Genomic DNA, 576716 nt, shown 5'->3' on the forward strand with positions numbered 1-576716 from the left:
CTAACAAATCTTGTCAACTGTCTTGGATCGTTAAATTATTTGAAATCATAAAAATTATCTGTAATTATATGAATCTAGAAATGAATCCATTTAAACCAATTTGAATCCATTCTCTTTTGATTTTCTGATTGAGAAAACATTTAATACATTTAAAATAAACAAGATTAAATTTTAGGAAAATGACTTAATACTTGAAACCATTTCTAGCGTAACATTTCAAAAGGGCGAAACTAGCAGTTTGCTCGAAACGAGAAAAACGCGTTTGAAAATTCGGAACACCTATTCAAATCCTATTTAAAAAATCGACCACTTTTTGTTCAACAACATTAAAAAATGTGCATTATATTCCCTTAGTGTTCGATGGTTATCAAGAACTTTAACTTTTTTCGCTTAATTTCAGAGATTTTCGAGTTTCGCCCTTTTATTGTTTTCGACTCCAGTTACGCTTGCAAGTTTCGCCCTATTTATCGGCCGTTTTTGTTTTGGTTTTGAAGTTTCGCCCATTCGTCCTACACGCAAAAACTAATTAGGCCGTTTTGTCACACACGGTCAACTCAGTTACGCCTATTGGCCCTACACGAATAGAAAAATTCACTCCATTTTGAATAGGCGTAACTTCACGTTCCAACGAAAATGCATCAACAGGAAGTTTCGATCAATTGAATTTTATCAATTTTTTGAAAGTTTTAAGTAATTTTAAAATGACACCGCGTTTGATAGGTGAAGTGCAACCGCGTGCATCCGGAATGACCGTTAACTCGATTTGTTTACATTTGGAAGTTTCGCCCTTTTTAAATGTTACGCTAGATTTTAACTTTTTTGTGATAACCAATGTTCCGAAAATCAATCAAAATAAACACTCAGGATGCGTTTCCTGTTGGATACATTCTGATTGTATAATGGGATAGCGCCTCTCGCAACTGCTTCGCCCGACTGGTATGCAATCTCGATCAGCGCTCTACTCAGCAATGCCAACCGAGTCCCATCATTTAGAATCATCGGGTTTGCAAACATCGCATATCGGGGATGAATGAGATACCAACTGATCCATTCCGAATGTCAAACACTCAGTATCCGCCTGGCTAATTAGAAATTGAAAAGACGGCGGAAGTGACCATCTTTCCATCACAAACACAACTACAGTTTGATTTTATTCTTACTGTAGTAAAAAAAGCTGTAAAATCAAATAAATTTACTAATTGGCTATGTTTAAAATCAAACAACATTTGCTAATGATCGGTTACATGTATCACTCGCTCACTGCCTGAACCATTCACTCCTGATCTTGGCCCAACATGATTCGCCGTATGCATCGCTCAATGGTGAGATTCCAATTTGATGATAGTGCTGCACCGTTTTGACAGCAAGCATCGTGCGAGGTGATCTGTATTTTAGCGATGAATAGAACGATGGATGATCGGATAAGTCCAGTAGCAATCAATAACAAAACCCGATCGCTTTACGTTCAGTTGCGAAGTGCAATCAGGAACATTCATTGAAAATGAGTGATTTTCGGAACATTGGTGATAACGCTTATCTTGACGTGATCTGGAGTTGAAACGTTTGTCATTATCTAAGAAAATCAAATAGTAATTGTGTCCACATCACGCAACAAAATTAAGCTTTAAAACTGCTACTTCGAATCATTTTTCAATAAAAAAATTTAAACTTGAAAAACAAATACAAACTTAACATTTTTAACATATTCGGAAGACATTTTTTAAATAAAAACTTCATATAAAATTTGAAAACTATTAATAGAATTCGTTTTATGCTTCAAATAAACAAACTTCTCAAAATCTGGAAAACGATTTAAATTTTTTCTTTAAAATTTTTCTCAAATGCAATTTAGCTGATACATCTTAAAAAATTAACTTCTATTAAATTATAAAATTGGGAACAGTGAACAGATAGAAAAATAGATTTTTTTTAAATATTTATTTGGAAGTTTTATCAAAAATCCATCTATCAATACCCTTTGAATGTCGAGTCGAGTATTTAGAAGAACAATAAACACAAATTAAAGTTGATATTGAAATTGCTTGGTTTCTTTGAGAATTTTCCATATCATCATAAATTTGTTATGATATAACAGTTTTTTTTCATTTTTATCAAAGTGATTAGTAATAACGTAATGGATGAACTTTTTTAGATACATTTCTTAACCTTTCACAGCTGTTCGCAAAATATCCGTTTCGGGGAAATTTGACTTGTAATTTGTTCTTATTCCCGTGGCCGCAAATGTTGACCGATTTCGATGATATAAGATTCATTTTGAAGGCAATTTATTAAAGTTTCTAAATATTTCAAAATAAAGTGAGTTTGTTTTACTAGTTTGTCTGTAATAGGTTCCGAATGAAAAAAGTCTTAAACAACAATTTTATTTTAAAATTGCTTATAATTTCTGACAGCTTTGCAGTATTTGAGTGCTTCTTTGATAATTGAAATTGTCAAGAATACATCTATCTGACAATGTATAAACATTAGGGGGTTCGATGTACATTTTGACCTATATCCCGGATTTCCCGGTAGAAAAAAAAATCTTACTTAGAAGAATGACATCCAGTTTTGTCTTTGCTTCGCTGTATCTCATTTCTCAATGAACCGATTTTCTAAACATAAATTTTAGTTTTTTTTGTTATTTTGATTATTATTTTCAGAGAATATACTTGGTCTCTAAAAAATCTCAGTTCTTCAGTGTCAAGTTAAGTGTCAAGAAAAGAACATTCTGAATGTTTGTCTACCACCCTATTATCATTGCATACTTAAAGGCACAATTTTTCTAATTTCTGACAAAAGGAGAAATTGATATGTGTTCCGGCCTTATGGGATAAATATTGGATAAGTCATTGTCAAAATGTTAATAATTTCGTGCTTAGTCAAGATGAACATCCATTCAAAAGAAAAATATATCTTTTTGTACTCGAGGGTTCACTTGATACCCATAACATACATTTTGGAAGACTTTTTCCTTAAAAATTTGAGTATATAGTATTGCTTTGAAAATATGGCATTAGGAAGTTCATTTTATATTTTAAAGATTGATATAATGGAATAATTATTTTTACTATACATGTTCGTGTGGGAAACCTTTTAAAATGATAAACATTTTGTTAGATTTTTCAAACAAAGTGCAATGAATTTGAAAGTTAAATTTTTAAATTTGGAGATTTGAGATAAAAGGTTTGTTGTTTTGTTCTATTCGGCACATTTTTCTTGAACATTTGGTCTATGTAAGACATTCCAGTATCGAGATATAGCTGAGGAATCAATCCTCATCCTTCCTTAGAGATAAACATGATTTATCGGCTGCCGTAGGCTCACCACAGGCTGACCACAACACATATTAGGATGGATAGTAAATTTAATAAACATTATTATCTGTAAGAAATAACAAAGAATAACAAAAAAATGAACATTTGTGATGAACAGTTCCCTTTTAAGTAATTTTTTGACATGATTTTTTTTTTTCGAGAAAACACCAGCAAATGATGTGACCAAAATATGATACACTTATTTTTATGTGTTCCTTATTTTCATTTATTTCCATATCATTGCATGTTTCGATTGGAATTTTCAAGTTTCAAGCAGATGACTTATCAAGCAAAACATGTTACTACAGTCAAAATTAAGAACAGAGCCGTAGGCAAAATCTGGAACAAATAATGGAAAATTAGGAAAACCAACGCTTTTTTATAATTATGTTGTTTTTTTGTTAAGAGAGGGTAGGCTCTAACGGGTAAAAAAACACCATTTTCACTATTTTTTTCTAGAGCTATCGTTCAAACAAATGAATTCAATTTTTTTGCATTATACAAAGCATTGTTAAAAGAACATTTAGTATTTTTTTCGTAGAAAAATATTGAAAAATAAGCCGGTGACGGAGCACTTTCGAGGATGCCTTTTAGAAAACATGATTTGCTGTGGACACTGTATCTCAGCACAGAATCATCTGAAGTCTAAAAATCAGAGCAAAATATTTTTAATAGATGTTTTTCTGGACCCCAACGATTTTATTTAACCTTCCAAAGCCGTTCGCTAAATATCCGTTTTGGGGAAATATGAGTTGTAATTTGATTTCGTTCTCCTGGCTGTAAATGTTAACCGATTTTGATGATATTATATTCATTGTGTAGGTAATTTATTCTAATTACTCAACATTTCAAAATAAAGTCGATATGTATTACCAGGTTTTCAGAAACTGGTGCAGAAAGTTAAAAGTCCGAAAAATCAATTTTATTTTTAAAATAATCATAACTTCTGACAGCTTTTCTGTATTTAATTATTTCATAGATGTTTGAAATTGTCAAGAATCCATCTATCCGACAATGTATAGATATGTTGGGGTCCAATGAAAGTTTTTACCGCTATGACAGATCTTCCGGTAGAAAAAAGTCTTACTTTAAAAAAACGACATCCAGTTTTGGCTTTGCTTAGCTGTATTTCATTTCTCAATGAACCGATTTTAAAAACTCAAATTTTAGTTTTTTGGCGTTAATTTGATCATTATTTTCATAGAACATACTTGGTCTGTCAAAACTACCAGTTCATCAGTATATTGGAATGATGATAAAGATGTTTGAAATGTGCGCTTCGGGTCATATTGACCCGAACGGCTTTGGAGGGTTAACTTAAAATTTTTTATGAAATTTTTGTTTGAAGTAAAAACTATGATTTTTCACGTAAAAATCCGCCATTTTTTATCTGTAAAATCTCCCCACAGTAAAAAAATATGTTCCAAATTTGAAAAGAATCGGATAAGTAGTTTTCAAATGACGATGTCCACGGACTTTAAAAATGTGCTTTCGAGAAAAACGCGTTTGAAGTTTCTGCTCTTGCTTTCTTGCAGTATTAGATAGGAGGAGATAAAGGCCTATAACTTCTACAGTGTTGCTTCAATTGACTTGAAAATTTGACACAACATTCTTGAAATGTTTTACAATAAAAAATTAAAAAAATAAAAAAAACGGTTTTTTTATAGTGTTGGACCCAACCATTTGTTTTGTTCAAAGTTTTGTTCACCGGACACGGTCCCCGCACAGATTTTTTGTCCACGAAGTTGCTTTCCTCTCCATATTTTCGAATCGCATTTCGGACCGCTCCAATGCACTCGGGGTTTCAAATTTTACTAGTTTATAACTTAATATTTGACTTAGATTGATCCAGTTTTTCAACTCGTTATTTTGGATACTAAACGAACCACAGACATCAGAAAACATATTTTTCTAAACACCTTAAAAAAATTTAAAAGCTTTCATTTGAACAGTTTAAAATTTTTAAACACTAAATTGATCCATGATAAAAATGAGTATTTTTTTTTCAAAAATCGAAAATTTTAATGCCTTGTTTAAAAAATTCCCACATTGTCTTTTTATTTTCGCATGATTAGTCAATCACTACACACATTTGAAATGTTTTGATATTAATTATCATTTAATTATCTATTTGTCCATTAACCAGATTTCAATAGGAATAAAAAGTTGGGCTCAATATAACACCAATTATTTAATTTTTTAAGTTGTTTTAAAACCATTTTTGCTTGAATGTATCTAAAATTAGTAAAAACCGTATTGTTCATACTATGTGTTCAACGTTTAAAAAAATTATTCAAAACAGCAAATAATACTTTTTGCCGCCTAATTGTATGGCACGGTGTGTTTCGTAGAAGGACTTAAAGAAAAAAATACAGTAACGCTAATTTTTGCATGGGTAGAAAGTAGAGCTTCTTCCGATTCATTTTCACCGAAAATTAAAATATTTTATCGGTGACCCCTCATACAAAATATTTTTTTCAAAATTTTCTATTTGAAATCTTCAAAAATAAATATATTTTTAGTGTTTTATAATTTTAGGGGAGCTAATTCTCTTTGTTTCAACTTTTAATACCTTTAAATTGAACTTAACAATGTCATTAAAAACTTTGAAAAATTTTCAAATTTTATTCAAACTACATGGTTACAGAGCTGTTTAACATAAAAAATGCCTAAAAAGTATCTTCTAATCCTAAAAAAAAAAAATAAAAATTGACTGGCAAATCCTGTCAGTAGTCTTAGAGGGTCAAACTATCTGAAATTATTAGAAATATTTAAAATAATATAAATCCATTAGAATCTATAATTTTTAGATTTTTTGATTGTGGCAACACTGGAGAGAATGTTATTGAAAAAAAGCTCAATGATTGATAAAATTAGTAAACACTAGAAACCGCTATAACTTTTTTATGATAACACTTATCGTGATGCCGATCAGGAGTAGAAACGTTTGCCTTAACTTAAGCTTTGAAAAAAATATTACTATAATGAATATTGGAAAGTTAACGATACGTTAAAAACATCTTTGATGAGAAATCGGTTTTTATACTTCTCCTGAGTTAAATGTCTCAAAATTCCAATCGCACTTCAGACTTAATGCAAATTGCTACAGCAGTTCAATCTAGCTTAAATTTTGCTTGTTTCTGTCTTTTGATACAATTATCATTATAAGCCTGGAGTTTGCTTTAACCTTTTTATTTTTATTATTTTCTAGCCCAAGTTTTGTAACCCTACTGCACTCTGTGATTCTTCCATTTCAAAGAGCTAGCATTACATTTAAGATTAAATAATCTTAGCTTCCACGATTTCCAACCCACTATATTATTTAAATCATCTCTTAAATTCTTTGTTTTAAATGAAATTTTACAGTTTTTTGGAAATAAATTTATTTAATGGATGAATCTAGTCTAAAAAAATTTGAATTTTTCTTAAAAATGCATTTCAATCTTTTTGTCGATTTTACATGTACACAAATTATCAGTATTGTTGGCAAAAATGAATTGCAAATGATCGATAGCAAACTAGCCTGCAGCGCGTCGATTCATCATATTTTGTTCATCCCTTACTTATTTTAATTATTCTACTGTACACTGAAGGTTTCTTTATTATTAAATAGAACCATAATGAAGCATTTATGTTACAGCAAAACAATCATAACTTCTACAATTGTATACCAATTATGGCAAAAAGTATAGAAATCATTGATTTGAATAAACCATAGAAATCCATAAAAACAAAAAAAAAATAAAACGCATAAATCTGGTCCAAAACCGTCGATAAAATTGAAATTTCTCTAGAAAAAAATTGATATTAATCGTTTTGTTGATCATAAATATGAAAATATCAGCAGTTCTTCAATTCTTAAGCAAAAATGAAGTTCAAATGATTAATAGAACATTTATTCCCCATCAATATGAGAAAAAGAAATTTAAAATAGATGTTATGTAGCGGAAGGTAAGCGGATTTCAGTGCAAGTACTTTAACTTTTAACTAAATTTTATTTAAAACTGGTCTTCTTAGATATGTTTAAATCTAATCTTTTATTTTATTTTTATTTTTATTTTAGAAATGCCGTAAACGAATGACATCATCAAAAATTAAATTTTTGTTTTCTAAAGTGCGTACCCATATGCATCAGAGCCTGCAAATATTGTGGAAATATTGCAAAGAACAATTTTGAAAAAAAGAAAAGATTTTAAATATTTTGTTGGAAACCAATCAAATGGTGCTGGACTGTTCTTATTCATGTATCATAACATTTTTTTTAACCATAATTAGTTCTCCAAGATACACACATTTAAATATAAATTCATGTTACATTTGGATAACACCAATAATAACAAGGATATTCCAAATAATAAAATTTAAATTTAAATGTTCATATAAAAATAAGTTTTTCAGGAAGTCCAAATCACTTATCTTTCCAGGCGTTGACATTTTTTATTGTTTCAGAATGACAAAATATTTCAGTAAAAATAAAAATAAATAGTTTTCCATGAAAAAAGTTACTATTCCATTGCACTGGAATAAATTTACTGGTAATAATTTCAAAATATGGACTACAAATCTTCAAAAAAAACAAAACGTATGAGGACTCACCGACCAAATATTTTAATTTTGCCTGAAAATGATTCAGAAAAGGCAAAACTTTTCATTTCTGAAAAAATTAGAGTGACTGTATTTTTTCTTTTAAACATCTTCCATAAAAGCACCGTGATGGAACTGCCCCAAATGCTTTAAAAATTCCGTACAATTTATTTCTTTACACAATTGACGAAAAATGTACATTATTTCAAAGAACTTTTTTTTTTACCTCCTCAAAGCATCATAAGAGAGCTGTTAATTGATACCAGATTCAGAACTCATCCAAACAGTACGAGCGTCCCTCTGATCAAAGTATTTTCTCACCGTGAATCAAAACAGAACTTTGCAAATTTTTCTAAGAACTTCAAAATCACTCCAATAGGAAGCTCAAACGGGAACAACTTCATTGCTAAACTGTTTCCCCGCTACCTGATGGAGATTAAACACACTGAGTATCAACACTGGTTGATCGATTTTCTCACATCAAATCCCCGAGCTCCCGGATCCCAAGCCGGCCACTTTGTTGTTTGCCGACCGCCGCTGCCGTTCTGGTTCCGACTTGCAAGAATCCGGGTCCAAAATGTTTGTTTAACCTTCAAACCCGCGCAATCCAATAAGCCCCCCGGGTTCACATGTTTCTGTCCGTCAATCGCTGGGATCGCCGATCGGGGGTCCTTTGCGACTTGTTTGCGATCAAAAGAAAACCAGAAGTGGCAACATCGGAACTCGTTTGAAGACGATGGATGCGATGTTTGAGCATGGCTGGGCACGGTCTCATCGTATGGATCGTAATCGTGAACGAAGGAGGAGGAACCCCGCGATCAGAGCCGAGGAAAACCTAAGTAGCCAGAAAAAGAGATCGCGGTGATCGGTTCCGTGCCCTCGAAAACCGAGCGCGATTGAGAAAAAGTGCCGCGGCTCTCCTTTACCTAAATGTAATCCATCTTGGGTCGTTTGTTTGATTGCTCATTTAAATAAATCATTTGTAACTCTTTCAATTTTTCAAAACAAATAAAAATATCAAAGTTTAGAGCTCCGAGAATAAAGAGAAGCGATTTCGGAACGGAAAGTAGACGGGAGCGAGCGAGCACCCCCGTTTGAGATGAGTTGGAGTCGCTATCAAGTGGGAATGATTTTCCCGCAACTACAACTTCACTTGCTCATGCCTGAGGTTTGGGTAAACATCGTTTGTCTTCGGCTTCTGCGGAGGAGATCTGCATCTCCCTTTGTAAGGGAGCCAGTCAGTAGTGATTAGCTTACGGTTGATTTGCTTTTTGATCTTGAACCGACATCGTGCTTGCTAGTAGGGGGCACTCATAGGTTGGGATACGGTCAATCATCAATATAATCAATCGTTAATTGATCGAACTTCTGCTTTTTCAATCAAATTTATTATTTGAACTTTAAAAATATGCTCCTACATATTAATGTGATAAGTTGCATCAGACACTTGTGCTTAGGATTCTATTTCATCTCTCCCGTTTTATTTTTTTAAATAAAATAGATTTTTGCTAAAGATTGGCCCCTTTCGGTTTTGGCAATATGCTCGAGCTTTGTGTTGCCAAAACCGAACCTTACCAAAATCGAACGGTCTTAAATTTTTACTACAAATAAACCATTGACGTCATTTTTCGTCAATTTTTGACCATTTTTAGTCATTTTATATCTTGTTTTAGACTAAATTTTATTTAATTTTTGCTGTTGTAATTTTTTTTCAAATATCAGTAATTAAAGTCATTTCATTTCATATTTTTAGTTATTTTTATAATTTTTGATATTTTGTCTACATTTATTCTTAAATTTAATATTTATTATTTTTGTAATTTCTGTGTACTTCCATTCAAGTCATTATTATTTTTGTTATAAGGAATGTATTCGACAAAAATGGAACTCTTTGTTTTGAAAATATCGTTTGAATGCATGGATGGAAGTTGATTAAATTTTTGTGAAGTTCTATCAAGTGATTTTTGTCATTTTTGTCATTTCTGTCATTTCTGTCATTTTTGTCATCTTTGTCATTTTTGTCATTTTTGTCATTTTTGTCATTTTTGTCATTTTTGTCATTTTTGTCATTTTTGTCATTTTTGTCATTTTTGTCATTTTTGTCATTTTTGTCATTTTTGTCATTTTTGTCATTTTTGTCATTTTTGTCATTTTTGTCATTTTTGTCATTTTTGTCATTTTTGTCATTTTTGTCATTTTTGTCATTTTTGTCATTTTTGTCATTTTTGTCATTTTTGTCATTTTTGTCATTTTTGTCATTTTTGTCATTTTTGTCATTTTTGTCATTTTTGTCATTTTTGTAATTTTTGTAATTTTTGTAATTTTTGTAATTTTTGTAATTTTTGTAATTTTTGTAATTTTTGTAATTTTTGTCATTTTTGTCATTTTTGTCATTTTTGTCATTTTTGTCATTTTTGTCAGTCTTGTCATTTTTGTCATTTTTGTCATTTTTGTGATTTTTGTCATTTTTGTCATTTTTGTCATTTTTGTCATTTTTGTCATTTTTGTCATTTTTGTCATTTTTGTCATTTTTGTAATTTTTGTAATTTTTGTAATTTTTGTAATTTTTGTAATTTTTGTAATTTTTGTAATTTTTGTAATTTTTGTCATTTTTGTCATTTTTGTCATTTTTGTCAGTCTTGTCATTTTTGTCATTTTTGTCATTTTTGTCATTTTTGTCATTTTTGTCATTTTTGTCATTTTTGTCATTTTTGTCATTTTTGTCATTTTTGTCATTTTTGTCATTTTTGTCATTTTTGTCATTTTTGTCATTTTTGTCATTTTTGTCATTTTTGTCATTTTTGTCATTTTTGTCATTTTTGTCATTTTTGTCATTTTTGTCATTTTTGTCATTTTTGTCATTTTTGTCATTTTTGTCATTTTTGTCATTTTTGTCATTTTTGTCATTTTTGTCATTTTTGTCATTTTTGTCATTTTTGTCATTTTTGTAATTTTTGTCATTTTTGTCATTTTTGTCATTTTTGTAATAATTTTTGGGCAACACATGCGCCATCTATAATGCATAGGGTAAATGTACCCGACCTTGGCACCTAAGGCATGGTTTCCCCTTTTTTTCGACATTCTACCTTCCTGTTAAGTGCACCATATAACATCCTTTGAAGAATTTACTTGCTAACTTGCTTGGAGTTCAACAAAAATATGTTTTTTCTATGGAACTTTCATTAATGTGAGTAAAATGCATGCAAAGTACTAACTGCGGTGCTCCAATTACTTGGCCGCCGTACCAATTGTTTGCCGTTTTTATAATGCGATTCTTGGCCACCAGCAAAGTGCAATAGATCTTTACCAACAATGCTCAATTGACAGTTAACAGAATTGTTGGCTATTCTGAATATAAGGCCACTGACAGAATGACGTCAGCTGAGCGTAAAGTTCTATGCGACGTTGGAACACCGGGCGCCACTCATACAACAAAAAGGCTTTTGAAAACATTGATGAAATTTGGTTGCAAGGGAAGCACAAAATAAGCTTTCATTTCAAAAAGTCGGAAGTCCAGAAATACCGCACTGCGATTACGACACATAGGATTATTTTCACTACCATACAACTGTTTTCATATTGTGGAGTTTGGCTTCATAAAGTAAGAAATTGGAAAATTCCTTGAATGGCATTTTAAAATTTTGCCCTTTTGAATTTGTTAGCTGAGATTATGAGCTTCTAGCAAGAGCCACCTCGAATGCCCGGAGCGTTGCGCAGTGGTTTGACACGCCGAATAGATGTTAGAATGTAAACCTGGCTAAAACTTTTTTTAATTCGACACACATCTAATATTTTAAGGAATGAAAGGAAAGAAAACGATATTTTCCTGAACTTCCAACTTCTGATTCCAAGAAAAAAATTAGAACAAAAATCCAAAACATTAAATCTGAGTAGGTATATGGTTCCCAAGCAATAGAAAACGATTCCAAAACTCAATTAATTATGTATTTTATATACTTAAGTCATAAATTGCCATCGATCTAACAATTTGTAGATAAGAAAAACATTGAAAGTCCTGTTAGATGTTTAATTTAATTTAGTTTTTTTTTATATTTCGAACCACTGTGTTCTGTAGGAGACCACGTGACTTTTGGTCGGCAGACTGCAATGCAAATGCTGTTCGCACGCATACCAATGTACCTTCGATTCATGGTTCCCAAATAGCGATTTTTGCATTTTCAATGCTTGGATATAACTTTTAGTTAGTCGAATAACTTATATTCTCCAACTTATTTCGAAGTTGATAGCAACGGTCTTATCATACAACTCAATTAGTATGAAAACATTTGTGCGTAGCTTTAAATGAAGTTTTAGGGAAAACATCAGCCCAAAAATACCTCTTTAATGAACATGTATTTTTTCCAGCTTCCAACACTGGTGGTGTATTTCGACTGAAGTTGCATGCCAAAAAAAGGAACAAAATTAGCTTGAAATTTTTATTCAAAACCTAAATAAATATTCACTCTTTAGTTTTTCTAGTATTTTTTGATTTTTTGCCAAGTTTAACTGTAAGCATGAGTATTTATTGCAAATTTTTCAAATGAATGTCCGCGTTTGAAATCGCATGTGAATTTAACAGTTGCACTAGAAAGGTGAGTTCATCTGATTTTCATACGGTGATTTCCAACATAATTTCCTCGGATGCAGATCGAAAAAAAATAACATTTTTTATTAAAGTACAAACAATCAAAAATTCGGTATGCACAGATTTGAAACAAATTATTCTCTTCGCAATGAAAATATATTCATAATTTTTTAAGCTCAATTTGGACATAAAAAACATGAAAAGACATGTTGGCATGCCAAGAAAAGGACCATGCCAAAATAGGGCTTACTTACCCTACTATGAATCACCTTTTTTATAATCAAGGCTATTTTTGCTTACGAATGCTGTTTCCTGAAGCTTGATCTTCAAAATAACTTAGAATTTTAAATTTGGTCGAAGTTATAACAAATGTTGCCGATAGTCCTCCTTCGGCACAAAAACAACATAATTGACTTTTTATGACTCCACCACCATTTTTGCGTTATGCAAGATTCCAGATCAAATCAAACAGAGTGTTCACTGTGTGGGCACTATTGAAAGGTTTTGCAGAGCAAAGGTCGCATTTGGTGGCAGTCTTCTTTGCATTTAATTAGCTGGTAATTCTTTTTTCATTTTTTTTTCTTTTTCTTGTATCTTTCATTTTCTCTTTATTATTTCGTTCATATTTTGCTCCGCTCATATTTTTCCACGGTAGACATTCGTGTCTCCGCGAAAAAATATGAGCGAAGGCGGGAGGTTGGATCCATCAGCTGTAGATGATTAGAGGATCATCTACGAAGATGAGGAGCATCTGAAGGATTCAGCAGTAGCTAGTTAGTTCTCCCCCACCACCTTCAGTTGTGGATAAAACATCCCGACTCCGGACCTATCCGGAAAACTCAACCTTTTCTGGGCCTTGGGTGGTTTTTATCCGGCCCAAAGCTAACGGTAAAAGTTTGGATGTGGTGCAGATCACCAAAGATCTGGCGAGGTGGCCCTCCGTTACCAGTGTTTCGAAGGTAAGGCCAAATAAATTGCGCGTCTTTGTGGCAGACCGGAAGGCCACAAACGCGATTCTTGTTAGCAATTTTTTTAATTTGGAGTATCAGCTCTATATTCCGTCTCGAGACGTAGAAATCGAGGGTGTGATCACCGAATCGAGTCTGGAGGCTGAATACGTTAAGGCTCACGGCGCACAGTGGTCCAACTCTCAAAAAAAGCTGGCAAAAAGTCTGTTTTCAACAATTTTTGCTCTGAAACCTTTCAAAATTGTTCAATTATCATAATTTCACAAAAAATAACATATTATTTTCATATTTTCTTTTAGATTTCTTTTTTTTTTATTGTAAGAATTCAAAAAAATTAATTTATTTTAATATCTCAGTAAGTAAATTCATGTATTAAAATTTACCAACAGATTGCTGCAAAATCTTTCACATCCTAGAAAGGTTAATTGCATCTAAAATTATCTCAAAATTACAATACATATAAAATTAAATCAATACAGATTGACCTGACAACGCTCTAGTACCGAACACTTTTTTTTAATTTTTCATTAATTAACGAGTCAATATAGAAATTTTATGATAGATGAGAATTGTTCAACAATTTCGCCACTACTGATCAAAATTTTGGAATTAAGGCTTGTTGACTTTTTTTTTCTTAAATGATCATTTATTATATCAATGGTTGTTTTAACACAAAACACTTGATTTACATTTAAAAAGAGAAATACAAGCTTTTTGCTTCATATTTTCTAAACTTTTGATTTAACTTTTAATATTTATTTTTAAATTTATTTCATATTTCATATTTTTAAAATAATACCAAAAAAGTTTCTAACAATTTTTAAAGTTTCAATTGGTTCTCATGAATATTGATAGGCAAAAAACGTTCTATGATTTGACAATAATCAGAAGAATATTTGAGAAACCGTAATTTAATTATGTTTTGGGAGTTTTCCTAATAGTAAAAATAACACAGAAATTCACACTGATAGTGCTTCAAAATATGAAAAGGGTGTTCTATGAATGGATTTTTGAGAAAAATCAACCTAGAGATCCAATTAAATATCAATTTAGTTCGTGATCCGGGAGGTTATTGGCTTAGAAGACAAATTTGATGAAAAAAGTGGTTCAACTCTTTGACGTCGTTCTCCAAAAATGGCAAAAAAAAGGCAGCCCAATTTGCCATATTCTGTAGCCCAGAAATGTGGGAATCTATCCAACGTAAAGTAAGAGTGGAGTTATGTGGAGTTTTTTTTTAATCTCTAGTTGAAGTTATAAAATTTAAAATATTGATCGTTTTTTGCAACTAAATTTCATATTTAAAATTTCAACTCTATTTCAAATCACAAATTTGTATGAGATAAAGTGTAAAATATGAATACAAAAATATAAAAATAATTGCAAAGCAATATATATTCGCGATTTGAATATCTATTCGTTTTTCAATGTAAGCAAATCTTTGCGAATTTTTTAAAAAATATTCAATCTTTTCTCAGCATTTCTTTGAGAACTCCGAAACGGGTAAACTTAAGACTATCATTTTCATGGTTTCATTTAACTTGAAAATGCCGGAACACGATCAAATATTTGGATAGATAATAATGAGCGCTTCAAAAATCGACTTTCTGCCAGCTTTTCTGGGTTTTGGACCACTGTGCGGCGTTGGCAAGTTTAAGAGCCTCGATTCTACTTCGGTCGGAATCGTGGATTGTCGCCAACTCAAGACTGCCGTCGTCGTTGATGGCGTTAAAAAGTATACGCCTTCAGGCTCGATTCGAGTGACCTTCGCGGGAACAGCCCTCCCTCACTACGTCTTGATTGACGGTTGAGACACACTGCATCTCATTGCTGCAATAAGCAGCGATGCTCTCGTTGCGGGGAGAATCATGGGGAAGGAGCATGCTCGGCAATAGAACAAAAATGTGTCTATTGCGGGAGCTCACCCCATGAAATCTCGTGCGAGGCATTGAAGGTAGCTGGGATAAGCAGAGGCGCTCTTTAAAAGAGCGGTCTAAACGTTCTTATGTCGCTATATTAAAGAGCGCCTCTCCACCGACCCAATCTCAACCTAGCAATATTTTTTCATTGCTGCCAGTTGATCATGAGGACACCGGCGGGGACACAGACACGGCTGATGAGGTTGATCCAGTCCTCTCTGTAGGAGGCTCTCGGAAGCGTGCAAAAGTGCCTTCCCCCAAAATACCTCCAAAAATTCATACGATTATCTCCTCAATCAGAGTAGAGAAAAATTCATCGGTTTCGGAAAATGAAAAACAAGTTCCTCCATGCTTTCGCGGGAAAATTCCACGAAGTTCCTCAACTGCTAACCTAATGCCAGAATCTACTACTCAATCTGGGATTTTTAAGTTGTCCGACATCTTGAACGGAATTTTCTCGTGTTTTAACGTACCAGAACCCATCAAAGGCATTGTTTTCGCAATGCTTCCTATAATAAAGACATTTTTAACGCAGTTGATGCAAACTTGGCCCCTCCTTTCAGTGTTTGTCTCTCTTGATGGCTAATTTAAGCCGAGAGGTCGGAGATATCACTGTTCTACAGTGGAATTGTCGTAGTCTTATTCCAAAATTGGATTCACTGAATTATTTACTTCATAAAACTAGTTGCGATATTTTTTGCGTTGTCCGAAACTTGCGTTGTGGAAACTTGGTTATCTAAAGTATATTTTGTTTTAAAGAAATAAGAAAAACATAATAATATTTTTGCTGAGAGCAAATGGAGCTGTCAAACTTCGAGAAACGGGCTTTGGCGCATTGATCGATACCGAATTGAAAGATATGGTTTGACAAAAATTAGTTTGCAAGATTGAACTTATTAAAAACATAAGCATAACGGATTTTTTTTAAATCCCTGTTATGAAAAAACACCTCATTGCACGAGTAAAAAATATGAAGGATACTCATCATCGTGCAGCTTGTCTCTATTAAGCGTTGGCTGTTCGAAGTACGTAAGGTCTTTTAAACGAAATGTTTGTCTCGAACACATGCGTTACACTTATCGAGATACTCCGGCTGGCTTGATTAATGGAACTGCTTAAAAAAGTTAATTTTACCATTCCCTTTAATAAGCGCTAAACTCCATATAACCTTAAAATATAATTCTATACGTGAAATCATCATAGCAATCCAGAAAACAGATGTCGTTGGCAAGCGAATACAATTGGAAGAAATTACTTTGGGTGGGGAGAAAACGAAAAAAAACACACTTCCAATTCACCATAAAATCAATTCTCGACTACACTTTCTGTTCTTAGTACTATGTCCTTCCTGTTTGAACTCCTGCACTTTCCCATACTTTTTTCAACCCATTTTCTTTTTGGCCAACTATTGGCGGAATTTTAGAAAGAAACAGCGACGGATATAGGAGAAATTCACTAGCCACGATGGCTTACATTGACCAAAACCAACAGCTTTCCCATGCTTGGGGAATAATTCGTAGCACTGAATCAAAATATTGCACAGATCACAATCATTCTTCTCCGGGTTAATATTGATATCACTGTTGAACTCAAATTAACAATTTCACGAATAAACCATTAATTTTTATTTATTTTTCCGGGACGCGGAAAAAAAAATCACGTGCGATGTCATCCGGTCATTGCCTACTCGGTCAAACTATTATTTTTTGTTTATTAAAAAATTTAAAATCTTTCATTTTGAAGTTCATTTGCATAAAGACGGAAAAAATACTTTTCAGTTCATATTCCAGTCGACCAAGTACAATTTGGCGACCCTGCTATCAGATTTTGTAAAGTCACCTTATTCTTTGATCTGCATCTCGCTGCAAACAGTTTTTAAGTCTCTAAGAGCACCTGCAACGGTTCAGGTGTAAATATTGGATTTAAGTATACCAGTTTTAGCACAACTTGGAATTTTAGAATCGGCTAAAACACCCACTCCCCATCGGTGTATGAGCAAATTTAAAACGGAAACACTTTCATTGCAGACACTCAATCATTGAGAAGAAAAAACCCATTTTATTAGAAAAATTGCATAAGTTTTGGGTTTTACGGTTAATTGTCTTAAAATTAATTCTACGAATATTCTTTTTGACAGAACATCATTAACTATTCTAAAAAGATTTCATTAATTTAAAAGCAAAAATGACTACACAACGAGGAAAAAAGGTCAATTGAAACAATTCTTCAATTAATTCAATCAAATTGCTTTGAATCAATGGAATAAGGTTTTGTTAAAATGAAATGAAAAGCAATATTTTTTTCAAGTTATTGCTGACATTGATAAAGAAAATGAATGAGAAATGTTCATCCCAAAGTCAAAGGAAATTTTCCTTTGATTTGTCGACATTTTTGTTTGACGAAAACTTGTTTCACTACTTGTAAATTTATATATGGATACAGAAAAATATGCTGATAATGACGAAAACTCCGAGCAATCTATACGAAACTCAAAACCTCTCAATATCTCAAATAAAACAAAAATTATAGAACAAACATTTATTTTACCTCATCGAAAAAGTATTAAAATTTTCTTTTCGTTTATTTTTTTTTTTCAAATTTTAGAACGCTGACTGGATTCACTAATTCGTCGAGCCCCAATGAAAAGCTTTTTATTTAATGATATTAAATCGAGAATAATGTGACATCTATTATTTATACTTGATATGGTTTTTTTAACATCTATTCTCAATTTATGTTACGAAAATTTATGAAGCGAAAAAAAAAACATTCAAATAATATCTCAAAAAGAAACTATTATCACACCCAATGTTACCCAAACATGTGTGAAAGAAATCATTGTTGGCTTAAATTTTCTCACCGTGAACTAAATCGGTCTGTCGTATATTTTGAAATCCTGTTCCAAATTTGCATGAATTTGGAACAAAGGCGTATAACTGTTGGGAATTTCGAAATCGATAACTGTGCTAAAACAGCAATTTACGCCACCGGTGCCAGCCGAAATGTTTTAGCGTGGTCGAAAACCGTGTTTTGCATCTACCGTTGGGACAGCCCTTATGGTTCTGCTTAACTATCGTCCAATATTTTTCGTTAGGGTGAAATTTTGGTGTGTTGGGAGGCTTCTAATCCTTGGGCACAACCTAAAAATTGTTCCTGGTTGGGAATTTTTTAGGTACACTGACCAGAAAAAATCGAAAAAAAATGATTAAATTAAGTATAAAATTTTACAACATTCAAAAAATTCAAGGTTTTTTACACGACCCCCGACCAGGTCATTTGGTTATATTATAGTTTGTTTGACTGTTTTAATTTATCATTGTTGAAAAAATTTGATTTATTTGCTTAAAAATAAGTTTAAAATACCTTACGAAGTGTAAATTTTGAACAAATTATGGGATTTTATGCAGGAGAGGTTCGATAAGCTATATTTCAATCAAAGTACATATATTTTATATGTTTTTGAATATTTCCTGGGATCCCGGAAATTCCCGGGAAACAAGCAGCTAGATTTTCCGATTCCCGGGAACGGGAAAATGGCCGAGAAATGGACACTTTACACCCCATGGCCTTCTTTTCGTAACAGCAGTACGCCAAATCCGGCCAAAATAGCACAGACAAGTCATGTTTCTCTAGGAAAGGCAGCAAATGCTTTTGATGTCACTGTTTCACGTAAATTTCCGTGTTGACAAAAATGTAACTTTTTAAGCTATATTGCTTGCCAAATAAGATATTTATTCATTTTCTTTGATAGTTTAATATGTTTGAAAATGTTTGCCACCTTTCTCCATCCGGATGTTTTATAATACTCTTGTCCAGGAAGCTGTCTAAAGTTTGCCTTGGTGTAGCTTCCGAGATCTCGTTTTTGCCGTAAGGTTTTTTATCGTTACGATTTGAAAGTCACTAGCTTCTTATAAGTCGGTAGTCCGGATCGGGGTTGCGCTTGAAAGTGATAGCCAGTTTTCATGTCGTCATTTCGGCTCATTTTAATTTTCTTCACGATATACACGTCATTTCCAACTGTTCGAAATGATTTAAGAAAAGATCATAAAATAAAGGGTTAGGCTATTGAAACTCTGTAATACTCGAATTAACGGTTTTTAAAACAAAAAACATTCAAATAAAGGCTTACGAAATATTTATTATGAAGCATGATAAAGAATATTTTGGAAATCTAAGGTAACATTTTGAACTAAAGGATTACTCACATCGACGTATGTTTCCTCACAACCTAGCCATTTATTGTATGTTTTGAAGATTTCTAACCAATATTGTCTCCACCATATTGGGTGACTTTTGCAGCTCAATAAACTCATGAGTGTTCTAGCAACAGCTTCTAAGCCGGGCATTTTCCGGCCCTAATCTGCTCAATCCGTTCCAGTGTCTCTTGGTTCTGGCCCTGGATGAAGAAACGTGCAGAACAATTCCAACGAATGGACTGCACTGAGCCATATAATTTACGACCCCCGCCGTGGCCCAGGAACAGTAGTGGGTCTCAACGATTTGTCAAGAAACGATCCAAACTTCGGGTGCAATCAATTCATTAGGAACTGTGACGAAAAACGGAATCCCCGGTTTTGATTTTCCTTCTTCCTAGGATCCTAAGACGAAATTGAGACTGCTGGCTAGTTGATGGTAAAGTTTGCCCCTAGAGAGGAATCTGCAACGCCACGTGAGGCCAGCTGAAAGGATTCTCCACATCAGGACATCTCCTAGTTTGGGACCAGATCCAAGAGGATAGCTTCCCCGGGGGTATTTTACCTTTTGCTTATACACACTCTCGCATTGTGTGTACCGTCTTTTGTACCAAATTGTGACTATGGTGACCAACCATGTTTGGAATAGGAAGAAAAGCTGCTAAATCGATACAATAAGGGCAGGTATCACATTGTTGCAGCTTTAGTGGGTGTATTATTCACGTTTCTTTGGAAAACACGTCGTGCGTTCTTTGAAAGAGAGAACGCAAAAGTGCTAAGGTGTCATCCTTTGAGGACAAGCCAGTAGTAGCTTCTTGAAAGCAGGACAAACACAGCTGCTGCTGCTGCCAGAAGCCGGAACCATCCGGTGGTTCCAATCAAAATCGTCCAATTATCGCTCAATTAGAACTATTCCCACCGCCTGCGGCTTGTCATCAACTTGTCATGCGACTAATTATGACAGGGATCAGTCAGAGCGAAAGTCTCACATGTCATGTGCCCGGTCTCAGATGCGTTTAGTTTGGATGGTTTGAATACTTCCTTCTTTCAAGATATGTGTATGGGACCAAGATTTCCTTACACCGTGTTTCGTCGTTCCGGCATTGCGCGATGATTTGATTTATGTTCGCCAGAGTGAAAACATAAACCGAAACACGCATAAACATAAATATCAAATCTCGCGCAGCTTTCTTTTCTAGAAGACACTCGCCAACATTTCTTCCGACTAGCAATGCAATGGCAATGGGGAACACATTTCATTCGGAGAGGATTACCGATGCAGCTTAGGGAAATATTTGGGAAATTTGTTGGTTCAATAGTTTAACGAGCCATTTTCAAACATCGTAAATTTGTAGATGGAATCTCCTGTTGGAAAAAGTTCCATGCTACAGTGGAATCTTTCGGGAGGCAAATGGCAGATTAGTTGCTGTCATCAATTGGTTAGAAAATAACACTCGAAGAAAGGAAGAACAACATTAAAGAGGGATTAGCGACACCGGTCGGTTTTTAGGCGGTTGACAAGTTACACATGTATATTTGATTTAGATTTGAGCGCTTAGTGGATAGCAGCTTGATAGTTGAGCTGTCTAGAAGTTAAGATTCACGCCGATGTGGAGCTTGTTGTTGGAATATTCATACAACTAACAATTAGTATACACATTAAACTACGAGTTCGGTACCTATTTCCTTGTACCGTCGAGTTATGTACCGAACTATGCGAGCTCGTGGTTCATCCTTCACCGTCACACTCCGTTTCTCTGCACATCGCTAAGAATGGTTCTTATCATCCGTCGCTCTTATATAATGAATGTACCCAAGTCCTCGTCAAACAATATCTACGTATCATGTCCGTACATAACAATTTCTCGACAGCAATCACTTTTGAGTAAGTTTTATTCGATTTCGATTTTTTTAATTGCTTATGGTCTGAGTTCTGGGTCATGATTTTTGCAGACTTTCACAGAGATTTACATTCAAATTTTGGCAACATTATAACTCGCGCCAACTAAAGGTTAACGGGTAAGGATTCAACCTCTAGTTTGAACATTTTTTCACGCACACTTGTGCACCAGTGCAATTTTCATTACCGTAAAAATAAAAATATATAATCAATGTATTACAGGCCCGTGCGAAGGACCTGTCCATGGAGGGAGTTTTAGAAATACAAATTTAGCTAAAGAAATACTAACGATACCAAAAATGTTCAATAACTAAGGAAATTGATTTCTAAAATCATTTTATTTTCTTGACCACCACACAAACTCGAAACCATATCTAATTATACTGATACGATTCAAAATAAATCAAAAGAAAATATTTAAGCAAATTCATCAATAAGAAAATAATAAGTTCGTTTTGAAGTTAATAAATATTAATTATTTTAAGACCCTTTTGCATTTCCGTGACATTTTTTAAGCTTATAATAATACCACAGACAAACAGACGGGACACTTCATTTTCATTCTTCGCAAAACGATAAAACAGCTAGGCAATGTCGCCACCAGATAGCACCACCCACATACCGACTTTGAAAATTATAATTGTTAATCATGGTAGCCTATAACTTTTATCGTTTTTATTTACCTTTCCGTGACAACCAGAGAAAGCTTTGCCAATAATTTTTTTTAAAGGGAAGGATTTGAGAGCTTCAACAAAGTTTGAAAGTTACATTGTACATTGTGAGTTGGTACATTGATTAAAAATATGATCCGATCAAATTTTTTTTTTCATTACAATATTATTCTAGGAATATCAAGATAGAGGAAATTCCATGGGAATCAAGAAAAAGGCTCATCAGCTAAACGCGGACGATATCTTAATATTTACTTTTGTTTGGACCCAGTCGAGGCACTGTTCAGGTTAAATAATAGTAGTGTTAAAAAAAATCTGAGAAAAAAATTAGTGCTTTTGATCGCTGGCCTTATGCTCGAAACGTGAATCGCTTCAGAAATGCTTTGGCTGATTACCAGGTTCTGCGGTGTAATGTTGAACAAGTTGTTTTTACTTAATTAGTGCTTAAGTAAAACCCCGCAGGAATAAGACGGTATAATCAAAGATTACTTTAGGCTTAAAATTATCTAAGCCTTGGATGAATAAAAAAAAAATATCATCTCTTATTTGGTTGAAATAAATGGCACAATTGAAAAACCATTGATTACCATTTGTTATTAATATTCTGATTAAAAAAATTACCAATTTGATTTGTCTTACAAATGAACAATTGAAGTTTTTATTCCTTCTTATTAGAAAGCAAAAAATCAATATTTCACTTATTTACTTGAAAAGAGTTTTCAATCATATTGTGTTAAAACTAATGAATGAAAAATTTGGAAAACGAGATTGCCAAAATCTGCCGGAACCGAAAATAACTCACGGGAAGTGATCTGATTTTGTTAAGCAAGTTGCGCGTAAGTACCTGCATCCCAGCTGGGTCGACGAGCATCAGATCGCCGAAGACTTGTCTTGAAGCTAACGATTTTTTTGAACTTTCTGCAAAATAGATAGATGAATTAATTCATTAAAAGTTGAATCACAAAACTCAAATTTCTGAGCCAGCATTTTGAATTTAAGCGGTTTCGTGAACAAGTCGCTTTACAGAAAGCCTTCAATTTGATCCTGGAGAATGCCGCAGAGAAATTTATTCGCCATCGATCGATTTCTTCCAAACACACTTAAAAGGTCCCGAAAATTGCTTACACAAATGAAAAAAAAACTGTTTGTTTACACTTTTTGTAACATCTCAATATCATAGGCAACCTAGATCATTATTAAATATGCAAAAGTGATTGGTAAGCAATGTCGGCACTAGGTGGCAGAGTCATCTCTTGCGAAAAACCTCATGATTTTTTAATAAGTGTCCTGTCTGTTTGTCTGTGGTAATACGTTTATATATGTATTTACAATATAATATGTTCAATTTATCATTGAAAGCTTATAAAGGGTGTCCACGATGAAATTGCCACACATTAAATTTATTCGCAAAGTTTGAAATTTCATCCGAGTGCCATCAAATTTTCAGGGATTGAAAAATAACTATTAAACTTCATTTTATCGTTTTACTCGTACTTTAATTACAGTCCATACGCAAATGCCCGCACCTTGGCCTTAACCCCGGCCATTAGATTCTGCACAACCTGTGAATCAACCGTTTTTTGCATGTAAACCCATGCTTTCTTCAGTTTCTCGGCTGTTTTCACTACCTTAGTTCGTTTAAAAAGGTTCTGCTTCATAATTGCCCAGTACTTCTCGATGGGCGGAGCTCCGGAGTGTTGGGAAGGTTGAACATTTTCGGCACGAAATTGACCATATTGTCTGAATACCATTTCAGCACGTCCTTGGAGTAGTGACATGAGGCCAAATCCGACCAGAAGGTTGTTGGGACGTTTTGGGTCTTCAGGAGAGGAAGCAGCCGCTTCTGAAGGCACTCTTTCATGTATTTATACCTGTCCGTTCATCGTGTCCTGGGTCACGATAGGTGCACTTCGCTTCCCGCACGTGCAGATGGCTTGCCAAACCAGGAATTTGGAAACAAATTTAGACATCTTCTGAGTGCAGACATGCTCCGGAGCGCTGAATTTATCCTTGACCGTGAAAAACCTGTGCCGGGAATCTGTTTGAAGTCGGCCTTCACATATGTTTTGTCGTCCATGATGCAGCATTCAACTTTTTTCTGCATGTTAAGGTACAACTTCCTGGCACGGGTTTTGGCGGACTTGTTCTGCATCTCGTCGCGATTAGAGGCCTTTTGTACTTTGAACGTTCGAAGCCCAGCCTTATTTTTGGCCATCTGGACAAAACTTCGGCTTAGATGCAGCTTCTTAGCCACATCCCTAACGAAGGCGTTCGGATTTCGGTTGAAGGCCCCAACTACGCGGTTGTGATTTTAGGGAATACTTTTTCCTTCACTTCGGGGCTTCCCATCGGTGGTCAATCGTTCCTAGAACCGCTTAATCACTCGCGACACCGTGGATTTCGCGATTCCCAACATTTTGGCGATAGAATGATGCGATAGATCCTTGTTCTCGTGATGAATGCGCAAGATTTTATCACGCACGAGCTGTTCTTTCGACTCCATTTCCGTGAGTTTTGATCACAAGACTTTAAAACTAGCAGGATGTAAACGATGCACTACGAACTAAATCCACCCAAATTTTCATCAAAATCTACCCAACAGTTGAAAAGTTAGAGCAATTTCATATTGTGGCAATTTCATCGTGGACCCTTCATCAACCGAAGTCGAATTAAGGCTCCTGAGCTTACCAAATTCCGTTGATCTTAACGTACTCCGCCTCTAAACTCATTTCAATGATCACGCCCTTGATTTCCTTGTCTCTCGACGGAATGTAGAAGTTCTCTACAGTAACGCGCAACTTGTTTGGCCGCACCTTGGTTACGCGCTGGGTAAAAAGGACCACCTCGCCAGATCATTCGTTTTCTGAACAACATTCAGTGGATGGTGAGGAATAAACATTCATCTGGAAGTGATTCGCATTTTAAAGACCAGACTCATCTGAATCCTCCAAATGCTCTTATCCTCGTTAAACAATCCCTTTATCACTCCCGCCTTCGATCATATTTTATAACGAAGACACTGCTTTCTGTTTTGAAAATATAAACGAAGCAATTATATATCGAAATTATACTAAAGAGAAATATACAGGGTAGGTAAACTTAAAAAAGAAAAAAATACAAACTCGTTAATCGTATGCAACGAATTGCTTCGGTGTAAGTGATGGTTCAGATTCCAAATGTAAACAATGACCGGCCGCCATTGTCCGTATTTACAAAACTCCGTCCGAACCGTTTGGCCATCAAGAAGTAAGCCATGAAGTAAGTCCTCCTTGGATCCTCGGTAACGGCAATCTAGCCCCGGATCAATTGAGTTTCTAAGAAATTCCCAGTCGCCCGACGGTAGAGAACACCCAGATTCCCAGGCTGCCAGAAAGGTAAGGCTTCGAACCTTGTATAAACACGCGGATTTAACGTTTTCACATCGGACTAAAAACTTTTTTCGACAGTGAAATGAAAAACTTCGACTGCACGCTTTGGTGTATGCAAACATAATGTGAAAGACTTTTTTCAATCTGGCTTGTGATATAGCTCAGTTGGCAAGTGCAACGTTGATAAAGTCGTGAGTGCCATAAAGATGGTAAAACGACTATAATCGAAACAAAAAAAATCAATCACTTCAATTTTCTTTGAAACCTGATAAATTTCTATTAAAAATATTTATTCCAATATGATTTATGTTGAAGTATAATATTCAGAATGCCATGCTTTCAAAGACAAACTTTTAAATTGTCTATTTCTGACACTATAAATTGTGAAATGAGAAAAAAAATTGCCAAAAATAGTCCATGAATCCATAAATCTTTCAAATTTGTTAAATTTTTTCTAATAGTTAGGGTCCCCTGAATAAAGAAACTAGTAACTTGATTTTAAAAACATCTCTTTTTTTTTTTGCTCGGTGAAAATGTCTTAAATAAATGTACAAGACAAGATTTAACTCTATTTTAAGAAGCATTTGTTTGCTTGTTATTATTAAACCAAAAATCTGTCACTAAGCACTTTTCAACTGTCGGAAAATATCACGCCAGCTCTTGTTTCAACACAGTTTCGAGTTGTGAGACCGCCTTACTGCTGGGAGTCTGCAAACATTTCTACTATTTTTTTTCTATGAAATTTATGATAACGTAGGGCTTCAGAAACATTTTTTTTCTTCCCATTCCTAGTTCCCCAAGTACCGGCAACAATGTCGTGCCGATTCGGTAAATATTTCTCCAAGCAAAAAGACCAACTGCAAAACAATCATTTGTAGTACCAAACCAAACGCCCCCTCCTTCCATCTTTCGTCCTTCATCGGAAAGGATAATCCGACCCGGAAACGACGATTGTTTCTGTAACATTTTCCGGTGAGGCAATGGCAAAAAGTATACTCCCAAACAGTTCGAACAGTTTCCCAAAACGTTTCTCCGGGGTTCTGCAATGTACCATCTGCATTCGGTGGGGATCTTGTTTGCTAGAGTTGGAACGAAATCGCCACAACAGCACAAAAGTATTCCTTCCGCTTTTTCCGTTTCTGTAGTGTGTCCTGTTGTTTTGCGTTGAATAAAAGTCGGGAAGGGTGCGCGCGGAATCGTGTTTTTGGACCAATTGAAGCAATTACCATCCGGATGGTTCGGAATCGTTTTCTCAGATTTGGACCCGTGGTCGATACTGGGACCGTTCTATTTATTGGTGCTAGGGCCAAAACAGTTCTTTCGGGAATGATAATATCGCACCGAGTACATATTTGGAGTGCCTCCATAAAATGGGCAGCAATCAACTCTTGTGGTAGAAATTTAGAAAGGGTTGTGAAATCTATAGAATTTCTATTGAATTTGTTTTATCGAGCAAAAAGATTATTGTTGTTATAGATTTGAAAAAGCAACAAATCACCTCAGGAACTAACCAATTACTTTTCAATTAAGGAGATTTAAATATCGGATTGACCGATAATGCGATATTTCAATCGTAAAACAAGTTTTCTCTACGAAAAACGGAGTACAAACCAACTTGTTGGTTCTAAATGCAATTTCATTTAAACGATCACACACATATAGGATCTCAGTGAAACTTTATGTTTCTTTGAAGAGATCTTAACTCTATCTATGACTAAAGCGTCCATCTTTCAAGGATATAAATGGCTAGTATCTTACTAATGCTAACACCACCAGCCCACAGAAAGAGTACTATGTGTGCCGTTACCGAGACTCAATCTCATGACCTCTGGCCTTGAAGACTTAAACGCTGTTCTCTAGGCCACGATGATGATCCTATGATCGACAACGAAATTCAAATAAAGTTCAAATTTTTCCCAGTTGAGTCGAATTAAGCCCATATCAGGAAGACGTGCTGTTATTGGAGTCAACTTTCAAGAGATTTTCTGTGTAGCTGTGATGAACAACTATAAATATGTTGACAGCTATGATGAAATCATTTAAAACTAGTTTTGAATCTAGAAAGAACTAAAACGTGTTTGAATAGTAATTTGACCCATGTCGAAAATAAGGCCTGCTTAATTTCAAAGGGACTTATTTTCGACCACTTACCCAAATCAAGGTATAAAAATTGATAGTAAATGATCATTTTTGGTCAGCCCTCTTAAGCCAAACCCCGCGTGTTAACATGGTTTACTAAAATCGGCATAAAACCAAGCCAATTACTGTTTTAACTCAGATTAACAAAAACGTTAATCTAACAATTCATATTAATGGCAACTGTTTGATAAGCAGTTCTCAAAAGCTACAGCTTGAATAAGCTTGAAAACATGAAAAAACTTTCTATGCTTCATGACAAATTATTGACATTTCGGTGTAAAAGTTCAACCATTCAGGGTTAATTATAGAGAAAAAAAAATCCTTGATTAGGCAGAAGAGACGAAATATAAACCCCGTCTTAAGGAGGGGTTGGGAAAAAAAGGAGTTTAATTTTTGTAACAGTTGGAATATTTCTGTTAATAAAGGGGGTCCCACATCAAATTGCATCACAGTACAAACGCTATAAAAAAACTAGTTGACTGTTTCTTTCCAAACTTTCAGACAATAAACTTTAACCTATTTGGGTTCTTGATTTTATTTCAATACCTTATTCGTACACAGTATTAAATAATCATGTACACTTACATGTTTTAAGCTGCAAATAATTGGAACAAGTTATTCATACTAAATTTACATGACTTATGACGTAATGTAAATTCCTGAAAAGAATAAAATACCATTGTGAATTTACATGACAATAACAATGAAACCGTTCCAGCTTATTATTTTTTTCTAGTTTTTGAATCATAATTTATCAACTGCTAGCCATCAGCCTTATAACAAAGCATGACATTGATTAAATTTTTAAATTTATTTTTGGAGAACTTACGACTAAAAAAACTCCATCACCTTATGGAAAATAGCATTTATCAGCATTACAGCTTGAATAATTTCACTAAGTGGAGTTTGTTTCTTCGTAATTTCACCAGAAATCCCGCAAGATTTCATTTCAACCTTATCGGTTAGAGTTATTCTTATATTAAAAAATATTCTAAATTAGGGGCAAGAGGTGAACTGTACATAAGAACAAAATATCTTTTCTATCCAATAATGTATAAACTTTTATCGAGTAATAAACTATACTTAAGTTTTTTTTTTACAAAAGCAACAAATAAAATGTTTTTAATGAACAATTTTAAAAGGATTTTACTTTTTTTTACATTTATGAATATTTGCAAACAATAAGACTCACCCTGTGGGCGACTGCAACGTGTTCGATTCCAAACATTGTTTCATGCAAAATTCATGTAAAATTACAACAAATTGACACGAATGAGGAAACGCATGGTTTTTTTCAGGGCTGCGTTATAGTATACAACACATCTGACCGAATTTTACATGAAATAAAATTTTACATGAAATGTAAAGCTCAGTATTTTTTTCTGTGTACAATAGCCCAACTCAAGTACACGAGGCCCAACTGTACCCAAAAAAAAAATTTCTTCCTCAAAATAATCCTCATCGAGCCACTAATTGAGATCCTTTTTCAAAGTGGCACAGTCTTAGTCTTAGTTATGCTGCTTTTGAAGTATTTATGTTCTTAAATACAAAAGTGACTTTTTTTTTAAATCACTTCAGGGAATCCTTTAAATAGTAGAACGAATAAAAATAAGTCGAAACGGTGCAGAAAACCACCTTACAGCACTTTCAACTGACCAAAAAAGGCAAATCCAGCTGCAAATATCTTTAGAAGTTATTTTCACAGTAAATTGAGTTCTTGTTAAAAAACCAACATCATTTTCATTTCAAATGCCTTGTGCTCACGTAAGAACTTTTACTAGACACATGACTAAGCTTGCCAGATTGCCCGGTTTTATCCGGGTTTGCCCGGATATTCGATGCAAAATTTCGATAAAGTCCAGTCCGGCCCGGTTGCCCGGATATCGTGATTAAAGCCCGGATATTGCCCGGATTTTTTCACAATTTTCACAAAGAAACAAAAAAAAATCAAAGTTTTTGAATATGTTTCGGCAAAATCGATTAACGGTATGGAAATTTTCTACGGTTGTTTCAAATAATTTTGCTGTTTTACTTTTATAATCCTTTAAATATTTAAGTGTTCCAACAAGTTTTTGGAAGTCTGCAATTACATTAATAAAATATTAATTTCATTTTTTTTTTTGCATTTTTTCTTTGCTTTTATGTATAATTACATCTAAATTTTGCTCGGTTTTTGCCCGGTTTTAGGATTTGAAAAATTTAAATCCATGCCTGGATTTTGCCAGGTTTTTTTTGGCCCGGATGGGAGTGGGAAAAATTCTGGCAACCTTACACATGACGTATTACAGGACACGAAACTAAACGTTCTTACTAAATGGAAAACGGATTTAAAATAACCTTTTTTGTCGACCGGTTTCGGGCTTGATATTGCCCATCTTCAGGACGATGTCCGATTGAAACTCGCCGTAAATTTGATGTTCGGCTCAAAGAACATAAGAAGGATCAACGAGCGTGGCACAACAGAATTTGACCATTCACTTGATCTTAGTTTGATCATAGTCATCACTTGAATCATGTTTTTCGAGATCATATGCATTTTCAACATTTTGAAAAAGTTTTCCGAATATAAAAAAAAGAAAATTTTGGTTTTGTATTCAAATGCGAAGATCTTCAACAAAATTCTCACACAAAATTCAAACATTCAAAGCTTCGAAATGTCATTCCAAAATTTTAAAACTCAGTCCAGGTTCATCATTTGAAATTCATATTTTAAATCAAGTTCACAATTCAGAAAAATAAAAAAATTAAACCTGAAATTTTGATCTGAAAGTGAGATTCGGAAATCGTAATCTTTGTACAATTCAGAAATCATATATGAATTGGGATACAGATGCAAAGCTCAATTTTTGAATTCAGGTTCAAAATGCAGATTCAAAATTCAGAACAATATATGCTTGTAAAGCACTTTGATTTTAACATCACTAAAGATACATTCAAAATTAGAATAAGTACCTAGGTCATAAGGGAAAGTCTGTGCGAATATGTATAATTTGAAGACTAGTAAATAAATACATAAATAAATAAATTTTACAATCAACATAAATTGTTGAGGAATTTAAGAGATCATGAAACTAAGATTTCTTGTCGATTCAATTTCCAGAACTCAAATTTTAAATCAAAATTAGTTTGAATACACTATTAAGCTGAAAATCACAAATAAATGAAAAATTTAGAGAATTTTCTAAGTTTTGTTTGATGTAAAAAACCTAAATTTAATTTAACAAAATCATCCACAGGAGTTTCATTATGGAATTGATTCTTTATGAAAAATATTTGATATTAAAGAATCATGTACCTACCTCATCTTCACCTAAAACATCTGCACAAAACTATTTTTTTTTTCGGTGAATTGTTTAATATTATTAACTAGCTTATTTTACCCGGCCTCGCTCGGGTTCACATTAAATATAATTCGAAATGAGTCGTTTGACTTTCTGAAATTTTGAAAGCTTTTTGTTCATCATCATAACAAATCGGACCATGTTTGTCCATGTGAGCTTTGTAAGTTTTGTTAGTCTTCTTAAAGTTTTAATTGGGATTATTAGCAAAGTTTATCGTTTTCATATTATTAAATAACTAATAGTTTTTAGGTTTGCTAATAGAAATTTGATATAATTTGCCTTGAATGCTTTTCCCTCCTATCACGAAAAACATTTCAATCTAAGGTTGCCAGGTTGCCCGGATCTATCCGGATTTGCTAGAACATTTGAATCAAAATTTGAGGTAAGTCCGGTCTGGCCCGGTTTCCCGGATTTTGTTGCAAAAAACCAGGTTTTGCCCGGATTTATTCACATCTTTAAAACGTAACTTGAGATGTTTTCATTTTTACGTTCAAAAAAAGTTTTGAATGGCAAGTTTTAGAAATAATCATTACTCGTGTTTGGAAGCTTGATATAGAATTTAAAATCTGCTGATATGGTTTGTTGAAAAAAAATATTTCAAGTATATTTTTCGTTATTTTTACAGAATAATTCCGTGGTTTTGATCCAGTTTGCCCGGATATAGCCAGGATATCGGTTTGAACATTTTGAAATCAAATGCTGGATTTGGCCAGGTTTTTCGATAAAATTGGCTGGATTTGTCCGGTCCTGATACGGCAATTCTGGCAACTTTATTTTACACCCACCATTTTTAAGGATGCTTGAATTGAATTACCCTTTTTTCATGAAATGATAACATTTTTTTATCTTTTCCATGGGTTATCTAGTGAAAATCCAATGTTTTAAGCTTGTAAACAAATGTTAAGGACCTCTTTTCAAGATCTACCCGTAGAATGGAATACCTATTTAAGTTTTGTTTTGTACTTAGAAATTTCTAAATAGATTTCCGCTGAAACCTTATAAAAGACTTCCTCTGTATGTTTTCAATGTGCTTTTTAAGTTTTCTTATAATTGGATGGTAGAATTGAACACATCGATGATAAATAATAACTTAAAATTTAAAAATTTACAAATGAAATTGAATTGTACAAAACTAAAAACTTCAGATTAAATTACTAAAAGTCTCGTGCATGGGATTTGGTTGCATAAAATGGACGTTTAATTGTCCTATTCCCATTGTAAACTTAATTTCTACATGGCAATAAAAGTGTCGAGATCGCAGCCTTGAACTTACAACACAACCTTCAGTTTTATTAATTGATTCCCTATGAGAAGTTCGAAAATATGAAAATGGATGGATCCTAAAAGCTGGAACATTAGTTTTCAGTCCAAATAGTTATTCAACTGAAGAAGTCAATTCATAATGAACATGAATTAATGTATCCAAACTTTACACACTGCATATTATAGTAGATTCTCAGTCACTGTTCTTCTCGATATATTCCTATTTATCCTAAATGAAGGCTCATTATTGCAATCAAATGCCTCACACCGGTACCACGTGCTTTGAACAGTAGAAGGAAAAAACATCCGCCAAAATTTTCCTTTTCAAATCTATAACGCTCAGCAAGCTTTGATTTGCTTTCCAGTACACGTGAACTCTGGATAGTCGTTTCTTACGCCCGGCCCATGGTGATGGTGAAAACAACCCGCACAAGGAAACGAAAATCGGCTGCCAAATGGGTGCCATGACTTTTGATTTGTGGAAATAAAAACGAAAGTTGTATGGGAGGGTCCGTTTTCTTAGGTGGGAGGGGCTCAGAACTTTCACTAAAACCTTACCGTGGTCCAAATAAATCTCTGTACCAAATTTCAGGCTGATCGGTTGAGCGGTGTCGATTTGTATAAGGTGCATACAAACATATACAGTCCAACTCATCTTTATATATTAGACTAGCTGATTTTACCCGGCCTTGCTCGGGATCACATAAAACATAAATCAAAATGAGTCATTTGACTTTTTGAAATTTTGTAAGCTTTTTGTTCATCATCATAACCAATTGGACCATGTTTGGCCATGTAAGCTATGTGAGTTTTGTTAGTCTTCTTAAAGTTTTAATTGGGATTATTAGAAAAAATTATCGTTTTCATATTATTGAACTAATAGTTTTTAGGTTTGCTAATGAAAATTTGAACTGATTTCCCTTGAATGCTTATCCTTTCTATCACAAAAAAAACATTTCAATCTAAGGTTTCCAGGTTGCCCGGATTTATCCGGTCCGGCCGGTTTCCCGGATTTTGTTGCAAAAAGCCCGAATTTTGCCAGGATTTATTCACAATATTTTTAAAACGTAACTTAAACTGAGATTTAATTAATTAAATTTTTCATTTTTACGTTCAAATAGAAGTTTTAAATGGCAAGTTTTAGAAATAATCATAACTTGTGTTTGGAAGCTTGATATACAATTTAAAATCTGCTGATGTGGTTTGTTGAAAAAAAAGTATTGCAAGTATATTTCTCGTTATTTTAACTGAATAATTCCGCGGTTTGACCAAGTTTGCCTGGATATTTGAACATTTTGAAATCAAATGCTGGATTTTGCCAGGCTTTTCGATAAAATTGGCTGGATATGTCCGGTTTCGATACGTTCGGGAAAAAATTCTGGCATCCTTATTTTCCACCCACCATTTTAGGAAGCTTGAATTGCATTACTCTTTTTATTATCATCAAATGATAAATTTTTTTTAATCTTTTCTATGTGTTATCTAGTGAAAATCCAAAGTATTAAGCTTGTAAACAAATGTAAACGACCTCTTTTCAAGATCTCCCCGTAGAATGGAAAACCTATTTAAGTTTTATTTCTAAATAGATTTCCGCTGAAACCTTATGAAAGACTTCCTCTGCATGTTTTCAATGTGTTTTTATAGTTTTCTTATAATTGGATGGTAGAATCGAACACATCAATAACATGATCAATAATAACTTAAAATTTCAAAATTGACAAATGAAATTGAATTCTTGAAAAATAAAAACTTCAGATTAAATTGCCAACATTCTCGTGCGTTTAATTTGGTTTGAACTTTTTGCATCAAATGAACGTTTAATTGATTAATTCCTATTGTAAATTAAATTCCTACACAGCAATCAAAGTTTTTAGATGGCAGCCTTGAACTTATAATCCTCAGTTTTATTAATTTTTTTTCCCTATGAGGAGTTTAAAAAATTTGAAAATGGTTGGTTCCAAAAAGCTAGAACTTTAGTTTTCAGTCCAAATAGTTATTCAACTGAATAATTCAATTCATAATGAACATGAATTAATGTATCCATACTTTACACACTGCATATTCTAGTCGATCTTTAACCACTTATTTCTATAAGGCGAATAGTTTTTTTTTATCCTAAATGAAGGCTCATTATTGCAATCAAATTCCTCGCACCGGTATCACGTGCTTTGAATAGTAGAAGCAAAAAACACCCGCCAATTTTTCTCCGCTCTAATTTTTAATGCTGAGCAAGCTTTGATTTGCTATCCAGTACACGTGAACTCTGGATGGTTGCTTCTAATGCCCGGCCCATGGTGATGGTGAAAATAACCCCGCCAAAGGAAACGAAAATCGGTTGACAAAATGGTGCCATGACTTTTGATTCGTGGGAATAAAAACGAAAGTTGTATGGGAGGGTCCCTTTTCTTAGGTGGGAGGGGCTCAAAACTATTACGTCGACCATTCTCATGTCCGTTTACATCATTATACCAAATTTCAAGCTGATCGGTTAAGCGGTGTGGATTTGTATAAGGTGCATATATATATATATACAAACATATACAGCCCAACTCATCTTTATATATTAGTGTTAGATATTGTGTTTTTTAAAACCAAATTTCAAGTTTAAATCATGAATTTGATATAAGTTTGCATCAAGCATGTTTGATCCCTAATTTTTTTTTAGCTCTTTGTGTTTTTTAGCGAGAACTTGAATTATTTTCATCAAAGGTTAAATTTTTTTAATTTTCAAAAGAGTATGGAAGATTTGGCTTGTTTGGTTTGAGCATAGAATAGTTTTTTTTTGTAAGAAATGGAAAGCTCTCCTAAAAAAAGCTTATTTTATGTTCAAATCAATTAAGTTGGATCTACCAGACTCTTAATCAAATTCAAAGATTTTAACCATCGATGAAAGCGAATTTAGTTCATATTTTTTGGGTTAAGGATAAATTTTCGAAAGTTACAATTTAATACGAAAACTTTTAATGTAAATTTTATGTTGTTTTAATGTAACTAAGAAATGAATAATATATATTTAATTAAGTTATAACAAAATTTGTTTAGCTTTTTTTGCATTCGTGTATTGGGAAAAAAATGAAATATAGGTAAAAATCAACCACCAAACCAACTCCGCACCAAACCCAATTGCACATCAATCGCTGTCGTAAATAAAGTAAAATTTAAATAAAAACTTTTTCAGTTTATGGATTTCTCACAAAATTTCACAGGTCTTTTAGAAATAAGTCTCCTAAACATTTCGTAACAAGTTATTGTTTTAAAAAAATCTCGTTTTTAAATTGATATTTTTCTCTTCTGACTACAAAAGACATAATTTTTTTTTGCTATTTGTGCATTCCGAAAATTTTTAGAAATGATTAATGAAAATCTTTTCGTAGCTTTTTTTCAATTTTTTAAACAAAACCAATTAGGTACATAATTTAATTAACCTTATTTTTTTTTAATAAGATTGAAATTCAAGTTCAAATAACTAGGTACGGTTTTTTTTGAGCAATTTCGGAATAAAAAATTATAGTCGGGAGATTGGGTGGATAAAAATAAAACGTGGCCAATAAAGGGCGGACACGAAATTATTGCGACACATTCAACAGGGCATAACTTTTTTACCATTGGGAAAAAATCAACCAAATTTTGCACACTTTTTCATTGTTGTGTATTGTTTACATGCTGTCAAACTCGAAGTCGTGTTGTGTTATTCGATTCAATGAAAATGGAAGTGAACCAACACAAGTTGAGAAAACAAATTTTTTACAAACACCTGGAATTTTCTGACCTGTCGCACCGCAGTTGGGAAAAATATTGAACATTCACCATTCAACCGTCTCCAAAGTGTTGAAGCGGTTCCAGGAGCAGTTGACGTTGAACCACTTCAAAGGAGCTGGAAGAAAACCGGGACCGGAGAACAAAAAGACGGAGGGAAAGGTAAAGAGGATGATTAAAGCAAATTCCAACGTCTCTAGCCGTGATTTGGCTAAAAAGATCGACATGTCGCAGAGCTACGCCCAGAATGCAAAGTAGAGAGCTGGACTACTTACAAATAAGTTACAGAACTTCCCATACCGCGATGATCTTAAACTCGGGCACGCAAACTCTATGAGAAGATGCTGACAAAATATGGCTGCTGTGGGATGGACGACGAAACGTATACAAAAGCCTATTTTAAGTAAAATCTGGGGTTGGAGTTCTTCACCGGCAAGAGCAAGTTCGATGTGGACGACAAATTTAAGATGAAGAAAATGTCGAAGTTCGCCTCCAAATATCTCGTTTGGCAAGCCATCTGCTCTTGCGGACTGAGGAGTGAGCCTTTCGTGACAAAGGGCACAGTAAATGGCAAGATCTACAAATCTGAGTGCCTCTAGAGACGCATTTTTCCGTTCTTGCAGCAGCACGACGAAGCTCCGCTATTTTGGCCAGATTTGGCATCATGCTTCAAAAATTGTCATGGAGTGGTATGATTGTCCATTTTGTTCCAAAGGACATGATCCTGTCAAACCGTCCGGAACATGTTAAGAAAATGGAAAAAAGGCTCCATCGACTAATTTTTCTATGAATTTTTGAAGTAAATGTATGTGTAAAACTACCCTGAAATTTTGGTTTGATTCTAAACATTATAAGAAAATTGGCATGACATTTTCAGTGTCGCAATAATTTCGTGTTCGCCCTTTAGTAAAATTAACCTAATTCTTTCGATTTTTTATTTTGTAGCAAAGACCTACAAACCTTCCGTTACATTCTTTTTAGATATTGATAGATTATATGAATTCGAATAACCTCCCAGCCATCCCCTAACATCATAGGACCCAGACGATGGCTTTCGCATGATGTGTTTGGCAGCCCAAGGATCTAACTAAAAATCAACAGCTGAATATGGTATCCTGTGGCTTGGTAAGATCTTTCCTTTTTATTCTTAATATTTTGAATGCGCCCATCATCCGTAGTATGATACTTGGGGAGTAGGTGTACAGGCCAGTCTTCAATCTTCTCTTGTCCTTTCTCGAACTGGTGTTATAAGGGGTTAGTTTATTATTTTGAACTGCATTCAGTCCATATTCAGCCGAAGTGGGTATAATGCAGTGCATGATGGTCTAACTAACGTCTTATGATCGCTTTCTATTCTACGCTGCCTATTCTAAACTTTAAATTTTCTTCAAATTTCAAGCGTCAGCTCCCCGAACTATTCAAACGCCACAAAAAAAATCTGAATAAAAAATTAGGTATCTCTGAAAATTTGCCTCAGTTGTTCTAGGTTCGATTTTTCGTGAATAGTGCGTTCAATAGAGGAGAGTCTCCTATACAATGTGGTAAATTTTCAAAGATGCCGATTTTTTAACGGTCACACTGACATGACAATTAGAAAAAATCCGTTCAATTTTTAGCTAGAAGCCTACTACCGTCGCATTACGCGGCAGCAAATCGAGCATGAAAATTTAACTTAATAGCTTGTTCTCCAACCTATTCAGTCCGTTCGAGTAGTCTGAACTGATCGATATTTATCAAATGTCTGGTTTAATTTTCCAGCCGGGCTACAACATCGATCGAAGCGCCTGTGATATCGATATTGCTCGTTAATTTTCGAGCAGCCAATAATCGAAATCGATTGTCCAGTCAGTGTGGTCAGTGCTGTTACTGTTCCTTTATTTATAAACGCGCTTCCAATCCAATCATCCAAACGTATTGTTCAACGTAGCTCCCTGATAGTGTAGAGCCGTAAAAGTCGAAAGCAATTAACTACTGATTGGCTATGAGTCACATTGTATGCTGATGATGTTTGCTAAGGATTCCAAGAAGACTCGGTTTTCCCCATCGGTTATAGTTTTTTTGCACCTACCAATATATTTTTCAAAAAATCTCTGCACTCTCTCGGCATCACTCTGCGGATTATGTTGAAGAGCTGTTGATAACCTGTTAGTATGCCGATGCATCTTGATCAAATACGCGCCAAATAAATACTGAAACATGGTGAGTCCCCATTTCATCATCGATGTGTCGTCCCTAAGGGACGCCCAAAATTAAATCAGTTCACTTATTGTTGTCCATATATATGAAATGAGCAATTTATTCAATCATCAAGTACAGAGGATCAATGTTTTTCGATAATAACTGAAAATATTACGTCGAGTGTGATCATACCACATCAGGCTGCTGCCTCGCGAACTCACCAAAACTTCTCAACTGATCTCTCAAAACAACACATCAATATGTTGATAATAGGACTGAGACCAGTTGGGTGAATCATAGGGTTGATTATCTGGTCCTGAACTTACGTTTGTTTTGTATATTAAGCCAGCTGCCGGCGATCGACCGAAGTCAGTTAAGAGTAGAATTTGTTCGCGTACACTGTGTCGTTAGTTTTGTGTTCTTCTAAAATGATTTTAAACAAATCACTGCCGAAGTTGTGTTTGCTGGCCCTGCTGCTGGTGCTTTGTGCTAGTTCCCTGGCGGAAGGGCGTCGTCGTAACCGATATCGAGGTCACCGGAGCCGACCTCGGGACACTCGGGTCCGAATCGAAATCTACCAACCGAAGGGCATAATGGTGTGGTACCCGAAGCGACCCGGAATGACCCTATTCGGCATCGAGATCTATCTTAATCATGAACCATCTATGATGTGGCACCATGACAGTGCGGAAGAAGTGACCTGCGATATCTGCATGAATACCACGGAAGTTTCGTACGGGAAGTTCATCTTGCGGAACGATGACGCCATCATTCGGGGAGGAGACCGGCTCTCGTACAATGTTATCAAGCAAAAGGTCAACGGGTCGGCTTACATCTCCGCGAGCAACGAGTTCTTTGTGGCAGGTGAGTTGTTTGCGGATTGCAATTCCCAGAAGAGAGTGTAAGGCCGAAGGCCGGAGAGAGGCTTATCGCTAAAACATAATGGCGGTCTAAGAACAAAAGATTTTCGAACTGTTTGCTAAGAAAGCCTGATGATTTGTTTAGTTGATCTGTTGCTAAACTAAGCTTGCCAAATTGCTCAGTTTTTCCGGACCTACCCAGATATTTAGTAAAAAGTTTAAGAACGGTCGGCCAATACGGCCGGCCCGGATTTTGTTGAAAAATTGTCCGAATTTGGCCCGGTATTTTTTTCACTCTATGAAAAAAAAACGCACAACAAACTTATATCGAGTAACTGTTGAAAATTTTGAAACCAACTGCCCTGATTTTGCCAGGTTTTAAGTTCAAATAGTCCGGATACGTGCGGGAAAATTCCAGAAATCTTAGTCTAAGCTAATAAAACTTTTTTTTATGTAAACTTTTGAGTTTGAATAATGACATGCTGCTTTCCAAGTTAGAACTCAGACTTCCTGATCTTCTTTTCGATTGCACTCAGAGTACTGAATTAAAACAAATCAATTCCGAGTTATCACTCAAGCACGGAACCTTGCGGTATATTTTGGACTTGTTCTTCTGAGATTTGAACTACTAATTCTAATTTTTATTTAATACTGCTGAATTGAAAAATAGTAGCAGCAAAATGGGAGGAACAAGAACGTGAAAACATTGTTCATTTTTAACATAAAATATTATCGCTTTGCAATTTGTTGCTATAGTATTTAGATACCAAGTCAATTTCATGCCTAAACAAATGTGATTTTGAAACACTACAATAGTGTTGAGTTAGTTTTTAAGTTTAGTTTTGTACCGTAATCCGGGGTAAGATTGATCATTTTTTTTCCAATATTTTTTGATTATTTAAGGGGAATTTGGGAAATTTCATATTTTTAAAACCAGTACAGGAATCTTATGAACGTAAAACATGGTTGAAGAAATTTATAAGACTACTTTAAATTGGATTTAGAAATCGATTTCGTCTCTGTTCAGAATTTGATGCTTTGGAGTAACATTGAACAGTCTCTATTTTGACGGTTTTAACGAGTTTCATGATCATAAAGTATACAAAACACCTTCCTAATATTTACAAATGCTAGTTTATCAATTTCACATTGCTTTTTAACGTTTTCTTTTAAAAACTTTTATAACCGAAAAAGAACAATGATGCTGCATACATTAAGGGGCAAAAATTATAACAGTTGTCAAATAGTTTTAGCTTCAAAATAGAAATGAAATTTTACCTTCACACATTATCCTAGGCCCTCCCACTATTTCCATTTTCAATTTTCCTTCAAAGTTAACGATTTGATAGGGTTCCTATCCATTTTTCCAATTCGGGCTTACTCTTGGAAAATGTCCTTATTTTTTAAATATAAAAAAATTATCATTGAATTTAATAGTCATTCAATGATAATTTTTTATATTTAAAAAATAAGATTATTTTCAAGAGTAAGCCCGTATTGGAAAAATGGATAGGAACCCTATCGAAGGGTTAACTTTGAATAAAAAATGGAAATAGTTGGAGAGCCTTGGAAAATGTGTGAAGGTAAAATCTCATATGCATTTTGAAGCTAAAACTATTAAGCACTATAATTATACATTTAAAAAGAAAAAAAGTTGTTCTTTCACATTCATGGTATCATCAGGAAAGCTGTTTGTTTGCGAGCCTTAGATAAAATAGATATTTTAGGATGTTGAAATTACAGTTTTCCTAACAGAAAAAATATTTTTATTACAAACCAAATTTTGCCTATTTGATACTCAATTATTAGGCTTTCAAACGTAGAAAACAGTTTTCAAAAATTCAATCTATAGACTGAGTTATGATAATGTGGAAAAAATTATTGTTGGTCAAAGATACCCCAGTGATCAAAGTTACCCCGTTTTACGGTATCAAGAATACTATCTCATCTAACGCTAACGCTATTTTACTGTTGAAAACCAACTGATGATATGATGATATATTTTACCAAAATTTATCTTAAAAGGCTCAGAACGATGTGCGTTAATGGTATTTGTTAGTTCCTTAATCTATCTTCAGTGAGGATGGATGGAAAAAATAGTGAATCCAGGAAATTTGGATTTAGAAATTGATTGGTTTTTTTTTTCAACCCTGAATTTATGCAACATCCATGTTTGAAGAGATTAAGTTCTATATTTTGAATATTCTTGTTCTGGAATCCGACTTCCGCATTTAGTACCTCTTCAAGATTTATAATTTCATCCTCTAAGTTTTAGTTTACAATTTCAGAATTAAAATAACTCAGATATGAATATTTGAAAAAGTTGTCAGAATTATTTGAATATGGAAAATAGATTTTTCTACGTTTCGAAGATTTATTTCCGAAATCTGACTTCTACATTGAGTTGTATATTGGATTTCGCATTTATATGTTAAAATCTTTGCATTATATTACAAATTACGAATTTTCAATACCTTAGATCAGGAATGAGCAAACGGAGGCCAGCTAAGCTTATCTCAAATTAAATTTATTTCACGATTTTATTCTTCGATAGATTGTTAATTATCATAAAATAGTCCTAAATCCCTACTAAAAATTATATATCAAAAACTTGATATGTAAGTCACTTGTTTGCAGTTGCATTTGTCCCATAATCATACAGATTGTTGGCTTTTTTTTTAGGATTTATGCTTTTCATTGAGTTTTTTTAAAGGCATAGATATAATCATATGAATTGGAAAAACGTTATGTAGGAGTTATTTGAGTCTAGAGTGTCCATTTCCCGGCCATTTTCCCGTTCCCGGGAATCGGGGAATCTGGTGGCCTGTTTCCCGGGAATTCCCGGGATCCCGGGAAATATTCAAAAACATGTGAAATATATGCATTCCGATTCAAATATACATAGCTTATCGAACTTTTCGTGCATACAAGCTCATAATTTGTTCAAAATGTACTATTCATAATTTTTTTAACTTTTTTTAATCAAATAAATTAAACTGTTTTCAGCAATGATATATTAAAAACAGTCTAGTGAACTATAAAATAACCTGAATAAGTCAAATGAAAAATTCATCCATGCTATAAGGGGTTTGTTAAAAAATATGTTTTATTTGTTTGATTATTATATTCCAACTATTTTTTGTTTTTCTGAACACTTTACATATTTGCTCTTATATTTGCTTCATATTTGAAACTATTTGAGGATTTGAAATTCATCTGGCTTCCAAAGCCAAAGGAAAACAAGTGCATGATTGTTACTTTCGAGAATCTGTCACAATTTTTCATATACTTTTCGAACTATTGTAGGTTTTCATTCAATGATTGAAATTGAGGCATTTTACTTCAAAACTAGCTAAAGTTAGGGCCGTAGGAAGAACCGACTCATGGGGGGGAGGGGTTTGGTAACTGACTTTAACCTATGATGTTTTGCCCAACAGCGTACGAAAAAAAAACAAATTATATTTGTTACTATTTATATTACTATAGCCTAAAGGATGAGCTAATTTTCGGATCAAATTTACGGCTATAAAATTTTCGGATCAAATTTACAAAATTTCGGATCAAATTTACTTGATGCAGACTTAAAATAGGTAAATGTATGATTTCAGTTTGAAATTTAGCTTTAAAATCCTTCAATATCAATCATGTTAATCATTACACTGAGAAAATATAGAATTTTGTACAGATTTTTAGGTGAAGATCAGATACTTATTTTTGTTTAACAGGAAATATTTTTCATAAAGAATTAATTCCATAATGAAAATCCTGTGGCTAATTTTTTTTAAATATAATTTGGATTGTTTTGCATAAAACAAAACAAAGAAAACTAACTTAAATTCTACTTTATATCTGTGATTTTTAGCTGAACTGTGTGTACAAACTTCGTCTGATTAAAAAAATTTATCTGGAAATGGACAAGCAAATTTTTATGTTCATATTCTCTTGAATTCCTTTACAATTTTATGTTGATTGAAAAACTCGTTCACTCATTCCTGAATTTTAAATCTGAATACTGATCCTGAAATCAAAAATGGAACTGTTTCAAAATTTCTATACCATTTCTGAAATGTACAAAAAATACGATTTCCGAATCTCAAATCTAGATCAGAATTTTTTGAGCCAAGTTTAAGAGCCATCATTCATGAATCTTTTATTTAAATTCTGTATCGCTGGTTTAATCTTAATTTTTTAATTACTTATTTTTAATCTGTATTGTGAATTAGAATTTAAATGTGAATATCAAATGATGATTCTGAATCTGAGTTTTCAATTTTGGATTGCCACTTAGAATCTTTTAATGATAATATTTTGTGTTAGAATGAAGTTTGAGATTTAACATATAAAAAAAAATTAATCTTTTTTTCATATTCGGAAAATTATTATCAAAATGTTGAAAATGCAAATGATTTTCGAAAAACATTATTCAAATTTGATATGAAATGCAAAACCTTATCAGGATTTCAAAGCAGATTTTTATTCCTAATTTCTTATGATTATTCGAACTGAAAATCAAGAATCCTAAACTTGATAAGGAATCAGAAATACGAAAATATGTAGAAATACAATATTGGTTATGGGAATATAGAATCAGAACCTCCAAAATGAGTTTAATTTAAAATGTAATGTTCAGACCTGAATTTCTATGATAAGGTTGCCAGATTGTTCAACAAATAATATAAATATGCCCAGATATTCATTATCAAATTTGGGAAAAATCCGGTCTGACCCGATTGCCCGAATTTCATTGGAAAAGCCGGGTTTGTTCTTACTCTCATGTTAAATCAAACTTAAAAAAATTGAGTTGTAAAATATTCTTTATTCATGCGTCCAAAATTGTTGGAGCAAGTATAAAAAGAATAATCAAGAAAGGTTTTTTCAATTTTTTTTTCATGATTTTTGATGAGCCATTCCTAAGTTTTGATCAAAATTGCCCGATATTGCCTGGATTTTGGTAGAAAATTTTGAAATCAAATACCCGGATTTTGCCTGGTTTTTACATAAAACAGCCCGTATTTGTTCGGCCCGGATACGTGCTGAAAAAATTCTGATAACTTTAGTCTATGAACAAGATAGAAAATTTGGAAAAACTGTAGCAAAATTTTGAACTTGGGATGGGTTTTTGAGGTTTTGGCATAAATTTTTAGTCTAGATTGTTTATCTTGAATATATTTACTCTAATATCATAATTTGATTATGGATTTAAAATTTTGAGTGTGGTGTAGAATACCTCACTTGCTTTTTGGGACTCTAATGGGGAGGGGGTTAGGGGGGTTAACAAGGTTACTTTACCTCGTATGACGGATTGGCTTGATGATTTCACCTACAAACTATATATTGCTTTCATTACCCCAAACCAACACTGTTGGTGTATAAACATTATTCGGACAATCACCAATTTTTTAAAATAAATATTTTTATAATTCACTTATCTGTTTGGGACAAAATGCAACAAAATTAAAATCAGAACTAAACCTCATAAATCTCGTTTCCATATGCTGGAATATGATTGTTTTGCATTATGCGTTGGTTAACATTAAAATTTCATCCATCCTAAGATTGATTTACATGATTTAAGATAATAGAATATTTTGTTGTATTTTTTACCCCTAAATGTATGCAGCAGATTAACACTTTTTTCTTAAAAACATTTTTGACTGAAAAAATGTAAAATTTAATGCGAATAAAACCAAAAATTACTGGAATTGGTGCTTTATGCGTTATGAAATCACAAATGTATCAAAAACTTTAAATTTACAAACGTTTTCATTGGATTTTTCATTAATTACAGAGTTTGTTGCAACTTACCCCTTTTTCTTAGTACGGTGAAAATCGCATGTTTTTGTTAATTTGAAAATAACTGGTAAAACCAATAATTTTTCTGACTACGTCAGTTTGGTGTCCCATCAACCTTAAAACTTTTGATGTATAAGAGGTATGATTATCTGTAAGCATCAAGATTTTAGAAGCCATTGAAGTTGAGAAGTGTTGCATGTTGCCCCAGTTGACGGTATTCTACAACTTTGTAGTGTAAAAAAAGCTCTATCTATTGAAATAAATAAGTTAGAATTTTCATTTTTATTTTATAGTGGACTTTCACTAATTTTCAATGCTTCCGAGTTACGAAGCATGTTTGAAAAAGGAAATGTTCTGAAGACTCTTAAGAGATAAAATGAAAAACAGAGGCGCTACGAAAAAAGTTCCACTTTTAGCCCTTTCGGAACACTGCGCATCGTATTATTCTATTCGCTTTTTTAATCTAATTAAATGTTCAACTTTATTATTGTAAATATATTATTTCATTAATTGTCTCTCATCTGATTCCTTTATTTTTTTTTTTTTTTCAAACAGAGAACCGCATAAGATCGACATGCAACCGACAAGTAACGACCCCTCCGACTACGGATCCCAGCACCGTTAACATGCTGGAAGATGATATCTCGGTCCTGGAAAACGTAGTCTACGATGTGTTCCAGCAGTGCCGCAACGTTAGCGATATCACCAACAATCTGTTCATCAACGTTCGTCCGGCTTCGGATACTCGGATGGACTCCAAGCAGCTGTACGCAAGCACCAAGGCAACGCTGGAAAAATTGTTGCCCCAGTTCGATTGGAACCTTACTCTGACCAATGCCTATTACTACGACGATGGGGTAGCCTTTGAGGTTAGGACCCTGATTGACAAGCTGAAGATTCTGCGCAGAGCCAAGGACTTCGTCCAGTACACCATCCAGGATCTGGACGAAATCGGCATGGTCGACGAGGATAATGAAATTACGGTTTACGATATCGACAGTTATGAATAGTTTTGAATCATATGGCTTGAATTTTTAATGATTATAAACAAAGGTACATGAGATGATTAAAATCTGCTTTTGAAAGTATGAATATATGACAATAGATTTTAAAGTAAGGAAAAAATAAACGATTTTAATACCAAAAACATTTCTGAATCTCTCAAAAGAAATCAAGTCTTAAATCAAACATTTGAAACCGTTGATTGCAGTGTTTGCCTAAAGCTAAAATAAAAAAAAAATTGTCTGCACAGTATTAAATAATTACATGTTATAACCTGCAAATAAATGGAACAAGTTATTTCTACTAAATTTACATGACTTACGACGTAATGTAAATTCCCGAAACGAAAAAAATGCTATTGTGAATTTACATGACAATAACAATGAAACCGTACCGGCTTTTAGTTTTTGAATCATTATTTTATCAAATTCTTGCCATCAGCTTAATAACAAAGCATGCCAATGGTTTAAAAGATGTTCATAATGTTTATGATTACTTGAAATCCACGAGCTCCAGATTTGATACAGCATTTTCTTCGCGCATCAAATCGAACTTGCTGCTTACCGGGCGGCCGTTCGATGTTTGTTTGTGAAACGATCCTGCTACAGGGTGTGTCTGATTTTTTTTTTTAGTTTCGTTTATACTTTTTGGATGGATGATATTGAAAACAGTTTTTCATTACTTTTCAAAATAGGTAGCACTAAGTTAATCCAGAATGTTTTTTGATTGATAGTTAATACTTGTTATTTGTTCGTTGTACTTTGAAATGTCCTTTGCAAAATGATGGAATGTGGAGAAGGGGTAATGAAGCTTATATTTTAATTGTATAAATATTAAACAATTCAAAACGATTCAAATCCAAGAACTTGATTTTTTGAATTCTCAAGTTTATACTTAAATCGAAGAATAAAGAGAAAAAAAACTTTATTGTGCTGAATCTTTTGTAACAACAAATTGAGAATACTGTTGACCTTTTTATGCAATATTTATTTGCACCAAAAGTTTACTACTTTTTTTGCTATTCAATTATAATTGTTAGATTTCAAATCAATGTTATCGATTAGAGTTATTCCTATATTTTTTTTTTAATCCAAAGAATCAAAGACAAGAGGTGAACTGTTGCTAAGAACAAAATATCACTTCTCCAATAGAGGCTACAAAATTCTATCGAGTAATAGATATACTATTTTTAAAGTGTGTTTTCTACAATAAGCTATAAAACATAATTTATTTTGGGTGAAAATTGATAAAAGGATTTCACTTTTTTATATTTATTAAAATTGGCAAATAATAAGACACACCCTGTGCGCGACAGCAACGTGTCTGATTCCAAACATCGTTTCAAGCAAAAGTCATGTAAAATTACAACAAATAGACCCGAATGAGGAAACGCATGGTTTTTTTCAGGGCTGCGTTATAATATACAAAACATCTGACCGAATTTTACATGAAATCAAATTTTACATCAAATGTAAAACTCAGATTTTTTTTGTGTGTGGGATTCGATGAGTACCACAAAATATTCATAAATTATTCAATCTAATGTACCCGGAATGTTTTGGAATCAAACATCAAATCGGAAAAATTACCCTGCTTATGTCAGGTTTCAATAACATTCGCTACTAGCGGACAAAAAATACAAGCATTTCTCTCGAGGGACATGAAGGCCGCAAACGTTATAAAATGCCGCCGACCGTGGCCTAGAGGATAGCGTTTAAGTGAGATCGAGTCTCGGTCACGGCATACATAGTACTCTTTCTGTGGGTTGGTGATGTTAGCATTATTAAGATGCTAGCCATTAAATCCTTGACTGTAAAAAAAGATTTATATGTTCTTTCAACACAAACCCAATATCAGGGCAATTCCGAATGTCTTGCTGTGATGGAAAAAAATCAAGAAGAATGTGAAGGTATGGCTTGAAAAGGGTGAATAAACCTTACATGCATTAAAACCCTGGAAAAAGGAATGTAAAGGAGAACACGTGATTTTTTTTTTAAAGAAAACATCAACAACCTCCCAATCAAATTTAAAACTTTTCAAAGAAAAAGATTGTTGGAGCTAGATTAAAACATTTCGTAGTCGAACACTCTAGTCGGGACTTACTTCTATAGTATCCAGGCCATGTGCGGTTCTATAGCTGGCTCTTGGGTGGGGGGGACTATCTGGTTAAAAAAAAAACGATCGTTTTGAGACAGGAAAGGTGGCGAGGAGAGGGTCCAGAAACCAAAAAAGCGCTCATAGTGATCTATCCAAATATATCATTTTGTTCTGGCCTTTTCAGGCTACATACAACCATGAAATTGATATGAACAAATTTGTTCTTTTAGGAGTGCTGAATTTTTTTTACATTGAATGACGAATGGATAACATAATCGCAAATGTATTTTGTTCCACTTTTTTTTATATTTTTGTTAGGCATATTTTAGACCTAATTCAATAAAAATTACAATGATGAGTACATATACATAGATCACTCATGGGAATTGGGCAGAATGAGTAAATATTAATAACATTAGCAACTTTCAAGTTTATTAATGAGTACATAAAGTTCACTCAAGGGAAGTGGACAGTTGATTCTCTTTGTCAGGCAATATGAAACTTTCAAAGCCTTCATTCAACTAAAAATGTGACTTTTGGTTGCATGGGAGTCTATGATCTCATTATTAATTTTATTACATATCAAAGAAATTCATGCACAGTATAACGTTTGAAGGTTAATCATCAATTCTGGCGAGACTTTTTCCCAGAACTTTATTCGTATTGGATGGCGTAAAATCCTCCTGTGTTTTGGTATGAAATTGGAATTTTTTTATTGGAATCTAGCTGCAGAGCACAATATTTTTTTAACCTTTCATACTTCAACTAGAGATTAAGAAAAACTTCACATAACTCCACTCTTATTTTATGTATGATAGATTCCCATATTTCTGAACTTCAAAATATTTCGAATTGGGCTGCCTTTTTTGCCAGTTTTGGAGAACGATTTCAAGAAGAAGAATCCCTCTTTTCTTCAAATTTTGCTTCTTAGCAAAAAACCTTCCGATCGCGAGCATTATTGATATTTTATTGGATCTTCCTTCATGTTCAGTTTTGTCAAAAATCCATTTATAAAACATCTTTCGAAGCAATATGAACATGAATGTCTGTGTATTTTTTTTATCAGGAATAACATTGAATTGAATTACGGAATTACAGAACAAGATTTAATTACGGTTTCTCAAATATAATTCTGGTAAGTGACCGAATCATTAAAACTATTTTCTAATCAAAATTCATAAAAACCAATAGAAACTTTAAAAATACTTAGAAAGTTTAATGGTATTTTTTCAAAGAGGAAAAAAAAAATCAAAAATAAAACTCAAAAGTAAAAGTGAAAAATAAAATAATATGAACATATAGTGTCTTTTTCTCGTGATAAATTCAAATGAAGTATTTTGTGTTAAAATAATTATTTATAGATTTTAAGAAAAACAAAACATAAAGCTGTTCCTTAACTTCAAAATATTGATCAGTATTTGGAAAATTGTTGAAAATTTTTTTTTTCTATATTGACTAGCTAATATTGGAAAATTGGAAAAATGTTCATCAGCAGAGCGTTGTCATGTCAATCTAATTGGATTTAATTTTATTGAATTGTTATCTTAAGTTAATTTTAGATTCAATGAACATTTCTAGAATGTGAGACATTTTTCAGACATATTTTAGACGATTTTGATACAGGGTACTACTTACTGTGCTTTCAATATTTTACAAGGTCAATTAAAAAAATTCAAGTTAAATATGAAAATGATAAGAAATTTTCAGTGAAATTATGATTATTGAACAATTTGAGTAAGTTTCAAAGCCCACAAAGTTGAAATTTTTTTGACAGATTTTTTGAAATATGAACCAAATTGGGGAAAATAAGTCTACAATATAAGCTGCACAATGCTCCTCCACCTCCCCTTAAATTTCACTGAACAAAATCAGATGAATTTCGGAAAAATATGAACTAAGAGAAGAATAATGGATACTTTTTAACAAATATTCGCAATATTTACAATCTGCGAAGCTATTATATTCGCTGCAAAAAAAATGTTGGTAAATAGAAAATTGTCATAATTTGTATATCTGGTAATTTAGAATTGTCAGCTCTTTAAAGAATTTTTCGTTAAATGTTATTAATGATGACAGGGCCGTAGGAAGAACCGACTCATGGGGGGGGGGGGGTTTTGATGACTGACTTTTTGCCCAATTCCTGAATACAAAAACAAATAAAAACAAATTTTGGTTGTGACTATATGATTATTTATTTTTAAGTACTTTGACATTAAAAGTTTTCGTATTAAACTGTAACTTTAGAAGATTGGTCCTAAACCTCAAATGTGGGCTAAATTCGCTTTTATCAATGGTAAAATCTTTAAATTTGTTAAAGAGTCTGGTAGATAAAACTTAGTTCATTTGGGCATAAAATGAACTTTTTAAGGACAGTCTTCCTTTTCTTAAAAAATACTTATTCTACACTGAAATCAAACCAGCCGAATCTTCCAAACTATTTTGCAAATTCAATTTTTTTAACCTTTGATGAAAATAAATAAAAGTAATAGATAAAAATTTTCAGATCTTCGGATCAAATTTGATTAATGGAAACTTGAGCCAAATTAATGAAAAACTCAAATATTTCTATTAGACTAGCAATTTGAATTTTGCTTATTGATTTGAAACTTAAAATGGCCAATGTTTATTGTCCTTATTGTGTTAATAATGTTTAACAATACACTGTGAAAATATAAAATTTCCTGCAGATTTTGTAAGTGAAGATGGTTCTTTAACAATATTTTTGCAAGTATTTTTCAAAAATAATCAATTCTATAATGAAATTCATGTGTATGATTTAAAATAAAATTTGAGGTTTTCGGATTAAACAAAGAACTCTTATTCTACCTTTGATTTGAGATTTTCAATTCAATTGTGTCTACAAACTTATTTTGTTTAATAATTGAAAATCTGTAAATTGAAATGACTTAACACATTAAGGACCGGAAATAAATCTTTAATTAGAAACATCGAAATTCGGCATTCTATATCTCAGAGCCCACTGGAATAAATTTCACAAATTTAGGATTTTTTAGTTAAGGCAAATGTTGTGTTATACTTTGTCGAATAAAGTTTAACACACAAATTCAGACCATTTGAATTATTTCTTCAAAGTGTAGCACTCTGTTGGCAAGCAAAAAAACGAGATATCTCGTTTTTGGTCCGCAATGTGTTAAGTTCATGATCTCTTAAATTCCTCAATAATTTTTGTTGATTGTAAAATTAATACACAAGTTAAACCTTTTGCTGAATTTTGAATCTGCATTCTGAATTAGTATTCTGAAACTGAATTCAAAAATTGCGCTTTGAATCTGTATCCGAGTTTCCATTTACAAAGCTCTGCATTTGACTTTTCAATTTTGAATTGTCATTTCGAAGCTTTGAATTTTTAAATTTTGTGTAAGACTTAGGTCAAGAACTTCGAATTTGAATATAAACAAAATTTCTCTTCTTTCATATTCGGAAACTATTTTCAAAATATCAGCTTTTCGTTTCTAATTTCTTATGATTATCCGAACTGAAAATCAAGAATCCTAAACTGTATAGAGAATCTGCCCTACGAAAATAGGAATACAATTTTAGTTATAGGAATGATGGCATCAGAACCTCCGGAATGAATTTAATTTAATTCAGAATTTAATATTCAGGCCTGAATTTCGATGAACATGTGAGAAAATTTTGAAAAAGTATAGCATAATTTTGGACTTGGGATGGATTTTTGCATGAATTTTTAGTCTAGATTGTTGCTCTTGATTAACCTTACTCTATTATCATAGTTTGATTCTGAATTTGAAATTGTGAGTGTAGAGTAGAATACCTTGCTTGCTGTTTTGGATCCTCATGGGGGGGGGGTCAACCCCCAAACCCCCCCCCCCCCCCCCCCCCGTTCCTACGGCCATGAATGATGAATAAATTCTTTATTGGAGTATTCGTGATCGTGATCGTGAATCGTGATTTGGAAATTTCGTAGTATTATTTTCAATTTTGAAACACAATTCTAGTTCATAATTTTGGTTTTGATTTTTAAAATTCTCAATATACAAAATCAAGAATATAAATTTAGTTGAAAAATAGATTATCATAATCAGTCATGAAGTTTCTGAAATTTAATTTTGATTGATTTTTTGTTAAACTTCAAGTAATCATACAAAATTTGTTAATTTTAACTATAGGGGAGAATGAGGATAATTGATTTCTTAGCTATATCTCGAAACTGGAATGTCTTACAAAGATCAAATGTTCTAGAAAAATATGCCAAAATGAGCAAAATAACAATGCTTGTAGTTTAAAAAAATTTAACAAAATAATTGTTTGAGTAATTGAACTTTGTTTGAAAAATTTCACAAAATGTAACTTGAAGATCTTTTTTCATCACTTTAAAATGTTCCTTACATGGGAAAATTATGAAAAAAATATTTGTTCCAATGTATCAATCGTTCGAGCGTAAAATGAACATCATAATGCCATATTTTCAAAGTAATGGAAAACTCTCAACTATTTTCAGAAAAAGTTTTCTAAAATGTTGATTATGGGTACAATTGATCCCCTAGATTTGGGTACAATTGATCCCCCTTCCAAACGGCATATTCTTCTTCTGAATTGATCGTTATGATTGCTGATTACGAAATTACTGATATTTATTCAAAACAAATATTTATCAAACAATTGTCTGAAGAAAAGAGCAAAAATAATTAATTTTCGCTTAATTATAAAAAATAGCGCCTTTAAGTATGCAATGTTATTAGCGTTGAGACAAAGTTATAGAATTTTCTTCTTATGTCTGCTATAAATAATGAAATGAGAACAAACATGACCAAAATAGTCAATTAACATTCTATCTTGGGGTTTAGTTTGTTTTTTATACAAGGATTAGGGCTTCCTGAATAAGAGATCAGGTCTCCTTCAATAGGGGATCAAGTCTCCCCTCACTTCAGAAAAATCGCAATTTTTACTCCCACGAAAATGCTTCTAGTTCATCAACGGGTTCAAGTATCGTTCTAATTTTTGGAGCATAGAAACTTGAAGTTACAAGCTGTCAGAAAATGTCAAAGATGGCGAGTTGCTAAATTTTTCCGAAAAGATATGGTGAAAATAAGAAAAGGGGATCAAGAACCCCCACTCTCCCCTACTGAAACGAATGAAGTAGTCACAAATTTGCAACAAATAAACAATAACGAAAGTGTTAAATACCTACACATAATTCCAAATTTTTTAAATGATTTTCTTATAAAAACATGAAATGATGGGTTAATTCTGATAGTTAGTAACTGTTTTTAGAGTCTTTTTCAATTACAATTGAAATAGCCAATCTTTCAGATGCGGAGTATCAAACCCTTAAGTGGATTTTAAATGAATATTTAACTATTATTATGTGGAGGAGCTGAATGCAGTTTCGGCGATAAAAATGGTGTATGTAGATCTTGAAATCCAGCAGTGTTATGTCGAATTCATATCATGTCACGAAAGAATCAACAATCCGCGACAATCCTCTCAATTCGTTTGTCAACTGAATTTTTCCGTTACTCGATTTTTCAAAGCGTTTTTAGTATCTCTCACTCTTTGTTTTGCGCTCGTACGATAAATACACGTTAGTGAAATCACATCAAATTCTTTTCAAATCTTAAGTAACTTGGAATATGAATCATTTTAATTATTTTTTTTTATAAATCTCAACATTATTCATCTTTATCCTACAATCTTCTCCACTGCTACTCTCAACACACAAAACTATAACTTGAATAATTCTTTTTTTTTTTTTGGTTTCGAGTTCTCATCAAACTGATCGTTATCCATTAAGATAATTTTAGCAAACAAAGGAGCTCAGAAGTAGTTACGTTTAGTATTCTTCCGTTGACTTTTGGGTTGAGCAAAACTATTTTTGTTTTTATTTCTATTTCATAAGGATTAGAATTTAATAGGATAATAATTCTCTCTGAATTTTCCTAATTTTGACAAAAGTATGGTTTTGACTGTCCAAAAAAAAAGATTTCAATTTCTCAAAATTTTAACAGCTAGAATATTACCTTTTATTGTTACTTCATAAACATTTTTTTTTATTCATTTTGGTACCTTTTAAAAAAAAAAATTCTCAACTTTTTTTAAATTAAAAATTCAACAAATACTTTTTTTTTTTAATTAATATTCATGAAAATGGTAGCAAAATCATGTTTCAAATATCTAGAAATAAAATTCTTTTTTTTTTGTATCTTTTCATTATTGGAAAATTACTTTTCTTTTCAGGCACAAAATACAGTTTTTTGCAGCACAAATAACAAAATTAAGTTCTGGAGTCATCATATTCATTTTTAGACAATTATAGATTAATAAGTTTTGTTTTCGCAATAATCTTGTTTTTAACTTTAGGATCCAAACAGAGAATTTGTTTCAAATTAATAAGCGTCCTCGCCTCAAATTTCACTTTTTTTTGGAAAAAGTTATGTTTAATTTTTCTCGGGCTAGCCTGAAAAAAATCAAGGTTTTTAATAACAAATTAACAAATGAAAACTAACAAAATAAGTACTTAAGTCATCACATTCATTTTAGCTAGACTATTATCATGTTTTTCAATAATAAAAATATTAAACTTTGATTCCCAATCGCATCACTATTTCTCATTTTGACATTATTGTAAGACTTGGTTTTGTAAAAGTAAAATAAAACTCAAACTTTTTTCAGTTTATATTCTAGAATCTCTGATTCAAATTTATTTATTAAAGATATTCAACTTACTATTGCATGTTTCACTTCTTTTTCTAAAGATTCTTCGCCATCTCAACGAATTTTTTTCTTTTTTTTCATAATTTCCTATTGTTTGTAGTCCTGATTGTTTTATTTTTAACTCTTTTTTTTTTTCATAAAACGTTTTTTAGAAACCTCGCCTTCCCTTCGAAGTTCAAACCTTTTTCTTACTGTTTTGTTTTATAATAACTTTTTCCTATAAGGATCTTCGTCTTCCCATCGAAGTCCTTAAAGTTTTTACAATAATTTTATTTTTTTTTAATTACTTTTTATCATAAAAACTTTTTCAGGATCTTCGCCTTCCCGTCGAAGTCCGTCTTGTATTTTAATATGTTTTTATAATTACTTTTATTCATAAACACTTTTTCAGGATCTTCGCCTTCTCATCGAAGTCCTTTATTTTTCCTATTTTTTTTTACTCAAGAGCTTCACCTTCCCATCGAAGTCCATTTATTTATTTTATTATCATTTTTAAGGATCGTAAGGATCTTTATCATACAAGTAAGTTAAAAATCACTAAAAGATCTTCCAAATGTTGAGCTGGACAAATTGTCTTGTTGTCGAAAAAAAAATCAACTGATAGTTTTCATTCGTGAGAGAAAAATTAAAACATAAATAGGCAAACTGATTTTGGAGGATTTTTGCGTCCTAAAATCTGTTTTTTTTTTGTCGAATTTTGTTTAGCAATTCTAGTTTTGTGGCGTGTAGTAATTTTAAAACTAATCAGTTTTGAGTTAAATCGATCAATGATAACTGATGAAGTATCTAAGCCTACATGAATAACAAAAAATTATTTTGGATCTATTCATTATCCTTTTTTCATTCAACGATATTCATTTTAGGCAAGAATGCCACAAAGTGGCAAATTCCCGAGAAAAAACAAGAATTCTTACACTGAGTCGATTTGGGGTCATTTTTGAATTTCTTAAAACTTGGGGTCTAAAAAGCTTCGTCATCCATCATTTTTTGCAGAATTTTTAAGTAACGTTTACATGAGTAAATTTGAGCTTTTAGGTTTGTATGGGAAAAATTGAATATTTTGTACTAAAATATCAACATCATTTTTGTTTCTTCTGTGGAGCCGAGCCAGTTAATGTCTTTTGTACAAATTTATAAAATTCCTAAAGTAAGTTATCTGTTGAACAACTTTATAGAAGACCGGTGTAATCTGTGCAATTTCATCTAAAAACCTGGCAACATTCTGAACTCAAACTCAAGTCAGTATCCGGTCAAATTTTACCCAAACCCAGGTATAACTCAACAAAAATTTTAAAAAAATACTTAAAGCACTTTTTTTTAGTTTAAAAAAATAAGCAGATTTAAAATCATTATTTTTATTCCAGAAATTTGTTGTGATTGTTTTAATAAAACTACAGTAGTTTCTCGATTTTATCGCTATTCGATTTAATCAATACTCGCCAAATTCACGCTCGATTTTATCACGGTTATTGTTTCAATTTTATCACGCTTTTTAAGAAATCATTCAGAAACCATTTCCAGATCCTTAATTTTCATTCAAAAGCATAGAGCGTCTTTGTCTATGATATTTTTTATGGTTTATGTTATAGTATATAGGTATCCAATAATATGAAAATGCCATTGAACTGCTTATTTTATCTGTATAGTGTTTAAAATCGTCATTTGGTTTTTAAAAACGCTTGTAATAAACGACACAAGTATTTTAACATCACGCCGATGTTAGTGTTGTTACTTGTGTTGGTTGGTTGGTAATTTTGGAAGACTTAAATGAAATTCTGCTATCTTTGTCAAAAAATATGACTTAGATTTCTGTTTCCTACTTATAAACACAAAAGATTATCTGCCCATAAAGCAAATTTCGAGAAACACACTGTAAAAGTCTAAGTTGAGCAAATTTTAAAACATTTTTCGAATAAATATACTTTTTAGTTCATCAAAGGTGTTAAGATTAATACATTGAAATTTGAATTTAGCAGAAAAAAAATTTTTGATGCTAATTTCTTTGAACTTTTTTTCAAAATCGAAATAAGAGATAACTGTAGGGAATATAGCGAGTTAAGATGGAATAAAAGAAAAGGATCAAATGAAAAATTGGCAACACTCTGTACATGAGAGAATACAAGACAGCTGTTTACTCGGGAACTCGATGGAGCGTTCGTTAAACAGTGAGAGAGGACTGTGTAGAGTATTGTAAGAAGAGAATAGTGTGTATTGGACAGAGTGGAAAAGAAAAAGATAAGGTCAGTTTACAGAGAAATTTTGAGAGAGACGGATCGCGTCAATGTCTCGTGCGGTAAAGGTAGGAGCAGTGATGCCACATTTCAATCGGTATTTTTGAACCCAAAAAAATCTTTTTTCGGTATGGAAATCCGAAAAATCGGTATGAAAATCGGTATTTTAAGGTGATTAAAAAAATTTTCTTCTGAATTCTGAAGTCTGCTATTTAATACTATAATAATAAATGCCTTATAGTATTTTGTGTGCTCGTTTTTTTTTGTTTTTATACATTTTTATTCGTTTTTAGAAGTTCTTAGAAGGTTTTTACTGTTCTTTCTTCTCTGTTATTATTTCTGGAAAATTTTTATAAACTTTGGATTTTCATAATTACTGCATTGATGCTAAAAAGGTTAAGTGCATAAAATCAAATGTCGAGAAAAAAACGTTTTTGGCAATTTTCAATACGTTTTAAAATAATTTATATTTTTCTTCCGAATATAAAGGTATGAAAATAAATTTCTAAAAATCTGAAGAAATCACGAAATATAGTTTGAAACATGAAAATCGTTCCGTATTATTAACTCATGGATCATTTGCTCTTATACTCTTTTGGCTCTGTGGGTAATTTGATAATTTCAAAAAATTGCATACTGAAAGTTTTTGTGGAATTCACTACAAAAAAAAAAAAAAACTTGAAGCTTCCTTGTAATATTCTCAATGACAATATTTCTTCATGTTATCGATTAACACATGATTCCTTATAGGTGTAATCCTTATAGATTGTTCTTTACAATTTTTTTATGTTTCCAAAATTCTGAACTTCTGAACTCATACATATTCAACCTCATTAGATTAATTCCCGCTGGCTATCTTGGCGCAATTATGAATATCATAGAGTATGTTATACAAAACGTGAGTTTTCCAACATTCTTAATGGAAAAATTACCTCAAAATTCCAACGGATAGTGGAAAATTTAATCGTAGACTTATCTTTTAAAATTCAATTATCATAAACAACATGCTTCTTTCCTTTAAAATTTGAGAGTTTCGATTGAAATATTGAAAAACGTGCACTTATCATAAAAGCTTCAACTGTTTCTTACTTAGCTAACGCCAAATAATATAATTTGGTCGTCTTCAATTTAACAGAAACCCAATATTTTCTATAGTCTTGCTTACACTGATATTTATTTTACATTTTGTATCAAAATTCTCAAAAATCGGTATGAAATCGGTATGTTTTGCCAAAAATCGGTATTCGGTATATACCGATTCTTGGATAAAAATTTGCTCAAAAATCGGTATGAATACCGAAAAATCGGTAGGTGTGGCATCTATGGGTAGGAGTTTGAATGGCTAAAATGGCGGAAATTACGATCGGTCTCGGGTGTATGCGGGTTGTTGTAGTGATTTGTGTGGCGCGATTGGAAACGAATGGTGAACAAGTCCGAAGAATGGCCGATAAGTCACGACAATAACGACTGTTAAATTTCCATCAAATCAAAATAATTCACTTTAATTAGATATCTAATTAAAGACCATCAAATGGATATACAACATGGTTTTATTTCAAGAAAAATAGTAATCTCTGATAATTACGCCTTATGATCAACATTTATTGATACAAAACGTTTCCACTACTGAAAACATTATAAATTATTGATTAAAGACAGTAAAAATACTTTTTTTCTACTTCAATTTTTAGTTTCGCCAAATTCACGGTCTCGCCATATTCACGGTGAAATTTTTTTTGACCGTGATAAAATCGAAAAACTACTGTATTAAATTTCTTGTTTTGGATGCAAAAATACAAATTTAAGGAACTCAATTAGAGTTTTTTGTCTTATTTTGCAAATAAAGGGAATAAATTCGGGAAAAACACGAGCTTTTTTCAACGAAATTCCAAAATTATTTCAAATTTGGAGTCAAATATCACGGCAAGTCCGAGAAAAACCGAGCAATCTGGTAAGCAACTGCCTAGCTGGTGCTCGGAAGGCGAACCTTTATTAGTTGCAATTTTCGCCACAAGACTGCGCTAATGGTGCTTCATCGAGTGATGTTTGGGATAATCATGGTTTGAAGACGAGATGCGATGTTTTCCAGTTAATGTCTATCGTTGGAATTATTCGATATCGATTTCATTGTTGTCTAGGCTGAGAAATAAATGCGCGCTCTTGTGATGATATTTAGAACCACAATTTTTACTTCGAAATAAACTTGATTTAAAACAGTCACATTTTTTTTCAAAATTTAGTAAAATGAATGAACATATTATCAAAGTAAAACGAATTTCATATAAATTTTAAAACTATAAAACTCATCGTTTATCGAGTGTCTATAAAAAAGTGTCCAATATAATTTTAAAAAGACATAGTCATTTTCCTTTAAAAACAACCGTAAGGTTATAAAAATACAACATTAAACTTAATAAAAAAAACTCATAAACGCAGTCCACATATTAAAAAATCCAATAAAAGACTACCAGTTTTGGAGATTCCCGTTTACTGTGTGAATTCTATTCAAAGATCATATTGTCAGCTGGAAGAAAATCAAAGTGTTCGAAAAAGATCCAAATCTTTCAGACATGATTTTTTACTGTGATAATAACAACTAAACCTCCTAGTGTTCATCCTCCGAACTACTGCTGCTTCCTCTTTCCGACGCTTGAGCGCGCTGTTGATGCCATATCGGCGATGTTTTGAAGGTCGACATTAAAGGGTTCTTGTCCATGGAAACTCGTTATCCCAATGTCGACTTGTCAGTTGTCTATGCTAAAATAACTGTAAGCGCTCTCTCGTGACAGTTTTTGCAACCTTCAATAACAAATGCAATGGATATTTCAGGGACAAATTGAACAGATTGTTCAAATTCATCGGGAAAAAGGTGATTCTTTCAATCGAAACAGCTCGATCATTATTGTTTTGAAATGTTATTTATTCTCCATTGAATGGTTTCAATTTCGATTCACATTTCAGCAAATTTTATTTCATGTATGTTTGTCTTTTATCTTTTTTTTCTCAAATCAAGTCGGTTGATAGAACAGTTTAACAAAATCGAAATCAAAATTTTAGATCACTCATCCGAGTGCTAGAGAATTGAAGTTCCGTCCATCTGAATCCGTTTTATTTATTTTTCTGTTGAGATGTGTATAATTATCATATCATATTGGTTTCCACATATCTCCATCACTTCCCCAGCGATAATAATCCATCGATTACAATCCAATTATTTTCGATCAATTAATTTTTTCGTATGAATTCCCGTGTTACGCTCTCTAAGTGGAATGCAATCCGATTTTTACGACACCGATAACTTCATTTCTTTGCCAAATTTCCGACCCTCATTTAGCTTCTTATCTTCGTTTGGGAAGCCGATCAATTTCAAATAAAAACGGTTAAAATTCGACTTTACAATGTGTTTTTGTTTTTAAAGTGAATTCTTTATTTTCTTTTGTTTCAATTTATTCCTAAATTTCAAATTGAGTTCACTACTAATGCTCATATAATTAATAATTTGTGTCTTGTCTTTTTTTTCTCTTCATAGCAGCTGTTTGCATTCTTTTGTTAAATTTTACACCTCTCTCTATCAGTTCGAACTGTTTTTTAATCATTTGTTTTTTTTTTTGTTTTCCAACTACTTATTGAAAGTATCTCTCTCGACTTCCGCCGAAGCGCTATGGATATCAAAATTGTTTTGTATAGATTAGTTTCGATCATGATTTTCTATGGTGTGACTGTGAGTATGTGCAATATGTAGTAAATGGTTGATTTCATTATTAGTTTTCATTTGTTTATAATGTTTTTCTATCGATTTGTGTTTTGATCCGTGCCACGATTTTGCCAATCAAAGATTTTTGTTTTAATGTTTTGTTTTTTTTCTTATATATCATTATAAAATTGTCAAGTCTTTTTTTTCGCCTTTATGTTCAAACTGAGTTCGCCCACGACTTTGTCATGAATCATTTTTTTCGCGATATTCTTGGTATAAAAGATATTGGATTTCATTAAATTCTAAACTCAAAAAGTTAACAAAGAAAATCGGATGAGGTAAAACAAATATTGTTAGTTCAACTTCATAGTTTCAAATCAAAACAAACGATATTGAAAAAGTGAAGTCTCAATTTAGAAAACGATTAACTGATAAAGGATTCAACGTTCAATTTTTATTTAAATATACATCTGAACTCAATGTTGATCGGGCACTCGAAATCATAACCTTTTAAAGATGGCCGCATGCGATCATGGCAATCAAAATTGGACTTCCACCTTCTTCCACCGCCTATTCAGATTTATGCTTGATTGTGTGTTTTTTTTTCCTTCTTTCTACTGCTATTGGTTTTACAATTTGTATGAGCATGTGTATGTTGTAATAATCATTATTTGTTTTACTTTTACTATGATTCGGTAAAATAGAATAAGTGTAATCGTGTGTTCTGCACATAACCTAACATTGTTCGTTTAACGTAGCTTTTGATAACGGTGAAAATTTAGAAACTTTGCTTGTTTTTGTTTTAACGTCTGTGTTGAATGCTTGTTTCCGGTTGTCGAGATTTGCGCATTTGAGTTTAACCTACTAATCGTGTTGTTAAATTAGTTGTACTGATGGTTGTTTTTCATTATTTCGCTAGTATCGATTTGTAATGTATTTTTTTCTTATTTCTTTGTCGTAAGTTTATGCGTATCGTTTTACTTGTTTTTTTAATATTCGAAGTTGACTGCTTCTGGCATTGATCGTTGAGTTGGATTTCATCAACACGGTGAACTTTTGTAGCTCATTTTCTTTAACCTTTCGGGATTCGGGAAGCTTATGAGAGAATTTCTGTTCAACATCAGGTATCAGATACGATCAACGACAGATAAGATGGTCTATGGCAGTTTTTTCTCGTGATAACAATAACATCGTAACTAATGAAAGTATGGCAGATTAAGCAGTTATATACTTTTTTTTTTCGAGACTTCCGAACTCAAGTTCTTCGATATTGAACTGGCTCAAATGATCCAGTGGCTTGCTGGAGATTAATAGATTAGAATTTCTGAACTCAAAATATGATTTAAAAATTTTGTTAATAAAGACTTAACCTCAAAATATGGATTAGTAACAAAAAATTAAAACTTTACAGAATCTTAAAATTTCCAATCGACTGATCCGGCTATGTTGAAAATGTTTTTCGGCGATTTCAGTCTCACTGAAATGATACTAAGGTTTTTGTCATGAGTATGTATTAAATTGACACTCCTAGAATTTAAAAAAGTGAAAAAATCTGGACCAGTTTTGATAAAAAAAAAACAATTCAATTAAGTGCTGAAGATTTTTTTTAACCTTTCCAAGCCACCTAATCCTTAGAGACTATTGCCATTTGAAGGTTTTAATTTTCACAGCCAGGGGAGATTTCAACCAACTTACCAAGTCTTTTAACATTCCCTGAGCAAAACACGAAGTTAGTGTCCTTACACTTTAACACGTTTCGAATATCGACAGACACCAATTTTTTGGGAAACGACCTTCGAAAGGTCCCTCAATCGCTTAAATCATTTATTTCTACCAATCAAGTTCGATCACTTCGATCACGATGATGAATCAACAACTCTGGATCGGTTTAAAATTTGTACGCATTCTCTGTTTTGTCAGTTTGATCTTTTGGTATTTTTCATACTTAAGCCTTCAGCTTACTCAACGATTAGAACTTCACTCTTACGTTGTTACAATCTATGTTGTTAAGGAAACATTCTCCTTTTTTTCAAAACTTAATAAAATGCTACTAAATGGTAAAATCACAAAAACGCTTATTTCAAATTAGTTCATAGTTTGCACAGTGTGGTTTTTTTAAATGAAATAATAACTATTCACATGGGTTGCTTACAAGCTAGTAACAAATTATATTCGGAAAATGGATTATTTTCCCCAATATCAACGTGGGGATTTGATCCGCGATCATCATTGGGAACATTTTCACACGCTAAGCATTACACTTGATTTCTACTACTTGGTTCACAATCTTCTACTAGATTTTTTCCGATTTTGACACGTTGACTACTATTTCACCTTTTTAAGATTTCAAAACAGAAAAAATCACTGATAAATATAAAATCCAGTCACTTCCTCTTGTTTTCCTTCCTTTCATTTCGCTTGACGATACTTGGATCAGCGCTTATCCTCAGAAATCCTTCTTCCTCGATCGGGGTTGCTACTGCTCACTACCATCAGTAGGACAAACGTTGAAGCGGTCGTCAGGAGGAGGGATCACCATCATCTCCATTCCACTACCGCACCCGTTCGTCGTTGGCTCATCATCACCAGCAGAAGACGGACAGTTCCCCGCTGGTCGAGTGGTGATGGTCGCTGCCGTGCGGACGCCACGTGGTCACCGAGCGGGCCTTGAGCTGGAAGAAACGTTTAAAAATGTAGTATTGAATTAAAAAAAGGAATTACACACAGTTGACACGAATTACATAAAAATGACGATGTGTCCTTAATAAAATAAATTAAAACAGCGATAACTTATAAAAATTCAATAACAAAAAAAATCTAAATAACGTGGTTTAATTAAAAGGAATCTTTCGATTGCTTTGATTCAGTTGAATCATTCAACCAAGTAGGCTCACAACACAATAGAGTTAAAATAGTTAATTATATGGTTCTTGAGTCGTTCCTATTATTAAAACAAATTCAATTCGAACAATTGAAACCATTTGTTGATAAAAATGTATGAGTTGATTATTCCCGCTACAATCAGAACAAACGCAAGTAGGTATACTTTTTTGCTCAAATTTTGTATGCTTTTTCTCAAGGTAGCCTTAGTCGCAGTCACTCATTGTTGGCGATTTCTGCATATACCGTACTGTTAACGAGAGTCAAACCACGCTCCGGACTGGTTCAAACAGTATATTATCCGATATATAATGATTAATAATGAACTTCAAATCTAAAAACATAGAATTGAAAGAATATTGACGGATAGAAGATTAGAATAAGGTGAAAGATGTTGAAAATGAGCTGAAGGGTAATTCCAGCGCTGCGCTCATTGGTGAAGACCGTCGCAAAAATTGTCAGTGGTACAAAATTTACAAGACGAGGCCAATTGTACCGAGGATGGCGCCGATACCAGCAGCTAGTGAGTCGCCGCAATTTCGCCCGTTTACCTTTGTCGGGTTAGACTACTTTGGTCCAGTTGTGGTCAAGATCGGAAGGAGCAGTTTCAATAGATGGGTGGCCTTATTCACCTGCCTCACAATACAGGCTGTCCATTTGGAGATTGTCTTCTATCTATCAACTGAATCCGCCGTTCGTCGCTTTATTAGCCGCCGAGGATCGCCTTCTGAAATTAACAGTGACAACGGAACGAATTTCCAGGGGGCTGAAAAAGTAATGCGTGAGCAGGTCAACGCCGGTCTAGAGGCCACCTTTACCAACCAGAACACTTCTTGGCATTTCATCCCACCTGCCGCTCCACATATGGGAGGTGCCTGGGAGCGGATGGTGAGATCGGTGAAGGCTGTGCTTGCTGTAGCATACTACGAGCGACTCGATGACGAGAATCTGCACACATTGTTGGTCGAAGCTGAGTCGATCGTCAATAGTAGCCCTTTAACCTATTTGCCGTCGGACAGAGCTGGTGGTGAAGCCCTGACGCCCAACAACTTCCTGCTAGTGAGTTCCGATGGGGTCCCCCAGCAGCCGGTCGAATACGTGTGCGGCAACAAGTTGCTGGGTGGTGCGTAGAATCTCCTGCAGAGACAGCTGGATACCTTTTGGAAGCGTTGGACGAACGAGTATTTGCCGACACTGACGAGGCGAACGAAATGGTTTGACGAGGTGAAGCCCGTTGAACCGGGCGAGTTGGTTGTGTTGGTGGAGGATCGTAAGCGGAACGGATGGAAAAGAGGGCGTGTCCTGAAGGTGATTACGAATCCAGACGGCAGGTGTCGTCAGACGAGTGATGAAACGTTTCGTCGAATATGAATCTACAGAGAGGTAACTCAAATCGACAGAGGGATCGTATCGCTCTCTAACGATTTTGCATCATCTAATCGGCAGAGAGAAACACACCATACGCGTGCCTTGGGTGAGTGCCACGAAATAATCTAAGACACGCCCTCCAGAGAAACACACGAAAACAATCCGAATCGTGTTTGTATGTTTCCCTTCGAGACGCGTGTTTGCCTGCCTGAAAAGTCGACTGCTACGATTGAAGCACACATATAAAAAAACACGGGGATAAAATGCGAGCACACCGTACGAGTGTACGATTCAAACTGTTTTCGCATGTACGCATTCGTATTTGTTGCCTCTAGGTATCTCGGCAGGACAAACCGAATGGGAATATTTGCGTTTTCGCAGTGTCACCAAAATTATTATTATTCTAAGTTCGGTGACTCAACTCTCAATTTTTTGCATGCTCTGTCGATTTCTGAGAGGACGCGCTTACTGGGTGGCTGTGTTGGAGTCCAAGATCGTGGAACACGGACTCCAGCCGGATTTTACCAGGGGGAGACGTGAAGACGTGAAAAAGGAAGCATAGTTTCGGAAGAAGAAAAAGTTAGTCGTAGGTAAGGCGAAAAAGATTGGTGGAAGAGCTTTAATAGTGAATAGTTATCGAAAAGTGAAGTTCAAGTGGTTGCGCAAGGAGAATCCGCAGGAAAACTATTTGTCGAGGTAGTCTTGATATTGCCAAATTAGAAACCGTAAGTCGAAACTTTTGTAAATCTTTCTTCCATCTCAACACCTTACCTGTAGTTGGTAGTACAGATTCGCTTACGTCCAATCGGACCACATTATGCTGTGCGGGTTTTGAATACCCAACAAACATTTTTGCTGATTTAGAACGCCAATTCTTTGAACATAAGCTTTGTTAAGGTGATGATTGCTGTTTCAGCTTGTTGGCTGAAAAAAGAAATACATCAGCGCTGTTTCAGCGCGTAAGGAAGTTTTATTTCAGCCACTAGAAAGTAGGGGAAAATTGGCTGAAGAATAACTTGTTCAACATTTGTTCAACCATTTTTGACACCATTCAAATTTGACAGACGTTAGCTGTACAAGGGTAGCTTTGAAAGCGCCTTTTCAGCCATAACAAACTATATGTTGATCATTTGTTTATCAATCAATGCATGAAAGCAAATAGATCAAAAATTTTCGATAGCGAATAGATTGAAGATTTTTTCCATAATGATGGTAATGACCCGAAACTTCTCATTTTGCTAATTAAAATGATCCGGAAAAAGAACTATAATGTTCTAGAAGCATTTCATTTTCAATTTCTTCATATGAAATTGACCTTGATTGGAAGATATTTCGGTTGTTTAAGTATGACTCTTTTCTTATGCTCAGCAGAGTTCATGGTTGGCTCGGTGTTCTGCGGCATGGGACGAAGAAGTCGTAGGTTCGAAGTTCGAGACAAGGTTAAATGAAGAAAAAACAAAACGAGAGGGGAAAAGTAGCTGGCAAACATCGGAAAGATATCGCTCATCATTCTTTTTTTTCAATGATCCGTCAATTGACGTTTCATGTCATCTTCGCTTATTAATTTCCCCAAATCTCGATGTTTAAGGGCTGAACAGCAGCTTCTTCCTGAATTTTGGTTGTCGTTTTTCAGCAAGATAGCTGATTTAAAATTAGAACTAAATAAATAATGATTCAGCGGTTGTTCAGCCAAAAATGTTTTTTGGGTATTTATTTCGCTACAAAGCGATTTCGCACAAATAAAGGTATAAGCACTAAACTAAAATCTAGCACCAATTCTCATCTAACGTCATCTTAAGTGCAGAAACTAATAGGTATAGTATAACCCTATAAAAGCACTGTATTTGCATTGGTTGATGATAAAGGGTTGGCGGGCAAAATGCTGGGAAAATGGAAATGGCGTTCAAATGACGTTAGTTCATGTGGATTTTTTTTTTGCTTCACATTTCTGCTTTGATACTAAATTTGTTATTTGTTTATATGCGCTAATGCATATTAAAGGAATCTCTCGAGTTATATTTCCTACATGATTTTTTTTTTATTTTTCGTCTGAAGATGACCTGCAATCGAATTCATAATATCTACGGCTCTGACATTTGACATTGACTCTGCTCATGAACCTATCAATTCCACGTTAAATCTTTGAAAAAAAAAGTCCTATTTGAGTAAAATTTCTAGCAACCGGTGCATTATTACAGCATCAACCAATGCTAATGTGCTTTGGCCTACTGCCACTGTAGTGCTTACGTAGTGCAAAAAAGCATTAAAGCAAGCTTGTGTGATGCCAATTTAATGCTAGAAAAAAAATTTAGCATTTGTTATTATGATTTAGAACTATGTTACATTTCAAAAGCATTGAGCTTAGCTGATAAAATGCTAGTTGCATTTTAAAACAGTGGTATAATTCTAGTTTGATGCAGCATAGCACTTGAAGGGCTGTTGTAATGGTGTACCGGTTAGCGAGGAAGTCAAGCCAAGACTTTGCTCGGTTGACTGATTGTAAGTGAGGTTATGATTAGTTGAAACGTTATCTAAAACCTTTCTATGTTTTTTGAAATGAAGAGTAAATCACCGTAAATTTATTTTATGAAATTATTTTATCGGCTATATCGGTGAAATTTTATATTCTTTGAGAAAGAATATTTAAGAATTGAATGAATATAGACGGATAGAATATTAGAATAAGGTGAAAGATGTTGAAAATGAGCGGAAGGGTAATTTTGAATTTGAAAAACTTTTCATCACATTTCATCGTTTTGTTCCTCACGGGCCTACTACCTTGCAGTGGTTGATACTGATAGAGTTGTAGCAACCACCACACAATAGTAGGCCTAGCGTGGTTCGTCCCACAAGCGGAAACTTGCAGTACGAACGAACAAAAAGATAAAATATGATCGCTCAGAAACACATTTATCGATAGATGCGGTTCTCGGTATTGTATCTCGTTTTGGCAAAGTAAGGCCCGTACCGTACTTAGTAGCCGCTGGATTGTTCATCGATGGAACCCATTCCCACTCCTTCCGAGTGGTTAGCTCCAAGATTTCGAAGATTTGGAACGATACAAATCGGTTAAACTCTCGGGGATCTCCATTGATCCAGCTCAGCGCTGTTCCGGAATCGAACCACAATACTTGTTTCTTGATCTGCAACAAATGTTCCTCGATAACACTTCGCATATGACGAGCATCTAACACACACATTTGCAACTCTAAGAACGTTATCGACCACGCCTTCAGGGGTGCAATTTTGGACTTCGCGCCTACCAGCGCAACCTTCACTTCTCTGGCAGCGTTCGTTGAGCGGAAATACGTCACACATGAATATGCAGTCTCACTGGTGTCCACAAATGTTTGGACCTCTACCTCATTGATCGCCTCCCGGAAATAGCATCACTAAGCATCAAATTCCTCATCATCAAATTTCTAACACAAACGTATTTTGACTTAATTCAATGATTTAGTATGGTGGTGAACAAGTTTTGATGTATTTAGACCAATAATGGTATTAACAAATATTTTTGTAAGAAAGGGAGGGGGGTAGTTCTTACATGTTCATTATATACTATATCAGAGCTCAAACAATTTCCAAACGATTTTGACCACATTTGGCACATAATAAAATTCTTGATGTCATGAGATTATTTAAAAATTTCTATACTTCTACCGTGTTTGTAAAGGGGGCTCCTATGGAAAATTTTCAAAAATATTTAATAATATAATTCAAACAATTTGGAACAAATTTCGTCAAAAATTGATAAATATTAAGAGATGATTTATTTATTCGGTAAACAGGTTTTGATTTAGGAAAAACTATTTCCATTTAAATTTTTCTGTCTGTCTGTTTCATATTGACTCGGAAACCAGTGGTCGGAAAATCGCTCAAGAAAAGCAATCAGGAATGGTTTCTAGCTAGAATGATGCTACCTCCGAGTGCTGTGATACGCACGTGGTAAAAGTACCCATTGAATATATGTCGAAAATCAACACTAACTTGATACAAGAAGATATACCATGCCCCACCGGAGGCTACCGTTGCTATTCGTCACGTGGCTAATCGACGGTGATCGACATACTTGGTGATACATTTTGAACGTCGCTCCCTCAATCATTCCCGAACGTCTATCCTCGCATCATTGTTGATAATGCTCGTTAGGCCGGAACAAATTTCAAATCCTTCTTTTGTCACTCAGAGTTGGAACATCGCGAGGGGGGGGACAATAAAAAATAATGCGAAAAACAAATAAATTCGAATAAATTGCACAAAATCTTGCATGCAAAAAATTGCATGCTATATCATTGCACAAAACCTATAAAATAATGAAATTTTTTATTGAAAAATTCAATAAAATCAAGAATACACATGGTAAAATTACTTCCATCTTCCAAAATTTTTTTTTTGGTCTTGTAATCTTTCGGATACTTGAATTTTTTATCAAAATTTCCATGAAATACTAAAAACTTTATTTATTTCCCCCTTCGGGTTTTTGGAAATTTCGAAGGCGGGGGGGGGGGGGGGGAGACAAAAGAAGAAATTGATATTTGTTCCAGCCTTATTGATAGACGATCATTAATGTTTCAAAAGGAAAAATCTGAATAAATACCAGGACCACATGTTCAAAAAAGCTGTAGCACATGCTGGACAGTTCATTGCGGTAACCTAGTCATGATTTTGTCCTTCTAGGCAAAACGAAAACTAAAAAATCATCTGATAGCCTACATAGAACGCTCAGAACTGATACATATCAGTTATGATCCTAAAGGTTGAAAGTCGTTAGGGGAAGGAAATCAGCATCGAGACGTTCGTTGCTGATAGTCTGCGTCCTTTTTTACCTCATCATGTATCGCAAAAGTGTTTCAAATACAGAAGCGTCGTTGTCATGCATGATTGTTTGTATGATTTGGTTGAAGAAGGAAAATTTGACTGCTTTGATTTTTTGGCTCTGAATGTAGTCAAGCATGGCTCAGTGAAAATTATTGATTTTCGGAAGCATGTCGGAAACTACTAAACCGATCAGTGTGAAATTCGGTTTATAGGAGTTTTTGGAATCGGAGATGTTTCTAAAATATGTTCAAGCCGCTCTGACTTTAAGGAGGGGGAGGGCTCCCATACAATTTTTTTAAAAATATGACACAATTCTATAAATTTTCGGAAACTACTAAGTCATTCAACGTTGAATTTGGTTTGTAGCAGTTTTCAAGACCGGGAATGGTTTCCCTAATAATTTCAAACTCCTCCGAATCCTATACTAAAAATTTACACATTTCGAATAATTTTCGAAATCTATTGAACCGATTAACGTAAAATTTGGTGTTAAGCCGTTTTCAAAACCGGGAATGGTTTCTATAACACTTTCAAAGCCCTTCTCTTCAAACCGAAAAAGGGGGGCTCCCATACAAAATAAACAAAAAATGACAAAATTTCAATAATCCTCGAAGGATTTTTGTTAAAAATTCATGAATGAAAGCGTTTTGAAATAATGAGATGATTTATTGAATTCACACATACAGTACCGTTCATAATTGTATAGAAATTGGAAACACGCACACTCTCACTTCGACTTTAAACTTCCATAACTTTTTACTCTGATGATATTGATCAAGTTTTTTGCGTTAGATAGACACTATTATATCACAAAATTCGAGCTTTCTGGAATTTGTGTGGCCTGAGAAACAGTAATTCTACGAAATTCGGACTTTTTGGACTTTTCTCATTCAAACTGTAATATCTCTGAAACTACGCTATATTTTTTATTGAAATTTTGCAGAGTGATTGTTGAAATATAAAGCTAGCATGTCTGAAGTTTTTGAAAAGTTCTATCGATGAGATCAAAAGTTACGCGAAGTGCAATATTTCAGGCATGGATCAAGAAATGCAATTTCTATAGAATTTTGGACGAATGTTTCCATAGGAAAATCATATTCTCTGTTTAACAACCAGTAAATCTATTTCAACCAGAAAATTAAAAGAATATCGCGAGATTCTGATTTCAAAACACAAATGGATCATTTATTACATTTTTTCCTTTCTTCATTGCTTTTGCCAGACATTTTTGTCTGATTGGTGGAGGAAACGATCATGTTCTCATGAATCGCCCAAAATTCTATAGAAATCGCATTTCTAGGTTCAAGCCTGAAATATTGCACCTCGCGTAACTTTTGATCTCATCGATAAAACTTTTCGAAAACTTCAGACATGCTAGTTTTATATTTCAACAATCACAAAATTTCAATAAAAAATGTAGCGTAGTTTTAGAGATATTGCAGTTTGAATGAAAAAAGTCCAAAAAGTCAGTTTTTAATGAATAACTAATTCTCAGGCCACACAAACTCCAGAAAGCTCAAATTTTGTGATATAATAGTGGGATAGTTGATCTATCTAACGCAAAAAATTTGACCAAAAAATATCATCAGAGTAAAAAGTTATGAAGAATGAATGATACATATTATTAGTTCTAAGGCACGAATGCCATACAGATGGTAAAGTGTCTCATATAAAATTAAATTAATAATACATATTATTAGTGAAATCAATTTTTTAGTGTTTTAATTAAGTCTGGCACATTTTAAATTATATTAAAATTTGCCTGTTCATCTAAATTCTCCTCCCGCTTCAAAAATGAGCGTTTTTTTTTATTTGAATGGGTTTATTTAATGTATTGAATATCCCTCATATTTTTTTAAGGAGTGGCTCCTTCAACTTTAAAACCTTCAAGTTACGTTGAGACTTAAGACAATCTAGAAGCTCAGATGCCATGAAAAATAGTTCACTCTTGAATAATGTTGAAATTTTATTGAAAATAAGTTTATTTTATTTGAAATCATTTTAACGAACTTAATTTTTTCCTTGGAAGGGGTAGCAAAGAACACCGGTTCAGCTAGTAACAATCAACACAACACAATATGGGCGGACATGTTAAAAGGAGCTTGATTTGTATGTCAGTGTATTAAACTGTCACTTTTTTCATTCATTTTTAAATAGTTTTGAATGGGTTGCTTTTTCGTAACACTTAAAAGTTTTAAAACACTTACTGAGGTGAGGAGTATAAAAAATGATCATTGACTGTAGTAAATTCAAACGACATTGGTGGTTATAATTAAATGTTTGTTACAAAACCAGATTTCATGTTTCGGGGTAACATTGATCACTATGGTTTTTAAGTACCTCAACATCTTCAAAATTATTATTATGGTATACCTGACCATACCTGATTATGGTGCCATTAGCACAGAAGGCATAAGCATTAATAACAGTAATTTTTGTTTGGCTAAACTGATTTTTTTAGGGGTTTTTTTCAAAAACATTTATAATCAAAAGATGGACATTATTGCTGCATACATCTAGAGACAAAAATTATAAACATTTCTCAATTTTGTTTGGCCTCAAAAACAAATGAAATTTTGCCTTTTTGCAACTCCCCTCCCCTTCTCTTCAATTTGAACTATTTGATAGGGTTTAAGCCATTTTTACTATACGGAATGTCTTATGGAAAATCACCGTATTTTTTCAGTATTCAAAAATTTTCACGAAACTAAACATAAAAAAAGAAAAAGAGTTGAACTTTCATATAAAACAACTCATTTGCTCATAAAGGTATAAATTTGATCAGAAGAAATGTTTGTTTAAGAGCCTTCGAAAAACCAGATATTTTATGATTTTAAAATTACATTTCAAGTAATATAAAAAATCTTCCAATAAAAACCAAATTTAGCTTATTTGTAATTCAATTTATAGGCTATCAAACGTAGTAAACAGTTTTCAGATATTCTAACTTTGGTTATCATGATGGTTATCTGAAAAAATTTCATGTGGATCAAACTTACCCCGTTGATCAAATTTCCCCTAGTTTACGGTACATAAATTTATGGATAGGTATTTGAAAGAGTTGAAATAGTGGTGTTTTCTCCTTCAAAAGTATTCAATCATACAAATTTAAACCTTACAAAACATTATATGTAGATAATGGATGTCTTGGATTCCAAAAAGACACAGCATTTTCCCATTATGTAAACAGTAAGTTCTTTGAGTTAAGTTCACGATCCCCGTTCTCAAAATAGAAATGATACTACTGAAACTATCAATTAAAACTGAACTAATCTGCCAGTAAGCTTTTTTTCTAATCCTGTGATTATGGTATTTAGTAGCTGGAACTAATGATATTTATGATACCGAAGATAAGAACCACTTGATAAAAAAGCAAACACTACTTGATAAACACATTTTGAAATCGAGTTCAGCAACCTTTTTGATAAGAGATAGATCCTCATAGAAAGCAGTCGTCAAACACATCCCAACTTCAACAGAAAACTTCAATATTCTTTCAATTTCTAAAAATGAAATGTGATGAAATAGAACCAACAAAATTATAAAGCAATCATATAAAAAATTTATTATAACAAAATTGAAAAAAGAAATAGCTAGACTAACATATGCATGTAACAGAATCATAGAAACAAATTGAATATCCTAGGTAATGTGTTCCTAAATCAGACGGCAGCGCACTTCCAGCCGGCGAACGCTGACCCGGTAAAGCCACCGCCACGGCTTCGCGGTATCGTATCGAACCGGTAAATACTCACTTGCTGCATTTTGTCAAAATCGAGACATGGCCTGTGGGGTCTCTGGAGCCGACTCTGCTGATGGCGTCCGGTTTGCCTTCGCCGGGGTGAAACCGCACAGTGGAAAACCTTCGCCGGGGGACTGACCGAGCGGCTGATCTCCATTCCACCTCCACCCCCACCGGAAGCACCGATGGCAGCCGCCGACGTGTTCTGGACCAGTGTCCCCAGGGGCATCGGCATCGGTGACGTCGACGTTGATGGGTTTGACGTTGTGCAACTGCCACCATTTCCGGTGGGAGTCATATTGGTTGTATTTGAAGTTGTACTTAACAGTGCTAGATTGTTGTTGTTGTTGTTACTATTCTGCGATGACTGATGAAGATGTTGATGATGTTGTTGATGTTGATGATGGCTGTTGACCAACACGGCCAAAGGACTATCACAGCTGCTTGGCAGTCCGGCTCCGAAGAGGCCACTACTACCGGCACCGTTTCCGGTTCCCCCGAGGGACGACAGGGACGATGCGGTTGACGAGATCGACGAGGACGATGATATTCTGATGTGTTCCAGGCCCCGCCCACTTTCGGTCAGGATCAGCGGAGTCGTCGAGCGTTGCAGGATACAACTGAGGACGCCGGCTCCTCCCCGGTTGTGCGGTTTCAGTGCCTCCAGGGGCGGAGAGGTGCGGAAGTTCACCGGCGGTGCCGACATCAGCGGTTGCTGGTGGTGCAGGTGATGATGATGATGATGATAGTGGTTATGCTGCTGCTCAAGAAGCTGCCGGACCTGGAGGGAGATCAGAAAAAAAACTTTATTGTAGTTTCTTATTCATAAAAAAAAAAATTTGAAAATATGTTAACTGATTTCAAATCTTAAAGTTGAGCGTATTTTTACTAAAATTTATGCTTAGAAAACTCATAAGCTCAGGTATGAGCCGTTTCAAATAAAGAATTTACAAAAAAAAAAAACTCATAAGCTTGGACTGTCTCAGATTTCAGTTTGCATATGTTTGCACTAACAAATGGTTATTAGACAGACAGATGATCAAATTGTTCCAAAAGGGTAGAAATTCACTTTGGACGGAAAAAAATTAAAGAAGGAGTCTGAAGATCATTGTTTTTTGCCAAAACTAAATTTGAAAATTGATTTCATTTTATTCTGAACGAATTTCAATTACTATTTTGATAATGTGTAATTGAATTGCATTTTGAAAGCGTTTCAAAGCTACATTAAAATTGATGACAAATCAACAAAAATCAAAGACCAAAAATGAAAAAAGTATAAACTGGGTAAAAATGAACAAAATGACAAAAAAGATAAAAATGACAAAAATGACAAACACGACAAAAATGACAAAAATGACAAAAATGACAAAAATGACAAAAATGACAAAAATGACAAAAACTGCAAAAATGACAAAAATTACCAAAATGACAAAAATGACAAAAATGACCAAAATGACAAAAAATGACAAAAATGACAAAAATGACAAAAATGACAAAAATGACAAAAATGACAAAAATGACAAAAATGACAAAAATGACAAAAATGACAAAAATGACAAAAATGACAAAAATGACAAAAATGACAAAAATGACAAAAATGACAAAAATGACAAAAATGACAAAAATGACAAAAATGACAAAAATGACAAAAATGACAAAAATGACAAAAATGACAAAAATGACAAAAATGACAAAAATGACAAAAATGACAAAAATGACAAAAATGACAAAAATGACAAAAATGACAAAAATGACAAAAATGACAAAAATGACAAAAATGACAAAAATGACAAAAATGACAAAAATGACAAAAATGACAAAAATGACAAAAATGACAAAAATGACAAAAATGACAAAAATGACAAAAATGACAAAAATGACAAAAATGACAAAAATGACAAAAATGACAAAAATGACAAAAATGACAAAAATGACAAAAATGACAAAAATGACAAAAATGACAAAAATGACAAGAATGAAAAAAATGACAAAAATGACCAAAATGACAAAAATGACCAAAATGACAAAAATGACAAAAATGACAAAAATGACAAAAATGACAAAAATGACAAAAATGACAAAAATGACAAAAATGACAAAAATGACAAAAATGACAAAAATGACAAAAATGACAAAAATGACAAAAATGACAAAAATGACAAAAATGACAAAAATGACAAAAATGACAAAAATGACAAAAATGACAAAAATGACAAAAATGACAAAAATGACAAAAATGACAAAAATGACAAAAATGACAAAAATGACAAAAATGACAAAAATGACAAAAATGACAAAAATGACAAAAATGACAAAAATGACAAAAATGACAAAAATGACAAAAATGACAAAAATGACAAAAATGACAAAAATGACAAAAATGACAAAAATGACAAAAATGACAAAAATGACAAAAATGACAAAAATGACAAAAATGACAAAAATGACAAAAATGACAAAAATGACAAAAATGACAAAAATGACAAAAATGACAAAAATGACAAAAATGACAAAAATGACAAAAATGACAAAAATGACAAAAATGACAAAAATGACAAAAATGACAAAAATGACAAAAATGACAATAAAGACAAAAATGACAAAAATGACAAAAATGACAAAAATGACAAAAATGACAAAAATGACAAAAATGACAAAAATGACAAAAATGACAAAAATGACAAAAATGACAAAAATGACAAAAATGACAAAAATGACAAAAATGACAAAAATGACAAAAATGACAAAAATGACAAAAATGACAAAAATGACAACAAATGACAACAAATGACAACAAATGACAACAAATGACAAAAATGACAAAAATGACAAAAATGACAAAAATGACAAAAATGACAAAAATGACAAAAATGACAAAAATGACAAAAATGACAAAAATGGCAAAAATGACAAAAATGACAAAAATGACAAAAATGACAAAAATGACAAAAATGACAAAAATGACAAAAATGACAAAAATGACAAAAATGACAAAAATGACAAAAATGACAAAAATGACAAAAATGACAAAAATGACAAAAATGACAAAAATGACAAAAATGACAAAAATGACAAAAATGACAAAAATGACAAAAATGACAAAAATAACAAAAATGACAAAAATGACAAAAATGACAAAAATGACAAAAATGACAAAAATGACAAAAATGACAAAAATGACAAAAATGACAAAAATGACAAAAATGACAAAAATGACAAAAATGACAAAAATGACAAAAATGACAAAAATGACAAAAATGACAAAAATGACAAAAATGACAAAAATGACAAAAATGACAAAAATGACAAAAATGACAAAAATGACAAAAATGACAAAAATGACAAAAATGACAAAAATGACAAAAATGACAAAAATGACAAAAATGACAAAAATGACAAAAATGACAAAAATGACAAAAATGACAAAAATGACAAAAATGACAAAAATGACAAAAATGACAAAAATGACAAAAATAACAAAAATGACAAAAATGACAAAAATGACAAAAATGACCAAAATAACAAAAATGACAAAAATTACAAAAATTACAAAAATTACAAAAATTACAAAAATTACAAAAATTACAAAAATTACAAAAATTACAAAAATTACAAAAATTACAAAAATAACAAAAATTGCAAAAATGACAAAAATGGCAAAAATGACAAAAATTACAACAATTACAAAAATTACAAAAATGATTAAAAGGACAAAAATTATAAAAATTACAAAATAGGGAAAAATTTCAAAAATTACAAAAATTACAAAATTTACAAAAATTACAAAAATTACAAAAATGACAAAAATGACAAAAAATACAAAAATTACAAAAATGACAAAAATGACAAAAAATACAAAAATTACAAAAATGACAAAAATGACAAAAAATACAAAAATTACAAAAATGACAAAAATTTAAAAATGAAAGAAAAATATCATAAATTGCAAAAATTGCATAAATAACTAAAACAAAATAGTTCAAATGAAATAAAATGACAAAAAACAAAAATTACTAAATTAAGAAATAAAAAAAATAAAAAAAATACAAAATAATAAACATTTCAAAAATTATAAATATTATAGGAAATATAAAAATCACATTTACAATGATTAAAAAATAACAAAAATTACAAGTTACTAAAATAACAAGAATAACAAAAAGCACCCGAATTGCAAAATTTGTTCGGATAATGTCTATGTTTAGGTTTAGTCTTGATTATTTTGTTGCCTTTTTTCGTTCAATTTTTACAAAACCTTTAATTTCTGGTAAACTTAACTTGTTTTTTTTTTGTTAAGATAGAAAATCTTTTGAAAGTCATTTCAGCAGAACATTTTAAGACTCTTAAATCAATAACTTTCTTTTTAAAATAATATTTCTGAAAATTGGTCTGAAAATCTGTCAGTGTTGCAAGTTGCAAGTGAAAAAAAGAATGCTCTGTTTGGGTCGTTATAAATATTTTTTTGCTACTCCTACTGCTTTGCCGTCTTCGGTAAGGTTGTAGCTAGATTTTTTTCAGTAAGCTCTTTTCATTTGAATCTCATTTGCGTTGGACCAAAATATTTAAGAAAATTTAAAAAAAAAAACAAATTACATTCTCGGAACAAATTTTCCCGTTTTCCATACAAAATTTAAATACTCTAACTCGGATGCCTAAATCTCATTTTAAAAATCTTCAAAAATTCCGTCATTCATCTTGACCAAAAAAAAAACTTTTAGACAACAGGTTGGGTTTTTGAAATTTGAGAAAAGTTGCAATCCGACACAACTTAGTGCACAATTAATATGCATTCGAAACTCGCGATGTATTCATGTTTTTTTTTTAAATAGCTAAATTTGTATTCCACCGAAACAAGATTTAAAATTTAAATACAAAAATCATTTGCATTGCTATTCCATTATGAAATATATCCTAGGGAAAACTAAACCTGCTCGATGAAATAAACTTTTGGAAAAATTGGTTCGTACAGAATATTTTTTTTAACAGCAAAAATTCTGCTCTCTTCATTTTTGACTTTTGATGTAGGCAGGCACAACTTTATTATTTTTTTTTTTTTTAAACTTGATCACCGATCCATAATTGATTTTCTTATCGTTAATATTTCGTCTGGTTTCGAAATAAAGGCTAACGAGCATATCATACATAAATGGGAAATTCATCATGGGGATTTGGGTGGCAATGGATATATGGGAAAAATTGCATGACCGAATTTCGCAAACCGACTTTATACATTTAGTAGATTGATCCAAAAAAATTGACCTTTGCCAAAATCCAGCTCATTTAGACTTGACTTGAATAAGGGATGCCTCAAAGCGCTCGAAGTTTCGGTTTTTTATCCTCAAAGTCACCAAAGGAAATCGTAAAAATAGAAATTTTTATTTTGATGCCAAATGACTTAAAAATTCTTAAAACATCGAAATCTGGTATTATACCGAAAAAATTTTTTGTCAAAAATCGACTTTAAAATATAAAAAATCACCAAAGAGGGGGCCCAAAAAAATTGGATAATCGATATACTAATTTTGATGGCAAATAACTTGAAATACATGAAATGTCGAGATCTGGTGTTATCTCGAAAGTAATATTGTTGGCCACAATCGACTTTCTGGGACGACTGGTCTCAAAAAAATGGCCAAATTCCAGAAACATGATGAATTTTACATTTTTTGTCTAAAATGTATTTGAAGAAAAAAAAGGGTGCTGCATACATCCAGGGGTAAAAACTGCTACATAAAATCATAAAATTCTACTAGCTATAATCATTAAATTTAATGTTTGGATGGATAAAATTTTGAAATAAACAAACGCTTGATGCCAAACACGCCTACGCAGCATATGGAAACGAGATTTAAAAGATGAATTTTTGATTTGCATATTGTTGCATTTTAGCCCAGACTCATAACTGAATAGTAAAAATATTGATTTAAAAAATTTGCAATATGAAGTTTGTAGGTGATATCATTAAGCTAATCCATCATACTGGTGAAAGTTCTAAGGCATTGAAAAATGTTAAAGTTTTTACATCTATTATTCGATTTCTTTTTTTTTTATTTTTCATGAGAATCAAAAACTTTAAAAAACTGTTCCACGATGTGATATGTCATCATCATTTTGTTATCATTAGATGATAACTTTATTTTATTGTATTAAAATAAAAATTAAATAAGTGTGGTTGTATACAAATGCTGCATCTAACCCTGCTGTTGCATGCCTCGTAAGATGGAACTCATAATCCCTAAGAAAATTAAGAACTATGCATTAAACCTAAAAAATATCTTTTATTCTAACAAGAAACACTCCAATCATTCTTTTTCCATTGTGTTAACAGATTATCACCGCTGGTTTATGATTTAATTGAATGATGAATGGCATTTCGGTGAACTATACATTCTAATACGAAGAATATCAAATGAAAGTAATGAAAATTATAGACGGATAGATTAGATTCGGAAGCATGAAAGGTGTTGAAAATGAGCCAAGAGCGTGATTTGAGAAAACTTCTTGCCGCACAAGACCTTTTGTCCCGCACCGTATCATTGAATGCTTCTTCCAATTAGAATGTATAGTTCACTGAAATGCCATTAATCATTCAATTAAATCTTTTTCCATTAGACACAAACCGAAAGATTTGGTCGGGGTATATTTTTGAGAAAAGTTTTACGAAAAAAAATGTTAATTTAGAATGACTACAGATTTTAAGTTCTAACTAGTAATAGGCTTACCATACGTACTCTTTTAAGAGTACATGTACTCTTTTTCGATCGAGAAATCGGCGTACTCTTCTTTTGGTGAAATTTTACGAAGTGTACTCTTTTTTCATGAGAGCCATTTAATCAGAAAAAATGAACTTCTTTGTTCAGTATATGAAGTGAATTTACCACATATTATACAAGAAATACGAAAGAAATACAAATTTCAAAAACTTTCAGCACCTTTCCAAAATATTCCATATTCATGACGGCATCTTTGAATCGTATTCAACAGTGAGCGCAATAAGCGCCTTTGAGTATGCAATAAACCCCCGAACAGTTATCAAAAAGCACAAAAGCAATAATACTCAAACGCTTCGTAGCGCATAAATCTAATGCCTAAACTCTCTTTTTGAAATCAAGTATTTTATCGCGTTTGATGTGGTTTGTCAGCATAACATCAAAAAACACTTTTCCTTCGAATAATGCCATTAGGAATATTGAGTCCCTGACTTTTCTCTTTGATGAAAAAAGCTTAAAAAAATCAAACATAATGTATAAAATGTAGTTATGGTTTGGATTTTTGATAAATCCGGGCGTTTTTCTCGATATCTGGGAAATCGGCCGGACCGAGCTTTGTTTTTGTTTGAAAAAGCAGGCAATCCGGAATGCTTGCTCCCAACAAATTGGCAGCATTTGAATGACTTTAAATAACTCAGTTTTTTTTTATAAAGTTTTCCTTACTCATTTGGGATTTTTTTATTGTACTCTTTTTAGCACTGAAGGATATGGTAACCCTATACTAGTACCTACCTAGTTTTTTTTAAAGTTCGAAATAACTCAAACATAAAATAAACAGCTGTTTTACTCAGAATTTTACACTTTGAATTTGAATTGAACTTAGAGTGATGTGTTATATAAAAAAAAATCCACAAAAGAATCATCAACAATCTCACTCATCAATAATTTTGAAAAAAAAAACCACACAAATAATCTACCACATAGTCAATTTAAAACAAAAACGCCGTTCTCTGAGTGCAAAAATTAAGTGTGCCAAATTTCTGTCAAAATTAGGTGACTAACTCATCACTCAGTGCTCAAAAACAAGATTTACAATAACAAAGAGTAGGTAGAAATGTATAAAGAAGAAATGTGCTCACCTCATCATCAGAACTGTGCGCTAATGATCTTTTCCGTTTCTCTAGCAGATTGTTGGAACTACACCGCTGCTGCTGTTTACTGGTAGCACCACTGCTAGTAGAAACACCGCCGACAGATGCATTCATCATTGATGGACCGTGTCCCCCTAGAAGGTTTCCAACTGGCCCCCCTCTACTGGGTGTAATGGCAACTGGCCTCAGAGGACCCCCTCCAATGGGCACCGGAGATTCCGACACTAAACACAGTTCCTCTTCCAGCTCGTCCTCCAATCCTTCCTCGCTATCACTTGTTACACTGGGAGCTCGAATCCCCACTAAACTACTACACCGATTACCACCACCCCCACTACTGGTGGCAGCAATGGCGGATAGGACACTTTCACTACTCTCGGCCGATCGAAGGCCCCCTTCACTGGCTGTGGATCGAGCACTTGCACCCCCGCCATCATTTCCGGAACTGGCTCCTCCACCGGCATCATTTCCGGCTGCCGAAGAACTGCCACCCTCCAGAATCCCACCCCCACCATTGATGACTTCCAGCTCCTCCTCGGAACTGTTCTGATCGTACATCAGCAGATGTGAGGCCGGCCCTGCCAGGAAAGCCGGAGATTCTGACGAACAAGCCGTATCAGTAGGGGACACCGTGTCCTGTCGGGAGCTCAAACCTGCAAGTGAAAGAAAGAAGAGAAAAAAAATCCATTAGTAAAGTTCGGTAAAATTCCATTCAGCTGATAACGAGACGTACGACTAAAAGCACCACTACATTGATCCATCGAACCTCTCGAAATGGACAGGCCAAGAAACGAAAGCGAAACGCTACTCTGAAGAAGGCAATCGCACATTCTGCCCGAAACGGGTGAATCAGCCTCTTAGTGTCAGAAATAGCAGCACGGCCACCAACAACAAACAAAGAACAGGTAGGAATGCCAGCCAAATGCACGTGTTTGCACAGCTGTTCCAATCCAAGAAAGCAGCCAACGACGACGACTTAGTCTGTCACTCACTCACTACTCGGCGTCTTCACAGAAGACACTCACCAGTAGTCGTCTAGTGTGTCCACTACTAAATAATCAACTAACTAGCTGTGGCTGCTAATAAGTTCGTGTTGTGTTTTGAGACCGACTGACGCCCTCGGGAACATCTGGGCCTGCTTTTATAGCTTCTCGGGCGGCCGGCTCAGCCAGCGAGCGTCGTTCGACTAAGTGCACTACATGCTTATAGTATAGTCACACATTTCGCCGGCCGGCTGATTCCGCCGCATGCTAGTACACACAAAGAAGGTTAGGGTTACTAAATTTCTTCATTTGAGGTGTTCTAAAAAAAAAAAGAAAATTGTTCTAATGAAACCACATTAGGCATGGGATTGTGTATACTAAATAGAAATGTTTCGATGGTTAGACCATGGGTGGCCAAACCATAATCCGCGGGCCACATGTAGCCCGCGACCAACTTTTTGTGGCCCGCAAAGCTCATTCTGGAAATGCCATGTTCTAGGAATTGATCGGTTTTCTTGGTCTACGTATATTATTTGGAAAAATATATCTGAATCTAATCTAACTAAATTTACAACAAAGATCTGAAAATCTCTGAAGTGATATGAGTCAAAGGGGTAAAAGTGCATAAAATCAAATTAAAAAAAAACGTGCATTGAAATTGTTGTGTTTGGACATTTTCCATACATTTTGCAAACATTTGCAATTATCTTCCGAACGTGAAAGTAAGTGAATAAAATTTTTAAAATCTTAAAAATTCAACATGGAGAATCGTTTGGCATTATTTACTCAAAATCGATCATTTTTGCACTTATACCCCTTTGGCTCTGCTTGCCTCATATAATTTAACAAAAAAGTTACGTGTAAAAAAAATTTACAATTTCAATTTAAAAATTATCAAAATTGAACGGTATTTGACACATTATCTGTAAATTCCATCACACATTTTACAATGTTTCCCGATTGGGTTTTGGTGACTACATATCATTGGTATGAAAAGCATTCAAGCGGACTCTAGTTCTAAAATTAAGGACTTTGGATAGCCTCTGAAAGGTAGTAAGATCATAATTCAAGTATAATTTAAAAAAACAACTTCAACCATTCGTAACATGTATTCTTTTTCTACAACTTCGTTCAAATACCGAACGTTTGCTTTATAAATATTGTAATTGTTTGATAGGCTTTGACAGAAAAGAGTAAATTTATAAAAATTAAACCAAATCCAAATATATTTTAATTTCCATCTTGCTCGGCATTTATGAACATCAATAATAAAAAAAACTAGACAGAATTTACAGTTGGGTAATGAAATTCAACCAAAACCGATTTGGTACTGACAAATCTCTCAGAAGAACGTTTTTTTTTGCAAAATTTTGACTTGAAACAGTTGCAATGATTCAAAAAGACTCAAACTCGTATTCATCCTGTTCATAGAAGGCCTTATAAATTCACTAGTCAAATCGAGATATTAAAAAATTTTGAGAGAGTTGGATTGAGTTGAGGGAGATTGATACATTGAAAAATCAATAATATTTATGATACAACTAACGTTCGTTGAAAAAATTATTCTTTTAAATGTCAAAAGCTCGTGAACGCAACTTTTTTCAACAATACTATTCTGCGGTTTTTTTTATTTGTCTACTACACAGCAAAAAATTTCTTAAAGTATACGGAATCTAAAACACGAGTGATCTATTTTTTTTTATAAGTGTAATGAAAAAAAGATGTAATTTTCCACTTCTTTTGATGTAATTTTAGTCTTTTTTCAAAAAGCGGATAGAAATAAATTGTTTTGCTATAATTTTACATTCCGTGATGTAAAAATCAACTGGTCAATGAAATTTATATCACAAACAGTGTAAAATTATATCTATTGAATTTAAAATTGAATGAAACAGTCTGCCTGAGCCATTTGCCAGTCAAGTCAGTATTCGGAAACCGAGTATCTTGTTTTTAAGACGCAGCTCCAGCATCTCAACACTTTGCTAAAATTGGTAGGTTTCTGTGAAAAATAGACGAATGATGTTATTGAAACTCATAAGTTATGTCTCGATTACAGCGTCGGCTGAGTGGCAGAGATCCGATAAGATTGTCTGGAGAGAAATTTGCCTGAACGATCCAAGGCCTTTGTTAACAAAAACACATCCTGACCCGGCTGACGACGTGTGAATCCGGACCATGACAGTGCGGAAAGGTATTCCCTTTGGTCCCCCAGTGACGCTGACCGATTGGAATATCAACAGGATGTATATGTTAGTGTACAACATTGCCTCAGTCTGGCGGTGCTCGTGATGGTGGGTGTACTTTTTTCCATTACTATTGATGTTTTTTGTTTAAAAAATAAATGTTTAATAAAAGTAATATAGTGTATTTTATTGACATAAGACTTGAATGTTTCATAAAAACTGCAAATATCGAGAAAAAAATATAAAATTTTACATCGCTGTGTATTTTACACGACAATAAGCTGTTCTCTTTTCGTGCATCGTATTTGGTATAAATTTACACGCCTCAATGTAACGATGATGTAAACTTAGATTGAAAACGATGTTCCGTTTTCGTGCATCGTTTTCAATCTAAAATTACACGAATTTTTCTTGCTGTGTAGCTGATCCCGTACGAACTTCGTTTCGCTAACAACAGTAAAAATGTGATGAGATACCACAACACTCATCCAATTTTTATTTCAATATAACGTAATAAAGTTATGGCATAGTTTTTAACATCGTGAAAGAGTTTTTTATAGTTTTTTATTATTATAAAAAAATTAAAAAATCGAGTAATAAATGTACAATTTTTTACATTTTTCGATGCCATAAAAAACTTTACCTAGTATGACGGATAGGCTTAATGATATCACCTACAAACTTTATATTGCTTTCATTATCCTATACCAACACTGTTGGTGTATAAATATTTTTCGGACAATTACCAAATTTTTTTAAACAAATTTTTTTATAATTCAGTTAGCTGTCTGGGGCAAACTGCAACAAATTACAAATCAGAACTAAATCTCATATATCGCGTTTCCATATGCTGGGATGTGATTGTTTTGCATTATGCGTTTGTTAACATTTAAATTTTCTCCATACTAAGAATTATTTTCATGATTTCAGCTAAAACAATATTTCGTAGTATTTTTACCCCTAAATGTATGTAGCAGCTTAACACTTTTTTCTTAAAAAAGTTTTTGACAGAAAAAATGGAAAATTTCATTCGAAAAAAACCAAAAATCACTGAAATTGATGCATTATGCGTTATGACATCACAAATGTATCAAAAACTATAAATTTTCAAACGTTTTCATTTGATTTTTTATTAATTACAGAGTTTGTTGCAACTTACCCCTTTTTCTTAGTAGGGTGAAAATCGCATGTTTTTGTAAATTTAAAAATAACTGGTAAAACCAATAATTTTTCTGACTACGTCAGTTTGATGTCCCACCAACCTTAAAACTTTTGATGTATAAAAGGTATGATTATCTGTAAGCATTAAGATTTTAGAAGCCATTGAAGTTGAAAAGTGTTGCATGTTGCCCCAGTTGACGGTACATTCATTCGATTAATTTCCACGACAATGGCGAATGGTTCAATAGAATTATCCCTTTTCGTTGTACAATAATTCAAAATTTTACCCATAAAATAATATTGATTCTATAGCTAAACGCCTGTGCATACATTTTTAAATCGATTCTATGCTTTTTGACGCCATTTTTTAGCAGTCAGCTTATAATCAACATAAGAGATAAGTCGTCCCTTCAAACTCCATTGTTCAAATATTTAAATCTTTCGACAAATTGGACAATACCGGAAGCAGTTTATATGATCGCCCAAGTTTGCCGATTTTCGATTTAAAACTTGATACCTGAAATTGATTGATTAAACCCCGATGTGGAATATTGCTTTACAATCAGACACATAGTAACCTAAATATTGTAAAAACAGTGAATTGTAATATGGATCACTCGTTTTACCGACTCTTAACACAAAATTTGAAATTTGAAAACGATTGCTCGTCTGTTTAAAACTCTGTGGATAATTCTTCACCTCGAACCAATGCATTTCAACGAAAATATTGAAAAACAGTGAAAACGTCATATGGATGACCCCTTTAGCCGACCTATGACCCGATATTTCACACCTTGAAAAAATTACCCGTCTCTCCTAACCCTCATGTGCTCAGTTTCATTTTAATCTAATGCATAATTACGACAATATCACGAAAAAAAAAAAATGAAAAATCATTATGGACGACCCTTTCCAACTCCGATCCAAAATTGAATGTTGAAATCAGTTGCGTGCTCCGTGAAACTTCCACTTCCAAAATTTTATTTCCATCTGATACATTATTACGACAATATCACTAAAACAGTGAAAAGTTAATATGAACGACCCCTTTGGCCTACCCCTGATCCAAAATTTGAAACCTGACATCAATTTCTCATCTCTTAAAACTCCAATATACAAACTTTCTTCTCAATCCCATGTGTAATAATGTCAATATAACACAAACAGTGAACTGTTAGTATGGATGCCCCCTTTCGATGACCTCTTACACAAATTTTGACACTTAAATCGATTGTTCATTCCTTAAAACTTCCATGTACCAATTTTCATCTCATTCCGATGTATAATGACGTCAATATAACTAAAACAGTATTTGTGTAGTATGGACGACCCCATTTGCAGGCCCCTCACAGAAAAGTTGACACCTCAAATCGATTACCCGTCTTTTAAAACGCCCGTGTACCAAATTTCAACTCATTCCGATGTTCAACAACGTAAATATGGCCCAAACAGTATTTGCGTTGTATGGACGACCCCTTTGACCGACCCCTGACCCTAAATTTGATACATGGAATCGATTTCTCGTCCTTCAAAACACTCATGAGCTAATTTCATCACAATCCGAAGTATGTGAACGACAATATCGCTAAAATAATATTTGTCTTGTATGGACGACCCCCTTAAAAATGGGTCATCCGAAAATCCGAAATTTTTTTTCATGATTCCTTGTCCAAATGAGCATCCATGCCAAATTTCAGCTCTCTAGCTCTTAAAACGGCTGAGTCTATAGAGGACAAACAAACAAACAAACAAACAAACAAACAAACAAACCCACAGAAATTGCTTTTTATATATAGGAGATTAAATTTTTCTAAGGAAAACGGTAAACTTGAAAACTTTGGAAAATGAGCGGTAATTTTTTATATTTGAAAACCATAAAATTGACTTTATGTTCTTTGTAGTCACGCCATTTGACATTTCTGGGATGAACAAACCGATGAGTATTGAAATGCCTTGAAAAGAATGACGTACATAAGTTGGGAGGGATGATATTTTTCAAATGGAGAAAAAGTTGTAAAAATATGCAAGTAACAAAAACGACTTATTAAGATGAATCTAAAGATGTCAGAATTTTTACAGCACGAATCCGAGCCAAAAAATCCGGACTATTTTTATCTAAAAACCTGAGAACATCCGGGAATTTGATGCCAAAATTATCGGCCAAAACTTCAGGCAATATCAATAGCAAAAAAGAACTTAAAAAAAGTTCATCAAAAGTTATCAGCAGATTTTAAATCGTATTTAAGGCTTCCACAAAATCTTTCATGATTATATTTATAGAACTTACTCAACTTTCTCGTTTTAAATGCACAAATTAAACAAAATAACAATAAAATTTGAGTTTTATTGTGCGGTTTGTCAAAAAAGGTGAATAAATTAAAGCATTTTTCAAGAAAATCCAGTCAACCGAGCCGGGTCAGACTTTTCCGAATTCGATTAAATATCCGGGCAAACCCGGATAAAAGCGGACAACCTGGCAAGCATAATCTTTACTCGATGTGACCTAGGCAAATGTTTTTAAAGCGTTTTAAAAAATCTGTTTTTTTTTTCGAATACTCCAGTACAATTTGTTTTTCTGGCTCGCCAGCCAATCTAATTTCTTAAATTTGGCCCGTCTGTTGAAAATGTTGGCCACCCATGTTTTAGACCCTTCCTACGCAGTGAAAGCTGGAGAGGTGAAAAGGGTCTGCTTTTTTTTTGAATAACTCGGAAACTAATTGAGCAAAGGGAACCAAATTTTACATGAAATTGTGGATAGTAAAAAAGTTTCTAAAGACAGTAGGCCACATCTTTGTGGATAAGGCGGTAGCCTTACGGGATTTTGCCAGGGCAGTCGTTGCAACGCATAGCGCATAGTACCTACATGGAAAATAACAGGTAGGCCATTGCGCTTAACTCAGCTTCGTGTATGTATACAGCATGCTTGCATACTAACAAAAATATTTATGAAAATTTGGTGGTTTTATATAGAATGGCGATCAAAATTATTAATCTTCCATCGATAGTCATTGTTTTGAAAAGGGCTTCCGATTTAGGATTGATTCTTCAGGCTCATCCAAAAAGTGTTCTTCGTCGTCCCTCTTTGTTGAAGGCAAGCAATGTAATATTTTCTTCTGTCTATTTTAAAAATTCGGTAGATGATCTAATAAATTTGAATTTATTATCGGCAAATCAGTCCAGTTCCTTACAAAAATTTATTTCAATCCTACGTTTCATTGTCGTATCATCAAAGATCAAAATGGTCAATCTTATCGTGTTTTAGTAAAAGCGCATTGTCCGGTCCATTTTATGTTGGATTCCAATAATCAAATTTAAAATTCCAAATTTGATTAAATTTGATTATTGGAATCCAACATAAAATAGACCGGACAATGCGCTTTTACTAAAACACAATAAGATTGACCATTTTGATGCCTGATGAAGGTGTTAAACGACACCGAAACGTAGGATTAAAATAAATTTTCGTAATAAACTGGACTGATTTGCCGATAATAAATTCGGTAAAACATACATACAGTCGAAAACACAACATCAACATCTGATCTAGCTAAGTTCATATTTCTGTGTTAAAAAGACGATTTGGTAGAATTTTTATTCAAGTTACACAAGGCAAAAATATCACCAAATTTTATTTTCAAATCGACAATTGTTTGTTGTGTTAAAATGCATCCGTGAATATTCTTTTCATAATTTAAATGCTTGTAAAAAAAGTGATTTTCTGATAAATTGCATGCTTTTGCCATAACAATTTTAGGGGGCCTCTTACCAATACGAGAGAGCGCAATAGTACTATGCGCATAGCGATGGATTTTTTTTCTAAACTTTTTCAACTCTAACGGGTGGGAACTAAAATTTTGGAATTTCTCTTTCAAGTTGTGAAAAATGTCAGGTGTACTTGAAGAAGATTTGATTTATTGGATTTAAAGGTCGACGCAATTTGCCTAGAATGAAGCTCCCTGACAACGACGCTGGCTTTGTCATTTTTTTTTTCTTTTTTTCTAGCTAACTTGCAATAGTGTGCGTTTTGTTGTACCACCTTAGTATAATCTTGTACCTCATTGGCATACTCCAAGACACTGCGGACTTATGAGTAGAACACTGTTTTGAGAGCATACGGATCCTCAAAGCTCAAATTGTTTCGTATTATAAATCCAAGGAAAGCGAAAGCTTTTGCTGGTTATAGTAGCGATAAGCTGGGTAAAAGAGAACTGTTGGTCGAAGGATACTCACAGGTCTTCTATGCTAGTTACTCTTTTAAGTAGAGTACCATCTGAAGCATAGTTAAAGACAACTGTGGTTCTAGTATTAAAGCTGATACATTAGCACTTTTCAGCATTAACAAGCATTCCATGTTTCTCACACCATGCGATTACTTTTTTCATGTCTTCTTGAAGCTCTGCGCAAATCACTCTGGAGTCGATGGTCCCATAGATTTTTAAGTCGTTTGCGAACATAAGTTTTGGCGATTGAAGAAAAAGATTATGAAGAGCACGATGATTAGAGGTCCTGGCCTTGAGATTGACTACCTTCTGGAACACTGGACGGTATTTCAAACACGTTGAGTTCCACGAATTTTTATATGGCCGAATTAATAGATATGAATATACGATGCTAAGTTGAGTACCTCGTTGCCTTAGGACTAATGCTAGAATTCCGCTGAAAAACCGAGCAGGTCAGCTGTTGACAGATCGAACCGATCAGCTCAAACGTTGTACTGAGCCTTTCGAACAACTCTTCCAAGCCACCAGAATCCGTAGCTCAAAAAGCTAACAGTAAGTCGCATTAATGATGCGCCTTCGCTGGCTGAAATAGAAGCGGCAATATGAGATATGAAATCCAACAAAGCGCCTGAGATCTTTTGCATCCTTGCTGAAATGCTGAAAGCCGACCCTTCCTTGTCAGCACAAACGTCTTTTCTCTGAAATTTAGAATACTGTAACATCCCCGTCTGACTGGATACAGGGTAACTTTCTGAAGGGCCCTAAGAAAGGAGACTTAACAGAGTGTGGTAACTGGCATAGCATAATGTTACTAAACTCCGACGGCAACAAGCTCAATTCCGATCCGAACGATCATTCCAGGAATCTTTTCTGCTGATGTTCGCTGATTTCGAAAAAGCATTCGACCGACTGAACCACGAAAACAAATGGGCTGCTGTAAGACGGCGAGGGGTCCCAGAGAAACTAGTCCATCTCATCGAAGCACAGTACAAGGCATTTTCGTGCAAGGTACTGCACGACGGTGTCTTGTCTGATCCAATCTAAATAACTGCTGGAGTGAGACAAGGATGTATCTTATAACCGCTACTCATTCTCATCGTAATATATGAGATCTTGACTGGATTGACTGGCGGTCGCGCCTGATATCTCCACGTACGAAAATCCGAATCTTCAACTCGAACGTCAAACGTTGTTCGAGTGCAAAACTTGGTGCACACGCTGGTAAGAGATGAGAATGAGATTTGTAGAGAGGTGCTTGACTGGAGTCCAGATGGGCATCGAAGAAGAGGCAGACCTAGAAACTAGCCGCTGTCTAGCCGCTGAAATCTGCAGAGTTTGAAAACTTTGGCAGGCAGCAAGTGAAGACGCTGCCTCCGGATCGCAAGCAGTGGAGATCTTTTATTTCGGCCCTATGCGTTGGACAATCGGCGCCGGGCCCTCAGAGCAAGTCGTTCGTTAGGTGCTAAAGCTCTGATAACACTCCATGTTGACACCTCGACGGCGCACCCCGAGGTTTCAAACAAGGTGTTTTCTTGCTCCTGGATGTTTTGATCCGGATTCCGGTTTACCTAGTGGTGAAAAATAGTAAAGACACGTTTTGGTCACCCTATCACAAAAAATATGTGTTCTTGTGTAGGTTTGGTTTCAGTAACCTACATCTTGCAATTCGACCAGCTGTAATTTTTTCCTCAACCCATCAATGCATGTGGTCTTTATGAACAGTCTTCTGAACTAGGACAAAAATCAATAAAGTAATCATTTTACGCTGAATTTCTAACTTTTACGACACCAAACAAGCGTGTAACAGGGCAAGAGACATTTATATTCAACTTTGTAATTTTATTTTCACCATTTTGAAATCGCAGTCCCTGCTTCCGGATCATTGCACAAACTTCATACAGCGCACACTGTCAATGTGTTTGCGGTCGTGATGAAAATCACCCCGAACGTGATGAATAATTTTACAAAACTGCCTCCTTACCAAGTGTCATATGTACCAACATATGCACGTTAGGCCAGCACACAAACCCCGAGCCGACACTACTCAGTACTTGAATACTTGAATGCACACACAATTTGCTGATGCGGTGAACGCTAATTCTCCAAGTTCAAGGTTAGGTTCGGGACGCTACATTGTAACGTCAGAGCAGCGCAAGGGCAAACAGGAAGATAAAACCATCAAAGAAAGTTTTGTTTGCATAAAGTTAGATAGAAGGGACCGATGCGATGGTTAATGGCATGGAAACAGTAGGAACGCGCCGAAGATTTATCAATTGTGAATCAAGAGGGCATTAACAGAGTTATGAAATCAGTTGAATTTATTTTTCTGTCGAGTCCTCATTCTTGGAATCAACAATCGTTGATTATTAAATAGTCAGATGGTACTAGAAAAGTGCTAAGCAGTTTCGATTGATAAAATCAATAAAATCATAACAGTGAACATAAATAGATTAACAAAAAGAGTCTACTAAAAAGTGATCATAAAAAATGGTCTTTTTTCAATTCCATGCTTTTACCTTATCCTACGAGTTATTCTTCTTTTCTAAACATTTTTCTGCCTTCACTGGAAACCAGTTTAGCTAATCCACTTAAAAAATTTCAACAATCTGTCAACAATATTCAACTGAATGTTTTCCTGATAAATTTTTCTAACTTGGTAAGTGTCATCTTTCACATGGAAATGTTCACCAAGTACAATAAGTCTAATAATATGTAGACAGAAGTTCACGCGTGCTATTCTATCATAACAATGTGTGTAATCAAGTGTTTTTTCAACAATTGTCCCAGGGATTCCGCGGCTCTCCACTTTGTGATACATTTTGAAGAGACTAATATCTTGAAATTCCAAGACTGTTTTTGAAGCTCGGTTTTTTCTGTTGTGTAACTTGAAATGTCTGTTTACCCTTTCTTGAGGATAAAGCGGTTCTTCATAAATAGGAATTAGATTTTAAGGAATCTTTTCGGATAATTTTGTTGATAAAATTGAGAATTATATGCTCAATGTAAATTACTAAATTCAAATTTTCAGCAGTTCAATCGAAAACTTCGATTATTTTTTTTAAATAAATTTTCGACTAAGAATCTGTATATACCGAATACCGATTACTAACAAAACATACCGATTTCATACCGATTTTGAGATTTTATTAAAATATAAAATGTATTTCAGTCATAGCAAGACCATCGTAAATATTGGGGTTTTCTGTTAATTGAAGACGACCAAATGATATTTGGTGTTTACTATGTAAGAAACACTTGAAGCGTTTATGATAAGTGTACGTGGTTCAATATTTCAATCGAATAATTCTCAAATTTTAATGGAAAGAAGCATTTTATTTTGGATAGTCGTATGGTTAATGGCAAATCCACGAATAAGGTGCTAACTTTCCATTTAAATTAGGAAATACTTTTCTCGTGAAGAATGTGGAAAACTGTTTTTTTCTGTATAATATTCTATAATATTTAAAATTGCGCCTAGATAGCCAGCGGAAGTTAATCTAATGAGGTTAAATATATATGAGTATTCTGGATTTTGAAAACACGAAAAATGTAAAGAACACTCTCTAAGACCAAGCCCACCGGGCGTTGCTATTTTGGTCGGTATTTTAGATGGTTTGATTGGTGCGTTTTGATCTATTCACTGATTTTCGCACCCATTGTTTTCATCCAGGTTGGTATTTGTGTTTGTTTATTTTCTGGAGGCGACGACCGGCTGCGTTGCTACCGGGTTGCTACATAAACGCATCTTGTAACAACCTACTGCTCGAATGCTATTTCTCGAATCAAGTTAGCGACTGTTGGTGCGATGATGGGTTGATAGATATGTTGCTGAATGTACTCGATTCGAGGTTTAGCAACCATTGGTGGGCTTGGTCTAAGGATCACATGTGTTAATCGTTTTTTTTTATCCTTCCAAAGCCGTTCGCTAAATATCCGTTTCGGGAAAATTTAATTTCGGGGTTTTATTCCTTTCTCCTGGCTGTAAATGTTAACCTATTTTGATTATATTATATTCATTGTGAAGATAATTTATACTTATTACTAAACATTTCAAAGTTAAGTCGATATGTTTTACCAGATTATCAGAAACTGATTCAGAAAGTAAAAAGTACGAAAAATCAATTTTATTTTTAAAATTCTCATAACTTCTGACAGCTTTTCTGTATTTAAGTGTTTCATTGATGTTTGAAATCGTCAAGAATCCATCTATCCGAAAATTTATTGACATGTTGGGGTTCAATGAAAGTTTTGACCACAATTTCAGATTTTCCGGTAAAAAAAATCTTGCTTTTAAAAAACGACATCCAATTTTGGCTTTGCTTAGCTGCATTTCATTTACCAATGAACCGATTTCCAAAACTCAAGTTTTAATTTTTTTGTCGTTAATTTGATCATTATTTTCATAGAACATACTTGGTCCGTCAATACTCCCAGTTATTTTCATTGAACATACTTGGTCCGTCAATACTCCCAGTTCTTCAGTATATTGGAAAGATGTTTGAAATGTGTGCTTCGGGTCATATTGACCCGAACAGCTTTGGAGGTTTAAATATTTGAGAAATCAACCATTTTACAAACCTTCATGTTCGGAAGAAAAGTACATATTGATGAAAAACGTTTGGAAAATGGTCAAACACAACAGTTTAGAACCGTGTTTTCTAAAAAAAATGCTTTTAGGCACTTATACCCATTTTTGGTATTTAAGGCTTCAATATTGAAAATAAAATGTTAGCGAAATTATTCTAAATAATAATAGAGATAGTATAGTATAAACCTCCAAGAACTCTAGAAAACTTATCAAAAATGTACAAACATCAGGAAAAACTAAGCACAAAAGATACTATAAGGCATTTATAAAAAAGAATTCAACAACAGATTTTAGAATCAATTTAGAATTTAATAACAGATTTTAGAATCACTATCGAAACCCCATTTTTAATTACCCCAAAATACCGATTTTTCTGATTTCTATAACGAAAAAAGATTTGTTTGGGTTCAAGAATACTGATTCAAATCAGAATAACGATTTTATCAAAAACATCGAATAAGAGTACAAAAATTATATAGGGGAAAAACAGGCTATATGCGCCTATTAAGCAGAATACTGGATAAATCAAATATTACACATAGCATATGTGTACAAAAACTATATACACATGAGCAGACATCTGTTTTCTATACATTGGAGTAATTTTTATGTTGAAATCTCTTTCAAATTTCAAGAAATAGATTTTATTATAACTGTAGTCAAAATTGGCGAACCTCAAACCATGCGGGCAAAATGCGCCTGTTCATGTTTTAAGCAAAATTTCGGTTTTTTGCAATATTTCCGTATAATTTCATAGGAAATGCTAGAAACTGATTGCTTTCATACGACAAAGCTAAAGAATTATAAAAATCTATTTCTTTTATATTTTAGGGTTGCTACATAATGGAGGCATTTCATCCAAACTCTATCAAATCTGTTTTGAGATATTCAATTCTCTCTAATAGGGTGCCAGAATTTTTTCAGCACGAATGCTGGCCGGACAAACAGGGAAATTTTTATATGAAAACCTGGCAAAATCCGGGCAATATCCGAGCAAATTTTGTCAAAACTCAGAAATTCCTCAACAAAAATCGCAAGAAACAAAATGAAAAAAAAAATTTTTTTTCATCAAAACTCATCGATAGATTTTGAACCGTATTTTGGGCCTCCCAAAACTTTTCATGATTATTTTTATAAAACTTGCTAAAAAAAATTCGTTTTGGAGGTACCCGTGTTTGTTTTTTTTTTGTATAATTTGCCAAATAAAGTGAATAAATCCGGATAAAATTCTGGCATTTTTCAATGAAATCCGGGCAACAGGGACGGGCCGGGCTGTACTTAAATTTAGTGCCAAATATCCGGACAAACCCGGATAAAACCGGGCAATTTGGCAACCTTACTCTTTAAAGATGTTAATTGGAGCTTAAATTCAAAGTTTTATTGATAAAAATCATATATTTATTCTATTTAACCTGTTATTTTAGGATACAGGCAATTTACAAACATTATGGGGGCATACGAAAACACTCTCTTGTTTCAACTTCTAATCATTATGAAACCATCATAAAAGTTTAAATATGTTTAACTTTTTAAGCTCATTTGAATAAGATACATAAACCACCTAAATTTTTGTTTTAGGCTTCTTTACGTAAACATCATTTTTAAAAGTCAAAATATTCCATCAAAAAATATTAAAACCTTACATGAATTATGAAATTTTTTTGAGTTGGACTTTTTTGAAACAACGTTGAGATTCAGTTAACCATATTTGTTGATTTTTTTACGTAGGTATACAAACACTTATTAGAACCATAATAGCGTTAAGTTTTGTTAAAATAAAAGGTGTAAAAATATTATACGAATTTTAGCTTAGGTTGATCAAGTTGATCAAATAGGTTGAAAATTGGAAGGAGTCATCTAGGCAGGTTAAAGAGCAATTCTAGATTTTTGATTCTGGTGTAAGTTGTACTTTTTTTTTGAGCCACCCTGACATAAAGCAGAGAAATCACCTAGTACTATGGACAAAAAAAAACCTCGGAAATATGCTCAATCTTTAAAACCTCGGGAACTAGAAATATTATACTGAGGTTTTGATCAGTTCTTACGTGAAATTGTCTGAAAAACCCGTGCAATCTTAAAATTGAAGTTAAAAATAAACTTTTCTCGAGAAAAGTAACGGTTTAAGCCGTTTTCGTCGTTTTCAATAAAATCAATCGATAGACTTTAATAAAATCTTTACAAAGAGTATTTTGTCAATTTTTTATGACTTCTTAAATCAGAAATATTGCATTTTGAAAGTTATGCCTTTTTAAAAATCGTGAAAAAAGGAGAAAGTTCGGTCAAGTTTGATGAATTTCGGATTTTTTTTTATTTGTGGACACTTGACATGGAATAACCCATGAGTGTTTGTGTCCGTTTTCTTAGTTGTGTTTTTTTTTTTAATAATTTTCATTCTGGATATAAACTTATTTGAACTAACATTAGCATTAATTAAAATTCTCATAAATGTTAAATGCTTTATTTAAAATTTAACCAAGGATGCCCAAGAAGTACAAGCAGCATTTTCATAAATGTATGCATGTTTAACAAGTCTGGTGTGGGTCTTATAAGGTCGTTTAAATCTAAGCATCAAACAGTTCCAATGTTAAAAACATGATGACGAATTTACACATCATTCTACACCATGCAGGCGGAGTATATTGAGTTATGGGAATGGACCGTCTAAAAGCAAAAGATATGTAAATGGAATGAATGAAATTCCAGGACTTTAGGCATAGCACAGCATAGCATAGCATTGGGTGACTACACACATCTTGCATTGGCTGGATACACTAGGTACAACCCATAATTAAAATCAACACAAGAAGCCAAAATAAGTATCTGAATACCACACTCATTTCATCCAGGGTGTTGTTTTCAGAAAGGTGGGGTAAGGAATTTTTTATGAGAAGTCCTATTTGGCAAAAAGGATGAATAAACAAAAAAAGTCTAAAAATTCAATAGTAACGATCTCATCAAACTCCATTGATGAGTGATAGGTTTCCACTGGTGCTGTCTTCCAATTTTTCCTGGTTCCGGTGATCTTGAAACTGGTTGAATTCACATATTTGAGACATCACTAATCGGTCCCTCGTATTTTTTTATTCACGAGATAAAAACAGCAGGTACAAATGCAACCTCACAAGCATCTATAAAGTTCTTCCGAATGCTTCTTCAATACAACATTGTTACTTTACTAATTGCTAAATTTGCGGCCAGAGGATTTCACAACTTTTTTGTTTTGCAAAACATTTAGCCAGTAAAACAGAACCGTACTTTGTGGTTTTGCATATTACTTCGCATATTATTTATTCTTGAATAGATATTTTATAATTACGTCTAACAATTTAAATAATCAGATTACATCGACCGTTTCTTTCGACAGCTCACGAAGGGCTGTGCATGTTTCACACGCGCAACTTTCTGAAAAACGCTTAATTCGCACATTTTTAACAGTTTTTAGTTGAATTAGTTTTCAAAATCCTCGAAATTATTAGGTTTTTCTCAAAATAAAAAAAAAACCCGCACGAAAACAAAAACCACAAATAACTTGCAGGGCTTTTGTATATTAATATGGGGCTCCATTCTCAAACTGGAATGCCAGGTACACCCCTCTTGAAATTATTCTCAGAATAAAAAAAAGTTTTTTTTCTTCAAAAATGTGTTCTAAACGCGGTCTCGATTTCTTAAGAGTTAAAGTTGACTTGATATATTAAGTCTGTTTTAAAGGTTTATTTTATCATGCGATTGTTAAAAGAAGTTGGCTTCATGATAGGTTTTTGATATTTTATTTAGTCCGATGTCAGTCAAACTGCCTAAACAGTCCAGGATAAAATTCCCACATTGCTTGTAATATTTAGTGCAACTTTTTTTTTGGTAAAATATAATTCGTTGATGAAAAAAGCACATTCGTTACAGTTACTATCACAATCAGGGTAGGTTCATTATTTAAAATAAACGAACACATACATATAGGATCTCAGTTAAACTTCATGTTTTTTTCTGAAGAGATCTAAATTCTTTTAAAACATTGCGTACCAGATACGAGATATCTCGGTCGTCGCAAGTTTGCTACACTCAGAAGCATAACTCAAACAAACTACGCCGTCACCTGGACTCGATCTCATGATCTCTGGCCTAGAAGACTACAAAGATATCCTCTAGGCCATGGTCGGCGCCTAATTCAAGATTTTGGAAATGAATGGTATGTATACTAACATTCAATAAATGATTTTCAAACATTACAATCAAGAGACCGAAATCCTGAATTTCATCCTTTTTTTTCCAAAATTTATATCTTGAAAAAGGTATCAATCACCCTACAATTTCCGTCAGCTTCAGGCGACCGACAACGCGTTCTTCCCTATAGCGATCTCAGGCCTGGCCTGGGGGTATCATTCTATTTACACTGCAGCTCATATTTACGGACGTAATTGGTCGGTAAAGTTGAACAAGCCCCACTTGGAGCTTAGAGCATCACCAGAGGGAGAGTAACGAATGACGTAAGTAACGAGCAGCCGCGTTTGTAACAACCGATGTAAAGTAACTGGAAGTGGAAATTACAGTCGCCTGGCAACGGCACGAGACAAAACTAAACAGCTGTTTGTCTACTTACTTAGTGTTTGATTCTAGCGAGCGGTAGATCAGTTCAAGAGATAGCTGCTGGCAGGCAGTGACTTACTAATTTATCAGGCGATAATACATCTACAAACAATGTGATAATGAACTTCTAGGAATTCAATTGAGAACATTTGACTTTTTTTTACAGTTTATTTGATCTGCTTTTGTGTTAGAAAGCACTTCAATTTGCAGAAAAATTTCAAATATCACACTGTAATAAATATAACATGTATAAAATGTACAATTTCAAATTCAACAACTGTTTTTCAAAAGCGAGACACACCCATTTCTACGCTCAGCTGATGTTGTTTTTCTTTCTGCTGCTAATCAGACAGTTGCAATTTCAGCAAAACAAACCGCACAATCAGCCGTTGTGTGCCAGGAAGTTTACCCAAAACTGTTATTTTCCGTTCACCGAAGGCTTTTTTTCAGTAAATGCTAACGCACACCGTTTTCGCTGCGGACACAGCTGTGCCCTCTCGTGTGCACTGATAATGTTTGACTATCAATTCGTACAAACATGTAAGAACTTGCATTTGTTGAGTAATACTCAACATTTCTGTACAACTGGATTCATTCAGATTCGGTAGCTCTAAACTTTTTTTTTGGAAAAACTCACTATACCAGTTTTGAATAATCAGGAATTTAAAAATTCCAGGAGAAACTATTCAATTTAAAAAAAAAACCTCTTCCAAAATTGAAAAACAAAATGAAATTGAATCAAACGGCCTTAAACTTGATTGAAAATTATTCATTCCTACTCTTTTAAAGTAAAGGCATAATAAATCTAGTTGAAAATTAAAAAAAAATTGACTGAAAAATTCCACCATTTACCCTTTGAATGTACTTCATGACAAATCTCGACCTAAATACTTGCATCGATTTGTTTTTCTCCAATGTAGGAACACGTTTTTCGTCGTGTGAGAGCGTGAGCTGCACTGCATATGGGTGAAGTTTTAACCTTGAACGCGTACATCCACCCGAGAAAGCAATAAATGCATCAATTTCAAGCCCCCTCCATTTAAGAATCTTTGAACTAGCGAGTTGATTGGATAAGACAAAATCGTTCGAAACTATCATTAATAGTCAGGAGCGTGACTAGTAACCTCTTGGGATTTAAGTTTTGGGGTTTTTTTTTGTCCGTTTGACCATTCAGTTTAGTTAACAATCAGATACCTTTCAACCTTTTAAAGCCTCTACGATTATTGAGGAGTTTCAATAACAAACTCAGACATTCAGGAGATTAGAAAAATAGTTTACAAGTGGTCACATAATTTACCAAAGTGATTTGCATGCCACATCACGCTTACCCCTTAACAATCATCGTGAGATTTATGGAGGGATGGCGTACAGCCGGTCTCCCCAAAACAAATCATCACTTCCTTTCCTTCCCCTATCGACTACACGGACTTGGCCGGCGTCGTTATTGGTTCATTTTATAAAAGGAAATCCTCAAATTCGTACAGTAAGATTGTGTTGCTAGCTTCCAACAATCTTTCGTTTAGTTCATTGTGCAACGTTGATTATCTCTAGTCAATCATGAATTGCAACCATTATGCCCTTGGCCAGGAGGGGCCACAGGTGGACCGTAGTTGAGAGCAAGTACCATTTTTCGCAGCCCGTGGCGTAGAGCGTAGCTTTCCTCTCTTCTCAGCCAACGGTCATGAGATCGAATCCCGGTCACGGCAAACATAGTACACTTTCTATGTATCTATTGCTAGTGGTTATAACAATCCTCGCAACCCAAAGACTATCGCCCTATCAGTGTGTTAACGGGTGTTAAATAAAAAATGAGAATTTTTTCAATCACATATAAAAAAAATGTTATTTTTTTTTCATCGATTTCAGTATTTTTTATTAATAACTATTTTTAAACTGTGACCCAAAGATGGGTCTTGACTCAAACATTCAGTCAGCGAAACTTTTTTTGTAGAGAAATGAATCCAACTTAGATGAAATTTCAGGGACTAGATAAGGGAAAATTGATGTTGAAAAACATGCGAAAAAAATTCGCCTTGTCTCCCGGTGAGACTTGAACCCACATCTTGCGCCTCTCCGGGGCCCATGTATTAACATTCTACTACAGTATATGAGAAGGCAATGCAAATCTTGCCGTGCCTAAAATATCCAAATTTGAGTCCAACTACCGTAAGATGAAAAGATGGGAGTAGAAATAGACCAGGAAAAATGATTATGATCACATGGGAGAACTATTCCCTTCATTCCGATAGACATCGACACTCAACCAGTATAATATTCATACGCCAGGTTGGTCTCCTGTAGTAGAATGTTAATACATGGGCCCCGGAGAGGCGCAAGATGTGGGTTCAAGTCTCACCGGGAGACAAGGCGAATTTTTTTCGCATGTTTTTCAACATCAATTTTCCCTTATCTAGTCCCTGAAATTTCATCTAAGTTGGATTCATTTCTCTACAAAAAAAATTTATTAATAACATAATGTATTTTCTTCAAAAAAATGTCAGTGAATGTTTGAGTAAGGGCCGTGGTCTGATGTTCGAAGCATCTTTGTCGCGATGCTCTCACAAGAACGTTGTTCGGCACTTACGTCCATTTTCCGGATACAATTCCTTATTCTTGTAGTCAATTGCTTCGTGTCCTTGGCCCTCCAATTGTTTTTATACACTAGGGCACTGAGTGAGCCAAAGAAATCCTCTATTGGGCGGCACTGAGGCAAGTTTGTTGGGTTACGATCTTTCGGCACGAACGGTTTTTTTTTCTCCTCAAGGTACGCCAGCCAGCCAGAACGTCCGAATGACGTCCCGCGGTATTTTTTGGTCATCCACCGACACTGTGATTTAACCGTCTCAATCTGCTCCTCCGTGTACTCCGGCGACCTCGTTTTCTTCCTGCAGACGATTCCTTCCATCTTGAGGGTACGATGGATCAATACGTGGGAGCAGCCATATTTCCGACCGGCGTCACGCAGGCTGGTTGCGTCCTTGTTGTCAAACAGCTTCTTTAACGATGTCTTCCTCTGCTTCGTCATTATCGGTACCGGACGACCACTTCCGACCTTCCGCTCACGTTCAGGGAACCCAGGATACGATATACCGTACTGACAGGTACATTTTCTTCCTTAAAATGTGCCACCGTGAACTTTTTTCCTTGCTGGAAATGCGTTTCGTAGAACCGTACAATGCGTTCGGGGAGCACGTGCTGTTTCGACGCCATCTTTGCTTTGACTAAATTAAAACTAGCTAAACCAAACACGCCTACTGTTTCTAGGGAGCCCAAAGAGCAATTTTCTTGGAGAAAGAAAATTTTACGCTCTTTATTTGAGTTATTGAAAGGTTTTGAAAACATTCTCATTTTTTATTTAACACCCGTCCTGTAATATCGAAAATTTTCGAAAAAGTCATGCTTTCCCAGATAATTGAATATCTTGACTGTTCCACACCTCATTTTCTTGCTGAGCATCAGTCAGGGTACAGAAAAAACTTCAGCACCACTAACGCACTCGCTAAAGTTACCCATGACATTTATAGCGGTCTAGATAGAGGTGAGTGCACAGTCACGATGCTTGTAGACTTCTCTTTGACGTTCAATTGCGTCAACCATCGCCTACTAATTAGAAAATGAGTTTTTCTTTACAAGCGAAGCTTCAGACCGCATATCATCCTTGTTGAGCAGTCGTTCACAAATTGTACGACTTGGTACGAGCCTATCAACTGAACTCATCGATGGCACTTCACAGGGTTCATGTCTGAGTGCTCTTCTTTTCTGCCTGTACATCAACAGTCTGCCGAACGCTCTGATGAAATGCCAATACCATCTCTAAGCTGATGATTTACAGCTGTACATCTCTGGCTCTGTTAGCAAAGTAGAGCACCTCATCGAGCAAGTTAATTAAGATCTGGAAAGAATCGTGGAAAGGTTCAATAACAACTGTCTCGTACCGAACTCGAAAAAGACCCAAACTATTGTGTTCAGTAAAACCGGAACAATTGTGTCGAACGTGGCATTAGTTTTAAGAGGAGAAGTTGTACCACTTTCAACTTTCAAGAACCTTGGAATTTATATGGACGTCAACCTCTCATGGACCCAGCAAGTGAATGACGTCGTAGCAAAGGTTATCGGTACTCTCAGAACCTTTCGTCGTTTATCTTCCGTACTATCACGACCTACTTAGCTTAGCTTAGCTTGGTTGACTACTCATATCCACCTTAAATCATTGTACTCGAAATGCTTCATTAAAAAGTTTAAGAATATATTCCATTCTAGTGGAGCTTTGGTTTTTTACATTTGTTTTAATAACGGCGTCGGCCACGTCCTAGTAGTCAATGGGGAAAAGAAAGGAATGTTAGTTTGATACTCTTTAGGTTCAACTAGCAATTTCAGTCTCCTGCATACTCCAAAAATCATTTTGAAATAGTCAGAACCAGAAATAAGCAAGTATCACCAACTATGGAAACCGTCTGTACGTCTGCGAATCAATATTCAAGTATCCAAGGAAGAGGTTGTGTTTATTAGAAAAAATAAAGATCAGGATCCATTTCGGTCAATGGTGCGATCATTTTTTTTTCTACACCTCCTATGCTCCTAGACATTTCCTAAGGAAACTCCTATTTCTGTGAGGCATTCGATAAACTTTCAGCATAAATGTATCAAGAAAACCGATGAAACAAAATATTACAACCCGAATTTCTCTCTAGATAAACTAGCTCAAAATATATTTCTTTTTAATATGTGAACACAACATTTATCCAACTGTTTATCATGATTTTGAAAATCTCGAAAATTCTTTTATTTTTGTTCTCTTTTTCCTCATATATTTTAGTAGCCTAGCATTTAGAGCTTCATTACAGAAATATCACAAAGTAATCTTTTAAATAATTAATACTTTTAAAAAGATGAGTACTTTTTTTCGTTTTGATTCACAAATTCAAGTTAATATAAATCTATCAGATCATTTAATCATTTTCAAGTATATCATATACATATTAGTAAACGCATCAGTACGTACTTTTTTTCTTTTGTTTTTGTGTTTTTTTTAATGTGAATTAACACGGACATTTTTAAAACAATTGGATTGGATTGGATTTTGTTTGTTCATAGTAGATTTTAACCATCTTGGCAATTATTCCTGTTTGAAAAAGAACCCAGACAACCAGGAAGTCGTATTTTATTTTACAGATTATATCGTATAGAATGTTATTTAAACTCATTTTCGTATATCTGCACCTACAATGTGCGGCCCATGCATATTCTTTATCGTATTAAAATACATTGCATGATTTTATTACGACAAGAAGAGAGACTCGTTTTTATGTACATATAAACCCAACCTTTGTGTACGACAATTCGTAAAAAAAAATCGTGAAACGACCGATATACGATGATCAGCCGTAATTGACAGATTTTGTCGTGCTATGCGTAAAATAATTCGAATTTAAGATTTTTTAACATGAAATACGATTTATATTATCATAACAATCAGGTGTTAGCAGAAAGTACATTTTTTTATCAAATAAGATTGTTAAAATGAGAGATTATATTTTAAAAAGAAAAAATATAAAATGTCGGAAGAGTGGTATCTACAGACGATTAGTTCAGCGATGCAAAAGTACTAAGGTATCTGCTTGTAATAAAAGTTCTTCCCAGTGTGTTCACGCGGCGGCGAAACATTTCTACCCGAAATCCAGGTGGATGATCCAATATCGTACCTGTCGATGAAAATAAAAATTCACAGGAAATTTCCGATAAGGATCAGGAAGCCTCCGAAAACTATAAGATACTGTTTTTATCACCTTCATACATATATGCTTAAATTACAGTCTTATTTTTTAGCTGGCAGCACAAGATTAGTTGAAAAAATTCGAAACTGGTCTACCGAATTCCATATTACCCATGCTGCTTTGAGCTCCCTTGTAGGAATTCTGAACTCTGACTTACATCTAAATCTTCCGATCGATGCCCGCACCGTTTTGAGGATGCCCAGAAATCTGAGCATAATCAGTATGGGGAATGGTGGAAAGTATTGGCAGCAGGGTGTTGACGGTGTTCATCAATATCGCTCAACATCAACGTAGACGGTCTGCCAATCCATAAGAGCACTTCAAAGAACTTTTGGCCGATACTTTGCAATATCCATGAACTGCCGCAAGTTGCCCCAATGGCAATCGGAATGTTCTATGTGACAAGTAAGCCTAAAAGTGCTACAGAATTCGCATTTCTTTGACATAACCTTATTTTTATTCTACTGACTGAAAATGAAATCCCTGCACTCAAGTCGCAGAAGACGACCCAATTAGTCTGCAAACTTTCCATATTGTTTCGAAAAATGACGTTTATAAAGATATTCCCAATCGCATATTGAGCGAAGACCTACAACCTGAATCATCTATATGATGATGTTAATTGTCATAGTATATTCCAAAAAGAATCAGGGTAGTTTTTTAAAGTCTCTTTAAAAATAAATAAAACAAACACACAAATAATCAGGTTAGTCGTAAATGATTCGCATGACAAATTGTGCAAATCGTACTTCAAAACAATCCAAATCAAGAATATGTGTTCTAATGTACCTATATGGCCTCCAAAATGATCCGTATATACTGGTTTTGCTGCATTATATACGATATGTTTACCCGCTTGTCCAGTAGTAACAAGGTTACGATCGACGGCGACGAGCTGGAGATAGTCGAAGACTTTGTCTATCTCGGCTCACTGGTGACCGCAGACAATGACACCAGCCGTGAGATCCGGAGGCGAATTATCAGCGGAAGTCGTGCCTACTATGGACTCCACAAGCAACTGCGGTCGAGAAGACTTAGCCCTCGCACGAAGTGTAACCTGTATATGACGCTCATTAGACCGGTTGTTCTCTACGGGCACGAGACATGGATATTGCTCAAGGAGGACCTGCGTACACTCGGAGTATTTGAGCAACGAGTGTTAAGAACCATCTTTGGCGGCGTACAGGAGAACGGAGTGTGGAGGCGAAGGATGAACCACGAGCTCGCGCGACTCTACGGCGAACTCAGTATCCAGAAGGTGGTGAAAGCTGGCCGGATACGCTGGGCTGGACATGTTGCGAGAATGCCGGACGACTGTCCTGCAAAACAGGTGTTCGCTACGAATCCGGTAGGAACAAGACGAGCGGGGGCGCAACGAGCGAGGTGGTTAGACCAAGTGGAGCGTGATCTGGCGAACGTGGGGTGCCCGAGAAATTGGAGAACGGTTGCTATGAACCGAGTGAATTTTAGGAATTATGTTCGTCAAGTTATGTCGTGAGACGGAATACTATGTAAATAAAAAAATAAATAACCTTCAAATCATTGTCAGCGACACTATTTTTCAGTTCTCTTATTAGTCAAAATTAACCAATTCCTATCTGATCTTAAGCCATTTGGATGCACTGCTGGTTGCAAAGAGACGATGATTTTCTTAGTTGAACTGTTTGAATATTTACCAACATGGCAAATTTTCTATCATATTCGATTTGAACTGACTTCAGACGGCATTTTATACGATTTTTTCACTACGCAGTTGGAATTGCGAGTCGTAACACCATTGGTAACGACTTAAGCTATTATTTATGATACGATTTTATGTTTGCTGGGCATCAGTACCATCGACCTTATATACCCTTATACGAGGTGTATACCGCGGCGATTCATCCGGACTGACGAATCGCGTGTTAAATGTTAACAATAACAGAGAATCGCAAGTCAGGGAGAACGTCAATTCGCTATTGTTTAAGATTCGACGAAGAGTAAGTTCGTAGTGTTTACTGAAATTTTTGCCAATTAAACAGATTGGAAAATCATAAGTGAAGTGTTGCCAATATGGATACGGATGGATAATCCAAGCTTATAAAAATCACTGCAAAACTGCAGCTCCTGAGCGATAAGATACTCATTCAAAAGCGGAAAAATAAATCACTGATTGTTTCGACCGATTTTATCAAAACTTTCAAAGACCGTTTCGAAACTTTGGAATCACTGGTTAGTAATCAGGAAAATGCGAATGTAGCAAACAACGTAATTTCCTATGGCGCGTGATGAAATTTTACCCAAAGTGATTAAAAAGACTTTATCCACGTTTAGTATACTAAACTATAGCTACATTTGCCCGGGCTGTATCGTGTCTTGCAAAAGATTCAAGTTTTCCCTGTCTACAAAAACAAGCCTCCCATTCGCGTAGTCTTCAAAGATGCATGCGCTAAACTCAAGATTCTCGAAGACAAACGCAAATATGGACGTCTTCATATCAACGATCTTAAGATAAATTCTCCAACTACATAACAAGGTAACGCCTATGTTTTTGTTCGAAGCGAGATAACCCCCACCATTAACGGACTTTTGCGAGAATTGCAGAACAAACAAAAAACAGCTCAATATAGCATATGTTTTGCTCGGCACTGATGGAACGTTCTTCTGAAGAAAATTCTGAAATGTAAGCCGATAGCTATCCGGTCACGCTCTGATCTGAAAAAATATTTATCTTGTGTAACACTAAAAATTTCTATGCCTAGACCTAACTGTGCATGACTGATGAATCTAAAAATGTCCTTTGCAGATCTGTAGATATTGTTCATCTAAACAATCTACTACAGCTTAATATTCGTGGTATGAACAACCAAGAAAAATTCAATTCGTTTTAAATGTTTCTTGAAAGCCTCAAGATAAGTATTGATATCATAGCGATAAACGGATGAAGGCTAAGAATTTGGTCTTTTATAATTTACCTAGATACAACTCAACCTTTTCGTCTCGCTGCAACAATAGGGGTGGATTAGCGGTTTACGTACAAGACAACTTGCGGTTTAGCATAAAGCGTAACATCGATGAATATGGCTTTCACCACATTGAAATTGAACTGTCTTTGACCAGTGAGCCGGTAACCATACACGGAATATAAAGACCTCCGAATTACAGCTTCTCTAGGTTTCTCAACCGAACAGAGAAATTCCTCTCGGAAGCTGACTTTAATAAACCTTCTTCCATCTTGGGAGATCTAAACGTGCCCGTGAATAGAGAAAATGAGAACTCAGTTATTCAGTACCAAAATCTACTAAATTGCTTCGGCCTGGATGTCTCAAATGATATTGTTACTAGACCGTCAAATACTTATCTCTTGGATCATTGCGTAGTACGATTCAACTAATTACACGATTGAATGTGAAATCAGTGACCATAGGCCTGCCCTGACTTCATACACTACTGAGACTCAACGTCCCGGAGTTAGAATTTTAACAAAACAGCATATCAATGGTAAACATCTGCAAAGAGTGTTTTAGAACTTCCTCAGAAATATTGGTCTTCAGAATTTAGATCGCGACGCCAGGCTACTTTCTATATCTGACCGCTACCAAAAATTACTCGGAAAGCATACTCGCATATCTACAACAGCAGTGCGTATGAAAAAAGTTTGTCTTTGGATAGCTTATTAGGTATGGCAACTTTTTAAACCAAGAGACAAGATCCTGAGAAAGTGGAGAAGAAATCCCAACAATGATACCCTCACCAAGCAAATGAAACATGGAAACAAGCAACTGCAGTACGCAAAACGAAACGCCAAAACTACAATTCTCTTGGAAACAGATAAACGAACTGATTGGAAGAGATTCAAAAATCGATGACCTGGAATTGAATCTGAACTGAGAGTTATTGGAAAATCCAATATGTGTTGCGTAAACATTCAACGACTTATTTACGTCTATTAGAGCTCATCTGGTGAATCAACATCACTCAGCTGGAAATATTGACGAACATGGAACAACTCAGCGAATTAGAAATTGCATCTTCTTATGACCCAGTGTCAGCGTTACAAGAACACCATTTGGAATTAGCTCCTATCCTCTCTTCGTCCTTCAACGATAGTGTCAGTTTGGTCAAATATCCTGAATCTCTGAAGCATGCTGTTGTTCGTCCAGTGTTTAAATGTGGTGATCCCAAACCACCTTTAGATACCTTTAGTTCTCAGTTACCTATTACTGTAGGCGTTCCCCAAGGAAGCAATTTAGGACCATTACTGTTTCTCATTAATGTAAACGATTTACCCAATCTTCCTCTATGTGGAACCCCAAGGCTTTTTGCAGATGATACGGTTCTCGAATATTCTAATCATGATGTGGAAACTACATCATGATTAGAATATCATACAATCATAATCATACAACCTTAATGTTATAGATAAATATCTTCTCAACCTTCTCACACTGAACGCCCCTAAATCTAAATTTATAATCGTTCGTGGAATGAAAACAAAGCTATCGTCACATTCATCTCTGATTCACAAGATTAACTTTATAGAAGAAGTTTCTAGCTTCAAATACCTAGGTGTTTGCAAAGATAATCGGTTATCATGGAAACCACATATACTAAACCTTGCAAAGAATTGTGCTCCAATATGTAGTATCATCCGTAAGTTTTTACATTATTTGCCGAGGCATGTTCTGCAAAAACGGTATTATAGTTTTATGCACAGTCGGTATACATATTCCATAAGTGTCTGGGGACATACCAATATTACTAATTTATCGGCGCTAAAAGTCCAGCAAAATAGGTGCATAACAGCAATTTACAAGCTTCCGTTTCTGTTCTCTAGTCTAGAATTATATAAAATGCCAGAACACAAAATTTTACCGATAAATTATTTACGAAATTTACAAACTCTAGTAACAATGCACAGAACTGTACGCACCAAGGACATTCATCAAAACTTTAATTCGAATATGTAACACATAGCCATAATACCCGGCATGTCGATAGATTGTTTGTTGAAAACGCTCATATAATAATCGGAAAAAGAAGATAAGCTACAACAGGTCCAACTATGTACAATCGCCTTAGTAGAGACATTCGTACTAGTGAAAATTTAACCTTATTCAAAACCCGTGTAAAGCAATATTTGAAAAAAAAAATGAGACGATTAATGTAAGCAACCTAATGTAAGCAATAAAAAACTGAATTCAATTCTTTGTTAACTATAAGTGAAACCCTCTAGAGTAACGTAAGTTCATTAAGATTTCTTTCTTTAAATCGATCATCAAATAAAATCACATTCTTGTTAAAAAAAATCACTATTGTAACCTGACCTCTATTCCCGACTAGAAAAGAATAAAAATAATATAATTATCAGTTTCCGATACAAAAAGTATTCTGTTTTATTTGATATGACATCAAAAATAACTCGTATTTTTTCAAATTTTGTTCAATGTATATCATTAGCTTAGCTTAGCTTAGCTTGATTAACTACTCACATCCACCTTGAACCGTAAAACCCGAAATGCATGGTTGAAGAAAATTTATGCTTGTAGTAATTATGATAACAATCACTTCGAGTTCTACGATCGCTGGCGTGGCTCAGTACATAGAACAAGTTCCACATCGCCAATGGTTGCTACTCCGTGATTGACCGAGGCCATCAATTTTATTCAGAGGTCAAATGAATGATGCTTGGGATTGGCAGCTCATTCACACTGCACAAAACTGATGCTCTCTCTTTTACCATCAATAACGGCGCCGGCCACGTCCTAGTAGTCAATGCCAATGGATAGATTGGAAGAAAGAGAAAAGGATGAAAGATCTATGTTGTGCTTTAGAGCCGAGGTCACCTCTGCATAAAAAATAATCAAAACAAACCACCAGGTTGTCCATACGTTTCGAGCCAATATGGTATTCGCTCCTCACCAGTGGAAAAACCGACCGGCCATCTCGTCCAAACTATTCTGGTTTTGGACAGTTTGTCTCCAAAACCAAAATAGTCCAGACGATGGCCAGTCAATCTGTCCACTAAAGAGGAGCGAACGCCACAGAAGCTCGAAACGCATGGACACCTGGCAATTTGTCCCGATTACTTCCAAAACTCACCGAAAAACGTCGATAACTTCGAATTATATTTTTAATAACATAATCAATCGTGCCATGTAATATTTCCTGCTTGACTTCATGTTGTATGTTGTTCAATGTACATCATTAGTTTACAAACTTTTTTCACTAAACGCCTCCCTATTTCGACATTTTAGAGCTCTTCCCCGCCCCCTCCTAGGAGTATTTTTGAATTTTTTTTATAGAACAAAAATTTATAGTTCTGGCAAATCAAATTAGACTGTATATACAGGTAGTTATTTAGTCTGATAAAAGGACGAATGACCAAGTTGGTTCAAATCCTCTTTAAACAAACAAAATAGAATTGATTAGAAAATTTAGTCAGATGATTTATGCGGAAGAATTATTTTTATCACAGTATGATCTTCCTTCAAAGAATGTCAACGAACCAAGTCAATATTTTAATCAAGTAAATAAATCCTAGAGCATTCTGCACCAAGCCTTTTTTTCAAAATAATCATTCATATCCAATTGACATCGCCATGCAAAATTTCGCCCTTCCCAAGATAAGTACAACGAATGCAGTGCTCACCCCAGTCTTCCACCTTTTTGCGCTCAATCGTCGAAAATCGATGATGTTGACTCGATTTATCACAATGGGCACAATGTTTGCGGGCTAATTAGTTTCCGCTCTCACATAGTCGTGATAATTAGATAATAGCTAGGGAAATGATGACGATACCATACGCGAACTACATGTCAGGTACCTTTCGACGAACCGAACGTGCCTCCCTTTTTCACACTATCCCAACTATTTGTGCACTGTTGCTGCTGCTGATTCCATTCTAGCGATAGCTAAGTTTCTAGCTAGCTATAGCTAAATGTGTACTTTTGAATCACTAGCACTTGCTAGAACTACTAACCTTGAACAAGTTCAACGACCCTTTTTTTCTCGCTCATATGAAGGGCCGGCTAGTTGATATCGCGCGATTTCACTCTGTCTAAGTACTAGTCGGCTGTATGAAAGTACGATGACCGTTTGCTAATTAGGGCAAGCCATTTCTTAATTTTTTTTTTATTCAAGCCGTTTCGAGTAGTCGGACGGCAAACTAATTAGCCCTGGTACTAAATTTCAAATAATATTTCCCCACTATCAGCTGGTCACTGTGTGCCGTTTGATGATCATTTTCTAAAACAATTATGGAAATTGCAAATTACTAGGTACGGGCCTGTTGGTAGTTTTTGAATCGCGATTACCAACACACACTGCCAGAGATTGCGATTCTGAGTGGGTAGTTTAATGGCAAACGGCAACATTGTAGTAAGTTTGTTTACATATAAATTTGTAAGTACAGTGTATATCACAACCCATAAGATAGCAAGTAGGGGTCGAAAATTGCAATGACTAATACCGAACTTTGATATTCAGAATTTTTAATTTAATTTTTTTTCTGGCAATAAAATGATAGCGATGAAATGAAAATGGAAATGAAAGTGGATTGACTTTTCTTCTTATTAATACAGCTACAATCGCTCTCTACAAGACGTCTCTTGATTGAAAATTATGTAAGTGAATTGGGATTATTCTCTATCAGCAATATCTTCAGTGAATTGAGATTACTACTAGTTGAAAAAAAGGAAGCGGTCTGAAACTTCACCTTATGAAAGAAAAATCTTGATTACAACTTAGGTTGAATATTAAGACTAACACCTTCAAAAAAAATGGAAGATTATTGAAACATCTTTTTGGCAGTAAAGTTATAGCGAGCTGAGACTTCGTGTCATGAGTACAAACAGATATAAAGTGGCATGAGACTTCTGCTAATCAAGCATAGAAGAATGGTTTTGGCTAACAAAGACCATTAGTTCGATAAGTCGACGATTTTGATTACTTTCCATTCAGCATACAATTTTGTCTGAAGTTCATTAAGAACGCGCCATAAACCTCAAATTTATTTAGAAAACATTGACAAGCTCATAAAACTCTACAAAATGTAATCTTAAGCAACTAAAGTCATTTTTGGCCCTATGGCAGAGTATGGACGACATTCGCGTTCGTGATGTTGCGAGGTACGGATCGTTAGATGATGTGCTCCGTGTCTCCGATCGGTATAAAATAAATATTTCGTCAATTCGTATCGAATAGTGCGGGAAGAGTGAAGTGCCATATAATAGAGCATTGCGTACTGTTTTTGAAGAGTGCATCTAGTTGCCTCACAAAACAATACATTTCGTGCTAAAATCAGATAAAATTTGAATTCAAATGGCGGCTGGCATTGCAAAAATAGAAGAATGAAGCTAAGTATGCGGTGAATAAGTGTGTGTGTAAACTATAGTGAAAGATGAGGCGAGAAAAGTCGTTCATTTACTCGTCGTCAGTTTGGCTAGAGCGAAGAGAGGAGTATTTTGATTCGGAGAAATCGTGTTCGGTACTAAAGAATGCAAATAGAAGAGTTGAGAAACGATGTAGGTGGCGAAGAAGAAACTCAAGTTGCCGTAAGTGTGATTGTGTTGTGATCAAAGTTGCCGCCGCCGAGGATAGTAGGAGGCGACAGAAGAGGAGTTTCAATGAAGTGGTCGGCATTTGTAAATGTGTGGGAGAGAAGTGTCATCAGTGATGCCATTTATCATTGTCGTTACGTGGGTAAAAAAAAGTGAAATACTGGGGAATAAAAAAGTGATTTAGTGTTTGTGAATTATATATACAAAATTTACACAAATTGAAAATGATGGAATGAATTAATTAATATTTGGAAGTTTAAGGATTTATTCAAATTAGATAGTAATATTTTTCTGAAAAGTTCGAAATCGTGAAAAGTCTGAAATTTTAAACAATTCGAACCTTGGACTTTTAGGACATGAAATCTGAAACTGAAATAAACCGAAGATTTAAATAGGAAAAATTTGCTATTACGGTCATATTGAGAGAAGGGAACCAGGACATCCTTTGAAATAAGCATATACAGAATATGAAGGCAAATATAAATAAAGAAGGAAGTTTGACATGGAGGAAAATGTTGGAGGCGGATTTTTAAAAGCTGGAATTTGAACAAGAACAAGAATGGCAGGATATTGTGAATGATAGGTGAATGGTATCTCCTCGAATTATGGATGAAATTTGAATGATGTAACCTTGTTTTTTTTATTGAACATAAGAATTTGATATTCATAACTTTAACTATCCTCGCCTTACTCATTTAATTATTTCTAACCCAAATTTTTTACAGAGCAAAAACAGGTTTGATATAAATATTTATTTCTATGCCCATATCTTCATATTTATTTTCATAATTAAATGACGGGGAGGGGAAGGGCCAACCGGACACCTGATCGAAATGATGTGGAAGGTAGAGTGCACTGGGCAGTTACCTTCGCAACACATCGTCGAGAGAGGGCGGGTTCGTCTACACATCCTATGGAACATTCCACATCATAATGGCTAAACTTCCTGGTTATTGGCAATAGATTGTACTTTCGGCGGAGACAAACCATCCTTACCCTAACTGAATCGTTCTAGTTACTCTACTAGTACCTTCACTCCCTTGGAACAGTCCGCTCAAAGGCAGTTTAAAGTCAATAAACATGAAATTTGGATCAAGTTATGATGCGAGATAGTTCGCTGCAAACGGGCTGTGCCACGCTACATAGGATGGAAGATTACATCATACATCATACATCATATGGCAGAGTATGGACGACTTCCAGCGACTATCGGATAAAGAACAATCAATTCACGTTTAAGCACCCAAAAAGCAGTATCAATCATCTGTTCAAAAAATTTAGAATCATGGCATCAGACTCTTATATTATCATTTTAATATTTTATTTGAACAAATTTTCAAATCAACGGTCATTTCATTTTTAACCCTTTTGCTTATCCTGCTTTAATGATCCAGGATTTTTTTAAATGTATTTTCAAGCAATTTTGCTTTAAAAAATAAACCTTCCTGGCGGTTCTTAGTTTCAAGTTTAGGGATATCTACGGAAACTTGCTTTTCCCCCAAATTTTAAGGATTCAATAACGCCCTAAAAAGATAATCTAATTATAAAACTCTTACATCCGACGGGCTTTGCAGGGAATTGAATCCTTTTTGACTTATAAGAAGATGAAACAAATTTATAAGCAAAGAAAAAGAAAATGTTGTAAGGTTTTTAAGAATGCGCTACGCTTAATTATAAAGAAAATATTTAATTGTTTGTCACTACAATTCATCCGAATACTTCGAATTGATGTTTCTTTTGAGAATAAAGCTACAAGGATTATAAAATTTCGAAAGCGAGTGCGTACTTTATTTTATCAAGTTTTGTATATAAACACAGAATCTTAGAGAGCTTCAAAAATTTCACGTAATTTAGAAATTTTGGACGTTTTTTTCTTCAAAATTTAAATTTTTATGTCTACATAAATTTTGGATTATTATCTTTGAATTGGAAAAATATGATAAAATGGGTAATGATAATTGATTTTTCTTAAGTAAAATATAAATAAGACGCAATTTGATATGACTTTTGAATGAAATTTATGGAAATCACATTACATCACAGAAAACCGTTACAGAATTTTTGAAGAAAATTACAGGAAATTAGATTTTTTTTCCTCAAAACACGGAATTTTTTCAGCAACCTTGGTTACGATATTGTAGTTATATTAGGAATCCGAGGTAAAATGGAAGCAATGGAATTTGTTCAATAATATTTTTTTTTCTAAATGTTATTTGGTCAGAGTTCGAATAGCCTTAATTTAAAGACATCAGCAATTCAGTTTTATTATTATTATATGATATTAATGGTTAAAATAAATTATACTTCGTCAGTTATTCGAAGCGGAAAAAATCTTTTTGCACGTATTAATTTTAAACGAAATTAAATTTGGAAAGAGATATATTAAATTTAAACAATTGGTGTGGAATTCAAATTATTTTTTTTTTACATTTTACTATGTTAACTCAATTCTGAATTATCGGAAATCATTTTCTATGTTGATTTCGATATGATTAAATCTGATACATAAATTATTAAAATGTGTTCTTGAAATTCAATTTAAATAAGGCCGGAACAAATTTAAAATCTTTCTTTTGTCACTCGGAGTTGGAACATCGCGAGGGGGGAGACAATAAAAAATAATGCGAAAAACAAATAAATTGGAATAAATTGTACGAAAGCTTGTATGCAAAAAACATTGTATACTATATCATTGCACAAAACCTATAAATCAAGAAATTTTTTTCAATCCATTCAAGAGTACAAAAAAATTTACATAAAATACTTCAAACTTTATTTATTTCCCCCTTCAGGTTTTTAAAAATTTCGAAGGGAGGGGGGGTGACAAAAGAAGAAATTTATATTTGTTCCAGCCTAAATAAATTCTAAACTAAAATTAACTGGAAACCTTATGTATTTAGAAAAAATCTATAGATAAAAGGTGAAATTCTTGATTTTCAAAAATACGAAATTTGAAAATAGGAACAATTATTTCGTAAAAAATCCGCTTCAGAATAAAAACATATTCAACACATAAAATGCACTTAAATTTGAAACGAACAACACGAAGCAGTTAAAAAATGCATTTTAAATTTGATCAGATTGATTATATTTTCAATGCCGATTTTCACGACATGAAAAATAATTAAGTAACACGTTGCTCACGGTGGCTAAATGCTAAAAAGTTCAATTCAATTTAAAGAAAGAAGATAAGAGGGTTATTTTACTTTGCAATATGATTTGAATCAGTCAAAAGGTCAGAAAAATTAGAAAAATCTGAAAAAAAACAGAAAAATCAGAAAAATCTGAAAAATCAGATGAACCAGAAAAATCGGAGAAGTCATAAAAGTCAGAACATTTATAAAAGTAAGAAAAGTCGGCAAAGTCAGCACAATCAGAAAAGTCAGAAAAGTCCAAAAAGTCAGAAAAGTCATTAAAATCAGAAAAGTCATTAAAATCAGATAAGTCAGAAAACTCATAAAAATCAGATAAGTCAGAAAAGTCAGAAAAGTCAGAAACGTCATAGAAGGCAGAAAAGTCAGAAAAGTCAGGAAAGTCAGAAAAGTCAGAAAAGTTAAACAAGTCAGAAAAATCAGAAAAGTCAAACAAGTCAGAAAAATCAGAAAAGTCAGAAAATTCAGAGAAGTCAGAAAAGCCAGAAAAGTAAAAAAAGTCAGAAAAGTCAGAAAAGTCAGGAAAGACAGAAAAGTCAGAAAATTCAGAAATGCCAAAAAAATCAGAAACGTCAAAAAGTCAGAAAAGTCAGAAAAGTAAGAAAAGTCAAGTCAGAACAGTCAAAAATATTAGAAAAGTCAGAAAAGTCAGAAAAGTCAGAAAAGTCAGAAAAGTCAGAAAAGTCGTAAAAGTCAGAACATTCAGAAAAATCAGAAATGTCAGAAAAGTCAGAATGTCAGAAAAGTCAGAAAAGTCAGAAAAGTCAAAAAAGTCAGAAAAGTCAGAATAGTCAGAAAAGTCAGAAAAGTCAGAAAAATCAGAAAAGTCAAAAAAAGTCAAAAAAGTCAGAAAAGTCAGAAAAGTCAGAAAAGTCAGAAAAGTCAGAAAAGTCAGAAAAGTCAGAAAAGTCAGAAAAGTCAGAAAAGTCAGAAAATTCAGAAAAGTCAGAAAAGTCAGAAAAGTCAGAAATGTCAGAAATGTCAGAAATGTCAGAAAAGTCAGAAAAGTCAGCAAAATTCAAGGAAGTCAGAAAGTCAGAAAAGTCAGAAATGTCAGAAAAGTCAGCAAAAGTCATTAAAGTCAGAGAAGTCAGAAAAGTCAGAAAAGTCTGAAAAGTTTAAAAAGTCTGAAAAGTCTGAAAAGTCTGAAAAGTCTGAAAAGTCAGACAAGTCAGAAAAGTCATGAAAGTCAGAAAAGTCAGTAAAATCAGAAAAGTCATAAAAGTCATAAGAGTCATAAAAGTCATAAATCATAAAAGTCATAAAAGTCATAAAAGTCATAAAAGTCATAAAAGTCATAAAAGTCATAAAAGTCATAAAAGTCATAAAAGTCATAAAAGTCATAAAAGTCATAAAAGTCATAGAAGTCATAAAAGTCATAAAAGTCATAAAAGTCATAAAAGTCATAAAAGTCATAAAAGTCATAAAAGTCATAAAAGTCATAAAAGTCATAAAAGTCATAAAAGTCATAAAAGTCATAAAAGTCAGAAAAGTAATAAAAGTCATAAAAGTCATAAAAGTCATAAAAGTCATAAAAGTCATAAAAGTCATAAAAGTCATAAAATTCATTAAAGTCATAAAAGTCATAAAAGTCATAAAAGTCATAAAAGACAGAAAAGTCAGAAAAATTACAAAAGTAGGGAGAGAAAAGCCAGAAAATTCATTAAAGTCAGAAAAGCCAGAAAAGTCAGAAAAGTCAGAAAAGTCAGAAAAGTCAGAAAAGTCAGAAAAGTCAGAAAAGTCAGAAAAGTCAATAAAGTCAGAATCACAGAGGTCAGAAAAGTCAGAAAAGTCAGAAAAGTCAGAAAAGTCAGAAAAGTCGCAAAAGTCAAAAAAGTCAGAAAAGTCAGTTAAGTCAGAAAAGTCAGTTAAGTCAGAAAAGTCAGAAAAGTCAGAAAAGTCAGAAAAGTCAGAAAAGTCAGAAAAGTCAGAAAAGTCAGAAAAGTCAGAAAAGTCAGAAAAGTCAGAAAAGTCAGAGAAGTCAGAAAAGTCAGAATATTCAGAAAAGTCTAAAACGGCAGAAGAATGAGAAAAATTAATGAAGTCAGAAATGTCATAAAAGTCAGAAATATCATAAAAGTCAGAAAAGTCAGAAAAGTCTGAAAAGTCAGAAAAGACAGAAAAGTCAGAAAAGTCAGAAAAGTCACAGAGGTCAGAAAAATAGAAAAGTCAGAAAAGTCAGAAAAGTCAGAGAATTCAGAAAAATCAGAAAAATCAGAAAATTAGAAATGTCAGAAAATTCAGAAAAGTCAGAGAAGTCGGATGAGTTATAAATGTAAAAAAGTTAGATAAGTCAGAAAAGTCAGAAAAAACAGAAAATTCAAGAAAGTAAGAAAAGTCAGAAAAGTCAGGAAAGTGAGAAAAGTCTGAAAGATCAGAAAACGTAGCATAGTCTGAAATGCGTTTAGAAAACTATGCAATAATAAATATTATAAATTCAACTATATTCATTGGAAACTCAACCGTAACTTTATTGTTGATTGAGTGCATTGAACTCTAAAAAAATATAACACAGATAAAGATGCTTTTTTATTTCCAGTTCAATTTCATGATCAGAAAGTTTTAGTTAATTTTTTTATATTTTAGAAATACTCGTATTCAGTAAATTTCGATTTCCTGATTGTTGCTGTTAATTATTTTTTCTGTGGTGTAATGAAGCTTTGTAATTATATCACATTGTTTCAAAAAAATTGAATCCAGACCTACCCAAATGTTTCAAAACCAGTGGCGTTTCTTTTAAAAAAAATTTCGAAAAAGGTCATCTTGGAATACAAGTTTGCGGCAAAGACAAGTCTTTCTAAAACAAATTTTATATAATTTTGACTGGTCGTCTTTTATAGGGGGGTCAACCCTTTACCAGTGCAGTCCTACGCCAGTTTTCGTCGGTGATATTCATTCATTCATTATCTTATCGAACGACACGCGAGAAAACAAATAAAGATATCGCCGCTATCTAGTTTGATTGCCAGAAAATTTTCCACTGCCTTTCTGATTGGTGATGACAAAAAAAATAGTCGGTGTGCCCATTTTGTCGCCTTTTTGTTAGGTTTCTTAAATGGATAAGAAATTGTATTATCTTATCAGCCTTTCACTGCCAAACAGATGAAACCATTTCAGGCATCACGCCATGGCGATAAACTTTCGGAAACCGATATGGGGTGTTATGATTTGGTTTGTTATTGTAGGGTTTCTTTTTTACTTTGGTTGAGTTTATTTGTTTATATTAATGTTTTTACAGAGTATGAAATAGTAAAAAAAGGTTTCTTTATTGACTACTTTGTATTTGCCCCATATCTTAAAAAAAATTTAAACTGAATAGCTAGACTTGAATTTGAAAATTTTGAAGTAAGTTGTACAAATGATAATTTTTTCCAAAGTCGCGAATGCCATAAAGATGGTAAAACGACTATAATCGAAACAAAAAAAAAAAAAAAAAAAAAAAAAAAATAATTTTTTCCAATTCTTATACATTCTTCATTTTTTCTAAATGAAACACTTTGCGAGGTTTAAAACCAATGAAAATCGTTTTCAAAGATTTCTGATTCATTACAATCAAAAACCATTAAAAATGGCACAAGTCACGAGTGTGATCAAACAGGCAGCTCGGCAAGTCGGCTGAGATGTTTCATCATGCAACTTTTTTTTTTTTTTTGTTTTGCCTTCCAGTTTACGATTTCGAAGGAACATGTGAGTGCCATTTTACACGCTTTTGGCTTGTTGCAAGCCCTCCTTATCAGTTTGTTTACTAAATTGGCAACTGAGATTAATCAAGGTGTTTTGCTATTTGGCTCTGCACTAAATAGCTAAATACTGATGCCAGCATTCAAAGCGGATTTACGATGATTACTCCAAAGCGATTTTTGTTCAACTTTTTTAGTTTGAAATAAATTTTCTTTTTGTAGAAACTTTCTTTTGAAGGCAAATTGTTTAAGCTTCAAAGTTCATATTTCGCAAGATATAGAATTTCGGCATTAATCAAAAGAAAAGAGGAAAGTTTTGTCAATTTTGTAATTTTCGTCATTTTTGTCATTTTTGTCATTTTTGTCATTTTTGTCATTTTTGTCATTTTTGTCATTTTTGTCATTTTTGTCATTTTTGTCATTTTTGTCATTTTTGTCATTTATGTCATTTTTGTCATTTTTGTCATTTTTGTCATTTTTGTCATTTTTGTCATTTTTGTCATTTTTGTCATTTTTGTCATTTTTGTCATTTTTGTCATTTTTGTCATTTTTGTCATTTTTGTCATTTTTGTCATTTTTGTCATTTTTGTCATTTTTGTCATTTTTGTCATTTTTGTCATTTTTGTCATTTTTGTCATTTTTGTCATTTTTGTCATTTTTGTCATTTTTGTCATTTTTGTCATTTTTGTCATTTTTGTCATTTTTGTCATTTTTGTCATTTTTGTCATTTTTGTCATTTTTGTCATTTTTGTCAATTTTTTACTCATTTGAGAATTATTATCCGAATTTACTCTACTTGAAAATCGTGAATATGTAAGTATATTTTCCATTAAATGGCCTTGGAGATTTTTATAATTCCGGGCAACCGGGTTGAAAATTATCGGATTATACCGGGGCTCGTCAATAAATAAATCTGTCAACGGTTCGACGTGTGCTGAGTTTGTGCTGGAAGATGATAAACGAGTTCTGTCGTCCGAAGTAAAGAATAAACTAAAACAGCACCTTCTCTTTGCAGTAAAAACTCTTCTGAAAGAAGATCTCTGGGCGACTTCTGATGTTGGGACTCGTTGCGAAAAACGGTTTCGAACCTGAATGAAATCCTGAAGATGCTGGCCAATCCTTTACTGAGAAGGACAAAAAACAACCAACGAACGCTTCTGAATTCTGATGACCGACGACCGACCGGTGGAGTAAGTTCGTTTGGCCCTTTCGAAGGAATAATTTTATGTAATTTTATGCATGAGAAACTTGCCTTTACCAACAACAATAAGGATGTTCATCTCGGCAACAATGTTGCCGTACAATAGTAATCAATTACCACAGCGCAGGAATGCAGTTGGCGCTTCTGCTTTTTTCTGTACAGATTTTCATTAAAAACCAGAAGAAGGAGCATTGAGATTCATATCAGTGTTGGTGATACAATTTTAATGGAGGTTAAACTTTTGGATGGCGTGGCGTCGACGCGTCACGGATAATTCGTGTCAATCAATATCCTGGCGAAAAAAAAATCATTTGTTTCATTAATAGTAGCAACTCCAGTCCAGAAACAAACCGTATACAAAGTAGTTGAAACCGGCACAGTTGGAAAAGTTCCGTTGGAGTTTTCCTTTTTGAAATTCGCCAAAGTAAACGCCAGAACGTTCCCCGAGAGGTGCTTAAACTTTGCACAATCAATATTTACATTCCCAGGGCGGGCGGATTCCATCTGAACATTTATATAGGGAGTTAGTTGACGGCAAGCAAGCAGCAAAACTCGATTGCAACATTGTAACACAATTTAGTCCGGCGACGACGACGACACCCTGGAAGATGTAGTTTGTATTTTTTTTTTTGTGTGTGCTTCCATTCCTTCATCTTCGGGTTTCGTTTACATGGGTGAAGATTTGCATTTGGAGGAAGACGATGACAACGACAAAAAACGGCGGAAAACGATACTAACTAGCAGAAAGTGACACAAAATTAAGCCTACGGATTTGGAGATTAGACTGGTTCAGTCCTTCGTAACTCCTAGTTAAAAAAAAATTAAAAATATGTTTGATTAAATTTTGTATTTATTTTAACAGACATTTGTGTTTGACTCCAATGTCCATCAGATAAAAGAAACGTAGTGTTTTTAAACTCTGGTATTATTTTGATTACCGATTCAAAACATTCTGCAATACGGTGATAGCTATAACACCTGCTTTTGGACTCTTAACTCAATATCCAAAAAGCCATGTTTTCGACACTGTTTTGTAGGAAATGTACGCTACATGACCTGTATGATCAGAAATGTTAAGTCATTGACATGGTCATCCGTAAGCAGCAATTTCTCATAACCTTGCCATTACAGGCTTACTTTGTTCTATATTGTTTTGTTTATTTTTTCAAAATTGAAATGGCAAGGCTGTTTCTATTTTTCAAAGCATAGTAATGTTGGCTTTTCCTAATTGCTTATTCTCTTCTTGAATATGTAAAAAATCTGAATAATTTTTTAAACTTTACTTTACGAACCACTTACGAAACGTTAAGTTTGTCCATTAATCTATGTTGTGCTATAATTGTACTTTTGATCTTATTATGAGTATGTTCTCCTGCTGGAAATGTTGACCACCCATATAATCGAAATACAACTAAATCGTGGTGAATGAAAAAAGGTAAAAGCTCATAGGCGGTTCCAGGATGCGAAATTCCCATTTCCAGCCATCTGTTAGACTATTTTGGAGAAAACCTTGATCACCCACCCATGATCTCATGGGGAATGATCTAACATGCGAAGTTAATTCAACAATACAAAATCTCTCAGCAATTTATTACTAAATGTTTGGTTGAGGGAGGGTACAGGAGGGTACAACAATAGTGTGTACTGCCATCAACGCAACAATACAAGCTGTCTCCTCCGATAGTGTTCCCAATATTCAAGGTACTTGCGCCGAGGAAGCTCGTTATAACGAGGGTAGGGGGGACGCAAAAGATTCTCTATCGCTAGCAAGAAATAATAATATTGATTTGATACAAATGATAAATAATTTTTGATTATATATGATAAAATCTAACAACAACAACAACAACAGCAATTCCCATGTGGTAAACAATTTATGTTTAAACAGTTCAATGCTCTTATGTTCTCCTTTCATGGAAAATGCGCTCGATATCGCTGCATCCGATTTCTTTTCAATTCACACATTGATGATCAATTTAGTTCGATTGAAATTTATAAATAGAAAAAAAGTTGTTGCTGTTTGTTTTGTGTTCTACGTTGGTTTTTTCATTCTTAATCACAGCCATGGCTTCGGTTAAAGTTGCACAGATTAACCTTCAACATAAACGAACAGCAGCAATAAATTTATGTCGGCTCGTCCAGAATGGGAAAGCATCTATTGCATTGGTCCAAGAACCTTATTTCAGAAAGGGAAATTTTTATATCGGGAACATGGTCGCACCTAACTTTACTGTTTTCAGCAAAGTAGGAATGACAAACGCTCGAGAAATGCCTCGTGCTTGCATTCTTGTTAATAATGCTATCAATGCGATCTTATTGCCGGAACTAACTACTAGGGATATCTGTGTTATAGAAGTTTCTTTGTTGAGCAACAGCACTATGAGGAAATACATTTACTGTTCAGCTTACTCGCCTTATGAGCAACCATCTCCAACGGAAAGTTTGAAGAAAGTTGTTACATACTGCGAATTTCACAAAATTCCGATTATTATAGCTTGTGATGCAAATGCTCATCATGTTATTTGGGGTAGCTCAAATACCAATCTAAGAGGTGCCGATCTCATGGAGTATTTGAGTAGCACTGATTTAGAAATACTGAACTTAGGAAACAGTCCGACTTTTGTTCGTACCGATAGACATGAAGTCATTGATATCACTCTTTGTTCAAGATCCGTTTCACTGGAATTATGTTATTGGCATCTGCCAGAAGAAGAATCGTTATCTGATCACAGATTCATCTACTTTGAACATTTAGGGGCGTTCCTGAATACTGTCTCTTTTAGAAACCCAAGAGCTACAAATTGGGATCACTACTTGGATAATTTAGCTACCCGATTTCATGGATACTTTCCTCAAATAAACACTCCTGCTGATCTAGACGATGTCGTGGATAACATGACAGAAAAGATAGTGAGCTCCTTTGAAGAGGCATGCCCACTTCGCACTTTAAGAATACATAAAAAAACCACACCATGGTGGAATTCAAACCTTGCAAAACTGAGGAAGTGCTGCAGACGTGCGTGGAATAGACGACGTACAGAAGGGTTTGAAGCTTTTAAGTCTGCTCGAAGAGCCTACAGGAAAGCCACTAGAGCGGCTGAGCGTTCAAGCTGGCAGACCTATTGTACAAACATTTCAGGCTTAAATGAGGCGTGTAGACTCAACAAAGTCTTGGCTAAATCAAATCATTATCAGGTATCTAATCTAAAAACCTTAAATGGAGATTACACTTCAAGTGATGAAGACACATTAGCATGTCTGTACAATATTCATTTTCCGGGTTGTGTTCAGTCAACCTTTGCTGTTGAACAAGAATTTTTCTCAAGTAGTTCGGAAAACTGGTTTTTCGCTCGAAAAGTTATAACTGATGAATCTCTAAAATGGGCAATCGATGGGTTTGCTCAGTATAAATCTCCCGGTAGAGATGGGGTTCTTCCTATTTTTCTTCAAAAGGGCTATGATCATCTCAAATTCGTAGTTAAAAAAGTAATGGTAAGCAGTCTTGCAACCGGGTATATCCCTAAACTGTGGAGAAAAATAAATGTAAAATTCATTCCCAAAGGTGGAAGAGATTCTTACGACGAGGCAAAAAGTTTTCGCCCTATAAGTCTAAGCTCATTCTTTTTAAAAACTCTGGAACGTTTAATCGATCATTATATACGAGAGGAATGTCTAATACGTTATCCTCTCCATGAGACGCAGCATGCGTATCAAACTGGCAAATCCTCGATAACTCTTTTGCACAATATCGTGTACCAAATTGAAAAAGCTTTTACCCACAAACAATCTTGTTTAGGAGCCTTCCTAGACATAGAAGGAGCATTCGATAATGTATCCTTCGTCTCAATTGTAAATGCAGCGCAGCACCACGGAATTCCCGATGTCATCATTAATTGGATACACTCTATGCTTAGTAACAGACATCTTCACTCGCAGTTAAGACTGGCTGAAATTGAAAAAGTAAGTACTCGTGGCTGTCCTCAGGGGGGTGTTCTTTCACCCCTTCTTTGGAATTTAGTTGCGGATAGTTTGCTGAAAAATCTCAACGATCAAGGAATACCTACTTATGGATTTGCCGACGATTATCTACTTTTGATCAATGGAATGTGCACCAGCACACTTTTTGACATAATGCAACAAGCCCTACGATCAGTGGAAAGTTGGTGCTCGCGAAACGCAATATTCGTGGAGTTCGACCCCTGTTTTTCTATGGCTCGCAAATTTTCCTATCGGACCAAGTAAAATATTTGGGCGTTATTCTAGACTCCAAGTTACTTTGGTCTGCTCATATTGAATTTAGAATTAAAAAGGCCTGCATGGCTTTTGGACAGTGTCGACGAGCAATCGGCAATAACTGGGGACTCAAACCCAAACATATCCACTGGATATATTCCACTATAGTTCGACCAACTTTGGCCTACGGATGCCTAGTATGGTGGCAAAAAGGTGAAGTTGCTACAGTTCGGACAAAACTAAATCATATTCAAAGAATGTGTCTTTTGGGGATGTCCGGATCGCTCACAACAACACCTATAGCCGCTCTTGAAGCTCTATTCTCTATAAAACCTTTACATGTGTTCCTTAAACAGGAAGCCCTTTCATGTGCCTTTCGATTACAGGCGGTCGGTTTTTGGCAGCCTGACTATGCTGTGCGACTTCCGACCCATACAAATGTGTGGCATGAATTTCTCCGAATAAATTTGTTCCACACAGCACCCAATGATCTAACACTTGCGAATAACTTTCCCTATAAAAACTTCAACACAAAATGTCCTCTAATCCAAGAATGGACATCAGGTTTTGTGGAGGAACAAATGTCCTCGCATATAGTTTTCTATACAGACGGTTCACTGGCGAACGGCCGCGCTGGTGCAGGAATCTTCAGTCACGAGTTGAACATAGAACATTCTCAACCTCTAGGTAGATACTGCACTGTTTTCCAGGCCGAACTGTATGCTATCATGTATGGTGTGCAAATTGCGCTGCAAAAGAAAATCATGTTTAGGACAATTTATATCTGCTCAGACAGCCAAGCGGCTTTGAAAGCTTTAAACGCCTCTAGCACCAGATCTAAACTGGTAATCGCATGCCGAAAAGCAGTCGTAGAGCTTGCTGAAAGCAACAGCTTAAACCTTTTATGGGTACCTGGTCACACGGGAATTTTTGGAAACGAGTGCGCCGACGAACTCGCCAGAGCTGGATCGGAAAAGGAATTTTGTGGTCCAGAACCGGCTGTCCCAATTTCGCCATGCTGGGTCAGAAACCAAATAAATGCTTGGTCTTCTGTCCAACATGAACGATATTGGGAGGAGTTGGACACTTGTCGCCAAACCAAATTATTCTTAGAAAAACCCTCTCAGATGGTATCAAAATATTTGTTAACTCTGTGTAAATCTCATTGTAGTATCCTGATCAGAGCACTCTCTGGCCATTGTAAGCTCAATTATCACATGCATAAAATTCAGCGTGCTGAATCTCCTGTATGTGGAAGTTGTGAATCAGACGTAGAAGATTCTTTCCACCTGATATGTAACTGCCCATCATTTGCTCAACTACGTTTTCGTATTTTGGGACAACACGTTATAAGTGAATCCAATTTCAAGAAACTAAACCTCAAACACTTACTATCTTTCCTTACTCTTTGTGGAAAAGAGCTCTAAAGCTTTAAAAAGTTTTTAAACTTCCTCAATGGACATAGGTTTTCTCAGGTAAATGATGAAATCTATAAAATAAAAGGCCAGGCACAATTTTCCCGATTGTTGGGATAACGTGCCGCTAATTGAGCCAACCCCTTTCTGATACCTGATGTTGTGCTATAATTGTACTTTTGATCTTATTATGAGTATGTTCTCCTGCTGGAAATGTTGACCACCCATATAATCGAAATACAACTAAATCGTGGTGAATGAAAAAAGGTAACCCAAAAGCTCATAGGCGGTTCCAGGATGCGAAATTCCCATTTCCAGCCATCTGTTAGACTATTTTGGAGAAAACCTTGATCACCCACCCATGATCTCATGGGGAATGATCTAACATGCGAAGTTAATTCAACAATACAAAATCTCTCAGCAATTTATTACTAAATGTTTGGTTGATTTGTCTTCGTTAAAGAGACTGTAAACAAAGAGGCTCCATCTGATCCCTTTCCAAATAATGAGCTTGCAACCCTGCTGTAGGGCTGCCTTTAAGACTGCTTGGTTCTGCTCGATTGGAATGACACTGACAGAAAAGGAAAAATTCCAATCGTGACATTTCGTCTCTTTGTTTACTAAAGGCTCGTTAGTCTTCGTCAATGGGGATCGTTGAATAAAATTTAAATATTCCGTTCAATCAGGTATTTGACTATACATATTGTTAAGTCATCATTAGTTTTTACGACGAATCAGCAATCCTGTGAGGTTGATCCATCCTAAGCACCTGGCATCCCTGCTTCTGGGGAAGGAGTGTGCCGATTTTTTATCCTTACACGCAAAATAATCTGCACGTCGTTGTTACTTGAAAAAATACATACAGTAAATCGCTCTAATTTTATGAATCTGATTAGACAAATAAAAATCTCGCACTATTAGGGGAAAAAGGCTAACATTAGAATGCGATCTAGAAAATTTGATTCCGAACATAATTTTCCAAGTTTTAAACTACCTCCTTTTACTGCGTTGAAATTATTTTCACAAGAGTCTAAATTCATCCAATTTTTTTGCACGTAGCTTCTACGAAATGATTTTGTAATCGCGCCCCTCTAAAAATTGATGCTTCATAGAAGTCACCTACAACTTACGTGAAATTTCAATGAGCTCAACGGGATATGTGCAGTACGCAGAATAATTTAGCAATTATTTTTACGGGATTTTTCACGTAAATTTAGATTTGGTAGCATCATTTCGATTTTACGTGAGTTTTGTAGTAACCACAGTGTATCAAGGATGCGCTGGTAACTGCTTTACTTTCACATAACCTATACATGAATTTCACGTAGTGTTTAAGTGGATGATCTAAATCCGTTTCATGAATTTGTCTCAAGCGTGTGATTGTAAAATCTTATTAGAAAATAGAATAGTCAGCCAGCTGTTTTGAAAATTTGTTTGTCCCCGGTAGAGAAACTGCATTTACAAGCATAATTAGATTTAGCTTTGTCATTTTAGTAAGTATCTTTGGCGTTTTGATTATTCTGAATTATAATAAATTAATTATTGATTCCATCTTTAAATAACAAGGTATGATTCTGGATGCAAGTTCTCTTCTGGAACTGGTGCCGGTTACCATTATTTGATACAGTTTTCCGGAACACAGAACACCTTATACGCAACAACAGAGAATGTAAATTTTTTTTTAATGTAATTTTTTTTTAAATATGTCTTTATTTGTACCAATTCATCATTACATTTATATTACATTATTACATTAAATTAGGTGTTCAGTTCAATGATGAACTGTCCAGAGCCCTATAGTTTATTAATCACTATAATTTATTTGTTTGAATTAATTTTGCTGAGTGCAATCAAGTATTTTTATGTAGGAGAACATCCTGTAATGTCAAAAAATATTTTAAACTTACTACAAAAAACTAAAACTATCCTAAATTAAAACTAATTATAGAGAGAACGAATCTCTGCGATGGAAGACTGCATCGATTTGCCTCTGAAATTGGAGATGATTTTGTTGGCCATCTCTTCGATCGAACTTCACAAAGTGCCCTGCTGAAACTACGGGAATTGAAGAGTTTTAATATTAGGAAAAGTGTAGTGTGAGGGCAAAATATTGTGAAAATAAAATTCGTTCACAATGAAATTTTATTTCATGTTCATGTTTGTAAAAAACAACAAAACTGAATCGACCTACATACATTTCAATACTGAAAACATTCCCCCTAGCATTCATAAGCACACTGCGTAAAAATCACAAAAAATCAATTAAATTGTAGGTGAGTCCCGTGAAACACAAATTTTTATAGGGACGCGTTTTCTTATTAATTTCGTAGCATCTACGTGAAAATCACTTGGTTAAAAATTATGTTGTTTTACACGTAGCTATATTGCGTGCAGCTTATTTTGCGTGTGTTGATGAATGCTGCTTGAAATGTGATTTGTATCGAACTTAGATAAGGGCTTATTTTTCCGTTTTTTTTAAACGGAAATTCAACAAATTATTCCAATTGTATAACAGCAGCCGAAAACATCCGAAAACAGCCAAATACAAAATACACTAATACTAATACTAAAAGACATTTGACTTGAAGGAATAATAAAAATGGACTCTAATAAATTTAAAACATTTGAAAAGTTTTTTTTATTTCAGCTGTATTATTTTTGAAAATTGGTTTTCAGTGTTTTTACAGCTTTTGACTTTTTTCTTTGAAACGGAACAGGATTAAAGCCTAAAAACTTGTTTATATTACTCTAGTCGGTATTTTGGGCCATCGTGTTTCTATTTTGGACCACTCTTGGGACCAATTATGGATCGCCTTAAAAAAATTCCCAAAGCACATTGCAATCACTGTGCTATCACGACAAAGTTGGTTGTGTTGTGTAAAAACCGTTTAGTTTTCGGTGACTAGTTGGCTTAGCTTAAGGATCAATTTTTAAAAGCAATTTAAACCCGCTTCAGGCAAATCACTAATCAGTTGAGAAAGCCTTTCAACATCAGCTCCGCTACATCAATCGCAACATCTTGACAAAACCTAAATGGATTTGGTTTGGCTTCAGTACTTACTGTGGGTAGAGTACATTTAGAATCAAGTAACCTAACATTGTAGCTGTTAAATTTATCACTGCGATGTTCTGGTTTACTCTTAATATGGTACTTCCTCGTGAACTTTATTTTCAATTTTCTCCTTATACGGATATTTTTATAAAATTTGATGTGATTTGCATCGAAGAACGGAGCCTTCACTATATGTGACCAAATTTTTCATGACTGACTTGATCTATTTAAAATTAGTTTAAAAACGGTTCATAATATGTGCCCGGTCGAAAATTAGTCCGTTACCCTAGTTTTTCAAAGACTTAAAATAATACAGCTTCCAAAATACATTAGTATTATCCACATGAAGCCTTATAGGAACTTTTTCCCTACGTGTCTGAAAACTGAGATGGAAATTTCAAAGCTGCAAACGGAACGTGCAAGCAATTTTTTATTAAGTAACATTCATTTACAGTAATGTATTGCATAAAATAGTATTGCATGAAAAGTAGTCATGCAGTGATGTCAATTGAATTTATTGTTTTTCAATGACAAAAGACATCCCCTGTTAAACAGCTAATAACTTTTTTGCCTAATAAGATACGAAGTTACGAACTTCGACAAAGTTGTTAATCGAAAAATTTTCTTGAGAGAAATTATAAATTGGCACAAAAACCATAAGCAGGCTCGGTTCCACAGAAAAAAAAAACAAAAAAGATGTTGACTTTTCCGTACAAAATATTCATTGTTTCCTATCTAAACCAAAAAGTTCAAATTTACTCATGTAAACGTTACCTAAAAATTCTGCAAAAAATCATGAACAAGTTTTGAACCAAAACGAAGCTTTTTAGACCCCAGGATTTGAGAAATTCCAAAATGATCCCAAATCGACTCAGTTTATTATATATGTTTACATAACATATGATGTTGTTTTATAACAATGTTTTATAGCGGCCTTAAAGATTAATATAAATCTTCAATTGTGATTTAGTCGTTAATGTCATGGGAAAATTTGTTTGACTTAAATAAGTGAAATATCACAATCCCCCTAAAACAAGAAAAGCACAGATGCCAGAAGGAAATTGCACTTTTCAATTATTTAAATTAAAAGACCGGAAGAAAACAAGTAAACAACAGCCGCCCGACTTACTTTTCTCGAAAAGTAAAACTCACGAGAAGAGCCTGTGGAAAACTGTCAACCCAACGAAACGTCGTCACCAGTAAACACTTTATCTTGTGCGCCCGGTGTAACACTATACTTTGTTGCAGTTCATTACAGTTTTACATGGTGAAGTGATGCAGGAAGAGAAAAAAAACGAAACGGTGAGAAAAAATGGAAAGGAAAAAAGTTTTCCATTGCACCCGCCCGCATTTTGCTACGGGAATTCTTCTTTTTTTTTGTTTCGATTTTTTTTTTCCTGTAGTTTGCTTCACTCAGGCTTTTCTGTTCGTCCAGTAATATTGAAAAACATCCTCCCATCACACGAGAGTAGGTACCTATATTCAGATAGAACTTTGCCAGCCAGCCAGCAGTTACTGAAAGCTACCCACCTCGTCCGAACGACCGGATAGGGAAGATTCAGTAAACAAAAACAAAACCCAGAGACTCGACTCTCAATACCAACTTCTGTAACTACATAACTACAGTATTAGCATAACGGAGCTACAGACTCAAAGAGCTTTTTGAAGTCTTACTCCTTCATGTGGAAAAGGCCTTATCTAAGGGCTCAGTGGCTCGTGAGAAACACTTTTTTCTCGAGAAGAATTTATGCTTTCTTGCTTGTTTATGAGAAGTAAAGTAATAATCAAATAGAAGAACTAAATTTTTTATGACATAAGAAACAAATTATCGAGTGGACTTTATTGAAGAATGTCGTCATGTTTCACATCAGAATTTAGAATTTCAAAATTACAATAGTAAATTCAACATTCAGAAGCTCACGGTTGAAGGTATATTGAACAATCCACACTTGTATGCGCCCGCATGTGGCCCTCACTTTTTAACGTTCCACTGAATGGAGGGATGGCTGCTGAACCAACGGAAAACATTTCTTGTGCTCGAATACCCTCTCATGCTGAATTTGGTTTCGTTTACTTTATTAGTTGTCGAGTTTTGCTATGAAATTTGTATCGGAGCCCCTACTCCTACCTATCCCCTACCTGGATAAAGGGGAACAAGGTCAAACATTTCGTGTATTCAAATACACTCCCATGCTAAATTCTGTTCCGTTTGCTCGATTGTATGATTGTTCCCATGTCATATTTGGTTCCATTTGTTAGATAGGTTCTTAATTTATGCAAAACAATCGTATGTGAGCTCCTGTCTTCCCTAACTGTATCCTCGATTGTAGGAAAAAGAAGTCTCAAATAAGCAAATAACCATTTCTCGTATCCAAATGCTTTCCCATGCCAGAGTTGCTTCCATTGGCTCGTTTAGTTTTCGAGTTATGCGAAAAATTGTAAAGAAGCCCCCTCTCTCCTTCCTATCACCCCACTGGAAGGAGGCAGTAGTACCGAATATTCACAGAAACATTCCTTGTGCTCAAATAACCTTCCAAGCCAAATTTCATTCCATTTGCTGGGTAAGTTCCCGAGTGATGTAAAAAATTGTATGGGAGCACCTTCCTCCATTTTTATATATGACCCATAGCGTGACGTCACAACGTCTGCAAAACAATTTTTTGGTATATTGTTTGTAGATTTTACAGTTCATATTGCACATTGAAAAAAAAACCCCGAAGTTCAGAATTTAATTCGATGCAATTTGAAATCAATAGTATTTTTATTGAACAAATAGTTATCAAAATGTAAGCAAAAGAAATCGTGACGTCACAACCCGCCTCTTTTTCCACTTTTCGGTTTTTTTCAAAACCGCATTTTGATGCTCTTCTATTCGATCAAATTTTAAGGAAATTTCAGAAAAGTGTCGTTTCATTACAACCAACAAATCGCTGTTTTTGTTTTTTTCAAATGTTGATTGAAATTTATTTTAAAGCGACTCAGTTTCGTGACGTCACAACGTGTCATTTTTTTTATGCAGGATTTTGCAAAGCGTTGTGACGTAACGAAATTTTATGGTCAGCTACATGAAATAATTCAAAATATAATCTTAGAATTAATACTTAATTTACTGAAAATGATCAAAAACTCAACAAATAATGTGATTTAATGATAAAATCGATCCATTTATACGCAAAAAAAATTAAAGGAATTGAATTTAAATGGCTCATATAAGCAGAAAATGTAGAAGTCTTCAGCGCATTTTTCTCATTCTTATATAGAAGAACTTGATCTTATTGTGATTTTCTTTTCAAACCTCAGATAACAACCTGCAAGATTTTTAATCAAATCAGAGATCACTACCTGCTGTATAATTCATGGAATGAAAATAGTAGAATTATCGTGACGTCACAAAGCTTAAAAAACGATACCTTTAATAATACCGATTCTAGAGCGTAAAGTTTCTGTGATTATTTTGAATCTAATATCATGCTTAAAAGATGGCTTTTTTAGAATCGTTTTGCAATTTTTTTATATTGCTAGTTTTTTGACAAAGTTATGGTTCAAATAAAGAATAATTGTTAAAATCAGCTTATTTTCAACTAAATTTTTTAATTATCAACGTCAATATACTCAATTCCGGAAAAAGTAACTGAAATTCTTTTGATGGGAAATGAAGCTCAAGAAATAAACTTTCAAATGCTGGGGTTCTCCAGTTGAGGGGCGCTTGGAATGGGTCATATATAGATATGGATTCATTTATTGACTTTTTCGGTGAGTGAAACAACTTTTTTTACGTAACATTTTGGGTTACTTTTCTTCACCTATCATCAGATAGGGGAAAAGTTCATATAACGCCCCATGTGGCTAATACGCGCCACCCTTGTTTTGATGAATCTGAAGTATTTTAAGCCTGCAAAATATTACCAATTTGTTCTAAATGCTGTGATTGGTCATGGCAAGTATGAATTTTTCCTTAAAATGCTCCTGTGTCGTGATAATTTCACAATTTAGGTTTTTCTTCATTTCGATCTAAATTTTAAAACACTTTCAATAAGGTGTCACCAAGCAGAGAAAAACGAATAAGACAATATTTCCTGACACATCAATAGAGGAGAATCTTAACTACGATTTAATGCTAAAAAATTATACCGAACTCGCTATGGTATGCTTTTTATGGGTATGTTTTATCACGGCCTATGCGCTCGTTATAACGCGCCAATCGTAGTAGGCTGAAAATAGCATTAATTTTTCAAAAAGGCCAATTTTCATTGAAAATGAACAAAAAGTCTAAAACAATATTTTGAGCGTTAATTCAGCCCAAAAAATCTACTTTTCTTTTTTTTTAAATTTTGATTAGTCCATTTTGATTTTCTTTTCAGTCAAAGTGTCTGTAAGTATTGGTGTGTTTTCGGTCTTCGGCTGCTTTCGGGTGTGTTCGGCTGCTAGGCGCGTATTGAATACACGGCGGCGCGTATTTGCAAGACAGTTTTGTTCTGTGGCTTTGAATAAGGTTTTTAAAAATCAAGTTTTTGAAGCAACTGTAGCAATTTGAGTAATAAAAAATCAAAGGCATTTGTAGAAAACAATTTTCTTCAACGATTGCAACCATTTTTAACACAATTTGTAAGTGGAATACATAGAAAATCAGCGATTCGCTTAGGTGGCGCATAATAGGGCATGTTCCCCTATTCCCTAGAGCAACCCGAAACGTCCCGTAAATTTAAAATTAAAAAGTAGTTGTTTCACTCGCCGAATAAAGTCAATAAGTAAAAACCTTATGAAAAGTATCGGTGATAAATTTTTATTCATTCCTTTATTTTTGCACTACTGCATGCTTGGCAAAAGTCATCGTCATGAGGCGTGAAGCTGTGACTGTGAAGCCTCTTGATCCGTCAAACTCAATTGACTGTTCCTTAACGACCAGTCACTTCGTTTGCCAGTCATTCATTCCCCATTCATTTGAAGCTAAAATAATAACCTAGTCAAGCAATCGCATTCAAGCGACCGATGACGAAAAAGAAACGCATTTATTATTATTGTTGCTCCTGCCAGCAAGCCGAAGACGACCGAAGGGGAACAAGAATAGCATTTATTATTATTGTTGCTCCTGCCAGCAAGCTCGTTTTCAGTTTTTTATTGCTATTGTTGCTCTCTGCCAGCAAGTCGTTCAATTAGTTGTACCTGCCGTCAGCAGCCGGTCGAAGTGTGAAGGAAGAGATTTGCCAGTCACTCTCAGAAGAAATTTTGACCATGTGTAGGAGCTTCGCCAGTCGATGATGGAGAAATGTTGATTGTGTCGTGCTGTATCCGTCATGCGAGTAGTGAGGCTCCGTCAATTGAGAACAGTGCCAGTCGTTTGATGAAACAAAACTAGTCGGGTCAAGCGTGACGGGCGAAATTTACCATCACTGCACTGAGGTAGTCGTAGCAACTAACAGTTTTTCAATAAGTTTTTGCAATTTTGAACGGTTATCGTCTTACCCATAACTGATTCTAGACATCTCAAAGCGGGTTATTTTCAAAATTTTGCACTTCTAGCTTTAGAGAATTAGCAATTAACTTTTAAGATATTTTTCTATTATGCAACCGAACGAAAGTGTTACAAAACTTTAACAGTAATGTTCTTGAAACATGCCAAACAGTTCATACAACCTGTTCAAAACTGACCAAAATTATGTTTATTTTTTATCAATTTGGTTTTAACAGTTCTCTTTGGTGTGTTTGGAGACATTTGGTGGACCAGCCAAAAAGCAAAAATTGGTTCAAAACGTTCGTTCGAATTTTCACACTTGTTTCGTGAGCTAGCTTATACGTTTGTTCTCTGTGCTGTCTTCTCGATTTGTCTTTTAGTTTCAAGCTGTCCTCTCACCTTGCCTTTCAATTTCAAGCTGCCCTCTCAACGCGCTTGAAATTTCTATCGATAAGTTCAGACAGTTCTCTCAACTCGCCTTTCATTTTCAAGCTGTCCTTTAAACTCGCTTGAAATTTCTATCGATATATTCAGGCTGTCCTCTCACCTCGTCTTCCTATTTCAAGCTGTCCTCTCAGCCCGCTTAAAATTGTGAACATGGTCAAGCTGTCCTTACGACTCGCTTAATATTTCAGTTTACTCATTCTAGGGTGATTTGCCAATCGTTGTCCCCTTACCCATTGTTGCTCAGAACAACTTAAATTGTCAATATTTCAGCTGGTTATCAACTTTTTCACAAAATCATGTTGATTGGAATGTCTTCTGACGAAATGAGTCTTCTTACGATATTTTCTGCTGTAAAATATGCATCTAACGACAGTTTTAATTTTTCTTGTTTTTTTCGCGCTATTTTTGTGCTAATTGTTAAACAAAACCTTAAGATTCCTTCTACGGCAAATAAGGTTTTAAGTCAGAACAACACATTTTTCGTATCGGTGTTCTTCACGAAACGTTTTTTGGACAACTTTAACACCATGATTTTGAAAAAAAAAAATTACGATCCATACATAACTACAGAAAATTTCAGATCGTGTAACAATTGGTCCGCTTAATCTCCTCCTGCCCCATTGTTGTACATAAGTCTGCTGCACGATCTGTATGCAAATTTTAAATTTCTCAATTGTCATGCCTCCCATAACTTTGCTTGGTTGTTTTACCTGCCATAAAAGGAATAAAATTTTTGGAAGCGATTCATTAAGTCCTGATGGAGCAACGTGTTTTCATTTTGTAAGGAGGATTGTACGGAAAAATCCAAATTTCCATTCAAAAATCACCAGAGAAAAAAATAAAGTTAAAAAAACTTATCTTTGGATTTTTAAAACACCTCTTGGCTCTTGAAATACATTTCATGTGAACCAAAACCAAACCTAACTTGTACCCCAGAAATGATGTTCGATGTCATACAAAAAATTGAAAACAAATATTTTTCAATTTTAGTGTTTTTGACTGCTAATTTAAAAGCTGATTTACGAATTTATTGAAAGCTTCTGATGTTGGGAAAAATGAAGCATAGGCAAAATCAATAATTAACGACAAACTTCATTTCAAGTTTAATTGAATTTCCTGGATGATTCCATATGCAAATACTTCCTTTACAAACAAATCGTCGTACAAAATTGGACACGTTTATTGACATACAACTGAAGAAAAAACTCGGATTGTATTTTAACATGACATTTTTTTTGCGAAATATGTGAATATTTAAGTTAAACTATTAATTTTAGTATTTTTTGTGCTCAAATTAACTGTTTTCCACTCAGAATTTACATATTTTTTGCACTCAATATTGGTTTTCAATAATTCAACTTTTAATCAAAGACACTTCATATTTCCCTAAATATATTTTGTTTCTACCGTCAAATCATAAAATTGAATAAAAATGTTGACCATCTCAGTTCCACATATTCCGGAATCCTCAACACTCTTAAAAAAGTAAATGGACCGAAGTAGAGCAAAACATCATTTGGAAGTGATTCAAACTAGTGATCTGAGTGTTTTTGTTTTCGATTTTCGTGTTTGAAGTTCACTCTAGACAGTGAATTTCCCTATTTTTAAAATATTTTTGATACATTTTATTAAAAAAGTTTCCTTTTTTATCTAAGTGTTTCTTTTTAATATTTCTAGCGTTTTGATAGTGAAAGTGTCCATTTAGTGTATGAAAATTTAATGCCTAATGATCCTTCAGACAAACACAATTCTCTGTAAGTTTATAATAAACTACCATTGTCTTGTCAATTAGTTACACTATACAATGTTTGTTGTAGATTCCAGTGAAAATGTTCAAATAAAGAACGAAACGTCGGAATAAGAAAAGAAGGTATTTTAAATCCGTGAACTGACTGAAAAAGCCGAAAATCTTATATCCGTTGTATCTTAAAATGGAAGTTTTGAGATAATTAAACTCGGTGAAAAACATATGTGAAAGCCGGGCAACCTAAAATTTCTGAAAAGTGTCAAAGTCACTTTAACTGCTTTGGCTTTGAGAGACTACCTTTATCAGATATATGTTGAAATCCTTTATCCCGACTGTTAACTCATCATTTTATTCAAAGGGTCTAAAGATTGTTCTATAAAACCTCCTGTTTCTCAAATTTCGAGACAATTGTATTTCATGTCAACAGCGATATTGTTAAAATGATGTACAGTAGGAAAACTTCGACCCTTAATCTAAAAAAAATCGAAGTCGAAGGTTAGAAGCTACTGCAAATTACTTATGTTATGTGCAATTTTCTTAGAAATTCAAATCTGCTGTCGAGTTGGACCAGAGACATTTAAGTGAAGCTTTATATGGCTATTATTATCCCGAAAAATAAACAGTTATAGCTTCGTCAAACTAAATTAGATCAAAACAGTTTTTCTGCCAGAAAATTGTTGGGAAACATTTCAATGTGATGTGATTGTTTCTTGAAGATTGATGAAATTCTACAGAGGTTACATTCAATACGAATAATCCCACTTTCATGACCAAAAAAATTTAAATCAATTAACTTTTTGAAAAGATAAATTCTTTTAAAAAAATTGTATATCTTGGGCATAAATCAGTCTAATGATCTGAAACTTTATGCATGGCTGAGTCCATTTTTATGCTTAAAATTGATTTTCTTTATTTAAAAATCGATCGACTTCCAAGTGAGTCCCAAAGCATTTATTTTATAAAATCACAGCTTGTTCATAGGGGTAAAGGGAACAAAACAGATCGCGTCCTTTTATCTTCCATCTGTAAATTGGCACTTTGAAAAAAATAAGTATTCAATATCTTTAAGTTCATTCTATGGAATTCTATGTCATTGAATGACATAAAATTTTAGGCTGGTAGGACATATATAGAAAATAGCTCAATACTGGGCAAATAAGATCAAATAACACTCCACTCAGATGGCACTGGTTGAATTCAGCGACAGAATTGAGTTGATGAGAAAATTTCACGTGTGATTTTTTTTTCAAATTTTGGGTCCGAATTATCCCATTATGCATTGGACGGTTTATAGGAAGACCCACATCAAAAGAGGCCGTCTCCAAATTGGATTGTATTTGAACTAGAAGTCCTTATTATAAGCTTCCGTAACAAATATATAAGCTCTTTGAACATATGGTGACTGCAATGTGGTTTGCAATGTGCAACCATTGGAAGAAATCGGGAAAAATTAAGCACGACATAAAATATGCCTGTGCAACTATTGGGCATAGATAAGCTGTTTCATATGATTTTTTATTTTTATGTCAATTTTTTCAAACACTACAACCTTTGGATCTTGTTAACCAACCCTGTATGAGTGCAATCGACAAAAAAAAACTAGCGAATTCGGTTGAAATGACTAAAATACAGCATGAAACCAAAATCATATGCTTAGCTGTACATCGATAGGCAAATCACCCTACTTGAGAGTTAAATGAAAAACGTGCGTTCTAGTCAAAGTCTGAAGAACAAGTGAAGATTTTATTTTCTGTTTCTAATTTCCATGGCTATTACAGGTAGCCAAGGATATCCAATAATCCTAGATGTGCAGACCTGTTCGGAACTCCCAAGTTTGGAAGCAGCACCGGAGAGCCTCGAATCAAGAAACGCTGGGTGCGGATGGCCTGTGTCAGTTTAATCCATTCACACAGTTTCCATATGTTTTACAAGTTTTTAACCACTTATAAGCCAGTTGAAACCATTTTATGGTAAAGCGACCTCTAAAATAGTTTCTAATAGAACACTAAAACTATGCAGATCATTCCATCAGTCAGCCCTTGATATTCAACGTACGTCATCACCTCTAGGAAAACGCATCAACGACGAATGCGCAGCAGTGCTCCCGTGCCGTGGTCTCAATTTTGTAAGTCAAGGCCCCCCCCAACTATGCTGCTCCATGAATATTCTGCACTCAGGTCCTCGCCATCACAACAGAAGAGCATTCACAGTTCCTACGTAGTTGCAGTGTTTGTGTGAGTTACATCGGTGGCTGTTACAAAATTACTGGAACACTTCAACGAGGTGTGTTATTTTTAGCTCCACTATGAACGCTCATGTAATATTGCCGCGGACAGGGGCCAATCACGCTTTTCCTACGTCCCTCCCACTCACCATTCGTTTTGACGATGAACCCGTGAGCTGCATTCGCTCTCATATTAAACTTCAAGTTCAATGTTCAAAAACGCGTTCGTTTTCCTTCCACCCGCAAAGAGTTGAGGAGGAAAAAGAAAATCATTTTCTAACGGTCGCCTGATTCTAGGAAATAAAGAGAACTAATGATGGTCGGTGTCCTTCTGTCCATTTGAAGCTTCAGGGAAAATCTCAAGAGAAAAACCCAGGAAAATATGTTTGATTTGATTGTGCTAAGGAGCACGGCAGCAGGAAATCATTGATGAAGTTTCCGGTGCGTGTGTATCCCGTTCTAAGTTCAAGTCAGAAAGGGGGTCAATACCATACTATGCGAGCATCTTTGAAAAGAGAGCCTTTCTTCATCTTTACAAAATAAAGAAAATGACCTTAGGAAACGGAAGTTCCAGTGAGAGAGTCACAACGCTTTGCTCCTCTTCGATTCGGTTCGTAAAATTTATGAATGTGTTGCTCTCACTGCGACCCGAAAGTTTTCTCGAAAAACATTCTACCCCCCTTGTTATGGGAGAGCTTTTACTCGCACACGACTACGACGACGACGACGACGACGACGCCATAAGGTCGCTTTTACGCTAGCGTATATCCGATTGTAAACTTCTGATGATGTTGACGACGGCGAGAAAGGACCGAAAAATGTGAATGAACTGGTTCTACGGAGCAGGCGCACTTTTGTTTACTACGAGGCGAACTTTTGTGATGTGTGATTGTTGTTTCTGCGTTGCGAGACTACGACTACGAAGAACGCGAATAGGATGGTACGGCACGTTTACCTTCGACCGGATTGGTGTGGCGAAAGGTACATGTGGTGGTGTTGTTGTATGGCATGCGACCGACCGACCACCCACCCACGCATCAGAGGCACACCGATTTTTCTGGCACGGGTAACAAGCATCGATTCTGGCGATTCTGAAAGATTTTCTAAACGTTGGAATAACCACCAAAGAAGCTGATACAATCAAAAACTGGCGATTACATTATAAATATCATGATTAAAACAAAACAGTTCACACTATATCACTTGAGCATGAGCTTAGAATTATTAAACGGTGCTGAAAAACAGATTCAAAATGAACGATTCTTACTTTTGAAAAAAGAACTGTGGTTCGGGCGAGCCACGGTTCGTTCGTTCGTTCAAAAAGAGCTGGTTCAAATAAACAGCTCTTGCAGGGTGTCGACTCATATCTGGTAATAAAATTCCCTTATTTTCCCTGATTTTCCAGTCGTTTTTCCAGAAAATTCCAGGTTTGAAAAACAACCTGAGGAAGCAACTTAAAGTTATAAAAAATATATTTCCCCCGAAAATAAACGCACAGAAAGCTTTGAGTCGAGAATACTAATTTATTACGATAATATTAATGAAAGTATTATTTGTGATACTAAACATTTTAAGATAAGTAGAAATTCTTATGATTTTAGCATAACAATTTTCTCTTGCAAGGTATCAGCCTTCTTCTGTGCGTCTTCCAAAATTTTCCTTCGTTTCACCTCAAGCGATTTTGCTTCCGCTTCTCGATGACGCTTCATCAGCTTTGTTTGATCTGATTCAAGAGCTTCCATTTTGCGGCAATTTTTGTCTTCCAAATACAGAGCATGTGAATTTCGAACTCTCTGAACAAGTTTATTGGAAATTTGGACTGATTTTATCCCTCCAGCATAAAAAACAGCATCATAGATTTGTCGTTTAGCCACCACTGATTCTTCAAGCATATTTTCGAAGAGACATTCGGAATTTACTGAAAAACCACGTTCAACATTCGCGTTGCCATGTGAAAGACAGCAGATCATTTTGACGATGTTGAAGAATTCTGGACACTTGGCTTTTGCTAGCCCTCCACTCCAAAAATGATCCAGCCTTTCTTTGCTACGGTCATAATTATCAAATTTAGCGCCTCTGGCAATCACTCCGGAATACTGCCGTACTGCTAAATCTGCCGAGGATCCACTAACGCGTCCAGTATCTGTCAATATAGTCAAAGTCTTCTCAAATCGTTTTTGGCCAATTTGGTATCGCTGCCGATAACTGCCGGATCAAGGCAAGAGGCGGCCTTGGTCAGAGGATAAATTAATGGCGATCGATTCATTAACTTAAGTACAATTGCCATCAGCATTCCTTTGCATTCGATACGAAATTTCAGAACTTACTTTTCGCTGAGCTTAAGATATTTTTTACTAGCCTTCTTAGCGACATATCGGAGAACAATGTCTTTCGATGGTAGATGATTTTTTATTTCATTCACTGCATACACTGTAACCGAAATTAAACAAATTCAAGGTTAAATCTTATAGGCAAGATCTAATATTATGACAAGTTGCCTAACTGCGTAAAATCGTTTTGAATGTTTAGGTAAGGCCCAACTTGTTTTAATGTCAAACTTGTTGAAAATCAGATTTTTTGTATGTTGTATGTTGGTAATCCACCATGGGTGCACGGATTCACCGCAGTTTCTGCCAAAGTATGGGTTCACATGCATTCCTTAGATTATTAAGTTCGACAAATCTCCAATGCAGCGCGCCACCATACCCGGACCCCATGGCTTCGTATGAACTGTTATGTGGGTGAATGTATTGCGTGTGTTGATGTAGGTATATTTTGGAAGAACGAATCAATCAGGTGGGCTAGTTTACTTACAGGTATTCCGGCATCCGTGTATATACCTGGCCAGCTGGCAACTGATTGAACATTCCAATTATATAGTCAGTTATATAATGAAACACATCTTACCTGTCGGCCCGCTTATGGGATTCGAACCCAAAAGTTTTTCTTGCCGATACCGGGAATCGAACCCAGTACGCCTGGCGTACCAATACCAGACTCGCGCCAGCCTATCCACTAGACCACATCGGCGCTCTTGTTGAAAATCAGATTTTTTGGAAGGAAAAAAAACAATCCCACCTCGGATTACGGTATTACAGAAAAAATAAAAATATATGTTAAACCTGGTTAATATTGTTCAGCTGCTCAACCTTCATCTTTCCATTATCCCTCGAACCATTTGACTCAACGAATTGTACAGAAAAGGTACTATCGGGCTGTCCGACTGAAATTCTTGTAAGAAAGGTTCCACTTCGCCCCCAACGGATACGAAGAAAGCCAATTTGACCAGAAGAAGCGGATCCTTGAGGCATGCAACAACGTCTCGATATGAATCGGATGTCGGCTCTATCTTGTCATTTTCAACACCTTCAACAAACTTTTTCATGTGTAGAGTGATTACTATTGCTCGCTGAGCAACGCTCACGTTCTCTAACCAACGGGAAGCGCAAAACTTTAACGGAAGCACGGTACTTTTAGAATACTGTGTATATAGTGCGCGGCGTGTAGGTACATCCTTCATCAGGTTGTAGCTTCCTCTCAGATATTTGAGAATATCCCAGCCAGTAGCGCGAATACCATCTTTGAATGCGCCATGTAAAATATGTAATCCTCAACTTCCGCAACAAACGATTTTTCGTAGTCTTGTTTAGAAATTCATCAGAGCCAACAACGATATTGTTTATGTTCTGCAGGGTATCGTCGAGTTCCGTTCTAAAAAGGGAGCCATTCCAAAAAGCAGCGTATAGCTGATTTTGTCCCGACCAAGTTGAATCTTGTCCGCAATTTGGCTATCAGTGAACATCATCTTAAATACGGCAGTGTCTTTTTCTGCGGCGTGCAGCGATTTATGATTTACGACTGTCTCCAGGCACCAAAAAATCTCAGCTTTTGTAGTATCGGTTTTCAGCATAAATTTATCGATAGTCCTCGAGGAAGAAGAAACACTGCTGGTAGAAGGAAGCGAATAAGGATGAAAGGCAGATGGCGATTTCTCAGCAATGAGAGGAATTTCCGTATTATTTCCAACGCTATTAGAAGCACCGGGCTCCAGTTCCTGGTTCTGCGGTTTTTGTGTAAGGTATTTCATCATACTGCCGGATACAGTTTGCAAAAAATCAAAGGGCTAACGATACATGAGCAACGTACAGTGAAGTAAATTTTTAAGCAGATAATAAACTATGACGTTTCAATTTCTTCAAATAAAATCAGGATCATTATTTTTTCCCTGATTGGTAGAAAAATTCCCTGATATTCCCTGATTTTCCCTGATGCAAATTGAATTTCCTGATTTTCCCTGATTTTCCCTGATTTTCCAGGTTTTTCCAGGTAGTCGACACCCTGTCTTGGTTGCTCTTCTGAACAAGTGATATAAACTCACTAAACAAGCAACATAAACTGAAGAAGCAACTTAAACGGCGAATCAATAGAGCCGTGATGGGTGGTTCAAAAAAGAGCCAGAACACAGCTCTAAAAAACAGGTCCGTTCGAAAAATTTCCTTTTTTTTAGTTCAACCACCTTGGGAGGGGGGGAATTTTTCGATTGCTTTAATTCATAAGAAAACCAAACTATTCAATCCATTTTTTATCCTAAATTCAAACATCTGATCAATCCCACGCGTCTGTCCACCACAAAATCATTTTTTACTTTTCATATTTTTCTAAATTCGTTTATTTGGATTTATTATTTGTAAGGTGGATACTTCAGCTTGTTTTTGTTTGCTTTGACAACCACTACATATAAAATTAATTGGTTTTAAATAAAAGGTAACTTGTTGAAAACACAGTGATATAAAATTTGTCTAATTAAGATAGACGGCTTTTCATTTATTATCAAAATCAATATCTATTTTTTTGCCTTTTGTCAATGCTTCAGAATTTGCCAAAAACGTAATTTTTGAACGTGCATATAAGAGAAGCAACGTCTGATCCTTCTTTAAATAAAATATGTGGCAACATCACCGAAAGTTTGAACAAAAAAATCCTCAGCACTGTTTCTGGATCAATATTCAAGCTCTAAAAGGAACGCTCAGTAAATCCAACATAACAACATTGAATTTGATGCCTGAAGGGTCGCGATAAACGGTATGAATGACTTGAATTTAGATAACAATCAGATAGTTTTCTAACTAGGACCACGACGATCTATCAAAGCAGTAAAAAAATCGCACCTAATCATAAATTCATAAGACGAGTTTTAAAATTATCTGTTTGAACTACAACAACAATCACAATACTCTCCTTAGTTGAGTTTTCAATTAAAAAGCTTAAAGCTTTACGACAAAAGCTCTTATCGATTGGAATCGATTTTGACAGATTTTTTTGTATCGATTGGAATTTTATGTTTCAGACGTCGGGTCTCTTGCATGTAGGTTCACTAATTTTGACAATAAAACAAACCCACTCATTGAAATTAATTTTAAGATAACATTTTACTATTTCCATGGTGGGACTTGAGTTTTGACGTTTGAAGAAAAATATTTGATCTGAAATCTGGATTAGTAATATTTTAATTTTATTGTGTTTTGCAGATCTAGTATTTTTCATTTGAATATTTGAATGCTCGAATTCATAAATGTGAATATCTGATTACATTGATTTCTATTTTTTTATGACAAATGCGTAATATGACTTCTTTGAAAAACTCATTCATATATCATTTTGAAATAATGGGATATGAAGTGGAACACAAATTCGAAGAAATAAGAAATATTTCGTGAAAAATTACCGAACCTTCAGTAATAAAAACGCCGAATTGGTAATCTTTTTACAATTTTTTTGGTAAATGCTACGGAATTTCGGTTGCAATTACCGAGCTCCTTTTGTAAACTGTTCGGTGAGCTTTGCATTTTAAATATTACTAAACTGGTTAAAGCATATCATTTATTTGCCTAAAACTACCGGCCGCCCCTAGATTCCAGATTTTTCTTCAAATTTTGACAGCATTCGAAATTAATTCATTTATTATGTGTATAGCATCAAACCGAATAGCGACAGTAGGACTAGCGACGCTTTTTTACTAGCGAGATTCTTATCATTCGCAGTTTTGTTGCTCTTTTGTCAGTCCAGTAGGCGATTTCATTGTAGTGCTCAAACATTGTTTACGTTATTTACTGTACATTTTCCCTAGGCCATCAATCGCATGCTACAAGTCTCCTAGGTAACTCGCGATGCGTCGTTATTATATTCAATGCCGAGACGTATACGACGTGTCGCTAGTAGGCAAAACTGCTATGATTATCAGCGCTCGTATTTTGCATTTTTTCTGCAAGCATAATATTTTTAATTTACAAGATATATTTTATTTGAGCAAGTTTTATTTTTCTAAAGGGCGAACACGAAATTATTGCGACACCTTCAACAGGGCATACCTTTTTTATCATTGGGTAAAAATCAACCAAATTTTGCACACTTTCTCATTGATGTGTATTGTTTACATGCTGTCAAACTCGAAGTCGTGTTTTTCGATTCAACGAAAATGGAGGTGCAATTTTCTGACCTGCCGCACCGGCAGTTGGGAAAAATGTTGAACATTCACCGTTTAACCTTCTCCAGAGTGTTGAAGCGGTTTCAGTAGTTGTTGACGTTGGACCACGGCAAAGGAGCTGGAAAAATCCGGGACCGGAGAACAAAAAGACGGAGGGGAAGGTGAAGCGGATGATTAAAGCAAATCGCAAAATCTCAATCCGTGGTTTGGCTAAAAAGATCGGCATGTCACAAAGCTACGTCCAGAATGCAAAGGAGGGAGCTGGACTGCATACATATAAGGTACAGAAATTCCCAAAGCGCGGTGAGCAGCACGGAAGCTCTACGAGAAGATGCTGACAAAATATGGCTGTTGTGTGTTGGACGACGAAACGTATATAAAAGCCGATTCAGAGCAAATTCCGGGGTTGTAGTTTTCCATCGGCAAGAGCAAGTTCGATGTGGAAGACCAATTTAAGAAGAACAAAATGTCGAAGTTCACCTCCAAATATCTCGTTTGGCAGGTCATCTGCTCTTGTGGACAGAGGAGTGAGCCTTTTGTGACAAAAGACACTGTAAATAGCGAGATCTACAAATCTTAGTGCCTCGAGAAGCGCCTTTATCCGTTATCTTCTTTACACCTACCCCAAAATTTCAAAAAAAATCTTTCCAAATACTCTGACTAATGTAACTACTCGTTAATCGCAGAAAGTATCGCTAAATAGTGCTTAATAATAATGAACTCTGTAACCAACATTGCGTACTGCTGGAAAAGTTATCCAACAAATGAAATCAAGTGTCCATACAGCAGGCCCGTGCGAAGGACTCGTCCATGGGGGGGGGGGGGGTTTCGAAATTAAAATTTAGCCAAAAATAATAACAAAGCCAAAAATAATAACAAAGCCAAAAATGCATAATAAAAAAAGAAATTGATTTCTAGACCATTTCCGTATTTATGATTATCACACAAACTCAAAAATAGTAAATTTTACTCATAAAATAAATCAAAGTTTTCAAAAGTTTCAAATATAACGAATGTTTCAAATCAATGTTATTTCCGGTAAGCCATTAATAAATTATTTAAAATGATGTTCCTTGTTCTGAACTAGAAATGAAGATAAATTTTTAGCAGTCTAGTTTTCAAATTTTTAATCAAAGCTACGGATATAAATTCATTCTTTTGAATTTATATGAAAATGAATACATTTAATATTAGATGAAATAAAAAAAATATCTGAAATCTCAAATAAATGTCAGATCAGGTTGAAAATTAACCATGATTAAATGTTAGAAAAATGATGAATGAAAAAGGACAGAAGGTGGAAACTATGTTTTCTTATTAAAAATTTTGTTTCAAAGGTTTCCAAGAAAATTATGTTTTCAGAACAAAACAAAATCAGAATTAAAAAAAATAAACTTATAAAAATCTATGTATATATAAAAAGCAATTTCTGTATGTTTGTTTGTTTGTTTGTTTGTTTGTTTGTTTGTTTGTTTGTCCTCTATAGACTCAGCCGTCTTAAGAGCTAGAGAGCCGAACCTTGGCATGGATACTCATTAGGACCAGGAAGGATGAAAAATGTTTTCAGATTTTTGGATGACCTCTTCTGAAGGGGGTCGTCCATACAAGACAAATATTGTTTTCACGATATTGACGTTATTTTTCGTCGGATTGTGTTGAAAATTTGCACATGAGTGAGTTGAAAGACGAGCAATCGATTTCAGGTGTCCAATTTTGTGTAAGGGGACAGCAAAAGGTGTCGTCCATATTAACTGTTCGCTGTTTCTGCGATATTGACGTTATTATACATCGTATTCAGATGAAAATTGGTACACGATAGTTTTGAGTGACGTGCAATCGATTTGAGGTATCCAATTTAGTGTTAGGGGTCGGCAAAAGGGGTCGTCCATATTAAATTTTCAGTATCTTAGTGATATTGTCGTTTTTATATATCAGATTGGGATGAAAATATGCACATAGGAGTTATTAGGGACAAATAACTGATTTCTTTTATCCAAACTAAAATCTGGGGTCGGCCAAAGGGGTCGTCCATGTTAACTATTCACTGTTGATACAATATTGTCGTTAGTATACATCGGATTCAGACGAAAATTGGTACACGAGGGTTTTGAGAGATGAGCAATGGATTTCAGGTATTCAATTTAGTTTAAGGGGCCGGCAAAGGGGGTCTACCATATAAACCTTTCAATATTTTTGCAATATCGACGTTATTATACATCGGATTGGGATGAAAATTTCCACACGGTAGTTTTCAGGGACGGACAATTGATCTCAGATGTAAAATATTTTGCCAGGGGTCGACGAAAGGGGTCGTCCATATAAATTAATTTTTCACTATTTTTAGCAATATTGACGTTATTATACAATGGATTGCTTTGAAAATTTGTACACGGGAGTTTTGAGGGAAGGGCAATCGATTTCAGATATCAAAGTTTATATAAGAGCCCCCGAAAGGGGTTTAGCTTTTTGGGCAATAATAGCGTTGTTATGCAATGATTTAGTCGAAATTTATACACGTGGTTTATGATTCCTGATTTCATATTTAGTAGCAGATGACAGACGAAGTGATCGTCCAATATTTTTGCAATTATTACTTAACAATGAATCTGGAAAATGCTTGGCAATTGACTTTCATACAAACTGTTCATGACATATTCCAAGTTGAAAGCGAAACGGAGTTCGTATGGGATCAGCTAGTATTTTATAAAACTTAAAAAGTTTGACTTTTAAATTCGATTAATTTATTTGAAAATGAATACAAAATATGAAGGTAATAAAGATAAGTTTTTTATTAAAATCGTATAACCATTTCAATAAAATTAATAATAGATTTTAATTGTTAACTCAAAGGAATTGCATTTTGATGCCTAAGATTTAATGATTAATTTGGTAGTTTTAAGCGTCCACAGCTCGAATCTTTTGTCAAATTTTGTCTATCATTTTGCGGTTTGAGTTTATAAGCTTAAAAATGTATCAGTTTTTAGTATTCAATTAAGCATTAAGTATTTAAGCATTTCAATTTATTCTAAAATGTTTTGTTTTTGTTTTCAAGTTTTGTCAAAAAAATGCAGAAGTTTCTCAAATGATTTTAAAACATTTTCAAAAGTTATTTTAAAAACAAAAGCTGACAGAAAAACTTCATACTTCATCCAGGGCAGCCGAAATCAGCTCTAAGTTCATTGCACCTCAAAGGATGTAAATTTTGAAGCCTTTTGTAATTTATCAAAACTTTTTGAATGTGATGTTAAACATTTAGAAGAACAAGAAACGTAAATAATAATACATGGCTTCCAACTGTTTGATGTTGAAAATTAGTTTTCGATTAATTTATTTTAAAGTTAAAATGGTTGGTTTCAAATTTTAAATCTATTTTAGGGACACTTCTGAATAAAAACTCATTCTAAATACGGGGTAGAGTTTTTGTAACTATGTCATGATTTGAGTTTAAAAGCAAAAGGTTCATTGAATTGAAAATCGAAATCAAAAATCGAAAACTATTTTAAATTTGTAAACGGCATTTATGTAGTGTCATAAAATGAAATGTCTCAAGCTTAGAGTAATTGAAGAACAATTTCTGACTTTTTTGTTATCGCATATTTAACACCTTTTTTTAAGATCAAGTAATTTCCCTTTACTACGATGAAAATTTTACTAGGAAAAAATCTCCCTTGGGGGGGTTAAACCCCTAAAACCCCCCCCGTTCGCACGGCCTTGCCATACAGTATACATATTTTGTGGTTACAGTCTTCGACAAAGCGGTTAAGCGATAGAATTCCTTTTAAAAATTTAAAAATTTGAACAAAAACCTTAAGCATGTTTCTATAAAAGAAACAAAAATGATGTTGATTTTTCAGACCAAAATATTCAATTTTATAATTTGATCTTAAGATATCCTGATTCTGTTTAAGAATTAAAGTTTTAATTTTAAACAGGTGACAATCATCAACAGTTAACAGTCAGCTGTGGATATTCCATCCTAATAAAATTTCATGAAAAAGCATGAAACAAAGTAGAAACAAAATCAAAGATACTGAAGCGCGGAGCACTCGCTTACAACGGATGATCCATCGGTTCACCTGTCAAAGCGGATGTCAATTGCCGTGAATGAATGGAATCGAACAAGCGGAAGGTGCCGGCGATATCGATACCTACAAACTGTTTTTTTTTGTAACAATTTTGCCAAATCACTCAATCATAGACAATGTTGATCGTAATCAAGAAGCGGAAATGGAATTTCCAACTGATATGAGCATATGTTCATAGAGTATATATGCACTTGAACAGAGACAGTTGACATGGTTTCAAACATTGATTATTTTGTATACCAATGTTATTCGTAATTTTCAAGAATCACAAGACACGTTAAAATTGTTTAAATTAACCAGAATGCAAGCCATCGTACATATAACAACGTAATAAATTTGGATTCTATTCCCAAAGTAATCAATGGATTCTACACCCAAAAGTGTGCTGCTCATGATAGTGACTAAAAAACCAAAACAAAATTCACACAAGTACGGTTCTATTTTTGAAACACCACTCAAGAGTCAGCTGATTTCTGCTGAACGAGAAACGAGTCCATTGCTCTTTTGCTGCTCGTTTGTCGATAGATGGACACCAAGTCTAGTTAGTTACATTAGTTTGATGTACATCGGGCGTGTGTACTAAGCAACATTCCTCCGTACATTTCTAGAATGCTTTGAATGATTCGCCTGATATCACTGGCACAGAAACGACTTCTAGTCATTCATTGCTATGGGGGGAAGAGGACCGAGGCACCGATATATTTGAATAATTTTTACGATTTGCATTCCTATGAATGCTCAATGAATCGTAAGATGCTAACATATTTTATTTGTCCTTTTTAGCTAGTTTTTTGAGAATCTTTTGCATTTGAATTGAATCGTTGTAACATTGATACAAATTTGGAAAGATTCTGGATTTACCATATTCACCATTATTTGAGATTTCCTACCTGTATTTAATATCAGGCTTTCATTCCATTTTTATATTTGGAACTAATAATTCAGTTTGAATTAATTTTTTACATGTGTTTTTTTTTAATTTGCATACCAGGACAATTTTTATCTTTAAAAGGGAAAAAGGCTAACAAAAAGCCTTGCCCGCTTTTTGCATACGAAATGCTCCCTTAAATCAAGAAAAATATGCACCGAACTCTTTTCTGGTCCCCTCTACAAACACCAATTTTATTACATCAGAGTTTCTTGCAAAGAAATACATCATAGCTGCAGATCCCGGGAACCTAATGTTGGCAGTTGCTGCTTCCAGCAGCAGCAAACTTTAATGCAACCCTGACATTCTGAGTCCTAATTTAGTTCGGTTCAGTAGTTAGTTGTTTCTGCTTGCTTGCTTGCTAGCCCTAGCCTAGTGCATATCCCATACTATTTAAAAGACAATCCCCGGACAACTGAAGCGAGCGCACTCTGTCGGTTCCACGAGCAAGGCAAGCAGCAAATGAAGTCAAATTATGCGGCAATCAGAACCAGAAGCTTCGTTTGAGATTACGGTCTTGCGGCTTTCGGCAAAGGTCCAACGCCAGAGAGAGATTTAATTGCTGGGCTTGGAGCCAGCCAGCAGCCAGTAGGACTTCCAAGCTGGACGTCACATTAGCGTCTTTGCGAGCGATGGAAGATTTCATAAACTTTTTTTTTTATTTGAGAATTTTTTCCGCAAATGTTCCCCGCAAATCTACATTGTAGCTTTCTCCTCAACAGAGCGATGAGACATATAGAATATAGACAAACAACTATCTACCTATATGTTTTAAATAAAAATTTTATAAGTTCAGTTCTTTAATTTTCGAATAAAATGTTTAGCTTGAATCTCAAATATTTATTTTCTGCAATAAGATATAAAAGACCTTAACATGCTGCTTCAAATACAAACATTTAAAGGAAGTTATCAGCTCATATTTAATATAACGGTTTCTACATCTCTGTTTTAAACTCAAATCGAGAAAACTAACTATTAGCCAAGTAGGGGAAAACTGTATAAAACGCATCAGTTAGGCATAACACTACTTATAGCGCTAACAATCAAGAGTGCTGAAAAGATGAGATGAAGGAAATGCAGAAAATAAATAAAATAAAATAAAATAATAGTTGTGTTTGGCAACACTGAAGATAAATAAAATAAAATAAATTGTTACTTAGTTTATCGGCCTCGTCGGTGAAAAGTGATGTCCTTATTTGTAAGAACATCTTAAGATTATGAAATTTTATAGACGGATAGAAAATAAGAAGAAATAAAAGATGCTGAAAATGAGCGGATAGAATTTATTAGAAGCAGTGATGGTAAATTTCGCCCGTCACGCTTGACCCGACTAGTTTTGTTTCATCAAACGACTGACACTGTTCTCATTTGACGGAGCATCACTACTCGCATGACGGATAAAGCACGACAACAATCAACATTTCTCCATCATCGACTGGCGAAGCTCCTACACATGGTCAAAATTTCTCCTGAGAGTGACTGGCAAATCTCTTCACACTTCGATCGGCTGCTGACGTCAGGTACAACTAATTGAACGACTTGCTGGCAGAGAGCAACAATAGCAATAAAAAACCGAAAACGGGCTTGCTGGCAGAAGCAACAATAATAATAAATTCTTTCTTTTTCGTCTTCGGTCGTCTTCGGCTTGCTGGCAGGAGCAACAATAATAATAAATGCGTTTGTTTTTCGTCACCGGTCGTTTGAATGCGATTGCTTGACTAGGTCATTCTTTTAGCTTCAAATGACTGGGGAATGAATGACTGTCAAACGAAGTGACTGGTCGTTAAGGAACAGTCAATTGAGTTTGACGGACCAAGAGGCTTCACAGTCACAGCTTTGCGCCTCATGACGATGACTTTTGCCAAGCCTGATTAGAAGCATTATCATCACAGAACGAGAGGAGTATAGTAATAACCTTTCTTTTCTAAGGAAATACTTTTTTTTGTCAAATAAATTTTTATGAGGAACAGTTTTGAAATTCCTATAGTATTAACTTTTCAGCAGAAAAGATATCACCTTATCATCTTTGAAGAAATATTAAAAAAACCAAATAGGTTCTCAAGTGATGAAAATATCTATTATAATTTTCGAGCGCCGGAAAATAAGCTGTTATGACCGTTTAATCATCTTGATCAACACAGCAAAAATTATTTCCTGTAAAATTACGCAAATGTCCTGTAACAAAAAGGAGCAGGACATTTACCGTAATTTTACAGGTCGATGATGACGTGACATTTAATTTTTAGTGTACAACTTTTTTACAGGACATTTGCTGTAATAATAAATGAATCTTCGTTAAATTTCAAGGAAAACAATTTAAAATTACAAGTTTTGTTAATTACAGGTGATTTATTTTAAAAGTTGCAGTTTTCAGTATCACGAAATAGTCAATTTTTTTTTCTGTGTATAGTGTATGCACTGCAACATGATGTACACATTCTTTCTCAATTTTCATCATCATTAAATTTTCGATTCTTCACTATATTCAACTTTTAAACGCATTTTTACTTTAACTTATTGACTCGAGGCGAACAAGGCAAAATTGATCGGGGCACGATGAGCATTTTCTGTCGTAGAATCTAGCAGCGAATTCAACACGATAAAGTTAACTGAATTATAGATCTACAGCTTGACTAATTTACAACTGACGATTTAGTCTATTGGTAAGGTGTTGGAGAGTTAATCAGAAGACTCCAGTTTGATTGCTGTTCGAGGTGATTTTTTTTCATTTACCATTCATGATCGATTATTTTGATTGTTGAATTTTACGGCAAACAAAGCACCAAAAACATAATGTATGAGTGTGTGTGAATTGTTTCTATTCTACAAATAGACATACAGTATTTTGTTATTGCTTTGTTTGATGGATCTACGACTCACCGTTTAGTGCAAAATTCATCGATCATGAAAGAAAAGAAAAAAAACTTCGACTAGGAATCAAAATCGAGTCCTCTGATGATCTCTCCGACACCTTACCAATGGGTCAAATCGTCAGATGAAACTTGTCAAGCTGTAGCTCTATAATTCATCGAGTTGAATTTGCTGCTAGATTCTATGGCAGAAAATGCTCATCGTGCCCCGATTAATGGTGCTTATAGTGCCCCGGATGGTGTTCTCATTATGCCCCTACAGTGACTGATTTCCAGCTTTCGGCAAAAAATTAAAAAAAAAGCATTTTTAAACGTCAAGTTTTTTTCAAGTTTCAAGCAGTTAGACAATAGACTTTTTTAAAGCGTCTGTACAAGAAACAATGAAGTAACTCAAATGTTATAGCTGTTTTCTATGGTTAAATCGGAGGTATGAAGTATTCATCGAATCCCATGTAAATCGAAAATCAAAGATGAAACGCACATCTGATGAACTTTTCTACATACTTGGTGAATTCTGCCGCACACTTGGTGAATTTTGTTCCCACTTGATGAATTCTGCCGCACATCTGATGAATTCTGCTGGCATACTTCAGTGTGCTTTCCTCGCGTTCCAAATGAACTGCGTCCATCTTAAGGTGACCACTATGCCCTTATTGCCCCCAGATTTTTTTCTTCGGCACGGGCCAACTACTATGAAGTGGTAGATAAAGATAAAATTTCATCTACCACAACACATTAGTAGGCCAAGCGTGGTTCGCCCCACAAGCGGTAACTTGCAGTGCGACCGAACAAAAAGGTTGTATATGATCGCTCAGATAAGTTCCCGTCGACTAAGAAAGAGACCATTTTTTGTTCGTTCGTCCGCGCTGCAAGTTACCGCTTGTGGGGCGAACCACGCTTGGCCTACTACTCCATCTATACCTACCACTTCATAGTAGTTGACCCGTGCCGAACAAAAATTTGGTATGTGATGATAATGCTTCTAATAATCTTTACCCGCTCATTTTCACCATCTTTCATTTCTTGTAACTTTCTATCCGTCTATAAAATTTCCTAATCTTCAGATGTTCTTACTAAAAAAGGATATTACTTTTCACCGATAAGGCCGATAAACTAAGTAACGAACATAAATTACGGCAGTTAATCTATTAAATTTGTATGAGAAAGTTTGTTAATCTGGTATCACTAGGCAAAACAAATAAAACAAACGGTAGGAAGACGGATTGGCACATAAAGCGCAAACTTTAAGGCTGCTGCTACGACAAATTTGTTTATGATTCGGCTCCCGATGAAAAAAGAAACTGATTAGCTCAAGAAGACTGCCTGCTGCTACTGTTGTTAGTTTATGATTCGCCCTCCGATAGAAAGACAGATTGACACAGGAAGCGCAGATTTTAAGAACTGCTGCTAAGATTGTTTGTTTTTGATTTGGCCTCTGATAAAAAGACGGATTATCACAAGGAAACTACGAAAAACTTGTTTCTGATTTGGCTCCGGTAGAAAAAACAGATTAGCACGGAAGCGCAGATTGTATTTCTGATTCGGCCTCAGGTGAAAAACTGTTGCTAGGAATGTTTTTTGCTTATTTTGGCTCTAGTAAACAAAGACAGAACGCCAAGAAAAGCACTGATTGGAAAGACTCTGCTGCTAAGAATGTTTTATAATTGGATGATAAATTCCAGAAAATAAATTTTAAGATTCGAAAAGCCTTTGTTAAATAAAAATGGATGGTGAATTGCGATGAAGCATATTTGAAAAATAATGTTTTGTCTTAGAGGAAAGTTTGTTATTTTGGCTACACTAGACAAAACAAACAGAACCAAGTCATTCATAGATCTTAGGAGTGTATTTTCAATAACCTTTGAACACATAGTTGGAAATTGATGAAATGTCCAGAAAAATTACGTTGCAATAGAATTTTTACATGTTCAAAATTTTGAGACGATCTGTCAAGTGATTTTCGAGATAGCGCCCGATGAGTATGTTCTAGACCAAAATTTTTGGGCAGGATCAGCTCAGGAAAGTTTTTTTGAAACACCCCGAAACCCTTAAAATCAACTATTCGACCAAAATTCATGTTATAAATGGTTCTAGAAGTCTTAGGGAATCTAGTGGTGAGCTTAAATTTGAATAACTGTAAGGATTACTAATTCCATGAAAGAAAAAAAATATGATTTCACCACCAGGTTTAATTTCTCTCTGGTTCGTCCAACAGACTGAAAACAGGCCAAAATTTATGCCGACTAGTTCAAAACGTTGTCCATCGTTGAAATGTACAAAAACGGGGGATCAAACCGTGCTTTAAACCAGTGGTGAGCAAACAGCGGCCCGCGGGCCGCTTGCTGCCCTTGAGACCCCAATATGCGGCCCACGAAGCGTTTCGAAAATTGAATTAATTTTCCATTTTTTTTCCTGTGATAGATCGTTAATTATCATAAAATACCAGTCAATAAACCAAAAATAGTTGATATATCGATGACTTGTTCAAATATGCACTTCACGTGTTTTTGTTTGGATTTATCCCACACTCATTAAGACTCGTGACTTTTTTTTTCAAAAATTTAAGTATTCAATCGGTTTTTCTTCAAAGGGTAAAATGCAACATTATAGTCAGAAACGTTGTATTTTGGTATTTTTCTAATTTAAAATACAGTATTCCTAACTATTCCTTCAAGGGTTTCCTATTCAAAATCAATAACTAATACCAAGTCGACGAAGGCAAATAAAAGTGTCGGAGGACTACTGTTCAGCACATAATGATGAGTTGTTTTAAATTCCTGTCATAGGTACAGTTGTATGATAAATTAACTCAGCAGATTTTTTCTTGAAAACATGATTATTTTATTAAATTGTACGAAAACGCTTATTTCATTGGTAATCAAATTCTAGCAAAAAATTAAATCATTTAAAAATGGAATACTTTTGCGTATTTAAGCGTATATGACTTTCTTCGTTTTGCTTAAAAAACATGGTTGAGCAATTGAAGATTTCATATCGACATGACTAAGCATTAAAATTGCCGGAAAAAAATCTGTGTTCATGATAAATCCCATAATTGTAATTTTTTATTTGAAAATCTGTGAAAATGTTTTGTGATGTTGAATGTTGAAAATTTAGTGTTTTCACTTCGAAAATATCAATTCCTATTAAATACGTCAAGAAATATTCTTTAACTAGCGTTAGAAATCCTATCCCAGTAGCAGAAAATTAAATTTATAATATTTTTTAAAATAATAAAAACAATGAAGAATGTAAACTCATGGACAAAATTTACTTCGGAATCTGTGAAATTATTGGTATTCTTAGGATTTTAGCAAATATCATCATCATTTTATGTAAAAAAAAACTCACCTATTCTACAAAAAAAAGCAGGGCTTCGAGGGTAAATTTAAACAGTGGAAAGACTTTTTGGAAATCCGCGCAGAAAACCGAAATTTTGATTAGTGAATTTGAACAATGATTCAACGTCCAACGCTGAAAAGACGGTTTCAAAAATGAAAAAAATATTTCACTCTTTTTTAAGTTATTGCTGTTAGGTACTGGATAGACAAAGCTCCAGAAAAATTTCGAATTGAAGTAAAAAGAAGGTACCACCCCGGTTTAAACAAGAAAGATTTTTATATGGAAACGAGAAAAACGTGTTTATGCATCGTAGAAAGATCTTAAAAAAAATTCCGTTTTTAGGGAAAATGTGATGTAAATTATACGAATGTGGACTATGATTGGAAGAACGAATGATTGCAGAGAAGTTCAAATTAATTGAAAAAAAAATTAATGCATTCCAAAACGATAACAATCCCTGATTTTGATTCAGTGACGGACATAATCAATTTCAACTGCATACAAAAATGATGTCAAATTTCTTTTCGAATAATGTCAAGTAAATGACCCATGAATTCGTTTGTTTAAAAAAAGCCAAACATTTGTATTTGTAACGAATTAACAGTTATTATCTTTGTTTTTTTTTTTTAGTGCGGCCCGCCGAGAATATTTTGAATTTAAATTGGCCCGTTGGATAAAAAGGTTGCTCACCCCTGCTTTAAACAGTTTGACAGCTAACGGAGTGAAATTTTGAAATCCATTCTAAGCAAGCACCTGGCAAATCTCCAGCAAAAAAATTCTTGCCAAGTCTTCTCTGGATGTTCCGGAGAAGATAAAGGAACCAAAGTTTAAAAAAAAGTGAAGCTGTAAATCCGTGAGTGGTAAATAATATTACATAGGGTAAATGTACCCGACCTTGGCACCTAAGGCATAGTTTACCCTTTTTTTCGACATTCGTACCTTCCTGTTGAGTGCACCATATAACATCCTTTGAAGAATTTACTTGCTAACTTGCTTAGAGCTCAACAAAAATATGTTTTCTCTATGGAACTTTCATTAATGTGAGTAAAATGCATGCAAAGTACTCACTGCGGTGCTCCAATTACTTGGCCGCCGTACCAATTGTTTGCCGTTTCGATGATCCGATTCTTGGCCACCAGCAAAGTACAATAGATCTTTACCAACAATGCTCAATTGACAGTTAACAGAATCGTTGGCTATTCTGAATATATGGCCACTGACAGAATGACGTCAGCTGAGCGTAAAGTTCTATGCGACGATGGAACACCGGGCGCCACTCATACAACAAAAAGGCTTTTGAAAACATTGATGAAATTTGGTTGAAAGGGAAGCACAAAATAAGCTTTCATTTCAAAAAGTCGGAAGTCCAGAAATTTCGCAATGCGATTGCGACACATAGGGTTATTTTCACTACCAAACAACTGTCTTCATATTGTGGAGTTTGGCTTCATAAAGTAAGAAATTGAAAAATTTCTTGAATGGTATTTTAAAATGTTGCCCTTTTGAATTTGTTAGCTGAGATTATGAGCTTCTAGCAAGAGCCATCTCGAATGCCAGGGGTGTTGCGCAGTGGTTTGACACGCTAAATAGATGTTAGAATCTGAACCTTGCTAAAACATTTTTTTTTAATTCGACTCACATCAAATATTTTAAGGAATAATTGGAAAGCAAACGATATTTTCCTAAACTTAAAACTTCTGTTTCCATGAAAAAATTAGAACAAAAATCCAAAAAATTAAATCTGAGTAGGTATATGGTTCCCAAGCAATAGAAAACGATTCCAAATCTCAATTAATTATGTATTTTATATACTAAAGTCATAAATTGCCATCGATTTAACAATTTTTAGATAAGAAAAACATCTTAAGTCTTGTGAGATGCTTAAGTTAAATTAGTTTTTTTTTTAATATTTCGAACCACTGTGTTCTGTAGGAGACCACGTGGCTTTTGCTCGGCAGATTGCAATGCAAATGCTGTTTGCACGCATACCAATGTACCTTCGATTCATGGTTCCCAAATAGCGATTTTTGCATTTTCAATGCTCGGATATGACTTTTAGTTAGTCGAATCACTTATGTTCTCCAACTTATTTCGAAGCATAAGTTGATAGCAACGGTCTTATCATACAGCCCAATTAGTATGAAAACATTTAAGCGTAGTTTTAAATGAAGTTTTATGGAAGACATCATCCCAAAAATACCTCTTTAACGAACTTGTATTTTTTTTCAGCTTCCAACACTGGTGGTGTATTTCGATTGAAGTTGCATGCCCAGAAAAGGAACAAAATTAGTTTTAAATTTTTATTCAAAACCTAAATAAATATTCACTCTTTAGTCTTTCTAGTATTTTTGGATTTTTGGCCGAGTTTAACTGTAAGCATGAGTATTTATTGAAAATTTTTCAAATGAATGTCCGCGTTTGAAATCGCATGTGAATTTAACAGTTGCACTAGAAAGGTGAGTTCATCTGATTTTCATACGGTGATTTCCAACATAATTTCCTCGGATGCAGATCGAAAAAAATTTACTTCTTTATTAAAGTACAAACAATCAAAAAATTCGGTATGCACAGATTTGAAACAAATTATTCTCTTCGCAATGAAAATATATTCAAAATTTTTTAAGCTCAATTTGGACCTGAAAAACATGAAAAGACATGTTGGCATGCCAAGAAAAGGACCATGCCAAAATAGGGCTCACTTACCCTAGTATCTACCATAAAAAGCTAAATATACATTATACATACATGAAAAATTCCTCTAATATTGACAGTTTTCCTTTCAAAGGACTTCTATAGTTCTTACAAAGATGATATTTTTGTTTTAATTTGATTTTGAATCGTGTTGTCATTATGAGAAAATTGTGGTGGAGTGATAATTAGTCAGCGATGTTGTTATTTGCCGAAGGAGGACAATGTGCAAAACTTGTCATAACTTCGATCAAATACATAATTTTGAGTTTATTTTGAGAGAAAGCTCCAAGAAATTGAGAACATCATTCAAAAAATCCTTGATTTGGAAAAGGGAAGGGTCATAGTGTGAAGTGGCGGAATGTACCGGACAAAATTAAAAGTCGATCCACTTCTTCATTGGACCCTAGCTTAAACACCGCTTATTTAACAGATCGCTACCAAATTTAGCACATGTGAACATTTCTAGGTAACTTCACTGTAAATTTTATCAATTTCGATCCATGCATTCAAAAATTTACCACAAAACAAAGTGTTGCATTTGTTTCAAATACACTCCTTATTCTTGTGAGCGACAGACCTGTCCGAGTGAGCCTCTGAATTAAGATGAGTAAGATTCGTCAAATCACGACAAATGGATCGTTTACGATGATTAATAGATTCAATTTACGTCTTAAAAAAAAAGAAGAACAAAATGTTAAAACCTCGATATTGATGATATTTTTGTTGAAAGCTAAAACAGCTAAACGATTTTATAGACTAAAATAATAGTAGGTATTGTATCACCAAATGTTTAGTAAAATGTTCATCGTATTTTTGTAAACTAACAAAAAAACGGGCTTGTGATATAGCTCAGTTGGCAAGTCTGTTGTCTCCTGAGCCGATGTCCGCGAGTTCGAGCCCAAGAGTAAACATCGAACACAGTTGTACCGGATAAGTTTTTCAATAACGATCCGCCAACTGTAACGTTGATAAAGTCGCGAATGCCATAAATATGGTAAAACGACTATAATCGAAACAAAAAAAAAAAGTAAACTAACAATACTTTGCAAAGAATTATTTGTTATTGCCAAACTTATCGAAAAAAAAATTTCAATTTAAATTTAAGCTTAAAGTTTTTAAAGCACTAAATCCAATATTTATATTGATGAAATACACAAACAGTTATGCTGTACCTATCACCCAGCAAAATATAGCTCCCACATGTTTCTTTTTTAATTTGAGCCACTTAGCATAAGCGTAGAATGTGCGATGATTTTATTGCTTCCTGAATTACCGCACCGAGTTTTACTTTGTATGAGAAAAGATCCAGAAAATCAAGATGAGTTGGAAATTAAACTGTAATTTTTGGCTGTTGTGTGTACTAGTAGAATAAAGCTTAGTTCTTTTAGAAATGGTACACTTTCTTTTGCTAATAGCTCGTTTACTAGTAATCAAACATTCAAAACTTTGAAAGCATTTTGTTGCCTGTGAAAAGTACTATTTAAAATTCACACGTTTTTGCGATATTTACGATGCAAGAGAAAAAGGAAAAAATAATTTTGCACAGTTTCCATAAAAATCTATCATTATCAACTTGACGGCTGACGAAACCGTGGATTATTCAAAGAATTACTGTGTGTAAGTGGTGGAAAAGTAGTAACAGTAGTAGTAACACTGTCAAAAATGTCCACAAAGTTCAAATCAAGCATTAGAGTGGAGCACATGATCGAAATCTACGGCATCAGGGAAATCAAGTCTCATACCAGCATCTTTAATATTGAACAAGCGAAAAACTAAGGGTAGATCGCTGAAATGTCCAAATAAAATTTCTCCGATAAGCTGAAAGTGTTGCCTAGTAATGAGTCATTCAAACTTAATCTTAAACAACAATTTTTTGTTAGTTCCAGAGCTCGAATGCTATTCAGCCGTTAACGAGACCATGGGACAGATGATTTCTGATGAACGACAAAACTTTGAAATACCTACCCTACTTCAAACAAATTCCAGCGTTTGAATCTTTTGCCATGTCTGCTCGTGGCAAGGTTCCGAGCATAATAAAGTGTGTATTTGCTGGTTGTGTTGTAAAAATATAATGATTTGCCGATATTCTGCTCCTGTGGAAAAAATCAACAATTTTCAAAACGAAAACTTTGGTTTTCCATGTTTTTAAAAGCCCAAAAAGAGTAATCATGTAGGTACCCATCGCAACCTACGATCTAAACTAACCGATTATACTTTAAGTTTAATCTCATGATGGTTTAACTGCGTTATTGCCATATTTTTCCAGCAGAAATTCCATAAAAAACTTTAAATTGGCTCAAAAATAATCAAGTTTTGTTAATTTCAAAACAACTACAACCACTAAATTACCCTCATTAAGTTTCAAAAGAGAAGTATTGGACCAACAAGCAGCAGAAATTGAAGGAGGAGGATGTAGCCACCTAAAATACAGATTAGACGAAGTATAAGTTTAAAAAACTGATCAATATCAGACTGGAAAAAGTGTGCGCCAGCCGATGGGAGGTACGGTACCAAGAATAAAGTATATTTTGTCTTACAAAAAACGGAAAAAAAAATTTTTTTCAAATTTTTTCATGAATTATCATAAAAATACCTTCATTTCCTTCATAGAAAGTATTAAGATCAAACGAACAGTTTTTGAGATACACGCATTCGTAACTGTCCCATTTCTAAAAGAACTAAGCTTTAGTGTAGTGAACTAGTAGCTTTCTGCACCTTTTAGTCAGTTAACATTTTATAAAAAAATATCATCAAAAAGAGGAGAGCTCCAAAAATGATTGGAAATAGGTATTTTGAATGCAAAACTTACTTAGCTCCATGTCGTGCTCCTGAACCAAATCATCTTCCTGGTCCAAATCACCATCGGACTCCGTTCCCGAATCGTGACCGTCGATCTGTAAAGAATCAAAATTTAAAATAATTATAAACTGATCAAATTTTTTATTGATGGTTTCCGATGACAGAATGTATGAAACCCACTCTTTTAGAACTCAAATTTATGAGCCTTTTTCATTTGCTTTATTCTGAATAAATTCAATTACACGTTAACGATTTGGATCTTACTCCATTTAACCAGTCACCCAAGAAACTGGTTATTTTCGCCGAGAAGTTGCTGAAAACCGGACACCAAGCCTCCAGAACTGCTGACTTCGGCGTAGAACGAAACAAACGAGAACCTTGCCTTGCCATACGAAAGAATCGAACACCTTCTGTTGAGTGTAGGTATAGAATACCTACTCCTACTTCTTACAATTCTTTATCTGGTACCCTACTCCTCCTCGCAATGAAGAAACACGTTTTGCCCCGATTTTTTTTCTCGCTCTCTAGAAAAACCAGAACATAATAGTTTTGACCTTCACATCATATGACATTCACCATTGACGGGCTACGCGGCGCGCGAGTAAAATAACTTAACGTAATTAGCAAACTCTGACCCGTTGCGAGTTGAAAAAAAAAACTTGGTTTGCGAATTCGTATAGATGTTTCCGATTTTATTCTAAAATTTTCAAAATGTTAGACGGTAAAAAAGGAAAAAGGAGGTACCATTTGAACATTCAAACTAACCCTAACTAATCTAGAAAATTGATTTCAGTGGAAAGAGGTTTCCGTTGAAGAAATAAAATACTTCATATTTCACACTATTTTTTTTTGCAAGAAAAATACATACTAGTTTTGACGGTAATCTCATTGAATAATAAGAAGTTAAAAAGAACTTACGCCGAGAAAAAAAAGCTGGCATGGTTATTTGGTTTATACGATAAAAGTTTTTTCTAAGTTTTTATTTGAGAATCTAGCAAATCTTAACAGTTAATAATTTTGATAACTAAACTAACTACTAAGATTACTTCCAGATCTTGTGTTGTTACAAGTTCGCCACTATCGCTTTTTGTCAGAATAATCACGCGATCGATGATTTTAAGGGAATCGACAAGCTGGCAATCGATGACTATGTCAGCTTAAACTCAAGTGTGCTCAACCATAAGCTCATAATAATGAAATGGCACGTAGCAAATTTCATGGTATGATGCTCAAGGCATCTTTTAATTTAAAGTAGCATCAGAGCGAAAATTGCATTATCCTAACATAAACTGTATTGACTTAATGTATAGATTCTACTTATAACTAAGCACCTGTTTGTTCCTTGGTACCGCTGCCAACAAGTCAGCTCACTCTGCTCACAGTCGACGGGGCCCCGGTCTCGAATACTGGTTCAAACGGCTACATGCAGTCAGCTCACTGTGTGAATCAATGAAGGATGCGTGCAAACCCTATGCTCACGTTCACACTAGCACGGCTCTCTTCCACTCAACTCAATCACGGCTATGTCACTTCCTACGTTCCTGTCCTCCTTCATGCATACATGCTCGACTTCGGTACATGCGATCCCATGCGTTCATGCGTAAGGCTGAGCAAAACGTTTCATGATGATGCGGATTGATGATGATAATATCGTGTCTCTCCGATCATGCTCCGTTCACAATCCTTCAGTAATGCACGCACGTGCTTAGTTGCTCTCTGGAGATATGCCTTCCATGTAAACACTGGCGTCGCTGGCGCAAGAGAAGGTAGGAGGTTACCACAGTTGATTGTGTCCACGCAATCTAGGTGATGACGTTGCCGCCCTTCAGGCGTTTCCTACGGGCGTCAGAGCCGATTCAGAAAAAAGGCCCTCTGTCGAGGACCTTTTTCGAACAATTCGAATCCACCAGTTTCCTTGTCTGATGACGCTTCTCCAGATCACGACGTTCACCTAGTTGGCGAGGATGAGGGACCTTCTATGGATGCTTCGTGAGAGTGTAGTTTTCCCAGGTGAGCGACGTTGGTTTACCCTGTGAGGTGGTCGCTTCTAGCTAGATTTTTCTCTCTAACGAGCTCGATGCGATGTTTTTTAGCTATCGCCACCAGGCGATCGGCCTCGGTGTTGCCGCCTGTCTTGATGAATTTTTTATGTTCGAATGAATTGCCGTCCTAGCCGTTACGTGATCTTGGATGTGTAGTCTCTTCCGGATGCTGAAGGGATTATTGAATCAGGTTAGTTCTCACGTAATGCCTCCAAATAGCTGGAGGTTACCTGTTGTTGGTGTACTCTACTGGGATTCCAGAATCCGCTTTCTTTTAGCGGAGGTTCCCGCTCTGTCGGCTTTATAAACTTCGTGGTTGGAGTCGCTCGATGTGTGGTTTCTCTCTACATCAGCCAAAGAGCCATCGGAAAAAGATTGTCTCGCTTTGTCCCTAAAACACCCTACAACGTGAAACGTTTCTTTTAGGCATAGTGCGTCGTTTCATTCATTGAATTTGCGCTACTTACAGTCGTGCGATTGTTGGGATCTCTTTGACCGGAATTTGGTTCACCAAACAATCTAGCACAGGTTTTATCACAGCAAATTAGCGACACTTGATCGGCATGAGTCGAACTTTTTGGCGGAAATGATCTTGATAGATGTAATGACAGTTAGTGTGGCGCGTGAGTGTTGGTTGATCTTGTCGGTCCAGTGGTATTCCAATTTTTTGATTATACAGTAATGTTTCTTCATCTCGAACATGTTGTTATATTTGACTGAAAACCAACGTACTGTAACAACTCCGATTTTATCCCGAAAGAAATTTTCGGGAATATCAACAAATTCCCGAAAATTTCGCTAATGTTGGTTTATCCTCTTCTGTGCTTCGCTTATTGGCTATTACTGATTTGACAAATTATTCCATATTTGGACTTCAAATACAGTTTTCTAAGAATTCGAATGCAGTTTCGCTTATGTTATAGAACTTAACTATATTGACTGATTCAACAAAACTTCCAATCGTGGACCTCGAATACAGTTTGCAAGACGATGCAATACAAGACTTACTAAATGGTCATAAGATTTGCTTGCTCTCACAATGATAGTGACATAAAAGCAAGATTAGATTTGGTTTCCATGCTGCGCAGTATGGTTTAAACTAATTTTGGCTACTGGCTTTTAGTCTTATAATTAATTGAATTTTTGCAGGTTTTAGAGATTGGATTTTAGGCTACTTTGCTATCCATGACAGGATTTGTTTCATGTAATCTGTATGAAAATGCTGTGCTTCTTGGAGTGCTTATTTTAGGTTGAGCAGGTTATTTTAATTGAGTTAGATCAGTTTTGTGCGTGGTGCAAAATTTAATTTTGAGTGGAACTGTAGTTGAAACTTTGTTCTAGTCTGGTTAATTGAGTGAGTTGTTTTGGCTACTACCATAATTGGCCAGGTCGGGACCTGTTACCGGGTTGCTAGTTAAATTATGGAGCATATTTTCGTGGCGTTGAGCTTTTTGGTTAACGTTTTACTGTGTACATAGCTGGTATATTTCAGTCCTCCTTGATGTCTTTGGCGTGATAAACTCCGGTTTTCCCGCTTTTTATGTCTTCTAATAAGCTGCGTGCCCGTAAGTCGTAACGTTGTTTGCTGGTTTCGTGGGCTTTCTTGATGCGAGTCAGAACGAACTCCTGGATGTTTTTGATGACCTCAAACCGTAATCCTTGGGTTTTTACTGGATCATCTACCGTGTTGAGATTTGCCATGGGATAAGCTTCTGTAAAAAGGATATGGTCTCTTCCGAAATTGCAATAGTGTGGACTGCAGCCTAATGTATCATGCTTGGTCGTGTTTATTGCACACACTATTTGTTGTAGGTGCTGGTCCCAGTCACGTTGGTCCACGTCTAATAGAGATCTAATACAGGTGACTAGGGTGCGATTCGTCCTTTCCGCAGCATTACACATGGGAGTATAAAAAGCTGTCTTCATGTGTGTCACTCTGTATCTTCTCAGGAACGATTGGAAAACCTGCGACAAGAATTGGGATCCAGAGTCGGAAACGATGATTCTTGGGGTCGAGAAGCGTAAGAACACGTAGTTTTCCAAAAAATTAACCATTTGCTGCGCGTTTGCAGATCGAAAGGGTTCCACGATTACAAACTTTGTGATCCAATCGACCACGACGAGCAGTACGCTGAAACCTTTTCGAGATCTGGTCATGGGTCCAACCCAGTCTACCGAGATCAGCTCCCAGGGTAGTTTTGCAGGTTTGGGGTTGCCTAACGTAGGTGTTAGAGTGCAATTCGGTGCTTTGGAGGCTTTACAAATTTCACAACTTCTGATGTATTTTTTTATGTCTACTGACATGTTCGGCCAGTAATGGTCTCGTTGTATCTTTTGAAAGGTCCTTTCGTATCCCAAGTGTGCTGCCGTGGGTATGTCATGAAATCTTCGCATTATCTCCGGTCTCTCCGGTCCAGGAACGACTTTTTTCCAGCGATGTGCTCGTCCTCCAACCTCATTAACGATCGAACAATGTTTATACAGAAATCCTGCCACGATACGGAAGTCTGGGAAGCTATCCTTGTCAATGCTGATTTTCTTCCACAATTCATTGTACCATGAATCCGTCGTAGAAGGCGCAATCACCGCTGAAATATTGTTTATCATTTCAATTCGGCTCAAACAGTCCGGAACTATGTTTGCGCTTCCTTTTCTGTACTTTATATCGAAGGAGTACGCGTTCAGCCTCAGGATCCATCGAGCCAGTAGTGGAGTGGGATTTTTCATGGTTTTTAGGTACAAAAGACTGGAGTGATCGCAGAAGACTGTGAAGTGAGTACCTTCAAGATATCCTCTGAATTTTTCTATAGATCTTATGACGGCCAAGCATTCCCGTTGGGTCACGGAATACTTCCTCTCTGCGGGAGACAATTTCTGCGAGAAGTAGCACACGACTTGTTCTCCTTTGCTAGATTCTTGTGTAAGTACTGCACCAATGGCCATGTCACTAGCATCACAAGCAACTGAAAAGGGTTTTGAGTAATCGGGCGTGGTTAGCACAGGTGCTGAGGTTAGCTGATTCTTCAGAGTTTGGAAAGCTTTCTCACAATCTTCCGACCATTTAAACTTCGATTTTGCCCGCGTAAGCTCTGTAAGAGGAACTGCTGTCTCCGAAAAGTTTCGTATGAAGCGTCGATACCATCCACACAAGCCGATAAACCTTTGGACTTCTTTTTTGGTCGAGGGTGTCGGGAATTTGCTGATCGCATCAACTTTAGAGTCATCCACGTGCCAGCCTTTCTCATCAAGAACGTACCCAAGATAATTCAGAGATTTTCTGCAGAATATCGATTTCTCCGAGTTGATGGTTAATCCGGCTTTGCCTAATCTGTGTGCTATCTCCTTCAGATGGACCAGATGCTCTTCGAAAGTTTCTGTGGCAAGGATAAGGTCGTCAAGATAGACGAAAACTCGTGGTTCCAAGTCGATGAAAATGTGATTCATGACGCGGGAAAGTGCTTGACTTGCTGTGGATAATCCAAATGGTACAACTTTAAATTGATAGTGACCGCGCTGTGGGATGGTAAAAGCTGTTTTTGGTCTGGATGATGGCTCTAGAGGTATTTGCCAGAAGGCAGATTCTAGATCTATAGACGAGAGAAATTTGGAACCACTCAGGTTGTTCATTATAGATGCAATGTGTGGGATTGGATAGGCTTCCTGGACGATTATTGAGTTCAATTTTCTGGCGTCGAGACAAAGCCTCATAGAACCATCTTTCTTCTTAACGGCCACTGTTGCGTTATTCCACGGGCAACACATTGCTTCCTCTATTACTTTCAATTTCAGCATACGATCAACCTCCTTGTTTAGGTCATCCAACACGAACTTCGCCATGGGATAGTATTTCTGTTTGAAGGGCGCGGCACTTCCGGTGTCAATTGTATGCTGATATATGTTTGTCAGACCTAGTCTTCCGGTGTTTTGCATTGTCGGAAACTTCGAGATTGTTTGTTTAAGATCCTGGATTTCAGTCGGAGTAAGAGAGTCCACTATGTCCTTGTTAACGTTCGATGAAATTGTTACTCCACACACCATTGCCCGAATGCCAAACGCTTGCCAGAAGTCCATGCCTAATATAAAGGCTTTTGGCATGGATTCGATGAACAGAACCGGTAGGGTTTGCGTTTTGTTGTTGTATGCTATTGGTAGATATGCAAAGTAGGATACTTGATGAGGGGAGTTGTCAACCGTTCGTACTTCTCCTTTGACCGGGTATTTTGTCAAACCGAGATCATTTGAGATTTTTGTTAGCTCCCCGCCAATCAATGAACACGTAGCTCCACTGTCGAGTAATCCTCGAAGAGTTCGACCTAGGACGGTGACTTCTGCATATGGACGGTTGTCCGTATTGATGGGGTTGATTAGAAGTGATGCAATTTCTCGAAAGTGTGGTAAAGCAGCGATGTTGGGGATATTGTTTGAGTTGGAAGAGTTCTCCTTCCCCTCTAAAGGCTCTCCCTTTTCCCGTTTCCCGAAAAACTCTGGTGATTTTCTGGTGCTAGCTGCCTCCATCTTGCTTGACAACTCTGACAGTTCCTTGTTGTGCACCCCTTTCGGCCACAGGTGAAGCAGAATACGAATGTTCTTGGGTTTTGGCACATGAGGTAAGTATGTCCTGGGGTTTCGCACTGCCAGCATGTGAGTGTTATCTTCGTTTTCTGACCATTTGTATTCGTCGAGTCCTCTGAGTATCTTGGGTTTCTGTTGAAGGGTCCTTGCCTCAAGTGTAGAGCGTTGATGTTCTCAGTAATCGTCAGCACGTCTTCCTCTGCATTCATTGCCGTTTCTAGTTGCGTTAGTTCTCTTTCCTGATATTCTTCTCGTTCTAACTCCGATTCCTGTTCTATGACACTGTTTTCTAACATATTGACTTGTTGTCGACCAATGTTGCGATATGGCAGTTGTTGAGCAGGCGAGTTGATCCCGGTTATCCTGGTATTTTGAGGTTGGAGTGGTTTGTTCCACGGTGGACGATACATTGCTGATGGTCGGTTTTTCATGGCGTACGATCGGGATACTTCAAAGTCTTTACAGACTTTCACTAGTTGCTGCACCGTTGTAACCTGAGACGCGGCTGCTATTGGCACAAATTCGGTATTCAAATGGGATTTTATGATGAATAGCTTCTCAGATTCTGGCATCGGAGGTTCGATGATTTCGAAAATTGATAACAAATCCCTGTAGAAAGAAGTGAACGATTCGTTGGCTCCCTGGAATCTTAGGTACAGATCTTGTTTGAATATCTCCGAATAATATGGTGGCAGGAATTCCTTTTTGATTTCCAATTTGAATGCTTCCCATGTGTGGAGATAGCGATACGTCCTGGTGTACCATTCGAATGCGCGACCTTTAAGCAGTTGCTTAACTGATCGCAGCAGCGTGGTGTCATCCATGCCTTCGGTTTCCGCGTACATTTTGATCTGGTTAAGAAATTCGCCTAGCTTCTGGATGTTGTTTTCTCCTCCGTACTCTTCTATTTTCCATCTATGTAGTGGTTGGGAAAATCTGCTTGGGTTACTATTATCTCCCATTCTGCTTTGTTGGGCAGCATGGGCATTAAGCGGCGATGTCAACCCGTTAGGATACGGTTCAAAAGCTCCTCTTCTTACAGCATCGTGGGCGTAATAATTTTGATACGTACCTTGTCTTTGGATCGAAATTTCATGCTCGAGCTGGAAGCGTCTTTGCTTCTCTTCTTCCAAGCTTTGTTGAAGTTGTCCATACTGCATTTGTAACTGGGCAAATTGTTGTATTTGCTCTTGTTGCTGACGTATCAAATTTTGAAACTGGGCGTGTAAAGTTTGGTCAGCTTGCAGGGGATGTTGTGACGAATTCAAAGGTGCTGGTGTTGTCGGTTGTTGCTGTTGTGTCCACGGTTGGCGATCCCATTGATGCGGCTCTTGCAGTTGTTGGAATTGTTCTTGGATTAGTTCTTGTTGTTCTCGCTGCTGTGGGAGGTTTCCTTGCTGTTCCCGTTCCTGTTGTTCCGGTAGCACAAGGTTCCTTTGTTGTTCCGCTCGATTGTTATTATGCTGTTGACCCAGCAGTACATGTTGCTGCACCACCTCCTTTATGCTCGACTGCAAATTTGAATGTTTGAGTCTATCTAACGTTTCCTTCTCCGTGGGCAGAATATCCTGATCTCCTGGCCGCCCTCCTACGTTGGCAGGTTGTTGTTGTCGTAAGCATTCTTCTATCCTTGTCAGTGCTGCCTCTAGTTTTGAAATTGTTTTGTTAGCGTTCGTCGTTATCATTGAGTCCTTTATCAAAGCCAGACGAAAGCGGTAATGCAACAAACGTGAGCGATACTTTTCCAAATCCGAATATAATTTTTGTCGAATAGCTGTTTCTACCAAGTGAACTATAGGTGATATTTTTGCTTGGCAGTTGTAGATATTATCTACATCTGACATCACATTCGTTGAAGATGTTGGGATGTTCTTCTCCTTGGCTTCTTTGTCGAGGATCGTTTTCAGGTTTTTAAGTTTCACTGATCGGTGTACACTTAAATTTGGCCTCACTCCACGCAGTGCCAGCTCAAAAGTAAGCTCATCATCTTCTAAGTGGTTGATATCCATCATGTCACACAATTTCCACGCACTTTAACCGTTGACAGAACTAGAACGTTAATTGTAATTTCAACTTATGTGGGTTTATTTCGTTGGGCGCCAATGTTACAAGTTCGCCACTATCGCTTTTTGTCAGAATAATCACGCGATCGATGATTTTAAGGGAATCGACAAGCTGGCAATCGATGACTATGTCAGCTTAAACTCAAGTGTGCTCAACCATAAGCTCATAATAATGAAATGGCACGTAGCAAATTTCATGGTATGATGCTCAAGGCATCTTTTAATTTAAAGTAGCATCAGAGCGAAAATTGCATTATCCTAACATAAACTGTATTGACTTAATGTATAGATTCTACTTATAACTAAGCACCTGTTTGTTCCTTGGTACCGCTGCCAACAAGTCAGCTCACTCTGCTCACAGTCGACGGGGCCCCGGTCTCGAATACTGGTTCAAACGGCTACATGCAGTCAGCTCACTGTGTGAATCAATGAAGGATGCGTGCAAACCCTATGCTCACGTTCACACTAGCACGGCTCTCTTCCACTCAACTCAATCACGGCTATGTCACTTCCTACGTTCCTGTCCTCCTTCATGCATACATGCTCGACTTCGGTACATGCGATCCCATGCGTTCATGCGTAAGGCTGAGCAAAACGTTTCATGATGATGCGGATTGATGATGATAATATCGTGTCTCTCCGATCATGCTCCGTTCACAATCCTTCAGTAATGCACGCACGTGCTTAGTTGCTCTCTGGAGATATGCCTTCCATGTAAACACTGGCGTCGCTGGCGCAAGAGAAGGTAGGAGGTTACCACAGTTGATTGTGTCCACGCAATCTAGGTGATGACGTTGCCGCCCTTCAGGCGTTTCCTACGGGCGTCAGAGCCGATTCAGAAAAAAGGCCCTCTGTCGAGGACCTTTTTCGAACAATTCGAATCCACCAGTTTCCTTGTCTGATGACGCTTCTCCAGATCACGACGTTCACCTAGTTGGCGAGGATGAGGGACCTTCTATGGATGCTTCGTGAGAGTGTAGTTTTCCCAGGTGAGCGACGTTGGTTTACCCTGTGAGGTGGTCGCTTCTAGCTAGATTTTTCTCTCTAACGAGCTCGATGCGATGTTTTTTAGCTATCGCCACCAGGCGATCGGCCTCGGTGTTGCCGCCTGTCTTGATGAATTTTTTATGTTCGAATGAATTGCCGTCCTAGCCGTTACGTGATCTTGGATGTGTAGTCTCTTCCGGATGCTGAAGGGATTATTGAATCAGGTTAGTTCTCACGTAATGCCTCCAAATAGCTGGAGGTTACCTGTTGTTGGTGTACTCTACTGGGATTCCAGAATCCGCTTTCTTTTAGCGGAGGTTCCCGCTCTGTCGGCTTTATAAACTTCGTGGTTGGAGTCGCTCGATGTGTGGTTTCTCTCTACATCAGCCAAAGAGCCATCGGAAAAAGATTGTCTCGCTTTGTCCCTAAAACACCCTACAACGTGAAACGTTTCTTTTAGGCATAGTGCGTCGTTTCATTCATTGAATTTGCGCTACTTACAGTCGTGCGATTGTTGGGATCTCTTTGACCGGAATTTGGTTCACCAAACAATCTAGCACAGGTTTTATCACAGCAAATTAGCGACACTTGATCGGCATGAGTCGAACTTTTTGGCGGAAATGATCTTGATAGATGTAATGACAGTTAGTGTGGCGCGTGAGTGTTGGTTGATCTTGTCGGTCCAGTGGTATTCCAATTTTTTGATTATACAGTAATGTTTCTTCATCTCGAACATGTTGTTATATTTGACTGAAAACCAACGTACTGTAACAGTGTATGAAATTGTGCGTTAACAAAAAAAATTGAATAACGATTTCGTATCAATTGATGTTATTGAAGAGTTTTTTTTATTCTCACAATAATGAACATCTGAGCTAATCAATAAATTTTCTAGTGGTTTCTTGTGCTGAGATGCCCTTAAATTTCAGCAAGAGGTGGTTGAAGTCCAGGCGGTAAGCCGTTATATCTTTTCCCACAAAATAAATTTTTACGGCTTTTTATTTTTTAAATTCATAAGATCTTAAGAATCATAATCATAATCATAAGATTCATAAGATTTGATTTGAAATAGAGCAACACCTCCCTGTGGTCTGCTCGAAACTCAAAACCTTGAGCAGCACTGGTCGCTTCACCAATTTGGCTGTAAAGTAGCGGCAAGACCGAAGCAATCGACCACTTGCTCGCTCCCCTGGAATCCTGAGTCGATGGGTGGTGATCAGCGATGCCACACATACCGATTTTCCGGTATTTATACCGATTTTTGGCGAAATAATTGACCAAGAACTACTGATTTCTGGCAAAACATACCGATCTCATAACGATTTTTGTAAATTCGTTAGGACAATTTTATTCTTCCAAAATACAACTAAAACTATCAATTTTCCATGTTTATTTTTATTTAGAAGCAATGTAATCCTATTAAGCCAGCATCATCTTTGTCTTCTATGCCAACTGTCTTGAGATCGAATCTTGATTATAAAATAACATGGTAGATTAGAGATTTTAGCAGTTTGAGACGTTTGTAGATCATATCTTGAAGCTGTATGTATAACACTAAGTAACCAAGATAAGTACATGCTCGGAATATGGTACAAGTCCAAAAAATCAAAAAAAATCTCCGAGTGGCAAAGAATATAAGAGCATATTTTGAATAATTTTGACTGATTCCAAATATTCATTTTTGCTCTTGTTTTCGAGCTAACTTGTGAAGACAGGTACCTAATAATTCATTAAATAAATTTGTGCATTTTTTTAGCAAAGCTATAAAACATTAGGTATAAATATTTTGGAAATAAAGGTTTTCCCTCTATAATCCACATTCCCGAAGACCAAGAGTAATTTTGATTTGTGAGAAAAGATTAAGCACTGAAGTTTCTTTTTCTTTATTTTTTCAAAACCTGCAAAAATCGGGAATTTTGACGAAATTTTGGAGAAAATTTATACCGAAATTTATTTTTTATATTTAACGAATTATAAGTCGATCAAATCGTTTTGCAGTCTTCAACCAAGTTGTTAAATGACTTATATTCCTCTATATGAAATATTCAATGACTTTGTCGAATGGTAACATAAACAGTTGTCATCAGAGTTTTTCTAATACCGTATACTGGGGGAACTTTGATCACCGGGGTAACTTTGATTAACATGAAATTTTTGCGATAATCATCATTAACTAAGTCTAAAGTAAAAATATCTGAAAACTGTTTTCTACGTTTGAAAGCCTATAAACTGAGTATCAAATAGGCTGAATTTGGTTAGTAGTTGGAGATTTTTTAACATTACTTAAAATGTATGTAGTTTTAAAGTTTAAAAAAAAGAAGGAAATCTTCGACTACTTTGAAATCATAGTTTCATTCAGCTAAGAGGTTCTTCAAACCTTTGATTATTAGTAAAAAAAAACAGTTTTTTCGAAGACTCAAAAACAAAAACCTTTTCTTATAAAATGATAACATTTAGAAGAAAATGGGTTATTCTATATGAAAGTTTAACTTTTTTCCTTTGTATAGGTATAGATTTAGAGTTATTTTTATGGTTTGGATATTAAAAAACGGAAATTTTTTAAATGAAAAAGCCTGAATAGAACAAATGTTCCAATAAAAAAAGAACATAAGAAATGTGACAGGACCTAGGGAGTCGCATGATGGTAAATTTAACTTTTTGAAGGCCAAAAAAAATTGAGGAATGTTTAAAAATTTTGCGCCTAAATGTATGCAACAGCATTTTCCATCATTTGAGCATTTTTGTTATTGAAAGAAATCGTTAAAAAAATCAATTGAGTCCAAACAAAATATTACTGTTATACAATAATTTTGAAGATGTTAAAATACGCTAAAACCATAGTGATCAAAGTTACCCCGAAACATGAAATCCGATTTTATAACAAATATAACATTTAGTTATAGCGACTAATGTCGTTTGAATATTCTGCTATCAATGATCATGCTTTGTACTGTAAATTTAGTGTTACAATAAAGCAACCCCTTCCAAAACATTAAAAAATGAATTAAACGTGTGATCAACATTCCCCCAGTTTACGGTACCTTAAACTGTAGAATTATTTTTTTACAACATTTTATCTCTGAATCAAAAACATCTAGACTAGATCTGAATTCATGATTGAATGAAGGATTATAAATTGATTCAAAATCAGCTTTTAGATTTCGTTTTGATTTATTAGTAATTAAATATCGATTTTACCCAAAACTGACCAATTTTCAAATTTCTTCTCACCATATAACCAAAACTAAATGTGATAGACAAAATCTGACATATGTTTTGAATTCAGGACGCCAAAATCAGTTATTAAAACAAAGGCACCATAAATGATGATCATACCGAAGTTTGAAATTTTCATACCGAATACTGAAGTTTTCGGGCTTAAAAATTCCGATTTTTATGTGGCATCACTGGTGGTGATGAGAAACAAGAGAGCTCAATAGGAGGCAAGAACAAGGCATTGAAATCTAGAGAGAGTTTTTTGCATTTGGAGTGGTAATGATCAAATTCCACAACTGCTTCACAAATTGCAATAATTTGCAACAATTAGCACATTTTCACTCTCTCTGAGTGTTCCGGTAATTTCGGATCTATTTGAGACGGATTACTATTTTTTTGCAGCAGTATAAATCAGCTCAACTGAAAGTGTATTAAATCTTTTAGATGCTTAAAATATTTGTTAAGACTAAGATTACTTACAAATTTTATAGTTAACCTTATCTCCTTAGGCTTTTACTGACAGGATTTAATCTTCCCTTGATCTTCTTCTCCAAACTGCCTTAAATCAACCTAATTTAAATTTAGAAATTTAGTTTCCTTCTTTTAATATTGATTTGTTATTACTTACAATGATTGTGTCTATTATGCACAGCGGAGAAGGTATTTTTATCTGATTGATAATTCTGACTTCTTTGAGGTTATGTTTGATCTGTTAATCAAACTAACTTGCGAGTTATTGCATTTAATGCAATTTATCTTAGCTGTATCAGGTAAGTATTTTGGTAAGTATTCAGGTAAGTATTTCAGGTAAGTATTAAGGTTATTATACTCACAGTTTCCTTATTTTAAATTTTCAGGTTTGGGCTAATAATTGCCTAACGTGCCAATTCGATCTCCTCGTGTCCTATATTCGCAAGTATTTTTAGGGGATATTTTTATGTTTTTATTATTTGAAAGTGATTATTACTAACCGTGGATGATACTTCTAGTAGTAAAGCACTTTGCAATTAAAGCCACTGATAATCTTAAGGATTTTAACTATATTTTTATCTAAATCGCAAGCCTTTTACACCAGGTGGTTGATTTTCAGCACTCAAACTATCTATCTTGTTATTTGGTTAGTTCTACTTCTCCCCAGAGTTGCCATCAAGTTTTGATGGTCATTCTTAATTGACACATGGCTATGGGCTGCCTCAACACTGAGCACTGGTTCTTCTCATTTGAACTTAAACCCTCTAATTTTCTCTAACAAATTTAAACAAATTGCCACAAATTCAATCATTGGCTGTACAATTTGTGTGATCATTGACGAATTTTCTCCCTTAATTTCAGTTCCCCGGACAAGAACACATGCGAGCAGGGTTGTCTATATTTTTTTTCAAAATTCAGGGACATGAGAAAGAAAAATCAGGAACCGAAAATTTTGGTCGAAGTGAGGACCTTTTTTTGGTCGTCAACCTACATTCTAACCTCCATGTTATTCACAAAAATCAGGAAAATCAGATTTATTTCCAAAAATCAGGGCCAAACAGAGGCTTACCAGGTTATCAGGTTGGGCCTCCAAATATCAGGCAAATCCTGAAAAATCAGGCACATTGGCAACCCTGCATGCAAGATATACGTGTAGTGTATCGATGGAAGGTCCAGCAGTTGACCGATGGACCTTGACTTGTTCGCTCGTGTCGGTCGATTCTATCATGTTCACCGTGGTGTAATTTTCAAACGCGCCGATATGTACTGAAGCGGAGATTGCGGGTTCAAGTCTTGTCGGTGAGCCGTTGCATCTTTTTCGAGAAATTCAAGATATTTACGGCTTATGTTCTTCCTTTTCTTTGACCCGCATGTTTCTCTAACACTTTCCATCACCTTGAAAATGTGAAAATATCTATTGGAACGTTAATCTATGTTGAAGCAACCTGTTTCGTCTTAGAAAGCTTTTGTTGGTTGTCCTGAATATATTTTAAAAAACAAAGTAGGTGATCGCCATAAAAAAATCACACATGTTCAAAAAGATATCCATTTAGCACTAACAATCACATACAAATATTCTCAAAGCGTCCTTTCTTAATCAATATCGCAACTAAATCATATAGGTACATTTAATGTAGAAAAAAAAACTCTTTTAAAATCATGATCACTTTTTACTCAATCAAACATTATTTGTACGAAATTTACTTCAACCATTAAAAACAACAACAAAAATGATAAATTTACTGTATCACTGGGTCAGAACAAACTACCTACTGGAAAAATGAAAGTTCATCTGAAAACTATTCAATTTAGCTGAAATTCAACAGCAATGTTCGGGAAAGGGTGGATTGCAATCCCAGTAAATATGACTGTGGAAATGTTGAGACACTCTTATCCCCAAATTACGGTCATTTTTTGGCTCAATATTGTATATTAAACGCACTATAATAAAAGTTATATTTATGAGTAAAGTGATAATTGATCTAAAAAGAAAAAATTTCTTACACTAAATGAAGATAATTTAGTTGTTATTAAGTTTTGAACCCCAGCACCATCTGGTAAACGGTTTAATTTCGATCGAGGTTTGATTGTTTTCAACGACTTAGGCTAAGAGTTCACGTTCAATTAACAAGTTACCACATTTATAGTTGTTAGAACCCGGTTGTCTTGAGAAAAAAAAAGGAGGAAAGCATCGTGAGTTGAGAAGAAGAAAAATGATGGTTTCTTCGAAGAAAACAAGATGATAATGATTTCCGGTTCAATTCAGATTGATCCACAAAAACCCGCAATCGACTTCGTTCAAACAAGAATGTCAAAAACAACCGGATTCAGATGGCTTTGTTTATTTATGCTCTTGGCTATGGATGTGGCCACCAAAAAGAAATTTAATCAATTCCGTTGAATATATAAACCTATTAGACAGCAGTTAGAAAATAGTTAAATACCATTTAAATAATTGGGCAAAAAAGCTGCTAAGCCCCGAAGAAATTCAATATCTCCCCTCAAACAAAATCAAAATCTTTGAAAAAATACTAACCTTAAGTAAGAATGTCGGGAGAATCGATTCGACATAGTTTCAAACGCCGGACGAGCTAACAAAAGGAGATGTAATGCCTTTTTAACCCCTAATTCCCCAGTATTTTGTAAATAATCCAGATAAAAGCTGCACTTGAAAACTTTGAACAAAAACGGAACTATCTTGTGTGATTTTATTACGTGGACTCGAATGAAGGCGTTTTGAGCCACCGCACACATAAAAAAATGCAGTTATCTTGTGTGATTTTCAAATCCTAAAATGCTTTCACTAAACTTTTTGAAAATGTATGAGAATTGAGGGTAAAACAGCCATAACTCCACAACCCGAAAAAATTGGGAAAAATGATTAATTGCTCAACTTTGGTGTATAGTTTCCCGAAATCGCTAGACCCTTCATTGAAATATGAACGGCACCGGCGCTTAAATGCTCTTGTTAGGGCGGAAAATTCATAGCCCACATGCAAATTTGTTGCTGCGTATAGCAGCAGTGCTACTTATTATTAGGAAGCAACCTTCCAAGTAGCTAATTTTATGACAAACTCTCACGAAACCAACCACCAAGCCGGGAACAAGTTTCGGATGTAAACGCCTCTAAAATAACACCTTCAACCGGAACTGATTCCCGCGTACGATAACGACCTAGGCCAAACACAAACACAGTCAGCAGGCACGCAATCTGGCTGGTTTGCCGGATGATTGTTGGTGGGTCCTGGATCAGGATTACTTGAGAGAGGATAAAGAAAATATTCAACATTTAAACAAGTTCCTGGGACCACAACACGCCATCAACAAAACTGATCCACATCCAGAAGGGCATAGGACTATTTTCGTGAAAATCATTTTTCATCATGCGATCCTTTGTCCCAGGACGAAAACGGCGACGAAGCCAGGCCAGACCCGGTTAGATTCCATCCGTGTCACACTCGTTTATAAATGGGAAACAAATAAACTGTGCGGCGGCACACGCGGATTAAGGAAAATATTATCGTGGGGACAATATTGTGGCCAAACACACACACAAACAAACTCCCACACGCATGACAAACACTGGCTGTACACTTTCACCTATACATGGCCACTGATTGTCACAGGCTGAACCAGGGAGCTGAGCGTGTCCTGGGATCATTAATCCTGGCAGGTTTTATTTTTTTCTACGTTTTTGTTATTTCTGTTTGCTGCAAGGCGCGAGTGAACACAACCAGAACCTTCCAGGACCTTCCGGCAGGACCATTGTTCATGTGGGATGAAAGTATACCTATGTGTGTGTGTGTATTTGTAGAGGTGTATTTTCGACCAAAACGTTGACACGCACCATTGATAAAAAGGGAAAATTCACCCGATGTGCTCTGCGGAGGTCTCCCCTCCTCTCCTAACCGGTAAGAATGGGCATTATTCAAACAAAAGGCATGATGGGGATTTAAATGAAAAAGGTTAACATTAATGATCCATGGAATCTCTTCGGCACAAAAGGGTTTTACATTTTTGAACATCGAAAACATGTTGAGTTGAACTGCATTTTTGATTCCGGGAAAATAGAACAAGGTGAAACACTTTAGCACAGTAGGACAGTTTCAGTTGTAAGTATTCCTTATATAAAAATACATCGACTGTTCTCAATGGAACAGGAATGGAATTTTTTTTTTTCAAATAAAGACTCTTTTGTATAACTTTTTTTGTTTTCTGAAGTTTAACCACAGACTAAAAGTTTAACCTTCAAAATTACTCAAAATTTTTAATTTAATCGAAATTGTGCAGGGAAAATTGTTGAATTTGGAGGCAGTCTTCTTTTATATATTGGCCGCAGCCCATGGTGTAGAGGATAGCCTTCAAGTCTTCTAAGCCAGCGGGTATGAGATCGAATCCCGGTTCCGGCATACATAGTACACCTTCTGTGGGTTGGTGGTTTTAGCATTTGTAATATGCTAGCCATCATATCCTCGAAAGATGTACGCTTAGAGTGAAGAAAAAGGAATCTCTTCGAGGAAACATCAAGTTTCATTGAGATCCTGTGTGTGTTTATGTTCGTTTTTTTTTTATATATAGACACTCATATAGACCACTTGTTCAGGATCGCCCCTGATGGCTTAGATCGATAGCATCAGATTTTCTTTACCGAACAAAAACGCACTCATTCTCAAAACATTACAACAACTTAAGTGGACTGTATTTTACTTCGATAGACTAAGACTTTTAACAATTATGGACTTCTCACAAACTATGGTCCCCTTGGACCTCTGACACTGGCCATTCCGGCCTCTGACTCTGGCCACTTAGGCCTCTGATTTTGTTACCGTCTCCGCTGGTGGTTGGCTGGGAAAAGAGACCGAGTTAAGGATCGACGGTGGCTCGATCCTTCGGAAAAGCCTCTTAATGTCCGAGGAAAACCGATGATTTTGGCGCGCATTACCGCCGTTAATGCGCGCAGCATCGCCATGTTGCTACTGGGTCATTTCGCTTCTTAGGGTGGTTCATGGTGACCCGTTCGTTCCAAAACACCACTCATTTTGTCAATCGTTATGAAAAATTTACCGATTTGCAGCTTCCACGGATCGTTAGCCAGGTGAGCGCTAAAGAGTTGGTTTGGCTATCCACAACAACAAAAATTCAAAATATCTTCCCGCAAGCGGTTCAAATATTTTGCACACGATTTGACCACCGTTTTTTGTTTATTTTAACGGTGGGCAGCTATTTTATCTTATAGAAATTTAGTCATGCCAGTTTATTATTCAGCTACCTAGACAAACCATAACCCGAAGTTTCATTTTTTTATCACTTCCTTAATCGAATTTTCGGATAGCGTTTGATAAAACCTACTAGATACTCTTGGAGTACTTGCAGGATTACCCACATGAACTATGGTCGAATAGTAGACTTTTTTCGATCCTGCCCAAAAAATCTGGTCAATGAGCTTCTGCATTGGGCGCTATCTAAAAACCCCTTGACAGATTATTACCAAATTTTGCACATTACATTACTGGGCACCTTCACTGAAAATTGTATCAATTTCCATACATGCATTCAAAAGTTTTTCACAAATCAAAGTGTTACACGAAAACATTCCTTGAGATAAGATTGCCAGATTGTCCGGTTTTATCCGGGTTTTCTCCAGATATTTAATACAAAATTTGGGAACAGTCCGACTCAGCCCAGTTTCCCGGATTTATTCACCTTATTTGGCAAATCAAACAAAAAAAAAACAAACTGTGTTGTAAATATTTCTTTTTATGCTTCCGAAATGAAATTTTTTGAGTAAGTTTTGTAAAAACAAACATGAATGGTTTTATTTGGAAACCTAAAAAACGATTTAAAATCTGTTAATGAGTTTTGACGAAAAAATAGAATTAACCCATTTTTTTCTTGATTTTTGTTGAGCAATTTTTGGGTTTTTACCAAATTTGTCCGTATACTCCCGGGATTTATTTGCAAGTCAAAAGCTTGGTTTTTTTAGATTTTCATACAAAATGGCTCAAATTCTTTCGGTCCGGATATATACTTAAAAATTTTTGGCAACCTTATCTTCTAATCATGGTTGTTGCCAGGTTCATTAATATGACTTTTTTCAAGAATTTTCAAAATTAACAAAATTGACAAAATTGACAAAATTGACAAAATTAACAAAATTGACAAAATTGACAAAATTGACAAAATTGACAAAATTGACAAAATTGACAAAATTGACAAAATTGACAAAATTGACAAAATTGACAAAATTGACAAAATTGACAAAATTGACAAAATTGACAAAATTGACAAAATTGACAAAATTGACAAAATTGACAAAATTGACAAAATTGACAAAATTGACAAAATTGACAAAATTGACAAAATTGACAAAATTGACAAAATTGACAAAATTGACAAAATTGACAAAATTGACAAAATTGACAAAATTGACAAAATTGACAAAATTGACAAAATTGACAAAATTGACAAAATTGACAAAATTGACAAAATTGACAAAATTGACAAAATTGACAAAATTGACAAAATTGACAAAATTGACAAAATTGACAAAATTGACAAAATTGACAAAATTGACAAAATTGACAAAATTGACAAAATTGACAAAATTGACAAAATTGACAAAATTGACAAAATTGACAAAATTGACAAAATTGACAAAATTGACAAAATTTACAAAATTGACAAAATTGACAAAATTGACAAAATTGACAAAATTGACAAAATTGACAAAATTGACAAAATTGACAAAATTGACAAAATTGACAAAATTGACAAAATTGACAAAATTGACAAAATTGACAAAATTGACAAAATTGACAAAATTGACAAAATTGACAAAATTGACAAAATTGACAAAATTGACAAAATTGACAAAATTGACAAAATTGACAAAATTGACAAAATTGACAAAATTGACAAAATTGACAAAATTGACAAAATTGACAAAATTGACAAAATTGACAAAATTGACAAAATTGACAAAATTGACAAAATTGACAAAATTGACAAAATTGACAAAATTGACAAAATTGACAAAATTGACAAAATTGACAAAATTGACAAAATTGACAAAATTGACAAAATTGACAAAATTGACAAAATTGACAAAATTGACAAAATTGACAAAATTGACAAAATTGACAAAATTGACAAAATTGACAAAATTGACAAAATTGACAAAATTGACAAAATTGACCAAATTGACGAAATTGACAAAATTGACAAAATTGACGAAATTGACAAAATTGACAAAATTGACAAATTGACAAAATTGACAAAATTGACAAAATTGACAAAATTGACAAAATTGACAAAATTGACGAAATTGACAAAATTGACAAAATTGACAAAATTGACAAAATTGACAAAATTGACAAAATTGACAAAATTGACAAAATTGACAAAATTGACAAAATTGACAAAATTGACAAAATTGACAAAATTGACAAAATTGACAAAATTGACAAAATTGACAAAATTGACAAAATTGACAAAATTGACAAAATTAACAAAATTGACAAAATTGACAAAATTGACAAGATTGACAAAATTGACAAAATTGACAAAATTGACAAAATTGACAAAATTGACAAAATTGACAAAATTGACAAAATTGACAAAATTGACAAAATTGACAAAATTGACAAAATTGACAAAATTGACAAAATTGACAAAATTGACAAAATTGACAAAATTGACAAAATTGACAAAATTGACAAAATTGACAAAATTGACAAAATTGACAAAATTGACAAAATTGACAAAATTGACGAAATTGACAAAATTGACAAAATTGACAAAATTGACAAAATTGACAAAATTGACAAAATTGACAAAATTGACAAAATTGACAAAATTGACAAAATTGACAAAATTGACAAAATTGACAAAATTGACAAAATTGACAAAATTGACAAAATTGACAAAACTGACAAAATTGACAAAATTGATAAAATTGACAAAATTGACAAAATTGACAAAATTTAGGAAATTTACGAAATTTACGAAATTGACAAAATTGACAAAATTGACAAAATTGACAAAATTGACAAAATTGAAAATATTGTCATTTCAAAGAGGTCCAAATTGTTAATGTCTATAGTTAATTTGATCGATTATTTTACTCTACGTTTCCGCACTGTGATTTACTCTAGCAGTAGTAATTTTACCCAATTATTCTTTCAATACATTTGTTTATTTCATTTGAGAGGCAGAATTATTTGAAAAACATGATTAGGCTTTTTTTTATTATTTTTTTTATATTTTTTAACTTATTCCATTTTAAAGTTACTATTTACTGTGACTGTATGTATCCAAATATAATTTACAGGCTGAAAGAAAGGCAACAATCCACTGTAAAGTGTATTAAATCGGGTTTGTACTACGTCGTTTACGAAAATTTTTATTGGAGTTTAGTCCTCGAATTCATGTATCCTTCGTCGTCTTAGAAAATAAAAGAAACTGATACATTTTTTTTGCATTCTTGATGATGATGTCAAATAAATGTTCTTTAAATAATAATCTATATTGTCAACATTCCATATTTGAAATTTTCTTAATTCACCAGATTGCTGGAAAAATTTAGCCTGAACTCAGAAATTTCATTCACTTTTTTAAATTTTCGTTTTCATCCTTCTTCGACTTGAATATTTCTCAGTTTTCCAGACAACAAATTCAATCCAACCGTTCCTGGTTCTATTTCAACAAGCAGCGTTCTAGACCAGAGAAGCAATGGAAAAATAAAACAGGAGAAAAGCAACACACTACCTACCCACGTTGAAGGTCGGGGCGGAACCGGGTGTGAAATTTATTGAACGGAAATGATGTTTTGTAGAGCTGCTAGAGAGCAAGAAAAAAAAACTGCTGCTGCTGCTGCTGGTGGATTAACTTTCCATTCGGTAAAACCCTCGACGGCGGATGTCATGTAGACACGGATCGGACCGGGTCCGTTTTAATTAAATTCGGAAATGTGCTGACCCAGAACGACGACGGGGAGAATGAAATAGGCGAAGGAAGGGGGGACACATTCCAATTTTTACATGCACATAAATCCTAACTTATAGATGGCTTAAGCCGATTTGCCCACTGTGCCTGCCCTTTCGTTGCAGTGTTGTGATGTTTTCATCGATTGCTGGGGAGCAGAACGAGCGAAATATTTTTTTTAAATTATATTTTTGCGATTTTCATGGATGCTCAGTATCTGAGAAAGGCCAAGATCTTGGATAGTCCTTTCTTAATATTACTTTGACAGTCGATTTCACGATACATTCAATATGCAAAAAGCATTAACATTCTTCAGGGTCAACTTTTGAGTGTAACTTATAAATAATATGATCAATGCAAGCAAATCTGAAGGTTGTTCAATTTGCGTTGGAATTCTAGAAAAAAATTGACTGTCTTTAGCACAGTTGCAAAATTACCTCGATTTGATCACCCATATTGTGAAGGGTCACCATGCTACAGCGTACCCGAGGGCATGTTTGGGTGTCTACACGCCGACGCCCCGGTTTATCACCGTAGTCTTGGACTAACCAACCAATTGTCCACACTCGGTAGTCCGCCTGAGTGTTCTGGTCTAGGCATGAGTCCACCATTGCTATTGGGTCAACAAAATCTTACAGCTAAGTTGCTCGTCTGAGTTTGGAGCGAGCCCGTAAGACAGATGCCAACGTGTGGAGGAGAACCAAGGTCATCGCCATTCCCGAGTTCTAACTGCGCTGTAGCTGAAGCGCCTACTGAATCGTGTTGAAGGTCGGTCCAGTCTTATACCCGAAATGTATCGACCTAATACGTCTTGGTGCTGGATTAAGGATTCGAGAACCACCACTGGCATAGTCCGGTGTAGGTGTCGACGAACTACAACAACCATCACCGTAAGCGAAGTGGTGAGCAGCAGGCGTCAGAAGGTTTCCCTAAGGTACAGCTAATCAAGAGGTAGGAGGTAGCTTAGGGGTGGGGACCATTTCCCAGTGTATATGAACATCAAAGCAATAAACGTGGAAGGTTTCTAGTGAGAAAAGTGTTTTCTTTGCTTGCCCTTTCGATCGAGCTCAAGCCGACCCTGAGGCGTTGTTCAGGGAGTTCCCTCAATATTGTAACACTTCCCAGAGGGGATGAATGGGACACCAAATTGCACGCTAGACTCAAATTCAGCAACTAAACTATTGATACCAACGAATATCAGTTGACAGTTACTTCCCCCAAATACTTAAGTACGACGTATTAAGCGTGTCAGACGAAAACTCTAAGTGGGTAGCGAAGTAGTGGTAGCACACCTAAGAAGCCACCGTGGCGAATCCACGAAACGATACGATGAAGGTCGAGAGCAAGTCGTACGCAGATATATTGCGACAAATTAGAGTAGATCCCAAACTACCTAACCTAGGCAAAAATGTCCAGGAAGTTCAACGGAGCCGTGCAGGTGATATGATCCTCGTGCTGTGAAAGAGAGCAAAGGCCAGTAAATACGCAGCTCACATTAAGGTTCACTCAGTTAAAAAAGTGGTGACCGTGAAGGTCAGTTACCTCGATGGGCCGATGAAAAAGAGCCGTCAGGGACGAAGCCACAATTCGGTTTAGAGTCGGACCGTGCTGCTCGAAACTGTCAGTGAGCGCAACCAATAGAGTGATCCAAATCCGATGGATTAAAGTGGGATGGTCGTTGTGCCAGATTACTTCCTACTTACAACCAGGCCCCGGAAACGATTTACAATCCGTGTGGAGCACATCTCTCAGATTTTAGCTTTTTTTGTCAGATTTAAGCTTTTTTCCACAGATTTAAGCTTTCATCTCATGTGCTCTCAAGGCAAAAAAAAACTTAAATCTGAGGAAAAAAAAACTTAAAAACTAGCTTCTACCGGTGTATGGAGTTCAGCCGCGCCATGGTGTCGGCAAGAGACAACTGTAGACGGTGTGGTGCATCTTGTCAAGTCTCGGTTACTTGAAAGAAGTCAGCAAAGCGTTTAATAAGTGTGTGCGCAAACGATCAGGTCACAGGTGGCGCTGCGTACTTGGCCTTCCGGAAAGCCCTGGCGCAACTATCACGATTGTCGTAGTCGTCGTCGTTACGCTACGGGCAGTGTCCGTGTAGCGTCGAAACAAAGTGCGTATGTTGGAGCATGTGTAGAGGGAGCACTGTCAAGGGAATTTTGAGTAGAATGCGTCCGATCCTACGAATGAATCTACAAAGATAAGGCAATACCTTCTCCGCAGTGGATCGTAGGGAAGTGAGTATTTCTCGGTATGGTAAATACCCTTGATGTAGAATGACTCTCGACTTCGGATGAGCCTTTTGAGGCGGGGTAAGATGACGTTTCCGACGGGAATCATCTGAATAGTTGCGAGCACAACAAACAAAAAGTGCGGATAAATTCAAAACGAGGAGAGGTTCAGTCGTTAGAGGAGAGGTCAGGCCTTGAGTCGTGGAGATGCGAGGTTCCTGCTGTTAGGGTGGATTCGTCTTTGAGTATTGCCTTGGAGCGCACAAGCGTGAATAGTGTGTAGTCACACAATCATACCGCCTGGCAACACGGCCCTTCTCGGGCAGCCAGCCTATATCGAGCGTTACGAGTACCAGCCACTCCTCGACGCCATTCACGTATTACTAGGTAAAATGCCCCTCAGGCCCGTAAAGACAATTACCACAGGCGAGCCAAAGACAGTTCTGCTAGGTTATATTTTGATTGTATTTCTAGATTTTCTTCTTTTGGGGAATTGCCATTAGTTCATATTTGTGACAAGAGGAAAAAAATGGCTACCTTTACTCTCATCGAAGGGAAAATGGTATAGCCAAGTCCATCGGAAAGAGTAAAGGAAAACCCAACTTTTGAAGGGAATGCGTAGCAGAACACTGGCAAAAGAATCAAGAATACATGAATACAACGCCACCAAGATTGTACAGTTAGCTACTCGCGAGGAAACATTGCCTTCCGAAGTGACTCACACCGAAACGCAACAAGCTTTCGCTGTGGATAACAGGAATCAACGAATACCCAAAAGACGGGGCGTTATGAAACCCCAGAACAGAACCATTCAATTCCACGAAACAACGACGATACGGACAAGGCCGACGGTCAAGATGCTTGCAATGCAACTTCTTTTTCCATAAATATGGTAAATGCCCGGCGGCAAATGAAAACTGCAAAGGATGTGGAATGCGGGGACATTATGCAGCAACGTGCCATCAAAAAAAGAAACATGCTAGCAATGTCCAAACGAAGATTCCAGGATGGACGGATTTGGAAGACGAAAAAAGGTAGATATGGAGTGAAAAAGAACTAAATACATTAAAATGATTTGTTTGTTGGACTCTAATAAAAAAAAACAGTAGTTGAACTTTATTCATTTTTTTTTTTAAATTTTCTAGCAATCTCCTTGTCCTGACATTAACAGCTTGACTCTATCAGACATTCTAATTGATTGTCATCTTGGATCGTCGAGTCCCATCCGCTTTTTAATAGATTCCGGCGTGGATGTCAATATCATCGGCGGAGATGATTGAAAGCGTTTGAAGAATGATTACTTTGCAGGGAAGGCCCTTCTAAAGTCAATCCGATTGGGCACAAATGCAGATCTGCGATCGTATGCTTCTAGCAAACCCATTTCTATTCGATGTAGCTTCAATGCACAGATAGAAGATGTGGGCCATTGTAAACCATTGGTAGAAGCTAATTTTCTTGTAGCCGACGCTGGCCGTCGCTCCTTTCTGGGACGAGCAACAGCAAGTGACCTGGAATTGCTGAAAGTAGGAGCATGTATTAACGCATGTGAAACTCATCAGCAGTCCAAGAAATTTCCAAAAGTACCGGGGGTCCTCATCAAGTTTAGTGTAGATAAATATGTGTCCCCCACAAAGAATGCCTATTTTAATGTGCCGGCTGCCTTTCGTGAGAGTGCTAGAGCTAGATTAGAAGAGATGGAACACCAGGGCATCATAGAACGCGTCACGCACGGCCGCTCCCGACTGGATAAGTGGGATGTCAGCAGTCACTAAAGGTCGAAACGACTTTCGCTTGGACGTTGGCATGCGAACTCCCAATCGTGCAATCAAGCGGGAGTACTATCGCATGCCGCTTTTGGACGATATAAAGATCAAACTTCATGGCTCCAAGTACTTTCCAAAGCTCGATATTTCAAATGCTTTTTACCATCTAGAGCTACACGAAAATCTTCTAGTGTATACTTAGACGCCCTGAGTACAGCGACTTTACGTCAGATAAATGGCCGGCCTTCCACCAGACCGAACTGAGCGCCATTAGAAAATTTAAAAACAACCGAATCTAAATCTCGAGTTATTCATATCCTAGATCGCAAAACCGTATACAAATGATTAAAATGAATTCCTTGAATTATAAACTATTGATTCTAGCTCATAGACTTCATAAATTTTATTTATAGATGAAAATATTTGCACAAAAAGTTCAAGTGTCTCGAGAAAATGCTGATGGCGTTCAGTTCGGTCTGGTCGAATCCCGACCAAATAATATCGAAAATGAAAACGGACCTATGCTCTGTTTCGTTAGCGAAGATTTCAGGATTCCGACGATTGACTTAGCTCCCGCTCCCCTTGTGAAAGCTGTTCCACATCACCCAGCCTCAGTGGTCTCTCTCGATGCCGCAAGGATATATGCTCCCGTGAACGGCATTCTTCTATCAAGATTTCAAGAACGTGGATTTTGAAGCTTCCTCTCCCGTCCTTGAGTCCATCGAATGGGAAGTTGAGCTCGATCCTTCTGATCCAAACGAAGCTGCTGAGACATTTTACAACATTCTCAACTACATTTTGGATCGCCATGTTCCAAAACGTAGGGTGGCTACAAATCTGCGGGCTCCTTGGGTTACTAAAGAACTGCGGTGACTGAAGAAGGCCAAGAAACGTGCACTTGAAACTACAACAAACACACATTCCCTTACACTAAGGGAGAATACCGCAAACTCTGCTTATAAAAAAGTCAGTAAGCGTTGCTACTTAATTTATCTAAACTTGTAACGAAGGAATTTTAAGTACAGTCCGAAATCTTTTTGGAAGTACGTAAAAAATCGACGGAAAGAATCAGGGCTTCCGTCCTAAATGTTCCTTGACAGCAATACACTAATAGCATCGAATAATTTATCATTTGAGAGTGACAAGACAAATTGAAAATCAAGTATAATTCAATAAATCCTTCCTAACTTCCAATAAAATGTCTCAAATAGATCGGAAGATCGGATGTGTTGACTTTATTTCATTTTCAACATAACAATATTTCCATTGCAACCTTCACAATTTGATCGTTATTTTTTGCTCGATTGCTAACTTGCTTCTCTTGCCCATCACGTGCAAAAATACTTATCGAAGTAACTTTTTCCGCACATCTCAGCAGAACTACATTTTGCCTTTCAAACGACCGCGTAGCCGTACCCAGCTTGAACGAGGTACTGGATCGGAAAGTTAACTTCCTACCCTAGGTTGGTAGGTATGTGAGCGCAGAACGAAGAAAGTCCTATTGGCTGCAGCGCCAGCATCAAGGAATGGAAGAAAAAAAATCGTGCCCCCCACACCCTCGAAGAACCCCATCAACAACAATGAAAGAAACAGATGAGATCCTTTTCTCGGGCGGTCGTCATCAGCCTCGATATCGGCAACCAGCAAAGAAAGAGAAATTTTTCCTCGCCAACGTACAAGGTTTTTTTTCGTTTTTTTTGCGATGCGCGAGCTCACATCGGTCGAGGAAAATCGGTACTTTCTTGCTACTACGAGGACAGCCACCTGCTTCCTGCCTTCCTCCAGAAAGAAGTACGAGGACCCATTCCGGGTTCCAGCTTTGAGTACAACGCTTCTTTACGGGGGGACAGAATCGTACTCGCGTTTCTCTTCTTGGAGGAAGGTTTTTGTGTTTGATTTTTTTCGGTGGCCAAGATTTTGTGCTTGATGGAAGTTTAATGTTTTCTTTTTTTGTTTTGTTATGGTTGTTTGAAACAGAAGCAGCGCTCCCTACACGAGGTTCGCTCTACTGGCAACGAACGATGACGGGGACTTTTGCTGAAATTCTTCTCCACATCTCTGCAGTATCTAGAACAGTTTCGCGCTAGGGTGTTGGGTGGGTGGATAAGGATAGATTTTCAAGGGCACCGTGAATTGCTCTTACAACGTCGTCAGGTTATGGACCTGATTTTTCCCGAACGCATGACATTGACGGAAATTGACCGAGAGACGTGATTCTAGCCCATTTTTAGCTTCTGGAGGATTAACTTACGGTTGGAAATAGTCCGGGCATGATGATCAGGGGTTTTGGGACCTTTTGGGAAATATCCGGGCTGAAAGTCACCTTTTCTTGTCTGTTAACACTAATTGAACCAATCAATTGCACGGAATAACGTTAACAAGTCTGCAATACACTTATACCACAAGACACTACGGCTTTTCGCCTTGGCTCAATTTTCTCCCTAAGCGACTACGTTCACAGTCTAAAAACATTCACTAATTAGGAACTTGTTCGGTACTTTCCAGTCTCATACGGGGGACGAAAACCGCAAATCTTAAACTAAACTCCCGGAAATAACACCTTGCACCATCTTTGTCCTGGAAAATGTCAAAAAAGAACCGATTCTCGGGTCTTTCGCGAGAAGGCTCCGGAGCCTCGAACCGTACGGTGCCGCGTTCTGTTCCAGAGTACTCCACAAACTCTTACTACTCGGCTGACTCTTCTGTCTGCAGCAGCTGCTAGCGCTGGAGGATACTCCAACCACCTTCTTCGTCCATACAACAGCAACCAAGGAGAGATATCCGACAACGGCAAAACCGTTTTTCCTTCAAAATTTACTCGCTGCTACACACTCTACTACGAGAACGAGCAAATGAACGAAACGAAACGACACGAACAAGTAGTGCGCTACGAGAACCAGACCAGCTCCCCTGACCTCTGGCAACCGTCCAGGACCAAACCCATAAAGCGTCAAACCAAACTGAACCAGAAACCGAACCTGCCCAACACCCAAACAGGCCCCCACCCTCAGTCATGTCGTGTTATAGCAACACCAACTAGCGAAAGGAAGAAAATTGCAATCTCACTCACGGACGACGACGACGAGATGGAAGGCCCCTTCTACTGTCTGTTGCGAGTAGTAGGAAGGTACCGACTAAGCAAAGAGCCACAACACATAGACAAAGTCGTTGCTGCTGTCATTCTCGGGGAGCAACCGTCCGTCGTCGTACGTAACACGTCTTCTGGGAGCCTGGCAGTCTTTTCCCGGAGTAGGATGGTGGCACCATAGATTTTGGGTTGCGCTGCCGCTTCTGTTGCGGCAATCAATGGCCGTCGTAGTCCTCGTTGTACGTTTCGACGTACCGTACGGTTTGACGTACGTTTGGTAGAAGGGATGCCAAGTGTTACCGGATAACCAACGGAACTATTTTTTCTATAGTTTTATTTAACGTTTGTGATGACAAATATCTACTGGAAACTGAATTTGTAATTTTCACTAGGAAAATTCACAACTTAAGCATGGCAGGTTTTGATTGTTCAACAATCCTCCGGCCTTAGAGATTCATGACTACCAAACAAGAGTAGCTAATCCGTAAGGGAGAGTTAACTAACTTGATCCCCTTTTCTTGTATTCAATATATATCTTTTTGGAAAAAAACAAGAACCCACCGTTTTTTGCAGTTTTTGATAAAATGTTATTCTTAGTAACTTAGTGCTTAAAACTGGGACGGTGTGTGATCCCGGAAATGAATACGATGCCTTTCACAAATTACGTAAGAACTTAGTAAGGGAAGGGAGCTTCAATATTTGCATAATATTATGCACAGTAGTGCAGAATATTAGTCTAGCGAAATTAATAGCGCTCAGGGATGAAGAGATAGACATTTGATGTCTTCAGCAAAATTGTTCAGTTCAGGAAGTATATTGTGGCAAATTTTTGCCGAAGAGACTTAATCACTAATTAAATGTTTTCAACGTTTTTCTTTAGGTAAAATAAGTAATTTTTATATAAAAAGAGTATTTAAAACCCTGCTGGTTCCACCGATTTCCCCGCTAATCTCAAATGGAAACGGTTTCGCTTATCATCAAAAATTATCATGAAAAAGGTGGTGTTTTTGATGGACGAACCTGCCAAAATAACCGAAAAAATGATATAATTGTAGATCTTAGCTTGATACAACTTTGGTTGGAATACAGCGAACCATCGTCATTCGCAGGTTTGTTATTATTTTTTCAGTCCAGTAGGCGATTTCAATGTAGTACTCGAACATTGTTTATGTTATTTACTGTACATTTTCCCTAGGTTCGCATGCTTCTAGTCTCCTAGGAAACTCGCGATGCATCGTTACTAATTTCAACGTCGCGACGTATGCGACGTGTCGCTAGTAGACAAAGCTGTTTTGATTACTAGCACACATATTTTGGATTTTTTCTGCATGCATAATATATTGATCAGATGAAAAGAGTAGGCGTGTCCTGAAACATCAAGACGTGTTTTGTTTTCGTGCGGAAAAAAATTATTAAAATTTTAAGAAAATTTAATTATTACAAGGAGTTTAAAAACTAATTCATCTAGGGATTATTATAAATGTGCGAATTCAGTGTTATTCAGAAAGTTGCGCGTGTGAAACATGCGCAGTAGCCGTTCGTGAGCTGCTGAAGGAAACGGTCGATGTACTTTGTTATGGAAATAGTTAGGAGTTTTTACAAAATATATATGCAATATAATATGCAAAGCATTATGAAAAACCAAAAGAAGGGATCTGTTTAACAGGCAAAATGTTTTGCTAAGCAAAAATGTAGTGAAATCCTCTAGCAATTAGTAAAATAGCAATGTTATATTGAAGAAGCATTCGGAAGAACTTTACGCATGCTTTTGAGGGTGCATTTGCACCTGCTGTTTTTTTTTCTCGTGAATACAAAAATACGAGGGACCGATTAGTGATGTTTCAAATAATTGAATTCAATCAGTTTCAAGATCACCGGGACCAGGAAAAATTGGAAGACAGCATCGGTGGAAACCTATCACTTATCAATGGAGTTTGGTGTGATCGTTCCTATTAGAAAATTATTTCCAAATTATTTTCGTTTTATTTTTTTGTTTATTCATCCTATTTGCCAAATAGGTTTTCCTATACAAAAATCCTTCCCTCACCTTTCTGAATACAACACCCTGGGTCGCATGGGTTCCCTGCACCTGAAAAGTTCTTTTCGTTGTATCAGAATATCCCCATTATGATTACATTGACTTGTCGTGGTGTGCATTAAGTTACTATACTTATCTTTAAAATCAACACTTGAAATGAGTGTTGTATCCAGATACTCATTTTGGCATCTTGTGATGATTTTAATTATGAGTTGTACCTTGTGTATCAGCCAATGCAAGATGTGTGTAGTCACCCAATGCTATGCTATGCTATGCATAATATATTGATCAGATGAATAACTTTGTCGAAGACATAAAAATTCTGACCAAAATAACAAAAAAGTTAGCATTTTCATCTCGCTATCGGTGGATCCCTTTGCAAAAATTTTTATACCTCAATATGCTCCATGTAAAATTGAACAATATAGCTGAAGATTGATGTTCTGCACCACTGTGCAATGGATAGGAAGGTAAAACCTTACGTAAGTAACAAACGTTACGTAAGAGAACAAAATCATCACAATTATTCAGTTTTTACTCTTCTTTTCGTTGGCTGCTGTTTGTCATTGATGTACATTGTTGACTATAACATGTTAATGGCATTGCGGCGAGATGGTTTCTAAAATAGAAATTTAAGACTTTTTGAAATACATATAGGTATAGCTGGATAGATAAAACGAATGCGCTTCGTAGACAAACTGAAAAGATGGTGAAGACGTAAGCGAAGGGCATTTTTGTATGCTCATCCACTTGGGGGAGGGGGTCTATCCTTTCTTTTTGTTTTCCAAATGAAACAAACAAAAAATTTTAATTTTTTTATTTATGCGTTCAAATAATTTTTTGAGCAAATTTAATAAAAATAATCCTGAAAGTTTTTGTGGAAGCCTAAAATACGATTTAAAATCTGCTAATAGCTATTGATGAATCAAATTTTTTATTCAAGTTTTTATTCTTGATTTTTGTTGAGTTGTTCCTGAGTATTGACCAAATTTGCTAGGATATTGCTCGGATGTTTGGTCTACAATTTTCAAATCAAATGCACGGATTTTGCCAGGTTTTTTAAAAAAATAACCGGACCGGATACGTAGTGAAAAATTCTGGCACCACCGGTAGTAAAAAATTTTCGGCAGAAAACATCAAATTTTGACTATACTTTCATGTTTATTTCATTATTATTTTCACACCTATAATAAGCTATCCAGATTTTTTTTTGAACGTATCCGGGCCGGATAAACGCTAGAATTTTCACCCGAAAGCCTGGAAAAATCCGGAAAGGAATTGAAAATTTCCAACTAAAGAACCGGGCGAATCCGGTCAAAAACCAGGTAATATACTATTTAGAAATATTATTTTCCGAGCTTAATTATTGATTGTAGAGTCTATAAATATTTAGGATGGTTTTTTACATTAAAAAAAAAATCTTTCATCTTTCATGTTCAGGATAATCTGAAGTGAAGAGGATTTGTAGGGTTTTATTCTGGAAAAAATGTCTCCCGTTTTTCTTGAAAATTTGGTTATTTATCAAGAGATATCAATAGCGGGAAAGATCACATGCGGGATATACATTGTGTTTTCGATAGAAGGTCCAGCAGTTGATCGGCAGAGCTCGATTGCTCGGGTTCGCCGGTTTCATCACGTTCACCGTGGTGGAATTGGCTAACGCGCCGTTGTACTGAAGCGGAGATTGCAGGTTCAAGTCCTGTCGGTGAGCCGTTGTATCTTTTTCGAAAAATTCATGATATTTACGGCTTATGTTCTTTCGTTCTTTGATAGCTTATGTTTCTTTAATTCTTTCCGTCATCTACGAAAATGTGATTATTTTCAGGTACAAAGATGTACCAAACGATTTCATAACATCAGTATTGATTTCAACAGAGCAACACCTCCCTGTGTAACTGGTCTGCTCGGAACCTTGAGCAGCACTGATTTGCTTCTACATCTGACCGTAAGTTGCGGCAAACCCGAAGCAATCGACCATGTGCTCGCTCGGCTTAAATCCCGAGTCGATGGGTGGGGTTCAGCCTTGCCAGATCTACGGATTTCTCCGTAGATCTACGGATTTTAAGCATTTCTACGGAGCTACGGATCGATGCTCGAAATCTACGGATTTTCAGCATTTCCTACCGGATTTTCTACGGATTATCGAATAAATTCAAGGGATTCTGCGGATAAATGAAAATTCTACCTGACGACCAAAAAAAAAAAAGGTCATCACGTTTTATTTAGCCGAAATCAGTACATTTTTCGATTTTTGGGAAATCTACGGACTTGAGTGGTTTTCAATCTGGCAACGCTGGTGGGGTTAGAGAAACAAGAGATATCAATAGCGGGAAAGATCACATGCGGGATATACATTGTGTTTTCGATAGCAGGTCCAGCAGTTGATCGGCAGAGCTCGATTGCTCGGGTTCGCCGGTTTCATCACGTTCACCGTGGTGGAATTGGCTAACGCGCCGTTGTACTGAAGCGGAGATTGCAGGTTCAAGTCCTGTCGGTGAGCCGTTGTATCTTTTTCGAAAAATTCATGATATTTACGGCTTATGTTCTTTCGTTCTTTGATAGCTTATGTTTCTTTAATTCTTTCCGTCATCTACGAAAATGTGGTTATTTATATTTTGCTAAGTAAGAGTGAGTACTTCATGAACAAATATTTGGGATTAGGAAACAAATTAGATTTACTGCTCATATTTAAGCCCAAAACTTTAAATAATTCACCTGGATTTCAAAACCAAACATCTTTGTTGAAAATCTTTCATCTTTTTTGATGATTTCTGAAGGTTTTCATACTTTTCACTTTTAATTTATTGTAAAACCTTAGCTTAGACACGCGTATCACAAGTATGATATATATATACATATATATATATATATATATATATATATATATATATATATATATATATATATATATATATATATATATATATATATATATATATATATATATATATATATATATATATATATATATATATATATATATATATATATATATATATATATATATATATATATATATATATATATATATATATATATATATATATATATATATATATATATATATATATATATATATATATATATATATATATCTATATATATATATATATATATATATATATATATATATATATATATATATATATATATATATATATATATATATGTATATATATATATATATATATATATATATATATATATATATATATATATATATATATATATATATATATATGTATATATATATATATATATATATATATATATATATATATATATATATATATATATATATATATATATATATATATATATATATATATATATGTCTATATATGTCATATGTTATATATAAAATTAAATTAAAAAAATCACCCGATTGTTTATGTTTGATGGCATAAGTTATTTAGTGTTTTTGGAGGCACTCGTGTAAGTAAAAATGTGGTTGAATTTAAGTTTTCAAGCGAAAATTCAAGTTTGCTCATTTTTGTAAAAAAATTACACTAACTGAACCTAATGTCTTTCATTGATTTTTTTCAAAAAATAGGAAAAAAGAAGATTACATTACTCTCAACATCAACTTTGTTTTGAACAATTGCAAGTGGTTGATTTGATGTTATACTGTTATCTGAAAATATTCACTTTTAGTTGTCAGATCTTAAGTCATCAGATTTTTTTATTCCGATTTATAAAAATTTTGCATTTGGTCAAATGAATGTTTCTTTTTTCAAATTTCCTAGATAAAATTCAAAAAGCATGGTTTTTTATCTGATAGTATGGAACACTGCAAACATTTGTCTGTGGATTTCTGCATTTTTGGCTTTCCCCTGGAATGTTATTTTCTTACTTCTATGAAAACAAAATATAACATCGTGACATGAACAGAGTTTAAAGCAGTGGCTTGAAATGCTTTAAATATTATTTATATATACATTTTTCCAGAATAGGCACATATTCAAAATGTAACATTGCTCAAAGTATGAAATGAGTAACAAAATTTTCAAGTAAAGCGGGTCCATCTTTTTTTTATGGCCGAAACAAATTAAAAAACTATTTTTTGTCATTTAGAGTTGAAACATCACGAGGAGGAGGAGGGGGATTTAATATAAAAATTAATTCAAATTTTCAATAAATTGAAAAAAATGAACAAAAGCTGACTTGTAACAAACTTGTATACAATCTGCATAGCGAAAATCAAATAATCGTTAAAATTTAGATAAAAAATTAGAAAAAAAAAATCTTAAAAAAACTCCCATCTACTACAATTTGACTTTCGCTCTTTCAACTGGTGAATTTTGGAGAATGTTAATTTTTTGTTTAAAATGCATTAAAATTTATTTAGTTCCCACTTCGGGATTTTTGTAAAAATCGAAGTGACAAAAAAAAAAAGAATTTGATATTTGTTCCGGAATACTAAAACCCCATAAATGCTCATTACTTCAGATAATCCTGATCAAAGTTATGTAAAAGATTGATTTTTTTTTATTGCAAATAAACCGCTTTGAACATAAATACACTCTACAATCAATAACGAAGCTCTTAGGATACTATTTCTGGTCTAATTACGATCAGTGATGACAAGTTTTATTAGATTTTTCAAATGAAATAATAATCACTCTGTTTGTGAAACTCCAACTCTTTTCTCTCAATTTGTATCACTTTGATGTCTTGTACAAAATTGTAGACACGGAAATTTCCTATTAAATCATGTTATTCACATATGGAGTTGGATTTACGCTAAAGGTAAGACAAGTGTTTTCACAATGGATAGTATGATTTTGTTTTGGAAAAAACATTAAAAAGGTTAAAGAATCTTCAAAAAAATAAATATTTCTATTTAAAATTTAAGCTCAAATGAAAGGGTAAAGTCCCAGCTTTTGAATGGTGTAAAAATTAGCAATGCTAATTTTCAATAAATAAAATCCTTCTATGTATTATAGACACCGTGGCAAGGTTATTTCGACGAAACAAGCTTAAAAATGTTGCACTTTGATGGAAAAATCATTCATAATGTAAACTTCATTAGAGATTTTTCTCATAATGTGGATAAATACAGGCAAAACCCGAGTTTGATATTTCTCAGAAAATCCGGGCAAGCTCAGATAAAACCGGACAATCTTGAATGCATAACCTACAATATACACAAAAGTTTTGTTTAAACCGTTTTTTGCACTGTTTTTTGCATGAATGTTTGCCAAATTTTTACGCGGTTTTCGCAATTAACAAGGTATCTGAGAGCAAATATTCTCAGGTATCAGGTCTCAAGTCTTTGGTATCATGTCTCTTATCTAAGAACTCAAGTCTCAGGTTCCAAGTCTCAAGTCTCAGGTTTCAAGTCTCAAGTCTCAGGTTTCAAGTCCAAGGTCTAACGTCTCAGGTAGCAGGTATCAGGTCTCTCATGTCTCATGTCCTGGGTCTCATTTCTCATGTCTCATGTCTATGAACCTTTCATTACACGAGTGTCACGAGGATGGTAAAGTGTCACTTAAAAAATCTTTAAAAAATTAAAACCTTTCAAACAGAGCTCTTTACTAATTTTAATAAACTTCAGTTTAACTGACAGTTAAGATGTTCATAAGCTGTAGATGAAGAAAACTTATTTTTTTCGTTTCTAGAAGCAAAATTTCAAATTCAGTTAAATAGTCTGTAACATTAAACTTTTATTTTAACATTTAAATCATCCGATGAATAATCTTATTTTTCTAATTTATTTTTTATCAATTCTGATTCGAAGCTTTTTCTTTAAAAAGTCATAAAATCTGAATACTAATTTCTAACAGATTTTTTTTTTATTTTCATTCAGTAAATTCATAACTGTTATCCAACTTTAGATTTCCTAGTTTTGAAGTATGGTTCTACTTTTTTTGCAAGAGACTCAATGAATGCAGAAATTCGACTTCAAAATTAAAACGTTTTAGTTCTGATCCAAGATTTCTGTTTTTTTAAAGATAGTTTAACTATAAGTTTTTTGTGGATGACTCTACCAAATTCTGATCTTTGCACTTTTTTTGAAACTTATATTTAATTTTTAAATTGCGACCCAGAGATGGGTCTTGACTCAAACATTCAGTCAGCGAAACTTTTTTTTTGTAGAGAAATGAATCCAACTTAGATGAAATTTCAGGGACTAGATAAGAGAAAATGGGATTTTTTTTCAACATCTATTTTCTCTTATCTAGTCCCTGAAATTTCATCTAAGTTGGATTCATTTCTCTACTTGTATTTTATTTTATCTCGTATATTAATCCTTTAATAGATTTCTGATCTGAATTTACATATGTGCCATATTTAAATGTTGATTTCGAGTTTTAAACATTGTTAAATATCAATTTCTTAGTACGAATTCGAAATTCCAATGAACATTTCAAATCTAAATTGTGATACCATTTTATGATATCTTTCTAGATTGAGAATCTTTATCAACTTACTCAAAACTAAATTCTTAATTCGTGTCAAGATTTCCGACAAAGATTTTTCATCCACTCGCTTTTTAAATTTTCTCCTGCAAAATAATTTTAAATTTTTATTCTGAATTGTATTTCGAAGAAAGAATTCTGTCTGTTCTGACTTTGATCTGTTGTACTGAAATTTTAGGGCATCAGAATTCATCAGGAATCAAACAGTTTTTTTATATTCTTTATTTTTTTTATTCCCAATTATTAATGCTGTTTTTACATTTTTTAAATGGTTAACATTGATATTATGTTTGTATTCTGCAAATAAAGTTTAAATACTCATCTTCTGTCGGTAATTGTTATGTGAAATTATTTAAATACATCATTAGTTCTATCTAACTATCGATTTTATATGGGTTTAATGAAATTGTTTTTTTTTAGTTAAGGCTTCTATAGTAAAGCCGTGCTATATAGAAATGTAAAATGTTTTCAAAATTATGCATCTAGATTAGTTTTGAAATTAACTACTTCATTTAAAAAAATGAAAAATATCCATCATTGCTGGATCTATAGATATTAATAGAAAATTTGAAAACAAATTTCATGCCGGTGCATATAAACTTTTCCGAAAAATATTTGACTGGCAACTTTGCTGCGGTTCAACCAAATTTTCTCCAGATAACGTTCTCACGAAAAAGCCCCAACCAAAGAATGTGGCCTTCCTATCTCAGAGGCGGCCGTCCGTCCTTTTCTGTGTATAGCACGATACGAGGCAGAGTCCAAGGAACGATGAAAAACCCCCGACGGCTCTCCGAGGAAAGCAATCCGAGAAACATTTTCATTTTACTATCACGGCGCTGCGGATGACATCGCACAACTACAGCCACACCCGACTGAGGGGAGAAAAACGACAACGTCCTCAACGGGCACGAGTACAACGACGAGCAAAACCACCTTCATTCATCTCTGTTGTTTGGCAGGATCCCTGCTTGCTGTAGGACCAAGTTGCTCGTACCTGGCGTATAAATACTCACTCGGTCAGGCACCACCACGATTTCTAAACTTACTCCAACAAGCGTAAACGCGTAAAGCTCACGAGCGAGCGAATTTTCTCGGAAAGGGGGGATGAACTGGAAGAGAGGAGTACGCCGGAGTTCGTACTGTTCTGCCAATCGATTCAGGAAAAGAAAACGACGAATCGGTGAGCTTTCAATGGTTCTCGAAGGTGTAGGCGCTGATGTTGTTGCTCGGAAATTTTCGCTATTGATGAATAAATGTGAAGACATTTATTTGATTGTGGAGCTTCAGGAAACATCATTCAATGATTCGTGGGCCAAAATTTTGTGACCATCTGTTCATGCAACCATATGCTGTTAATTTGCTACATATTTCCTACCGAAAACAAGATTCTTCGAACACACAAAGATAAGCAGCATTTGTTGTAGCTTTTCAAGGAGCTCAATTGTAGCTGAATTAGCAAATATTTTCGCCAAGCATCCTACAGAAAAAGTTCTCCGGAATGTGTTTTTAATATTGAAATCAATGAGATTACTTTACTAATAAATTATCGTGAGTACCTCATTACTAAATAAAACTATCACTATCTGTTTAAGGTATACATCCAAAATATATACGATTAGGGTTAGTTCTTTTAGAAATGGGACACTTTATTTTGCTGATAACTCATTTAAAATAATGACAGCATTTTGTTGTCTGTAAAAGTACTTACTGATATATTTTTTTCAAAATTTTAAATTTACGTGTTTTTGAGATATTTACGATGCAAGAGAAAAAGAAAAAAAAAATTTGGCACAGTTTCCTTAAAAAACCAACATTTTCAAATTGGTTGCTGACAAAACCGTTGAATATTCAAAGAATTACCATTGTAGGTGGTGGAAAAGTATCCAAACAATGTCAAAAATGTCAACAAAGTTCAAATCAAGCATTTTAGTGAAGCACATAATCTAAAACTACGGTTAAGGGTCATTCGTGAAGTCAAGTCTCATACAAGAATTTTTAATTTTTAATAAGCAAAAAACTAAGTGTAGATCGTTGAAATGTCCAGCAAATTTTTTCTCCGATAAGCTGTTGCCTCGTTATGAATCATGTAAACCTAACCTCAAACAACAAATTTTTGCTAGTTCCAGAGCTCGTAAGCTGTATAGCCGGTACCGAGCAATGAGACAGGTAATTTCTGATGGACGACAAAACTTATGAAAACCCCTATTTCAAACCAATTCCAGCGGTTGAATCCTATAATATTTCTGATCGTGGCAAGGTCCCTTGCAGATTAAAGTTTATATTTGCTGATTGTTTTGTTAAAAATACAATGATTTATCAAGACTCTATTTCTGTGGAAAAAACAACCATTTTCAAAGCGGAAACTTTGATTTTCGCTGTTTTTAAAAGACCAAAAAGAGTAATCTTGTGTATACTCTTCGTAACCTACGATCTATATGTACTTATCAAAAATACTTTAATATTAATCTCATGATGGATTTACTTCGATTTTGTCCGGTTTTACCAGCAGAAATTCCATTAAAAACGCTTTCAAGTGGCTCGGAAATAATCATGTTTTGTTAATTTCGAAACAGCTGTATCCCCCAAATTGCCCTCAGTTTCTTTCAAAGAGAAGTATTAAACCAGAAAGTAGCAGAAGTTGAAGGAGAAGGATGCAGTCACCTACAAAACCGATTAGACGAAGTACGAGTTGGAAAAACTTATCAGTATTATGACTGAAAAAGTGTGCGCCTTCCGATGGGAGCTACCTATTTAGAATAAAATAGTAATTTTTTTTAACGAAAAACGAAAAACAATTTTTTTCAATTTTTTTCATGAATTATCATAAGATTACCTTTATTTCCTTCATAGAAAGTATTTCGAACAAACGAATGGTTTTTGAGATACACGCATTCGTAACTGTCCCATTTCTAAAAGAACTAAGCTTCACAAGTAGAAATCCAGTCGATAAATCAAATGCTGAAAACTCTTGAAAGATACAAAATTCAACTTTGAAACAAGTTTTGAAGCCTACTAGCTTAATTTAGAATTAAGCCCTTTGACTCCTTTCTCTAAAGATGTTAATCATTTTGAAAATAAGTAGTTAACTTAGTCTCAAGACCATAAAATTTTTGTAGGAAAATTGGACTTTCAACTCCTGTAAAACATTATTGCAAATGTTTTCTATGTGTTTAAACATTTCATTGAAAACTTTTATACTTCAACGCCAATGAAAAAATATATTTGGTCATTATGAGCAAATTTATGTGTTTCTTAATAACTTTTGACTTCGTTTTTTATCGAATTCCCAAGTGTGAAATTTTGATTGATAATTGATGAATTATAATACCATTGAATCCTTTTGAGTCTTATTTCAATTAAATTAAAAACATTAAAATTCGGAAACGTGATTTTTTTTAATTATTAAATTTGAAATCAGGCAAAAAACATGTACGAGATAAATCCCAAAAATTTTCAGCTAAAAAATATGATACCGTATTTTAAACATTCCAATCCAGGTTATGCAACATGATTACAAATCTCACACATCCAGGTTATTTAATAAACACATGTTAAATACATCTCAATAACTTAAAGTCAAATAATCAAGACTTCAATTTCAGTTTTTTGGGCCAATCTACAAAATGTATATGGTCACTTTTGCAAAATTCGATCATAAGTTTTTTCGTATACATCCGTTGCCACCCTTGGATTTGAACAGTGGTTTTCAAAGTTGTCCCGATCGCCGACTCGAAGTGGTTCCAATCCGCGAAAAGCTGGAAAAAGTCATATTTTCAAGTCAGCAACAGCAAAATTGTATATTCAGGATTCAAATCCTGAATGTTAGAGGAAAGTTTCTAGGACTTTTTTACACCTTTCATGGAACAAATTTGAATGACAACTTCAACACAAAAAATAAAAAAAAATAGGATTTTTTAATCTGAACTAGAAACAATTAAAAACGGCATCTAAATCTATAAAATAATTTAAATGTCTATACGGCAGTGATAAATTATAATATATTTGAAAATATTGAGATAAAAAACATCCTCAATATCATTTATTTATAGGGGAGAGTGGGGATACTTGATCCCCTTTTCTTATTTTCACCATATCTTTTTGGAAAAATTTAGCAACTCGCCGTCTTTGACATTTTCTGACAGCTTGTAACTTCAAGTTTCTATGCTCCAAAAATTAGAACGATACTTGAACCCGTTGATGAACTAGAAGCATTTTCGTGGGAGTAAAAAAATTGCGATTTTTCTGAAGTTAGGGGAGACTTGATCCCCTATTGAAGGAGACTTGATCTTTTATTCAGGAAGCCCTAATCCTTGTATAAAAATGAAACAAAATCCCAAGACAGAATGTTAATTGACTATTTTGGTCATGTTTGTTCTCATTTCACAATTTTTAGCAGACATAAGAAGAAAATTCTATAACTTTGTCTCAACGCTAATAATATTGCATACTTAAAGGCGCTATTTTTATACTTAAGAGAAAATTAATTATTTTTGCTCTTTTCTTCAGACAATTGTTTGATAAATATTAGTTTTTGGATAAATATTAGTAATTTCGTAATCAGCAATCATAACGATCATTTCAGAAGAAGAATATGCCGTTTGGAAGGGGGATCAATTGAACCCAACTCTAGGGGATCAATTGTACCCATAATCAACATTTTAGAAAACTTTTTCTGAAAAAAGTTGAGAGTTTTCCATTGCTTTGAAAATACGGCATTATGAAGTTCATTTTACACTCGAACGATTGATACATTGGAACAAATATTTTTTTCATAATTTTCCCATGTAAGGAGCATTTTAAAGTGATGAAAAAAGATCTTCAAGTTACATTTTGTGAAATTTTTCAAACAAAGTTCAATTACTCAAACAATTATTTTGTTAAAAATTTTAAAACAACAAGCATTGTTATTTTGCTCATTTTGGCACATTTTTCTAGAACATTTGATCTTTGTAAGACATTCCAGTTTCGAGATATAGCTAAGGAATCAAGTATCCCCAGGGATCAAGTATCCTCATTCTCCCATATATATAAAAAGCAATTTCTGTGGGTTTGTTTGTTTGTCCTCTATAGACTCAGCCGTCTTAAGAGCTAGAGAGCTGAAATTTGGCATGGATGCTCATTAGGACCAGGAATGATGAAAAATGTTTTCAGAATTTCGGTCGACCCCTTCCGAAGGGGGTCGTCCATACAAGACAAATATTGTTTTCACGTTATTGACGTTATTTTTTGTCGGATCGTGGTGAAAATTTGCACATAGGAGTTTTGAAAGATAAGAAATCGATTTCAGGTATTAAATTTGGGGTCAGGGGGCGGCAAAAGGGGTCGTCCATATTAACTTTTCAATATTTTTGTTATATTGACGTTATTATTCATCGGATTGAGAAGAAAATTTGCACTCGGATGTTTTTAGGGACGAGCAATCGATTGCTGGTATAAAATTTTGTGTAAGGGGTCAGCCAAAGGGGTCGTCCGTATTCACTGTTCGCTATTTTTGCGATATTGACGTTATTATAAATCGGATTCAGATGAAAAGTGGTACACGAGAGTTTCGAATGGCAAACAATCGATTTCAGGTATCCAATTTTGTGTAAGGGGTCGTCAAAAGGGGTCGTCCATATAAACTTTTCAATATTTTTGTGATATTTACGTTATTATTCATCGGATTGTGGAGAAAATTTGCGTTCTAATATTTTAAAGGACATGCAATGTATTGCTGGTATCAAATTTTGTGTAAGGGACCAGCCAAAGGGGTCGTCCATATTGACTGTTCGCTATTTTTGCGATATTGACGTTATTATACATCGGATTCAGATGAAAATTGGTACACGAGAACTTTAAATAACGTGCAAACGATTTAAGGTATCAAATTCAGTGTAAGTGACTGGCAAAAGGGGTCATCCATGTTACCTTTTAATTTTTTTTTGTGATATTGACGTTATTATACATCGGATTGAGGTGAAAATTTGTACATAGGAATTATTAAGGGCGAACAATTATTCCAATTATCCAATTTTAGGTCAGGGGACGGCCAAAGGGGTCGTCCATATTAACTTTTCACTGATTTTTTGCGATATTGACGTTATCATGCGATGCATTGTTTTGAAAATTTGCACACGGGAGTATTGAGGGAAGGGCAATAGATTTCAGAAATCAAATTTCGTAAAAGAGGCCTCCAATCTGCAATGACCGAGCCGACATTTATACACGGGGGTTCAGACGGTCAATTGATTACTGATTTCAATATTTAAATCAAAGGGCAAAAAGGGGGGTCTTCCATATTAACTGTTAAATTTGTCTCAGCAACAATAACGTGAGTTTGTATTGCATGAAGACGAAAATTCATATACGGTTTTTTTTTGGAACTGTCAATTTATTCCTGATTTCAAATTTTGTAGCAAACGACAGAAAAAGTGATCGAACATATAACGTGTTCCACATTTTTGCAATGATTGCTCAACAATGCATTCGAAAATGCGTCTGGAAAATGCCTGACAATTGACATTCATTCAAACTGTTCATGACGTATTCTAAATTGAAAGCGAAACGGAGTTCGTATGGGATAGCTAGTGAATTTATAAAGTTTCACTTAGTTGAGAACCCAAAATTTGATGATAAAAACAAAATCGATTCACTCTTTTTATTTTACGGAAGCAAAAACATATCGTGCGCTGCCGATCGTCGTGATAAATATACCGTTGAAAACCTCAACAAACACATATCTTAAAGTCAGCTGCTAGTTTTTGCTTTATTTTGAGTACGATAGCTTTGGGCGGAACGTGGTTCAAAAATAAAAATTTTAAAATACAGCCCTCGTTCGATTTTGACATAACGCTCGAACATCGAATGTTGCCAAAATCGATTGTTGCCATAATCGAATCAAAACAATCAAAAAAAATTATAAAGCACTCAAACATGACGAAAAAAAATTATAAAGCACTTAAAAATGACGAAAATGATTGAAATTCCAAAAAACAACAAATACAAACAAAAGAAAAGAAATAACAATAAATATCTGAAAAAAGATGCTCAATGACAAAAATGACAAATATGATAAAAATTACATTCAATAACATTCTTAATATAACAACAAAAAAAGTTCCAAATGTGTCAAAAATGATTTAAAAAAATAAAATGACTATTAACGTTTATCAACAAGAAGACTGGATTCCTGTGAAATCTGGGACAAAACATGTCGAAACAGGTGCCAAACAATTTGAAATTACATATTTGATAACGAAATAGATGAAAATCGAATTTGTGTAAGATATTTTCAAAATAGTTGTTAAAAATAACGTATCCGTATTAAACACACAAGAGAAAAAAAAAAAGAAAGAAATAACTTAAAATTAAAAGTTTTCATTCAATCACAGCAGCAGTGTTAAAATCGTATCGAAGAATTAAATAAAAATTTATGTTCATTTTGAAATTTTTGTTTTCTCGAGGGATTATTCGGATTCGTTATAGCTTATTCATCCCGAACATTTTGAAACTTATTTAAAATCGTTTATTAATACAAAATCTTAAGTTTTTCAAAGAGAAATTTCAGTTGTTTGTTTAACTTAGCAAATAATCTGAATAAACCCGGCAAAATCCGGAATGTTTTAAAAAATATCTGGGCATCCAGGCCAGATTTAACTTATGACGAATTCTTAATTGGATTTTTGGCAAGCCTGGTTATAACAAGAAAATCTGGAATAAACAATAATCAAAGTTTATAGCGATATTCGTCAGTATTCTTCTGTACGATCTACAGTGAAAGGTATACAGATATCCCTAAGATGTTTTGCAAAACTAAAAGTTTTTGATGAGTGTATAGCTCTTTTAACATTACTTTAGGATATTTCATAAATTATCCAAAATCATTTGAAAAATTTGACAAGTATGTTATTGTATGAATTAAAATGATAAATATTCGACCTATTCGGTGTGCCGAATATTCGGCTAAACGGTTTTTTGGCGATATTCGGTACATCTCTAAAGAAATATTCAATTTTTCAGTATAAGCCTCAAAATCTGTTTGGAAAATTTTAGAAAAATTTAAGAAGCATTGAAAAAAAATCAATTTTTAATTTTTTTTTCAACTTTCCGCATACAATCTTCAATCAAAAAAAAATTTGCCGTTTTTTAAATTTTGAACCACTATGCGCTGAGGCATTGAAAGTCTATATGAATATATAGTGTGTGAAGTATAAATTCAATAATACATATTGATAATTGATTTCTCCAGCTGAATAACTATTTGAACTGAGTGCTAAAAACTAATTTAAACCGATTTTTATAAATTCCAGCTTTAAGAACCAACGATTATCTGGAAAAACCAGCGTATTAAACTTTTTAGAAATTAAATCTAAAGTTTATATAACTGTACAAGTCAATTTCATTGGTTAATTAATAACTTTTGAGTTACTGTTGGTCATCAATGAGTTCAATTTTACCATACGATTATGATAAATCTAGAACGGGTTTTACTGCGAGTTCAAACTAGTGATATCTAAGAATGTTTACATTGATTACAATAGTTAATAGGATAATTGTGTCCAAGAATGTAAAAATTGAAATAAAACTCAAATATCACCTTTCTCATTACATTAGAAAATAAGCGATTTCGGTTCCTAGATGGTTTGTTTTTGATAACTTTGAAATACTATAAATGGAGCATTGAACAAGAAAAAATGATCATAAAATTGTGTGAAATTAAACAGCGAAAAAAGTGCACATACAATTGAAAACATACTAAGTGAGTCTCCAACAAGGTTCGTCTATTTAGACTCTTAGTTAATAAAACGTGAATATTCCATTGTACGGGGGATCTCCCTCTCTTGAAAGAAATAAATTTGAAAATTCGAAGATAAAAAATATCCAGCCAAATCTATTCAAGCTTCCTAAAAATGGTGGGTTCAAAAATGTTTTTCGTGATAGGATGAATAAGCAATAATAAGCATTCAAGGGAAATTATTTTAAATTTCTACTACCTAATAATAAAATAACAAATGACAACAAAACTTTCAAAAGACTAACAAACTGGCAATGTTTACGTGGCCAAACATGGGCAAATTTCTTATAATGATGGATACAAAGCTTCCAAAATTTCGAAATTATCAACTCATTTTCATTCCTGTTTTATGTTCAAAAAGTTTCAGGAAATTTAAAAACCATTAGTATTCATATTGATCTCTGGGAACAATTTATTGGAATTGTCATTTCAGTCAACTTCCGACATGTTGATTTCTCTATGTCGACATTATGATGTCTCTCTTGGAGGATTGTTTTGATTAGGTTCTTCTGTCGAATCAAACGTAACTCACGAAGAAAAAAAAACGTGAGCCTACTTCTGCGAACGCAATCTTCCCAACCTCGGTGAGTGTTTTGAACCCAAATATAACTGCCAGCATTAAAACCGTTCATAGAACGAAAAGAAAAACCCAAACATAACGCACGCACACATAGTCATTGATTGTTTTCCGGATTTTCCAATGATATGCACTTCACACCGCACGTCGTTCAGGTATTTAGATCTAGTTGGGGGGCAATGAAAGTGCAACTCAATACATCGCATGGAAATTCTCGTGACTCATCTAACGAAAGCCTTTCTTCTATCAGAGGGCATTGTCCATTGTCATGAAGGTTTGGAATTTTTTTCTATCAGTTATTTACAAAACAACAATGTTATGTTATCACATTAAAGAGTTGACTACCTACGAAAAATAACTACTCTGTCAATCACTCCGTTGGGATTTTAGCGTTCCCAAAAGAATGATAATAAAAAGTACTTAAAAAATTCAAAATCCTAATTACATTTGAATCATAATAATTTTCTGGTTGACAATAATTAAGTCAAAATCATAATTATCTTTGCAAAATTGAACACTGTGGACAAATATTTTCACAAAAACAGTGCGAAGACGATCAAGTTTGGCAAATGTTATAATGAGCAGTATTTTACAAATGCATTAGCTTTTTTTCATTTCATATTATTTGATCAGCTCACCATCGACTAATGGCGCCGTCTATTAGCACTCAATATTATGTTTGTTTTATTGATTGTACAATAAAACCATCAACTGCTAAAAGAGCCTTATTGAGTACAAAATAACAATTATACGTAGTAACTTAATAAACAAATTTCAAGGAAATATCACCGTTAAAGCTCCTAAGAATTTGCGAACGTGAAGAGACATTTTTTTTCTGTTGCAAAAACCGTCTATGGATTTGTTTGGATACGTACCAACAGTTTCCACGGAATCGTACAAACCCAAACATACACATCAAAACCAACGCAAATGAGTTACCTTTTTACTTTTTCCAAAGGCACAGAAACCGAACACATTCACAAGCCAGTGAGTACCCTGATCTCAACAAACACGCGTATTTCGGAGGAAGCAAGAAGAAAAAAATAGCGATACTCATGGGGCACATAACAACATGCTTCCTTCCCTACTACACACGTTTTTGCCAGCATGGTTTTTCGATGCCAATCCATCCCCCTTACCCAACGATGTCAAACATCGATGTGTTGATGTTTCGGTATGAGGTAAGGCACTCTTGCGAGTTTGTTGCTTTCATCTAAAGTCAGTCAGTGGAACACGGATTGTGTGGACTGAGTCAGTCAGTGAAGCCAGAGATGCCAGAGCTCATATTAAATTTACGACAATTTTATAAGATTTTGGTGCATAAGATTTTGATGCACAATTTTTTTTTCAGGCCAAGAATTTTAGAACTGGTTTGACAAATTTAGGCAAATCTGAAACCGTATTTTTAGCACGTATTTGGTCCGAACAAATCCGGGCAATTTGATCTAAAAACCTGGCAAAATCAGGGCATTTGATTTAAAAAAAATTCGATCAAAAATGCGGGCCATATCCGGATAAATTTGGTCAAACCCCAGGATTTACACAATACTAATCAAGAAAAAAAATTTTTTTTTTATGATATTCATCAGAAGTTTTTAAATTGTATTTTAGGTTTTCAAAAAACTATACATGATTATTTTAATAAACTTGCACAAAATATTTCGTTTTGGACGCATCAATAAAATTTTTTACAACACAAGCCGGACTGGATTTTTGACAAATTTTGTATTAATTATCTAACCGGGCACTTGGGCAACCTTAGTCTATTTATATGACGTATCTTATTTTGTTTAAAGCTGAAAAAAAATCAAAACTTTCAATCGCTCGATAACCTCACCAATCTAAAGGTCATACATAAAATTGAATTTCAGATTGTAATTTATGACGTTAAAATCTTTGAAAAATTGACTCAGAGATGCTGTTCCTCAGTATTATTGCCAAAAACATAAAAAAAAACAAAAACCATAGCTTTTAGTATCAGCTATCGTTATTCACAAGAAAACGCTGTGAAGAGATAGCGATGCAATAGGTCCGATGAGCCATAAACATTTGTATATATTAGGGTGGCAGCCAAAGACACGATGTCGAATTTATAAAATCGGCCATAGACATTTTTTCATTCGTGTGTAAAATGTGTAAAATCTCAGTTCCATTGGCTTTATTTTTACGGTTCCTCGAAGCGCTCAAAGCTTCGATGGTTTGATCCTCAAAAATCATTTAACAGAATTTCCAAAGTAAATAGGGAAAATCGAAATTTTGTTTGATGGCAAATGAATCTAAAATGTATGAAACCTCTTGTTTAACCCATTAGAAAATTAAAACGAAAAAAAATCAATAATAACGCATTCTAAGTAGGTAACTTCATCACGCGATGTGTTGTAACAATCAGACAGAGATTTTACTCAAAAATAAGTGAATCATATTTTGATCATCGGTGAATTTTGAATATGTTTTGTTATTTTTTGAATTTGGACGTATCGACGAATTTTAAACTCAAAGTAGAATCCTACACTCAGGCAAATTCTTATTATAATTTTCATAAGATGCATCTTATGAACCGCTTTTTAGAGTGTAAAATAATGATTCATAAGAGTCTTATGAAATTCTTTCAATTTTCATACGATGTTCTTATGGAAAATAGAAGCAACGGCATTGTGAAAAAATAATGAACACATTCATTCATAGCATCAGTTTTTTTCATCATCTAACACTACGAAGCAATCGCCAGTTCATAGTTATTATAGTTTTCCTTCAATGTTAAATGTTATTGTAATCTCCGGAATGGTAAGTTCGATTTGATATTTTTGGTGTGATCGTTTATTATATTATAGTAAACTAAAACACATTATTTGTTTACTTTTCAGCAAGCTGATCGGCAAAAAACGCAAGGTCGAAGATTAAGTTGCTGCAACAAAAACTTTGATGGAGCCGTCTGTTGTACGCTGCTGATGGTGACCATGAATGATTTAATTTAAAACAAATTTGGCAAACAATAAAGTGAATGTTTTCAGCATGAAATATCTAGAATTATTCTTATTAGAAAGTGATTTACTGTTTCCATAAGAATCTCTTATGAAAAGCAACAACCTCTCATTGCAGTAGGCGTTCATCTTCATAATTCATTCGCGTCATAAGACAATCTTATGAATTTCATTAATTTTTCTTATGGCGCCACTTTATAAGAGAATCTTATGGCATACATAATAGTATTTTTCTGAGTGAAGTTTTAAAAAAACTGAAATGGTTACGTAGTGGATATGTCAAAGCTGGAGCGCTTCATTTTATTAATTGATCACACAGGAAAACTTGCAAATTTTGATTTTCTTTGCCCGAGTCGATTTTTTCTTTGACTTTATCTTTAGGCTACCTGAGCTGGGTAGAGAATCCGCTCAAGCTAAACCGATCAGAGCCGAGTAAATATCCACTTTTGGCTCTATTGCTCAAGATCAACTATCACACTATCACTGACTTTCTTCCGAAGTAACGGATCTTAGTCGCTTCCAGAACTGCTTGCGCTGCCGCTGCTTCTCGGAGATATCCGGAACCAACGATATCGACGAACTAAGAAGCTAACTGCTTCAACAAATTACTTTGGTTCACGACTTGACTGAACACTTTGTTTACATTTGTGTATTCCTGTTTTAGACAGTTTTTATTTTTTCATGACATTATCGCGTTCAGTGTAATATAATATTAATTTAACTTCATGTCGTTATGACATTCCGTGTCCTGTAATTTTCAGAAATTTCTAATTCAATGCTGTTATTATTTTTGTGTGACCAAAAAAAAAGTTGTAAAATTACATAATATACAATGTAACAAAAAAGAAGCATCGTATATGATGGAGTTTTCAGTGCGAGTTGAATATTACTCGTCTGTAAACTTCAAGAGACGTGTAAAATAAGAAAACATGTAAAATATTTAAGACGTGTAATATTCAATTCGCACTGAACATTCCATCATATTTGATGCTTCTTTTTATTAACATCATATGTGATGTAAAATTATATCAGATTATCGCGTTCTGTGTCAAGTAATATTTGTGTCATTAGAATTCCGTGCTTTTAAAGATTCAAAGTTTTTTGGCTTGTAATTTACATTAATAAATCGCGTTCTACGTCATGAAATATTATAGGTTTTCAATTTTAGTGTTGTTAAGGATTTAGTTTTTTTTTGCTGTGTACCTATTCATCCGAGTGGTTAGTTTGGCAGACTCGCATCAAGGAGAGTGAGTCTGATGGGAAAAATATGCATAAAGTGAATATAAAATCCGCTCACAGGTAGGCTGATTTTAAATCCTTGAGTGGGAGTCTCTTGATTTTGGTTCGCTTGGGAATTTTTTTGCACTCGCTTGAGTATTTGTTTTTGGCACGCTTGCACGCTCCTTTTTTAAACTCAAAATTTAGTAGTTTAAGTTCAAAACAATGTGTGCGTTTTTCTGTTTTGACTCCGATTCTTTTAGGAAAGTCTGAGATTTTTTTTCAGAATTTGACTCAATGTTTTTCTGGCTTGCTTGAGAGATTGTTACCGCCCTAAGTCGTTTTTCCTATTTGCTTGAGGCGTATGGAGCTTGGATTCGGCTCGTCGTCCATCGTGCGGAGAGCACTGGTAAAAATGATAAATTCGCTTCCCTTCACCTGTGTTATCCAGGCTGTATATACCGGGGCAGGAGTTTGGTGTCTGGTTTGAACCAAATTTGTTCTTTTCGCGCTGTTTGCTTGCGTCGCTGAATTCAGAGCGTTATGAAAGTTACAAGCGAGTCAATAACTTCTATCTGTAAATCTAATACATATAGAAATTGTTATTAAAAATGAAGGCATAAGTCAATTATGGTTATCATTTTAAAGGGACAATACGTAAATATTTATAATGGTTCATTTTAAAAATTTTAAAATTGTAAAACATTTTAAGTTATCATTGCCAAATTGCATTTTGAAATTTTAAAACAATAATTCAAGATTTATACTTCACTTTCCAAAAATTAAAATTTTAGAAATTTTATGTATTACAATTAAAAAATCAAAATTCCTAACTCAGGGTTCCAAATAAGCATTCAAAATTCACAATTCCAAATACCTTATTCAAATTTCGTCCATCAAAATTCAACATTCAACATTTTAAATTCAAGATTAAAAACTCAAAATTCAAAATTCGACCAACAAAATCCATAATTATAAATTCGAATCCCCGATTTAAAATTCACAATTTAAAATGCCAAATTCAAAGTTCTAAATTCAAAAATCACAATTAAAAAATAAAAACACAACATTTGAAATTTAACATTCAAAATTCTTGTAGAATACAGGAAAACGAATCAATCATTTCTATCAATACACTCCACACGATGGACGACGAGCCAAATCTAAACTTCATACGCCTCAAGAGAGTAGGAAAAACGATCACAATCAAACGACTCAAGAAGCCAGAAAAACCTTGAGTCAAATAAAAATACTCAAAGCAGTCAAAAAAAAAATACTTAAGCAAGTCAAACCCAAGATTCCTCTTTACAACTCAAGGATTTAAAATCAGCCTACCTGTGAGTAGATTTTATTTTAACTCAAGGGTTTTTTATCCATCAGACTCAAGCTCCTTGAGATTCTACTGAACTCACCACCCAAAAAAAATTCACATCTGCAGTGCTTGAGCTCATTTTCTAGTCGCCTAATTTAACTCTACTCATCACTTGAGCGATTTTTTTTCGCGCGAGTAAGCGTAGTTTGATGAGTAAGGTTAAAAAAGAAATTTTGATTTTTTTACTCTCTCTCAGCCTTGGGAGGATTTTTTTATTATTTAGCACCACACTCACGTTTGTATTAGCCGATTTTAGCTCTTTGAGTTGATTTTTTGCAAGCCTGCACCCAGGTGGTAAATCCTTTTTACGGGTTTCATTCCAAATCACGGCCGTTCTCCAGTATGCTAATCTGGGTTCATGGGTGAAATTGGTCGGCTATGTAACCCTACATCATAAAGTTCTCCTGGGGCCTCTGGCCATAGTTTTCATACGGACCTACAAAAGAGGCTATACCTGTGATGGAGGACGAAGCCCGCGCTTCTGCGCTCATCGGCTTACTCGTTTTTAAGCCAAACTCTAACATTGTACTTGATTATACCCTGCTTCATATTACGATTCCAGACACAGGACCTTTCCTCTGCAACTTGAGGTCCGGGCTTTACTAGTAATTCGAGGCTTGCTTGGTTACCACTAAGATCGTGTGCTCCGCCTCTAGTCGAGTCCACTTTTAAAGATGGAGATAGTCGAAGACATCAGCCGTGAGATTCGTCGGCGAATGATCAGCGGAGGTCGTGCCTACTATGGACTCCACAAGCAACTGCAGTCGAGAAGACTTAGCCCTCGCACAAAGAGTAACGCTCATTAGACCGGTTATTCTCTACGGGCATAAGACATGGATATTGCTCGAGGAGGACCTACGAACACTCAGATTACTCGAGCGACGAGTGTTAAGAACCATCTTTGGTGGCGTGCAAGAGAACAGAATGTGAAGGCGAAGGATGAACCATGAGCTCGCGCGAATCTACGGCGATCCTAGTATCCAGAAGGTGGTGAAGGCTGGTCGGATACGCTGGGCAGGAAATGTTTCGAGAATGCCGGATGACTATCTTACAAAACAGGTATTCGCTAGGAGTCCGGTAGGAACAAGACGAGCAGGGGCTCAACTAGTAAAGTGGTTAGACCAAGTGAAGCGTGATTTGGCGAATGTGGGATGTCAGAGAAATTGGAGAATACCAAGGACCGAGTGAGTTTAAGGAATTATGTTCGTCAAGTTATGTCGTGAGACGGAATGCTACGAAAATAAAAAAATAAATTTAAAATCCAGACCTCCCCTCTAGCGACTTGAGATCTTGGCTCCGCTTGTGTTGGCTCGATGCCCTCTCCTTTGTCGAATCGAGAGCAGTTTATCCTAGACTCACGTCCGGGACTTGACGGTATAACTCGGAACTACGGTTTTTATGGGGAACTTTCTTCCAAATTAGGTTAATTTCCAGAGCTGCGAATGGTCAGTGTCAGACAGCCAATATCAGTCGACTTTGATACTGATTTGCATGTCATGCGATACTGATTTTTGATATTCCTGCTCGACAGACATTTTAGTTTGATCATTCAATTCTTAGACGACTTTGATATTCTTTCGATGACATTAACTACCAGAGGTCAGGTCGTACGAAATTGATTAAAAATTACCAGCCTTGTTGATGTCACATAGGAATGCATTTTTTACTATTCCAGTAAAAACAAATAATATGACAGTTTTGACTGAAAATTGGGTAAACTAAAAATAGTTTAAAATGAAATCAGACTGACGCTTCTGCTTGTGAAAAACTGTAGAAGATTAAGACTTCTGTTTTTTGAGAAAAAATGGCAACATATTAGGAATTTAAAGCTTTACGAAATTAAGGAGTCTTTCCTCAGAATTTTTGAATGTAAAATAAAATACAAAATTAGAAATCATAGTCAAAACTTAAATCAGTATTCCGAGATTTAAAACTTAAAATTAAAAATCTGGGCTCAGAATCAGTATTTAGATTCTGGCACCCCTTCCAGACGCACAATTCGCAAAAATCCTCTCCCCAATTTTATGAGCTGATTGTACAGACTGTTGTTGGTAAGAAGGCCTACCATGGGCCCTCATCATGCATGGCTCTTGCCTTCTGTTGAATATATACACACATACGATAGTAGTAGGCGTTGTATAGCACAGAGCACTTACTATATGGGCCAAGTCTTCTCTTTCGGTATGCGACGATTGTCACAGGCCGAAACAAAAAAAAAAGTTTACGTATAAATGAGTTGGTCTATTCGCAGACAAACAGAAAAGTGCATGCAACAAAACAAAAATGGCGTCCAACCCAAAAGTTACCTACTTTTGTTTTTGTGATTGTTTTTATCAATCGGTCTAATTTTAGGCCCTAAGTCGGACCAATGCAACGAATTTCGGTGAAGCACTTACCTTCTCATTGACCGGATTTTCATCGTTGATTGATTGTGTGCGAAGTTTGTGCGTTAGATACTTGATCATATTTGCTGCTTATGCTAGATTGTATTTCTTCTTATTGTATACTTCTTTTCCGAATTACTTGGTACTTGAATATATTTTTTGTTTTTTTTTTTGCTTCCACGAGAAGGTTGTACGATTTGCACTGTTGTTTTCTTTTATTTTTTATTTTGGTATTCCTGATTTTCCATCTCTACGAGCGAACCGAGCAAAACGAACGAACGAACACAAAACTGGTTTAACGAATTCAGAACAATTCGTTGTTGTACAACTTAGGATAGAGAACCAAATGAAAGCTTAGCGCAGCGATGTGGAGGAAACCGCAAATGATTAATTGGTCAAGAATTAACTTGATTTCAGAGTTTCACCGCTTTTTATTCATCGGTTTCTGCACCAGGAACAGGAAAAACAACAACAAAAGCCCAAACCTTCGAGGGGCTGTCGGAATGCTGTCGGTTTTGAGGTGCAATAAAATTTTATCGATTTTTCCGATTCATGCACTTTTCTGCTCTCCGACTATGACTTTTGGAGGCTAGATTTAAAACTTTTTTCCATAAATTTCAGGAGATACGATGAACTTCCAAGAATCTGATCCTTTCATTTGTCAACTGGGGTATTCACAGTTGCATATAAAAACCAGACCACTGCCGGGAAAATCTTCTTTGGGGGTAAATTCGCGACAAGATTTATTGACTTCCCCCGTCAAAACAGAGTCCGATTGTGATTCATGGAATTTTCACACGCGCACAAATTTTACGTCACCGTTCCGCGGAAAATCAAACGAGAATTGGAAAAACTTAGTCCTTTAGTAGATGTTCTGTGGGCTGAACAAATATAAATGGCGATACTGATAGAATTGAACAAGACACGGAAACAGAAAGTTTGTATCCAGCTAACTGTGGCACGTCTTCCTACTGCTGCAAATCCTACCCAATCCTTTCGACTCGTTCCGTTCCGGCCTCCAAACCCACAGGTCACACACTTGACACTCCTCCGACTGACTACTTGCACTCTCGCGTCAGAGATGCACACGCAGCATCATCACATCACAACACAACACAACACGCCACTCACTTGCGATAGCTATGCTCTGGCTGGCCCCCTTTGTGATAGTCTTGGTCACGATGATAACTCACAGCATTCACAGTAGCACAGGTTTGTTTGCGGAAATGAGTGACCCGTTTTTATGCTTACAGCAATCAACAGAACAAGAGTTACCTTGTGCCACACCGAACACGAAAACAAAACCACCTATACTAGCAAACCGCGGGACAAACCCCCCCGATGCTCAGTATGATGTAGAGGGTAGAATTTCACGCACGCGACAAAACACGCGAGTTACTACAGGAGCCGTTCTAGCGAAAGCAAGCCTGGCACACAAGACAAGCAGCAGCAGCAGCAACAAACATGTTCAAAATCGAACCAGCAACGAACAGCAAGCAAATCCACGCAAGAACGCGACCAAACTCTCCGACTCTCGGCAGAAATCTGAGCATGGTACGAGCTGGTGAGTAATGTTTTAATGGTTGTTAGGGGGAATCATCCCTACCTAACCTACCGAGCGTTCGTTTTTCTCTTCACGTTCAAAAGAAAATAAATAAAACTCCACCGACCCCCTCGGCGTTTTTGAGCTAACATACCCCCTCCCACCCCCAGCAGCCATCCCGTTTTGGGTGTTGTGGTCGAGTACAACTTTGCCAACAGCCGGCAATCTTCCGGTGCTCGCCGTAAAGCGACAATAATGGAAAATAGAGTCTTTCGTTCGGTGGGTAATACATATGTCTCTGTTTCAGTCTGTTTAGGGTATTTGAGCTGATTTTTATTTTAACTAAAAAATTAGAGCCTCCATAATGTGTTGCCGAAGATGTTACAAATTACTGCTTTGGTCAAATATAACTCAGGTTTGACAGCTTACTAAAAAATGAGATTGACACAACGTCAAAAAGAGCTAGTTTCCAAACTTCATTAAAAAAAACTTTAACAATTCAAGACAAGTTTAACACATTCTTCTGGTTACACAGCAAAAAATAATGTAACGATGGACAATGTAATGAGAGATGATGTAGCATTAGAGATTTCTGTTTCAATAATACATCTAAACGATGTACACAATGCGAATACGTCGTGTAGTGAATATCAAAACTTTCTATGTGATATCGCATCAAGTAGTCAATGTTTTCCTCAATTGACGTTCAAATTGTTTTCATTTCAAAAAGTAAAAAAACAGATTACGGACCTCAGCTGTATTTCTTGGCTTGTAAGTACTACCAAAATTAAATAAAAATTTAAGCAAAGCAATAGCTTCAAATATAATTTCATTATTTTTCTTTTTTTAGGAAATTCGGGCCCCTTGCATTGGCGGTACAAAAATTACGCAATGATTTCAAACAGCCGGATACATCAGGAAAATGTAATATCAAGTAACATTTGCGACTCAAGTAATGTGCAGGTATTTGATGTAATATCACAACACTTTTTTTGATGTGTAGAAAAAAGCGATTAAGCGGTTGGAGTCATATTGATCCAAATCATTATTTTGGCTTTAGCATTGAAGTTACTAAACCGATTATCATCATCAATAGGTAGTAATAAACGATGTAGAAAACTTTAGAAATTTTGAAGTTTGGAGAAGGATTTAGCCTTGAGGCTTGAAAGGTGGGACCTGAGACTTGAGATTTGAGACATAAAACATATGAGACGTGAGACATAACAAGGAAGGCAAAGGAAAGTCTCATTTCTAAAGTTCATAATTTCACACTTCTAACGTCTCACTTCTCTCTTCTCATGTCTCACTTTTCACGTCTTGATTCTCACTTCGCACGTCTCAATTCTCAAGTGTCATTGGTCTCGTTTTTTCCCGCCTCATGTCTCACTTCTAATTTCTCAGGTTTCAGGTCTAACTCATGTCTCATGCCTCAGAAGTGTCGAGTCTCAGTTCTCAGGTGTAAGGTCTCATGTTTTAGATTCCATGTCGCAGTCTCGGGACTCGGGTTTCATGTGATGTCTCATTGTTTCAAGTTTTAAAGTTGACCCAAGTCCCAACTTTAAAAAACTTAAAACTTTTTTAAAACTTAATGTACAGTAAAAGGTGTTCGTATCGAAAAGGACTCGGTAGGCTATGCTTGAAAAAGTTGGACGTAACTTTTGCGGCAGCAAACTTTCGACCAGTGTAAAAAGTGAAGAAAAAAATTCATAAATATTGTTGAATAAAGATAGTTCTTCAAGTAGTGGAATCAAAAATTACCAGCCATCCTCAAGAAATCACACGAGCACGAATTAGTTTGGGTTGCCGTTTTCCGAATCAATTGGATCACTCTGCCTGTTCCTTAGATTCTGACGGAGGATCTGAGTACCTGCTTTGTTGAGACCTTTCCTGTTTTTTATTCCTTCATGTGTAAAAAGTTAATGGAAAAATCTTTTGGCTTTTGACATTAGGGTCTTTAGTTTTCAAAATGGCGTCCAAGCGAGAGGAGCTACGAATCATATTTTGTACATCGTTGAATGTGGCGAGATCAACCGTCACCAACGTAATAAAAGTGTTCGGGGAACGTATTCCGGCAACTGAAAAAGCGGGATCTGGAGAAAATCGAAATCCGGGAGCCGCAGTGACGAATAGAAGAGTGGCTAGCACTTTCAAGCTAAACTCCAATCTCTCAGTTCGGGATGTCGCAAATAAGTTGAGAATATCGTCTACAACCCTGCATGAAGCTTAAAAACGATCCAGAATATCAACTTATAAGAAGGTAATGACTGCTTATCGCAATGGAAAGTAAAATCTTACGGCAAAAACAAGCTCTCGGACGACGAAACCTACGCCAAGGCAGACTTCAGACAGCTTCCGAGACAAAAGTATTTTACAGCAAACGGAAAGGTGCCATTTTCAAGCATATTATACTATCAAAGTTAGCTAAGAAATATCTCGTTTGGCAAGCTATCTGTACTAGTTGCTTGAAAAACTACATTTTTGTTGCAACCGGGACCTTCAACCAGAAAATTTACGTGAAAGAGTGTCTTTAAAAGCGTTTGCTGACTTTCCTGAAAAAACATGACTTGTCTGTGCTATTTAGGCCAAATTATGCATCATGCCATTATGAAATAAGGCTTTGGAGTGGTATGCCGTTAACAACATTCAGGTTGTCCCCAGGATGTGAACCCTCCCAACACATCAGAACTTCGCCCAATCGGAAAATATTGGCTCGCTTATTTGGACTAGGTCAACCGGAATCTTAACTTAACATTTTTTCGTCTTTTATTTATACATATTGAACTTCAAAATTGAAGATAGAGTGGGTGTTCCTAATTTCGCATGTGTGCCAAATGTTAACATAACGTTTGATTTTGACCGTACACGATATTTTTCACATATCACAAATATAAAAAGAACGATAATGTAACGGATCATGAGAACTATCATTTTACAAAAAAAAATTGTAACTCACAGGATTTTCAGTAAAATCCGGATTTCTTCAATGTATGTTCAAATTGAATCAAATTATTAACATTTTTCCTAAAAAAACACCTTTTTATAAACGTAAGATGAAAACTGAATTTGTTTACCGATTTTTTTGAATTTTTTCGTCAGATTGTATTTTATCATGATTTTAGTAACTTGTGTGTTAGAATTATGTTTTTTTCGAGTAAAAACTAATAAAAGCTTATGGATTGAGTAGGCGTTTGCTGAATTGTCAAGACGTGTTTTTTTTCGGCTGTAAATTTTTCCCTAAATTAAAATTAAAAATGTACCCTTTTTTTAAGATTCTTTCAATAAAATACGTTGGAATTGATGGTAATACGGGAGTGCAACCGATTGTGTATAAGTTCAGTGAAATAAATTACTGGTAGTCTGGGGAAGAGTGGTTCCATCAGATCTCCATCTGATTTGGTTTGGAAAAATACTGCTGTTAAAAAATTGGTGAGCGTGGCCCGTTATGTTTGGTCACTTTTTTCGGGGCATGTACAGTTGCTGTTTTAAATGGGGTTATTCAAGAATCATTCATAAATTTAAACCTCGAATTCTTGAACGTAATGTGAAAGTGCGATACATAGGATATTTCAAAAGTAAAACAAACGTTAGTGCTTATAATATTTATTGGAAGAAGAACACAGGTTTTCCGGAAAGATGTTTTTATCCCCATTTGATTTTATTTATACCGCGAAAAGAATACCTGATTGAAGTGTTTGTCGGCCGATGCGCATTTTGCTGCTTAAAAATTGGTGAGCTCGTTCCTTGCACTTTTTTTATTACCATTTGCAATTCCGACTTGATATGAATCTATGTAAAACGCAAATTATGTTGTGAAATTTATCATGTTGTATATGAGGCCCTTGGAGCCAAAGGGGTATAAGTGCATAACAGCTAATTTAGAGAAAACACGCTTTTAATTTGTTGTGTTTGGTCATTTTCCATATATTTTCCGATTTTTTTTATTTTTGTATCAAACGTAAAAGTACTTCAATAAAATTCTAAAAATCTCAAAAAATCACCAAATATAGTTTTTAATATGAAAAATCGTTTGGCATTATTAACTCAAAATCGATCATTTTGTCACTTATACCCCTTTGGTTCTGAGGGCCTCATATGAAAGTGACAAAAGATTACATAAAAATTATAATTTGGAAACAAAAGTAAAAAATTATCGATCGTCGGTTTCAGAAGATTTTTTTTCTTTCCCATGCTTTTGCCAGACTGAAATCTGGTAATGCTAAGCTTGCTGCGTCCATATCTGTATGTTGCTTCTCAAATTTTAATCAGTATGGATTTTGAAACCTCGGTAAACCTGATAAGAATATTTCATTTTTTGGCTCTTTAATTTAATTTTAAAAGACAAATGAACTGCGATAATATGCTTGATTTTTGTTTTTTTTTTAATTTGTTTATGGAGGAATTTTCGAGTTTCTGTGAAAACAGGGAGAATAACTAATATGAAATGGAATTGCAGGTGGAAAGAAGATAATATATGAAACAATATTATTAATTTGTTATATAATAAAATAGCTTAACTCTATTATGGGGTTGAGTGGGGGGGGGATGGACAGGACATTAAACGATCGGAAGACTGATATACAATGGATTGTGGGTTCAAGCCAGCCGGAGTATCTCGGCAAATTTGGAATCATGAATAGACTACTTAGGTAACTTTTCAGGATTCTTTATTTGTTTCGAACAGTTAGAAGGGAGTGAGATGAGTCAAACCTGTCCCAAGCCAGTGGTAACGGACCCCTTGGTAGTGCTGCAATTATTGTTAATGAGTTAAGCATGAACAATATTTGAATGTGCGATCGAGACTTCCCGTACCGCCTCGGGTCGAAAGACCTATCAGCCACTGGTGGGTTTTCATACATACATACATACATACATACATAAAAGCTCATGTCCACAATCAGGAACTCTATTTTCAATGTGTTTCTAATTATGGACATACTCAAGTAACACAGATTAAGCTAACTAGCATTGGGATAATGGCCGTAGGAACGGGGGGGGGGGGGGGGGGGTTGGGGGTAAACCCCCTCCCCTTCCTTATGAGGGTCCAAAAAAGCAAGCAAGATATTATACTCTACACTAAAAATTTTAAATTCATAACCAAACTATCATAATAGCGCTAAGTTTTTCAAGAGTCAAAATCTAGACTAAAACCTAATGCCAAAACCTCAAAAACCCATCCTATGTTCAAAATTCAGCTACAGTTTCTCAAAATTTTCTCATGTTATAAGAATAAGGCTGCCAGAATTTTTTCATCACGTATCCAGGCCAGACAAATCCGGACTGTTTTATATAAAAACCTTGCAAACTCCGGGAATTGGATTTCAAAATTGTCGACCAAAATCCGAGCAATGAGTATGAGAATAAATTCTGGCAAAATCCGGGCTTTTCCAATGAAATCTGGACAACCGGATCGAACCGGACTTTTCCCGAATTTTATATCAATTATCTAGGCCAACCCAGTTAAAACCGGGCAATCTGAGAACCTTATCATAGAAGTTCAAGTCTGATTATTAAATTTTAAATTGAACTCATTTTGGAGGTTCTGATTCCATATTCCCATAACAAAAATTGTACTTCTACTTATTTTCGTATTTCTCATTCTGTATCAAGCTTAGGGTTTGGATTTTTAGATCGAATAATCATAAGAAATTAGGAATGAAAAGCTGTTTTGAAATCCTGGTTAAAATTTGATTTTGCATTTCATATCAAATTTTAATCATTTTTTTTTGTTTATTTGTGACATTTTGGCACAACGCTTTGGCATTCGTGTCAAGAAATTTTAATCATGTTTTTAGAAAATTGTATGCATTTTCAATGTTTTGATAATAGTTTTCCGAACATGAAAAAACGATGAATTTTGTTTTATATTTAAATTCAAAGTTTTTAAACTTTATCCTAACACAAAATTAAAACATTTCTAGCTCTTAAGTAGCGATCCAAAATTGAAAACGTAGACTCAGATTCATCATTTGAAATTCACTTACATCCTTATTCAGATTCACAAAACAGATTAAAAATATATAATTGAAATAATGAATTAAGATTAAGCCAGCACTACAGAATTTATATTAAAGATTCATGAATGAGAGCTCTTAAACTTGGCTCATAAAAATTTGATCTGGAATTAAGATTCGGAAAACGTCTTTTTTACATTTCAGAAATCTTCATCTTCTTCAAAGTTCCATTTTTGAAATCAGGTTTAGAATTCAGGTTTAAAATTAAAAAAAGATTAAGCTTGTGAAAAAATTTTTCAACCATCATAAAATAACTAATTTAAAGTTTTTTTTTATTTTGTTCACTGCACTTTCTAATGATCCTTTTCCTTCCTTTACCATTTTTTACTAAAGTTCACCGAGAAAAATCATTCTTAAGGGTCATACATATTAAGTAGCATTTGAGTTAATTTTCTAAGTTTTGTTTCCTTATTTAATTTTTGACATTTCGGCGAGTTGTGAGAATTGAAAATAGAATATTTAGAAAGAACATGAAAGTATTATAGGTGGAAAGATCATAAGTTTTGTTTTATGCAAAATATCCCAAATTATATTCAAAAAATCTTCTAAATAATTTTCATTATGGAATTGATTCTGTATGAAAAATATTTGCTGTTAAAGAAATATGTACCTGATCTTCACCTTAAATATTTATCTGCACAAAATCCTATATTTTCTCAGTTTATTGTTTAGCATTATTTTAGGAATTGCAGTTTTTTTTAAAGCTAAATTTCAAAATAAAGTCATAACTTTAGTTCAAGTTTACATCAAGCAAATTGATCCGAAATTATTTTTATCTCTTACGGTCTCTTAAGAAAATTTAATATATTTTCATCAAAGGTTAGAAACTTGGAACTTCCAAAAGAGTTTGGAAGATTGGACTTGTTTGATTTGAGTATAGAAATTCAGAAATTTAAACCATCGTTGAAAGCAAATTCCATATTTTGTTTCTAAGGGTTTCAAAAATCAGTCACCAAAACCCCCCCACGAGTCGGTTCTTCCTACGGCCCTGATTTGGATGTTTTATCTAGGTTTTATTTTGACATTTTCTTGTGCAGCTCGTTTTATGACGGTTAAATTATGGTCATGCAAAATGTTTATATTCTTGAATCGATCATATGTTTTAAGATAGTTTAGAAAACGCTAATAAAGCTTTTATTAAACATACTGTTTTAGTTGTTTCAAAAGAGTTATGAATGCTCTGTTTAAAATATAATAAAACACAAACTTTAAAGTTTTCTTCAAGCTTTCTTTTGCATGTTTTATAATAGCACTCAGTGCCTGATTATTAAACCGCCATAAAACTTAGTGACAGTTCTCGATCAAGATGTCAAAACAGGACACGATCAGATTAGATAGCACATATTTGAATTGGAATTCCCATTTTTACACTTCACAATATGGTTATTAGGTGAAAGTAATAAACAAATAGAAGTCGAATTTCATTGTCCGTCTCCATCTTAAACTCCAAGATGGCGGCTACCATTCAACTTGAAAATGGTTGTTGTTGTAATTGACTTAAAATCGCACAAAACTCCAACAATATTGGTATTGGGTAAAGGGCTAAACGAGTGGAAGTCGAATTTCGCTATCTGACGTCATGTTGAAATCCAAGATGCTGGCTATAGCCTAACTTTAAATGCTGTAAATGACAAAAAATCGCATTAAACCATTATATGGGTATTGGGTGAAAGTGCTTCCTTTCCGACGCCATCTTGAATTCAAGATGATGGCTTCCGCTGAACTTTGAAATGCTATTAATCATTGGAAGTCAAATTAAACCCCTACAACACGAGTTTTGAGATAAATAGCTAAACTAGTAGAAGTCAAATTTCGCTATCCGACCCCATAATAAAATCCAAGATGGCGGCTTCTTCTAGTTTAGTCCTTTCACCCAATACCCATATTGTGGGAGTTTCATGCGATTTTCAGTAATTAACAGCATTCTAAAGTTCAGTGGAAGCCGCCATCTTGAATTTCGAGATGCACCTGATAGCCGAATTTCACTTCTTCTAGTTTAGTCCTTCAGCCAATACCCATATTGTGGGGGTTTCAAGCGATTTTTAGTTATTTACAGCATTTCAAGGTTCAGCGAAAGTCGCCATCTAGGATTTCAAGGTGGCGTCTGATAGAGAAATTCTTCTTAAACTGATTAAGCCATTTTACCCAATTTTCTCAAAAGTTAACAGCGTTCAAAATATGAGCGTTAAAAACGTAGTCTTGTGGGCATTCTGCCCCGATTTTTATATGATTAATTTTAGTTAAAATTTGTGGGAAGTTTGTAAAATTCAACAATTTTTTTATAGTATTTTGAAAGTGCATATTAGTGGAAAAACAGTAAGCTGTAGTTTCATCAGATTGCACAGGCTGTTTTACCATAAAATCTTATACGTTACCCATGAAAAATTACAAGTTTCATGTTGATTCCATTAATCCTTCTGTTTCTTACAACTAAAGTCGTTTTAATGAACTTTTCATGAAATAAATGATGAAAAACCTAGTTTGCTACAATAAAAATGAAGTAGGGGAAAACTGTACAAGACGCACCAGCGGGGTAAAATGGCCCATGTCATTCTTTCTCAAATATACACTAACCTACGGCTTCGAATGATGTTTTTCTTCATTTTTATTGTAGTAAACAAGCTTTTTCATCATTCAATAGATAAAAAGTTCACAAAATCTGCTTTAGTTCTTAGAAACAGAGGAATTTATGGAATCAGCGTGAAACTTGTAATTTTTCATAAGTTACATATAAGGTTTTAAGGTAAAACAGCCTGCGCAATCTGACCAAACTACAGCTTATCGTTTTACCACTCATGTGCTTTTTCGGACGACTATAAATATTTTGTTGTATTTTATTAACTTCCTAAAAATTTTATCCAAAATCAAACATATGAAAATTGGGGCAGAATGCCCACAAGACCACGTGTTTTACGCTCAAATTTTGAATGCTGTTAACTTTTGAGAAAACCCGAATATCAAAACAAAATGCCTTTCTTTTTATTTGCTGACTCCCAAATTACGATAACATTGCATAATTATAACAAATTTCGTCCTTGTTCGAGTTAAAACGGTGCACCAATATTCGATTCGAAAAAATTATCGGCCGCCATGTTTGCCGCGATATTACTATATCAGTCTAAAAAATTGAATTTCGTTGCCTACTTGAAGGCGTTTTATATATAAGGGTATTAAAAGTGTATTTTGAAAAGCGAAATTTTCGATGAGTTTAGCAATACTAAATGATTTTTAGCCAAAGAATGGTAGTTTACAAAACTACGATGAACATGTAATTAAACATTTGGTGTTTCAATAATTACATTCCGTATAATCATCGTTCTATTTCTTACCACCCTTCCTGTTTGGTGCGTTCTGTCCACTAGTTTTGGCGTTCTACCCCGTGGTTTGTTTTCTGGCTGTTTTAGTTTTTTTTACAAAAATATAGGCAAAATTGAGTTTTTATCATATTTTTTCTTTTCGATAATGCGTAGATTTCATCCTTGAATCGTCGACAACTTTCAATTTGGTTCTTAAATGATTGGTATCGCTATAAATAGCAATTATGCTTAGCTGGTGCGTTTTGTACAGTTTTACCCTAAAACATCATTAGAAGCCAGTGTTTTTTGAGAAAGATTGGCATGGGCCATCGTATCCCGCTGGTGCATTTTGTACAGTTTTTCCCTCCTAATGATTAAAAACTCAGATATGAGGAACTCACCCTAAGCGTGTAGTTGGTTGGCTTGTGAAAGAAACGTAAAATTTTAGTTTTTTATGTGATCATCATTAAACCATTATAAAACTAATTAGCCATTTATCTGACCATAAAAAAGCTACTTAGCATTAAAATGACTGACGCCATGTTGGTAGCAAAAACGAAGGGCACAAAATGCGCCATGTTGATGAATTCACAATGCAAGTATTTGAAAATATTTTTTTCAGGCCTTTATTTCATCAATTCCATCATGATTGACCATCAGATTTGACGAGGCGCATTTATTTTAAGATACTATTTCATACACATTTTGCCTAAAATCTTGACTGGCTGTAGAAAAGATGCTCATTATATAACATTGTTTTTTGGCTATGATTTTTCCGAGATCATATCTCAATAATGTAATTATTACTCATCAACCATTATGGTGCTGGAAAAAAATTTAAAAAAAATTCCGAGAACTCGATTAAATTTGTGTTACGGTATACAAATGTTGCATCTATACCTGCTGTTGCATGATGCCCCGGTATTCAACTAATCCTAATTAATTTTGTAAATTATCATTGAAATATTACATAAATAGTGCCAGTTGTCTGTCAATACGTGGTCGATCTGATATTGCGTTTGGTACGGTGATCTTCAGGTATAGGTACTTGTGTGGGATGCAGTGCTGGAAAAGGTAATACTGGATTTTGTAAGGATCGATAAAAACTTGAATGACTGATGAAAAATTTCTTTAATATTGTGTATGCCTCTTCTCCTAATATGGTGATCGTCCAAAGTTGGTTGATTAAGCAAGAATTATGACCTAAACAAAAATGAAAGTGACCAATAAATCGTATTTTGGAAATTTCGGTTTTTTTTTGTTTATTACCTACCTGTTAAAACCAAAACAAATTTAAAAAAATTCAGTTAATTATTCAAAGATATTTCTGAAAACGAGTATTCTTTGAATCAGTGTAGTCCCTTTGAAAAAGAAAGTAAATTCGGATATTTAGAACAATAAAAGAAACAAATAAGCTACAAATTTCAACATTCATAAAATTTATTTCATCGTTCGAACGCTTCTCAGCTACCTATAACTTTAACAATAAGTTCTCTATACTGGACGCACATCGTATCTTACATTTGCACATGGTCAAATTTAACTAATTAAACTTAGATTAAGCTGGACTAAGATCCAATTAAATTAATGATTGGACGGATCCAAAAATAAATCGAATGAAATAGACTAATCTGACGCGACTCCACCTGATTGCATAATTAAAAAATAATACTCTGCCCGCATCTGTAATTTTTTTTTTGTTCATTTCTTATGAATTAACGATTGCATTGGTTCCTGATTAGTCTGTTTCGTCAAATACCTACTGCATTGAAATAATCAACGGCCAAGCAAGAAAAAGAACCTAATTCGTCATGGAAAATACCATGGCTCTGTTACGCCAGGCATGATTGATAACGCAATACTCCCGTCGAGCGACACGACTTAGACATCTCAGAAGGTTTATATGTTTTATGCTTACTCCTGAAACTTAACGTCAACAATACAGATGCTACTATGACTATGTTCGATTGTTCTGCCTTCCTTAGATTTTTTTTCCTTTCTAAATAATCATTGAACATTTATGAGCTGTGGCGAACCCAAAGTTTACAATACACAAATGTTTCCCATTCAATCGCATCGGTTGTGGGGCAGGAAGCTGAATATTTAAGATTATCTCTTGCCCGGCGTGATTAGATTTCATTGACCTGTTTCGAAAACATAAACTAGCACTTTCTAGTAACTATCGCCAGCTCGTGGGCTCAAGGGATGCAAAACGCGTTTCGATTCGATCACAGACATTGCATTGGGATTGTTGAATACATTTTTTGCTACCCACTTATCATTTCCATTTTCGTTGTTGCTTTCTTTATTTTTGAAAAACTTTCTTAATCCATTTTTTTTTTTTTTTTGAATATTTCATGCAAGCCAGAAGAAAACTCCTCTCTGATGCCTTCTTATTAGTTCATATCTGTGAGTCACTGTGACTGAATCAACTTTTTTGCGTTTTTTCCTATTCTATTTTTTTTTTTTTTGTGATGACGTTTTCAATTGCGTTCTCGAAAAGGCATTACCGATTAATATTGATCTTAAACTGCTATTATCACGAGTTCGATTTTAAAAATAAAATTTGATTGAAAATCTATATCTAAAAAACGTTTATACAATTTGCAGCGTTTTATTAATACGCTGGTCAAACCAGTAACAGTTTTAGACCGTTTCAGTACCCTTATTACAGTTCTTGTCGTCTCCCTTCCGTCAAGTACGGTTTCGTTAAACTTCCACGATGTATCGAATCTTTCACGCAAGAAACGGGTTAGTTTCTTGTGTTCAATATTGCGTGCAAATTAATGCACGTGCCTTCGCGCGTTTCTTACTTCTTACATGTTTTAATACCTAAATTTCCTTCATTATTTCGTTCGATCGTTTAATCTACAATTATGCTCACCGAGAGCTAAATATTCGGACTAAGGCTTTCTATCTCTTGAATTCGACTTACTCGAATCCTGTTGAACACAGAGCTAGCATTCGGTAAAAGTTAGTTTTTAATAAGGTTTTCTCTCTCTAGGATTGATCCATTCGGCTGGCAGGATGACGATGTCGGCTTTTTTTTGGCGAGTAGCGAAGTCAGTCAGTGTATGACTGTACCATTACTGTATCAAATTGGAAATTGATTGTTGGGTTAGCTTTTCGAAAGTAATTTTTCAGAAAAATTATATGATTCGAATAGGGATTCAATTCTTTTTTTTTTCAATTTTACACATTTGAGCCTTAATTTAAAGTGTTCAGGTAAAATTCCTTGATTCAGTTGTGGGATTTCAAAGTTCTGTTTTTATTGGTAGTAAGAAATAATCAAAATGGAAGCGAAATTCAATACATACTTTGAAATGATAAAAAAAGATTTTACACCTAGTTTGGACCTCGATTATATGAATAAGTGATCAAGATCCTTTGAAAAAATTTGAACCTTATATTAAGATATGAAAATTTTAATTTGTTAACATGAATAATCAACACTGGAAATAATACAATCATTGCAACATTTAGGTATATGGAATTCCAGATGTTACAATTTTATTTCAATTTTTTAGAAAAAAAAATCTATTTAGCTTAGTTAGAACCATTATTGAAAATTCTAAATCTTAAATTGAAAAACTTCAAGGTTGAGTACAATATTTGAGAAACAAAATTCAGTAGAACAAATCCAGAATTTTTTTTAAAACTTTTCCAAGCAAATTTTGATGTCTAAATCAGCATAACGCTGATATATTCTGAGGTTATTCCATACCAAATACCTATGCTTTCAAAATACATTTTGAAACGGGGGTTAAACGAGGTATCATTAAGGTTTCAGTGAAACCCGCACTTGACAGGAATGAGGTATCCGAATATGGAAATTGAGACTCAAATTTTGGAAATGCACCATCTTTATTCGGGCATAATGATACCAAATTTAACATTCTAGATATGATAGCGAAACGAGGTATAAATTCGCCAAAAAGTTCTGCTCGGGTTGCCATTCAATTGACATTATTTTATATTAAACATTTACTATAAGTAAAGACGCCAGAATCTTGCATTCTTCAGCGTTTCATATCATTGTTTTTATTTTATATTTTAAATCATTTTAAATATTTGGAAATGATGTGATCTCCCGTATGTTTTTTGATGGCTTTTGGGGCCACCAAGCATTAGTGTAAAATTTTAGATAAATTTGTTGATTCCTGAATGAGCGCAACGCGTTTCAGTTTTGTATGGAAATTTGTTTAGAAGAACAAAGTTTTTGCATATTAAATCATCCAGGAAATTCAATAACGCTTGAAATGAAGTTTTTGGTTTTGTCTAATGTTAAGCTTCATTTTTTTGCTTACATGAGAAAGAGCGTAGTATTTCACGAAAAAAGTTATAACCATTTGAAAATAAAAAAAATCTGAATCCATTGAAAAGTACTTCAAATAAGCAGGTTGATTGCTAGATCCTTTAATAATTTCATGAAATGTCTTTGTCATGGTTATTAAGGTCATTAAACTCATTGACAGTACAAAGCGGTCCGGCCCGGATGCCCGAATATTGTAGAAAACTACCCGTTTTTTGCCCGGTTTTATCTACAATAATTGGAAAATTTAACAAACATCTCAAATCAAGTTTTAAATTTTTTCATCATAAAAAGATTTCTTAAACGTTCGGATCCCTCAAACATGAATTGAACACTGATGATATGTTTCGACAAACATATTTACAATTATTTTTCTCCACCTACTCCCAATTTTTTTTGGATCATTGTTTGGAACTTGTTAAGATTTTCCCGGATATTGCCTGATTTTTTAAATGAAAAATTTTAAATAAATTGCCCGGATTTTGCCAGGTTTTTCAAAACGTTTGCCCGGAATTACTCGGTTCGACTATGTGCAAAAAGTATTCTGGAATGCTAAGGTTAAACATCTTGCAAACAAGCAGTTATAAATGCTTTAATCAACAATTTTGAATTATTTTCTGTGTAACATCAAATATTATTTCTGAGATACTAGTTAGGATTGTGGTTTGTTCACATGAAATGTACTGAAGGAATCAAGGAAAATTAATAATAATTTTTTTAAATTTCAGTAGATCGTTGACGATTATTTATGATTTTTTTTATACAAAATTTCCATACAATATAAAAATGCGTTGCGCTAAATCAGTACTCAATAAATCGCTTTCAAAAATTGTATTGCTATTTCAGGCAACAAAAGTAGCCAAAAAAAGTTATGAGAGGTGTAAAACTTAATAAACTCGAAATGTTCATACACGGCTTGCTGCGGTCTAACAAACATCAAGAAAAAAATTATAAAAGTACGATTTCTCACAATTACAAATTTGATACTCAATGCAACAAATGGCTAATTATTACTGTTACTTAAATTTAGATTTTCGAACAGGGAACTATCTTCAGGAATAGAACTCAATTTTACAATTCCTTCTTATGTATTTCAAATACAAAGTTAATCATTCAGTATTCATTATTTATAATTCCAAGCTCAAAATAGTGCTATTTGAAAACTCTCAATCGAACTTCACAGCTTTGAATATATAAAATAATTTAAAAGCTATGACTTGCTACTAGCGAAGATTCACAGATTAAAACAGAGCATTATTAATTTATAAAAAAAAACTTTTGCAGCATTCAAAATTAAATAATTCATTCTGCACTCCTTAATTCGAATCTTCAATTTGGAATTCTGATCCTAAATAAATATTTCTGAAGACTGAATTTTGTAATCTGAGTTTTGAGTTTTCAATGCTGAATTCTCTATAATTTAAATTAGCATTTCAGTCAGAAGGAAGCAAGTATTAGAATCTACAGTTTGCCCGACGTTTCGGCTTTGGTTTTGGCCTTCCTTCCCTTGAGGAAGGCCAAGACCAAAGACCGAAACGTTGGGTGAACTGTAGATTATAATACTTGCAAGGAAGGTAGGCCAAAACCAAAAGCCGAAACGTCGAGCAAATTGCAAATTCTAGTATTTGCTTCCTTCTGACTGAAATGCCAATTTAAATTATATAGAAAAATATATTCATCAGTCGATGAAAACTACCAAAAATGATGAATTCAACATTTAGGATTCAGTATTCAGAATATAAAATAGTAATTTAAAGTTTAGAATCAAGAATTCAAATTTTACTCTTTAGATTTCAAAATTTAAATTACAGAATTGTAATTTCAAAATTCAATACTCAAAAATTTAATTTATGAATTCATAAATTTGATTCCAAAACTCGAAATTCAAAGTTCAGAATACATACAGTCGAACCTGGATAAGAGAGAACTGGATAAGCAAGAAGTCTCTACAAGTGATAGAAATCACCAGCCCGTTCCCATGATTTTTAGGCCCAAAACGTCTATAAGCGAGAATGAAAAACCTCAAAATCATGAAAGAAAAGCTTGAATTTTCTTCTTGGATAGGCCAAGCAAAATGGTGAAATTGACATTCCTTAACTGAAATTTTACTACTAGGAATAACATTGTGGAACGAACGGAAGTATCATACCTTTATTTTATCAGAAAACACAAAAAATATTGAATTGATTTGAGTTTCTTTTTGTTTCTCACCTTTAGAAAAAGAAAATGGATATGTTAAAAAATAAGATTCTTTAAGTGCGAAATAAAGTTCGGTCCATTGGACTCTCGCTTATCCAGGTCGACTGTAGTTATGAATTCATATTTTAGAGTCTAAATAAGGAACTAAGAATTCAGAATTCAAAACTTGATTACATTACAGTAACACGACACAAAATTCAGATTTTTAAGCTCAGGATCTAGAACTCAAAACTACTAATTAAGAATCTAGAATAAGGTTGCCAGAATTTTTTCAGCACGTACCTGGACCGGACAATCCGGGCTATTTTCATCTAAAACCTGGCAAAATCCGGGCATTTGATTCCAAAATGTCAACCAAAAATCCGGGCAATATCCGGGCAAATTTGGTCCAAATCAAGGAATTTTTCAACACAAATCAAGGAAAAAAACCATGAAAAAATTTTTTTTTCATCAGAAGTTTTTGAATCGTATTTTACGCTTTCGAAAAAATTTCTCATGGTTATTTTTATTAAACTTGTTAAAAAAATCGTTTTAGACACATAAATAAAAAAAAATTACTAGGTACAAAATTTGTTTTTTTTTGGCAAATAAAGTGAATAAATCCGGGCAAAATCCAGGCATTTTAACTGAAATCCGGGCAACCGGGCCGGGGCGGACTTCTGTCAAATTTGTGTTAAATATCCGGGCAAACCCGGATAAAACCGGGCAATCTGGCAACCTTAATCTAGAATTCTATACACAGAAAACCAGATTCATTTAAATTTTAGAACTCGTCGTTCTGAATGTCAGATTCCAAATTGCGAGTTCTGATTTTTTCTATCTTCAAGTTCAAATTTCAGGACAAAAATCTGAATTTGGATATCTAAATGTTGAAACTTTTTTCTATTTCAGAATTCAGGACACAGAACTTAAAATTTGTAGTTCATAATATCGAGTTCTTAATTGTGAATTTTCAGTTCTTAACCCTGAATCTTGGATCCAGAAATCCGAGATATCCGAATTCATATTCTGAATTTAAGACTCAAACTTACTCAAGAAAAGAATATTCTCAATACAGAATTGTCAATTGAAATTTAAGATTTCTTTAAAAGGATCTTTAACGGCTATCAGTGTCGGATTTATAAGTAAAAACCGACAGTTTTTTTTAACTCCAACGTTTCGATCCTTATTGAATTTTCATCAGAGGTGATCAAGTGTAGTTTTCTGGTTAAGCTTGATTCGCCTTATCTAGAACTGCTGCCATTGGGCTTTGTTGACGAATTTTCGCTTGTCTGTTGAATTTTGGGTGTTTTTACAATTTTCTGCATCGGAGTTTTGCAAGTGTCTCGAAATTAACTCGAAAACTAACAACTCGAAATCCAAAACAGTTCACATTGCAAGGTTCCGATGTAGAAAGTTGTAAAAACACCCCAAATACAACAGGCATATGAATATTTTTTGAAAACTTGTCAACAAAAGCAGTCATTGGGTTTTGTTCAAGATAAGCCAAATCAAACTTAACGAGAAAACGACACTTTATCGACCTTGATGAAGAACCCAGATGGATCGAAACGTTGGAGTTAAACACAGTCGTTTCAATTCAAAATTCTGTATTGAGAATATTGTATTAAGAATTCTTAACCCAAGATAAACCAAATCAAACTTAACAAGAAAACGACACTTTATCGCCCCTGATGGAATCGAGACGTTAGAGTAAGAAACAATCGTTTTTACTTAAAAAATAAAAACAGCCATCAAGAAATCCTTTAAAAAAATCCACCAAAACAGTCGTTCCATTCATTAAGATTTCAGATTTCTAAATACTAAACTAAGGATTCAGGATTAAAAAAAATCGGATTTCCTATCTGTGAGTTCTGGAAGGAAATCCGACTTCTAAATTTTGAGCTCTGTACCATGAATTTTGATTTCTCACCTTTCAATTCTGAGTTCTCCATCCTGAATTCCACATAATGAATCCATAGATATCATGTATCATGTATCCAAAACTCAGCAATTTGAGTCTTGTTTCCAAAATTCTGAATTTCGGATGCTGGATTTTGAATCCAAGATTATTTAAATTGAATCAAACATTCTGAGTTAAATTTTTAACATTATTTATTCTGGCTTCTGAGTTTTGAGTTTTAAAGTTCAGATTAATGATTTCTGGTTCAAGGAAAAAAATAAATTCCAGCATTCAGAGTTCAGAACTCTGATTTAAAACTTGAAATTCAGATTAAAGTTCTGAAGTTGAAAAAAGTAATTCAGAATTGAGATTTTTTGTTTGAAAGATTCAGAACTCAGAGTTAAGAATATTTAATGAATGTTCATCGATTCTATTACTAAAATTTAGAAAAGCAATTCAAATCAAAATCCGAAAAAAATGTTTGAATTCCAAAGTTCAATTAGGGAATTCAGAATAATTCAAAAATTTAATTTATTTAATACCTAGTTTCATAATTATTTATTTTGATTTGAAAGTGACATAAAAATTCAAGCCTAAAATGTTATTTTTTGTTACCTTTATTGATTTCTGGATTTCAAACTTTAATGGGTGTTCAAATAAATTTTTAATTTCAAATTAAATATTATAATTTTTAAAATATAATTAATGGTGACGAGAAGAATATTTGGATAAATTTGTAAATGTTCCTATTTGTACGATCATATTTCAGGATTTCGTTTTTCATTTGCTTAGTGTATCATTCGATACCTGAATATATCAGTTCAAATTCTAAGTAATGATTTGAAAGGATCCATTTTTTTGGAATCAGTCTTTTTGATTTTTGTACAAATTGTCTAAGCATATTTTAGTGATTATACAGGTGCAATAATAAAAATGTCATACAAGTTGTGCTCTTTTTCAAGTTTGGGCTGCCAATTAAAATTGCAATAGATTTAGCAATCATACACATTATAACCAATTTTGAAAGATGGCTGCATTGCTATTTCATTCGATGGTCATATTTTCAGTTATGTGCAATTTACAGCATGGTGCAATTGTTAGCTCTCGAAATCCGATTGTCAATCGACCATCCCACCAGCCAAAAAGGATTTCCTAATTTTGATTTATTCGATGCATTGGTTCCAAATATGTTTGGCTGTACAAGACACATTAATCATAGGCAAGGATGGAAAAAATCATTCACCAGCATGAACGCTAATGATTCTCAATCGCCGCTTCCTTTACGATGGTAGCATCGGCGATGCGAATGTGACCAGTCGAACGCTGATTGGTCGAATTGAAAATCCCGAACGAATGAACTTTGACAAGCTTCGTGTGAACAAACTGAACACGACACATTCACCACAGTAAATTGGATCGCTTTTTATTTTCACCACGACGTTCGTTGGGCGAATTGATTCGCAAACGATTGACAAACACAATCACCAAACGATTGCAATCGCGATTGTATTGGCGAATGTTTCGCAATGGAATTTTCCGGTAAAGAATTCGCCATCGGGTGTTTATTTTTGGGCTAAATTTATGCGTTACGGCTCCCGCGCTCGTCAACGTTGTGTTTTGTTATGATATTATTATAACTTGTGTTAAGCCTAGTCCACACCCGGCAACTCGAAAAGAGTACATGTACTATTTTTCAATAGAGAAATAAACGTACTCTTCTTTTTGTGAAATTTTACCTAATGTACTCTTTATTTGTTGAAAGACATTTGATCTGAAAAACCAAGGTATTTCTTCCACTTGAAGTTGTTTCACATCTTAAGCAAAAACTACGAAAGGAATACAGCTAACAACAAATTACTTTAAAATTTTGGTCTAAAAACCATGCATTTTAGTCCTTGTAAACAGTGAGCCCGATAATCGCCTTTGAGTATGCAAATAGTAAATAAAATGAACAAAATTCAGGTATTGTACAAGAATATTTTTATTAATAATTGTCATGAAAGTCACATAACCTCCAAGACGTTAACAGTAAATATTTGATTACATTAAAATATCTCAGTGCCTTCTCTTATAGCATGAAATATGTACAGTTGAATCCCGCTCATCAAAGTTCCGGTTATCCGATCCTCCGCTTTATTCGAGCCACCATTTTTGTCCAAAATCCATGTTAAAAATGTTTTTTTTTATCATTGCGATATATCGTTAAGCTATTAAATTGACGTCTCTGACAAATTTAAAATCTAAACTTGCCAGCAACGTCAATTAAATAGAAAAATAAAATCCATGTGAGTTCCGAGCTATGCGCCTGGATGATATGCAATACCAGAGCAAATGGCGAGCGCGGTTGCCGTAACACACAAATTTAGCCGCAAAATAAACACCCGATGGCTTAATCTTTTACCGGGAAATTCCTTTGCGAAACATTCGCCAATACAATCGCGATTGCAATCGTTTGGTGATTCTGTTTGCGAATCAGTTCGAATGTCCGTGGTGAAATTAAAAAGCGAGCCGATTTACTGCGGTGAATGCTTTGTGCTTCGGTTCGTTTACCCGAAGCTTGTCAAAGTTCATTCGTTCGGGATTGCAATCGTAAGGGTTCATTTCGGTGTGCGAACTTTTTCCATTCCCGATTGCTTTGATTGACAGTTAGAACTGAACGAATTCACCACCGATGGCAAATTGAACGTTCTTCAATGCGATTCTTTCCATGCTTGATCATAGGTATTAATGTACAAGTGCTTAACGACGTTGTTGGTTAAAAAACAGCGAAGCTGCGCTCACAGATCACAGATTCTCAAAGACTACTAGAAGTGTACTACTATACACTACCTTAAAAAATTATACACATAAACTATACTTTAAAAACAAAGATGGCGCTTACATAGCAGTCTCGAGGGGTTGTGAATAGCTGCGGCTGTCGGCACTCAACATTTCGGCCATCGGCGGCAGAGCTTCGTCGAAGTTCGTTTCGAGCAGCGCTTCCGATCGGGACCGGTTGTAGGTGGTTCGTTGCGGCGAGGCCGGTGTCATCGGAGGTGCCGTCATCGTTTCTGTTGGAGACGCTTCGTACACTGTCTTTGGTCTTCGTTGGCTGGCTGCATTGCCGATGTCGATTCGAGGTGGCGGAATGATGGATTCCCTTTCGCGGCCTGGGGTAGCATATTTCTTAACCGCTTTCATGTAGGAATCTGGTCGACGAATATCCCGACCATTGTCGACGTTTGGGGATACTACTGCCGTTGGTTGAGTGAACCCATTGTGGGGCGGTCGACGGATCTGTATCGACGGTTGTTGGTATTCGTGAGGTGAGTATGGCAGTGAAGGGTTCCCACTTTCCTGAGAGTTGCGATTTGAGTTCGGTAGGAAACTGGTGTGACCCTGTGGCATTGGAGCGTATTCGGGCAATCGGTTCTTCAGTTCACTCAAGAATGACAGATTGTCTCCTCGAACACGCATCGGAAGAGTGCTGGAGTTACCGTAATAGTCCGAACCTGTATCCTCGTTTTCAACAGGGTGATGGATGATTGGAGTATCTTCGTTAATCGCGGTACTTATCGAGTTGTTTCTCGTGATTCCCGAATAGGTCGTCGAGTTATCTCGGAATCCTTCGTTTCGGAATGCCAACTCAAACGCTGTACTGCCTCCGTGAGAGCTGTAGTCTGGCAGTCCGTAGACTTTGGTTGGGCGTGTTGGACTTCCGTCATTGGAATGCTGCATGTAATCTCCACCCCCATTGGTAACGTTCGCATCGCTGTAACCCATCTGACTTTTCAGTTGATCCGCGTACTCGTTACCATAGGCTTGTTGCTGCTTATCGTAGGCATCATAGTTGGTCTCCGAACTTAGCACACTCTTATCGACCGATTCGATCGATCCGTTTGAGGCCATCTTCTTGTAGTCCGTGGTTCCAGTCGTTACTGATCTAAGGGTGTCCGTTGAACGAGATACGACCTGTGGGATTAGGAAAGTGGATTAGAGGTGCATTGAAACGAAGACTAAGCTAATTGATTTCATCCTGGTAGTGCACTTACTAATTTTAAACATCCGTGGGCTAGCGAAAAGCATGAGATAAATCAGTGCATTGAATTAAAGAATTATTCAGAAAAGCAATATTGAACATATCTTTAAAAAGTTACGAAAACTTGAATATTAAAAACATAAGAGACATTAGGGATTCAGAGCTGTACATCCCGAATCAAGCTTACTAGAAAATACGTTATCTTCCCTCCGCAACTGATAGAAATAATTACTACATGACCTCGTTGATTGCTATAAGAGCACCTAAACAGCAACAAACCATACCATAATTGTCCCAAGCTACAACACCATTGTCAAATACTCACAAAGTTTCTCCTCCGTATCGAACCCTGCGGATCGATGCTGTTCAAACTGCGCAAACTCTGGCGAATACTGTTACGCCGCTGAAGACGCTGCTTCTGCCTGAAGCGGGACTTGAACACCCAGCACATACAGATCAACAGCAGCAGCAGGAACACCAAAATCAACGCAGACAGCATCGCGATCGCCACCGTATCGGCTTTCCAGAACAGTGGGTCAATTTGAACCTGGGTAAAAGAATGAAAAGTTTAGATAGGTTGATGCATCCGTATTTGAAGTGTTTCAACACACCTTAGGATCGATTTCACATAGGAAGGCATGCCGTTCGTGACATTCCTCGATCTCCACGTTTCGATAGATAAACGAAGTACAGCGATCGATATAGTTAGGATCCTGAATCCAAACTTTCTCAGCCGACCGCAGATAGCGGGACTGTTGTTCCAAGAATCTCCACAACACGTCGTAATCCCCATGAATGAACGGCAACGAGGCATTGTCCGAACGGCAGAAATCTCTGGCTTCCCGGAAGCTCATCGGTGCTCCGACATACATGTAGCAAGTGTCCACGAGCAAGGTCCACCCGGGAGGGCACTTTCCATCAAGTACTGTTAGATTGTTCATATGCAGCGGCAGGTATTGAACTTCCAGCAGCTGCGGGTCATCGTAACGGTCTCGAATACGGCCTCCTACTGCCAGCGTTTCGTTGAAGCTCCAGAAGTTGTGCTTGGCATCGATTTTCGTCTTCCACACGTCCAAAGTACTATAAACAGTCAAAAATGTTAGCGTAATTTTAAGAAAAAAAGCCTTCCAAATAAATATTTACACAATACAATTTACACAACGTAACAGAACAACAGATAAAATAAAATAGTAACATCTACACGTACCTATTCCAGAACTGGAAGTCAAATCTGCGAACACATTCGTACGGTCGTGTCATGCAGATGAGAGTAGTTAGTGGAGATATATGTAAATAAAATAGAAGAAACAAAGCATGCAAATTTTGAAATTGTTTCGACCAAAATTTTGTGTTAAGTTCGGCATTAATATATATTTTTGTATTCTATGTTTCTTATCTACAACGTTGTATTGAAAATAGATTCATGAATTGCCTATTGATTTATTCGTCTGTTGATCACAGAAGGTTGTTCAATAAGCAAGGTCATATAACTTTTTTACAGTTGATTAAACTATCTAACAGCTCAAGAATTAACAATCTCACCTTCAGTATTGGAAAAAACCCCATTTTCAAATTACAGTTCACGATAAAAATATAACTAGAAAAGTACTTACATCGATCGGTTGACTGTTATCATTTCATAATCATTGTCCGGATTGGCGAAGATGTTGTCAATGTAGTGTTGTCCAGCGGTTCCTGCCACGATCGTAGCTCTTCCGCTCCAATCGGTTGCTACATTACTGAAATGAATCAAAAGGTTGCTTTAGTAAGAAGGCGCTCTTTTTAAACTTAATCAGTTATTAACCGATAAGCTGAAATAAAATGTATAAATAATAATCCAGAATAAAGCAAACGCTTCCTTCGAGAAGTTTATACTCGAGTATCGTGTCTTCAATCGCACTTGTGCCGTTAAGGCAAACTTACTCATAGAATCCATTATGCGAGGTCGTCTGATAGATCGGCAACCGAACTCGATCGAATCCAGAAACCTCGATGATGCGACCTCCTCGATTACTGTGTACGTAGTTGTAGCTGAAATTGGAAACAACCTGTCTCAGCACCACAACATCCCGGAACCCGGCTTCATTCTGGGAGAAATAGTTGTTGTGAACGGTGACTTCCTGATACGGTGAAGATTGACGCCCCTCAACGTAAAGTGCCGGCCTGTTTCGGTTCTTCACGAAGAGATTGTTATGAACCCATCCTCTGAGCGACGTTGCTGACCCTCGAGAGTCGGCCCGTATCGATAGACCTCCTTGGTTTTCTTGCAGCAAGTTATTCTAAAAGATGGAATAGTTATAAAGTCTGTTTCAATTGAATCATTCTTCACGTCTCACCCTAAAATATAATGTCTGCATGTTCTGGACGTCTACTCGGACGGTGGCTTCACAGGAGGAAAAATTCCCATACAACTGTCGACAGTTGCGTACGAATCGATTGCGTTCCAACGTAAGAATTGGCGAAACCTCACCAACAGTGGAATAGTGAAGCGCACCTCCAACGCATCCCATAATCTCCGAGTTCGAAATGTTGTGCTGAGCGTCACGATCTACGAAGAAAACAACAATCGAATTAATCTTTTAATTAAGCTTAGAAGATATTGAATGAACTCACTGAATCCAATGGCAGAAATAGGAAGCGTAACTATTTCAGCAATGAACCCGTGTCTTGCCGGTGCACCACTAGCAATCAGTCGCACACTCAAAGCCGGTTCTTCCGTCTTGAAAAGTTTCTTCTGATTATCGCTGTCAGCATCTACGATTCCGATGACTTTCGCACTAACGTTGTAGATGTCTCCATCGAGCAGTTGGATCATATCTCGCCGTCCGTATTCCTTGGAGTGGTTGAACAAATTCGATTGCAGCAACCTGAAGCCCAAAGGCTTCACTCGGTATGCGCTTTTGAAAATCTTAACGCAGTTCACAGGATTATTATCGTACTTGTAATAGACCAGTACTCGTTCTTCCAGCGTTATTTCTTTGTTGGTGTCGCAGATGTCGATCATTGAGAACAAATTGTACGGTAGATCCAGGTCTTTCATCGGGCTGTAGCTGGACTCATCGCTCTCACGACCTTCACCAGTCAGCGAGATGGCATTGATTCCATGTCCCAAAGCCTCGAAGATGTTCAAGAAGTTCAAGTGAATAGCATCGCTCGGAGACACCAAATTGACGGCATGATGAGCACTGTTTCGAATGTTAACGAAGCTTATACTCGGGTTCTTCGATATCGTTTGAACTGCCGGAGACTTTTCACCGTGAAGCATTCCTGCTCGTTCGATACGAACGAACTCCATAACACTTTCTACTGGTCTTGCTGTTCCGTGAGTGACAGCATCGTGAATCCTATGCTCGTACAAACTTGCCTCAAAATCTTGATTAGCGAAACGAACTCCTCCCCAATAATTCCTTTGCTCAGGTTCTCCATTACAACTTATGAACACAAACTCGGAATCCCACTGACACTCGTGACGTCTCCCGTACAACTGACCGTTCAAACGTTCCGGACATTCTTCCAATCGAAGTTCGTCTCCATGGCACTCCATCGGTTCGACCCACGTCCAAATTCGGGTTAAAGAGTTCGTATGGAACTCTATGCGACGATCATGTCCGAAGAACACGTCCAATGGATCATATCCCAGCTCTCGGCAAACAACTTGTGCATTTCGCTCCGTAAACCTACGATCACAAATCGGAATCCATTGAAGAGTTGTGTGGTTGTAATACTCCAAAAAACCCTCTCTTATTTTATCATTTTCCCGATCGCTTCCCGAACAGTTCCGATTAGCGCACAGCCGAATCGAGTCGTAGTTGATCATATTTTCCAAAGACCGCTCCACACGATTCATCTGCTCAGAAGCACTTTGGAAAGGTCGCATCACAATCTCAGCATCACGAGTTCCCCTAGCTATTAAAGTGCCTAACACTAGAATGCCAACATTGGGAGCAAATTCCATTACAACACCCGGAAATATATTCATCGTTACTCCTGGCATCACTGTGATGTCTGCCTTGATAACATACGGCTGCTCCCGTCTGAAAATCGATAAATCTTCTGTTATGCGTCCTCCTAGATTGTCCAAATCAACGGATCGATTTCTAGATAATGAAACGGAAACACTTCCATCGATTGCATCTTCCACCAAGTAAGGTCTATACTGGGCCTCTGCATGATTATTCCAGTCATCGAAATCAAAAATTCTCGTTTTGATGTGCTCCTCATCCTGCGAACCCCACCAATTCTCTTTAACGTCCAAGAAGTTGTTCAACCTAGCTGATTTAATTCCCGCAATCAAATCGTAATCCTGTTCATTATTCGAAATCACGTTCCGATAGATCCTTATCTTTTGAACGCCTCCAAAGCCGATAACACAGGTCGGATCCTTAGCATTACCCCGATCACCTCGGATGAAGTTTCTCATTTCTGATCGTGTTGAAGCCACCTTCTCGTTGCTCTCGATGTGATTGAAAGCAAACATGGCTGGTATTTCGCCAAGAATTTCGCTCTGACTGTCCGATCGGAACTCGACCAAATACTTGCCAGAATTCCGCACAATCTTATTGTTGTCGATTCGCAACTTCTTCTCCATTCCCTTGAACCCGATCAGTCCATGGGCACAAACGTTTTCCGAAAAAATGTTCGACGATATGTTTACCGCAGCGTAGTGGCCGTCGATAATTATACCGAACTTCCTATTTCTGGCCCAAGTATCGTTACCCAGGAACACGGAATGCGTGAAATTCTCGTTGTACTGCCAAACATATGGCAAACTCAACTCCAATCCACCGAACGAGTTACTTTCAACCGTTGTGTCCTGCAAAACGTAGTGGAACAAGTTGTTCGAGGAGCGAAGATCTTTGGAGAACTGTCGAATTCCTCGCCCGTTATCTCTGATCATACTGTTGTTGATGTGAATGGTTATCTCCGAGATATTGCTCTCGTGTACATCCCAAAAGGGTGAATGAATGAAAACGGCTTCCTCCCGATTGTGACTGATCTCGCAGTTTATCAATTTTATGGATTCGTTAGCTTTGCGAAGGTAAATTTCGCTCTGCTCTCCTAGATACCGATTATAATATGTACCGGTGATACCTCGGAAGTTACGTTGGATTTTGGTTGAAGTTATCTGTAGCGTTGGCACCGGACCTCGAACGATTCTGTTATAAATGTTTTGGATGGGTGCTTGAATCGAGCGTAGTACGATTACGGCACCTCCAAGAGCGTTGTGACCACTTTTGTATTGGAGAATTGCTCCATAGCTGCTCGTTGTTAGTGGAAATACCGAAACATCTCGTTTCACTTGCCACACGTCGGAGTTTGTGTTCCCGGCTAGCGAATCGTAGATCCAGATGTTTTCCGTTGACCTGTTTTCAATCGGGTTGAGCAGCTGAACACCGATAACGTAACCTGGTTGACAACGAACAGTGATGGTTTTTTCAACGGGTGCATCTCGAACAGGAAGTGTGATTATATGTTTGATTTGCCATTGATCGATGTCGATATTGTGTGAATCTCGAGGTAACATTATAGGTCTGTAGTCGGAATCATCTACGTTGAAGTCCGGAACCATGTTGAACCAACTGGTAATTTCTCTTTGGTCTAGAGCTGAGATCACTGAGTCATGGTTGATTCCGGAAGCTCGATTATCTTTTATGATACTACCATGGATTTTCATTCCTAGTTGACTTATACTAATACCGTTTCCGCGATTACTTAAAAACTCAGAATTCTTTATATTATTGACTGAAGTTCCAGCGTAGATGTCCGAATAAATAATTCCCAGACCATCTTGAAGGTTCTCAACCACTCGGATACTATCTAGATTATGCCTGGCAAAGTCCATCTGAAGAGCTGGTTTGAAAGTATTCGTCATGTAATCAAACAGCCCAGCTTTTTCGATGGTAACGTATTGAAGATCAGCCCGTTCTGCTAGAACTCCGAATCGTAAACCGGCCCATGCTCCTTCATAACATCGAACTCCAACGTCATTTTCGTGTGAACAAGAGTTCTCAAATTCTCCGTGAGATGCTCGTTCTGAACGGCACTGTGTTATATCGATATCATGTTCTAAACAGCGTACGTTTGATAGTAGTACATCCTCGGAAGTTCCAGCTCCAGGAACCTCAGATCGCTGCAGCCTCCAATCTCTTGGATTCAAAGCCAAACCCAATTGGTGACAAACCAGCGCTGCATTGATCATCGTCCAACCGTAATCACAAACCGTTCCCCATCGACCATCGATGTACACCTGCAATCGACCTTCATGGTCTGACTGACCACCGACTAACCTTACCGGGACTTTCGGTGTTTGAGGTTCTGCCGGTCCAAGATCCGGAACTGACTCCGTATCGATATCGACCGCCATATCTGGGTCCATCATGATAGCTTCGGTCGTGTCGTTATCCATCATAACTGCCTCCCGTTTCAAAGTGAACATAATATCATCCGGTTTTCGACCCCGAGCTTCCAATTTTCCAGTAACCATCATACCGACGCTTGGCGCAAAATTCAATATCACTCCCGAGTTTAATATCAATTTCCCGCCTGGTCTCACATTGATATCTCGCTCTACGGTGTAACTTCCCGAGGGTAATATCTCTTGACCATCAACTTCTCCCCCGATTCGATCACTACCTTCCTTGAAGAAGAACGGCACAAACTTAGCGTACTGAGCAATGGTTTGTGTACCTGGATTCGAATGATGCAGCAAATAAGGGAAGTATTCTATTTTCGCCAGATCGTATCGATCTTTCCGGTGGAACAATCGCTCGTAGACTTTTTCCTCATCCTGGTATCCAAGCCAGTTGTAGGTGACGTTTAAGGCTTTGCTTTGGTCGGAGAGTTGCGAGCCGACCTCGTATCTGGACTGTGGATTCGAAATGATATTTCGGAAAACTTCTACGTCGTTTGAACCAATCACAATCGGTGCAGCTACTCTGGATCGCGGATTCAATCGACCTTCACCTCCGAGCCTCTCCCCTTCATCCTCAAGGGGCCCAAAAGCTTCCTTGATTATGTTATTTTTCACGAAATTTCTTGTAAACAGCAAATATTGTGTTTTGCTGTCCGTGTTAGTCGATAAACCAAGGGACACCACGTAGATACCCCTGTTGTACATGAAGTAATTATGCTGGATTATCAATCTAACAGGAAGAGCACGGAATTCTTCCCAAGGTTTGTTGCGTGTCAATATTGCTCCGTATTTTCCCCTCAGGAATTGGTTGTACTCGATTTTTCCTTCTAAATTGAGTATAGGACTTATAACGATTGAAATTTTATTCGAGTGCTCGAAGTTGTTGTGACCTATTTGTAGTCTCAGTCTTCTGTTTTCTATTGTTTCGAACCAGCAGGATTGAATATCGATCGCGTTGCTAGTGCTGTCATTGAACCAGTTCCCTGTTATGTTGACCCACGAATCTCCGCAGTAGTTTCCGTGTAAAACACCAATCTCCAAATTTTTGACGATGTTTGAGTACTCAATGGTTGTGGTTTGATTGAATTCCAAAAACTCTTGGCGATCTTTCGTCGTTTGGTTTAACCATACCGAAAATCCATAACCACGGTTTGAGCTCAAAGAACTGCGAGATATGTTTCTATTTCCTCCGTAGTAAGTGATGTTGATACCATCTCCGGAGTTGAAACTGATTTTTGAGTCCGTTACATTGACGTCGCCAGCTCCACTAGTGACGTGCAAACCTGCCGCATGATTATTGTTTGTAATCGTTGAAGCGTGTACGTGAACCTGCGACCGCAGATTGTCGATGGCAATACCGCGACCACCATTGTCGGCAACCGTGGTCTGAGTCACGTTCAGATCATAAGCTTTCGTTGCACCTGCCGTTACACGAAAGTGTGCTAGCACTCGACTTCTTGACTCGGCTCGTAATCTAATGAACATTTTTTCCCTAGTGCTGGTTACACTTTGAGGTCTCGTAGAATTGCGAATGTTCCAGGACGCTAGCAAACGATCATTCTCAGACATTCCATCGTAGATTTGTATGGTTGCAGTTTCATTACGAGTCATTTCGAAAAAGACAAAGTGGAACGTTAGCACGTAGCCGGGACCTGTGTTTAGCAATTGTGAGCATTCTTTAGGCGAGAGAGCAAATTGTGACTGTTCGAACGATAGTTGTAGGGGGAATATCTGCCAAGCAGTTGTCGTGAGAGTACAGAAATCGAATACTTTGCTTCGATCAATTCTCTCATCCGCTCGTAGGTCGTGGCCAACATAACGTATTCCATCAGCTCCATTTTCTCTAACCGTAACGCTATCCAGCAGCGTTGATCCGTAACTTGAATTTACAAATATTCCGAACCCCCTGCTTCGTTTCACTGTCACTTCCTTGAAGGCAAACGCTGCTTCGTGTCTTGTAACGTTGATTCCTGTGTAAGACGAATGATCTATGGTTACGTGATCGAGGATCGGCGGAGTTCCTATAACTGATATGGCTGCCTCAGCACTGCCGCCTCTTCCGGTGCCAGCCCGGACAATTTCAACGTGACGCAACTCCGAAAGCGAAATGAAATCATATAGGATGTGATTGTGAGCCAACGTTTCCTTGCTTTCGGCATTTTCAAACCGTATTCCCCGCCAGTGAGGCGTCACTTGATCAAACAACGGCAAACACTGAACCCCGATATCACTATGGTAGTCACACACTCCCGATCCGATTTGTCTCGATTTCCAGTCACATTCAAACAGTGAACCTTCCTTCCCTGCGCACTTAGGATCCTCCAAAAGCAGCCTTGGGTCATAGTTCTGGATCTTATCCATCCAGTTCCAGAAACGACCTCCCTTGTATCCCATCTGTCGACAGGTGGTTTCATAATCGGCAATAGTCCAACTAAAAGAAAAAATATTTTTATTTAGATTTCCCAACATCAAATTGATTTATTAAACCTACTTTTTGGAGTTGGTACACACGGAACGCCACTTGCCCTGGTTCAGTAGCTGCAACCGACCGGCCACCGGGCTAGGTCCATCGACCAACCTGGCTCCGACATCCCGTGGATCGGCAACAACATCTCGATACCCCGAATTGGGAAGCGAAGTAAAGGTGATTTTGTGCTCTGATGAACCCTGTAAAAAGAGAAAAACAAAGTTTAAAGTAACCTATAGAATTTTATTAAGAAATTTTGTTCTAAATGCTGGACGAAAAATAGGTTTTGAAAACTGATTTACAACGTTGTAAAGTTTAGTCTAGTGAATACCGCCCTAGCCAGGCACATCTTTACATTTGAACAAGCAAGTACACCTCCCAATTAACAGAACATCAACACAACACGTAAATCATCGCAGCGTGACCAGCGAGCAAGTCTAATAGCAATGTAGGTATCAACCAACAGAATCATCATCATAGGCAAAAAAAACTGAATTCTCTCACGGTAGCCTGATAAAAACTGTTTCCACTACTCTCGTTTTCCTAGCATTTTTATTTCTATTGATGTGTAATTTTTACATCAATCTTTTAAAGAGAAAAATCAATTCTCTTTATCAAAAAGTACGATTTTCCAGTCTATTGGAAGTTTGGAGTTGAACTTACTCAACAACAAAAAACGATGAAAGTTTTAAACTATGTCATATTCATTGTTTGCTGGCATTGGAATTTCGATGTACTGATACTTCCGTTATTCAAACAACATTAAAAGGGTTTAGAGTAAAAAGTGAGTATAAAAAATTTAAATTGTTACCATCGACAATGGGTCAAAAACGATGGTTTTGAGTTGTTTTTCCAATATCTCCCATTATGCAACTCAGATAAAACCAAGTTACAATTCAGTCATTGTGTAGACGAACAAATTCCATAATCGAATTTTGAAAACAGAACATATACTTTTTAGCACAATCGGTGTTGATTTAGAGGTGCAAAAAAAAGAGTTTTAATTAATTTTTAGAACTTCCCTTCTACAAAATAACTGGTAAGCCCTAGTGAAAAACTATGTTTAAGATGCTCTTTAAACATTGAAATGGTTAACAGTTCGGAGAAATTTGTGATTTATTTTGAAAGGCAATTTTGAAACATTTCACTTTAACCCACAGTTATCTGAAAACGGGCAAAAAGTTCCAGAATGGTTTTTGAGATACACGCATTCATAACTGTCCCATTTCTTAAGGGGGTGGGGGGGGGGGGGTAGGGTCTAACACTTTCAAAAAATCGATATTTTTATTTTTTAATTTTCTTATTGTAAAACATATCAAGTATGTTGTATCAAATTTTCAAGTCAATTGAAGCAAAACTGTAGAAGTTATAGGCCTTTATCTCCTCCTTTCTAATACTGCAAGAAAGCAAGAGCAGAAACTTCAAACGCGTTTTTCTCGAAAGCACATTTTTAAAGTCCGTGGACATCGTCATTTGAAAACTACTTATCCGATTCTTTTCAAATTTGGAACATATTTTCTACATATAAAATACCAGACCCCAGCGTTTTTCTTTTTTTTATACTTTGGGGAGATTTTACAGATAAAAAATGGCAGATTTTTTCGTGAAAAATCGCCACCCTTAAAGAACAAAACTTTATGGGGCCAATTCTGTCCATTTTGTTCCAAAGGACATGAACCTGTACACCCGTCGGGAGCTGTGCCCAAGAAGACATTCAAAGACGAAAAGAAACTGTTAAGGAAATAGAAAAAAAAACTGAAAAACTGGTACCGGATGACACTGTAAAGACTTTGATGGAGGACAACGAGCGAAAATGCGTTCAATTTTGCACTCAAGGCTCCATTGAATAAATTTTCTTTTGATTTTAGAAGTAAATGTATGTATAAAACTATCCTTAAATTTTGGTATGATTCTAAACATTAAAAGAAAATTGGCATGACATTTACCGTGTCGCAATAATTTCGTGTTCAACCTTTAATAACTGAAATAGAGGCTCTTTGGCTCTGAGGGCTTCATATGATTCATTTGAGAAATTCGACATGATTTTGCCATCGCATTATATAGTATAGTATGTTTAGTAAAAAAATAATATCTTAGTTTTCAGAAGTTGTGCCTTTTTAAATTTTGAAAAATATGTAGTAAACTTAAATGTTCTTCAAAAAATCTGCAACTGAAAAGAGATTGATTGAATACATTGAATTTGATAAAAAATGTTTTTTTCTTAAACTTGTTTTAAAGTGAAAAACGACAGCGAATCTGTAAAACGAGAAGAATTTGAATGTTCTATTTCACAACACTCGTCATTTAAAACTTCCGTTTCACAAACTGTTGACAGTAGCAAAATCATCGGCAAAGAAATGACACTATTAGAAACAAATGGATACCGTAAACTGGGGGAACTTTGATCAACGGGGTAACTTTGATCAACATGAAATTTTTGCAGATAATCATCATTTACTAAGTAAAAAGTTAAAATATCTATAAACTTTTTACTACGTTTGAAAGTCTGTAAATTGAGTTACAAATAAGCTAAATTTGGTTTTTATAATGAGATTTTTGATATTACTTCAAATGCAATTTTAAAATCTTAAAATATCTGATTTTTTGAAGGGTCACAATAAACATTTCTCCTGATCAAATTTTAGCTTAAAGGAGCAAATGGGTTGTTATATGTTTTTCTTCGTTTAAGTTTAGTTTAAGTGATATTTTTTATTTAATTTTTGGATATTGAAAAAAACGGTGATTTATCATGAGGAAGCCCGTATAGAAAAAATTGCTTAAGCCCTATCAGTTAAGTTTGAAGAAAAAAAAAACATGGTAACAGTGCGAGGACCACGGGAATTACATGAAAGCAAAATTTCATTTGTTTTCGTGGCCAAAATTTTTTGAGAAATCTTTATAATTTTTACCCTTAGATGTATGCAGCAACATCGGCCATCTTTTGATTAAAAATGTTTTTGAATAAAAAAAAACGTTGAAAAAATTATTTAAGTTCCCACAAAAATTACTTTTATTGATGTTTGTGCCTTCTGTGTTTAATGGCACCATAACAATAATTTTGAAGATGTACATAAAAACCATAGTGATCAAAGTTACCCTGAAAATCAAAATCTGGTTTTGTAACGAACATTTAATTATCATCACCAATGTTGTTTGAATTGACTGCAATCAATGATTATGTTTTATACTCCTCCCCAGAGTAAGTGTTTTAAAACATTTAAGTATTACGAAAAAGCAACTCCTTCCAAAATATTCAAAAATAATTAAAAAAAAGTGATCAAAGTTCCCCCAGTTTTCGGTACTTATTTAAAAAATTACGAGTTTAAAGTCTCTCAAACAAACTTCTTTGGATAGTGTAAAATTTTTCTTAATAATTTAAATTTTTGCCGGCAAGTCGATTTCATCGTACTAAGACATCTGGTTTCTATTTCATATTTTATTCTACTTTATAAGTACCTACACTGATGAGTTTAGTATATTTTTCGAATGATGAGCATAATATTGAACCATTATTGTGTACTACATGAATTAAAGAAGTTGGAAAAATGACGGAGGAAATAGCTTTTCTTCCTAAGAAATTTATTCAAAAAACGATTTTTATGTATTTTTAACTGTCATTTTAATGTAAAAAATTGTAACATCTGTTTTAATTTTTTCGGGTTTAATACTGCTACTAAAAAATTGAAAATACCATATAGATAATGTTTCGTATGCAGTAGAGTGTAAAAATCCTTTAGTTAAATCTTTCCCGGGATCCTAGGAATTCCAAGCAAAAGGGCAGTCAAATTCCTCGATTCCCGAAAAAGCTAAAATAACCAAGAAATGGACACTCTTTGAAGTATCCCTAAAAGGATTGTAGTCTTGTTTTGATCGAAATTTTTAAAAACTTTATGACAACCCTTGAGTTCATGTAGCAATAAATTTTTTTTTTGTTTCGATTATAGTCGTTTTACCATCTTTATGGCATTCGCGACTTTATCAACGTTGCAGTTGGCGGATCGCTATTGAAAAACTTATCCGGTACAACTGTGTTCGATGTTTACTCTTGGGCTCGAACTCGCGGACATCGGCTCAGGAGACAACAGACTTGCCAACTGAGCTATATCACAAGCCCCATGTAGCAATAAATGGGCAACAGCTATTGTATGAAAAAAGAAAAAATCGTATTTTTCTAATTTTCTTGGAGACCTACACATCATTTTCTACTGTTTGAAATGTTTTAAGAAAAAAATTGAATAAAAAATAATGACATGTTTAAGCTTGTAATGTAGCTAAGTAGGCAAGTTAGTTGCCTTCTGAGCTGATATTCGTGAGTTTGTTTCCAAGAGTAAACATCAATCACAGTTGTAGCGTATATTTGTTTCAATGACTGTGCGCCATCTGCATCGTTGTTATACATATGTGAGTCGCGAATGACATGAAGTAGTCAAAACGACTATAACCGAAACAAGAAAAAAAATTCTAAAATGAGCGGACCTTAAAATACAAATTTTTTAAGCTAGTTTAAAGATTTCAACAGACTAAATGACTAGCTCTATCAAATTGGGTACAATCTTCAAAATAAAAAAAAAAAACCTTTTCGATTTTAGAAAAAAATGCAAAATGTTTTGGCATGTGGGTATAATTCGAGACATGTTCGACCCCAAATTCACGGTTTTTGTGGAGTAATGTCCGAATATTACTCGGGATGTGATATTAAGATAGTTATCTAGTGCAAAATTTCTGGATCAAAAATGAATTTAAAGAATTATTTACATAGCAAAAATGTCTGAATCCTTAAAATCACTGAAATACACTATTCGAATGACGGAAAAAGCACGACTTTAGTCACGTTTCTCCGTTTTGTGACTGTCGAAGCTCTACACACTTCGAATGAAGGAAGGAACAAGGAAGGACCTTGAAAGCAAAAAAAAAAGCCCTTGATATTACATATAGAACGCGATTTCGTAATGTAAATTTACACAATCAAAAATAATTCAGCCATTATTTACACTCAAATTGAATACAGCATGCTTCTAGACCAAGTTTAGGTATCATAGCTTAAAAAAATTTTACAAAACGATCGGTGTTGCTTGGGTTATATATGATGTAAAATTCCGTCATATGCTTCGATTGGTTTGCATCATATGTGATCTAATTTTTCAGGTATCTTTGGTCATACGAAATCCATATCAGCACTGAATTAGAAATTTCTTAAAATTACCTCAAATGGAATGCTATAAGAACATTGAATTTGAATTCAATTTATTACACGCACAACTTATGAATCAATTGATACCATTGGTTTCGGGAAGTCTTCGAGAAGCTGTGGCTGTGGTAGAGATCCTGGCCTTAGTTGCGGTACATCTATGTGCAAGTTTTGAATGGAAGAGTGTGAAAGTCATTTTAAAAAATATATAAATATGCAGACTAAAAAATTTGTGTATTATTTTAATAAAAGGAAGAATATTTGTCACGAAATGATGGTAGGGTAAAATACTTAGCTTTTGACATTTTTTTCTGGGTTGTCACGACATCGTAACCGATGCATCAGCTTTCAGTAATTTATTTTAAAATTTTATGTTCTGATTTAATAATTAATAATCATATTAATAATATTGAACGAACATTTTTCTTAATTTTAACTCTTTTCGTGGATTGTAGGTGTTTAAATTTCGGTATTATAACCTTTTCAAGAACCGTTTTCAAAGATCTAGTTTCCGACAATAAGTTTCAATTTTCGACACTGAAAGGATTAGTTTTCGACAGATATCTAAATTTATTTTTTTTCAACGAACACACACATATAGGTTCTCAGTAAAACTTTATGTTTCTTTGAAGATATCTTCTAATTATTTACTCGACCTAAGCATACATCTATCGAGGATATGAAGACAAGCATCTTGTAAACGCTAAAGTTTTTAAAAGCCGCCGCCCGTGGCGTAGAGGATAGCCTTCAAGTCTTCTAAGCCAGGGGCATGAGATCGAATCCTGATCACGGCATACATAGTACACTTTCTGTGGGTTGGTGGTTTTAGCATTCGTAAGATGCTAGCCATCATATCTTCGAAAGATGTACGCTTAGAGTTAAGAAAAATGAATCTCTTCGAGAAAACATTAAGTTTCATTGAGATCATGTATGTGATTGTGTTCGTTCGTTTTTTTTTAAGCCACCAGTCCACAGAAAGAGCACTTTGTATGTCAACTCACTTGTGATGTGATTTTTCAGATATTTTTCGTAATGTGTACATCAAAACAAACAACAGCGAAGTTTTTAAACATTTGCATATGACTTGAACGCTGCTGATGTACTTTGATGAAATGTTGAAATTTGTAGTGTTTTTCATTGGATTCACAAGGAAAAACCAGGAGAGTGTGATAACAAAATTTGATTTTCATTTTAACATCATTGCACTAGTCAAAAGTGTATCCTGATCGAATCCTTTTTCCCACCTCCACCAACCAATTTATTTGCTAGGATTAAGAGGTAACCGCAATCCTAAAGTACACATTTTTTTTTCATCAACTCCTCTCTCTTAAAATCAATTCATGGACTACTAGGACGTAGTCGGCGCCGTTATCGACGTTCAAAGAGAGAGCATCAATATTAGACATTGTAAATGTGCTGTCAATCCCAGACACCAACCATTGGCGATTTAAACTCGTTCTATTGAGCCACGCCTGCGATAATGGAATTCGAAATCTTGGAAACATGATTCAATTAAGTTTGATTACGATTTTTTGGAGATGCATTTCGGGTTCAATCAGTCCTGGTGGATGTGAATAGTCAATCAAGCAAAGCTAATTTGGGATGATTTTCTCTTGGCATTTTTCGATTTTTTTTTTTTTGTTTAGATTATAGTCGTTGCCAACTGCTATAAAACTCTATCACCAGCCCTATTTTTCGAATGATTTTGTATAGATTTTTCCGAATACTGCTCGAATTTTGAATAAGAAAATTTGAAATCTTATGCTCAGTTTTTGCAGGATAAAAAAAAAATAAATCCCCGATTTGCTCCGGGCTGATTTTTTCCATGCTAGAAAAATTCTGGAAAGCTTATTGAAACAGCATTTTTGCACGTTCCTAAATTAACTTTTCAACATCAAATACGATCTCGACTGAAGAAAAGAGATTTCCATGTTAAGATATTGATTCCAATCTCCTTTGCACAGAGCAGCCCATCGGTCTGCTCTAAAATGGAAGAAACCAAAGTGTCGTCATTTACCAATTGACCTACGCATGAACTGCGTGGACCCCTGACTTTGGAATGGATAAAGAGCTTAAAATCGCTGATCAGATCTAATGTTCCGTCTAACGACGATCGTCTTAGGCGTGCAAATTCGCCAGCAGGCACTGACCGTTCCCTTAATTAATTAACCAGTTTAAAACTCTTTAAGTCAATTGAAGAGTTCAGGGAATTGCAGCATGCCATCCGTGACATCTCGCCGTAGTAGGGTTTGGTAGTAAAATAAACAAAACGGGCAGCCAAGCCGTTGTCGTTTTTATGAATGAAACGAAGTGACCACGCCTGTTCCAACGAATCATCGTCGTCGTCACGCTGGTGGATAAACGGGTGCCATACCTATAGCTATATTGTTTCGATTCTATTCAAGTTTATTCACCTGTTCCATTGAATTCACGAATACAATCAGGTTTATTGGTATTGTTATTAGCCGTTGTATCGGTTTATTCTTATATTGGTGCACTAGAACTGGTCCACAAGCCACATTCGTCATTGTTGAGAGTGATTTTGATTGCGTGATCGTGAACATTAAAGTGTCACTTTTGGAGCTCTAGACTAGGTATTCAGATTTCTGTCCAACCGACGCACGTTAGGTAACGGTTGTTGTGATAGTTTGCCTCTGAACTTGCTTGTCTGTCTTTTCCTCGAAATCATGCATTAGTCATCACTGTCGGTTGCCGTCTGTCGGCTTTTGATAATGACGTAGATGTCCCATCGACGGAAAATGACTCATCCACTACGTGTCTGAATGATTATTGGATTACAATTCCGAGCTATAGAAAATGTAGCACATAGTTGGAGAAATTATTGAATTAAATAAAGTTTACATGCACATTTCATGCTCTTCTCTCCTGGATGTTGCAATTTAAAAAAAACCTTGATTCTAAATGTCAATTTTGATTAACCGATTGAATTCAGAATAATAAATAAAATTTAAAAAAAAAATTTTTTTCAACCTATCAATTCAAATTTCAAGCTTAGATTTGCTCTAAGAAGTTTCAACGACAAAACTTGAACATGAATTTCGAATTCGGTGTCAATAATCAATTTGTGATATAATACCTGAATATCAAATCAGGGCTTATGATATGTATAGCTCAGTTGGCAAGTCTTTGAGTTCGAGCCGAAAAGTAAACAACGAACACAGTTGTACCGAATAAGTTTTATTGTCCGTCAGCTGCTTTGTTGAAATAAGTCGCGAACGACAATAAGGTGGCTATAAACGAAACAAAAAAGTTAAGGCTTAAAGTTAAGGGTTGTAATCTAGCTACAACCGCTAAACGTAGAATTACGCAAATTTTTACTTGTTAATGTATGGCTTGTATAGAAAAAGAAAATTTATGGTGTACTCTCGTAATAATCAACGTGTGACAGTGTCAAAATGGCAATATGAAACTATGACAAATTTCAACAGAATTTAGCCATCTAACTAACATAATCTAATCATTAGACATAATCTGATCATGCATTATAATCAGTCCATGTGACATAATCGAGCCATGCAACATAATGAGACCATGTAACATAATCCAATCATGTGACATTATTCGACCATGCAACATTATCAGATCATGTGACATAATCTGACAATGTTACATAATCCGGCCATGTGACATAATCCAACTTTGTGACATAATCCAACTTTGTGACATAATCCAACTAAGTGACATAAACTATACAACATAATCAGACCATGTGACAAAATCAGACCATGCCACACATTCGACAATGTGACATAATCCGATCATGCAACATAAAAGACAATGCAACATAATCGACCATGTGTCATAATCTGACCATGCACCATAATCGGACCATTTGACATAATCTACATGCACATCGACCATGTGAAATAATCTGACGATGCAACATAATCGACCATGTGACATAATCCGACCATGTGACATAATCCGATCCTGCAACATAATCGACCATGTAAAATAAACCGACCATGCAACACAATCGACCATATGACATAATCTGACCATATGACATAAACTACCATGAGGCATAATCCGACCATGCAACATAATCGACTATGCAACATCATCCGGCCACTAGGGCCCAGCTACACTGACGTCCTCCGTCACTAGATGCATTCGCTGCTGGTTGTCTACGCTGCTGACCTTCTTCCATGTTTTCATTTTTTTTCTCTTTTTTTTATTTTGGTTTGGTGATGACGTCATAATCCTTTAGATGTGATGTCCGTTAATGAGGCTATTTTCGTGACGCGAGATTCGTTTGCAAATTTAATTTTGCCCCCTATAGTGTTGCCGTAAGACGTAATTCTACGTCAAAAAAATAAAAATTAAAAAATTTAAAATGTTTTTGAAGACTTATTCTATTAAAACTTGAACGAAACTTTTAAAAATTTCTAATAAATTTCCCCAAAAAGTCTGACCTATTTAACTGACATGCAAATTTGTTTTGGCTATAACTTTGTTATCTTACAAGTAATTGCAGATCTATTGGACTTATTTGATAGCTTATAAATTGCACCTTATTTCAAGAGCAACTTGTCGTGATTACACGTTTATAAGAATCTAAATTTAGAGATCTACTTAGACACGTCTGTCGCTCAGAACAATCGATCAATGACTTAATCTTCGTTTGTTTGTTCTACTTATGTTGCGAAAATAACAAACGTTACCGTAGAAATTTATTCTATTTTATTTAACTTCAGTGTTGCCGAATACAACTATTATTTTATATGAATTGTATTTATTTTCTGAAAATCCTTCATCCCATCTGTTTATTCCTTCTCATCCTACTCTCAACTGAAACTTTTAACTTATCGACTTTTATTTTTTTTCACTGAAATGTCAAATCAATACAATCAGAAGCAGCAGCCTTAAAAATCTGCGCTTTCTCAGCGAATATGCCTTTTTTCAACGCTAAAGCATGGATCACTACAAATCTGGACGCACTATTTATTTTACCATAGTGCTCCTAGTTGTCGGATCTATAATGTTTTGGCAGCACTTTGTAGAGGAATGTTTCTTCTACCAGAGCTTTCATTACGATTCGTTTTGTTTCAAAAAAGTTACACGTGATGGAAGCCGCGAGATGAAAATAAATTTTGAACACCCACGTCAAAAACCCGACGTGGTCGGGTTCAAAGATCGCGAAATCGTTAAAAATGGTCAAATAAACCGTGTGTAGCGTTCTCAAACGTTTCCGTGAGATGCGTACTATAGATCGGCAGGTTCATACCAAGCGTCATAGTGGAATTAAGGATCGGAAACTGCATTTGAAGGTGTTGAGAACGATCAAGGAAAACACAGGGTAGTCGGACTATGACATTGCCAAGAAATTCAACGCCGACCGGTGCACCGTCAGCAGAATTCGTCTACGCGAAGGAATACGATCCTATCGGACCAGTAAGCAACCAAACCGGACATTGAAGCAGAATTTAGTAGCCAAAGGACGTGCCCGCAAGTTATACAAGAAGATTCCAACGAAGTTCGACGGATGCATCCTCATGGATGACGAAACGTACGTGAAGATGGATTTTGGGCAGCTTTCTGGCCAAAAATTATGTAAAGCCACTGCAGTGGTGCATTGCACTGGTCATGGTGATGTCCCCGGCAACTTCAAATTCGTTTTTGCTGATAAGTTTGCAAGAAAATGTTTGATCTGGCAAGGTATTTGCAGCTGCGGACGAAAAATTCCGGTTTTTGTGAAAAACAAGACCATGGACTCCGAAATTTACAAGGAGGATTGCCTGAAAAACTTTTTTTTTCGTACATTAGATCTCACAAAGGACTAGTTAAGTTTTCGCCAGATTTGGCAAGCTGCCACTACAGCTAGGAGGTTCTACAGTGGTATTGGGCCAACGGGTGGATTTTGTCGAAAAGAACATCAACCCACCCAACTGCCCTCAATTCCGCTCTATCGAAAAATTTTGGGCAATTGTCAAGCAGAAGATGAAGAAGAATGGTAGGACGACTCGGGAAGCAACAGAGATGAAGAGATTGTGGAACAAAATGGCCGCTGAGATCAGCGAATAGGGTGTTCAAACTATAATGAGTGATACTCAAACAAAAGTTCGAAAATTCATCAAAACAACATCGGAATAATTTTTTTATTATTTTTCCTTTAAAGTGCAATGAAAACCCTACATTTAAAGTACAAAACATTTTTATTTCGTTTATATAGCTCCGAGATAGACCCGTTTTAATGCGTCCAGATTTGTAGTGATCCATGCTTTAGGCTATATCAAAACAAACAATCAGCAGCAGCAACCTTAATTATCTGCACTTTCTAAGCTCATCCGTTGTTTTTTACCGGAGGGCCAAATCAAAATAGCAGCAGCAGCCTTAAAAATCTGCGCTTTCTAAGCCAATCCGTTATTTTCACCGGAAGGCTTGCGCTTCCTCAGCCAATCCGTAAGGTCAAATCTAAGCAAACAATCAGCAGCAGAAGCAACCTTAAATATCTGCGCTTTCTAAGCCAAACAGTCTTTTTCCACCGGAAGATCAAATCAAAACAATCAGCAGCAGCATTAAAAACCTGCGCTCCCTGTTCCAAACAGTCTTTTTACCGGAACAAAGTGGTTCAAATTAAAAAAAACTTGGAAACAATTAATAAAAAGCTTATTTGTTATAGATAGTTTGCGGAGAGTTGAAAAAAAATTAAAAATTGAAATTTCTTCAAAGTTTGATACTTTTTCTATAATTGCAAAAATGGGGTTTGGGTTTTATATTGGAAATTTGAATATTAATCGATTATATATGAATATTTTTGTAAAAATTAAGTATGAGCTCCGAAATTCCTCTAGGTTCATTGTATGAATATTGAAATTGATGTTTTTTGGTGAATTTTCATATATTCCGAAGCAAACATTGCTTGATTTTCTCTGTATAAATGCTTTAAAATTTTCATTTTCGAGCCATACAGCGTTCCACTTAAAGCTATCGTATGCAAAATATAGCAAAAACTAGTAGCTGATTTTTATATATATTTAAATTGAGGCTTTCACCTATCAAACGATATATAATTTAACATGGCGATCGGCAGTGCAAGCTATATTTTTATTTACAAAAAATAAACAGAGAAAATCTAACTTTTTTTCACATCAAATTTTGAGATCTCAACTAAGTGAAATTTTATTAGTTTATGATATTGAGGATGCTTTTCATCTCAAAATTGTAAAATAGATTATAATATATCACTTCGGTAAAGACATTTACGAATTTTCAAAGACATAGATGTCTTTTTCAATTGTTGGAGTAAAGAATAAAAAATCCTATTTATTATTTCTGTGTTTCAGTTGTCATTCTTGTTTGTTCCATGGAAGGTGTATAAAAAGTTCTAGAAAATATCTAAATACATCATACCATTCCTTGAATATTGGAGATTCGAATCCTACAAAATGGTTGTCGCTGACTTGAAAAATGGACTTTTATCCAGCTTTTTGAGGATTTGAACAACTGTGCGGAAGGCCGAATCAAAAACTTTTTTTTTTTCAAAATTACAGCCTTAAAAATCTGTGCTCTTTAAGCAAATCCGTCTTACAACCGGAGGTCAAATTAGAAACAATTTTTTCACCAATACTAATGTTATGAAATCACTTGGTACCTACATCTTTGTACCTGGAAATAATCACATTTTTGTAGGTGTTGGAAAGAATTAGAGAATCATAAGGTATCAAAGAAAGAAAAAACATAAGCCGTAAAGCGGAGATTGAAGGTTCAAGTCCTGCCGTTGAGCCGTTGTATCTTTTTGGAAAAATTCATTATATTTTCGGCTTAAAATTCGGCTTATGTTCTTTCGTTTTGTTGATACCTCATGTTTCTCTAATTTTTTTCAACACCTACGAAAATGAAATTTTTCACCTTCAAAATCTGCGCTCTCTGTGCTTATTCTACCAACTACGCCATTGTCGTGATTCCACGTTTATTACGAATCTCAATTCAGATATTCACTCTGACACGTCTGTCGCTCACAAGAATCGATCAATGACTGATTTTGTTTTGCCTAGTGTTGAGAAAATAACAAACGTTGCGAAAGTAATTTATTTTATTTTATTTAACTTCAGTGTTGCCGAATACAACCATTATTTTATTTTACTTGTATCAAATTTTATTTTTTTTTTAATATCCTTCATCCCATCTCTACATTCCTTCTTACCTACATTCTCAACTGATTTTTTTTACTTATCGACTTTTGTTTTTTTTTCTACGGAAGGATCAAATCAAAACAATTATTATGTGTATAGCACCAAACCGAATAGCGACAGTAGGACTAGCGACGCTTTTTTACTAGCGAGATTTCTGTCATTCGCAGGTTTGTTTTGCTTTTTTCAGTCCAGTAGGCGATTTCGATGTAGTACTCGAACATTGTTTATGTTATTTACTGTACATTTTTCTTGGCCATCAATCGCATACTCCAGGTATCCTAGGAAACTTGCTGTGCGTCGTTATTATTTTCAACGTCGCGACGTATGCGACGTGTCGCTAGTAGGCAAAGTTGCTATGATTATTAGCGCTCATATTTTGGATTTTTTCTGCATGCATAATAAAAGCCGCAGCCTTTAAAGTCTGCGTTTACCCATGTAATCCGTTTTTTCCACCGGAAGGCCAAATTATTACAAACAATCAGCAGCACCCTTAATAATCTGCGCTTCCTGAGCCAATCCGTCTATTTCCACCGCAAGGCCTAATCAAAACAAACAACAGCAGCAGCCTTAAAAATCTGCGCTTCCTATGCCAATTCGTTTTTTTTTTCAACCGAAAGGTCAAATAAAAACAAACAAACAGCAGCAGCAGCAGCAGCCACAAAAATCAGCGCTTCTAAAGCCAATCCGTCTTTTTTCACCGGAAGGTTAAATCAAAACTAACAATCAGCAGTAGCCTTAAAAATGCGCTGTCTAAGCCAATCCGTCTTTTTCCACCGGAAGGTCAAATCAAAACAATCAGCAGCAGCCTTTAAAATCTGCGCTTCCTGTGCCAAATCGTCTTTCTACCGGAAGGTCGAATCAAAAATATTTTTTTTCATAGCAGCAGCCTTAAAAATACTTACAACAACACCCTCCCCCCCCCCCCCCTTCCCCACAAACAAACGCCGAGTTAGAAACAAATTTTTCATAGCAGCAGACTTAAAAATCTGCGCTCTCTCTGCTAATTCTACCAACCACGCCCTTGTTGTGATTCCTGGTTTACTACGAATCTCAATTCAGATATTCACGTCTTTAGCTCACAAGAATCGATCTATGACTGATTTTGTTTTGTTTGTTTTGGTCAAAATTATAAACGTTGTCATGAAAATTTATTTCATTTTATTTAACTTCAGCGTTGCCGAATAAAACAATTTTTTTTTCTTGTATCAAATTTTATTTAAGTCGTAAGTCATATAAAATAAACATATGCATTAAGTCAAAAACATACGTAGAAGGTTTTGCTCATGATCTTTCGAAAGAAATCAAAAGAGATGCAATAAGATGGCTGAGATATGGCCGATCGAAATCTTCATGTTTTTAAAGGGGTGATTCCAAACTTATGGCAGGCAGTGAAAAAATTGAAATTTTGTCAGTAAAGTGTACATTGTTAAAGTTTTTTTTTTGGTATTTATTATAGAGATTTTCATCTCTAGTTGGTCTCTTACATTGTTAGAGTTATCATATGTTTATTTGTTTATTTGGTTAGAAATCAACGGATCACATGTTGATCCCAATGATTAAACGGATACAAAACAAAATTATAAAAATTATAACTCCTGCTTAGTTGCTTAGAAATAATTATTCTGATCCTCTAATTCTCATGTGGCCCTCCGAGTCCTAGCAATAAGTTATTTCCATGAAACGGTAAGTTCTTAATCGGATATGTTGGTGAAGTGGATAGTGTAATTCGGCCTACCCATGATGAAGTATGCTGCTGGCGCAGTACTTTTTACTTGAATAAAAAAAATCTTTGGAAAACCCGGAAAATTTAAAAAAGGGTCCAATAACAGGATACTTTCTAGAATGATGTAACAATTTTTTACCCAACATTACTAAAACTTTGTTCCAATACCAAAAACCAATCAATTCAGGAGTTTTAAGTTTAACTTCGACTTTATCAGTTCAGTCATTCGGAAGATCTCAAATTGTTCCCACAAAAAGTTTAACGCTGCCATATTTCCACAATGGTTACGTACAGACATTTCTTACGAAACAAGTGTACAAACTTAGGATTTTGCACAATGATTGGTATATCAAGCATAAGCTTACAAAAAATACTTTAACGAAGAGATAGCTAAGTTTATCATTCGAAATATTATTAAAATTCCAAAACAACTAATTAAAGATAACAATGAGTTTTTCACCCTTTTATCATATATCTATGGCTAGTTGATGAGCCACCATTTATAAAAAAAAACAGACACAGTCAGTCATCGTCGATCACAGGTGTTGCTTCCGGTAACATAAATGAGTCGTCCTCCAGCCGGGAAACCTAACCACGTGCTGCATACGCAATGAGATCACCATTATGGTTCTAGTCTTGAGCTGAGCATATGACGATAGCCAGTCGGGTGATCCTAATGCGTTTCCAACGCGTGTAGAATGAAAAATTAAGCTTAACAAAAGATGGGCACAAGAAGGTCCCAAGAAGGAAAGCACTCATAAATTTTCTGGTCCTAAAAGTGGAGGTCCAAAATGAAGAAAAATGTTGATAGGTAGTGAAAGTGTGTACCTTTTACGGTTTTCGTCTTCGGGAGCTCGTTAATGGTCGATGCCCTCGATGTCCGAATGAAGGTTCAAATGTCATTCACCTTTTTTCTGAAAGAATGTTCTACTGAAGATGTGTAGGCATACGGTTGAAAAATCCAGCTGGTTCAATGGCTTCTCACCGATTTCTTCCCAAGCGAAGACTGGAAGGTTTAACTGCCTGATTGTCTAGTAAGAATGTTTTTTTATTCTTTCATGGAACATAAGCGTTGACGAAAAGTAAACAATCGTTAATTTTTGGGGCAGTGAACTGTAGGCGTAAATCGTTTAGATGGTAATTTTTTCTCTTTTCGTGAAATTTTAGCAGCCTTCAATGACTGCGAGAAAAATGAAACAGATGAGTTTGAGAGACTATTTACCAAAGGATTAAAATTGCTTACAGTTACAGTAGATCCGAAATATATTTTTAATTTTTATCATTTGTTGTAATAATGTAATTAGAATCAAACTTTTTGTCTAAATTTGTGAATTTATGATTTAACACCACATATTTTACATTTCACAAATTGTACGGAATATACGGGCCCCTGAGTAATTCGTTGATGACGGACGAGTTCCGGTCGGGTTCCAAATGACACCTTTGGAAATTTTTCGTTGACTCCGTTGCCATAATGCCAACATAATTGCATGCGGCTTCATGCATTACTGCCTTCGGAAGTTCAGGTCCAAAAAGGTATATACCCGAGGCCCCGGGGTAGAAATTGGCTCGTGCTACTTGTGCCCGGTTTGCAAAAATGTTTCGAGTGACATCAACAGGTGGAACCTAATGGCAAAAGCAAAGGAAGGGCAAAATCACCCGGGCTTCAAATTAGCCGATTTCAATCTTTTTGCGCTGATGAGTAACGAACGACCAGAATTGGCATAATTATGATCTTTAGGCTTCGGCAGATGTCTTCAAACAATTAAAGCACTTGTAGCAGCACTTTTTTTTCATATTAATATTCAAACATTTTACGATTTATATTAAGACTATGAATTGTTATTTGGGAATTCAGCAACTGAATATTTGATAGGAATTTAATGAAAAAAGATTATTATTGGTGGTTTCCGATAAACAATTGTATTTAAACCATACAATGCAACAGCCCGACGACTTAAAATTTGTATGGATAAATATTCGGGATTATTTTTCAAAACATCGTTCAGATTTCTTGGTTACTTGTAAAAAGGGTTCATGTACCAACGTTCTTTAGGGCTGCAACAAAATATAAAAAAAAAGTTGTTCAGTAATTTTGAGAACCGATATTTTAATATTGAGTCTGTCGAGAGGTTTGACATTGTGGTGAGCTAAAAAATATAAATTATATAAAAACTAAAAACAGTATCTCGACTGCAGCTGGCTGTACTGTCCTAAGTTTTCCTCTGGAAATTTTTTAAAATTTCGCTAAACACGTGCTCTAAATACCTCGTCACAAAAGTTTTCGTGAGGTATCAAGAAGACATCAGTTTTTCATTGATAGCTTGTTTTGAACTGTGCCCACAAACTCTCAACTTCAATGAAACGCCACAAAGTGCAACTTTTAAATAAAAAAGCAAAGGGTGTTCACTGGACTGTCACTTGCTTTATAGAAAGCCAGACAAGCCATTCAATTAGAGCAGTATGCATGCGGTTCAACATTTGCATGATATGAAAAAAAAATGAATCCGGTTTGATGATTACTTCCACCTAATCAATTATGCTCCAAATAAAGGCATGAAGTACAAAGACAAACCCATGAAAAAGTCATACTTTCTGAAGAAATTGAAAAAAATCAACTCAAATTGTGAAGCTCTACCAAAAGCAATAACTATTTAGTTTGAGATAAACTTTCATTTACTTTCAGAGTGGTACATGCGTAATTTTGTCGATTTGAATCCACACCGGAGTTAGAAAAATAGTTCAAACTATTTTTTCAAAGTGCATCAATTCAATACACAGGTTACCCTTTTCATTGAATCTTGTAAATAGTCGCAAGCAAATGAGCCTCGATTTACTAGACCATTGCTGACTAACTGGCACGCTTGATGGGGCTGCATCGTGAATTTGAATTTTAATTAACAAAAATTAACTCAGTAACTAGAATCTCCGGAATAAATTATGCACGCTCCATAAACACCTAATGTCCAGTGTAGGGCTAACCGGGAAACAAAACTCAATTCCCTCCGTTGTAGCTCTTATGCAACGTAGAGATGAGCCGAAAAAAGGCGAAACATTATTTTTCGTCGTTGTTTGTTGATTGGGGTCAAATAAACTCGGTCATTTGATCGGTGTAACAAACACTTCTCTTTGTAACGATAATTCTATTTGGTGCATATTGGTAGGGAGATTGATTGTCCCAGGTCCAGTTACGCAAAGCTGGGTGAAACGCACCCGAAAAAAGACGCTCCCCAACGCGTTTGAGCTTCTTCTAAGTAGTTTCGTGTTTCATTATCGCTTCCCTTCAATTAGTCTTGGCTTTGACGCGTATGACGAATAGGTCAATATGCTAAGCTAATTAGTTCAAGCGATGGCGCTTAGGTCTAGCCGGATGAAATTGGAACACGGTGACAATAAATGAAGCGTGTGGGATTGAATTAGTTTGATGGAATTAAAAACTCAATGCGTGTCACTATTCCACAGTAATTCTGCTGAATTTTATAAGGGTATCCCAATCAACCAAAAGTCACATATTTACGTAAATGAAGGCTTTGAAAGTTTAATATAGGCTGGCAAAGAGAACAATAGCCTGATTCCCTAATGTGCATTATATGTACTCGATGATGAACTTGAAAGTTGCAAAAATGTTTATATTTATGTACGTTTTAGGTACGTTTTAGGTGAGTTATTTTTCCTGAAGGTTTGGAACAAAATTATATCACCACTTCGAGTTTTACTTTCAGTTAGAACAACATCTAGACGTGTTCAGTTAACACCACGAAGGTCGGAGTTCGATTCCTAAGCCGGGGAAGTTTTTTTTTCAATAAGTTAGGCCGGAACAAATTTCAAATCTTTTTTTTTCACTCGGAGTTGGAACATCGCGAGGGGGGGGGGGCAATAAAAAATAATGTGAAAAACAAATAAATTGGAACAATTTGCACGAAAGCTTTTATGCAACAAAGTTGCATAGAATATCATTGCACAAAACCTAAAAAGCAAGTAATTTTTTATCGAAAAATTCAATAAAATCAAGAATACAAAAGATGGAATAACTTCCATCTTCCAAAATTAGGTTTTTTCGTCTTGAAATCTTTTGGATTCTTGAATATTTTTTTTCGAAATTTACATTAAATACTTCAAATTTTATTTATTTCTCCCTTCGGGTTTTTGAAAATTTCGAAGGAGGGGGGGGAGGGGGGTTGACAAAAGAAGAAATTGATGTTTGTTCCAGCCTTATTGGATTACTTGAGTGACCATTCTGATGCGATAGGTATGTTGGAAATGTAAGAAAGAAGCAATCGAGCAGCAAATTGAACATATCTCGGCAAACCGAATAATGTGAAAGAAGTAAATTGAACAAACCACTTACCTAACTTGAAAACCAGAAAAATATTCTGATGGGGTTCAGGGAGTCTATGAATATGACATAATTTAATAATGTTTTCAACACATTATTAAATAATGTCATATTGATAGACTCCATGAAAAAAGCGTAATAAATGCCGAAGGAATAAAAATCGATAAAATAAAAGATATTTTGACTGAAATTGCCTAAAAATTTATTTAAACATTACTCAACCACTCTACAGATTTTAACAATACATTTTTTTTTATTTTTGCGTTTTTGTTTGCCAATGGTTCACTAAAAGAAACTCATTTTCCAAAAAGAGTCGCCACTAAAGGGTGATACGGTCAAAATTTGGTCAAGCGAAAACGCGTGTAAATTGGTGAAATCGTTTATTTAAAAAATCAAATTAAATTTCTTTTTCAAGTTTAATTAGTATAAAATTCAGGAAAAATATTCAGTTAGGCTTCCGCTTTTCCAAATTCGAATTTCCGGGACTTACGCTTAACCCCTGCCATCAGATTTTGTACAGCCACCTTGTCCACCTTCTTTGCCGCAGAAAACCAGTTTTCCTTGAACTGCTGCTCGTCCTTAGCATTTTTTTTTGTCTTCTTTAGGTTCCGCTTGACAATAGCCCAGTATTTCTCAATTGGGCGAAGCTCTGACGTGTTGGGAGGGTTCTTGTCCTTGGGAACCACCTGCACGTTGTTGGCGGCGTACCACTCCATGGCCTTTTTACCGTAATGGCAAGATGCCAAATCCAGCCAAAACAGTACAGAACAACCGTGTTTCTTCAGGAAAGGCAGCAGACGTTTATTCAAACACAAATTCGGCTACCTTTCCCTTCCTTTTGCCGTATTAAACTCCTGTCCCGGAAGCTGTTTGAAGTCGGCTTTGACGTAGGTTTCGTCGTCCATTACCACGCAGTCAAACTTCGTCAGCATCGTCGTGTACAGCCTCCGGGATCGCGCTTTGGCCGTCGTATTTTGTTTATCATCGCAATTTGGAGTCACTACCTTCTTGTAAGTCGATAGTCCTGCTCGTTTTTTGGCTCGATGCACGGTTGTAGACGATACATCCAGCTTATTTTCGGCATCTCGGAGAGAGAGGTTAGGGTTTCGCTTGAAACTACCGGCAACTTTCTTTGTCGTCTCAGCGGCTTCCGGTTTTCGATTTCTCCCCGATCCAGACTCTAATTACATTTGTAACGGTTGATTTGGCAACTTTTAGCGATTTTGCCAGCTTTGCGTGCGAGTAGCTCGGATTTTCGCGATGCGCGAGCAAAACTTTGATACGCTGCTCTTCTTCCTTGGACGGCATTTTGACAACTGAAGAGTGAATTAAAAAATCAAAGAAGGAGCAACATTCTACACACACACACCATCAAAATGAGGGGTGTTCAGGTTTTTTAAATGCCAAATTAAAAGAAATACGTCAAGTTTATATTGACCAAATTTTGACCGTATCACCCTTTAGCGCACAGAGCTGACAAACCTCATGATCAAAGTAGCCAAGAAAATATAGAAAAATCAACAAAATTTGGCACTGTATTGCACTATGGGAGATCACGCGGACAAAAATCGGAAACAAAATTTAACTTAATTTTTAATAGAGAGTAGATATTTGGTTTAAGAAATGCTCAAATTTGAGAACTCTTCCATTTTTTAAAATAATGTAAAATTTAAATAATTGTATAAAAATATTGGTTTAAAGAAGGGACTAAAAAAAGGAAATGTTGGATCACTCTCTGATAACAAAAATAAACTTCTACGTTCAATATATTGATGTCTATAAAAAAAATATAGTGTTGTATGGCTTTGGCATCGCTAAAAATAAGATAAATCACGAAAAAAAGAAGAAAACGAGAAAAAAAAATGAAATTTTCAAACTAAATAATTTGGGACCGGCTGATTTCATTCAAGTTTTACGTGGAAATACTAACAAATTCTGGAGAGCAAAGTTCTAATCTATACATTAGGAGGTTTTTGAGAAATTGTCAGTTTTTTGGACCTACCCTCTATGAAAGATTAATATAAAACGAATAGATCAACTTTTCAGGTCATGCTATTTTGAAACTAGGCTCAATAATGATCCACCTATATAAGGCTAACTTTTCAAACGTGTTTTTTTACAAATTAGAGCTGGCTAGAAGTGTTTAAGAAATGTAAGGGCAGCCACTGAAACGATAAAGGCCTGAACTCCTCACAAATACATGTACAATTTCCCCCCTATTTTATAAAAATAAGCCACTTCCAAAATGCGATAGTGAATTGTTAACTTATGATCTTACGGTCGTAACAAAGAGAAATGACAATCGAATTGATGAAAACATTTCGAAAATAGTTTTGTCCGCTTACTTGTATAATAATCTCCCATAGTGCGTTACGTTAGTGACTATAGTTACCTTAAGAATTGATTTATTTTCATAGAAATCAAGAATGAGCGCAAAGAATAGGCATAAAAAGACAGGCTGGCAGATTTTATACATTTTAATTCAAATTGAAATTCGTTTTTTCTCAACAAAGTAAAAATAGCTATCTGATCAAGCGTTTGTATGTTTGTCCTCGTTTTAGTGAATTGAGTGCGAGTGGTGCCAAAAATTTTGTGATTATCCTACTAAGTATTACAGAAATTTTCCAGCACGTTTTCGGGCCTGGCAGTTCCGGCCGATTTTCTTGAAAAACCTGGAGAAAGGAGGAAAAAGATAGGAGGAAATCACTTGGCCGGGCAGTTTTTCATAAAATCCGGACTCGCTTCTATATTTTCCTAAACAAAATCCGGGCTATCTGGAATGCTTATTTTATTCGTTCTAAGAGCCTTCGATGTTAATAAAAATATTAAATTGATTGACAAAACTATGAAATAGTTTTATTTAAATAAAATGCCATTGCTATAAAGTTGAAGGTATAATTGGACACTTGTGTAAATAAAACATAAAACATTCGAATAGATTCATCTAGCTTAAGGTTGCCAGAATTTTTTCAGCACGTATCCGGGCCAGACAAACCGGATAATTTTTATATAAAAACCTACAAGCATTGATTTACAGTTGAATTTATCTAAAATCTAATTGATTTCATGACATTCTAACCTGATTTTGCTTCAGTACACCATCATCTGTTAAAAATAAAAAGGTTTTATATAAATACGACATTTTCTGCGCAGGAGGTCTGAAAACTGCGCAGGAGGTCCTAAAATTGATCAATTTAAAAACTGTTCAACTTATTTGCACAGCCAATGAGTTTGTTGATAGAAACCTTGTCTAAACATTTCATAAAATAATTGAAAGCTCGAGCAAGCAAAGGCTGCCATTTTTAAATACTTTTAAATGTTTCATATTATTTATTTTGAAATGGTTATATCGTTTTTAATGAAATACTAAGCTTCTTCTCATGTTTTGGTATAAGAATAGACAAAATATAATTAAAAACAATCTTCATTTCAAGCGTATTTTGATGAAAATAGATGTATAATATGCAAAAATTTCTTCATTCATACAAATTTCCGTACAAAACTGAAACGCGTGTGACAAAACTGAATGCGTTAAATCATCTCAATTTTTATACTTGTTTTTGGGGGCCCAAAAGACATCGAAAATACAGATAGGTGTAAATATTTAGTCAATTTTTACAGCCATCTTTTGGTCTTGCCCCGAGAAACGAGAAATTTTATTTAAAAAAAGCAAGTTTTATAAGATGTGATATGTATCTCAAAACCATTTTTGATTTTTTTTTTTTTTTGCTCGTTATAAAATCATTCAAACGTAAACAATAGTGATGAATAAATTATAGACAACGCTTCTGAAGATTCTTTCCGAAATCCCCCATATGATGCCTCCGATAAACTTGTGTAACAACTAAAGGCGGTAATTTTTGCTGAAACAATTTTAGGGTGTTGCATAACATTTCGGAGATATGAAATTTTTTCTCCAGCTGTGATAAGATAGAGTACTTATTCAGTTCTACAGAATAAAGTAGAACTCTATCTCTATTCATCAAACTTTATCGAAGACCTAAATACCTATCTTTTGCAATGTTTGATAACACTTTATGTTCCTGAGGAATGGTCCTATAAATATCAGTATTTTTTTTTGTATTATCTTTTCAGGGTGATATTTCATCGCAAAAATATAATTCAGCAAGAGTCATGTATGACTCTTTTAGAGCTACGAGTGGTCTATGACCGGACAGCAGTGATTTCTGAAAACTGAATAATCCCAACAGTCTGATCCAAAGCTGTTCCAATAAAATTTAGATTTTCATTACTTCAGCTTTCAGTAGAAGCAGAAGAAATGGATCTTGGTCTACGGAAGCGTTAAAAAATTCAGTAAATATGATGTTTTGTAATCAAATGACCATACCATTACTTGGCAGGCTTATTATTAATTTAAAAAAGAAATAACTCCAGTTTTTCATTGGTTTTGCAATAAATGTGAATAAATCTAGCAAAAACTAGGCTTTTTTCTAAAATTTTCGGTTAACCGAGCCGGACTGCACCTTTCATTAATTTTAACATTGAATATTCGGACAAGCCCGGATAAAACCGGGCAATCCGGCATGCTTACTTATAAGATAATCATATTTTCACTGACATCAATTTCCTACCAAATGATCTCACTAACATTCCGATTCTAGAACTAGTTCCAGTGGAATTGAAGTAGGAAGTCTTCAGGTCAATTCATCATTGCATCAGATGGTTGCCACATGTACAGATTTACCTAGAAAAAAAGTTTTGCCTAGTTTCAAAGCGTTCTCTTACTTTTTCGTGCCATTGGTGTAAACATTGAACGAGAAGCTCGTTTTGTCCGGCCATATTATCAAAAAATATCAAAATCTCAATAAAAACAAAAAGAATTTCTTCTTCTTCTTTTCCTCTTTATGGCCAGCTGTTGACAGCAAAAAAGAATTTGAATTTGTTTTATTCAAGGACTTGTTGATACCAAATTTGGCATGAAGTTATTTTTGGAGTAAGGGATGATCTGTGTGAAGTTTTGACTTAATTCAATAAACTAACAAGAGCTTCTGATCTAATTTTGTGAAAATGCATAAACTTGCATTTTCAGATAAATAACGGTTTGAAAAAAAGAGGAATTCTTATTCAATCTAAACGTGAGGCACACCTTATCAGGTAATACGTAGGGTGGTTTTGATCGAACAATAAATCAACAATATTTGGTTGAAGGGAAGACACTTACAAACTGTTTTCCGCTATATTTCATTTCTGGACCACCTGTGCAACGTCTTTCAAGCTTTTTTCGTCGTTCCGTCACATCAGGGTAGTTTCCAAGGTTTCTACACATTTTATAGTAGGTATTTAAAAATTCTAAACACTTGATGCTACAAAAAGAGAAAAGGGGTGTGTTGGATAGAGCAATTTATACGCTTTAGAATAAGAATAATTCGTGAACAGACAATTGAAAACTCAAAAAAAAACACACCCAATCCCACTGGAATAAGTCATATAAACCAGATTTAATTTATAGTAATGGATTCACCATTGACAAACCATAGTTTTTTTTCTATTTTATTTCTGATAACATTCTACATGAATATAACTTGTTTATTTTGTCCCTTTAAATTGCAATTGCCTGCGCGATACGCTTCGCCGGAATGCAACATCTGTATGATGTAGATTCCAGAACTGGGTGCACCTGACGTATCAAAAGATAAGAAATCCAAACAACTCGCTGAATACAAAGAGTTCTATTATTCAGCGCTGTTCTGCTACACCCCAATATCAACAAATATTAACAGGTGCCTCACAGGAACTGAACGCTCCAAAGTTTCATAACATATGGAACATATGAAATACGCGTTATCAGTCATCACCTAGGTCCCTACACATCAAGTTGGTGGCTTGTAGTCGGACTAAACTTATTCTCCAAGATAAGATAAGCTGAGCACGCTTTCTGTCGCTTACACACTATCGGAACATTTGATCAAGAAAGGCAAGTACGACATACGAATACGATAAACTTACCAATGCCACCAGCGATCCACGCACCGTTATCCCAACCATCGGCGCAAAGTAGATCGTGACTCCGGGTTCCACGATCAGGCGAGCCCTTCGCTCGACCTCCAAATCCGTTCGCAACGAGTATGGACTCTCGGAGGCCCGAAGAACTTTTTCCCCTAGCACAACGTCACCCGATATCTCGGTATAATGCAGGTCACCTTCCCGGGTATTAACATTTTCATACTCGTAATGTGACTCATTGCCGTCTTCGTCATCCCCATGAGATCCATGGCTGGGAATGTGATTGGTTATGATCTCCTTGCTGGTATCGGAAACTGCCGCAGCCGAGGGCGAATCTATGATATGCTCGAAGTCACGATCCGGATGATCCGGATGCTGACTGTCACTCATGAACGCTTCCTGCGATTGTACCCCACTGGCTTTGGCACCAAAAAGTACCGCCAACGTGACCAACACTGTCAACGTCGTCAGCTTCCAGCGGTTCTTCCAACAACTGAGACGCCTCTTCGGGCCGGCCATTCCCACGCCACCGGCCAGCCAAGTCGTCCGTTTCGAATTGAAATTTATATCACTTTCAACAAACGGTTTTCGATTCATACTATCTACCGACTTTGCACGTTTCGCTTGACTTCGTTTTGTTTCGTTTCGGGTTTCGAAAATAAAGAAAAGACACTTCACCGTAACTTCCGCCTACAACGGATTCCGCACTTCCCCACTAAACCACCAACCAGGTTTAACTCATGACTTAAACTTTACACTTTTTCCAATCCTGGCGGTTGCTGATTTTTTAAACCACTTAAACCAGCCTATCTTAAATTAATCACATAAACTGCAAAACTATTTCATTCGGTGGCGCTTCTTCACTTTTTTCTTGCTGTTTCACAATCTGGCACCGGAATGACGATGCCTCCAGTCGGTGGCGCGTTCCGGCGTAGACTGCCCTAGGCGTCGTCGTTCGCCACAACGCCTGTATGTAACCGAGCTTTCCACTCACGCAAGTTGTTGTACCTATGTTAGTACCTACTTCATGAGTCGTTGTTTTCACTGGCTGCCGTTGAAAGTGTCGTCGATTCTAAGAAGAGACAGGGGGCGAAAATGAATGAGATAAAACAACAGTTAGTATGGGTGCTTCAGCAGTTCAAGTGACTCGACTTCGAGCAAATGGGTGTTGCAATTGAGTAATTGAAAAAAAATAAATGACAGGAATTGTTAAAGATTTTTTTTAAAGTTTTATTGACGACACTTTACCATCCTTATGGCATTCGTGTCGAATTGTTAAAGATAAAATGTACATTTTATGTTGCACAAACTTAATATTAAAAGATTTACAAAAAGCCTCTCAGAACTATGAAAACCCAGGAATAAAAACTCCCTAACCAGACCCTGAGTGTCAATTTGACACTCCTAGCTTATAACCGCTATGTCTCTCTCGTTTTCCAACCGATTTTTACAAAATTTATTGTTTTGGAAACCTTATAATGTAACTCAAATGTGAAAAACATGTTTCAGAAAAAAAGACTGTAGATCATCTACGGAATGCTAAATAAAATCACTCAGTGTCCTAGAGAGCTGAAGTTAGAAGCTATACGTTGCACACAAGGATACATTTTTTTGAATTCATAACCATAACCATAAAATACGTAAAAACAGTGGTGTTTTCAATAAACGAACCGTCAAAATTGTTGTCACATCAGATTAATTATGAAAAAAGGATTGAAAAATTGACGTAATATGACACAATTCAAGCTAGAAAATTTCTTATTTGATTACTGCGATACCCACGTGGTTAAGGTAAAGGTTGTACGTTTTTCAAAAATTAACACTTCGTCCTTTGCTGTTCGTAACGTAGTCAATCAGAGGTGATCGATATACTTGTTGATACATTCTGAGCGTCGCTCATTGACTGATTCACAACCATTTAGCCTAGCATCATTGTCGATCATGTTTGTTATTGATAGACAATAATGAATGTTTCAAATGGAAAATTTGAAGAAATGCTAAAGCATGGATCACCCAAAATCTGGACGCATTAAAAAGAGTCTATCTCGGAGCTTTGTAAACGAAATAAAAATGTTTTGTACTCAAAATGAAGGGTATTTATTGCACCCTTATAGTAAAAATAATTAAAAAAAATATTCCGATGTTTTTTTGATGGAATTCCGAACTTTTCGTCGAGTACCATTCATCATAGATTGGACCCCTCTTCGCTGACCTCAGCGGCCATCTTGTTCCACATTCTCTTCACCTCTGTTGCATCCCGAGTCGTCTTACCATTTTTCTTCATCTTCTGCTTGAAAATTGCCCAAATTTTTTTTCGATATAGTGGAATTGAGGGCAGTTGAGTTGGTTGATGTCCTTTTCGACAAAATCCACCCCGTTGTCTCGATATCACTGTAGTACCTCTTTGCTGTAGTGGCAGCTTGCCAAATCTGGCGAAAACTTTACTGGTCCTTTGTGAGATCTAATGTACAGAAATAAACGTTTTTCAGGCACTCTTCCTTGTACATTTCGGAGTCCATGGTCTTATTTTTCACAAAAACCGGGGTTTTTCGTTCGCAGTTGCAAAAACCTTGCCAGATCAAACACTTTCTTGCAAACTTATCGGCAAAAACGAATTTGAACTTGGCGGGGACATCACCCAGACCAGTGGCTTTGTAAAAATTTTAGCCAGAAAGCCGCCCAAAATCCATCTTCACGTACGTTTCGTCATCCATGAGGATGCATCCGTCGTACTTCGTAAGAACCTTGTTGTATAACTTCCGGGCCCGTTCTTTAGCTTGTGCATTCTTCTTCAATATCCGGTTTGGTTGCTTACTGGCCCGATTTCCGTTCGTATTCCTTCGCGCACAAGAATCCTTCTGACTGTGCACCGGTTGGCGATGAATTTCTTGGCGATGTCATAGTCGGACTGCCCTGTGTTTACTCACCTTGATCGTTCTCATCACCTTCAAATGCAGTTTCCGATCCTTAGGCCCACTATTACGCTTGGTATGAACCTGCCGATCGATAGTATGCATCTCACGGAACCATTTAAGAACGCTGAACACGGACAATTTGACCATTTTTACAGATTTCGCGATTTTTGAGCCCGACCACGTCGTTTTTGACGAGGGTGTCCAAAATTAATTTTCGTCTCGCAGTTTTCATCACGTGTATCTTTTTTAGAACAAAACGAACCGTAATGGAATTTTCAACACTGATAGAGGAAACATTTCCGAACAAAGTACTGTCAAAACATTCCAGATCCGATCACTAGGAGCACTATGGTGTAATAAACAGTGCGTCCTTATTTTGGGTGATCCATTAGACTGAGTCGATTTGGGGTCATTTTTGAATTTCTCAAACCCTGGGGTCTTAAAAGCTTCGTTTTGGTCCAAAACTCATCCATGTTTTTTTGCGAAATTTTTATGTAACGTTTACATGAGTAAAATTGAACTTTTAGGTTTGTATGGGAAAATTGAATATTTTGTACTGAAAAACCAACATCATTTTTGTTTCTCCTGTGGAACCGAGGTTTTTATGCCAATTTATAATTTTCTCACAGGTAATTTTCCGCTGAACAACTTTGTAGAAGACTGTAATTCGTATCTTTTTAGACAAAAAAGTTATTAGCTCATTAACAGGTGTATGTCTTTTGGCATTGATAAACAAGAAATTGAATTGACACCACTGCTGGGTGCCTAGCGAAGTATTGCAAGACCACTTTTCATGCCATACCTCGTGAGGCACAAGCAGTGGTGTCAATTGAATTCATGGTTTATCAACTCAAAAAGACATACACCTGTTAAACAGTTAATTTTTTTTTTTGTCTAAAAAGATACGAAGTAATGATATTCAACAAAGTTGTTCAGCGGAAAATTTCCTGTAAGAAATTTATAAATTGGCACAAAAACCATAAGCAGGCTGGGTTCCACAGAAGAGACAAAAATGATGTTGATTTTTCAGTACAAAATATTCAATTTTCCCATACAAACCTAAAAGTTCAAATTTACACATGTAAACGTTACTTAAAAATTCAGCAAAAAATCATGGATGAGTTTTGGACCAAAACTAAGCTTTTAAGACCCCAGGGTTTGAGAAATTCAAAAATGACCCCAAATCGACTCAGTCTAGTAATCCATGCTTTAGGACCGCATGTTGACGAAACCTGTCGTACGGGCTGGGCACTTCATTGCGGTTAGCTAGTAGTAGATAATTGGTACCTTCTACGCAAAGCGAAAAGTAGACTATCATCTGACCCTTTATACATAGCTCAGAACTGATACATATCAGTTGTGTTGTGATTCTAGGAGGTTGAAAATCATTAAGGAAGGCAATCACTATCGAGACGCTCGATTGTTGATAGTCTGCGTCTCTACCTGCCATAGCTTGTTTTTCCATGAATTTTTAAAATAAAGGAGCGTCGTTGTCATGCATAATTGTTATACTTTGCTTGAAGAAGGAAAAATTGACTGCTTCGATTTGTTCCCTTCCGAATGTAGTCAAGCATGGCTCAGTGAAAATGATTTATTTTCAGAACATTTTATATAAGACACATTTTTGCATTTTTGAATTGTCAAAAATCGAAACACACAAAATTTTTGACGATTTGTCAAAGGTAGCTCAAACGTCAAAAACGTAAACGTTTTTGGAACCTTTTGTCAACTTGCAATTTTTCAAATTTTCTAAGACTTCAATTCAACTTTGCCCTGGATTGGTTTCCGATATGATACAGTGAGGGGCAAAATAAAGTGTCCAAATTATTTTTTTTCAATTTCTTTTATTTTTCTGGTTAAAATTCAACGAAAACACATCGTAATCATTTTTTAAATATTGTTTATTATGTTCTTTTCAATTTTTGCTAATGTTGCATTGGTAAAAAAAAAGTTTTTCTGCTAGCAAAAAAACAGTTAATATTCCAAAAAAACAGGGGCAAAATAAAGTGTCCAGATCGGTACAGCTTCAAATTGATTCAAACTGAAGGCAAACAAGAACGATTTAATAATGGGTATGGCCTCCTTCGGCCTTCAACATCTCCTGCAAGTGCTTCGGTATACTTTCAACAAGGTTGTGCAAGTGTTGTGGGTCGAGTTCCTCTCACGCATGCTCCATGGCATCAAAATAAGTATTTTTAATTGGTCACACCATTCTTATCAATCAGAGCATCGAGGATGGCCCACAGATTTTCGATGGGGTTCAGATCAGGACTTTGTGGGGGCCATTCAAGGGGTTTGATGCGGCAGGAACGGGAAAATGACTTCATCAGATTGGCCGTATGCTTCGGATCGTTATTCTGCTGTAAAACGAAGCGCTCTTCGAGGCCCGTCTTGATGAGGGATACCTCGAGGTTTTCCCGCAGGATATTGGAATATGACTCAGCTGTCATGATTCCGTCAATTTTTACCAAATTGCCCACCCCACCCTAAGAAAAGCACCCCCACACCATCACGTTATCTCCTCTGTGCTTCACTGTTCCTTGGATATGGCGATCTTGGAGCTTCTCACCCGACTTGCGACACATACGATCCCGCTTCTTCCGGTTGAATGGCTCGAATTTGGATTCGTCGGCCCACAACAATGTTTTCCAGTACTTGAACCGTTTATCTGCGTGTTCCTTGGCGAACTTGAGCCGCTTAGCCTTGTTCACCTGGCTGATGAAAGGCCTTCTCACTGCGATCTTTCTATGGTACTCCTTTGCATGCATGCGGCGACGGACAGTACAACGCAATACCGAAAATTGGAACTCTTCCTGTATCGGCCGGATCGTTATTATTACGTTTTTCTTCACTTCAAGAATGATTTTCTTGTCCGTTCTGGCATCTGTCTTGGGCTTCAGTCCTCTTCCTGGGCGATCCATCTCCGATCCGAACGTTTTCATCTTCTTCATGATTTTTTATACCGCTGTCTTGCTGATTTCGTTGTGCTTGGCCACTTCCCGGTGCGTTTGACCGTTATTCACATCACGAACAACCAGTTTTCGGATGGACAACGGAATGGAACCAGAAATTTATGCGTTCTTCATATTTTACAACTTATTCGATTGTAGACACCTGTTTGAATACTCCAGAGCCAAGCCAGTTGTTTATGAAACGTCAAAATACACAAAACAAACAAATTCGAGGGGCCTCGCGATGGAAACTTATCGAAATTATATTGACTTTTGAGTTGGGCACTTTATTTTGCCCATTTTTTTGGTATATTAATTTTTTTTCTATCAGAAAAACTTTCTTTTTTTACCAGCGCAACATTAACAAAAATTGAAAAGAACATAACCTAAATAATATTTTAAAAATGATTACGATGTGTTTTCGGTGAATTTTAAGCAGAAAAATAAAAGAAATGATAAAAAAATAATTTGGACACTTTAGTTTGCCCCTCACTGTATATAACTAATTTTTTTTTTGTGATGTTTATCACATGAAGAACCGCGAAAAACATACAACGAGAGATTCCAGAAATTAGCTGAGCCGTATTTAAACATAAAATGGATTAAATGTGCAGATTTCAAAGTCTTGAGTGAATTCAAGTGTCGTATTCGATTTCATATAATATTTCTTATATATTAAATTTCACATTTCAGAGTGAGCTCAGGATAACAAGAGCGTAAAGTACATATCGATATACCTCAGATTTGGTCCTCAATATGTTGAAATTCTATGATTTAATACTAAAATTGGTCAACTTATCAGTGTCTTCGTCATTAATTTATCACTATCGGTTAGAATTGAATGTATGTATTTGCTCAGAACGGCAATTATTTTCAACCAAATTCCTTGATCTTCATGAAAATATTGTATGTATGTATGTTTGTATCCACCTTGAGTTTACGGCAGCGCCGCGGTTGTGGCAAAGAAAATAACCCACGCGTCCATCTTGGTTACCACGCAATACAGTCATAACTACTCAATGAGACTTTCAAGGGAACAGAATCGTAAGCAGAGGCACTTACGGTATCCAGGGTTGAAAGGGACTAAGTCTCGAGCAGCTATAACCATATTGTTGACTAACCAATATAGCATGCAAATTATAATCCCGCCCTCAAGGCTTCCGAAAAGAGGGTGCGTCCTTATTTTGCAAAAGGTAAACAAATACTTTATTCTCCTCAACTATGTCAAATTCCCTTGACATGAATTGAGGAACGTCCAGTATTCGAAACGGTACTAGCATACACGGTAACCCGCTCTCTTTGCAAAACGAGGATACCCAGATGCCCCTACCCTATATGTTGTAACAAAAATAAATTGAGTAATGTAATATGATATAATTTAATATAATATAATATGGTGTTATATAATATAATATAATTCAATATAACGGTAGGATAGGGTATAACATAGTTCAATACAATGTTATAATATAGTATAATATAAACATAATAGAAATTATTTGGTGTATCGATAAATATAAATATACGGTTAAATTGAAGATAAGAATTAATAGAAGAAAATGTGCACGACGATATTTTTCTGCTTGTTCTGAAAAGATATACGGCAATTAAGATTAAAAAAGTGATTTGTTGTTTTGACAATGATATTCTGCATATGTATATGCACCTATTTGTTTGGATAGAAAAAATATTTATGCAAGTTAACAATATAATATAATTAGTAATATAATATACAAAAAAAAAACAATATAATTTAATGTAATGTAGATAAAAGGATTCATATCATGAATAATGAAATATTCAAATATCAATCAATTAAAAATCCAAGCGGACGAGTTCTGAAATGAAGAGTATATCAATTACGAAAAAAACATTTAATATTTTAGGCTCTAGAATAAATATCAAGTTTATTATAAAATAGTCGAAGTTATTTGATGGTATGAGAAGTTGATTATTTTTTAATTTTAATTGCGTGCTTATATGTTGGTGAATATCAGCCTTTGTGTAAAAAGTTCAAACTACTGCGTGTTATGAATATATTAGTATAACTAATCAACGTAAAAATTTATTCTATCCAGAAATGATTTGAAGTTGCAGAAGTAATATGATAGCAAACAATTAAAATAAATCTTTTTATTTTCTATCAATAATTTTGATGGTGATTTTCAAAAAGTAACCAGAAGATAGTAACAATGATTAATTTTTGATTACAAGTGAAATAAAAAGATGAGAAAAAAACCATTTGATTTCAACCTCAACGTTCCCGGCGTGCTGTAAAATTCGAAAAGGATCTGTCTTCTGTATGTATATGAATATCAAAAAATAAATGTTAAAAATATAGAGTATGACCTACGAGAAATGCAGGTTTAATTAAAGACACATTTTAAATGTTGCGTTGATAAAGAACAGCTGTAGATAAAAAAAAAACCTTTATCACCTCCTTTCCGTTCCTTCACCTGAAATATTTTATATACTAACGAAATCGGTTATTGAGTTTAATGAAATAAGACAGTCGAGATTATTGTGGCATTATTTTCACAATAATGAAATAGTGAAAAAAAAATTAAATTTGATCCTCGTTGAATAAACTGTTTCCTACAAATAATGGATTTTTTTCTTTTCAATTGGATGCTTTCTGTAGGTACTACAAGGTAAAAAAAAAAAAAAATTTGGTTAAAAATTCTTTTTAAATGGAAGCTTCCTGGAAAAAAATTATTGCATTTATTATTGGGGTCGCTGAGAACAATATTTAATTTTAAAGTATTTCAAATTGCACATTCATTTTAAATTATGTATGAAGTCTGTTATCTGCTGTACAGCAATTTAGGCAACACTGCCCTACAATGTCATCAATCTGGCGATCTGAAATGTTACTAAGCACGGTTTTCGTAAACTATAAAATAAAAAGTGAAAATATAAGAATCTGAAGTATCAAAATAAGAAACTGATCGATAAATTTTAACAAAAAAAGTTAGTTTTATTCCATACAGTCTTGCTCGATCCTGAAAACATAAACTTCATTGGTTATGATAATTCCAGATATCAAGACAATCAATCGATAGCTCTTAAGTTAAGTTGTTATTATTGTTGTTCATTTTGAGATTTCATGGTTGTCGGGTTTGTTCTTCTGGGGAATAGTCTAGAATCATATATGTACATTATTTTTAAGCAGCGCATTGTGTGAGAATACTGCAATTATTGAAATATGAATGAAAGATTGTTTAAAAGTAAATATGCAATGCATAACACATTTTCCCACGCGATACATACAGAAATTTGAACAAACTCCGTCGTAATATTTGAATTAAGCGATATTTCATCAGTGAACTTTTCCTATAGAAACTCGTCTGCTATTGAACTCTCTGACTTATGCACGCACCAGAAACTAGATTAGAACAGAAAAAAAATCATCAATGACTCAAAGCCTAGTCCGATGTAACCGAACTAAAATCCAACGCCTACTTACTAACAACATTGCGCTCAATTTAACGGGCAAAAGATAGAATGAGAGTTAGCAACGAATTGTTTTTAAGGCAAGATATATGGGAGAGTAAAAGAGAGATAAAAAAGGAACGTTCTCACCGCTTTCGCCGTTGAGGGTGTTGCGCTTCTCGGAAACATGTTCGGACATGTTTATACTATGCGTTCCAAACTCCAGAACAAATATAACACAATTTAACTGAAAACCCGATTCTCAAACATCCGGCACATTAACACACTTCTTAAAACTCAAACCACTGCTTTTTTCTGTACCCGGCGGGTGCATTACACTTCTTTTCACTTTTTCATCTACCCCCCACAGCCAATAAGCACACAGAGCATCCATAACATTTATTTTATATGCTAATGGGAAACTTCCGGAACTTATCATAACGCCGAACTTCTATTATAGCACTTCCCGTCGCGTAAAGATTGGTTTTCGATCGGACTGAAAACGTTTGTCTAAATCATTCGCGAAAAATCTGAATCAGATTCGCCATCACAACACGGTTTACAGAGCAAGCACAAACCATCGAACACGACCGATTGGGACGAACGATCAACGAAGACGCTTCTCTCCTTGATCTTCATGAAAATATAGTTATTAAGTCATTGAAAAAAAAAATCCATTAACTTTTCAAATTACCAGCTGTGATCTGTAAAACAAAGCACTTTTATTTAGTATTTCAATATGAGCTCCCAATCTATCTAAATTCATATCCATCAAAAGTTTTCCAATGCGACTTCACCTAAATGAATAATATTTTATCCAAAACACCCATTTTTTAGAAACTTTCAAATTAAAATTTCAAAGAACAAAATTCAAATTTTTAAGAATCATCTGATAGAAAACAGGGCTTGTGATATAGCTCAGTTGGCAAGTCTGTTGTCTCCTGAGCCGATGTCCGTGAGTTCGAGCCCAAGAGTAAACATCGAACGCAGTTGTACCGGATAAGTGTTTCAATAACGATCCGCCAACTGCAACGTTGATAAAGTCGCGAATGCCATAAAGATGGTAAAACGACTATAATCGAAACAAAAAAAATCTGATAGAAAACATTTGGACAATTTCAAAATAGTACAGTTTATAAAAATCGATTCGTTTGTATCGATTTTATAACCAAAACAATAATCCGGAACTAAATGACCTTAACCGACTAATTAATTGTCCTCTTTTTGCTGTGTGAGTCTGTCTCCCTTTTCAAAAATCTTTAAATGAGAAATTATAAAGCTCCTCATTTAAGGAAAAGTAAAAAAAAAAATCATGCAAAGAGTGTATTCGAAATAAAATGCAACACTTTGTTTTGTAGATAACTTTTGAGTGCATGGATAAAAGTTTATGAAATTTCCAGTGAAGCTAACTACCTAGTTATGTTATGTTTAGTAGAAATTAAAGTATTTCTATTGAAAATTGAACAGACTATTCGACCGAATATTCGGCTGAATTTTAGGCCAAATATTCGTTTGGCCGAATACTTGAAAAGGTCAATAAAAATACTATTCGGTACATCTCTACTTAAAATCTTCTTGCTTAAAAATAAGAATTTTAAAAGTTAAATAAGAGCATTCGCACCTTTAACTTGTTGCAACTTGCATAACTGCCAACAATAAAATAAACTAATTTATTGTGAGAACGAATTACTTTCAACAGCAGGGCCAGAACAATGCATCAGTGAAGAAACTCCAAAAAGCGCCAATCGGAGAAGCTCTCTGATGCATAGTTTGTGCCACATTGGAGCAACAAATGGATGGACGAAAACAAAGATCGACCCCAAAGAGGGCGCTCTGCCGAACTTTTCGTTTGTTGGAGTCAAAACAACATCAGATGGCACCCGTTCGCTTCACGGTCCATTATGAGTTTTTAGCATCCATCAGCGGTATGAGACGTTCGACGGAAGCAGACCACACCTTACTAAAACTTGAATTCGTCGACAAAAACCATTGCTCAACTTTGGGTCAACCGGAAGAGTGAACGAGTAAAAGTCACCTCTTTAGTTTATGTTTTTTGGAGGTGAACAATTCAGCTAAATTCGTCTTAAGGTAACTGCTTTCAATGTTGGCTTTGAATGATTCCCATGGTAGGTACTATGTTTTAAAACTTGCCAGAAACGTAATAAGTTATTTAAAAAATCGCTTCAAACAGAAATAAAACCAAATTGGATCAACTTCCTAACAATTGACCCTACAATGTTTCACAAACCAAACTAAACTTAGTAGATAGATTGTGACGGTGAAAACAATCTCTTCGGTTTGGTTGTTTTGTTTCCACTAGCTTGAGGGTTAGGCCAGCTCTAGCTAGATGCCTCCGGTCGGAAAGTTGCACAAGAAATACCTTCCTACCAGAGCTGCCTGTAACTATGGTTTTCTATTTTGTTAAGTTACCGTGAACAATTTTAACGCCAGCCGGTGCAAATCGCTTTGTGTTAAGCTTGTGATCTTTTGTTTCGATTCGACGTAATGAACTTTAGTTGATTGAATTAGCAACTTTCAAATGGCTGCGATTCGATCAGTAGAATGGTACGAAGGCTAGTGAAGTAGACAATGTGCAACTCGAGACCCCATACACCCAACCCTCGGGTAGTGGTCATATCACCTCTTGTCTGCAACTCCGATTCTCTACCTCCCCGTGGTACTAGCTGGGGTGCGAGCAACCTTAGCGGAGATCGGGTACCCAACCCCGGTGGATGCTTTGGTCGCATGCAGAATGAGTTAGGGGGCTTCGTACGCGTCTGTTCTCCATGTTAGGGGCGGCGTGCGGAGTGCAACAACGTCCTGGTGGTGTTCGGGACTCAAAACAGCAACATCACGACGGTCCTCCTGCGAGATAGTGGGGTTAGCTGCGGGCCTTGCGAGCCTGTGACTACTAAAAAAACATAAGCAACGAATAACGAACAACAAATTTCGGTTGGAAATCGGCAAAGACCCACGCGACGAAAAGGGACTAGCGATTGGAAACTTGGAACATGGAACTGCCGATCTCTAAATTTTGTGGGCAGTACCCACGTGCTCTCCAACGAATTGAAGAGCCGCAAATTCGACATCGTAGCGCTGCAGGAGGTATGCTGGAAGGGCTCCACGGTGCGAACGTATCCGGATGGTCGTGCCATCTACCAGAGCTGCGGCAACACACACGAGCTTGGAACAGCTTTTATAGTGATGGGAAAGATGCAAAAGCGCGTGATCGGGTGGTGGCCGATCAACTCACGAATGTGCCGGTTGAGAATCAAGGGCCGGTTCTTCAACATCAGCATCATCAACGTGCACAGCCCTCACCTCGGAAGTACCGGTGACGACAAAGACGAATTCTACGCGCAGCTGGAGCGTGAATACGACCGTTGCCCAAAACATGATATCAAGATCGCATCGGGGATTTCAATGCTCAGGTCGGCCAGGAGGAGGAATTTAAACCGACAATTGGAAGGTTCAGCGCGCACCAGCTGACCAACGAAAACGGCCTCAGACTTATTGATTTCGCCGCCTCCAAACGAATGGCCGTACGTAGTACCTTTTTTCAGCACCGCCTCCCACACAAGTACACCTGGAGATCACCATACCAAACGCAATCACAGATCGACCACGTTTTGATCGACAGCCGGCACTTTTCGGATATCATCGACGTCAGATCCTGTCGGGGCGCCAACATCGAGTCGGACCATTATCTGGTGATGGTGAAGATGCGCCCAAAACTCTCCGTAGTGAACAACAAGCGAAACCGGCGCCCGCCTCGGTTAAACATCGCGCGACTGAAGCAACCTGAGGTCGCGGCAGACTACGCGCAATCGGTCGAAGCAGCGCTGCCGGCAGAGGGCGAGCTTGACGAAGCCCCTCTCGAGGACTGTTGGGATACCATTAAAACAGCCATCATCAGTGCGGCGGAGAACGTCATCGGTTATGTGGAGCGATCTCGACGGAACGACTGGTTCGACGATGAGTGTAGGAGGGTGATGGACGAAGAAAATGCCGCGCGGGCGGCAGTAGTGCAAAGAGGCACCCGTCGAAATGTGGAAAATCACCGACAGCGGAAGAGGCAGCGAGTCCGACTTTTCCAGGAGAAAAAGCGCCGCCTGGAGGAGGAGGAGCTCCAGGAGCTGGAGCAGCTGCATCGTTCCCAAGAAACACGAAAGTTCTATCAGAAACTCAACGCATCCCGCAAAGCCTTCGTGCCGCAAGCCGAAATGTGCCGGGATATGGACGGGGGTATCCTGACGGACAATCGTGAGGTGATCAAAAGGTGGAAGCAGCACTTCGATGAACACCTGAACGGCGCACATGCAGGAGATCAAGACGGTGGGGGAAGGTACATCGCCGGCGTAGCCAACGACGAAGAGGAGCCACTCCCAACGATGAGTGAAGTTAAGGAAGCCATTCGCCAGCTGAATAGAAACAAGTCGGCTGGGAACGATGGCATCGCAGCTGAACTCATCAAAATGGGCCCGGACAGGTTGGCCGATTGCCTACATCGGTTGATAATCCGGATCTGGGACATAGAACAGCTACCGGAGGAGTGGAAGGAGGGGGTAATATGCCCCATCTACAAGAAGGGCGACAAATTGGACTGTGAGAACTACCGAGCGATCACTGTCCTCAATGCCGCCTACAAAGTGTTGTCCCGAATCCTACTCCGCCGCCTAACGCCACAAGCAAACAGATTCGTGGGAAGTCATCAGGCCGGCTTCATGGAGGGACGGTCTACGACGGACCAGATATTCACATTGCGGCAAATCCTCCAAAAATGCCGTGAACACCAAGTCCCTACGCATCATCTATTCATCGACTTCAAAGCCGCATACGACACGATCGACCGTAACGAGCTATGGAAAATCATGGACGAGAACGGCTTTTCCGGGAAGCTGATCAGACTGATCAAGGCGACGATGGATGGAACGCAGTGCTGTGTGCGGATTTCGGGTGAATTGTCGAGTTCATTCGAATCGCGCAGGGGGCTTCGACAAGGTGATGGTCTATCCTGCATGATGTTCAACGTGGCGCTAGAAGGTGTTATTCAACGAGCGGTGGGCGAAATGCGGGGCACGATTTTCAACAGATCCAGTCAACTTATCTGCTTTGCCGATGACATTGATATAGTCGGCAGATCATCTGCGGCGGTGGAGGAGATCTACCGCAAACTGAAACGCGAGGCAGGAAGGATTGGGTTGATGATTAATACGTCCAAGACGAAGTACATGCTGGCCTGCGGATCCGAGACCGACCGAACCCGCTTGTCCAGTAATAACAAGGTCACGATCGACGGCGACGAGCTGGAGATAGTCGAAGACTTTGTCTATCTCGGCTCACTGGTGACCGCAGACAATGACACCAGCCGTGAGATCCGGAGGCGAATAATCAGCGGAAGTCGTGCCTACTATGGACTCCACAAGCAACTGCGGTCGAGAAGACTTAGCCCTCGCACGAAGTGTAACCTGTATATGACGCTCATTAGACCGGTTGTTCTCTACGGGCACGAGACATGGATATTGCTCGAGGAGGACCTGCGTACACTCGGAGTATTCGAGCGACGAGTGTTAAGAACCATCTTTGGCGGCGTACAGGAGAACGGAGTGTGGAGGCGAAGGATGAACCACGAGCTCGCGCGCCTCTACGGCGAACCCAGAATCCAGAAGGTGGTGAAAGCTGGCCGGATACGCTGGGCGGGACATGTTGCGAGAATGCCGGACGACTGTCCTGCAAAACAGGTGTTCGCTACGAATCCGGTAGGAACAAGACGAGCGGGGGCGCAACGAGCGAGGTGGTTAGACCAAGTGGAGCGTGATCTGGCGATCGTGGGGTGCCCGAGAAATTGGAGAACGGTTGCTATGAACCGAGTGAATTTTAGGAATTATGTTCGTCAAGTTATGTCGTGAGACGGAATACTATGTAAATAAAATAAAAAAATAAAATAGAATGGTACGAAGATAAAAAAAAAACTAATCTAAAACAGATATAAAGTGTAAAATTTCATAAACAGTTCGAAGTTTGAAAAGTTTCTTGTATCAAATTTATCAAAAGAATAGCAAAATTCGAAATAAATCAATAACTCATATTTTGCGACGACCGGAGGTAAGGCAGCGTAACTTAGATAGTAATGGCAAACAAGTAAAAAAATTCGATTTCAACTCCGTCATTGATTGAGGCCATCAATTTTGTACAAGGGGCAAAAGCATGCAGCTTGGGATTAGCAATTCATTTTCAATGTACAAAACTCATGCTCTCTCTTTAAAAAATAATCAATGAAGGCCACGTCCTATTAGTCAATAAGGGTTGAAGGAAAGGATCCTTTAAAAGGATACTTTTAAAGGATCAACCATAAACCTGTTATTCCAGTTTTCTTCAAAACTTTGTTAGTGAAAAACTTTGAAACAATGATATGTCAGTAGATATCACCACAAACAGAAACCGTCTACACATCTGCAAATCTATATTCAAGTATCTCAGGTAGGATTGTGTTAGTAAAGTCTGTTTCACATAGAATCTGGTCGCATCTTTCCATTTACTGCAGAGCTCCTAGTTGTCACATCACGAATCTATTGACAGTGTTTTGATCCGGATGGTTTGTTTACGTAGTGGTGAAAATTTCATCAAGATTGAAGCAGTCAGTTAAAAGTTATCGACGATGGAACGCGAAAGGCGAGAGAAAATTCTGCACACTCACGTAGAGAAACCGACGTGGTCAGGGGTAAAGATCGCGAAATTCCTTAAATATCCAAAATCGACTGTAAATTCGGTGCTGCAACGTTACCGGGAGACCCTTACGGTGGATCGATCAAAACAAACCAGGCGTAAAAGTGGAACAAATGACCGGAAGCTGCGAGCAAAGGTAATTCGATCAGTTCACAATAATCCTGGAATCTCCTTGCGTGATTTGGCGAAAAAGTTCAAGACGAACCACAGTACAGCTCGACGAATTTGTTTGCGAGAAGGCTTGCGGTCGTATCACGCAAGCAAACACCCCAACAGGACGCTGAAACAAAACCTGGTTGCCAAAACCAGGGCAAGGAAGTTGTACGAGAAAGTGTTGACCAAGTACAACGGATGCATTTTGATGGACGACGAAACTTACGTCAAAATGGATTTTGGACAAATACCCGGTAACAAATTTTACCTTGCGAAGCGTAAAGGGAATGTTGCGGGTAGATTCAAGTTTGTTTTCGCAGATAAAATTGCTCGTAAGGTGATGATTTGGCAAGGGATCTGTAGTTGTGGGAAGAAGACTAAGATTTTCATCACTGGGGACACAATGAATGGAAATGTTTACAAAGAAGAATGTCTCCAGAAGAGGGTTTTGCCATTCATTCGGTCCCAAAAAGGTCCGGTGAAGTTTTAGCCGGACCTGGCAAGCTGCCACTACAGCCGGGATGTCGTTAGGGGCCGTTCACTAATTACGTAAGCACGATTTTGGAAATTTTCAACCCTCCCTCCCCCCCTGGTAAGACAAAGTAAGATTTTTCAAAACCCCCCCTCCCCCCCACAATCTATAAAAAAACAACAGAGGCAATGTCATAACTATTAAAGAAAACATCATTCAAGACGTAGCATGTTTGGGGTAACAATAATTTTCAATAAGTTTCCACAATCGAATAAACAATATAAAATCAGAATTCCGATTTTAAAAAGAGAGATCAGGTTAGCACAAGGTATTTTTTACCTGAAAAACATAAAAATCTTTAAAAAAAAATCATTCTATACTACTAGAGATAGGGTAAAAATTTTTAACAACAATCACGTTGTCAACTAACCTAAAAGCTAAAATTCATCCAGCGGTAAGCGATATAGTTTTAGGATTTTTTGGTAAATCTTGTGTAAAATTTAGAGTTGATAGTGTCTATCACTGTAAATACTGTCTACAAATTCATTATTTAAAGCGCCTTATATGTATTTTTAAAGATTTTTTCTGGATGAAGTCATTTTCAAAATATAATGGTTTGAATTGGTTGTCTATAAATTTTATGGAACTTGCAATTTTTTCAATAATTCAAAGACATTAAAAGATAAATTACATAACATCAAAATGAACCAACTAATATGTAGGGAGTAAAAAAACCTGAGTAATATGGTTTCGTATGGCTGTGGCTGTGATGAATTTGTAAGGTAATATTTCTTACGTAAGATTTTTGGAAACCCCCCCTACCCCCCTAGTAAGAGATCATTAGCAAATGTGAAACCCCCTACCCCCCCTATGTGCTTACGTAATTAGTGAACAGCCCCTTAAGTGGTATAAAGAGAACAAGATCGATTTTGTTGAAAAAAGTATCAATCCACCAAACTGTCCGGATTTTCGTCCCATCGAGAAATATTGGGCAATAGCTAAGGGCATACTGAAGTAATGTGGCAAAACCATGTAAAAACCCGCTCAAATGGAAAAGTGGTGGAACAAGATGGCGAATGAGGTTACCAGCAATACTGTGCAGAAAATGATGGGTGGTATCACAAAAAAAGATCGAAAATTCATCCGAAAAGCTGACGAATGGTACTACAAAATGACATTTTTACTTTTGTTGTATTTACATTATTTTTTTGCATATGATCTATTTTATCCGACCAGATTCTATGTGAAACAGACTTTAAGTGTTAGTTCGTGGATCGGAACACTTTAAAAATAAATTATGAGATCTTCGTTTTACCTACACTTCTTATACTCCTAGACGGACCCTGAGGAAACTCCTATTAATATCTACGAGGCGTTATTAATTTGAAAATTTCTACAGAATTATTACCTCTCCAATAATCAGAAAAGCAACCATTCGAATTTCTTACATGCTAGCTGTTACCTTAACTATAATCTCTAACACATACTAAATAACTAATTTTCAAAACGACTCTGAAAAAGAATCACTAAACAGAAACATGAAATGATGAATCAAAAAGTTTTAGATGATTCAATTTAAAACATGTTGAATTGTGGGAAAGGTGAGTAGAGAGTCCTGAGCTCACGAACTTGGATAAGTGTTGGCAAAATTATCAATTTTCATTTGTGTAATTTAGCAGCCACTCACAGTCTTCTCGTATACCAATTGATTTATTCTTGTCTTCATTAACAATTGAAGAACAACAAAAGAATCACTAAACAGAAACATGAAATGATGAATCAAAAAGTTTTAGATGATTCAATTTAAAACATGTTGAATTGTGGGAAAGGTGAGTAGAGAGTCCTGAGCTCACGAACTTGGATAAGTGTTGGCAAAATTATCAATTTTCAATTGTGTAATTTAGCAGTCACAGTCTTCTCGTATACCAATTGATTTATTCTTGTCTTCATTAACAATTGAAGAACAACAATAAATTGATGAGTCACATCAGAAATAATGCATCTTAAAACCGACAATTTTCCCATTAAATTTCCTCAAGGCCTATGACCTGGAAATTTTTGTCGATTTTTATTTAGCGACAAAAAAAAACATGCATATGAAACGAAACACAATTTTGACTGAGTTTTTAACTCTGAATTCAAAGTAGGTTAAGGATTTAATCCAAACGTTCTAATTTGAGATTTACTAAATCAAACTCTTTTAGTAATAACTTAGTTATTTCTGGCAGAAAATATAAAACTTCCTCACGTCTTCACTTATCTTTCATGTTGAAAATGCTATACAAGAAGGGCTCTTAGAAGAAAAAACTGAAGGTATTCCTTACACAATTTTCGTTTTGGAATTGGTCGGTGCCAATTGAAAATTTGTCTTCCAGATTGCCACTGATCAACAGAGAAAGAACATCATAACATTAAAAAAACTTTTATGTTTGAGGAGATAGATACAAAATTTATTCTACGAAGTTGTATATATTATCAAAATATGAAGCTTTGATCAAGTAATTAGAGCTCTATCGCTATTCAGAGCACAGTTATAAAGCTTTTAATTTAAAATTTACTTTATTTTTTTATACTTCACTATTGTTGATTATGAACTAACATGAATATGATGTTCACAATATTCGCTAAGTAATACCCACATTTTACAGTAATCTAAATGCGGTCTTCGGATGAAATATTTGTCATAGTTTTGGATTTAAGAAAAACCGTTATCAAAAGAAATCGACCGAAGGGGACCAAAGTTATTCATCAAACACTGGTTTTTCATGTTCCTCCCGAAAAAAAAGTCTCAAAATCCCATACAAACTTTGGGCTCGTTGAGCGACTCCTTCCCGTGATCCTATCAGGCCCAAATTTGGCATGATACCTTGTACTAGGCCTAGGATCAATTTAAGCCTGCCATACAAATTTGGGACACCCTACTCAACAGTGATAAATACCACTCTTAAAAAGTCAGAACATTTTAAAAGCCTTATAACTTCTTTATTATAAGTCTTATTCAATGCAGTCTTTGGATGAAATATTTGTCATAATTCGGGCTTTGAGAAAAATCTAATTCGAAAAAAAGCCGTAGGGGACAAAATTTATTGATGAAAAACTGGTTTTAGTGTTTCACCCGAACAAAGTGTCTCACAATCCCATACAAACTTCAGGCTCGTTGAGCGACCCTTTCCCGTGATCCTATCAGGCCCAAATTTGGCATGATACCTTGTACTAGGCCTAGGATCAATTTAAGCCCGCAGCGCATAAGATTTCACAAGCCTGGAATTTCTCATACAAATTTGGGCAGTCTATTGTCCACGTCTATTCAGTCTGTAAAACCTTAGTTGGCCAAGACTGTGTATGTCTTTTAAAATTGTTACTTCGGAATGGTGCCGTACTTTATCGAAACTGGAATCATAAATATTTTTTTATATACCGTCAACTGGGGCAACATGCAACAATTTTCAACTTCAATAGCTTCTAAAAAACTTATGTTCACAGTTAATAGTATCCTTTATGCATCAAAAGTTTTAAGGATGCTGGGACATCAAATTGGCGTAGTTAAAAAAATTATTGGTTTCTTCAGTTATTTTTAATTTTCTTAAAACATGCGATTTTCACCCTCCTTTGAAAATGGGGTAACTTGCAACAAACTTTGTTTTTAATGAAAAATCATATGAAAACGTGCGAAAATTCATAGTTTTTAATATATTTGCGATGTCTTGAAGACCATTACGCATGACAACACCAATTGCAGTAGTTTTTGGGTCTGTAAAAACAAATTTTCACATTTTTTCTAAAATTAAAGAAACTGCATACATTTAGGGGTTAAATAATACTACGAAAAATTCTAAAAGCTGAAATCATAAAAATAAATGTTTGGATGAATGAAATTTAAATGTTTACAAACGCGTTATTCAAAACATTCATATTCCAACACATGGAAACGAGATTTACAAGGTATTCTTTGATTTGCATTTTGTTGCATTTAACCCCAGACACCTAACTGAATATTAAAAATATTCATTTAAAAAAATTGGATGATTGTTCGAAAAATATTTTTACACCAACAATGTTGGTATAACATGAGGAAACCAGTTAAAAGTTTGTAGGTAATTTTATTAAGCCGATCCGTCATACTGGGTAAAGTTTTTTTCGGCATCAAAAAATGTTAAAATTTGTACATTTATTGCTCGATTTTTCAAATTTTGCATAGAAATAAAAAACTTAAGAAAACTAGCTTAAGATGCGAGAAATTATGTCATCATCATTTTGTTATCATTAAAAGATAACTTTATTACAATACGTTAAATTAAAAATTGATTCAATGTAGTGTTATATAAATGTTGCATCGAACCCCGCTGTTACATGATGTCCCGTTTGACGGTAGGTACTTTCACTAAACCATGCAAACAGTTAGATTTGATCAATTTTACATTAAGTTTAGAATTAAGTTTCCACAATTTGGTCGACAAATTTTTTGTGCAAGTACTTCAGTTAACACGATTTCATTTTTTTTTTTTTTTTTGAAAAGCAATCTTATGTCAAGCTCATCAAATCCCATCTGTCTGCAATTTCGATGTAGCCATGGCTGTATATTTCGTTTGCGAGCATCTCTCGATGCCACTTATGATAAAAAGCCAGGATTTCATTGCTGACATGAGATTGTATTTTTGGGTTTTTTTTAATGAAGAATTGAATTGATTTTTTGACATAAATCCTGCTGTAGAAGGGTTGTAATTTATGAAAAAAATGTATATAAACAGTAGAGTTTCAATACATAGAAACTATTGGAAGTTTGACGAAACTTATATCTGGGGCCCCTAATGAATTATTGAAATGTTTAATATTGTATCACTACTACGTTCAAGGACGCTTCTTGAAAGTCTATGAGAAAAAACTTCCTAGATCTAGAGCATCAATTTGACATCCCTTGCTAAAAATTGCTTTGTATTTCTTGTTTCCTAACCGATTTGGGCGAAATTTATACTTTTAAAAATCTTGTAACAAAATTAAAATAAAATTCTAGAGAAAATTCAGCTTCAAAAAAAAACTTTTATGCTTTTCAAAGAGGGATATAAATAATCTGAAAAAAGGTTGCAGATCAGTTAATAAATCTCGCGTTAGCTTTCTTAATGTCGTATGAAACAAAATGTAAACAAATAATTTTATTACGAAAAAAACACAAAAACTGACATAAACTAGTCGCAACTTCTTTCCATTTAGAATATTTGTAGCCTGGACAAAATATTCTATATGTGAAATACAAATTTTAAAGTTATTTTGATAACTTTTGCAGCAGTTTTCTGTGAATTCTTAAAATGTTTCATACGACGTAATGAAAGCTCAGGCAAAAAATGTTTGAAAACATAACAAAAGTAAGCATTTACAGATTCAAATAACGTTTTGTGATTCCGGGGTCAGTAAATAATTGTCCACTTCACTCAAACATCAGAACTTATTTGCAAAAAAGCGGGCGTGAGAATAATCTTTGATTTTTTTTGCACTACACTTTTTAATTAGGTAGGTACTAAATAATAGCCCAATGTATTAAAGAACAGAGGAAAACATGTTTAGATAAAAAAAAAACCCTCCTTGGGCATTGCAAAGTAGTCGATATAATTGAAGAAGAAAATACCTAACTACGATGGGCGTGTCAACCGTTGATAATTTATGTACCCCGTATGTGGAGCATGGAAAAGCAAATCCAACCCATTTCGTACTTGATAAAATGTTCATTGAACTAGGCTGCATACATTTATCGAGTACGGTTATAATTTTAATTACTGCTCATTTTAACCAGTTTCCAACTGTTTCGATTGCCGAAGAAGGGAAAGAATTCGTTACTTTTTCTATGATTAAACGCGAATCTAACATGTCATTTCAAGCCCTTTCACTAGTAACAGCTCGCAATGCTTCAATCACTCAAATTGTTGAGTTAATCGTAACGTGAAGATTTGATCGTCACTTCGCCTGATGGCAGCATGACAATTTCCAATTGGGCGATACTCTCCAGCAGAGCAAAACTATCATGGATGGATGTAGCATGATGATGGATCATGGGAATGCAGGGAAATCTTTCATTCGTAATCGTCGCGCGACGCGTGCTGGGTAAATTAATTAGAAAAACGAAAGCCTAAACCTTTTCTTCATCCGTTTCTTCAATTTTTCTCTCGTAGTTTTGCTCGGAATCAAAAGCTGTGGACATTTGATGCAGTACCGTTTCAACAATACTTAATCACAAAACGGAAACGTGCATCTAACTAGTTTTAATAGCAACGTATCATCCAGCTGAAGTCAATGCTGGTTTGAAGAAATCAACAAAGAAACGGCATCGTTTGACCTATTTTGCCTCGAAAATAAAGAGAGGAAAAACCACAAACCTTTTCTTAGCTTATTCCCAGTCACGCCTCCAGCCCACCAACATCTTCCGAGATTTGCTCCAAACGTCAAGACAGAGGTCTCGGGATCACTTTCCTCCGACATTAAATTTGTTCTCTATCTGTGAAAAATGTGTCGGTTTGCAATGATAATCATTAAGCCTTCCAGTAAACTGCTAAACGTTGGTTTATAGCTCCAGTTTAGAGAAAAGCCTGCATCACGAATGATGGGGATCGTTTGAGAAAAAAAACAAACGAAAGGGACAGATCAAGCGGATTGGATAGAAACGAATCATGATGATCCCAGCTTTTGGGAGTTGAAGAAAATTTTCCTTTCCGTTGTCACTTTCAGTTTTATCAATTTCATATCGAATTTACACATTCTTGATTAAAAAAACCTTAAAAAAATCTTTAAATGGTTTAAAAATAAAAATTAAAACTTCGAGTTCAGTTCACAAAGGAAAAACTTTATATAAGAATTCAAATTTCAGATTTAGATATAAGACTCAGATTTAAGATTTGAGATTTCAGATTTCAGATTCAGATTTCTGATTCAGATTTCAGATTCAGATTTCGGTATCGATTTTCGACTGTTAAATAAGTTTTTCGGGTGTAAATTTTTCGGCTATCAGTCAACTTAAATAGCAAAGACGACTATTTATTTAAGATCCAACGATTCGATCCTTATAGGATCATCATCAGGGACTGTAATTTTATTATATGTTAACACAGTTTTATAAATCAGTTCAATATTATAAAATTTCTTACCGAAAAAATGTCGTCTTTTTGTTTTGGATTGATTCAGCTCATCAGATAAAGCTGTCTTGTATATCTGTTACAATATTTTTCAAATAAATTTGGGTATTGTTGTAATAAATTTTGTGTGTTAACTTACTGTGTACGAAATTTTAAGGTTGAAAACCCGTTTTGTCCTACAATTATTGTTTTGTCCTACAAAGTTTCGTACACAGTAAGTTAACACACAACATTTATTCCAACAATACCCAAATTTATTTGAAAAAAAATGTAACAGATTTACAAGACAGCTTTATCTGATCAGCGGAATCAATCCAAACAAAAAGACGACATTTGTCGGTAAGCAATTTTATAATATTGACCTGATTTATAAAACTGTGTTAACATTGTATAGTAAAATTACAGTCTCTGATGATGATCCTATAAGGATCGAAACGTTGGATCTTAAATAAATAGTCGCCTTTGCTATTTAAGTTGACTGATAGCCGAAAATTCTACCCCCAAAAAAAAAGATTCAGATTACAGATTCAGATATCAGATTTAAAATTAAGATTTCAGAATCAGATTTCAGATTCAGGTTTCAGAAACATTTGTCATTTTGGTCATTTTTGTCGTTTTTGTCATTTTGGTCATTTTTGTCATTTTTGTCATTTTTGTCATTTTTGTCATTTTTGTCATTTTTGTCATTTTTGTCATTTTTGTCATTTTTGTCATTTTTGTCATTTTTGTCATTTTTGTCATTTTTGTCATTTTTGTCATTTTTGTCATTTTTGTCATTTTTGTCATTTTTGTCATTTTTGTCATTTTTGTCATTTTTGTCATTTTTGTCATTTTTGTCATTTTTGTCATTTTTGTCATTTTTGTCATTTTTGTCATTTTTGTCATTTTTGTCATTTTTGTCATTTTTGTCATTTTTGTCATTTTTGTCATTTTTGTCATTTTTGTCATTTTTGTCATTTTTGTCATTTTTGTCATTTTTGTCATTTTTGTCATTTTTGTCATTTTTGTCATTTTTGTCATTTTTGTCATTTTTGTCATTTTTGTCATTTTTGTCATTTTTGTCATTTTTGTCATTTTTGTCATTTTTGTCATTTTTGTCATTTTTGTCATTTTTGTCATTTTTGTCATTTTTGTCATTTTTGTCATTTTTGTCATTTTTGTCATTTTTGTCATTTTTGTCATTTTTGTCATTTTTGTCATTTTTGTCATTTTTGTCATTTTTGTCATTTTTGTCATTTTTGTCATTTTTGTCATTTTTGTCATTTTTGTCATTTTTATAATTTTTTGTCATTTTTGTCATTTTTGTCATATTTTTCATTTTTGTCATTTTTGTCGTTTTTGTTATTTTTGTTATTTTTGTCATTTTTGTCATTTTTGTCAATTTTGTCATTTTTGTCATTTTTGTCATTTTTGTCATTTTTGTCATTTTTGTCATTTTTGTCATTTTTGTCATTTTTGTCATTTTTGTCATTTTTGTCATTTTTGTCATTTTTGTCATTTTTGTCATTTTTGTCATTTTTGTCATTTTTGTCATTTTTGTCATTTTTGTCATTTTTGTCATTTTTGTCATTTTTGTCATTTTTGTCATTTTTGTCATTTTTGTCATTTTTTGTCATTTTTGTCATTTTTGGCATTTGTGTCATTTTTGTCATTTTTGGCATTTTTGTCATTTTTGGCATTTGTGTCATTTTTGACATTTTTTTTATTTTTGTCATTCTGGTCATTTAATTCATTTTTTGTCATTTTTGTCACTTTTGTCATTTTTGTCATTTTTGTCATTTTTGTCTTTTTTGTCTTTTTTGTCAATTTTGTCATTTTTTTGTAATTATTGTCATTTTTGCCATTTTTGTCATTTTTGTCATTTTTGTCATTTTTGTCATTTTTGTTATTTTTGTCATTTTTGTCATTTTTGTCATTTTTGTCATTTTTGTCATTTTTGTCATTTTTGTCGTTTTTGTCATTTTTGTCATTTTTGTCATTTTTGTCATTTTTGTCATTTTTGTCATTTTTGTCATTTTTGTCATTTTTGTCATTTTTGTCATTTTTGTCATTTTTGTCATTTTTGTCATTTTTGTCATTTTTGTCATTTTTGTCATTTTTGTCATTTTTGTCATTTTTGTCATTTTTGTCATTTTTGTCATTTTTGTCATTTTTGTCATTTTTGTCATTTTTGTCATTTTTGTCATTTTTGTCATTTTTGTCATTTTTGTCATTTTTGTCATTTTTGTCATTTTTGTCATTTTTGTCATTTTTGTCATTTTTGTCATTTTTGTCATTTTTGTCATTTTTGTCATTTTTGTCATTTTTGTCATTTTTGTCATTTTTGTCATTTTTGTCATTTTTGTCATTTTTGTCATTTTTGTCATTTTTGTCATTTTTGTCATCTTTGTCATTTTTGTCATTTTTGTCATTTTTGTCATTTTTGTCATTTTTGTCATTTTTGTCATTTTTGTCATTTTTGTCATTTTTGTCATTTTTGTCATTTTTGTCATTTTTGTCATTTTTGTCATTTTTGTCATTTTTGTCATTTTTGTCATTTTTGTTAGTTTTGTCATTTTTGTCATTTTTTTTTATATTTGTCATTTTTGTCACTTTTGTCATTTTTGTAAGTTTTGTAGTCATTTCTGTGATTTTTTGTCGGTTTTGGCATTTTTTTTTTCATTTTGTCAATTTTATCATTTTTGCTTTAGAAATGTTTTAATAATAGTCAAGTTTTAGGTAGGATTTTTTCACAAGATTCTGTAAGTACCTTTTAAGACAACGATTTTTTATAAGAGATTGATAACATCAACCTACAAAACTATTTGAAGTCAAATTTGTAACTTATCCAACACTTCTAAGCCGTGCAAAAACTATTTAAGTATCAAGTTTACATCATGCATGACATAATCCACTCATCGAAAAGTAATTTTACCAACCGTTGCAAAATAAAGGCAAACCTTTTTCAATTATCTCCTACAAAAGCCACCAATTTGACCCAACCCCGAAGCATGTTTGGTTCCAGCTCCATCAATACCTTCTTATATATGGTACGAGCAAAATAGCGCCAGCAAGTCCCGCAGTCTCATTCACTCAACACATCACGATTTCTTCCATTCAAGCTCCTAAGCAGCAGCTAGGGAATGTTGCTAGTTTAGCGCCACAAAACCGAGAAACTGATTGCGGTTTTTTTCTTGCTTCCCTTTGCTGTCATGTTTAATCAATAACACAGCTGGTCATAAATTCTTCCCTTTGATTTCCCTTTAACTTTTCACCGATTCCGATTCACACAATTACGAAGTCCGCACAAACCTCCATCAGAGCACTTCAAAGATCTTATTTGACTAGTTATGGTTTTTTGCACACACGTTTTGCAAGGCCTGCTGTGAATCAACAGATTGTTTAACACGTAAAAAATGCACCGGCGCACCAGTGAACGAAATTCAATTGCTGCTTAAATTAATGCGCGGAAACGGCCGACAAACGGAATAACAATTTTACCCCAACTATTCCGACCGGTCCGATCGGCGGGACGCTAAAACTCAAACTAAAAGCAACGAGCAAGTTTAGCAGCTCCAGTAGAACCCCAAGTTGCAGTGAGACCGGTTGAACGAAAAGAGAGAAATCAACAGAGCCAAACAAAAACAACAACTGTTGTGTTGAATAGCCAGCAAACAGACAGACAGCACCGAAATTCGAAACAAAAAGAAGCATAATGATGACGACTACGATTTGTGGGCTCGCTATGTTCTCTTGTTGTAATGAACCCTGGCATTACAAGCCAGAGAGCATCGATGACGAAGTCGTTCGGAACCATGCTTTCGGTATTGTTCCAGTGAAAGAAACATCAACAAGCCTTTTGCTTAAACGCTTTTCATACATACAACCACACAAACCCTCAAACGAACTAACACGAGTGTGGACGAATCATCCCCCCTTACCCCATGTACTTGATATTGCTGAAAGCTGTTGTTGTTCCTCTTCGGAGGCACATTAACCAACTATTTAAGAGCAGTGTTTGGACGGAAAACATAAGTCGTTGAAGCATTTGGGTTCAGCAAAAGTAGCAACCAAAACTACAACCACGAAAAAGCTGCAAAAATGGTACGGTTGGGTGGTTCCCACACATTAGCTCAAAACAACCGAACCGGCTGGCGTGGAGGCTCTAATCAACAATTCAGCAACACAAAAAGGCCGATGTTTCGGAACGAAAGAATTTTCGATATTTGGTTTGATGAAAGAATTTGAAATCATGTATAAAAAACAAGGTTAGGTTTGAGGCGACTTCCTTGAATGAAGAGATGCCCAAGTAATAATCTAGATTCATGATTTTAAAGTATTTTTACTGTCAAAGAGTAATGTTGCGGTAAAAAAACAAAACGTAGTTTATTTCATCTGTTTTATGCGAATATCCGTCCAAAAAAGAATGAATTCATTAGTTGCTTGAAAATGCACGTTATCTTCAATCTGCCATCATTTTTTATTTCATTGATCGATTTGATGGTAATTAACCAGCTACTAGGCATCACTTTTTCACAATATTTTACTACATTTCGAGATTGAAAATATTAAATTTATCAAAGCTACAGCTAGTTTTGTGGAGCAATATCAAATTTTCTTTTATTTTGGGAAAAGCTGTATCTCTCTTCTTAGTTTATCTATGATGCTTAAAATTTTTTGAAAGATAGTGTTAGGTTGTGAGAAAATTTCAAGAGAAAATATTAACTGGGGTAGAAATGGAATCGTATTCAAATGAGATAACTGAAATTGTCGTCTTTCAAAGTTTTCTCAAAGGTAATCCTGAATCAAGTTGATTGGAAAGTTTAGGACAGATGAAAAAGACTATTGCGGAATAACAAGGTCTTAAAGCGGTATCACTATTCTATTTTTATTTTTTGTACAGTTTTTGTATTTATTGTTACCCAGAATCTTAGGATTCCCAGAACATTAAATAAGGGTTCTCGTACAAACAAATTATATTTCGTATCGGTTTTCTTCAAGAAAAATTATGTATCAGCTTAATCTTATCTTGCCCGGTTGTTGTACTGTACATCTATTTCTTCTCTAAGCTGACCGTAAAACTTAAACAATTTGTTAATTTTTTGTGTTATTTTGATAATTCATTGGTTGCATTATCATAAAAATAACCGGAATTGGGGTTAGTTACCTTACTTTGGACCCTTTAAGCGGTGGTTCATATAAATCTATGTTTATCTCATACATGGACATGTGTTTAGTGTTTTTTAGAAAACCCATTCGTAGTTAATGGTTTTACCTGCAAGTTTCAATGAGAATTTTAATCCTTGATTTTGCCGTTTTTGATTGGTTTTTATAGATCAAAATTCCTGTTTTGAATCTACTATTCCTGTTTTGGTACTAGACTAGTACCCTTTATTAGACCTAATATCTTAAAATAACAATAATATGGATTTTTACCGGTTCAAATAAACACCTTTATTTCTGCTAAGAATATCTTAAACGTTTTCCTCATTAGCAGCATAATAATTAGAAGATTTTTTGTGTTTACTTGTAATTTATTTACTTATTTACTGACAAAAATAGTTGAGCTATTATGAAAATTTGCACCCTAATTTATTAAAAAATTATTTATTTTATTTTATTATTTTATTTATGAAAAAATTGATATCAGGTCTAAAAATGGAAAACAATGGTCGAAAGTGTCCCTTTTTTTAACCCTTTATCTATTCTCTGAGTTTTCCTCTATTATTTTAGGAAAAATATGAAGTATTAGTTCAGCACAGAAATGGTAATACTTCTGTTGAAAATTCAATTAGAATTACTGTTTATGACAAATAGCGATAAAATAGGAAAAAAGAATAAAAAAAGTTCATTATTTGCAAAGGAGTGTCTTAAGTCTATGCAAACGAAATGAATTATTTCCGATTTTCATATTTTAGGACCAAAGTAGGCTCTACACAGAATTTTTTTTACTATTACGTGTCACTGAAAACTGCAACCTTTAAAATAAATCACCTGTAATTAACAAAACCTGTAATTTTAAATAGTTTTCCTTGAAAGTTAACAAAGATTCATTTATTATTACAGCAAATGTCCTGTAAAAAAGTTTTACACTAAAAATTGAATGTCACGTAATCATGTTTTCGACCTGTAAAATTGCGGTAAATGTCCTGCTCCTTTTTGTTACAGGACATTTGCATAATTTTACAGGGAATAATTTTTGCTGTGTAGGTCCAAAGTAGGAGCACCCTGTATTTTTTTCGTCAAATAAGTGGATAAATACACGAAAAATTATAAAAAGGTGAAGTTTACCGAGATAGTAAAGTGAACGCTCGTGGAAGTTAAAATGGTAATTTTTACCTCTTTGAGGTGAAACTCACCTCACAGCGAGGCACAGTTTACCGGAACGGAGCTGGAAAAAAGGTACAATTCACCGAGAAAAAAGGTAAATCTTACCTCGTTACGAGGTGAAGTTGACCTGCATTGAGCCTGACAAAGCGGTACAATTCAACTCCAAAAAGGTAACTTTTTGCCAAACCTGTTTATTAAAGTTAGCTGTTTGTCATTCAGGAACAAGTTTTGTTTCGTGTCCTATATATGAACGGAGTCGAACGGAGAAGGGCATGAATGTGTTTACCAATACAGGAAGGTTCAGCGAAAATCACTGAGTCGGATTGCCACGACCCTGGAGGAAGAAAGTTAACCTGGTATTACCTCAACAATGTTTTTTTTTAAACACGGTGATACATTCCAACAATAATTACAAGGTAAAAGTTTTTGTTTATCTTGAATAAACATCAATTTTTGAATGCATTTTGATTAATTTTAATTGTAGAAACCAACCAAACCAGGTAACATTAGTGAATGGGTAAATGGTATTATTTACTATTTTGCTAGGTGAATGCGAAAAAGATAAAATTGATCTTTTTGCTATGTGAATTAAAAAAAAGGAAAAATTTACCATTTTGTTAGATGAATGAGAAAAAGGTTAAATTTACCGAGAAAGATGGGTGGAAAAATGTTACCTCTGCTTCTCTAACCTTTTTTTTAATTTCCGTGTAGATGCATTAAAATTGTTATTTCAGCCCGCGGCGCAGAGGATAGCCTTCAAGTCTTCTATGCCAGTGGGTATGAGATCGAATCCCGGTTACGGCATACATAGTACACTTTCCGTGGGTTGGTGGTTTTAGCATTTGTAAGATGCTAGCCATCATATCCTCCAAAAATGTACGCTTAGAGTTAAGAAAAAAGGAATCTCTTCAAGGAAACATCAAGTTTTATTGAGATCCTGTATGTGTTTGAGTTCGTTTAAAAAAAAAATTTTGTGTGTTTTCTACTCATCTTACTCAGAACTTCATAGTCTACACTTTTCAAGCAAGTTTTGTAAATTTTAAGTTTGATTTTATTATTTTAGGAAAATATTGAGTTCATATCTCAAATAAGTTGGAATTTCAGAAACATAATTGTCAACCGTATACTTTTTGAATTTAAGTTTTGAGATTATGGACATGGAAAATCACGCAGCATGAAATGTCTGGAGAGTTATGGAAAGTTTTGAAGCACTCAAACTGGTTTGGTTTCGAGGGACTTCTTTTAATATTGTTTTAAAGTCCTTTCTCACGACCAAATAACTCAAAATGTTAAGCAAAAAGTATAAGATTGTTCTGCAAAACCACTGTTTCACAAATTGCAAGATGACCTGTTCTATTCACACGACGAATCGTACACAATTGAGGCCCTTAGAATCAGAAAGAGATAGGTGTAAGAATCTTAGATTTTTAGTTAAAACTAATCGATTCTTCCTATCTTAATCTACATCTGGTGCAAAACTCAGATTTAAAAAAAAATAACACTTTTTCGATTGAATTCAAAGTGCTCGAATTATACAAAATATGTATAAGAAAAATCGAGCCCCTCGATAACTTTGAAGCGCGTTGTCTCGAAACTATCGTTTGGGTATTTATCTCCATCTGCTTCTGAGGGCTTAAAACAAAAAGTATTGATCAAAGTTTGAAATTTGAACTGGGAGGCACCGAAATTCCAAAGCTAATGTTCTCTTGATACCTCTGCCATATCTCGTAACTGGATTATCTTACAAAGATCTAATGTTCCAGAAAAATATGCCAAATGGAGCACAACAATTCTATTGTTACTTTAACAAATTTGAAATAAAAAAAAGGGTTTTTAGAATTATTAATTTGTGTATAAAATCAAACAAAATGTGACAAACAGATCTTTTTTCATCGTTTTGAAAGGTTCTCAAACGAAGCAAGTAACGGATGGTAACTAAAATCTTGGAATTTCTATTTCAAGTTGTGAAAAAAGTCAAGTGTACTTGAAGAAGATATTATTTATTGAAATGGAACAACACATTACAACAACTTACAACCGTTTTCTCTCAATTCCTACTAAAACACTCAATAAAAAGGTAAAACTAAAAGGCAACTATTGTCCATGAATGTCATTAGACCTTTGGACTCTTATTGGAGTCAAGAATAACCATTTGAAACGTTTTAAAAGAAATCCCGATAATGTCCAACTCAAAGAAATGTTGAACCATATAAACAAAAAACTATACTTTAAAAAACAAGAATGCAAAAAACAGTATTACGAGCGATTGTTCAACAATACTCCACATTCCAAGCTCTGGAGAAACATAAATACACTCTTTGGTAAAAATAGAATCACCACTCCAATAAATCTTTCTGATGAAGAAGGCGCAACAACTAACAATTCTGAGATTTGTGAAAAAATTAACAAACATTTTTCTACGATATGAAAAAAAATTAGCTGATGAAATCCCATCTGATCCCGGAAGTGTTTGACTAGTCATTCTATCCCTTAAAAATAAAAAGAGTCATGGACCTGATGGATTTCTGTAGATGCTTAAAAATCTAACAACGAAAATTTCTCTGGTATACTTATGCAATATTTTAATCACATCTTAGAGACAGTTGCAAAGTTGCAAAAGTTATTCCCATTTTTAAAGCAGGTAATCCGCATGACGTAAATAACTACCGTCCAATTTCAACCTTAAGTGTTTTTAGCAAAGTTTTTGAAAAACTTCTAATCAAACCGGATATTGAAGAAGAATTTAGAAGCCAAAGGACGGGCCCGGAAGTGATACAACAAAGTTCTAACGAAGTGCGACGGATGCATCCTCATGGATGACGAAACATACGTGAAGATGGATTTTGGGCGGCTTCTTGGCCAAAAATTTTTACAAAGCCACTGATCGGGGTGATGTCCTCGCCAAACTCAAATTCGTTTTTGCCGATAAGTTTGCAAGAAAGTGTTTTATCTGGCAAGGTGTTTGGAGCTGCGGACGAAAAACCCCGGTTTTTGTGTAAAACAAGACCATGGACTTCGAAATGTACAAGGAGGAGTGCCTAAAAAACTTTTTTTTCCGTACATTAGATCTCACGAAGAACAAGTAAAGTTTACGCCAGATTTGGCAAGCTACAGCGGTATCAGGACAACCGGTGGATTTTGTCGAAAAAGACATCAACCCATCCAACTGCCCTCAATTCCGCCCTATCGAAAAATTTTGGGCAATTGTCAAGCAGAAGATGAAGAAGAATGGTAGGACGACTCGGGACGCAACAGGGATGAAGAGATTGTGGAACAAAATGGCCGCTGAGGTCAGCAAATAGGGTGTCCAAACTATGATGAGTGGTACTCGACGAAAATTTCTAAATTTCATCAAAACAACATCGGAGTAATTTTTTCATTATTTTTATGCAATAAAAACCCTACATTTTAGGTACAAAACAATTTTATTTCTTTTATATAGCTCCGATATAGACCCGTTTTAATGCGTCTAGATTTATCGTGATCCATGCTTTATTGTTATATAGTTTTTTGTTCCTATTACTTGTAACTACATTCTGTAAGTCAAAATAAATTTTAGTGATAAAATTATCATCATTTGTTTCAAAAATTCGATTTTAACTAACTGAAATAATTCATAAGGGAATGAAACGATCAACGACCTAGATAGATAAATTATATGCGTATTCAAGTTTCATAAAGAGCTACAAGAAGAAGATGTCAGCCTTCGAACCGGGATCAGCTAATTAAAATGGAGCTCACTTCCTGTTCAGCTGAAGCAACGGTCAACCGGTTGAATACCTTCTTACGTTATGATTCAACCATATTAGTAATGATTACGATGCACATTCTGTTAGCTCCCAAGGCAGAGAGAGTAAAAAATCTGGCCCTAGGATAATTACCTACGAGCTGGGCTGTACTCGATGCTATTAGGCCAGACCCAGATACCTATACTGGAAGCTATCAATAACTGGCCAGTTTGCGCGCCACATTCGATATGCTGCCCCTTTTTCGTGGCTCATTGGCTCATCGACAAACCGAAAGGGCAAAACGGCATGTTGAATGCCTACCAAGTAAGAATCACGAAAGGATGAACGTATGGAAAACAGAAGAAGTGGTAAACAGCAACGCCAAACCAGTTTTAAAATGTGGCTGATGCTATTCCTTTACGCGAGGGCAAAACATTCATTCGCCTTATAAGGCATCGGGAAAGATATGGAGCCAAGGTCTCGGCGATGACGCCCCATCTTTGGAACAAAAACTCAACCGAGTTGTTGAGGGGGTCTATAGCTAAAGTTGCCTTTTTACCTACTTGTACAGTGGTTTAGTTTGGAGAGATTTCTTCCGTTAGAGAGCGCACACTTCGAGTTGAACAACTTTTCAGCACGCCGAGAGTTAACAAGACAGAACATAAATTTGAATCCAAGTCTCGTTTGTTTGCTTTCCAGCGATTCCGGTTTCGACTGGTGGACCGATCGGTGAACTAACTGCCTGGATTAAATGGGTTGAGGGAGTTCGTTTTTATGCATACATTTGTTTACGAAAAGTTATGAGGAAAGAAACTTCATCTTTCTCTCGGTTTTTCCCAATTGGCACATTTAAATGTTTGCTCCATTTGCTACGACTTGTTAGATTTGGTTTTATGAAATCACTTTGATATTAAAATCTCAATACTTACTTATACTCAAGCATCAAGAAACACAAGAACATTTTTATATTAAACTAGCTGACCCGATGTGCTTTGCTACACCTTCTAAAAATCAATAAATAGCGTGAAAATAATTTTATTACAAATAAATTTTCGATAACGAAAAATGAGAGCTTTCACATAAAATTATTAATGGATTACAAAATAGATTGGATTTTCTGAAATGATTTTTTTAAAAACTGGATCTGAAATTGTTTTTCAATAATGGTATCAAATTTGATATTAAAAACTCGTTTTTACTTTCCTTTCTTTCCTGCAATGTGGGGCGGGTCCACGAACTGCTATAACAACATTTTTTGTTTCCCGTTTCTCCGCTGGAAGAAGGAAAGATCTTGAATCTTAAAAAATAAAACTTTTCATGTAAAATATGGTTTCTTAAGCTTGGAAAGTTTTAAAAACTATGCGATAAAACCTTCCCCATTCCCGGCTCTGTACTGTATGGAATCTTTCCTTTAAAAAAAAATAGAAACATTATTCGTACTCGAATACTTTTTTTTTCAAATTAAGAATTCTTTCTCGTACCCTAATACTCTCCCCTGTAAAATTTGGTTAAATTTATTTGATAAGCTCTTCAATTTATCACAACATACGTATGACCCCTCTTTTCTCTTTCCTATCGCGTGAGAGGAACCAAATCATCTTAGAAATATTTCTTGTATTAAAGGGGAAAAGTAGTTCCTAATTTGTTAACATCTGCTAGATGAGCACTCGAGTTCTTTAAAAATATTGTTTGGGAGCTCCCCTTCCCCTTTTCTATCGAATCAGGAAAAAGAAAGGAGAAAAAAGCCTTAAACAATCATAGGAAATAAATCTACTCAAATACCCTCTGCTATAAGATTTGAATAAAAAGTCCTCGAGTGATCCAAATAGATTGTATGATAACATCCCTCCTTCTTCCCCCCTTCCCGTTAGTTCAGAAAATTTCTGCCTTTTTATATGTCTCAAGTTTGGTCAGGTTTGCTAAACTACGAATATACTCATTACTTTTTGAGAGTAAATCAATAATGCATGTTAAGACATGTTTTTCCTCTTTAGAACAAATTCACAAAAAAATCAGAATTCTCACTCATATCATTTTTATTATTTCTAATTCAGTCAGGCTTTACACTCGACTACATGTGAAAAGCTCCCACAATTCGAGAGCTTTGTAATGATTTGCCTCCAGCCAAGGATTTATTCTCGATTGCATGGAATGTTTCCACACTTTGGGGAACTGTCCCGAAAATTCCCCGTTCTACCGGGTTTCGGCAACAGTTCCCACAAATCGAGAACCTTGCACTGTGTCTGAGGCACCTCCAGCCAAAGATTTATTCTCGACTGTATGGAAACATCACATCACATACTTTGAGCAACTGTTCCGAGAATTCCCGTTTTATAGGGACACGACAACAGTTCCCACAATTCGAGAACCCTGTGCTGTGTCTGAGGTATTCCGGCACCACAAGCCGGTACACAAAACTCCAACATTATGAAATTTTTTTAGAGAGAGATAAAAAATACAAAAAAAACCATTGGCCAAGCCATTTCCAAAATCTTAATCTTCAGTTGCTTCCTGATAATTACCTGATGAATATCGAAGCTCTGGATATCAGGATCGCTTTCAAATTCAAATTGTCCACAGATTTAGTTAAACTTCCAAAAATGATTTTGGCCTTGAAATACCGTTGAGTTTATCCTCGCTGCCAATTTGTAGCATCTTCAACCTTCAGGATTGGTTCAATGAATAATAATAAATATTTGTCATGTGTACAAATTTCCACAAAGCTACGACTGCGACGGCTTAAATACTACACTAACAAAAAATGGTAAAATTTTGATCGATAATATGAAAGTAAAAAACTCACAATCAAGATAAGAAATTCAAATCTGAGTACCTGTATAGAAATTATAAATCGTATAATTATAGAAATTATAAATCGTATCGTATAGAAAAAAAAAGTCGCGAATGCCATAAATATGGTAAAACGACTATAATCGAAACAAACAAACAAACAAACAAAAGTATTAAATAATTTTAGTACTCATTCTAGAACAATAAAAAAGAAATGAAGTTTTTTATACATGGATTTTTATGTTAGGCGTTCGGAGCCAACGTGTAAATATAGGGTCCGGCAATTGAAGTGCTACATTGAAATAAACATGTAAATTGATCAAAACAACAACTTTTTATTTCAAATTCATTCAATTTCTCTTGAAAACAAATTACTTTTTCAAAATTCACTGGTAAAGTTCAACTTGTTCGCTGGCCCTTGAGTTTAACTTCTCGCCGCAGACGGTCGAGGAACGCATCGTATGAGGCTCGGAGGTGTTCTTGTAGTATTTTATTCCAGGCTGCCCCGAGATGTCGCTTTAGAACCTCCACACCTTCATGTTTCTTAGAACAGACTTCGGCCTCCAACATACTCCAAACAGCGAAGTCTATAGGGTTCAGGTCTGGTGAACTCGTCGACCACTCGGAGCTCGAAATGAACCCTGGAAAATTTTGCGCAATCCAAAGTTGGGTTTTCTTCGCTTTGTGAGCCGGCTCCGAGTCCTGTTGGAAAAATTCAATCCCTGGAACCAAAATGTCAACTTGCCCTCGGTTCGACGACATTCTGTTGAGCTAGTTCCTCATAAGTATTTTGGTTGATCACGGGGTGATTCCAACCCAAACCATCACCGATGCTAGTTTCTGTGGCCGGGTGGCCGTAAGTAAGTCGGGCATGGCTTCGTAATCTGTCTGGCAACCAAACTCTGTCGTTCTGCTTATTCACGAACTGCTGTACGGTGAAGAGTTTCTTGTCGGTAAACACGATATTCTTCAACCTTCCTTCCGCGGCGCTCTTCAGCAGCGCTTTCGCTCTTTTTAAGCGTTCTTGGTTCTGCTTCACCGTAAGGTCTTGGACCATTTGGATCTTGTAGTTCTTGGTCTGAAGTTTATCTTTCAGGATCCGACGGAGACTTCGATCCGATATGTTGAGATCCTCTGAAAATTTAATGGCACTACGACGAGGGCGCTACGCTTAAGGCGCTTCTTGACGATCTTCGCCATGGCAGGTGTCACCACAGTGTAGGTAGAAGTCTCCCACCATACCGTTTTTTGGCACTTCCGGTTTCCAGGTATCTTTTAACTGAGCGGTATACAAAACTTCTGCACACACTTGTATCGGACAGCTCACGAACTATGTCCTTCTGACGTTTGCCAGCTAGGAACAAGACAACCACAGCGCTATGTTTCTGTTCGAGATCCATTTTTCCGGATAACACCTGATTACAACAGTAACACTTACATCCATTGAATAATGATAGCTAAGACTTAATGTAAACAAACCGACGAGGGGTCGTTCAATACTGTTTCGTGTGCAACGAAATAATTACTGTTGAAGCAATGTAGCAGTTCAATTGCCGGACCCTGTAAATGCATTTCAAGTTAATAACCGTGATAGATTGCGAAACGATCTTATAAGCAGCTGCCAGATCTCCTGCTAACTTTTGCCAATATACATAATTGAATGCCAAAAATACCGGCCACTGAGGCGAAAATATAATCGAAACAACAAAAAAAAAAAAAAAAAAAAAAAAATCATAACAATAATGTCTTCAAACGCTTTCCTTTCATAGAACTTCCACAGGTCTCAAAAAGTTGATTTCCTGTTTTGTTTGCATCTTTAATGTGGTTTTTAAGGTATTTCGAAGGTCTTGAAAAAAGAGCCTAATTTGATTATTCTGGCCGTGATCGTCTAGTGGTTTGGACTCTAAATACGTTGTGTTTAATCCAATAATTAAAAAGTTATTCATTTAAGAAAGTGTTGCATTTTTTTAAGTACATTTCTTTTGTTAGCATCATGCTACGCGTGTAGCTGTCCTGGAGACAAGAAATTAAAAGGATTTCATAAAATACTTTTTAACAGGAATTACACGTCCTTGGGACCATTCACGTAATATACGTAACACGTTTAGGAGACAGGGGGTATAACAGCTGGTTACGTTTTATGGATTTTTAATAGAAAATATTATTTTAATATGTTACGTAGTGGAACAGGGGGTCAAACACAACAATGATCGAAAATTGCTTAATGCAATATTTGAACGGTCCCTTTTATAAAATTAGTACCAAAAATACAAAACCCATCTGGAATTTCTGTGTTACTCGGGCACACTTCATGTTTATTATACGCAACCCCCTGGCAACTTGACGTTTCCCATACAAATCGCGTGTGCCAGTTTTTTCTGGTTCTCTGGTTCTGTCAACTCGAAAATCGAGCTACTTAACATGTCGGAAGGACCCATATTGAAATATGTTTTCTGAAACTGATTCAATAACTAAAAAAAAGTTTTGAATATGGAACTTTATGCTATGTTTTACGTGAAGTGAATCTGTTTTCAAAATTTTAGTCCAAGAAAACGAGTAGAGCGTTAATTTGGGCGTCCTAGATAAGGTATAAAAGTTCTGGACTGCTTTAAATAAATTACTGATATCCGGCAGTTTTTGGGACAAGTTTACCTTCCACCGAAACTGTTGAAGACACTCAAGCACAATAAAAGTAAAATACAACATTACCACATCAATTATTAGGTGATTGCCATAAGCTGCGATGCATATGAACATTTTAAAATGACAAAACAATCATATTATAGCAGAACTTTTGCCATTTTATAGAAATACTGTTCCTACACAATATATAAATCGGTAGAATATTGAATAAGATTAACAATTTCGGTTAAAACTTTTTTTTGTTCATTCAAAAGTTATGAATTTGCCTGATTCGCATCACATTTAATAGTGTGCCCTTTCCATATGCATGACTCGAAAAGTATGTAAACAAGCGGCACACATGCGACATCTGCGATTTTGAAACAGACACACGAAACTCGACCGAACTGTCAAGTTGCCAGGGGGTTGATTATACGCCTCAAAATCTCCACGAAAACAAAGAACTAATTATCATCAGTTGAGTAATATATCGCGAAGAGATTTTATCTTAAGCCAAACAATAAAATCTCCTCCATATAGATACAAAAGTAGCCTAACATACAATTCAGTACCCAATCCATAAATCACTTCACTTCACGATTCTCTCCAGGGTCATTAAAGTTACCTATGCACATTTATAGTACTACTCAGCCACTGCATATCACATAATTTTGCTTCGTTTCAAAAGAAACACAAACAATCCGCACTGTTCATGCCTATTTACTGTGGTGGTAAATAACCCATAGCCTAACCCACATTCCATTCATCACAGCTGGGTCACTTGTAAGTTGTATTTCTGTACCAATACGACAACAACCGAGTTGTAGTAGGCACTCTACTACAACTTCCCGGGGAGTTCTACCCTTCCAAAGGGTCACGATTTTCTTGGTGACTCACTGCACTGCACATCATATAAGTATAAGGTATCTATCCATACTTAGTGTTGCGGATCTCAGCTTGCCCACCCCAAGGTCAGCAACTTCACCGCTCAACTCAGCACAGCATCTATAAACCTTATCCACTGTCCATAATCCCCTACCCACAGTCCCCAGATTGGCACAAAGAAACGTTTGAAGCGAAAAACAACAACACCAACTACTTGCAACGCGACATTCTGGCGCCATTCATGTCTGGTAGAACTGTCGAAGAACTTTGATTGCGTACCTTACTCCTTAATGGGTTTAAAACCATTTTTTTTTGTTTTGCTTCAACGAGAGTTATTTCCAACTTGTGCTTGAGGAATATACGATTGAATTCAACTTACAGCTTCAAAAACTCATATCAATCATTTCCAATGGTGAGACACTAATGACGTAAGCCGGTATCGTACTCACTTGCTACTTATTCATGCTTCTTTTTATCAATTCCATATGGGTAAGTAGCTAGCATCACACCTCAATGATTGGCAGACGTTCACACATTCGATTGTTAGGTTCAGATACACATCTGTAGTACATGACCGACTTCATTTTAACAATGAATTTTCTCTTAACGACTTCAAGGGAAGGTGATAATATTGGAAAAAGCTTAAAGTGCACGTTTTCTCCAAGAAGTTTCACACATAAAAACATGTACTCCAACTTCAGCAGTTCTAAATGGAAACGAATAACCTGAATCTAAGATGGAGATTTAAACTAAAGGTTGCACAATCTTCACCAATCGATTGTATTCTAACGGGCATTCAGCACTTTGCGATTCCATTTGACGGTTAACAGAATGGACACTGCATTTTTTGTATCCTCTTTTCTCATCCCTCAACCTTAACTTTAGTAAGAAAGCAAACTAACCCATAAAAATTCCACCGTTGCTGAAGACGTTGATGTTGATGAACCTTCACTGAGTAAAAGGGAACACAAAGAAGAAGCCCACACGATTGATGGTATTCCCTTCTTCTGCGTCTTAGCGACAATTTCACTTCGCCGTTGTCTGGCTCATTGAGGTCAAACTGAAAACACGCACAAACCAGCCCTCAGCACGTGACACGTAAAAACAAACACGACCTTTCACGAAAGGTAATAGCAAATTGTTGCTGCCACCAAATTTATTTTAGGGTGTTGCCCCCCCGAACAATGAAGCAAAAAAAAAACGATCCCGCGAGGCGCGCTGCTGTCCAGAACTAGGTGCGGTCCGCGAAGTGGTGCTCATAGAACTAAAATACTGACGACGACCACCAATGGCTGAGGTGTGTGTCCAACGGTCGCCACATAACCAACAACACGGTTGAAGTGACTGGCTCTCTCGCATCAACACACTCACTGACTGGCAGGTAGCCACAGTCAAGATCGAAACTTGGCTCTTTCCCCCCGAGTCCCCCTGAAAGGCTTCTTCGTGTACACAGGCAGGTAAGCTCTGGCTCCCCCTTCACTCTTGCATGGAACCTCAATCAACGCGAGAAGCGAAACCACTGGAACATACAGGTGGGTACAATACATGGAAAAAACAAAAAAAAGTGAGGGGCTCAATTCCCATACAGGTGAGATTTGGACTTGCTTGTGAATGGCCATCGTCATTATTGAAAACCAATCAAGACTTTTAGTTCAAATTAAAGATTTCATAAGAAACTATAGCAAGACGAAAAAACAAGAAAAACCTAGCTTAGCTTAGCTTGATTGACTATTTACTCATATCCACCTTTGAACTATGTAACCCGAAATACTTCATCGTGAATTTCTACCGACAATAGTAAGTTTCATTTATTTATCATTAAGTTAATCCATAATGGATTAATTTAAGGGCCTTCTGAATTATTCTACCGATAGAGGGAAAAAGCAATGCCACCTGTCGCATTTTCCAACAAGCTGATTGCTGCTAACAGATGGCGATACAATAAAAAGTCAGATTTTTGGCTTGGTCGTATTGGAATTATGCATATAGTTAACAAAATATAAGAATCTTGAAACGAAAATTTTAGTCATTATGGTCATAAAGGGCTAGATAATAAGATTATATGCACTAAGATTCTTTTATTCCAAATTAATAATTTATAACATAAACACATAAGACGAGTTATCTTTTTTTACCCTACATAACCCCACGGTAAAATGGCATATTATTAGTTTTTCGAGTATGAACAAATGAAGTATGCATTTGCAAAATCGATAAAAAGCGAATGATCATATGAGGAATTCCTCCACATACAACTGAAAAAAAAACAAGATTTTCAGGGCAAAAATTTCAAATATCAAAAACTAACTGAAAAAATGCACTATTTTTTATATTCAACGAACAATAATCGAATAGTAAGCATACGTTTTTAAACAAATAGAGCTTGATTTTTTAATGGGTATTTCTAAAATGTTATGAAATCTCAAATACATTTTTCTCGATTAGAGCCAACTGTTGGTTTCGCCCATATGAAATGTTACGCAGGTCGTTTTCTCTGACATGAGGTTTGACAGCTCTACACGCTGGTGGCGACATCTCTCTGTAAAATAGCTTCATCCATCGATCCATTGCTTCCACATTACTTTAAATGCATTTCGAACTCCATTGCCGTAGGCGTGGCTTAGTAGAACGAATTCCACATCGCCAATGATGCTCTCTCTTTGAACATCCATAACGGCGCCGGTAGCGTCCTAGCAGTCAATGGATAGATTGGAAAAGGTAAAAAAAGATGAATGATCAATTTTGAACTTTAGGATAGGGATACCATAAGTACTCTTTTAAGAGTTCATGTAATCTTTTTCGATCAAGAAATGCGCGTACTCTTCTTTTTGTCAAATTTTACCAAATATACTCTTTTTTTTGTTGAAAGACATTTGATCTGAAAAACCAACGTATTACTTCCATTTTATGAGGTTGTTTCACATCTCATGCGAAAACTACGAAAGAAATTCAGCCACTTCAGCTAACAACAAATTACTTTAACATCTTGTTTTCATTTAAATGCATTTCCAATCGTAATAAAGTGAGCGCGATAAGCGCCTTTGTGTGTGTAAACAGTTATCAATATTTTCACAATTTAGGTGATATGCTTAAATGCGCAAATCTCATTTAATGATTGTAATGGAAATGTACGCAGAAATTAAAAAAAAAAACTCTTTTTGAAAGGGACTGTTCTATAATGTTTTTTTTTGTGGTTTGGCAGCATAAGATCTAAAGCTGTGATCATTTAGTATCCGGCACTTCATTTCGGTGACGGCTACGTTACTAGAGCTCGGATATGCAAAACTAGCAGCGTTTTGTTGGTTATGAAAAGGACTATCTTTCCTATATTTTTCAGATTTTTAAATTCTTGTGTGTTTGAGATATTTACGATGCAAAAAGACAAGGTAAAAATAATTTTGCACAATCGCCTCGAAAATTCTGCATTGTTGACTTGAAAACTTATGAACTGTTAATTTTTTCTGATTTTTTTGTTGATCCAAATGGTTGAGAAGTATAAGGAGCAACTCTAGGATGCTCACGAAGTTCAAACCAAGCATCGGAGTGGAACCCTTGATTTAAACTATGGTACAAAGTCTTTGGTTATTGGGGATAACTGAATGTAGACCCCTTAACTATGCAGTGAATCCATTTCCGGCAGGCAAAAAGTGTTCAAATGAAGAAAAAGAAAATACACACGTTTGTAATTGCTCAAATTCTAAATGATCATAGCCTTGAATACTGCTATGTCTTCGAAAAATCCAACTATTGAACAACCTCAACAAATTGACATTGACAGTATTTTTTGTCTGTGGTATTTGATTGAATCGAAATATTTCGGGTTCCAATTACAGTACAGAGCCGCTCATTCGAGGTAAAGCATGGATCATCCAAAATCTGGACGCACTGTTTATTAAACCATAGCGCTCCTAGTTGTCGGATCTGAAATGTTTTGAAAGTACTTTGTTCGGAAATGTTTTGAAAGTACTTTGTTCGGAAATGTTTCCTCTATCAGTGCTGAAAATTTCATTACGATTCGTTTTGTTCCAATAAAGTTACACGTAATGGAAGCCGCGAGGCGAAAATTAATTTTGGACACCCACGTCAAAAACCCGACGTGGTCTGGTTCCAAAATCGTGAAATCTGATTTTAGGCGTCTTCCTGGCCAAAAATTTTACAAAGCCACTGGTCGGGGTGATGTCCCCGCTAAGTTCAAATTCGTTTTTGCCGATAAGTTGGCAAGAAAGTGTTTGATCTGGTAAGGTATTTGCAGCTGCGGATGAAAAACCCCGGTATTTGTGAAAAACAAGACCATGGACCAAGACCAAAAAACTTTTCATGATTATCTATATATATAAAAATGAATGTTTGTCTGTCTGTCTGTTCCCTATAGACTCGGAAACTACTGAACCGATCATCGTCAAAACTGGCATCTGAGGGTTTTTGAGGCCGGGGATGGTTTCTGTAATAGTCAAAACTCCATCCGACTTAAGGAAGGAGAGGCTTCCATACAAAATTTGTAGTTTTTCGAAACAAATTAAAGTCATGACATCCATTTTCTTGAGATTTTTTTTCCTTTGGGCGGTTTGTTTTTCGTCTCTATGGTCAAGGCGTCGCGGCCAACGTCGCAAAAGGATAGTAACCCAGGCATAGCATACTGATCAGTAGGAAAATTTTGGCGCGTATTTCTCAACCAAGCATATTTTCTTTGAGGGGTTTGTTTTTCGTCTCCATGGGCGAGCAAACGTCGTCGCAAGAGGATGGTAACCAAAGCACACTGTTCATTGATTGCTGGAAAATTTAACAATAAGGCGCCTGTTTCTCAAACACGTGGGGCGATATGCAACCTAGATGTGTTTTTTTCTTGCTTATTTGATTTGTACACAGCACGTGGTAATAATATGACGCCTACATGTGACACGGATTGGTATTTTATTAATCGAATCAAAACCAATTGAAAGATTTGCTAAAATAATTCCATATTTAGTTCGTGTTAATGAAGGTAGCATTCGACTTTTCATTCAAGGAACATTAGAACATGTTCAAACGTTCAACTTTTTCTGTTAAAAAAAAAATTAAAAATTAGGTTTTCTTCTAGAAATTGTTACTTCGGCCCAAATACACAACTGAAACGAATTTAGAAATAAAAATGGGAGCTTTTTATTTTAAATAATCCTGAAAAAACCATTGTACTTTTTGCTTACATACCAATTCAAGTACGTACTTAACATGAAAAGTGTTTTTGTGTTACATGGCTGCATAAAAGAGACTTTTAATCCGCTTCGTTTTTGAAAAGCGAGACTTTAGAACCGATATTCAACTGGACGCAAAATTTTTAAAAGAAATTTTTAGTTTACCCTTAAAGTGTTAAAAACAATATTCCTCTCTGTCAACTTACACGGTGGGGCAAGGGCAAACGTCGAACTTTTAAGAAATTCATCTTCAAAATGATTCAATATGTTGGAAAGACCAGAAGTGGTATTCCGAATGTTGAAACTGCAGCGGATATTGAAAATTCTTAAATGTCTTTGTAAATGAAGGTCATTCCCTTTGAACAGCATTCGTTAAAAGTGGAGTAACAAACATAAATTTATATTGCAGGAATACTGAAGAGGTATCAGTGAAACTTGATAAAACAAAAAACAGGAATTCGTATTAAATCCATTTTAAAGCCATTACTCTGACGCATCTGTAAATAAGCTTTGCATTGACACTTGCCCCAATATGCGGGACAAATGTAAAATTAGAAATTTGTTTTTAACTAAATTTTTGAAAATTTGACTTTCAAAGAAAAAATTAAAAAAAAACGCTGAGAACTTATTTAGTGATGCAACTGATATTTTTTTAAATATTTATATGTTTACCGTAGTAAATTTATTAAAAAAAAAGAAATTTGCACTGTATTTAATACATAACTAATTTAATATATTTTTCATTACCATGATAAGTGCTGTTTGGGTATCGAGCCGGTTAAATTTGCCTACCTTCTTCAAGCAGTGGGGGACAAAATTGAAAAAGATGGGAGAGCTCCCATGTAAATTTAAGATAAAGAGCTTTTCAAAGAAGGGACGATATTTAAAAAGGTTTTTTTGGGTACAGAGTACAAATTTCAGATCTTGAAAAACGAGTTTAGAGATCAGTAAATAATATATACCATCTTTAAATTGCTATTCAGAACTGCAGCTGCAGCTCTCATTTCAAAGTTGTTGGTTCTGAAGTATGATGAGGTTTGATTTAAAACAATGTTCTCTAAAATCTAAATTTTAATAAATTTTTACAAATAACATTTATTTCCGGAAGGTGTAGCAAAGCACAACGGGCCAGCTAGTTTTTATAAAATTTGCTCAAAAAATTTCGTTTTGGAGGTGTTTGTTGTTTTTGTTTATTTAATTTGCCAAATATTTGAATTGAATAAATCCGGGCTTAACCCGGGCATTTTTCAATGAAATCCGGGCAACCAGGCCGGGCCGGACTGTTTTCAAATTTAGTATCAAAAATCCGGGCAAACCCTGATAAAACCGGGCAATCTGGCAACCTTATGATAGATTCCAAATTAAGTAAAAGTACGTGGAGGTGTTATTTTTTTCTTTTTCCGTTTTATCGATAGTTTCCCGCAAAGGCTGAATAGCCTTCTACTCAGCTTTGATTAAAGAACTTAAAAGTGTGGATAACAACTTAAATTCTCAGCTGAAAACAGCGCTCGAACAGGGCTGAGTAAGCTTTTAAGAAACTGTTTTATGGAAGTTTTGGTTACTTGGGAATTCACTGACCAACATTTTTGGACAGGATCGTGAAAAATCTAGGGACGTCCCATTGAGAGCTCCCAAAACAGCTGGAAATCAACTATGCGATCAAAAATCATGAGGTAAATGGTTCTAGAAGTTCATGAGGATCAAACAGTAAGCTAAAATTTGGATAATAGAAATAATGATTAATTCCATGAATATATGGGAAGTGAGGGGTTTAACAAAGTGCCACCCAAATCTTTCAATTTGAAAAGTGGTAAAGCAGGTCAATTTTTCTGTCTGATTCACCCAACATACAAAAAACAGACTAAACATCGTGTCTTATTGATAAAATATCTGTCCACCGATAAAATAAATAAATTACGGTAGTTAAATTGTGTGCAAAATGGTAAACCCGTTAGCGGGGTCTTTGAATAACGGAAACACGTTTTTAGGTAGCTAAATATTACATTTGAGTTACATTACGAGGTTTCCAAAACTGTAAATTTGGTACAAATCGGTTGAGAAACAAGAGAGATATAAGAAGCGTTTTTAAGCGAGGAGTGTCAAATTGACACTCAAGTTCCCAAAAGGAAGTTTTTCGTCTGGGCTTTCAGGGAGCTTCCATAAAAAAGTTATGACGCAAATTAAAGATTTCATGGTTTTATCGGGGGTCACAGACGTTTTTTTTTAATTCTTTATTATTTCTTTATTAAAAAGCCGCCAAACTTCCAATAATGTCATATTGACACTCAAGAGCAGATGAGGGTTAATGACTGTCTTTTCCTTCCAATTAATTTTAATTCCAGTTAATCAACTTGTGAATCAGAAGTTGTAAATTCAGTAAATATGTATTGAATTTTACAAAATTCAATACATATTTACTCAGATTTTGAAGAAGCAATTTTCAAATACCTATACTGCCGTTCTAAGCAAGACTGTCCCATGTGACTTTTGGGTCATTTTCACTTTTTTGCTGAAAACGGTCTCTTTTAGTGTTAACTGTCGAATAAAAACACAAACAAGTATACTTTGTTCTGAACTTATACGAAATTTTCATCAAGGAGGTTGTCTCTATGTTGGTAGTTCTACGCAAGAATGTCACTGTTCAGTCCGCAGAGCGGTCTGAAGTAAGGACGCGACGCGAAGAAAGAGAGCGGGGAGAAACAATATCAGCCAATCAGCGAGCAGCGCGCGAGGAGCCGAGATTATAAAAAGCGCGGTCCCGTTGGTCGCGCAAGTTTAGTTAATTTTCAACCGCCAACACAAGAGCAACCCGAGAGAGCAGCGAGAGAGAACCAGCCGGAGAGCAAACAGCAGCCAACAGAAACGGGCTGCTCGAATCATCGTCGTCGTGCTCGGACGGAGCCGATTGCGTCGGGAGAGTGAGGCTGATGTCATGCTGAAACAACTAGCAACGCAACGCAACGCAACGTTCCAATAAGATTGCGTTGCATTGCATTGGTATGTCATGCTGGCGCGACCTGTCACTTTGAAATTCCCTACAAATCATCACTTCTCTACATCTGATAATGCTTTGAATCGTCTCCTTTCTTTCCGGAGCCATCAAAAACTCATCAAATCACGACCCGGATTGCAAGAATGCCGAAATTTGAACCGACAAAATTCCTTGTTTTTTTGCCGGAACTAAGAATTCATGAAAATTTTCTCGCCGATTAGGATAGTTTTTAGTTTATTATCACAAGTTCGGACAGATCTTCGTAATATTGTGCTTAAAACCCGGAATCACTGCTTCAAATCGAGAAAAAACAATGTTCCTATTGGATTTCCTACTAGTCGCGCTACTAAACACATTGGCATCAGATTGGTCGCGCTACTTAAAGCGACCAGTATGACAGGTCTGCGCGATTTCCATGGAGATCAAATGAGAGCTGGTTAGTCGTGTGAACGTTGCGTTGTAGGTCGCGTTGCTAGTTGCTTCAGCATGACATCAGCCTGAAACGGTGATCGCTCATAAGGAGTGTTCGAGAAAGTTCTAGTGTTAATAAATGAAAGTAAAGTAAATAGAGAAATATGAAGTGCTAGTGAAAGTGTTTTTCTTCGTGCTCGCTGCTCCAGTTCCTTGCTTCCGGTTCTCTGTTGCCACACCCCAGAGGGCTCTTTTCAGAGCCACTACGAAAGAGTTTGTTTACTGTGGCAACCACCGATTAGTTTGGCATTCCAGGCAGCCTGTCTACCGACCTGCCTCCACTGGTTTGGCAACCACAGGGGTTGTCAAGTCGAGGCCTAATCCCACAAGGGGAGCGGGCAACCAGTGGTTGTCTTTTATGCCACCCCCCGTGATACAGTCCACCCTCTCCAGTCACACTAGAGAAAATTCTATGAAAAATGCAAATTTTATCAAAAAATTGTCTTAAGATGAGTTCAAACTGTTGAATTTAATGTTATTCACTGAAAATAACACTTAAATAGAGGGCAGAGGAGGAGCAAGAAGCCTTGAGTGTTTTATTCAGAGAAATTTTCACTAAACACTTTTCGGTAGGCACTATTTACAGGATCCATACTCAACTATACAAACAGGAACGTATTTCTCAAATTACGGTTTAGCATGAGTTTTTGGGAAAAAAATAAACACGGAGCTTTTTTGGCTTTAATTTGCTGTTTTTTTTTTGTAGAAAATGTATTATTTTGGCAGAAAACATTGTAAAATGATTAACTTGAACTGTTCACTAAGAAAAACCTGTCGGAGAATTTTTAGTTTGAGAGAAAAATTGGAAATATAGCTGATATTTCAATCGCTTTTTTCTCGTTTGCACGTTTTTCCACATGGGACAATCATGCTTGGAACGGCAGTATATTAGGATGGCAATGAATGTATGGGGAAAATTCTATGATCGAATGTTGAAAACCAACCATATACATTTTATAGTTTGGCCCAAAAAAACTTAACTCCGCTTTTTCAGCTCAATCGGACTTAATTTAGAGGTGCCTCAAAGCGTTGAAAATTTAGGTTAATTTATCCTCAAAAGTCAGTTTAGGGGAAACCAAAGAAAATCGGAAAAAATCTTATTTTTATTACTGGAAAATGCATGGAACGTCGAGATCTGGTGTTATCTCGAAAAAAAATTGAGCAAATATCTACTTTCTACACACTAAGATTGCATTTATCCCGCTCGGGACCATGATTCTCCGTATCACAGGAACACTGCTCAATTTGAACGAATTTCGAATGAGAACTCATCCGAATCGCGGGACATCTCATCTCTCCTGAAATCCGAGACAAACTTGATACGAGAGTACAGGAACTCTAACCAAACCCGTGAATTCAGAACAGCGTTCTCCTAAATCGCTGTAGACACATTTTGTGTCAATTTTCCCATCTCTTTCTATCCTATTAGAAAAAAAACCCGAATTTCCCGCGAAAAACCCGCGAAAGAGTTCAGTTTGCCATTTTTACTTGCGGTATCCGTTCGTTGCTGTTGATGAGAAATAGAGATGATTTCGTTGACTAGTTGGTATATCCTGGTGCAAGATTTTTTGACTCGTTTGTTGGCATGGACCGGATCACAAGGATTAGAACACCTGCATGGATCTCACGGCGCATAGGTAAGTTTCGCTGCTATGCGGCGTTTTAGTGAAATAATAAAAATCTTTTCTTTTTGTTTTTCAGATTGACAGTCTTGTGTGCGATAGTGAAAATACCACCTAACCAAATATGTAGTGCAAATAAAAAAAAAGTTAGATGTGAAAAATAAATTTAAATAGTTGAAACAATCATTGTGTTTTTTGTTTTTGTGGGAAAATTAAAAGATTTTAAAACCAGGGGGAAACGAAAGAAAAATTCACTACAAACCACAGGAGGAACACGTTTCGAGCCCACAGGAATAATTCAAAACTCCTGCAAATTACAGGAGAAAACCGTTTTGATCCTACAGGTGAGTTTGACAGTTGTTTTCCTGAGAGGTTTTTCTGTCCTGAAATCGTCCTGTTATTTCAGCTGTTGAAAATACAGAACGAAATTGTTCCGATCACAGGAGAAAAGATTAAGTGTGTAGGACTTTGCCGTTTTTTCGGAAAACCATCCGATTCCAGAAAGTCGATTTTTAGCCAAATTTTTTTTCGAGATAACATCAGATTTCGACGTTTAATGCATTTTCAAGTCATTGATAACAAAATTAAAATTTCGATTTTCCGAATATACTTTGCCGAAGTTGTAAGGATGTTTGCTGCTGCGCTCAATTTCATTCTATTCTAAACACTAAATGGGGGAAAATGAGGATACTTGATTCCATAGCTACATCTTGTAACTCGTTTGTCTTACAGAGATCAAATGTTCTAGAAAAATTTGCCAAATAGAATAAAACAACAAACCTGTTATCTTAAAAAAAAATAAAAATTTTATTTTTTTTAGTTAGTGCACTTTGAAAAATCTAACAAAATGTGAACAAAATGTAACAAATGAGTATGTCAATCTTTGTAGCATGATATGAACCAGTGTTCCGAATATCACTCATTTTCAATGAATGTTTCTGATTGCACTTCGCACCTGAACGTACAACGGTCGGGTTTCGTTATTGATTGCTACTGGACCTACCCGATCATCGATCGTTCAATTCATCGCTAAAATACAGATCACCTCGTACGATGCTTGCTGTCAAAACAGTGCAGCACCATCATCAAATTGGAATCTCACCAATGCGCAATGCATATGGCGAATCTTGTTGGTCTTCGATCAGGAGTGAATGGATCAGGCAGTGAGTAAGTGATACATGAAGCCGATCATTAGCGTATTTTGTTTGATTTGATATATAGCAAATTAATAAATTTATTTGTTGTTATAACGTTTTTTAACATCAGTATGATCAAAATCAAATTGAAGTTGTGTTTGTGAGGGAAAGATGTTCACTTTCGCCATGTTTTTCAAATTTTACAAGTTCTCTTATTAAACTGTCGTCCGTCACGTTAAAACTACTGAGAATTTATGGTGTCCCGCACAACTGTTTGATTTTTCTCGTCCTGCAAAAAATAATTTTGAATTTCATATAATTCAGGCAGATACTGAGTGAGCTACATTCAGAATGGATCAGTTTGTATCTCACTCATCTCCGATATGCGATGTTTGCTAAACCGATGATTCTGAATGATGCGACTCGGTTTGCATAGCTGATAGGAGCGCTGATCGAGATTGCATACCAGCCAGGCGAAGCAGTTGCGAGAGGCGCTATCCCATTATACAATCTGAATGTTTCCAACAGGAAACGCATCCTGAGTGTTTGTTTTGATTGATTTTCGGAAGACTGATATGAACTTCCTAGTACCTATAAGTATGCTATGAATAAAGGGTAGAACACAAACTTTTAGAATTCTTTTTGTCTGACACTCTGTGAAATAAAAACTTATATGTATGTATGTATGTATGTTGATATCCACCATGGGTGCATGGATTCACCGCAGTTTCTGCCTAAGTATGTGCTCACATGCATTCTTTAGATTATTAAATTCGACAAATCTCCAATGCAACGCGTACACCATACCCGGACCCCATGGCTTCGTATGAACTGTTATAGATGAATGTATTGTGTTGATGTAGGTTTATTTTGGAAGAACGAGTCAATCAGGTGGGCTAGTTTACTTACAGGTATTCCGGCATCCCTGTCTATACCTGGCCAGTTGGCAACTGATTGAACATTCTTTTATATATAGTCAGTTATATGAGGAAACACATCTTACCTGTCGGCCACTAATGGGATTTGAACCAAAAAGTTTTCTTGTCGATACCGGGAATCGAACCCAGTACGCCTGGCATACCAAAACCAGAGTCGCGCCAGCCAATCCGCTAGATCACATCGGCCTTCTTCTCTGTGAAATAGAAACTTATATGGCCAAAAAAGTCAATGGAACTTTTATCTTTAGATTTTGCATGATTTTTGCTAAAGCTAAGGGCACACTGATTAAAGGATCAAGTCTCCTTTTAAAAAGAATCAAATCTCCTTGACCTTTCAAAATATCACATTTTTTTTTAGTCCCAAGGAATCGCTCATAGCTCATCTACGGGTTCATGTATCAATCTAACTTTTGAAGCATATATAAATTGAACTTACAAAAAGATATGATGAAAATAAAGAAAAGGGATCAAGTATCTCTATTCTCCCCTACTGTATATTATTTTTGCGAAAAAAGCATAAGGTGATGCATACATTCAAACGTTAAAATTATTTTTTTTTTTTTCAATACATATTTGTAAACCACGAAAAACCAATAAAATTTAGATAACTTTATGACTCTTTTAATCAATTTACATATTTCTTGACATTATTATGCTCGCAAAATCTGGTGGATTTCTCAAATTGCTCTCGCATTCGATTATATATTTTATTTAGATCAGTTTTGAAAGCTTCTACGCCGCACAATAATGAAAAATGTACACAGTTTTTGATTAATGTACTAAATTAACTATTAGAATAAAGGTACATCAATTCTTGACTATATAATGTTTAAGTTTATATTTGTCAATTCAAATAACTATCAATTTAATTTCAGTTGAGCAATAATCGATGGAATATTTGGTTGCATAAATAAAGGCGCGCCGCATATTTTCATCTTGAAAAATCGTGTAAAAATAATTATATAGATTTATGCAATTTGTTAAGGCTTAGTTGCTCGAATTCTTCATGGCACTTGATAATCATTTAGATTTAAAAAAGTCAATGGAGAAGCATTCAGTCTCCTTAATCAAAAAGCAAGGTTTAGAACTTTACTGATAACTGAGTCACTTATCTTCTTTCCATCGAAAAGGTAGAAAATGAAGCAACCGAAGTGTAGGTGAGTTCAGCTAGCCAGGTTAGCTTGGCCAACCTGAGAGAGCCAGCTAACTATAGTTCTGAAGTGTACAGTGTAGAAGACCCCCGGTCGTCATCTGCGAAAGTATTTGTATCCATTGATGGGGCTTCTCTTCCGCAAGTTAAGTCAGCCAGATGGCCCTTCTCTCACAGATCTCGGGGGTCGTTTGTTGAAAAGTGGTTAAACCGGGTTCGGCCATCACGTCTCAGGTATTTGGCAGTTGAGTTCTTAACTGAGCCCAAAGAATACTCTAGTGCTAAGAGGAAAAAAGTGTTATGTTAGCTAGCACATTTTCGAGCATTGATTGTAAGATTCAGTTGGATATATTTTGATTCAAGGCTCCTCGTGAAACATGTCTTCGCCTAATGTTGAAGAAAAGTTTGAATGTTTATTTTTATAAGGTCTTAAAGTAGATGTTAACAGTAGTAATGACTCCAATGTATAATTTTCCAATACCAAGATCATCGCATCATGCATACCTATCCAATGAATGTACTGAATGCAGATGATTGATGACGAAATGGCGAACACGTAAAAACGTATCAAATCGTTGTTTTTTTTTTTTATTTGAAATATGCTCAACCTGTTGCTCTCATTTTAGTGTAAACAAACCACTGGGTAACTGGTGTGTACCTACTTGTTCGCAAGTGATAATCATCAAACTAGTTTGTGAGGTCTGTTGGACTTTGAGTTGTGGCAAAGTTTGAAGCGAAGTAGATTTTTTTTTCTTGAGAGAGACACTTCCCCACCTTTGTTGCAATCGTGTCTTGTAAAATTGCTTTTTACAGAGCTTTAGGAATATGAAATTTCTTTAAGCATTTTAAAATCTCATAAACTGTTTCCCTAATATTACGTTCATGTCGAGCCTCCTTGTATCCTTGGCAATCCGTTGAGGTGTGTTGTACTATTTTTTCTATGAACATTATACGCAATTCAAGTTTCACATTTACAAAATACAAGTTTTAGGCTCGGAATTGCGATTCAGAATTCAATTTGTTTTGCTTAGTATTCTACCTCTATTCCAAAGATTCCAAACGTCAAAACAGAAACTAGTGAACAAATGCAATAAGATTCAGAACGTTCAAATAGGGGTTGCAAAATCCACGTGTTACATACGCACAGGCGCAAAAAAAAATGCTGGCATAAAATCAGCCTGATTTAAAAGAACAATCAATAAATAGTACATGCATCGATATTCGTTGTAAAGTGTAGGAGATTTTCAGAAGGTAAGTTTAATTTCACATGCCGCGTGATTATCAAAATTCCGATTCAAGATTCCGAATTTAAAATGAAGGATTCGAATCAAAGTGCAGGTTTTTAGGGATGAATCATCCAACAGGGTAAAAATCCCAGAAAAAAAAGTGCAGGTTGAGCAAAACGAATTCAAATCCAGCATCCATAGTTAGTTAGTATTTGCATTTAAGAATTCCGAAAAGAGATGCATAGTTCAAGTTCTGGACCCATTCAATTTTCAGATTTAATCTTTGAAAGATTTTAAACTGTGTTTCTAATCAAAGAGCTAAAACCGAGACTCAAAATTCAGAATAAGAAATTATGAGTCTTCTACCGAAAGGAGATTAATATTTCAGAGTTGAAAACTGTTTTCTTTGTTCATAAATTAAAATTTACTTAGGATTTGTATAACAATCCAACGCAAAAATCGGAATTCGATTCATTTTATCGACGAGCGCGCCATCTGTACGACAGGTACCGAAGTATTACATAGCCACCGAGACAAGTGATCACTTAATTTTATTAAAACCTCAGGGCTCTCGAATTTGAGTTTTAAAAACGTTCTCTCATTGCTATGATTTAACGCCGAAATTTAATGTACTTCTTGTAATTTCCAATTAAGCTTACGCTATTCACATTTTGAGAACCGAATACACTATAGCTCAAATGTAGCTTGGAACCTAACTCGAAAAAAAATTAACTATGGGGAACTATTTTAAACAAAATCGAACTCCCTATCAACGCAAACTTAAGGCATCTCAAATCTAATAAGATTGTATAATTTAATATAGTTGTTTCCGATTTATTAATCATTCAATTCAGAAATCCTCCCTATTGAACGTTTCGAAACAGATCTTTAAAATAACAGATTTTTACATTTTTAGGTCCTATTATAAAATATCTTCAACAAACTAGGGACATTTCTTTCGAAACCATAAATGCTGAAATTGAGTGAAATAATTTCTTTATTATATTTTTCAAATTCTTTTTTTTTAAATAACTAAGATAAAATGGTTATCAGAATAAGTTAGGTCTACTGCTACCGAAACCCCGCTAGCCGCTGCTGCTAGACCACACTCGGGATTTAGATAACACAATCCGGAACCCCGAGGGCGGCTAATGCCTTGGTTGAGCGGTTTTTTGGGCTTTGCTGCAGCATGGATTTCATTAACCAACCAGGGATCCACGTTATATCGATAATCTCTCTATCATGTGTTTTTATTTTTTAATTTTCTTTTTTTTACTTGGCTTTTCTTCCGAATCTGTTTTCCTATGATTGGAAGATATTGCACCGCAATTTGGACATAGTTTTCCGTTTTAATTGAAGTTTGATTTGGCGTAGTTCTTGTTTTGTTTTCCAATATGTTCACATTAAGGTTTTGTTTTGTTTTTTTGCAAGATTCAGCCCTAGGGCTAATCTAACAACAAAATTTCGTACTGGTATTTTTTTTTTGTAGAATGTTACTGGCCCAGGATAGATCATTTTTCAAGATGTTAAATCTAGCCATTTTATATATTAAAACACATATAAAACAGGACTTGACAGGTTTTAAGTGTTGACCGCCAAAAAACTAGACTTTTCACTTTATTGTGACTTATGTGAATTTGTCAAATAATCATACTAGTGTCTAAAACTTGGTTGTGGGGGGGAATCTATTTGCCTCGCAGGTTTGTCTGCGAGAAAAGTGACAAAATATGCTCTACTACAGTGTAGAGTGAATCAAACATTTAATCGTTGCCAGTTGAATAAATAAGTTTGTGTTCGAACAGCGGTGCAAATGTGTTGTTAAGCTTGCTTCCTGACACGTTAGTTATCTCTTTTTAAATCCAGAAGATAAGACGCCACGCTGTTCAGTGAGCTTAAATGCTAACATCAAAGTCGCTTAGTATCTACCGCGAGCACCAACCGGTGATCGTGATCGGAATCTTCCGCCACCGCCGCCGCTGCTTCGACCACCGCCATATCCGCCACTGAAGCTGCTGCCGTAGCTATCGCGGCCCGAATCGCGGCTGTAACCACCAGGGCCCCCGGACGAGCGGCCGCTTCCGTAGCTGTCGAAACGACTTCCGCTGCGGCTTCCCCCACGGAATCCGCCGCTACCCCCGTTGCGGTAGCCGCCCCCTTCGCGGAATCCGCCCCGAGAACTAGACCGGAAGCCGCCGGCGCTGCCCGAACGACCCGGTGGGCCACGATATCCGCGGGGTCCTCCACGGGAGCTTCGACGACCCTTGGAGATCTCAACGCGAAGCTTCGAGCCAAGGATGTCCTGCCCATTCAGACTGTCGCAGGCCGACTTGGCCTCATCCTTGTCCTCGAACTCAATGAACGCAAAACCTGGGGGATTGAAAGCTACCCAAACAGAGTTCAATTTACCGTACTTGGTGAATTCTCCCTCGAGATCTTCCTTCTTGACCTTATCGGTGAGGTTGCCAACGTAGACGCGAGTGCCCTTCTGTTCGCTCATTCTGATTGATTCAAATCGACGAGGACGTAGACCGACGTAGAGTGTGTGCGTGCCTTGCTTGCGTAGATGTCGACGATGCCGTTGAAGCGTGTTACGACGTCGTAGCGTAGTTGTTTACGTAGATTGCGATTACTGTGGAATTGATCAGAATAGTGGTTCGTAGCGAAATAAGTTACTCAGAAAGTTGTCAATGGTTGGATTGGTTTTTTTTTGGAAGTTGTTGGTGTTGTTGAACTTAGGCTCGATGAATGTGTAACTGAAATCGTCTCTACTGTTAGCATCATATCCGTATGCTTTCACTCTCAAAGTGTGGGCGAGGAGGTGGTTACAGTAAGTAGGTATTTTGAAGTTAACAGTTCGATTTGCTACTCTTTGCGCTTGCAATGATGCTTCAGTTAACACATGCGTCGTAGTTTATAGATTTTTTTTTTGATTGGTAATCAATTCTTGGTAAATGTGTGTGCTATATCAAACAAAACATTCTGTGTCGAAGAAACGGTGGCACGCTAATAGGGTTGTAGGTGGTAATCGAAACTAAACAGATGACGAGTATAACTGCACTTAAGAGTAGGATTGTTTTTTTTCTTTGGTGGTAGGTAGAAGGCTGTTATACAGATACGGAGAGTCGGAGTAGAAAGCGGAGATGAGGATTTTGTTTTTGGCACGATGAATATGAAACAGGAAGTTCTTGTCTAATCAGATGTGGTCGCCATCTTGTAATTTTTTTTTTCTCGTTCACAGAACTCAGATGATGTTAGGTGCGCAGATGCAGCTCTAGAACTGATTGCAGGCTAGTAGGAAAATCGCAATGATGGTTTTTTTTTCGTTTGGCAAAGATGATGAATTTCGTAGCATTTTTTACAGGCTAAGTAATTAATCGAAGGCGAGGGAAAGAGCATTGAAACGCCACATTTGTTTTGGAATATCAAGCACGATACATTCATCGAAGGTATTGAATAGAACGATGATGACGAAAATAATAGGAAAAGGTGTGGACTATATAGAATGATTTATGCCATATGCCGAAGTGACGTATATGCCATTTTCAATTTTCGCCAATAAGTGTTTTTCACTTTTTTTCCCTTCTCAGGGACTTATCATGAAATGTGATCTGTATATTTACAGTATCACATTTCGAGAAAGTCCCGAAAAGTTAAAAATAAGAAAAAAGGAAAACAATGGCCAAATATGACACATACGTCACTTCGGCATAATACAGCAGTTTAGTTGATGGATTTTCCACCCACATTTGGGCAGAGGATGAAAATACAGGAAGTAACTATTCCAAGACAAGGACACCAAAAAGTAATATTAGTGGCAAGTTGAAATCAAAACGAAAATTCTAACGAATTCCATGCATTTCTTATTAGCTATCTTGAGCTCAAAAAAACGAAAAAAGAAAAATCATCGCATGGAAAATCCACGCGAGGCATCGAATTTCGTATTGCGTGATCGTGTCTTGTTTTAATGCTTTTTTTTCTTCTAAGTGCTTCTCACATCGCAGTTATTGATTTTTCATTCATCGCATGCCAACCAAGATGGCGGTGCATGTTTCTCGTCACTCATCCGTAGTACGAATTTGCAGGAGGAAAATCGAAGAATGTATTTTTAGAGCCGATGATGATTGCGAGAATAAACGAAGATTTTGGCACTAGTTGGAAGAGCGGTTTTTTTTGTCCGGAATTTTCATTTTTCAAATTTGCTCGGAGAAGCCTGAAAACGACGCCAGCGAAGAATCGGTATCATCACCCGGGGGTGATGGAAAATCGACGAGTTACATAAATTTCCACATATGGTGCGTTTTTGAATCGTCGCGAAGAAAATCGGTGAAAGCTCAGGCGGAGTTTTCGATCTGGCATTTGGATTAGAATTTGTTTTTCATTTACGAACTCGGAGATTTTGCTTCTACATCCAGTTTTCCCTTTACGGATCTCCAATATGGCGTCGTTCTTCGTATGATTTTAACAAGGCACGCACAAGCACGGGTTTCGTTGCAGAGAATTAAAAAATCAATAAGTTTCACTACTACGGAAAAAAGAACTCAAAAGGATTGATTTGTCGTAAAAGCGGTTTCTGATCGAAAACGTAGAAATTATTTGGTTGATTTTTGATGTTTTTTGGCAGAAATTGGTTACCGTCGATGGCGATCTTAAAATTTTTCGTTTCAAGCGGGCGGCGGCGTTGGCGAAGAAAGATGGCGTCGATGGTGGCTATTTTCTATTCACTGCTGGTCTGGCTGATGATTCACACCACTGTTTGTAGGGTTAACTGTTCAGAGAGTAAAAACGTTAAGCGTCCGCTCCAATCGATGAATGGAAACGGAATAAACGTAAACCGACCGAAGGCAACCCGAAACCCGACCGAGGCCAATGGCTCGGGGCTCGGATGAATCAGCCAGCAGCCGAAATTTGACAGTCCCGATAAGTTCATCTGCCTCGGCTTTTCTGCGTCTTTCAATTAATTAGGGTAACCAAAAAACGGTTAGTGAACAGGATGAATTTGTTTTTTTATCGTGTTGTCTTGTTTAATGTGTCTGTTTTTGTTACTTCATGAATTCATCTTGTTTGTTCGCTTTTACTATTTTTTTTTTGTTTTTCTTGTTTTTTTCTGTCCTTTCTTGTTTTTTTGTATTTGTTAGTTTGACTTATTTTTCTTTTTCACAGGATTTTATTAATTTAAAAATCATTCATCCCGATATCCCTTTTGCTACACTGTTTACTTCACTGTTTTTTGAGGCGTTCAAATAGCTCGGAGAGCTGACGCTTGAAATGAAAAGTTCTCTGTGATGAAATTAGAGATAGTTTGAAGAAGAAAATTTATAGTTTAGAGTAGGCGGCGTAGAATATGTAAGGGATCATAAGACGTTAGTAGATCATCATGCACTGCATTATATCCACTTCGGCTTAAAATTGACAGAATGCCGTTCAAGATAATAAACTAACCCCTCATGACACCAGTTGGAGGAAGAACAAGTTGGAGGCTGGCCTCTACATACTGCTCAAGCTTCTACATACTACTGTTGTTGAGCGCATTCAAAATATTAAAAATATAAAAAAAAATGGAGAGATCTCACCAAATTACAGCACACCATCAACAGCTGTTGATTGTTAGTTAAATCTTTGGGCTGACAACCACATCATGCGGAGCTATTTTCTGGGTCCTATGTTGTTTTGTTAGGAGATGGCTTAAAGGTTGTTCGAGTTTTCCAAACTCGAAGCTCATTCGTCACCATCAGAAAGAAGGTTACATGAAAAGAAAAAAATACAAAAAGAGAAAAAGAAAAATAGGATATTAGTTCATATCATCTATCAATATATCTCGCGTGAGCTTTCATTACGTCGAATGAAACAGAAACACCGAACCGAGAAAAATGCTTCTGAAATTTGAAGAGTGTTTTTGAAATCCTATTTTTATTCCTTCGCCGATAACCCTTCAAAAAATACGCAACATTCATGGAAACTAATTGTGTCAGATATTCCACATTATGAATTTAATTTTTTGCAATTTTTAGAGCTATTTTTTAATCATAATAGGAACATACGACATATTCAAACATAAATCGTTCATACGTCTGAACACATTCGTCGTTTGGAGGGGAAATTTGTTTCATTCGTCTCTTTTCTTTCGTCCTTTAATTCGTTCAACTTGCACATACGCCCAAATGTTTCTGATGAAAATACTATGGAAAATTTTCAATTTTCTCGGCGTAGTGGCTGTTTAATAAGTGGTGTAGCGGTAAATTGGTGAGTAAATGCATAATGAAATGTGTGAATCGGGTGCGACATCGATCAAACCAACTCGCTGCTGCTGATCAGCTTTCTGTTGCCGATCAGCTGGAGGGGAAATTTGTCTCATTCGTCCTTTGATTCGTTCAACTTGCACTTACGCCCAAATGTTTCTGAGGCAATTATCGGTAAATTTTCAAATGTTTTTGGCATAGTGAATGTTAACTTACGGCGCGTTCGTAAATTGATTTTTTTGGGTGATGCATCAGTCGATTGATTTGTTTGGTAGATGTCAAATCACTTTCCATATGCTTTTGCATACGTTTGTTTGGAATTTACGAACGCCAGCATCGATAAAACAATCACTTCGATAGAAAAAATCAATTTACGAACACGCCGTTAGTGAGTTATCGAGTGTAGCGGTAAATTTATTTGTGAATTAGTAATAAAAGTGTGAATCGGGTGATTGGGTGACTAACAGCAGCAGGCTGCTGCCGATCAGGTTTGCTGTTAGTTGTTAGGTTTGCTGCTGTTCGGTTTCTTTTCCTTGCTGCATTATTGTACAGCGTTCGAAAGCCTTGAGTATCGATTTAAGAACGCCTGAAAACAAGAATCTGAAATAATATTGCCAGGTTGATATTCTGATTACCTTTACCTGTATACACTGTTTGCTCATGGAATCCATAGCGAATGTGCTAGGTTTTTCTTCCTCTGCACATTCGCCGTTTGGAAGAAGGGACGTAAGCAACATTGAAATGGGCAAGCACGGTTTTGTTTCATTCGTCATTTTGAAAGTCTTTAATTTTATGCATTAAAAGGGTTTAAATTGATTGTTTCATCAATCATATAGGTAGATAATGTTATAATGAAGCTTTGTTTCATTCGACGTAATGAAAGCTCACGCGAGATATAATAAAAAGCCTAGCTCAAACTAATAATATATCTGCCTTCAATAGCTTGATTGATATAGTATCAACAGAACAGGAAATGCACAATGCTGTTCTTCTAAAACTTCATCACTTATTGGGCCTTATTCTGCGACGCGAATGAAGTGACTCGGAGTCACATTAGTCGTAGTCACATGACTCTAGTAATGTTCCAGTGAGAGATGTACTAGCTGTGCTAGACTTGGACTACATGTTCGAAATCTACCTTTTTCTAAAAGCTATCGATCTTCGTCTATAATTCTTTTTTATTTTCATATTTCCCTTTCTATCTTCCTTTCTTCTCTCACAAAGTGTTAAGCTAAGCAAACAATTGTAAACAAACAAAATCGATTTTGGCTCCTTAAAACCTAAAGGTATGAGCCGTTTCAAATAAAGAAATTGTTAAAAAAAAAAAAAAAAAATGACTCTAGTTGGGGTATTCCGAGAGGCGACTCACTCACGGTGACTAGTTCATTGCCTCGGTGGCTTGATGTTCATTTTGAAGTTCCAGAGGCAATGAACCAGTTTCATCGGGTTCACCATGCGAACTGTCAAACATGTAAGGAACATTCAAAGCAGGTAGTGTAATATTCAATTTCTTGGATGACGTCACATTCATGAAGAGTTTGAAAATAATGTATTTAATTTTTATGTAATTAAACCAAATGTGGACTTAAATAAATCAAACAAATCTTTATCAAAGATGCTGTAAGTCGCCAAGTGGAATTCAAATTGTCTTGTTTGATTTCTGTATACTTTAGCAAAGTTTTTGTGTAATCGTGTAACAGAAATGTTGAAATCTGTAATTTACATCAAATAAGGATAAAGATAGGCAGAATGGTTTGGCATTATTTGCAAAATATATATTATTTTTGCACTTATATTTCAAACAGAAATTTTAGATTTACTTTGTAATATTTCAGATTCAGGTCTCAAAATTTATATCTTTATTTGCAATAAAGATAAAAAAAGTTCAATTCAATTTTTCTAATTTAAATAAGACATTATATCAAATAAAAAAAAGTATTCAAAATAAATTGCCTTATAATAACATATTGCAGATAAAAAGTTAAAGTTTCAAAGTACCGAATTTTAGATTCATAATTTAGATTTGAATATCTTAGATTATATTTCAAACTGAGATTTTAGTTACATATATTTCAGATTCAGGTTTTAATATTCTTAATATTCCTAATTAATACTCAGAATCAAAAGTTTCGATCAACATTCCTCATAGAAAAAAGACTTCCGGACTTTCGAAAAAGAAGATTATGAATGCAATTTTATATGTATTTAAATAGGAGATCATTTTTTATGATTGTATTGAATTGTTTTTACTAATTGAGCTATTTTCAGCTGTTATCAACAAATTTTTCTATTTGTGCAAAACCTAAGTTAAGTTTAATATTCGAGCTCCTTTTGTCAAAGCCCTTTATTACACATTTTACAATCACATTATTGAATAAAAATTATGCACGAAAACCCCTCTGGCAGTTACTGTTTTAAATAGTTTCGTTAAATTAAGGCTTGTTTGTGTTATTTTTTGGTTCCCATTCCGATGGAAATTGCTAAATTTGTGGATCATTAATATACTCTGAGTAACAAATTAAAGAATTAAAAACCATAAAAGTAAAAGGGTTCGTAGATAATTTCATTATAATTTATTTTATTTATTCCTTTCAATGTTTTAATAACAGTGGCCCTCGCTAAAGTTTTAGAGCTACTAATACATAGCTCAAAAACGGATTGTTGTACCTTAGAAATCAGGTAAACCTTATGCATTGACTGTTCATCGGAGTTCACCCGAAATATTTTTTTTCCAATGTGCGTACATACTCAGGTAATGCAAACTTTGTACAATTGGTTAAAAGAATTTAACTTTGCTAAATATGGTTAGTCATTTTTTGTATTTGCGTCGAACTCAAGCAGTGGAATATGATTTATTTATCTAAAAAAAATCTACTTTTCACTATAATTTGTTAATAATCAATATTTTAAAGAAATCATTGCATCACCTGCCATGGCGTCGCGTTGGTTTCTGCTGCTGCATTCACTCGCGATGAACAACATGAACGTAGCGAACTGTCAAAAATTCAACCAAATACAACTCGACAAAACCAATCCTCTAGCGTAAATTGTTGGTTCCTTGTCCTTCACAGTTGGTACTAATTTTGAAATTTGCAGCCAATTTTTTTTCATCTACGTGCTGCCGTTTTCACTAGCTGCCAGCGAAATTAAGGTAAGTATTGGTAATCATGCCAGACCGCTGCGATAGAATCGCCATAGAAATGTCTTCGAAATTTATCAGGAAACTTTTTTCATTTGCTTACTGTAGAAATAAAACACCGCCACTAGCGTCGATGAGGGCCTACAAGAACCGATCAGCAATAGCAGAAATTTACCGGGCGTCAAATCTTGGCAAGAAACACCCGTTCAACCATCCCGAAAAAATGATAGCCGTATCAGCGTGGAACAGGATATACGAAATAGACAGCTCAAAAATTTGTTCTGTGAGGATCCAGATTTCACCTTCTTCTTGATCGCAATGTTTGCCTACGTTGTTTGCTACGTTGGATATCATACAAAGCCAAAGCCGATGGCACTTGTGCTGCAAGGACGGAGATCTGATGGTACCAGTTGCGGTGATTTCTCCGAAAACGGTCGAAACATATCACAGCCTCGGCCAAAAGTAATCGATTGACAACAAGTGTTTTTCCCTTCTATTAAATTATCTCTTAAATTGAGCAGTTGCTTATTTAAATTCAAATTTGAACTTCTCTCCATTGTTTTTTGTTTCATGTATTATTATAAAAAAAATAATTGAGAAATCAAATATTTTTTATCACCATTATATAAGCCTTCTTAATAAATAGGCACCATATACTTAGCTTTGAGCTCGAGAACACTACAGATTATTTTTTTACAGAATTGTGTTAAATGGAATTGATTGTAAATTTTTTTTTTTTCAAAATTATCCAAAAAGAATTCCTTTTTAAAACAACATATTTTTAAAATCCATAAAATATCACCTCAAAAATTTGATTTATAAAAAGCAAGTTGTTTTTAAAGATTTAAACCTTTGTTGTATTTTTTCAAAACATTTTTTATCTAAAAACATTTATTTTAAAGTTTTGTTAATAATATAATTAATATTTTGTTATATTGAGAAATTTTCGAATTTATTTCTTCCAAGTCACCTGCGGAATAGGTTACGACTTCAAAAGTCACTTAGCACCGACTTGAGTCACGCCATTCGCCTCTGAGAATACGGTGACAGTAAAAAAAGGTTCATTCAAGTCACCCAAAGTTCATTCAAGTCACGGCATTCGCCTGCTAGAATACGGTGACTCTAAAAAACTGTGTCACTTCACGTCACTCGCCTCGCAGAATAAGCCCCATTGTGGTCTGCCTCTCTGACAAACTATACTAAGTCTACTTAGGTCGAGTTCTATTAAAATATACCGTTTGTCTGGACTACCCACTCATTGTTGTTCTTCAAAATAATACATTCTAGTATCTACTTCCATAGATAAGTTTCAAACCTAACCGAAAAATGTAAAGATCTGCCAAAAGTGAATAATTAAATAACAAAGCAAGAAGCGTCTTACCATATGATATATGATATTCTTCAACAACAGCATTTCCATCTAATGACATTTCCATCAAAACACACACTTACTAGAGCATTGGGGAGGCGAAAACCATAACCTTCACCTAACATCGCAATACTTCTCACCCTTTTCTTTTGTTTTAATTCTATAAAACTAAACTAACTAACTGACTACCTAACCAAACGGATTAGGTATGCCCTATTGAAAGTATCAACTTTTATTATGGAAAATTGTGATACTTTCACTATCGAATGTTGCGGTTGCGATTGTTCTGCGGAAGGGAGGGCAAGTGTTTCGCGTTCCCATTCATCTTATCAACGTGGATTATGAAAAAATAGACATCTCTGAACCTACCGCTGAATTTAAACTAAATAAAAATGTCCAGCACCTCCTTTAATTTAGGTCATATAATGAAACCATGTTTAATGGGCGATGAAAGCGAAAAGTTATTCTTTCTCTCCTTAAGAAAACCCCATAAGATCTGTCAAAAGAAGGGTGAAACTGACTCGGAACTGCCTTATCGACTAGCTCCTATTATGGTCTAGTTCTGACTATTTCACCAGCGGTTTATACTCCGTAGAGTTTACAATCTTTTGTAGTTCGTAGAGTTTGCAATTTTCTACCAAAGAACAATTGATTCAACAAACAAATATTGTTTCATTTTGTTGTATTCGTCTTCATTTTACGTCCGAAGACTTACAAAATTTCCTTAACCTGTATTTTAGGGTGGCGGGATTCGATCCCTAGACCTCTGGCTAATAAGCCAGACACGTTCGCCATTAGGCTAAACGACCACCCCTATTGAATTCTTATCATTTATTTTTATTCCAAAATTGCTTTTTTAATGTTTGTTAAAGTTCATCCCAAATGAATTCACAAGTGAAGTATTGGACAGCGGTTAGCAAAATCAAACGATTGCTGTACCCGCATTCATCCGTCATTTTGCGTTTAGCAGAGCAGATGCAGTTTTAAAATTTTTTAAGGACCAAACGTGCGATCTTTCTAAAAACATTAAAATTTGCGTTTTGCTTTATCACTGATAGCGTAAATTATTTGGTGCTTGTTTTGTTTTGATCCGGGTGTTCGCACAGCCACGGTGGGTTAGCCGAAGACCATGTTTCAAATCATCAAAACAGGGCAGACGATAAAGCCGTCCAACCCGACCACTCTAACATCCGATTTACAACTGCTGGATTTCGACCAGACAAAATCGGCTTCGCCACCGCCTCTGATCTTGAGGACCTACGCCAATAGTAAGCAGTACTCGCAAGGGTCACCAAACGCTTCTGGGACCAACAACAGCGCCAAGCGACAGTTCATCAAGGTCAACGAGGAAGTGTTTGTAAGCGAAATCAAGAAGCGTCCGGTACTCTATAATACGCACCTCAAAGACTACAAACGGTTTAGTGGCCGGCACGAGGCTTGGTCCGAGGTGGCGGCGGCCGTGAATCTGTCGGAAAATGAATGCAAGAAGCGGTGGCGAAGTCTTCGGGATTCCTTCATGAAGGTGGTCCGGAACAAGGACGAAGAGGAACGAAAGAGCTGGATCCACTATCGGCTGCTGGAATTCCTGATGCCGTACATTGGGAAAAAGTAAGATATTATACCATCTTAATCTTTGGATTTACTAATGAAAGCTCGATTGTTTCGTTAGTCTTTATTCTAGAAGCAAACGAATCCGACCTTTGGATTTCAGCGATCTGGACGAGGATACCGAATATGTGGAGCTAGAGGACAATATGGAGATCTACGAGGGCGAGCGAAGAGAACCGATAACGGTTTCGTACGTCACGGAAGACGGAAAGGAAGTTTTCCAAATAGTAAGTTTCGGTTTAAATCACCTTACCTCCTAAAAGTATACCTAAATCCAAAAAATGCTTTCAGCTACAAGATCCAGACACGATACCGGAAGGCACTGTTATAGGAATTGAGGAAACCGAAGAAGAAGACAACGGGGAGAATGATGAAGAAATCGATGGGACAGTTCACGTACTAACGACTCTACATCAGCAACAACAGCAGATCGAGGAACATACCCCGAGTACCACTTCCTTCATTTACGAAGAACGATTAGATTCCACAATTCTTGACATCCACGAATCCTACGGCCCATCTATTACTGGGAAGCATCTGTTTGCCGAAGAAGATCCCAACGATAACGTGAAAGACGAATCACTATCCGAAGTGGACGGATCTGAAATTCACGTCGAGGAAATCGAAATGGACTCACTGATCTCGGAACCGCCGGAAACTGATCGCATGAGTCCGGAACCAATGAACGAAACAGAAATGATTGAAACGATGTCGCAAACAACCATCCAAAATGATAATCAGCCTTCTAATCTCGAGCAGCAAGAAACGCAACCGATTGCTTCGATTTCGGTTACTTCGAATAATATAGTCAATCAATCGATGATTGTGTCCTCGATCCAACAACCCCAGCAAGTGATGACCCCACATATACCAGTGGAACAACCTAAAGAAGATTGTGTTCCTTCCAGCTCCCAGATGACCACTTTTCGTGAATCACAAGACAGCGGAAACAGTAAATCTCTATGCAACGATGCGGACGAAAGGTTTCTCCTATCTTGTGCCCCCATTCTTCGTCGGCTGACGAATAAAAAGAACCAGCTGGCACGGTTAAAGATTCAACAACTTTTGTTCGAGCTGGAGTACGATGAGAAATATAGCAGTTGATAGTTGTTGTTTTGAGAGTTTTTAACCAAGGCTTTCTTTTCTTTGCTATCCCGAAATATTCCTGCCTTCTAATTTTGTGGATAAAGTACCATTTTATGTTGCTTATATTAGCCGGAATACCTAATGAGTAATAAAATTGATACGATATGGGGGAAAGAGAATAAATTACCTCCTCAGAGAACAAGATCCAATACAAACGAACCCAGATCGGAGTCCGATTTTTCGGGGTCCGGATTTCCTGGGTTGTGGTGGGCATTCCGCGATCCGACTTCGCCCTCATCTTCATCATTCGCCAGGAACAAGTGCTGCCGTCCCTCTACCGGTGGCCGTTGTTAGGACTGGCTCATCAGGCTGGCCATCAGGAATTCCATTTTGTTGTGGAAGTTTTTCCCTTCCATTTTGTCGAAGCGCACCTGAGATGATTGTGAAGTTTAGATTAGACAACTGAATTTATTTTGTCCATCTTCCATCAACCTACCTCTTTGAAGTGACCACCTAAATGCTCCCAGTGTCTTCCTTGAACAAGTGAGCCGGGGAAAAAATCTTTCCCCGGGCTCTGGGCAATGTACACCTTGACGGCAATCTGTGGATCACAGCGCCACTGGACGGCAATCAATCGATCCGAATTGGGCGAGGCCAGAACGCACGAATTGGCATTACCCAAGGGTTCTACCGATCCTATTCCGAGGTTGCTACTGTTGGATAAGATCTGCCAGGCCATACATTTGGCCAGATTCTGCAAGCACACGATCTGATGTTGGCTGATCTGGGTCAAAATGAGATCCCGCAGTTCCTGCATTTCGTAAGACATGTGCATAATTCGCCCATCTCGGCAGATGCACTTGAGCGAACGTTCTTTTACGTGGATAACCAGAGAAGTCCGGAGATTGGCATCGTAGCCATGGGAAGTGATGTTGATCTTAACGCAGGACATCGTTGGACTGTTCATGGCATTCCAGTGGGACGTTATGAGTGGATCCTTGACATCCCTTGCTAGAGTATCGAGTACATATTCTGCTCTACGACGAATGAAAATGTGCTGCGCTTGAGCAATGATCTGTTCGAGCAGTGTTTGCGATTTTGTCATCTCGAGAAGCTCGTAGCGATCGAAAGCGGAAGGTCCAGCTAAGGTTCGCTTTTTACTTGGTCCCAAGGGAGCACTGGCTGGATGTGGAAATGGATGGTGGATGTTTTTATGATGGAATTCACGCAACAATTGATGCAACGAATGTTCCAGAATGTGATCGTGATCCTTGATTTGTTCGGGACTACTGTTAGTGTCCGACGATGTAGAGTGGTAGAGGGAGATGATCAATTGTATACCCGGCAATAAAGTCGCCCGGATTTGATTACCAACTACGACGTGAGGAATCGGAGCTTGGAGCTGCACAGCTTCTCTAGCCAACTGATTGAACAATTCCTTGCAGAAGAGTACATTTTGAGCAAACTCCAACGTTTGTTGCCACGTGGGCTTAGCCGGTTGACAAAGTTGCTTCATCCCAAACATGTTGAAAGTAGCTGTGCATAAATCGCCTTCATCTTTTTTGGTAATGACCTTAATGAAGGCCACTCCCTGCAGCTCAGTCGGAACGTTAACACGGAGGGCGCAATTTGTTTTTGGTCCCGGAACAGCACCTACTGCTGCACCCGGTACTCCAGCTGCCGGAGTTTCCTCACTGTTATCTTCCTCTTCGGCTTTCGTCACCTCGAACATTCCCGGATGCATGAATCTCGAGCCAGCCGTTCGGTAGCTCAGATCGCCAATGATTGTGTTGGAAACTTTTTTCAATCTGAAAATAAACATTAGTTTCAAAAAAACCCAAAAAGCTATCGACTTGTAATGTACCTCCAGTTCCGTCTCAACTTCAGCAACTCAATGTGGAAATCGGAGGTGCTCCGATTGCCGCCTCCACCCTGTTCCGAGTGTGCTGTCTTCAGTCGCTCGGCTCCAGTAAGCAAAATATTAGCGGCACTAGCGAGCGCCTTCTTTCTAGCATAAACCTGTACCATCGGTTTCACTTCCGGTGGATCCTGCGGAATCGGATCCAGCACCATGAAGCGCTTTTCCTTGGCAATCGAGAGCACATCCGACAGGACGCACACCTCGGTATATGCTTCCTTCAGCTTGTTCCGCACCGAATCCCAGGGCCACAAGCTGGACTGGAAATGGGCGGCCGATTCCTTCGATTCATCCTCCGCCGACTTTTTCTCGTCCTCCTTCTTTATGGACTGTTGCACCAAGTCGATATCGTTGGCCGTTTTGCTGAAGTCTATTTTGGCCGCACATTTGGCGAGGTGCTCCGAGAGAGTGGGAGGTCTGAAATCAGAATTTGTTTACAAAAAAAATCAACCAACAACCTAAAAAAAAACGTACAGTTGATAAATCTCGGTGCCATCGTAAGCGATCTCCTGGATTTGATTTTCAATCGGTGCCTCCACACTTATATTAGCGGACACAGACATTTTCAGGCGAGTTCGGAGGCTTTTTACGGGATTAAAGATGAATTATATTCGCGATAAACACGGAGAAAAAACTAACAAGCCGACATTTTACTCTTCTTCTTCCAGCCAGCCGGTTTTCGGCGTTTGTTGTGACGTTTGCATACACTGTGAGCTTATTTATCTTATTTCGTGCTTTCACTGAAAACGCGAAACTGGTTAATTTATGCGACATACAGTCAACATCAAATTTTCTGACTCTGAAAAAAAAAATCGATCCATTACAAAGTACTTTACAAAACAAAGTATTTACCAAGAATTGACAAAGTTTGTGATGAGTCATTTTTGGAAAGGGTATTTTAGACAAAAATCTTAAGCGTAATAAATGAAGCTAACCCGTGCCACGTTTTAAAACAATTAAACGAATTATATTTTAAGAATTTTCACGGAATAAAGCCAAACTCGTTTTGTGTGTTTACATTTGTTTGCTTAAGTCTACATCATTACTTTTTGAAGAGAAAAAAAAAATTTACAGGAGAATATGCAAATAAAGAGAATAAGATCAAAAAGATAGATAGCATTTTATTGTCTCTTAGTAAGTTTTTAATTTGTCATTTTTTATACATTTTTATTGTCTTTTTTTTTTTGCTTTTTTAAAACTTTTTTGTCTTTTTAAACTTTTTTGTATTATTTGTGTTTTTGGTCATTTTGGTCTTTTTGATCTTTTTGGATTTTATGGTCTTTTCGTTCTTTTTAAACTTTTTTGTATTTTTGGTATTTTTGGTCTTTTTGATCTTTCTGGATTTTTTGGTCTATTTGATCTTTTTTGTCTTTTTAGTCTTTCTTTGTCTTTTTTCTTGTCGTTTTAGTCTCTTTTGTCTTTCTTGTCATTTTTATCTTTTTTGTCTTTTAAGTCTTTTAAGTCTTTTAAGTCTTTTAAGTCTTTTAAGTCTTTTTAGTCTTTTTAGTCTTTTTAGTCTTTCTAGTCTTTTTAGTCTTTTTAGTCTTTTTAGTCTTTTTAGTCTTTTTAGTCTTTTTAGTCTTTTTAGTCTTTTTAGTCTTTTTAGTCTTTTTAGTCTTTTTAGTCTTTTTAGTCTTTTTAGTCTTTTTAGTCTTTTTAGTCTTTTTAGTCTTTTTAGTCTTTTTAGTCTTTTTAGTCTTTTTAGTCTTTTTAGTCTTTTTAGTCTTTTTAGTCTTTTTAGTCTTTTTAGTCTTTTTAGTCTTTTTAGTCTTTTTAGTCTTTTTAGTCTTTTTAGTCTTTTTAGTCTTTTTAGTCTTTTTAGTCTTTTTAGTCTTTTTAGTCTTTTTAGTCTTTTTAGTCTTTTTAGTCTTTTTAGTCTTTTTAGTCTTTTTAGTCTTTTTAGTCTTTTTAGTCTTTTTAGTCTTTTTAGTCTTTTTAGTCTTTTTAGTCTTTTTAGTCTTTTTAGTCTTTTTAGTCTTTTTAGTCTTTTTAGTCTTTTTAGTCTTTTTAGTCTTTTTAGTCTTTTTAGTCTTTTTAGTCTTTTTAGTCTTTTTAGTCTTTTTAGTCTTTTTAGTCTTTTTAGTCTTTTTAGTCTTTTTAGTCTTTTTAGTCTTTTTAGTCTTTTTAGTCTTTTTAGTCTTTTTAGTCTTTTTAGTCTTTTTAGTCTTTTTAGTCTTTTTAGTCTTTTTAGTCTTTTTAGTCTTTTTAGTCTTTTTAGTCTTTTTAGTCTTTTTAGTCTTTTTAGTCTTTTTAGTCTTTTTAGTCTTTTTAGTCTTTTTAGTCTTTTTAGTCTTTTTAGTCTTTTTAGTCTTTTTAGTCTTTTTAGTCTTTTTAGTCTTTTTAGTCTTTTTAGTCTTTTTAGTCTTTTTAGTCTTTTTAGTCTTTTTAGTCTTTTTAGTCTTTTTAGTCTTTTTAGTCTTTTTAGTCTTTTTAGTCTTTTTAGTCTTTTTAGTCTTTTTAGTCTTTTTAGTCTTTTTAGTCTTTTTAGTCTTTTAAGTCTTTTAAGTCTTTTTAGTCTTTTTAGTCTTTTTAGTCTTTTTAGTCTTTTTAGTCTTTTTAGTCTTTTTAGTCTTTTTAGTCTTTTTAGTCATTTTAGTCTTTTTAGTCTTTTTAGTCTTTTTAGTCTTTTTAGTCTTTTTAGTCTTTTTAGTCTTTTTAATCTTTTTAGTCTTTTTAGTCTTTTTAGTCTTTTTAGTCTTTTTAGTCTTTTTAGTCTTTTTAGTCTTTTTAGTCTTTTTAGTCTTTTTAGTCTTTTTAGTCTTTTTAGTCTTTTTAGTCTTTTTAGTCTTTTTAGTCTTTTTAGTCTTTTTAGTCTTTTTAGTCTTTTTAGTCCTTTTAGTCTTTTTAGTCTTTTTAGTTTATTTAGTCTTTTTATTCTTTTTGTCTTTCTAGTCTTTCTAGTCTTTTTAGTCTTTTTAGTCTTTTTAGTCTTTTTAGTCTTTTTAGTCTTTTTAGTCTTTTTAGTCTTTTTAGTCTTTTTAGTCTTTTTAGTCTTTTTAGTCTTTTTAGTCTTTTTAGTCTTTTTAGTCTTTTTAGTCTTTTTAGTCTTTTTAGTCTTTTTAGTCTTTTTAGTCTTTTTAGTCTTTTTAGTCTTTTTAGTCTTTTTAGTCTTTTTAGTCTTTTTTGTTTTTTTTTTGTCTTTTTTGTCTTTTTTGTCTTTTTTGTCTTTTTTGTCTTTTTTGTCTTTTTTGTCTTTTTTGTATTTTTTGTCTTTTTTGTCTTTTTTGTCTTTTTTGTCTTTTTTGTCTTTTTTGTCTTTTTTGTCTTTTTAGTCTTTTTAGTCTTTTTAGTCTTTTTAGTCTTTTTAGTCTTTTTAGTCTTTTTAGTCTTTTTTGTCTTTTTTGTCTTTTTTGTCTTTTTAGTCTTTTTAGTCTTTTTAGTCTTTTTAGTCTTTTTAGTCTTTTTAGTCTTTTTAGTCTTTTTTGTTTTTTTTGTCTTTTTTGTCTTTTTTGTCTTTTTTGTCTTTTGTGTCTTTTTTTGTCTTTTTTGTCTTTTTTGTCTTTTTTGTCTTTTTTGTCTTTTTTGTCTTTTTTGTCTTTTTTGTCTTTTTTGTCTTTTTTGTCTTTTTTGTCTTTTTTGTCTTTTTTGTCTTTTTTGTCTTTTTTGTCTTTTTTGTCTTTTTTGTCTTTTTTGTCTTTTTTGTCTTTTTTGTCGTTTTTGTCTTTTTTTTTCTTTTTGGTCTTTTTAGTCTTTTATGATTTTTAGTCGTTTTTGTCTTTTTTGTCTGTATGTATGTTTTGTCGGTTTTTATATTTTGTTTTTATTTTATCAACTGCGTGAAAACCAACTCGATGACATCCGTTAATCCGATTGATGATGACAACGGGAATATTTCTTTCAAAGTAAATCTACCGTATTTTAGCATGTTTTTACCAATTTTATTTTATCAAATAAACTTCCATTAATTGTTCAGATGCTTAAAACAGCATTAATTCAATGAAGTAGCATTACAAGTAAATTTTTATGTAGGTATTTATAATAGCATTTTAAAGAACGTCCTACCGTTTTTCTTTTATCTTAGCAACATTTTTCGCACTTGGCATGCAACACTACCTGTGTTTAGCGATCATTAGATGTTACTATAACGTGTTCGAAATGTAGAGTCAATATATTTTTAGTTTAAAATTATATCATATAGATAGTTGTGCCGCGGCGCGCATATTTTCTGTTATCGCTAAAAGAAAGCCACAATTCAGCTTGTTGCTAGAATAGAAAACGAGATAACTCACATGAAATGCCATCTGCTGCATAACTACCTGTAAAGGTTTTTTTTAAACATAATAATGTTAAGATGGTCCCCGTTTGGTAAGTTTTAGGGAAAACATTTTTCTATACCCTTTCAATTCCAATAAACTTATTGTGAATCTCACACTTTAAATAGATATAAGATCAAACCATTGTGGGAAATTTTCAAATTAAAAATTTCCTTGAAAAATACACAAAATAAAAATGATACAGAATAAAATAATCAAAATGTTACAATACAAAACCAATAAATACGTGGCCGTATCTTATGGTAAAAAAATCAACAATAATCGAAGCTGAACTTACGAAATCAAAATTATCCCATCAGCGCGTTGCATGCAAATGCTGGTAGGAGCCTACATTTTTTCCGCTTAGTTTCGCTCACCCATTCACGGTTCTGGTCGTAGGCAGAATTTGTCTCAGAGTATTTTTTTTCCGAAAACAGTGTTCAGCTAAAAATCGGCTTAAAAATCTACAGGTTGTATTGTTTTCAATGTTTCTACGTAGGGTTCGAAACTTATCAACTGCGACTAACCTCTATCATCATTCGATAGGAGATTCTACTGTGCAATTTTTGTTTTTCGTTTCATTTCAAATATTGGCTTAGGTTTGTTATCTTTTCAGCTTTTGTGATTTGTTTTCTAAATTTTTATCGATAATTTTTGGTAGCTTGCTTTGAGAACATGGATGAAAAATTTCATGTTTCTGTGTGAGACGATTACCTGCTATTTGTTTTTTCCTTTTATTCTATCGTATGAAGATTTAGATCTTTGAATGCAGATATGTGTAAAGAATTGCCATTTTTCTGAACAAAATATGCATTTTTGTTAAATTTTTTCATGGTTAAGCATTTGCATTTTTAAAGAATTCATATTATCTGTGATATTACTGTAATAAAATTTTTGTAAAATATTTAGGTAAAAAAAATCGATTCATTTAAAAAAAAATAGATAGAATAATAAAGCTATTTCAAGAAATAGTTTTCAATCAAATAGATAATTTTCACTTATTTTTTTTTTAAATAATATTCGACAAAATTATTTCATCATTGCAAACTTGCAAACCAAAGTAATGTAATTCAATACTGATAAAGCAATGAAAAAAATGTCAGTAAGCTTGAGATGCTGGTTCTATAGTGCCAAATGATTGTCTCCGAAAAGAGTTTTCAAATTTGCAGCGAACATTTGAATGAATAATCTAACCAAACCAAGTAGGTATCAAGCTTCAGAAAAAAAAATTTTTTTCAACCTCAATAAATAACTTCTAAAAAAACGGCACTATTGTATATTAACGATTGATCCAATGAATTTTCTTCCCCGGAAACTTCCTGATGAAGGTGAAGCGTTCAATGTTTTGTGACAGTATTGATATCAACTTTAGTTTTAAGGTAACTTCTGTATACAAGATTAAATATACTTAGCAGTTTTCAGATTCAAAAGTTAATACCATAGGAAAATACTGGACCTTTTTTTGTTTTTTAATGAATTTCATATACGCATATTGTTTTTAGCATGTTAAATAGCAAATTCAACTTAGCAAAATGGAGCGGTAACAGTAATGTGCCTATAGAGAAGGAATTCATCATTTTTTGGCTAGTAAGCTCGATTGTCTTTACAACGGTGTTTCAGTTTCATGTAGTTGTGTGAGTGTTCCATTAGTTGCTGTTAGTTGGCCTTTCAGTGTGTATGGATTTTACATAAATGTGATGCCCCTTTCATCAGATATGGTCCTGGGGAGAAAATTCCTTATTTTTAAATCTTCTTCTGAAGAAAGAAAAAAAGCTAGTTTAAAAGGAAATGTGCTTGAGACAAAATATTGAGTAAACGTTACAATGTATCTGTACGTTTTGATTCGCAATAAAGCAAACAGTATGATGATGGTTTTGTTCTGCTATTGATTACTATCTAGCAGTGAGTTATTCATTTCAAGTTTAGCTTTCTTTGCCTATTAATAGTTCCTATTATAAAATGGTCGTTTTTTTTCTACTTAACAACGGATGACTATTATGTGGCTTCATTGTGTGACTCTAGTTTACTACGATTATATAAGTATTTTTAACTGTATTGCCATCTACTCTAGTTTTATTCAATTTGCTCTTAATTTCAAATGTAATTTAACTACTCTTTATGCCTTATTTAGCTAAACTAGTAGAAATCGAACGAATGAACCATTTTACCCGATAGTTTTGGTTTTGTAACTGAACTCAGTGGTTAGCATTTTGCATTTTCTCATCTGTCGTAGAAAGTTTGGTGGATCGCGAAATGACCTTTCATCTCGTATAACATGTTAATTTAACTGTTACAGCGTATAATATAAATCATGCACCGATCCAACCATTCCAGTAGAAATGATAAATCTATCACCATGCCTCATTCGTGTGTTGTGACCTCATGTGCGTATCATTCAAGTTTGACTTTCGATCAGTTCTATTCTGTAGCTTTCTTCTTCTACGCTTTTTTGACTTCTTTGTTTCAGTTTTGAATCCTAACCACGGATTGACTTGGCCACTGGTGGTTTCGTTTAGCATTTCTTATCACTTATATTTTTCTTCTTCATTTGGTTCCTTACAAGAGTAACATCACACATCATTGTTTGTCTTAAGAGTTAGAGATTTAAACGAGAAATGTTTTGCAGTTGCGTTTCAAATGAAGGGGCGATATATACAGAAATTTGAAATATACATACATGAAAGTTGGCGCTGAGTGAAATTCTAACTGTCGGTACACCAGATCTACAAATTTAATAATTGGTTTTTGTTAAAGCAACATATGATTTGCTCAGAACAATTACTACTTTATGCAAAAGAATTGATGATTTCAGTTGAAACGGTAGTGAGTAGTTTCGTGTGCTTGATTTGAGAATAATTTAAGTCTTCTTCTAAAAGACCTTTACAGAGTGAGAATGACACGCAGCCAACCTTTAAACTAACTCAGAAAGCAACGAATAATTTACAACCAATCAGCCTTTCCAACGAGACGGAATCGTTAATAAAACATCAAAGCTGAATGCAAAGAAAGGATTACATTAGATACCTATAGGCTATTGGGGAGCACTATAAGATGTGCGAATATTTGATTTTGCTTGTTTGGTTGCATGTTGACCATAGAAGAATAATTAGACATCTACACATATTTATTTACAATAAAGCGCAAATTTGTGGTAAAGCTGTTTGAAACCATTTTTTTGTATGCGCTTTTAGCCCAAAAATTCTGTTTTCTTGTTCGGTACAGTTTAAAGTCGAACTCAAGCAAACCGCACAGTATGTTGAAATCGCCTGTCGAAAGTTTAGTTTGATGGAACATTGCGTAGTTTATGAGTACAATAATATTGTGAGGTTCACTTTTAATCATATTAATAAGTTGAGTTTTTTAAATGTTAGTTCAAGATGGAATGGCACGAGCACGTTGTGCAATTTTAACCCACTGTGCCGAGCGCTCATTGTTTATAGCATATTAATCGTATCTGGTAAAAAGTTATGTGTGCAATTATTTTTTCGCGGCATTGCAAACGGTTTTCGCTCGTTTGAAACATTGGTCTGATTTATAACGCACCATCTACATTTTCAATTCCTTCCACCGTCCGCTTTCATCACTATCTATGAGATAAGTGTCTGTAAAAAAGAAACTTCAGTCCAGCTGTTTCCTAGCAAAATTTACTACAAAACTTATCTGGCGGTTCGACAACATTTGAGATAGTTTGACACGCACATTCCTTCTATTGATTAAATCGTTCGACCGCGACATCTCGCTTCATTCTTTACTAATATAAAAAAAAGCATTAGGATCGGTGCGCTAGTCATTCGTAGAAATATATACATATAAAAAATACCTTATCCAAACCCTGACTTCATCCCGTTGTTGATCGTTCACTCTTCCGTGTATGGATGTTCCGAGGTGTCGCTTATGTTTTTTCGTCGATTTTCCAGTATTTTGGTAGCCTGCTCTAGCGTTTCCAGATAGAACAAGGTGCTGGAATCATTGTGGGCCGAGTATTTGTCCTCGTCGAAGCCATACGTTAAACCCAGGATGATGTTGAAGGCTGACGTATCGTAACCGTGGCAGCCCGAGTACCGATACTGGGGCTTCTTGTTATACTTGCATCCACCAGATTGGGCACCTATTGGAAAACAGCACATTTCAATAACAGTCATCAGAATTTATTTTGAAGCACATGAAGTATCGTGAAGGTCAAAGTTGAAATTCTTCTACTGAATAACAACAGCATTTCGTTTGAACGTTTTGAACAACAGCGTAAAATTTAATGCAACTTAGTAAACTCGGCCTAAGAAACAAAATGTTTGTTATGGGTTTTTCGTTGTACCTCATTTCGAAACAAAGAGAGGAATTTTTATTTAACAAGTCACCCGGTATTGTAAGCTTAAAAGCTCATTGTCACACCTAGTTAATTACTAGTAGTAATATAAGCGAGAAAAATTTCAAAATATCCATTAGATAAACAATTTTAATTGGCTTTCAAACCGATAAGCAACAGTATTTGACGAAGCCTTCAATAGCAAGCAAATGTGTACTACACTTTTAACCAAGCAAATATTTTCCCTTATTCATCGAGTAAAAATATAAATTCATCATTACCAGCCAAATAGATAAAACTGAGCACGATAAGAATCCCCGAGAATTCCTTGAAGCCGATTGAAACTTACCAATGGGATGCAAACATTCCGGTGTCAACATACAGCGTACCCAGGGCAGCATGACCATATCGTTGACGAGTGGGGTACTGGAAAAGAAAACGAAATCCAACGCCACCATCCGCACGAACAGGTAATTGTCCGCATCGGTATCGAAGTAGTCGAACATTTTCGGATGGGTGCGACTGGTGACGGCCTGTCGAGTGGCCCACCCGGTAACGCCGCTGCCATTCTCCGTCTTAATTCGAAATTCCGACAATTCTTTGGCGCTGGCCCGCAACCGTACAAGATTTTCGGTAAACAGAATTGTTTTGGCCCGGATCAGCGCATCGTGGATGATGATTGGTCGGAAGGCGTGCATGTTCTCATCCGTAATGTAGGACGGAAGTGCACTAACGTCGTAGGTTATCACAGTGCAGCGGGAACTGTTGCAGAAGGCTTGCAGCGTGTGCAATTCTGCCTCCGCTAGTCCAAGATCGTAAATTAGCAACTGCTCCGTGGGTAGCTTCAGCGCTATGTTTTGCGCAAACAGTATCGTGGAAGCCACCTCACCGGGAAGTGTGTAGGTTACAACGGAAAAGTTGTACCGGGTACCATTGTACAGTGACTGACTGAACCCAAGCAAGGCCAAGTACTTGGGATCCATTTCCGGGTGCGGTTCACTCGCATCTCGGAGATTATTCTGTAAATGATAAAATTTATTAATATTTAATATTTAAAAAAAAAACTAACATTGCATTTACCTGTAGATTCCGTAACCGTTCATGCGTCTGCGATACGATGCTTTTGATAGAGTCGTTCTGTTGACCGGCTGGCCCAAGCAGAATCAACAGTATAGTGGTGCTAACCACCGTAAATAAAATTAGTAAGAAATGTTTTGTTCTCATGACTGCAACTACTGCTAATACTTAATACTTGTCGATCTTACAATCTATAGGGTTTAACTATGTGAGATTAAGAAATTACGCCACCAAATTTTGATATTTAGCTATCTTCAAAAGGGTGTCAAAACCTCACGGTTAACTTGACATGCCGTTGTTGTTCGGGTTGGTTTTCTGCGAATGAACGATATACAATGCTACAGTTCCGAAGGGCTAATTAGTGTGAGCGTATATCAATTTCATTCATTAGCTGCAGCAGCACTTGCTATAGCATTCCCTCGTTCGCAAGTACCAACTTCTGAGGGAATGTATCTACTAGGACAGGCCCTGACGGTTTGACCTTTGCTGATAATTAACCGTTACAGCACTAGAGCGTTTCGCGAGCATTTTCGTATAAACTGCGATCGAAGGGGATCATAATCTGAAAAAAAAGAAGAGAATAAGATAATTTTTATTGATGAATGGTTTTGATTTGTTTTTAAAATCCATAAATAATTATAAGCTATGAAAAATCTCGGGAGCGGAACCAAATGAAAATGAGACATGTCCATATTTTCATTCGGTTTGAACGTTTTATTTAATTACACAGAGGAACAGCACTACTGATCTATATTTAAATACGATGTTAGATTAATTTAGGCTTTGATGATAAGGCGAATTTCAGATAGAAAGTTTATTAGTTTTGAGATTCATTCATCACAGACACACAAAACTTAGTTTAATACAAATATATAGTCTGTTATTAAATTTTGATTACAGATTTTGCGTTGATGTTGTAAATTCAGAGACGATCTACCTCAAGAAACTTTTTTGAAGCTCGCAATACGTTTACAGGGTGGCCACAACTTTTCCATTTTAAACTCCCGGTGCTCCCGGTAATAAATTCAAGGTTTTTAAGGCTTTGATGGTCGGTTGGATGGTTATTTCATTGATTTGGATGATTCTAAAGGGTGCATGATCGGTCAAAATTTGGTCAATATCAACTTGACGTATTTCTTTCAATTTTGCATTTAAAAAACCTGAACACCCCTCATTTTGAAGGTGTGTGTGTGTAGAATGTTGCTCCTATTTTGATTTTGGCATTCACTCTTCAGTTGTCAAAATGCCGTCCAAGGAAGAAGAGCAGCGTATCAAAATTTTGCTCGCGCATCGCGAATATCCGAGCTGCCCGCACGCAAAGCTGGCAAAATCGCTAAAAGTTGCAAATAAACCGTTACAAATGTAATTAAAGTGTTTGGGGAACGTTTATCGACAGCCAGGAAGTCTGGATCGGGGGGAAATCGAAAACCGTAAGCCGCTGAGACGACAAAGAGAGTTGCCGGTAGTTTCAAGCGAAACCTTAACCTCTCTCCGAGATGCCGCAAATAAGCTGAGTGTATCGTCTACAACCGTGCATCGAGCCAAAAAACGAGCCGGACTATCGACTTACAAGAAGGTAGTGACTCCAATCGCGATGATAAACAAAATACGACGGCCAAAGCGCGATCCCGGAGGCTGTACACGACGATGCTGACGAAGTTTGACTGCGTGGTAATGGACGACGAAACCTACGTCAAAGCCGACTACAAGCAGCTTCCGGGACAGGAGTTTTATACGGCAAAAGGGGAAGGGGAAAGGTAGCAGATATTTTCAAGTACATGAAACTGTCAAAGTTCGCGAAGAAATATCTAGCGTAACATTTCAAAAGGGCGAAACTACCAAATATAAACAAATTGAGTTAACGGTCATTCCGGGTGCACGCGGTTGCACTTTACCTATCAAACGCGGTTTCATCTTAAAATTACTTAAAACTTTCAAAAAATTGATAAAATTCAATTGGGCGAAACTTCCTGTTGATGCATTTTCGTTGGAACGTGAAGTCACGCCTATTCAAAATGGAGTGAATTTTTCTATTCGTGTAGAGCCAATAGGCGTAACTGAGTTGACCGTGTGTGACAAAACGGCCTAATTAGTTTTTGCGTGTAGGATCAATGGGCGAAACTTCAAAACCAAAACAAAAACGGCCGATCAATTGGGCGAAACTTGCAGGCGTAACTGAAATCGAAATCAATAAAAAGGCGAAACTCGAGAATCTCTGAAATTAAATGAAAAAAAGTGAAAGTTCTTGATAACCATCGTACAATAAGTGAATATAATGAATAATTTTTGATTTAGTTGAACAAAAAGTGGTCGATTTTTTAAATAGGATTTGAATAGGTGTTCCGAATTTTCAAACGCGTTTTTCTCGTTTCGAGCTAACTGCTAGTTTCGCCCTTATGAAATGTTACGCTAGATATCTGGTTTGGCAATCCATCTGTACCTGTGGCTTGAAAAGCAGCATTTTCATAGCTCCCGGGACTGTCAACCAAGAAATTTACGTGAGAGAGTGTTTGAATAAACGTCTGCTGCCTTTCCTGAAGAAACACGGTTGTTCCGCACTGTTTTGGCGGGATTTGGCATCTTGCCATTACGGTGAAAAGGCCATGGAGTGGTACGCCGCCAACAACGTGCAGGTCGTTCCCAAGGACAAGAACCCTCCCAACACGCCCGAGCTCCGCCCAATTGAGAAATACTGGGCTATTGTCAAGCGGAACCTAAAAAAGACGAAAAAACTGCTAAGGACGAGCAGCAGTTCAATGCAAACTGGCTTTCTGCGGCGAAGAAGGTGAACAAGGTGGCTGTACACAATCTGATGGCAGGGGTTAAGCGTAAGGCCCGGCAATTCGGATTTGGAAAAGCGGAAGCCTAACTGAATATTTTTCCTGAATTTTATACTAATTAAACTTGAAAAAGAAATTTAATTTGATTGTTTAAATAAACGATTTCACCGATTAACACGCGTTTTCCCTTGACCAAACTTTGACCGTATCACCCTTTAATCTTTTTATTTTGTTTGTTTGTTGAAACAAAACCTTTACATTCACAGTATGTACTGTGATACAATGATATTTTCCTGATATACTTCACTCAAAAAAAAAAAATATTTTGAGTATGGAATGTTGAATAGTTGTAACAGTCTATTTCAAGGGTATTTCAAGTAAATTTTCACTGGAAATTTATCAAATTGTCTTGAAATTTTTTGTCACGGAACAGGTAAAAAATCAGTTCTTTTGATTTTTTTTTTTTGTAAATTTTCAATGGAATTGTGACATATTTAAGCTTTTAAAAGTGTAATTTGAAGTTTTCTGATCGTTTCCTATTTAACTTCGCAAATTTTAAAAGATGTCGAATTTGTTGTTATTAAACTACAAAAAAATATACACCGTGTCGTGCGTAACCATGATTCGTAGATTTATTTTTAATTTCTGTCTTGTGTTTTAACATCATTCTTCGAGACAGTTTTAAGCTCTGGGTTCCGGTGAAAATTGAGTTTTCTTTTTCCAATTCAAAGGTAATTGAAGAAAGATCAGAGTTATTTTTAAATTTCAAAACTTATGATTTTCATACCACACATTTTTGAACTGTTGAATTCTGACATAGAAAGTTTAAATCCCTGATGAAATCAAAATTAAGTTTTTATTTCCTTTTGTAAATTTTCCCGGTTTTAGGTCTGGATTCCCGGCTTTTCCCTATTTTCCCGGAGCAATTCTTGATTTTTTTTTACGGTTCTGTGGCCATCCTGGATACGAGATCGGATGGCCACTTAGGATAAAATCCGAGGAAAACAAACAAAACTGACTTTCTTTCGTTTTTTACAACTCGGTGTAATTTGTCATTTTTTAATTTTTTTTTGCTTTAAATTTTTTTAGGACTGCCTTAAATTTGTATGGAAAATTTCAAACTTGTAAAATAATGTTATTGCGCTGCATGCTAAAATTGATCCTAGGTCTAGTACAAGATCTCATGCCTAATTTGGGCCATTCGGTCGGTCGAATATTCGACAGAATAGGCCGAATATTTATTTTTTTGAATTCATACAATAACATAATTTTCAAATTTTTCAACTGATGTTGGATGAAATATGCAAAAGTCATGTTGAAAAAGCTACAAATTCATCAAAAACTTATGGTTTCAGTTAATCATCTTAGATGTATCTATGTATCTTTCACTGAAGATAGCTGTATATTTTGATTATCGTTATTCCAAATTTTCTCGATATTTCCAGGCTTGCCCATAAATCCATCAAAAAATTCGAGAAAAGTCTGATCTGACCGGGATAGGCAGATATTTTATAAGTTTTCCGGATTTTACCCGGGTTTACTCAGATTATAGACTAAATCAAATAAAAAACTCAAATTGCTAGTTGAAAATTTTTAGACTTTGCGTTACAAAACGATTTTTTAGTGTAAATTTAAAAATGAACATCAATTATTGGTTAATCGTAAGATACGATTTAAACACTGATGCTATGATTCAATGAAAAGTTTAAATTTCCAGTAATTTCCGAGTTTTCAAAAAAAAATCGTCCAGATGCGGATAAGAAATGGATGTGGTAGAAAGCAAGGTATACTTAAGGTTAAGATCATCGATCTTTTTGGCAACTATTCTGGGAGACATCTAGTTGAAATTCGACATACATTTAATTCGATATCAAATAAGCAATTTCAAATAGCTTGGCCTCTGTTTTGACATGTTTTGTCCCAGATTTCACTGGAACCCAATATCTTTGGTGATAAACGTCCTAGAAGCGACAAGTCATCTGATGTCTTTTCAGCTAATGGTATCATTTTGAAAATCAAAGCGACCTCTACTTAAAGAAGATCTGAGGTTTGATGACTTTAAAACATGAGGGACACTAAGATGGAAGAAATCAGGGTGGATAAAAATCAATGATATTTTCAAAAAAATAAAAAAAAAACAGATTTTTTTTATTTAAATCGTTTTTTTTTTATTAAAATTAGATTTTTTTTTTATACAAATAGGATTTCATCTATAAATTGCATTTGAGGGACATATTATAGCATCCGAAGGTTCTTCAATCATGTGATAAAGCTGAGTTGTTAAACTCAGCTCGATAGGCTGTATAAGTGTAACGTTCAGGATTCATGATTTTCAACATTCATCAAAGAACAATGCTTTTCAAACTAAATCCACATCGATTCGACTTTGTATCTAACGACTCGAAACGATTGACGGTTGTCTTGGAAAATTTTGTTAAATTCCTTCGTAAGCTTACTCGTTTGTTATGCATGTTTTCACTATTCTTGTCTAATTTTATAGTTTAAATACAATTTTTTTAAGTATTTTTTTAACTAAAATGGTTTATTTCATTAACAAATGAGCAACTCCTTTACTGAATGAAAATATTTAAGCGAAAACATAAAAAAAACAGATGTTTTTATATTAAAAGAAAAGAAAATTTATTTAATTTTGCTTGAAAGAAATCAACAAACATTATTCCGAGCAGACTTAAGCGGACATTATTTGCAAAGCTAACTGCATATCAAAATATATTAAATTTGAGTAATATTTATCAAGTATGTTCACGAGGACATTATCCAAACTCCAACTCCCTTCTAAGTGGACAAGAATTCGACATCCTCTTCAACAGGGTGTCGACTCATATCTGGTAATAAAATTCCCTGATTTTCCCTGATTTTCTAGTCGTTTTTCCAGAAAATTCCAGGTTTGAAAAACAACCTGAGGAAGCAACTTAAAGTTATATAAAATATATTTCCCCCGAAAATAAACGCACAGAAAGCTTTGAGTCGAGAATACTAATTCATCACGATAATATTAATGGAAGTATTATTTGTGATACTAAACATTTTAAGATAAGTCAGCGAGTTTGGATCCATTTGTAGAAATTTTTATGATTTCAGCATAACAATTTTCTTCTGTGCGTCTTCCAAAATTTTCCTCCGTTTCACCTCAAGCGATTTTGCTTCCGCTTCTCTATGGCGCTTCATCAGCTTTGTTTGATCTGATTCAAGAGCTTCCTTTTTGCGGCAATTTTTGTCTTCCAAATAAGAATTTCCATGTGAATTTCGATCTCTCTGAACAAGTTTGTTGGAAATTTGGACTGATTTTATCCCTCCAGCATAAAAAACAGCATCATAGATTTGTCGTTTAGCCACCACTGATTCTTCAAGCATATTTTCGAAGAGACATTCGGAATTTACTGAAAAACCACGTTCAACATTCGCGTTGCTATGTGAAAGACAGTAGATCATTTTGACGATGTTGAAGAATTCTGGACACTTGGCATTTGCTAGCACTCCACTCCAAAAATGATCCAGCCTTTCTTTGCTACGGTCATAATTATCAAATTTATCGCCTCTGGCAATCACTCCGGAATACTGCCGTACTGCTAAATCTGCCGAGGAATCACTAACGCGTCCAGTAACTGTCAATATAGTCAAAGTCTTCTCAAATCGTTTTTTGGCCAATTTGGTATCGCTGCTGATAACTGCCGGATCAAGGCAAGAGGCGGCCTTGGTCAGAGGATAAATTAATGGCGATCGCTTCATTAACTTAAGTACAATCGCTATCATCAGCATTCCTTTGCATTCGATACGAAATTGCAGAACTTGCTTTTCGCTGAGCTTAAGATATTTTTTACTAGCATTCTTAGCGTCATATCCGAGAACAATGTCTTTCGATGGTAGATGATTTTTTATTTCATTCACTGCATACACTGTAACCTAAATTAAACAAATTCAAGGTTAAATCTTATAGGCAAAATCTAATATTATGACAAGTTCCCTAACTGCGTAAAATCGTTTTGAATGTTTAGGTAAGGCCAAACTTGTTTTAATGTCAAACATGTTGAAAATCAGATGTTTTGGAAGGAAAAAAAAAACAATCTCACCTCGGATTACGGTATTACAGAAAAAATAAAAATATATGTTAAACGAACCTGGTTAATATTCTTCAGCTGCTCAACCTTAATCTTTCCATTATCCCTCGAACCATTTGACTAAACGAATTGTACAGAAAAGGTACTATCGGGCTGTCCGACTGAAATTCTTGTAAGAAAGTTTCCACTTCGCCCCCAACGGATACGAAGAAAGCCAATTTGACCAGAAGAAGCGGATCCTTGAGGCATGCAACAACGTCTCGATATGAATCGGATGTCGGCTCTATCTTGTCATTCTGAACACCTTCAACAAACTTTTTCATGTGTAGAGTGATTACTATTGCTCGCTTTTGGAATACTGTGTATATAGTGCGCGGCGTGTAGGTACATCCTTCATCAGGTTGTAGCTTCCTCTCAGATATTTGAGAATATCCCAGCCAGTAGCGCGAATACCATCTTTGAATGCGCCATGTAAAATATGTAATCCGCAACTTCCGCAACAAACGATTTTTCGTAGTTTTGTTTAGAGATTCATCAAAGCCAACGACGATATTGTTTATGTTCTGCAGGGTATAGTCGAGTTCCGTTCTAAAATAAGGAGCAATTCCAAAAAGCAGCGTATAGCTGATTTTGTCCCGACTAAGTTGAATCTTGTCCGCAATTTGGCTATCAGTGAACATCGTCTTGAATACGGCAGTGTTTTTTTATGCGGCGCGCAGCGATTTATGACTTACGACTGTCTCCAGGCACCAAAAAATCTCAGCTTTTGTAGTATCGGTTTTCAGCATAAATTTATCGATAGTCCTCGAGGAAGAAGAAACATTGCTGGTAGAAGAAAGCCAATAAGGATGAACGGCAGATGGCGATTTCTCAGCAATGAGAGGAATTTCCGTATTATTTCCAATGCTATTAGAAGCACCGGGCTCCAGTTTCTGGTTCTGCGGTTTTTGTGTAAGGTATTTCATCATACTGCCGGATACAGTTCGCAAAAAAATCAAAGGGCTAACGATACATGAGCAACGTACAGTGAAGTAAATTTTTAAGCAGATAACAAACTATGACGTTTCAATTTCATCAAATAAAATCAGGATCATTATTTTTTCCCTGATTGGTAGAAAAATTCCCTGATATTCCCTGATTTTCCCTGATGCAAATTGAATTCCCTGATTTTCCAGGTTTTTCCAGGTAGTCGACACCCTGTTCAATCACAACTTTCGAAATATCACAAGGAGCAAGAAAAAAAATCAGTTCTAAATTCCCGAGGGGATGCTTCGATGTTTGAAATCGTGGAAAAATGAAATAAAAACCATCCATGCTCACTAAATTTCAGAGTTTTTTTTATTCACTTTTCACTTTTTTCACAGAACTTTGATTTAAATCACTGATGGAATCGGTTTGACGTGTTTTTTTTTCTGGCAGCAAATTTTCAGAGCTCTAGAATATTGGAAAAACTGAAAATGTCCGTTTTATTGAGAATATTTCATGTTTTCAAACGATTGTATAGTGAGATTTGGATTTTGGATATCTTTAGCTGAAATAAAAACGAGTGAAGTGATTTTTATTATCAACTGTATAACGTTCGTAAGCGGAAAAAATCTATTAAAGTTAGTGTGCAGAGGAAGAAGGCTTTTCCGCTGGCTGATGGAAGAAAATTATAGTGGCTTTTGTGTGTGGAATGCTTGTAGCGAAATTTAGAGTTCCAGACTTTATTAATTTGAACGCGTCTGGAAGAGACCGGATTCAAACCGTACCATCTAATAGAAGTGTTCGCTAGCTGATGCGGATTTTTCTGCTTCCAAATTGGTGAGTTCGTTCCTTACACTATTTTTTTTACCATTTGCAATTCCGGTTTTAAATGTTTCTGCTGCCTTTCCTGAAGAAACACGGTTGTTCCGCACTGTTTTGGCGGGATTTGGCAACTTGCCATTACGGTAAAAAGGCCATGGAGTGGTACGCCGCCAGCAACGTGCAGGTGGTTCCCAAGGACAAGAACTCTTCCGACACGCCAGAGCTCCGCCCAATTGAGAAATACTGGGCTATTGTGAAGCGGAACCTAAAGAAGACGAAAAAAGCTGCAAAGGACGAGCAGCAGTTCAAGGCAAACTGGCTTTCTGCGGCGAAGAAGGTGAACAAGGTGGCTGTACAAAATCCGATGGCAGGGGTTAAGCGTAAGGCCCGGCAATTCGGATTTGGAAAAGCGGAAGCCTAACTGAATATTTTTCCTGAATTTTATACTAATTAAACTTGAAAAAGAAATTTAATTTGATTCTTTAAATAAACGATTTCACCGATTTACACGCGTTTTCCCTTGACCAAATTTTGACCGTATCACCCTTTAATCTTGTTATTTTGTTTGTTTGTTGAAACAAAACCTTTACATTCACAGTATGTACTGTGATACAATGATATTTTCCTGATATACTTCACTCAAAAAACAAATATATTTTGAGTATGGTACCATGGAATGTTGAATAGTTGTAACAGTCTATTTCAAGGGTATTTCAAGTAAGGTTTCACTGGAAATTTATCAAATTGTCTTGAAATTTTTTGTCACGGTACAGGTAAAAACTCAGTTCTTTTGATTTTTTATGTAAATTTTCAATGGAATTGTGACATATTTAAGCTTTTCAAAGTGTAATTTGAAGTTTTCTGATCGTTTCCTAGTTATTTAACTCCGCAAATTTTAAAAGATGTCGAATTTGTTGTTATTAAACTACAAAAAAAATATACACCGTGTCGTGCTCATTAACAAATGAGCAACTCTTTTACTGAATGAAAATATTATCGAAATTCACTAAAAACTTTTTATAGACGGACTGCGAGTTAGAATTTAGCACTCAATCAGCCTTATTTTTCTCCTGGTTCAGAGAAATCAAAAGATCAAACAAATAGAGTAAATTCTAACTCAAAACTTTTAAAAACGTTGATCGTTAAAATTTAAGCGAAAATATAAAAAATCAGATGTTTTTATATTAAAAGAAAAGAAAATTGATTTCATTTTGCTTGAAAGAAATCAACAAACAATATTTCGAGCAGACTTAAGCGGACATTATTTGTAAAGCTAACTTCATATCAAAATATATTAAATTTGAGTAATATTTATGAAGTATGTTCACGAGGACATTATCCAAACTCCAACTCCCTTCTAAGTGGACGAGAACTCGGCATCCTCTTCAATCACAACTTTCGAAATATCACAAGGAGCAAGAAAAAAAACAAGTTCTAAATTCCCGAGGGGATGCTTCGATGCTTGAAATCGTGGAAAAATGAAATAAAAACCATCCATGCTCACTAAATTTCAGGTTTTTTTATTCACTTTTCACTTTTTTCACAGAACTTTGATTTAAATCACTGATCAAAATCAAAAGATTTAAATCGTGATTTTAATCATGATTTAAATCACTTTGATTAAAATCAAATCCACACTGGAAGAAATATAAGAAAAATGAAATTAACGTTTTTGTATTTCTATGGAAAACTAAACAGAATATTCGACCGAATATTCGGCCGAATATTTAAAAAGGTCAATATTCGGTATTCGGACGTTCGCCGAATACCACTATTCGGTACACCTCCTTAGGGGAAGTGCATCCATTTCTTACCTAAATTGAGTATCGTAAATTCGTTACAGGAAGAAACGAAAACCAAAATGAGTATCGTTACCTTCGCACCTCAACCTGCGTTTTAAACCTAGTTTTTCTTTCCTAAAGTAAAACCTAACCACAGCTTGATCCCAAGAAAGCTCTACGTACGACCCCAACTGAACACATAAAATGGTAATTGGTAATTACAATCCGCACTGCAGCATATTGAAAGAAACACGAACATCGGCAGTGGAATTCGGGCGGGAGCTTTTTTTTTGGTTTTTTTTTTTGCAAAGCAGACTGCCTTTGAGCCAACATGCCTCACCAAAAACCATAAACCACCAACCGGCACAAGACGGAGGCGAAATCTTCTTCTTTTTGGGGGTTTTGAATTTAGTTGAGATTAAAAAATGTGTGAAATAAGTTTGAAGGCATTATATAAAAAATAACGACTCTTTCTTTTAATCGCCGTCAAGGATAAAACCTTTTTTTTTTTTTTAAATTATAGTGGTCTAAAGTAATACCAAATTAATTCGAAAAAAAAAATTACAAACTCTATTTTGCCAACCCACCAAACAGAGCAGAACCAGTACAGCCGGAAGAAAGTTAGCACGTCTAATTTTTCCGGATTACTGAACACCAAGTTCGGTGCAAAGTCGCGATTTTCATACTTTCAACTTTTGACTTTCGACAGATTCACTCAAATCGCAGCATTGGCACTATCTAACCTAACTGTTTTTTTTCTTTCGTTTGTTTCCGGTCTGGAAGGTTTCATAAATATTTAAAAGGCATTTCTACCGACCAAACATTGAACCATACCTAGTGGATTCTGCCTTACACTTATCATTTTTTCCAGTTAGATTTTTTTTTCTTTCAAGTTGAGGCTTGTGAATATTTCAGTTGATACCGATATTTAGGACCATAAAGATATCATCGTCGCGAAAGAAAGAAAAACATGTAAATGTGATTAGTTTCCACTTTACAGATAAGTAACAGCAAACATTTTTTTTTATGGATAGGGTAAACGAGGTTGACTTCACAGGTGCTCTCAGGTGATTGCACCCAAATCGTCATTCCCTTCTCAAAGTGTCGATAAACTCTTATCCACATGTTTAGGATTTTGGTTGAAAACTGAAAAAAAGAACGCATAATTCAGCTAAATCAATGAGTGTGTTCGAGCCGATATTGGGCTGCGTAACTGGCGATAAAATTGTTGCAATCGAAAGATAACAAAGCGAATTGTTGAATCACCCCGTTTTACCTTTATTCTTGTTTCAAGATTGTAAATTTTAATTCAATTACAAGTACAGTAAAATATCTAAGAAAATCCTATAAAAAAAAACAAAAGATTCTAATAATACACATGAAAAATATTGACCTAAATCATCACTCTTAATTTCATCACAGGACACAATTGCATCTTGCAATTTCTCGTCTCGCCAACGACAAGACCTTTTTCCTTCCTGCATAAACGCGCGAAAGAGCCAGCTTATCATTTATTTTCCCCTCATTCTCAATTCGAAATTGCAAAGCAAACAAAAGTGAATCTCGTCCGTCGGTTGTAATTATAGTTCACTTTTATGCGCTGCTGCTGACTACCGAAGAATCTTTTTTCCGTTCCCGGCTACCAAACGAGGCTAGACTAGCAGAGATAGAAAGATGGGTAGATAGGAACGTGTGTTGACTGTAGAGAATTTCCCCCCGGCCCCAAGAGTAGTAGTAATTCACCCATTCCGGCACTACGTAAGGCCGTTGAATAAATAAACACTGAGCTGCGGTTTTTCGGGATTGATTTGGACCGCACAGTGGAAGAATGTGGATATGTAACAAGAAGAATTTGGAAAATTCTACTAATGTGGTATAAAATCATTTTTTAAACCTATGTTTTTTTGTAAACTCTTTATTTGAAACGGCTCATACCTTTAGGCTTTAAGAAACCAGACTCGTTTTGTTTAATTACAATTGTGTGCTTATATCTAGGAGGTTAACTTTCTAAAGAAAAACGATAGGGAAATCTATATACATATAAAGTCTGTTTCACATAGAATCTGGTCGTATCTTTTCATTTACTGCAGCGTCCCTAGTTGTCACATCGCGAATCTATTGACAGTGATTTGATCCGGATGGTTTGTTTACTTAGGGCACCTGCAACGGTTCAGGCGTAAATATTGGTTTTAAGTATACCAGTTTTAGCAAAATTTGAAATTTTAGAATCGGCTAAAACACCCACTCCCCACCGGTGTAAGAGCAAATTTAAAACGGAAACACTTTCATTGCAGACACTCAATAATTGAGAAGAAAAAACCCATTTTATTAGAAAAATTGCATAAGTTTTGAGTTTCACGGTTAATTGTCTTAAAATTAACTCTACGAATATTCTTTTTGACAGAACAATGATTTCAACTATACTACACAACGAGGAAATTACAATAAATGTCATTGGTTGATAAAAAATCGTTCAGCTAGTTTTATATTTCGTAAGATAATTTTATTTAGCTCTTGTTATCGAGATACCTTTTGAAAATAGGTGAAAAATCATTATACAAAATGTTCACTTGTTTGGGAAAACTATAAAACATTGTCGATATTTTGAAAATAAAGATCAACTTAATGATTAACTTTCCCGAAGACCGCTAGACATTTTGACTACTTAAAAAAAGTATGAAAATTTTCTTTTCGTATATTTTTTTTTCAAATTTTAGAACGCTGGCTGGATTCACTAATTCGTCGAGCCCAAATGAAAAGCTTTTTAATTTAATTATATTAAATCTAGAATAATGTGACATCTATTATTTATACTTGATATGGTTTTTATTAACATCTATTCTCAATTTCTGTTACGTATAGGCTGGTTGAAGCGAAAAAAAATTCAAATAATATCTCAAAAAGAAACTATTATCACACCCAATGTTACTCAAACATGTGTGAAAGAAATCATTGTTGGCTAAAATTTTCTCACCGTGAACTAAATCGGTCTGTCGGGTCTGTCGTATACACGCTAGAAATTATTAAACCATTTACGATTCAAAAATAACCATTTTTGACCTTTTCCCGGGAAATGCCATTTTATGAGTTCTCCATGAGAACTCATAAAATGACTTTTCGGGGAGAAGTTCGATTATGGTTATTTTTCAACCGAATGAAATTTCTTCGGAGAAGTTGAAAAATGGTTATTTTTCAACCTCAGCGCTATGTGGAATTAAAGCGTCATATAGGGTTATTTTTTCTTGTGTTTAATGTTTGGGATTTTCAAATGAAAAGAAAAGAGATTTTAGAAGTATTGAAGAAATTGCTTCTTATTTTAATTAAATTAAATTTTTGGAGGTTGGGCTGATGGGGAAATTGCACATAGTTTGGTGATTTTAATCTGTGATTTTCCTTTAAAGCTGCCGCCACACCTACAGGAAAATTTTAAGTTTCGCGTTGATGGTTTTCGACAATTTTTTCGGGAACATCTTTAATCCGATCTGACCGCAGCTTCTTTTACCATCTGAGACTGTCCAGTTGACTTGGCCTGAACCATTTCTTAGCTCTGCTAGCACCGTGTTTAACTCAATTGCTGGCTTTTCTGCCTCCTCACCGGTTCCCACTAACAGCATCCTCGATGAAAACTAGCCCCTCACAGCTTTCCGGATCTGTCCGAGGCAGATTTTCGACTGCTTTGATCAGCAAAAACTCACCATAAAAATCAGGCACTTTTGTTCCCAACCCAGAACGCGTCAGAAGAAACAGCCGCGATACTATGAACCATTTGTCTTGAATATTATCGCCTATGTGCGAGATTCCGATGAAATGTGAAGGCAAGTTTGAATGTGCTAAAAGTGAATTGAAGATTTTAAATTACAACTCAAAATTTAAATTTATTTACCAACCTTTTCCCAAATGATAAACCGGATTTTCTACTCGACCGTGTTTGGGTGTAGCTTCTTCATCCGGGTCTTCTCCGCCATCATTCGGGTTTTCATTATGTACGAATGAAAAGATGCCACATCCGGATGAATATTCTCGATACTCTTTAGCCGGAACCACTACCGGGAGCGTCATTCTAGGCTTCTTCATTACAATATTGAAGTGACTTCGACGATGAACCGGCAGATCTTTTCCCGTATTTATCGCGAACTGGAAGCGGAGCTCTCACTTGGCGCACTGAAATTAATTATATTTTTGTTAGTCATCACGTTTAAAATAAATTAAGGATTTTTTTCATTACCTGTTAGAAACTCCTCCATTCTTATTCGATTTTCAAAGACAGATATACTCGAAAACATATATTAATTTAAAAAAAAAAAATTAATTAAAGAACGCGTTCGGCTGCACCAGCAAATACTTTCAAAATGGCGATTAAACATCAAGTTTTTCAACCATTTTCTGGTTATCACTCGAGAACTACTAATATGGTTGAATTTGAAACTAGAAAAATTATTGAAAAATAACCATATTGGCAGTTTTCAAACGAAGGCTTAAAAATGGTTATTTTTGAAGCATAAATGGTTAAATGGAAATGAGCGTGTATTTTGAAATCCTGTTCCAAATTTGCATGAATTTGGAACAAAGGCGTATTACTGTTGGGAATTTTGAAATCGATAACTGTGCTAAAACAGCAATATACGCCACCGGTGCCAGCCGAAATGTTTTAGCGTGGTCGAAAACCGTGTTTTGCATCTACCGTTGGGACAGCCCTTAGAGCACCTGCAACGGTTCAGGTCTAAATATTGGTTTTAGGTATACCAGTTTTAGCAAAATTTTAAATTTTGGATTCGGCTAAAACACGCGCTCCCCACCGGTGTGATGGCAAATTTAAAACGGGTACACTTTTATTGCAGACACTCAATAATTGAAAAGAAAAAACTCATTTTAATTGAAAAATTGCTAAGTTTTGAGTTTTACACCGTCTTAATTGTACCAGGATTTCATTAACTTAAAGTCTTTTTAATAAAGTTTGTTCGAAACAAGTAGAAATGGATTGACGATTGAATACCTTTCTTTTTCCAATTGACTTCGACCGATTTCTTCCAGGCCGTAACGAACCCCCATGTCGAGCTTTGTCTATTTTGACTATTTTGACTAGTTTCAGCTTGCTTCATTGACAACGACCTGACTAGTTTCGACCAAAACTTTGGCTCATTGAACAACTACCAGTTGGCAGAAACCAGTTGAAACCGATTTTTATCTATGATTGAACGAAGCTTAAAAAGCCTAAATGCCTATACGCAGCGAGAAAAAAAGCTTAATTGAAACAAAAAAAAAACCTTTTTCTTTTAAAAATTGACTCATTTTGGGGTGTTGATTCCAAATATTAATTTAGTTTACCAGTTCTTGTTTATAGGTAAAAATTCATTAAACATATTTGTGCTTTTGTTTGGGCAAACTAAACAGATTGACAAACATGCTCCTTTTATGTATTCTTAAGTAGAATTTTCATGATTATCAGTAGTTTGTAATGTAGCAGACGGCTTTTTAGCTAGAAATTGAAAGGATTTTTTTCTAAGAATCATGTCAGTTTAGTCAATGTTATCGAACAATATATCATACTAGCTGATCCCATACGAACTCCGTTTCGCTTTCAACTTGGAATATGTCATGAACAGTTTATATGAAAGTCAATTGCCAAGCATTTTCCAGATGCACTTCTGAATTCATTGTTAAGAAATAATTACAAAAATATTGGATAATCACTTTGTCTGTCGTCTGCTACTAAATTTGAAATAAGTAATCAATTGACCGTGCCAAAAAAACCACGTGTATAAATTTCGACTAAATCATTGCATAACAACTTAATTGTTGCCAAAAAGCTAAACCCCTTTCAGGGGCTCTTCTATAATCTTTGATATCTGAAATCGATTGCCCTTCCCTCAAAACTCCCGTGTGCAAATTTTCAAAGCAATCCATTGTTAAATAACGTCAATATTGTTAGAATATGTGCTACTGTGTACCCCTTGTCGCTAAAATATTGTTAGCGTGTTCGTCTCGTTTGGCTACACTGTCGTGCGTCAACGGACGGTTTAGTTCTAAGTTAGCTTTTCTCCCGATTAAACGTATATTTACACCAGTCGCGTGTGTTTTATTTCCCCGGGATAAAACCAGTTTCCATCAAGTCACTTTCCGTACGGCCATCGCCGATTCCGCTGCGAACCTGTCCACTTCGGAATCTATCAGGTTATGGGCCCAGTGGAGGTTTTCCGGAAGTGATTTGTGCTGATCGGAACAGTCGCGAAAAGTGAATTGCGTGTCTTGCGGTGGTCCGCCATTTTTGCGAAATTTGAAATTTCGGTGCGGGAGAAGAAATTTGCTCTAGTGCGTTTTTTGCTTGCGGTGTGCGGTTGGATTTTTCCGTGGCAGCAAAAATGGAAGCAATTTGCAAATTTGTAAAGCTGGATAATCAGAACTGGTCATCCTGGAAGTTCCGGATGGAAATGCTCCTGACCAGGGAAGGACTATTTTATGTGGTGGAGGAGCGGAAGCCGGAACCAGTGACGGCAAAGTGGTCAGCGGATGACAAAAAGGCTCGAGCGACAATGGGGCTCTGCATAGAAGAGAACCAGTACGGTTTGGTAAAAGCATCCCAGTCGGCTCGTGATTTTTGGGAGTGTTTGCGGAGGTATCACGAGAAGTGCACCGTGACTTCCAGAGTGTCAGTGCTGAAAAAGTTGTGCAACTTGAATCTGCGGGAAGGTGGTGATTTGGAATCGCACCTTTGTGAAATAGAAGAGCTATTTGATCGGTTGCAAAGTGCGGGACAGGAAATGGAGGATTCGCTGAAAATCGCGATGATTTTGCGAAGTTTGCCCGAATCGTATGGTGGCTTAGTGACAGCGCTGGAGGGACGACTGGACGACGATCTAACGATTCAGTTAGTAAAATCCAAACTCTTGGATGAATGGGAGCGCCGAAAGGAACGTTCGGGCGATTTATCCGGGGAAGCGAGAGTGCTGAAGAGCGAATCGGGTTCGCGAAGAGCTTTTGGGGGAAAATCGGAAGTGCGATGTTTCCAGTGCCGAGGAAAGGGCCACTACAAGCGCGATTGCCCAGATTTGAAGGGAAACAAAAGAAAAAGTGAACCGCAAAGAGCCGAGCGCGCAACAGAGCGAAATGCTGTTTTATTTATGGCTGGGAGGAAAACGCCAAAGTGCTGTGTGATCGACAGTGGGGCCAGCAGCCATATGTGGAACGAGAAAGGTGCATTTACGTCGCTCAAAGAAAAGTGTGCTCGGGCTGTTGTTCTAGCGGATGGCTCAGTAGTGAAGTCGGCCAGATGTGGTACGGTTGTGGTGACTGGTGTTGATGGCTGCGGTGAAACAGTGACAATTACGCTGACGGATGTTTTATATGTGCCTTCATTGAATACAAGTCTGTTGTCTGTGCCAAAGTTGACAGCAAAGAACTTCGAAGTGCTTTTCAGGAAGAACGATTGTGACATTCGTGACCAATCAGGGAAAGTGGTGGTGAAGGGCATACGGTCAGGTGATTTGTACCACCTGAAGATGGTGGAGACTGTTGGGAAGTGTGAGATCAAGCAGCAAATAAAATCCTCTCAACACCAGTGGCACCGGAAGAATGGACGCCGTAAGCTAGAGTTCGCTTACAGAGCGGTGAGTGTTCCGAAGAAAAGCTATCAGCTTGAAAATGTGGGAGGAGCTCAAAGTGAGGAGGAGCAGTTTACCCCTGGAATGTCGGCAGAAAATCCTTTGTGCGTGAAGGAGGAGTCCGATGGGTTCGGCACGGAGGTTTCTGGTTTGGTCGCTCAGATAGTAGTGGAACCAGTGTCGTTTGCCGAAGCAAAGAATTGTCCGGAACGTAACGCTCGGGTGATCGAGTCTGGTGAGGTGGCAAGGTACATGGCGCGTCTCCTGGCTAGAGACGATAAGCAGCGTTGCGGGATGAATTCCGACGGAGTGGTAGCTCCGCTGATTTGCCATAGGACTGGTGGTTTGAGGCTGAAACTCGATGATGTCAAGGACCGAAATATCGAGGAGTTCGTCGATGCTGAATGGGCCAGTGACCCAGGTTCTCGCAGGACAACCGCAGCAATTGTGGTTTGCTGTGTCGGAGGAGCTGCTGCTGGTGGGCGAGTCGGCGTAAATCTTGCGCCAGCATCTCGTCCAGAGAAGCAGTGTATGGGGCAGTAGCAGGAACGTGCGAGGAAGGTTACGGAGCTGATCGGTCTTGAGAGTAGCCAAGGGGCACAAGTAGAGGAGGAGTGTTAGAATATGTGCTACTGTGTACCCCTTGTCGCTAAAATATTGTTAGCGTGTTCGTCTCGTTTGGCTACACTGTCGTGCGTCAACGGACGGTTTAGTTCTAAGTTAGCTTTTCTCCCGATTAAACGTATATTTACACCAGTCGCGTGTGTTTTATTTCCCCGGGATAAAACCAGTTTCCATCAAGTCACTTTCCGTACGGCCATCGCCGATTCCGCTGCGAACCTGTCCACTTCGGAATCTATCAAATATTCCTAAAAACAGTGAAAAATTAATTTAAATGGACGACCTCTTTCGTCGACCCCTGGCCAAACATTTGACATCTGCAATCTATTGCCCGTCCCTGAAAACTACCGTGTGCAAATTTTCATCCCAATCCTATTTATAATAACGACGATAATGCAAAAATATTGAAAGGTTTATATGGACGACCTCCTTTGCCGGCCCCTTACACTGAATTTAATACCTGAAATTCATTGCTCATCTCTCAAAACTCTCGCGTACCAATTTTTGTCTGAATCCGATGTATAATAACGACAATATCACATAAACAGTGAATAGTTAATATGGACGACCCCTTTGGCCGACCCCTGATTTTAGTTTGGATAAGTGAAATCAGTTGTTTGTCCCAAATAACTCCTATGTGCAAATTTTCATCTTAATCTGATCTGTAGAAACGTCAATATCACTAAGATACTGAAAATTTAATATGGACGACCCATTTTGCCGGCCCCTTATACTGAATTTGATACCTCAAATCGATTGCACGTCACTCAAAACTATCATGTACCAATTTTCATATGAATACGATGTATAATAACGCCAATATAGCAAAAACAGCGAACAGTTAATATGGACGACCCCTTTGGCTGACCCCTTACACAAAATTTGACACCTGAAATCGATTGCTCGTCTTTCAAAACACTCATGTGCAAATTTTCAACACGATCCGACAAAAAGTAACGTCAATATCGCGAAAACAATATTTGTCTTCTATGGACGACCCCCTTCAGAAGGGGTCATCCGAAAATCTAAAAACATTTTTCATCATTCCTGGTCCTAATGAGCATCCATGCCAAATTTCAGCTCTCTAGCTCTTAAGACGGCTGAGTCTAGAGAGGACAAACAAACAAACAAACAAACACACATACAGAAATTGCTTTTTATATATATAGATTTCATGGTTTTTATATTAAAATTGTGAAATATGATGGATTATAAATATTGTTAACAACTTTTGACAAAAACCGGTCATTACACGGATATTCGAATTTTTTAATTTTTTTTAAAGTTTATTGTTGTTTTGCATTAATTTCATTAGAATGTTTCTGTTATTGAAAATGAAAGTTCATATAACGTTTGAACTCGAGAAACGCTGACTGGGCTCACTAATTCGTTGAGGCCTAAAGCTATTTATTGAAATATGAAGTCAAGAATAGTTTGACATAAATTATTTATACATGATACATGGTTTTTGTTAACATGTTTTCTCAATTTGTGTTACGTATTGACCGGTTTTGGCGAGAAAAAACATTCAAATAACTTCTCAAAAAGAAACAATTATTACACCCAATGCTACCCAAACATGTGTGAAAATAATCATCATTGGCTAAAATTTTCTCAGCGTGAGCCCCAAACGTCTAAATTGGTCTGTCGTATATTTTGAAATCCTGTTCCAAATTTGCTTGAATTTGGAACAAAGGCGTATAACTGTTGGGAATTTTGAAATCGATAACTGTGCTAAAACAGCAATTTACGCCACCGGTGCCAGCCGAAATGTTTTAGCGTGGTCGAAAACCGTGTTTTGCACCTACCGTTGGGACAGCCCTTAGTGGTGAAAATTTCATCAAGATTGAAGCAGTCAGTCAAAAGCTATCGACGATGGAACGACGATGGAAATTCTGCACACTCAGGTAGAGAAATCCGACGTGGTCAGAGGTAAAGATCGCGAAATTCCTGAAATATCCAAAATCGACTGTAAATTCGATGCTGTAACGTTACCGGGAGACCCTTACGGTGGATCGAGCAAAACAAACCAGGCGTAAAAGTGGAACATATGACCAGAAGCTGCGAGCTAAAGTAATTCGATCAGTTCACAATAATCCTGAAATCTCCTTGCGTGATTTGGCGAAAAAGTTCAAGACGAACCACAGTACAGCTCGACGAATTTATTTGCGAGAAGGCTTGCGGTCGTATCATGTAAGCAAACACCCCAACAGGACGCTAAAACAAAACCTGGTTGCCAAAACCAGGGCAAGGAAGTTGTACGAGAAATTGTTGACCAAGTACAACGGATGCATTTTGATGGACGACGAAACTTACGTCAAAATGGATTTTGGACAAATACCCGGTAACAAATTTTACCTTGCGAAGCGTAAAGGGAATGTTGCGGGTAGATTCAAAATTGTTTTCGCAGATAAATTTGCTCTTAAGTTGACGATTTGGCAAGGGATCTGTAGTTGTGGGAAGAAGACTAAGATTTTCATCACTGGGGACACAATGAATGGAAATGTTTACAAAGAAGAATGTCTCCAGAAGAAAGTTTTACCATTCATTCGGTCCCACAAAGGTCCGGTGAAGTTCTGGCCGGACCTGGCAAGCTGTCACTACAGCCGGGATGTAGTTAAGTGGTATAAAGAGAACAAGATCGATTTTGTTGAAAAAAGTATCAATCCACCAAACTGTCCGGATTTTCGTCCCATCGAGAAATATTGGGCAATAGTTAAGGGCAAACTGAAGAAATGTGGCAGAACCATGAAAAAACCCGCTCAAATGGAAAAGTGGTGGAACAAGATGGCGAATGAGGTTACCAGCAAAACTGTGCAGAAAATGATGGGTGGTATAACAAAAAAAGTTCGAAAATTCATCGGAAAAGCTGACGAATGAGTTTTATGTATTTTTTACTAAAAGTGCAATAGAAACCCTACAAAATGACATTTTTACTTTTGTTGATCGTTATTTCTTTGCGGAAAAATGATTTATTTTATCCGACCAAATTCTATGTGAAACAGACTTTATAAAAAGCAATTTCTGTATGTTTGTTTGTTCACGGTGTGTTTATAGAAGAGGTTTAAAGAAAAAATACAGTAACTCTAATTTTTTCAGAAATGGAAAATTTAGCCTTTTTTGAATCATTTCCAGGCGAAATTAAAATATTTGGTCGGTGAGTCCCCATACGTTTTGTTTTTTTTGAAGATTTGTAGTCCATATTTAGCATATTTTTAGCTGTAAACTAATTCCAGTGCAATGGAATAGTAACTTTTTTCATTGAAAATTTATTTTTTTTATTTTTATTCAAGTTTTTGTCATACTGAAACAATGAAAAATTTCAACGCCTGTAAAGATAAGTGATTTATATTTTCAAAAAAACTCAATTTTTTATAATTTTTTAATTTAAAACTTTATTATTTGTGATATCATTGCTTTAATTGAAGTAATCTCAATGTAACTTTAATTTATATTCGTATGTGTATATCTTGGAGAACTTATTCTAGTTAAAAAAAAAATGATACAGGAATAAGAACAGTCCAACACTATTTGATTGGTTTCCAACAAAATATTTAAAATCTTTCCATTTTTTTAAATTGTTCTTTGAAATATTTCCACCATATGCAGGCTCGCCCTTTAGAAAACATAAATAAAATTTTTGAGGACACCACTCTTTTGAACGCATTTTGAACTTTGTATACCTTAGTTTACTTTTAAACATTTCCTAGCAGACCAGTTTTCAATAGAATTTAAAATATTAAATTTAGTTAAAAGTACTTGCACTGGAATCCGTTTATCTTTCGCTACATAACATTCATGTTAAATTTCTTTTTCCCATATTTAGGTGAATAAATTTTCTATCAATCATTTGAACTTTATTTTTGCTAAAGAATTGAAATATTGATGATATTTTGCATTTCATGATCAACAAAACGATGCGATTTTTTTTACAAGAGAAATTTGAATTTCATCGGCGTTTTAAGACCAGATATATCCGTTTTATTTTTTTTATGGGTTTCTATGGTTTATTCAAATCAAGGATTTCAATAATTTTTACCATAATTGATATAAAATTATAGAAGTTATGATTGTTTTACTGTAACATTAATGCTTCATTAAGGTTTTATTTAATAATAAAGAAACAGTTCAGTTTACAGTAGAATAACTAAAATAAGTAAGGGATGAACAAATTATGATAAGTCTTACGCGCTACAGGCTAGCTTGCTATCGATCATTTGCAATTCACCTTCGCAATTCACAACAATTCTCTTGATTTTTGTAAATTTGAGATCGACAAAAAGTTTGAAATGCATTTTTTGGAAAAAATTCAAATTTATCAGAGTTTTAGACTAGATTCATCCATTAAAAAAAATCATTTAAAAAAAACTATAAATTCAATTTTAAACAAAAAAATCAAGAGATTATTTGAATAATATAGTGGGTTGGAAAGCATAGAAGCTTAGATTATTTAACCTTAACAGTAATGCTCTTTGAATAAAATGGAAGAATCACAGAGTACATCAGGGTTACAAAAATTGGACTGGAAAATGATTAAATAAATATGTTAAAGGAAACTCCGAGTTTTTCATGATCATTGTATCAACAGACAGTAACAAATTAAACTAGATTGAACTGCTGTAGCGATTTGCTTTGAGTCTGAAGTGCAGATGGAATTTTGAGACAATTAAATCAGAAGTATAAATAATAATTTCTTTTTAAAAATTGTTTTTAACTGATCGTTTACTTTTGAATATTGATTTTCTTAATTTTTAAAAGCTTCAGTTAAGACAAACTTTTCTACTCCAGATATAATAACGATAAGCGTTATCACAAAAAAAGTATAACGCTTCCTAGTGTTAACTTATTTTCTTAATCATTGAGCTTTTTTTTGAATAAAATTTCCTCCAGTGTTGCCGCAATCAGAAAATTTAAAGACAATGGATTCAAATAGATTCATATATGGATTCATATTATTCTAGATAATTCTAATAATTTCAGATAATTTGATCCTCTCAGACTGCTGACAGGATTTGCCAGCCAATATTTAAATTAAAGGATTAGAATAAACCTTTTTAGCATATTTTTACGTTTAAACATCTCTGTTACTAATAAAAATAAAAAAAAAGTTTTTCAAAGTTTTTGATGACATTGTTGAGTTATTTGTTTAATTTAAAAGTAGTGGAAGTCAAAATTTAGATAGTTAGCATCTGTGAAATTATATAACAATAAAAATATATTTATTTTTTTAAGAATTCAAATAGAAAAATTAAAAAAAACATTTGTATGGAGGGTCACCGACAGAATATTTTAATTTTTGGTGAAAATGAACCGGAAAAAGCTCTACTTTCAGCCCATGCAAAAATTAGCGTTACTGTATTTTTTTTCTTTAAGTCCTTCTACGAAACACACCGTGTGTTTGTTTGTTTGTCCTCTATAGACTCAGCCGTCTTAAGAGCTAGAGGTCTGAAATTTGGCATGGATGCTCATTAGGACTAGGAAGGATGAAAAATGTTTTGAGATTTTCAGATGACCCCTTCTGAAGGGGGTCGTCCATACAAGACAAATATTGTTTTCGAGATATTGACGTTATTTTTCGTCGGATAGTGTTGAAAATTTGCACATGAGTGTTTTGAAAGACGAGCAATCGATTTCAGGTGTCAAATTTTGTATGAGGGGTCATTCAAAGGGGTCGTCCATAATAACTGTTAGCAGTTTTTGCGATATTGACGTTATTATACATCGTATTCAGATGAAAATTGGTACACGATAGTTTTAAGTGACGTGCAATCGATTTGAGGAATCAAATTCAGTGTAAGGAGGCCGGCAAAAGGGGTCGTCCATATTAACTTTCCAATATATTAGTGGTAATGACGTTTTTATACACCGGATTGAGATGAAAATTTGCACATAGGAGTTATTAGGGACAAACAATTGATTTCACTTATCCAAATTAAAGGCAGGGGTCGGCCGAAGGGGTCGTCCATATTAACTATTCACTGTTAATGCGATATTGTCGTTATTTTACAACGGATTCAGATAAAAATTGGGACACGAGAGTTTTGAGGGACGAGCAATCGATTTCAGGTATTAAATTCAGTGTAATGGGCTGGCAAAGGGGGTCGTCCATATTAACCTCTGAACATTTCCGCAATATCGTCTTTATTATACATCGGATTGGAATGAAAATTTGCACACGGTAGTTTTCAGGGACGGGCAATCGATTTCAGATGTCAAATGTTTTGTCTGGGGTCGACGAAAAGGTCGTCCATATTAATTAATTTTTCACTGATTTTAGCAATATTGACGTTATCATGCAATCGATTGCTTTGAAAATTTACACACGAGAGTTTTGAGGGAAGGGAAATCGATTTCAGTTATCAAAGATTGTATAAGAGGCCACCGAAAGGGGTTTAACTATTTGACAATAATTGCGTTGTTATGCAACGATCGAGCCGAAATTTATACAGGGGGTTGGGACGGTCAATTGATTCCTGCATTTAAATATTTGTATCAAACGTCAAAGAACTGTTTAATTTGTTTTTGCAAAAACTGCTAAATTTGTTTTTGATGTAATTACGTGAGTTTGTATCGCATCGAGACGAAAGTTAAAAGACAAGATTTTTTTGGCAGACAGAAAAGTTATCGTCCAATATTTTTGCAATTATTGCATAACAATGCATTCGGAAATGCATCTGGAAAATGCTTGGAAATTATGATTCCTGCAAACTGTTCATGACATGTTCCAAGTTGAAAGCGAAACGGAGTTCGTATGGGATCAGCTAGTCTATTTATAAAAAAGCAATTTCTGCGGGTTTGTTTGTTTGTCCTCTATAGACTCAGCCGTCTTAAGACATAGTGAGCTGAAATTTGGCATGGATGCTCATTAGGGCCAGGAATGAAGAAAAATGTTTTCAGTTTTTTGGATGACCTCTTCTGAAGGGGGTCGTCCATACAAGACAAATATTGTTTTCACGTTATTGACTTAAGTCTTCGTCGGATTGTGATGAAAAATTGCACACGGGGGTTTTTAGAGATGAAAAATTGATTTCAGGTATTGAGCTTTGGGTCAGAGGTCGGCAAAAGGGGTCGTCCATATTAAGTTTTCAATATTTTTGTGATATTGACGTTATTATACATCGGATTGAGATAAAAATTTGCGGTAGAATATTTTTAAGGACGGGCAATCGATTACCGGTATCAAATTTTGTATAAGGGGCCAGCCAAAGGGGTCGTCCATATTAACTGTTTGCTATTTTTGCGATATTGACGTCATTATACGTCGGATTCAGATGAAAATTGGCACACAAGAGTTTTAATGGCGTGCAATCGATTACAGGTATCAAACTCAGTGTAAGAGGCCGGCAAAAGGGGTCATCCATATTACATTTTCAATATTTTTGTGATATTGAATAACGTCAATATCATCAATACATCGGATTGAGATGAAAATTTGCACATAGGAATTATTAAGGACGAACAATTGATTCCTATTATCCAATCTTGGGTCAGGGGTCGGCCAAAGGGGTCGTCTATATTAACTATTCACTGGTTTTGCGAAATTGAGATCTGTTCGCCCCAGGTCAATAAATTTAAGTAAAAATGCGTTTTAAAATTGATTTAAGGGAAAAATCAAAAAATTTATGATGGTGAAAATTGAGAAACAATGTGTTAATCATGTTGCAGTGCGTACATTTCAGATCAAGGTGATTTAACCCTTTAATGCATAGTGTTGTTTTAAAACAACACTAATTAAAATCCAAATATCTCGAAAATGCGTGGATATTATTGAGTGGTGTATTCACAAAAAATATCCTAGAGATTTAAAGAAATTAGCCCATGGTATTTTTATTACGATATTTTATTGTGTGTGTGAGATATCGAACAAAGTATGCGAAAAAATTGCAAAAATCGATTTTATTTATTTTTTTTCAAAAAAGTAGTTTTTGGAAAATCGCTGTTATTTCTTCAGATATGCAAATTCTAACAAATGTTTTAATCTCAATCAATGATAAACACCTACCTGCACCCAATCAACAAGATTTTGAAGAAATTAGCAAAACCGTATTGAAATGAACAAAGAATTTCGAAAAATATTTTTGAACTTTGATGGGTCATAACTTATATAATACTCAAAATAACGACTTCAAACCTGTTGAATTTTGTTTTTCAAATTAAAATATTATTATTTCACTGAATCAATAACAGCAATTGTAATTTAAAAAAAGTCATGTATTAAAGGGTTAAAGGTCATAAAAGGTCATGGTTGTGCTCAAAAATTATAATATTTTTGTTACTTGAGAACCTAGCTGGTTAATATTATTTAATATTTCTGTAAAGATGGAAAGGATATTTCTTTTTTGGTGAAAAATTAATACTATAGGTAGTACGTAACAAATCCTCATGAAAATTTGTTTAAGAAAATACGTACTTTTGTAGAAAAAATGAGTGCTTATTATGTCCTGGGTGCTTGTTATGCCCGGGGTTTTTTGACATGGTCAATGGATTCCTGATTTCAAATTTAATAGCAAACGACAGAAAAAGTGATAGTCCATATTACGTGTTCATCATTTTTGCAATAAGGTATTGCTAAACAATGCTTTCGGCAAAGAAAACGGAAAATGCCTGGCAATTGATATTTGAGATCGTATGCGATCAGCTAGTAATAAATAAATCAGATGATCAAAAAAAACCTTCTTATTTGAAATTTGAATTTTTTGATTAGATTATATTCCCTAATTTGAATTCGTGTATTTGATCTCACAGCAAAGAGAAGAGAGATGTTCTAGCTCATGCTTTTGATAGATTTTTTTTCACAAATAGTGCGTTGAGTAAGAGACTGTTATTAAAATTATTAAATTTACCCACCTTGGTTAAATGACTTGAACCTACAATCCCATTTCAGAAGATGAAATTTTTCCCACCATGCATCATGTGCTCCCATCTGATTAATGGGAATTTGGTTATTTTTTCGTTTGTATTTCACTAGATATAGCATTGTGCGGAAAGACGTACAAGCTACAATTACGAATATATGAATCTTCTGCCTCGTCGGGACGGCAAGAGGATTGGAATGTACACGCATGATTTTACGCGGCAGTAGAATAAAACTTGTCTGATGGTTGACGATTCTTCCTACTTTCGGTAGCATAATCATATATCTACACACCTTACGCTGAAAGTATATAGAAGCAGGACTTGTTTCGTAACTGTATTGTTTGGGGGTCATGTTTTCATTATTCCATTTAGATTAAAAATGCATTAACTGTACCATTTAGGTCTCATGACCTGGGTGGGAGACATTGAAGAAAATGTCAAGGGAATAGTAAGGCTCAGAATACTGGTGGAAGAATCCAATCAGCTAGGCTTACCTGATTCCGGCGAAGCTGTTCCTGCTGGAACAGGTGCATCTCCTGTTGATTTTTAGGGGTAACACACAGATTTGCAGTCTACGTTTCCGAAAGTTTTCATCGGTTTGATATGAATTATAGGGCCCAGTATTCTTCCAATCAGATCATCACTAGCTAGACCATTATTTATCCATTCGAAATACAATATTTTCACTTTGCAGGTGAGAACTTGATTTTCCAGAATTTGCTTCACCCATCAGGGGCATCTGCCCTTCACCACTTGCCCAATAATTATTACAGCCAACCACTTGAGGTGATTCACAGCACTCATTAGCACGACCCGCGGCGGCAATCCGTGAACCGAAAATTCCAATTTTTACGACACTCGGTAAAGCGTAAACTTGTTCCTCGCAGCGAAATATAAATCGCACATAAAAATTCACCCAGAAATGCACAAGAGTATAAAGAATATTCGGAATAAAAAAATGGGTGTTGCAAGCGATCGGAGTGTGACTGACAGAATGGAAGCGAAAAAAATACAAAAATGCATCACTCGACACGAAGGATGAGAAGAAAAAAGAATTCGCAAGGAGTTGACAGTTGAGAAATTGGCCACAAAAGGAAACCGAAAAATCAACATCACACACTGAAACAAACTAAACATGTAGATCATGGAAGAAAAACCGTTTAGTTCTATTTTTGAACTCGAATTTTGAAATTAAATTAGTTAACTGAACAGTTAATTTTAAATTATTTCTTTGAGAAATGTTTATGAGCAGAGTTTAGTTTTAAATAAAGTTATTTGACAATCTTGCCCAGATAGAACAAGTTTAAGCATTTTTTAAATAACAAAAAATCGACAATATGCAATGGAAAAACTTTCTACAAATAGCTACTTTTTCTTCATCTGATAGTTCCAATAAAGTCCATAAATTAGCACTTCTTCATGCTTAACCAAGCGGAAAATTTTGAAATTTGATGAAAAAATTTGCCATTTTTATTCGAAAAAACGGTAGTATTTTTATTTGAAAATGATCAAAAGATTTTCTACAACTCTTTTTCTGCATTAACAAAACAACGCGTAATAACACTCAAGCATAGACCACGGATATACAGTACCGTTCATAATTCATAATGGAAATTGGAAGCACGCGCACTGTCACTTCGACTTTGAACTTCCATAACTTTTTACACTGATGATATTTTTTGATCAAATTTTTTGCGTTAGATAGATCAACTATCACACTATTATATCACAATATTTGAGCTTTCTGAAGTTTGTGTGGCCTGAGAAACAGTAATTCTACGAAAATCAGACTGTTTTCATTCAAACTGCAATATCTCTGAAACTGCGTGTAGAGGATAGATGAAATAAATGAGTAAAATTGATCATAAAATAATGCGCAATTGAGTTCTCAAATTTGTCGTGATACTCTGAGTGAGCAGAAAAACCGATGTGTGTATACAGAAGAAAAACGGCAGTTGTTCAGCGGCTATTGAAAAGAAAGGATGCTTCTAATTCTTGTGAGAAACATTCAACAGTGCATTAACCGGCGGATTCGACAATGGCGCAGTTGAGACTCCCTCCGCCAGGTAAGTAAGTGAAGTTAATGGAAACTAATAAGGATAATGTTCGATGCTCCGTTCAAGAGGAGTGTGGATAGATATGAAGGGCAGAGCGCCGACGCAAGGGCGGAGCTCTGGTGAAAGGATTGATGACGATAGATGGCCGACTGGAATCTCTGACGCAAGGGCAGAGCTCCAATGCCAGGGCAGAGCACCGACACAAGGGCAGAGCTTTTAAAAAATGATAACAAACTCTGACGCAAGGGCAGAGTTCTAAGCGCTACAGTAAAAAAAATGAAATTGTTGAGAGGAATACAAAAAGAAGAATGAAAAGATGAGGCACTGACGCATGGTCAGAGTTTCAAAGCAAAATGTGAGACCTGACGCAAGGGTGTAGTTTTGATGCAAAAGATTAGCTCAAAATAATTAGCAAATCATCGAACGAAGGCGCTTTGATACTGGTGGATCTCCGATGGAAGGATTGATGAGAATAGGTGACAGACTGGAATGAAGGAGCTCTGACGCAAGGGCAGAACTCCAATGCCAGGGCAGAGCACTGACGCAAGGGCAGAGCTCTGGGAAAAAAAACATTTTTGGCATAAACGAAATTCCGAAATAGGAGAAAAACTTTGTATATTCCGAAACGAACAAAGAAAATAATATTCTTAAAAAAAAACATTTTTATCATGAACGAAATTCCGAAATAAGAGAAAAGCTTTAGAAAATTCAGAAACGAACATAGAAAACATTTGGGAGATAACAAAAGAAAATCGATTACTAAACAAAAAAAAAGGGTATTCATGAAAAATTAAATCAGATACGATAATTTCTGACGAACGGAAAGTGCATAAAAAAACTTTAAGATCAGTTGAATACATCTGGGTTAGCAACAGAGCTCCTAAGATTTATAAAATGAAACTTCTCATTAAAATAAACATGAAAATTGGTAAAAAAATTTACTAAATGAAAAAAAAAAATGAAATGTTGATGGGGGTTTTAAATGAACAATGAAGTAAATTATATGGGAATTTTGAACAAACAGAAAAGCAGAGCTTTGAAAGCCATTTGACTAGCTTTCGTTCAGGAAAGTTGATAAAAAAAGAGATGGATAAATATAGAGTGAGGGAAAGAACACAGATCGAAAAATTGAATGATTTCGATTTTCATCCGTTCATCAGAAGGATCGGTTCGAAATCGGGTACTGTTTTGGTCCGAAATCGCGCGAAAAATGAATCACTTCTTCGGACGAGGCAAGCCCTGTCAAGAAAAACTGACCGATTTCAAATAACAACGGAACCGAATCGTAATGAAAACCTTTATTTTGACAGTAATCGATCCCATGGAACAATCGTTACCGATCTGGGAAATAGAAAGAATGGAAAATCCCCCAGGCCATTTTAAAACCTTGAGCGAGCAATTTCGCGCGTAGGGTTGCGTTCAAAGCCGTAAATTGGGGTTTTAATTCTAAACGTACATCTGTCAAGTCAGCTGATTGTACCGATTACACACATACGAATTCAATCCAGAGCAAACTTTACACAAAAAAATCTTCCATTTGTATGTATATATCATTTCAACGACTTTTTTCTTGTGTGTTTTAGTAACACAGGCGAAAAAATCTTGACAACCATGTCAGTTATTTTTCTCAACGGTCGGACAAACACGCGTCGAAGATTGTGCTTTCGGTAAATTTTAGTAGTTTTAAGCCTTCATATTTAGTAATTTTACTTTGAATTCAGCAGGAAACAGAAGAGGATCGAGAGGTTCGTGAATTAAAACGAGTAGCAGTACGAGCGGCTTCAAATTGCTAAAAAGCGGTCTCCGGAAATTCGACTCTACTGGTGTGGTGAAAATGGCGCTGCATGACAAAAAATGCAATAATTACCCAAAACGGAAACCCCAATTATGCTGCCGGCTGCCGAACACAGTGCAGCGCTTCCCGAGGCCTTCTAAACTGTCATCCGAAGCCAAAACACCAGCAGCAATCTGCTGTTTCTGGGGGAGCAGTTAGGAGAGTTTCTGATAAGGTAAAGTATTTTTACTTTAATCAGTGGAACTATTTAATCTGATTGTGTATAATCTTTTCTTTACAGAAAAACTATTGTCGAGACTACCGAATTCGTAGCTACGCATGTACGCTCCAACAACTGCACACAGTTTCCATCGTAATGAATCGCTGAAAAACTTTAGGAAGTGACCCGAATGGATCTAAATTTGATTGTTAAATTATGGTTTCGATTGTTATAAGTTGAAGGAACTTTGAATAAAATTTCAAAAAAAATTTACCCAATTCAATTTTTTCACCCCATTTTGAAAATAATGATTGAATGCAGGATTTACACGCACACATACGCACTAAAATTTTTGAACTCACCCACACAAAAGCACGTACCCATCTCACCAATACTATTGAACCATGACAGATGTCAACCAGGGCTGTCATTTTGAACCGGGAAAACCATTTCAAGTAGAATCGGTTGGGCCATTTAATGCTTGAATTCAATGGGAGGAATGCTTGAAGAATGCTTGGAATCCAAGCATTCTTTCAAGCATTCCAAGCATTTATTTTGTTAAGCGGGATTAATCTAATTATGTTGGATGATGTTTTAAATATTGCAAATGGAAGAATGCTCTCTGTGTATTACTACTGTGTACATTGTTATGAAAACATTAGTTTAACATTCCCATTATTTAATTTTTTTTGTAATGTTTTGTTTTCAAGAAGCTGTGTTATAATAGAATTTTTTTCGACCTAATATAAGCTTTATCATAACCACAATTAGGACATCTAAAAAAATAGATACAAAAATTGAATCTTCATTATGACAGAGAGTACAAGAGGAGATGAATGTAGAGGATAGATGAAATAAATGAGTAAAATTGATCATAAAATAATGCGCAATTGAGTTCTCAAATTTGTCGTGATACTCTGAGTGAGCAGAAAAACCGATGTGTGTATACAGAAGAAAAACGGCAGTTGTTCAGCGGCTATTGAAAAGAAAGGATGCTTCTAATTCTTGTGAGAAACATTCAACAGTGCATTAACCGGCGGATTCGACACTGCGCTACATTTTTTATTGAAATTTTGCAAAGTGATTGTTGAAATATAAAGCTAGCATGTCTGAAGTTTTCGAAAAGTTCTATCGATGAGATCAAAAGTTACGCGAGGTGCAATATTTCAGGCATGGATCTAGAAATGCGATTTCTATAGAATTTTGGACGAATGTTTCCATAGGAAAATCATATTCTATAATTAACAACCAGTAAATCTATTTCAACCAAAAAATCAAAACAATATCGCGAGATTCTGATTTCAAAACACAGATGGATCATTTATTCCAATTTTTCTTTTCTTCATTGCTATTTTCAGACATTTTTTGTCTGATTGGTGGACGGAACGATATTGCTCTCATGAATCGTCCAAAATTCTATAGAAATCACATTTCTAGGTTCATGCCTGAAATATTGCACCTCGCGTAACTTTTGATCTCATCGATAGAACTTTTCGAAAACTTCAGACATGCTAGCTTTATATTTCAACAATCACTCTGCAAAATTTCAATAAAAAATGTAGTGTAGTTTCAGAGATATTACAGTTTGAATTAAATAAGTCCAAAAAGTCCGATTTTCGTAGAATTACTGCCCGCATAGCTAAAAACCATACTCTGAATCTTGCGAATCATTCGGTTCTGATAACATTAATAGTTCCAATTGCTTTTGAGTCATTGCTAATGTGCCTTTGCTAGAAACCAGTTAAAAACCATTTTTGAAAGATACAAATAATCTTCTAAGAAATTCATTGATTAATTTAGCAACGCGTCGATAAGATACCAAATTATTCACAAAAGATTCAGTTAATAATCGTGAAAAATAATTGAATATTTTAGCAACGCGCCCCAAAATTTTCCGGCTGTCAGCAACCCGCGTGGCTGAAATTGTTGACAAAAAAATCATCTCCCGGCAAAATGTTACTTTGTTGGGCTGGTCCGGTAGGCAACGGCAATGGTTCCGGTGGTGCAAGGGTAAGTACACTTATTTATTGTGGTAGTAAGATTTTTTTAACAGTAAAGTATTTTATTCTAGGCGCAGGTAGTCGGGTGTTTCCAGATCGAGGAACAGGCGGCCTAGGATGATGAGGCCCTTGGTTCCGAAACTGAAGTGCTGAAGCTAGAAGGGAAAGGCTACGTGAAAGCCTTAGAGCATATATACAATGTAAGAAAAGGGTAAGTAAAATTACTTTGTGTATAGCTAGCGATAAACTTAAATTTCATTCTTTTCATTTTCGCCCCCAGACTGGAGAATCAATCCATTGATTGAAAAATGCGACGTTCTTTTTTTCCGAAAAGACACGAGAACCAGCATCATTACTGGAAAACCACGGGGCAGCAGCGACAAGAAAGGTTCAGCAGTGCTTCTTCAACACGAAGTAGGATGGATCGGAAGTGCCACTGCATTTGATACGGAAAGTGTTGCAGAATTGGGAGCATCCGGAAGGTGTATCAGTTAACATCCGCAGGTTGCGGAAGGTTAGTATTTTAATGATGAATCTATATATTATAAACATCGTATGGAATTAAATATATTAGAAAATTAAATCTCGCTTTATATTTATTACGAAAAAGTAATTGGAAATCAAGAAAAATAAATAAAATCCCAGCATGGGCAATCTTTTCATTGTTGGTTAACAAAAGGTTGTATCGTCATCTTTTTATGAGCGGATCATAAGACAACGATAACACGTATGATCAACCCGTTTAAGAAAGAGTAGAAAAAAGCAAAAAAATTGAATGGTTACTCTACTTAACGACCCGTTCGCTGTATCGTACAGTGTGTCCAAACGATTCCATTTCATGGAAAAAAGATTAGTTTGATCATACATTAATAATCCAAAACTATAAAGGTAATCTTTTCTGTGTCTTGGAAAGAAGATAATAGGAATAGTCATTGTACAGTATTGATTTATGCGGGTGTTTCTCAGGCCACACAAACTTCAGAAAGCTCAAATATTGTGATATAATAGTGTGATAGTTGGTCTATCTAACGCAAAAAATTTGATCAAAAAATATCATCAGTGTAAAAAGTTATGGAAGTTCAAAGTCGAAGTGACAGTGCGCGTGCTTCCAATTTCTATACAATTATGAACGGTACTGTAGGTGCTCTTAAACCACGCGTTATAAACCATAATAATTTTCAACAATTGTGTCTAACTGAATTGTATCAGTATTTAATACCAGATTTTCAAGTTCGTTTGCTTTCAGTGCATACATGGGCATCACATGCGTTACCAAATGAAGCGGGTTTCTGTCACGGCTAGAGTAAGGTGGTTCATGATATTTTTTGAAATGAACGTTACATAAAGGCGTTTGGAAGCGTTATGTGCAAAAAAAACCCCTAAAGGATAGACACCAAAAATGATTCGATGAATTTCTCGGAAAGAATTCAAATTTTCAAGCTATATTGTTGTTGACTTGACAATGACAATGAAAGACCTTTGTTGATAATTTCTCAAGAATAAAATAAAAGTTGACTTGACAATATATTTAAACAGGAAGGCATTATTGTTATTATTCAGTAGGTAAATGTATGATTGAATAGTGCGAATAAACGATTGCAGAAACACAAGCGTCACATCTTCGGTTTAAAAAATAAATTAAGTTTGGATTAGGTGGTCCACCTATAATTTCCACAGCTCGAAAAAATGAATGATATCTAGTTGAAAAATATTATTTGAAAATTTAAAACTATCTTCAATTATTCGCACGAGTATGGTGAGCATTTAGGAACAGCAATGAGGACACGTTTTCTATTAATTCAATTGAAATATTTGAGTTAATTTAAAGAAAACGAACCAGTATGCAGAAATGATAAATTTTTAAGTATAATGGTCTCATTCCAGCGTTGCGTTCCATTATTTGGAAAAACGTTTTTAATGATTTTTGTAATAACTTGGTGGTGTTTTTACCAGACAAACTATATATCGCCGTTCTTTGCTCAAGATAACCTTTAATATGCAACCAATAAAAGTTTGTTCTATGCACTGGTTTACAAGATAAAGCCTTTTTCCTACCCTGTGTCCACACATCATGAGATTTTTCACCGTTTTCAAAGTTCTTTACGGTATCGATGATTTCTGCCCCGTTCAACGAAGGAATTCAAAGATTTTTTTTAAAATATTCATTTTAAAATGACAAAAAACTTGAAGATTTTGGTTTTTGATTTTAGCGATTTTTTTGCAACATGGTTTTGCGTTTTGCTGTTCCAAAAGTCATCGATTTGTTTTGAATGTTAGTTTTGTTAAAGCTTATATCAAGACAAATATTTCATCTGAAACTGCAGCCCAATCAGAGTTATAATATAAAAGCAAAAATGCTTTAAAAATTACCTAAAATTCTAAATGTTAAAAATCAAAAGTATGCAATGTGTGTAACACGAAAATTTGCGCCTGAAAGATGCAATATGTTTACCAATTCGTAAAACGAACGAGCAATTTGTACCACGACACAGTTTTTGTTGGGTCACTTCGTTTCACTCCCTCTGAATAACTTCTTTATTTCTCAACCGATTTTGATTCTGTGAAAAGAATTAAACGTGGCTTCAGAAGAGAATCCTTATTATCGTTACAATAAAGCTCCGTAGTTTTGCATTCGTCAAAAAGCACATTTTTGTAACTAAAAATTGAAATGTATATGTATCTCGTTTTTTATAAGTCAAATTTGATTTTATTCAAATGCAAAATAAAGCTGAAAAATTAACCTTTTTAATGATGTTTCAAACGAATATGAAAAATAAAATCCGGATCTGGGACATAGAACAGCTACCGGAGGAGTGGAAGGAGGGGGTAATATGCCCCATCTACAAAAAGGGCGACAAATTGGACTGTGAGAACTACCGAGCGATCACTGTCCTCAATGCCGCCTACAAAGTGTTGTCCCGAATCCTACTCCGCCGCCTAACGCCACAAGCAAACAGATTCGTGGGAAGTCATCAGGCCGGCTTCTACGACGGACCAGATATTCACATTGCGGCAAATCCTCCAAAAATGCCGTGAACACCAAGTCCCTACGCATCATCTATTCATCGACTTCAAAGCCGCATACGACACGATCGACCGTAACGAGCTATGGAAAATCATGGACGAGAACGGCTTTTCCGGGAAGCTGATCAGACTGATCAAGGCTGATGGATGGAACGCAGTGCTGTGTGCGGATTTCGGGTGAATTGTCGAGTTCATTCGAATCGCGCAGGGGGCTTCGACAAGGTGATGGTCTATCCTGCATGATGTTTAAGGCGCCGTTCACTAATTATGTAAGCACGATTTTGGAAATTTTGTTTGTCTTTGTTTTTAATGAAAAATCTTATGAAAACGTACGAAAATTTATAGTTTTTAATATATTAGCGATGCCTTTAAGATCATTACGCATGACAACACCAATTGCAGTAGTTTTTGGGTCTGTAATCTAATCTAATCACATCTTTTCTGAAAATGAAAATGCTGCATACATTTAGGGGTTGAATAATACTACGAAAAATTCTAAAAGCTGAAATCATTAAAATAAATGTTTCGATGAATGAAATTCCAATGTTTACAAACGCGTGATGCAAAACATTCATATTCCAACACATGGAAACGAGATTTACCAGATATTTCTTTGATTTGCATTTTGTTGCATTTAACCCCAGACACCTAACGGAATTTTAAAAATATTTATTTAAAAAAATTGGGTGATTGTTCGAAAAATATTTTTACACCAACAATGTTGGTATAACATGAGGAAACCAGTAAAAAGTTTGTAGGTAATATTATCAAGCCGATCCGTCATCCTGGATAAAGTTTTTTTTGGCATCAAAAAATGTTAAAATTTGTACATTTATTGCTCGATTTTTCAAATTTTGCATAAAAATAAAAAACTCAAGAAAACTAGCTTAAGATGTGAGAAATTATGTCATCATCATTTTGTGATCATTAAAAGATAACTTTATTACAATACATTAAATAAAAAATTGATTTAATGTAGTGTTATATAAATGTTGCATCGAACCCCGCTGTTGCAGGATGCCCCGTTTGACGGTAGTGAGTAAAAAACCCGAGAAATATGGTTCGTATGGCTGTGGCTGTGATGAATTTTTAATTTAACATTTCTTACGTAAGATTTTTGGAAACCCTCCCTACCCCCCTAGTAAGAAAACGTAAGCAATTGTGAAACCCCCCCCCACTCCCCCTATGTGCTTACGTAATTAGTGAACAGCCCCTAACGTGGCGCTAGAAGGTGTTATTCGACGAGCGGTGGGCGAAATGCGGGGCACGATTATCAACAGATCCAGTCAACTTATCTGCTTTGCCGAAGACATTGATGTAGTCGGCAGATCATCTGCGGCGTTGGAGGAGATCTACCGCAAACTGAAACGCGAAGCAGGAAGGATTGGGTTGATGATTAATACGTCCAAGACGAAGTACATGCTGGCCTGCGGATCCGAGACCGACCGAACCCGCTTATCCAGTAATAACAAGGTCACGATCGAGGGCGACGAGCTGGAGATAGTCAAAGACTTTGTCTATCTCGGCTCACTGGTGACCGCAGACAATGACACCAGCCGTGAGATCCGGAGGCGAATTATCAGCGGAAGTCGTGCCTACTATGGACTCCACAAGCAACTGCGGTCGAGAAGACTTAGCCCTCGCACGAAGTGTAACCTGTATATGACGCTCATTAGACCGGTTGTTCTCTACGGGCACGAGACATGGATATTGCTCGAGGGGGACCTGCGTACACTCGGAGTATTTGAGCGACGAGTGTTAAGAACCATCTTTGGCGGCGTACATGAGAACGGAGTGTGGAGGCGAAGGATGAACCACGAGCTCGCGCGACTCTACGGCGAACCCAGTATCCAGAAGGTGGTGAAAGCTGGCCGGATACGCTGGGCGGGACATGTTGCGAGAATGCCGGATGACTGTCCTGCAAAACAGGTGTTCGCTACGAATCCGGTAGGAACAAGACGAGCGGGGGCGCAACGAGCGAGGTGGTTAGACCAAGTGGAGCGTGATCTGGCGAACGTGGGGTGCCCGAGAAATTGGAGAACGGTTGCTATGAACCGAGTGAATTTTAGGAATTATGTTCGTCAAGTTATGTCGTGAGACGGAATACTATGTAAATAAAAATAACGATTACGAATTCGTAAAACGAACGAGCAATTTGTGACACAACAAGTTTTTGATGTGGGTCACTTCGTTTCGTTTACTCTGTATAACTTCTTTATTTCTCATCCGATTATAATTCTGTAAAAAGAATTAAACGTGACTTCAGGAGAGAATCCTTATTTTCATTACAATAAAGCTCCGAAATTTTGTTTTAATATACCGTCAAACGGGGCATCATGCAAAAGCAGGGAACACTAAGCAACATTGAAATTGAAATAAATTAATATTACATTACATGGAACGCGATACGAGCAGCGCTGAATGCATCCGTGGGTGAAAAGCATCATCGTCATCTACTGGATCCAAATAAAAAAGGTCAATGTCATGTTATATTAATACATTTCAATTTCAGTGTAGCTAAAAGTTGAAATTTTTAAAGTTACACAAAAAACAGTGTTCTTTTTCGTGTAATATAATTGAATTTAAATTTCAGTGCTGTTATGCATTCAGATTTTTGTAGGGTGAATTTGTGTAGTGAAAAAATCTTCTTTCGTCACGAAAGTTTCGTGGGATATTTGTGCAAAAAGAGGTTGAATATTTTAGTTCGATTATTAAGTAAACTGTTTAATTTTAATTCACAGCTTTCATCACATTTAAAGGCAAGAAACCTTATCGGAGTTAGCAGCAGCGGACACACGTTCGTTAACGTTTTAGGAGAAGCGAGTGGCTCAAAACAATCGAGTACATCAACGGAATTTTACCTAGCGGATCCTCTAGATTTAAGTTTTGAACCTTCCAAAGAAAACAACGAACCTCCGATGGTTTTTATACACAATCTTACGCAAAATTCTCAAAATTCTTGCTTCAATATAGAATACCTGGACGACTCACAACTGGGTTCTACGAATGAAGCTTTTAAGCAACAGTCTGAACAAGACATTATTAATTCAGATTCTGACAGCGAAACAATTCTACCACAACAGAATGAAGAAATTGAAAATCTTCGCAAGAAATTACAGAAAGCGGAACAAAACAATAAAATGCTAAAGAAAAAATGCGAATCTCTCGAAAAAGAAATGGCAACGTTGCGGGATTTGGTGGTTGAAGCAGCCAAAAAAAAACAGAAGACGTGGAATCGGGCTTGAAAAAAACGTAGGTTCTCTTAAATAAACAAATTCCATGAAAAATTATTAAATATTTTAATTTTCAGGCATTTACCGAAGATACCGAATTGAAAATATCGATTGCTCAAATTAATAAAATAAACGCTGCTTCACCGAAACATATAGGCCAGTTCGTACAAAATATTGTTCTACATTTTTATAGGCCAGAAGAACTCAGATTGAGAACTGTAACTGCGAAGGACACTGCGACAAAAAAGAACAAAACCTTGAAACCGATTTCTCCAGCTAAGATGAAATTTATATATAGTAAGTTTGTTGAATAAAAGTAACAATAGATAAATAATTTTTGCTTTTTTTACAGAAGCGGCCCTTGAGAGAGCTGCCCTCGATGTGGGAACGATAAATTTTTCAGAACAGCAATTAATGGCCAACAAAACTTTGGTGAACCGGACCATTGCTGAAAAAATATCTAATTTGAGAAAAGCGCACAAGCTTTCTATTTCAAAAAGTTCTGAGAACTAATTTGTTTTTTTTTATTTGTCATTTTATCAGAAACTTGACATTCATTTTAATTTCAAACGAAATTGAACTTTAACAAAACAATAATATTAAATATTTTTATAGTTGTTGTAAATGTCAAGGTATTCAAACGATCTGAATTAAAAAATTACTTGACATCTTTGTTTTTATTCTATGTTTGGAAGAAAATCCTTCTTGTTCTTGTTTTTTTTATGAAAAATCGCTTGTTACAATCCATCAAAATATGATTTATTCACTGTAAACCATGAAATTTCACGGTTAAAACAATGATTCTATACCATAGAAATACCTTGATTTCCATCTTCGTTATAACAATGGAAATAAATGGATTTTCATGGTTTTATTATGAAAAAGTGGAAGGTGTTTTCACCATGAACTTCATATTTTTGAGCTTCCGAATGTATGGAAAATCGCCAATTTTTTCATGGTCACGCTGCATAACAATACCCCTTTTTCATGGTAATTTTCGTCAATACGATGAATTGTATAGTCGTAAACTATGAACTTCAATGTGTATTCACGGTATCGTGGATCGTAAAATTCAAATTTATGGTATTGTGATTATTAACTTGATGGTTTTTTCACGGTGCAGGTCTATTCGGGACACGTACGTGAGAAGTGAATTTGGCTAATTAAGCGGGAAAGTGAATTAAGATAAACAAAAACAAAACAGAAGGAGTAAATCGCGCTTAGTGTAAAGGTTGCATCAGCAAAGATCCTAATTCTGTATCGAATCTTTGAGCTCAGGGCTAAATAGTGCTAAAGTTCTTACTTTAACTAGTGGCACGGAGGTGGAAAAGGTGTAATCGCTCGAGTGCAGGTAGGCGTACATGTAATGTTTAAGTGGTTTTGAATAACTCGCAACTTCTGAATCTAGGCTATACGGAAACACTACAGTAGTACGTCGTTCCCAAACTATCACGTCAACCGAGAGCTTTGTCGAGTATAGGTGAGAAATTAATTGAGAAATAGCAGAATTCAAATTTAACCTATAGCATAATTAATATTAAAGGTGGCTAACGGAGGCAAATAGCTAAAATTCAGACAGGAGGCAACCATATTGGGAAAAGCTACTAAACGTAAGCAAAACAAACAAACCTTATAGTTTTCCTATTACAATTTATTGTTTTTGTAGAATTTTAAAACGTGTCCATCAACTTCGTACGAATAAAGGAGCGTTTACGAAATTGGAAATAAATTTTTCCTTGTTACCAAAGAACCGCAAGTAACAAATTCAATAATACTGTAATAAAGTAATCATTGAATGATAACAAATTAATGATGACATAGTTTTTAACATCTTGAAAGAGTTTTTAAAAGTTTCTGATTCTCTTAAAAAAAATTAAAAAATCGAGCAATAAATGTACAAATTTTTACATTTTTCGATGCCTTAAAAAACTTTACCCAGTATGACGGATTGGCTTAATGATATCACCTACAAACTTTATATTGCTTTCATTATTCTATACCAACACTGTTGGTGTAAAAATATTTTTCGGACAATCACCAATTTTTTTTAAATAAATGTTTTTATAATTCACTTACCTGCCTGGGGCAAAAGGCGACAAAATGAAAATCAGAACAAAACCTCATAAATCTCATTTCCAAATACTGGGATATGATTGTTTTGCATTATGCGTTTGTTAACATTCAAATTTCATCCATCCTAAGATTTATTTTCATGATTTAGGATAATATTATATTTGTAGTATTTTTTTACCCCTAAATGTATGCAGCAAAATTACACTTTTTCCTTAAAAACATTTTTGATAGAAAAATGTAAAATTTAATTCGAACAAAACAATTCTGCAATTGGTGCGTCATGCGTTATGTCATCACAAATGTATCAAAAACTATAAAATTTCAAACGTTTTCATTTTATTTTTCATTAAAAACAGAGTTTTTTGCAATTTACCCCTTTTTCTTAGTAGGGTGAAAATCGCATGTTTTTGAAAATTTTAAAATAACTGGTAAAACCAATAATTTTTCTGACTACGTCAATTTGGTGTTCCATCAACCTTAAAACTTTTGATGTACAAGAGGAATAATTATCTGTAGGCATTAAGATTTTAGAAGCCATTGAAGTTGAAAAATGTTGCATGTTGCCCCAGTTGACGGTAACCCGTGTGATGAGAAAAATTATAAGCATTCGTCAAAAAGCACATTTTTGTAACTAAAAACGGAATTGTATATGTATCTCGTTTTTTATTAGTCCAATTTGATTTTATGCAAATGCAAAACAAAGCTGAAGAATTCACTTTTTATATGATGTTTAAAAATTCAAACGAAAATATGAAAATTAAAAAAAGACTTCGTAGTGAACAGGCGCGTGCAATGCGTCAATAAAATAATAATTGGAATTTATGACCACAGGAGAAATTAAAACTTGCAGAAATGTTTTAGCACAGGTTTAATTTCTGTGAAGGAAACAGCTTTGAATGTCTACTTGAAGCAAAAATTCTAATCTTTACCTTCCATTTTATTCTGAAAGCACAATTTCTCTACGTAATCTCTTTGAAATTTTTTCATCAGGGTATAAACTAAAGCGTAAATATTTCAAGTTCGGCACTACATTTTAATGTGTGAAACACACGTTACCGATTTTATTTGTCGATAAATTAATCAGATCGGAATGCCTGAAAATAGTAAATAATCAATGATTTCACACAATCCGGCTGTCAGCATCAAAAAGTCGTAAATCATCAATTAGCAATGACGACATCGACGGATGGTGGGATGCAGAATAAACTTTATGCATGAATGTAGGACCTAAGTGCAGAACAGCGACAGCTTTCCGCCAACAGTTTTATGGCAACGAAAATTAACTGATGGACATTGACTGCAGTTAAAGCCCAATCATAAGCCAATCCGGGCGGCTTTGAGCCGGACGATCGAGGATGGAAAGCCGTGAAGAAAGGCTTGCAAAATTCTTTCGATGGTCATCGTATGGGCGATGCAGTGCGAGTGAGTGCGCATTCATTGATCCATAAATCTTCGCTGACCCCAGTTGTTAGGCTTTTTTTCTAAAGCGCGTAGGGGTCGTCGGAACGTAAGATGTACCTACTGCAAATAAAACAGAAATCGATTGGCCTGGAACTTCGACACATTGCATTGCATTGGTTTAGTGATGATGCAATCCAAATTTTTGAAAAAAAAAGCATTTTGAACTTCAAACCTTTAACGCAATTTTCTGAACTCTCAATCGACAACTTTGATTCGAAATAAGAATCCAAAAAACTCTTCAGAGTCAATAATTTATCAATCATCAACATTCGACGTTGCTATGAGGCAACGCTTCTGGAAAGTGTCCTTCTTCGTTCTCGAGGGATTAATCACATTAATTTCCCTTTAAATCCCTATGACTTATGTTCATGACGAAGTGGACTGAAACCTCGAATGGGTGTCCATTTCTCGCGAGTCCGACGACTGTCTGATGGAGCCTCTCCATCGGGTGATGAATTATAATAAACGACTCAATTGTGTGACACTTTTTTACGCTTCTCGCCACGTTTAATTCCACCTTTAAAAAAGAACACACACATGGAGGAAAACGTCGCGAGGGAAGGAAAAACAACAACTCCAGAACAGCGCTCCGCAATGGCTTAATCAGACAAATCGTTTATGAGCTCCATGCATCACATGCTGGCTTGTTGTTCTCCTTCTTTACTTCCAGTTGAGTGCTGGTGATTACCGTAATTAATTGGCTGAAAATAAAAGCTGGTAAACAATTTTACACTCGATTTGACTTTTTTCTTACACATTTTATTTTGACGAAACATGCTGATCCCATGTGTATGGACAGCACGAAAGCTGAAATTTATGCGAGTTTAAAATTTCCTCCTGGAAGCTTGTAATGGAGATATGTAAGCATGGCTGACAGCTATCTTCATTAATCATTCCAACGTGAAACAGTGATATGAAGGTTGTTCTTGGTAGTCACTTTTTAGGCGTAAATGCTTTATTTAGTTTAACGATGTTGGAATACGAATTTCAACTTTCGAAGTGTTACACCAACCGTGGGCGTTCGAAAGTTCAAAGCGTTAATTCGTTAACTAACCTTTCTCGAACTCCAATAAGCATGCGCTTGAGCATTAAGCAAAAACGTTCCAAATGTAAATACTTATTGCACACGGTGCAAATTGAAATGTTTCGTTTACGGGGGCCGAGGAACAATTTTCTCGCGAGCCGCTAGAGAGTGGTCAGAGTCAGTAGTAGTAAATTTACTTTTAAGATCGTAAAAGTAATTGAAAACGAATCGGCAAATGCCGACCAGTCAGAAATGTCATGCATAGTTATTATGAGGCTCTAGAACAGCGATGTGTGTGGGTTGTTTTTCGAGAGATTTATTCTAAATTACTTCATCTACGGATCAACTTTGCAAATGCTAAACCAGAAGTAAAACGACTAAGGGTGTAGGTATGTTTCTAAGTTTAAGGTTTTTACAAGGAATTTATTAATCTAACCCCGTTTTGTCCTGAAATTTAACCGGATATTTTATTCTCGTTCAATGAAGTTCAATAAAATTCGACTGTACATTTAAAAAAGACATTTTCCAGCGTAGCCTCTCTTTTTAGAAGTATTTTAACCTGCATGTACCAATTTTTCCAAATATTTAAAATATTCAATTCCAAGCTGGTACAGAAAAACGCCTGAGGTTAGACAATTGACTAAAAGCAGAAAAAACATTAGATTGCTGATAAGAAAATGACAACAATTAACTTTGTTTAATTGATATAGAAATTTACAAACACTTTAAAAATTGAAAATAAATAGAAGATTCTCAGTTTTGAAAAAAACAAACCTAACTTATCTGATTTTTTTTTTCGGTGCATTTTATTATAATATGCGAACACTTTCTTTTTATCATTGAAGCTTTTAACCGGTTAAGAATGTCCGAATGTGTCTTATCTATACAGTATCGGAGATCCATATTACAAAATAAAAGTTGAACGCAATCAAACTGTAAAAAAAATTTTTTAACTAGAAATGTTTTGTAGGTTTAAATGTCAAAATATTTGAGGCATGAATGACATCCTGATGTTAAATCCTTATGATCAAATTAAAAAAAATGTCAAAACAGCTTGATGATGTTTGAGCGAGTTGATGGCTTTTCTTCCTGTGACATGTCGTTCGGAGCTATTTATGAGGTAAACCTCAAACATTTCGTATGAAGCCACCGTTTTTCTGAAATAGTACCTACGAAATTTCCAGTAAGTCGATTTTCCGATTTCCTTTGGCCACCCATTAGGGGCCGTTCACATACCACGTGGACAACTTAGGGGGGGAGGGGGTTATGGAAATGTCCACGCTTGTCCACGGAGAGGGGGGTAGGGGTTTGAGTCATGTCCACGTGGACATACTTATTTTCAAAATATTTTCTAAAGGTGAATAAATATTAAGATGCTTAAGACAAAATCTTAAAATCGCATAGCTTTCCAGTTTAGGTTTAAACAATTAGTAGCAACTTGAAAACTAGTGATAAATATAATAACTAAGAAATTTAAAAAAAATTTATATCAGGAAATTCTTATTCGGTTTTGTTGAAAATCAGCCATTTCTATAACAAAAAGGCAAAAAGTGATGTTTTCTAACTGGCAAATAACAGGTAGGTATTTAAAAAAAAGAATTTCAAATCTGTCCACGTGGACATCCGGGGAGGGGGGTAGGGGTTTTCCAAATGCGTTGTGACATTAACAATAAAATAGATAGCGTGAAGGCTGCAATGAAGTTTCGTACAAACGAATCCACACTTAATTCGTTCAGTACGAGATTAGATGTTATCTCTCGAACAGTAGAAAGCTTTGATTGTCGCAACGATTTGATCATCAGTGGTATCTCGTATTTGAGTGGTGAAAACTTGACGAATTATTTTAATTCGATCTGTAGCTATTTGGGTTGGAACGTCGATGGAATGCGCCCTGCTGTTGATATTCGACGTTTAAAACCTGGATTTGAAGACGACGGAAGAAAAAGCCTCATCGTAGTTCAGTTCGCCCTAAGGAATTCCCGTGATGACTTCTATAAATCCTACTTGCGGAAATGTGATCTCCAGCTGAAACACATCGGTTTTGATTCGGACAACAGAATATTCATCAACGAAAATCTATCGGTTGCTGCTCGCAAGGTGAAGGTCGCTGCTTTACGACTGAAGAGGTTGGGTAAGCTGACAACATTTTTCTCTAAACTTGGAGTGGTGCATGTTAAGCGCACTCTCGAAAGTAATGCCATTGCTATCTATGCTGAAGAAGAACTTAATCAATTTTTGTAAAAGTACACTTGCTAATCTTTTCGAAATCACTTTTTATGTTTGTATAACGATAATTAGATTTGATTATTTTAATATTGTATGGAATTGTGGTGATTATTGTTTTTGTGATCTTATAATACAAAGCCACCATTGGTTATATTGTAAAAAAAGACTGCTGATTTCCTTATGCCAATGCCTGTGCATCAAAATTCAATATCTGCTAATATCCCTGGTGCTGTTTTAAACGCTGTACTTCTTCCAAAAAAGTTAAACATAGGGGAGATGAGGGCATAACGAGCACCCGAGGCATAATGAGAACTACGCTTTTCTACGAAAGTGCGTATTTTCTTAAATAAATTTTCATGGGGATTTGTTTCGTACTTCCTATCCTATAATTTTTCACAAAAAAAGGAATCTCCTTATCATCTTTACAGAGATATTTAAAAAAAACTAGCTTGGTTCTCAAGTTACGAAAATATAATAATTTTTGAGCACCACGAAATAAGCTCTTATGATCTTAAAATAACCTTGATCGATAATGTACTCACTGCAACATGATGTGCACATTGTTTCTCAATTTTTACCATCATAAAATTTTTGATTTTTCACTTTTATCAATTTTAAAACACGTTTTTACCTAAATTTGTTGACTAGGGGCATATAGAGCACCATATTATCGAGGCATAATGAGCATTTTCTGCCGTAGAATCTAGCAGCGAATTAAAATTGATTTTAAAGCGCCACACCTTGACTAGTTTTCATCAGACAATTTAGCCTATTGGTAAGGTGTCGGAGAGGTTATCAAAAGACTAGAGTTAGATTTCTGTTCGAGGTGATTTTTTTCGATTCACAATTCATGATCAATTTTTTTATTGTTACATTATACGGCTAATAGCATCATCCTCCGAACAAAGCACTTAATGTATGAGCGTGCGTGAATTGTTTGTATTCTACAAACGGACCTAGATTATTTTGTTATTGCTTTGTTTGATGAATCTACGACTCACCTGACTTCATCGAATTGAATTCGCTGCTAGATTCCCCGGCAAAAACGTACATCTTGCTCTGATTAATGGTGCTCATACTGCCTCAGGGGGGGTTCTCATTATGCCTCCACAGTGGCTGGTTTTCAGCTTTTGGCAAAATTTTTTAAAATGCATTTTTTAACGTTTTTATCTAGGTTTTCACGTTTCAGCCCGTTAGGGGATAGGCTTTTCAAGTGTCTGAACACGAAACAATAATGTAACCTCCATATTATAGCTATTTTCTATGGTTAAATAACCGTTTTCCTTAAGGTGGCCATTATGCCCCCATCTCCCCTATGTCATGGAAATGTCCAAAGTTTGTGCGCTCGTAATTTGAACAAACTTGATGAGCTACGCTTAGCGTTGGTAAACTCAAAAGTAGAAATAGCTTGTTTTACTGAGTCTTGGCTTTCTGATAAAAACAATGACAGCGAGTTCATGATACAAGGCTATACAACACATCGTAATGATCGAAAGTATAAACGGGGGGGGGGGGGGGGGGGGTGGAATTATCGTCTATTCAAAAGAACATCTTCAGTTGAAAACAGTTTTCCAAACGCAGGTGACACGTGATTCTGTAGACAAGATCGAGTGTTTGGCTTTAGAGATTCAGCTGAGATTTGAAAAAATATTGCTGTTAGTTATTTACAACCCTCCAGACAACGATTGCGCACCGTTTTTTGAGCAGAAGCTTGCGGATTTTTCTGTTTTGTACGAACATGTGATCGTGATTGGCGACTTTAATACTGATCTCTTGCGTCGAAGTAGGAAACGTACACTTTTAGAAACTGTTTTCCAAAACTTTTCTATGGCTGCTTTTAATAAAGAACCTACCTTTTTTCACGACAACGGATGCTCCCAGTTAGATCTTCTACTGACAAATAAACTCGATAAAGTCATACGTTTTGGACAAGTTAGTTTCCCATGTTTATCGCAGCATGATCTGATTTTCTGTTCGCATGATTTTAACGTTGTAGACGACATCGTGGTAAATATGTTCAGAGACTATAAAAACTCTGATATAACTGGTATTCATAACGCGTTAACATCATTTGATTGGTCTGATTTCTACGAGTCATCAAATCCAGATGACAAGACTGAGATTCTCAACAGAAATCTATGTATGATACACGAGAATTTTGTGCCTTTACGAACATCTTCTACACCCAAAACAACGAATGCCTGGTTCAACCATGCCGTGCGACGATCTATATTGGAACGTAACTTAGCATATAATGACTGGCGTAGAGCCCCATCGCATCTGAAGGAATTAAAACGACGACGTTATAAAACTCTACGAAATCGTACCAACTCTCTTATTACGAGAACCAAAGCACAACTGTTGAATCGGTTTTTGGATGATCATTTACCTGCTGCCGTTCTCTGGAAACGTGTGAAGAGTCTAGGAGTTGGTAAAGTCAAGACAAATGAGGCGTGTAAATTCGATCCAGATGACGTAAACCAGATGTTCTCATCCTACTATTCGAGAGCGGATAGTCATGAGCCATACAGAGGTGGAACAGAACCATCGCAGCTGAACTTCTCTTTCCGGTCTGTACTCCATTGGGAGGTTGTTAACTCTATATGCGATATTCAATCAAATGCGGAAGGCCTGGATCGTGTACCCATAAAATTTATCAAAATGGTACTGCCATTAATCGTTCACCATGTAACTCACCTTTTTAACTCTATTATATGTACCTCGATATATCCCGCTTGTTGGAAACGCGCAAAAATCATTCCCTTGAAGAAGAAGTCTCAATCAAACACAATTGAGAATCTAAGGCCTATAAGTATATTGTGCGCCTTATCAAAATCATTTGAAAAAGTGTTGAAAAACCAGATATCCGCATTCATAAATGACCACAATTTGCTCACTGAGACTCAGGCAGGTTTTCGTAGAGGCCAAAGCGCGAAAACATCAGTACTTCGGGTTTACGACTATCTTGTTTCTGCTGTAGATAAACAAAACTCTGGGGTCTTACTTTTGCTTGATTTTAGCAAGGCATTCGACACCATTTCACACAAAAAGCTTTGCGAAAAACTAAACGAACAGTTCAACGTATCTTCCCCTGCTGTGAAGTTGATTTCGTCATACCTGACAAACAGAGCACAAACAGTTTTTTGCGGCGATAAATTTTCTCGGAGCACACCTGTGACATCTGGCGTTCCGCAAGGGTCTATTCTTGGGCCTCTTCTTTTCACTTGCTACATAAACGATTTACCTCGTGTACTGCATCATTGTTCAGTCCAATTGTACGCTGACGATGTTCAGCTCTACGCTGTTGACCGGAGTCAAAACTCACATGAACTGATCCGACGGGTGAATGAAGATGCCGAAAGAGTTGCTACATGGTGCTTTAGAAATGGACTTCTTGTGAATCAAAGCAAGAGCAAGGCTCTATATATAACGAAATCTAAGAGGCATACCGCTTCTGGTGCTCTTCCTAATGTGATCATGAATGGCGAGCAAATTCTTTGGGTGAAATCGGCCAGCAACCTCGGTTACGTTTTCCATGAAAACTTGCTATGGGATGACCTGGTCATGCAACAATGCGGTAAAGTCTATGGTTGCTTGCGCTCACTTTACACAAATACTTTTTCTGCATCAACTAATACGAAAATTCGTCTATTTAAAGCGTTGATCCTCCCACATTTTCTGTATGGAGATGTACTCCATGTTCGCCCTAGCGCTGGGACGTTACAAAGATTAAATGTAGCATTAAATTGTTGTGTGCGGTATATCTACGGCCTAAACCGTTACGATCGGGTGAGTCATCTACAAAGTAATCTTATCGGATGCCTTCTGAAAAATCTGTACGCCTATAGATCCTGTTTGTTCGTGAAAAAGCTTAGCTCAGCTCGTTACCCCCCCGCTCTATTCGAAAAGCTTACTAGCGCTCAAGGAAGCCGTTTACGAAACTATGTTGTACCAGCCAATAGAACAGTGTTGTATGCGAACTCTTTTTTCGTCCGAGGTGTTGTGAACTACAATTCCTTACCACCTGAACTGAAGCGTTTACAATCAGAAGCCACTTTCAAGCGAGAATGTCTGAACTTCTGGAAACAGCACCAAAGGAGAACATGACAAGATTAGTAAGGTTAATTGATTTTGCTCAAGTAAAATGTAAAAAAGACCCAATTTTTCATGAACATTCAATGAAACTTAAGGAAAAAGCGTCACAGAAAACGATCACAGAATTTTGAGGTAAAATCACAGAAACTCAGATTTTTTTTTCGCCAAAACACAGAATTTTTTTCGGCAACCGTGCCCTTAGGTGATTTTAGAGGGTCAAAAAATCATAACTGTGAGCGCATTGAGGCACTCCTAAATCAATTCCAATTGAGCTGAAATTTGGCAGAGGTCAGTTTTTTGTGCCAATCAACAAAAAAACTACAATTATTTTCGTAGAAATGTGTATTTTAATTGTATCAACTTATGGTAGCAAATGATTCATCAAAAATGACCCGCATTAACGCGTCTCCTCGACGTCTGCCTTTTTATCGTCTACCCAAAATCGTAGTCACGTTTCGAGCGAGGGGCGAGGTCATTTTTAGCGTAAGCAAATCGACCTTTTTTTCTTCCGTACCTCTAAATCTGCCCGTCATTCGCGAGATTAAGGTTTTCGATTGGCTGCCTCTGCTATAGCTAGTAGACGGTCGAAATAGAGGAATATATGCTTTAATATGGCACTCCGATAAGCTGTGATTCCTTTTTTTGCTTTTTCGCGAAACCCGCGAGTTATGCAAATGATGCATTCCACAATATTGTACAGTTTGGAATTTTGTAGCGCAGCACAGAAAAGAATGTTATACAATGCTGTATCGTAATCAGGTGTCAATAGTTTTATTTTCGGGGCCGGTGAAAATGGGGAATGCGTCACTGGGCAACACGGATAGATCTGCACGGCCCGGGACAAAAGGGGCTCACACAATTCGAAAAGAGAAGGGATCTATCTATCCTAAACAGAAAATTGATGAGGCCAAGACAACCTGCCCTAGTTTATTTCTTAAAGTCTGAGACAGCTTTTAGGATTGGCCCGAGAATTGGGCGCCGCGCCGCCGCTTGATTTACCTATTTGTGTTGTGCGAATTATTATCATGCTCCCTAGGGGCAATCATTCTCCGAAAGTCAGCTTTTGAAGTTGCTATCTGAATGATCTGAATGAGAAATTATATCACTTTCCTAAATGAAGTTATGAAATCAGCCCTGTTCCAAAAAATCTTTAAAAAATATACAACAATATTCGGGATGTTTTCAATTCCTAATACAGGTCTGTCAATGACAATAAGAATAGCGCTACTGCATTTTTCTCGTATGACTAACAGTCGTGTAAATTTCTGCAGTGTTTAGAATTCAATTGCGTTGATTGTTTTGACGTCATTCAACTTTATGATCACCCGTAAACTATGCCTTATGCTACTCAACTTCTCGAAACATCAAAATTAATGTCAATCATTTTTACAACTTTGTGAGTACCAACCCATGTACAGAATCAACAACATTTTTCGTAACACAAACAACTGAAGCGCGACTAAAAGAGGCTTTCGGAGCCGTGAATTTAGCAAATGCAATCAGCAAGATCATAAATATTCCGGCTGCCAAAGGTGCTGATTATGTAAGAAAATATTACCCGGCGCGCGGTCAAGATTGGAAATAAGAAATGTCTGAAAATCAATTAAAACTCGATAGTTTCGATTCGTAAAGGAGCTGCTGATGCTGTTGTTGTTTTTGTGGTTGCTGCTGTTGCCGCTTTTAGCGATCGTTAACAGATGGAGGAGAGTCTTCTTCGCGGCTTTCGGCAATATATTTTGAGCACATCAGAATACGTACTTTGGGGTTCATATTTTTGTCTTCTTACGAAAAATTACTTGACTTGGAGCTATTTTTCGCGATTGGTTGGAGGTGGTAGGTTTTTTTCTGGTTGCAGTTTAGGTTCCACAAGAAAGGTTAATTTGATAATTTTTCGGTGCGCAGGACGTGTTTAAACTTTGGAAATTTTTTAGAACATTTTTTATTAGGAAGTTTTACTACAGAATTAAGTAAGAGAATATAATAAAAAAAATTATCATCATCATTCAAAAAATTCACTCGAATTAATCAATAATTATCTCAGATCGACAACTCATACTGATAAAAGATACATAGGAGAAAATTCAACTTTTTTCTTAGTCTGAGTCGCACCACATACATCAGACTTTGCAAAAATTGAAAAATTTATATGATGAAGAAAAAAATAGTTACATATTATTCACCAAATGAGGAGAGCTTATATTAAAAGCTTCCATTTGAACTGTTAAAATTTTTTACACATTTAATTGATCTATGATAAAAATCAGTAAATAAACATTTTTTTCAAAAGTCAAAAACTTTAAAGTCTTGTCAAAAAAAAGTCCCACATTGCTCTATGCTCTTTTTACTTTCAAGATCTAGTTTAAGGTCCTTAAAATACATTGAAAAGTTTCCAGGCACCTTAAAGCACCATTTTTAGATTTATAGTCAAATAAAGCTGAAAATATCTTGCATGTGGGTAATTTTTAACCAATTTATGAGTATATTTTTTTCTGACACCACAATAGAACGTTTGAGAATTTTTTGATATGAATAAAACATATATGTAGAACTGCAAAACGATTGGTTTTCAAAATATCTGAGATTCTTTTTGTTTAAAATTTCTTTGAAATTTGCTCAAATTTCTGTAAAAATAAATCAAAAACCAAACTTACGTAACTTTTTCTTAGGAGTCAAATTACTCGCAGCCATCGAAAAGATTGATCATTTAATCAAAACCTGTATTTCAAATATCTTTGTAACACCGTAGACCACTATTTCATCTACTCGGATAGTCTCAGCTCCATTGAGGCAATTCGATCGATGAAACTCATTAAGCTCTCTTCCTATTTCTTACGTGAAATTTCCGGATGGTTGAGCGCTTTATTTGAAAAATTCTTAAAGAATTACCAGTTTCATCTCATTGCCTGATTCCGGGAAATGAGAAAGCGAATTCACTTGGTAAGTTTAATGAAAAGTTAACAGAAAACAAGGACACAAAAACTTTGTAGAGTAATTGGCCTTAATATATATGGGAGAGCAAGGACTAATAAAATCGTGTACACGAGTGGCGATTCCCGCTCGTCTACGATTTTTACCCGTAAAGGTTCGCCAAAGCGCGAGCAGGCTGTGAAAAAAAATCCCTTAGGTTCGTGAACTATAGGAAACACGAGCGAAGCAGTCCAACCAACAGACGATTCTGTTGGATTTTGAATCCTATCTCGCTCGTGGAAATGGTAACATACATGAAAATTTTTCCCCGCGATTTTGGCTCACGAACCATTTAGCGAAAAGGTTCATGAACTTTTTTTGAAAGGAAACGCATGGTTATTTGATTTTCTTCCGTAGGCAGGCTGTGCGTCTCTTTAGGTACGTGTACGGGTAATAATTTGTGCTTCAAGCAGCAGCAGGAAGTTCTTCATTTTCTTTCAATTATTGTATGGAATATTTATGTTTTTTTAAAGTTTATTTAAAAAAAATTTTTCGAAGATAACTTACAGCGTTTCAAGGTTGACGGAATTCTAAATATTAAATCAAATTCATTCTGTCATGTCAACTCCTGGGTGGTCAATTGAATTAAACAAAGCTACTTGAGACCCTAAAAATGATCTTTAACAACCGTTTAAGGAATAATCAATCAAATCAAATCTTAAAGCCTCACAATTTCATCCAAATCACTACATTTCTGTAGCAGAGATTGAATGTAAAATTCCATAACTGTTTCTTAAATTTGGAAAAGACAACCTTCTTAACCTTCCGAAGCCGTTCGCAAAATTTCCCTACAAATCTATTTTTTTGATAAATTTGACCTGTAGTTTACGTACGTTCCTCTGGCCACAAATATTGACCGATTTCGATGAATTTTGGTTCATTGTATAGATAATTTATTCCAGTTTCTCAATATCGAAAAAATAAGTTGAAATATTTTACGAGATCACCAGTAGCTGATTCCGAATGAAAAAAGTCCCGAAAAAAGCTCTTTTTAGAATTCTTATAACTTGTGACAGATTCTAAATATTGCGCTGATTTTATAATATTTGGAATTGTCAAGAATAAGTCTATCCATGGATGTATAAGTTTTTGGTGGTCCAAAGGAAGTTTTGGCCGCTATCCCGGAACTTCCGGTAGAAAAAATTCTTACTTCAAAAAAGTCACCCAATTTTGGCTTTGCATTGCTGTATCTCGCTTACCAATGGAGTGATTCTCTGAATTCAAATTTTAGTTTTTTTTCGGTAACTTTATTATTATTTTCGTAGAACATAGTTGGTTCCTCAAAAATCTCAGTTGTTCAGTATATTGTAATGAAAATCACATCTTTTTTGTCATTTTTCTAACTTCCCCTCATGTCGGTGGGTTTACGGGATTTTGTTAGCGTGATTTCTCTAAAATTTGAACTCAATTTGGTCACTTTTTATATACCTAAAGATTCATTAGAATCTCCTCTTTCGCTGGACATACTTTTTGTGTTGTGTTTTGAAAATTTGTAGCAACGTTTTTCGAATTTACTGAAAGCTGTCAGATTTCAACCAGTTTGGCCCACATCTTCAGCAGGTTGGTGTACAAATCTCGCACCCCTCACGTAGCCGCGGGAGAAACAAATCCTTTAGCTCTCTTTTGGTCGCTCACCAAATCTACCACCCAACCCAGCAGCAGGAGGAACTGCCGTCTCGAATCTGAAATCTGAATCTGAAATCTGAATCTGAAATCTGAATCTGAAATCTGAATCTGAAATCTGAATCTGAAATCTGAATCTGAAATCTGAATCTGAAATCTGAATCTGAAATCTGAATCTGAAATCTGAATCTGAAATCTGAATCTGAAATCTGAATCTGAAATCTGAATCTGAAATCTGAATCTGAAATCTGAATCTGAAATCTGAATCTGAAATCTGAAATCTGAAATCTGAATCTGAGATCTGAATCTGAAATCTGAATCTGAAATCTGAATCTGAAATCTTTTTTTTTTTTTTTTTTTTTTTGTACGTTTTATTTAATGAGGGATTAACCTTCTGTTTTCACCCTCCAAAAGTTTTGTTTTTACACTTTAGATCTCACTAAAAAGGTTACACTGTTTTAAAAATTGTATCACTTTCTTCTCCTTGGAACGAACGTTTTCAAGTTTTTCCGCCAGGCTGCCTTCCGGTAGCACTTGTCTTCTGTCGTTGTATTTCAAGCACTCCATAATAATGTGCTTTACCGTCAGTTGAACACCACACGCATCGCACACTGGTGTTTCCGTTCCCTCCATCAGATGTTTGTGGGTCATCCTGGTGTGGCCGTTCCTCAACCTGGTAAGGACCTTCTGCTCTTTCTTGTTGTTCATATCCTTCCATTTTTCCGTTGTCGATTTTATTTCTCGCAGTTTTATATTAAGCTGATTGTTCCAGTTTCGTTCGTGTTGCAGTTTCAACATTCTCTTGATCCACTTTAGCGCGTCCGCTTTTGGAATATTTATAGCGTATCTACCTTCATTTCTTCCTAAGTTCGCAAGTCGATCAGCCTCTTCGTTGCCCTGAATACCAACGTGACTTGGAATCCAGACCATCGTAACGTTTTTCAGATTTTTTTGATAGATGATGTTTTGGACGATCGGATGCTTGGTTCCAGATTCTAAAGCCGTTAGTACACTTGCCGAGTCGGTGTAGATCACAGTTGGTTCATTGGCTCTTTTGATCGCGACATCAATAGCGAGAGCTTCTGCCGAGAAAATTGAGAGGTGATCTGGAAGACTTCGAGATATGTTTTCTTCCATAGGGTTGAAAATGCCAAAGCCCACTTTCCCGCTTGCTAGTGAGCCGTCAGTGTACACTTCTCTTCTGAAGCGGTACTTAGTGTTTTTAAGGTTTGCAAACATGTTAACTGCTGATCTTTTGTTTCCACCAGCTTTAAACTGGTGTTTTATTGTCCAGTCTATCACAGGTGGTTTTTCATTCCACTGTTTGGCTATTTCGGTTTGGAGTCTATGGATTGGTGGAATACGATGGTTTATTGTTTCTGTTAAAAGTTGGTTTGCTCGATTTAATAGATAGTTCTCACTGCAGTCTACTCTTTCTGCTACCCATATTGCTTTTCTTGCCCAATTTTCAGCAACCAGAAATCTAAAGGGGAATACGCCGTTCTCAACATATAGGGCTTCTAATGGGGTTTAGCAGAAAGCGCCGGATATGGTTCTCAACATATTGGTATAAATCGTTTTAAGTTTCAAGATGTTTTCTGGTTCGAATACTTCCCACCCGTAGAACAATTTTGACATAACTGTCGCAAAGCCAATTTTAAGAAGAGTTTCTCTGCTTCCAAGACTTGTTATAATTTTTAAGAAACGGGTACGTGCCGAACATTCTTTTATGAGCATTTCTACATGATTATTGGCATTTCCTTTCTTGTTTAGCTCTACCCCCAATATTCTACCTGTTTTTGTTTGTTTGATCTCCGATCCGTTAGCTTTTAGCTTTTGCATTTTTCCAAATCGATGTTTACCTTTAGTCACACAGCATGTGTGTAACAAGAAGCTCTTTTTGGCATTTATTGCGAAGCCGTTTTTTTTCGCCCACGATAAAATGCCATCAATTCCATGTTGTAACCTTTTACGGCAGATTGCAACAAACTTACTTCCGCAAATTAACAAAATATCATCCGCATATATGAGAACTGAGATGGTCTTTGGTATGAACCTGAACACGTCATTGATTACTAGGATAAAAAGAGTGGGGGATAGAACTGACCCTTGGGGTACTCCGGTTTCTTGAGGCAGATCTGAAGAAAAAGCTCCACCTACTGCTACACAAAAAGTTCTATCTTTCAGGAAGTTTTTTATTACCTGGTACGTTCGGTTTCCCACTGAGGCTTTCTGAAGGGCTTTCAGGATACCTGGTCTCCATGTCCGGTCGAAAGCTTTGGAAAGATCCAACGAAACTAGTTCCGAGTGTAAATTAGCATGTCGGTGCTCGGTGAGTATGTCTTTTAGTTTGCTCAAATGGCTGGTTGTACCCCTACCACTTCGGAAGGCATGTTGATTAGGATGTATAATTTTTCGATGTTCTAACAACTGTTGTAGTCGTCGATTCACTAATCGCTCGTAAATTTTCCCCAAACAAGACGTGAGAGCAATTGGTCGGAAGCTGTTCAATTCACCTGGTTTTGGTATGGGAATAATTACGCTTCTCCTCCAATTCACTGGGTATTCTCCTTTTTGCCAAAGATTGTTAAACACTTCTAGCACAACCTTTTTTGCTTCGGGGGGCATATTTTTTATCATGCTGTACGTTATTTCATCCAGACCAGTAGATTTACCAGCACATTTGCTTAGAGCGATAGTCAGTTCTGTTCCAGAGAAGTCTTTGTCCATGTTTTCATTTTCAGGGATGGAAGGCGGTGGTAGGTAGTTTCTCTCTTCTAATGTTTCTGAATAGTTATTTGCAGTGAAACTTTGTTCAAATACCTTTGCAAGGTGATTTGCAATTTGTTGGGGGTCATCTGTATATTTTCCATCGATAGACATTCTTCTCGTGCGGTTGGATTTGCGTCCTGTGATTTTGCTAAACCTTTGCCACATTTCTGTGACTGGGGTACTCGGGTTGAATGAGGTACAGAACTCATTCCATGCTTCATTTTTACCCTTTTCTACGGCTGATCTTGCTTCTGCTCTGGCCTTTCGAAAGTCTTCGTTTCGGTTTATCCACTCACTAGACGTTTTGGCGGTTCTTCGAAGAAGTTTCCACTTTTCTTTACGATTTTCAATGAGTGTGCCGATTTCTTCGGTCCACCATGGTGCATATTTCGAGGCTGTGTTTCCGGTCGTTCGTGGTATCGAGCGTCTGGCCGTTTGGAAAATGGTCTGAGTGATGTTGATTATGTTGGGGTGCGAAATAGAAAGAACTTCATCCCCTATTTCCTGTGCATACTTTTCCCAGTTCGCTTCCTTAAGTTTCCATTTTTTAACTATCGGGACCGTTGGACAGCTACTGTCTAACTCAATTCTTATGGGGACGTGATCACTGTTGCTTGGATCTGAACAGGTGGTCCATTTAAACCTACCTATGATGGTTGTTGAAGCAAAGGTGATATCAATGGCGGTGTCTTGATTTTTCTGGATTGGGCTGAATCGAGTTTTAGACCCGTCATTAAGCGGTGCCATTTCATGATCAGCAGCCCATCTGGCAACAATTTCACCCATGTTGTTCGTGAAATTGTCCCAGGTGGCATGTCGACTATTGAAATCTCCTCCAACAAGGTATGGGGGGGAGAGATTGGACATCAGATCTCTCAACGCCCTGTCCGCTGTGTTGTAATAGCCTGACTTGAAATGATTGTAAACACAGATCAGAGTTACTTTCACTGGGGAAAGTAGTCTGACTGCTACCGCTGAGATTTCCGTCTCTAAGTCGATCAGTTCATGTGGCGCTTCTTTTAAAATACCCATGACAGCTGGACCTTTTCTTCTCCCCGGACTAAATTTGGATGTGTACACGCAATAGTTTTTGGTCAGCAAAGCACTGTAGTTGTCTGTCATTGTCTCCTGTAGCATTATACAAATTGGTAACTTACCCCAGATCATCCGAGTTAGCTCCGGTTCGTTACACCAGAATCCGCGAACGTTCCATTGGAGTACAAGAAATTGTCCCCGTGAACGTGCGGGTCGTGGCCTGGCCGTTATTGATACTTGCGTGGATGTTGAGTTTCTGGGAACGGGTCCTCTGCTCGTACCTTCACCGGGATCCCATCTTGGTGTGGTGTGCATGTGCCGTACAGTCAGTTGGTTCATTGTTATGGGACGCAGCAGAGTAGGGAATGACCTGGGGAATTGATTTGCGTTTGATACTGTTCGCTGATATGATATTGAGGAACTTACCCGCAAGTGTCCCGGGTGCCCCCGTACGACACACTCCCGACGCACATCTGGCGTCCCAGGATCCTGTCGGGCAGTCGTCGGGGGGCGAAGGCTTTGGGACAACGTTGCCCCCACCGAGGAAGTGGAGGTCGGATCACCTTCAACAGGTATGAGGATAGCGTCCTGGATGGTTACCGATCGCTTCCACATATTACCAAGGGACTGATGCTCAAGTCCCTCGAACCTCGGGTGGGGTGGAAACTCCTCTTGGCTGTTGTTGTTGGTTGGTGTTTTTTTAGCAGTTGGTAATATGTTTAGTAGTGGTGTAGTCGGACTGGGGGTGGCATTTGTTAGGTTTTCGTTTCTATTAATTACGAAAAAACTTTCCTTTATCCGTGGTAGCATTCTCATCCTCTGTTTCTTCATCGGAAGAGAGTTGAACTTCTTCAGCGCTGTCTTCGTGGTTTTTGCTCTGTTTGAGATTTTTATAAGCTGCTTTCTCTGCCAGGGGAGATTGTGGTCCTCGTTTTCCATTCTTCTTATCCGTAGGTTTCGCCGTTGAAGAGGTTTGTGCAGTTGAATTAGCTTGGTTTTTTCTAGATTGCCTTGTAAAGGGTTTCGGTGTTTGGAAGGTCGAGTTTTCTTCTTCTTGTTGCTGATCGTGTTGAAGTTTTTGCTGTAGTTGAAGTTGTTGCTGTTGATTTGTGGTAGGCGTATTTCCTGATCTGCTCGCTGATTGGCTTCGATCTCTTGTGGGTGTGGTAAGCGTTGTAGATAAATTGTTTTCTCTGAAGTAATTTTGAACTTTTTCCTTGAAGATTTTGTGGTCTAGAGCCATTTTGCGGTTTTCTTTGGTTAATTGTTCGATTGTAGCAGTCATTTTTTGCACATTTTCTAAGAGACTCTCAATAATCTTGTCCTTATTAGCACTGTCAGCATCGGTAACCGATGCGTAGGTGGGTTTGGCATTGAACGGGCCAACCCTTTTCCGAGCTTCTGCCCAGGAAATTGACTCATCCGTTTTGCAACGAATGACCGCTTCCTCATGGCGGTATAACGGGCATTTACGCCCCGCCGCGGAGTGCTCGTTTTTGCCGTCCGGACAATGCGGGCAGCGAAAAACTTCCTTACAGCTATTTTCTGTATTTGGATGATTTCCAGCGCAACGTGTGCATCGCGTTGTCTGATCGCAACGTTTTTTTGTGTGGCGATAGTTAAGACAATTTTTGCAGAACATCGGGCTCTCATAATACGTTCGTATCGATACCTTAATCCATCCAAAGTAAACTTCTTTTGGCAATTTGGTACTGCCAAAAGTCAGGACCATCATCGGCGTATTTACTTGTTTCTTTTCGATATATTTCGTTATCTTTCTGACAGCAGTCACACCCTGACTTTTCAGCTCTTTCAAAATTTCTTCTTCCGATATGTCAGTTGCTTCTTGAAGATAGGCAATCCCAAGCGTTTTGTTAAGTCCCGGGTGGTCAATGATCTCTATTGCGGTATTTGTATCCAGCTCTTTGATTTTTTTTAGTTCTTCTGCAAGTTTAGTGTTGTAGGTACTAAGTGTATAGCTTAGTCCTTTACCATCGATAGCCATATCGATTTCCTTTCGAAGTGGTTTCCCAATCTTAGCTTCAACAAATGACGAAAACCAAAACGGATTTTTTGGGAGCGGTGTAGGGTTTTCACCCGGTCTTTGAACTTTCAAGAAAATTTTTCGTCCGTCAAAATTTGACGAACGCATATAGGGGGGAATGGGGGATGAATCTACATATATTGTAGATCCCCCACCCCCGGGGGGCGCGCCATCCATGGCACGCGTTTTTCAAATGCCTTTTTCCACTATCGTTGGTAAGCAAATATTTCGTGTACCAAAAAAGAAATCACTCCCCCTAACACCAATTTAGCAATTTTTTACAACTCCTTATAATTTGTTTCAGATTCAAATTTCAAAATATTCCACTTATTTGGCACCCCTTCTACAATTGCTATAATCTAACTCGAATTGAAAAACTTTCGAGTAGCCCAGACACACACCCGAACTGCTCGAATCGAGTAGGAGCTTTTCGTGTCTAGCACTGTAAATCGCACTACTACACACTGGGTGCTCGGTATTCGTGTGTTTTAGGAATGTCGCTATTGATTAAGCGACCCCACTTGCACTACCACTCACTCAAATTTCCGGTATTTGTTTTATTGGGGATCGCGTGTAAACAATTCTAAAAACGAATCGCCCAATTCCGAAATTGGAAATACCGGAAAATACGCACTCAAACCTCAAATTTGTCCACGGATTTCACTCGCACGGAAAGTTTCGTAGCAGCCATAAGCAGTATGACCGTCCTTAGCATCCATAAACCGTAAGTAACGCATCCAATAACTGGCAAGAAATTCGGAGAAAAAATAAACCGTACTTGTCTATGCCAGTGCAACCAGATCGCATGAATCTGAAATCTGAATCTCAAATCTGAATCTCAAATCTGAATCTCAAATCTGAATCTGAAATCTGAATCTGAAATCAGAATCTGAAATCTGAATCTGAAATCTGAATCTGAAATCTGAATCTGAAATCTGAAATTTGAAATCTGAAATCTGAATCTGAGATCTGAATCTGAAATCTGAATCGGCGAGACGGCAGTTCCTCCTGCTGCTGGGTTGGGTGGTAGATTTGGTGAGCGACTCATCATACTCATGGATTTGAAATCTACGTTTATAGCCTGGATTTCCTTTGATTGAGCTTGATGAATTCTTTCCTGCTTTTTTTAATTCGTCATTTTTATCTGCTCATAAACTGAAAATGATATTAACGAAATAGCGTATCTTTCTTAATCAATGTTGTCCGATTTCCCGGTTTTATCCGGGTTTTTCTGGACATTCAATTCCCAGGGAGAGTGAGGAATCATGGGCCACTTTTTTTCGTTGTTCCTTAACTCCTTTATTATGAAAGATAAAATGAAAATAAAAAATGGCATGGTTTTCTACATTTTCAAGGTATCATAAGGTATTTTTTGAAATTTTTAACGTGTTATTTTCCCCAAATTCTGACTGTTTTAAAAAAAGCAATATTTTTTGGATTTTGAAAAATAATGGGGAATCGTGGGTCACTAAATCCAAAATGATCAAATAACATGCAAAGTTTATGAATTGACCCAAAACTGTGATTTCATGATTCATTTCGTTATTTTAAAGCAATTTCAGATGATGAAATAAAGAATAGAGCTGTGTATGATCGAGTAGATTCTAAAACCTGGCTCACGAACGTTTTGGCACAATTTCTTATATAGGATGGACAAAATATTTTTCATAACTCTTCATTTGGCATAAAAAAACTTTACAGATAGGAAAAACGAATTTTAAGTTTTGAATGTGTATAAAAACTTCAAAATATAGGCGGTTCAAGATGTGTGGCCCACGATTTCCCACAAGCTATGATTTACAAATTGGTTGCGTTTATGTGACTTATTTATGTTTCATCAAAAATTCCTTTTCCACGTGAAAGATCATGACAAAACTAAGATCATAAGCGTATTTTTGTTATGTATTTTAGGTTCTCCATCGATGCAATTAGCGGGTGTTTTTTTTATTATGTAAGTAAATTTTTATAACTTTTTTGAACTTAATAAATAAAAGAAGCTTATGATGCGTATTTAAGTCAACAACGTATAGAAATATATGCTCACGCAAAGCGACGTCTATGACAGTTGGTTTGAGATTTTTATCTCAACACACATCTGAGATATTAAAAGTGGCCCACGTTTCCCCATGGCCCACGATACCCCACTCTCCCCTACTATTATTTATACTCAATGAAATCCAAACCTTTATTTCAAATGTCTTTGTAACATTTAAACGTTTTTTTTTATTATAAAAATGCACAATTTTTAAACACTCCGAAATAGATTAAACTAGCTCTTAAATTTTTTGCACCAAATTACTTTTTATTTATACTATCAGAAATTGATCCTTGATATCTAGAACATCGTTTTAAAATATTGTGAATATTGTTCCCTTTAAGGAGCAAAAACAATTTTTCATTTTATTCATACCATCTTTGTTAAACAAATTGGTTACTATTCTTAACAAATGATTAATATTAATTTCATTTGTTTCAGATTAATTAATGTTTCTGGACTACACAGCAAAAAATTTCTAAAAGTAAACGGGATCTAAATCACGAGGGATCTATTTTTTTACAAGTATAATTCGAAAAGAATGTAATTTTAAGCTCAAATTACATAGAAAATAATGTAAAATCGGATGGATCGATTGTTTTTTCTATTTTCGCTAGGTAATTAACTTTGAATAGAGATTGTGTTTATTTGAGTGGCTGAAAATTCTGTTACAAACATTGATATTAGATGATCTGAAAAGCTTAAGCTTTGCTTTCGCTTAACCAGCACGAGCGGTTCTTGGAAATCAACGGTAGAAAGCAGTTCCAATCGCATTAACACCAGGGGAGACGGAGACGGAACTCCAACATCGTGGTGAATCCTCTTAACTGGTAGATATTAGACATGAATTAAAAATATAGATAATAAACAAATATCTTTTCATTATAGAAACGGCAGATTCTTGCAGTGGTCTGGATCGACGGGATCGACTAACGGTCTTGTCTTGAAGGAAATCGAAAATAGAAGACGTTGACCGCAGTAGGAACATTCCGGATAGGACATAATCGCATTTCCAAATTTGGTCTGTCCGTTAGTGACCTGTGTTTTTTGTTTAAAATATTTTTTTAATTTTAAAATATATGTTCAACTAAACAGCTGCAAAGCGATTTATGTTTTTCGTAAGACATAATCTGAACATTTAATAAATATAGCAGACATAAACAATAATACATCGTTAAAAATAACACCGATATGTATTTTTACACGACCGTGAAGCCCTTCGATAGCGTGCATCTGTTTTGATCTAAATTTACACTCCTCAACGTAATTTCATATCGAAAACGATGTTCCGTTTTTGTGTATCGTTTTGGATCTAAAATTACACGATTTTTTCTTGCTGTGTACAATTCACAACAAGAAATAAATTTTAGAATTGGTAAAAAAACACGATATAAAACAATAAATATCAGTATTTTAAAATCAGTTTTAAGTCATAGCAATTATAATAAAAAACTTATTCAAAATATTTGTTGTTCGAACGTGTTCGAATTTAGCTCGAAATGATAATAATGCCAAAACTGCGCAATGAGTAAAGAAATTTCTAATTACATTTTTTCATACACATGACCATCACACAAACTAAAACAAAAAATAAGAATCAAAGATTCTTATCAATTTATTTCCGGAAAGTTGTTAATAAATTATTCAAAAGATAAATCTCATTGTGAACTAGAAATTTTAAGTAATTATTTTTTTTTAAACCAGAAAACAAATGCGAATTAAAATTACGAGTAAAACCAGAATTTGAAGCGAGAATTTGAATTTAAAACCAGAACCAGTGAACAAATATAAAATTTAATAAATAAAGCACCAGATTTGAAAAGAAATAATTCCGAATAAAAAAAATCCGACCAGAACATTACCGTAATTTAAAATTGTTCAGCATAATAATCATAATTGTTTAAATTGCCAATTTCATAGTTGAATCAAGGTGGATACATACATACATACATACATACAAATTGCCAATTTCATAGTTGAATGAAATATTCCTCTGTGATATCTTAAATTTTAAGTAGCATTTTATAACAATTTGAAATGTGAATTATCGAGAAAGAGAAAATATTCAATTCGAACTTTATAGAATTAATTCAAAACACATAGAGGATTGAATTAAATTCAGAAAAGAAAACATTTGAGATAAAATCCTTTTTTATTTTCAATTTTTTCCAATTACCAGAATAGCAATTATTCGTCAAGTAGCACCAAGATGACACCACAAACAACTGGACTAACCGCGCCGTTGGAAATACCTACAATGCACTGGAAGAAGTGGCTCACACTGGCAATAACCACAAATTTTGCTGCACCATCAAAATGTCAAATTAAGAATGCGTTTACGCGCAGCAGCCTCTTCGGGCGTAACTTTTTCACTCGGTTCGGTTGTGAACTTTTCTTACACGTAGGGGAGAACTGTACAAGACTCACCAGTGAGGTAAAATGGCCCATGCCATTCTTTCTCAAAAATACACTAACCTCTGGCTCCGAATGGTGTTTTTCTACATTTGTATTGTAGCAAACGAGCTTTTTCATCATTTTTTAGATAAAGAGTTCACACAAACGACTTTAATTATTAGAAACAGAAGGATTAGTGGATTCTGCCTAAAACTTGTTATTTTCTCGGTTAACATACAAGGTTTTATGGTAAACCAGTCAGCGCTATCTCATCAAACTGCAACTTTTTGTTTTAACACTAGTATGCACTTTCGAATGACTATTATTATTTTATTATATTTTACTAACTTCCCACAAATTTTAACTAAAGTTAATCATATCAAAATTGGGGCAGAATGCCCGCAAAACCACGTGTTTTGGGCTCAAATTTGGAATGCTGTTAACTTTTGAGAAAAAAAAATGTCAAAACAAAATGTCTTTCTTTTTATTTGCTGACTCCCAAATTACGATAAGAATACATAATTATAACAAATTTCGTCCTTGGTTGAGTTAAAAAGGTGCACCAATATTTGACTCGAAAAAATTATTTGCCGCCATGTTTTCCGCGATATCAGTCAAGAAATTGAATTTCGTTGCCTACCTGAAGGCGTTTTACCTATAAGGATATAAAAAAGTGAATTTTGAAAAGCAAAATTTTCGTTAAATTAAGCAATAATAAATTATTTTTTGCCAAAGTATGGTTAGTTTACAAAAATACGATGTACATGTAATAAAAAATTTGATGTTTCAATTACTATATTCCGTATAATCATTGTTCCATTTCTCACCACCCTTTCGGAATGGCGCGTTCTGTCCACTAGTTTTGGCGTTCTACCCCGCGGCTTGTTTTCTGGCTGTTTAAGATTTTCACAAAAATATAACTAAAATCGTGTTTTTACACATAATTTCTTTTTGATAAGATGTAAATGTGATCCCTGAATCGCCGTGAACTTTCGATTTGGTTCATAGGTGATGGGTATCGCTGTAAATAGCGATTATGCTTAAGTGGTGCGTCTTGTACAGTTTTCCCCTATTTTCTAGTCGGTAGTTGGTAAGTGCCTATGGGATCCGCAGTAGTAAGTTTCACGAGTATCTTCTTACGCCCTCCTGCGACCTAGGAGTGGTTTCTTGTACCCAAACAACGTGGAGTTACGGCAATTTTTCGTATGACGAAATGGTTGCGATATTTCTTCTTCTGAGGGTGTTGTGGCTGCTGCCGATTCCAGTAGGGAGCCGTTTATCGATTTCTTTCCCCGATCTTTCTTGGCAACCGTGTTTTACAAACTCCAAATGTGCCCTAAATGCTCAACCACTTTTCGGTTTTTGGATTCGTTCGACTGTTAATTGAACTTGATACTCCGTCGACTACCTCCGAGATATCTACAGAGGAACGCGCCCCGGTTGGGAACCATGTCGAAGCCCTAGGGCACTGTCATAATTTGACATTTACATCGGCTGTTTGCTGGTCAGTGAGCTTTCTCGCCGTATCACCTGGAGACACGCAATGGGCCTGCCTGACTGCCAGCCCAATGTCTTTGAGGCCACTTAGGAATTCCGTCTTGTGGTCATCGTCAAGTTGATTCGAGTGCCATATTTCATTTCCAACGCCCTTGGGTTCTCGTGTACAAAGTTTCAAACGAAAAAAAAAAAAGAAAACACGAGAGGCGCTCGAAGGAGAATAAATTTCGTTTGGCACGCGATCAGCACTTTTGGATAGCTAAGTACTTTTGGAGTCGTGTTTTCCTATACATTTGCTCAATGATGTTCTTATCAGAATTGATTAATTCAAACATTAATTTTCGTTTATGGGTGTGTATTTTTGATTATGTTTTCAATGTTTGATGTTGAACATTAGATGAACTTTTAATCACTGTTCCGTAAACCAAAACCAAGATTTGATCGTTTTTAAATTCAAGTAAAGTGTTATAACTACATACGATCAAGGATTTCGAAAGATTTAAGAAAGTCTATTTTCAGAAAAGAGACAGTTACATCAAGTAGATCTAGATGCGTGGGTAAATCTGTGGCCCCAGACATTTGTCCGAACAGCGATGTCATTCACAGTATTGTACATGTGTAAGGGAATGTCATTCCCTCCTGGGGTTTGTCCCAAATTGTTTCGCCTTGCAAGCAGGAATTGCATGCTCACAGGCTTCACGGAATGCAAACATCAGTCGCGAGCGGGTGATCGCGGCAGGTCGATAAAGAAGTGTTGAAATTTCAATTTAATGGATTTGTGCGTTCACCTTTCTTTCTCTCCAGCCGAGTCAAGTCAAGTCACACCCGATCGAATCACTTGGGTCTGTATATTTTTGAACGGAGTGAAATGAAATCAGAACTGGATGCGGTAATAAATACACCCGCTGCTGCTTGTTGTGGTTCACCGGTGGAATTACTTTTGACCAAATAACTTGCTACCATGAATCAGATAAAGGACAGTTCCGCGGAACCCTGGGAGGGTGTGATGACTTTTCTTAGCTTTTTTTTTTTGTTAAATTTGATAAAAAATAGACATTCAAATTGATATTCTTGTGCGCGATTTCTTTATAATTCGTACTAACGAAACTGCGAAATAGCTAATTAGGCAACAAGCTTCAGAAAGTAGATTGATATTTTTCCGTAAGCCTTTAAATGATCTTCTGGATGATTATTTTGAAAACTATTGCGAGGTTTTAGTTCTTAATTTTTTTTGGGACCAGACTTATTTATAAATTGCTGGCATTTCTCCCGGAGCAAAGGAATAGAACTCTGGTAAACCCCTGTAGTTAACACCAATAATTACAGTGGGGATTTTCAACCATCGGATCGCATCTGAAATCGGTATTTCAACAGAATTTTCAAAAATTCGTAGTTTGTTAATCAGTTAGGTTATTTTTTTATGACACACACACACACACACACACACACACACACACACACACACACACACACACACACACACACACACACACACACACACACACACACACACACACACACACACACACACACACACACACACACACACACACACACACACACACACACACACACACACACACACACACACACACACACCTTCAAAATGAGGGGTGTTCAGGTTTTTTTTAATGCAAAATTGAAAGAAATACGTCAAGTTGATATTGACCAAATTTTGACCGTATCACCCTTTAAATAATTTAACCTTTTTTCAGATTTTACCGACCGTTCGGTAATTTACAATTGGAATCCGTCTGTTTTTTTTTATCAAATTATAAAAGTTTAATAATGTTTTCTAAACGATATGATAATGTTGAGAAGAATAACGGTAATATTTGTTTTTTAAATTTTTATTTCAATAATGATCACCAACTGCTGCAAATAATAAAATTTTAATTTTAAGTCACGCAGATTTCTTTACGTTTCGACCTACTGAACAATTTCAGACATCTTTAGAAGAGAATGGTATCGCCACGTGCTTCTTTTCTGAAGATTCAATTTTTAAGATTTAAAAGCCGCAGCCCGTGGCGTAGATTATAGCCTTCAAGTCTTCTAAGCCAGTGGGCATGAGATCGATCCCGGTCACGGCATACGTAGTACACTTTCTGTGAGTTGGTGGTTTAAGCATTTGTAAGATGCTAGCCATCAAATCCTTGAAAGATGTACGCTTAGAGTTGATAAAAAGGAATCTCTTCGAGTTCGTTTAAAAAAAAGGATGGCTGAAATAGTTCAGTAGGCCGAAACGTAAAGAAAATATGATCCCAGCATACATTTTTGTAGGCATATTTCTCAACAACTTTCTTATACGTTTCATATATATTATAGAATGATCGTATGAAACTCTAAAAAACAGCATTTACCTACCAAAGTGGAGGCAATATACATAGGGGAGAGTGGGGTATCGTGGGCCATAGGGAAACGTGGGCCACTTTTAATATCTCAGATGGGTGTTGAGATAAAAATCTCAAACCAACTGTCATCATCGTCGCTTTGCGTGAGCATGTATTTCTATATGTTGTTGACTGAAATACGCATCATATGCTTCTTTTATTTATCGAGCTAAAAAAAGTTAGAAAAATTTACTTACATAATTAAAAAAACACCCGCTAATTTCATCGATGGGGAACCTAAAGTGCATAACAAAAATATGTTCATACGCTTATGATCTTAGTTTTGTCATGATCTTTCACGTGGAAAAGGAATTTTTGATGAAACATCAATAAGTCACACAAACGTAACTTACTTGCAAATCATAGCTTGTGGGGAATCGTGGGCCACACATCTTGAACCACCTATATTTTTATGTTTTTATACACATTCAGAATTTAAAATACGTTTTTCCTATCTGTAAAGTTTTCTTATGCCAAATGAAGAGTTATGAAAAATATTTTGTCCAAAACGTTCGCGGGCCAGGTTATGGAATCTATGCGATCATACACAGCACTCTTTTTTATTTCATCATCTGAAATTGCTTTAATATAACGAAATGAATTAGGAAATCACAGTTTTGGGTCAACTCATAAACTATCCATGTTACTTGATCAATTTGAATTTGGTGGCCGAACATACCCCACCATTTTTTGAAATCCAAAAAAATTTGCTTTTTTTCAAACAGTCAGTATTTGGGGAAAATTACATATTAAAAATTATAAAAAAATACCTTATGCTACCTTGAAAATGTAGAAAACCATACCATTTTTTATTTTCATTTTATCTTTTATAATGAAGAAGTTATGAAACAATGAAAAAAAGTGGCCCATGATTCCCCACTCTCCCATACATATTTTCAACTTCTGGCTAAAGCGATATGAGTATACAATTTACACGATATTCGACACCATATTCATACATACTGAAAGGATGCAAGAGAGCACAAGTTTTTTTTCTTCCTATTCAATGCTTAGATAATAGCTTTTTTATGGTCAGATAAATGGCTAACTAGTTTTATGATGGTTTAATGATGACCGCATAAAAAGCTAAAATTTGACGTTTCTTTCGCAAGCCAACCAATTACACGCTTAGAATGAGTTCCTCATTTCTGAGTTGTTATTCATAAGTACAGTAAATGAGGACAGACTGTTTGAATGAATGGTCTGTTTATTTTTTTTGTTTCGATTATAGTCGTTTTACAATCTTTACGTTCGCTACTTTATCAACGTTACAGTTGGCGGATCGTTATTGAAAAACTTATCCGGTACTACTGTGTTCGATCTTTACTCTTGGGGTCGAACTCGCGGACATCGGCTCAGGAGATAACAGACTAGCCAACTGAGCTATATCACAAGCCAAAAAAAATGGTGTGGTTCACAGAAAATTTTTTTGACTATTACGTGTCACTGAAACTGCAACCTATAAAATAAATCAACCTACAATTAACAAAACCTGTAATTTTAAACTGTTTTCCTTAAAAGTTAACGAAGATTCATTTATGATTAGATACAGCGAAAAAGTTGTACACTAAAATGTAAATGTCACGTAACTTGTTTTTTTACCTGTAAAATTATGGTAAATGTCCTGCTCCTTTTTGTTACAGTACATTTGCGTAATTATACAGGAAATAATTTTTTCTGTGTTGTTATATGCGATTTTCAGTCACTTACAGCATTTAAGAGAAAAGCGAAAAGAGAAATTACTCGTTTAGTCCTTTTACCCAATACCCATATTTTGAAAGTTTCATGCTATCTTCAATTATTTACAGCATTTTTAAGTTCAGCTAAAGCCGCCATCTTGGATTGCAAGATAGCGTTAGAAAGCGTCAAAATGGCCTCAGATAGCGAAATTTGAATTCTACTCGTTCAGCCTTTTCACCTTATACCCCGTATTGTGGATGTTCCATTAGATTTTCAGTAATTTTTAGCTTTGAAAAGAAAAGCGAAAGCCGCCATCTTGAATTAGTGATGGCTTTAGATAGCGAAATTCGACTTCTTCTAGTTATTCCTTCAGATTTCAGTAATTAAAATTATTTTAATGTTCAGCGGAAGCCGCCATCTGGACTTCAAGATGGCGTCTGACAGCAAAATTTGACTTCTATTCGTTTGGCCCTTTCACCCAATGCCCATATTGTGTTCATGCGATTGTCAGTGATTAACAGTATTTTAAAGTTCAGTGGAAGTCTGATAGAGAAATTTGACTTCTTCTAGCTTAGCCCTCTAGCCAATACCCATATTGTGGGGGTTTCATGCGGTTTTTAGTTATTTACAGCATTTTAAGGTTCAACGAAAATCGCCATCTTTGATTTCAAGATGGCGTTTGGTAGCGAAATTTGTCTTCTATTTACTCTATTTACTAATCGAATTTTGAGTACCGATATCGGTTAGATGCAAACATATGGCACTGTTTTGTATTGAATTTTCCAGGGTAAATAAAGTCTGCTTCATTTAATATTGGAACAAATTCTTTTGCTCATTGTGGCGCTCCTATTCATTACCTTTCACCATGTATTTATGTCATAATACCAAACGATAGCATTTTGTAAACAACCGCCATGGAAGCCGAACGGAGAGATCAAATTGTGCACAGTTTTCTTAAAAATCCATTGTTGTCGGCATCGAAGCTAGCTAAACAGCTTAAAATGCCCAGAAATACCGTATGGCGTGTTATCAAGCAGTACAAGGAAACATTGACGACGGCTCGGAAGCCGCATTCGAAGCGTCGGAGTGGAACTGTCGACCGGAAACTGCGTGGGAAAGTCATCAAGGCCGTCAAGAGGAATCCCAATCTTTCAGACCGCGATTTGGCCAATAAGTTCCAGGCCGCTTACAGTACGGTGCGACGAATTCGTCTCCGGGAAGGAATAAGGTCATTCCGAGCCAGCAAACAGCCAAATCGGACGCTGAAGCAGAACAATGTGGCCAGAATCCGTGCTCGAAAGCTGTACGACCAAGTGCTGACCAAGTTCGACGGATGTATTCTGATGGACGATGAGACCTACGTGAAGGCGGACTTTGGGCAAATCCCAGGTCAAAAATTTTATTTGGCGACGGCTCGGGGGGATGTACCTGCAAAATTTAAGCTCGTGTTTGCGGATAAATTCGCCCGCAAGTACATGATTTGGCAGGGGATATGCAGTTGTGGACAGAAAACCAAAGTCTTTCTCACTGACAAGACAATGACATCAGAAGTCTACAAAAAAGAGTGCCTACAGAAACGGATTCTGCCGTTTATTCGTGCCCACGACCGTCCAGTAATGTTTTGGCCGGACCTCGCAAGCTGCCATTACAGCAAAACGGTTATGGAATGGTACGCAACGAACGGGGTCAGCGTAATACCGAAGGACCTCAACCCCCCAAACTGCTCCCAGTTCCGGCCGATAGAGAAATACTGGGCAATCACGAAGCGGAGGCTTAAGGCAAAGGGAAAACTTGTTAGGAACATGACTCAAATGAAGAACTGGTGGAATCAAATCGCCAAAACGGTGGACGAAAAGGGTGTGCGCCGCCTTATGTGCCGTATTACGGGAAAAGTACGAGAATTTCTTCGAAACAGCAATGAATAATTTTTTTAATTTTTTTTATGAAAGAGTTAAGAAAATGCTACATTTGTATGAAAAACAAATTATGAATTCGTTAATAAATGACTGAACTACACGCAATTGTTTGTGTTCCAATATTAAATGAAGCAGACTTTAATTGATTAAAAAAATGGAAAATGTGAGTAGAAATGATCGATCATCCAAAAATTGATTCAAGATCGAATAATCCTAACCTAATCCTAAAACCTAATGATTTATTAACTTGACGTCATCCCTGCTCACTGTAAACGATATCAACATGCAGTTAAAAACACATGAACACTTACTTTTTACAGTTCAACTAAACTGATATTCCGTTGAATATTCTGTTGGATATTTAAGATAATAACAAAAGTGATTTTTGATTTTTTTCTACTACATCTTCAAATGCCACCGAGTTTAATTCGAATAATCTCAACAGCTTAAGTAGGCACCTCGGAGATAATGTTTAGTCGAGTATACTTGAAGAAAACTACTCGTTTCATCTGTATCGAGGACTCGTGCTCGTGCTACGTAAATAGTAACACCTGTAATGCATTGCACTGAAAAATAAAGTCACAATTCAAGAATATTGATCATATTCCGCACACCCACAGATTAGGATCTACACAGATCATGGCATGCAGATATTCGCACATATCTGGCACAGTTTTTTCGTATTCTTGGCGTTAAGAAGCTTTGCACCGAATGACATCACGAGACAAAGAAAGATGAAAACAATTAAATTTAGTAATGCAGTATTTTGCTCGAGAGTCCGAATATCTATGTCAATATTAGCAAAGTCAATCATGTCTTTTTTTTCGGGTATCGCACGTTTTATCTCATTTTAGGCATAGGTCAGCAATGTTCGGCATTGTCATTTTGCAACCTCTTCTTTGGGTGTACATCTCTGATGTAAGCAACAGGTACGTTTCAACGTGGTTCAACATTTTAAGTCCAATGATCTTTTTTGGTTAATAATTTGAAAAATATTGGGGAACTGAGGGTTAAAACAACCAAATCTTCATTTTCAGAAGTATGCGATGGCTAAAACAGCCTTCAAAACCCTGGATAAAATCACTTTAGATAGGTTTTGTTTAAATAGTTCAATATTTTCGAGTTCAACGATGATTTTTTGTGAATGATTTGAGAAATATAGATACATTGATGTTGAAGTGAGCCATATCTTCAATTTGAGAAACATAGGATGCCTTCATTTTAATTCTTGTAAAAATTACGCAAGTTGGGTCTCATTTTGTTTAAAAAATTTCAATTCCTTACATGAATTTTAGCTATCTATAAAAACAGAGGAATTGAAGGAAGATCTTCACGGTTATATTCTTTTTAGCTGTTTGTGTGTTGTTTATTGCATTTTCAAGAATGTATTACTTCAACCATCAATTTCAATACCAGTTTCACCAATCGTGCCAAAAATAAAGAATTCAGGAAAATGTTTTATTTTTGGGAAGAAACGGAGGACCCGCGATCGTGGAAACGGATCAGGTTTTTTTCGCGCTATAATTGCGCAATATTCAAATAAGTGATCCTTTCTTTTGAATCTGGATCAACACAACAACAACAACAACACCAGCAGCTCCAGTTGGCAGCAATGTCCGTCCGTGGTTGCGCGCTGCGTTACGTTCATTGAGATCGAGGGGTTCCCTGTGATGGGTGAAGTCGCTTGGCTTGTTAAGTTGGTAGGGAGCAAGATCGCCTGCAAGACAATTCCTCCGAAAACTGAAAGAACAAGTTTGCATCCGAAATTTTGCAATAAGTTAAAAATAGTCTACCGGCGACGGCAATGGCACGGCGACAGATTGTGCAATTTGCATCCGCCCCCTGAATGGGCCAGGAGCTGTTTGCTGAAAAATTGCGACATTTCGTGCAAATCAATTTCACATCAGCGTCCAACTGGGTGCTGGGTAAACTCGGTCAGGTATCTTGCCACTATGAGGTAATCGATGATAATTGGGTGGAGCTTGACATTTAGTTGTTTTTTAAATAATGCATTACCGTTTATCATTCTTTATCAAAATTAAGTTTTTGGGTTATATTTATAAGTACCTATGATGAAACGCCGTCTTTTGAAGCATTCCTTGAAAGAACTGATCACAAGCCATAATGGTTATCAATTAACGTTTTGATCGGTTGTCAAAGTTAACAAATCAGATATAATATTACCTGTTTCTTCTCAAATCTTCACTTCAACAACCTCTAATAAACATTCTTAAGAACGCGTGACCTCTCGTACAAACATCGAAATCATCGTTTATCATGACGTGAATGTTCAGCCAACAAGTTACAACCTTTCTTCATATGCAGTAGAGGACAAATCATTTCGACAAGCATCAAGAATCACCTCCCAAGTGATATGGCCGCGACGCGCTATCTTGTACTGGAAGTGTTCTACGGCCTTAGAGCCAAGGTGTCGAAATACTCTCCATCAGAATTGGCCAATCTACCGGAGAAGAAGAATTTACATAACTTTCGAGAGGACCAGATTATTGCATTGCTCCATGGCGTGGGGCCGATATTTCTTGACCCTGTTGACTCTTCTTTCACAACACACCTCCTACAAGCCTGAATGGTCCTTCTTGACGATGCTCTGCGTTTAACTCGCACGCCGGGCGCAAATCTTAAGAAATTTGCCCCCTGATGATACCGAAGCCAGTAAGTACACCACCCTCTAGATTCCTACCTTGTTGGCAAGATCAACGCCATGAAATTCAACGCTTTTGCTCTCGGATTGAGAAATGAACAGCCACTCGTTGGGGTCACCCGCCCAGTGAAAATAAACGCGGTGACAGGATAGCTTCTGGACTGCTGCTGAAGATCAACCAAAGGCTTATCGATATGATTGCGGCACTGAGAATTAACTACCTACTGCAGAATGAAATACCGCCTGCCTTATGTCCGAGAGGATTTGATTAATTGAATAGAACCTCGCCGGTTTAAGACTAAGGAGAAAAAAAATGATTTCTATTTAGCAAGCAAGCTGATAATGTTTCCTAACGAAATGTTTCTGAGCGTTTCAGCTCTTGAGTCGATGGGTTTGAATTTCACCACGATTTCGTAGAACTGTTAGGATAAGCTTGGCTGAATTACGGATTTTGAAATGTACTTTCAATCTGATTAAACACGTTAGATTAAGATGAAAAAACAGTATAATCATACTGCTGATAAGATAAATTTATTCAAAAATGATTATTGATTATTTGAAATCCGAATCAAATTTTCATTACAAATTTCAAAGCTCGCAGTCTGCAGAGTGCTGGAGCATTTTTTTTCCAATTTTTATGAAGCCATTTATGACAGTCAGAATTGTATATTAAGAGCATAAAAACTACTTAGGGGAGAACCAGGCTATTAGCGCTTATTAAACAGAATACTTATTTAATGAAATATAACGTCGAATATGTGTACAAAAACAATATACATAAGAGCAGTCATTTATTTTCTAACTATAAATTGGAGTAATTTCGATGTTGAAATCTCTTTCAGTTTTCGAGAAAACGATTTTATTATAAGCGTTGTTCAAAATGCCGTGCGGGTTAAATGCGCCTTTTTATGTTTTGGGCGAAATTTATGTTTTTCTGGCAATATTCCAGTATAATTTCATTGAAAATATTAGGAATCGATAACTTTCATACGACAATGCTGAAGTTTTATAAAAATCTATGTCTTTTATAATTTTATGACCCAAAGCTGAAATCTTATACAGTAGGGGAGAATGAGGATACTTGATCCCTGGGGATACTTGATTCCTTAGCTATATCTCGAAACTGCAATGTCTTACAAAGATCAAATGTTCTAGAAAAATGTTCTAAAATGAGCAAAATAACAATGCTTGTAGTTTAAATTTTTTTAACAAAATAATTGTTTGAGTAATTGAACTTTGTTTGAAAAATTTCACTAAATGTAACCTGAAGATCTTTTTTCATCACTTTAAAATGTTCCTTACATGGGAAAATTATGAAAAAAATATTTGTTCCAATGTATCAATCGTTCGAGCGTAAAATGAACTTCATAAAGCCATATTTTCAAAGCAATGGAAAACTCCCAACTTTTTTCAGAAAAAGTTTTCTAAAATAATGATTATGGGTACAAATGATCCCCTAGAGTTGGGTACAACTGATCCCCTTCCAAACGGCATATTTTTCTTCTGAATTGATCGTTATGATTGCTGATTACGAAATTACTAATATTTATCCAAAAACTAATATTTATCAAACAATTGTCTGAAGAAAAGAGCAAAAATAATTAATTTTTTCTTAATTATAAAAAATAGCGCCTTTAAGTATGCAATGTTATTTTCGTTGAGACAAAGTTATTGAATTTTCCTCTTATGTCTGCTATAGATTGTGAAATGAGAACAAACATGACCAAAATAGTCAATTAACATTCTATCTTGGGGTTTTGTTTGATTTTTATACAAGGATTAGGACTTCCTGAATAAAAGATCAAGTCTCCTTCAATAGGGGATCAAGTCTCCCCTAACTTCAGAAAAATCGCAATTTTTTTACTCCCACGAAAATGCTTCTAGTTCATCAACGGGTTCAAGTATCGTTCTAATTTTTGGAGCATAGAAACTTGAAGTTTCAAGCTGTGAAAAAATGTCAAAGATGGCGAGTTGATAAATTTTTCCAAAAAGATATGGTGAAAATAAGAAAAGGGGATCAAGTATCCTCACTCTCCCCTATTGTTCCGATTTTGTCAGCCCCATCTTGAGTTTAGGGCTGACAAAACAGGGTACCTGACAAAATCGGGAAAAAAAATTCTTGAAAATAATTTCAATTTTGATTTGATAACTGTCCGTTTACTTGTTATTTGGATATTTTATGTCAATACCGTGATAAGGGGTGACATTGACTCCTTTTCTTTATTTTTTACCCTTCTTACAAAGAAGGGTATAAATGTCGCTTGAAAAACCAATTTTCGATCCGAGGCCCGGAGGGCCAAGTGTCATATACCATTCGACTCAGTTCGTCGAGATCGGAACATGTCTGTATGTGTGTATGTATATGTGTATGTGTGTGTATGTTACAAAATAATGTCACACACGTTTCTCGATGACCGCTTGACCGATTTGAGTTCTTGAGGCGTCAAATGAAAGGTCTTGTAAATAGCAAAATGGAGGACCTGTTCAAAAACTCAACCCTAAGTGATTGTTTACAAACACCCTTCATACAATGGATTGTGTACATGCCATTTGAAAAACCGTTGGTGCGTAGCTGTAGGATTGATATGCAATTGCAAAACAGCTGAATTTGTTGATCACCTAAGTTAGATCACTTTAAACTTAATACATCTTGAACCTATCATCACGTGTTGACAGCTAACTGCTGCCAACATTACAGAAATGCTTCATGATAAGGTGTCAATATTCAACAACCTCTGTTTCCTAATACATACCGTGAAAGCACCAATGGCCGCGCATTTAAGCTATGATGGATGTTCTTTGTGCCGTAGAAAAATTATGTTTTGTGCGATTCTGGAAAGAAAAGCACTGACATGTAGTAAAACTTACGTACTTTATGGGAAAAATTTAAAAGGGAGAAATTTTTCATTGCAACGCCACAAAAAACGGGATTTTGTAACAAGTGTCGGTGTACCAATGGCCGCGCACGCATATGTTGTTTGTACCAATCGCCGCTCACAAGTGTACCAATGGCCGCGCACGTTTTAATTAGGGTTTAAACAGTAAATAAGGTATCCACACAGTTTAAAATGTTGTTTACATGGCTCTCAGGCTCATTGTGAATATTCTTCATTTTATGATTCACACATCAAACACCAATTTGTCTCCATTGTTTGTGAAACTAGTCTGGTGCTGAATTAGTATGAGACGCCATTTTTACAGAGCATTATTTTGCCGGAAGATGTTTTGGAACAATGTTTGCGGTCCCGATTCCGATAAATCATCACACATTCGGCGTGCTGTCTGAAAATCCACGGAAAAATTGACCAACTAAAACTAAATAGATCCGAATTGCTATCTAACCTCAAATTTCCAACACTTTGTAGACATTTTCATTAGATAATCGTTTCTTCTGATATTGTTTTTAAAAATAGTGTTTTTTCAGCCGGTTATATGATGGAAAACATTGATTGGAAAGCTTACCTGTGAATCTTATGCAACCTTTGTGAACTTCCGAAGAAACTTCTCTACGTTTAACTGCTGATAAATACTAGAAGGCTTTCCGTGCGCGGGGATAGAAACATTAAAAAATCAAGTGTACCAATGGCCGTGCACAACAAAATTGTCATTTTTTCCGCAACAGAACCTTCAAACTATTCACTTTTTTTTTCACAAATCACTCATTATACAGCCACAAATAATTTACGTTCGAAAATTTTTGCCAAGGTGCTCTAATTCAACACAAAAAACTGAATTACAAAAATGAACCCGCATAGCTCACTTGCTAAGGACAATAGACAAAATGGCATCCGGCAAAAACGATGTTTGTTTTTATTTTTTCCTGGCCTCAAAAGGCAGAATAAATTTATTTCTAGTATGGCAAGTGAAAGATACTTAGCGTAGGTATCAGAAAATGCCAAACATAGAAATTTTCGTTGTTGAATTCCGGAGAAAATAATGATTAAAGTTGAAAGTGCACGGCCATTGGTACTGCGCGGCCATTGGTGCTTTCACGGTACGTTTACCAATTTTTCCGCGGAAATATCGTAAACACCATCAAGAACCTTCGTTATAACTTACTTTAAAAAGAGTCACCATTAATAGCTAAGCACTGTGCAGAGCAAGGATTGTACTATCCTAAGTGCTTCAAATTGTACGGTTTTCAAAACAGATGGCTTTTTTTAAACAATTTACAGATGTCTCCAAAAATAGTGGCTATTGAGAAAAAAAACGAAACTCGCTCAGCCTTAAGGAAGAAGCCAAAATCCTTCGGAATCTTGAGGACAAGACTGCGAAGAAAGCAGACATCGCGAAGAAGTACAACATCCATCCAACAACCGTCAGAAAAATTCAAAAGAATGCTGACTCGATACTTTGTGCGGCATCCAACACCTCGTGTCGTCTTGGTAAGACTTTCAAATACGTTTCCACAGGTGCGTATAAAAATTTGGAGGATGTTTTGTTTCTTTGGTTTCTTAACCAACGATGCCTGAACAAAACAGTTTCTTCGACCATGCTCATAGTCAAAGCTCAAACATTTGCTGAAAGTTGCAACGTCCCAGATTCATTTAAATTTTCACTGCACTGGGTACATATCTTCAAAAAGCACTATGGTATCCGCAAGCTTAAGATATGTGGCAAAGCGTTGTCGAGCGATATAGGAAGTGTTAAGGGTTTTTTGGAGAACTTTCACGAGGAAATACTTCATCGAGAGCTTACTGCTCAGATGGTGTATAATGCGGACGATCGGAATTGTTTTTCAAAATGTTGCCAACAGAATCACTTTTTGGTTCGAACGAGACTAGTGCTCCAGGGCGTAAAATTATTAAAGAGCGCATCACTTTTATGCCATGCGCCAATGTCACAGCAGACCATAAGCTCCCTCTGGTCGTAATCGGAACATCTCGGAATCCCAGAGCCTTTAAGAACGTCAAACTTGCGTTCAAAAATGCATGGATGAGAAGCAGAAAATTTCAACTAAATTTAAAGGTAGACAAAATTGGGAGCTGACAAAATCGGAACAATACTGTATTATAAAAGTTATGGTCCATCAAAGATGAAAAAATATTTTTGAAATTCTTAGTTCTTTACATTACGGTTTTGCTTATTTCTTCAAAACCTTATTAATTGGGTACAGGAAGGTGTTTGTGATTGATTGAAATTTAAAAAAAAAATTTAGAATTTGCAAAGAAAGACAGCCATTTTCCAAAAACAACTTTTTTCGAAAAAATAGATAAATTTGATTTTCGCAATTTTTTTGCATACATTGTTCGATATCTCACACATGCATTGAAAAATCGTGATAAGAATACCATAAACTAATTTCTTTCAATCTCTTGAATATTTTTTTAAATACATCACTCAAAAATATCCACGCGTTTTCGAGATATTTGGATTTTGATTAGTTTTGTTTTAAAACAACACTATGCATTAAAGGGTTAAATACCAACCTTTTAAATACCAAGTGGTTAATGGGTAGTCCTCTACGTGGGTCAGGACAACCCCCAAAAAAACATACAGTGTTAAATGACTGGCAATTTTAGCTCAAAAGCAGACAATTTCAACTAAATTTGAAGGCTGACAAAATCGGGATAAAATGCTGACAAAATCGGGGATAGACAAAATCGGGGGTAGACAAAATCGGGAGCTGACAAAATCGGAACAATACTGTAATTTCTTTAGTTATTTTGAAGCAATTTCAGATGAGGAAATAAAAAAGAGAGTTGTGTATGATCGAATAGTTTCTAATTCCTGGCTCGCGAACGTTTCGGCAAAATTACTTTGTATAGGATTTTTGTTCGTCTCTATCGCACTGGAAAAAATGGACAAAATATTTTTCACAACTCTTTATTTGGCATAAGAAAACTTTGCAGATAGGAAAAACGTATTTTAAGTTTTGAATGTGTATAAAAACACCAAAACATAGGTGGCCCAAGATACCCCACAAAATGTGGCCTACGATTCCCCACAAGCTATGATTCGCAAATGGGTTGCGTGTGTGTGACTTACTGATGTTTCATCAAAAATTCCTTTTCCACGTCAAAAAACATGACAAAATTAAGATCATAAACTTATGAGCATATTTTTGTTATGTACTTGAGGTCTCCCACGGGTGCGATTTAACGGGTTCTTATTTAATTTTGTAAGTACATTATTCTAGGCTAGTTAAATAAAAGAAGCATATGATCCGTACATAAGTCAACAACATATAGAAAAACATGCTTGCACAAAGCGACGACGATGACAGTTGGAATGAGATTTTATTATAACACACAGCTGAGATATTTAAAGTGGCCCATGTTTCCCCATGGCCCACGTTACCCCACTCTTCCCTATGTTTTTCCATCACAGAAATCCATCACAGAATTTTTGGAAAAATCACAGAAAGTCAGAATTTATTTTCGCAAAAACACAGATTTTTTTTCGGCAACCTTGGTATCCGGGCCGGGCAAATCCGGACTATTTTATTCAAAACCTGGCAAAATTCGGACATTTTATTTCCAAATTTTCAAACCATAAACCAAAATCGTAAAAATTTAACAAAAATCCAATAACTCTTGGATAAAATCAAGAAATAAAAATTTGAAAAATTTTGATTTTGAATCGTATTTCAGTCTCCCAAAAATCGTTTAAGTTTATTCAAGAAACTCTAGCTTGAATCATTTAATTTTTGGCAACCTAATTTCAAATTATAACGATGCAGTTTAATTTTTTTCATTTTCCAATAAAATGTGAATTAATCCGGAAAAATATATTTTTTTTTTAAATTAAATTTGGGCAACCGAATCTTTTCCCCCTTTTTTTATAAAATATTCGGGCAAGTCCGAGTAAAACCGGGTAATGTGGCCAACTTAATTTAGCTTATTTTGAACTTATAATAATTTTTTTTTATGAAACCCTTCAATTTCGAAAGAAAACTCTAAAAATAAATCCAATTTTCAAAGGTAAAAGTTAAAGATTTAAAATTTGCAGTGCAAATCGTAATTATGCAAACTCGATCCTAGTTGAAGATTTCAGTTTGAAATTTCGTTCTTGAAAATACTGCAATATTAATAATTCTGAACAATGCGCCAAAACATATGCAATTTCCTGCAATTTCTTATAGAGAAGATACACGTTTCTTGATTATCAATTAATTTTCGTTAAAAATAAATTCCTGTGGATGGATTTTATTTTGCAAAACGAACTATAATTCTTCTTAGTGCTTGTCATTTTCAGTTGGACTGTGCATACTAACTGACAATGGTTAAATTTAAAAATCGAACTAACAATCAGAATTATAAACCTGCGATCTCTTGCAATTTAAATCCTCACCGAAATATTCTACTTGATGATTTTATTTTGATTGTGGAACTGGTTTACGAGCTGAATCTGAATTTTGAATTTTAAATCTGTTTCGGAATTTCACGTTTTCTGAAATGTACAAAACGGTTTCTCAATTTAGAAATATGAGCAGAGAATTGAAATCAGTTTCGGAGCTCTCAATCATGAATCCATAATAATAACTCGGATGTTTTGGGTTTCAATGATTATTCTTTATTTCAATTTTGTATTTCTGATCCAACTTGCAAATCTAAATAAAAAATACAAATTTCGAATGATAAATTTATATCGCATTTTGAAGCTTTGTTTTGTTTGAATGCATTAAAATAAAGCTCATGAACTTCGAATCTGAATATGACATAAAAACTTCAATTTATTTTTCATTTTCGGAAAAAAATGTAAAACATGCGAAAATCATGAATAAAACTTTGAAGGAAATTTTAAACCAAATTTAAACGACGATTTCAAACACAGCTTTTTATTTCAATTTATAATTATGATTCGAACCGAAAATCAAGAATCCTTAACTTGATACATAATCCGAAATGTGAAAACACAAATACAATTTCGATTTTGCTTATAAGGATTCTGAAAAAAAATTCGTATAAAGAAATTAATGAATATTCATAAGGGAGAAAATTTTGTAAATCTGTTGCTGAATTCTGAACCTGGGATTAGTTTTCGAGGTTTTGACATCAGTTTTGAGTCAAGATTGTTACTATCGAATAACCTTACTCAAACATCTAAATTTGACGAAAAATTAAAAACTCCAAACCCTCCCCCCATTTCTACTGCCATGTCTTAACCGATTACAACTCTATTCAAAAAAACTGCTCAGATTTTTTGTCGAAAATCAAAAACATGGTGCAAAAATGCAGCAATGAATTTTTATTAGCCTCACCTAGGTCTGGATAATACCCTAATTTGAATGCAATTACCTAATGCAACTTAGAAAAACTTTCTTCGAGCTCATGAATTCTGCTAGTACCTTAGATACTTGCCCACATTCGCTTGTCGCTTGATCATTATGGAGTCTTTTTGTCTAGGTTGTTCTAACTTCGTTTGAATCCTTTATTTTATTGGACTTTGTTGTAGTTTTTATAACGCCAATTCTGGAATAAATCTTTTTTTAAAGAGATGAATTTTTATAAATGGTGAGTTTTGACAAAACGAGCATTCGGAATGTTTTTTAATTAAATTCTTCCCAAAATTTCAAATTCGGTTCATTGGTGCGACTTAAAAGCAAATAATATTTTGTAGATTTTCTATTCTTTTTTATCTTTTCCTACTTTTTTATTTTCCAAAGGAAATCTTAAAAAAGCACTACAAAACACATTGAATCTGATCAGCTTTTCATATAAAACATTTTATAATAAACTTCCACATATAACTTGTAAATTAGCTTCAGGGCTTGTGATATAGCTCAGTTGGCAAGCCTGTTGTCTCCTGAGCCGATGTTCGCGAGTTCGAGCCCAAGAGTAAACATCGAACACAGTTGTACCGGATCAGTTTTTCAATAACGATCCGCCAACTGCAACGTTGATAAAGTCGCAAATGCCATAAAGATGGTAAAACGACTATAATCGAAACGAAAAAAATGTTAATAAATTTTTAAAGTGTTAAAAAGTTTCGTCTGCATTACCATGGATTCCGAGAAAAAAAGCATCTTATAAAAGACTGAATCGGTTTGGGGTCATTTTTGAATTTCTCGTACCCCGAGGTCTTGAAAGCTTCGATTATGTTTAGAACTCATCCATCATTTTTGCAGAATTTTTATGTAACGTTGACATGAGTAAATTTTAACTTTTAAGATTTTATGTGTAAATTGAATTTTATGCCAATTTATAAATTCTTTGATGAAAATTTTCCGTTGAACAACTTTGTCCAAGACTGTTACTTCGTATCTTACTAGACAAAAAAGTTTTTTGAATTTATTGTTTTCAATGCCAAAAGACATGTATGTATGTATGTATGTATGTATGATCCAACCAACGACCACCTGAGCTGGCAGGTATGTTCTGCAAAAGAAACAATATTATTCCATTTGATTAAAATTGCTCAATCGCGGGTGCTGGTGGTGTTAGCTCTATTAAAATTTCAGAAACCCATTTCAGAATGGCAGCTGCACATTCCGAGGTAACTTTCATTGTCAATAAGCCCCGCCCAATCATAGCCACATGACCAAAAGGGTCATGTGATTATGAATAGACTTTCAATCTTTTACATCTTTGATTGGTTAATGTTGATAATATTGATATGTATATGTGTCTTACTACCTATTTCAAAATTATCACCTTAGCCTTTCTAGTAAAAGATTTACTTGTATATAATGGTGAATGAATATAATGCTTCTTGCAATTTAATACAAGCAATGATCCCACCGATGTTTTTGTGTTGATTCTTTCACCCTTCATATTCGAGAACCACATTTCCAGAAGACCGGGAGTATGTATCACGTTGCACAGATATCTTTAGATTCATTTAACGTTATAAACATTCGGATAGGTACAGGTGAATCGCAGGAAAAAAAATCGATCGCAGCAAGCGGAGCGCAGGAAAAATAAATTTGTGAAGACCGCATAAAGGGAAAAATTAAACACATCAGAACCGATTTCTTCCTTTTCGTTCGAGGCTTCCACAATTAATTTATGTCTTATTTTCAAGGGTCCAAATTATTTCTGAATTTTCACACACTCCTCACAATATGCGCTTCCCCTAACAATCTCAGACTTCCACTTACTTACTTAACCTTCCAAAGCCGTTCGCTAAAAATCCGTTTCGGGGAAATTTGAACTGTAGTTTGATTTCGTTCTCCTGGCTGCAAATGTTAACCGATTTTGAAGATATTATATTCATTGTGTAGGTAATTTATTCTGATTACTCAACATTTCAAAATAAAGTTGATAAGTATTACCAGATTATCAGAAACTGGTCCAGAAAGTAAAAAGTCCGAAAAATCAATTTTATTTTTAAAGTACTCATAACTTCTGACAGCTTTTCTGTATTTAACTGTTTTATTAATGTTTGAAATCGTCAAGAATCCATCTATCCGACAATGTATAGATATGTTGGGGTCCAATGAAAGTGTTGACCGCTATGACTAATCTTCCGGTAGAAAAAAATCTTACTTTAAAAAAACGACATCCAATGTTGGCTTTGCTTAGCTGTATTTCATTTCCCAATGAACCGATTTTCAAAACTCAAATTTTAGTTTTTTGGCGTTGATTTGATCATTATTTTCATAGAACACACTTGGTCTGTCAAAATTATCAGTTCATGAGTATATTGAAATGATGATAAAGATGTTTGAAATGTGCGCTTCGGGTCATATTGACCCGAACGGCTTTGGAGGGTTAATGGTCCCGCGCCGATCCTCCGGTGCATAGTGCCGTGGTAAAAGACCTCCACTGTTGACGACCCGGAGCCAGCGTCTTCACCTGGTCCCTGGTCTCGTCGACAGTTCGGATTTCAGCAGCTAGGCTTCGCCGCCACGAGTTTCTGGGTCTGCCTTTTCTTCGATGACCTTCTGGATTCCAATCTAGCGCCTCTCTGCAAATCTCGTTTTCATCTTTTCGCAGCGTGTGCCCAATCCATCTCCATTTACGTTCCCGAATCTCGATTTCTAGCGCCCTTTGATGACACCGGCGATGTAGTTCCTCATTCGAGATTCAGTTGCCAGGCCACCAAGCGTGGATGATATTCCGCAGGCAGGCAGCGGTCAGACTTCCACACTAGAACAAAATTTAAATTCAATGTGCAAACACTCCGTTTCTGCAGCTACCGATTTGCAATTCTTTTTATGAAAAAAAAAAAACACTAATTCGTCTCTAAATTTACGGAAACTCCGGTGGACGCTTCTGCACTTCCTTCCAACTTTCACTTTAAGCCATTTCTGGTTAATTCCCGACTTTTCTAAGTACTGAAATTCAAAGTTATGTTAAATTTTAGCGGACCTAAAGAAAAATACGTGCGATTATCAAAAGTCATTGCCTATTCCATCTGTTTTCAATGCCAAAAGTCATACCCCCATTAAACAGCTAATGACTTTTTTGTCTAATAAGATACGAAGTGACAGTCTTCTACTAAGTTGTTCAGTGGAAAATTTCGTTTAGATAATTTATAAATTGGTACAAAACCCAAATACACGCTCGGTTACACAGAAGAAACAAAACGGATGTTGATTTTCAGTACTATAACCTACTTCACATCAGTCCATCGATAGGATGCATGGCAAATGCCAAGTAGACGAGTTTCCTTAAACAAAAACAAACTTATTGTCGATTTGCATTTTTTTTTAAATTGATAAAAAGAAACGATTTCAAAACAGTTTCTTTTTAATTATATTAAATCATTTTGTTTGGGATGGGAGGGGGATGTGTGAATGGATTAACCCAATACCGGTCATTCGTCACAAGCGTGCAGCGAGTCAGTTAGTTCGCATAGTTTCCTCGGTAGTTCGAGATCGGGTTGCTCACAGGTGTTGCTCACAGGTGTTGCAGACCTCCGGACAGGTCTGCACACTGATAGAAGCTCGAGTTACCTGCATATGAGAGTGCAGTTGTTGGAGAATTTTTATTATTCGATGGAAAACATAAATTTGGCGATATAATTTTTTCTTAATCAATCTTCTTTTAACAAATGAATGTCCCATTTTGGTGCCTTGAGATGATAGTTTCAACATGGAATGGGCTTTAAGATTAGACTAAGTCGATTTGGGGTCATTTCTGAGTTTCTCAAACCCTGGGGACTTAAAAGCTTCGTTTTGGTTCAGAATTCAACCATGATTTTTTGCAGAAATTTATAGTAACGTTTACATATATTAATTTGAACTTTTAGGTATGTATGGGAAAGTTGAATACTTATATGAAAAACTCAAATAGATATTTTATAACACTATGCAAGCAAGTTGGGTTGTAGTGGTTTCAAACTTAGTCACACGTTTGTTTCTATATTGCATAATCTTTTGTTTGCGTTCCACAGATTTGATACACGGTTAACAAATCTATAAAATGGTATTATAATTCAACGATTGCTCATTTGAACTCTGAGTTTAATCGAGAAAACCTATATTCCATATTTCTTTTATTCATTTTCTCGTTTTAACTGCATATCACGAAACTTTAAATTTTTTTTTTTACCATTTCTGGTTGGCAAGATTGTAAACTACCAGCGTTAAAGCTTCAGTTATCAACTGCATCAAAATATTATTAAATCGCGATATACAAAAACTTTTGATAAAAACTGCCGGGGAAAAACCCGTGAGATGAATTTCTAATTGGCTAATTGTGATATCTAACGAACTAATTGTGTATTTCGATTCAAATTCATGAGGATAAGCTCAAAGCTCATGCACAATAGATGGTTTATTTTGTATTGTACTTTTGTATATTGTAAGTACTCATCTTGTATTTTTTTTCTCAAACTTTTCTTACAACCCGCTTGGTTCAAATCGGTAAAATTACGAAATGACCTCTCGGCACGTTAAGAAATATACACTTTTTTCATTTTTTTCAAACTATTAGTTCAGGCTGTTTTCTAGACTTTCTCATTGTTTTCTATTATCTCAAGCTGTCTCCTCAATCAACTTGATTATTAATTTAATGAGATACTGAAACTGTCCTCTCAACATACTTACTACTACATACTACTTTTCGTTTCCAGGAGCAGTTATTACTCAGTTGAAATCCTATCGAGCTGCTCTCTCGAAACGTTCCATAGTTCTTCTATCAAACGGTTTAGTTCAAATTTATTCCTTGAATGGGAAAACTGTTCTTTTGAATTGTGTTTTGTCAATTCAAAACTATCCTGTAAGCTCGCATGAAATCAATTCATCAATTTATACGAGCTATCACCTGGACACGCTTTATTGTTCATTCTTATTATAAGCAATCTTCAAACTGTCCTCTTGATACCCTTTCTTCCTCCTTTCATGTTGTCCCCTCGACACGCTCATAGTTGCATCATTTCTCAAGCTGTTCTCCGAACTCACTAGATTTTAAAATTAATTTCAAAAAGTCAACACGATTTTTTTCAAATTGAAAGTCTCGACTCGTTTTAAGTTTCAATCTTGTTTCAAGCTGTCATCTTAACCGGCCTTCTAAATTCAAGCTGTTCTCTCAATTCGCTTGAGATTTCTATTGATGCTTTCAGGCTGTCCTCTCAACTCACCTGTAAATTTCAAGCTGTCCTCTCAACTCGTTTGAATTTTATATCGATACGTTTAGGCTGTCCTCTCAACTCGCCTTTCAATTTCAAGCTGTCCTCTCAACTCGCTTGAAATTTCTATCGGTACTCTTAGGCTGTCCTCTCAACTCGCCTGTCAATTTCAAGCTGTCCTATCAATTCGCTTGAAATTTCTATCGATACTTTAAGGCTGTCCTCTCAACTCGCCTTTCAACTTCAAGCTGTCCTCTCAACTCGCTTGAAATTGCTATCGATACGTTTAGGCTGTCCTCTCAACTCGCCTTTCAATTTCAAGCTGTCCTCTCAACTCGCTTCAAATTGCTATCGATACGTTCAGGCTGTCCTCTCAACTCGCCTTCCAATTTCAAGCTGTCCTCTCAACCCGCTTGAAATTGTGAACATTATCAAGCTGTCCTCACGACTTGCTTGAAATTTAATTTTGAATTCATGTTGTCTTCTCAACGAAACTTCAATACTTAATTCACCAATTCCAGTTTCGGTATTATTTCACAACCCGCCGGAAATCATTCAACAGCGTTGCTTTTTGTTTCAACTACATTTCACCTAATGAGTATTCATTTTATCACGGTAATTAACAAACTGATTGATTTTCAATCAAGTTTGATGAAAATAAACTCAGCGTGAGTCGATGACCACGTTTGTTTACTTTTTCGGTTCGGTATTTTTTCGGTTTTTATAATTTCTTTTTTTTTTGTTATGTAACAAGAAATTACCTGTAACGGTCGCCAAATGTGCAGACCTGTCCGGAGGTCTGCAACACCTGTGAGCAACACCTGTGAGCAACCCGATCTCGAACTACCGAGGAAACTATGCGCTTCTCGGCTAGCACGCTTGTTGGCCGACTGACTGGCCGACTGACTCGCTGCACGCTTGTGACGAATGACCGATATTGGGTTAATCCATTCACACAATCAGCATTTTAGCAAATCCGTACAAAACGCACCAAATTTCTAGAATGACAACAAAGTTATGGTCAAATCAAATTTGCATGTTTTTTTTGACGTTCGGACTTTTTGATGAAAATTTGATCTAATTTTAACTAAAGCTTTAATGAAGTTTGTCCTCAAAAATATTTGAATAAATATTGTAAAGCAAGTACAACTTTTTAGCTTCCAAATCAGCTTACCAGATAAACAATCCGTTGTTGTGAAAACAGAGATACGCGTGAAATAATAATGCCCATACTTTTAGCCGTTACACCATACTGTGGGTGATCCCAAACTTTTACATAATAACTAAGTAGCTATTTTATATATTTTAAATACATTGCAAATATTTTGCACAAAATTAAACAAATGTGTTTTGATAAGTATAAAAAAGGATTCGAATGCAACTCTATTCTTGAAATTTGGTCCACCCCACCCTAAAATGGTAAGGTTTGAATTTTAAGTGCAATTTTTGGAAAATATCCGAACTTAAAGCTAAGTTTATGTAATGAAAAATTAACATATACTTTTTGCCAAAAACATACAAAGAAGGTTTTGCTCCCGATCTTTCGAATGAGATAATGGCAATATGTCATAAGATCGCTGAGATATGACCGATCAATATTTCAATGTTTTTGTAGGGGTTATCCCAAACTTATGGCCGGCAAAGCATGCTAATATCGATGGTATGGTGAATGGTATAATCTAATCAAAAAAAAAAAAAAAATTCAGAAAAATGTTACCAAGAATTGAATAGAGATTTTTTTTTAAAGAGTTGAACGACAAAAAAGTGCTCAATCTCAACGTTGCATTGATTTCATAATTGATTTAAACAAAAAAGCAGATCTACTTTTATTGGCACTGGTGTTTGGAATAATTTCCCGCTCATTTTCTTAAGTTATCCTTTTAATTCATTGAAGTTTTTGGGTGTATTTTGGGTGTTTTGTGAAGTTTGTTTCAAAAAACTCATTTCTTTAGCACTGAATAACAAAAAAACCTTGGCGTTATGTTATCTACACATTATATTTCAATTACATTACAAGGATATTTGGAAAGAATTGTAAAATTCCAATAGTTTATTTTATAATGTAATTTTTAATGAATATGGAGTATGAATATCAACATTGTAAACCGTATTCACTTCAACGAAAGTTTTATGTTTTGATTTTTTAATACTAAGTTTTTGTTTGGAATAATTTTCGAAACTTGAATTTAAATTTTGCTAATGATTTTTTAATATAGGATTATATATTTGTTTATTGCTTTCGTTGTTGTTGGTGCACTTTTTAGAATTTTTTTTTGTCTTTCTTTTATTTTGAGTTACATTGTTTACTTACTTACTTACTTTCTTAATGATCCCGCGCCGATCCTCCAATGCATAGGGCCGTGGTAAAAGACCTCCACTATTGACGATCCGGAGCCAGCGTCTTCACCTGGTCCCAGTCAAGATTCTCGTAGACAGTTCGGATTTCAGCGGCTAGGTTTCGTTTCTGGGTCTGCCTCTTCTTCGATGACCTTCTGGATTTCAATCTAGCGCCTCTCTGCGAATCTCATTTTCATCTTTTCGCAGCGTGTGCCCAATCCATCTCCACTTACGTTCCCGAATCTCGATTTCTAGCGCCCTTTGATGACACCGGCAATGTAGTACCTCAATCGAGATCCAGTTGACAGGCCACCAAGCGCGGATGATATTCCGCAGGCAGCGGTTTACAAATACTTTCGCGTCGTCACCGCATATGTGCACCAAGTTTCGCACCCGTACAGCATTACGGATTTGACGTTTGAGTTGAAGATTCGGATTTTTGTTCGTAGAGAGATCTGGCGTAAACGCCAGATGTTTCGAAGACTCGCAAACGCAAATCGGGCCTTTCTGATCCGGGTTTCGATGTCTTTCCCGGTTCCACCATCAGGCGTTATGTGGCTACCAAGATACTGGAAGCACTCCACTTTCTCAACTTGTTGCCCAGCTACCATGAAACTGGAGGGATTCCCTGTGTTGATCTCCATCGAATTGGTCTATCCGACATTGACTTTGAGACCTGCTGCCTTGGAACTTTCGGTGAGGTCGTAGAGTTTGCTCTGCATTTCTGGTTGTGTTTGGGCGAGCAAAACAATATCGTCAGCCAAGTCAAGGTCGTTCAGTTGCTCCATTGTTGAAGGATTCCAGTTACATTGTTTGATGATTGGTAATTTTTATTAGTATAATTTTTGTTGAACATATTTTCAGTTTTACATCTCCTAAACACAAACTACGTGACGGAAGAATCCAACACAACACGCTCACGATTATATCACTCCCGAAACAGCAAAGGAGAAAGAACTCCGCGTTCCTGACCCGTGTCGAATCAGCGACGACCTTAACCTTTGCGGTGATAAATTTCTAGCTCTTACGTCGAGTTGCGGGTGGCATTTCACTCCACTCCAGCATCAGCAGCCGAAAAAATATTGCACGGAACTAAAAGCCTCCCCATACAAATTTAAAGGTAACCTATTAAAACCATACACGATCGGTCGCATATATTTGGCTGAATGGAACGAAAGTGTCTCCACCTTTAAGCTGGGTCGCGTGCTTTTTTGCATCTTTAAGGTATATACCTAGTCTTGTGAGCTATCGATCTATAGAAGAAGAAGCAAAAATCAGATGATTTTCATGATGTCTTCAGTCTCCGTCGTCGTCGTCGTTCGACGACACGACAAACAGATAATGCGGCTGATAACTTAAATCATATATTCAGCTAAGACACACGAGACTTTTCACCAGCGAGCGTTTCGTTGTTGGTGGCACAGAGAGTGTTGACAGGCGCATGACATGGCGATTACGTGGCCGAGGTGGCATGGCAGAGGCTGGAGGTGCCATGATTTACAAAGTGCAACGCCGCCAAACTTGTTTGAGATTGCACCGGATTGCAGCAGAAGAAGCTTTTCCTCAGTCAGTCAGCCAGTGTCCAAAACACGATAAGTTACTGCACTACATTAGCCTGGATTTCCATGTGGAAAAAGAACCACCAAAGTCTGCCAGCTTGCGAAATAATGTCAAAGTCAATTGCCTGCGCTGCAAGTTGGGTGGTACGCGTTGCAGTATTGATAAGATGCATCACGGCTGTCTAGCAGAAGATCTCTGGGGCTCCGAATGTCTCCGACAAACGACAGAAAGACAGAAGCCAAACAAGCTAACAAACGTTGCAGCCAATCGTCGATAGGGCGAAGGTGCATCAATAACTGCCAACACGGTAGCAAAAGGGAATAAATTTTATGTCCCGTGAATTTATGTTTTCTATGATGCTGCTGCTGTTGTTGTTAGGACGAGGAATTTTTTTATGATGTTAGTTGTTGGAGTTTTGACACGAGATGGGAATGCTTAGCTGACGTTGTTCGAGTTTGTGAAGTTTAGGAAAAATCAGAAGTAGAAGAGATGCATCTCTTAAAAGCCCAAGGTCTAAAAAAAGTCAGTCTTTAAACTCAACCAGCCGTGACTTCTTATTTCCCTGGGCCGAAATTTAATATAAAACTTTTTTTTGAGTTACTTAAAGTGTTGAGATTGCATTTATTGCCATACAATTTAAAGTTTTGAGCTACATAATGAAATGTAGAAGCACATTAAAAAAAAAAAAAAATTGCCACTTCTTTGTAATTTTGATATCGATTTTAGAAATCAGATACATAACACGAGATTTAAATCTATGGCGATAAAAAACTTCCAAATTTAAGATTCAAAACCTAAGGACTTGCATGCTAAAGTCCGAAAAATGGAACCGACCGGACTCTGGATTAGAGGTCCACCCTAAAGAAGACCTACTAGTTAGCCTCGGTTCCTGCGAGGAAGCAAGGCTTTTTTTTCCTCTAAGTCAGACAATTTACTTGCTTGTTCATACGAAATTCAAGGTCTAGTCACGCATCATATTTAAAAAATAACTATCAGTTATTATAATGTAGACTAGGAAAATATAGCCAAATCTACTAGCTGTTAAATTATTTTAGCGATATGCGGTTGAGAAATCCTCTACAGCCAAATCAGCTTTACATAAACGCTAGTTTTTTGTAGTTATCGATGTTGATTAAGTAATATTATGCGTTCAACCAAAAATATGTGATATAGATGAGCCAACCATACGAATTTTGACAACAACCTATAGAGTTTTTATCCGTGCAAGGAGTTTCCCCAACATCCCCTGATCCAGTCAAGCCGAGTTTCTAGAAATTTTTGCCGCAGTTAAAGCTATTCTTGCGTCCTAAATCATCCGTAATTATAGTTTCCCTTTGATTTGGTGAGCCCGTTCTGTATTATTTTGAATCTGTTTATTTATTTATATTCTATTTTAAATTTATAACCAAAACCATATACAATCATATGAAGCGTTTGGCAGAGAATTCCACGCTTTATTCTTCCCTTGTTCCTGTATCTATTGCGTTTATCATCACATGGTTGGCCTGGCTGTAGTAGTATCTGCAATTCATGTTCTATATATATCAGATACTGTGTTGGAAAGAAAAATGAGGAACGCAAGTTTTTCATTTTCCAGGATGCATACAAGTTTTGGCCATGTTGGTGTCAGAAGAAGAAGAAAGAAACCTAAGGACTTACATATATCTATACAACTTTTTGCTATCTAAGTTTTCCATCAGATTTCAGTTATTTTCCTGAGTACTTTGATTTAGTATTCAAATTTCAATTAAAAATTCAAATAAAGATTAACATGGGATTTTTTTTGGCAATATGATGCAACCGTCTTTAAGTCGGACTTCAATGAACTCTTCAAACATGTTTATTTAAGTATACAAAAAAAATGGGAATAGAATCTTGAACATACTCAAAAAACATACCTACCAACACCGTAAAAATATGTGAAAAGTCGCATAGGTTATATTAGATTCTTTTTTGGTTTAGCATTTTATTTTCAAACAAAAAAAAAAACAATGGCATGATATACAACAAACAAAGTAGTGTCTTTCGGCAAAAAAAAACGTTAGGCCTAAACTCATTCAGTCAACTTGTTTGTTAAGCCGAAGGTTTCGAGCCAGCGGCTTTGGCGTAGTGGTTAAAGCTCAAGTCTTCTACGCCAAGGTTCATGAGATCGAATCCCGGCCATGTCATACATAGCACACTTTCTGTGGTCTAGTGATTTTAGCATTTGTAAGATGCTAGCCATTATAACTTCGAAAGATGTACGCTTAGAGTTGAGGAAAGAAGATCTCTTCAAAGAAACATGAAGTTTAACTGAGATCCTATGTGTGTGTGCTCGTTTAAAAAAAAAGGTTATTAATCCTGAGATAGGGTTTCCAAAACACCGTTGAAGATTATTTTGATAAAACCTGGTCAAAAATTTACTTTTTCGGATGGAAAAATCCAAACTAACTTAATTATAACTTTATTAGAGATTTTTAAGAATAAGCAAATAAATAGGGCAGAATCCTGTCATTTTTAATAAAATCCAAGAAACCGGGTCGGACCGGATTTTTCCCAAAACTGATATCAAATATCCGGGCAAGTGCGGGTAAAGCCGGGCACTCTTTCAAGCTTGTCCTGGCTGCTGAGATCAATAAGCCGCAATAATATTAGATCGATTTTATTATCCGAATCCGGTATTGCCTGAGACAGATACTGGCCCGCTTTGTTGTTGTTTTTTGTTTTGAAAAATTATAACATCACAGTTCTAGCGTGGCATTTCATAAGGGCAAAACAAGCAGTTAGCTCGGAACGAGAAAAACGCGTTTGAAGTTTCAAAACATCTAATCCAATCCTATTTAAAAAATCGGCCACTTTTTGTTCAAGAAAATCAAGAAATGTGCTCTGTTGAAAGCGGAGATTGCAGGTTCAAGTCCTGTCGGTGAGCCGTTGTATCTTTTTCGAAAAATTCATGATATTTACGGCTTATGTTCTTTCGTTCTTTGATAGCTTATGTTTCTTTAATTCTTTCCGTCATCTACAAAAATGTGAAGAAATGTGCATTATATTCACTTATTGTTCGTAGGTTATCTTATTACTAATTACCAAATATTTTCGAGTTCTGCATTTTGTTTTCGATTCCTGTTAGTTTCTCCCAATTGATCGATTGTTTTTGTTTTGGTTTTGGAGTTACTTCCCGGATCAGAGCGAGTCTCACAAACGGACCGATTACTGTCAAAAGATAGCTTGTCAGTTAAAAAACGTCCGATGTTTTGGACCATTTTCCTGTTGCTAAAAGCAGCGTCGAAGTCAAGACCTGACTGTTCAGATCGGTCCAGAATGAAAAATAATTGTCGCGACGCGTCGTCTAGTTTCGAAACGTTCCACCGTGGTTTCGATCATAGCAATCATATAGTCAGAAAACTTGTGTCACCAGGGTACTGAATTGGTCCGAATTTGGTTGGTTTTCTAGTCTGTTTTCGGACCGATTCACGGGTTGAACGACCAAAACACGACCGATTTTTGTCCGATTTTTCGATCTGGGTCCCTGGGTCCGAAGAAGCTACAGGGTCCGGCAATTGAAGTGCTACATTGAAATAAACATATAAATAGATCAAAACAACAACTTTTTATTTCAAATTCATTCAATTTCTCTTGAAAACAAATAACTTTTTCAAAATTCACTGGTAAAGTTCGACTTGTTCGCCCTTGAGTTCAACCACTCGCCGCAGACGGTCAAGGAACGCATCGTATGAGGCCCACAGGTGTTAACGTGTGTTTGAGATATTTAAGATGCAAAAAGACATGGTAAAAATAATTTTGCACAAATTTGCTCCTTTTACGCACTTTGCGCCTCGAAAATTCTTCATTGTTGACTTGAAAGCTCATGAACTGTTGATTTTTTCTGATTTTTTTTTTCGGACCAGATGGTTAAAAAGTATAAGGAGCCACTCTAGGGTCCATGAGAAGTTCAAACCAACCATCGAAGTGCAACCCTTGATCTTAAATATGGTAAAAAGTCTATGGTTATTGAGGATAACTGAATGTAGACTCCTTAAATAATGCAAAAAAATCCATTTCCGGCAGGCAAAAAGTCTTGCCTGACTAGTAGACACCAACGAAATAACTAATGTTCTGATGCACAAAAATTTATGTTAAACCGGATTTAAGATATCAAATTCTTCGAGATGCCTTCTTTTAAGAAGACCAGATCCCAATTGCTTTTTCTAGGTGAGTTTGATTAAAATATCATGATTTTGCAAAGGTTTTGCTTCTGTCGTAAAAAAATAAATCAATACATGACTGAAAAAAGTGTGCAAAGATAAAAAAGCGATTCTATGAAAAAGTTAGAGTATTTCTTGAAATCATTGAGCAATATTTCTTCTTATATTTTTACATTAAATGTCATATTAACACCTTCATTTCTTCCATAGAAAGTTTTTCGATCAAATGAATAGTTTTTAAAATACACACGTTTGTAACTGCCCGGATACTAAATGATCATAGCCTTAATGTAGCAGTTAAATTGCCGGACCCTGTAATTAGGCCGTTTTGTCACACACGGTCAACTCAACTACGCCTATTGGCCCTACACGAAAGGAAAATAAACCCCATTTTGAATAGGCGTAGCTTCACGTTCCAACAAACATGCATCAACAGTAAGTTTCGCACAATTGAATTTTATTAATTTTTTGAAAGTTTTAAGTGATTTTAAGATTGATTCGCGTTTTTAAAGTAGAGTGCAACCGCATACATCCAGAATGACCGTTAACTCGATTTGTTTACATTTGGCGGTTTCGCCCTTATGAAATGTTACGCTTGAGTTGATTTCTATTTCGGCAGTTGAAGATTATCTGTTCAATGATTATTCGGTTTATTCTTTTTTCCTTCAAATTAAATATTCATTACCTGTAGACATTTCAATTTTTTTAAATCTGTTGAAACATGATGAACCTAGAATAAAACATATCTTCTTTTAAAAAAATTACTGTGACGCATATCGTTTGATTTCCTTTTGATTTTGGCTTCAATCACATTTAGATATTCAGCGGACCATCATATGTTATTAATTTTGTAAACAATGAGAAATCAGCTGATAGTTTCACATGCTAGGAAATAGCTTATGGGCAATAGACTAAATGCAAGGCCGGATTAAAGGGGGGGCAAAAGGGACAATTGTCCCGGGCCCCCCGGCTTAGGGGGACCCCCGAGGGAAAAAAAGTTTTGACATTACTTTAATCACACTAATTCAATTTCTCTAAATCTGTGCAAAGAAATAAAAACTAGAAAATCGGAATGGAAACTTGAAATAAAACAACTTAAGGGACCCCAGTAAAATAATATCGAGAATAGTTTTTCTCTTACATACGTTAAGGGGGCCCCTATAGAAAGCAGTGAAGCAGTTCTCCCGCATTTTGTAGACATAAAATATCGAAATCTAGGTTTTTTTTCGATTATGGTCGTTTTAACACAGAGAACAGACTGTTTACTGATAGTAAAATCCAAGCCCATTCTTTAAAACTTGGAATTCAACTTTCAATTCAGCGTCAATATTGATACAATATGGGGCATTTAATATCGATTAAAGTACCGTCAAACGGGGCATCATGCAACAGCGGGGCTCGATGCAACATTTATATAACACTACATTAAATCAATTTTTAATTTAATGTATTGTAATAAAGTTATCTTTTAATGATCACAAAATGATGATGACATAATTTCTCACATCTTAAGCTAATTTTATTAAGTTATGTTATTTTTATGTAAAATTTGAAAAATCGAGCAATAGATGTACAAATTTTAACATTTTTTTATGCCAAAAAAAACTTTACCCAGTATGACGGATCGGCTTGATAATATTACCTACAAACTTTTTACTGGTTTCCTCATGTTATACCAACATTGTTGGTGTGAAAATATTTTTCGAACAATCACCCAATTTTTTTAAATAAATATTTTTAAAATTCCGTTAGGTGTCTGGGGTTAAATGCAACAAAATGCAAATCAAAGAAATACCTTGTAAATCTCGTTTCCATGTGTTGGAATATGAATGTTTTGCATCACGCGTTTGTACACATTGGAATTTCATTCATTCAAACATTTATTTTAATGGTTTCAGCTTTTAGAATTTTTCGTAGTATTATTTAACCCATAAATGTATGCAGCATCTTCATTTTAGAAAAAAATGTGAAAATTAGCCCAAAACTACTGCAATTGGTGTTGTCATGCGTAATGATCTTTAAGGCATCGCTTAAATATTAAAAACTATAAATTTCCGTACGTGTTCATAAGATTTTTCATTAAAAACAAAGTTTGTTGCAAGTTACCCCATTTTCTAAGGAGGGTGAAAATCGCATGTTTTTAGAAAATTAAAAATAACTGAAGAAACCTATAATTTTTCTAACTACGCCAATTTGATACCCCAGCATCCTTAAAACTTTTGATGCATAAGGGGTAGGATTAATTGTAAACATAAGTTTTTTAGAAGCCATTGAAGTTGAAAATTGTTGCATGTTGCCCCAGTTGACGGTATGTGTTTGAATTATGATTTGCATTTTTTTAAATCATGATGTTTTTAAAAATTTTCACACATAAAATTGTGTTACTGTCATATATTGCACTGGTCTCCTTTGAGATGAGCGATGAGTAATAATTTCTGAGCGTGTCAAAAAATAAAAAAAATATGTAGGTGTACTGGTAGCGACATCTTATGGATGTTAGTCCACTTACAAATTTGGTTTGAAACTTAGGTTGGTATTCTCACACACGTTTTGAGCTCCAGCCCGAACTCTGTTCTCTGTGGTTTTAACATCTTTATGACATTCGCAGCTTATATCAGTCATGCAGTTGTCGGACAGTCTTATCCGGAAAAACTTATCCGGTACAACTGAGGTCGACGTTTAGTCTTGGGCTAGAACTCTCGAACTCTCGAACTCACAAATCTTGGTATTGAATTTCAAAATTTTCAACACAAAATCTGGACAAGAAAAATAAAAAAAAATCGAAAAAAATCTAGAAGAATATGAGGCCAATCACTTCAAATTTTCATTTTTTTTTATCGAAACATGTCAGTCAGGAATTCTGTACAGAACAGATAAAATAATGAAAAACATCACCTCATTTTCATTACATACAAACGTCTTGCACAATAATAATGTTTATTATTACGTTAACTTCCAATTAATGGTTACTGCACAAAAATAACAGCTAATTTCGCCAAAACTGGCTCACAGTGCTAACAGATAACAAAGAAGCTTCATGATAAACATTTCAGAATTTTAAACGGGCGGTATCCGGGTCAATACCGGGTATTTTTATATAACTTTTCACTTTTCAATCACTTTTCACTTTTCAATTAAATTTCCGTTGGTTTATAAATTCACCCCCCTTTTCTCCCTATTTGTGAAAATAAAATCTTTAAACAAACTGTTGTTGCTTAACCCTCCAAAGCTGTTCGGGTCAATATGACCCGAAGCGCTCATTTCAAAAAACTTTATCATCATTCCAATATACTGAAGAACTGGGAGTTTTAACAGACCAAGTTTGTTCTATCCAAATAATGATCAAATTAACGACAAAAATTATAAATTTAGTTTTGAAAACCGGTTCATTTGGAAATAAAATACAGCTAAGCAAGGCCAAAATTTGATGTCTTTTTTAAAGTAAGATTTTTTTTCTATCGGAACATCTGAGATAGCGGTCAAAACTTTCATTGGATCTCAACATGTCTATGCATTGTCGGATAGATAGATTTTTGAAAATTTTAAACATCAATGAAACACTTAAATACAGAAACACTGTCAGAAGTAAAGAGTAGTAAAGTAGTAGAGTAGTAAGTTAAAATAAAATTGATTTTTCGGACTTTTTGCTTTCTGATCCAGTTTCTGATAACTTGGTAATACATGTCGACTTTATTTTGAAATGTTGAGTAACTCGACAAAATTACCTAAACAATGGATATAATATCATCAAAATCGGTTAAAATTAACAGCCAGGAGAGCGAAATCAAACTACAACTCAAGTTTCCCCGGAACGGATATTTTGCGAACGGCTTTGGAAGGTTAAATTGGACAAATCGTCAGTACAGAGTTTATTAATTGAATTTACATCCCAATTTCAAGCTAAAACTTAAAATTCGTATTGAAACATTTTCAATTAATTCAGCAAAAATTTTATCATCTACTGATGCAAATATTTTGAATTCAATTCAGATCGTTCTCAAATTATCATCAAAACAATCTCATAGTTGAGTTGCTAATATCATTAAGTGATTCTCTTAACATGAATATTTATATGTTTTATATCTTATCTATTCCCAGATTCACTTCATTTAGAATTTCAAGTCTTGTGTTGTTTCTTCGGTTACTGAAGTTCAGTTTTATGGGTTTTCTTTATTTTGAGAACCCAGAATCTTTGTTTTAAGTACTAAATTTATATGGATTTCTTATTTGACTGTTTTCAATGATAACTGGTTCTGTGTTTCAAACATTTAATCTCTATTCTGATTTTTTTTTCAATCGATAATTTTTTTACATATACCCCTTTGGCTTCGGGGGCCTCGAATGCAACTTTTTTCACATTTAGAATAATAATTTGATAACATTTTTTTTATCTGATGAGAATGAATACAAATTTTGCAATTTCTGATTTGGCTCTGGTCGTATATTTGAATCTCTCTTTTTTATTATTTATTTCATATTTTGTTTCTCAAAACTTGAAATGGTGATTTAGATAAGACTGAAATGTGGTTCTGAATATCACCTGATTTTAGTTTTGAATTCTTAAACTCTTATATCTGTATCTCTATGGAATTTGAATGTATTTTTTTTTAAATTTTTTTATGCTTAAATCTTTATGATTCATACCAATTGTCATTGGGTGAATATTTCTCGATGAAACACAAGCCAGCATCAATGATGAAATGAAAAACATTGAAAATATTTATCCGGTCATTATTCTAAATCGAAAAATTTTAGTAGGAGATAAGGGTAAAAAAAATTTTTGCATTCTGCAGCCCAAATCAATGCTTTCGAAATTTCTCAACTCTTGCGCAATGTTTGCACGTGATTAATTAATCATTATTATATGAAGATACCACAAACTATCTTCTACGCAGACAACATGGCTATTTGCAACTCATCTCCAGTTCTTTAACACGTTTAAAATGTTTTGTATTCTCTGGGGTGACATTTGAAAAAAAAAAAAATCGAACCATAGGGGCCCCCGAGAAAAATTGCCCCGGGCCCCCCAATGGCTTAATCCGGCCCTGACTAAATGGGTACTAAGTGAAATTGACTGTAGGCCACATAGATCTTAGACTGATTGGAAATAAGGTCTGAATGGATGCAAGACCGAATGCACAAAAGCCTGAATAAATACGGAGCCTAAAAGATGTAAGGCCTAATTGACGTTTGGCCAAAATTGATGATTTATCATTATGAGTTCAACCGAGAATTCAAACGAAAATATTAAGAAAGTCTGAATTTTTAATTTACATACTGAGCGGAAATTAAATTGAAATTTAAAATATTTTAATGCTTGGTAGGCTGTGACTGAACGTGACGGTTGTATTTTTTTCGGGCAGAAAATTTTCAAATCTTCAAATAGAGAAAATTTTATTAGTTTTCAATTAAGTGTTCATCCGAAGAAAGTGTGGTGCAGATCTGAAAATTGATATTTTTAAAAGTGATACAGTGCACGGGGCAAGCGCCCACCCAGATTGCCCAGGAATGCTACTGCCCAGATGAAGGTACCGCGACATTCTTCTTGCGAATCCTGAGTCCGTGATCTTGAGTCTGATGTGGATAAGTAGAAAGGTTCTTTGATGTTGCGATTATGTTTTCGCGAGAAACAAATTTTATAGCATTCAGAAAATCAGAAAGCCTTTATTCGCATTGCAATGTGCCATCATTCTTCATATGTAAGAAGCCGGTTGATGAAGGTCCTCTAAATATGTATCGCAGCACCTGTTTCATAGAACGATATCCATCGTGAACCCAGCTGTCTAAAGATTGGTGAGCTCGTTCTTTTTTCATATGATTAAACAATTGTATATTTTATTTCATCATCAATCCTATCTGCCAAATAGGATTTCCTAAAAACATGACCTTTCCCCTTCCTATCTGAACACAGCATCTTGGGTCGTATGAGTTCTCTGCACCTAAAAAGTTTCTTTAGCTGTTTCAGATTATCCTCATAATGATTACATTGACTTGTCGCGGTGTGCATTGTAGTACCACACTGATTTTCAATAGCAACACTTGAAATGAGTATTTAATTCTCAATTATAATTTATAAATGATAATTAGTTGTACCGCATGTATCAGCCAATGCAAGGTGTGTGTAGTCACCCAATGCTATGCTATGCTATGCTATGCTATGCTACATACTGAGCGGAAATTAAATTAACTTGCTGCTATACGATCAGCATCAATAAAGTTAGTTATTTAAAAAATATCTATAAATGTAACAAACTTTTCCTGTTAATACCTTAAGCTGTCGACTGATTCATAAATATAACAAAATTTTTATCACGCCAATTGCGGGTTCAACGTTTTCCATATAAAACAAAATTTCGTTCCTCTTACTTCTCACAAATATTATCTATAGACTTATCTTTCCAACGATTTCCGGAAAATTTATTTGTATTTAAAAGGGCTTGTCAATCAATGAATTTCCAGTCGGAGGGATGAATGACCCCATAGATTTTAAAATTCTAACGATTAAGTAAATAAAAAAAGATAAATTTCAATTAGGGGAAAGGTTTCCTAAATGGGCCTATCGGGTTAAATGACTCTTCGGCCGTTTAACGAAATGGCTGACAAGACAACATAACTAATCAATGCATTTTGAGGGTGATACGCTTTGAACATAAGGCAAGAAAGAATTTTATGAATAAACCAACTCAAATAAATTTAAAAATTCGCACAAGATTTTGATACCTTTTGGTGTAATATTTTGACTTTTAGAAAATATACGTAAATAAGCTCAAACAAAAAGTTGGGTGATTTTTGTTTCTTATTCAAATGAACCTTAGGAGAAAAACAAATTTAAGCATTTTTGATGGTTTCATAATTCCTGGAAAGTGGAATAAGAGAGTGTTTTTGTATGCCCCTATCATGTTTGTAAAATGCCACTATCCTAAAATAACAGGTTAAATAGAATAAATATATGATCTTTCTCGTAAAAACTTCGAATTAAAGTTATAATTAACACCTTTAGAGAGAATTGAAGATTTTAAAACAGATTTGATAAAGTTTTTCTTAAGGATGAACTGCCTCCATAATATAGCAACCCTTACTTTTGTTTTATTCTACAAAATAATAAAAGAAATGAATTTTTATAAAAATTCAACTCTGTCGTATGAAAGTTATGAGTTTCTAGCATTTCCAATGAAATTAAACGGAATATTGCAAAAAAAAACCGAAATTTTGCCTAAAACATAAATAGGCGCATTTAGCCCTCACGGTTTGAGATTCAGCAATTTTGACAACAGTTATAATAAAATCGATTTCTCAAAAACTGAAGGAGATTTCAACATAAAAATTACTCCAATGTATAGAAAAACAGATGTCTGCTCATGTGTATATAGTTTTTGTACACATATTCGATGTAGTATTTCATTAAATCAGTATTCTGCTTAATAGGCGCATATAGCCCGCTCTTCCCCTATTGGTATTGTCCAATCTTTTCCTCTTTAAATATATGTTTTAAAGATAACGATGAAATTTGAAGTTATATCTTGAGCCGACACACCGTTTCCATGAAGTGCCATGGTTCATACCGGGAGGCCCTTTGGATATTTTTCCGCTGGCCTCGACGGCTCCGAGGGCCCCAAAGATACCAAACCTAGCAAGGGTTTGGGGTCTGCCACCGCCTGCAACCGAATAAAAATGTTATTGATTTTGGTTATTGATTCTCTCGCTTCGGCCATTCAGCCAGCTCGGGGGTAGCATTGTGATTTGACGAATAATTTAACAAAATCATCACTGGACCTCGTCATCTCACCCGTCAATCTCGCACGCTAGCTAGCTGGGTTCAGAGTTGGTACCTTCTGTCGATGCGTGAACGAGGCGCGACAAATAGTTTCGTCACTCTAATATGAATGGGTCCGGTACACCTGAGGTCTTTGGCACAGGCCACTGGAAAGAGTAACTCGTTAGCCATTCATGAAGATGGCAATGCAACGACGCCAATGGTTGATGTGCATTTGAATGTGTGCGTTTGAATTGGAATCGCATAAAGACCCACTTAACGTGCCATTCGTCGACGATTGGGAGATACAATATCAGTAAAGATGACTCCGCAGCATCGCATCGACAAGTATAATTTATATTCATCAAATATTCGAATAAATATCTCGTAAAAATTAATAAAGCAACTTCGCCAACACACCACCAGAATTAAGCCCCCTACATCTTTTTGCCGATCCGCGACCAGGATGACCCGACCCGACGAGTGCGTTTTGTCAAATGGCGTTGATTGAGATTGTGCGATCTTTTAGGCCTCACACCAATTGCATATCTGAAAGGGTTTGAGTTGAGGTTGGAGAGTGGTGCGATGAAGAGGGTCTCGAATGTGATTGATTTTGCCCTATAATTAAGCCGACATGCTGCAGATGACCTCATGGCGACGATGCAGAAGAAGCTGTTCGTAGAGAACCTGCAACTCGGGAATTTTTGTCTTCCAATATCTACCGAAGAAGTGGAAACTTGAATTTCGGTGTCCAACCTTCGCCTCTTGAACTGCCTAAGTGGAACCCAGAAGGCAAAAAGTTAGTTGTCTTAGGTGGATTTTTTTGTTCAGTAAAAATGTACATGGAACGGCATCCTAAAACATGGGTTCATAAATTGATTTGTATTCTCGGCGGAAATGAATGACTTAATTGACTGTTGATGCTGGTCAGTGAGTAAATTATCTGCACTGATTTCTAGCAGCTCCGATGATCACAGAACTAATTGGAAATTAGTTTGTAATTATCTAGGACAGGGTCATGATGACTTTTTTCGATGCAGGATACATCCTAATTTGATTCAGTGGGTTTTATTTGAAACGTCTGTAATTTGAAGGATATAAGAAAACTTCAAGTTCAGAGCTATGCACAAAATACCATAAGCCGTGAAATTTATAAGACGTTCAATTATAGTGATCATTGTTTTTTTTAAACGTTGTCGAAAACATCAACTTCTAAACTTATAGTTTTCAATATGAGCATTAAAAATAGGTTCGATTTCCTATAGCTGTCATGTCACAGATATAATGTCTCACAAGAGACAGACTACATACTGTCTTTTGATACAGTATTTTAGTGCTTTGCTCTTGAGCCATGAGCGACGACTGGTTCATTTTCATTGCAAAGGTCGCGCATGAAACCATTTAACTTTGTGAATTCTTAAATTGCACACTGGGAATCATATAAATCATTCCAGATCGGCGAGCTGATTATGACGAAGCGCCCTTTGTCATGAGTAGACATCGCGTCGTCATTAGGGATGTAACGCGATTATATTTGTAAAACTGTAAGGTTCGTCGCTTACTTAGCGTTGCAGTCTTTTGATTGAATCTCTTAGAATGCTTGAACAGCATAAGAACAACTGCGATTGAACAATTTTGATCACCCCTAGCACTCCGTTCAGTCACGAGACATTATCATATTTAGCATGAGAACGGCATCAAAATATGACACGCCAAGTAATTTGTTTGTTTTTTTTGCACAGGGCGCTTCTCTTCGGGGAAACGGCAGCACCGCCGTCATGTCATAAGCTTACCCATTAGAGTTTAATGTGTGAAAAAGCAACACAAAACAAGCCGGACTAAATAGGTGAATTTAAACAACGGCGGAAAATGTCGTCTGGGATGCAACTTATGTTATGCGTGGAATGGTGGACAAGAAGTGCATGATCTACGATTAGAATGCACAAAACCCATTTCGGTGTGCATACTGATTTTGAATAAGTGATTGACAAAAAGTATTACTGTGGGAATTTCTACTATCATTGGGCGGCGAATTGATTTAAGTTTAAATTGTTCTGATTGTTGAACAAAACGATACTTAAGGAAAAGTTTAGTCAATGAAATATTCAAATAAGTTGAGCAAAAACTTTTCATTCATATTTAAGATAGATCTCCCATTTATGTTTTTCTATGCATTCTAAGTGAAGCAAGAAGATGAATTATTTGAAAACCTGTAGAATAGTTGTTACTCTAAAATATTATTAGAAAGTTTAATTAAATTCTAAGGTCAAACACGCATTATTTTTAATTTGATTTGAGAACTGTAAACATTCAACGTTTTGATAGTTTTAGATCTTATTTCGATAAAATCTTAAATCAAATTATAAATTAGATTTTTTAAATCTCTTTTAAATTCAAACTGTCCAACGATATCCAAGCTAAAACTTTTCACCTAGAGGAAACATATTTTTCAATCGTCACACTCAAAAGTCTGCTAGTGAATGGATTACCTCCAAAACAGCAGGGTTAAATGCAACATTTGCATTCCATAACACTTATTCAGTGTTTATTTTAATATAATGTTATGAAATTATTATTTCTCATGATAAAATATGAGGATGACATAGTTTCTCACATCATTAGATAGTTTTCAATGTTTTCAATGTTTAAATGTTCCATTTAAAAATCGTTTAATAGATAAACAAATTTTTACATTTTTCGATGCCGTAAAAAACTTTATGACGGTGTGTTGCAACTTCCCATTTTTCTTAGTAGGGTGAAAATCGCATGTTTTTTTGTAAATTTAAAAACAACTGGTGAAATATGATGTTCCATGGACCTTAAAACTTTTGGTGAATAAGCGGTATGATTATCGGTGGATATTAAGTTTTTAGAGCAAGTTCACTGGTGTTGGGAAAAAGTGGTAGAAATTTTGACACTTACGGCACATTTTGAAAATTTTGCCATGTAAAAACATTTTCAAGATCTGTGGCCTTCAAGTTTTTTTTACAACACGTGTGGTATTGTCGCATGCTGTGATGCAAAAATAACAATTTCTATCACATACGGCTGAAATAGAAACAGTGTTGTAAAAAAATACAACGCCCCAAGATCTTGAAAACATTTTTGCATGGTAAAATTTTCAAAATGTCAAAATTTCTACCACTTTTTCCCAACACCAGTGAGCTTGCTCTTAGAAGCCATTGAAGTTAAAAAGTGTACCATGACTCAGTTGACGGTACTCAAATAGTGTGTACTATTTGAGAGACCAGCAATATATGTAGGATGTAATAGCAAACTTTATTTTTCCATACCCATCTTTAAAAATCTTGAAAATTTCTTCCTTAATAGGATCGTTCAAGATTTACCATTGCGAACAATACTAAAACTTGTAACTTGTGACTTCAATTTTTATTTTATTTTAAAGCTTTAAACTTGATTATTTCACTTGAATTAAAATTGTTCTATCTGTGAGAAACAATTCCTGATTTCCAGTAATAAATCTGAAACTTTAATATTCTTTTTAAACTTTGAACCTCAACCCTGAATCAGTATTAAAATTTTAATTGTGTTTCTTAGTTTTCATTTTTGAATTTTTATTTCAAATATTTATTAATCCTGTATAAAAGTTAGAATGCGTATCTTGCGTTATTTATACATTTGGACTAACAAAAAAAAAAAAAAAATTTTGGAATTAGGTACTCAGGTTTTATTGTAAAACATTTCAAGAATGTTGTGTCAAATTTTCAAGTCAATCGAAGCAAAACTGTAGAAATTATAGGCCTTTATCTCCTCTTATCTAATACTGCAAGAATTCTAGAGCAGAAACTTCAAACGCGTTTTTCTCGAAAGCTCATTTTTAAAGTCAGTGGACATCGTCATTTGAAAACTACTTCATCCTTTTTTTTTCAAATTTGGAACCTATTGTCTACATATAAAATACCAAACCCCAACGATTTTCTTTTTTTTTTCTTTTGGGAGATTTTACAGGTAAAAAATGGCGGATTTTTTCATGAAAAATCTTAGTTTTTACTTCAAACAGCCACAAAAATTTCATAAAATTTTTTTAAGTTAAATAAAATCGTTGGGGTCCAGAAAAACATCTATTAAAAAAATTTTGCTCTGATTTTTTGACTTCAGATGATTCTGTGCTGAGCAAGGATGGAAAAAATCATTCACCAGCATGAACGCTAACGATTTTCAATCGCCGCTTCTTTTACGATGGTAGCATCGGCGATGCGAATGTGGCCAGTCGAACGCTGATTGGTCGGATTGGAAATCCCGAACGAATGAACTTTGACAAGCTTCGTGTGAACGAACCGAATACGACACATTCACCACGGTAACTTGGATCGCTTTTTATTTTCACCACGACGTTCGTTGGGTGAATTGATTCGCAAATGATTGACAAACACAATCACCAAACGATTGCAATCGCGATTGTATTGGCGAATGTTTTGCGATGGAATTTTCCGGTAAAGAATTAGCCATCGTTTGTTTATTTTTGGGCTAAATTTGTGCGTTACGGCTCCCACGCTCGTCAACGTTGTGTTTTGTTATGACGTTATTATAACTTGTGTTAAGCCTAGTAGCAAAAACTACGAAAGGAATACAGCTGACAATAAATCACTTTCAAACTTTTTTCTAAAAAACCATGCATGATTAGTCCTTGTAAACAGTGAGCCCGATAAGCGCCTTTGAGTATGCAAATAGTAAATAGTATGAACAAAGTTCATGTATTGTACAAGAATATTTTTATTTATAATTGTCATGAAAGTCGTATAACCTCCAAGACATTAACATTATTTGATTACAAAAAAGCAGCATAAAATATGTACAGTTGAATCCCGCTCATCAGTTCCGGTTATCCGATCTTCCGCTTTATTCGAACCACCATTTTTGTCCAAAATCCATGTAAAAATGTTTTTTATCATTGCGATATATCGTTAAGCCTTTAAATTGACGTCTCTGGTAAATTTAAAATCTAAACTTGCCAGAAACGTCGATTAAATAGAACGATAAAATCCATGTGAGATCCGAGCTATGCACCTGGTAATATGCAATACCAGAGCAAATGGCGAGCGCGGTTGCCGTAACACGCAAACTTAGCCGCAAAATAAACACCCGATGGCTATCTCCTTTACCGGGAAATTCCATTGCGAAACATTCGCCAATACAATCGCGATTGCAATCGTTTGGTGATTGTGTTTATCAATCATTTGCGAATCAGTTCGAATGTCGGTGGTGAAAATAAAAAGCGATCCAGTTTACTGCGGTGAATGCATTGTGCTTCGGTCCGTTTACCCGAAGCTTGTCAAAGTTCATTCGTTCGGGATTGCAATCGTAAGCGTTCATTTTGGTGTGTGAACTTTTTCCATTCCCGATTGCTTTGATTGGCAGTTGTAACTGAACGAATTCACCACCGATGGCAAATTGATCGTTCTTCGATGCGATTTTTTCCATGCTTGGCTGAGATACAGTGTCCACCGCAAATCCTGTTTTCTAAAAGCCATCCTCGAAAGTGCTCCGTCACTGGTTCATTTTTCAATATTTTTCTACGAAAAAATTACTAAATGTTCTTTCAACAATGCTTTGTATAATGCATAAAATTTGAGTACATTTGTTTGAACGATAGCTCTAAAAAAATTCGTGAAAATGGTGTTTTTTTTACCCGTTAGACCCTACTAGCTCTAAGTTCATGGATCTTGGTTCTGAGACCTGATATCTGAAATCGGCCACATCACAACTGAAACATGAGGCGTGGCACCTAGTACATGAGATCAAAAACATGAGACTTGAGACCTGAGTGGGATCTGAGATTAAAACATGGGAATGAAGACTTGAAGCATGAATCGTGATACGTGAGATAAGAGAAAGGAGGCTTGAAAAATGTGTTGATTACAATGTTACGATCATCGACAAAGTTCATTTAAAGAATTTTTAAATTGGCACAAATCATATTACCAGGTTCAACAGAAGAAGTAGATCGAAATATTCAATTTTCCCAATCAAACCTGATAGTCAAAATTTAGTCATGCGTTACTTAAAATTTCGGCAAAAACATGAACGACTTTTAAACCAAATCGAAGCTTTTAAGAACCCAGGGTTTGAGAAATTCGAAATGATTCCAAATCGACACAGTCTAATGGGACATGGGACATGAAAATTAGGACTTTAAACATGAAACATTAAGATCCTAACTTCGCGAAGTTTCCTAGCGCCCGTCCATTATCTTATAGAATTTAAATTGTTACTTGGGTCATATCTCATATTTCAGGTCTTAGGTCTCATGACATACTTTTCAAGTCTCAGAGCGTAGTTTCTCCTGAGCTGTTTTCTATAGGAAAGGATTATTTTTCAAATGCAAGTTTTGTGGTTTTCTTTGATTGATATTTTTCGGTGATTTACGACGATAAATATAACTACTGTTTTCTACGTTTCGGCTTACTGAATTTCGATAAAATATCGTACGACGGCCGTAAAGGAAACACGCGGCAAAACAAGTTTTTTCTGAGGATGGCTGAAATTCAGTAAGCCGAAACGTAAAAAACAGTAGTTATATTTATCGTCGTAAATCACCGAAAAATATCAATCAAAGAAAACCACAAGAAAGTGCGGTGATCAAAACCAAACAAAAAAAAATGCAAGTTTTAAACCAAATTTTCAAAACCCTCTCGCAAGTCACCAGAGGATTTTTGAACTATCAATGAATGTTCATCCATTTTTCTACAATGAGAATTTTCTACAATAATATGAGATTTAAGTCAGGAATTTTTTGAATTTCCAGAATAGTTATGATTTTTAACAAATGAGAAATTTTTTTTTTAAATTAATTATTTCAAAGAGCATGGAATTAGATAAAATATTTTAACATCATCATTCTGAATTTGCTAGTACCAGGGCAAGAACGTATTCAGGGGCGAAAGGGGGGTGGTTGTTTTGGTAACATTTTTTATATAATTTATTTCTGCTAAATCGTGTATCAAAACCAACTGCAACACAGTAATTTAATTTTATGTGCTCTATTATTCATATTCATATTTGTTGACTAATAATGAACATAAACTATCCAAAAAAATCAATAAATAACTTTTGAAAACATTTAAATTGAACAACCAAATCTTAAACAAGAAAGTAAAGAGTAGTGGGCTTGTGATATAGCAGTTGTACCGGATAAGTTTTTCAATGACTATCTGCCAACTGCATCGTTGATATAAGTCACGAATGACATAAAGATGTTAAAATGACTATAATTGAGAAAAGAAGAGAACTTAAAGGAGAGCAAATACACTGAGATTTTGTTCATAGCAGCAAGTGTAAAGCAAATTTTTAGCAATCAAAAAAGCTGCATTTTGTAGGATTTTATACCATTACCTACAGAAGCAAATAGTTCAAAGCAGAATCGGAAATTGTCATGTGAAAGTTACTTGTTTCCCGATTTAGACTTTGCAACAGACATTTTTTATCAATCAAAAATGGATTTTCAGAGATGATGAGTATTTTTTATTTTTGAAATGGATGTTGTACAAATTCTAGCTACTCAATCAAAGCATAGAGTCGCGGTTTTTGGCATTGAATTTGGCTTTGGTCTGTTCTAAAATGCATTATTATTTAATTATAATGTCACTCTTAAATTTTGAAGTTTCTTATTTTGGATCCAAAATGTTATTTTAATAAAAATGTATTTTTTTAATCTTCAACATATATGTTTATCTAGAGCTTTTAAATCTTTTAAATCTCAATATAGATGTTTTATCTAGAACTACGAATATCCAATACAAATTAATACTATATTGTAAGTTTCAAATTTTCAATTTTGATTCCAAATGCTATCTGAATACAAAACAAATTCTTAATTGTTATTCTAATTCTCAATTTTAAATTTGAATTCTGAATCTATCGGATAATTTTCTATAAATTTGAATCAAATACAAAATTCAATCAGAATAAAAATCGCTTTGTTTTGGTTTTGAATTTTTAAGGTCGATTACATGAAAGGTAGTAAATTCAAATAAAAAATTGAATTTTAAAACATTTTAAATAATCAATTTGAACTGGTTCCTTAATTCCGAGTAAAAATTATGAATGAAGTGTTTTTGTACTTTAGTTTTTTATCAGAATAAGTTTGCGAATTTGTATCTGGAATATGAAAAATAACAATAATATCGGCTTTCTATAAGTCAACAAACAAAAACAACGTAAACCCAGTCATAACATAATATTGAAATTATAAACTTTAAAGTTTTACACTCCGTTGTTCATGATTTTCAAATTTATTAAACTCATACTCTTGTCCAAACAATGATTGTAGATGAAAGTTTCGTGTTCTCGGTCGGGTACAGAATACGATATTTTAAAATTTGGACTGAATAAGATATACTGAGCAGATCAGATAAAGCATCTATAGTGGTTGAAGCATCGTATCTAAAATATAACATTGACTTTAAGCGCTTAAGTCGATGTTCACCTTTTCGTAACAAGTGTGAAAACTTATAAAATTTGGTATCAAAATTCTTGCCTGAGAAGAGGTTTTGAGACTTTTATGTTGATTGTGAACTGGGATGGGATAAATAATGTACTCTTTTTTGGTCGAAAAATGGGCGTTCTCTTCTTTTTGTTAAATTTTACGAAATGTACTTTTTTTTATGAGAGCCATGTAATCAAAAAAATGAACTAGTTTGTTTCAAACGCAGTTAGTATATGCGTTTACCACATCTTATATATACGAGAAATACAACTTACAAAAACTTTCAAAACCTTACCTAAATATCCCGTTTTTATGGAGACATCTTTGAATCGTAATTTTTAAGGAGCGCATAAGCGCCTTTGAGTACCGTCAACTGGGCAACATGCAATAATTTTCAACTTCAAAGAAAACTTTCTGTTCACAGTTAATCCTACCCCTTATGCATAAAAATTTTTAAGGGTGATGGGACATCAAATTGGCGTAGTTAGAAAAGTTATTTAGTTATTTTTAATTTTCTAAGAACATGCGATTTTCACCCTCCCTTTCAGAAAAAGTCAACAGTTAATGAGTTTTCAAATCGACAATGAAGAAATTCAAAGGCGATTGTGCAAAATTATTTTTATCATGTCTTTTTGCATCGTGTAAAGTTCATAGGCAAAATAGTCCTTATTATAAACAACACAACGCTGCTAAATTTTTGCATATGCGAGCTCTAGTAACGTAGTCATCACCGAAATAAAGTGTCCGGATACTGAATGATCATAGCTTTAGAATACAAAATTTAATATTACAAAATTATTGTTTAAGTCATTTGTAAGTTATGAAAATGAGAACATTTTTTTTAATTTTTCCTGTTCTGTACAGAGTATTCTGACTGACATGTTTCGATAAAAAAAAATTAAGGTTGAGGTGTTTTACCTCATTTTCCTCATCTTTTTCGATTTTTTTTTCAAATTTGGTTTATCTTAGTTTTGTCCAAATTTTTATCTTGAAAATTTGAATTTCAATACTAAGATTTTGATATTCTCAGCCCGCAAAATGCGGGAGAACTCCTTCACTGCTTACTATAAGGGGCTCCCTTAACTTTTGTAAGAGAAAAACTATTCTAGATATTAATTCACGAGGGCCCCTTTAGTTGTTATGTTTCAAGTTTTCAATCCGGTTTTCTAGTTTAACGAAAGAAAGATATTTTTTGAAGAATTTCTGAAAACTGTTGAAAGATTTTTTGTGTACGACATTTTTCATAAGCTAGAACATTTTTTGACTTGTTTAGGATTTTTTCTTCTGATTTCAAAAAAAAAAATATATTGTACAGGATACGAGTGTTTCCAGTGGAAGCAGGTAAAATATTGCTGAAGTTTCTTCATCAAATTCATGACGAAAGCTCATAACTTCATATTCCTGGTTCAAAATGTTGTAAGATAAACCCGAATACGTCAACACAGGGTCTGGGGGAGCCGAAAAATATGATTTAAAATAATGGTTGGCTTATTTTACATTTTGTTTTTTTCTGCTATTCAAAAAAATATTCACAAAATCGTTTCCACTTGTTAGCAAATGATTTGATTTGTGTGTAGCAAAAGCGCTATTGAGATCTCAAACATTTTGGTCGTTACATGCAAGGAACATTGTAACAAGGTAGTGCCAAGAGCCATATTGGATTTTTTTTTATCGTGACGTCACAAAAACGATTGCATCGAAAATTGATACGAGAATTGCAAAGTTTCAAAAGAAAACACGTTTTATAACAAAAATGAATTTCAAATGCGTTTTAATTGTGTTGTGTTGCTATGATGTTTGTTGGTCCTCTGAAGACTGTTTTTATATTTTCCATCTTATTATTTAATACAGTGTCATCTTGACACTAAAACGTGCAAAAATGAAATAAAATCAGCTATAAAAATTTCTAGCCGGTAGTAATTGAGTGTTCAACTGATTGTCATGATTTGTATCCGGCCGGTTTACCATATACAATTCTTATGTAGAACAAGTAACATCAATAAATTGTAGTTAACTCGGTTTACTAAAATGCCAGAAAAAACGTGATTTTTGATAACTTACTTAAACTGAACTGACTTGAACATTTTCATCGTAGATTTTGAACTTATTCTAAGGTTTTTCAAGCTTAAGTTGGGGAAATTCACCATTTTTTCGAAATTCGATTTTATGGGAAAACTTCTAGAAAATCCAACTTTTTTTGTTCCGATCATGAAGAACAAAAATCGTTCTCGAATAACATGCCTTTCAATTATCTCGAAAAGCCAAGTTTCTTAGTAAATTACCAAATTGTTCGTGATTAAGTCTGTACTAATACTAGAGCAGGGCTGCCTTTGCACTACCTTCTTAAAATCTTCCTTGTATGACATGATAGTTTACATAGGTCATAAGATAGATTACCAGTAAGTACAATGTTTGCAAACTTTTAGGTTTTGTTAGCTAAGCTTATTTTCGATTTACTATATTAAGACAAACGCTAGCTAGCATTAGTATAAGATTAATGATAACTGAGATAAGAGTTTCTAGACACATTTTTGAAGCTTGCATTTGGCTTTCAAATTTCATTCATAGCTCATTCTTCTTATTCCATCCTGTGAGTAACTGAGGAGTTCACATTCACATTCACATTATTGGAATATTTCTGTCGTGATCGAAAGTTCATTTCGCCATCAATATGAATGTGAATACATATTATTACTCCCGAATAAAAAAAAATTTATAGCGATTTTTCAGGAGAACATCTCGTGAGACGTTCATGAACCATTATGAAGGGGGGGGGGGGGGGTAGGCAAGGGGAAGGCCCCCCGTTCCTTTGACCATGGCTTGTATCTACTCGAAATTATGAACACGGATTCAAACTTTATTTTAACAGTTGTAATTTTGATGTTGTTCCAAATCCATTTTGGTTCATTTTACTAGATTTTAAATGTAATAAGTTTAAGATCTCAAGTTGAAGTTTTGTTAAACTTGGTAATTTTTCTTTAATTTTGAAGTTCATCTTTTATCCTGATGATTACTTTGAATATGAATTTCAAACCTGAAAATCTACCAAATCTGATTTTAAGACCAAAGAGTAGTTTACAAGATTTTGATCTTAGTTCATCTTAGTCATTCGAAAAAATTTGATCAGAAATCTCAAATTGGCTGTGCAGTAAAAAAGGAGGGGTGTTACAACTGAATAGAAGTTTTATCAGAATCGGCTATTTTTAGGAATTGACAGCCGTTCTTTCTATTCTGATGGAAATGGATTAGCGTGAAGTGTTACAAATTTGCAAACAATACAAAAATCAATGACGCATGCATCGCGATTCTCGTGCAAACCTTCCGGTCATCATAATTGGATCAACAGTCAGTCAGGTAACGAGGCATGTGTCATCAATCACGTAAATAAACATGTGTAGGAACTCACATCAGAGATGTTAAGTAATTTCTTTTATCTACCCGCCAATCTTCTTTTATCTTAATTAACGGGTAAGTCGTCAAGTAAATAAAAAGTGTGAGACGAACCTTCCCCCCAACAAATTCAATGTATCTTAGCGTTGGCCTTTTTACAAATGGTTAAAAACATTCAACGTGGTCACCCAATGGAGGAGAGACCCTCCAGTAATGGAGCCTTAACGGCTTCAAGCCCAACTCTCCATCGAAAAGAAGCAAAATAGTTCACAAAACCTCTCATTTGGCTGTCTCAGCGCTGTAAGTCAACATTTCCATTATCGGAGCCACTCGTCGACACAAACCATAGACCTTCGATAGAGACCCGAGAGGCATCCTTGAGTTGTAAGTTGAAGTTCACGAGATTCTTCACCAGAGTAGATACCTTCGATTCGATGCGGCCATTTGCGCCCTTTTGTTTCCAGAGTCTCTGACCTTGCGTAGCTATTTCGGAGAAGGGCCAGAATTCGTTACGCTAAATTAATTAATAAAAAGGCAAAACACACAATCAACCGATGAATGAAGGGGTCAGCTCGCCTAAGTAGATACACCTGAAGCTGCGGTTGACATTCAAACGCACGTCACTGAATTTTATTTTAGGTTCAATCAACACGTGGCCCCAACAGAATTCCCATATGGCACTTAACAGGTAGATGTCACCCTAAGCAATAAACGGCAGCATCCAAGAAGAAGATACACATCTGTTTGCAGATGGTGCATATCGAGTTCGAAGGAAACCGCCCTGAAAAAGGAAAATCATAAAGTTCGTCTGCTTTGTAATCAATGCTTGGATCGATAAAAATCACTCGTTAAATGATGTGCTGGCGTCAGCGAGATAATAAGACACCTGGTAACTTAATGACACCTTGCTAAAGTATCGAACAATGTTTTTACTGGCTTGTGAATCATACTTATTTTACAAAAAAATAAATAAATTGAAATAAAGGAATAGAGTTATAGTTCGAACTCTTTAAAAGAACAAAAGTTGGTAAAATGAATCAACATACTTAAACTTTAAAATTCAGAATACAATTTTTGAAACCATCAAGGAATTAGAAATTAAAACGCCTGTGTGAATGTTTTTCAGTTTTGAATATTTTTGAATATTCTTTCATAAGAACTAAATCATTCAGGACAAATTTCACTTTGCACATTTATTATTTTGTTTGTTTATTTTAACTACCTAGAAACTACTTTTGTCATTTGGGTCAATGGATTTATTATCTTGTAATATTACCTTTAAAAAAAATCAATGAATCAATGAGTCCATAGTGATCTGTGGATAGAAATTTCATATGACGACATGTCTATTCATTGCAACGACACCATTTGGAACTGGCAGAAAAGGTCAATGGATTTGACACGTAAGACAGTTTCAATAGATTTATGCTTATTCTTGCCTCTGTGAGGAATTTTTCTTTAGACAAGCGATTCAATGCACTGTAAGCTAATGCTGAGAGTTAATGAGCTAACACATTCAAGTTGACTTCGGTTATTAATTTTTAAAAGCACAAAAAGTTGAAGTGCGTTTAGTTAGAATTCGTATCACGGAATAAAATCTGAAACTTGGGGATCACAGTAGTTCTTGGCTAATAAATACTTCGAAGGTTGTATAGCAAAATTTGCTGTAAAAATTCTATTTCAGCTTTCCAAAAAATATATATCGAAACTAGCTGACTCGGTAAATTTCGTTTTACCTTTAAATAAATAAATCGTAATAAATGTTTTATTCCCTATGGTTTGTTTTCTATTTGAAGTTGATTTTGTAAGGGGAACCCCTTTCATAAAAAGTAGGATTCTTGAAACTATTATACAAACCATCTCTGACCCGAAAAACCCTCGGATACCAAATTTCACTTCATTCCGACCGTCTGTTTATACGTGATGGTGTTACAAAGAAAACGCCTCTATTTTTATGTATAAGATATAAGCATTTCATTAGTGAATTTTAAAAAGGGCGAGTACGCCAAATATAAACGAAAAGAGTAATCATACCCAGCTGATTACTCTATGTTACTCTATGTTATTACAGTATGTTCAGAGGTCTACATTTTGAGTGTACAACGTTCACTGAAGGATATTTGGTTTTCGAGAAATGAGAAAACTAAACAAAATTTTTGCTGGGAGCTAATGAAACTGTCAAACTTTGAACTAGTTTTTCTCGAAACAGAGATGTTGGCGTATTCACCATATTCAAAATTCGATACCGATTTATTATATTCCAGATGGTTTTGAGAAAAACTCATGAAAACTAAAAGAACATTTTCTTAAGAAGTTTAATAGTTTCCAGTTGGAAATCAAATGAATTTGTCTTTTCTCTAATGTCTAAAATCCTCGAATACAAACAGATCATCCTTTCATATGGGCTCATTTGATTCGATCAAGAAACTGATTAAACTTTTAAAGAAAATGGCAACGATTCATCCATTTCATTTTGGAAGCTATTTAACAATAGATTATTATTGCTCGATATTTTGAGTTGATTTTTAACTAACTTCTATCGTTAGTATTTAGTTCATTTAGTCCGTTTAGTAATCTGATTTAGACTATTTTGCTTATCTTTTCATTTTACTATTTTTAATTTTTTCTTCTAAAATTATTTAACAGTTGAAAATGATGTGTCCAACATGGAATAAAAATAGAAAAAATGGTGGTTTCACTTTTTTTTTCTTACAAAAACTATTGTAAATTTGTTACCGTTAAATGGGACATCATGCTACTACAGGGTTAGATGCAACATTTGTGTACCACAACACTCATTCAATTTTTATTTTAATATATTGTAATACAGTAATTATTTAACTATAACTAAATGATCATGAAATAGTTTCCACATCTTAAGATAGTTTATTTAAGATTTCGATTCTCGTAGAAAATTAAGAAAATCGAGCAATAGATGTAAAATTTTTTACATTTTTTGATGCCGTCAAAAACTATACCCAGTATGACGGTATGGCTTAAAGATATCACCTTCAAACTTTTGCCAATTTTTTTTATAAATAAATATTTCTATAATTCAGTTACCGGTCTGGGCTAAAATGCATCAAAATGCAAATCAAAGATTCACCTTCTAAAAACCGTTTTCATTTGCTGAAATTTGATTGTTTTGCATCACGCGTTTGTTATTTTCAAAATTTCATTCATCCAAACATTGATTTTTATGATTTCAGATAGTAGAATTTTTGGTAGTATTTTTTACCCCTAAATGTATGCAGCACCTTATACTTTTTCTTTGAAAAATTACAGAAAAAAATAAAAATTTAATTCGAAACAAAACCACAAACTACTGCAATTGGTGCTTTCTGCGTTATGACATCATTAATATATCTAAATTCAAGAATTTTCTAACGTTTTATTTTGATTTTTCATTTAAACCAAGGTTTTTTGCCACTTACTCCTTTTTCTTTTTGCTGTTAAAATCGCAATTATTGTTAATTAAAAATTCACTGATGAAACCAACAATTTTTTGACTGCTTCAATGTGATGTTCCATCAATCTTAAAAGTTTTTATATACAAGCGGTATAATTATCTGTGAGCATTAAATTTTTAGAAGAGATTGAAGTTGAAAAGTGTTGCATGTTGCCCCAGTTGACGGTACTTCATGCAACGAAGGGTGAAAACTGGTAAAAAATGATCATTACTCTTTGAGTACTAAATGGTTTTTCGATTGATCTTTTTAATCATGGATCGAATTTCTCTTAATTTTTTTTTGTATACGAATTTTTTTGTAAACACATACAGGATCTCAGCGCAACTGGTTGTTTCCTAGCAGAGATTCTTTTTACTTAACTCTAAGCGTACCTACATCTAGTGGTGGCTAGCATCTTACAAGTGCTAAAACCACCAACCCACAGAAAGTGAATGTAAACCATGACCGGAATTCGATCTCATGCCCGCTTGCTTAGAAGACTTGAAGGTTATCCTCTACGCCACGTCAATCTTTTAATTTAAAAATTTAAAAATTTAGTCTCAACTTTATCAGCGATTGTATAGATTACCAAAGGCAACAAAGTTTACATTTCTTTCAAGGAGCAATGAACTTAAGACCTTATTTTGACTTATTCTGACTTATATTGGTTCCAAATATGCAATTACTTTTTTCTAACAGCTCTTGTTTTCGGGAAAACTTTGGAAAATAGGTTAAAATGTAGAATATTGGAAACATTTTGAAATAGAAGGTTTTACTTCAAACATCAACTTTCCCGAAGACCGTGAGTAAATTGACTTCAGAAGAAAAAGTAATTGAAGTTTTTTGTTGTTTTTCCCCCATTTTTGCAAAATACGGTATCTTTAAAGATTTTTCTATTTTACTTTTAAACCAAATTGAATTTGAGATATTTCTTAAAGATAAAGTCAAGTCGTTTAGCAGTGTTTAACAAAGCTCTTAAATGGAATAAAATCTTTAACCCTCTAGAACCCGAAATATTTTTTCGCAGAAAAATTTGCGGAAGCTTGGTTTAATGATTACAAACAAATTTTGTTCTATGAAAAACATTATATATGAGGAAAATTTTGATAAGGAAGGATACTTGACTTTCAGTACTTTTTCGCAAGGCCGTGCGAACGGAGGAGGTTTTAGGGGTTTTCGCCCCAATCAAAATTGAAGCTGAAAATTCCTTTTTCAGCTTCAATTTCAATTGTGCTTCTTGTTTCTTCTAAATGCTTAACCCTTTATTCAAAATAGTTCTGATAAATTTCAATAAATTTCAATTACACTTTTCAGCTTTCAGCTTCAAAGTATGAAAAAGTTAATTTTGATGAATTCAGTTGCCCTGATATATACAATGAGTTTTTTTTTATCATCATTTGTTTATGGAAAAAGATAAAAAATGTTTTTGGAATTTCTGCACTATTCTGACGAAACTGTAAATATTAAAATAAAATTGAATTTTAGATAATTTCAAAGCAAAAGTCAATTTGGTTTCCTATCTTCAGCAAATTTGATAAATAAAAAAAAATGTGTTATATTAAACACCAAAAGACATTAGTTAATTATGTCAGAAATACTAGTAATGATATCTTTTCAAATTTCAAAAATTTAATTTAACTTTTTGATCATTCAATCTAGGCAAAATATGATTCCTTGATTGATAGGAGGATAAAAAATAGATTCATAAATAGGTTTTGCTTTTCATGTTTGTTAGTACTTCATTTATCAATGATAGATTTTACTCACATTTGATTCATTTTAACACTTCCTAATGCCATATCACCAAAACTAGAAGTGATAAACTAAATCTGATAAAATAAAGGATGGATCACTACAAATCTGGACGCACTATTTATTTTACCATAGTGCTCCTAGTTATTGGATCTGGAATGTTTTGGCAGCACTTTGTAGAGGAATGCCAGTGCTGATAATTTCATGACGGTTCGTTTTGTTTCAAAAAAGTTACACGTGATGGAAGCCGCGAGATGAAAATAAATTTTGAACACCCACGTCAAAAACCCGACGTGGTCGGGTTCAAAAATCTTGAAATCGTTAAAAATTGTCAAATCAACCGTGTGTTGCGTTCTCAAACGTTTCCGTGAGATGCGTACTATAGATCGGCAGGTTCATACCAAGCATTATAGTGGACCTAAGAATCAGAAACTGCATTTGAAGGTGTTGAGAACGATCAAGGAAAACACAGGGTAGTCGGACTATGACATTGCCAAGAAATTCAACGCCGACCGGTGCACCGTCAGCAGAATTCGTCTACGTGAAGGAATACGATCCTATCGGACTAGTAAGCAACCAAACCGGACATTGAAGCAGAATTCCGACAGTTGGCTCATCTATATATATAAAAATGAATGTTTGTCTGTCTGTCTGTTCCCTATTGACTCGGAAACTACCGATCATCGTGAAACTTGGCATCGGAGGGTTTTTGGGGCCGGAGATGGTTTCTGTAATAGTTACAAACCGCTTCGACTTAAGGAAGAGGGGGCTTCCATACAAAATTTGTAGTTTTTCGAAACAAATTAAAGTCATGGCATCCATTTTCTCGAGAATTTTTATCCTTTGGGCGGTTTGTTTTTTGTCTCCATGGTCGAGGCATCGCGAACCAACGTCGCTAGAGGATAGTGACCATGGCATAGCATACTGATCAGTTGGAATATTTTGGTGCGTATTTTTCAACCAAGCATATTTTCAATGCAAGGGGTGGCGATATGAAGCCTTGATGTGATTTTATTTCTACTCATTTGTACAGCACATGATGATGACACCTAGATGTGACCCAGGTTGAGCTTGTGCCGATCGAATAAAACATATACATTTTTTTTTGCCAAAATCTGAAATTGAAAAGACATGGCATCCATTTTTTAGAAATTTTCTTTTCTTCGAGGAGTTTCAAGCAAACGTCGTCGCAAGTGGATAGTAACCAAAACATACTATTCATTGATCGCTGGAAAAATTTAATAATCAGGCGCCTGTTTCTCAACCAAGTACCTTTATTTTTTTGCACGTGGGGGCGATATGCAACCTAGATGTGTTTTTTCTTGCTAAATTGTACACAGCACGTGGAAATAAATGACGCCTAGATGTGACACGGATTGGTATTTTATCAATCAAATCAAAACCAATTGAAAGATTTGCAAAAATACTTCCATATTTAGTTCGTAATAAAGTAGGTAGCATTGGTTATATAAAAAATATAAATTTAGTTCTGATGCATATGAAATAATGGTATGACACTTTGCGGACAATAGCAAAAAAATACAGAAAGTAAAAAAATTACATACAATTTTTTAACCCATTTCGCCTACAAGGTTATTTTTGAATCATATTGATAACAGATATATGAATAAGATGTTTTCTATAGAAGTAGATCAGAAACATTTTGTTGAACATGTAAAAATGTACTTAACTGAAGTTTTACCAAGCGCCATTCAAATTTTAAGAAAATAAAAAAATCCGATCCGACACATGAACTGATCAGTAACCTTTTCTTTGAATTAGATAAGTTAGGACTGACGTGTGCATAAGTGAAAGCTACCAGGGAAATAAACTGATTTTTATTGACCAAAAGTAAGGGAATTCATTTTCCGAAAGAATTTTCATTCACGGAACACTACAGCATGTTCAAACGTTCAATTTTTCTCTGTTACAAAAAAAATTAAAATATATGTTTTTCTATAGAATACGTACTTAACATGAAAAGTGTTTTTGTGTTACATGACTGCATAAAAGAGACTTTTGATCCGCTTCTTTTTTGAAAAGTGCGACTTTAGAACTGATATTCAACTGGAAGCAAAATGTTTATGAGAAACTTTTATTATACCCTTGAAGTGTTGCAAACAATATTCCCTCCTGTCAACTTACACGGTGAGGCAAGGGCAAACTTCGAACTTTCAAGAAATTCATCTTCAAAATGATTCAATATCTTGGAAAGACCAGGAAGAATGTTCCGAATGTTGAAGCGGAATACTGTAGATATATCAATGAAACTTGATAAAGCAAACAAACAGAAATTTGGTTTAAAACGATTTTAAAGCCTTTATTCTGACGCATCTGAAAATAAGCTTTGCGTTTACACTTGCCCCAATATACGGGACAAATGTTAACTTAGAAATTTGTTTTTGACAACATTTTTGAATATTTGACCTTTAAAGAGAAAATAAAAAAACGCTGAAAATTTATTTAGTGATGCAATTGATTTTTTTTTAATATTAAGTTATTATGCAGCTTTAAAAACATAGTAAAAATTTCAGATCTTGATAAACAAATTTAGAGATCAAGTTTCAGTAAATGATATATACCATCTTTGAAACGCAATTCAGAACTTCAGCTGCAGCTCTCATTTTAAAGTTGTTGGTTCTGACCTATGATGAGGTTTGATTTAAAAAAAATGCTTACAGTAATCTAAATTTTAACAAATAACATTTTTTTTGGAAGGTGCACACAGGAGTATTTCACGCCAAAACCTGGCCACAACTCAAAATTTAAATTTCATTGGTTACTTTTATGTCAATGTTTTTTTGATTCTTGAATAAATTTAGCACCATGTACCGGTCAGTTTTTTGACATCTGATTTGTTTATAAGCTGTTGCAGCTGTCGAAACTTTAGTATTTTTATGAGATAGAATTTTTCTACAAATCTTTGAATCAGCGCGACTACGTCATGTCAATGAATAAAACTTTCTTAAGTGACTAAAAATAAAAATTTTAAATGGAAAACTTCAATGGAGGGATATTTAATGATTTTAAGTGTAATAGACAAAATTCGATGACTATAGAGACAGTACACAGTGCTTTGAAAATTCTTCTATAATTTTTTTGTTTTAAACGATGATTTTTTTTACAAATTAGTGTTTTTGTTTATGTTCCCAGCAAGTCCCGGCAAAATGTTTCATATCATTTGAAAATTGATAACTTCAATAATCATGTGCAAAAGAAAAAACTCGCGCAAACTCGCGCAATTTTGGTATTTTTAAGTTTGAAATTTTAAAATTTTGATAGATTTTTTCCACAAAAAAGTCACCTAAGGCTTCGATTATTTTAAATTCAAGCTCAGTAAAATTTATGTTCTCTTTCGAATATTTTCAAATGTTATTTAACTTTCAAAAACAAATAAAAAAAATCTAGATTTTTTTTAATTTTACAACTTTTATAACCTGGATTATCTATCATGTCATATATATGTTAGAAAATTTCTAATAGAAAATTATGAAAAATTACGAAAACGGTAAAAAATGTATTAAATGATCTTAAAAACGTTTGATAAGTAAAAATAAACTTTTTTTTATTGATTTCAAAATTAAAAAATACTTTTGGCCAACTTTTTCTTCTACGTACTCCTGTGTGAGGTGTAGCAAAGCACACCGGGTCAGCTAGCTTGTTATAATGTCGACAAAATTTAATATTTTGAGTTATTTTGAAGGTCGAGCTTCAGGAAACAGAAAACGTAATCAAAAACAGCCTTGATTTGAAAAAGGATGGTAAATTGTATGCATTATAATTGGCACACGTGTTGCCCAAATAAGTTGAAAAACTTCATCAGATAAAAAAATAATTGAAAGAACATTACAAAAAATGCACACACATTAACATTACAATATCAGGTAGCTTCGCTGAAAACATCATCAATTTACATCCATACATTCCTCTTTCAACCGCTCCTCCCAATCCTAATCCTTTCCAACCCCCTCTCCCTAATTGTGTAAAAATTAAATGAAATAAGTCCCAATACATCCATGCATTCAAAAGTTGTTTACAAAATAAAGTGTTGCATTTTCGCACGCTCTATAAGAATTTTTTTTCGAAAAATCAATCAAGAATGAAGGTAACTCTTGGTCTTAACTACCAATCATTTTTTTAGATGCGCATCAAGGATTTCTGAGTCTACCAAGTTAATGATTTTTCGAGAAAAAGTCTATTTCCAGCTTTTTCATGTTTTCATTAATATTGATTGATAGACTAATTACACCCGTCATATCACCGAAACATCGAACTCAGGGCGCCCAAATCTTTTAAAAACAGTTTCTAAAACATAACTTGTATGTATGTATGTATACATGTATTACCAATCTAACGGCTCCATGAGCTGGCAGGTATGTTACGAAAAAGAAACAAAATTAATCCATTCGTTTAAAGATGGTTTTGTTTTGATCCTTTCACATTTAGGGACCACATTTCCTGGAGACCGGGAGTAGGCATCACATTACAATGTAAACCAATCAGAGCAGATATATTTAGAAGTGTTTTTAGACCTTTTCAAAAACTCGTAATCATTCCTTTTAAGGAATACCTCAATTTCCCTAATTCAAATATGCACAAGTGATTTACCAAAGAAGTAAATTTGGGGGGAAAACAATAATACCTAGTGTTCATCTCCACTGCTTTGTAGCAAAAACAAAGCGCTCAATCAATCCTCGATTGCCAGGCAATTATGTGCTCCTCAAATCAGGAAGAACAAGTTCCAACGCCTTGCGAATAAAACTCGGAAAATGATTAATACCCATGTCGAAAGCTTAATGATCTTCGTAGTTTTTATTTGGCAACAAAAACATAAAAATAGCAACGCAACCAAAACTATTGAGAGGGAAGAAGCTGAAAATTACGGTACCTGTCAAACCGCATTACGAACTCATTAAAGTCGAAAATGCCATTGCACTCGCCAGACGGATTCCGCTATGAAGTTTTTGGTTACGGAAGTTGTCGCAAAAAGCCATTCTGAAGAAAATGATGGCTCCTTAATTTTCGGCTGTCTACTTTTTACCTTTGGGAAGGCACTCGTCAGACAGCTTGTTGTTGTCTCGAATACTATGACACTTGAGCTGTGGAAGGAAATGACTTCAACGACAGGAGACGATGAACCCGCTGCTTAAACAAGAATGACAGAATTTAACTCACCGAATTCCGGGCTCTTGGCATGCGGTTGGCTTATAGCGGTTAATTGATATGATCGCATAAAACACTACGCGCATCTTTACCTACGCGGTCATATCCCAAAAAGGCTTCGGGCAAGGTTAACAGCAGCAGTAGGGCCATGCGCAAATATGTCCGTCGAGAGGTCTCTTCCAGCATTAAAAAGAACTTGGCGCGTCAAGTGTGGCGTACATTTCAGTACCTCACCGCCCGTCTTTTGAGTGGAATGGCTATTTAGGAGAATTCGGAAACCGAAAAGACGTGGTCAGCAGTAATCACCTTTGAGCTGTTCACGAGCTACCGGAGATTCATCCTTTAGTTTTAGCTACGTACGCAGCCAACAAACCAATCTCCTGGTGGCTTTGAAGATTATCGTAATTGTTTTACGAGGACACGGCTTGCACTTGAAAAGCTACCGAATGACGATGGCTACAAACAAGGAAGATAAGCCGGTTCATTCGTTTTTTTTTAAATAAATTACTTGTTAATTTTAAACTGAGATATTTTTAAATATTTTCGGTAACATTGGAATGTATAAAAAGCTGTTTCGGTTCTATCAAATATAATGATGTATGAAAAAACACAAGAATACGCATTTGTTAAGTCTTCAACCGTGTTTTCTTTTCTAAATTTTTTCAGTAAGATTATTTAAAAACATATATTAATGGAAGGTCGTCATTTGAGAGTAAATATTTATCAACTGTCATCCGGTGTAGAGTTTTAGTTTGACACATAATGAATTCTTGAAATCTTCAATTTTACATCAGTGCTGCTTATGGATGCTTCCTGAAAGCCCATATGAAAAACTTCCTAATAAGCTCAAGAGTGTCAGTTTGACATTCTTTTTCCTATTCTTAATTGAAGACAAAATTGAGAAACATGCTTCTGCAAAAAGACTGTTGAATAGCAATGTATTAGCAATTTATGCTTAAAAACATCACTCTGTCCATAAGTTAGCTGAAGTAAGGAGCTACATGCGGCACATATAGATATCTACATTTTTAATCATATAAACTTACTTGACTAGAATCGATATCAAATTTCTTTCATATCGATTGTAGTTGAATGTTGAAAATATTTCGGTCATATATTCAAAGTCTAGGTACAAGTTTAATAGTAGATCGCACAATCTTAGCCCCAACAATAAATTTTCAACCCTCATCTGGATACATTCGGATCAGGTTTCGACGCCCATTTTAGACTTTGATTCTCAATTTGGCACAACAAGCTCAAATCCCAGTTTCTCCTTTAACACCAAACATACCGACACTTTACACCGCTGGGGGTCAAATAACCCCCAACAATTTTCCCACTTAAACTCTCTTGTTTCTCAACCGATTTTTAAATTTTGTAAAAATCGGTTGAGGAACATTATGAGAGTTTAAGTGGAAAGAGTGTTAGGGGACATTTGATCCCCGGTGACGGTAGAAAAAGGTATACCACATACGTTTTTCGAAATCTACAAACTTTAAAAAAATATTCTTATGAAAAAATACGAGCCGTTTGAATTTGAAAAAAGTCATGAAGAAAGATTTGTAGAAAAATTATTACAATATTAATTTTTTAATTGTCCTTATTATAGAGATGTTCAGGTTTCAGCTGGTTCATCTCTTAAAGTTATAATATTAGTTATAGTCATTTGAAGTTCAAAATATGTCATTTGACTCCCTCCGGTAAGTTAAGTGTTAACTAGTCCAATTAATGACAATTAAGTTTAGGTTTTTTCGAGGATTCGACATATTTTTTAGTGCCAAACGTCTACAAAGTGCCAAAACTTCAAGATCTAAAGTTGTTCCGAATTAAAAATCGCCCAAAATAACGAATCTTGGTACTTTTATCGGGAATCCAGAGGATTTATGAGGCATGTTCAGAAAATTATTTTTAAATATTTGTCTGTTTTGTTATTTTTTAGCTTTTGATAATTTTGTTGTTTTTTTTAAATTTTTGTAATCTGTGAAATTTTTGTAATTTTTGTAATTTTTGTTAGTTTTGTTATTGTTGTAATTTTTTGTCATTTTTATACTTAGTAATTTTTGTAATTTTTGTAATTTTCGTGATTTTTGTAATTTTTGTAATTTTTGTAATTTTTGTAATTTTTGTAATTTTTGTAATTTTTGTAATTTTTGTAATTTTTGTAATTTTTGAAATTTTTGTAATTTTTTGTAATTTTTGTAATTTTTGTAATTTTTGTAATTTTTGTAATTTTTGTAATTTTTGTAATTTTTGTAATTTTTGTAATTTTTGTAATTTTTGTAATTTTTGTAATTTTTGTAATTTTTGTAATTTTTGTAATTTTTGTAATTTTTGTAATTTTTGTAATTTTTGTAATTTTTGTAATTTTTGTAATTTTTGTAATTTTTGTAATTTTTGTAATTTTTGTAATTTTTGTAATTTTTGTAATTTTTGTAATTTTTGTAATTTTTGTAATTTTTGTAATTTTTGTAACTTTTGTAATTTTTGTAATTTTTTTAATTTTTGTAATTTTTGTAATTTTTGTAATTTTTGTAATTTTTGTAATTTTTGTAATTTTTGTAATTTTTGTAATTTTTGTAATTTTTGTAATATTTGTAATTTTTGTAATTTCTGTAATTTTTGTAATTTTTTTAATTTTTGTAATTTTTGTAATTTTTGTAATTTTTGTAATTTTTGTAATTTTTGTAATTTTTGTAATTTTTGTAATTTTTGTAATTTTTGTAATTTTTGTAATTTTTGTAATTTTTGTAATTTTTGTAATTTTTGTAATTTTTGTAATTTTTGTAATTTTTGTAATTTTTGTAGTTTTTGTCATTTTTGTAATTTTTGTACTTTTTGTACTTTTTGTTATTTTGTAATTTTTGTAATTTTTGTAATTTTTGTAATTTTTGTAATTTTTGTAATTTTTGTAATTTTTGTAATTTTTGTAATTTTAGAAATTTTAGAAATTTTTGTAACTTTAGTAATTTTTGTAATTTTTGTAATTTTTGTAATTTTTGTAATTTTTGTAATTTTTTGTAATTTTTGTGATTTGTGTAATTTTTGTAATTTTTGTAATTTTTGTAATTTTTGTAATTTTTTTGATTTTTGTAATTTTTGTAATTTTTGTAATTTTTGTAATTTTTGTAATTTTTGTAATTTTTGTAATTTTTGTAATTTTTGTAATTTTTGTAATTTTTGTAATTTTTGTAATTTTTGTAATTTTTGTAATTTTTGTAATTTTTGTAATTTTTGTAATTTTTGTAATTTTTGTAATTTTTGTAATTTTTGTAATTTTTGTAATTTTTGTAATTTTTGTAATTTTTGTAATTTTTGTTATTTTTGAAATTTTTGTAATTTTTGTAATTTTTGTAATTTTTGTAATTTTTGTAATTTTTGTAATTTTTGTAATTTTTGTAATTTTTGTAATTTTTGTAATTTTTGTAATTTAAGTAATTTTTGTCATTTTTGTCATTTTTGTAATTTTTGTTAATTTTGTAATTTTTGTAATTTTTATAATTTTTGTATTTTTTGTAATTTTTGTAATTTTTGTAATTTTTGTAATTTTTGTTATTTTTGTAATTTTTGTAATTTTTGTAATTTTTGTAATTTTTGTAATTTTTGTAATTTTTGTAATTTTTGTAATTTTTGTAATTTTTGTAATTTTTGTAATTTTTGTAATTTTTGTAATTTTTGTAATTTTTGTAATTTTTGTAATTTTTGTAATTTTTGTAATTTTTGTAATTTTTGTAATTTTTGTAATTTTTGTAATTTTTGTAATTTTTGTAATTTTTGTAATTTTTGTAATTTTTGTCATTTTTGTAATTTTTGTAATTTTTGTAATTTTTGTAATTTTTGTAATTTTTGTAATTTTTGTAATTTTTGTAATTTTTGTAATTTTTGTAATTTTTGTAATTTTTGTAATTTTTGTAATTTTTGTAATTTTTGTAATTTTTGTAATTTTTGTAATTTTTGTAATTTTTGTAATTTTTGTAATTTTTGTAATTTTTGTAATTTTTGTAATTTTTGTAATTTTTGTAATTTTTGTAATTTTTGTAATTTTTGTACTTTTTGTACTTTTTGTTATTTTGTAAATTTTGTAATTTTTGTAATTTTTGTAATTTTTGTAATTTTTGTAATTTTTGTAATTTTTGTAATTTTAAAAATTTTAGAAATTTTTGTAACTTTAGTAATTTTTGTAATTTTTGTAATTTTTGTAATTTTTGTAATTTTTGTAATTTTTGTAATTTTTGTAATTTTTGTGATTTGTGTAATTTTTGTAATTTTTGTAATTTTTGTAATTTTTGTAATTTTTTTGATTTTTGTAATTTTTGTAATTTTTGTAATTTTTGTAATTTTTGTAATTTTTGTAATTTTTGTAATTTTTGTAATTTTTGTAATTTTTGTAATTTTTGTAATTTTTGTAATTTTTGTAATTTTTGTAATTTTTGTAATTTTTGTAATTTTTGTAATTTTTGTAATTTTTGTAATTTTTGTAATTTTTGTTATTTTTGAAATTTTTGTAATTTTTGTAATTTTTGTAATTTTTGTAATTTTTGTAATTTTTGTCATTTTTGTAATTTTAGTAATTTTAGTAATTTTTGTCATTTTTGTCATTTTTGTAATTTTTGTAAATTTTGTAATTTTTGTAATTTTTATAATTTTTGTATTTTTTGTAATTTTTGTAATTTTTGTAATTTTTGTAATTTTTGTAATTTTTGTAATTTTTGTAATTTTTGTAATTTTTGTAATTTTTGTAATTTTTGTAATTTTTGTAATTTTTGTAATTTTTGTAATTTTTGTAATTTTTGTAATTTTTGTAATTTTTGTAATTTTTGTAATTTTTGTAATTTTTGTAATTTTTGTAATTTTTGTAATTTTTGTAATTTTTGTAATTTTTGTCATTTTTGTAATTTTTGTAATTTTTGTAATTTTTGTAATTTTTGTAATTTTTGTAATTTTTGTAATTTTTGTAATTTTTGTAATTTTTGTAATTTTTGTAATTTTTGTAATTTTTGTAATTTTTGTAATTTTTGTAATTTTTGTAATTTTTGTAATTTTTGAAATTTTTGTAATTTTTGTAATTTTTGTAATTTTTGTAATTTTTGTAATTTTTGTAATTTTTGTAATTTTTGTAATTTTTGTAATTTTTGTAATTTTTGTAATTTTTGTAATTTTTGTAATTTTTGTAATTTTTGTAATTTTTGTAATTTTTGTAATTTTTGTAATTTTTGTAATTTTTGTAATTTTTGTAATTTTTGTAATTTTTGTAATTTTTGTAATTTTTGTAATTTTTGTAATTTTTGTAATTTTTGTAATTTTTGTAATTTTTGTAATTTTTGTAATTTTTGTAATTTTTGTAATTTTTCTCATTTTTGTAATTTTTGTTAATTTTGTAATTTTTGTAATTTTTATAATTTTTGTAATTTTTGTAATTTTTGTAATTTTTGTAATTTTTATAATTTTTGTTTTTTTTGTAATTTTTGTTATTTTTGTAATTTTTGTAATTTTTGTAATTTTTGTCATTTTTATAATTTTTGTCATTTTTGTCATTTTTGTCATTTTTGTCATTTTTGTCATTTTTGTCATTTTTGTCATTTTTGTCATTTTTGTCATTTTTGTCATTTTTGTCATTTTTGTCATTTTTGTCATTTTTGTCATTTTTGTCATTTTTGTCATTTTTGCCATTTTTGTCATTTTTGTCATTTTTGTCATTTTTGTCATTTTTGTTATTTTTGTCATTTTTGTCATTTTTGTCATTTTTGTCATTTTTGTCATTTTTGTCATTTTTGTCATTTTTGTCATTTTTGTCATTTTTGTCATTTTTGTCATTTTTGTCATTTTTGTCATTTTTGTCATTTTTGTCATTTTTGTCATTTTTGTCATTTTTGTCATTTTTGTCATTTTTGTCATTTTTGTCATTTTTGTCATTTTTGTCATTTTTGTCATTTTTGTCATTTTTGTCATTTTTGTCATTTTTGTCATTTTTGTCATTTTTGTCATTTTTGTCATTTTTGTCATTTTTGTCATTTTTGTCATTTTTGTCATTTTTGTCATTTTTGTCATTTTTGTCATTTTTGTCATTTTTGTCATTTTTGTCATTTTTGTCATTTTTGTCATTTTTGTCATTTTTGTCATTTTTGTCATTTTTGTCATTTTTGTCATTTTTGTCATTTTTGTCATTTTTGTCATTTTTGTCATTTTTGTCATTTTTGTCATTTTTGTCATTTTTGTCATTTTTGTCATTTTTGTAATTTTTTTCATTTTTGTCATTTTTGTCATTTTTGTCATTTTTGTCATTTTTGTCATTTTTGTCATTTTTGTCATTTTTGTCATTTTTGTCATTTTTGTCATTTTTGTCATTTTTGTCATTTTTGTCATTTTTGTCATTTTTGTCATTTTTGTCATTTTTGTCATTTTTGTCATTTTTGTCATTTTTGTCATTTTTGTCATTTTTGTCATTTTTGTCATTTTGGTCATTTTTGTCATTTTTGTCATTTTTGTCATTTTTGTCATTTTTGTCATTTTTGTCATTTTTGTCATTTTTGTCATTTTTGTCATTTTTGTCATTTTTGTCATTTTTGTCATTTTTGTCATTTTTGTCATTTTTGTCATTTTTGTCATTTTTGTCATTTTTGTCATTTTTGTCATTTTTGTCATTTTTGTCATTTTTGTCATTTTTGTCATTTTTGTCATTTTTGTCATTTTTGTCATTTTTGTCATTTTTGTCATTTTTGTCATTTTTGTCATTTTTGTCATTTTTGTCATTTTTGTCATTTTTGTCGTTTTTGTCATTTTTGTCATTTTTGTGATTTTTGTCATTTTTGTCATTTTTGTCATTTTTGTCATTTTTGTCATTTTTGTCATTTTTGTCATTTTTGTCATTTTTGTCATTTTTGTCATTTTTGTCATTTTTGTCATTTTTGTCATTTTTGTCATTTTTGTCATTTTTGTCATTTTTGTCATTTTTGTCATTTTTGTCATTTTTGTCATTTTTGTCATTTTTGTCATTTTTGTCATTTTTGTCATTTTTGTCATTTTTGTCATTTTTGTCATTTTTGTCATTTTTGTCATTTTTGTCATTTTTGTCATTTTTGTCATTTTTGTCATTTTTGTCATTTTTGTCATTTTTGTCATTTTTGTCATTTTTGTCATTTTTGTCATTTTTGTCATTTTTGTCATTTTTGTCATTTTTGTCATTTTTGTCATTTTTGTCATTTTTGTCATTTTTGTCATTTTTGTCATTTTTGTCATTTTTGTCATTTTTGTCATTTTTGTCATTTTTGTCATTTTTGTCATTTTTGTCATTTTTGTCATTTTTGTCATTTTTGTCATTTTTGTCATTTTTGTCATTTTTGTCATTTTTGTCATTTTTGTCATTTTTGTCATTTTTGTCATTTTTGTCATTTTTGTCATTTTTGTCTTTTTGTCATTTTTGTCATTTTTGTCATTTTTGTCATTTTGTCATTTTTGTCATTTTTGTCATTTTTGTCATTTTTGTCATTTTTGTCATTTTTGTCATTTTTGTCATTTTTGTCATTTTTGTCATTTTTGTCATTTTTGTCATTTTTGTCATTTTTGTCATTTTTGTCATTTTTGTCATTTTTGTCATTTTTGTCATTTTTGTCATTTTTGTCATTTTTGTCATTTTTGTCATTTTTGTCATTTTTGTCATTTTTGTCATTTTTGTCATTTTTGTCATTTTTGTCATTTTTGTCATTTTTGTCATTTTTGTCATTTTTGTCATTTTTGTCATTTTTGTCATTTTTGTCATTTTTGTCATTTTTGTCATTTTTGTCATTTTTGTCATTTTTGTCATTTTTGTCATTTTTGTCATTTTTGTCATTTTTGTCATTTTTGTCATTTTTGTCATTTTTGTCATTTTTGTCATTTTTGTCATTTTTGTCATTTTTGTCATTTTTGTCATTTTTGTCATTTTTGTCATTTTTGTCATTTTTGTCATTTTTGTCATTTTTGTCATTTTTGTCATTTTTGTCATTTTTGTCATTTTTGTCATTTTTGTCATTTTTGTCATTTTTGTCATTTTTGTCATTTTTGTCATTTTTGTCATTTTTGTCATTTTTGTCATTTTTATCATTTTTGTCATTTTTGTCATTTTTGTCATTTTTGTCATTTTTGTCATTTTTGTCATTTTTGTCATTTTTGTCATTTTTGTCATTTTTGTCATTTTTGTCATTTTTGTCATTTTTGTCATTTTTGTCATTTTTGTCATTTTTGTCATTTTTGTCATTTTTGTCATTTTTGTCATTTTTGTCATTTTTGTCATTTTTGTCATTTTTGTCATTTTTGTCATTTTTGTCATTTTTGTCATTTTTGTCATTTTTGTCATTTTTGTCATTTTTGTCATTTTTGTCATTTTTGTCATTTTTGTCATTTTTGTCATTTTTGTCATTTTTGTCATTTTTGTCATTTTTGTCATTTTTGTCATTTTTGTCATTTTTGTCATTTTTGTCATTTTTGTCATTTTTGTCATTTTTGTCATTTTTGTCATTTTTGTCATTTTTGTCATTTTTGTCATTTTTGTCATTTTTGTCATTTTTGTCATTTTTATCATTTTTGTCATTTTTGTCATTTTTGTCATTTTTTTCATTTTTGTCATTTTTGTCATTTTTGTCATTTTTGTCATTTTTGTCATTTTTGTCATTTTTGTCATTTTTGTCATTTTTGTCATTTTTGTCATTTTTATCATTTTTATCATTTTTGTCATTTTTGTCATTTTTGTCATTTTTGTCATTTTTGTCATTTTTGTCATTTTTGTCATTTTTGTCATTTTTGTCATTTTTGTCATTTTTGTCATTTTTATCATTTTTGTCATTTTTGTCATTTTTATCATTTTTGTCATTTTTGTCATTTTTGTCATTTTTGTCATTTTTGTCATTTTTGTCATTTTTGTCATTTTTGTCATTTTTGTCATTTTTGTCATTTTTGTCATTTTTGTCATTTTTGTCTTTTTTGTCATTTTTGTCATTTTTGTCATTTTTGTCATTTTTGTCATTTTTGTCATTTTTGTCATTTTTGTCATTTTTGTCATTTTTGTCATTTTTGTCATTTTTGTCATTTTTGTCATTTTTGTCATTTTTGTCATTTTTGTCATTTTTGTCTTTTTTGTCATTTTTGTCATTTTTGTCATTTTTGTCATTTTTGTCATTTTTGTCATTTTTGTCATTTTTGTCATTTTTGTCATTTTTGTCATTTTTGTCATTTTTGTCATTTTTGTCATTTTTGTCATTTTTGTCATTTTTGTCATTTTTGTCATTTTTGTCATTTTTGTCATTTTTGTCATTTTTGTCATTTTTGTCATTTTTGTCATTTTTGTCATTTTTGTCATTTTTGTCATTTTTGTCATTTTTGTCATTTTTGTCATTTTTGTCATTTTTGTCATTTTTGTCATTTTTGTCATTTTTGTCATTTTTGTCATTTTTGTCATTTTTGTCATTTTTGTCATTTTTGTCATTTTTGTCATTTTTGTCATTTTTGTCATTTTTGTCTTTTTTGTCTTTTTTGTCATTTTTGTCATTTTTGTTATTTTTGTCATTTTTGTCATTTTTGTCATTTTTGTCATTTTTGTCATTGTTGTCATTTTTGTCATTTTTGTCATTTTTGTCATTTTTGTCATTTTTGTCATTTTTGTCATTTTTGTCATTTTTTTCATTTTTGTCATTTTTATCAAATCTTTCAAACTTGATCGTGTTGAAAGATCATCTGGAAATCAATGAAGTGATCCAATGAGATAGGTTTCGATTCTCAAATCCACACAATCTAATCAAATCCCAACTGCACGAGCCTCGTGTGTCGATCCAATTAAGTTACACCAAATTGCCAACGGTAGGACCTTGCACTTTCGACCAAACCTCCATATGACCGCTAGTTTTTGCTGTTGCTTCTCTCCATAAAGCGAGTGTGCTGAATTAAGAGAAGAACTTCCCGTGTGCTAGACGAGCTAATCAATTTTGGTGCGAAATTAAGCACAACATCAAAATGGCAATCAGTGTCACCGGTTTTCATTTTTCACTTATAAAGGAAATTGTAAATTTTTTGGTTCTGCACTCAAAACAAATCCATCACCGCTGTCCTGTTGTCGTCGTCGTCGTCTTTCATGGGCAGTATTTGTCTGGTGAATTCGGTAGAATCAGTTGAGTGGAAAATTTGCGATCGTTTCTACTTGAGATCGTGATTCCGGTTGGAATTAATGTGACTGCCTATTTGTTATGAAAGACAGCACGATTTATAAGAATGAAACGTTTTTCGGGGAGGAAGTGTCACTCAAAGCTGGGGTGAGCCTTCTGAAGTAAGTTCAACAGATCACTATCGAAGAATCTATTTTGATAATAAATGATTATGTTGTCTGGTAGTTAACACAAAACGGTGTCCACACGAATATCGTTCTGAAGAGGGCTTATTGATTTTGATTGATCAATAAAATCGTTCGGCAATCTAAGCAGCTATCATTTGTGGATGCCCGTTTGTTTGGGACCCTAATGGCTTTATTTGCCTAAATAACTTGCCGAGTTAAGAAGGAGGTCGAGGTGTTGTAGCATAAGGTCCATCGTCTCCGAATCGTATGCGCGCGCATGCTCACTGATGACGTTTTGATGGACGATGATGATGTTCTCCGTTGACGCTGATTTGTTTCAACATCGAAAGAAAACGACCTTGGCAAGAATCGATGAACGACTACCAATCTCTAATTGCGATCGTCATGCCATGCCGTGGTGCTATCACTACTGCTGGACTCCGTTCAAATATGTACGATCCCGAGTAAATCTGCCTAGGCAGCCAACGCGACCTTCACTAATTGATATTAAATTTCGCAAGCTCGCGCATGATCGCTACCAATGATGAGCCAAGTGCCGATATATGTATGTATGTTGACTTCAAAGAGGTATCGCCAAATTAATGATTGCATTAATGGCGGAGGACGGTCTGTCCAATTCCGACATTAAAATCGGCCCCTCCGGTTTATTAGTTTTATATCTTCATTTATAACCGTGTTGATAGAAAATGGTTTGCATGGAGTCATTTATCACTTTAATGCAGCTAGGTACCCACTGATTGGGCGTTTGCTCGAACGGTAGACGGAGTAATTGCCACCTAGCGGTACGTGTTGAATAATGGAGCTTAAAATAAAATTTAAACAAGAATTTCTCGTAATGTTGAATTAAAACCACCACGATGAGCTTAGCTTAGCCGAGTTTGATGGACTACTCACATCCACCTTAAGTTATTAAGATCAAAACTATTTATTGTAAGTAGTCATAAAAAATAGTTTAATATAAATATTACATATTTTATTGTTTAAGCCCAGTATTTATATTTAAATGCTTTTCTTCTGATCTTAATTGAGGAATTTCCGAATTCCATGATCACAGGCGTGGCTCAGTAGAATGAGTTACACAGCGCCAATGGTTGCGACTCCGTGAGTGACCGAGACCATCAATTTTGTACAGTGTTTAAAAAATGGTTCTTGGCATAAGAAACTCATGCTGAATGTTCAAAACTGATGCTCTCTCTTTTTCTATCAATAACGGCGCCAGCTACGTCTTAGTAGTCAATAGATTTTTAAGAAAAAGGAATGAGAGACAGAAGTTTGCGATTTAGGACAGAGGTCACCTCTGCATTCTAGCAATCAATTTTGTTTGGGTGTTGGGTAAAATGATACAAGTGCATGGATCTTTTTTCCAACCTGTTATCCTTATCTCTTAAATATTGAAAAGATTACATTTTTGATAAAATTTATATAAATTTGCCATCATGCTTCAACGGGCCACTCGAGTAGTTTAAGAATTACCATTTAACAATATTTTATTTTTAGGCAAGCCTTAGTTCAAATGGTCATTAAACCAAATATAGTAAAACAAATATACCTTACTGTCAACCTTCCCAATACATCTTATCAAGGACACGCATGTCAACACCACCTACTGACGAAAGTTCCAACTAAAGCCACGGATATTTAGTACCACCATCACCATCACCAGCGGCAACAGCACCACCTACAAGTCAGTAAAACGCTAGAAGTTGTTCAGGGTCCGGCAATTAAACTGCTACATTACTTCAAAAAAAAAAAAAATCATTACTTCAACAGTAATTATTTCGTTGCACACGGAACAGTATTGAACGATCCCTCGTCGCTATGTTTACATTAAGTCTTAGCTATCATTGGATGTAAGTGTAACTTTTGTAATCAGGTGTTATCCGGAAAAATGGATCTCGAACAGAAACGCAGCGCTGTGGTTGCCTTGTTCCTAGCTGGCAAACGGCAGAAGGACATAGTTCGTGAGCTGGCCGATATAAGTGTGTGCAGAAGTTTTGTATACCGTACAGTTAAAAGATACCTGGAGACCGGAAGTGCCAAAAAATGGTATGGTGGGGGACGCCGACCTACTGTGGTGACACCTGCCATGGCGAAGATCGTCAAGAAGCGCCTTTAGAGAAATCCTCGTCGTAGTGCCACTAAATTGGCAGAGGAGCTCAACATATCGGATCGAAGTCTCCGTCGGATCCTGAAAGATAAACTTCAGACCAAGTCCTACAAGATCCAAAAGGTTCAAGACCTTACGGTGAAGCAAAAACAAGAACGGGTAAAAAGAGCGAAGGCGCTGCTGAAGAGGGCCGCGGAAGGAAGGTTGAAGAATATCGTGTTTACCGACGAGAAACTCTTCACCGTACAGCAGTTCGTGAATAAGCAGACTGAGTTTGGTTGCTAAACAGATCACGTGGCCATGCCGACTTGCCGACAGCCACCCGGCGACAGAAACCAGCATCGGTGATGGTTTGGGCCGGAATCATTCGTGATGGCCGGACCACGCACTGATCACACTGACATGACTTAAAACAAAAATTCAACCATTTTCTGTTTGTTTTTTTTTGTCAGATTTTGAAGGTTCGCAATACCGACAGAAGGTGGCGAACCTGAAAAATTCGACAAAGAATGCCCTGTAGGAAAAATGCACCTGTTTAGCCCGATTTTATCGTAGAAATTGCCTGTTTTTTTGAAAGTTGGGTGGCATTTCCTAACTCGGAAAGCATTTATTCAAATCGATCGATGCGCACTCTGGAATCGATATTGCGTACTGTTGGAAAAATTATCCAGAAAACGAAATTGAGTGTCCAGTCAGTATGCCCAGTGACCGAACTGCGCTGGGTTTTGTCCCTGAAGGAGTGAAGATCAACCAAAATACAGATCGGGAACTAGTTCTACAGAATGTCGTCGAACCGTGGGCACGTCGACATTTTGGTTCAAAGGATTGGGTTTTCCAACAGGAGTCGGCGCCGGCTCACAAAGCGAAGAAACCCCAACATTGGATTGTCTAACATTTTCCAGGGTACATTTCGAGCTCCAAGTGGCCGGCGAGTTCGCCAGATCTGAACCCTATGGGCTTCGCTGATTGGAGTATGTTGGAGGCCGAAGTCTGCTCTTAGAAACATGAAGGTGTGGAGATGGGGATAAAATACCACAAAAACACCTGCAGGCCTCATACGATGCGTTCCTCGACCGTCTGCGGCGAGTGGTTAAACTCAAGGGCATAGTCGAACTTTACCAGTGAATTTTGAAAAAGTAATCTGTTTTCAAGAGAAATTGAATGAATTTGAAATAAAAAGTTGTTTTTTTGATCAATTTATATGTTCAGTTCAATGTAGCACTTCAATTGCCGGACCCTGTACATGATAGTTAGAACTTTCTCCACATGATAGCGTGCTAGATAAGGTAGTGAAGTATATTGGTTTTATTACTTTATTTCATTAAACCCAGGGTAGCCTAGACTTTATCTCACATTTTTAGAAAACAAAGGTTATGTTTTTTGGGTTAAAGGGAAACCAACAACTACGATTAAACAACTTTCTGTAATTTTTGCACTATTTGTTAAAATTTTGTGTTGAACAAATATCAAATTCTGATTTTGTTACTCGGAGTTCAACAAACTATCACGAAGGAAAAGAAGAAGTAATAGAAAAAAATGAAAAAAATAATAAATTGTTTAAAAGCTTGCTGAAAAGGTAGATGGTGTGATACGTCAAACAGTATTTTTCCAAAAAATAATTTTCTTTTAAAAAAAATATATATTGGAATTAGAAGGAGAATGGGGGAAGCTATCCGTTTTCTGATATTCAAAATTATTGATTTGATGCCATTTAGCACAAAAGCATCAAACATCAATTAAAGAAATTTTTCGTTAAAACCAAATAGCTGTTTTTACGTTTCTTTCAAAAATATGGGCCATCGTATTGCATACATTTAGGGACAAACATTGCTAAAAAAAATAAGCTAGAAAAAAAAAATTAATTTTACCTTCAAACATTTTCCTTGACCAGTGGTCGGCAATTTTTTGAGTCAGATGAGCCAAAAAAACAAAAATTTTCAAAATTTCAGAGTTTGAAAGAGCCACATTAAAGATTTTTTGTGTCTGTTTTTAATAAAAAAATGAATGATCAATGAAAATAAGTTTTACGAAAACAACTTTAAAATCATTAGAGTTTTTTCTAACACTTGGATATTTTTTCACAAATCTGTTTCTAACTGCCATGGATCTTCTTCTTGATCGTTAGCTCTTCTAACATGGTAAGATTTTATATCAAATTTAATGCGTTGGCAAATATCGGGTCAAGAACATTTAAAATCCCTTTCAGGCTTTAATGAATACTTTTTATGATGTTAAAGTGAATGATTTGAACATTTAACATTAGCAGAATATTTTTAATTTCTTTGGCAAAGAAAAGCTTTTAAAATTACAAAGTAATAGGATATAACTTTTCTTACAATAATCATGCTTTTTTTATGAAATATCCCCAGATTTAGCTAGTCCTTTCGAAAATCCAGAAGTATCAGGTTAAATTCAACTGAAATAAATATAGCCTGAAATTAAAATCTTCAAAAATTATGCTTCTGATATCTGGATACATATGTCATGCCAAATTTAGAATTTTCAAAATTCTAACGTGTCTTCAGAATTTTATGTAAAATTATAAAGTCTTATTTTATCTCACATGGTACCATTCAGTATTGTGCGTTCAATTGAAAGGAAAATGAAATTAAATACATTGTTGATAACTCATCAATGCTTGCAAAAGCTTTGATAACTGGTAGAAAATTCTGTGATTGAAACCAGTATAAATCTATAATAATGTGATTTTGTAGCCTCCATTGAACTTTCGAGACAAATAATAAAGAAACAGTCCAAGATCAGTTCAAGGATACTTTTAAAGTTATGAAACATAAATAAATAAGAATAAATCAACGGTTATTGCATTACTCTTAACCAAAAATGATAAAAAATATGTCCGTTACTGAAACTTCGTACAAAATTTGTGTGGTTTTGGTAAATCTAGGCTGCAACACTTCAAAATTTTAAATACGGTCTAAAACTCAAAAGGTTACTTCTTTTCATAAACATACAATTTAATTATATAAAACTGTTTCGGGGTGTAAAGGTCAATTAAATCATTGCAATGATTACGAGTAATAACCTGTGATTAAGTTTTCAAATATATTTTCAGAATTGAAATTTTCATTGATTCTTTATGCTAGTTCGAATTTGAAAAGCTGTCAAACTTTTATTTCTAATTCTAAATTCTTAGTTTTGGAATTTTGATTTTGAATTTCATTTATCTATTCGCTTTTTATTTCGTTATTTATTGAGTAAGCTTTCTAGATTTTATCCTGTACATATCCTGGTCGGGCAAATTGGGCATTGGGTTTCTAAATTTTAAACTTCAAACCCGAGAAAATCCAGCCAAAATCTAGGTATTTTCCATATAAAGCCTAGAGAAAAGCTGAAAAACAAACAGACAAAAATTTACCAAGGAACATCCGCGGCTTTTGGGAAGAATGACCGTGGTGTTAAATTCCCGGAAAACAAAGAATAAAGATTCCATTTATTCTATTCCACTATTGAAAACTGCGATTTCAACAAAATTTTATCTTACAATTCCAAGAAATGCTTGCGAATTTATTTAACTAAAACAAGTTGAAAATTTGGAATTTCGTAAAAATTGTGGATAATCCGGGAGAAAACAGGGCCTTTTTCCTCCGAGAAATCGGACCGGACCGACCATTTCCCAATTTTTTCATTGAAAATCCGCGCAAGCTCGGTTGAAACCGGGCAATCTGGAATGCTTATGAGGAATAAATATTCAGATACATTAAATTATCTTTTTCAATTCAAATAATAGGATTGTATTGAGGTGGGTTTTCCAATATTTTTATGTTGTTACGCATGAAAGTTTTAAGTATTTTTTTTAAGAACGACCCGTCGCAGGAATTGTTAAGATTTTCTCACCGACAAACTCTATATGGTCAGAACAATCCTTTAGATGTACATTTGTTGTGCAAAATTAAACGAAATTGCTAGTGAATTTGATTTTAATTTGTCTAAATCTGTGTTTAAATCTAGGATAAGTTAGTTTAATCTCTGTAAATAATTTGAAGCATCTGCAAAGATTGTTAAATAAATAAATGGTTGATTAATTCAAATAAGATTTTGAAAATTTCAACTAAACATTTTTAACGGAGGCTAAAAAAATGATTGCGAGTACTTGAAATATAAAATTCGATAAACGGTTCTTTTGTAAATGATAAACTTTGATTTTCTTGTTAGCTACAGCTCAACTTTTGTATAAGACTGATTAAAAAATATACACGCGTTGGGAAATACATATATTTTTCTAATTAAAATTTGATTTTGCATTGACGTTTAATAATAAAATAAATCTTAACCTCTAAGATGATGTATGTACATTAGACCGCTGCAAGCTTTGTATGAAAATTTCAAATTCTTTAATGTTTACACCTCTCCTATTTTTTTTTGGTTGGGTTTGCTGCCAGAAATAGCAATAAAAATATTGGAAGCGATCCATGCAGTCCTGAATTAGCGCAACGAGCTTTAGTTTTGTATGGAAATTTGTATGGGAAAACAAAATTTTGCATTCGAAAATCGCCAGAGATGTTCTGAAGTACCAAAAATATAACTTTTAACGAAAAATGTTCCTTGATTCATGCATTACATTTTTTGTGAACAAAGCACCAACCTAAGCTGTACCCCAGAAAAGATATTCAATGTTACATAAAAATTTTGTTTTCAAAATTCATGTTTTTAGTTATATCGTTTTTGACTGCTTGTTTGAAAGCTGTGTAACAGTAGGATGAAAATAAAAAGTCTCATAAAACTGTTTTGCATTGCCAGAAAATTTATTGATATATGAAGCCTTTGCAAAAACATTTCATGCAATTATTATCAGCTCTAGCAAGTAAAGTCTGTATTTGAATACTTTTCAATGGGTTCAGATTTTTTATTTTGAAATGGTTAGATATAACTTTTTTCATGAAATTCTAAGCTACTTGTCATGTAAGCAAAAAAAGCTGCTTAAGAATAGTCAAAACCAAAAATGAAAGACCAATTTCATTTCAAGCTAATTTGAATTTTCTGCTTGGTGGGCGTTGAGGAGTTTATAATCCTCATGCAACCAAATTGCATACAACCCAATTTGCACAAATTCGAAATATCAAAGATCGAACTTGGAAAAATGTAACAGAACTTTAATCTTCGACAGTTAATTTTATCAATTTACCCCTTTCGGATTTTCGAAAAAAACAAAGGGGAGGTGACAAAACAAGAGTTTTATATTTGTTACGGCCTTATTCTTTTTTTTTTTAGATACAAGGTATTACAATAATGCTGCCAAAAATAGACGATTAGTTTTTTTGCTCTTCACCATGGCGTAATATTAATTTACTCAAAAATATTTTGGGAAAATAACGCCAAATAGAACCGTAAATCGTTTAACAGAATTATTATTAAAATATTTTTTACGAATTTTCGAAGCCTGTATCAAACGTAGAAATGCACATGTTTCTGGCATTCTTGTCTTAGAATCAGCTGAATGTTGCATGCAATCCTTACAATAATATTAGCTACAAAATTGCATGCCTAATGAAATATTTGCTTCGACAACCAATCGACGTTGTTTCAGCAGGAGCAGTTTATTACTTCTAGAACCTAACGGCTCCGAAGCAAGCAGTTTAGCTTGAATACCTTTAGTTCTCAATCGCGATTTCAATAGACCGATGCCTGTCCGCAAGCAATTTTAATGACCCTAGTTGGTGTGCATCCAGCTGGAAAATATGCGCCACCGAATCAATGAAAAGTATTTATTGAGTGCTAATGCGTCATTAACATTTGATGCATAAAATATAGAATGTAATTTGATACGGCTGTGTGACGGCTTCACCTCGAAACAAAAAATGGTCAGTAAATACTCATCAACGATCCTTGCGGCTAGTTTTAACGGTGCCAACATTCTCACTTCCATCAACCCGACAAAGAGGGAACGAAAAACCGACATGGACAGCTGAAGATGGGTAATTTTTTGCAGAAGCTATGTGTTGACCTTTCCGTGAAATTGAATCCAACCGAAAGCCATCGAATCGTCCTCTGCTCAGTTAGCTTCTAGTATAGCGAATAGGATTCTGGGGCGGGAGCATCTTTAATTTTTCTTCCACCCCAACTTGCTCCAAACAAGTCGGGCAGCATCTTTTCAGAAGTTGCCGGCTGGGCAAAAAGTCGCGTGACACTAATCCTTTAATCCGGTATAGTTGCCGCAATCCGGTCGGTTACAGACCATTTCTGAGGATAGCCAAAGGTATTGCCAATGACTTTTTCTTCATCAGTTTAGGCATACCCATTGAAGTGAGTTCTTCTAACCGAAATTACTTGAGCTAGCGAAAATCTGTTGCAACACAAAATTGATGATCCTCACTTCTAGCAGCAGTAGTGGCGCGATGATTTTATTCATTACTCAACTTAGAATTCTAATTGCCTGAAGACGCTCCACCGCTGACAGGCGTGAAAATCTCGAAGGGGCGCCATCACAAATCGACCTGAGAAATAGATGTTGTTAAGTCCAACTGTCAAGGTCAGTTACACTAATCGTCGTCTTGGTCGTCGTCGTTGTTGACCAATTCGGATGGGGGTCCGGAATCCGAAAACCATGTCAAATGCAAAGGCAATGACCAGAAAACAACAACAAAAACCGGTGGCATCTTAGATTGCGGTTGACTAGAGACAGTTTATAGACAAAACGAGAGGGAACTGGAACCGTTAGCATCTTTAATTTGTATTCTGTTGGTTATCATTGCTCAATTTGGTTTCATTTGAGCTTGAGGTAAGCGCCTTAAATGGTTTCTAAAATTGTTTTACTACATTGATTTACAAACATTAAATGACTTGAAATTTGGTCAAAAGATGTTAAAAGGTTTTATGGCTATGTTTCTTAAAAATCAATTATCAATCGATCAGGCAATTTAATTATTATTTTTACGGGTACTTATGTATATATTACCTATTCCAAGCACTCCTCAACTGGAGAACCGATTTTTTATTTTTCACTAGCTGACCCGGTGTGCTTCGCTACACCTTTAAAAAATAAATGAAATTTTCTAAAAAAAATTGTTCAAATTTAAATTGTTTTGAGGATTTTTTAAATCGAATTTAAACATAAACCAAAAGCAACCGCTATAGAATGAAAGATGCAACAGGAATCTCGGATTGCAATATAAAAAAGACTGAAACTTATTTTGTGAAATACCATGAAAAAATCTTTAGTATTTGAAAAATGTCACATGCCACATTTGGCTCCATTTGCTCGATAAGAGTCTTCAAGTTACCCAGCAAACATATTTAAGAAGGTATATTGCAGGAATAGCTTAGCTTGTTTGACTTCTCATATCCACCTTAAATCGTCAAAACCGAAATGCTCCAGTAATTTCAACTATCCAAAAACAAAATAATGTATTGTTTTTTTTTTATTTATTACTCAACATAGTTGTTTGTTATCAATCAATAGTGCATTTCGAATCTCACAATCGCTGGCGTGGCTAAGTGGACCATGTTCCACATCGCCAATGGTTGCTACTCCGTGATTGATCAAGGCCATCAATTTTGTGCAAAGTCCAATAAAATGGTGCTTGGGACTAGCAGTGCATTCTTAATGCACAAAACTCATGCTCTCTTCCTTTCCAAAAATGATCAATAACGGCGCCGGCCACGTCCTAGTAGTCAATGGGGACAAAAGGAATGTTAATAGAAAACTTTTTAGGTTCTAACAGGAGTCCCTCGTCTCCCCTTGTTTCAAAAGATTATTTGGTATCACCAACTATAGAAACCGTCTATACGTCTGCGAATCTATATTTATGTATTCAAGGAAGGGTGTTTTGTTAGTAAGGGAAAGGTATAGATCAGGATCCATTCTGGAAAATGGTGCGACCTTGTTTTCCTACACCTCCTACGCTCCTATATATTTCTTAAGGAAATTCCTAGTCAATTTATCGAGGCACATTTTTGCGGAAGTAGCAATTTAAATGAAACATGATTCCAATTTCACTACCTGATTGCCCAATTGATTTCCCTATCGCCTCCATGAATTTAAAATCAAATTTAAAGATGTCCAGAAATAGAATTTGTAATATAAATATCATGAACATTTTGTGAAACTTCACCACAAAAAATAAACTTTTAAATTTTTCTTTAAACAAAATCAGACTTTTTTCAAAGTTGTATAAAATGCTCTAATCAATTATTTTTATGAAAATAGTTCGATGCGTTGCTATTGATTGATTGCATATTGAATTGAAAATTATCATTAGTATTATACAAATTAAAATTTATATTAAATCAAACTTGATAACAATATCATAAGTAAAATCAAAAGATTTAAAAAAATTTAAATTTGTTAACATTAAATTAAATGATCTTTGGAACAGTAATACATAATTTTTTTATTAACTATTCTATTTTGGATATCCTACCATAATTTCGCTCATTTGTGTTGCGTTCAAATATCTGACCATCCTTAATACTAGACAATACATTTATTTATGTGTTTTTCGTAGGTCTATAACCCAGGCTAGATAGAAACATAACAACCACAACATTATACACTCCAGAACAAATCAGAAAATTGCCCGAGTCTTTTTAAGAAAAAAAAAGTGTAATGCCATTTTCAACAATTTATTGATGAGAAACATCATCAGGCGATAATTAGCTATTTAATAAATTATTTTGTTTGACTGTAGCAATAGTTACCCTAGTTTTGGCGCCAGGACCATTATTGGGAATCAAAGAGCACAAAGCGCAAAAGAGATTACAATGAATATTTATTCATTGATTAATCGTATTTGCAATAATGCGCTCACCCTAATAATCTCATTCAGAAAATGAATTTCTTACCAGATAAACCTAGTGTAGCAGAAGTTTTCTTTAATTTTGCAGCCATTTTTTCTGTCTGCTCTGAACGTAATAAAAACAAGAATTTCGATTAATTAAATCTCATATTATGAACAGCTAAATAAACTTAAAGCACTTAACACAATGCATGAAAAATCGAATCCACAGCAGACATCTTTTCTTCAAACACTAGATGTTCTAGTTGGAAACTATATATGTATCTATATGTATCTCAAGCTTGGAAATTTCAATATCAATCATAATTTTATAAATGAGAAGGTTTTCAATACTTATACTTATACTTAGCTTAGATCCGTGTTGTTTCCATGTTACCGTACTCCAAGTAAGCCTCTCTTCGCTCGCCGGAAGGTAATTTAAATTACGCAGAAAAACACGATTCAAGCCACTTGCTGCACTAGTAATCAACCCACAAACTCGCTCAAAACACTTCTGGCGATCAGTCTGCCGGTAGACATCCGGTCGCTCGAACTGAAGAACATATTTTCAATTAATTTAACAATAAAAATTCTATTAGAAACAATGAAATATGAAAGATTTTCGCGGACCAGAAAAAACACTTCTTTAAGAAGGTATATTGCAGGAATAACAGAATTACTCAAATTAATATACCAGATGAATAGATTGTATTAAACTTACCAAAATAGCATAAAGCTACGAAAGTGGAAGCTATTCCTCTTAGTGTGAGACCCCATGGACTGAGAAACCAGGACCTTCAACTGTATGTCCCCATTCGATTGAACAACTAATTGATTGAACAAGTCTTAATAGTCGATTTGGATTAACATTTCTATTGCGATTTCATGTTAGCTGGGTTATGTCAAATGAAATATGAATAAAGCTTTCCTTTTTTTACTGATTCCACCATGAAAAGGGTTACTAGAGCTCAAATATGTAAAAATTTAGCATCGTTGTGTTGGTTATGAAAAGGACTATCTTGTCTTTTTTTCAGATTTTTAAATTTACGTGTGTTTGAGACAAGGCCGTGCGAACGGGGGGGGGGGGGGGGGGTTTTAGGAGTTTAACCCCCCCCCCCCCCCATGAAGATTTTTTCCAAGTAAAATTTTCGAAAAAGTTAAGAAAAATTATTTGATCTTAAAAGGTGTTAAATAAGTGTTAACAAGAAAGTCAGAATTTTTTTTCGTCTCCGGTGGAAATTTGTCTTAAATCACCCTTGGCTTGAGACATTTTATCTTAGGACATTACATGCATATAATAAATCTCCGATTGCTGCACATATATACATATGCCGTTCTCGAATTGAAACTAGTTTAGCTTCAAAATTAATTCATCTCTCTCATGTTCACTCGCGATGGTCATCAGAATCAGCAAATTAAAATCTAAAAACCCAGTATTCTCTTCTTTTTTACTAAAAAGTTTGGATTTACAAAAAATTGAGCTGATATGAAATATTCTTCAAAAAACCAATATCAGTCTCAATTTTCTTTTCGTTTTTTTTTGTTCTTCTAAGTGCTGAACATCACATACAAAAACTTTTGCAAACATTTTAAAATCATTAAAAAAAATCTGTATTATTTTGAGAAATCTTCAAAACAAAAACACAAGATCTAAAAATAAAGGTAAAAATCAATTTTCAACTTTCCTCAAGACTTCAAGTAATTTTGAATTCAGCGAAAAAGTTATAGAGGTATTCAATCTGTGTACTTTTCCCCTTTTTAATAAAGTTTTAAATCAAATCAAATTTTAAATGTTTTTAAAGCAAAAATCTAATTGATTATCAGGTTTGAACAAATTTTGTTAAATGTTTTAATTTTTTCTAAATTTCATTCAGTAATATTAGAAATACATGTAATGTAATGAATCTTTCAAAAATTTTATAAATTGTAGAATTTAACTTTTTAGATCATGCATCATCAGCTTTGGAATATTATTCCTTAATTGAATTAAATGGGTATAGTGAACAAGTTCAGATTTAGATTTTTTTTCTGTAACCGTAGATTTGTTACTTCATCAGTTATTAATGATTTATTTGTATAATCTTTGTGCTTTGAATATTATAAATCGTCCATTTCCAATCAGGTAGGCCATTTTCAAGTGATTCGAGTGAAATAGAGACGCTCAAAGGTTTGTTTTGAATTGATTTGTTTTGATTTTCAAGCCACGGTTGTTCCGGAAACTCCGCAAAGTCTCTAAGTGGCCATTCCGGCCCATGTTTCTGACGGAAAGCAACATCCGAATCAATTTACCACCCAAAAGTGGTTTGAAAAAAAAGCTGGAGTTTATAGAACTTGTTTTCGACATGTTCGGAATCGTCTTATTTCGAGAAAATCGTTTAAAAAAAATCCTTTAAAATAAAACCGTGTAAAATAAAATCGTTTAAAAAAAGAATCCAGTGTATGTATAAAGTTATCATTTTGAACTTTAGAAATGTTTTTGCCTTTTATTTTAATTTCTGGATGAATTTTGATATTGACAAGAGATTTATCTTCTACTTTGATCACTGGCAGTCTTGAAATGTTTTTTTTCTTAATCGAGAATTCGCATTTCTAATCGTGATAATTTTTTTTTCAAAATTCAAGATACTACAGTGGATTTTTCAATCGACCCTACCATTGAAAATGAAGAAAAGAAATGTAAAATAAGATGAATAATAATAACATTCATTATAATTTTTTCATTAATTTTTTATCATGGTTAATTTTTCACGTGATCTGACATTTTTTGAAAATTCAGATTTTTTTTCAATCTGTTGTTATATTTTATGCATTCTTTATGTGTGAAATAGTTCTTATTTCCGAAGCTTCATTCGAAATTTTTATTTGCATTCTTTTTTCGTGTTTCAGAAATATTGATTTCAAATTTAATATCTTGACTGCTTAGAATTTATTTTAAAGCATATTTCTTATTCAGAATCAGGATCATCATTTTGATGGTTTATCAATAACTTACCGGAAATAGCATTGGTTTGGAACATTCATTTTGAAAACTATGATTGATTTAATTAGTATAAGAGCAAGTTCACTGGTGTTGGGAAAAAGTGGTAGAAATTTTGACATTTTGAAAATTTTACCATGCAAAAATGTTTTCAAGATCTTGAGGCGTTGTATTTTTTTACAACACTGTTTCTATTTCAGCCGTATGTGATAGAAATATTGCTATTTTTGCATCACAGCATGCGAAAATACAACACGTGTTGTGAAAAAACTAGAAGGCCACTTATCTTGAAAATGTTTTTGAATGTCAAAATTTTCAAAATGTGCCGTAAATGTCAAATTTGCTACCACTTTTTCCCAACACCAGTGAACTTGCTCTAATTTATTATTTTTTGAGTTTGTGTGATAAATTATAAGTAAGAAATTGGTTTAGTAATCAATTTACTTATTTGTTGTGTATTTTTGTGTATTGTTATTATTTTCGGCTAAATCTGAATTTCGAAACCAACCCCTCCCCCCCGATGGACGAGTCCTTCGCACGGGCCTGGTTTGAGATATTTTCGATGCAAAAAACATGATAAAAATAATTTTGCACAACCGCCTTGGAAATTTTTCATTGTCGATTTGAAAGCTCATGAACTGTTGTTTTTTTTCTGAATTTTTTTTAGCTCAAATGGTTAAAAAGTATAAGAAGTCACTCTAGAATGCTCACGAAGTTCAAACCGAGCATCATAGTGAAAACCTTGACCTCAACTATGGTAAAAAGTCTATGATTATTGGGGTTAACTTAATGCAGACCCCTTAACTATGCATTAAATCCGTTTCCGACAGGCAAAAAGTGTTGCCTGGCAAGTAGGCACTAGAGTGCCCCAAATGACCCGAAATTTGAAAAAGTTCTGCGCTGCAGGCTCAAATTGATCCTAGGCCATGTACAACGTCTCATGCCAAATTTTGGCCAGATCGGATCATGGGAAGGGGTCGCTCAACGAGCTTAAAATTGGTATGGAATTTTGGGACATTTTGTTCGGAAGAAGCACAAAAAATCCAGTTTTTCATGAATAACTTTGGTTCCCTGCGGCCGATTTATTTTGAAAACGGTTTCTCTTAAAGCTTAAACTAGAACAAATATGTCATCATCATATATTTCGATTCAAATTAAGAGTCTACTAGACACCCAGAAATAACTGAAAATGAGTACTTTCATGGATCGCAATTTATGTAACCGATTTTTACGCAATGTGACAGATGTGTTCTGACGGACAAAGAAAGTTATGTTTAAACTGAATTTAAGAGGTCAAATTTTTTGAGATGCCTACTCATAAAAAGGCTCCAACCAAATTTCAATTTATTTTTCCTTGCGAATTTGTGTAAAATATCATGATTCGCAAGGGTTTTGCTTCTGTGGTTAAAATAATAAATCAATACATGACTGAAAAAAGTGTAACGCATTTTCGCTTGATGCCCTCCATCGATGTCTTTACAGTGTCATCCGGTACCAGTTTCTCAGTTTTTTCTTTTTCATTTTCTTAACATGTCTTCTCACTCTTCCGAAGTTCCCGCTTCATTATTGCCCACTACTACTCCACCGGACTCAGCTCCGAACAGTTTGGCGGGTTCATGTCCTTTGGAACAAACCAGACAGAATTAGCCTCATATCACTCCAGGACACTTTTAGAATAGTGGCATGATACCAAATCTAACCAAAATAGCGGAGCTTCGTCGTGCTGCTGCAAGAACGGCAAGAAAGGTGCTTCTCGAGGCACTCAGATTTGCAGATCTCGCCATTTACTGTGCCCTTTGTTACGAAAGGCTCACCTACCTGCCCTGCCTGCAAAACGAGATATTTGGAGGCGAACTTCGAAATTTTTTTTTTCTAAATTTGTCGTTCACATCGAACTTGCTCTAGCCGGGGAAAAACTCCAACCCCGGAATTTGATTAAAATCGGCTTTATACACGGTTCGTCGTCCATCACACAGCAGTCATATTTTGTCAGCATCTTCTCGTAGAGCTTCCGTGCCTGAGTTTTAGCCGTCCATTGTTGCAGCTCATCGCGGTTTGGGGAGTTTTGTACCTTGTATGTATGTAGTCCAGCTCTCTTGTTTGCATTCTGGACGTAGCTCTGCAACATGCCTTTCATTTTAGCCAAATCACGCCTTGAGACGTTGGGATATGCTTTAATCATCCGTTTCACTTATTCCTCCGTATTTTTATCTCCTGTCCCGATTTTCTTCCAGCTTCTTTGTCGTGGTCCAACGTCAACTGCTCCTGGAACCGCTTTCACACTCTGGGTACGGTTGAATGGTGAATGTTCAACAATTTTCCCAACTGCCGGTGCGGCAGGTGTTTAGAAAGAATTTGTTCTCGCGACTCGCGTTGGTGCCCCTCTATTTTCGTTTAATCGAAAAACACGACTTCGAGTTTGACAGCGTGTAAACAATACACATCAATGAGAAAGTGTGCAAAATTTGTTTGATTTTTACCCAATGGTAAAAAAGTTTTGCCCTGTTGAATGTGTCGCAATAATTTCGTATTCGCTCTTATGCATAGTGTATGGGCCTCCTGATCGTTCTAGCGACTTGTTTGTAGCTGAGTCTTTCTCGTGTTGCTTTTCTAAAGTAAGCTCAATCTGCTCTCCCGAAGATGACATACTTGTTATCGGTGATTTACGCTAGACCTCTGCTTCATAAACGAAGGCTTCAGGAATCCAACTATAGATTTAGCTCTTGCTCCTTTCGAGTGGATTCTTATCACCCAGCTTTAGTGGTCTCACACGATGTCACTAGAATAAACGTTCCCATAGAAGAATACCGCAAGCTGAACACGGCATACGAAAAAATCAGTAGGAGTTGCTACCAGAACTATCTCCACCGGCTACAACGCAATTCTGAGACCAACCCGAGATCTTTCGGGAAGTACGTCAAAAATCAGCGGTAAGAATTCGGGCTTCCGTCCCAAATGTTCTTGAACGGCTACACAGCGAACACCGATCGAGAAATACTATGGTTGAGAAATTTTCTAGAATTTTTTCTACTGGGTCAATTTCCTCAGAGCAACTGGATATGCCTGTAGGAAATATCTCACCTCTAGATTCTTTCTTAAACAGTATCGCCTTGGATGATGTAGCCATTTTAAAGGCGACAGCAAAGATAAAAAAATCATCAACTACGGGTCCGGACGGAATACCAACTATCTTGTTGAAACGTTTCATGCAATATTTGCAGACTCCCATCAGACATATTTTTCGGGCTTCGCTGGACTTCGCAATCTTTCCCTCGCTTTGGAAAGAAGCTTACCTATTCCCTGTTCACAAAAAAGGAGATAAGAGAGATGTAAACAACTACCTCGGAATACAAGCTCTGTGTTTGATAGCCAAACTGTTCGAATTGGTTGTTCTGGATCCGATTGTTGTTACCAAGCCAATACTTTTCCAACGATCAGCACGGATTTTTGCCGAAACGATCCACGACAACAAATTTGCTGGCTTTTACATCGTTCGTGCAAGATAGCTTTACCATAAAGTCCCAAACTGACGCCATCTATACCCCATGTGGTTTATCTATAGGTGGGGACAAGACTACCCTTGCACGAGTGTGAGAATCAGTTTTTTCAATGTTTTGATTGCTACGTCACAAACGTTCATGAGCATCTCGACGTTGAAGTCGCCATTCATCGACGTCATGCAACGTTCCATGTTATTTAAAAAATCACAATCAAAGCACCCTTTTATTTACGCTTTTTCTTCCTGACGCCCGGTACGGCGACGCTATGAGTTCTACATAATAAACAACTTTATTTGCGTCCCAAACATTCCTCCTAATAAGTTTCTATGGCTACATTTGGAAGCCTAATACTTGACTCCGTGATGGCGTCGCGTTACGTCACAATCGTTCATAAACAACTGTATGGATACAACGAACTAATACTAATGTTTTTGGTTGTCCCCACCTATAGATAAACCACATAGATCTATACCTACTATTTGTGTTTGTTTAGTCTCTGATAGCGACGACCGGCTGCGTTGCTAACGGGTTGCTATACAAACGCATTCTGTAACAACCTACTGCTCGAATGTTATTATGCATGCAGAAAAAATTCAGAATATGAGCGCGAATCATCATAGCAGCTTTGTCTTTTAGCGACACGTCGGATACGTCGCGACGTTGAAAATAATAACGACGCAAGGCGAGTTTCCTAGGAGACTTGAAGTATGCGATTGATGGCCTAGAGGAAATGTATAGTAAATTTAAAACTCGAAAAACGTGATCATGGGCCTTTTGAAGGCTTAAATGTCAAAATAGCTTTATGATATGTTCTACAATGTTTCATCATTTTAGAATGCCCATATTTTGTTGTAATTTTTTGCCTGATCAATTCACCTACAAGTGAGATCATTTTTATATTTTTTGTATTTATAATTTTATCAATATAATGTCTTCAAGAAAGTTGTAGATCATCCAATTTTAAGAAATTTTGTAGAAGACGTCAAAGCTTTGTCTTTTGAAACAAAATGTTTTAAAGACATTTTTATAAAAACTAACCTCAAAAAACGAAAAATTCGTTTAACTTTTTTCGAAGCGAGTTTTGAGACTAACTTTGTATGACAGAGTTGTGACAATTAAAAAACTACACGACTTCATTGAAGATGTCAAGTCATTATTTTGAAGTTTAATGGTGCTTTTTGGGTGATTTCTTAAAAAAAATAGCATGTTTTTATTGTTCAATATCTCTGAAAGTTGCAAACATACCAAAACAAAAATATAGACAATAGAAAGGGTAATCTTTCAACTTTCATAGACATATAGTTTCATTTGTATGCATGGGGTTTTACTACTAAAATTACTTAAAACTTAATAAATCTGTAAAATCTGTGAAATCTGTGAATATTTTCAAAATTTTGTGATTTCGGCCTTGATCTGCAGTTTGGTGCCAATTTTATCAGAACGGAAAAAACGGCCATAACGTTGAGCAAAATTTCCGTTATTTTGACGTATCCTGGTTTTTAATTCTACAGTTCCTCATATAAAAAATAAATTGGCAACCCTGTGTGTGCGTGTAATAAGGAGGATGGAGGGAGATTACCCACTCAGAGAGGCCTATCAGCCGAGAGTGTTGTACTCGCACTTATCGGATACACTTTTACTATTGATAAATATTCGCAAGTGTTTAGGTTAATTTGAGATGTATCTTAAATATGCTTCAATTTTGTCAAATACTTGAACTATATATTTTTCTTGCTATAATCCCAACTTTATAGCTCAAAAGCCATTAATTTAAAATCAAATTAAGTCTGTAAGCCTGATCAAATTCTGGATATCTGATTTTAAATTGTAAAAACATAATTTTCTCAAACTCAGGGTCAGGGTCGATCATCAACGATATTTATTTGTAATTTTATTTCCAAATCATATCCATATGTAATTTCTAGCCTACATAGCACAAATTTAACCTTCAGAAGTTCGCCCACAAAAGATGAAACTCACAAAGAAACAGCAATAATTTTAGTCTCAGTCTTTTTTGCGCAAACCATCGACCTATTGTATTCTAAACAACGCTGCTTAAAAAGTTACAAATCCATCCAACTAGCCAGAAGTAGACGATCTACTTACAGCGTATAGTTTAAAAATAGTTAAGCTAGAAGGTTGATTTAGCTTAGGTTGGGGTACTTTTTTCTTGTGTCAATTTCGTTGACCAACCCAATTTGTTAGAATGTTGTGCCCTTTGATGGTGGCAAGCCAATTTTACTGAAAATTATTAGTGAAGCCACACATTCGCAAATGTGTGACCCAAAACGGGTTAATATTATAGCAGGTTTAGCGTTTTAGCAGATACTTAGCACCACGTTCGATGCCATTTCTCGATGATGGATTTTGCGGAAATGGAGCCTCGTTTTTCAAATTTCGAACCCCATCCATTGTGTGACCGTTTTGAAAGTGAGCTTTTTCGATCATTGGGACCATAAAATTGTCAGCGAGAAGCCGTTGGAGATGTGAGGCTTTGATTTGCGTCTTGGTGATCACTCTCGAAAAATACTGTAGAGGACCCATGCATTGGTGTCTTCAGCAGAGAAAGGCCAACGGACCGGAGCGACCTTCAAGGTTACACATTTTGGTTCGTTCGGCTGCCTCTTGTTGGTGCCAAGAGATCGCCACCGATACGCATATATAATTAAGAGCTTGGGTTTTTTTGGAGATGGCCATTTTCCTGTTGATTTCGGTAGAGATGCCCGGGAAGTGGCCCCCGAACGGTGCTCCATAAACCTATTCGCTGAAATGAGGTATTCATCAAATTCTATTATATGCCCGAAAGCCGACTACCAAAATCTCATCAGGCCTCCGCTGTGCTGGAGAATGCAAAGAGATGATTTATGGCAAACTAAACCGCCTGCCTGCTTGTCTTTTATCTGGCTCGGGGAACAGGAGCTTTTTGGAGTGGCCGCTCGACATCAACCGGTGGCCAAATTGTGATGACCACAATAGTGGTCTGGTCTCATCTGGTCAGGTATGGGTCAAGTGGTCATAAACCGTGGCGTCTGAATCATTGGGATCACATATAAGGTTTTGAAGATGATTTCGGTCATGGTGATTTTATAAGATTTTAAAGTTGAACTGTTGGTGCTTTGAGGATTATGAAATCAATTTGTAGTTCTCTAGAAATCAAGGACTAAGCATACCTCATACTTCATAAGACAATCACAAAGATAGAATTGAGGACGGAGGGGGTGGAGGTTTACACAAACGTGAGGTTCTCACATTTGGCTGCAATCAATATATTTTTTAAGTTATTGATAAAGTTTTGTTGAGTAAAGCATCCCAGTCCCCTATTTTTAAAGTGAGAGGGGCCATTCTACATAAAAAATTATAACACATTCTTGATTTATTATTCGATAAAAATCACTCTTAGTGTTTCCTTTCAAAGTTTGTCTCATGTGTTCTTTATATTAAACTAGCTGGCCCGGTGTGCTTTGCTACACCTTACAAAAATAAATGAAATTTGGAAAAAATATTTAAATTTTTGTTTGTAGTTGTCATTTTGATCAATGTCAGCATAAATCAGAAACAACCATTATAAAATTTTCATGAGTTTTTAGGTATGCCAAAATTTATGTTTTGTTGGAATGAATTCTTCGTCCTCTCCCTCCTTCAAAGTGGGGAGGGCTCACCAACTTTCATAAAAATATTTGTGATTTTTTTGTTATTATAATAGAGTCACATGCCACATTTTTTCATGTCTTTAATAAGTTTTCCAATCATACCAAATAAAATATGAAAAAAATCTTGTCTTCCTTCCTACTCCTCCTTAAAAAAGAGAAGGTCAAAAATTATTCGTACACAAACAACCAATCTTTTTAAAAATGGTCTCTTTTGACCAATAGGCAGTCTTCACGAAAACATGTACCGAGTTCAACTTGAGTGCGGAAATCCAGGCGCAAGTTTTCTCTGAACTTGCACACAAGCTTGTACTTGGGTTTAGTTCGAACCTAAACTCGAGCACATTTTTTGTACCCGAGTGCGCTCCCCGATGTTCGTACTCTGGTTCGCTTCGGGTTCGTACCGAGTCTTGTACTCACATTGGCTGGCTGTGAAATTGAATGTGTCTGCCTGTGTATGCCTGGGTGTTGTTGAATGTGGTATGAATTAATTTTTTCAGTTAGTTTTTCTATCGTTTGTGCGTATGTAAATCAATTTCAATGCTGTTTTTTGAACATTTTTGGAGTTATGTATGGGGTTGTAAAACCGATTCAAATATATATGGTTGATTCTTAAAAATTTTTATGAAATTTTTTTGTCTGTCGGCCAAAAAAAGAAGAAAAAAATTTTACCGAAAATTTGTTTTTCTGGAACTAGGTTGTTTTTCAGAAAACCGGTGATTTGATAAAATGTTTGGAAATTGCCATTGCAACTCTCGCTCCGCAAATCTCATAAAACAATGTTTATATTTCTGAGGCATTAAAAAATGCAATCATAAAATGGATAAATCATCGCATGGCGAGTAGAAAACATGGAAAATTTTGAAAAATTGGAATGAAAAAAAATGAAAAAATTATCAAAATGACACAAATGGAAAAACGACCAATCAATCAATATCAAAAATAGTTAAATTGACAAAAAAAGATGGAAATTCAAAAATGGCAAAAATTTCACAAATGGCATAAATGAGCAAAATATTACCCTTCCAAAGCTGTTCGCAAAACATCCGTTTCTGGGAAATTTGAGTTGCAGTTTGATGACGTTCCCCCGGCCGTAAATGTTATCCGATTTTTATGATATTATATTCATTGTGTAGGTTATTTATTCAAGCTACTCAACATTTCAAAATTAAGGCGATATGTATTACATGCTTTGAGAAAACTGGTTCAGAAAGAAAAAAATTAAAAAAATATATATTTTTAAAATACTCATAACTTGTGGCAGCTTATCTGTATTTGAATGTTTAATTGATGTTTGGACTTGTCAAGAGTGTACATCTATCCGACGATGTTTAGATATGTTGGGATGCAATGAATGTTTTGACCGCCATTTAGTATCTTCCGCTTCAAAAAAGTGTTACTTTAAAAAACGACATCCAATTTTGGCTTTGCTCAGCTGTATTTCTTTTTTAATGAACCGATTTTGATAAATTAAATTTTAGTTTTTTGTCATTAATTTGATTATCATTTTGATAGAACATAGTTGGTCTTTCAATAATCCCAGTTTTTCAGTATATTGGCATGATGTTCATATTGACCCGAACAACTTTGGATAAAAATGACATCAAATATTTTCACTTTGAAACTGACAAAACAGGAAAATAAATAAAACTCATAATTATTTAGAAGATTCGTTGGATGGATTTCATTGTGCTAACTTACCACTGGTAAGATGTTAGAAAATTGAAATACCTCATTTTATTGAATACCTACCAAATTGAGAATTACATATATTTTTTTTTATTTGTTCTATAATTAATTTGTTATATCAACTTTACAGGCCCTTTTAATACAATTTTTATAAATTGGTTTTACAGTTGTATTTCGCATCATTTATTTATTTTATTGATTTTTTACACAATTCCTTTATAGAAAAAATATGTTCATCATACTCAAAAGCTCATAACAGGCCGTACTAGATAATTCGAGTGTTTGTAGACTGGATTAGTCGTACATGAAAAAATGTTTTTAGCGTCCGTCTTTATAACTTCGTTTAAGTTTTTAATCGTTTTATTAATAATTGATCATGATTCCATTTATTTTTAACTAATTCACATAAAATTGAAATCAATCATTTCAATGTGTTGCTCAGTTATATGGAAGTTGAAAGAAAATTATTGAAATAAACATCGAAACTATACAAATTTTATAATCATTTTTCAAATGAACGATTAAAACTATTTTCATTTTGTTAAATTTTGAGATACAACAAACAGCGAATTGGAAAGCAAATTTTTAAAAATTTCGAACTGCCAAACATTATTTTTGAACCTTTGTTTTGTACGTTGAAGGTGAACAAACTTGTACTGATCATCTGAACATCATTTTAGCGTATGATTAACAGTAGTTGTTGATTTTTTTTTTGTAAATTATTTATTTGAAACGGCAGGTGTTGATGATAATGATAAATTTATGAAGGAAAAAACGATAAAAATCGGATTTTATTTCATCGACAGAAATTTTATTGATGATTTTAGATTTGGATGGTAACATTATAAAACTGTTTGTTTTATACGGAACTCGAATGTTGATATAAAACAAAGATTTCAAGTGATTATTTATCATAATCGGTTGAAAATTGTAGAAGTTATGGCCAAGGTTGCCGAAATCACAGAATAATTTATAATTTCAGAGCATTTCGAGCATATTTTCGTCACAGATCCTGTGTTATAGAATACAGTATTCACAGATTTTTGAAATTTGGTATGTCTTTCCAAAAAAAAATTCAATCCATATTTACTTTGGGATTCTGACTCAAATTCATGAAAATGTTGTAAATGTACCAATTTCGATATTTATTGTAAAAATAAGCATATAGGACATTTTTTCAGTGAAAATCGTATTAAAACATTACAAAATCGTATTCAAACATTACTTTACGATAATAATAATATTAGCATTTTCAAATGATTTAACAAACCACAGTGCAAAATAGAGTTACTAATCTTAGTATAGGAAGAATAAAACATGGTAAATCTAACCCGCTTTGAACTTAAATTAATCATTGGCTTACCAGAAGGTCACTATTTTTACTAAGCAAAATCTGACCATCGGAAGGGGTTGAGATTGAGCCTCAAGCGTGAATGAGATTAAAAAATATTTTGCTCGGAAGATGCACAAAAAACATATTTTTCATTAATAACTTTTTTCCCCACTAGCCAATTGATTTTTTTTAAATAATTTTCCAAAGCCTAAATCAAGACAAATGTTTTACCCGAAGACAGCATCATGATTGGAATTGAAACAAAAAAGTTACCTAAGATGGTCAAGGGCTTACACTTTCTGCATTATATTCCTTTTCCTTAATTCTGAACATGGATGCGCGCACACGGGTTCGCACCCGGGTTCGAACACGAGCTCGAACTTGTACCCTGCACTTTGAGTGCGGTGAGTTTAAATGGGTGCGTGTTGAACTTGCGCCTCGAAAGTTGTGTGCAAGTAAGTGCAAAAACTTGCGTGCACTTCGAACTCAAGTTGTACCGTGAAGACTGCCAATAGGTGCTCGATTTATGCTTAAATAAGCTGTATGCGAGCCCTCCCCTCCTCCCTTTCTCCATCACATCCTCCACGACTTGAAGGAGAATATTCCTCGTATTCCATTTGCTTTTATTGCTTTCTAGTTACGTCAAATTTCTTAAAGAAGCCCCCCTCCCTTCTCCCTATTTCCCCACTGGAATAGTCAAGGGACCAAAAATTCATAGAAGCATTTGTTATTCAGTTATACAAAAAGTAGTGTCTTCTCTCTCGCCCATTTCTCCATTGGGAAGTGGAACGGGTTCCAAATAATCGTAGAATCATTCATCTTACCCAAATATCCTTCCATGCCAAATTTTGTTCCATTTGCATGATTGTTCTCCAATTATACAAAAAATGTAAGGGAACCCCCCTACCTTCTTTGTATCTCCCCAATGGTTGAAGGATGGGTGCAAAATATTCATAAAACTATTTCTCGTAATACCCTCCCATGCTACATTTGGTACTATTTGCTTGATCAGTTTTTGAGTTAGGAGACAGACAGACAGACAGACAGACAGACAGACAGACAGACAGACAGACAGACAGACAGACAGACAGACAGACAGACAGACAGACAGACAGACAGACAGACAGACAGACAGACAGACAGACAGACAGACAGACAGACAGACAGACAGACAGACAGACAGACAGACAGACAGACAGACAGACAGACAGACAGACAGACAGACAGACAGACAGACAGACAGACAGACAGACAGACAGACAGACAGACAGACAGACAGACAGACAGACAGACAGACAGACAGACAGACAGACAGACAGACAGACAGACAGACAGACAGACAGACAGACAGACAGACAGACAGACAGACAGACAGACAGACAGACAGACAGACAGACAGACAGACAGACAGACAGACAGACAGACAGACAGACAGACAGACAGACAGACAGACAGACAGACAGACAGACAGACAGACAGACAGACAGACAGACAGACAGACAGACAGACAGACAGACAGACAGACAGACAGACAGACAGACAGACAGACAGACAGACAGACAGACAGACAGACAGACAGACAGACAGACAGACAGACAGACAGACAGACAGACAGACAGACAGACAGACAGACAGACAGACAGACAGACAGACAGACAGACAGACAGACAGACAGACAGACAGACAGACAGACAGACAGACAGACAGACAGACAGACAGACAGACAGACAGACAGACAGACAGACAGACAGACAGACAGACAGACAGACAGACAGACAGACAGACAGACAGACAGACAGACAGACAGACAGACAGACAGACAGACAGACAGACAGACAGACAGACAGACAGACAGACAGACAGACAGACAGACAGACAGACAGACAGACAGACAGACAGACAGACAGACAGACAGACAGACAGACTTAAAACTTCAAACTAAGCTTTGATAATACGTTTTCCAAATAAAATGCGCATTTAAATTATTTAAAACTTGCTGGATTATCGTTTTCGATAGAATATCTCATTGAGAAGAAATAACGAAAAACTTGAGACATAGATGTTTGATGGCTACGACGATGTTTCATGGGTGACAATGTTTTACAATATGGTAGAAAGATGAAAGCTTCTTTCTTATCATATTTTGAAAACTATTTTCGAGTCCCATTAATGTTATGGTCCACCGTAAAATTGTTTCATTAAAATGACTGTCTTTTAGGTCTCTTAGGTCATAGGTCTTATGTCTCAGGTATCAGGTCTCAATCCTCAAGTTTCATGTTTCAGTTCTCATATCTCATACTTCATATCTCATATCTCATATCTCATATCTCATATCTCATATCTCATATCTCATATCTCATATCTTATATCTCATATCTCATATCTCATATCTCATATCTCATATCTCATATCTCATATCTCATATCTCATATCTCATATCTCATATCTCATATCTCATATCTCATATCTCATATCTCATATCTCATATCTCATATCTCATATCTCATATCTCATATCTCATATCTCATATCTCATATCTCATATCTCATATCTCATATCTCATATATCATATCTCATATCTCATATCTCATATCTCATATCTCACAGCTCAGAAGATTTATGTTTAGAGGTTGCACTGGTTCGATTGCATCAAAAGGAAGCATCGGAGGTTAAAAAATATATTAAACTTAAAAGGTACAATTCACGTTTGAATTCTGTGGTTAATCTTTTAAACGATTAAGTTCTTATAAGTCATGTATCGCAAGCCGTCTCATATTGCAAATTACATTTTGATTGATATCGTTAAATATTGAGCCTAGTAGTAGCTTCCAGCAGTATTCCTAAATTAAGACATTAAGTCCTCCTGCCTTCTGTGGCAGTTGCATGGCCAGATGTCCTTAAGCTTTACCCGATCCACTCCGATTGGATGGAATGGAACTTGCAGCCAAGATTTATTGTGTCGCCAAGCCATCCTTGGCCAACAGATATTTAATAATAATAATGCAGCACACTATCGCTGGCTCAAATCAGATGACGATCCTTCATCATCCTTATAAATTTCATACGAAACACCCACCAATCGCGCAAGCGAAAAACAAAAAAAAAAACAAAACTACTTGCGACAAAACCTGCCATCTTCGAGAGCGCCGATTTAATTACTTCATCTCATGAAATCCTGCCCGCAGTAAATTGGCAATATTATAAAACGATCGAATGACGTCGTGCGTTCATGATTGATGAACATTTAAGTACAAACTCGAGTGGAAATGGCACGGCGAAGCGTTCTATTAACATGAAACATCCTTTATGGGTCCAGTCAAATTGATGAGGCTGTTTGGCAGTAAGACATCTAATGAGCATGTTCTGAAGCATTTGACTTTAGGTGTCCTCGCCATAGTTTAGTTCGAGAAAAAAGTTTAGTGGTCGAGTGGTCGATTAAGGAACCTACTACACGGAACCTACCGCGATACCCCCTGAGGGCATATTCTTTGTTTGGCAAAAGGTTCTTGGTGAATCATCTGACCACGAACATCACAAATTAATTGTGTGGAGTATGCTTTTTTTCCTCCTGTTTCTCCCAAGTTGATTGTGGAATGGAAGAATTGTCATGCGAAGAACAACTTAGCTTGGGATCTATGTGTTGGACAGAAAAATATTAATAATCACAACCTTAACACATGCGTGAACCGGATGAAGATTTGGTGTGAACGATTAATTTGCCACGAAACAGCAAAATCAGTAGCACGCGAAGCTTACTCAAGTTAACAATTTTCATGAGCTAGTGTGATTTCAGGAGCACAGCACGAATATGGTAATGTTTGGCATGTTTCCTTGGGTAGCAACGATAAAAAAGCCTACTGGTAAGGGGGGATGATCATGCGTCATGCGGAAGATAGCATCAGTTCTTTAAGTCAAAACGTTAATTTTAAATAGATTATGAATGTGGATGAACATTAAAATATCAACGAAATCAGAGATATTGATCCCACACTGAAACTTTTCAAGTTATGATGATCCAAAATCAATTATGTAACAAAATCAATAAAAGAGTAAAAAAAGCGAAATTGTAAAAATTTAAAAATGAAAAAATATAAAAATGTGAAAATTTAAAAATGTAAAAATGTAAAAATGTAAAAATGTAAAAATGTAAAAATGTAAAAATGTAAAAATGTAAAAATGTAAAAATGTAAAAATGTAAAAATGTAAAAATGTAAAAATGTAAAAATGTAAAAATGTAAAAATGTAAAAATGTAAAAATGTAAAAATGTAAAAATGTAAAAATGTAAAAATGTAAAAATGTAAAAATGTAAAAATGTAAAAATGTAAAAATGTAAAAATGTAAAAATGTAAAAATGTAAAAATGTAAAAATGTAAAAATGTAAAAATGTAAAAATGTAAAAATGTAAAAATGTAAAAATGTAAAAATGTAAAAATGTAAAAATGTAAAAATGTAAAAATGTAAAAATGTAAAAATGTAAAAATGTAAAAATGTAAAAATGTAAAAATGTAAAAATGTAAAAATGTAAAAATGTAAAAATGTAAAAATGTAAAAATGTAAAAATGTAAAAATGTAAAAATGTAAAAATGTAAAAATGTAAAAATGTAAAAATGTAAAAATGTAAAAATGTAAAAATGTAAAAATGTAAAAATGTAAAAATGTAAAAATGTAAAAATGTAAAAATGTAAAAATGTAAAAATGTAAAAATGTAAAAATGTAAAAATGTAAAAATGTAAAAATGTAAAAATGTAAAAATGTAAAAATGTAAAAATGTAACAATGTAAAAATGTAAAAATGTAAAAATGTAAAAATGTAAAAATGTAAAAATGTAAAAATGTAAAAATGTAAAAATGTAAAAATGTAAAAATGTAAAAATGTAAAAATGTAAAAATGAAAAAATGTAAAAATGTAAAAATGTAAAAATGTAAAAATGTAAAAATGTAAAAATGTTAAAATGTTAAAATGAAAAAATGTAAAAATGTAAAAATGTAAAAATGTTGAAAAATGTAAAAAAGTATAAAAATGTAAAAATGTAAAAATGCAATACATTACATACAATACAATAAAAATATAAGAATATAAAAATGTTAAAATTTTAAAATGTAAAAATGTAAAAATGTTAAAATGCAATACATTACATACAATACAATAAAAATGTAAGAATGTAAATATGTAAAAATGTAAAAATGTAAAAATGTAAAAATGTAAAAATGTAAAAATGTAAAAATGTAAAAATGTAAAAATGTAAAAATTTAAAAATGTAAAAATGTAAAAATGTAAAAATGTAAAAATGTAAAAATGTAAAAATGTAAAAATGTAAAAATGTAAAAATGTAAAAATGTAAAAATGTAAAAATGTAAAAATGTAAAAATGTAAAAATGTAAAAATGTAAAAATGTAAAAATGTAAAAATGTAAAAATGTAAAAATGTAAAAATGTAAAAATGTAAAAATGTAAAAATGTAAAAATGTAAAAATGTAAAAATGTAAAAATGTAAAAATGTAAAAATGTAAAAATGTAAAAATGTAAAAATGTAAAAATGTAAAAATGTAAAAATGTAAAAATGTAAAAATGTAAAAATGTAAAAATGTAAAAATGTAAAAATGTAAAAATGTAAAAATGTAAAAATGTAAAAATGTAAAAATGTAAAAATGTAAAAATGTAAAAATGTAAAAATGTAAAAATGTAAAAATGTAAAAATGTAAAAATGTAAAAATGTAAAAATGTAAAAATGTAAAAATGTAAAAATGTAAAAATGTAAAAATGTAAAAATGTAAAAATGTAAAAATGTAAAAATGTAAAAATGTAAAAATGTAAAAATGTAAAAATGTAAAAATGTAAAAATGTAAAAATGTAAAAATGTAAAAATGTAAAAATGTAAAAATGTAAAAATGTAAAAATGTAAAAATGTAAAAATGTAAAAATGTAAAAATGTAAAAATGTAAAAATGTAAAAATGTAAAAATGTAAAAATGTAAAAATGTAAAAATGTAAAAATGTAAAAATGTAAAAATGTAAAAATGTAAAAATGTAAAAATGTAAAAATGTAAAAATGTAAAAATGTAAAAATGTAAAAATGTAAAAATGTAAAAATGTAAAAATGTAAAAATGTAAAAATGTAAAAATGTAAAAATGTAAAAATGTAAAAATGTAAAAATGTAAAAATGTAAAAATGTAAAAATGTAAAAATGTAAAAATGTAAAAATGTAAAAATGTAAAAATGTAAAAATGTAAAAATGTAAAAATGTAAAAATGTAAAAATGTAAAAATGTAAAAATGTAAAAATGTAAAAATGTAAAAATGTAAAAATGTAAAAATGTAAAAATGTAAAAATGTAAAAATGTAAAAATGTAAAAATGTAAAAATGTAAAAATGTAAAAATGTAAAAATGTAAAAATGTAAAAATGTAAAAATGTAAAAATGTAAAAATGTAAAAATGTAAAAATGTAAAAATGTAAAAATGTAAAAATGTAAAAATGTAAAAATGTAAAAATGTAAAAATGTAAAAATGTAAAAATGTAAAAATGTAAAAATGTAAAAATGTAAAAATGTAAAAATGTAAAAATGTAAAAATGTTAAAGTGTAAAAGTGTAAAAATGTAAAAATGTAAAAATGTAAAAATGTAAAAATGTAAAAATGTAAAAATGTAAAAATGTAAAAATGTAAAAATTTAAAAACGTAAAAACGTAAAAATGTAAAAATGGAAAATTATGTAAATGTTAATGATAAAAGTTTTTGAAAAAAATCAAACAAAAAACCGTTTAAGTTTGGCAACAGTCGAATTAAACCACAAAAAATGTTCGGGAGAAGGAATAAGTCTCTTTAAGTGACTCGCGTACTTAAACGGTAGATGCAGAAATCTCTATGATCCACCCAGATTAACTTCGGGAGATGCTGAATTGGCCAGCATTGTGGGTGATGGTTTTGTCCTACATCTCCTTTGCCCCTAAAGTTTCCTACTGAAGCTTCCAGTACATACTGGCAGTGAGGCTTATAAAAACATTCTCGAGAAGTGTAATATAAATAAGTGATATTCTGTGAAATGCATTAGTATGTTAAATTGATAAAATGTAGTAGACACAATAAAATTTTACTTTACTTTTACATTTGAAATTTGAAAAAGGATAAATTGAAAAACCGATCCTGACCTAACCTATCAATTCTGGATGAAGTTGTTGTTATGTTATATAAAGAAAAAAAAAATGGAAACCTTAACTTTGCTAATGAAGGAATACACAAAGATGGACTCATCGAAAACCTGAAACTCTTCCCGGATGTATCTTTTTTCAAGACGGTCCATATAAAACAGAACGAACGAAAATTTGCCCAAAAGAACTCGCGATAATATATTTATTATGTGCAAAACAAGCTCCGGTCGTTTAAACGCTAGACGGAAAGTGAAAAAGAAACCATTTCCCATCGGGAGACGGCCCACAACAATGACATTTCCGGATTTTCCCTTCCAGCAGATGGAGGTAAAAATATGCGAATCGGCTTGCGAAAATGGCCAAAAAATACAGGGTATAAAATTTAAACGCTAGAACGAACCCCGAAAACGTTGGAAAACACAGCGAAAAATCCCGCAAAGCGCCAACCATTAATTAGGTGATAAATCCATATAATAAAGATACATCATCCGACTCGTGGTACAAAAGAAAAAACCCATCATCAAGCCGAGGGGTCAGTCACTAGAAGCATAACGCGAGAGGTGCGTAAATTGCTGTTCTTGTTGTTGTGTCGAGTTGATTGCCGGCGAATTGGTGAGGATCACCCAGGAGAAGGATTTTTTTTTTGCGCGTGGACTCCAGTTCAGATCAGATTTTTACCGCACGGATGTCCAAACAAATTTTATACCCTTTCCGTGTCTGGCTGGACAAAACCCGGTGGATTCTCCTATTGAAATGTCGGAATATAAATAAAAAGAAATCTCAGGCGTCTTTCCTGCATGGCTTTGGTTTTGACGATGCGATGCGATCAACCGAGCGGCACTAACGGAATTCGGTATTTTATTATTATCCGTGACATGGCGAGACAAACCGCGCCTGGAATGATCAATATTAATAAAAGAAGTCAGGAAATTGCGATCCGAAGATTGTTCCTAAAATAGCCTCGGGGGTTCCACAGCTGCTGCTTCTCATGTTGCTGTTGTTGTTGATGGATGGACATGCGAATTTTGTTAGAGGGGTTCGTTATTTAGGCTTGCGTTGAAATCGCCGGAGCCGGAATTTTAAGAGGACATTAAAATTAAGCTAAAGTTAAAGCATCTTCAATGTAACTACCCCTGAAGCATTAGCATAGCATAGCATTGGGTGACTACACACATCTTGAATTGGCTGATACACGAGGTACAACTAACAATCAAGCCCAACACTAGATGCCAAAATCAGTACCTGGGTTCAATACTCATTTCAAGTGTTGTTATTGAGAATCAGTGTGGTACCATAATGCATCTTCAATGTAACTACCCCTGAATTTAGAAAATTATTCTAAAAAACAGGTAGCTACTGCTGCTGACGGAATGCGAGTAATTCAGATTGTGCATGAGCTCGGATTGACTGTGAAATAGATTGAAATCGATTTTCCCCTTTGTTTGACGCCATTCGGTCAACTGGGTCGGGTCAAATTGAAAAGCTATCATCTCAATATATTTGAATTGTCAGTCAAGGAATGGTTTCGATAGACTTTTGAGGTAGATAAGATTAAGTGAATAAAAAGTGAAACAAATGTATTTAGATTTCTAAACTTTATTTTACTTTTGATTGATGTACCAAATGTAGAATTTTCTCAGATTATTTTGGTATATTTCAGAGGCATAACATTTTTTTCAAATCTTTGAAAATCTGGAATCTAGATCTAGAATGTTTGATACTATTTTTCATCAGATTAAAAAAAATAATGATATCTACTTCTCAACAAAATTTGTTCAAACAGCTTTCACCTCTACCTGCGATTTCCCAACTAGAACTTTTTATAGACTACAAAGTCTGTCGCCGCATCTAATTGGTTCAAACACGTCATCCGCACTACTCCATAATACGCAGTAGCGTAAAGTTGCTCGGAATTTGATGTACAAAGCTACAATTTGATCTAGCTAGACAGTTGATTCATTCAGAGACGACCGGACCCTTTAACTAGATTGTGGCGGATCGATGGGAACTATCAGAATGGCGTGCATTTGTTTTCTGATAATTGGAGCACCATCTAATTAGACGCTGCTGCTGCTACTTGGCGATGCTGTAAGCTCACAGTTTGTAACGATGAATCAAAACTCATTTCAATAAGCCTGAAGAAATTCAAATATAAAACAAAGCTGAAAAATAACAAGAAATAAGAATCCAGCTTTTAGTAGGATCGAGAGAAATCCAGGAAAGTCACAGTGGGAGTTCCAAAATCAGCTGGAAATCAACTATTCGATCAAAATTTATATGATAAATCGCATGAGGAGTCCAAGAGGACCACAGCCCGGTTTTGTAGTAATTTTCGTGAAAAAAAATTAAATTTTGGAAAAGCGAAATTTTCCAGCAGTTAATAAAACACTCCTGTCACCTCCAAGCACAGCCTACCAAGTCTCTGATGAAACATGTAAAATTTAAAAGCGAAAAACTACTAAAAATCTAGATTTTCAGCCTCTGCGGTTATGCAATTTATGAAATAAAAAACTGTTGAAAAATTTACTCCAACGATAATTTTTTTTCATAGGACAAAAGTTGTTTTAAAGATAATACTGAACTTTTGTGAATTTTTCATCAAAAAAACCTGGCTTTTAGATGGTAAAAAATATCGCATAATTTTCGCACATTTTTAACCTTTATTGAATCTAAGTATTCCACGGAACTGAAGCGAAACAAAATAGGGGAAAACAGTACAAGACGCACCAGCGGGGTAAAATGGCCAATGCCAATCCTTCTCAAAAATACTCTAACGTATGGTTTCTAATGATGTTTTTCTTCAATTTTATTGTTGCAAACAAGGTTTTTCATCATTTGCTACATGAAAAGTTAATTAAAACGACTTTGGTTCATAGAAACAGAAGGATTAAAGGAATCAACATGAAACTTGTAATTTTTCATGGGTAACATATAAGGTTTTATGGCAAACCAGTCTGCGCAATCTGATGAAACTACAGCTTATCGTTTTTCCACTCGTAAGCACTTTCGGAAGACTATAAATATTTTGTTGTATTTTACTAACTTCTCACAAATTTTAACTTAAATCAATCATATCAAAATTGGTTCAGAATGCCCACAAGACCACGTGTTTTAGGCTCAAATTTTGAATGCTGTCAACTTTTGAGAAAACCCAAATATCAAAACAAAATGCCATTCTTTTTATTTGCTGACTCCCAAATTACGATACCAATACATAATTATAACAAATTTCGTCCTTGTTCGAGTTAAAAAGGTGCACCAATATTCGACTCGAAAAAGATATCAGCCGCCATGTTTGCCGCGATATCAGTCAAGAAATTGAATTTGGTTTTTTACAAAAATATAATCAAAATCATGTTTTTATCATATTTTTTCTGTATGATAATACGTAAATCTGATCCCTGAATCATCGTAAACTTTCAATTTGGTTCTTAGATGTTTGGTATCGCTGTGAATCGCGATTTTGCTTAACTGATGCGTCTTGTACAGTTTTCCCCTACCCTAAGATTTGTAAGTCAAAATACATCAAATTAATGACGCGGATATGATTATGTCAATATTTATTAACTTATCAATGGGTCGCCTCAAGGAGATCTGCCTTTTTTTTTAATTATACCTAAAAATAAACCAACTGGCCAGGATGCAGACCAAATTTCATCAAGATTGCAGTATGCTTTCGGAATTTTTAAAACACTTGAAACACACTATATCACGGAGGAATTTTTCTACGTTTACTCTATTCTTATCGAAAATTACTGTTTTCAAGCCTAAAAAGTTGTAGAAAAAACAGATGGTTGAAATTCGACTACAAGAATAAGAAAAGAGAAGATTAACTGAATTATTCGCATAACTTTGCATCAATCGCTGTCGTGAATAAAGCAAAGTTTCTAAATAAAAACTTTTTTAATTTAAGGGTGGTCCAAAATAGGTCCAGAGTGGTCTAAAATAGAAACCTGATGGTCCAAAATACCTACCAGAGTAATGCTCGAAGAAACGAGGAAAATCTTGTTATATTGCATCAAACGACGATATGTTTCTATAGAAAAAGCCTTGATCTTCGTATTGAACGGATAAAGCTGTCAAAATTGTAACATGTTCTTTGTTATTTCAGAAAATAGCATTGCCACTTCCCAAAGCGGTGTAAAATAGGTCTGTTGCCCTATTTGCAGAACTCAAAAAGATTTGCTAGGCAAAAAAAAATTAAACCTAAAATGATCGGGTATGTCACCAAATCGAAGTGAGGGTTTGTTGGAAAACATTGATTTTTTTCAATAAACTTTTACTTCTTCGCCAACATTCGTGCTTCCAAACATTGACATCATTTGCATCACATTTTTCCCTAAAAACGGAAATGTTTCAAGAGTTTTCAAAGATTTATCAAAACATTTAACTCGTATTCATATAAAAATCATTTTTGTTTAAACCAGCTATAGTTACTCATTACTTTTTTAATTTTAATTTTTGGCATTTTACGGTCTTGGATCTCAATCAATCAACTTATTATTTGAAAACTTCTTCCCGGTTACTCATTACTTTCATTCAAAAATCTTCTGGAGCTATAAATATTATTACTTAAAAACGAGAGATATCTATATTTTTTTTCGTTTCAATTCACTGATCAAAATTTCGGTTTTCTGTACGTATTTCCAAAAAATCTTTCCACAGTTCAAATTGTCCCTCGAAGCCCTGATTTTTTCATGCAGCTCATGAGAATTTTTTTTAACATAATATGTCGATCAAATGGGCTGAAATTTTGGGATTGACAAAAATTTCACAAATTTTCAAGCTGATTTTATTAAAGGACTTAGGCTAGAGTTTACATTAAATTGATTATTTGAAAAAATTTCAGTTTTTTTAATTAAGTTTTTTTGCCACTGGGATAGGATTTCTAACGCTAGTTTAAGAAAATATCTTATCGTTGTTATTACGAATTGTTATTTACCAACTGAAAAGACTTAATTTGTCAATGTTTGGTATAACATTAGAGAAAATTTTTACAGATTTTTTGAATCAAAAACAAAATAACAATATGGGTTTTGAAAGAACATAGATTTTGTTCAGCAATTTTAATGCTTAGTTTTAATTTAATTACCAACGAAATTAGCGATTTTGTTCAATTTGAAAAAAATTATTATACTTTCAAAAAAAAAAAATCTGTTGAGTTAAATTATCATACAACTTAATATTTGATAATATCATAAAAAATCATTATCATGTGCTCATCGTTTTTTTTATTTGCCTTTGCCGACTTGCTTTTAGGTATTGATTTTGAATTTAAATGCCTTCAAGAAAAAATGGCAAAATTTTATTTTAAATTTAAAAAAAAAAGTCCAATATTACGTTTCTGACAAAGATATGGCACTTATCCCTTTGAAAAACATTGAGTGTTCAAATTTCTGGAAAAAACAATCTGAATTATTGTGGGATAAATCCAAACCAAAAAACATCAAGTACCGTAAACTGGGGAAACTTTGATCACCGGGGTAACTTTGATCAACATGAAATTTTTGTAGATAATCATCATTAACTGAGTCTGAAGTTAAAATATCTGAAAGCTGTTCCCTACGTTTGAAAGCTATAAATTGAGTTTCAAATAGGCTGAATTTGGTTTGTAGTTGGCGATTTGATTATAATACTTAAAATGTAGTTTTAAAGTTTCAAAATAATTGTTTTTTCGAAGACTCTCTAACAAACACCTCTCCTGATGAAATGATAGCATTTAGAAGCGAATGGGTTATTTAATATGAATGTTTAATCTTTTTCCTTTGTTTAAGTATAGTTTCAGAGGTATTTATATGGTCATTCTATGATAATTTTTGGATATTTGAAAAAAAAAAAACGGAAATTTTCTATGAGAAAGCCTATATAGAACAAATGACTAAAAACCCTATCAAATCGTAAAGTTTGAATAAAAAAAGAACATAGGGACAGTGAGAAGACCTAGGGAGTTGCATGAAGGTAAAATTTCATTTGTTTTCGAGGCCATAACGTATTGAGAAATGTTTATAATTTTTGCCCCTAAATGTATGCTGCAAACTTGGCCATTTTTTCAGTATACACTGAGGTTTTTTTTTACGCGGTTTTTTACACGGTTTTTTTTTACGCGGCTTTTTTTACGCGGATTTTCGAATTATCGCGGTTTTTTTACGCGGATTTTCGAATTAACGCGGTTTTTTTTTACGCGGATTTTCGAATTAACGCGGTTTTTCAGAGAAAATATTCTAAGACTTTTTCAAAGGAAAACACTTAGAATCTTTTTGTAGTTGGGAAAATCTTAGCTCTGAGACTAAGAACGTGATACATGAGATCTGTGACCTGAGACCTGAGACTTGAGACCTGAGACCTGAGACCTGAGACATGAGACCTGAGATTTGAGACCTGAGACTCGAGATCTGAGACACGAGACATGAGACATGAGACCTGAGACATGAGACCTGAGACCTGAGACATGAGACATGAGACCTGAGACATGAGACATGAAACATAAGACCTAAGACATGAGCCATGAGACATGAGACATGAGACCTGAGATTTGAGACCTGAGACTCGAGATCTGAGACACGAGACATGAGACATGAGACCTGAGACATGAGACCTGAGACCTGAGACATGAGACATGAGACCTGAGACATGAGACATGAAACATAAGACCTAAGACATGAGCCATGAGACATGAGACATGAGACATGAGATATGAGACCTGAGACATGAGACATGAGACCTGAGACCTGAAACCTGAGACATGAGACATGATACCTGAGACATGAGACCTGAGACATGAGACCTGAGACCTGAGACATGAGACATGAAACATGAGACCTGAGATCTGAGACATGGAACATGAAACCTGAGACATGAGACCTGAGACATGGAATATGAGACCTGAGACATGAGACATAAGACGATCTGAATTCCACACTGTCAAATAAGCCTCACTATATTCTACTATTCTATTAATCTAATTGATTTTGTTTTTTATCTTAAAAATAAACTATCATTGTACGCAAATTTTTAAATAATCATGATTCTTACGCGTTTTTTTAGTAATGTGCTTTTTTGCGCGAATTTTTCATTAAAATGGATTTTTTACGTGGATTTTCGAATTAACGTGGTTTTTTTTTACGCGGATTTTCGAATTAACGCGGTTTTTTTTTACGCGGATTTTCGAATTAACGCGGTTTTTTTTTACGCGGATTTCCGAATTAACGCGGTTTTTTTTACGCGGTTTTTTTTTTACGGGGGACGAAATACCGCGTAAAAAAAAACCTCAGTGTATTTGTTTTTGAAAGAAAACGTTGAAAAATTCAGTTGAGTCCAAACAAAAAAATACTCTTTCTGATTTTTTCAGCCTTCTGTGCTAGTTGGCATCAAAAAATGATTTTGAAGATATTGAGATACGTTCAAACCATAGTGATCAAAGTTACCCCAAAACATGAAATCTGGTTTTGTAAAAAACATTTAGTTATAGCCACTAATGTCGTTTGAATGATCTGATATCAATGATCATGCTTTTTACTCCTTACTTCAGTTAGTTTTTTAAAACTTGTTAGTGTTACAAAAAAGCAACCCCTCCCAAAATATTTGAAAACGAATTAGAAAAAGTGATCAATGTTCCCCCAGTTTACGGTACATATTAAAACATGTCATCGACACATCAACTATTTCCGGTTCATTGACTGGTATTTTATGATAACTAACGATCTATCGCTAAAAAACTTAAAACGAGAAAATAATTCAATTCAGAAAGGCTTCGCTGGCCGCCGAAGGGGGTCTCGAGGGCCGAGGGCTGCTGATTGCTCATCCCTGCTTTAAAAAGTTTGTGATAAATAACTGCATATTCTTTACATCCCAATCAAAAGAGAAAAAGAAAATTATATCCAGATGAAATATTTTGATATTAATTTATTCCTATTAAAAGAAGTTATTATTGACTACTCGTAGAATGTTAAAATATTTCAAATTTTATCCAAAAATCTATACGACCATAGCTTAGTTTTATCATCGTTTGCTATTTTTATAGCAATATTATATCTCATTTAGATAACATAATTTGATATAGAGCAGAACAAAACCTTACAAAAAATAACTTATCAAGATATCAATGCTTTGAGAATGAATTCTAGTGGAATTTAAAAGTCATTAGCGCGCAGTATTAGCTAGAAGCCCGCTTCATTTTTAGTTTCCCAACTTGAGATTCAATTTTGTTAATCTGTTGAGCGAAACTCATTTTTTTGGGATTGTAAACCCATTGGTTTATTCATCCCCAGAGCGAAACTCATTGTAGTTCGGTTTGGAGTGTTAACTTCGCTTTCCGTGTTTCATGGACAAAGTTTTGCATATCAAAATAAAATTTTACAATAATCTGAAACAAATTCTTGATCGTTTAAAACCCGATGAGAAGAGAAAAACAAAATTATATTAAGATGAGATATTTTGATATTTATTTTTTTTATCAAAATGAGATTTTATTTAGTACTCGTAGGATGTTAAAATATCTCAAATTATAAAAAAAGTCCAACTAAAATACATCACCCCTTGAATAATAGTCTTGCATACAAGCTCGTATGCAATTTTTGACTTACAAGCATTACCTGACTTGTACTCAAACTTTCATGCTTTGTTTCCAACTTGAACAATTCTTGAATAGCTCGGATACCAGCCAGGAGATTCGAACCTCGACCTGCAGGTTGAGAGGCGCGCACGCTACCACAAAACCATGCCTGGAGCTTTGGAATCCAATAAAAGTTTTCGAAACATTTGCTTGGCCGACAGAAAAAACAACTTTTTTTCTCTGATTATAGACACTTTACTATGTTTGTGGCGTTCGTGTCTCAGAAAAAACAACTGATCGTATCAAAAGAGATATCGGTAGTGAATTTTGAATAGGGCGAATGCGCCAAATGTAAACAAATGGAGTTATCAGCATGGCGATAAAGTACGTTCGGAGACCTACATTTTGATGGTACAACGCTTGGTTTTCAAGAAATAATGAAAATAAAACAAAATTTTTGCTGGGAGCTTATTGAGATGTCAAACTTAGAACGCGTTTTTCTCGAAACAGTGATGTTGGCGCATTCGCCGTATTCAAAATTCGATACCGATATAATCATTTTTTTTCGAAACGACCAGAACGAAGATTATGATATCAAAGCTATGTCTGAATAAGTTAATAATATCTCGTTGAGATGGGTTTGCGTAACGATTTTGATATGCTCTCCTGATCGGGAATTTACTCATTACCATTCAAGTATTTCAATAAAAAATTAGATATAATCCAGCTTAAAGAAACTTAAAATCTAAAACTTTGAATATAAAATTATATCTGTATAAGATATAAATATTTCATTGAGATATGTTTCAGTTATTATTTTGATATGCTCTTCTGATCGGGATGTGAATAGATTTTGAGAAAATTTCTCTACCTAAGGGCGTGAAATAGCCTTTACGCAACTATTCGTCCATAAGAAGGAGAGAATATGTTAAAACATCGAAATTTTTAACAAAACAACAAAAGCGTCGAGTACTTATGTCCAGCAATGTACTTTCTAGGAATAAAATAAGGTAACCTAATGACAATTAATGAAAAAATATGATAAACCTTTATTTAACGTTTTTTGTAAGAAGCATTTATTTCTTTCTCATCTTTCATTCTTGATACATCCCATCCGTTGGCACACACTTTTATCAGGTGCGATATTGATATTCATCGTGATTACCATGTTCAAATCCTCTGGATCAGTTATAATTGGTCGTTCCAGAAAGATATTCTAAAAGTTGTTCCAATTGCTTTTTTCCTATTTCCTTCAGTTATATCCGGCTCCGAACAAAGAGCTACCCAACGAAGGAAATATTTAGAAGTGTGCCCAAATGCATCCGCCACTACTATTTAGTCCTACAAAACACAATCCGATAGCCAACCTTGGTCGACAGATCTTAATTTGGACTAAGAAGTACCACTTTGCCGCTCGATCTATTCGTCAATCGTCGTCCATCAGAGTTTAATACCAAGATGACTTAATTGTGAATCATCGGAACGTCGCACACAGGGGTAAATCCACCTCATATGCGATCAAAATTATTTGCGGACAAACGGTAAACGGTAGACATTTGATGTCTTCGCAACATTTTTATATTTTTTGATGATCTATCAGATTCTTGAAAGAAAAAAGTGATTTTGCTCTCTGGAAGGGGGATAAAAAAATTATTTCTTCAAATAATTAGTTTAGAGACTTGATGTCTTCACAAAAGTTGTAGATCTTATTATTTTAAGCAACTTTGTTGAAGACACCATCAAGATCGCATGGAAATCAAAAAAGTTACGAGCATTTTAAAAATAACGAGCATTTTAACAAGTAATTTTGAGTTTTTATTTAATATCTTTTTTAGTATACGATTTACAAACTTGGTATATTTGAGAAAGTTGTTCAAATTGTTGAAATACACAATTTTGTGGAACATTTCAAATACATATTTCAACCAAGAAAGAAGATATACTATAAAATATCCAAAATAATGCCTTTTTTCATTTAGTTATAACTTTAAGAGTTCGGACGAGTTCGTATAATTTTTTGAGAAGGTTTTGTTGATCAAGTTATTGGCTTTCCATTGATATATAAATTTAACGTTAGTTTTGGATGGATTTTTTACAAACGAGTAATCAAAAATGAGCTTTTTTCTCTAAAAACAGGAAAAATTGAGGGTTTTTTCCTTCGAATTTTAAGTGTTTCTAGAGGAAAAAGCTCATTTTTGATTGCTCGTTTGTAAAAAATCCATCCAAAACTAACGTTAAATTTATATATCAATGGAAAGCCAATAACTTGATCAACAAAACCTTCTCAAAAAATTATACGAACTCGTCCGAACTCTTAAAGTTATAACTAAATGAAAAAAGGCATTATTTTGGATATTTTATAGCATATCTTCTTTCTTGGTTGAAATATGTATTTAAAATGTTCCACAAAATTGTGTATTTCAACAATTTGAACAACTTTCTCAAATATACCAAGTTTGTAAATCGTATACTAAAAAAGATATTAAATAAAAACTCAAAATTACTTGTTAAAATGCTCGTTATTTTTAAAATGCTCGTAACTTTTTTGATTTCCATGCGATCTTGATGGTGTCTTCAACAAAGTTGCTTAAAATAATAAGATCTACAACTTTTGTGAAGACATCAAGTCTCTAAACTAATTATTTGAAGAAATAATTTTTTTATCCCCCTTCCAGAGAGCAAAATCACTTTTTTCTTTCAAGAATCTGATAGATCATCAAAAAATATAAAAATGTTGCGAAGACATCAAATGTCTACCGTTTACCGTTTGTCCGCAAATAATTTTGATCGCTTATGAGGTGTATTTACCCCTGTGTGCGTCGTCGTTGTTCGTTGCCTTGAACTTGCTCTTGATTTATGCCCTGCTCGTCTGAGCCCATCAGCTAGAGTAAGTATAAGTACGCCTCCATCTCAAAACTCGTCAACCGGGCCAAAGGTAAGAAATAGTAGGTAGGTAGAGGTCCGAAAAAAAGTTCGAATCAAATGATAATGATCGACATTTACACGGCCGCCGAGGTGTTCATTCGCATCGGAGATGGTGCAGTTCCGTCAATCCGGCGTTTTTTTTTTGTTTTGTTTGCGGGGTCTCTAACATGGCATTTTGAAGCGATTTGATTCAATCAAAATCGAAAAAACTGGGAGAAAAAAAACATCAACGTAAACAACCAGAAAATGAACGAAATAGCCGCCGAATGCTTGAAACCGAATTTGGCGGGGGTGCTAATTTGGGTTTTAATTATTTTTCTCATTACGACGAACGGCCGCACGGCAATTTGATTCGATCGGTTGCTTTCAGGGCATCAATTCTGCGTGGGAAATAAACTTGATGTCTGTATCGACGATGGTTTGGATTTTTGTATCGGGGTGTTTTTTTTTTCTTCACCCTACTATTTGATGTTTAATTCACCGGCAACAAACACCCTTCTGCTCTCTGGGAAACATGCGGATTTACTATGAAATTATCGTTTTCTGGTCGCCCGGTTTGTTGTGGATAGGTATGTGACATTAGAGAACAAGGTATTTTTGTGTTGCCATCAAGCGCAGGACATCGGAATCCACGATGATTGATGAAGATGGATCCAGTTGAAACATTAAGCGACGACGGAGTTTTGCTGCTTGGACAACGGATAATTGTACAGCTAAGGATGAAAATTATGATACAACTGTGGAAGGTCAAGGCAGCTTTCCGATTAGCTGCTCGAACGTAATTGAGTGTTTACGCATTCTCGCTAGCATATTTGGATTGTTTGATTAATGTTTGGCCTTAATTTCCAACATTGGTTTATATTTTCAGAAACTAAAATGAAAATAGAAAAAAATTGAATGTAAAAAATAAAATAAATGTTTCTACAAACATTAAGTTTAGTTTTTAAAAAGATACCCGAGCAGACTTTGATGCCCAAAACGATAGCAAACTGCGGCCAAAATAAGGTGTCAACAGCAAACTAACAGCATCATTTGCTGTTGACTTTTTCACTATAGCAAAAGAAGGCATCATTTAGGTTTCACAAATTTCCATTTGACAGCAAGCTGAGGCCAACATGAGATAGCAACAGCAAGCTGCTAGCATAATTTGAAATAGAAATAATCCGATAGCAAAATAAGGTTTTGTTCAGGTATCATTAATTTGCCAAAATTACAATTATATCATAATAACAGGCAAATCCATTAACCCGTGTTGACCGTGATTCGCTTACGATGAACTGTTTTCTTCTTGCTAACACATTCCAGGTAAGAAAACTTCATATAAATTGAGAATCCCTGGCAATTACGACACGTCAAACGCATTCCGGTTTCATAGTTCTCAGCTTGCATCAACAAAACCAAAATCGATATTTATTTTACTTCCTGTGCTACCTGAGCGAACGTTAGGTTAATCAAGACTTGCTGAGCATTATCAAAGCCGAACTCCGCCTTGAACCCTTCGGTGCAAATATTTTTCGGAATTAGTTCTTTCGGTTCGTTTGTGCTGCTGAACAGCCAGTTTAGATCCAGCTCCGGGTCTTCCACCGCCAACACGTTTTTTCTGCTCTGAAGTTTGTTCGATGGTGTCATACTCGTGGCGCTTGGTGTCATCGCTAAAGACCTTGTACGCTTCGGAAACCTGTAACTTGGCCAACGGATTGTCCTTGTTTGTATCCGAGTGGTATTTTTATTTACTTTAACCGAAATTGACAACAGCGAGAACTATATACACGGACAGATTAAACTACCCACAACTCAATACTTTTAACGTAAATCGGCAGCTTCACGCAGAAACCCAAAAGTTACTACCAAAAGTAGGTAGTTTTACTTTAAATTTCCAGTGGGTAAAAATTACTCACTTCAGACTTAAATATGAATTAATGTATTCAGCGGCGATAAATGATAAATCTTATTCATGTCATATATGTTGCGAAAGTTCATTTAGTGGCTGGGTTGTTATCGAAGAAATCCATTGCCCTAAACCGTTACTGCGGCTCGGCAAAGTGAGTTCATTCTTCCGGACCCAATATAACCTTTTTTTGCTGCATTCTGAACAGTTTCTCTTCGGGAAGCGCATCTTTTATTTTCAAAACTAATTAATGAACTTCATATTCCACCAATCCACATTCTGCTGAAAACATAAATTATATTAACTTTTATTCAAAATTGCCTAGAAACATATTTTATTAAAAAGTTATAATTGCTTGGAAGGAATTACCGAAATCGGGAATCGGGGAATTTCATGAAAAAAAAAGATTATAAAATAATATTTGAAAATTGGATTTCTTGCAATGTTTTGCAGTCGCAATAATCCGTACAAAGGTTGACTGAAATGCAGTTAGCGTGTTGAACTCCGACAGAATTTACACTGAATTGACAGGTTTCACAAATGTACGAGTTCGCACAAATGTCGTAGTCATGACTCCAATCTAGTGTTCTGCGTATACTAACTAACTTTTTTTTAGCAAGGGTGATTTTTTTATCCCAATATTTACCTAAAAATATGAAGTATTTATATTTCACAACACATTTTCAACCGAACATAATTTTAAGATTAACAAAAAATTAAGCTCACTTTTGAGTTAATGATATAATTTATTTTTGTGTTCCGTCAAAAATGAGTTCTATATTTTAACAGTGTAAAACCAATAACAAAGTGTCCGGTTGTTTTGATTCGAATTAGTAGAAAAGTTTTTCCTGCTCTGGAAGTGGCCAAATAGCAGGATGAACAGGTCGGTAACGGAACACTTCGGTTGTGATTCTGTGCTGTGTAGTGGTGGCGTTTATGGCCTTAACAACATTTTAAAGACAACGAGGAGGTTAATTCCGAAACCAGTTACTCCGGCGAAGCAAACCGAAAGCAAGAAATGCGGCTTCGATTTTGTTGCGTGAACCCAATGATTTCTTCTGTGACAAAATAGAACGGCCGATCCGTGCGCTAAAAAAATATTAAGATAAATAAGTTGATGCTGGACTGGAATTTAAAGAGAAAAAAAAATAGTATTTGAAACAAAACTTTGTTTTTTAGGTTTAAATATCCGTGCGTGTTATGCGCATTATAAGGAAAACCGAACTGGTGCCAGCGGTGACGATGGTGCTGGGGAGAGTGGAACTAACATAAGCGAAGGAAACAGTAGCAATTTGGCTGCTGTTGATAGTATCAAAAGTAACAGCAACAGAAGTGACAATAAGGAAAATCTAAGGAAACGGATTAGGATTCCAATTTCAAATACGCGATGACTACCAAGGATTTCGAATTCCGATGGAAAGGGGCTCAACTATGCCATTTTAAGAAGATCCAAGCTCAAAAGGGTAGGAAAGTCTGCCGACATGTGCGACATGAATGAACCAGAAGAGCCGTGCCCACCCTTCCCTCGGGAGCGCATTGTTAGCTGTCCCATGTATTCTGAATTAGTAAGTATTCTTTTTCATTCTAACTTCTTTTTCAAATTCGACACGCACATTTTCAGAATCCATAACTGTAGTGCGTTCTGATTATCCCGAGCATAAATTTTAAGGAAAATTTATAGCAATTTTTGCTATCACGCCTTAAGCTTCAAATTTCCTTTCATTTTGCTTCACATATGGCAGTACAAAGTAAGGATGGGAATAAAATTTTCGAATACGTATACCAAAGCTAGACCTTGTGCTTATATTGAAGCTTTCACTATATCTTGTTCTGCTGTCGTTTTTCGGAAGTTTGGAAAGCATATTGATGTCAAATTTTGTTGTAAACAAAAATTATGTGATACCTTATATTGGCATGATTGTGCTCTCCAAGCTCTCGGAAAACGAGGTGTAATTAGGGCCTCAGTTTTAGCAAAATTAGGCATCACTTTGCTAACGAAGTATGAAAATTTCTGCTCTCATTTTTGCTGTGTACCACCTTATGTCAAGCAAAATGAGAGCAAATTTAACTCTTAGGGCGTGATAGCAAAATTTGCTATAATTTTGCCATAAAAGTCTAATCGGGTAGCGTTTTTTTCGGCAAGGAGGTTGGGTCATTTGGTCGAAAGTCGTTAAGAAAAAGGTCATTCGGCCGAAGGTCGATGACTGTTCGGATGAAAGCTTGTAAGGCCGAACTGTTATTTATTTTATCTTATTTACAAGGTTTTCCATCTCACGGCATAACCTGATGAACAATATTCCTCCAATTCACTCGGTCCATGACAACCGTTCTCCAGTTTCTCTGGCATCCCACATTCGCCAGATCACGTTCCACTTGGACTAACCATCTCGCTCGTTGCGCCCCTATTCGTCTCGTTCCTACCGAATTTGTAGCGAACACCTGTTTTGCAGGACATTCGTCCTGCATTCTTGCAACATGTCCTGCCCAGTATATCCATCCAGCCAGCAGATCGTGGCCTAGAGAATAGCATCTTTGTCTTCTAAGCCAACGGTCATGAGATCGAATCACGTTGGTGACATAACACACATAAGGTTGCCAGATTTTTTCGAGCACGTATCCAGGCCGGACAAACCGGGCAATTTTAATATAAAAATCTGGCAAAATCCGGGCAATATCCGGGCAAATTTTGTCAAAACTTAGAAATTCCTCAACAAAAATCAAGAAAAAAACTTTTTTTTATCAAATCTTTTCGATAGATTTTGAACCGTACGTGAAGTATTGCATGAAAAGTAGTCATGGAATACCTCGATAAGCACCCAGAAGTGGTGTCAATTTAATTTATTGTTCATCAATGCGAAAAGACATGCCCCTATTAAACAGCTAATACCTTTTTTGCCTAATAAGACACTAAGTTATGGTATTCAACAAAGTCGTTCAGCGAAAATTTCCTTCAGGAAATTCATAAATTGGCACAAAAACCATTAGCAGGCTAGGTTCTACAGAAGAAACAAAAATGATGTTGATTTTTCAGTACAAAATAATCAATTTTCCCATACAAACCTAAAAATTTAAGTTTACTTTTGTAAATGTTACTTAAAAATTCTGCAAAAAATCATGGATGAGTTTTGGACCAAAACGAAACTTTTAAGACCCCAGGGTTTGAGAAATTCAAAAATGACCCCAAATCGACTCTGTCTAATGTGGATGGATCTTTTCAAGGGAACTTAGATTGCACTTGGAGATCCTACCTAGATATGTGCGTGCTCGTCGTGCTACCGTTAAACAACTGCAATTTCAACCAGTTGAATTGTCCCAAATCATTCAGGTAAAAAAGGGGAGTGATATCTCGAGCGAACGAACTCGTCACGTTGGGAGTCTAACTAAGATAGAATTTATCATCCATTCCTTAAGCCTGCAGTCCCTTTTGCTTGCGTTAGCATAAAGGACTGAACCTTCGATCGCCGCGATAGAATGTGCGCATGGGCGTAGCTAGCGTAGCATAGCGTAGCGTAGCGTAGCATCCACCACACAGTGGTGCAGGGGTGTCAAATAGCAAAGTAAAAATAGTAAAGCGGTGTAATTCCACAATAGATCAACTAAACGGTCGCAGTGAACTCTCTCTCCAACATGAAAACAAATAATCCATCCAGCCTTCGTCCCGTTCTGGATACTGGGTTCGTGGTTCATCTTTCGTCCTCACACTCCGTTCTCCTGCACGCTGCCAAATATGGTTCTTAACACTCGTCGCTCGAATACTCTGAGTGTGCAGGTCCTCCTCGAGCAATATCCATATCCATGAAGTGATCGTCCATTTAAAGTTGTACTTCGTGGTCTCACCGGCGATCAGACACCGCATGAGATCACAACTGAATTAAATTCTTTGTTAGGTTTTTCTACAATTCAAGTAATTCAAATGAGGAAAAGAACCAACACGAATAATATCCGTAGTGTTGGTTTTGCTCCTGAACTTTATTTGATCCATTTTAAAAAGGATCAAGTTAATAATTTTCAAATTCTTGAAAAGGCTCGTCTTATGTTTCATTGTCAAGTCAAATTCGAACCTTTTCGAAAATCTTCAATCAATTTTCTTCAAAATATTACGCAATGTCGTCGTTGTCAAGCTTTTTGTCACGGCATTAAAAATTGTAGAATGAATGCCAGATGCATGCTTTGCGGCTCATTTGATCATGAAAAATCTAAATGCCTTTTTGGTGGTGATAAACCACAAACAGAATTTTTCAAGTGTGCGAATTGCGCAGGTAATCATTCCTCGAATTCTCTAGACTGTCCCGTTAGGGCAAACATTATTGCTTCACGGAAAAATCCCAAAGTTGTCAGAAAATTTTCTTCTCCTCCTTCCTCTTTTTCGTCTTCACACGTCAGGCCGGCAAACAACCTGCCTGTTCGCGGTCAGCCCCGGCCTACATTGGAATCACGGCTGGGTAGTACCCGAAGTGATTTTAATGTTACATGTGCTGATTCTGCGCCACGGACTCGTTGTTTATCGTTCTCAGAGGTGGTTGAAAATGGGTTGCCCTCTCCAGGCATAACTAATAAAAATGGGAAAAAACCAAGTCTCAACGTTCATGCGAAGGCTTGGGAAAGTCCCCGAAATTCAAATTCAAATACCTGTTCTTCTCCTTCATTTTTTGATCCTTACAATTTTGTTGATTTAGGTGAGATTACTGAGGAAAAATTAAAATTTTTGCCTCAAAATTTAATGGAAAAGATGCAACTTATGTTGAAAGCAAATTCAATGTTTGAAGCTTTCCAAACTACTTTTTATTATGCTAACAAAATTATTATGACTTTACGATTCCCTCATGGATCCAAATAGATGTTTAAATGTTATGAATTGGAATGCTAGATCTTTGCTGGCTAACCAAGATGAATTCTTTTTATTTTTGAAAACTCAAAACATACATATTGCTGCCATCACTGAAACTTTTTTAAAGCCAGACAATAACTTGAAAAGCAATGCTTTCTTTAAAATTTTACGAAATGATCGACTTGATCGACAAGGTGGGGGTGTAGCTATTGTCATCAATAGTCGTCTCAAATTTAGACTTCTTCCTTCTTTCAATACAAAAGTCTTAGAAACAATTGGAATTGAATTAGAAACTTCTATGGGGAAAATTATAATTATTGCCGCATATTTGCCTTTTCAATGCAGCGGTGAACAGAAAAATTTGTTGAAGGGAGATTTACAAAAACTCACCAGAAATAAATCTAAATTTTTTATTATTGGTGACTTTAATGCAAAACACCGATCTTGGAATAATATTTCATCAAATTCAAATGGGAATATTTTATTTAATGACTGCTCTGCAGGTTATTACACTGTTGAATATCCTAATGGGCATACTTGTTTCTCTTCGATTAGAAATCCTTCCACAATTGATTTGGTTCTAACGGATTTAGGCGAGCATTGTAGTCAATTAGTTACTCATGCGGACCTCGATTCAGACCACCTTCCAGTAACTTTTTCTTTATCCCAAAGTCCCATTGAAAATCTTTTTAAATCAACTTTTAACTTTCAAAAAGCTGACTGGGAGCGATATAAGAATTTTATTGAACGTAATTTGGATTTAAACGTTCCACTTAATTCAATAGACGATATTGATTTGGCTGTAGAAAATTTGACAACTTCAATAGTCAATGCTAAAGCCGCTTCAATACCCAAAATTAAACATAAATTTAATCAACCTTTAAATGATGAAGATCTTCAGTTTTTGATACGACTGAAAACCATTCGTCGACGCCAATATCAACGTACTAGGGATCCGTATTTGAAATTTATTTATTGCGACCTTCAAAAAGAGATCAAACGTCGTTTAAAATTCATTCGTAATAAAAATTTTGCCAAAGCAGTAGAGGACATAAAACCCTACTCAAAGTCTTTTTGGAAATTCACTAAAATTCTGAAAAAGCCCCAGAAGCCAATTCCTACTTTGAAAGACGGGGATAAAATGTGATCAAATTGAATCTCTTCTCTAACGTCTGTTGCTGATAATCACTCCTGCTTTATTGTAGGTGATTTAAACGTTCCTGTGAATCAGGTTAATCTGAATACCGTAGCAAAATATAGATCTATCTTAGAATCATTTGGATACGCTTGTACAAACACCTTTCCTACTAGGCCAACAACTCGGAATATTCTAGATCACGTAATATCGAAGCAAATTGACTTAGATCGATTGAAAAATGATACAATCTTTTCTGATGTTAGTGACCATTTACAAATACTCACATCCTTCAATTTATTAGGTGATAAAAATTGTAACAATTCTAAGAAAAGAGATAGTTGACAACGCTAAACTAAACAGCTTATTTGTGAATTATTTAAACAGTATTCAACTACCAGAAAGTGTTGATGAAGGCCTACAAGAAATCACATCAACTTACAATCGCTTTGTGAAAGTTTCTACTCGAACACTTAATAAAAGGGTAAAACTTAAAGGTAATTGCTGTCCGTGGATGACATTTGACCTTTGGACACTCATCAAAATAAAAGATAATTATTTAAAACGATCAAAAAAGCATCCTAATGATATCAATTTAAAAGAGATGTTAATTCATTTAAATAAAAAAGTGAGTTAAAAAAAAACAAGAATGTAAAAGGCTCTATTACGAGCGCTTATTATCAAATTCTCCGCATTCTAAGCTCTGGAGAAACATAAATACGCTCTTAGGTAAATCTAAAACGACTTCCTCAATCAACCTTTCTGATGAAAGAGGTGTTATAACCAATAGTACACAGATTTGTGAGAAATTTAACAAACACTTTTCCACAATTGGAAAGAACCTTGCTAAAGAGATTCCAATAGACACTGAAAATGATCATTTGTCTCAAATCGCACAGGTAGAAAATACAATCTTCTTACGACCCGCTAATGTAAACGAGGTTCGATTAGTTATTTTTTCACTTAAAAATAAAAAGGGTCATGGACCAGATGGCTTCCCTGTTAATGTCCTATAAAATAACCATGAAACATTCTCGTACATACTCACACAATATTTTAACCAAATTTTAGAGTCAGGAGTTTTCCCGAACTGTCTAAAAATTGCGAAAGTTATCCCTGTTTTTAAGGCTGGCGATTCGCTTGACGTCAATAACTATCGTCCTATCTCGACCTTAAGCGTTTTTAGTAAAGTGTTCGAGAAGCTTCTTGTTAACAGAATTGTAGACTTTCTAAATCAGAACAATATACTCTATAAACTGCAATATGGATTTAGATCAGGTTCGAGCACTCAAATTGCCATCTCAGAATTAGTGGACTCTATCATATGTAAAATAGAGTCAAAAAATATTGTTGGGGCATTGTTTTTGGATCTCAAAAAAGCTTTCGACACTCTAAATCATGATATATTATTGTCCAAATTGCATAAATACGGTATAAGAGGAACAGCAAATAATATCCTTTGTAGCTACTTAGAAGATCGCAAGCAGTTTGTGGCTATTGAAAATACAAGAAGCGAATTAAGAAATATTGATATCGGTGTACCACAAGGAAGTAATATCGGGCCATTACTTTTCCTCTTATATGTAAATGATTTATGTAACCTTCAACTTAAAGGCACAGCACGTTTGTTTGCCGATGATACAGCAATTTTTTATTCAGAAACTTCACGTGATATTATAATTCAGCACATAGAAGACGACCTAAAACTGCTTTCAAAATATTTCAATTCAAACCTACTTTCACTTAATTATACAAAAACCAAATACATGTTGTTTCGTTCTTCACATAAAAAACTACCTCGTACTAATGACCCAACTATAATAATGGTAATACGATTGAGAGAGTTAGTTTTTTCAAATACTTAGGAATTTACTTAGATGAAACTCTTTCATGGAATCGTCAATCTGAACACCTGGAAAAAAAATTACTCCTCTTTGCGGTGTTCTTTGGAAACTGAGAAATTTTGTTCCACAACATGCTCTTTTTAAATTTTATTTTGCGTTTATTCACTCTCATTTGAACTACCTTATTATGATATGGGGAAGAGCCTCTTTGTCCCACTTACAGAAACTTCAAACTCTCCAGAATAAATGCTTGAAAAACATCTTAACGCTCCCTTTGTTATTCCCTACCCTTCAGCTATACTCTTTAAGAACGCATAACGTTCTTCCAATATCTGAACTCTGTGATTTGCAAACTGTTATATATGTCTATGATAATCTACACTCAATTGAAAATATTCAAAACCTTCATTTTACTACGGAGTTGCGAACTCATAACACCAATCGTTCCATGTTCAAAACCAAAGTGATACAGCTTTTGAAAGAAAAATTGAACCATTAAAACAGTCGATCATCAACCAGTCATTGTTTGTTTTGCTTACCTTTTGTACATTTGTAAAGTTATTTTCAAATAGTATTATTCTTTAAAAATTTTGTAGTTTGTAATTTTATCATATTAAATTATTGAACATAACTTGATAAAATAAGCAAAAAATAAATAGTGTATTAGTAAATATAGTAGGGTAACGGACCTATTTTGGACCGCTTTGGGAAGTGGCTATGCTATTTTATAGAATAAAAACGCATATGTTACAATTTTCGACTGCTTTATCCGTTCATTACGAAGATCAAGGCATTTTCTATCGAAACATATCGTCGTTTGTTGCAATGTCACAAGATTTAAGCCTAAAAACACGTTTCTTCAATCATTACTCTGGTCAGTATTTTGGACCACCAGGTTTCTATTTTGGACCACCCTTTGGACCTATTTTGGACCACCCTTAAACTAAATAAGTTTTTTTTCCTAAATTTTGCTATATTTCGACAGCGATTGATGCGCAATTATGCGAATTATTCAGATAACTTTGTCTTTTCTTATTGTTATAGACTAGTAAAGTTTTGTTTGTTCGATAAGAATAGAGTAAAAATAGTAAAATTCTTGTTATATAGTGTGGTCCAAATGTTATGAAAATTCTGACAGCACACTGAAATCTCAATGAAATTTGTTCTGTACTGGCCTGTACTGTTCAATACTGGCCATTTGACTTATCTTTAGGCTCAATTTTCAGAACGCAAGTCTCCTTCAGGCGACCCAATGATAAGTTGACAAAATTCTGACATCATGCATGCAAGTCCAAGTTTTCATGTTTTAAGGCTTCTTTAAGCTGTAGCTTTTAAGAACTGCTTATCAAACAGTTGCCATTGATGTAGATTGTAAGATTAACGTAATTCAAAGCATAGTGCACAAAAAGTAACTTAAAACTATGATTGGCTTGGTTTGATGCCGATTAAAGTGAACCTCGTCTAATGGCGAGTTTGGGCTTTGGCGAGTTGATTGAATAAAATCAAGCTTAAATTCTAAATTTTATTCATAATAAGTGATTGAAATAGTGTGCATAATTCTTTCATATCGTCGTACAACTGCTTATTACGATTATGAACATTTAACAGCAAGTTTAATACCCAGGTTATATTGAGTGGTCTAAAATAAGTCCCTAAGGAATAAAGTAGGACCTATTTTCGACATGGGTCAAATTGCTATTAAAACCAGTTATTTTGCTTATTCTAACTTGCAAAATACTTTTCACGTGTTTTATCATAGCTGTGAACATGTTTGTATTTGTAAAATTCATCACAGCTATGCAGCAAACCTCTTGAAAGTTGACTCCAATAATGGCACGTCCTCCTGAAATGGCCCTGATTCGGTCCAACTGTGAAAAATCAAAACTTTATTTTCAATTTTCTCTCCGTCAACAGCTTACTTTAATAAAATTTTAGATGTGATTAGAATCATGAGAAGTAGCTTTAACTGTATTTGTTCAATATTTTTATGAATAACATAATTTATGAGAGAAATATTGGCAAAAAGCTACAAGGTGGTCCAAAATATGTACCCGGTCCAAAATAAGTCCGTTACCCTATAATGAATCTCTTCAAAGAAAATTATTTTCCATTGAGATTCATATTGTAGTCAATTTAGTTAAATAATACATTTCCTCGCACGACATTAAAAATTTTTTGTGTTCTCAGCATGATTAAAATTTGCTCGCGTTAACTTTTATTATCATTGCTGCCAGACATGCTGAGAACAGTAGCGTCCATTACCAGGGGGCTCAATTGAGCCTTTTGGTGTGGGGGAGTGTGGTGGGCCGCTACAAAAAAAAAACTTCTTTTAACTAATGCAGAAAAAGTTCAAAAATTGGCCCAACAATTTGAGTCTGCTCATGATTTAAATTTAAACGTGGTAAGTCCAATTGATGGTCAAATTTCCCTTAAATTTGATGATATTCTTTCTAAACAAAATGTATTTGAAAGTTCTTGTGAGACAAATATTGATGAACTTAAATTGATTTTCAAAAAATTTAAAAATATGAAAGCCCCGGAGGAAGATGGGATTTTCTATATTCTTATTAAAAAGTTGCCTGAAAGCACTTTAAATTTTTTAGTTAAAATCTTCAATAAATGTTTTCACTTGACTTATTTTCCCAATAAATGGAAAAATGTCCAAGTTACTCCAATTTTAAAACCTGGAAAAAGTGCTCCAGAGCCTTCAAGTTATCGACCAATTAGTTTGCTCCCTTCTTTAAGTAAACTATTTGAGAGAGTTATTTTGAATAGAATGATGATTCACATTAATCAGAATTCCATTTTCCCTGATGAACAATTTGGTTTTCTTCATGGACATTCTACTACACATCAACTTTTGAGTGTAACTTATCTGATTAACGCTAGCAAATCTGAAGGTTATTCAACCGGTGTTGCTCTTCTAGATATTGGAAAAGCTTTTGGCAGTGTTTGGCACAAAGGTTTAGTAGCTAAATTAGCTCGATTTGATTTTCCTGTATATCTCACCAAAATTATTCAAAATTATTTGACTAGCCGAACCTTACTAGTAAGCTATCAAAATTCATGCTCTGAAAGGACACCCATTAGAGCTGGTGTCCCTCAGGCAAGGCCGGATTAAAGGGGGGGCAAAAGGGGCAATTGCCCCGGGCCCCCCGGCTTAGGGGGCCCCCCGAGGGAAAAAAAGTTTTAACATTACTTTAATCATACTACTACAAATCCATGAAAAGAAATCAAAACTAGAAAATCGGAATGAAAACTTGAAATATAAAAACTAAAAGGCCCACATGAAAAAATATCTAGGTTAGTTTTTGTCTTAAAAAGTTAAGGGGGCCCCCTAGAGTAAGCAGTGAAGGAGCTCTCCCACATTTTGCGAGCTGAGAATATAAAAATCTTTGGAAAAAACCGAATTCGAAAAAAAAATTAAGAAGAATATGAGGCAAAACACCTCAAATTTTCATTTTTTATCGAAACATATCAGTTACGATATTCTTTACAGAACAGGTAAAAAACATCTCCTCATTTTCATTACATTCAAACGTCTTGCACAAAAATAATGTTTGTTGTGAGGTAAAGTTTCCAAGTTATGGTTTACTGCACTTAAATTGCAGCTGATTTCGCTTTATGATAAACATTTCAGAATTTTACCCGGGCAGTATCCGGGTTAATACCGCGTATTATAATAACTTTTCACCTTTCAATCATTATTATTGAAATTTTCATTGGTTTGTAAATTCTAAACCCTTTTCCCTCCTTAATTTTGAAAGTAAAATCTTTAATAAAAACTGTAGTTGCTCTAATTGAACCAATCGACAGTACAGGGTTTCTTTATTGAATTTTCATAACAATCTCTGTCTTAGACATGAAATTTGTACTGGAACTTTTTCAACTGATTTAACCAAAATTTTATCATCTACTGAAGTGAATATCCTTAATTCAGCATATCATTTTCCAAATGATCATTCTCAAATTATCATAAAAACGATCTGATAGTTGAGTTGCTTGTATCATTGAGTGATTTTCTTAATATGAATTTTTCTATGATCTTTTTCCAGATTCAATTCATTGGGATTTTCAAATCTTGTGTTATTTCTTCAGTTACTGAAGTTTAGTTTCATCATTTTTTTTGAATTTTGAAAATTCAGAATCTTTGTTTAAAGTAAGGCTGCCAGAATTTTTTAAGCACGTACCCGGCCGGACAAATCCAGGCTATTTTAGCTAAAAACCTGGTAAAATCCGGGCATTTAATACCAAAATGTCTACCAAAAATCCGGACAATATCTGGGCAAAATTGATCAAATACCAGGAAATACTCAACATTTTATTTTATTTTCATCGGCAATTTCTAAATCGTATTTCAAGCTTTAAAAAAAAAATATTCTTCATTAATTTTATAAAACTTGCCCAAAAAAACCGTTTGAGAACAACACAACACAATATGATTTTCTCTGTTTGTTTTGGAAAATAATGTGAATAAATCCGGGAAAAATCCGGGCTATTTTCTATCAAATCCGGGCAATCGGGCCGGACCGGACTCTTGTCAAATTTTTTGTTAAATATCCGGGCAAACCTGGATAAAATCGGGCAATCCGGCAACCTTAGTTTAAAGTACTAAACTCATTTGGATTCCGTATCTGATTTTTTTTAATGATAACTGATTCTGTGTTTAAAACATTCAATCTTTATTCTCAATTTTTTTCCAACCGATCATTTTTGCACTAATACCCCTTTGGCTTTGAGGGCATCGAATGAAACTTTCGTCACATTAAGAATATCAATTTGATAAAAAAAAATTATCTGATGAGAATCATATTCAAAAACATCTCATGAAAAGATTTTTTTTTGTGTTTCAAAGACATAAAATTGAAATTCACATAAGGTGCAATTTCTGCTTTTGGTCTGATTGTAACTTTGAACTTCTTTTTTTTATTTAATTCATATTTTGTTTCTCAATACTTGATTTGAAATTATGATTTAGATTTGCGACACTGAATTTTGGTTCTGAATATAACGTGATTTAAAGTTTTGAATTCTTAAACTCTTATATCTGTATATTATGGAATATGGATTTAGTTATTTTGATTATTTTTTTAAATTTTGTTTTCTATGTTTCCAATCTTCATGATACTTAATAATTGTCACTAGGTAAATATTTTTCGACTAAGCACAAACCAAACGATCAATGATGATATGAAAATCATTTAAAATATCTATCTGGTCATTTTTTAAAATTAGAGAATTTTAGTTGGTGATAAGGGTTTTAAAAAAAATGAGAATTTAATTAGAATATAGCATTTTGCAGCTTAAATAAGAGTTTTCATTTCTAAGAAATTTCTAAATTCTTCCGCAATTTTTGCACGTGACAACATGGCTATTTGAAGATAGTATACTGAACTCATCCCCAGTTTTTTAACACGTTTAAAAGCTTTTGTATTTTCTGGGTAGGATTTGAAAAAAAAATCGAATTATGGGGCCCCCCGAGAGAAATTGCCCCGGGCCCCCCGATAGCTTTATCCGGCCCTGCCCTCAGGGTAGTATACTTGGGCCAATTTTATACAATATTTTTACTTCTGATCTTCTTGATGTACCAGAAGGAAAGGGTACAAGATTGTTTGCTGATGATACTTTGCTTTCAGCCAAAGGTCGAAATTTACGGTTGGTACGCAGTAGATTGCAACAAAATTTAAATTTTTTTTGAATTACTTAAAAATGTGGAAAATTTCTCCTAACGCTTCCAAAACTCAACTTATTTTATTTCCCCATAAGCCAAGAGCTAAATTTTTAAAACCTAATGAAAATCATTCCATAACTTTTAATGGGGTTTCATTAGAATGGTCTGATCACGTCAAGTACTTGAGACTTACACTTGATCGAAATGTTACTTTTAAAAATAACATTGAAGATATTCAATCTAAATGTAATAAATACACTAAATCTCTTTATTCTCTCATCAACAGGAAATCAAAACTGGGTCGGCGAAATAAGATGCTGATATATAAACAGGTGTTCCGACCAGCGATAATGTATGCAGTTCCGATTTGGTTTAGCTGCTGCGCGACGAGGAAGAAAGCCATCCAGAGGATTCAGAACAAGGTTCTGAAAATGATTTTGCGGCTTCCACCCTGGCACAGCACCGAAGATCTTCATCGGATTGCAGGCATTGAATCTATCGAAGAGATGGCCAACAAAATCATCTCCATCTTCAGAGGCAAATCGATGCAGTCTTCCATCGCAGAGATTCGTTCTCTTTACAATTAAGTTAGTTTTTATGATATAGTTTAGGCTTAAGTTTATATATAAATATTTTTTTCTATACACGATATTCTCCTATAAATCAAATAATGTATTGCTCTAACGAATTTAAATCAAATAAACAATGTTTAATATTTACTTAATTAAAGAGTTGAACTGATCATAATTGATCTGAACATATACTGTAATAATATAACTTGAATGTAATGATTAAAAGGCTAATAAAGACTTATTTAAAAAAAAAGTTCCGCCCAAGCAGTCGGCAGGTGAAAAGTCATCATTTGCTTTTACGGCCAAGAGCAATGTGAAACCCAAAACGTGGGTTTTTTTTTGTTTGTTTTTTTTAATAATGTCTAGATTTTGTTCAGATATACCCTGCGTGAATCAATTCCAGCATATTTCCTGCAGTTGATGCCGAATTACCTGCTCTTCAATTTGCTGGAGAGCACGTGGTTTTTTTTTACTAAACTATTCTTTATTAGGCCTTTTACTTTTTACAAGTTGTAATGTGCTGTGGGTCATATTTAGTTTTACATCTAAGGGGGCGGGGGGGGGGGGGGGGGGGGGGGGTGGGGGTTGGAAGGGATTAACGGGAGGATTAGTGGGGATATGGATAGAATGGTGCTTAAATTGCTAGATTTCTGCACAAAAGGAGTAAATTTTCCACTTATGTTCTGTGGTACGTCTTCAATTTCATTTTCCGTTGCTGGCGTAGACGATTGAGGTGTAAATTTTTTGCTGGGTGGCAATGCGGTCAACAGGAGCTTTTCTTTTGTTCGTTTGTAACCAACGGGCTAATTGACTGCTCAGTAGAGCAAGAACCCCCCTCTAGCCTCAGGGTCGGCACTCGTAAAGGAATTTCGCGTATTCAAGGAAACACTTTGAGTAGATCCGGAAAACTTCCACTTTATTTTCTCAAACCCAACAACTTGGGGTCACAACACTGACGTTCGGTAGGATTGGGATCAAGGCAGAATGTCCAAACAATGATTCCCCAGAGAAGGTCGATTGGGTCCTATCTTGATAACAGCATGGGGTGATTTCCGTGACGGGAGTGTCGGTAAATGGCGGCTCGACTGCCTTGGTGGTGACTCTCGGGGTTATCGGCGGCTAAACTCCGATGCGGGAAGGGCTATTGACGACGGATTGTTGCGGCGTCCAAACTTCCTCGATCTCGCAATCGGGAGATGTACACTGGACCAGGGGTCGGCAGACTGTCCACGGATCGCAGCACTAGGTGGAACTGGATGGAGCTAACGAACGGGGCCACTTTCGGACCTACTTCGGACCTACTCCAGTCCATTGACCCCGTACTCAGATCATAGGGATTTTTGTCCATCCTTGAATTCCTCCCATCACGGTCATGGTTACGTTTCGGTGCGTTAGCGTTACTGTAACGTGTCCTCCAGTTCCAACTGGTGTCGGCTAGCGCTGCGTTGACCTATTCTCGCTGCTTGTACGGCCAAACTTCATTTTCGCTTAGAATGGTAGTGTGAGTGACCTTCGAATACAAAATGGACTGTGGAAAAATTATAATGTATAATGGTGAAATTGAGTTTTTCCATGTTTCAAAATAGACCAGAACTTTCTGTTGGAGAAATGTCTTGACACTGGTTTCCATGAATTTGCCATAATTAGCCGAAATTTTACGCGAAAAACAAAACAATGTTTAATTTTGACTGTTTGAAAATTTAGTATTGTAACAAAATGGTTAGGAGTTGAAAATCACTCAGATTTGCATTTTACCCTGCGAGTTACTTTTCTTCATCCTAAAAGCCGGACTTCGTAGCACAAAAAGTGACATGAATCATTCTAATTTTTCTATCCAATGAAACAACATTTAACGTAACCGATATGGGTGTTTTATTGACCTCTGGGCGACGTAAATTGCGTGCTTGACACCTAAATCAGACGTTGATTCTAATTTTACAGCGAAATAAAATCAGAACTATTGACTTCGGCCGCAGTAAAATGACTCAAATATGGCAGAATCCAATCAAGCAGAACAAATATCGTTAGTAATTTTACGATCCATAAGAATTTCATCATATCTTAATCATCTTTCTTCGTGGGTGTGTAGACTGCCGACTGGAATGATGCAAATGTCCCGCGTGTCACTCCGTGCCGAAATCGTCCTTGTAGGACGTCATTGACTCCAAACCAAATCCGCTACTTTATAGTGGTTCTCCGAATGAGTCAGCCCCTTACCCATTGATTGCCCCGGTTGTGTCCGTCAGAATTTAATTGGAATCATCACCCGTGTCATGAGCTGGAAGTGCACTTTGAACCATCATCCAGCAAGCAAAAGGTTTCAGTTTTTGCATAGGTGGGTAAACAAAAACACTTAATTGTGTCAAAACATTGAAGAAGATGCCACGTGCGTCCAACGTCTATCCAAGTCATTCGTTACCTACCTCATTACCAATAGGGAAGTTAATTCCGGCTTATTAATGCCACGATAGACATTTCGATTCGTTCTTCTTCAAAGTTGGGGTTCGAAAAATCACCAAATAGAACATCAAAATACCCGACCAACACCTCTATTCGTTGCGTTGCGGGGATGTCATCGTCTGGGAGTACCCTTTTTTGCAGCGTTCGCGAAGATTTATTTCCAGCTGTTTTATGGCGCTTCTTCAAGTAGTAACTGGCTCGCCAAACGAAGCTTTTGATTGATGGCTGACAAAGCGTTTATTGGCGCTTTTTTGGAGATTGGCCTTTTACTAGCCTTTTTTGCCGGAGCTAAAATAGAACCCGGCAGATGAAGTTGAGCTATTTCAGTTGAACATAGGGAATTTCCGCGAATTTCGCTTGTCACTGGCTAATCTCGATGGAGAAGCGACTCGTCTCTACAGACAGATTAGCGTCTGGAAGAATGCTTGCTGGCGATGACTATCGATTGATAAGGGTAACCGGATTCTGTACCGGGCTGAACCAGGAGGTGGAAAGATGATGATGCTCACTTTCGCCAATTCGACTCGACTGGGAATACAAATCACCTGCTGACAGTCAGAACAACTAGTGTCTAGTTTATGTGTGAATTCTAAGGCCCGGTAGAATTTCCTACACATTGCTCAGATGCCATCAGTGAACACTGCCTAGAAATAGTTACTGATAATGATTATTTTATGCGGAATAAATTAGCGGAATGTTTTGATACAGCGAATCGATCCATAATCGATGGCGATCGGAAGGTGCTGGATTACCAGTAGGTAGTAGCGAGTAAAGTTTATGGGATATCGATTTGCATGACGTACATGCACAACATCTGTTTTGTTTGTTTATTCGTTGAGAGTTTTTTGTTAATCCCCTTGTTCACAATATTTTCAACGTAAATAGATAAGACTTTAACTGGAAAATATTTAAACGCTTTTCTTTACTGTATGTATTTAATTTATTTAAATTTCTGTTCAACTATTTCTATTTCTTTTTTCAAATAGTGACATGTACCGTTCGAGTTTTTGAAAACGAAATTCTTATCATCTAACTGTCTTTAACGAAATTTTGTGGTAAAACAATAAATTTTGAAAGTAAAATGCGTAGATAAATCCTGGATTGGTCTGCACGTCAAAGACTTTTTTTTTAAATGAAGGAAGAATACATGAGGTACGTGCATTCTGTCATGGTATGAGCCGGAACAGAGCTACTAGTCTTTGAGACTGTCAAGGTCTTCATATGTTGGTAGCTACCAAAATTAGATTATTTACGACGTTGCTGAACTAACCACCATGTTGGTTGTGAGTCTGGATACCCCCTCCAAATCGCACCAGGGTGCCTGTGGCTGAGAGTCTCAAACATTCCAAGTTAATTTGAGCCCAAGGATAGGTGACCAATTAGCATCACTGCGATTCTAGTGGACAAAAGGGAATAGAAATGGAAGTGGAAACATTCTCCTAATCATTCGATTTGTGCCAACGGCTCTCCGATATCTTGAGCATCCACATGCCGCAGTCCACCTGCTATTTTCACTTTGCTCGTAGCGCCACTTCTCGTCCAAAGCATACCGGATTTCTAGCGAACATCGGTTTTGCAGAACTCTCATCCGGTAACCCTGTCCTGTCCGGGGTATTCGTTCAGTCTACCCTCTTAACCTTTTGGGTTTGTCTTAGAGTCACGCAACGTGTCCAGGATACGCTGCTCTTGTTTCAGCACACGGACTGGCAAAGGAGAGGGCCTCGAGCACACACAAGCGGAGCCAAGATTGTAAGTCGTTACATTAGAGGTTTGGTCCACTATTAGACTCGAACAGTGGCGGAGCACACGATAGCTGTAGCAGAAGAGCGGGCCTTGAGTTACGGATAAAGGCCGGACCTCAAGTCATAAGAAGAGAGGCCCATAGTCTTGAATCGTAACTAGATGAGGAGTTCTATGCTGGAGTTGACTTGGAAACGAATGATGGAGTTGACTTAGAAACGATGCGCGCAGAAGCGCGGATTTGGTCTTCCATCACGGGTTCAGCGTAGTTGTAGGGCCGGATAAGAATTATGACCAGATGCCCCTGGTGGACTATATGGCGTAGCGGTACATAGTTAACAGTCTAATTTCACCCATGTACCCAACTAGCGTACTGAATATAGTTATGACTTATAACTAATAAGCAATCATTTGAAAGAGGTCCACGTTTTTAGCACAACTTTAGCGTTTTTCGAGTCTGGTCCAGGAAGTCTAGAGACACAAATCGAGTTGTCTACCGCGCGTTCTCTGGTCGCCCACTCCAGTCGGGGTATGGGACCCCTTGAGCCACGTGTAAAACCCAGACTCCTCCGTGAGTGCCATTTTTTTTTTAGTTGGTAACCACAGGTGGTAAATCCCGGTTTACGGATTGTATTCCAAGGCACGGCGAGCCACCGCGTCCCCCCAGTTTGCTACTCTGGGTCCATGGGTACAATGGGAAGACTCATGATATACTCCGTGTATACCCACTACTCCCTAAACTCCACCTGGGGCCGCAGACCTGGTTCCCACCTCGAACTGTTTAGTACACTATGCTTCAATAGTAAGAGGTCTATTCGCGCTAATGCGCTCCAAGGCAATACTCATTAACGAGACCACTTTCAGCAAAACCTCTCATCCATACGACTCGACGCATGATCTCTCCTCTAACGACTTGAGAACCGACATCTCCTCGCAATGACTCGAGATTCCCACACAAACCTCTCCTCTTCGCGACTTAAGGCCTGATCTCTCCTCTAACGACTTGAGATCCGACCCCTCCTCGCATCGACTCGAGGTTTAACTCTCCTCTGCACGATTCAAGGCCCGATCTCTCCTCTAACGACTTGAAATCTGACCTCTCCTCGTAATGACTCGAGGTGACCACTTGTACCCCTCCTCTTGTTGGTAAGGGGCCTGATCTCTCCTCTTACGACTCGAGACCCGACCCCTTATCATAAAGACTCGGGGTTGACCACACAAACCTCTCTGCCTGAAAGTTTGAGGCCTGACCTCTCCTCTCACGACTCGAGGACCGACCTCTTATCTTCAGGGTTCGAGGTTTGCCACCTTGCCCGTCGTGTGCCTGATGGAGAGCAGCTTATCCTAGACTCGCGCCTGTCACAGCACACGCGCGGGACTTAACGCAACGACTCGGATGATTCCCGACGAAGACGTCATCCTACTCCGACACGAATGGCTAACCCTTCCCAATGATTTCCACTGCGAAGAAGGTCAAGTCTTATCCCCGCAGCTTCTGTCGTTGAGAACCGCCCTACTCGGATACTCCCCGAAGGTGGAGCATCCTACGCCATCCGCTACGCAGAAGGTATTGTTTTATCTTTGTAGCTTCAAACCGTGGGGTCGGACGCACTCTACTCGACAGCCCCCCGTCGGTGGGGTCAGTCTACTCCGACCGTTGTCCGGTCTTCTTTATCCCCCTTGGCTGGCAACCCTAGGATTTTTGGCCCGCGGATTTTCCAGCCTGTTGTGTGCCAGATCGAGAGCAGCTTATCCTAGACAAGCGCCTGTCACGGCATACATGAGTGCCATTGGGCGATAATCCATGTATACCTCCCATTTCCTTAAGTTCACCTGAAGTCTCAGTCTTCGTCAGTGTTAATGCCCAGACAACCAGAAGTCGTATTTTATTTTACAGATTTTATCGTAAAGAATGTTATTTAAACTCATTTTCGTATATCTGAACCTACAATGTGCAGCCCATGCATATTCTTTATCGCATTTAAATGCATTGCATGATTTTATTACGACAAGAAGAGAGACTCGTATTTATGTAAATATGAACTCGACCTTTGTGAACGACAATTCGCAAAAAAAAAACGCGACGCGACCGATATACGATGATCAGCCGTGATTGAAAGATTTTGTCGTACTAAGCATAACATAATTCGAAATTAAGATTTTTTCAACATGAAATACGATTTATATTATCATAACAACCAGGTGTTAGATCTTAGCAGAAAGTACATTTTTCTATCAAACATGATTTTTAAAATGAGAGATTATATTTTAAAAAGAAAAAATATTAAACGTCGGAAGAGTGGTACCTACAGTCGATTAGTTCAGTGACACAAAAGTACTAAGGTATCTACAGGTAATAAAAGTTCTTTCCAGAGTGTTCACATTGAGCGCGGCGGCGAAACATTTCTACCCGAAATTCATGCCGATGCTGTATCCAATATCGTACCTGTCGATGAAAATTAAAATTCACAGGAAATTTCCGCTAGGGATACACCTATATTCTTAAATTACAGTTTTATTTGTTAACTAGCTGGCAGCACAAGACTAGTTGATAAAATTCGAAACTGGTTAATCGAATTCCTATACAATGCTATACAATCGCATATAACTGCATTGACGGAAAATGAAGCCTTGCACTTAAGTCGCAGAAGACGACCAAATAAGTCGCCACACTTTCCATATTATAACGAAAAATGTTGTATATTAAGATATTCCCAATCGCATATTGAGCTAAGACCTACAAGATTACAACCTCAATCATCTACATATATGATGTTGTAAATTGTCATAGTATATTCGTAAAAGAATCAGGGTAGTCGTAAATGATTCGCATTACAAATCGTGCAAATCGTAATTCAATACAATCCAAATCAAGAATATGTGTGCTAATGTACCTATATGGCCTCCAAAATGATACGAAAGATTATATACGATACGATGATACGATACGATTATATACGATATGTTCACACGTATATTTGCACGTATATTTGTGTTGAAAATTCGAAATACCCACCGAATGGTTGTCTGGGTGCACTCATAACTCAAGGCCTTATATCTTATTTGATGACTCAAGATTTTCTCTTAATTGCAGGGGGTTAATGCACCCATACCTCTCCTCTACACGACTCAAGGCCTGACCTCTCCTCTGATGATCTGACCTCTCTTCATAAAGAATCGAGGTAAACGAGCATACTCCTCCTCTTGACGATTCGGAGCCTCACATCTACTCTATCGACTCGAGGTTCGTCCTCTTGTCACAAAGACTTGAGTGTGTGCACTTTTGCCCGTCGTGTGTCTGTCGAGAGCAGCTTTACCTGAATTTGAACTGCTCAAAATACACATGTGGGACATTACGTAACAACTCGGATGACTCCCAACAAAGACGTCAACTTACACCAACTCGAATAACTCGGCCAGCGTCGAGAGCCTCCTTTTTCTATGGGTATTCTCTATTTCGTATGATCTCCACTGCCAAGAAGGTTAAATTTTGATCAAAATAGGTTAAAATTATTGGGCAATGACATTGCTCAGATACGCCGGTGGTAGAAATATCCTACACATACGCGGCGTTCCCAAGTCTTGTCTTCGTAGCTTCAATCTTGGGATCTCATGCACGCTACTTGACAGACCAGCCCCCGACGTTATGAATCTATTCCGACGTTGTCAGGTCATCCTCTATACTTTTGGGTGTCAACCCTCAATGTGCGAAGCAGATCATGGATCGTTGAGAAGAGAGGTCACAAATAAGTTAATGCTGAGAGTGGATGTATATGTAGGTATAGTCGTTGCACACACTAGCCGCTAGCGAATATACCCTTCGACTTCGAAGAAACGTTTCTGAGCGGTTCTGTATAGGATGAAGGTTTGAGGTTTCAGGTAGATATCAGGTGATAGAAAATGTACGTGAGTATACCATAAGTTGACCAATTGTACCCAGAGTAACAATCTAGAAAACTCGGTCTATTAAAAAAAATACCTTAAAACGAAACACTATTCACAAAAACAATTCACCACGAGGGTGTAAAACTTATGATGAGAATCAAGGTCGGATAAAGGGGGGGGGGGGGGGGGGGGGTGAAAGGGGCAATTGCCCCGGTCTCCCCGGCTCAGGGGGGCCCCCCGAGGGAAAAAAAGTTTTAACATTCCTTGATCATACTACTTTTACTTTCTACTAATCTATGAAAAGAAAATATTGTTATGTCGCACGGGCAATTCTATCGGTTTAAAAAACCAACACACGACGCGTTACTTCACGAATAACAACCGTTTATTTATATCCCAAGTTTTAGAAAAAAAACAGAACTTTATTTCACGCGAATTCAATTATAAAATATTTTTATTCTTCTGCTGTTGGTGACCGGTTAGGATGCTGTTCGATCGAAAGAAATTACAAAAGTGATTAACCGGAAACTGCAAAAAAGTGATTAATGCCGCGCAAACTATTGTGCATCGAGATGCGTTTTTCTAAGCAGGGCCGGACTGCAGTTTTCTGAGTAGGATTCTGATTCTGCTTAACGCAGGCAAATTTAAATTCAAATATATAAATAAAGCTAGAACCTATCAAATATCATTGAATGATTCTCTTAACATGAATATTTCTATATTTTTATTCTTATCTTTTCCCAGATTCAATTTATTGATAATTTCAAGTCTTGTTTTGTTTCTTCAGCAACTGAAGTTAAGTTTCATGGATTTTCTTAATTTTGAGGAACTCAGGATCTTTGTTTGAGAGAGTCGCTTTGGTTTCTTTTGATCGGTGTTGTTGAACGGTTTGCTTGGGATTGAGCTGGTGCCAATGAGCGACTTGAGCAGTGGGACTGCTGTGGATCTTTGTTTAAGGTACTAAACTTATTTGGATTCCTTATCTGACTCTTTCCATGATAACTGAATCTGCGTTTTAAACATTTAAGCTCTAATCTTTTTTTCAATCGATCATTTTTGCATTTATACCACTTTTGTCACATTTAGAATAACAATTAGATAACATTTTTTTTTATCTGATGAGAATCATATTCATAAACATTTCATGAAGACGTTTTTTTGTGTTTCAGAGATATTAAATTGAAATTCACATTTGGTACAATTTCTGTTTTGGCTCTGATTGTAACTTCGAATCTCTTCTTTTTTTATTTAATTCATATTTTGTTTCTCAAAACTTTATTTAAAATTATGATTTAAGGTTTGAGACACTGAATTGTGATTCTGAATCTAATCTGATTTTTGGGCTTGAATTCTTAAACTATTATACCTGTATCTATATGGAATTTGAATTTCATTATTTTGTTTCAATTGTTATTTTGTTTGTATTCAATGTTTCAAATCTTCATGATACTTCCCAATTGTAATGAGGTAAATATCTCACGATGAATCACAAATCAGATGATCAATGATAAAATGAAAATCATTTAAAATATCTATCCAGTCATTTTTCTAAATCAGAAAATTTAAGTTGGTGATAATGGTATCAACAAAAGTTGAAAATTGAATTTTGCATTTTGCAACTCAAATCAGAGCTTTTATTGTTTAAAAATGTCCAAACTCTTCCACAATGTTTGCACCTGATTAATTAATAATTTTTATTTGAAGGTACCAAAAACTATCTACTACGCAGACAATATGGCTATTTGAAGACAGTAAACTGAGCTCATATCCAGTTCTTTTACACGTGTTCTGGAAGGAGAAGATCTAAGTGAACCACCCTAAGCTTCAAAAAGGACCTAGTAAAAGCATCCCCATGCTGCTGGCTTTAACGGCAATTATGCGCGCCAAAAACATCCTACCAGGGTCGAGCCAAAGTTGGTCCTTGGTTCGACCTCTTTTCCCGACCAGCCATCCTAGAGTAAGGATCACAAGTAAGCGGCCAGAGTTGCCTGTGTTAGAAGCCCAGAATGGGCAGAGCCCGAGACCTGATTGGCCAGTTAGTGTATTGTGTCAGAAGTCCACTTAGAATTAGTAGAATGTTAAAGTAAGAAATAAGTTAATTGTTATCGAGAAATATCTGATGCTATCCCTGAAGCCGTCAGGGGCATTCCTGAACAACACGTTTAAAAGGTTTTGTATTCTCTGGGATAGCATTTGAAAAAAAAAAAATCGAATCATAGCCGAAAACTTGCCCCGGGTCGCCCGATGGCTTAATCCGGCCCTGATGAGAATATAAATTTACGACGTTTTCTCGACGTGAACTCGTTAACTAGTGTATCAATTCATATAAATTATAGATCCTCGATAAACAAAACTATCCTGCTCTCGGACACAAAATACGTTACAAAACAAGAAACATTTATACATGAGAATGCGAACACATTTAATTTAAGTTATTTGATACTTAGCTTAGTTGTAAAGAAACCATTCGCCGATTAAACATCTGAATAAATATTCATTTTCGTTATTTATCAAACCTTATCGAGTATCGGTAAATCTTATCGACTTTAGAAAAATATCCATCAGAAATATATGAAGACCGTTCAAAGGGTCAATCTTACACTCCCAAAAGTCACCAATCCTGCCACTGTGGCTCGACACCTCGAGTGCTCAAATTACAAGTCTCCTTCTACCAAGACTGAAGATTTCTCGCTCCTCTCATAAATCTTATTTTTTTAGCCGTTTGACCTTTCGTACGGTCTAATGCTGACTAATTTCTCGATTCCCATGCCGTCTTCATTTCGATAATTTCCAATAACTCACTTCGATCATGTCCCTGCTGCTGGTGCTGCCTTCTGTTGAAAATAATTCATTAAAAATCACTTAACCAACTTCCAACCAACCACTTCCAACTAGGCTACAAGTCGATGGATGAATTTAAACGGCATCCGTTCGTTGGTTCGTTTGGGACATTCTGGTTGGTTCGGCAATGGCCGTATTCTTGTAGGAAAAAACGACTCAAACAAGGCAATTTATCATTCTACGATCTAGCTGCTTGGGGGTGACTAAGCAGCTCGATCCGGCCCAAAATTAACTACCTCTTTTAAGCACGCCAATAAAATCATTTAATCGAGAATCTTTAAGATGCAGCGATCAGGTGAGAGTTTTTCATACTCTTGAGTGTTCTTGTGGTACTTTTTTTGTTGTTGCATATGGGGATTTTTTTTTATTATCTGACGGGTTTGCGCCGGGGGTCTTCAGATTTCCCCCAAAATTGAAAATTTGGTTCATTTTTGCGACTTAAAAACACATGTATTTTTTCAGATTTCTAACATTTTTACTTTTTAGGTTAGCTTCGGTTAGATTTTTTTTGTCAATAAAAAATAACCATTTTTCAAAGCTACATAACTCTATTATTTTTCAACGGAAATTATAAAATAGCACATCAAAATGCATTGAAATTTTATCAGCTTTCCAAATAAAATAGCTGGGAAAAAATAAATAAAGACCTTCGACATGAAAAGTTGTAAATAAACTTTAAATGGCGTCTAAAAGTACCGGCTGCATCACCGAATATTTTGCAAAAAATACCATTGAATAGCTCAATTTATGATGCAACTTTCATCTGAAGACACCAAAGTGGGCCATCAACTCCTTGAAGAGTTATGAAAGAAATAATGGCAACAAATCTCTTTTTTTGCATCGAAAACAAACAATGGTCGAACAATTGCACTAACATATGGAGTGAGCGCGTACTTCTAACAACATGGAAACAAAAGAACTTTTCAAAGCAGATAAAAAACACTATTTTTTGTGCTTTGTAGAGTATCTGCAGCATAACTGACTTAAAATTTTAACCAAAATTCTTAGTATCGTATTGTTTATGTGATATAACAAATAATGGAAATGTTGCTTTTACAACTTGGTCATATGCTATAAAACTTATTAACTTTTCGATCAAAGATCATTGTGAAGCATAATCAATGCCAATAGTAGAAGGTTCAGTCCCTGTGTTTGGGATCACAAAAATGTGATTAAAAAAATGAAATATAGATGTGCTTTACATAGTTTTTATATCGGGAGCTAAGCACTGGACACCAAAATCCTTTCCCATTGATCATTAACAAAGTGTGTGGCACAAATGTAGAAATAATCGAAGAGCTCAGTATGGCCAGCCCAGGCTGTAAACAGCATCATTCCCATTGTAGGTAATATTACATTGAAAATATGATACTTTTACCGTATTCGTTTTCTCCATTCGCCCAGTTTTGAGGTTTACCATACTAGAACAAACATAATTTGTCGTCAGTGTTTTGCTACCTCGATCAAACTAATCTTCAGTGTTCCACCGTCCATTTTAAATCAAATCTGGGGAATTACGGATGCAAAACTGAGCGCAAAAACTTCTAAAAATGACAGCAAAATTTGCATAACTTGTTGTGACCTGGTGCAAAACTGGGTATAAACGAATACGTTATTAGATTTTTGGATATAACATGAAGTCAGTTTAGCTGCAACACTCTACCGCCCCTACTTTCATAACAGTCCCACATGCAAAAACAAGCAAGCGAGAAAATCAGCTTTTCCTGTTTTGGAATACATTCTTAAATTGTGATCACCAATTTCGGCATAAACAAAAATCGTTTCTAGGTTGTCATAATAAATCGTAAGACCTGAAATTTTCGAAATTAAGTTATTGGCAAGGTCGAGAGCACCATTTTTATTCATTATTCTGTTAATCGACCATATTTGAAACCTTTTTCAAATCTACTCGCATAACAGTCCCATACAGAATATTTTTTTCTCACCAAGCTACTTTCTAAGACTTAAATTTGATCATTTTTGAACTTCTAAATGCAATTGTCAGAAAAAGAAACATACAAAATATCGTAAATGCCACATTGTAAGTTGAATCTTTTTACGATTTTCAATTGCATCCGATAGTTTTTCGCTCAGGAAGTCATTCCTAAGGAAGTCAGACCTGCCTTCGAAAACTCGTGTGCATCATTCGACATCAAGTGAGTTAAATTTGTTTTAAATGATTCAAAGCAATAAATCAAAGACTATTTCGCCGAAAGAAGCATTGAAAAGTAACCAAATCCGTGGTATTTCATGGAACTGTTATTCGGGTATATTTCATATAGGACAGCCACAAATTGATATTTTTTTTCGAAATTTGTAGAACAAAACCTCTATTTTTAGTGTTTTATTTTGAATCCCTATGTTGACCTAAAATGACGAAAATTCATATGGGACTGTTATGCGAGTAGGGGCAGTCTACAAAGCACAAAAAATAGTGTTTTTTACCTGCTTTGATAAGTTCTTTTGTTTCCATGTTGTTAGAAGTACGCGCTCACTCCATATGTTAGTGCAATTGTTCGACCATTGTTTGTTTTCGATGCAAAAAAAGAGATTTGTTGCCATTATTTCTTTCATAACTCTTCAAGGAGTTGATGGCTCACTTTGGTGTCTTCAGATGAAAGTTGCATCATAAATTGAGCTATTCAATGGTATTTTTGCAAAATATTCGGTGGTGCAGCCGGTACTTTTAGACGCCATTTAAAGTTTATTTACAACTTTTCATGTTGAAGGTCTTTATTTATTTTTTTCTAGCTATTTTATTTGGAAAGCTGATAAAATTTCAATGCATTTTGATGTGCTATTTTATAATTTCCGTTCAAAAATAACAGAGTTATGTAGCTTTGAAAAATGGTTATTTTTTATTGACAAAAAAATCTAACCGAAGCTAACTCAAAAAATAAAAATGTTAGAAATCTGAAAAAATACATGTGTTTTTAAGTCGCAAAAATGAACCAAATTTTCAATTTTGGGGAAAATCTGAAGACCTCCGGCGCAAATTGTCAGATAATAAAAAAAAAATCCCCATATAGCAGGTATTGAATGAAATCGCAAAGTGACGAACCACCAGATGAATTATCGATTTTATTGATCATTTTGAGCCGGATTCTGAAGTCATGATGATTCCCCCATCGATACATCTAAACGGCTGACTTATTAAAATTTCACGAATTGTTTGGTCATTCCAAGCCTTTGCAGAGCTTCGCTTACGGTAGTAACGAGCTGGAAATCACCCACCATTTATTTACCTTTTGTGTGCAAAGTTTTTGCCCGCCAACAAGAGAACTGTTATCTGTCCAAAAGATCTCGATGGAATATAAAAAAATTAATTGATACCTTCGGTATGAACTAGGTTGCATTCTGTATCATCATCGTCCGATTGAGTCGGCTAAACAAATATTCACCAAGACCGGTTGTCAAGCTTTGTTGTTGTTCGGGTCAATTAGACTTGAACCAGCTTAGCTTCGCAGAGTTGTCGTCTCTTCTGGGAGTAGGTGAAGGATATACTGCCTATAGCTAGTCGTTTCTTCGCTCATTTGGTGACCAATCAAATAAACCTCGAACGACTGACTGTCAGCAGGCGCCACACTTGATGAAGGTGGGAAGAGATGTAGGACCGTTGCATTGGATTCTACCCTAAGATTCGTGATTCAACAACACTGCAGCTTCTCTACGATAACCTAGTGGTAGATGGGGGTTGTGAAATTGTGATATCTTGCCACTGAAAACACTGTCAAGTGTCCTATAAGGAAAGCAGAAAGAATCGATACGACTAGCTGTAAATCGTTGGAGACATCAATTCCGCTGACAAATATTATACTTATGCCTTATCGAAATTGTATTCCTTTGTCCGTCGCAGATAAATGTATGAAGTCCCTTGCCGAGAAGATGACTACAATATTTTGATGAGAGAAGTGTTAAACGGTATAATTGCCATGTTGGAAATCTAGTCAATTGAGCCATAACCGTAAATTATCAAACATGCTTGATATGGAGGGCTACAATGTGGAGAATAATAACAAGGTATCAGACCTAAGTTTAAGGCTTTATGCATTGAAGGCGTTCTGAAAGAAAGATGCTGCATCTGATGATTCAAATGTTAACAGCAATTTTATTGAGCTTGTAGCAATCGGTGATAAAATTGAAAATTAGTTGCTATATCCTGAAACTTGAATCTTGAAAGAACCAGAGAGGTACTAGATCATGAAAGCTACTTAGGAAAAACACGTTTCAAATTTTTTGTATTTTCGATTACCACTTTTTTCGGAAAGGTTTATTTTCTTATCTAGTTTGAAAGTATTATAAAAATAGATTAAACTAAATGTTATACTTGATATTATATGATATTATTAAAATATATTTGTGTGGTTCAATTGGCTGGCGAAGTAGACAATGTGCAACTCGAGACCCCATACACCCAACCTTCGGGTAGTGGTCATATCACCTCTTGTCTGCAACTCCGATTCTCTACCTCCCCGTGGTGCTAGCTGGGGTGCGAGCAACCTTAGCGGAGATCGGGTACCCAACCCCGGTGGATGCTTTGGTCGCATGCAGAATGAGTTAGGGGGCTTCGTACGCGTCTGTTCTCCATGTTAGGGGCGGCGTGCGGAGTGCAACAACGTCCTGGTGGTGTTCGGGACCCAAAACAGCAACATCACGACGGTCCTCCTGCGAGATAGTGGGGTTAGCTGCGGGCCTTGCGAGCCTGTGACTACTAAAAAAACACAAGCAACGAATAACGAACAACAAATTTCGGATGGAAATCGGCAAAGACCCACGCGACGAAAAGGGACTAGCGATTGGAAACTTGGAACATGGAACTGCCGATCTCTAAATTTTGTGGGCAGTACCCACGTGCTCTCCAACGAATTGAAGAGCCGCAAATTCGACATCGTAGCGCTGCAGGAGGTATGCTGGAAGGGCTCCACGGTACGAACGTATCCAGATGGTCGAGCCATCTACCAGAGCTGCGGCAACACACACGAGCTTGGGACAGCTTTTATAGTGATGGGAAAGATGCAAAAGCGCGTGATCGGGTGGTGGCCGATCAACTCACGAATGTGCCGGTTGAGAATCAAGGGCCGGTTCTTCAACATCAGCATCATCAACGTGCACAGCCCTCACCTCGGAAGTACCGGTGACGACAAAGACGAATTTTACGCGCAGCTGGAGCGTGAATACGACCGTTGCCCAAAACATGATATCAAGATCGTCATCGGGGATTTCAACGCTCAGGTCGGCCAGGAGGAGGAATTTAAACCGACAATTGGAAGGTTCAGCGCGCACCAGCTGACCAACGAAAACGGCCTCAGACTTATTGATTTCGCCGCCTCCAAACGAATGGCCGTACGTAGTACCTTTTTTCAGCACCGCCTCCCACACAAGTACACCTGGAGATCACCGTACCAAACGCAATCACAGATCGACCACGTTTTGATCGACAGCCGGCACTTTTCGGACATCATCGACGTCAGATCCTGTCGGGGCGCCAACATCGAGTCGGACCATTATCTGGTGATGGTGAAGATGCGCCCAAAACTCTCCGTAGTGAACAACACGCGAAACCGGCGCCCGCCTCGGTTAAATATCGCGCGACTGAAGCAACCTGAGGTCGCGGCAGACTACGCGCAAACGGTCGAAGCAGCGCTGCCGGCAGAGGGCGAGCTTGACGAAGCCCCTCTCGAGGACTGTTGGGATACCATCAAGACAGCCATCAACAGTGCTGCGGAGAACGTCATCGGTTATGTGGAGCGATCTCGACGGAACGACTGGTTCGACGAGGAGTGTAGGAGGGTGATGGACGAAGAGAATGCCGCGCGGGCGGTAGTAGTGCAGAGAGGCACCCGTCGAAATGTGGAAAATCACCGACAGCGGAAGAGGCAGCGAGTCCGACTTTTCCAGGAGAAAAAGCGCCGCCTGGAGGAGGAGGAGCTCGAGGAGCTGGAGCAGCTGCATCGTTCCCAAGAAACACGAAAGTTCTATCAGAAACTCAACGCATCCCGCAAAGGCTTCGTGCCGCAAGCCGAAATGTGCCGGGATAAGGACGGGGGTATCCTGACGGACAATCGTGAGGTGATCAAAAGGTGGAAGCAGCACTTCGATGAACACCTGAACGGCGCACATGCAGGAGATCAAGACGGTGGGGGAAGGTACATCGCCGGCGTAGCCAACGACGAAGAGGAGCCACTCCCAACGATGAGTGAAGTTAAGGAAGCCATTCGTCAGCTGAATAGAAACAAGTCGGCTGGGAAGGATGGCATCGCAGCTGAACTCATCAAAATGGGCCCGGACAGGTTGGCCGATTGCCTACACCGGTTGATAATCCGGATCTGGGACATTGAACAGCTACCGGAGGAGTGGAAGGAGGGGGTTATATGCCCCATCTACAAGAAGGGCGACAAATTGGACTGTGAGAACTACCGAGCGATCACTGTCCTCAATGCCGCCTACAAAGTGTTGTCCCGAATCCTACTCCGCCGCCTAACGCCACAAGCAAACAGATTCGTGGGAAGTCATCAGGCCGGCTTTATGGAGGGACGGTCTACGACAGACCAGATATTCACATTACGGCAAATCCTCCAAAAATGCCGCGAACACCAAGTCCCGACGCACCATCTATTCATCGACTTCAAAGCCGCATACGACACGATCGACCGTAACGAGCTATGGAAAATTATGGACGAGAACGGCTTTTCCGGGAAGCTGATCAGACTGATCAAGGCGACGATGGATGGAACGCAGTGCTGTGTGCGGATTTCGGGTGAATTGTCGAGTTCATTCGAATCGCGCAGGGGGCTTCGACAAGGTGATGGTCTATCCTGCATGATGTTCAACGTGGCGCTAGAAGGTGTTATTCGACGAGCGGTGGGCGAAATGCGGGGCACGATTTTCAACAGATCCAGTCAACTTATCTGCTTTGCCGATGACATTGATATAGTCGGCAGATCATCTGCGGCGGTGGAGGAGATCTACCGCAAACTGAAACGCGAAGCAGGAAGGATTGGGTTAATGATTAATACGTCCAAGACGAAGTACATGCTGGCCTGCGGATCCGAGACCGACCGAACCCGCTTGTCCAGTAATAACAAGGTCACGATCGACGGCAACGAGCTGGAGATAGTCGAAGACTTTGTCTATCTCGGCTCACTGGTGACCGCAGACAATGACACCAGCCGTGAGATCCGGAGGCGAATTATCAGCGGAAGTCGTGCCTACTATGGACTCCACAAGCAACTGCGGTCGAGAAGACTGAGCCCTCGCACGAAGTGTAACCTGTATATGACGCTTATTAGACCGGTTGTTCTCTACGGGCACGAGACATGGATATTGCTCGAGGAGGACCTGCGTACACTCGGAGTATTCGAGCGACGAGTGTTAAGAACCATCTTTGGCGGCGTACAGGAGAATGGAGTGTGGAGGCGAAGGATGAACCACGAGCTCGCGCGACTCTACGGCGAACCCAGTATCCAGAAGGTGGTTAAGGCTGGCCGGATACGCTGGGCGGGACATGTTGCGAGAATGCCGGACGACTGTCCTGCAAAACAGGTGTTCGCTACGAATCCGGTAGGAACAAGGCGAGCGGGGGCGCAACGAGCGAGGTGGTTAGACCAAGTGGAGCGTGATCTGGCGAACGTGGGGTGCCCGAGAAATTGGAGAACGGTGGCTATGAACCGAGTGAATTTTAGGAATTATGTTCGTCAAGTTATGTCGTAAGACGGAATACTATGTAAATAAAAAAAAAAAAATAAATAAATTGTGTGGTTCAATTGGTTTTTGGAATTGTCAAAAGTGCATCTTTTCACCGATGTATATAATGGGGGGGTCTAGTGCATTTCCGGTAGAAAAAATCTTTTTTTTAAATTCAATTATTATTTTCATAGAACATAAAAAGTATCTCGAAAAATCTTAGTTCTTCATTATATTGTAATAATCATCATGTTTATTTATATGGGCGCTTCAGGTAAGAAAAATCAGGTTTGATTTCGTTTCGGGCTTGAAAGTTCTGGGGCTTAAACCAGGATAATATCAGGATTGCCTTTGTGAGGATATCAACGAAAAAGATGAGAACCTTGCGAATCTAAGGCAAAGAAAGTTATATTGGCTCTCAATGAGTACACCTAATGATTAGTGTGCCACAATTGCATAATGTCTGGGAATCTGGGGGCTCACCCTCTAAATGGTACATTAGAATATGGTGAACAAACTTTTGTCGAGAAGAATCGTATTTAGAGGTTCCGCAAGCGCGATCTTTGAAAAAAGTCCTCTTTCAAAAGATTTGATTTTAAATAAATTCTAGGTCAAAAAAATTTCAAAAAAATTTAAATATTTTATATTTTTTAAATTTTTTTTGGGTTAAATTCTACACGTAAAAAAATGAAAAATGAACCAAATTTGTATCAAAATTTAAAATAAGCAAACTATTTTCAAGAAAAATCAAATTTTTGGTTTCAAAAATTTTCTACCCAACTGACCAAAATTTGTCCCTAGCGTAGAATGTTTTTTGATACCAGTGCCATCAAAAGATGCGAATTTTTGTGCACTTAAACTTTGCTAAACAAAGCATGTTGTTTGTATTATTGTGTGAAGAGCTATTCACGATTTATTCTTTAATATATATCACAATTTAGGATATTTTTTATATAATTAATCAAATTTGTCTTATAAAATACCAACTTGAAAATCAAAACACTTGCAAAACAAAACTTGGATGGTTTAAGGAATCATCAGGAGGCCATATGCCAAATTTGAGCTGAATCTGACAACGGGAAGGGGATGCACTGAATCTCAGTGTGAAAGGGATTCTGAGACATTGTGTTCTGAAGAAGCATCAAAAACTGGTTTTTCATCAAACATTTTTTTCTTTACCAATCGATTGCTTAATCACATTGATTTGATTAAAATTTGAATTAAGACTAACATTTCACCTGACAGACAGCAACTCGATTGGACTTAAAACAAAAAAGTTATGGTGGTTCAAAGATTGTATTTTGGGAGCAAATTCTAGAGTTTGTTTTGATTAGGTCGTATGAACCAATATAAACAAAATTTAGAACACCCTGCTAATGACGCATTAAAATAAATTTAGTCTCAAATGCAAATCAATAATCTAGTTAGGTAACAAACTTAATAAGAGAAGAAAGAACAATATCTGAAAATTGGGGAGATGTGGTGTGAATGGTCTAACATAAGGTTGACAGAATTTTTTCAACACCCATATGGGCCGGATAAATCCTGGCAATTTCATCTAAAAACCTGACAAAATCCGGGCATTTGTTTCGCGATTTTCGACCAAAAACCGGGCAATATCCAGGCAAATTTGTTCAAAACTAAGGAATAACACAACAAAGATCAAGAAAAAAAAACTTGGAATAATAATTTTTTTCATTAAAGCTCCTCAGTTTAGTTGATATCAAATTTTAGGCTCCCAAAAATCTTTCCAATTTTTTTGTTATAAAAATTGCTAAGAAATTTTCGATTTTGACGCATAAATTAAAAAAAAGGGCACACAATTGGTTTTTTTGTTTGATTTGCAAATAAAGTGAATAAATCCGGGCAAAATCCGGGCTGTTTTCAATGAAATCCGGGCAACCGGGCCGGGCCGGACTTTTCCTAAATTTTATATTGTATATCTGGGCAAATCCGGATAAAACCGAGCAATCTGGCAACCTTAGTCTAACATATCATCATGAATAAAAATGATAAGGCACAATAGGGAACAGGTACATATTTTGGACCACCCTGCAGCATTTTTCCTATCTTTCTCTCGTAAATCATGTGGACCATGAAAATTTTGAACAAATAAAGTTAAAGCTACTTATTTTGATTCTAATCATATCTAAGAAACCATTTAATTAAGAAATAGAAAATTGAAAATAAAGTTTTGATTTTTACAACTTGGGCCAAATCAAGCCTATTTCAGGAGGTTGTGCCATTATTGAAGTCAACTTTCAAGAAGTTTGTTGCCTAGCTGTGATGAATTTAACAAGTGCAAACATGTTCACAGTGATGATAAAACATGTTAAAACTATTTTGCAAGCTCGGAAAACTAAAAATCTTGTTTTAATCGCAATTTGATCCATGTCGAAAATAGGTCCTTCTTAATTCCTTAGGGACTTATTTTGGACCACCCAACTTAACCTGAGTATTAAACTTGCTGTTAAATGTACATGATCGTAATAAAAAGTTGTACGGCGATATGAAAAGAATTAAGCACACTATTTCAATCGCTTATTGTAAATTAAATTTGAAATTTTGGCATTATTCAATCCACTCGCTAAAGCTAAAAATTATTGAAATGTGTAAAAATTACAAGCGAAAAAGTACTAAGAATCTAGTTTTAGCCCATGTGGTTATGCAGTTAAAAAAAACTGTTGAAAAATATACTCCAACGATTTTGTTTCGTAGAACAAAAGTTGTTTCAAAGATAAAACTGAACTTTTGAGAAATTTTCAGCGAAAAAAAATCTGGCTTTAAGTAGGTTAAAAAGGTCGCATAATTCTAGCACATTTTTATCTTTTTTGAATCTATGTATTCTACAGAACAACCAAACCAAATCCTCTAAGATTTTGGAAGTCAAAATGCATCAATTTATATCGTGAAGTGGATAATGTCAGTCTTTCAAAACTTATCTTGTCCATTTTGGAATTTTTTGTCATTTTTGTCGTTTTTTGTCATTTTTGTCATTTTTGTCGTTTTTGTCATTTTTGTCATTTTTGTCATTTTTGTCATTTTTGTCATTTTTGTCATTTTTGTCATTTTTGTCATTTTTGTCATTTTTGTCATTTTTGTCATTTTTGTCATTTTTGTCATTTTTGTCATTTTTGTCATTTTTGTCATTTTTGTCATTTTTGTCATTTTTGTCATTTTTGTCATTTTTGTCATTTTTGTCATTTTTGTCATTTTTGTCATTTTTGTCATTTTTGTCATTTTTGTCATTTTTGTCATTTTTGTCATTTTTGTCATTTTTGTCATTTTTGTCATTTTTGTCATTTTTGTCATTTTTGTCATTTTTGTCATTTTTGTCATTTTTGTCATTTTTGTCATTTTTGTCATTTTTGTCATTTTTGTCATTTTTGTCATTTTTGTCATTTTTGTCATTTTTGTCATTTTTGTCTTTTTTGTCATTTTTGTCATTTTTTTTCAACCTCAGTTTTTGTTGTCAATGTTCTTACTCTTAATAATGTCATTTTTGTCATTTTTGTCATTTTTGTCATTTTTGTCATTTTTGTCATTTTTGTCATTTTTGTCATTTTTGTCATTTTTGTCATTTTTGTCATTTTTGTCATTTTTGTCATTTTTGTCATTTTTGTCATTTTTGTCATTTTTGTCATTTTTGTCATTTTTGTCATTTTTGTCATTTTTTTTTTCAACCTTAGTTTTTGTTGTCAATGTTCTTACTCTTAATAAACAAATTAAATTTTGTGCTGTAAATAATTTGTTAAGCTAAGATATATCGCAAGCTTTTTTTTGCACCTGAGTCGCGTGTAGTTGGATGAAAATCGTTCACAAGTTTATCATCCTGATGGCAGTTGTCAGTCATAACAATCAGCTCAAAAACCGAGCCTACATTTCTTGATTTTAATCCGATCAAACCATATCGAGCTGTCAGCAGCGCGGTGAAACAACGATAGAAGAAAAAATCACGTCCATGACACATTTTGAAAATTAATACCGTTGTTGGGAGAGTTTAGTTTCTTTTCTCTACTGTGCAAATCCTTTTGGAATGACAAATTCCTGACAAGGAAACTCCAGAAACCTTCATTGAGTGGTTTTGCCCGGTCGGAGATCCCCTTTCTTAGTATTTTTTCCGAATAAAATCGCCACAGTACTGACAAACGACGGGACACGCTTAGCTGATTTGGCGAGAATTGTTGAATCATCGCGTTCGACTGATGACGTTCCTTTCTTAGCCAGTTGAAGAATTCTTCGAAACCGGATCTTGACTTTTTAAGTCGCTAAGGCGAGCGTCTACGTTCTTCACACCACGACGACGAAGCTGCATGGCACGAGACAACCTGGGGCGCGTTCTAAATCTGACACATCAAATCCTCTACCTTTTCCCATTCAACGGCAATGCGGAGGATTACTTACTATTCCTACCTTCATTTATGTGTGTAGGGGGGAATTCGCGGTTGTAAGGTTGATGACGTCTCTGAATCAGATCCGAGTCGCGGCATTTTTCAAACCATAGGGAGCACATGTGGGAGTCGGCAAAGCACTACTGCTCATGCGGCAAGGTAAAACTCTGGCCTGTGATGATGAAGAACGCGCTCTCTTTGCTTGAGGGCGCCTTATTTGTGAAGATGTTCAAAACTGATTTCGTGCTGAATTGCCACAAAAAGAACAAGTTCTGGGAAGCTCGAGAGCCCTCGTCGTTAGCCGATTACTTGAAATTTTATGAAAAACCACGAATTTGTGGAGAGGTGGGACTTCCGCGTGCTTTGTCCGGGGCGCTGGTCCAGGGTCGTGATGGTCACCCATTGGGCTCATTCCATTCAATCGCAAATTTTTGCTTAATTTTGCACAATGGAATAAAGAGTTCGTTCCGTTTTGATTGATTGGATACAAACAATTGAAACCAGCTGTGGGTACTACAATTGAATAAAAGGATTCAATTGAATATATAAACTGTTCAGTTTTCGATCAAACTGCTGTTTCTGAACAGGAAATAAATTGTTAACCTTCCAAAGCCGTTCGCTAAAAACCCGTTTCGGGGAAATTTGAACTGTAGTTTGATTTCGTTCTCCTGGCTGCAAATGTTAACCGATTTTGATGATATTATATTCATTGTCTAGGTAATTTATTCTAATTACTCAACATTTCAAAATAAAGTTGATGAATACTACCAAATTATCAGAAACCGGTCCAGAAAGTAAAAAGTCCGAAAAATCAATTTTATTTTTAAAATACTCATAACTTCTGACAGCTTTTCTGTATTTAACTGTTTTAGTAATGTTTGAAATCGTCAAGAAGCCATCTATCCGACAATGTATAGATATGTTGGGGTCCAATGAAAGTGTTGACCGCTATGACTAATCTTCCGGTAGAAAAAAATCTTACTTTAAAAGAACGACATCCAATTTTGGCTTTGCTTAGCAGTATTTCATTTCCCAATGAACCGATTTTCAAAACTCAAATTTTAATTTTTTGGCGTTGATGTGATCATTATTTTCATAGAACATACTTGGTCTGTCAAAATTACCAGTTCATCAGTATATTGGAATGATGATAAAGATGTTTGAAATGTGCGCTTCGGGTCATATTGACCCGAACGGCTTTGGAGGGTTAAAGTGAATTCTGAGATTCATGCTACAAAATAAAATTTAGTCACCATGCTCAAACAGAGCAAAATAAAACTGAATTGACACCATTAATGAAAAAATCAAATACTCACCACATAAACAGCGTATTATAGAGAATCTATAGCTGTTATTAACCTCAAAGTGACTTAAATGAAAATGACTCTAAACTCCAAAATTCTATTAGAGAAGAATAAAAAAAAATGCAATTATTTCTCTTCAAATAAAAAAACACTTTTAGGTTAAACAGGCAAACTTTCGAATATGGAACAAGAAAAAAGTATAGAGTTGTATACTTTAAATATTAAACTAAAACATTGATCTAAATTAGTTACATTGAAAAAAAAAATCATTTTATGATTCCCGTTAATTTGAAATTATAAATTTTACATTATGAATATATGAACATTTATACTGGTTTATTTTTCGTGGATACATATTATTTTAATTTTTGAGAGTGTATGAATGTGAAGTCAGCAATTTATTTTCAATTGGTAGATTGCATTCCGATAATGTGAATTGTTGATAAAATTTGGCTAAGTCCTACAGAAAATCTTTCGAAGATCATACTCTATACGGCATACAATCCCATGTATGGTTCGCATTGTTTTTTATTTTTTCTTTTTCAATTTATTCTTCTTAACTATTTAAACTATTATTTTCATCAAAAATTCAATAAGAAATTTAGTTGCAAAAATATTTCTATGTCGTTGTTTTGTTTAACCTCTTAGACTATTTGAACAATTAAAATGGTTAAAAAAGTATAAATTATTACAGAATACACAAATAAACAGATTTTTAGGTGCCAATTTTTTAATAACTGATTTGGGAAGGTTTTGGCGTCCTGATTTAGTGATGAAATAAATTTTGTGAAAAATATGATGTTTGTTAACTGAT

General features: G+C 35.3%; 8 protein-coding genes and 2 long non-coding RNA genes across 18 annotated transcripts; 4 read left to right on the forward strand and 6 right to left on the reverse strand.

The window, feature by feature from the left end:
* Window positions 1-38532: 38532 nt before the first annotated feature.
* LOC129745947 (uncharacterized) lies at window positions 38533-45970 on the forward strand. The gene is made up of 2 exons (XM_055739346.1): window positions 38533-39040; window positions 45385-45970. The coding sequence occupies exons 1-2, from the start codon at window positions 38605-38607 to the stop codon at window positions 45837-45839; spliced, it is 891 nt and encodes a 296-aa protein (XP_055595321.1). The 5' UTR covers window positions 38533-38604; the 3' UTR covers window positions 45840-45970.
* A 13814-nt stretch (window positions 45971-59784) lies between these two features.
* LOC129745796 (protein lingerer-like) lies at window positions 59785-219765 on the reverse strand. 4 transcript variants are annotated; one of them, XM_055739142.1, is made up of 5 exons: window positions 218253-219764; window positions 163065-163149; window positions 81210-81874; window positions 73374-74141; window positions 59785-63221 (listed from the first exon to the last, which is right to left on the reverse strand). In XM_055739142.1, the coding sequence occupies exons 1-5, from the start codon at window positions 218319-218321 to the stop codon at window positions 63132-63134; spliced, it is 1677 nt and encodes a 558-aa protein (XP_055595117.1). In that variant the 5' UTR covers window positions 218322-219764; the 3' UTR covers window positions 59785-63131. The 4 variants fall into 4 exon arrangements, with proteins under 4 accessions (XP_055595117.1, XP_055595116.1, XP_055595118.1 ...); XM_055739141.1 differs by lacking the exon at window positions 59785-63221 and having other exon boundaries at window positions 73198-74141; window positions 218253-219765; XM_055739143.1 differs by lacking the exons at window positions 59785-63221; window positions 218253-219764 and adding an exon at window positions 191639-192071 and having other exon boundaries at window positions 73198-74141.
* Window positions 219766-230506: 10741 nt separating this feature from the next.
* LOC129744085 (protein bark beetle-like) lies at window positions 230507-317074 on the reverse strand. 5 transcript variants are annotated; one of them, XM_055736438.1, is made up of 12 exons: window positions 316751-317074; window positions 275751-276819; window positions 250405-250580; window positions 244115-250344; window positions 243838-244049; window positions 243425-243780; window positions 243115-243240; window positions 242709-242732; window positions 242113-242581; window positions 241827-242048; window positions 240365-241434; window positions 230507-232179 (listed from the first exon to the last, which is right to left on the reverse strand). In XM_055736438.1, exons 2-12 carry the CDS (start codon window positions 276342-276344, stop codon window positions 232158-232160), a joined length of 9501 nt encoding a protein of 3166 aa, XP_055592413.1. In that variant the 5' UTR covers window positions 276345-276819; window positions 316751-317074; the 3' UTR covers window positions 230507-232157. The 5 variants fall into 5 exon arrangements, with proteins under 5 accessions (XP_055592413.1, XP_055592414.1, XP_055592415.1 ...); XM_055736439.1 differs by lacking the exon at window positions 316751-317074 and adding an exon at window positions 302531-302986; XM_055736440.1 differs by lacking the exon at window positions 316751-317074 and adding an exon at window positions 302454-302519.
* A 14459-nt stretch (window positions 317075-331533) lies between these two features.
* LOC129747099 (RNA-binding protein Rsf1-like) lies at window positions 331534-335375 on the reverse strand. Its single transcript, XM_055741121.1, has 2 exons — window positions 335187-335375; window positions 331534-333183 (listed from the first exon to the last, which is right to left on the reverse strand). The coding sequence occupies exon 2, from the start codon at window positions 333049-333051 to the stop codon at window positions 332470-332472; it is 582 nt and encodes a 193-aa protein (XP_055597096.1). The 5' UTR covers window positions 333052-333183; window positions 335187-335375; the 3' UTR covers window positions 331534-332469.
* Window positions 335376-342271: 6896 nt separating this feature from the next.
* On the forward strand, window positions 342272-344496 carry LOC129745133 (uncharacterized). The gene is made up of 3 exons (XM_055738031.1): window positions 342272-342906; window positions 342968-343133; window positions 343198-344496. The coding sequence occupies exons 1-3, from the start codon at window positions 342428-342430 to the stop codon at window positions 344008-344010; spliced, it is 1458 nt and encodes a 485-aa protein (XP_055594006.1). The 5' UTR covers window positions 342272-342427; the 3' UTR covers window positions 344011-344496.
* LOC129745132 (mediator of RNA polymerase II transcription subunit 17) lies at window positions 344083-346583 on the reverse strand. Its single transcript, XM_055738030.1, has 4 exons — window positions 346385-346583; window positions 345857-346327; window positions 344489-345800; window positions 344083-344423 (listed from the first exon to the last, which is right to left on the reverse strand). The coding sequence occupies exons 1-4, from the start codon at window positions 346471-346473 to the stop codon at window positions 344343-344345; spliced, it is 1953 nt and encodes a 650-aa protein (XP_055594005.1). The 5' UTR covers window positions 346474-346583; the 3' UTR covers window positions 344083-344342.
* A 3033-nt stretch (window positions 346584-349616) lies between these two features.
* LOC129746394 (uncharacterized) lies at window positions 349617-384026 on the reverse strand. Of its 2 annotated transcripts, XM_055740031.1 has the most exons (5): window positions 383541-384026; window positions 355547-356105; window positions 354816-355485; window positions 353984-354271; window positions 349617-353914 (listed from the first exon to the last, which is right to left on the reverse strand). In XM_055740031.1, the coding sequence occupies exons 2-4, from the start codon at window positions 355688-355690 to the stop codon at window positions 354021-354023; spliced, it is 1065 nt and encodes a 354-aa protein (XP_055596006.1). In that variant the 5' UTR covers window positions 355691-356105; window positions 383541-384026; the 3' UTR covers window positions 349617-353914; window positions 353984-354020. The 2 variants fall into 2 exon arrangements, with proteins under 2 accessions (XP_055596006.1, XP_055596005.1); XM_055740030.1 differs by having other exon boundaries at window positions 349618-354271.
* A 2655-nt stretch (window positions 384027-386681) lies between these two features.
* Window positions 386682-387356, forward strand: LOC129741807 (uncharacterized). Its single transcript, XR_008736488.1, has 3 exons — window positions 386682-386770; window positions 386828-387112; window positions 387179-387356. It is a non-coding gene; the product is annotated as an uncharacterized LOC129741807 (long non-coding RNA).
* Window positions 387357-388834: 1478 nt separating this feature from the next.
* Window positions 388835-389944, forward strand: LOC129740969 (uncharacterized). Its single transcript, XR_008736402.1, has 3 exons — window positions 388835-389107; window positions 389169-389308; window positions 389378-389944. It is a non-coding gene; the product is annotated as an uncharacterized LOC129740969 (long non-coding RNA).
* A 21308-nt stretch (window positions 389945-411252) lies between these two features.
* LOC129741762 (uncharacterized) lies at window positions 411253-411960 on the reverse strand. Its single transcript, XM_055733548.1, has one exon. It carries the CDS (start codon window positions 411958-411960, stop codon window positions 411253-411255), a length of 708 nt encoding a protein of 235 aa, XP_055589523.1.
* Between the last annotated feature and the right edge of the window lie 164756 nt (window positions 411961-576716).

Source organism: Uranotaenia lowii, chromosome 2 (assembly GCF_029784155.1).
Source record: "Uranotaenia lowii strain MFRU-FL chromosome 2, ASM2978415v1, whole genome shotgun sequence".
Classification (NCBI taxonomy): Eukaryota; Metazoa; Arthropoda; class Insecta; order Diptera; family Culicidae; genus Uranotaenia; species Uranotaenia lowii.

Coding starts and splice junctions, on each gene's coding strand:
- LOC129745947 (XM_055739346.1), top strand. CDS start 38,605: ATGATTTTAAACAAATCACTGCCGAAGTTGTGTTTGCTGGCCCTGCTG. Junction 39,041..45,384: donor CAACGAGTTCTTTGTGGCAG/GTGAGTTGTTTG, acceptor TTTTTCAAACAG/AGAACCGCATAAGATCGACA.
- LOC129745796 (XM_055739141.1), bottom strand. CDS start 218,321: ATGATCAAGTATCTAACGCACAAACTTCGCACACAATCAATCAACGAT. Junction 163,150..218,252: donor AAAATCCGGTCAATGAGAAG/GTAAGTGCTTCA, acceptor GATTCTTTACAG/ATCGACGGTCACGATTCGGG. Junction 74,142..81,209: donor CGCACAGTTCTGATGATGAG/GTGAGCACATTT, acceptor ATCTCCCTCCAG/GTCCGGCAGCTTCTTGAGCA.
- LOC129744085 (XM_055736438.1), bottom strand. CDS start 276,344: ATGAATCGAAAACCGTTTGTTGAAAGTGATATAAATTTCAATTCGAAA. Junction 242,733..243,114: donor ATAACAGTCAACCGATCGAT/GTAAGTACTTTT, acceptor ATGTGTTCGCAG/ATTTGACTTCCAGTTCTGGA. Junction 232,180..240,364: donor CAACCCCTCGAGACTGCTAT/GTAAGCGCCATC, acceptor AATTTGATACAG/TAATGGTACAGTCATACACT.
- LOC129747099 (XM_055741121.1), bottom strand. CDS start 333,051: ATGAGCGAACAGAAGGGCACTCGCGTCTACGTTGGCAACCTCACCGAT.
- LOC129745133 (XM_055738031.1), top strand. CDS start 342,428: ATGTTTCAAATCATCAAAACAGGGCAGACGATAAAGCCGTCCAACCCG. Junction 342,907..342,967: donor ATGCCGTACATTGGGAAAAA/GTAAGATATTAT, acceptor TTGTTTCGTTAG/TCTTTATTCTAGAAGCAAAC. Junction 343,134..343,197: donor GAAAGGAAGTTTTCCAAATA/GTAAGTTTCGGT, acceptor AAATGCTTTCAG/CTACAAGATCCAGACACGAT.
- LOC129745132 (XM_055738030.1), bottom strand. CDS start 346,473: ATGTCTGTGTCCGCTAATATAAGTGTGGAGGCACCGATTGAAAATCAA. Junction 345,801..345,856: donor AAGTTGAGACGGAACTGGAG/GTACATTACAAG, acceptor GTTTATTTTCAG/ATTGAAAAAAGTTTCCAACA. Junction 344,424..344,488: donor TAGGTGGTCACTTCAAAGAG/GTAGGTTGATGG, acceptor CAATCATCTCAG/GTGCGCTTCGACAAAATGGA.
- LOC129746394 (XM_055740031.1), bottom strand. CDS start 355,690: ATGAGAACAAAACATTTCTTACTAATTTTATTTACGGTGGTTAGCACC. Junction 355,486..355,546: donor AACGGTTACGGAATCTACAG/GTAAATGCAATG, acceptor TATCATTTACAG/AATAATCTCCGAGATGCGAG. Junction 354,272..354,815: donor GGAATGTTTGCATCCCATTG/GTAAGTTTCAAT, acceptor GTTTTCCAATAG/GTGCCCAATCTGGTGGATGC.
- LOC129741762 (XM_055733548.1), bottom strand. CDS start 411,960: ATGGAAGAAAACATATCTCGAAGTCTTCCAGATCACCTCTCAATTTTC.